The following is a 571,729-nucleotide window of genomic DNA, read 5'->3' on the forward strand; positions in this document are numbered from 1 at the left end:
ATGACACGGCATTGTTAGGTTCTGAAGGAGTGCGAGTGTTGCCGCAGGCCAAAGGGTGGGACGGGAAGGTCTGTCACCCTGTTCTCCCTGCTGCTGGCTCGCTGCCTGTCTGTGTCAAATAGTAGCAAGAGTACTGCCAGCTGTCAGAGCTCTTCTCTCAGTGTAAGGAGTATAGTACAGAACAGGGCAAGTGTAAATCTATGATTGTGTGTAAAATTTGACAGTACACACTGCATATACTGGAAACAAGATACCAGTTTTCAGTAATGTGTAGGATTAACACTTGCTGGCTGATGTCTTGATGGAAGAGTTTTCACTCTTTATTTTGTGAAATAAAATTTCATGCAAAAACATTGAATGGAAGCAACAAGGAAATTTATTTCATTAAAACGTTTGTACATGCATTGTAATTTAAAACTTCCTTTATTATTTCTTTTCTATCTTTTACATTAATCTACTTGAATTTTTTATAATATATACAAAAAAAAGTTACAAAGTGCTTTTAATTTTTTTATAAATTTATCCAGCCTTCTTCACAGTATATGGATCTTTTCATACTTTAGATTTAAGTGTAGATTAGCCACATCATGCCATATCTCTATACCTATGTTTCATCAACTTTAGCAATGGGCCCTGATTTAAACAATTTGTCTGTTTTCATGTGAAATATGAATATATGGTGTCCATTCTGGAAGTTATCAAAATGAATGTTCTTTAAGATCAGTAGCTATGAAGGAAATTGAAGTGACTTCAGCAGAATTCCTGGAAAACAAAAGTAAAGTTTTTCACATTTTTACAAAGATGGTATTTCAGAGTAGAATTCAGTCATTTGTTGAAAATTATTTGCAACTGATAACTGAATTCTATACATAAATTTATACTATAACTGCTGAAAAATAACAGCTATGACTAAAATAATAAAGTTGGAACTGCATGAGACCTTCTAAATGCTAGAAAAAGAGTAAAGAAGAATGTGTAATAAAACTGCTCACTAATCACAAACACATTTTTCATTTTATTTGGACATAAAGAGGAGACAGCTATTTGAACTTCTATATTCTTGACCTTAACTTACAACAATTTTGGGTTTGTGTGGCAATACTATTGTGTGCAGTATAGTGGATCATTAACTTATATGATAAATTAATGCATTATCAATTCTTAGGAAAAAGGCGTAATTTGGTAATTCAGTTTGGCAGGCAGTAGGATAATCAAAAGGTCTTGAGTCAGTCTGTGCTTGACATTAAGGATTCACTTCCTGGAAAAAGTTAAATAGCATGTCTGCATAGTGGTTTGAATTATGTGACGAACTGGATTTTCATATGCTTTTGGAAGGGTTAGTTCTCATGTTAGAGCAAATGCACAGTAAATGTATGGTCCTTATAGGTCTGCAGGGAATATATGTGTGTGCAAAATATCTGAACAGACACATGATTAGATCAGCACAAACATACATCAGTACGTTGTTCTTCTGAAGACAGAAGTCAGAAGCAAAAGTAACATCTGTTATGATCGAGATAGTCTAATGAGGCCACCTCTGGCGCTACTGTTCACAACATATGTAAATGATCTTGCAGATAACTGATGTATTTCTGTATTTGTTAGCCTTGTGGCATCATTAGCAACTTACTACAAAATGCAGTGACACATTCAGATGATCACTGCATGATGTGAGGACTGTTAGCCTACCCTCAGTGCCAAAAAGTAATGTAATGCACATAAATAGATGGAAGTATCTGTGTTAATAACATTTAAGTATCTGTATTAATAACATTTCATTGCACAATAGGTGATCAGTCATAATACACAAGTATCTACAAGTTTGTATGCAAAGATTTCATGTGGAATGAACACACAGATATAGCTACTGGGAAGGCAAATGCCAATCTTATTTATTGGAAGGATTATAAGGAAGAGTAATTCATGCACCTAAGACATTTCTTAAAAAACCGTCTCATAATTGCATTATTAGAGAAATTCTGGACCACACAGAAGGGTACTGATGATTTCTCTCTCCAAGAACCTACAGTGAAAAGAATAGAAAAGGGGTACAATGATATAGGTGAATTATGTTTTCCAATGTCGTACCCACAGGCGGGGAGTGCACAGTTTCTCTGGAAAACTGCAAGTGGCTGAAACAGCTGAGTGGATGGCATCCAATCTTACACAAATAAAAGAGAACACACAAGAGGAATTCAAGCATGAAGCTCAGAATCATTAACAATATACAAACAAAATCTGAATAGCAAACCAAGTGAAATAACTGAGAATAAGCATATTACTGTGTGCAAATAGTAATGTCAGCAACCAAAAAGCTTTGGATACATCAACACAACTGGCTGATGAATGAGCGTGCACTTTTCTAGTGGTCTATGCCACCCAAAAGTCTTGTTAACAGACCTGTGTGTGGCCATGACATCATAAATCTCTGGAGAGCCAATGCTGGTACATCCATCTGTATATCAGTGTCCAAATGCAATGAAGATACTAAATTATTCTCCACTTTAATAGGGTTGGAAGTGACCAGACCTATGTTTTAGCTACTGGGGCAATGGGGAGCATTGTTCCCTGGCAGTGACTCCAACAGCATCTCAATTTCCAAAGTTTCCATCCCTTTGGCATCTTATTCATTTTCTGTCTAGTTCAGTTGAGGCTGTAGTTGCTGCTGAGGCACTGAGACTGTTAGTGATTGTAGCATTGGAGGAAGTGACTCAAATTCCATGAGTTGCCAGATGTGTGCTGGTTCAGTCATCAACTGCTGCCACAGCTGGTAGTAATGGCATGGTGATACATGTTTGAAAGAGCTTGGTGTTGTCTTGCCGGAAAATGGAACCAATTACTCCACAGAACCACGGAGTGCCACTTCGGTAAGCAAACAAATCAGAGCTGACCAGGATGTCATTTCTTGCAAGTTCTAGTTTCTTCAGCTTCTCAATGAAATGTCCCAAGTCCATTATGTATGTATCAGTCTCTCAAACATGCAGCTGGAGTAAAGAGGCCAAGTGTTTTGCAAGTTTATACATTGGTGAACCAGAAACACTAACAGTCAGTCTTAATGGAACATTATTCTTACAGATCTTTGATAATCCATACAGCTGAGGTGTTGGTCTTAATGGAACATTATTCTTATGGTTCTTTGGTAATCCATACAGCTGAGGTGGTAGGGCTTCTGTGTTCTGGAGGGTCCTCTTTATGTCTGCTGAGAGGCCTTGATCAACTGATTCTTATCTAGTACTAAATGCAGATCCGCTACATCAGATCTGCACTTAGTTTTTGGTGCACATTGGATCTAATAGGTACTGGTTCTTCTGCTTGTAATCTTCAGTTTTCATTATGATGGTCACATTTTTCCTTATCCAAGAAGATCGAAGAGTGTCTTAGATCAGCAAAGGAGAAAAGAAACCCACTTGCAATGTCAGGAATATACTCCATACCATGTAAAGGTGAAAAAGTCTATGTTGGAATGACTGGGTGATAAGTCAACTCTAGAATCACTGAACATGAGTGGCATTGCTGGTTGGGCCAGGATGAAAAATCAGTCGTGGCAGAGCACACTCTGTGGAAGACCAACCACATAGTAAAATTTGTGAACATAGAAGTTCTTGGTGTAGAAAAGAGTTGTCACACCTGCTTATTCAGGGAAGATATAGAAATGCACAAACATGACAATAATTTCAACAAGCAAGAAGAAAGCCTCAAGTTGAACAGATGCTGAATTCCCATGTTGCAGCAAATGATCGTTGCAGGTAGCAAGGGGAGAACCTCTGCAGTAATTACCACAGAAAAGCTCTTGGGCACTGGTGTGCCATATACAGAGTGTCTCACCTAACTCTGCTTCCTCAAATATCTCTGGAACAACAATAGATATTCAAAAATGGTTTCCGCCAGCATGAATGTATGGCAGGGGCTTAGGAAACCAAATACTATGGGAAATTTTAAAATGTAAACAAATACTATTTTTAACACAAACTTGTGTATTTTTACATGGACACCCCCTATTATTTTGTATGCTATCAATAGCATGAAAAATTACAAACATAATGGTGTTGGTTGCATCGCAATACATCAGTTATATCCTGAAAAATTCTGAAGCGAAGTTAACGCTTGAAATAAATGAAACGCACAGCTAGCGCACGTCCTGAGACTCAAGCTGCCACTATTCGTGATGTGATTGATGTAATATGTCAGTGGAGTGTTAATGTATGGTGTAGTATTATGCGTTTTCTTGTGGCTTGTTACATTTGCCATCATCTGGTCGATATGGAGGCATTCAGTAATGAAGAAAAACTAGATATTATTTTAATTTATGACTAATGTCACAGAAATGCAACTGCAGCTGTGACACTGTATGCTGAATGCTACTCAGACCAACAGTGTCCATTGTGTTGAACCATTGGCAACATCTGCAAGACACTCAGGTATACAGGAAGCTGGGTTCCCACAAAACGTTGACATACAGTGCCAGTGACTGGATTTGCTGTTCTGGCTGGTGTAGTGCACAATCCTCAGGTGGGTGTATGAGAAATTGCTCGAGGTGTAGGAATAAGCCACAGTAGTGTGTGCAGAATCTTGCAACAGCATCAGTTTCATCCGTTCCATATCTCACTGCACCAAGAACTGTACAGGAATGACTTTGAATCCCACATTGCATTCTGTCATTTTTCACTTCAGCATTTTCAAGGCACTCCAGTATTCCTAAGCAATACATTGTTTATGGATGAGGCTTCATTTACAAATCATGGTAATGTGAATCTGTGGAACATGCACTACTGGTCCATGCAAAATCCCCACTGGATTCGCCAAGTTGCTCATCAGCGACAGTGGAGAGTCAATATGCATCATTTCTTCAACACACACTAGCACTCCTCATGGACGATCTAGGATTGGAAACTTGTCTATCATTGTGGTTCCAACAAGATGGATGTTCTGCACACAATGAAAAAGTTGCCAGAGATGTTCTAGATGCGACATATCCAATTAGGTGGATCATCCAAGGAGGTACTGTGTAGGCAGTCCCCCTGACTTGACATCATTAGACTTCTTTCTCTGGAGCACAGTGAGAGAAAGAGTGTATTGATAACCCCCAACAACAGTAGAGGATATGCAACATTGTACAGGGTGATTCAAAAAGAATACCACAACTTTAGGAATTTAAAACTCTGCAACGACAAAAGGCAGAGCTACGCACTATCTGTCGGTGAATTAAGGGAGCTATAAAGTTTCATTTAGTTGTACATTTGTTCGCTTGAGGTGCTGTTGACTAGGCGTCAGTGTCAGTTGATGCTAAGATGGCGACCGCTCAACAGAAAGCTTTTTGTGTTATTGAGTATGGCAGAAGTGAATCGACGACAGTTGTTCAGCGTGCATTTCGAACGAAGTATGGTGTTAAACCTCCTGATAGGTGGTGTATTAAACGTTGGTATAAACAGTTTACAGAGAATGGGTGTTCATGCAAAGGGAAAAGTTCTGGACGGCCGAGAACGAGTGATGAAAATGTAGCACGCATCCAGCAAGCATTTGTTCGCAGCCCAGGAAAATCGACTCGCAGAGCTAGCAGAGAGCTGCAAATTCCACAGTCAACTGTATGGAGAGTCCTACGAAAAAGGTTAGTTGTGAAACCTTATCGTCTGAAATTGGTTCAAGCACTGTCTGCAGCTGATAAGATTAAAAGAATCGATTTCTGTGATTTTATCCTTGCTCAAATGGAAACAGATGAATCTTTCATTTCAAAGATTGTGTTTAGTGATGAAGCAACTTTCCACACTAACGGGAAAGTCAACCGTCACAATGCCTGTATATGGGGCACTGAGAATCCGCGGGAAACAACTCAGTATGAACGTGACTCACCTAAGGTGAACGTTTTCTGTGCCATTTCAGCCAATAAAGTTTTTGGTCCCTTTTTCTTCGAAGGTGCTACTGTAACTGTACTACAGTATCTGGAGATGTTAGAGAATTGGCTGTTCCCTCAGCTCGATGGAGCAGGATGGAGCGCCACCACATTGGCACTTATCTGTGACAGAGCACTTCATCACTGGCCTCCAAGAAGCCCTGATCTTACCCCCTGCGATTTTTTCTTATGGGGGTATGTGAAGGATATGGTGTTTTGGCCACCTCTCCCAGCCACCATTGATGATTTGAAACGAGAAATAACAGCAGCTATCCAAACTGTTACGCCTGATATGCTACAAAGAGTGTGGAACGAGTTGGAGTATCGGGTTGATATTGCTCAAGTGTCTGGAGGGGGCCATATTGAACATCTCTGAACTTGTTTTTGAGTGAAAAAAAACCTTTTTAAATACTCTTTGTAATGATGTATAACAGAAGGTTATATTATGTTTCTTTCATTAAACACACATTTTTAAAGTTGTGGTATTCTTTTTGAATCACCCTGTATTACTGAGGCATGTAATGGCAATATCTGTAGAAACTCTACAATCCGTGCAACACTCTCTTGTTACCCATCTGCAAATGTGTATTGATGCAAACAGAGGGCACTACTAATATATGTTGACGTGACACAGTATCATTGGTCAAGATGTGGGTGTATTTTCTAAGCTGGATCTAATGCACAACAAGACAGTTCCTGTGGGCGACAGGGCACTAGTAAATGTGTTTATCAAAGTGAATTAAAGTGTAGCTCTAGTTGTCATTTTGCTAGAATAAAAATACATGTACAATATGAAAAATGTAACTTTGCATTGGATGTGTCACTTGCTTGGTTTTGTGGATTGTTCATACCTTCCCATTGTGTGAGCCCCTGACACAGGCAGCGTGAGGTGCATGCTTGAGCCTCAGGATGTGCACTATTTGTGCGCTTCATTTATTTCAAGCATCATCTTTGCTTTTCTCAGGATTTAATTGACATATTGTGGTGCAACCAATGCCATTATTTTTGTGATTTTTCATGGGATTGATTGCATATGAAATAACAGGAGGTGTCCATTTAAAAATACACAAGTTTGTGTTGAAAATAGTATTTGTTTACCTTTTAAAATTTCGCATAGTATTTGGTTTCAGAAGCCCCTGCTGGTGAAAACCATTTTTGAATATCTATTGTTGCTCCAGAGATATTTGAGGTGGCAGAGTTAGGTGAGACACCCTGTATATAAGCTGCAGCTGTGAGCTCGTCTCCACTCCACCATCAGCAATGCATGGTGAAACTTTGGCAGTGCCAGCCACTTGTGTTGGCAAAACATCACAAAAATCATCAAACATATGTCAACCTAAGACCCAGAGACAGAAGGGACATTCCGTGTAATGTAGGTCACACTTATAATATTAAAAAGTTTAAAATTTGGTACCTTCTATATATTTTTTGAAAAGTCTGGACTTTTTAGTGTATGGCAACAATGGTTTGTGGCCCATTATTGCTTTCCCTCCATTATTTGTAGCCATTTTTATAATGTCATATGTTTTTCATATGATGAGAGTGTGAATTATTGGCGATTTTGGACCTTCATTTCAACAAACTGACAGGTAAGAATTAGTGTATCATTATTTATATTACCATTACATACCCTAATGTATTGCATAAAGAGTATAAAACGGAAGTAGGTAAATTATAGGTTAGGATAAATAATATAATACAACAGCACGAACTTTCAAGTAACATGAGTCACTTTCATATAATTAAGTTTTTATACCAAGAAAGATATTAGAGATAACATTATCTTGATCAGTAATTTACTTCTTAGTGTGAATGTGTAACTAAAATCACTACTAAAAATTTCCCAATTTCCACCAATATTGTAAAAACAGAAAACTAAATGAGTAACGTGAGTCACATAATCTGAGCTACAGTTGTACTATTGTAAGGTTAGAGGAAGAGGATGCCTTCAGCAGCAGCAGGAAGACAGAGTAGGAGGAGGCAAAAGTTAAACAGTGAAGAAAAATATGAAGAATTTAAGAAGAAGCACCTGGAAGAATCTAGAAAAAGCCAGCAGAAGCAGAAACAAAAGGTTCTAGAGCTGAGTCAACATAGGCAATGACTGTTATTGGAAGAAAGAAGAGCTAAAACTAGGGTGAGAGTAAGAAAACATAGGCAACATAAGTTACAAAATCAGCAGCCTAGCAAAGCGGGTTTGTCATCATGTAAGTCACATGGTGCCCTGGATAAAGCCATGGCTCAAGTAGTGCAATTGCTTACATTAGCAAAGTACTGTCAACTATTCCTGAAAATGTGAAGGTAGTTTCAATCTGGTCAGATAGACTTGCCTCAAAAACTTAAAAACAAATATGTTACTGCTGCTGTGCCTCAGTTTCAGTCATTTCATAACATGAAAATCTATTGGAACTTATTTGCTACATCCTATGGTAAAGGAGTCGTAGATGGAATTGGTGCAGTTGCAGAATGGCTAGTGTGGAATGCAGTAAAAAAAACAAAAATTCATAGTAGGTGATCCACCAACTTTCGCTCAGGTAGCTGCAAGTACCACAACTATGCATCTTTTTCATGTGTCTGTAGAAATTCAAAGAATCAATGTGAAATCTAATCTGGCTCAAATTTTCAGCACCATCAGTACCAAACATGAAAAGCATTCACTGCTTTCACTACAAGAAAGAATTACTACAGACATATCTGCTGTTTCCAAAGAATTTCACTGCTGCAAACCAACACACTGAAGAAACTATAGAAAGTGTGAGAATTGGAGACTAGAATATGATAGTAAATTCACTGCTGGAGAAGTATGTGCAGCTTTTGGAAATTCTTACCCAACCAGTGCAATGGAGCATGCTGGTCATGATTGGAAATGGCCTGTAAAACTGATTAAATTACAAAAAAATTAATCTACTTGATGTTGTCAATGCAGGAGGATATTTTCAGTTCTGACTTTTAATTGAATTTACAGTTCATTTTCCCAGATGTCATGCTCCTATAATTTTTCATAGTGTTTGAAAAGTGTAATGTTAATGTTAAGTTTATCTTATTTGGTACATAACATCATATTTTCATTTCTGTGCTTGCTGGAAAACTTTTTTTCCAACAAGCAGTAGCAAGTAACAAGAGTCACGTAACACTGAGTCACACGCCTTTTTCAGTGTATTACACTATTTCACAAGGTATAAATATTTTTAGAAATCTGTAACTCTGTCATTTGAAGGCCAACCTAATATGCATTTTCTGTGATAAAAACCAGATCCATACTCTGAATAGTTTGAGGACACTTTTGACCTAAAATTCACATTAGGAATAGGATGTCCCAAATTTGTAACATAAGTCACAACGTAAGTTACATTCTTGTTCTTTAATTTTACTGCTCTTCCCTGCTTAAATAACACTTCAAAAACTTTGCCTGAATAACACAATCTTTAACAATGATTTACAAAAGAAAATATGCATTTATAAAGTGATAAAAAGTCAACATAATAAAACACTGATTTCAAAATGTAACAAGAGTCACCATGGAATCTCCCAGAAGCCAATAGGCAATTTTATAAAACAATCTGCCACTGCAGTGCAGGGGATCCTAAATCCTGCTAGGTTTCCTGATTAATCAGACAAATTACTGCCCTGGCATCCATGTGGAATTAAATATAAACACCACTGATGCACAACTCAATCAGGAATTTATTAGGCATGTGGGCGGGTTCTGCCAGGACTGGAGTTAAAGTGAACATTGATGCTTGGTCATGTTCTGCTGCCCACAGTTATTGGTGAACACTGGTGCATCTGCACACAGTACTGTTTTACTGCCCTGTCACCTTTTTTGTGACAGGCATAATATGTATCGAAAAGATGCAGCCACTGGAGACACTTGTGGCATATCCAACAGTCTGGACAATGGCTTAAGTAAGCATCATTGGGGGTGAATCCAATGCAGAGGGGGACACTCTGTGATCTACATCAAAATGCCTGACTAGGTAGCATTTTCTTACTACGTCCATTGAAATCTGCTTGGAAGCAAGAAACATTTCCTTGCACAGGATGCACATCTTGAGTATCAGCTCAGGAAATATCAGCATGTGGCAGAGAGCTGAACTATGTGCCAGTTATTGGAAAGTGCATTTTGAGCTGCTTCTGACACCTCAAACAAGTTGACAATAATTGTGATTGTGCTTAAGGTGAGGTCTTGTGTTTATGTGACAACTACACCTCCAATTTAAGAAACTGCATATGAGACACTGCAATTTGTACAATAAAATTTCAATTTATGGGTTAGGCCATGCACATCTACTCTCCAGGATGCTTAAGACTGATCACTGACCTGGGTGAAGGTTGCCCCACAGACTGCTCAAGTTTCAGATCTGCTCCACAATGTTTGATCATCTCCTGCATCTGCTCCTGCTGTAGTTGTCTCCACTATATCTGTTCCTTCTGCATTATTTTACACTGCCAAAACTCAGAAATTATTGGTACTTTGTGATGAGATATTTAGCCCAAGAGAGACAGCTTCGTTGTCACTTCTATAATGCACTACTTAGATGGGGGGAGTGCCACAAGGCAGTTTCTCTAATAAATGGCTAGTGGCTGAAGGACCAAGCGGACAATGTTAATCATACACATGTCTGAAAGGACAAACCTAGAGGTAATCAAATGTGAAGCCCAGAATCACCAACTGTGTTTGAACAAAACCTGAATAGCAAACAAAGAGAAAAAAGTGAGAACAAGCATGGCACTGATCGCAAACAGTAATGTCACTGACCAGGAAGATTTGGAAACATCACCACAACTGCCTGAGGAAAGCACATGCCACATCATTGGCTACACAGCTAGACAGTCTTGCTAACAGATGCAGCTGTGAAACTGTGCAACTCTGGATGGACATTGCAGTTGCTTTCATTTCAATATTGGTGCCCAAATCTGCAACGATGCTAAACTGTGTGCCATCCTCTGCACAGTGTATGCAGAGTTGCTTGAATAATGTGCACTTGTTTTTACGATGGCAACATTCTCTCTCACAGGTCTGAATGGGGAGATGACTGGACACCTGAAGCTATCAGTCTTTCAGAACAGTTTTCACCATTTATCACAACTACAGCATTTGGACATCCAAAAAACTTTTCACAGTCTAATGATAAATATTTGTTTACCAGGGAGTACTGTGTACTGGAATAGAATACTTAGACAGTAACATTGCATTTTTGAGGGGGGATGAGGATTGGTGTCAATGTCACTGAAGATTTACATATAACTAATTACTTCCCTGTAATTAATGATCACAAGACAGGCAAAAATAGAATCATGATGTGTTTGGATCTTGTACTCAAATTATGTGTGTTGATCACCACTGTGTGCAGGAAACTTATTTGTTTTACTTTTCACAAACAGTAAATAAAGCATGGTCTCTCTCTCTCTCTCTCTCTCTCTCTCTCTCTCTCTCTCTCTGTGCCAAATCCATAGTGCCAGCTGAGCACACAACCACTGTGTCTTCAGGTGATATAATGTAGTGGCACAGTGCACCTGTTTTAAAGACTTTCTTATTGATGTGTGCTGGGTAATATTACAATTTCTGAACCCATTTGAAGCACAGAGAAAAAAAAGTTATTCTAGCTATATAGCTTTTGGTCATTCTATGTCAAGTGGAGCAGCCTGACATGACTGCTGCCTGGCCATTCAAAATTCAATGAAAGTTTTTGAGCAGGTTCAACAAAGTATTGGATACACATGTACAAAGTTTAGATAGGGGTCCCAAGTTTGCACTGCTACGTGCACGCCCAAGTACCAACTTTGGATAACTATTATGAAAGCCCCTATTTCTGCATACTTGTGTCTGATAAGAATATATTACTGATTTGATTGTCAAATAAGTTTGGTGATAGCTGTAATTCTTCAAAGGTGGAAGAAAATTCATTGTGTAACTTAGAGAGCACATCTGTGATCAGCCATAAATTGTAATTTTCAGGATGGATTCAGCCAATAACTGGTAATATGATACACAGCCATGTTGTCTTCTTGAGATCTTTGTACAATAGCCTCTGTCCTTATCTATCCTCCTGCAAATCTGACAGAAAATTTTAAATGTGAATGTATGCTTTCCCAGTGTATACAGCTGGCGAAGAGTTCTTGTGCTTCCAGCCGGGTGGTGGTGTCTTCAAACTGCGACGTTTCGACAAGTGACATACTCGTCATCTTCGGGCGAAGTTCCGAGACTTTGCGGATGCCGGTCCCTTTATACCTGCGGCCTGCCCCCCACCACCTGGCCGCGGGAGGCTGGGTCCAGAGGAGCCGGCGGGCAGGGTGGAGGGGGAAGCGGGTGTGCTGTTCGTGTCTCTGTCAGAGCATTCTGGTCAGGTCTCGTGAGCTGGACGGTTCTTGGTGCATTCCTGGCATATTGTGGCTAATGCTGGATTCCAGGCTGCGCTCAGTTGATAACCTTCATCCCTGTTCACAAGATTCTCATGGACCCGTATTTCTATTGATTCTTTAATGACGCTGTCCCAATAGCTCCCGGCTTGGCACAGCACCCTGGTGTTCTCGAAAACAAAGGTGTGGTTTTCTTTGATGCTATGTTCAGCTATAGCAGATTTCTCTATCTGTCCAAGTCGGACATGCCTGGTGTGTTCCTTGCACCTTTTCGAGATTCAGTGCTGCGTTTGTCCAATGTACTGTACAGCACATTCGCAGGCAATGCTGTATATACCAGGTGTGTTGAGTTTGAGTGGGACTTTAGCTACTGAGAAAATCAAACATAAATACCATCTTCCGACCACCGCCGAAGGTGAAAGAGCTGCTGGGCTCAGTTTTTGATTAGGCCAATGTGCTTGCATTGGCGTTTTTCTCTTGTCCCAGAAATTGTGTGACCTTTAGCAAACCTTCTTTTCTGATCAAACAAAATTTGTTCTGTTTCTTTATGCGTAACATAAAAAAGATGATGCCTGAAATATTTTCATTGGAGAACTTATCAAGAGGCATGAATATTCGGTTATCCAAAGGTCTCTGTGAGCTAACATGAGCTGCCTTTCTAGCTTCTCCTCCAGTTCCATCACAAGGAGATTTTCCACAACTGATTCCAAAGAAATTTCAGTCATCAGAGCTACCAAATTCCATTTCATGCAGGCATAAATTGATAAAATTTTTGTATTTGGCAGCATATCCATCACTAAAGTAGTGAATGCACTTGATGTCTCCTATTGTTATCCTCAAATATTTAACCAGACTCATTATGAATGCATGAACTGCAGTGGCATCATGATGAAGGCACTAATAATACAGAAACTGATATTCTGTAGTGCCTTACCAGCAAAGTAAATCACAAAGGGTTCCAAATCAGATTTTCCAGGACACTGTTCATGGTGTTGCACCATGCTATCTTTTGATTCCAAACAGTAGACAGTATTCTAGGTTAGTTTCTTGTAGTCCTCATTCTTGATAGGTGTTGAAGCTAACATCAGTTTGGCATTTCAGTGCATCACGCATAAATACACTGAGTGTGTACCAGCAGGATCAACTGCAATACATCACTTTGGCCTGAGTTCACAAAATTTTGGGAACCCCAATTCACTGCGATATGCTTACAGTAGGCTATGAACATTTCTTTCATGTTACAAAGTAGGACACATTTCTGCTTATGACCTTTCTCACTGTCCACTCTTACTGGTATGTAATTGTTTTTGCCTGAGTACAGCTGAGAAAATTCATCATCTTTGAAGAACCTGAGGACTTTATCTTTGAGGCATTTTTGTGTATGCCTAGCAATGTAAGAGATTAAATTTTCCTGAGAAGAGGGGAACTAATGTATGAATTATGGAGGAGACAGGTAGATCCTAAAGGTACTGTCCAGGAGCTATGGAACAAGTATGCAACAATAGTTATTTGCAGGTTGTTCAACAGATTACTGAGCCCAGTGAGTTAAATCTGACTGTTGTCTTAATTCATGACACATTTAAAGAAATATTAGATCTCTTGGAATGTGAGGATAATTGTACTCTCAGTCAAGTACGAAGATTTCAGGCCCATTTGGATCACTGTGTCGACAGAATGAGTGACAATTTTTAGAAACCTATAGTAACACTACTAATACAGACCCATAACAGAAAAATGAGTAATTTTGGTAATGAAGTTAATTCGAGTGTTCATAATAGAGAGGCTGGGCAAACAATCATTGATACTCTGTTCACAAAGTTGCAGAACCACAGGATTTTTTGAAACAGTGTTGTCATTCATCATTGAATTCAGTGGGTCATATAGCTAAATTTTTGTATTTTATGATAGGTTTCAGAATAGAGCTCAGACCATGGAACTGGGTGATTTAAATGCTTTAAGATCAGCTGAGGTAAATGTGAAGAATAATGTAAATGATGAAGTATAGCACACCAAAGAGGAAAATAATACTTGGAAAGGCCTGCAGGGGCTACTGTATCATCAGTCTGGCTGTGAATATTAATAAACTGTGTACAGCAAGTCAGAAGGAAAGTGGTGACATTGAAACCTCCGTACACCAAGGAGCAAGTAGTAAGCCATATTTTACAGTGGCTAAGCCCTGAGAATAGTCAGAGAGCAGTATTTTGTCAGGTCTGCAAGATGTTGGCTCAATTAGACTAGGTAGTTCTGGAGAGCCAGGCTGTGGAATTTGTGGATATGCACAGGGATAGCCAATCTGTAAGAGCAAGAGATTGGGAGAGTAGAGATTTAGATGGGAGACAGGAGTTGGAGGAAGTACGGGGAGGAAGAGGAGGAGGAGGAGGAGGAGGAGGAGGAGGAGGAAGGTATTAGAGAAGGACATCTGGGGAACACTTCATCAAAAGTAGTTTGTCAGAATTGTGGCAAACCTAGACATGTATGAAGGGAATATGGGGAGAAGAGTAGAGAGCAAGAATTATGACACCTGCAACAAAGACAGGGGCAGATTCAGAGCCAGTTTAAGGCACAAGCGAGACAAGATGCCATTTGGGGCACCAAGCTGAGTGGGGTGTCAGAGGCACCACAGCTATAAGATTTCTATACAGCACATATCACAGTTTGTAGGAACCATTTAGGGTGCCAAGCCAAGAGGGATGCCAGGGACAACCAAGTGCAAGATTTGTATACAATGTGTATCACAATTAGTAGAGAAAACTGACATGGATGAAAGAGTATGAGAGAAGAAGGGGTTGAGGCTGGGAGGTGACACAACAAGTGGATTTTTCCTGTTTATTATGTTTTCCTTCTCCCATAAATAAACAATTATTTCTAATTATTATCTTATTTTCAATATATTTAACTACTGGCGAGTAACACCTGCATGAAAATCTGAAGTTCTTCTTTAGACTGGATTTCAATGGAATTTATTATTCAGATTATTATTTTTGCTGCTCTGATTCCATTGGTGTAATTAGATGTCATCACAACTCTCATAATTAAAACTTATAACTGACTGTAATATACTTTGCTACATGCAAAACTTCATGAGCTAATCAACATAGTTTGGAAAAGTGATCTACACCAATCAAAAGTTAAGCATTCCCACTTTTCAGTAATGGATTTTAAATTACCTAAAGCTAATTATCTTCAACAGTAGCTGAACTTTGAAGTTCATGAGCAGCCCCTTTTTCATTGCATATTTTCATGAGAAGCACTGTTAAATTCTGCACTTTGACCACATACTTTTTTTACCTTAACTTATCTATACAAAATGATATGCAACATTGATTAACTCATTAATTAATAATTTCATGTAATTTGCTATAATTGGCAATCACACTTATACGTATAAAGAATGGGACTCAAATTGCATAAAGACAGTAGTCTGCAGTAATTTTATAGGTTTCTGACTAGTAACATTTTATAAAAGCAAAAATCACCTTAGTTCTAATAGTTCATCAAAAATAGTAAATTCCAACCTAGTCAAATTTTTGAGCATTACGTACTTTTCAAAGTAACAGTCTGTTCTTACACCCATGCATAAGCTGTTGGACATCACCAAAAACTGACAGTTAACAATTTGAGAGCTAACAAGTAACATCTATGTCAGATGTGCTCTCGTTATTGACTCACGTCACAATTATGTATACTCTATATGCAAAAATTAAGTGCACCAGCAAACACCAGTGTTTAATTGAACTCTAATGTTTAATTGGTTTCAAGAAGATTCTGTAACCTAAATTAATTAATAGTGTAATTGAACTGTGTTGTGATCAACAAGTACTGTGGAAGGTAATTCTCATATGAGTGATTTATTGTTAAACTTAATAAATCATGTAATGGACTCACTTAAATTAACTACTGAAGAGTAAATAACCTTCAGTGGGCTAATTAATTGTGAACCATCACAATTTCATGTAAAGGTTAACTTTTTTTGTGTCACAATACAGCAATCAACATTGCCAGTGTAGCTGTGGGTGCTGGCCTGAAGACCTGCACTAATAATGTTCCATAGAGAAAAATCTGATCACTATAGTTAATAACTGAAGTTTGAAAGAAATAAAACGTGTTTGTTAATGTTGTGTGGTTTGTGAGGAACTTTCTGAAGCTATGGGAATTCCCCCAACATCAATATTCTATATTCTGACAAATGATTTCAAGTAGAGAAGAATTTCTGCAGGATGAGTTCCATACTGGTTGACTGCTGAAGAGAAGCAGAAATGCCTGGACATTGCAATCTTGCTCAAACAACGATTTGACCATGAAGGTCAAGGATTCTTGTGTAGAATTGTCACTATAGATGAAACACGAGTTAGAGACTTTAACCGGTGTTGAAATCACAGTCCAATGAGTGGAGGGCTTAATTCTCCATGTCCAAAAAAATTTCAACACGCTCAAGCAAATGATGATTTTTGGTTACTATCACCAAGAAATCATCATAACAAATAGAGTCCCATGTGGAACAAGTCTGACAGCAGTGTGTTATTGTAACTTCATACAAAATGTGCACAGAAAAATGCACAAAACCCAACCTCAGTTGCTCAAGTCTGAGCCACTCATTCTCTATAACAATGCTTACCCACATATCGGCAATGTTGTAGACTAAAAACCACTTGAATATGGATTGGAAGTGTTGGCACATCTTCCCCAAAACCTGAATACAAGTCCACCAGACTTCAATGTTCCTACAGTTGGAAAAACGTATGCACCGACATAATTATCTTTCGCTGGAAGAACTTTCTACCACCATTACCTGAGCTATTCAACAGGTGAACAGAAGTGACATTATGGATGAAATAATAAAGCTTCTGAGATGTTGAGATTCAGTCATAGAGAAGCAGGGAGATCATTTTGAAGGACTGTGAAGAGATAATTAAAAAATAAATAAACAGAAAATAAAAAATAAACCTGTAAGTAAACAAGAAATTAGTGTGCATTGTCTATGAAACATCTCTCGTAATATTGTCAGATCTTTCTGATTCTCTTTGCAATGCTGAAAGTGCTGTCTTACATCCACATGAAATTAAATATATCTAAAGAGAAAATGGCAGAAAGAAGCAAGATACTTCTTGGTACATATGGGTTTATATTTTAATTTGTTTCTAAGAAAAATGTTTTACAACTACATCTTGTACATATATCTATTAGACTATTGGGTGGGTAAATTTGAAAAATGAGAAACTGCAGGTCAGTGGCTTAATCCACTCTCTTTTATTGGGTAAATGACCAGCTGTGGAACACTTAAAGTTACCTTTTACTCTTTCCACACGGAACCTTTGGTTTCATGATGATTTTGGGATGAGGATGACCTCAGATGATTAAGTGATTCTATTTTTTACACAAGATAATGGAACTTTTAAGTGTTCTGAAAACACTGTGTACGTAATAAAGGATTGTGGATGATGCAACTGTCCAGTGGTTTCTTCACTTTTTAAAATGGACTTCTACAGTTGCGGCTGCCCCATAAGAAGAGCTCTTTGTGAGTAGGTAAACATATTTCACATGGACAGTTGTCTTATGTATTTCACTGGGTAGTGTGTCTGAATTATGTAGACAACATACTGTACATTGGTTGTCAATTGATTGTTGTCCCATGGCACTACAGTCATCCCAGTGGCGAAAAAAAACTACAGCACCCATCACCCCAAATCCCAAAACTAACAATTCTACAGCAAGTCAGGCACCTTTCACTTACAGTGAAAATAATACTTTAGTAGGAATAAGTCAAACAAGAAAATTCATTTACAAACATTTAGCCTTACACAACTGTATATAGACAAACTGCTAGTTCATATATGAGATTCTCTACGTCTGCTGTGGAGAAGAAAAAATAAAAGTTTTACAATAACCTGACTTTACTGTCTGTTCGTGGTTTTTGTGATAATAAGTGAAGAAAATGAAATATTTAATAATAAGATTAAAAAAATATACTCCTACATGTACTCACATTTACTGAGCAATCTGTACCAAACTAACTGTTATTATAATCTAAATAACTTACTTTACAAGAGCACAAAACTTGCTCATCTCGCTCAGTGCAGGGTTACTAAGCTATGCCACAGTACTTGGCTTTGTTGTCCTTGGAATGACATCTGTTACCATTACTTGACACCTGATTACTGTAAACATTTCCACAGCTGCACCTATTTTAAGGTCAGCTGCACCTGTTACTTATACAATAGCTAAAATATCAAATTTAATGGCACTTCAAAACTTTACTATCGTTTCATTGTCAGTGTTACCAACAAATGTACGGTACTGCACACCATTAACTAAAATATGCATGATCAAATGACAAAAGCATTTACAAAGGTGCTCTGATAACGTTTGATAATGGGAGGGCAAGGCTCGTCAAATTATATTTGCATTGCAAAAGGCTTAAGTTTCCCCGATATGTTGAAGCATTTGATACAGTATCGACATTGCTCGAGCGATTTTTTGACACTGACTCACGTGACACTAGTGCAAGAGATATGCAATAACCTATGACTGGCCACTGCAACAGCCTATTGCTTGGATTAAAATTTGATGATTTTGTGAAACACAGGAGGAAATAGCATTAAATTCTGTCATCATAAAAACTTGTATTGTATTTGAACAGGTTTGCAATAAACATTGTCAAACATGTTTGGTCAAGGTATACAAACATTAATGCTGATTTTTAAGTAAAGGTTACATTCAAGAACAGAAATGTTGTCCTTCAAAAAACATTAATTGATTATGAAACCAGACCAGTATTTGATTTGGTGTACGGGAGACTATAATGATTTACTAAGTAGGTTACAAATTAGATATTTGGTCACTGTTTGTGTATTAGAATACAGGATAAAAGTGTTACCAGCTTTTAATCACCTTTAGAAGATGATTGTGACATCCAGTTGAAACAAGAACAAAAATTAATCCAAAATGAAATATCTAACAAAGGAATTCAATCATATTAAACTGACTGTAATTGTTATCGCTAGAATAAATTACAGTGGCACAACCCGTCGTGGGGATAGTAACGACAGATGTCACTATAGATCGTGGGATGAGCAGAAGTTTTGGAACGGGGCGGAATTGTAATTGCAACCTTTCTTTCATATAACAGTTGGTGTTCTTACACGACCTGCTCTCTAGAAGATATTGCAGTCTTTTTTCACAGTTGCTCAAGCTGAGCAAGGATTGGAAGGGGAACAGTGACACCAGCTCAGCTGTGAGCTTTGATGATTGTCGTGAGGTGACTGATGAGGGAGCAGCAAATTTCCTCATGTTGCCAACCATGAGAATTATACAACCTGCTTTGGCTTTCTATGAACATCTACCACATTTAAACTGCAGTTTGCCTGAATCTGCTTGTAGTCTGAATTAAACTGACTTTAAAATTGGACAAATACTCAACAACAGTATCCATTTATGCAGAGGATGGTAAAAGTCTAGACAGGGGCCACAGGTGTACTTACGCACTTCTTGCTACAATGCTGTTGATGCTCACCATGACATATGACGGGAATGAAAGGGAGTGTGTCAGCTGGTTCTACACAGCCAATGAGAGAGCAGCAGGCTGTTGATATGTTTGGATGGAAGACACATTGTAATATTCTCATGTCAGTATAGAAATGAAATCTGATATGTATTCAGAAAAAAAACAGCTGTACTCTCAGGTCCCACTGTAATGACAACCACAGAAATAGCAACATATTTGGAAGAAGCAGCCAAATATTTGTGAGAACGAAAATATAAATTTCACAGCTGTGCTATTAGGCTCATGATGATGGTGATGATGATGATTATGATACCATGGACTACAGGGTCAGTAAGAAAAAAAGAGTAGAAAACAAAACAGCCCGAAAATTAACCTAAACCAGTCTTTTTTGTTTATTTTATTTCTTGTAGTATTTTCAAAATACAGGCCATACATGGCACAAGTTTAGAATGGGTATATGTTAACTTTTTGGCAGATACTTTACATCAGTAAAACAGATTGTAATTTTGATTAGTCAGAAGAAGTAAAAAATAAATTTTCTCAACAAGCCTCTCAAAAAGGGGTGGGGAGGAGGGGGGGGGGGGGGTCACCTTGTATTCAAGATCATCTTATACTTCAGTAAATAGGTAAACATTGTGAGGTAAAGAACAAACCTCTTATACTCACTGCTACTAGTTAACATAACCGCCTAAAAAAGTTTCATAATTCGTTGTTCAGAACACTTCACTCACCTCTCTTTTTCCGCCTTGAATTTATTGGAATGCAATTTACTTGTGTAACTTCACGTTTAGGCAGCCATGGTCTGTCCCACACCTGTACATCACACACTTGCTGGTTCTGAAATAACACCACAACATCACATGAAAATCTGTGGATTTAGTTTTAACACACGTATACACAAAGAGTCAAGTTGTATGAAATTGAGAAGTCTCCTGAGAAAATTTAACAACTACAAGGAGACAGAATGTCTGGCAAATGATTACTTTCAGGAGGTGAAACTGAAAGTACTGCTGATGGACACAATTAAAAGTAGAAAAAAACTACATGAAATTTTTGGAATTGTCAGTTAGTTCCATGACCAACAAAGATGTTAACAATTTTGAGATACTACGAAGACAGAAGTCACTAATTTTCAAAATAATTATGACAATTTGTGCTATTATGCAACCCAAAACACAACAACAAATCTTCAAATGATGCCTTTTGTGTAAAGGCAGCATTATTGTTAACACTATTAAAAAGCTCTATTCGAATATATATTGAAGTGTGGACATGGTTGTCACTACTTACAGTCATAAACATACAGTGAACTGGTTCTATTGCCGCATCCAAGCACTATGATCTAGGGAGAGGCTTTGTGATGGGAAATGTTGAGGGTCATTTTTGTTGGTGACTCACATTTGTTTTTCCATACCTTAAAAGATAGTACAAACAACGTTTATCATTAAAGTCCATACATACAGATTCATTGCACTGGCATTATGGTTCAATCACCTATCCTGGAGGGTATACACTCTGGTGATGAGCCGTGGCACGACCATGTAGACCATGCAAGACAAAGGCTGCGTCTCCAAAAGTTCAGTTTTTGGCATGATCTGTGGATCGTCATGACTTTCATGGGTGGGAGAAAAAGCTCTACAAAATGAATGGATGCACGTTGTGAAATGAGCAAATGTGCAAGATTTCACAGACATGTTTGTGGGGAATCACGTTAACTTGACCCTCGTGGTTTATGGCAAGAAAGATCAGAGATGGTGAGAAAGGTTGGAGACATGAGTTGCACCAGTTTGATCAGCTCACAATGCCTGCCTGCTTTGTCCCACGTGGGCCTGTGCATGATGCACCATTGCCAAAATTTGGTGTAACAGGAAAGCTGCATGCTTGGGCTGTGCGAATACCTGGCACCATTTGGTTGTGTCAGCTGTGCTGCAGCTCTGCTCTTCTCCCAGAGGTCAGAGCTCTATAGCCACGAAAAAATATGGCGATCAATCTGTGGCACTCATTTGTTTAAGTTCGCACACTGCATGATGACAGTGTGGGCGTGGCTGTGGTCGGTTGCTCAGCAGTTAAAGGGTCGTGGCCATAATGTCAGCACCCCAGACTGGTGTTGCTGGGCGTGTCCTCGCATGGTCAGCTAGTGGTAGTGCCGGCAGCATGCACTGGCTAGGAACCTTCCGCAGCAAAGTGTAGTGTACGCACATGGCTGCAAGTCAGCTGGGAAGATGTCTTAATAATTATCCAGAGCGTTTACTAGTGCTACAGTTAATGCACTACAGTAGAACAAATTTCACTTTTTAAATTGTTCAGAGTGACACCAAGAATGACAAGTCCAAGTGTTCACACTTGCATGTTCCGCAAGTTCATCAACTGACTCAGTTGCAGGAGCACAGTGCATTTCTTGATCCAGCCTCAACGTCAAGACAATGGAGGCCCAGAGAGTATACATGAGTATAGTGTCTTCACGACTTGAATGCAGGTCCTAGAGCTGCTAAGGACAAGTCCGGTGGCAGTGTGGGTGATGTGCAGAGCTCAATGACAATGCAAATACAGTAGCTGGCACAAATGCCACTCTGCCTTCAGCATCCAATGCAGTGGAAGCACAGGGGTGCAAACAAAGGTCCAGGAGCTGTGACAGACAGAGGAGGCATTGTCTGGAGCTCAACTGGAGCTACCAGCTGAAAGTGTGTTCAGCTGGAGACGAGGTCTCTACAGCACAAACATTTGAATCAGAGGCGGTGGCTGGTGCATGTGATATAGTCCGCTGGTGGCTGTGGTGGGGGTGACCAGTGCTCCTATGTTGGGTGGTCCAGGCGGCAGCACTGGCTACCTGGGTGGTGTATTGGGAGGTGTATGTGGTGCCGCAATGACAGCAGGCTGCTGCTGTGCATCACCAGTGGCTACAGGTGCGGGATCTGTCTGACTGCTGGTGGAAATAGTGTTGTCTGCTGTCAGATCTTCCTCCAGGTCTAAAAAGTGTGTGGCTGCTGGAGCAGGCAAGTTGAAAGCTGGATTGATATGGTTGGTTGAGACTGTAGACTGCTTCATGTTGCACTCAATGTCCAGCATTTTTTCCGTTGGTCGATCACATGGTGTGGTCCAGAGCAGGGCAGCTATAGGGGTGACTGTACTGCGTCGGTACGCAACATAACCCGCATGCAGTGCTGCAGGTTGGTGTGCACAAATACCTTCCCTGTGCCGTGCTGCATCGGCTTGTGCTCTCGGAGGCCAGCCATTTGAGTGCACAGGCATTTTGCCAGAGTGGGTGCCATGGCATCATGTGGAGGTGATACCTCTACAAAATCACCCAGGCTTGTCAGAAGCTGTCCATAAACGAGATCGGCAGGTGCCACATCAATCTCCTCCTTTGGCATTATTTGCAGGCCAAGCAGCACCAGTGGGAGTGCCTCAGTCCATGAGGTGTCATGGAAAGTTAGGGCAGCTTCCAGAGTCCTGTGGAGCCGTTCATCTGTGCCATTTGATGCCAGATGGTAGTGTGTTGTCCTGTGTAATAGGATGACACACTGTCTGGCGACATGCATGAACAATGTACAGTGAAATTGGCAGCTGTGGTCAGTTGTCACATTACTGGGACATCCAAAGCATGCCACCCAGGTGTCAATGAATGTGGTGGCAACGGTCTTGGCAGTGACGTCCATGATGGGTGTTGCCGCAGCCAGTGAGTGAAGCAGTCCACTATACTTATAAGCTACCACTTGCCTTAAGAGAGGGAGAGAGCAGGCCAATGAGGTCCACATGGATGTGCACAAATTGACTTGTTGCATTGGGGAAGGTGCCCATGGGTGCGTGGGTGTGCCTCACAGCTTTGGCAAGCTGACATGGCATACGAGAGCATGCCCATTCGCAATAGTCCTTCCAAAGCCTGCGCCAGACGAAATGCACAGCAATGAGGATCAAAATGCTCTTGGTGCCAGGGTATTACAGCATGTGCACACAGTTGAGGGCACTGCACCGCAATTTCTCTGGGAGGAACAGTCAGTGCGCACCGGTTGAGATGTCACACCAAATTTTCCATGTAGAGCTGCAGACAGGCACCAGCCCCTGTTGCAAGCTGCTGGAGGTGGCGTGACAGAAACTGTGCAGTTCTTCATCGTTCTCCTGTACTTTGCCAACATCCTCAAAGTTTTCACAAGGATGATATAATGGCACACGCTCAGGTCAAACAATCAGCAACTATGTTGTCTATCCCCAAAATATGATGGATGTCGGTAGTAAATTGCAACCTGTACTCTAATTGCTGGAGATGAGGCAGTGAGCAAAGTGACTGTTGTGAAACGCTTGAGTAATCAGTTTGTGGGCAGTGAAAATGATGAATTGTCGGGCTACTACTGACGGGTGAAAGTATTTTACTGCCGCATATACCGGAAGCAACTCTCAGCCATAAGCGCTCCAAGCACATTGCGATTCAGATAGCTTCTTAGAGAAAAATCTGAGCATGTGCCAGGTCCCATCAAGGTGCTGTTGTAATGCCGTGCTGACGTTGGTCTGGCTGGCATCCACCACTAAGACCGCACATTGTCCGGGTGCGCCAGCTGTGTTCCTTCTGTGAGATTCTGTCCTGAGCCTGTGGAGCTCTGCTCCACTGTGTCTGTCCAGTTAACAGGGTTCTTCCATTTTGAGTTGGGACTGTGGAGTGCCTTAGTCATGGGCTTTTGCATGGCTGCAGCATTGGACAGAGCAAGTTCAACATGCTGTGGTAATGGTGCAATTTCTTTTGCACCTGAGGGTGCAGCATGTTTAGAATGACTTGCACTTTCTGCGACAGTGGTGTCAATCTGGAAGGGGTAATTAAGTGCCCATGGAACTTGTTTTCCATCACACTAAATGCACACTTCACGCAGGTGCTGAAAGACGGTGATTAGGTGGTGGCAGTCGAGCTTGGGCAACTTGGACTGCAGTAGGACGTCGTTGAGGTACACAAAACAAAATGGCAAGCCTCACAATATGCCATCCAGGGACTGCTGCCAGATCTGGGCGGCATTCCAAAGACCAAACGTCACAGACAGGCTTTCAAAAAACCCAAAGGGTGTTACAATAGCTGTTTTCTCAATGACTTCGGGTGCCACTGGAATTTGGGTGTATGCCTTTGTGCAATTGATCTTACTAAATAATTCACAGCCTGCCAGTGCGTGGCTGAAGTCTTGAAGGTGTGGGGTCAGATCTGTCTGGCACTATTTGTGAATTAAGGGCATGATACTCCACACATGGGCACCATGAATTGTCTTTTTTTGGGACTAAATGTAGCACCAATGACCATGGGCTGCTTTACAGTCAAACGACACCTTCCCACAGCATGACCTCAAAATCTACCTTTGCTACTGCAAGTCTGTTGGGCGTGAGTTGACGTGGGTGGCTTGATATGGGAGGGCAGAATGTGGTTGTTATGTTGTGCAACATCAAATGTTTAATGTCCTTTGGTGCACGAGTTGGGCAAGTGAGGTCAGGGAATGTTTCGAGGATGTCAGCATAAGGTCTAGGGCACTTCACTGGTTTTGTACTGTAGAATGTGGCCTGTCAGTACTGTCCCACTATCTTTAAATTTGTTGTTGTGTCAATGAGCTGGCTGGTTGTTACGTTGCCTAGCAGCCTGTAGTGGCCAAGAAAGTCTGCACCCAGGATCAGCTCATTGACATCCACCACAGAAAATATCCATGAGTATGTGCATTGTAGTCCTAGGTCTAAATTGCTGTTGTGTATGCCGCAAGTTTTAATGGCCAAATTGTTCACTGCCTGTGAGGGAAAGTGCCTCAGCCTGCCTGTGGTCTCCTAATATAGAACGGGGGAATATTGCAAGGTCTGAACTCGTGTTAACAAGATATGTCACGCTGCCCACTCATTATGCTATGAAAAGACATCTTGATCCTGAATTGCAGCCAGGTGTGTGTCGTCCCAGTTGCTGTTGGCATATGGGAGCATGCAGGGAGGATGAAACTTTGTTGCTTCATTGACGAAGCATGCATGGTACCAGCAGAAGTTGCTAGCCGGCTGCTTTGCTATCCATGGAGTACTGTTGGAATGGCTGGTGCTGGACTGCCAGTTGCATGAGCCAGTTCATCAGTGGATGGGTCAGCTGCCACTGTGCTGCCTGCTGCCCTCTGCCCTTGAATGCACAACTAGTCGAATTGAGTGACAAGAGCTGCCACCTTTGCAGCCAAGTTATGCACTAACTGGGGCAGGTCAGTGTCTGAGGTAGTGGCTGCAGCAGGTCACACTGCCATGGAGGTGAGGGAAAAGTGTCATAAGCTGCTGTGGCTGTGGCGTTAGGTGCCATCGCCAGTGCATTGTGCACCCAGTCAGCCAAGTTTGCAGCAGCATCCAACAGCATCTCTGTCTGTTCTGTTATCACTGCCTGCACCTGAGCTGGTAGGCTGCACACCCAGATAATGCATAACAACAAGCCCGGCACCAAGTCAGACTGTGTGGTACTCTGCGAGTGGTGCAGGAACTGTGAGTGCCACAGGTCATTGCATTCCTCTCGTCGCAGTAGTTGGTGCTCCCCTTGTTCCTCGGATGATGAGATCTACTGAGTCAGCTCTTCCTTGAGGCATTTATATGATGACTGTGTCAATGAGGTGGTGATTATATCCTGCACATTGGCTGCATATATTTGGTCAAGCTGGCTCACTATATGCCCACATTTTGCAAGTTGGCAGGTTATGTGGTTGCTCATGTAGACTGCCTCCACTTGGCTGAACCACATTACGGGGTCATGGGGCCAAAAGGTAGGTAGCCTGACCAACACCTGTCCAGTGCTTGTGGCCACTCCAGCAATTGTAGGAGGTGTTGGTATCGCGGGACTTAGTACGTCAAAATTTTGCTGAGATGTCTGCAGTTGTGCAGAGTCCATGTGTGTAGGGCATGCTTGTAACTCACTCTCCAGCCTCTGGCTGCAGGTGAACAGGTATTTGATAATCTTTTGCAGCTTTTATAAAGTCGCTATCTTAATTAAGTCCTCACACAATGGGAAAGCACACAATGAAGATAACACAACACATGACAAAAAAGCACAAAAAATAACACTACGCAGTTCACGAGTGAAGCATACAAACACAAAAAGAAACACAAAAAACATGTTCATCCTAAAACCTCAGTAATTTGCACTATGGAATACTGTTCAGGTGCCAGTCAACTCACAGTTCCATGTCACTCATTCCAATGAATGTTCATTACCAAGTGTTAGCCTCAGATCACGTCGGGGTCACCAGTGATGCAGAGACATGGTTATCACTGCTTTCAGTCATAAACATGCAGTGAACTGGCTTTACTGCTGCGCCCATACACTGTGCTCAAGTAAGAGGCTTGTTGACAGGAAATGAGGAGGATAATTTTTGTTGGTGACACACATTTATTTTTCCACACATTGCAAGATGGTAAGAGCAGTGCTTATCATTAATGTCTGTCCCTACAGGACTGTTGCACTGGTGGTACTGCATGATCAACGATCCTGGAGAATATGTACTCTGATGATGAGCCATGGTGCAACCCCATGGACCACACGAGACAATGACCATGTCTCCAAAAGTTCAGTTTTTGGTGCGAACCATCATGCGTCATGACTCTTACAGATGGGAGAAAAAGCACTGCGAAAGGAATGGATGTGTGCCATGAAATGAGTGAGTGTGCAAGATTTTGCATACATGTTTGTGGGGAGCCATGTTAACTCGATTCATGTGAAGAAATGTAGGAGATTTGTGTCGCGTTGCATTCACCAGCTTGTACTGCCCATCTGCTCTGTCCTGTGTGGGCTGGGAAAGCTGCGCACATTGGCCACGTGAATGCAGGCATCATTTGCTTATGTTGGCTGTGCTGTAGTTCCACCCTTCATGCATTTCTATGGTGTGGCTGCCACAATATTATATATGTGGTAGGAGATTTATGCTTCATTTTACCTTCATATAATTAAAGAAACTATAAAATTCATTGTTTGTTCTGCATATTTCATGTAAACATGTGTAATAACATTATTTTTTGGCTGAATTGTACATTTGAAAGTAATAAGAGTGTTTGAAACAATTTTGCGCATATGTTGAAACAACTTACTGTGATGATTTTTAATTATGTTATCAAAAAATTGTACTGTTAACAATGGAGCATTTGTTCAAAGTCCTATGTAAAGATGGGGGTTGACCACTAGAGAGCATTGTTGATCAGAGCATTTGTGACAGACCACTTGCGTCACTTTGTACAATAAAAATGTAATGAAAAGTATAAAGGCATATCTGTTACTTAATCCATGTAGCACACTGAATAGGCTTTTGATCCAAATCCCATGCTTGGGAAGAATTCCTGTACAACAAATATGATACACCACCCATACAGACTGTTAACATTCTGTCAAATTTAAAATTGCAGCAAATTTATATATTTTTTTACTGTTAAGAACAAAAATATGTTTATTATAGAGGAATGAAAGATTATGTTGCATTACAGCATGATGAAGGAGCTGGAATCCACTGAAACTAGTCAGGATGGTCATATTAATTTCTTTCAAGTTGTTTGTATTAACCTCTTGTAAATTTCATGGGTATTCATATCACATATCATATTTCTCAAAAATCTAAGTGACACACAGCACTGAGGACCTAGAAGGGTGTAACAAATGTAAAACTGAGTGATGGTTTTGAAAGAAACTGAAGCTTGCTGCCTGCTGTTATCAAACACTGGAATGAAAATCTGGAATGATAAAGGTGCAATAGCAAACACAGTAGACATGGAACACCAAAACAGAAGAGTACAGTACAAAACTTTTATTTTACTTTTGTGGGTGCTATGCAGAAACATTGTTTGTGATGGAATGCTTTTGCGATATTTCAGACTATTAGTAAACCAAAAAAATGTCAAAATCAGACTATAGTCTGGGACAGAGAACAATGAGAAGGGACAAGTTTGGGCTAACATAAAAAGAAACAGAAAGCTATTCAATGTCAGGGTGTTGATTATTTCAAGAATTTCTAGACTGGCTTAAAGCACATGTTGTTAATGATGTAAGGGGACAGAGTGTCAAAATAGATGGAAAATGTGATGGACTGGGTCATAAATTATCTGAATAATGAAACAGTTCAGTTAAATAGTGAACCAATGATTCAAATTTTGCAGGCAGGAGGTGATTTGACAAGTGGCAATGTAAACAGTGTTCATCTTGCATAAGTTAAATGAGAAACACATGGACTTCTGATTACTGACAAATCTGAGGTAGAACAAGAAACTGATCAGGCATATCTTGACTTTCAGAATGAACTAAATGATATTACTAGGGTACTGCCAAAAATGTTAATGGGCCTAGTAAGAACCTACATCTTTAAATGATGCTCAAATTTCACAAATTAAGTCTGAAGTTCATGAGCTAACTCTCAAATCTGACATGAAACAATCATGTGAATATGCAGATTCAGTTTTAGAAAACAAACAAAATATTGTGACTAACGTGGAGAATAGTCATGCATCAGTTGCAGCCAATGACAATCTAATTATTCCATGCAGTGATAATTTAGAAACAGACATTTTGAGTGAAAGAGATGACGTTGGAAGTGTTGTAACTAGGCTGTCTGAATTAGTCAATTTATTTTCCAGCGGACTGTACAAAAAAAATTTTAAGCCTGTTGCACGGGGGAGGGGGGGTACACTCAGTACATGAAACTCAAAAATGATACTGCAAGTGGATTTACTAGAATTTTATGAGTATTTACAGCTTGACCGGTGGAAGGCATATACAAATATATTGGAAGGCATATACAAATATATGCTGCAAATAGTTTAGAAACAATGAAACATGAGTCTGTAGTAACACAGAGCACAATGTAGACTTGGGCAAGACACTTGAATCTGTAGATAAACTGTGTAACTTTGACACACCTACTTCTTGTTCTGTCCAAAACTTACAAGGTACTGTATTGATTCGTTTTGAGCTATCATTTGTTTCAAGTGAAAGAGTAACAGTGTTTTGTAAATACAGAACTGTATTTGCTTGTACTAAAAGGTCAAGTAGTTCGAAAGTAGATTTGAAGGAAAATAAATAATAAAGTTTAGAGACACAAACATGTTTATTATTGTTGGAAAGGTTCTACAAGAATGTACAAAAAGAGAAGCCATGGAGACCACCAGGTAGAACAAATGAAGTGCAAGACCAATAGCAATTTACAGAAGTTTGCCTTCATGAAGGAACAACATTAATTTTTAATCCCATTTTCAGTACTGACTGTAACTTTGGACACTGATAATGTTTATGTTTGGAATTTATATTGCACTGAGATTATGTCATCACTGTTTGATGCTTTTGATTGTTTTGTGTTAGGAGATATAATGTAATGCGAACACTGAGGACTACGTTAGACTTTGTTTATTTTCTACTTTCAGTTATTTAGTAGTAGGATTGAAACTGCATTCAGAATGATTAATAGTTTTACTTTTCTTTATGTCTTTTTCCACAAAATGGATTTACTATTTTCTATTTTCATAATACTTGCTGAAAGGTGTGATAAGTTGCACTTATTAATAGCACTATACAGTATTAATGCAAAAAATGTTGGGAAATTAATGATTATGATATATAGTAGCTGATACAGGAAGCTTCATCAACGTTTTACTGGAATAAATTACTGATTTTTTGATATGAAGAAAGAGATTATGTTGAGAAAGCTTTGTGTTATGCTGCTGGGGAGGATAATTTTGTAAATGGACTCATCCATCAGACACTTGTATATTTGCTATATGGTTCACCTTGCTGCATAGTGATTAACATTAAAGGCTAGATTGCATTATGATGTCTTCATGAACTAATAATTAAACCATGTTCATATTAATCAATAGTCAGTGAAATGTGTTCTAGTACACTAAGCTAATGGTTGATGGTAGGGAATGTCATCACAAATTGTGGAGATTCAATGAACTGTGTAGCACATCACGGACAGGATTTGAAACTCAAATACTTTGTCTTTGTGTATATTACACTGAAGAACCAAAGAAACTGGTATAGGCATGCATATTCAAATACAGAGATATGTAAATGGGCAGAATATAGCACTGTGGTTGGCAATGCTTATATAAGACAACAAGTGTCTGGCACAGTTGTTAGATCAGTTACTGCTGCTACAATGGCAGGTGATCATGATTTAAGTGAGTTTGAACATGGTGTTACAGTTGGTGCAAGAGCAATTGGACACAGCATCTCCGAGGTAGCAATGAAGTGGGGATTTTCCCACACGACCATTTCATGAGTGTACTGTGAATAACAGGAATCTGGTAAAACATCAAATCTCTGACATCGCTGTGGCCACCTGAAAGAATGGGACTAATGATGATGGAAGAGAATTGTTCAGCATGACAGAAGTGCAACATTTCCGCAAATTGCTGCAGATTTTTCAATGCTTGGCCATCAAAAAGTGTCAGCATGTGAACCATTTAATGAAACATCATCGATATGGGCTTTCAGAGCTGAAGGCCCACTTGTGTACCCTTGATGACTGCATGACACAAAGCTTTATGCCTTGCCTGGGCCCAGCATCACCAACATTGGACTCCTGATGGCTAGAAACATGTTGCCTGGTCAGACAAGTCTCATTTGAAATTGTATTGAGCGGATGGATGTGTACGGGTATGGAGATAACCTTATGACTCTGTGGACCTGCCAGCAGGGGACTGTTCAAGCCAGTGGAGGCTCTGTAATAGTGTGTGGTGTGTGCAGTTGGAGTGATATGTGATCCCTGATACATCTAGATACGACTATGACAGGTGACACATATGTAAACATCCTGTCTGATCATCTGCATCCATTCATGTTCACTGTGCTTTGTGACGGACCTGGGCAATTCCAAAAGGACAATGCAACATCCCACATGTCCAGAATTGCTACAGAGTGGCTCCAGGAACACTCTTCTTGGTTTAAACACTTCTGCTGGCCACCAAACTCACCAGACATGAGCATTATTGAGCATATCTGGGATGCCTTGCAATATGCTGTTCAGAAGAGACCTCCACCCCCTCATACTCTTATGGATTTTTGGACATCTACGATGTTAAAATCGCCATTCTTGAAGTGTTGAAACCACTCATGACACATTCTTTCACTAATAGCATCTGTACTGTACGTACTTCAGAGCATATATTTGCTGTGTTTAATTACTTTATCTGGAATACCATCTGCATCACATGAAAATTTGTTCTTACGTTGATTTCCTTAGGAGGGGATTGAATTTCAGAGTTATGTTTTTAACAAGATAAAAATGACTCAGACTTCATATCTGCATTGTCACATTTATCCAAATCCCAGTTTGAATTTTTTAACAATGAATTAAAAGCCCTAACATTGTCCTCATTTATAAATCTCACTTTTCCTGGAATTTGTGCTGTGTAGATTAATTACAGTAAATTTTGTTGCTTCATTATCTGAGAATCCAGTATCAACCACTTCTATATTATTACAAATGTTTGCACGTCAGAAAAGATTTGATCGATTGTAGATTTAGAGGTCTTTCCAGGTTTACTGTATTCGTGGCCAGTGGATGGTAAATTGTGTTAATACAACAAATTATTCAGTTTAGATACATTTTGATAGGTTATTTGAAAGTTACATTGAAATCTCCAACTAGAATAATGTTTTCTTTAAAATCCCTTAATTCACTAAAGAGTTTTTCTACACTGTTTAAAAATGCCATAAAGGTGCCTGATGGGGATTGGTATATGCACACAATGATTATTTTGGGTTCTTTACATTTGCAAACACAATGTTCAAAACTTTTTCAATGTTATTTATATTACTGAACTGAATTTCTCTGCATTCAATTCCTTGCTTTCAATATATGCATTTTCTCCACCTATAAAAGTCTCTCTACAGAAGTTACTAATAATTTCAAATTCTGTTATTCTAGTGGTACAAGCTCGGTTTTCCTTCAACCAGTGTTCACTCACACTTAAAACTTAAATATCCTTTAGCTGATCAAGCAAAAGTACTTCTAATTCAGCGGTCTTACTAGTTTAAATATTCTTTCTTAATCTGCATTTCATTAGTGGAAGTGAAGAGATTTTTTTCACTGTAATGTAACTTTATGTGGCTTTATCAGTTCAGTTCATTCTTACATACATTTTAGTTGAATTTCAATAATTATTGCAATTTATCCTAGAGTTTCAACTTTTCTTTTCGTAATATTGTACACTCCATGCTGGATTTTCCATTGTTTGGTTATTGACATGAAAACTGAAAAGTAATGGAAGAATACAGATGTAATTGTTACAATGGAAACAAGAGAGCTAAATGAAAACATTTGCCATGTGTATCAGATATCTTTGCTTTTCCCATTTATGTTTAATGACTTCTGTTGACCATGAGAGAAGAATAGTAATATGTCAGACTTTGTTATTTGATGAAAGTCTTCTAAGAAAGTTACTTGTCCTGATCTGAACGTAGCTGTTGCACCCTATGTGTCAGCTTCCATGTGCTTGCATGAAGTCCCGTGTTTTGCTGTGATGGTACAGTGTCGTGTTTGCACAGCAAGAGAATCACTATCAAGAGGGTTCTGCACTGGGCACCAGAAGAGCTGAGTTGCATGTGCAGTTCGTTTCTCCATGCACATGTTTATGCTAAGATTTAAATTTATTTTCTGTTTCAACTACACTCTGATACCATCCTATGAAGTTTTTCAGCACCCTTTCTGATTAAAAACTGTGATCCCGAAAGGGGCCTATACTTGAATTGAGTTATTCTTGAGTTACAATTGGAGAGTAGCCTAACATGATGGAATTAATAAAACCTGTTTTTCCATTCCTGTGGTTTTCCTCCTATAAACAGAACAATTCTGATAACTGTCAGGCAGCATTTCCCCTGTAAGCACTGACAAATGGTGATCCCAAGGTGGCCGGAAGGAAAAGTAATGTGTCAGAAACACAGTGAACCATGCAATAGTCAAAGAATGCACTGTTTCAGGATTAGCACTAAGCCTTTGCCACCGTTCTGGCCACACAATCCTGTTCTTTGGTTTGCACAAGCAGAAGCATATTTCTGCTGCATGGGAAAAATGGCTAATGTGACGAAGTTTGCCCTGGTCTTAAGTCCATTGGACCACAGATTTGCAGTCGAGGTACAGCCTCATACACTAAGCTCAAGACAGAATTGATACAACATGCGGCTGCCTCCCAGGAAGATCACATAATCACATTCGACAAGTGCTACCACAGGAAGAGATCAGCAATATCAAGCCATTGCAGTAACTGAGTCATCTACGCAGTAAAGTTGACATGGGCACAGTATCGGATACCTTGATATCAACATTATGGGATAGCTATTTGCCACTGTAGATCAAGGCAATCATTGCCTCACAGACAGACATACAGCTCAATTGAGCAACACATAGATATGTTGGTAAGATTGTTGGTTTGGTGATAAGGCAAAGAAGTGTTCACCATCTTCTTTGTTCCCAAATGTCGCTGACAGTTGGCAGTAGGTGCAACTTACTGCTGAACATCCTCAAAGTGCCTGTTTTTAACCGATTGAGGGTCCGGCATCAAATTCCTGGTAGACACTGGCTCAGACCTGAGTATATTGCCTTGTATGCCTCTGCGTGATTACCAGGCACCAATTGCTTTTTGCCTAACAGCTACTAACAACTGATCAATTGCAATGTATGCCACTCAACAGCTGGACCTTAACATTGGACTGTAACACCATATCACAGAGGCAGAGCAGACTTGGTGCACTACCAGCTACTAGCAAATGTTTTGAATGCCTGCTTGGTGGACAACGTCACCAGCCTTACTGTCACCGCCTTCCACTGCTGCATAGCAGTCCACAATGCCAAGCTGATGTCCAGTGGTGAGTATGCTGCATTACTGAGGGACTACCTGACTTTGACCAGGCCACCCAGTGCCGCAAGCTGAATACCCCATGATACATTGCACCATATTAAATCAATGGATGGACTCTCAATGGTGTGCATGTCTAGATGTTTGCTAAGTGTTTGGCTCCGGACTGTTTAGCAACTGCGAAGGCCAAATTTGATTTCATGTTACAGGAAGGCTTAACGTGACCATCTAAAAGTTTGTGGTCATCGGCATTATACTTAGTGCCAAAGAAAGGTGGCACCTGGCACCCATGCAGTGATTATTGTGGCTTAACTTTCAAACAGTTTCTGACAGATACCCTATACTGCTGTTAAGGGTCTTTTTACACACTACATGGTGCCACCATTTTCACTGTCTTGGACTGAGCAAAAGCTAACACCCTGATACCTGAAGCTGCAGGAGACATACCAAAGACCACCATAATCTCACCTTTTGGTTTATATGAGAGCATGATTATGACCTTCAGGTTATGCAGTGCAGCTCAAATGTGGTAGAGATTTATAGATTCTGTTCTTCACAGATTACCATTCTGCTTTGTTTATCTTGATGATGCCCTGTTGTTCTCCACCAATCTGGAACAACATCATCAGCACCTGCTTGAGGTCTTCAGATAACTAGAACAATATGGAGTCATACTGAAGACAGCCAAATGTGTTTTTGGGCCACCAGAAGTGACATTTCTTGGTCATAAAATCTCAGCTGTGGGCTTCCTTCCTCTAACTGAGAAGGTAGAAGCAATACTACAACCACTCAGGCCACCTACAGTCAAGGAATTATGACGTTTCTTGGGTGTACTTAATTTCTACAGATGACACCTTCCCAATGCAACAGAGATACAGGAACCTTCGACAGCAATATTGTCAGGTCATAATGTTAAGACAGGAAGTCTCTTGTGCACTGGACAGAATATATGTTCTCCGCATTTGAGGATGCAAAGTAGAGCATGGCTGAGTGCAGCATTTTAAGCATCCCCAAAACTTGGTGCACCACTAGCTACTGTCAAACTTGGTGCACCACTAGCTACTGTCATGGATATGAGCCAGATACCTATTGGTGTGGCACTCTAACAAAGCCTGGCAGCCACTGGCATATTACTCCCACAAACAAAATGGAGTATATATGACTGTGAGCTTCTGGCTGTGTACCAGGCAGTCAGATATCTTCATCTGCAAGTCAAAGTATGAGTCTTTACTTTCATGACTTCTCTTCTTCTACATTGATCTATAAATGTTTACCAACAACAGGTAATGTATGTGTGGTGAGAGGGCGGAGAGGGGGGGGGGGGGGGCTAGCGGTAAATAGAAAGCAGAGCCAAATCTTGTAAATAGGGTGGATAAATTTGGGCTCCAAATCCCTCAGCTTTCCTATAGCCAAAGGACACCTTATATGCAGATGCATTCTCCTGAAATGGGGTTACTTTGTTTTTTTCCTTCATCACCTTTTTCTAGAACATTTGTGTTGTATGTGCCAGTTATTGATTTGCCCTTAGTAACATAATTATCAAGAAGAACTCTTTTTGTATTCCAGATGAGACTTCCTATCATCTTTCTTACAGATGAGATCAACTTGACTTTTTGGTGCAAAATTAATAGCTGCCACTGACTGCAAATGGGTTTGTTTCTTACATTAGGTGTTATCCACAGTAAAAAAAAAACCAGTTCACAAGGTTTACTGCATTCTTTTTAAAATGATCCAAACATTCAGTCTTCATGATTTTCTTTTAGCAGCTTGTTCTTGCTCTTAACTGATAAAAGTGAGGTTGACAATTATCTTTGTGAGGCCATTGCTTTCCATTGCTTTTATTTCTTTGTGAATAGTGGGTATATCTTTCACAGTGTCCACAGGAGTGTGTGCGCGCACACGCTTGTGTGTGTATGTGTGTGTGTGTGTGTGTGTGTGTGTGTACACTTTTACAAGAAAAAAGCAAGAACTTGAAAGCTAGTGTGAATGCTGTTATTTCCTGTTATGTGTCTCTGTGCACTACATATTGGTCCGCTGTAGGTGAGAAAAGCATTTCTCATATTTTACATATACACTGTCTATCACTCAAGTGTATGATGGAGGATTCTTTTCATTCATATTAAGATTTCTTCCTCCTCCATTCATTGATGAAGTGTTGGATGTATGAGTGCTTGTTCACCTGTGCGTAAGTTATTATTTGCTTATATTTAATATGCTCAATCAGTTTGGGATAGATATGTAGAGGTCCAAAGAATATCCATACTGTATCTCCTGAAATATGGTTCACGAATTTTTATAAGCCAGTTCTTGTGATATATATATATATATATATATATATATATATATATATATATATATATATATATATATATATATATATAAAAAAACAAAGATGAGGTGACTTACCGAACAAAAGCGCTGGCAGGTCGATAGACACACAAACACAAACATACACACAAAATTCAAGCTTTCGCAACAAACTGTTGCCTCATCAGGAAAGAGGGAAGGAGAGGGGAAGACGAAAGGAAGTGGGTTTTAAGGGAGAGGGTCAGGAGTCATTCCAATCCCGGGAGCGGAAAGACTTACCTTAGGGGGAAAAAAGGACAGGTATACACTCGCACACACGCACATATCCATCCACACATACAGACACAAGCAGACATACCGGGATTGGAATGACTCCTGACCCTCTCCCTTAAAACCCACTTCCTTTCGTCTTCCCCTCTCCTTCCCTCTTTCCTGATGAGGCAACAGTTTGTTGCGAAAGCTTGAATTTTGTGTGTATGTGTGTCTATCGACCTGCCAGCGCTTTTGTTCGGTAAGTCACCTCATCTTTGTTTTTATATATAATTTTTCCCACGTGGAATGTTTCCTTCCATTATATATATATATATATATATATATATATATATATATATATATATATATATATATATATATATATTTCAGTGTCTCCCACCTGAGATTTTACACTATCTCAGTTGTACTCTTTCACAAATCAAACAAGACTATATGACAATTCATATACTTCTTTGTATATTCATATACTTCTTTGTATACACTCTATGTTTATGCAGTGACACAGGTTCCACCCTCTTAAGCAGCCTGCAAGAATGGGCTATATATATGTTTTGTGTGCAGATATTTGTAGACAAACTATACCCAGCATCCTATCAATGATTTGTAGCCTGTCATTTGTTTCACCTATTACTGAGGCTATATGGTTGTTCCACTTAACATCTCTATACATGGTTACTTACAAATATTTGCATGACATGACTGACTAGTTGTAACTAATTAATCCTGTAGTCAAAGGATATCACACTTATGTTTCATGAAGTGAAAAATTTAGCATTTCCCTACATTAAGAGCTACTTGTCAGCCTTTGCACAAGGCTGATATTTTGTCCACATCTAAACAAGTACTACCGCAATATGTACTGGATTGCATTTGTTCATATACAAGCCCATCATTTGAGAAAACCCTGAGATTGCAACTGATACTATCAATCAAAGCATTATGTATAGCTTGAACATCAATGATCTTACAACACTCCTCCGAGTCAAACCAAACCTCCTCTGGTGTCAGTAGATTATTCTCAGTCCAGGGTAATGTGCTGTGTCCTGTTTGTCATGAAATTCTCATGTGTCTGCCTTAGAAGGCAAGACAATCATCCCTATTGTCATTTTGCTCAGTAAGTTGGAGATGAGTGGGGTAGCAAATTAGGGGTGGAGTGGAGAAAAGTAAACAAAAGAGAAGTCAGGTTAGAGTCAACTCCATTAAATTCATATATATGAACCCACAGTACAGTGATGGTAACAAGATGTACAGCAAGGCCAGGTTTGGTATGAGATTTGAATGCACTAGACTACAGAGAACATTACAAATGGGAGAATACAAGGCATGAGAGGCAAGCCTCAGCTCGTTACATTCTTTACTATATGAAACTTAAATGTCTTACAAACTATACACAGTGGGAAAAAATGAGATTAAAGAGATACAATTTCAAACACAGGTGTCAGTGAACACAGGTATTATGAAGGGAAATGGAGATTCATTAAATATGAACTGTTTTTGTTTCATGTTTCTATGATATAACGCTTACCGATTCTCCTGTTATAATGCAAGGGGAACTGGCATCATCTTCTCCACTGTTGGTGTTGGTGCTACAAACTTCTAGCCGGATGTAATAAATTACACCTTCAACAACCTAAAACAAATGTACCTTTTTATATATCAGAACCACAATGAAGTCCAAATCTGAAGGCAGGTTCATAAATGAAGCATAACACTTACAAGAAAAAGCACATTTGGTACTGACTCCAATGTACAACCAGCACAGAACTGACCTCTTGGATGGAGAATGCAGCTATTTATACAAACACTGAATATTGCTGGATGCCAATATTTACATAATTATCAAGTATTCCTGAATGTACAGAAATTACAATCGTAAGATATTTCAACAACCTTCCAGATAAATATCAAATCTGTTAATGTAAACTTTCGTGTGTGTGTGTGTGTGTGTGTGTGTGTGTGTGTGTGTGTGTGTGTGTGTGTGTGTGTGTTTGTGATCTTCTCCCAAACCCCTGGATCAATTTCAACCAAATGTAGCCTTTGAGTATCAGCATCGTGGGATTTATATCCTCCTAGCTCCAATAGGAGTACAGATGCAGGCAAAAATGTCTTTTTCAACCCTTGGCATATTGTCTCCCTGTACAACAGACATGTTCCACTGGAATGATGGTGCCGAGTGTAAATTTTGGTTGTGTTCATTACCAGAATAAACTCGACATAAATGTTAAAAAGTGTTTAACATGTGAAAAAATTGATGTATATCATGATAATATGTGTATGGCAGGTTTTTTTAGAAAAAGTTTCGGAAGGAAGACATGGTGTGGCCCAAAATTGCGTAACTGAAATCATACATGGAGCTAGTACCACATCTTACAAATCGTGAGAGCCAATACAAAGACTTTGCTACTGCAAATCGCGTGCCATGAAGGGCATAATGTGCATAAACTGTAAAACTGTATACCATTTCACATGTGTAAAGGCAGATCCAAGATGAAAACTATAGTGTTGCAAAAGGTGTAATGAATATGCCCTAGACAAAGCACTACAGAAGAGTGACTGCAAAGTCGAAATTATTGCTATGCTGTTAGAAGAGGTACATTCCTTGAAATACAAATATACCAATAACAATCAATGTGAGTATAAAATAAACAGTGATTTTGTAATTGATAATGGTACTAGAACCAGCAGTAACAAATATGATACCAACTGCAAAAAATCTAGGAAAACCGCAAAAAGTGGTATAGCATGTGTAAAATGTGAAACAAAATTTCACTTTCGATGTGCAAAGGTGGACTGCACATTGAAAGGAAATGAGAAGTTTAGAAAAACATGGAAGTGTAATATGTGTAGGCCTACCGATATACTAAACAGGGCTGCAAATATCCCGCTAACAAACAGATTTGAAGTGCTCGATGTAGACAGTTACGATGAGACTCTTGAAGCTCAAACAGAACACTCTCAATCATCGAATGCTGCAGTAACTCTTCCTGAAAGCACTACAGTTTCTGAACTTCAACAAGGACATCAAATTCTGTGTGATGCTGCTGTTCCTGTTCTGAAAACCATCTGTCAACATGAATCTCTTTATAGTATTCCAAGGAAGCTTATCATTCTTGCCGACGGTCACGGTCAAGAGATTGCTTCTCATATAAATGAAGTTGCTGAAACTGTGAAGGCAACAGGATTCATCAAGCCTGGAGCATCTCTCTCTCAAATATGTATGTATATACATTCAGAAGAAATCAGTAAGTTGTCATCCAAGGATTTCATTGTACTACTTGGTGGCTCTAATGACATGTACCGTAATGAAACATCAGTAGCCTGCCAAGAACTAAAGAGGTGTCCTAGGACACACAAATGTAATATATGTAAACATTCCACAGAGGTACGACTTACATCAGTTGTCTTGTGTGAACAGAGAGATCAAACTTGCAAATGAACAGCTTTCAAACGTATGTAAACGGTTTAAAAATGTAAATGTTCTAGATGTAAGTAGTGTTGGTCGAAGATTCCATACCTCACATGGGCTTCATTTGAACAGTCTTGGGAAAAGGCTTTTAGCACAAAAACTAATTGAAAGAAGCACAGGCAATAGTTTTACTACAAATTCAACAGTAATGACAAAATGTGTTTCATCGCCAACCACAGAAAAGAAAAATAGTGATTTTTTCCCACAGCAACACATTCCAGTAATAGTCAACACTCCAATAAGACCTTTTTAGGCAGAACAGAAGAGAGCACAGTGTAAATGTTGTACATTTTGATAATTTAACTTGTGTGAAAGCTAACATTAAGGAACCAGTTAAAAATACAATTGATATGCTATATTGTTTAAAAATATTTCATCAGAATATAAGAAGTCTTTTGATTAAAAAAGAAGACCTGCTGCTTTCTCTGCAAGAAACAGCTGACACAGATGGAATTATTCCTGATGTGCTCTGCTTAACTGAACATCACTTGGAGGAAGCCACAGAAATTAATCAGCTACATTTAAATAGTTATAAAATTGGTTCTTCCTACTGTCACAACAACTTAAGACAAGGTGGAGTGGCATTTACACACACAATACTATTAAGTCACAAGTTATAGATGTTTCTAAATACTGTATTAAACAGCACTTTGAATGTTGTGCAGTCAAATTAGAGCTCAAAACACAGTTCCTGGTCATAGTAACAGTTTACAGGGCACCTATGGGAAACATTCAAAAATTTCTCTCTCAGGTAGAAACAGTTCTTACTAAATTTTATAGAAACAGTAGTAATGTCATCACATGTGGTGACTTTAACATAAACTTACTCACAAAAAATAACAACCAGAAACTATTAGAATCACTACTGTTAACCTTCAATCTGCTCCACATGATCTCATTCCCAACAAGAGTACATGGGCACAGCAAGACCCTGATTGATAATCTGTTCCTAGATCCCACAAATTACAATGAAGTGATGACATGGGCTGTAACAAATGGTCTGTCTGATCACGATGGTCAAATGACAACCCTAAAACTTGCCAGCAGAAAAACAGCACATGGCCATTGTAACCAAGTCAAACATGTTAGAACAATAAATGCCAAATCTACTTGCTTGTTCAGACATAGTTTATGCCATGAACAATGGGGGAAGTATACCAGGCTGACACAGTGAATGAGAAGTTCAACTCTTCCCTCAACTTATTCCTTAAACATTTTGAAGCTTCTTTCCCCCAAAGACAGATTAAAATCATACCAGCCTGTAGTAAAAGGAAAGAGTGGTTAACTACTGGCATAAAAATATCATGTAACAAAAAGAGATATCTGTATGTACAACAGAGGACTAGTACAGACCCAGCAGTAAAGTTACATTAGAAGAAATACTGTAAAATTCTAACAAGTCTAATCAAGAAGGCCAAACAGTTGCACTAAGAAAAAAAAATTAGCAACTCAAAAAATAAAATAAAAACCATATGGCACATCATAAAAAGTGAGACAAATAGGGACATAAAAGCTGACAATAATAAACACAAAGTTGCAGCCTCAGAGTTCAAAACAATTTTTCTCACTATAGCTGAAGAAACAGTGAACCATAATAAACAGTCTCACACAGAAGCTATTGAACTACTTAACCACATTGAAATAACAAGTAGCACTTCATTTCAGAAGTACAACCCCTAAAGAAATTGAAAAAAACCATAAAATTACTCAAAAACTCAGATTCCTGTGGATACGATGGCATGTCAAGTAGGTTTTTAAAATCATGTGCAGACTTAATCAGTTATATATTGTGCTATTTGTGCAACCAATCTATGGAAACTGGTGTGTTCCCAGATAGATTAAAACATGCAGTAGTTATGCCAATCCACAAAAATGAGGCAAGGGATGAAATAACCAATTATCGGCCCATCTCTCTGCTGCCAGTGTTCTCAAAGGTATTTGAGAGAAAAGTGTCTGATAGGATTTATAGTCACACTACACAAAATGGCTTACTGGCTCCTACACAGTTCGGCTTTCGTAAGGGCTCCTCCACAGACAGAGCTATATTTAACCTATCAGATGAAATTTTAGGTGAATTAAATTACAAAAGGTATCCAATGGGGATATTCTGTGACGTTGCCAAGGCATTTGATTGTGTAGATCACAACACACTCTTAAAAAAGCTTCCACATTATGGCATTAAAGAGAAATCTTTGACTTGGATAGAATCATACTTACAGAACAGGAAGCAAAGGGTTGTCTTAAGGGGGACAGGTACAGCATTAAAATCAGACTGGGGAAATATGAAGTATGGGGTCCTGCAGGGCTTGAGTCCTGGGCCACTAATTTTGATGATCTACATTAATGATCTATCAATCACAATTAATAACAGAGCAAAAATAGTAATGTTTGCCGACAATACAACTAGCCTCGTAGAAGGACCCAATTCCACAATGCAGGATACAGCCATGACAGTCTCTACTCAAGTACAGAAATGGTTCACTGTGAATAGCCTAACCTTAAATCTTTCAAAAACCATTATGATACAGTTTCTGACAAAAAATAAAAAAATGTAGTTCCTGAAATACATGTTAACAATCACAAAATTAATGAAACCACACATACAAAATTTCTAGGTATTCAGATAGACAGTCACCTAAGCTGGAAAGAACAAATTGATCAGCTGGTCAAGAAACTTAGCTCATCGTGCTTTGCACTAAGAGCTCTCCATCAGTTAGTGGACAGAGAAACAATGTTGTTGTCATATTTTGCATATTTCAATTCTATTCTCTCCTATGGCATAAACTTCTGGGGAAATGCTGCAGGTGTTGAAAAAGTTATTCAGAATACAAAAACGAGCAGTGAGGCTAAAATGTGGGGTCCCTAATGGGGCATCTTTCAGAGGACTCTTCAAATCTCTCAGGATACTTACCATCACAGGTCAGTATATATATACTCACTGATGTTATTTGTAGCCAACAATAGGGAATTGTTTCAGAAAAATTGTGACATCCACAACCAAGACACAAGACAGGTGAAAAATTTTCACCAAGGCTCTGCAACTCTCACTAAAGTACATAGGGGAGTTACTGAGTCAGGTATAAATGTCTTCAATAAGCTCCCTATCAATATAAAAAGGGAAGTAAATAATATACAGGTTTTCGAAAGGAAGCTAAAATCATTCCTCATCAAACAAACTTTCTATAAAATGAATGAATACTTAGAGTTATAGGGTGTAAGAATGGGAAAATTACCTAAGAAAAGCACTCCCTTAAAGATAAAGTGTGCTACTGTTACTTGTAGTTTAACTGAAATTGTGGTGATAAAATGTAAATTTATCTATGTTATTAGGAGAAAACGTGAACTCCCATGTATCCCACACTCTTGAGTATTCACTTAAACCCCTTCTCAAGGAATGCAGTTAAAATTTCTATTCAATCCAAACCATGACCATGAAGCAAATTTGCCTGCTTATATATGTCAGTAGCATAAAAATATGCACTATCACTTATTCTACAATTTTAAACAGCCACTTAAACTGTTTCTGGCATAATGCAATCTTTAATACTGCATGCAAGTAATTGTTCTTGTTAAATAAACAAATGTCTGTGCAATGTAATGGATAAATGTTCATGTACTACTGTAATTGTATCAATTGACTTGTCCTATATTACTTGTATGCTGGTTGTATAATATGTAATCAACAGGACCAAATAAATTAATAAAAATAAATAAATAAACAGTGTTGACCCTATGACATCCAAGTAGTGACAAAGGATATAACACCACCAAAAGCAGTGCTTTAGAACTTTTTTCATAGTCCTGTTGTCCACACAAGTGTAAAAATCCATACCAAGCCTCCTGGGCTCTATCTCAGTCACCAACGCTTAGCCTTACAGCACTTTTGTCTTTGTCCTGGACATCCAGTGTCCACATGCGAGCCAGCTGTCTTGCTTCTTTGGTGCTGGTGATTATGTACGAGAGTTGCCCAGAAAGTAATGCAGTGCACATTTTTTCGTCAGTAACTCTTTATTGAATATAATGATAATTACACACACAAAAGACTGGTGTTTTATCTACACACACTATTTTTCCACATAATCTTTATCCCATTTTAAGGTCTTCCTCCAGCACAAAACATGGGCGTGCATGCCTGTTGGTACTAATCCTTGTCCTGATGGTGGAGCCAGTGATTCACTGTGTAAATCACCTCCTCATCACACTCAAAATGCCGAGTCATAATGCGTCTGTCCTCATGAATGACAACATCAGCTTGCTGCAACATGTCAGGTGTGACAGCCGTGGATGGTCTCCCCGACCACTGCAAATCATAGAGGTTCATCATGCCCAGTAACTAACTCTACTTCTGTTGACAGCAGATGCTCCATAGACTTTCCACAAGTGTTTGTGAATATTTGTGAATATTGTGTTTCTTTCTCTGTAGTGAGAAATTCAGTGATGGCATGTTGCTTGTAACGCACATCACCTAAACTATTTTGAAACTGTCCTGCAGCTACGCTATCTGTTGGGTGTGACGGAAACTTGGCATGCACACTAAGGAGATTTCAAATAATACATATATAACATTTCATATTTGTAGCATTGTTTTCGGCTGATAAAAAAAATGCAGTTCATTATTTTCTGGGCAACACTCGTATTTCATGTAGAGATCCTGAGTATCATCTGACTGAACAAAGTATTTATTGTTGACTAGACCTCATGACAGTGAAGCAGAAAGAACAGTGTAAAGCGTACAGTGTCTTGGTTCACTGTGCTGTGTGTGAATGTTGTGACAGGCAGTACAGTACCCCATTCTCTCCATTTTACATTAACGTATATTGACAGCATATCTGCCAATGTTTTATTAAAGTGTTGTGTGGGACCACTAATCTGTGGATGGTAGACAGTTATCATTCTGTGTGTGATGTCAGAACATGGAATTATCTTTTGTACTAGTCTCAACTCGAAAATCTTTTCAGATGAGACATCATCACACAGGGTGATTTGTGCTTCCAAAAGATGTCTTCTACAAGGAACTCCAAAATTTATGGAGCTGCAGCAGTTGGCACTTTTGGTGATTGCATAGCAAGTGAGGTAGTCAGTGCAGACTATTATCCATCAATTCCTGTTTGTTGAGTTTGAGAACCTCCATTAGAGATCGATATCGATTCCTATACAGCACAATGGCACTGCTACAGTTGGGACTGGTACCAGATGCCCCAGAGGTAACTGCAGCATGTCCTTTTATTATTGGCATCCCTTATAGTGTCCCACAGCATAACGGGCCTGTCAAGACATGGACAGTGATTCCTGCATCTGTTTCTATCTCAGGGTGTATATGTGGACAAGGAAAAAAATTCCAGGATTTTTCCCGGATTTCCCGATTAAAAATACACTTCTTCCCAGGTGAAAATACACTTTTTCCTTGTTAAGTGACAGTATACTCTTCCCCGGCACTGTAAAACTCATCAGTCCTTTGAATGTTTATGGTTTTATATACCAATGTAGAATATCCCAGCACTTTAGAAAACAAATCTCATGGGGGAGGGGGGGGGGGGGGGGGGGTGGAGGAGCATGTCACGTTTTGAAAGACCTTTGATGTGCAGCAACATGTACACTGCATATTTTCGTATTACAAAGGTATAAATTTGAATTCCACCAAACACCACATGTCACTTTCCAAAGCATTGAAATCGAGTTTGCGATGCACTTTTGTAAGCCAGTCACAGCTCACGTCATGTGATCTCACCAGCTGATGACAGCATAGGACATGTGATGTAGTCAGTCAATAGCAAGATCACTCTTAAGTAGTGCGAACACGCAAATAAGAAAAATTAATGGTTTAAATTAATATACATAGCATTCACATATAATATTGGTCTTTAAGATAGATAAGCTGGAAGAAGAGCTAAGTGCCCACATATAATGTTGATCTTTTTTACATGTGTTACACTTTAAGATACATCACACAAATGTGCCAGTAAGATTTTTAATAACAACATAAATTTCTGATCTTCTGGGCTCGAAATTCTTCTAAATGGTCATCCTCAAAGAGTTGATTTTTAAATGAGTGTCAAATGCTTTGTGATTTAAGAAATTCATCATACATTCTTGCACGTAGTTCATCTTGCATAAAAGGAAATTTACTTTGAAAATAATGCTTCTCAAACTACCATTCGCAATATTTTCTCGTGACCTGTTGGAAATTGGTTTGTTTCAACAGTTGCCAGAGAGTGCCAGATAACAGGCCTCACTGTGCTTGTGCAGCTACTATGACATAGGAAGCCTGTATGTTCGTACGTTTAAAACATTTAAAGATCTTGCATTATGTCATAAAAGAAACAAGACAGAGGATAGAGGATACTTCAAGAGCATCAGAATTTTGCTAACCATTCTGAAATGCATAATTCGGCTTAAAGTGCACATTTGTATGTCCTGATTCAGATGTAAATTTTCTTGAGTGCCAGTATTGTATTAGCTCACGTTTGGTTCTTTATTATGGCATAATGCCATACGAGGTAGAAGATGTAAAACGTGCACTTGAAATGCAGCAAACAGTTGAAACTAGCAAACAGTGCGAAATTAAACACTTCATTTCAAATAAATTGACTGCCTCAGTGGAAATGATTAATAAAAGCCAAATCTCTTTAGCAAACTGACAAAAATAGCTTCATTATTCTGCAAGGTGATTAACGCTTGACTGTCATAAAGGTGGAAATAAAACCTGAAACTAATAACATATTTTAGCCTTCCATAATTATGCGAACGTATTTTAATTCATTTGATAGCTCCCGGCCACAGAAATCCGTTTTGTTTTCATTTAATGTGAGAGCAATAAATGAAGAGGAAACAGCTAAATTACTAAACGTAAAACACAGGTCATGTGGAGACTCCCCACCTCCCCACTACAACTCAGACTGCTCTTTGCATCAGCCCCGGATCTACAATATTTTTGAACAGGGGCAATACTGGATAAAGCCACACAGCTGTAGCCAGAAGCAGGAGAAGGTACTACTCATACGCAACTCAATTGCACATGCCCAAGAGCCCACCCACAACTGCTCAAACGAATCTAATTCAAACAGCTGTCACATCACGCACATTGAAGACAATTTGTTGTTAAGAAGCATTGCATTCACTTCCTAAAGCCTTTGACACACTTTTCTGTTGGCAGACGCTTGTATGAACACTGTTTTGTCATTGTATACAGCGCATTTCCTTTGCAACAAGTTTTATTTTCATTTTTTTTTTCTCTCGTTAATGTTTTGTTGCTGCAGTATTATTCTGCAGTAGTGTAATACAGCAATATCCTTTGTTAGAGTATCGGTTTTTACCAGTCAAAATCACAAAAATTTAACTGAATATGAAAACAATGAAAAATTCCCAGAATTCTAAACAATTCCCGGGTTTTTCCTGGTTTTCTTCCGGATGAAAAAATTCCCGGGTTGTTCCTGGATCTCCCGGTTGTCCCAGGTCATATACACCCTGTGTCTGGAGTTGTCATGAATCCCAGGTCCCCTGATGTTGGAGTGCCATGGAAATACTTGAAGACAGCTGGCTGTAGATGAGCTGGGATGACTAGCACCATTTCAATCCAACTGGATCGCAGTTCCCCTTATACAATGCACCATTTATTAATTAGAACTCTCCTTTGGTCAGTTCCCGATCCTTCAAGATGTCTACGGTTTTCAGCAGTGCTGGATCTTCCCTCTGTTCAATAGTAATGCCATTTAATGAGGCAATGACAGATTTCATGCATACTTCTGTGTTCCACTACAGTATTACTTGAAAGGCAATTGGCATCTTTGTTTTTGCATCCACTTTTGTATACCACTGTGACATTGTACCCTCAAAAGCCTCAGTGCCCATCTTTGTAGTCAACCAAATGGATCCTTCAAGCTAATAAGCCAGCATAGAGAATGGTGGTGTATCACAACAAAGAATGATTGGCTAAACAAATTAATCCAGAACATGTATATGCCCCAAACAGCTGCAAGGCACTCTTTCTCATGTGTAGAGTATTTCACCTCTGACTTATAGAGTACTCTGAAAACATAAACTATCACCTTTTAGTCACCTTCTTGAATTTTCACTAGAACTGCACTTATATCATAACTGACAATGTCAGTTTAAAGTTCTGCCTCAACAATCTCTTACTACAATGCTAGGACTGAAAAGTTATTGCCTCCTTAATGACAAGTAGAGAGCTTTCTTGCACCTCATTCCAGGAAAATTTCTCATCTTGCAACAATAGTTACTGTAATGTACATGCCTTGGTACAAAAGCCCAATCGCTGGTAGCATGTGCACTTTCCAAGAAAAATTCTCAGAACACAAATGTACTGGGAAGTCAGAAACTATGTGATTTTTTTGGTGGGTGGGGGGGTTGGGAATGACACCTTCACACTAAGTGCCCAATATTTTTATTTCTTGGATGGTGAAGAGGGACTTTCTTGGACTGGGATACAGGCCTGCAGTCTGAATACATTTTGCCATGGTTGCCATGTGGCTGAGATGTAGTTCAAATATTTTCAAAAAATGACAATGTGAACCATATGGCACAGAGATGTCAAACATTTAAGATTTTGCAGCAGGTTGTGCTTCATATTCTGGTGCACTACACAGTCTAAATGAAATAACTTTAAAGTTGCAGAGGCTGTCAAGAGTTATGAAGGCAAGCTTTTCCCAGTCAGCCTCATAAACCCTGATTTACCAGTATCCTCTTTCCACATCCACAGTTGAGAAATATGTACTTTGCCCCTTTCAGGCAGTCTATGATGTTAGCAATGTGTGGCAATGGATAGACATCTTTCTTCACTTTAGAGCACTTGCCCGCAAAAGGAAAAGGTCCTGAGTTTGAGTCTCGGTCCGGCACACAGTTTTAATCTGCCAGGAAGTTTCATATCAGCACACACTTTGCTGCACAGTGAAAATCTCATTCTGGAAACATCCCCCAGGCTGTGGCTAAGCCATGTCTCCGCAATATCCTTTCTTTCAGGAGTGCTAGTTCTGCAAGGTTCGCAGGAGAGCTTCTGTAAAGTTTGGAAGGTAGGAGATGGGATACTGGCAGAAGTAAAGCTGTGAGGACGGGGCATGAGTCGTACTTGGGTAGCTCAGTTGGTAGAGCACTTGTCTGCGAAAGGCAAAGGTCCCAAGTTCGAGTCTCGGTCGGGCACACAGTTTTAATCTGCCAGGAAGTTTCATCTTTCTTCATGATTTTGTTCAGTTGTTGGTAGTCAACACAGGAACATCATGTGCTGTCTTTGTTCACCATGACCACATGAGATGACCAGAAACAATCTCAAGGTTGAGTGATGTGATTTTGCAGCATCTTCTCCCCATCCTACCAGATTATCTGTAGTTCAGTCAGTGACACTATATGAGCACTGGCTAATTTGAGTACACTGAACAGCCAGAACATTTGACCCCTGAATTATTGTTGATATAAACACATCCCAGCAATATCAGTGTCACCTGGTGAGAAATGACTGCTGATCAAACACACACACAGTGCATGTAGTATCAGTGAGGGCGCCATCCATGTACAGAATGGGGAAGGTGCACAGTCTATCTGAGTTTTCCAAGAGCAGACTGTAATGGCCCAGAAGCTCAACACAAGTATGTTGGAAATTGTATGGCTTGTCACATCTTCAAGGAGTGCTGTGGTGAGTGTCTGCAACATGTGACAAAATCAAGGTGAAACCACATCCTGACATTGTTGGTTTCAGTGGCCACCCCTCATTACAGATGTCAGACTTCATAGGCTGGGCATGCTAGTAAAACAGGACAGGCAATGAACTGTGGTGAAACTAACATCAGACTTTAATGCTGGGCAGAGAAAAGAGTGTCTGAAAACACAGTGCACAAAATACCCCTAATGAAGGGCCTCTGCGGCTGACAACCCATGCACATGCCAATGTTAACACCATGACATTGACAACTATTACTCAAATGGGCACATGACCATTGGCACTGGACATTGGCATAGTGGCAGAGCGTTGCATGATATGATGAATTCTGATACCTCCTTCATCATGAAGATGACAGGGGAACAGCTCCTTGACAACTGTACTGCAGGACAGAGACAAGCTGGCAGGACAGAGACAATGTGTTGTCCTCTGGCCTTCGAATATCTATTTCCCTGTGGGGCATTGTACTTGGTGGAGAAGTTACACATGCACTGGTCAGGAGATGGGTCTTCATTTGACAGCTGCAGCATAAGTCTGAGTTGCTCAATCCATTTTGTGGATTGATACACCTATTCTTTCACGTTCTCCATTACCTCCCGACTTATGCATGGACAGTCATGGCAGGTAACTCTTGTGGGCATGGTCCAACATCTCTGGCCATCATATTCTGCTGTACCTATTCTTTTCATAGCTAGCATATGAGAGAGGCATGCTCATGGTGGTCTTCCATAACTTCAGCAGCTGGTCATACCTCTGTCATTCAACTCCTCTGTTGCATTTCCTTGATTCAATGGCTTCTGATGAGTTCCTCTATCATCATGATATCCCCTACCAGAAGAGCTGGTATATACCACCTGTGACCCTTTTTATCAAATGTGTGATTTTGTCAACTTCTGTCCTGTTTTGATTAAAGATGTTGCATGGCGCCAAAATGTTCTGTATGTATGATTGTGTTGTTTTCCCTGACAAGTGGCCTTGTTCTTCAATTGTTTGTCCACTAAGAAGACTCGCTGTTCATTATCACCAATCATTTTCTTCAGCTTGACCTAAAATTTGGCTCAACCACTGGGCTTCTCTTTGTTGTTCTCGAATGACTATTGGGCTGCTCTGTTCAAGTAAAAGTACACATCTACTGATCACAAAATGCAAATCCAACTGTTGTAACTGGTGAATTGGTCAATCTCTTAGAGCAATTTCATCAGGTTCTGAGCAACATTTTCTCAAAACACCGATGGGTGCCTGCTGTGCAGCTGACTGGCACTGCTGTCTCTCTTCCAATATTATCTGGTGTGTGAGTATCTCCTGAATATATGGATCTTAGGAACCATGTACTGTTTTTGTAACACTGTGACTTTGTCAAGCACAAAATGCATGTGGCAAGGCCACAGCATCTGTCCAGACCAGACCTCATCACAACAGAAGAGAGAGTAATAAAATTAATTCTTTAATTCTGATCACAGATTTGAACCCCAAAAAAATTCTGTGTAAACTGATACATAACTGAAACCATTTGATTAATTAATTAACAATTCATCAAACCTAATTACTGAACTGATACTGCTAAATTAATTTTGCCAAGTCCACAGAAAGTACCCACGTAATGTCTACAAAGAGGACCGTCGTTTGAAGAAGGCATGGCAAATTTAACATTTCTTGTCTAATTAACATAGATAATGCCCAAAATCTCGAAATCTGGTTTTCTGGCCATTATTTCAAAGTATCACTGAAGCCACATGGTGATAGAGGCACACACAATTCTGAGAATTTGTGCCAGGTCATATCACCCAACTTGAGGGCTGGAACTTGGCCAATCCAGGCAGCCAGGACAGTAGGAATCGTTCCATCTCTCAACCACTGTTAGGTTGGCTATAAGGAGATGCACAGTAGCCCATTGACAGAGTATTTAATTAACCTGGGGAGCAGCTCTCCAGACCATTCCATTACAATTTCTAGAGGCATCAACATCGCAAGGTTCAGTGTATGGTACTTAGTTTCTTTAGTGGCTACTGCTTGTCATCACTTTTGGAATGTTAGTCATCTGCAAATCACTTGTGATCTTTAGGGTTAGTAAACACATTGGAATTACAATGACTGCCACTTTACTACCACTTCATATGTACCAGATTGACATGTACAGTAGTGTGGTAAGCTGTTTTGACCCTGTTACTGTTACAAAAAGCATGACCCATGGTTAGTTTCTTCTGTTATTGTGATACGTGCTATTTTAGTTCTCTGGTCTCTCTGGGGACCAATCTTTATTGTAAAGCTGGTTTTGTTGTACAAACGTGTGTACTTTCAACTTGTCCTATAGGAAATCTATTGCTCATCCAGCGGCTACATTTTGTGAGTGATAGTTTATGGAAACTTGTGACAGGGCTACCTGTCATTTATGTGTTCATTTTTGAATATATGTTTCTCCAGATTCTCCTGACCTTCATTGTCAGTAGCTACCCTACAGCCCCTTTTGTAAATCAATTACTTACTAGGCAATAAAACACCTGTAGTAAGAAACCAAGAGCGATGCCTGGGACCAAATATCTGCAGGTAAGTGATATGCTGGGAAACAATGATAGTTGGAGCTTCTTTCCTAATCTGCTACAGTTACATCCACCAACAACTGCAGGCTACAGACATGATGACTGTGACAGGACCAACTAGGTTTCCCAGCCTGGTCGCAAGTTTCAGTCACTGCTGTTGTTGACTGCTCTTTGCCGAGTAACAGTGACAGTAATGTGACTTGTTTTCTGCTACCCTTATTCTGTAGGTGGCGACCTAGGTTTATTTTTAAATTCAGAGAGAGAGTGGGTCTTATTATTCTTTTCTTGTTGCAAGCAGCAGCAATTTCACCATGAAGGAATGCTTGCAGTACAGAACAGGTGGTTTGGCAGACAGAGAAGAACAAAGGCAGGATGACTTGCAAGATCTACATCTACATCTACATTTATACTCCGCAAGCCACCCAACAGTGTGTGGCGGAGGGCACTTTACGTGCCACTGTCATTACCTCCCTTTTCTGTTCCAGTCGTGTATGGTTCGTGGGAAGAACGACTGCTGGAAAGCCTCCATGCACGCTCTAGTCTCTCTAATTTTACATTCATGATCTCCTCGGGAGGCATAAGAAGGGGGAAGCAATATATTCAATACCTCATCCAAAAACGCACCCTCTCGAAACCTGGACAGCAAGCTACACCGCGATGCAGAGCGCCTCTCTTGCAGAGTCTGCCACTTGAGTTTGATAAACATTTCCGTAACGCTATCATGCTTACCAAATAACCCTAGGACGAAACGCGCCGCTCTTCTTTGGATCTTCTCTATCTCCTCCATCAACCGGATCTGGTACGGATCCCACACTGATGAGCAATACTCAAGTACAGGTCGAACGAGTGTTTTGTAAGCTACCTCCTTTGTTGATGGACTACATTTTCTAAGGACTCTCCCAATGAACCCGCCTTACCAACAATTAATTTTATCTTATCATTCCACTTCAAATCGTTCCGCATGCACACCCCCAGATACATTACAGAAGTAACTGCTACCAGTGTTTGTTCCGCTATCATATAATCATACAATAAAGGATCCTTCTTTCTACGTATTCGCAATACATTACATTTGTCTATGTTAAGCGTCAGTTGCCACTCCCTGCACCAAGTGCCTATCCGCTGCAGATCTTCCTGCATTTCGCTACAATTTTCTAATGCTGCAACTTCTCTGTATACTACAGCATCATCTGCAAAAGCCGCATGGAACTTCCGACACTATCTACTAGGTCATGCACAGCACCTTCCCCCAGAAGCAGCAGAACCCAGCCTTTGTATGGGGTTTCCCTTGCTAATAGACAATGCTCAGCAACCAAGGTGGGTGAGCTGGCAGACCACCCTGGCTCCTTGCCCCGGGAATGAGAACTGCTGGCCACAGCTATGACTGACACTGCTACAACTAAGCCGCCACCAGTGTGGCAGTGCCGACCAATGCAGTTGTGGCCCACAGTGCCACCAGTGACACTGACACTGACATCACTGCCCTCAGCATGCTGACATCAAGGAGACCCCCATGCCTCCATCAACACCGCAGTTTGCAGTTGCAAATCACAACCTGGCAAGTGACGCTTTTTTTGACGAGCTGTTGTTGCAGATGTGATGGAGGCTATGTTGGACCAGTTGCTGGCAGTAATTACAACTCAAAGCACTGGAACTGTGAGCACAATTACAGGAGTTACATGTACGAAGTGCAGAATTGTGCACCTTTTTCAGTGCGGATTTGTGTGCACAACGTGAGAAACTAAGCTCAGAGTTAAAAAGCAGGTTTTAGCCGCAATTGCTGATGTGCAGGCTGTTGATCTGCAGAAGCATGGTGATGTGCTAGACCAGGTCTGAGTTGAAAATAAGGTAGCATGGAATAAGATGAAGGAAAAGCCCTGTTCATAGGTGTTAGGTTTAAAGGGGTTGATGAGCAAGTAGTAAATGTCACTTGTGAAATTGAAGAGTGAAAAAATTAAGCTTGAAGTGCTGAGTAGATGGGTAGGAGAGTCCAGTACAGTCATTTCTGTTCACAGCAAAATGTTCAGTACTCTGGAATTCTGGCTTGAGTCAGCAGAGGAAAAATTGGGAGAATTTTAAACAAAGATTGTGGACAAGGTTGCCACGTAATACATGGTATTTCAGTTAGAATCAAAAATAGGTGATAAGATTGCCAGTGCAGTGCCTGTCCAGCAAATTTCTGGGTCTGGGATGGGACAGCTGTTGTCTCCAAAAATTGCAGGAGAGGGGAACGTTATGAGTGGCTGCTCTGAGTATGCACATCACAGAGAATGGCAGGCTGTCAGAAGGATTAGATTTGGTTGCTGCCCTTTTGTCAGCTGATGAAGGGACTTTGGTGAGCACCAGTGGCTGCACCCATAGGAATCGCTACTGAGGCAGACCAATGAAATAATATTATATCTAAAACTTCTATCAAGAGAGCCACTACTGTTCTGGTTTGAACAAGCATTTTGAATTAGATGAAAAAAGAATTACCCCACTTGCTTGGAAGCTACACTCACCTGTTTGCACAACAGACAATTCCTTACATTTCCCCTAACTGGGAGTGTTTTAGGGGAATGAATTCGAAAGTTCATCCCATGCACCTCTCCAAAAGTTTCCAAGATTGGCACAAGTCTGGTAAAATCAGTCAACAGCAATTACTGAACCGTTTGGACAACACCTCATATCCAAGGCATGCCTGTGGTGGAAATAGCTGGATGGTATGGTGCAGATCTTGTGCAGCTGAGCCGTGAGTCCCTGGCTCACTACTAGAACTGTGCACATCAGGAGAGAGTTATATGATGTCTGATGACGGAGCCGCATTTCAGACGTAGTGGCAGGAGTCTGCAGGAGATTTTTCTCTGTGAAGATTTGGCTGTATAGCGGAGCTAGAGCCACCCATAGATCCCAAGGAAATGATTCCATTAAGATATAATAGGATACCAGAATGGGTGAGGTAACAATTATTAATTGTCAGTATACAATAGTCTTTGGAAATACTGTCAGCACTAAACAACTTTCAAGAGGAGAGAAACTATTGCTCTGTACCTATCTTAGGAATGGGTCACGGCAATGCACAACCACTGAATCAAACTTCTAGAGCCAATAGGTCCAGACAAGACAATGGTCAGACAGGTCAAGACAAGGCAAAAACTCCCATCTGAATAATCAGGATGACAGCAATGTTCTGTCAGTGCAGCATTTTAATTTGAAAGGAAGGAAATGCAAGGACAATTGGTGCTGTGTGGCATCTCAGAACAATAATGACATACAACTGACAGCTTTTGCTTCTATTATGGGAGTTGTGACAGAAAACTGACAAGCACAGTCGCATTACTCCTGCTGGCTTTGTGTAGTTATTCAGCAAGGGTGGTGAACTCCTCACTGAATTCTTTGGAGGACTTATGGGTGGGACAGTGAGAAGTATGAAGGGCGCCACTGGTGCACAATCCAAGCTGGTAAAACAAGCAGGTGTTATTGTAATTGTCACTGCAAAGGATATACATCACACCAGCTTGCTCTGGTTGTGGCATGACTGTCAGTACCTGTAATCCTGGGTGCTTATTGACTGAGTTGCATCAATGTCATAATTGATTGTGAGCATGAAAAAGTCAGCATTTGAGTGAACAAGAGCAGACATACTCTGCAATTCTGTGAGCCACTGAACGGGTGCTCCTCAGCAGTGTGGCTTACCCAGCTGCTGGCAGCTTAGGTGGATTCCCTGGTACAGCCTCGCAGTCCTGCAGGAAACAGATGGCCCTGCCAAGTGAGAGTGTCCCCCATCGCCTGGTTGCCTGAGGAAAAGCTTGAGAAAAGGATTAGGGAAGGGAGCCATCTGACCTTGATGCATCAGGCCACCTCATTTGTGGAAATGCAAGACAGGCCAAGCTCATGGAGTGGACCCACCTGTTATTTAGACAGGTGGCAAAGTGTCTCGCTATGCTGAAACAGGATGTGCACTCCAAGAAGATGGAATCAGTTACTGTCAAACAATTAACTAAGTGTCTTCTGTGCCAGAGGGCTAAGCCAGCAAGAGAAAGAATTATGAGATTAATGCAGCATGTTTTTGTATCTGCAATGTGAGAACTATTGTCAGTAGATATGTAGTGGGAAGTCTCCCTATAGGCAGAGGTGGAACTCAGTTTCTTTTTGCCATCCTAGATTAATTTACAAAGTACAGGGTGTATCAAAAAAGAATCATCCAATTTTCCATGCCTGTATTCCTGAAACTAGTAAACATAAACAATGATTTTTGTTTTTTGGTGAATGGGAAATTCAAAAAGAGTTTTTTTTCATACCTTTTCATAGGTATTTAATATTCACCCTTGAGATGCACAGCACATGTCAATGCGGTATTCAAATTGTTCCCACACTGCAGGGAGCATGTCTTGAGTTACAGCTTCCACAGCTGCTGTTATGTGAGATCTCAGTTCATTCATTGTTGTTGGTAACGGAGGCATATAAACAGAGTCTTTTATAAACCCTCCACAAGAAATAATCACATACAGTAAGGTCCAGTGACCTTGGAGACCAGTAACATAAGGTTGAATCATTTGTTCCAGTGTGACAGATTCAATGTTCAGTAATCCTTTGATTTAAAAATACATGCATTTCCAGATGCCAGTGAGCGGTGTCACATCCTGTTGATGGATGAAGTCAATCAAATCAGTCTCCGGCTGTGGGAAAAGAAAGTTCTCAGGCATATCAAGATACGTGCTTCCTGTATCAGAACAAAATTACAGAACTCCACATGTTGTTGTTTGTTGCTTGTCACCTTCATGAAGAGTTTGCAGTAGCTGAATTTTGTATAGTTTCATGTGTAAACATTAACACAACACATGCTAGATGGACATCGGGGGCACGTTGAGCTGCATGGCAAACTGGTTTCTGCAGCCTCTCCGTGAAACTATGGTGGATGCAGTCGAAGTCTGTCAGGCACTTGAGGATGGCCCAGCGATTTGCCGTTACACAAATAACCTGTTTCTTGGAACTGTTCATGACATTATCTAATGTTCTGTGCTATAGGAGGATCCGCACCATACCCAGTACGAAAGTCATGCTGAACTGTGCAAAATGTAGAACACAAAACACTTTCTGTTGTCCCGACACCATTTTTACTAGACCTGAAGTGGGCACACACTGCTGCTACCTATCAGGAACCATGTAAAACTTGAAAGTCTGCTCTTTCCAACAGTACATTGTTCACGCACATATCTCAAGTAACATAATAGTTATGCTTTTTTTAAACCAGATGATTCTATTTGATACACCCTGTATATTATGTTCTATTCCATGAGAATCACATCAGCTATTGTTCTTTTGAGGTGTTTGTGGCATTACATTGATAAGTTTGGTAACCCCAAAGTGATCTTGTTGGACAATTGACCACAGTTCATATCTTGGGCCTTGATCACTACAATGCAGCAGTGAGGAATCACCATTCACCTGAGGCCTATGTGAAAGACAGGCCGCAATGCGTACATCATGAAGGTAGGCCGAGCTTGCTCACTAGCTTGCTCTACTCAGCAGAAAAACTTGCTCGCTCTACTCAGCAGAAAAACTGCATTTCTACACCGGTTAGCTCATAACTGGATGTATATGTACAAACGAGAATTGCATCTTCTTCTGGAATCCACTATTATGGTGATAGAAAGTGCTTAGGCCCACTAATTATTGGTTAAGGCTGCATTGGGGTACAATAAAATTAAAATCATGTCAAAATGATAAACACTTGCATAAGACAACACATGTCGTATGAAATGAGGACTGTTATGCAGCAGAGATTAAATGCTACAAACAAGCTGTTATACCATTTATGTCGAGAATTGATCTCAAATTTTGTTGTATGACCAGTAGTCAATAAGACTTCACAATACCAGATTCCAGTAGAAGATGTAATTTTCATTGGCACATACACACCCAGTTGTGATTTAACAGGTTTAGAAGTGCATTTTGTCTGCTTAGTTAAGCAAGCGAGTGAGCTCAGGCCTGCCTTCATGATGTACATGCTGCGACCTGTCTTTCTTGTGGGCCCTGTATTCACCAGACAAGCATTTGCCATGCAGCCATGAAAGCAGTTTAATGGGTTTTCACAAAATGGGGAACCTGGCAAGGATTCACTGTTCAGCTCGAAATACCAAATAGGTTCCGTATTTCCTGCAGTTCAAAGAGATCATTAACAGTTTAATTCACGATGCTAAAAGCTGTTCCCCAGCTGAACTTATGTTTGGGGGGCCAGTAATTATGCCCCTCAGAGCCACAGTGCAATTACCTCCTTCCCCAGAAGAGGAACTACAAACAAAATTGTCAAATGCTCTAGCAAGAATGAGGAGGAATGAAGCTCGCAGGAAGGTCACTATGACTGCATAGCCAAGAGCCCTATGATTAAGGTAGGTGATTTGGTTCTAGTCTGAAACTATCACTGGTCTGGTCTCTTAGAAAAGAAAGCCAAGTTCTATCAACTGTATGACTGTCCCTACTGAGTTGAAAAAGTTCTATGTGATCACTCCTATAGCTCCTACGTAGTTGTCGGCCGAAATATCAGTGCTGAAAACGGCATACAGAGCATTGCAAATATAAAGCTGTTGATCAGCCAGACCCATTCATGCCCATAAATAATTTCAAACTCCAGTTTACCATTCATGAAATCGAAATTGTGATAATATTGTAGGCCATTTAATTTTCATTTGCTTAGAAATAAAGGGTGATTAAGACAATTTTGTCCTTTATGCTGTGTGTGCCTAAAGTAATGTTTTCATATGGGCTAATATAACAATGAAAATAATCAGTTTTTGACAAAGTAATTTAATAGGATAGAAAAAAAAGCCACTCATCAAACAGTGACAGAACACATTCCCCAGTTATAAGTTACGTTGTGATTCACATAACTGTGTAATGATTAGCAAGTATTAAGAAGGAAATTGAGGAGAAATTTACAGAGTTCAAGAAGGACAAATGGCTGATACTGTTGGGAAAGGCTTGGGTGGATTGGAATAGTGGAACCTAGAAATATAGAGCACATGTCTTGCAGTGGGTGTACGTGGAAAGGGTAGTAATGAAGTAGAGTTTGTTGCCCTTGAGGCAGTAGGAGGCACCGGGAATGGGAAAGTGAATGCTATGTATGACAGGCATGACTGGGTGCAATCATAACCCATCTCCCCCTCCTTATTATTTGCCAAAGACAGATAATGTTTGCAAACCAATCTCTAATACCAAGGACTTCACAACAGCACAACAGTGTCAAGAAGTTAGATTGAACAACATGACAAAAACACACATATACATACACACACACACACACACACACACACACACACACACACACACACATGCATGCACGCACACTTCTGTCACTCGGGCTACTATCTAGAATTGAATCATAAGATTTATATAATGCTAACATTCCACTAAGGAAATAGGATGGAGGGGGGTTAAATGAGTTATTAAGTGTCAAGTTCTTATATTTTTTATGTCAAGGGAGGTCAAACCCTACTATCAGGAGGCATCTCCAGGAATACATTGCAAAAAATGGATAATAAGAGGAGTATCACTTAATGTGGGGAAGAAAATTAGTTAAGAAAAAGTGGTAGCTGGAGATGAACAATCACAATACCATTATCATTGTGTTGGTCTCAACTCACAGTTCTTTCGGCACTTCTAGAAAGCAGATAGTATGGGAAACATGGATCTTAAAGGAAAAATCTGTCTTCTGTTGAGACTAGTATCTATCTAGCAACCTCATCCAGGCATAGTGATTTCAACGGGAAAATAAATGTGTAAGAGAAGAGAAAAACAATAAATGTATTTTAGAATATACAAACATAATATATTTCAAGAACCTTCCAGAAATGATAAATACTAAATAACAATTAACTGTAGGGGGTATGGTTTGAACTAGCAACCCACATCAGCTAACAATGATAAATGCTGCACTACAATGCGTGCACCAAAGCTCGTGGCTAAGTCTAAGTGTGTCTAAAAGAGCTTTTGATTTTTTAAAGTAATCTGAAATTTTCCTTTGGTAACTGCAAAGTGGAATACAAACGTCTCAAAAATGAGATTGACAGGAAGTGCAAAATGGCTAAGCAGGGATGGCTAGAGGACAAATGTAAGGATGTAGAGGCCTATCTCACTAGGGATAAGATAGATACTGCCTACAGCAAAATTAAAGAGACCTTTGGAGATAAGAGAACGACTTGTATGAATATCAAGAGCTCAGATGAAAACCCAGTTCTAAGCAAAGAAGGGAAAGCAGAAAGGTGGAAGGAGTATATAGTGGGTCTATACAAGGGCGATGTACTTGAGGACAATATTATGGAAATGGAAGAGGATGTAGATGAAGATGAAATGGGAGATATGATACTGCGTGAAGAGTTTGACAGAGCGCTGAAAGACCTGAGTCGAAACAAGGCCCCCGGAGTAGACAACATTCCATTGGAACTACTGATGGCCTTGGAAGAGCCAGTCCTGACAAAACTCTACCATCTGGTGAGCAAGATGTATGAAACAGGCGAAATACCCTCAGACTTCAAGAAGAATATAACAATTCCAATCCCAAAGAAAGCAGGTGTTGACAGATGTGAAAATTACCGAACTATCAGTTTAATAAGTCACAGCTGCAAAATACTAACACAAATTCTTTACAGACGAATGGAAAAACTAGTAGAAGCCAACCTCGGGGAAGATCAGTTTGGATTCCGTAGAAACATTGGAACACGTGAGGCAATACTGACCTTACGACTTATCTTAGAAGAAAGATTAAGGAAAGGCAAACCTACGTTTCTAGCATTTGTAGACTTAGAGAAAGCTTTTGACAATGTTGACTGGAATACTCTCTTTCAAATTCTAAAGGTGGCAGGGGTAAAATACAGGGAGCGAAAGGCTATTTACAATTTGTACAGAAACCAGATGGCAGTTATAAGAGTCGAGGGACATGAAAGGGAAGCAGTGGTCGGGAAGGGAGTAAGACAGGGTTGTAGCCTCTCCCCTATGTTGTTCAATCTGTATATTGAGCAAGCAGTAAAGGAAACAAAAGAAAAATTCGGAGTAGGTATTAAAATTCAAGGAGAAGAAATAAAAACTTTGAGGTTCGCCGATGACATTGCAATTCTGTCAGAGACAGCAAAGGACTTGGAAGAGCAGTTGAATGGAATGGACAGTGTCTTGAAAGGAGGATATAAGATGAACATCAACAAAAGCAAAACAAGGATAATGGAATGTAGTCTAATTAAGTCGGGTGATGCTGAGGGAATTAGATTAGGAAATTAGGCACTTAAAGTAGTAAAGGAGTTTTGCTATTTGGGGAGCAAAATAACTGATGATGGTCGGAGTAGAGAGGATATAAAATGTAGGCTGGCAATGGCAAGGAAAGCGTTTCTGAAGAAGAGAAATTTGTTAACATCCAGTATTGATTTAAGTGTTAGGAAGTCATTTCTGAAAGTATTTGTATGGAGTGTAGCCATGTATGGAAGTGAAACATGGACGATAAATAGTTTGGACAAGAAGAGAACAGAAGCTTTCGAAATGTGGTGCTACAGAAGAATGCTGAAGATTAGATGGGTAGATCACATAACTAATGAGGAAGTATTGTATAGGATTGGGGAGAAGAGAAGTTTGTGGCACAACTTGACCAGAAGAAGGGATCGGTTGGTAGGACATGTTCTGAGGCATCAAGGGATCACCAATTTGGTACTGGAAGGCAGCGTGGAGGGTAAAAATCATAGAGGGAGACCAAGAGATGAATACACTAAGCAGATTCAGAAGGATGTAGGTGGCAGTAGGCACTGGGAGATGAAAAAGCTTGCACAGGATAGAGTAGCATGGAGAGCTGCATCAAACCAGTCTCAGGACTGAAGACCACAACATCAACAACTGCAAAGTCTGCATTTTTGCAATTTGTTTGGACAAAACACTTAGAGGCCAACAGAGCTAAATGCAGTTTCTGTTTGTATAGATTTGGAAGTGTTTGTGTTTTTCGTTGAGAGAATGAGGAAGGCAAGTTGGGAATCCGATGGGTGCTGAAATTTAGCAGGAGAACCAACTACAAGGTCTGATTTCATCAGTTTTTCTCAGTGGACAATAGAGATAACTGCATAGCCCTACTGTTCTTGTTGTTACCCTCAAATGGCACACTGTGATTTGGAAGTAATAAGTATGGATTTTGATATGGACTTTGAACTTGACAACACTTTAGGGAGTAAGATTTTCAACCATAATGTCAGGTGAAATGGATTAAGAGACTGTATGAGTATCATTGAGATCACCAAAAACCAATTTCTTGCTTATTGAGATTTTTCCAAACATGACCACCAGGTGTGAAGTACATTGAAGCCTTTGGTTGTAACTGTGGTTGGGAAAATAGAAGCCATCTGGTAGTAAAATTCTGTCTGGGGGTCGTGAACAATACAAGTATGGAAACATTAACCACCAGTTGAAAAATGCATCTGGCAGAGCACAAAAGTCAAATATGCTCCTCTTTAAAAGACTCTGACATAAGTGCGAAATAAGCTGCATCAGTCCTCATTCAGCCTTCCTCACCAAAAATTTAGCATGCAAACAAATTTGTACTCTTAACACAGAACATTCTCAATCCTTTTCCCCTTGTTTCTCTCTGTAGTGAAACCTTCACCAAAGGCCTTGTCACAGTGGTAACACAAGTTCCTGTTTGATCACCAAAATTGAGTGCTGTCAGGCTGGGCTTGTGCTTGGATGGGTGCACTGCGGGGTGCACTCAGCCCTTGTTAGATAAACTGAGGACCTACTTGACTGAGAAGTAGCAGCTCTGGTTTCATAACCTGACATACGGCCGGAGTTGCGGTGTGCTGACCACATGCCCCTCCGTATCTGCAACCAGTGACACCTGTGGTGTGAGGACAACATGGCAGCTCTTTGGTACCAATGGGCCTTCATGGACTGTTTGGGCATAGTTTTCTTTTTAGTTTCAGTTTTTTAGTGAAACCATACTCAGTATCTCCCTCTCACTGCACTGTCTATATACATCCATCTCCCAGAGACATGGTTTTTCTCCAATTGGCACTTTCTTTTGTCTGTCTGTTCCACTGTCAAAAGTCTTCAACCATTTCTCTCACTCATCCATACCACTGTCTCCTTCTCCACGACTCTGCCCCACTGCCATTGTCTTTGCCCCATTCTTTTTCTCTCCCATTGCCACTGTCTCTTTCTTTCTCAATTACAGTCTGCTGCCCTTCTCTTCAACAACCATTGTCTCCTCTCCACATGTGCCCTCGAGGATGGAATGGTGTGGGGGTTTCAATTCCTAGAGCAGTCAACTCTAATACATGAGTATATGGGATGGGGCAGCATGATCAAATTTTTTCATTTTAAATTTCGGTGGTCTTGATGGGTCCACACACCCCCAAACCTAAGTATGGTCTCCACTCATCTTTTTCATTTCCAGTGTCTCCTCACTCTTTGGCTCCCACTGCAATTGCCTTCATATAGCTCTCTTTCTCTTTCATGGCCACTTTCTCTCTCTGACCATCACTGTCTCCTCTCTCTTCCTGTCTGTCTGGCACTGTCTTCCTTCTCTTCCACTGCCACTGTCTCTCTGCTACTCTCTTTCAGCACAAAAAATGTGTGAATATGAACACATGCCAAAATTTTTGGTGAGAAAGATAGAATCAGGATTGTAACAGCTGGTTCCCCTTTTTTCTCTCATAGTTCTTTAAACAGGAGAATATTCAGCTTTTTATTTTCCAGTAGAAGTATTTTTCAACTTCTTCCCTTCTTTCTCCTGCCACAGCTGGGTGTGCTGCTTTTATAAAAAGAATTCTATAGGTCAGTAGAGTTTTGACAGCTTATTTATATACTTCTACACATTTACATACTTTGACATGTATAAACAAGAAATAAGTAAGCCTAAAATAACTCTGTCTGAGCAGTTCTCAGACACTGACTGACTGCCATGCCATCCTCAGACAATACAGGTCACTGGATGTGGATTTGGACAGGCATGTGGTCAGCATACCATTCTCCTGGACATTGTCAGTTTTTGTGACCATAGCCTCTACTTCTCAGCCAAATAGCTCCTCAATTGACCTCACAAAGGCTTAGTGCTTCCCCCTTGCCAGTGACACTGGGCAGACTCAGACTGTCACCCATCCAAGTGCTAGTCGAGCCCAACAGCACTTACCTTTAGAGATCTGATAGGACCTGGTGTTACAACTACACCAAGGCCATTGGCAAGCATAATATAAGGTCAACACAAAATCATCTCCCATCAAATTAAAGTTTCCTGCACGTTACTTTACATAAAAGTGCACAACATTTTTAGGCTACACCTACAGTGTACCAAAAAATGTGGTGTTTGACTTGCAAGTACAAAGAATGTAATATGACAGAATAAATTTTTATAAGGTGCTTACACTGCCATGTGGCACCACTCAATGTTGAAAAAAGCCAACTAGAAACATAGTTTTCTGAACTCAGAATCCTTGCAATGACGTCAGAATGACCCCACATCTCTTGCCAAGTGTTACATTGGTTAAAACTACATTTATTCCTCAGACCAGATATTACAGGCATATTTTATGTGCATAAATACGGTAACTTTGAACTTCCTGATCTTGGTAATGTTATAAAAAAAGTTTCTAAGTTCCTGAGAATATCATCTTACGAATAGATGGTGAAAATTTCTACAATTTGCGGTGAACAGAGATAATAGAATTGGCCATCCCCAATTTTGGTACCCAAAAATTATGGTTTTTTGGGATTTCTCAGGAACTGCCCATGAACAAATGGTGCTTTTATAAGCTGCCTAAGGCCTGTCCTAAACTACACCTAATGCAAAAGAATCTAAACGTGCAAAGTTATGCAAATGTTTGTTTCACATATAAGCAGAAAAACCATATCCACGTCCAGCAATTGCTCCTGGATATCTGATGATGGATAAATTCCAAACGGTGTCATATGAGGAATAATGTCTTATCTTGCCTGATGGTTGACTTTTACCGTTGTGACCCAGTCAGTGAGTATGCAGAACTACTGATTATTATAATGCAAAAGAACCAACCAAAATCCTCAATTTGCTTGGTCTGGAGCAAGTGTCTAATGTTTAAATTTTGACTCTGTGCTATAGGAGAGCTAAATTATGTCCTTTCTTCTGATATGTATAGAAATGGTCACTAGGCCAAGGGCTAATAGATTTGACCTTTTATCTCTATAATCAACTGAACCCACATATGACTCCCAGAAAAATCACATTTTTTGCATGGCTTTTTGTAACATAATTGTACATGTACTGTCATGCATGTGCAGATAAGGCTCCACTGAGTCAGCATTATCTGAATGAGTGTCATTATTTAAGGATCACTGAGAAAACTAAATGTCACTGTTGGAGAGAAATTTATGTTTCAGAGCACTAACAAGATGTGGTTGCTCAAGTAGAAGGAAAAAAAAACACTTTCTAAACAGGTTAACCCCTGAGACTACCTTTAGAATGCAGTGAAAGGCATTGTGCTTCCAAAGCTAAAAAAATTTAAATACATAAACTTTATGGGCCTACTGTGCTTTGTACTTCCAATCTACGATCCATATGACACATATCTGCATTATGAACACCCATCTACACTGCTAGGCAAGGCTTGCCACAGTACAGAGGCGTTACAAGTATTGCCTTCGAGAAAGTGATACAGATGAAGAGCAAAGAAAGCTTGAGCATCTTGTTGTAATGCTGTACAAGTTGATTGTGTACCTTCCTTTAGTTTGAATTGTGTGTGATCTCACTGGGAATTTACACAACCTTTGTAACCCATAAACTATGATTATGTTGCAGAAAAATAAATCAAAAGCTTTACAGAATCCATATGCTGGCTTCTTGCTCAGGTAAGGGAGTTCAGCAAGTATGTTGACTTGTATAGGTTAATCCTTATAAAAAAAGTAAAAACAGCAACCAGCTCCTTATATTCCATGGAAGAATTTCTGTTATTGTAAAGTGTAAAAGGTGGCAGGTAGGAGTAGTTAACTCACATCTGTGTATTTAAAAATATATATAATATTATTAATAATAACAATAACTTGCATGTGAACATACAATAACTTATTTCATACCATGATGAATTATCATGCAACTTATTCATGGAACATGAAACTAACTAACCAGCCAATCACTGTTAGTAACATCATTTATTATAAAACAAAAAGTGACATTAATGATACTGCACCAACATATTCATATCCAGATGGGTGTTCATATTTAAAACTGCATTTAACTTCTGCTGTACTTGTGATGTTTAATTTTTCTTGTTGTGGTAAAAACAAGCATCAAGTGTATAGCACACGGTACATCTAATTTTAAACATTCACAGACATCTGAGAATGCCTCTGTCAGCTTGGAACCAATAGTGATACTACATGATTTAAATAAATAGTACTATTAATTTTACGTTTTTGTAATAATTCACTTTTGTTTTTACACAGCATAGTTCCACTGTTGCAATTTCCAACAAAACATCATACTGACATACATATTTTAATAAAAATGAATTGAAAATATTAAATAGGAGTGACAACAATAGAAAGTGGGAAACCTTCAGAAATACAATAAAACCAAAGGAAAATACACACTTTGGAGAAGAAAACTGATAACCATGGTGTTATATAAAAACAATACGGAAAAAGGAGGCATTTTAACAGAATGATTCATGCAAGATGCCTAGTTCTAAATAAAAGATATAGCCTACTGATATTAGTAAAGAACTCCTCCAAATGAACCTCATCACTTCAATGAAAATCATTGACAAGCATGTGCAAGAGGTATATTTGCAGCAGTTCATTAATACAGCAGCAGCAAAATTTTCACAAATCAGACTCAAGATTATCCATTACAATAACCTTAATAGAACTGATACTTTTATGCAGCTAGCTGTAAAGAATAAGAGGGGTATTACTATTGATGATCACAATAATAATAACCTGATAGATCAGTAGTACCATTCAGTGACATGCAAGGGTATTTTATTTTAAGAGATTATACAGATATGTCCTTTATAATTAATAGCAATAAAAAGGACAGACTGAAATTGCAGCACATTAACTTCAGCACTTCCAAATGTTACAATCATATTTTGAAGTTGAGTTTTTTCTTTACCTGAGTTTCTGCACTGATTATTCGAGCTATCTTGAAAGTTCCATCTAATCTGTTATCAATTACAGGCAGTGCAAAAGCTGATATATTCTTGATGATTGGATCACTGACATTAGCTTTTGTACGACCTCCAATATTAATAGTAGGATGAGTGGTATTACCTTCTGTGTGACCTGCATTAACAGCAAGCTGCAAAATAAAATAAATTTCAATTAAAGTGTCAGGCCTGGAACAGATTATATATACAATGTTTTGCTGAAAAGTAATGCCTCTGATTTTTTAATGAGGAAACTCTTAAAGCTTTTTAAATAAAACAAATGTTATTAACACTTTACATCCTTATTCTCTGTGTCTACGTATCTGTTTCTCAATGTAGTCGCCCTGCTGATAAACACATTTCTCCAAATGAGAGACCAGTTTGATACTCTCACTGTAGAATGTTTGATTTTATTGATGGAGCCACAATCTCACATCTCCTTGCACCACTTGCTTACTATCCAAGTGAAGAGCTTGAAGGTATTCTCCGAGTTTTGGAAACAGGTAAATCAGACAGGTCAAGTTGGGACCATATTGTGGATGAACAATAACAGAAAACCCAATGTGTCTTATTGTTGCAAATATCACAGTGCTCAAGTGTGCCCTGGAAATGTCACACTGAAGGAGATGATGCTCCACGTATGGACAAACTTTTAGAATGAATGCTTTCAGTTTTCTCAATTACAGCATACTGTTACTCATGCACCGAGATAGGTACATTGCATATCGGCATGTTACGCTACACAATGTGGAGCCCTCTAGTGGCAGAGGATTGAATTTGTGTCAGTGAAGCAGGAAAGCTGATGAGCTATATAAATGACATGTAATACCTAAACCAATACTGAGTGCAGGATAAAAAATTCAGAGCCATTATGATTTACATAAATTCCCTCCATCTAAGAACAAGGAGGGGTAGCCAGGTTTACTGGCATGGCCAACTTTCACAAATTTGTGCCTAATGTGGTACAACTGGCAGCCCCCCTTAATAGCGTGTGTAGGAAGGGAGAAGTTTTTGAGTGGGGCAAAAGTTAACAAGCCTCGTTTGAATCCATCACAGAAGCTCCTAGTAATCCACCAGTTTCGAGGATACCTAATTTTGAGTTGCTGTTTATTGTACAGAATGTTGCCTCAAGTGCCAGCATTGCTGCCATTGTTTATAGGAAACTGAGGGTCAATGCGGTCCGATAGCATATACCATGAAGAGATTGTCTCCTGCTGAGTTTATATATTTGTTTTATGAGTGGGTTCTCTTTGCCTTAGAGAAATTTTATCTTGAGCTTAGGGAATTCCAACTCAAGACTGATAACCATGCCTTAAGTTGTGTGTTGGGGTGCCCAAGGTAGATGAGGAGGATTGCTCTTCAGGCAGTCCACATCTTGGCTTTCCAAATTACTGTCAAACACATTAGAGGCACAGAAAATCAAATTGCTAACCTCCTCAGCTAGGGACAGTCATGTTGGAAGTGGTCGAGAAGCTCCACCTATAGCTTGTGTGTGTCTTAAGTGACGCACTAGAATTCTTTTTGGGTCTGAAGCACTAACAGGATCAAGAGCCTTCTATTCATTCTACTAAGTGTGGGTTCCTGGGGAAATTATGTTTTCAATAAAGGTATGATTTGCTGTAAGGAAAGGAAGGGCAAGAATTTTAAGATCTGCCTACCCAAGGAGTTGGTACCAACCATCTTCCATTATCTCCACAATTCTGTGCTGGCTGGTCATTTAGGAGTGTACAAGACTGTTGCTAAAACTAGACAACATGTGGCATATCCCTCCTTGTACTTCACTGCCATTAATACCTTGAAAATCTTTTATCATTGTGGCTAGTTGTTGTTTTCCCTCTTTTGGTGCTGTCATTTAGTGTGTTCCAAGCAGACTGGACTGCCGAGCAGAGATTATACTTGACAGCCTTATTTTCTCACCAGATATTTGGTGGGGAGTTTTGGGTGTCACCTCTGCACTGGATAAGCAATGACTGCAACTGAATACTTTGTGAACTAGTTTTATGGCAAATTTAAATATTGTTTTGACCCAAAGATTTTAAGATTTAAATTTCCCTGGGTTGTTCTCTTGATTTGGCTATAGCTCCCCATGTGTTTGTAAATTGTATTCCATATGCTCAATTGAAACTGTGTCATTACACTTAAGGTTTCATTCGCGTGTTCTGGGCTTAGTTGTACTAATTTGATTTTGTGTGCATCCAGTTGGCATCTTGACAATTTAATATTTACTAATGTATGCTCCACACTTCAGGTGTCTATGTTATACTTGATTGCTTGTGTGCCTTGTACTGCTATGCATAGGTGTGAGCATATGAGCCTAGTTGGGGCTTGTGAGCCTTGTTTTGCGTGCCTGTAATCTCACAGTAGTTCTGTTCGTCCCCCCACCAGTTGTCAGGCAGTTGGGCTAGTGAGGCATTAACTGGGTCTGCCATTGTGCATGAAAGTGTTATTGTAGCCCGCTCAATGCACAGAATTCATATAAAAGATATGTTGTTTTTGTTTTGTACTACCCATCAGTGTCTTTGATACAATTTTGGAGTGTTTGCTTTAACAGCTTGTGCTCTCCAAGCGGTCACTAAATTCTGTGTTAAAGTAAAGGGTTTTAGTTTTGTATATTACCATACCTTTGGGTTGCGCATTAAGACTGGTAAGTTTTTACTGGTGTTGTATTTTTGTACTTCTAAAAGAAAAAGAGGTTCAAATGACAATGCTTTCCTAAAAATATTGGTGGGAATGAAGAATTTCGCCTGTGGTATTCACTGAGGGTATCAGGGTTTCTTGTCCCTGCTAGTGGTGATTATTGCATATTGTTCAAAGTTACTCTAATAAGCAGGGTCTGTGATCCCTCACTTCCCTGGATCAAATTCTTGTCCTTTCTTGGCATAATCTTGTTCCTTCTACAGGCTAATTATTATTAGCATGATCACACCACTTTGCACTTATTATCCATTGTTAATAAATTCTGAGAATTATCATTCTCTGTCCGACTGTTTGTCAATTGCTAAAATTGTCATTTGAAGTAAAGTGTTTCTTACTGATCTCTTGCCCACTAAGGGGTTGTTGTAGGGTGAGACAAACAAATTTTTTTGTTCCTTTAAATTGAATTATTGTCTTTTTCTATCAGAAAGCTTTTTATTGTTGAATTAGTGTTTTAAAATCATAAGTTCATTTGAATTTAAAAAAATCATCTATATTTTCATGTAAAGTTTGTTGCTTGTTTTAATTCTGAAAACTTTGATGAATAAATCATTTATGTGTAATAAATGGTGACTGATTGTCCTAAACCCTGATGTCCAGTCCTTCTACTAAAATGCTTTATTGGCAATTCAGGGTACCAAGGTTTTCTGATTACAATATATATTAGGTTCCTATATATTTTTGTGCATTTTTTGTTATGTTTCTCATGCATTTATGTTTTTTCAGCTGAAATTCTGGGATCAGTTTATGTTTGCTATTTCCCCTTAAAAGATTGTTTCTGTAAGATTTGGTGGATGTATTGCAAATTCTAGGCAGCTCACATCAATATCCTCTCAAATTTTTTTGTCTTCAATTATCTATCTTTTTTTTCTGAAGAAACCTCCACCTGCATTTATTCACTCGTTCATTAGAGTTTTACAGCCCAGCAACTGTCAGAGACAGTGTAAAAGTGAAGTTGTGAAGAGATTGATTTGAAAACTACACTCCTGGAAATGGAAAAAAGAACACATTGACACCGGTGTGTCAGACCCACCATACTTGCTCCGGACACTGCGAGAGGGCTGTACAAGCAATGATCACACGCACGGCACAGCGGACACACCAGGAACTGCGGTGTTGGCCGTTGAACGGCGCTAGCTGCGCAGCATTTGTGCACCGCCGCCGTCAGTGTCAGCCAGTTTGCCGTGGCATACGGAGCTCCATCGCAGTCTTTAACACTGGTAGCATGCCGCGACAGCGTGGATGTGAACCGTATGTGCAGTTGATGGACTTTGAGCGAGGGCATATAGTGGGCATGCGGGAGGCCGGGTGGACGTACCGCCGAATTGCTCAACACGTGGGGCGTGAGGTCTCCACAGTACATCGATGTTGTCGCCAGTGGTCGGCGGAAGGTGCACGTGCCCGTCGACCTGGGACCGGACCGCAGCGACGCACGGATGCACGCCAAGACCGTAGGATCCTACGCAGTGCCGTAGGGAACCACACCGCCACTTCCCAGCAAATTAGGGACACTGTTGCTCCTGGGGTATCGGCGAGGACCATTCGCAACCGTCTCCATGAAGCTGGGCTACGGTCCCGCACACCGTTAGGCCGTCTTCCGTTCACGCCCCAACATCGTGCAGCCCGCCTCCAGTGGTGTCGCGACAGGGATGAATGGAGGGACGAATGGAGACGTGTCATCTTCAGCGATGAGAGTCGCTTCTGCCTTGGTGCCAATGATGGTCGTATGCGTGTTTGGCGCCGTGCAGGTGAGCGCCACAATCAGGACTGCATACAACCGAGGCACACAGGGCCAACACCCGGCATCATGGTGTGGGGAGCGATCTCCTACACTGGCCGTACACCACTGGTGATCGTCGAGGGGACACTGAATAGTGCACGGTACATCCAAACCGTCATCGAACCCATCGTTCTACCATTCCTAGACCGGCAAGGGAACTTGCTGTTCCAACAGGACAATGCACGTCCACACGTATCCCGTGCCACCCAACGTGCTCTAGAAGGTGTAAGTCAACTACCCTGGCCAGCAAGATCTCCGGATCTGTCCACCATTGAGCATGTTTGGGACTGGATGAAGCGTCGTCTCACGCGGTCTGCACGTCCAGCACGAACGCTGGTCCAACTGAGGTGCCAGGTGGAAATGGCATGGTAAGCCGTTCCACAGGACTACATCCAGCATCTCTACGATCGTCTCCATGGGAGAATAGCAGCCTGCATTGCTGCGAAAGGTAGATATACACTGTACTAGTGCCGACATTGTGCATGCTCTGTTGCCTGTGTCTATGTGCCTGTGGTTCTGTCAGTGTGATCATGTGATGTATCTGACCCCAGGAATGTGTCAATAAAGTTTCCCCTTCCTGGGACAATGAATTCACGGTGTTCTTATTTCAATTTCCAGGAGTGTATGAGGGCAGGCTAAAAGTAGTGGCTCAGAAATTTTTATTCTGTTCTCAATATGATTGACTTCCCTGCTTCACTGGCACAAGTTGCAGCCCTCTGCTATTAGTGAGCTCAAAATTATAGTGTATAACCTGGTGGTGTGTAACATCACTATATCTGTGCATGAGAAACAGCACACTGTACTCGAGTCTCTAACAGCAGAAAACATGCCACCAATTGATACCCATAAATGACTGCAAGCAATGTATGGTGATGATTGTATTGACATCAGTATTGTGGGATTCTGGATTGGCAGTGCTTGTAATGAAGGAAACAGTGGTATTAACCTTAATGTGTGTGACAGAGCTTTGAGTGGATGACTGTATATAGCAAACAACAAGACTCATCGGAATTCGGTTGATGAACTCAGCACAGAAAATCATTGGATAACACAGACACAGCTCTTAGGTAAGTGTGGCATATAATGAAAAGTGAGACTCTAGATCTGTCAACAAAATCAAACATTCTACAGAGATGATGTCAACAAACTGTTACTCATTGGGAGAAATGTCTTCATCACCAGGATGACTAGATTGAGAAATAAATATGTAGACATGAAGATAAAAATGTAGAATATTGATCATGTTTGTTTTGTTTAAAAAGCGTTACAAGTTTTCATATAAACAATTTGGAGATAAAAATTTTCAGCATGCCCTTATACGTACAGAGATTAGTAGAAACACTAAAATAGATACAACAGGTATGGAATTGGAATTTAATCATCCACATCTTGAGTGCAGTGTTTCTTTACAGTCTCATCAACAGATGACTGCCGAAAACTATATGAACTGGTAACAGACTTGAGCTCTAATTAATACTTTCTTCGAGTATTATTTGCACACTTCAAAACTGTGAGGCTATTTTCAGAGAACATCTTAGCTGATTTCTATTAGAGAGATTTTTGAAAATCACAAAAGGGCCTACTGCATTGAGCTATTCAAAAAATGGGGTAGTCTGACAGTTCCAAGTAAATATGTAATTCAAATCACAGTTTTTATGAAAAAATTGAGAAATATGTAGCAAACAGCTCCATACATGATCATGAAACCAAATAGAGTGATTATTTGTGCCTGGATAGAATGAATAGTAAAAAGATCCAAACAACTATTTTTTACTAAGGAATCAAGGTATATAATCAACTGACAAAAGATATCAAAAACATAAAGGAACTCTATAAATTTAAAGCATATCCTAAGGAATATTTATGAAAAAATAGTTTTTATTCCATTAAAGACTTCATGCAACTTAAGATTATTACAAATATATAAGCAGGTTGACCAGTTACAAAGTAGAAAAAGAGGAGGGAATATGCTTGTAAGCAACAAACACATGAAACTTTGGAAACACAATACATTGTAGTTTGAAATTTATTCCATACAATATAAAGCCAAGGTGTATTATCAGAGGAGTCTTACAATTCATTTCTCTTGTTGAACCCAGGCTCTTCTGCCTAATGTAATGCAGTGATAAATTGTCTATATGTATATTTCCTCCCCCCATGAACCATGGACCTTGCCGTTGGTGGGGAGGCTTGCGTGCCTCAGCGATGCAGATAGCCGTACCGCAGGTGCAACCACAATGGAGGGGTATCTGTTGAGAGGCCAGACAAACGTGTGGTTCCTGAAGAGGGGCAGCAGCCTTTTCAGTAGTTGCAAGGGCAACAGTCTGGAGGATTGACTGATCTAGCCTTGTAACAATAACCAAAACGGCCTTGCTGTGCTGGTACTGCGAACGGCTGAAAGCAAGGGCAAACTACGGGCGTAATTTTTCCCGAGGGCATGCAGCTATACTGTATGATTAAATGATGATGGCGTCCTCTTGGGTAAAATATTCCGGAGGCAAAATAGTCCCCCATTCGGATCTCCGGGCGGGGACTACTCAAGAGGATGTCGTTATCAGGAGAAAGAAAACTGGCGTTCTACGGATCGGAGCGTGGAATGTCAGATCACTTAATCGGGCACGTAGGTTAGAAAATGTAAAAAAGGGAAATGGATAGGTTAAAGTTAGATATAGTGGGAATTAGTGAAGTTCGGTGGCAGGAGGAACAAGACTTCTGGTCAGGTGACTACAGGGTTATAAACACAAAATCAAATAGGGGTAATGCAGGAGTAGGTTTAATAATGAATAGGAAAACAGGAATGCAGGTAAGCTACTACAAACAGCATAGTGAACGCATTATTGTGCCCAAGATAGATACGAAGCCCACACCTACTACAGTAGTACAAGTTTATATGCCAACTAGCTCTGCAGATGACGAAGAAATTGAAGAAATGTATGATGAGATAAAAGAAATTATTCAGATAGTGAAGGGTGACGAAAATTTAATAGTCATGGGTGACTGGAATTCGAGAGTAGGAAAAGGGAGAGAAGGAAATGTAGTGGGTGAATATGGATTGGGAGAGAGAAATAAAAGAGGAAGCCGTCTGGTAGAATTTTGCACAGAGCGTAACTTAATCATAGCTAACACTTGGTTTAAGAATCATGAAAGAAGGTTGTATACATGGAAGAACCCTGGAGATACTAAAAGGTATCAGATAGATTATATAATGGTAAGACAGAGATTTAGGAACCAGGTTTTAAATTGTAAGACATTTCCAGGGGCAGATGTGGACTCTGACCACAATGTATTGGTTATGACCTGTAGATTAAAACTGAAGAAACTGCAAAAAGGTGGGAACTTAAGGAGATGGGACCTGGATAAACTGAAAGAACCAGAGGTTGTACAGAGTTTCAGGGAGAGCATAAGTGAACAATTGACAGGAATGGGGGAAAGAAATACAGTAGAAGAAGAATGGGTAGCTCTGAGGGATGAAGTAGTGAAGGCAGCAGAGGATCAAGTAGGTAAAAAGACGAGGGCTAATAGAAATCCTTGGGTAACAGAAGAAATATTGAATTTAATTGATGAAAGGAGAAAATATAAAAATGCAGTAAATGAAGCAGGCAAAAAGGAATACAAACGTCTCAAAAATGAGATCGACAGGAAGTGCAAAATGGCTAAGCAGGGATGGCTAGAGGACAAATGTAAGGATGTAGAGGCTTGTCTCACTAGGGGTAAGATAGATACTGCCTACAGGAAAATTAGAGAGACCTTTGGAGAGAAGAGAACCACTTGTATGAATATCAAGAGCTCAGATGGCAACCCAGTTCTAAGCAAAGAAGGGAAGGCAGAAAGGTGGAAGGAGTATATAGAGGATTTATACAAGGGTGATGTACTTGAGGACGATATTATGGAAATGGAAGAGGATGTAGATGAAGATGAAATGGGAGATATGGTACTGCGTGAAGAGTTTGACAGAGCACTGAAAGACCTGAGTCGAAACAAGGCCCCAGGAGTAGACAACATTCCATTAGAACTACTGATGGCCTTGGGAGAGCCAGTCCTGACAAAACTCTACCATCTGGTGAGCAAGATGTATGAGACAGGCGAAATACCCACAGACTTCAAGAAGAATATAATAATTCCAATCCCAAAGAAAGCAGGTGTTGACAGATGTGAAAATTACTGAACTATCGGTTTAATAAGTCACAGCTGCAAAATACTAACGCGAATTCTTTACAGACGAATGGAAAAACTGGTAGAAGCAGACCTCGGGGAAGATCAGTTTGGATTCCGTAGAAATGTTGGAACACGTGAGGCAATACTAACCTTACGACTTATCTTAGAAGAAAGATTAAGAAAAGGCAAACCTACGTTTCTAGCATTTGTAGACTTAGAGAAAGCTTTTGACAACGTTAACTGGAATACTCTCTTGCAAATTCTGAAGGTGGCAGGGGTAAAATACAGGGAGCGAAAGGCTATTTACAATTTGTACAGAAACCAGATGGCAGTTGTAAGAGTCGAGGGACATGAAAGGGAAGCAGTGGTTGGGAAGGGAGTAAGACAGGGTTGTAGCCTCTCCCCGATGTTATTCAATCTGTATATTGAGCAAGCAGTAAAGGAAACAAAAGAAAAATTCGGAGTAGGTATTAAAATCCATGGAGAAGAAATAAAAACTTTGAGGTCCGTCGATGACATTGTAATTCTGTCAGAGACAGCAAAGGACTTGGAAGAGCAGTTGAATGGAATGGATAGCGTCTTGAAAGGAAGATATAAGATGAACATCAACAAAAGCAAAACGAGGATAATGTAATGTAGTCGAATTAAGTCGGGTGATGCTGAGGGAATTAGATTAGGAAATGAGACACTTAAAGTAGTAAAGGAGTATTGCTATTTGGGGAGCAAAATAACTGATGATGGTCGAAGTAGAGAGGATATGAAATGTAGACTGGCAATGGCAAGGAAAGCGTTTCTGAAGAAGAGAAATTTGTTAACATCGAGTATAGATTTAAGTGTCAGGAAGTCATTTCTGAAAGTATTTGTATGGAGTGTAGCCATGTATGGAAGTGAAACATGGACGATAAATAGTTTGGACAAGAAGAGAATAGAAGCTTTCAAAATGTGGTGCTACAGAAGAATGCTGAAGATTAGATGGGTAGATCACATAACTGATGAGGAAGTATTGAATAGGATTGGGGAGAAGAGAAGTTTGTGGCACAACTTGACCAGAAGAAGGGATCGGTTGGTAGGGCATGTTATGAGGCATCAAGGGATCACCAATTTAGTATTGGAGGGCAGCGTTGAGGTTAAAAATCGTAGGGGGAGACCAAGAGATGAATACACTAAGCAGATTCAGAAGGATGTAGGTTGCAGTAGGTACTGGGAGATGAAGAAGCTTGCACAGGATAGAGTAGCATGTAGACCTGCATCAAACCAGTCTCAGGACTGAAGACCACAACAACAACATGTACATTTGTATTATAAATTTCTTATGTATACTCTGTTTGTTCCATTATCTTATGTACCTCCATTATAAATGATGCACACATATATATGTGTGTAATGACAACATCCACACAAAGAAATTTGTCTGTAGATGAATGAATAAACAAATAAAAATAAATAAATAAAAGTGGTTTATTCTCCATGACAGTCAGATATATTTTCAAGAAGTAATTACTAGTTTTGCCTGTGTTTGACTTTTTTAAGATCACGAGAAGGAAGCAGAGTTCACTCCCCTGCACTTAGCGAAAATCACATTGAGGTAGTGGTTTCCCCGAAATGCTTTCGAGTGAACTACTGTTTCCTTCTTGTGGTTTGAAAATAGCCAGTGACAGACAAAATCAGTATTTTCTACTTGAAATTGTATGTGACTATGTCAGAAAATAAACCATTTGAAACAAATCTAGCAACAGTCAATGATTTCACCAATACAACATGCTTTCCAGAGATTGTTTTCACTTCATATGGGAAACGCGGGCATTTATACCCGATGTGATGCTTTACTTAATTATACTAATATATCAACACTTGACAAGAGTGAATTTAGGATGAGCTGTGAAATTAAAAAAGTAAAACTAGTTTCCATATAGACTGTCTTTCCCTGTATAACTAATGTGTAGCATGGAGTTTTACACTGTAATGAAAATTTATTTTATAGGAAATTTACAAATTGGAAATTCTTTGATGTCATAAGCACAGTATCTTATTAATCACTAATTCCACAATTTATTGCAATATTTTTGGGATGCATATTCCAGTTAACACTAATGGTCACATTAAACAAGCTCTTCTCAAAGTTGCTGTATTGTGTGTGTCAATAAATTAATTTAGAAGTAATGTCCACAATAATTATCAGTGGATTGAATTTCAAGGTGTCATCTTATTTGTCAGTTACATAATGTGAACTCAATATCATTCATATTAATACTTTTGTTCAATTCTTGTTCAACAACTTTCTGTGCCTGTGTTTCATTTTTTTCAGAAAAGAAAAAAAACAGACAAGGAATTTATAATACTGGTGATAAAGCAGTTTCAACTCTTGACTATAATTTGTCCTCTGAGCTACATAGAATATTCTCTTTCTAGCACAAGATACTTTAATCCCAAGAGAGATCCATTCCCTGTTCTTGGTTTTCATCCTGGTTTGTTTAGCAGAAAAGAAGACTCTACAAATGTGTGTAAAGGGTAGCTTAATTCTGCATCTACACTGTCTACTTAGAAGATATTGTCCCATAATTTATCTCCAAACACCATGATTAAGCCATTATTTATGATTTTGTAGTACAGTATTTCTCTTCTTTGATGTGAACCTAACAAACCAGTGTATTTTGTTGTTTACATTTCACAATAAATGACTACCACTTTTACATTTAAATCACTTCGTGGGTTGGGTCTATAATCAAAATGTCCACTGCTCTTCCACTAAGTCCTGAAATCCTCAGTGGGCACTTCACTGCGGCAAATAATGAAAAGTTGGACATCAACAATTTAGTGTCTTCAGTCACTACTGTCTCACAGAAAATCAACACTACAGCCTCCACAAACAGCTATTAAAACTGTCTCTAGATGTTTTATGAAGTTAAAGATATCTCCTGCTGGTGGCTAATAAATTATCAGTACCATACTACAAACTTGGGTATTTTCTGACCCCCTACTTTGTATATTTTCCCTGAAAAGAAAGACATCCTGTGCCTGTCTGACCACCACATAACCACAGGGTTAGATAAGTTACAGATAAATGATTGCACTATATCAGCTTACTCATGCAGAAGTAATATGAGAAAAGGAGGAATTGTTACATATATTACGACAGAACACAAGTTGAAAAACACTGAAACGAGTAAATTTTGTAGTGAGTAGCACACAGAAGTGTGTGTTTTTGAATTAATACTGAACGATAGTTCATTTTTAATTGTAACTGTATGCAGACCCCCACTGGGAAATTTTGAACTGTTTATGAGGAATCTGGATCTCTCAGTGTGCTGTCTGCCAGACAGCAGCAATCAATTAACACTAGAACGGCAGAGTTTCTGACATTTCTAAAATGGCAGAAAGTGGTCACTCTGACCCCACATAAAATATTTTCATATCTGACTTAAACGTCTTTTACTGTTTGTTAATCCATACCTTATTTCTAAAAATCACAACAATTATTTACCATTATAAATATTAATTACTAATTTATTTGAACAACAATGTATCATACACATTTGTTGTTACTATTGCTAACAAGTTTCTTAACTATAGATTTTAATTTATTAATTGTTCATACAACCTTCTAGACACATTTAGTATATTTAGTCCATTTTACTCTCACATGTGTTTTACAAACAGTTCTGTATTACTTTTCGCTCAAGTCATTTGAAGCCTCTAGACACATTTAGCACAGATGATTACTGTTTTACGTGCACAGTTTCTGCACACAGCTTTGTGGCACTTTACATAATTTTTGCTGGTCTTGTTGGCAGAGGCTGATTTGGCACTTCCACTGCTTTCTAGATGATTTCAGTCCTATATCCTCTTCGTTTGCCTGATGTTCTTGCTCTTTTGTTCCCTTGAGCTCCTTTGCTAGTTGAAGTATGAACTTCTTCCTTTCCATTTTCTTGTTCATTACTGTGTTATAGATGACCCATCCATTTATTGCCATCATGTCCAGCATGTCCTAGAAGACATGCATTGGGCATCTCCTACACATAACCTTCGTAGTATATTTATGGGTCATTTGATCAACCACATCCACCCAGTACTTTGTTGCATTGTAGAATGTTACAGTTTTAGATTTTTTTCTTTCCTTCCTTGCTTATTGCTACTTCAGAATGCCACATACTCAGAACAATGACATTTTTATTCTTTTTTCCTTGGTATACAGACAAGGTGCAGTCTGTGTTGCCACTATTGTGCAGTACTGCGGTGGAGTGTATTTCAGCATTCAGCTTCCTTTCTTCATTGGGGATTTCACAGCGTATCTTATTCATTGTACCAATTACTGAAGTTTTATTTTCTTTGAGTTTTTTTAGCAAGTTGAAGACACATAAAGAAGCTGTCTGTGGTCACATTACTTCCTTAATTTACAAATGGCTCCATGAGATGCAGAATGATGTACTCTCCAAGTGGTTGTTTCCCTATACGCATGTCCTCTTTGCAGAGGTATGGGAAAGCACTGCATACATACTTTGTCATTACAGCAACAGCCAACCAGAATTTGAGACCATATTTGTCTGGTTTGTTGGACATGAATTGAGTAAACCTGCATCTTGTTGCTTGGTAGCAGTTGCTCATCAATGGTTATATTTTCTGCAGGGCAGTAAGTGCAAATACTGTTTTCAATGAACTTTCCCCAAATTTCAAATACAAGAGCATATTTGTTGGCTGCCAGGCATTCAGCTCAGGTTGATCTGTCATCAAAACGGAGAAATCTGAGAAGCTACTGAAATCCGTCCCTTGGCATAATGTCCCTGATAAAAGCAGGCCCCCAAGAGTGCAACCAGAGATCATCCACAGACAGACCTTTTGTGCAGAATACACTCCAAACACACATGGTGGCTATCAGTTTCTCCAGTTCCTCAAGTGACACAGTCCAGTTATTGTTTTTAGTACCTTTCGAGCAATTGTGTATTTCTTCATTAGACGTAGCAGTGCTTCATCAAAAATAAGACCTAAGGCACTGATGACAGAGCTGTCTACTCATTAGAAAGCATAAGCAGTTGGACCCCCTCTCTCTTTCAGAACATTCACAGCTGACCGTCTTCCAGAAGATGAATAATTTACAATTTCCCACACGATTCTATCCCCTGCAATAATAATTGCAGATGCTTCCAACTGTACCTGCTGTGATAAAAGTGGTGATGATTGACATATCATCATCTGAATCCTCTTGCACTAATCGCCCCTTGATCACATCGCCTTCATCTTCACTTGTGTCAGGTACATAAACATCATTTTCATCAGTGAAGTCAGTTTCCGATTCAGCTTCAGAATTCCCTAAGAGACGTAACACTTCTTCATCAGAAGTCCCTGCTGATAATACAGGTTCAAAAACATGTTTCACAGACAAAGAATGCCTGAGTGACACAACATAAGCTGTATTGGACTGGAATGTGCATGTGCCAAGTTGCAACACAGCAACTGCTCTGTGCTCATTGTTGCCACTGTATTGTTGGATAATTTACTTATATTCGGAAGAGAAATTACAGTGGGGTCAAATTGACACCTTCCACTGTTCTAGGTATACTGAATGAAGTGGTGAAGAAAATTAAAATATTTTGTAAATACTGAAACATCTTCAGAAAGAGGAGAAAAAATTAGAAAAAGTAATACAATTTCACTGACAAAGTAAATAAATTGGATATGTCAATGAACGAAAAACATTCTAGTGTAAATAGTTTGTGGTGATTTCAAAGTATATTTTCTAAAGGATTCACATGAGTGTACCACTAACTTCTCCTTCGGAAATTAAAAAAATTGCACGATATCTCAAATAAGGTTTCCAAATCATTTTAGATCTGGAAACCTTATATTAATCCTACAATTTTACCTTAGTTATTAACTTTCGAAATCGAGTTGATAAAGACAGTAGGACTACAATTGATAATGTTTTCATTGGTGAAGCTTAAAAAAGCTCAAAGCAAGAAAATAACTGTTTACACAGTAACAAATGCCCTCACTGATCATGATGCGCAGCTAGGATAAATAACATAATGCCTCACAGTATGAATACTCCTCAATGGAAATCAGTTAGAATAATTAATGACTCCAGGACAAATGATTTTAAGAATAGTTTACAGATAACGACATGTGATGAAATTTATAATGAACCAAATGCTAATATTAAATTTAATCTGTTCCATGATAAATTCATATCATTTTTTGATAATAGCTATCCATGTCAGATAACCAGAAAGGACACTAAACAGACACTAGATAGATTAAAGTATCTTGTGACAAGAATAAATAGGGATCCTGTAGTAGTTGCACACTATAAAAACTACTCAAAATTACTAAGAAAGTTATTAAAACAGCAAGAAACCAGTAATTCTGATGACAGCCTTAAGGCTAGATGGAATGGAGTGAAACAGGAGACAGAACAACTACCCACAGAAGAAGATTACATCAAATGAATAATTAAAGAGACAAATTGGTCTGGAGAAAAAACTGTTAGCAGGGAAAGTTTGGTACTTTTATGGCTTTAAGTTGGCATCATTGGCATGAGCCCTGACCAGCTGATGTAACAATATTGTTTTGTTTATAACCTCAAAAATGCATTTCAAGATGGCGAGTCCCCTTGAAACGTCCACATTAGTTGGACAATGTTCTGTTATTCGTTTTTTACTTGCTGAGGGCGAGAAACCATTGAATATATACTGTAGAATGTGTAAAGTTTATGGTGAAGGTTGTATGAATCGTGCAAATTCTTGCAAGTGGGTAGAGCAGTTCAAAAATCGTCGTGACTCAGTGACTGACAAACACTGTTCTGGCTGACCTGTTGCAGATTCAACTCCCTCACTTGAAAGTCGAATTGATGACATTATTCTTCTTCACCATCGTGGGATAGAGGAAATGATAGTTGATAAGTCTGAAGTTAGTACTGGTACTGTTCATAACATTATCTGTAACAGGCTGAAGTACCGCAAAACATGTGCAGGATGGGTCCCAATGGAGTTGATGCGGCTACACATTGAAACAAGGTTGAGAGTGTGCACAGAGCTAAAGGATTGTTATGAAAGAGAAGGTGAGCACTTCCTCGACAAATATTTATTTTGTGGTGAAACTTGGGTTCAGTATTATGACCCAGAATCAAAAAGAGAAAGCATGGAGTGGAAGCACACCGACTCACCTGTCCAGAAAAAATTCAAAACCCCAGCATCAGCAGGAAAAGTCATGTTGACGGTGTTTTGGGATGCTGAACGTCCAGTTCATTATGATTATCTCGAAGAGCAGCATACAATGAACAGCCAATACTACTCGGATTTGCTTTTAACCAAAGTGAAGCCAGTCATGAGAGAGAGACATTGCGGATGCCAGAGGAGAGGTGTGATTCTCTAGCAAGACAACGCGCATCCTCATATTGCTCTACTAATCCATGAAACCATAAAATAATGGGCTGGAAGTACTGACTCATTCACGTTACTGTCCTGATGTAGCACCTAGTGATATCCATTTGTTTGGTGCACTGAAGGAGGCATTACATGGAAAGAGTTTCCAGGACAACGAGGACCTGAAAAAGTTTCTGGGGAAAATGGTTCAAACACCAAGATAAAGAGTTCCTTGCAGTCGTAACAGAAAAGCTTCTAGGCCATTGGAACAAGTGCATAAATGTTCCTGGGGATTTTGTTATAAAGTAGAAAAAGTATTGTTTTGTAAAAGTAAACGCTCTTTTTCCAGACCAATTTGTCTCTTTAATTACTGACTGGCCCTCGAAAGAGCTCATGTGGTGTTGGTGGGGTTTCCAATAGGGCAATAAAGATTTGTTCCCACACAACAAGCCCAGTCATATCCGAAATATGTAATGCATCACAAACTCAAGGAATTTTTCCACAGAGAATGAAATTTGCCATTGTTAAACCCCTCTTTACGAAAGGCAATAAAAAAGATCTCAGTAACTACCGACCTGTTTCAATGCTGACTACCTTTTCCAAAATTTTTGAGAAAGTGGTGTATTCTAGAGTATTATCTTGCCTTAACAACAGTAATATCCTGAGCAAATCACAGTTTGGGTTTCAGAAGGGTTACTCTACTGAGAATGCCATTTATAATTTCACTCACCAGATTTTACAAGCATTAAATAACAAAATAGCACCAGCTGACATTTTCTGCAACCTCTCTACAGCATTTGACCATGTGAATCACGGTATTCTCTTGGATAAATTGGAGCTTTGTGGTATTGACAGTACACCAAACAATGCGACAATGTCATATCCAACCAAAAGAAAGCAAAAAGGTGTACTTAATAATTCAACCAATATGTTCTGGGGACATAATTCTGATGGAAGAGATCACATATGGGATTCCCCCCAGGCTTAATTGTAGGTCCACTATTGTTGCTCATATATGCAAACTATCTTTTGCCTAATATGCAACAAGCAGAATTAGTTTTTCTTGCAGATGATACTAGTATTGTAGTTAATAGGGCATACACACCGAACAGAAGAAATGGCAAGCAAAGATTTAAGATCTTAGTATTAAGTATCATCAACTAGTTTTCTGCGAATGGCCTCAAACTCAATTTTAAAAGGACACAAAGACACAACATCTTCAGTCCTGCACTTCTAGGGTACTACATCAATGAAAAGTGTAACACATGGTGAGTAAATAATAAATAGGGTGTAAACTTCAAAATTCTAAGGTGTCGATAGTGATAAGATTTTAATTGGAAAACACACATTTTGGAACTGCTACAACAACTTAGTTAAGTCACATTTGTATTTAGAATCAGAACAAATCTTGGGGAGAGACAAATCAGTAAGTTGACATATTTTCATCCAGTAATGTAATATGGAATAATGTTCAGGGCAATGGCAGCTCGTAAGTGCACATTCTGGGTGTTAACAAATTTTTAGATGCATAAATTTGAGAGTGTGAAATTAATAGCGTATGCTGTATAACAGTTATGCTTATCAACACTTATATACAGCTACAGCTACAGCCACTGCCAATAACAATAACAACAGTAATAATAACAATAATAAGATGTGAAACTTATCTAACAAAAGAAAGAATTGTTTTTTGTGGAAATTAGTTGTTTTGTACATAATTATGTACAGTTCAGAGTAATAACGAAATAATAATCTTCCGCAACTCTCCATTTCGCATTTTTGTGTAAATGGGAGTTTTCGTGCTTTTCCATTTTTCGGACAAATGTACAAGATCCCTAATAGATGTACTAGTTCACGATTTTTCTTCAGGGCTGAAAATCACTCATTGTTATGCTGCGCCCACACAACAACTTGTGCTAACTCTACACTTCCTTGTTAAATGTCCTCTTGTAGTCACGCTTATTTGATGCCGTCACTCTCTCAAGCAAATTATCTATTCTTGGAGGCCCTAGTTCCTTTGCGGCTAACTTTTCCTGGTAATTTACTTTTCTGTTCCCATATCGAGATTTTCTCTCTCCAGCAGAGTGTGCGCTGATATGAGACTTCATGGCAGATTAAAGCTGTGTGCCAGACCGAAACTCGAACTCGTGACCTTTGCTTTTCGTGGTCAAGTGCTCTACTGACTGAGCTATCCAAACAGGACTCAAGATTCGTCCTCACAGTTTTACTTTTCAGACAGCATTTTAAACACATTCAACACAGTTCATGTTTACAGTGCACACAAATGTAGATTCCCACACAGTAAACAACCAACTCCAAAGACAAGGGGCTGTTTGTGGAAATAATTAAACTAAAGTAGTGATGTCTACCAATATGGTCATTTGACTAGAAACAAATGAGACACTGAGATCCATAAGGGCATAAAGCACACCGCCGTCGATCCCAAATTTAAATAAATATCAGAGAAACCAGTGATACAGCTTTTCGCGAATTTTCATATACACGTTGTGGACCTACAGCACAGATATACCTGACTCACCATAAGATCAACAGACGACAGAAGCATGGATAAATGCTACAGTCTCACAGTTCACAGCAACGTGCTTTAGGTCCTTATTGTTCTCAGCACCTCAAATGGATTACTGTATAATAAGATCCAAAACCTGAAATACTATAACTCATTTAGGAATCCACAAAATAGCTTTGCTTTCAGTACAACTTTATACTGACGTCCATCCAATTTTACTACAGTATACAGTATGTGAATTAGCATATCTGAGGAGCATGCTGTCATCTAGCAGGATTTACACAAAGCAAAGGGGGATAAAAGTCTGATGCAGTGTGCTACCACCTGATGGCACTGATGTAGACTTCCAGATAAGTGGAAAGGGCCAGCTGTGCACATTGTGAACCATGTAAATTGGTTATCAAATCTGTATGTGTTTTGCCAGTAAGGCAATCACGTTGTGTGAGTAGCGCATGCGCAAAAGTTCCTTAACAGGTGCACAACCGAAGGTATGCTTGCGACCACGATGCCAAGTTTCACGAAGTCTAGAAGAGTAGTAGCACCATAGATTTATTTATTTCTATATTTATTTGTTTATTTAGCGCCCTTACTATCGCACCATGATACTGGACTTGTCATAGTACAAAACAGTATTGAATGTTATATGTTTACATTATGTACAAAATCTTATCATTCATATCAACAAAGCTTTATCACAAAACATTATTCTGCTTAATTAGATTATAAAAATATATACATACGTACAGATAAAATAAAAGCTATCAAAACACCTTTGTTGATTTTACTAAAACTATTATATAGCAGTACTTTAGTTAAATAGGCATAGTAACATATAGTACAGAAGTTAGGTGTATAATTAGATACATACATGGATAGAAGAAGTTTTGTTTATATATAAAAATGCTTTGCTGGTTATGAATTTTTGGTTAGGGAATCATGTAGCAGACCTATGGATTTGAGCAAAATTCCAGGTACTCATTAATGCTGTAGAAGCTGTTGTTTATTAGTAGACTTTTTAGTTCTTTTTTAAATGTATTAATGTTTGGTACTTTTTTGATATTATCTGGCAAAGCTCTGTAAAGAAATTTTGGTTTGTAAACAGAACTGTCCTGATATATTGCTTTTCTGTGCACATCCCTATAATAGTCATCCCTGTTCCTTGTTTGATAATTGTGGATCTCACTATTTAATGCTGAAACTTGATGCTTTTTAATGAAGCAGATACTTTCAAATATAAATATAGATGGTAAGGTCATGATTTTTAATTCCTTAAAGATACCTCTACATAATGCTCTGTAAACAACATCACTTATTAATCTTACACCTTTCTTTTGAAACTTGAGAGACTGCTTTGCGAAAGAGAATACTATACCATACCTCAGTAGACTATGCATGTATGTATAATAAGCATTTAACACTGTTTCAGTATTGCAGTAACCTTTAAGCATTCTTAATATGTAACAGTACTTGCTTAATTTTTTGTTAATCTTTTCTATATGTTTTTCCCATCTTAGATGCTCATCCATCCATAATCCTAAAAAATTTATGTGATTCTTTTGCTGAATTTGGCTGTTTACTAATGGGAATTTTACATTGATCCTTTTTCTGTTTCCTTATATGGTTGAAGTTCGCCCATACATTTTTCTTGTCATTGACAACTAGACAGTTACCTTTAAACCATTTTTCTGCCACTTCCGCAGTTTCGCCAATTTTTTGCTGCATCTTATAATCATTCTTTCCTTTCGTAATGAAGCTGGTATCATCAGCAAATAATATAGTATCAGCTGCTGAAAACTGTTGTGGTAGGTCATTAATAAAAACCGAGAATAACAATGGACCCAATACTGAGCCCTGTGGCACCCCATAATTAACTCTTTTTGTATTCAGAATGGTGCATATTTCCATCCTGAGAAATGTGAACTCTTTGTTTCCTGACAGTTAAATATGACTTGAACCACTCATAGGAAACACCATGGACACCATAATTATATAGTTTTACTAATAGTAGATTATCAACCAGAATGACTAGATTATGATTTATAAGATCAAACGCTTTGTAAAGGTCCAAAACAACCTACACATCAGTTCCTTGTCCTCAATAGCTTTGTAAACAAGATTTAGGAAATTGAAGAGAGCCATTTGTGTAGATTTGCCTTTTGTGAAGCCATTCTGTGCATTTACAAGAATTTTATTTTTGTTTAGGAAGTCTAGCAATCTGTCATACATTATTCTTTCAATTATTTTCGAAAATACAGATAATAATGATAGTGGTCTGAAATTTTTAATGTCAGACTTGTCACCACTTTTATAAACAGGTATTACTGTTGACTCTTAAGTTTACTTGGAAACTCACCAGTTTCAAAGGAGTCACTGATTATGTCCACAATTTGAGAGACAACATTATCGGTACTATATTAATAATTTTGTCAGGGACACTATCAAATCCACAGATCATTTTACTTTTTAGTTTGCTGATAGCCGTTTGTACTCCTTTGGGTGTTATGGGGCATATGTAGATTGTCCATACATTTATTGGAGTTATTACTTTTGTCTTTGAATCATATTTAGTTGTGATCAGGTTTTGGGCTGCATTAACATAATTTTAATTACATATATTATGGTAGCTGTTAGAAGTGGATCATCAACAATTTCATTTCTGTGTTTTATGGTGCTTCATTACTTGCATTTTCATGTTTGCCTGTATGATTATTAATAACTTTCCACTCTGATTTCATTTTGTTGTTTCCATTTCTGATATATCAATCTTTGTTCTTCTTTTTTGTAGGAACTATAACTTCCCTGTGCTTTTTCCTATAACACATTACATGTGCTTTCAGGGTATCATTTTGCTTTGCACATCTATATAGCAGTCTAAGACTTTCTGATGGTTATTTGATTCACTTGTTATCCATGAATTTGGTTATTTGTTTATTTTCATTCTCTTCAGAGGGAATGAAATATCGTAGCAATATTTATAATTTGACAAGAACGTGTTGAATTGTTTATCTTGAATTATTGGTTTCCATGTTCCAATATACATTTTTTAACATGAGACATGAGATTAAAAGCCCTAATGCTGTCATCATTAATTAATCTTCCCTCAATATATACCCTGTTGTCACTTTTCCATAAGATTTCCTTAAAGTAAGAACATACGCATGTTCCAATATACATTTTTTAAATGAGACTTGAGATTAAAGACCCTAATGCTGTCATCATTAATTAATCTTCCCTCAATATATCTTCTGTTGTCACTTTTACATAAGATTTCCTTAAAGTCAATTTAATTTCTTGATGCTCAGAGAAACCTGTATTCAATACCTCAGATTTAAAGCCACATTTTGATTTATCAGTGAATATTTGGTCAATAGTACTTTTACTTTTGGTGCCGTATGTGGTGGTATCTTCTACATGTATGTCCATATTGTATGTTTTTGGTAGATTAACCAGTTTCCGCCCTTTTTTTACATTTGTTCTTGAAATTGTCATTGAAATCCCCGAGCACAATTATTTATTCTGACTATTTAGACAGTTCAGAAGATTTTCCAAATTTTCAGAGAAAGATTCAAAATTGCTGATGGGGATCTATATATATATGCAGTTATAATTTTACTTTCTGTTAGTTCATATAAACAATATTCAAAATCTTTTTCAATACAGCAGACATTTTTAAACCTAATTTCCTTTGATTTAATATCTATTCTGACATATACACATGTTCCACCACCTCTGTATGTTCCCCTGCAAAAGCTGCTGATCAACGGAAGTCTGAAATCCCAGCTGCACATTTTTGTATTTCTAGCAGCCAGTGTTCAGTTACACAAATGATTGAAATATCCTTCAATGTATCATTCAAAAGGACCTCTAGCTCGTATACTTTACTGGTTAAGCCCTGTACATTATGATATAAGAGAGGTAAAGAATTATTCAGTTCTATGAGAGGTATATTTCTTGCCTGGTTAATTGTTTGAAGAGTGGGCTCTAGTCTTCTTTACGATTCTGTCTTGATTTTCACCTCCTGGGGGTCCTGGGCTTCTTCTTAGTTCTTTTCTTCTGCAGTGGATTGGGCCATAAAAAATAGTTCATGTGTTGTTTGGATGCTGACCTCTGCTTGATATTTTGCCGTGATCTGTTGTTTTTGTCTTCTGTCCAACTCCTTAGTCTTTTTACTTGGTGATATTGTCTTCTGTGCTGCTTCCCTGTCATTTGTTCATTCAACTGAAGACATATTTTTTGTTAACTTTCTGGTTTCTTCTCTTGTTATTTTCTCATATTGTGGTGGTTTTATCTTCTGTGCTGCTTCCTTGTCACTTGTTTGTTCTATAGCATGCATATTTGCTGTTAATTTTTTGGTTTCGTCTTCTGTTATTTTCCCATATTGTAAGCATTCAGTTTCGATGACTGACTGGTCTAAGTGCTGTATCTTTTGGGTTGCAGCATCTATGTTGCGTTCAACAGCATTCAAAGAAAAATAACCAATAAATGCGAAAGGTGTCGAAAGTTAGGATGTTCACGTGCTCTTTGAGCTCTTACACAGGAGCTGCCACTGGTTCTGGGATAACTCATCTTTAAGAAAGAAAGTCGTCATTGTGCAAAATTGCGCTGTAAGAATAATGTGTGGTGCTCACCCACAATCCTGTTGTAGAGACCTGTTTAAGGAGTTGGGCATGCTGATTATTGCTTCACAATATATTTATTCTCTCATAAAGTCTCTTCTAAATAAGACACTCTTTGAGTTCAAAAGGAATAATGATGTACAAAATTACAATACCTGAAGGAAAAACGACTTTCATCACTCCACATTAAGGTTGTCTTTAGCACAAGAAGGGATACACAACGCTGCTACAATAATTTTTGATCATTTACCCAGTGATATAAAATGTATGAGGAAAGCAAAGTAAAATTTGAAAACAAAGTGAGGTAGTTTCTCATTGGCAACTGTAGCAGAATATAACTTAGAAATGTTCAGAATGTAACCACATGCATAAATTAGTGATGTGAATGTAAAATGACTTGTTCCACATCATTACGATCCATCTTGAAAAATGATCCATGGAACATGTGACTAACTAAATAACTAACTACTTCATAAGCCACCTTAAAGTCTGTGGCAAAGGCTACTTCTGATACGACTTCCCTTTCTCCCTTTCCTGTTCTATTTGCAAAAGAAACACAGGAAGAATAAGTGTTGGTCATTCTCCACACAGGTTCTAAGTTATCTGATTTTCTTGTCACAGTCATTTTATAAGAGGTATGTGGGAGGATTTAATACATGGTTTGACTCTCTTTGGCAGACTAAGAAATTTAACAGTAAACATATCTTATGATCCACTAATCTCTCTTGTGATGCCTACCACTGCAGTCTGATAAGAATTTCTACAAATTTCTTACACTTATTAAATGAATCCTTGTTGGAACACACCATTCTTCTTTGGGTCTTCTGTTTCACATATATAGTTCATATCCAGTAATGGCCCCAGACTACCAAGCTTATTTAGAAAAGCAATTAATGTGTAACTTTGCTATTTCCACATTCCTTAATGCTCTGCTTCATAACATTACGTATGTACACGATGGAGAATGAATCCTGACAGTTTTACTACCCTCAGCCCACTTTACTTACATCTATATCCTACAAATCACTACAATACGTAGAAGTTATGAAGTAAAACGGCGACAGTAAAAAGAACAACGAAAAAAACGAAATAGAGGAAGAGTGTGAAGCACGTTTAAGTTCCCAACGAACGAGAATGATCACCGTGAGAAGCAAAGAAACCAATGAATAACGAAATTAACGGACTGAAGAATCAAGAATTGCGACACAATCTTATAATTAAAGACTGCGAACTGAAGTGAGCCATGAAAATATCACCCTACGAGAAGTGCGGACAAGTGCGTTGAACAGTACAACTTGGCATTCCAGTACGACCCGACGAAAGAATATTACAAACACAAACATATCGTAATCGGAAAAATGGATAACATCTGACAATTTTGCAACGCGAACGAATTCAGTAGAAAAACACCAGGATTCTGTTGCATGAATGGAAAAATTCGACTAACACCATTGGAAGCGCCTCCGCAAGAATTTTTACATTACATGATTATGGACACTCCAGAATCAAAACACTTTTTTTAAAATATAAAAGCGTACATTGCCTGCTTCCAAACGACTGCTTTCGGTGTCATTTCGATCAACACTAACAGAGATGAAATCGATCATGTTGTCTCCATCCAAGGAGAAATCTATCACAACATGAAATCAATATACCACTACCCAATGAACACTATAAATTTCTGGAAGCACATTTCATCAGAAACGAAGAAGCAGAAAATTACCAACGATGCACAAATATCAGTGGACTGAGATGGGTAGTAGCCCGAGATGTACAGAGGATCTTACTCAAATACATATCAAGTGATTCACATATTCAAAACAGCACTACACCGAATGATTTCTCATGACTATAAATTTATAATTCGGGCCGACGTCGATTTAATGCAACTCAGATACACCAAGTAGCCATCGTAATTGTGGACAATGAAAACACAAGCTGTGACATAACTGTTCAACGAAGAAGAGGACTACAATAGAATGCAGATACACAAAACGGGTTAGAGCACTGTTGCAGAAACAACGAAACAAACATGCCAAATTAAAAAAAAAAACAACCGCAAAATCCCAAGATCGGCGATCTTTTACAGGAGCTCAAACTTCAATGCGAGATTCGTAACGAAACTTTGCCTCGAAACCTGGCAGAAAATCCAAAGAGATTCTGTTCGTATGTGAAGTATGTTAGCGGCAAGAAACAATCACTGCCTTCTCTGCGCGTTAGCAATGGATATACTATCGAAGACAGTGCTGCCAAAGCAGAATTACTAAACACAACCTTCCGAAATGCCTTCACAAAAGAAGACGAAGTAAACATTCCAGAATTCGAATGAAGAAGAGCTGCGAACATGAGTAACGTAGAAGTAAATATCCTCGGAATAGTGAATCAACTTAATCACTTAATAAAAGTAGGTTTTCTGGTCCAGAGTGTATACCAGTTAGGTTCCTTTCATAGTACGCTGATGCATTAGCTCCATACTTAACAATCATATACAACCGTTCGTTCGGCAAAAGATCCGTAACCAAAGACTGGAAAGTTGCACAGGTCACACCAATATTCAAGAAAGTTAGTAGGAGTAATCCACTTAATTACAGGACCATATCGTTAACGTCGATAGGCAGCAGGATTTTGGTACATATATTGTGTTCGAACACTATGAATTATCTCGAAGAAAAAGGTCTATTGGCACAGTCAACATGAGTTTAGAAATGGCTCTTCATTCGCATGAAGTGTTGAGTGGTATTGACAAGGGATTTAAGATGGATTCCGTATTTATGGATTTCCGGAAGGCTTTTGACACTGTACCACACAAGCGGCTTGTAGTGAAATTGCGTGCTTATGGAATTTCGTCTCAGTTATGTGACTGGATTTGCGACTTCCCGGCAGAGAGGTCACAGTTCGCAGTAATTGACAGAAAGTCATTGAGTAAAACAGAAGTGGGCGTTCCCCAAGGTAGTGTTATTGGCGCTTTGCAGTTCCTTATTTATATAAACAATTTGGGATACAATCTGAGCAGCCGTCTTAGGTTGTTTGCAGATGACGCTGTCGTTTGTCGACTAATAAAGTCTTCAGGAAATCAAAATAAATTGCAAAACGATTTAGAAAGATATCTGAATGGTGCGAACATTGCCAGTTGACCCTAAATAACGAAAAGTGTGGGGTCATCCACATGAGTGGCTGCACGATAAATCAGCTTAATCTAAAGGCCGTAAATTCAGCTAAATACCTAGGAATTACAATTAAGAACAACTTAAACTGGAAGGATTACATAGAAAATGTTGTAGGACCGACGGAGCACATCCAAAAAGTTCAGAGAACGGCAACACGTTTTGTATCATCGCGAAATATGGCAGAGTGTGTCACTGAAATGATACAGGATTTGGGCTGGACGTCATTAAAAGAAAGGCGTTTTTCGTAGCGACGGAATCCTCTCACGAAATTCCAATCACCAACTTTCTTCTCCGAATGAGAAAATATTTTGTTGACACCGACCTACATATGGAGAAACGATCACCACGATAAAACAAGGGAAATCCGAGCTCGTACGGAAAGATATAGATGTTCGTTCTTTCCGCGCGCTATACGAGATCGGAATAATACAGAGTCGTGAAGGTGGCTCGATGAACCCTCTGCCAGGCACTTGAATGTGATTTGCAGAGTATCCATGTAGATATAGATGTACGTACGCTCATTTCCATTTTACCGTTCATAAGATGCCCTCCGGTATTCATTACTATTTCTGCACGGAGAGGACGGATGTCATTTTAATTTGAAACAAATCCAACCGACACAGGCGTAGATATAAACAAAAAAGGCACTTCCAAGGAGTTCTACGCTTACCGTTTAATGATAAGAGACAATGAAACAAACGATCACGTTCCCAAAACGCGCCGTTGATTCCAACAATTCATGGTAGATTTGTATACAAAAAGAGAAGCGGAACGGATGCTTTCCGTAAGACTCAACCAGAAGAACTAAGCACGGAAGAATACGTCCACCTTCAGGATGTCATTATAAATGATGTAAACACAGACGAGATCGGGACAATGGTAAGCTTACCGTCATCATACATAAGTCCAAGACATGCACGAGTTCACTCAAGATGCCATGACCTGCATAAGAAAATGTGGTCTAACTGACCTCTTCATAACTTTCACATTCAACTCGTCGTGGACAGAAATCAAAGAATAACTAAGATGCGGTCAATCCCACGTGCATCAACACGACATAATAGCCGGAGTTTCCCGACAAAAACAAATGAGATTAACTGAAGTCATCACAAAACATCACATCCTTGGAACCGTCAGATGCTGGATGTACACAATCGAAGGGCAAAAACGAGGACTGCCTCACTCACAAATCACATATGGCTGCACGACAGAATTCCTCCTACAAATATCGACAAAATCATCAACCTACAAGCGTCAGTACTTGGACGACACGAAAACCGGAGTTGATGGCTATCCCAAATACAGAAGACGATCACCCAAAAACGGCGACTGCACAGCAAAAACACGAATAACGAGGCAGCGACGAACTGGAAACAGATAATCAATGGGTAGTACGGTGTAACACACTACTTTCCAAAATGTTCCAAACACATCAAATCGTAGAATACTGTAGTTCAGTGAAATTCATCAAAGGAAGTTGACATGGCAGTAGTTCAAATAGCCAAAGACGGTGAACAACAAAATAGAAACAACTAGATCCTCATCTACTAAATGGGACGATACATCAACAGTAAAGAAGCAGCATGGCGGATTTTCAGTGTTCCCATACGCGAATACGAACAAACTGTGCAACATCTATCAGTACATTGGAGAATGGACAGAGAGTTTACTCCACAAAAGACACTTCCAGAAACATTGCAAGCGAACCAACTGACCGCTTTTTACCATCTGTGCTAAAAGGATCCGTTCTCGAAAACATTATGCCTACTATATGTGTACCTCCCTACCTATTATACAGGGTGGTCCATTGATCGTGACCGGACCAAATCTCTCACGAAATAAGCGTCAAACGAAAAAACTACAAAGAACGAAGCTTGAAGGGGGAAACCAGATGGCGCTATGGTTGGTCCGCTGGATGGTGCTGCCATAGGTCAAACGGATATCAACTGCGTCTTTTTAAATAGGAACTCCCATTTTAATTACATATTCGTGTAGTACGTAAAGAAATATGAATGTTTTAGTTGGACCACTTTTTTCGCTTTGTGATAGATGGCAAGGGCAAGGGCGTACCCAGGTTCTGAACCGGGAGGGGGGGCAGGTCATACCAGTCTCAGGAAACAAGGACTCGATACAACATACAGTACTTCTTACTAAACAAAACAGTAAACCAGTGAAAAACTGCTTTTAATAAACATTTTAAATACAAGAATGCACTTGTACCATCCGAGAAAACATGCAGCATTTCTTATTAAATAAAACAGTAAACTAGTAAAAAACTGCGAATATCTTCTGCCCCTCGCTGGATACGCCCATGATAGATGGCGCTGTAATAGTCACAAACATGTGGCTCACAATTTTAGACGAACAGTTGGTAACATATAGTTTTTTTTAAAATTAAAATACAGAACGTAGGTACGTTTGAACATTTTATTTCGGTTGTTCCAATGTTACACATGTACCTTTGTGAACTTATCATTTCTGAGAACGCATGCTGTTACAGCGTTATTACTTGTAAATACCACATTAATGCAATAAATGCTCAAAATGATATCCGTCAACCTCAATGCATTTGGCGATACTTGTAACGACATTCCTGTCAACAGTGAGTGGTTCGCCTTCCGTTACGTTCGTACATGCATTGACAATGCGCTGACGCATGTTGTCAGGCGCTGTCGGTGGATCACGATAGCAAATATCCTTCAGCTTTCCGCACGAAAGAAATACTGGGACGTCAGATCCGGTGAACGTGCGGCCCATGATATGGTACTTCGACGACCAATCCACCTGTGATGAAATATGCTATTCAATACCGCTTCAACCGCACACGAGCTATGTGCCGGACATCTATCATGTTGGAAGTACATCGCCATTCTGTCATGCAGTGAGACATCTTGTAGTAACATCGGTAGAACGTTACGTAGGAAATCAGCATACATTGCACCATTTAGATTACCATCGATAAAATGGGGGCCATTTATCCTTCCTCCCATAATACCGCGCCATACATTAACCCGCCAAGGTCGCTGATGTTCCACTCGTCGCTGCCATCGTGGATTTTCCGTTGCCCAATATTGCATATTATGCCGGTTTACGTTACCGCTGTTGGTGAATGACGCTTCATCGATAATTAGAACGCGTGCAAAAAATCTGTCATCGTCCCGTAATTTCTCTTGTGCCCAGTGGGAGAACTGTACACGACGTTCATGTAATTCCTGGTGCATAGAAATATGGTACGGGTGCAATCGATGTTGATGTAGCATTCTCAACACCGACGTTTTTGAGATTCCCGATTCTCGCGCAATCTCTCTGCTACTGATGTGCGGATTAGCCGCGACAGCAGCTAAAACACCTACTTGGGCATCATCATTTGTTGCAGGTCTTGACGTTTCACATGTGACTGAACACATCCTGTTTCCTTGAATAACATAACTATCCGGCGAACAGTCCAGCCACTTGGATGGTGTCGTCCAGGATACCGAGCAGCATACATAGCACACACCCGTTTGGCATTTTGATCACAATAGCTATACATCAACACTATATCGACGATTTCTGGAATTGGTAAACGGTCCATTTTAACACGGGTAATGTATCACGACGCAAATACTGTCCGCACTGGCGGAATGTTACGTGATACCTCGTACTTATACGTTTGTGACTATTACAGCGCCATCTATCACAAAGCGAAAGAAGTGGTCTAGCTAAAACATATTGCTTTACGTACTACACGAATATGTAATAAAAAATGGGGGTTCGTATTTTAAAAAACGCAGTAGATATCCGTTTGACCTATGGCAGCCCCATCTAGCGGGGCAACCATAGCGCCATCTGGTTTCCCCCTTCAAGCTAGAAGAGTTTCGTTCTTTGTAGTTTTTTCGTTTGATGCTTATTTCGTGAGATATATGGACCGGTCACTATCAATGGACCACCCTAAATGTGGAGCACAACAAGAAAAATCTTTCAACGACGGAAACAAGGAATTCCAGTAGATCATTCAAGATCATGAAAACTGGCGCACTAGGCCGAGTATACTCCGTACATCCGAACAATACAGAATGTTTCTATCTCCAGATGCTGCTACATGACATACGGAGACCAAAACGTTTCACAGATCTCAAGATTGTTGACGGTTACCTGTAACAGACGTGCAGAGAAGCATGCCTATGCTTAGTACTATTGGGAAACGACAACCACTGGGAATTAAGACTACAAGAAGCCTTACTCACAGCCTCAGCTGAACAAATGAGATAATTATTCGCCCTAATTCTAACAGCATGTAACCCATCGAAACCAAAACAGCTATGGGACTTCTTCAAAGAGTGTACGAATCCGACAAGCTCATCATGAGCTGACCAACGAATTCAATGACATCTTCAATTAAACATTCATTCGCTTAGAAGGCAAATGTTTAGCAACAAACAAACAGATCTTTAGTACAACTTGAGATGCAAGCACCACGAAAAGATGCTATCAGTGTGCTAAACTTCGAAATTACAAAGGAAAAAATTTGCAATATCAACAAGCTACTTTAATACGTTGCACACAACAAACCACTCCTCAATGACAACCAAAAGGAAATTTACAATCTTATCAAGAATTATGTACTTGGACGCACCAGACGGCACCGAAAAAATGTTTCCAATAAATCTATTGCTGGCGGAAATACGTGCAAAACAACACGTCGCTCGTGCACTGCCATCATCCGGTATTGCAGCCACACTTTCGGAAGGAGGACAAACTGCCCGTTCCGCCCTACAACTAGCGTTGAATACAGCCGAAGAACAGTTCCCGATATGTAAAGTTTCAAGAGCAAGTGGACGGGGTGAACTTCTAAAGCAAGCTAAAATTATCTTCTGGGACGAATGCACAATTGCACATAAAAAAACTCTCGAAGCCATAGACAGAACATTACAAGACTTGCGAGGAATCTCTGAAGTGATGGGAGGAGAGTTAATCATACTCTCAGGAGACTTTCGGCAAACACTTCCAGTTATCCCCAAGACGATACCAGTAGACGAGATCAATTCATGCTTAAAAAAAGTCACATCTCTGGCCACGCTTACAAATATTAGGACTAAGAAAAAGTATGAGAGCTGAACTATCGAAAGACGAAACAACAGCGCATTTTGCTCAACTTTTATAAACAGCCGAAGACACACATCCTATTGACCAGACGACAGGCCTCGTTAAACTCAACAGCGACTTCTGCAACATAGCCGCTGCTGAAAACGAGCTCGTCGACCAAATTTATCCAAATAATGTTCACAATTATACCAATACGGACTGGCTATTTTAAAGGGCAGTTTTGGCAACTAAAAACCACTGTCGACAATATCAACTTTAATATTCAAAAGAAAATTCCCGGTGAAGAGAGAATATACAAATCGATCGACACGATGTCAAACGTTGAAGAAAGTGTTAACTTCCCCACAGAATTTGTAAACTCTTTGCAAATACCAGGAATACCATTACACCGCTTTCGACATAATATTGTATCTCCGTTCATACTACTCAGAAATCTAAACTCACCAAAACTATGTAATGGAACAAGTATGAATATCACACAGCTATCGAATAACATCATTGCAGCTGAACTTAAGATTGGAAAGTACAAACGACACACATTATTTATCCCAAGAATACCACTGATCTCTACTGAACTGCCATTCTAATTTAAGATTCTGCAATTTCCAATCAAATTAGTCTACAGTTTTACAGTTAAGGAAGCGCAAGGACAAACTTTAAATATTGCGGCATCGACATCAAAGACTCATGTTTCTCTCATGGTCTACTAAATGTATCTTGCTCTCGAGTAGAACATTCGAAAAAACTGTGCGTATAAACCCAAGATAACAAAATGAAAATTGTTGTTTGTAAACAAGTAGTGTAAATAGCTAGAATATGATTTCAATAAAAAATGTTACCTCTTATACTTTAACAAGTGCTGTAAATAGTTAGAATACGTATTCAACTTTTTTTTACCTCTCATATTCACAGTTTCTCCTTTTATTTCATCTACCACACATTCTCGTATCTCCTCCCTAAGCGAAGCTGGGTACCCCAACTAGTATAATTATAAGCAATAAAAAATAAAACAGAAAACTAGAAATATCTGTGGAGTTTTGTTATTAAAAAGGATGAAATACTTTGCATGTAATTTTTCGGTTTGAACCGAACTAAACCTACACACATGTATCAATTTAAATTTGTTTAACCACCTTTAATCATCATACATGCTAGTGATGTTGACACAGGTTGAAACGTAAATAATGCACCCAATTAAAGACAGCAACTCATGTTAGCCAACAATGAAATGCCGCACAGGTGGTAAGTAAAGATAAAACCAAACAAATTTATAAACAACGAGTCAAAATGTAAGGTCTTCTTGCATGACTCACAGATTCTCAATTGACTAACTTTCGTTTTGTAAAGGCGATTTTGAACGCCTTTTTGACAGTCTTTACTGAAACTGCGTGTGAAGGAAGTGTACTAAAAAGTTTAATGTCCAGTTATAAATAATTATTTTGTTTTTCCTAAGTCGACGAACGACATGTAAACTTTATTTTTCTCGTTTTTACCTCGAACCAAATAATTAATAAAACATATATAAAGCTTGCAACTTTAACTCCCTTTTCATTTTCTTGTTCATCCACATTCAACGTTGTTTCCTACATATTTGCTAGTAACGTAAGAAAAAATATTGTATATCGATTTCTAAAATTTTTGTACTTACTTCTGTCACATTACAGGTATATGGAGGGTGTGCATTTACCGAAATGCATAAACAGTATAACACCAGAAAATAAACTAGTTTCATGGTCGAAAGATTTACAGCGGCAGCAGCGCAGCAACACAATTTCCTTTTGCTGTACTCGTAACGACTAACGATACGAACAAGGCGCCGCTAGTATTATAGTGTGTCATTGGCGGTGACGTTGCGATAGTAGGGTTCGAGGTCGGGGGGGGGGGGGGGGGGGCGGGGGGGTCTTGACAGCAGCTGAGCGGCCATTGACTTCTTATTACCTTCGCCTCGATGGCGTTGAAACTACACGGCATGCCTGGTAATTTTGTGTATGTAAAACGATGCGCGAGATTTTACCGAAGAAAATTATCCTGCCAATTGCACAGCAGCCGGAATGAAAACAAACAAGATGGCGAAAACTTTCACAAGATTACGAAGAAGGAGGTTAAAACCATCAGTGTTGTCGCTCTGCAACTAGTTACACAAAGATAGAAAAATTACTCGGAAATGAATACTGTTCATTAATTTTTTTGCCGTTACAAAGATGGGTACAGCGCGTAAAGAATGATTTCTTACAGGCCCCTGTGCGAACTTGCAGTAGTAAGTTCCGGTTCTCTGTCTTTAGCGGCGCATTTGTGCCTGGAAAATATTTATCGATTTTACTCTGAAGATAATTATTTTCTTCTTTCTTCACGCGAGATATTTACTCACATTTTTGTTAACTGAGATGTTTAACCATTTATCGAACTGCTGCACGAAGGAAACATGTCACGTAAGAAATTCACGTCGTCCATCTTTGCGCACGCTCCACGCCTCCTGTCGTTCTCATTCTTCTGCCTCTGGGAAACGGAGTGAGTGAAAAGTGATTGACTGTGTGGCCCTGTACGAGACCTAGTGTCCTTTATTTTCCCTTGCTGGTTCTTATGCGAGATGACCGTTGGCTACAACAGAACCATTCAGCACTATCAAATGCTGCTTCTCAATAGCGTTTTGTCAAACGACCGTCTTCTAACACTACAAGGATTCCCTTCTAAGTTCACAGAGTACTTCCGTAACACACTTGTACTACCGAACCGAGCAGTATGAAATGTAGCAACACGCCTATGAACAGCTTCGATGTCTTCCTTCACTCCGACTTGCTGGGGTCCACAAACACTCTTAACAAGACGGTGTCCAAAAGTGGGTCGCACCTATGTTTTGTACACGGTGTCCCTTATAATATGTAGATGTTAACACTCTCCCAGAAAGCTACCAAAAATTCGCAGTCGTTCATCGCCGTCTCTAAAGCCGAATCTGTGTACCTACTCGTTCCATTTTTTTTTTCGTAATCTTACTCCCAGATAGTTAACCGACTTGCCAATAATACTTCAAAAATTGCTGTTCACACAGCTCGCCAGAACGCCTGTTACGTAAGCGAGAATACCGGCAATAGCGTTGGCCAGCGGCTCATACACGTAGTGTACGCTAATGTTGTGCAACGATTTGAATTTTTTCCTACAGCGCTCGATAAAAAGTGCAGTATTCAGTATGGTTTTAAATTATGAACGACGAAGAAGCTGCTGCTGTGGCAGTTGCTCTACTTGAGGTTCAATGAGATAAATGTCAATCAGAATATTTCACTTGCTGGTGCAACATCTGATCTGCACAGCGAAAACGCTATCCTTGTTCGTAAGGAATTCTTGTAAAAGGTTTTTCCTTGTAGCTGTAGGCTATCGCCTCTGTACTTAGTGAACAACAACGCAGAAGGGTAATGCTTATGTTTCCGGTTTATACAGGGTGTTACAAAAAGGTACGGCCAAACTTTCAGGAAACATTCCTCACACAAATAAAGAAAAGATGTTATGTGGACATGTGTCCGGAAACGCTTAATTTCCATGTTAGAACTCATTTTAGTTTCGTCAGTATGTACTGTACTTCCTCGATTCACCGCCAGTTGGCCCAATTGAAGGAAGGTAATGTTGACTTCGGTGTTTGTGTTGACATGCGACTCATTGCTCTACAGTATTAGCATCAAGCACATCAGTACGTAGCATCAACAGGTTAGTGTTCATCACGATCGTGTTTTTGCAGTCAGTGCAATGTTTACAAATGCGGAGTTGGCAGATGCCCATTTGATGTATGGATTAGCACGGGGCAATATCCGTGGCGCGGTACGTTTGTATCGAGACAGATTTCCAGAACGAAGGTGTCCCGACAGGAAGACGTTCGAAGCAATTGATCGGCGTCTTAGGGAGCAGCACGGAACATTCCAGCCTATGACTCGCGACTGGGGAAGACCTACAACGACGAGGACACCTGCAAAGGACGAGGCAATTCTTCGTGCAGTGGCGATAACCCTAATGTCAGCGTCAGAGAAGTTGCTGCTGTACAAGGTAACGTTGACGAAGTCACTATATGGAGAGTGCTACGGGAGAAACAGTTGTTTCCGTTCCATGTACAGCGCGTGCAGGCACTATCAGCAGCTGATTGGCCTTTACGGGTACACTTCTGCGAATGGTTCATCCAACAATGTGTCAATCCCCATTCCAGTGCAAATGTTCTCTTTACGGATGAGGCATCATTCCAACGTGATCAAATTGTAAATTTTCACAATCAACATGTGTGGGCTGACGAGAATCCGCACGCAATTGTGCAATCACGTCATCAACACAGATTTTCTGTGAACGTTTGGGCAGGCATTGTTGGTGATGTCTTGATTGGGCCCCATGTTCTTCCACTTACGCTCAATGGAGCACGTTATCATGATTTCATACGAGATACTCTACCTGTGCTGCTAGAACATGTGCCTTTACAAGTACGACACAACATGTGGTTCATGCACGATGGAGCTCCTGCACATTTCAGTCGAAGTGTTCGTACGCTTCTCAACAACAGATTCGGTGACCGATGGATTGGTAGAGGCGGACCAATTCCACGGCCTCCACGCTCTCCTGACCTCAACCCTCTTGACTTTCATTTATGGGGGCATTTGAAAGCTCTTGTCTGCGCAACCCCGGTACCAAATGTAGAGATTCTTCGTGCTCGTATTGTGGACGGCTGTGATACAATATGCCATTCTCCAGGGCTGCATCAGCGCATCAGGGATTCCATGCGACGGAGGGTGGATGCATGTACCCTCGCTAACGGAGGACATTTTGAACATTTCCTGTAACAAAGTGTTTGAAGTCACGCTGGTACGTTCTGTTGCTGTGTGTTTCCATTCCATGATTAATGTGATTTGAAGAGAAGTAATAAAATGAGCTCTAACACGGAAAATAAGCGTTTCCGGACACATGTCCACATAACATATTTTCTTTCGTTGTGTGTGAGGAATGTTTCCTGAAAGTTTGGCCGTACCTTTTTGTAACACCCTGTATATTTATCTGCTCTAACATCCCACAATGGCTACAATGATTTGCGCGTTTCGATGCACTCTAGTATGAATGATCTTTCTTCTTGTTCTGAACTCTTTTCAATAGATAAACACAACACTCAAGACAAAGAACCATGGGGTCAATTCTAGTGTCCGATCCCATTCGTCGGCTATGAGCAAAGACGTCTTACCTAGGACAGAGACGCTACACAGAGGCAATCTTTGAAAACAACTGATCATACTCGTGAACAAACGAATGTAACATAGATGAAGTTACAATAACAATCCACGTGATTAATTACTTAGTGATAAATTATATCGAAAAGAACGGAAGGTAACGAAAATAAATAAGAACACAAAACGAAAAGTATACGTGTATGAATAAATTATTATCGTAATTTATTCGCGTAAGAAAAGCACAGAGAACCTTTAAATCCATTACAGTAGAGCGCATGATGAAGACGTAACATTGTGAAATAGCGTTAATTTTTAATAATAATTATTGAATCTCACAGATGTAGAACACAAGTAACGAAAATTCGCAAGAAGTAGGGTCTAAAGAATATTGTAATCAGTTCAAATGGCTCTGAGCACTATGGGACTTAACATCTATGGTCATCAGTCGCCTAGAACTTAGAACTACTTAAACCTAACTAACCTAAGGACATCACACAACACCCAGCCATCACGAGGCAGAGAAAATCCCTGACCCCGCAGGGAATCGAACCCGGGAACCCGTGCGTGGGAAGCGAGAACGCTACCGCACGACCACGAGACGCGGGCTGTAATCGGTAACTAGGATTAGGCTCTAGAGGTCAGTTCCTGTTACCGATTCCAACCATTCCACGATTCGTTATTTAGACAGTTTTAACAACAAGTGTGCGCATAAAGTGTTACATGATTTCTACATTTGATATTACTCTCTTCACCACTAAGAAACAAAAAGTTGGAATCTTTATCTACAATATCTGTTACTTTTTCGTAGTACTTCTGATATCAATAAGAAATATAGAAATCCTACAAAAACCTAACATCAAAATTATGAACCACTGAATAGTTACCGATTCCAATTTTTGTTATACCAATACACTAGTTTTAAAGAGCAATAAAAATGTAGGAATGCTAGTACGTTTCAGATCATACAACTCCTGCAAAAGTAACTTACATATGAATCATGAAACGGTTGGAATTGGTAACTGGAATTTTCCTGTAGAGGTTAATTATAGTTGATTCCAATATTCGTTACTTTCAGTGGATTTTCGGGAGTTGTGTACTGGCTTTTCTTCTAGAATTCAGCGTGTCGGTCTCTCAACATTTCATGCTTCTGTTTCGTATTTGTTGTCATTCATTTCATTTTCCCGTTTTTCTGTTACATTTTAGTTTCTCCTCGTCCAGAACCCCAACTTTCCTGCTCTTCTCCCGCTAGAGTCAATAGTTAAGGCTAAAATGAACGGTATTTTATAATAGTATGACTTCACCATCGCTTTACTGTAATGCAATTTAAAGGTTGTCTGTGCTTCTCTACTCACATGAACGACGGGAATAATTCTTATCAGACATGAAAATTTGTTTTTAATTCTTGTTCTTATTTGTTTTCGTTATCTGCAATTCGTTCATAAAACAGGGTGTCCCACTTAAAACTACCTGATTTCAAAGAACCTGGGAAAAATAACACAGTGGATACGACAATGAAAAATGCACTACATTGTAGAGCATCTCAAAGAATTTATTTATTTATCATCAATACACCTCTACATGTGAATCATTTGTAGCACGAAGAATATCAAGTCTATGTTTAAAAAAATGGTTCAAATGGCTCTGAGCACTATGGGACTTAACAGCTGTGGTCATCAGTCCCCTAGAACTTAGAACTACTTAAACCAACTAACCTAAGGACATCACACACATCCATGCCCGAGACAGGATTCGAACCTGCGACTGTAGCGGTCACGCGGTTCCAGACTGAGTCTATGTTCAATTTCTTGCCAAGTTCTTTGTAACATTTTCCACGTTGGGATTCGATTTTGATGTAGCAACGCTGGACATTACGTGTAATACAACATGACTCGGTTTCAGCTTCAATTTTAGAACTGAATTACACATGACACAACTACGCCAACAAACTAACACATAAACGGCCGTCACGCCAAGTCTCGCTCACAATAAACATGAATTTCAACTTGATCAAGTCACAGTAACGGTTGCGCATACACAGTTTGCAGGATTTTTGAAACCACCCTCGCAGTAGACATCTTTTGGCCAGGAATGCTCTTTTTCTCTGCGCTATGCCGTTTCTCATATCATAATTTCTTCGTCTGTCATTCGCAATTTTTCATTGAAGTTGACAGAATTTCATCACTTCATCTATTACGTGGTGCCCAGTTTTGATATTAAGTCTATCGCTAATGCCAATTCTTCTGTAGAGCGTTCATCCTCTCAAACTGGGGAACAATCAAGAATGGGGTGCCGCTGTTCTTAATATATATTAATGACTTGTCATTCTATATTCACGAAGATGCAAAGCTGGTACTTTTTGCCGATGGTACAAGTATAGCTGGCACCCTGACAGACAAGAATTAACTGGTGAAATTGTAAACGATGATTTTCAGAAAATCATTAAGTGGTTCTCTGCAAATGGACTCTCATTAAACTTTGACAAAACACGTATATACAGTTCCACACAGTAAATGGAATGACCCCATTAATAAATATAGACTTCGATCAGAAATCGGTAGCTAAGGTAGAATATTCAAAATTTCTAGGTGTATGCATTGATGAGGGTTTGAACTGGAAAAAACACATTGAGGATCTGCTGAAACGTTTGAGTTCAGCTACTTATGCTATTAGGGTCATTGCAAATTTTCGCGATATACACTCCTGGAAATTGAAATAAGAACACCGTGAATTCATTGTCCCAGGAAGGGGAAACTTTATTGACACATTCCTGGGGTCAGATACATCACATGATCACACTGACAGACCCACAGGCACATAGACACAGGCAACAGAGCATGCACAATGTCGGCACTAGTACAGTGTGTATCCACCTTTCGCAGCAATGCAGGCTGCTATTCTCCCATGGAGACGATCGTAGAGATGCTGGATGTAGTCCTGTGGAACGGCTTGCCATGCCATTTCCACCTGGCGCCTCACTTGGACCAGCATTCGTGCTGGACGTGCAGACCGCGTGAGGCGACGCTTCATCCAGTCCCAAACATGCTCAATGGGGGACAGATCCGGAGATCTTGCTGGCCAGGGTAGTTGACTTACACCTTCTAGAGCACGTTGGGTGGCACGGGATACATGCGGACGTGCATTGTCCTGTTGGAACAGCAAGTTCCCTTGCCGGTCTAGGAATGGCAGAACAATGGGTTCGATGACGGTTTGGATGTACCGTGCACTATTCAGTGTGCCCTCGACGATCACCAGTGGTGTACGGTCAGTGTAGGAGATCGCCCCCCACACCATGATGCCGGGTGTTGGCCCTGTGTGCCTCGGTCGTATGCAGTCCTGATTGTGGCGCTCACCTGCACGGCGCCAAACACGCATAAGACCATCATTGGCACCAAGGCAGAAGCGACTCTCATCGCTGAAGACGACACGTCTCCATTCGTCCCTCCATTCACGCCTGTCGCGACACCACTGGAGGCGGGCTGCACGATGTTGGGGCGTGAGCGGAAGACGGCCTAACGGTGTGCGGGACCGTAGCCCAGCTTCATGGGGATGGTTGCGAATGGTCCTCGCCGATACCCCAGGAGCAACAGTGTCCCTAATTTGCTGGGAAGTGGCGGTGCGGTCCCCTACGGCACTGCGTAGGATCCTACGGTCTTGGCGTGCATCCGTGCGTCGCTGCGGTCCGGTCCCAGGTCGACGGGCACGTGCACCTTCCGCCGACCACTGGCGACAACATCGATGTACTGTGGAGACCCCACGCCCCACGTGTTGAGCAATTCGGCGGTACGTCCACCCGGCCTCCCGCATGCCAACTATACGCCCTCACTCAAAGTCCGTCAACTGCACATACGGTTCACGTCCACGCTGTCGCGGCATGCTACCAGTGTTAAAGACTGCGATGGAGCTCCGTATGCCACGGCAAACTGGCTGACACTGACGGCGGCGGTGCACAAATGCTGCGCAGCTAGCGCCATTTAACGGCCAACACCGCGGTTCCTGGTGTGTCCGCTGTGCCGTGCGTGTGATCATTGCTTGTACAGCCCTCTCGCAGTGTCCGGAGCAAGTATGGTGGGTCTGACACACCGGTGTCAATGTGTTCTTTTTTCCATTTCCAGGAGTGTACATCTGAGTAAATTAGCTTACCACGCCTATTTTCATTCTCTGTTTTCGTATAGCATCATATTCTGGGGTAACTCATAATTGAGTAAAAGAGTGTTAATTGTACAAAAGCGTGTAATCAGAATAATTGCTGGAGCTTATCCTGCAGACACTTATTAAAAGAGCTAGAAATCTTCACTGTAGCCTCACAATATATACATTCACTTACGAAATTTGTTATTAACAATCCGAACGAATTCAAAAGTAATAGCAGTGTACATGGCTACAACACTAGGAGAAAGGGTGATCTTCACTACTCAAGGTTAAATCTAACTTTGGCTCAGAAGGGGGTAAATTATGTTGCCACAAAAGTCTTTGGTCACTTACCTAATAGCATGAAAAGTCTGACAGATAGCCATATAGCATTTAAAAGGAAATTAAAAGAATTTCTTAATGGCAACTCCCTCTACTCATTAGATGAATTTTTGGATATAGTAAGTGGGTAATTTCCCAACCTCCACAAAAATAATTATTGAGTGTCATGTAATATTTTGTCTGATGTAATATCTTGTATAGACACCTTTTATTAACCTGACACGTTCCACATCATTACGAAGTGTCGTATTCATGATCTATGGAACAAGTACTAATCTAATCTAATCTCTTGAACAGGTCCTGTAACTCTAGCGCCATCACCGATTGATGACGCTTTTGTCCTGTTTGAAAGTGAGGAAGAGCTACAGGACTTGTTCAGTGAATCTTACATGGTGAGTCAAAAATGACTTTACAGTTTTGGAATCATATAGATATTTATTGAGATAATTTACAGAATCGATAGATATGTCAATTTGTAGCAAACAACCTCAAGTTTCCAATGAAAGTGTCAAGTGTCATTTTGGTTCGTTGTGACTACCATTTGCGATGCAGCAAACATCTCACCGGTAATCAATTTCTTCCCGCACTTGTTGCAGCAAATCGGGCGTACCTTATGCAACGGCAGCGAAGATAAATTGTTTGATAGGGGAGGAACGCACACAGCTCAGAGGAAGAAATCCGGTGGCGTCAAGTATGGGGAGCTACATGGCCATGCAAGTTCCCCTTCAGGGCCAGATCACCGACCTAGGAAGCGGTTATCGAGAACACCTCGAACTTCCGTGAGGAAATGATGTGGTGAATCCTCCTGCTGGTAGTAAACTACTCCATCTCAGTAATCTCCTACGGAATTAACAAGTTTTCAAACACCTCCAGATATACAACACCAGTGATAGTTTTCTACATGAAGAAGAAAGTGAAAGTAGCCATTTACCTTGCACTACGCTGGTGCTCCTGGTGGCGGAATGGAGTACTGATGCACTACATGGATCAAACTTGAAACTGTTTTCTACAAAATGACCCATCTACCGATTCTGTAAGTTATCTCTATAAATTTCTGTATCATTCAAAAGTTGTAAAGATCTTTTTGACTTTCCATATACAGTCGACGTAGTTCGTAGTGGTCCTGTGGTAAATTTCTTATCCTGAACACAAGAACACTCGAGATCGAATTTCGAATGGAACACGGAAAATTTCAGTCCCCGAAATGAAGTCGAATTCAAAGACCTCCAACCTGCCATGGAGTTACGCGAAATTATTATTATTATTATTATTATTATTACTATTATTACTGGATGTTCCCTATAGCTGCGCTCACATATTAATAATTTTGTTACGATAATTTACGATGAGGAAGTAGGCTATTGTACGTGCAATAATATCAACTGCTCTCACGTGTCTACCTGTTCAGATAAGCATGGCTCTGATGTGTGAAGGGGTGTGGGCAGCAGCATACATCTATGCATCGTGCTATTGAAGCAGCTATACATCATAGAAAGTCTACATTATGCAAAAGTCAATAATTTTTTAACATGATTTATGATTACTATTGCAAATATTGGGCTTCTTAGTAATGTACATGTTTTATAAAGTGACAGGAAAATGACCTGACACCCCATCCCCCGAACTGGAGAATCATTTGATTTTGGTTCAAGGTTGTCTTTGCCTAGATTGGCTTTCTTTCTGGACTTCGGAGACCAGTCTTCCCCTTTCTTCCAGTTCTTCTGCAGCTCAGATGGCTTCTTGGGCACCGTCGACCATTTCTTGAAGATAGTTCCTATGGTTTATCCATCGCTGAAACGCAAGAGTCTCTTCAGTCTCCAAAATCATTGAGTGTCTTCACCTCAAATCCTGGCAAGAGACCCTTATACGGTGCTACCAGGTGGGCCCACCCTTTACCTTGCTTTGTGACAGTGGAGCCTAGTATCCCAATGTTGGGTCCAGATTGGCTAATTTAAGGTGGTTGTTCTTATGGACAAAAATGTATGTGCATTGTATTTATTAAGGAACCGCCTTGCTGGAATCACAACTGTCGAAAAAAATAAATAAATCAAAGTAAAAGTCTTTAGACTATTAATCTTGAAGACGGTAGCTGAAACAAAAGTTCCTGAAGTTGGACAGGTATAACTTGTTAAAAAAAAAATTAAATTAAAAAAATAAAAAATAAAAATAAATGTTGGCGTAAACTTACCTTCTTTTCGTTGCTCCACTGCAGTTGATTTTACCTGAAAATTTCTTGAGCATGGTTCTCCAATAATGTGAAAGGTCAAAAAGTGATCCAAGTGTACTCAGATTAAGAACTCTGAATGTTGTTTACTTCTTGACTTGACGATATGTCACACACCACAGCTCAAAATCTCACATTGTACTGGCCCTCTCTCGCTGAGTTATATTCACATTTATAAATATTAGTATAGTTTGTACGGCCAACGCAGTAAGTAAGTATAATTTGTTATTGATAGTCATTCTACGTCGCAGGTTCGAATCCTGCCTCGGGCTTGGATGTGTGTGATGTCCTTAGGTTAGTTAGGTTTAAGTAGTTCTAAGTTCTAGGGGATTGATGACCTCAGATGTTAAGTCCCTAAGTGCTCAGAGCCATTGGAACGTTATTGATAGTCATCACTCAGAATTTTAATCCTACTCTTGAATCTTGCTTTTATTTATTTCATTACTTCTTCGAAATACTGATTGAAGAGTTGTGAAGATAAAATGAATTCCTGTCTCACGCGCTTTTAATACGAAACATCTCTCTCGGTCTTCCATCTTAATGCGTCCTCTCACGGAACGTGAAAACGCACGTGGACGAGGAGCTGGTGACGTCACAGAGTGGAATTCCACGTTCAAGTACACTACGGAGAGTGAAACAAATAATCTGAAACTTCAGATTTTGCCTCGTGGACAGGAATGTGGCCAATGACATGCGACATCGTTTTACATCAGAAACAGAACAATGGAATCGCCATATTGTACGGCGTTAAACATGGTATTTGGTGCGTTTTCTTTATGAAAATGAGTTCATTGTTTGAATAGAAGCTGTTTCAGAGCGTCAGTAAATTGAAGGTCTCTCGGGAACGCGTCGTTTTAACTACAATTTGTTATAATAAAATGAAACTACGTTCCTGTATGCCAAGGCTTCGTGTAGTCAATTTTTTTTTTTTTTTTTTTTTGGTGTTACAATTTCTGTGCTATGGAAGTATACCGTTTCAATGCTGCTGCGCAATGATGATCTATCAAAGGCGCGTATTTTTGGTACAATTTTCATGTTAATATCAAATAATGACATTTGTAGATACAGTCTTTAGACATTGTATGCCATATATGGACACCTGGTTACAACGTCGAAGCTGTAGCGCTGTTGATGAGGTATGAAGAGAAAGGTTGAAGAATAGCGTCTACCTCGTTCTAATTTTTTTTTTCACGTTTCAGTTTCTTAAGGATTCTGGGCCGTCCTTATTCATTTAATAGAAGCATTTTTTTCGAATGTACAAGATATTTAACGCAAATAATGTATTTACTGTTATTCTTGTTGCAAAGGCAAAAATCTTAATGTCACTGTCAGCAAATGTCTTAAAGTAAACAGAAGTACTTTTTGTTACGCTGAAACTTTCTGTAAAATATACATAACCATCTTTGGGTTTATGGACTGACTTAAGTTTGTATCTTGCCACTAAATTTCTTTTCCATTGATGGTGAGCAGCTTCGAAAAAATCTCTTACATTCGAATGAAACAACGAAATGAATCACGGGCTTGACATCTACATGATGTAGTACGTTATTTCTGAGTGTTGGTAGTCAATGCAACATCCAGAAAATGGGTATTATGCACACACAAACTGACGTTAGACGCTATATCTTAACTATATTCAATTTAAAACCGAAAATGGGACGAAAATTCAGTTGAGTTCAATTTCTGCTAATAGGTATCTCAGATTGCTGTTCCATATTATGTAATACTCCTCTGCCAGCAAGTCGCTGTTCAAGCCATCAACAAGTCGGGAATCTTCTTCGCGTTTTTCTCCGCTGTTCTTCGACAATTGCTAACAGAGTTAATGGAGCTGTTTTACGCGCATCCATTTTCGTCACCAAACTACCGTATGTGGTTTGCGAGCCAAACAAAGCTGACAAGGGCCGCTGGAGAGCGCTGAGAGAGCGAATCACGTTAGCCAGCTCATTCCGTGTGCCGATGACTCTCTCTCGTGAAGTCCGATGTCTCGTCCTCGTCCAGGTCAACGTTAGTTGCTTCGTCCCATATGAGGATGGCTTTATTGTTCTCTCGTTGTTGTTACAATTATATATTGTATATTACTTGCCTTTCTCTATTCCGTGCACTTATATACTGCTCTGAGCATATGAAATATCTTACACCACTTTATATGGTCGAACACATAGTCCCGGTCGGCACGTACTGTATTCCGTAACGTAAGGACCGAGGTCTGACAACTAATACAGGTGTATTACCTATCTCGGAGGTCTACTTTTTGTGTCTTGAGTGTACCTGTGACTGTGGCCATAATGGGCTAGGGCATAGAGTGGTGCCATCTTTGCGTTGAATGATGATTCGAGAGTTATTAATTCGTTCATTCATAGCTTGTTTACATATCTATTGCTACCTAGGAATTGAAGGAAACACTAACTTTTTATTGTGTATAAAATAGCTCCTATACTTACTATAAATTAAAATCCCCACCACCTATTCCTGCAGTGTTGGAATGTGCGGGCTCTTTCATTCGAGGTAATCAATGGATCACAATCAAATGCCTCGTTGCTCAAATGGATGTGGCTTTGGTAACGGTGATATACTCCTCCACCAGTGGGGATACTCAAAGATGTGTACTAACTGGGTTCGTCGGCACCTAAGACAATCGTAAAGAGCAACGAAGGACCATCTGTGCAGGAATTGCTTGCACATTACAAGGCGCTGAAACATGGGTTCATGACTTCGAATTGGAAATAAAACATCTATTCACGGAGTGGTGCTACACTCTTCACCTCCAAAACGTAGCGTATCAACTGCATTCGGTCAAAAAGTAGACCAGAGCAGAAGTGATTTGCAGCAGAGCCAGCCGCAGGCAGGCAAGGGTGATATGCGCTGTGAAGCAAAACACGGCCGACAGACATTGCGAAGCAAAGCAAAGTGGGTGCAGTATAGCGACAGCCGATGCTGCAATACGCCAGCGGAAGGACAGAAGCCTTTCCTCATTTGTCACCACGGAAGTGTTTGGAGTGTGTGCCTTAAGCCCTAAACGAACATTTTCTGGAGTGTATAAGTAGTCAGCTTTTCATGTACTAAAATATTCTCATCTGAGTATCACAGCCTACACCTCAAGCCAGTGACACCTGGAGCGACGTACTGAAAGTCAGTACAGGTCCACTGTTCGACCAATGTTAGGGCAGCCTGCCCTGACTCATGAAAGATGAAAGCAGCAAGCAGCTGCCGCCGGAGCAGAGGGTTATCTGCTCACTGTGGGTGGGTGGGGGGGGGGGGGCGGGGGGGTGAAGGTCACGGCCACTTCTGCGGAACTGTCAGCTGCGCTGCCGCGCTATCATCACGGCCGCCTCCACAGACGTCACTGACAGCTGCATTTGAGAGGTGCCAAGCTCGGCCTCGCACTTCGCACTGTCAGCAATGATGGACACCTATTGCTTCACATGAGAGGCAACTGGACGTCTCCACCAAGCTGTTCCTGATGTACTACAGCTGAGGGCTGGAATAAAGAAGTTAATTAAACAAAACTACTGTCGTCCTGACGTCTCATTTCGCTCTCCATGAGTGACAATCCGTATAGGAGCCCCCACCCACTTGCGGGGCCGCCCGCATTTCCACCATTTCCACCCACGGCGCCCACGCTAGTTAGCCCGCACGTTATTCGTTCGTTTCTTTCGCCAGTCGACTAGACTGAAATGAGTTATCGAGAAGTTGTACTTTCCTATGTATCACGCGCGTCTGCGTCATCGTATTTTATACGTTTGTGTTTGGCACATAGATAGCTCATACATACCTGCGAGAAAAGTCGTGGCCATTTTAGTAATCTCAATACCTTATTCTGTCTCGCATTTGTTCGAGAAAAGTCGCGAATATTCTGCTGTTTTCTTGTACAGAGAACCTTCAATACGTAGCGTTATAAATACGGACTATTCGCCTAATAGGCATTACATTCAGAAGCAGAAATATTAAAACTGGAGAACGAATAAGTAAAAGGTCCTAGTTATAGCAAGTGAAAGTGTGAGGATTAGTCAAGAGTGAGAGTGATTAGTTAACTGTGAAGTATTAATAATAGTAATTCATAGTAATTTCTCATTAAAAATATTGTTTCGAGACTTGTAACAATATTTTTACCAATAACGTAGCCGGCCAGAGTGGCCGAGTGGTTCTAGGCGCTTCAGTCTGGAACCGCGCGACCGCTACGGCTGCAGGTTCGAATCCTGCCTCGGGCATGGATGTATGTGATGTCCTTAGGTTAGTTAGGATTATGTAGTTCTAAGTTCTATAGCACTGATGACCTCAGCTGTTGAGTCCCATAGTGCTCAGAGCCAGTTGAGTGGATATTACTGCATTCTTTAATTGTTGTTATTTGTGACGGTATTACATATAATTATTGACAATTAGGTTCATTTTCCAACGAACGTTGTTAGCAAGTGCGTGATTATTTGTGTAACATGGCGAAATTCCTAATATGCGATAGTATGGGGATCATCTGGTGAGCAAGATGTATGAGACAGGTAAAATACCCTCAGACTTCAAGAAGAACATAATAATTCCAATCCCAAAGAAAGCAGGTGTTGACAGATGTGAGAATTACTGAACTGTCAGTTTAATAAGTCACAGCTGCAAAATACTAACGCGAATTCTGTACAGACGAATGGAAAAACTGGTAGAAGCCAACCTCGGGGAAGATCAGTTTGGATTCCGTAGAAATGTTGGAACACGTGAGGCAATACTGACCCTACGACTTATCTTAGAAAATAGATCAAGGAAAGGTAAACCTACGTTTCTAGCATTTTTAGACTTAGAGAAAGCTTTTGACAATGTTGACTGGAATACTCTCTTTCAAATTCTGAAGGTGGCAGGGGTAAAATACAGGGAGCGAAAGGCTATTTACAATTTGTACAAAAACCAGATGGAAGATGTAAGAGTCGAGGGGCATGAAAGGGAAGCAGCGTTTGGGAAGGGACTGAGACAGGGTTGTAGCCTATCCCCAATGCTATTCAATCTGTATATTGAGCAACCAGTAAAGGAAACAAATGAAAAATTCAGAGTAGGTATTAAAATCCATGGAGAAGAAATAAAAACTTTGAGGTTCGCCGATGACATTGTAATTCCGTCAGATACAGCAGTTGAACGGAATGGACAGTGTCTCTAAAGGAGGATATAAGATGAACATCAGCAAAAGCAAAACGAGGATAATGGAATGTAGTCGACTTAAGTCGGATGATGTTGAGGGAATTAGATTAGGAAATGAGACACTTAAAGTAGTAAAGGAGTTTTGCTATTTGGGGAGCAAAATAACTGATGATGGTCGAAGTAGAGAGGATGTAAAATGTAGACTGGCAATGGCAAGGAACGTGTTTTTGAAGAAGAGAAATTTGTTAACATCGAGTATAGATTTAAGTGTCAGGAAGTCGTTTCTGAAAGTATTTGTATGGAGTGTAGCCATGTATGGAAGTGAAACATGGACGATAAATAGTTTGGACAAGAAGAGAATAGAAGCTTTCGAAATGTGGTGCTACAGAAGAATGCTGAAGCTTAGATGGGTAGATCACATAACTAATGAGGAGTTATTGAACAGAATTGGGGAGAAGAGGAGTTTGTGGCACAACTTGACAAGAAGAAGGGACCGGTTGGTAGGACATGTTCTGAGGCATCAAGAGATCACAAATTTAGCATTGGAGGGCAGCGCGGAGGGTAAAAATCGTAGAGGGCGACCAAGAGATGAATACACTAAACAAATTCAGAAGGATGTAGGTTGCAGTAAGTACTGGGAGACGAAGAAGCTTGCACAGGATAGAGTAGCATGGAGGGCTGCATCAAACCTGTCTCAGGACTGAAAACCACAACAACAACAACATGGGGATCCAAATACGCGACGGTGTCGCATGTTACGATACCTAACGCATGCTGGGGGAACTCGTTCTCTCACGATTTGTTATATGTAATTTATGCAATACTATCATGAGATAACAATATTTTATCATTTATTGCAGTAAAAGTTTGGCAACTGCGTTTATTTTAATTCGATTAAATTATCACAAACAGGGATTACTTTAACTGGTCTTATGACCAGAAATTGGAATGTTTTCTGGAACTTTCTTTCAAGGCAGTATCTTGCTCAGAAGTGATCAATATTATTCCAAATTCAAAGTACTCCGTTCACAATACTTATAAAAAATAATCTAACAAATAAAATCATGGAAGTTGAAGTCCTTTAAGAAGTATATCTGATTACTGTATTTATTCTTTGTAGATGGCAATGGCACCTAAAAGGAAAATGTGGGATAAAGACCCCATGTTTCGTGCCATTACATGTGTTATAAATGGCGAGATGGGGTACTTAAAAGCCTCAAAATTTTTTCTGTGCCAAAACGTAGTTTGGAAAGGTATGTGAAGGATAAAACTCGTACACCCGAGAAACTGGTTGGAGTTAATCTTGGCAAAAGGCCTGTTCTCTCATCTCAACCGGAAGATGAACTAGTGAAATACTGCCTTGCAATGGAAGAGCTATTTTATGCTCTTAAATGTAAGGACATATGAAGCATGGCCTCCCAGTTAACTTTCAGGAATAGGCTGAAGAATCCCTTCAATTCAGAAAAGGCTTCAGCGGGAAAGAAATGGCTCCGAGCTTTCCTTAAGAGACATCCCATTTTATCAATGAGTACTCCTCAGGGTCCTGTAGCAGCAAGAGTGAAAGCTTTCACTCCAGAAAATGTGGGGAGATTTTTTGATATATACGAACCTGTGCTATCTAAAGCCACCCACAACGCGCATCGAGTATTCAATGTTGACGAAACTGGGGTGACGTCTGTGCAGCACAAACACAGAAAGGTTATTGCTATGAAAGGGAAGAGACAAGTTGCTGCCTTGACTTCAGCAGAAAGGGGAAATCTCATCACAGTTGTAACGTGCATGAACGCAGCTAGCTCTTATGTTCCACCACTAATCGTCTTCAAATGGTTCAAATGGCTCTGAGCACTATGGGACTCAACTGCTGAGGTCATTAGTCCCCTAGAACTTAGAACTAGTTAAACCTAACTAACCTAAGGACATCAAAAACATCCACGCCCGAGGCAGGATTCGAACCTGCAACCGTAGCGGTCTTGCGGCTCCAGACTGCAGCGCCTTTAACCGTACGGCGACTTCGGCCGGCTAATCGTCTTCCCAAGGAAGAATTTGAAGCAGGAATTGATGGACGGTGCACCTTAAGGATCAATATCAGCTTGTCATCCAAGTGGCTGGAAACAAATTCACATTTTTACTCAGTGGTTTGATCATTTTGTGGATCATGTATAGCCATGTTCAAATGACCCTGTCATTTTGATTCTTGATGTGCATTATTCCCACACAAAGGATCTCGATGTGTTAGATGAAGCATGTGAAAACAATGTTCTTATTGTATGTTTGCCACCTCACTCAACGCATATAATGCAGCCACTTGACGTCGGATTTATGGGGCCTTTGAAAGCCTACTATGCCCAAGAGATAGAAACGTGGTTGGCAATTAACCCAGATCGTGTTATCGCCCCATTATTAATAGACAGGTTGTTTGGGGCAGCTTACAACCGAGCAGCAACAATGGAAGCATCTGTGAATACCTTCAGAAAAACAGGTCTCACCCCATGCAACAGAAACATCTTTAGGGAACATGAATTTTCAATTCATCGCCATGCTGACGCTCTTCAAGAAAGAGAAGCCAGAAACGAAAATGAAACTACTGATGGTGATGGTCAAGCTGTCAGCCCGGCAGACATCAGACTTCTCCCACACATCGCAAAACCACTTGGAGATAGTCAAATAGGTCAAACATCGACTTCGTGCTTTGCTGCTGCGTTACTAGCTTCAACTCCTTATGTAAAGCAATTGCAAGAATCTAAACAGAAGAAATTAGAGGCTGAAGCTAAGAAAGCAGCCCGAAAGTTATTTGGGGAGAAGGGTGGAAAATCTTCAAATCGTAGACCTAAAGCAGAAGAATCGTCTAGTGACTCGGCATCCGATGTCCATCTTGATGACAGTGGGGATTCAGACAGCAGTGATGACGATGACGTAGAGTGTCTGTTCTGCACTGGGCGCTTTTCGGAAGACAAACACGGGGAGAAATGGGCACAGGGCAGCAAATGTTATCGCTGGGCTCGAGAGGATTGCGGTGTCACAGAAGACAATTTTGTTTGCCCCAGATGTCGTAAATATAAACCTAAGTAGTGTGAAATGAGTGAAGGTTAACAGAAATGAATGAACATGTAAAAATTGTATATTCATATGTCATTCTTCTTCTTCTTCTTCGTTTCACCCAACTTTGGGGTACGTTGAATCAATCACTTCTGTGTGTTCTGTGCCTTTCTTTTCGCCCAGTACTGCTTCATTCTGTAATAAAATAATTAAAGCAAAATATTATTACTGTCTCATATTAGGAAACTTTGATCTCATTTCTACGAAATGCCTTGTTTGTGAAGATTTAATAACGACTCTAAACGATTCTTTATTATTGGAAATACGGTAATTGTATGATAAAATTAAATAATGCATGATGTTATTACCATCATAAAAAATACGATTGCACTTACTTTTAGGTCTTTCAAATGGGTTCATAAAAGTGTGTCTCATATTAGGCACCTTTCCTCTACTGTCCTCTCTTACCGTGCTATACATGCAGAAACTCTTGAAAGTTTCGCCTGTACCCACAATCACTCAGCTTTCTTGTTTTATCAATAACGAGAAACCCATACTGTGAATGATTCCAGCAATCAGCACATATCTTTACAAAGTCATTGTCAGTTCCGACATGTGCCTGGTAAATGTGTTTTAAATTCAGATTTTCTTGTTTGAAGACCAACTGTTTCGGGTTTCTGGAATATGTTTGGCTTAGATAAAATACGTCAGCACCCATATGACGACCGAAACAAAAATATTTTCGATATTGGTCTTGGTTTTCCGCAGCAACATCGTCAAATATGAAGACAGTGTTTGGATTTGCTTTTTCAGCTGGAGGGATATCACCGCTTTCACCGAATGTGCAAAGGAAATAGTGTGGGTGGTACCATGTCGGGTCATAAAGGAGGTATAGATTTAACATTGAAAACTGTGATTTGAACACATTGATAGCCGTAACAGGTATAAAATATTTTACGTGGAAAATTACGTCCAGTCATAAGGAGAATACAGATGTACGTGGAAAATGGCTATTTTCAGAGACACTGTTGTCAGGAGCAGATATTTGCAATACTTTGTTCATTGTTGAATATCCCAAATTGGAGCTGAAATTCTAATAGTTAATTGTAACTGTTGTCGTTGTTGTTGTGATCTTCGGTCCAAACACTGGTTTGATGCAGCTGTCCATGCTACTATATCCTGTGCAAGCCTCTTCATCTCCGAATAACTACTCAAGTTACATCCTTCTGAATCTGATTAGTGTATTAATCTCTTGGTCTTCCTCTACGATTTTTGTCCTCCACGCTTCCCTCCAGTACTAAATTGGTGATGCCTTGATGCCTCATAACGTGTTCTAGCAATCGATCCCTTCTTCTCGTTAAGTTGAGCCACAAATTCCTCTTCTCCTCAATTCTATTCAGTACCTTCCCATTAGTTAAGTGATCTAGCCATCTACTCTTCAGCATCCTTCTGTAGCACCACATTTCGAAAACATCTGTTCTGTTCTTGTCTAAACTAGTTATTGCCCATGGTTCACTTCCATACATGGCTACACCCATACAAATACTGTCGGAGAAGACTTTCTGACACTTAAATCCATGCTCGACGTTAACAAATTTCTCTTCTTCAGAAACGCTTTCCTTGCCTTAGCCAATATAGATTTTATATTCCCTCTACTTCGACAGTCATCAATTATATTTCTTCCTAAATAGCAAAACTCATTTTCTGCTTTAGGTGTCTCTTTTCCTAATCTAATTCCCTCGGCACCACCTGATTTAACTCGACTACATTCCATTATCCAGGTCCCACCTCCTTAAATTCCTACCTCTTTGCAGTCTCTTCAGTTTCAGTCTACAGTTCATAACCAATAAATTGTGATCAGAGCCCACATCTGCCCCTGAAAATGTATTACAATTTAAAACCTGGTTCCTTAATTTCAGTCTTACCATTCTATAATCTATCCGAAACCTGAAACTTCCTGGAAGATTAAAACCTTGTGCCGGACGGAGACTCGAACTCGGGAGCTTCTGTAAAGCTCTTTTTTTTTTTTTTTTTTGGACGGGGGTGGGGAGTAGGAGACTAGGTACTGGCGAAATTAAGGCTTCGAGAGTGGACCGTGAGTCTTGCTTTGGTAGCTCAGATGGTAGAGCAATTGCCTGCAAAAGGCAAAAGTCTAGAGTTTGAGTCTCAATCCGGCACATAGTTTTAATCAGCCAGGAAGTTTCATATCAGCGCACACTCTGCTGCAGAGTGAAAATCTCATTCTGGACATATCGCAAAACCTCCAGTGTCTCCAGGCCTCTTCCACGTATACAACCTTCTTTCATAATTCTTAAACCAAGTGTTAGCAACGATTAAGTTATGCTCTGTGCAAATTTCTACCAGACGGCTTCGTCTCTCATTTCTTACCCCCAGTCCATATTCAGCTACTACTTTTCCCTCTCATCCTTTTCCTACTGTCGAATTCCCGTCCCCCATGACTATTAATTTTTCGTCTCCCTTAAGTATCTATATAATTTATTTTATCGCAACACACATTTCTTCAATCTCTTCATCATCTGTGGAGTTATTTGGCATATAATCTTGTACTACTGTAGTAGGCGTGGACTTCATGTCTATACTGATGAAACTACGACAAAAAATATGGAGAGGTGAGGATATTTACATGCTCGCCTTGGTTTATGAAAATCATTTTATTCCTCCACTAGTGGGACTGACAGCTGAGGCTGCATACTACTTGTGCTCTATGGGTTTAAGTCCTGCACAATCCCCCCTTGTTCCACATTTGGTTATCTATTGTAAGTAATAAAAATGAAAGACGCAGTGTCCACAGATTTGGGGGCCAGGATGACTGTCACCTAGGACACCGAAACAGCGACCACATACCTGGGTGCAATACGCACCACCAATTTGAGGAATAAATGCTCTGAGTCTTTTCGAAAACTGGAAATAGAGACATCTTCTAACCCGTCACTGTCTAAGATGAGATTAGATCTAGGGATCACCACCTTCGGACAGCTGTTTGGGAACGCTCCACAATGCCGCAAACTCTTCCAGTTTCCATATAATGAGATGTCTTCCACATTTTTGTCAATAAGAAGCACCACCTCTTTGTTTTATTTCAACCATCCCGTGTGTCGTGGGAGCAGCTTAGTTTACACTATTCGATGTTCAGCTTTCTGTGAGAGCCAATGGATTGAAACAAGTTAATGTCGGTTTGTTACCTGACATAGAAAGTAAATTCGAAATCATGGTAGATAAACAAAATGTATGACTATGTACAGAACTGTAGTCACACACTGCTTTGATGTGTTACAGCAAAATGCAATGTATCAAACTGTTTATGAAAAAACAATACAAGAACCCTCTATTATAGCTGATAATCTGTGGGATATGGCCTTCCTTCAGTACAGGCGACAAAACTTTACACAGGTCCGTGGAAGAGACATCGATCACTGACAACCTGCTCCAGTCAACTAATACATGTACATTAATGGGATCACCACATATGGGCCATGTCGACATGCATATGGTACTTGTTTCTGAAATATCCGAAGAGAGAGGTCTGGTAAAATCTTATTGAATTCTCTACCATGTGACGTTAGTGAAGTTCATATAGTTAATATTCTACTCCATTGAACATTACAAAAATAACGAGGAGGGAGAAACAGAGAGAAGAGAGAGAGATTGTGCCTTCAGTGAAGAGTGTGACACCATTACACTGTTGTAGTTCTAGCGTGGTAATAATAAGAATACGGTAAAAGAGATTAGGACATATACAGGGGGATATTTATAAGCTGCCACTCGGTATCGATGAATTGCAGTTGTTACGCTTCTTAATTTCTTTCCGCAGTACACACCTACTCTGCATGCTTGTGAATTTCCTCCTGTAAGTTAGTGTGCTATTTTTCTCGTTGTGTTAGCTCTCTAGATAGTCAGTGACAGATGGAGGACTAGATAGCCTTCTAACTATGGAACAGTGTTGTCGGAATGTTATGGGATTTCGAGAGAACTGACAGGAGTCTTCGACTTGGTTGGTGGACATCAATTTTTCCTGCTCTGGCAAAAGCCGTGTATTGTCCAAGAAAGTACGTAACATAAATAAAAGATGCGAGGGCTGCTTAGTTGAAATTACAGCCTTTATTCCTCGACGAACATGTGATAACGACTACGTGGCGGCACGGTTTTGGTATGGGAAGCTGTGGTAGGCTACGCGAAACGGCAGCCAGCTGGTGTGAGTGTGGATATACCATAATTTTGGGAGGCTTTACATCTACAAATGATAATCACACTATTTGTCGGGAATAAAATGCTGTTGGAACCTAAAGTTACTATGGTTAGTGCCCCGACATATCAGCAGGCGTGGCTGGGAAGTGATCAGACTAACAACGCTGTAAAAAATTACGTGTGTCTATCCGTAAGAGGAGGGCAGATTTAATGTGGGGAATTGCCATTTCAGCTCACTGACCAGTATATCCGACCGTAAGGGGTAATAAGTCACTTCGTCAACAGCTGCACATTATAGCAATGCAAGGGCCAGCTGGATCTGCTGTAATGTACAAACAGTACTGTACAATAGAAGAACAAATGCTAAAGCTTACAAAAATGCCACCAAATTTAGACAGAAGAAACTGTGAGTAACTGGTTACACAAATGAGAATTAAGTAAGCGTGCACAACGTAGTAAAGACAGTAAATGTGCTCACAAAAATCGATCGTGAACAATGCATAAAATCTTTTATTCTGCAGTCATGATCACTTTGTATGACCACAGTCACAGGTTCTGTTGTATTATATGCAATTACTTCACAATCTACCACCCTATTGCTGATACACCTTTGTGTAAGGACTGGTGTATGTTCTCTTCCACTGTAAATAATTGTAGGTTATTTAACAAAGCTCGCTTGTGATTTTATTGACACCCTATGATGACAACCAGTTAAATTTTCAAAGACAATACCGCCTTTGTAACTGTGTTATTAATGACTTACGATCGGTCTGTGATATGAACATTGCCGTTCCTGACATATCTTACTCAATTATTTTCGAACTGTATTTTATAATTATTCACTTACTGTCATAGTTGTCAAATGACGTTGTAGTTTGGTCTAAGCATAGTCACCTGTTCCCTTGTTACTGCGCATAATTGTGTTGTTAACTTTTCTTGGGTTCTATTTTTCAATCTTTTGGCTCAATTCTGCGCTCTTCAATATCTGTTCTGCACCTGCATTCCTTGTAACAGTTATGGTCGCACAGTTGATTATCGCACTTGACAGAGCCCCAGCCGGCCGGAGTGGCCGAGCGGTTCTAGGCGCTTCAGTCTGGAACTGCGCGACCGCTGCGGTTGCAGGTTCGAATCCTGCCTCGGGCATGGATGTGTATGGGGTCCTTAGGTTAGTTAGGTTTAAGTAGTTCTAAGTTCTAGGGGACTGATGACCTCAGATGTTAAGTCCCATAGTGCTCAGAGCCATTTGAACCATTTGAACAGAGCCCCAGTACTAAGATTACATGTTTAATTCTGTCGTCGAGCGGCCTTTCTGGGCGGTTTGCTGTACGTAGAATGCTGTGTCTGCTCGACATACTTCTCCCGAGTGACAGGCAGTATGTTTATGAACAGTTTTTTTGGATTTGGTCTTTCACATTACTTACGACAAGCGGGCCATTTAAGTCATGACTTAAGAACAACTAGGCAAGGATTTAGTATAAGGTTGTTATCAGTATGAGTTGCCCATTTTATTCGTTAAGATGCTGTAGTTTTACCCTAATTTCCTATTTTGTTTAACTGCAGACCACCTGATGATGTTCAGCGAACGAAACCGCTCGTAACACAATGAATGTGTAACAATACATGCAAGGCCCTTTTCGTTAATCATCAATAGTAGTGTCTGCTGTGGCGCTCCCCATGATCAGTAGTCATGTAGATGTAGATGTGCAGCATGGCACAGTTAAAAAAGTAGCCAGCCTCCCCTTCGAATGCGTATACAATATTTCGATTTCTGAAGTATGCAGCTACAACACTGGGCAGTTTTACGCAGTAATCGATTGTTAGCATTCTTCTGTCAGCATTTCTGTTTATATCATCAGTGAAGTTAAACATTTCTCTTTGCGATCAGAGAAATTGTGGAAGAACATGTGAAAACAGGTTCGTTAAGGAAAATAGCGAAATTTTCGAGGTCAAGTGTCTGGCTTAAGGAATACCAGCAAAGAGAGCCATACAGATTCTGTATAAAAATTGACGCACCTACGGATCCGTGCAAAATTGAACGACAAAAAATTCCTTCAGTTCGCACCCCAGAAGCTACTGCAGACATTCACCGAAGAACTATTGACAGCCCAAAGAAGTCTACACGTAAATTGGCCCAACAAGCGCATGTAAGTAGGATAGGGTGTCCATTCGTCCCGTTTTTCCCCTTGACAGTCCGGTTTTTTACCAAAATGTCTCGCTGTCCCGAAAGATTTTTTGGGGACGCTCAAATGTCCCGTTTTTTTATGATTCCGCTTGGCTAGAGTATTTTACGCTACTTGGTATTAACTGCGCAATTATTTACGCTAGGAAGCGTGTGATGACTGTCAGCATACCCCAAACATGTACCGAACTGTCAAAAATCGCAAGTAATTTTAAACGCACTATAGGTTACGAATAACAACGAAGATTCTTGTCTTCTAAATCGAGCCATTGAATCCGTCCTTTCAGTCCAGTCTACACCACTGATACTTGCTCTCTGGCTTTCATCGCCACTCTGTTAATGTTTTGCACTGTGCAATCACTGTTTCATTATGCCAAAACGAAAGTGTAGTTTTAACAGCAATATAAAAAGCGAGTTTCCTTTTATCACTGGTAATGGAGAAACTGTAGAATGTACGATGAGCAGATCAAAATTTGCTATTGGTCATGGTGGAAGGTCTGACATTGTGAATCGCATTAAGACGAAGAAGCATCGCATGAGTGATCAAACGAAAAGAGCAAATAAATGCGTGAGTGACTAATATGTAAACTTAAAATCAGTAATAGAAATGGATAAGCAGTTGGCAGCACAAGAAGCTACGTTTGCATACCACAGTGCAATGCATAACCATAGCTTTAAGTCAATGGACTGTACTACAGCAGTTGTTAGAAACTTTTCAATCCTAAATTCACATGTGGACACAAAAAATGTAATGTAATCATTTCAAACGTTATTGCACCGTATGCAGCTCAGCAGGTTTTAAATGAACTGAAAGGTGCTCGATTCCTGTCTGATACATCGAATCATCTGGATTTGAAGTTGGTTCCTCTCCTTATCAGGTATTTTCACCCTGAAAATGGCATCACGGTGAAAATACTCGAATTGGTTAATTTAGCTGGAGAAACTTCAGATTTACTTCACGATTAAGTGCTGGAGGTTTTAAAGAAATATGATCTTGAGGGAAAGGTGAGTGCAGTTTCTTCAAACAACACTAACACCAATTTTGGTGGTAAGCAGGGGAAAGGAAAAACAATTTGTTCTATAAACTGCAACAGAACACAGTGAGTAATATAGTAGGTGTTGATTGTCCAGCACATGTGGTGCACAATTCCTTACAAACTGGCTCAGATTAACTACCCATCGACTGCCAATTAATTGTAAACAAAATCTACCAGCATTTCCACATATATACAGTAAGAGTTGAATCTCTGAATTCATTCTGTAAGTTTACTGAAACTGAATACAAAACTGTACTTGGGCACAGCAAGACAAGGTGGCTATCTCTGCTACCAGCATTGGAAAGAATTGTAGAGGTATTTCCTGCTTTGAAATCAAATTTCATTTCCCTTGATAAGTGGCCTGTTATCCTTAGACAATTCTTTGATAACCCTGTGTCTATTGTTCTTCTACAGCTTCTTGTTAGCCAGCTAAAACCTTTCTCCACAACAATTAAATGTACTGAGAAACAAGAAATCACAATAGTGGAAGTTTATCAAGAAATAAACGAATTATTGGGCAAATTACAATGTAGAAAATCTGAAAGATTTCTCACATCCTTTGTACATGAGACTCTAAGAAAGCTGGAAGAAGAAGGTGAAATTACTGTATAACAATTTCATATTTATGCTGACATCTTCTATGACTCTTGCATTTAGTATATTAAAGAATCGTGTTTACCATTTCTCACACCTTTCAAAGCTTTTGACTGGGTTAATATTAAAAAGGAGCAGCTACAGTGGAAGGATATTCAGGACTGTTTTGTTTTTCTTAAAAGTGATGTACCAAATTTTCCTGTTGATGAAGACGAACTGTTCAATGATTTTTCATGTGCACAGAACTTCATGAAGAACGACACAAAGAAAGGGTTAGTGCAACGTGGTGTAAAATATTTCCTTATTTCGAAAGTAAAAACATTAACATGAAAAACATGATTCATTTGGTGGAGTTTTGTCTGGCATTTCCTTTGTCAAATGCTGCTGTGGAACGTGTGTTGTCGGTAGTGAACTCTGTGGTCAAATGAAAAAAAAAACAGGATGAAAGTTGAAACAGTGAGGGCCTTGCTCATTGTCAAAACACACTTTAATGGTGTATCGTGTATTGACTTTTATGATACAATTTCAAACGAAAATGCACTTCTTGATAAAGTACATAAAATTGAAAAGTACGGTGATAGTGTGGCAGAGTAATTGTAAAAAGTGATTTGGGATCATCTGAGCGCACGTTGTAAAGGTAAACTTGTATATGTATTAAATTTAGTCAATACAATATTTATGTCCAGTTTTTTTCCTTCATTGTCCCAGGTTTTTCTAGAATTTATATTAAATGTCCCCTTTTTCAATGAAAATGAAATGGACACACTAAAGTAGGAGGACTTGCAAGCGGATATTAAAAAGTCTTAATTTGAAGCCATATCGTGTGACGGTTGTGCAGCAATTATGGGAGCAGGACAGCCAGAAAGTGTAAATTACTGCACGTGGCTTTTGAACAACATCAACGATAGTTTGTTAGGCCTTTCCATTGTATCATGAGTGATGAAGCATGGTTTCATCTTTCCACTCATGTGACTTCATAGAACACGGAGAACCTTAAAACTGTATATCACAACCACTCCTTGATGAAAAAAAAAAAAAAAAATCGGCATTTAGTGCTCTATAGCAGGCACGCGCATCATGCGACTGATATTTGTTGACACTATCCTCAACACGGTTGCATATACAGAAATTTTTTATGTACTTTAAGCTCAACTCACTGAATATGAAAGATAATATTGCTTCTTCCAGCAAGATGGGGCAACATGCCACACATCTAAGGTATTCCTGGAACGAGTCCACGATGTCTTCACTGAGGAACGAACTGTCAACAAACATCCATGGCCACCACATTCGCAGGATCTAACATGTGATTCTTTTCCTGTGGGGCACTTGAAGAGCAAAGCCTATGAAACAAATCCATGGACAATACAGGAACTGAGAAGACATCAGCCGTGAAGTTGCCGCTATCGATATCTGTACTTTATGCGGGGTTCTCTGAATTCATTTAGACTTGCACGGCTGTGTATTGATGTTGCAAGGGGGCCCCTTTCAGCATCTTACATCAATTTATTTTTCACTGTAAATAGATGGTAAGTCCATTTCAGCTCTTCGTTTCTGTGATTTCGTTACATTTCCCTTATACCTACACTGACTACTTTTACCTGTACCACCTTGTAGTCGTAGATCCCGTGGCTGTGTCATGAAGGGGTGAGTGGCAAGGTCAAGGAGACTGCACGAGAAACAGGTCTGTAAACCGAGGATGCGCTCGACAGATACTGCTTCAGGGAAACAACCAAGCAAGCGGACCCTGCAACAATGTGAGACACAAACCAGGAAAGAGGGAGTCAAGCACGGAATCTTTGCGTCAGCCATTTGCGTGGCAGATACGCTGGTCCACATTATCTCCAAAAAAAGAAACGCATATCATGCAGCCAGAGGTCGTGGTCGCTTATCAGAGGAAATCAGGCACGGCCCGAGGTTATACCGGGGCCAGTTCTAAAACGAGTGGATCATACTAAAAAAAAAGATAGAACCGGAGTAGCGATACTTTCCGTGTCATTCGGTCATCTATAACGATGGAAAATTTAACATGGGTGGACCGCAAGATAACTCGGGCGCAGCAGAATTTTCCGTGTCACTCGGTCATCTGGAACGATGGAAAGTTTGGAGATTGTGCTCTGTACGCAGTGAAACCAGCCTTTTCGTTCTGTTTCCACGCAAGCGACTGGTAAATATTTATTTTTCTGACAGCAAAAAGAATTCCGTCAGAACTAATAACGAGATTCGACAAGTATTTTGTCTGGAATGTAGTATTATATTGCAGTGAATAATGGATGTCAAAAAGATGGAGGAAAAAATACTAGGATGGTTTTTTAACTTTGCAGTCGTAAAAAATACCTGAAATGAAATGGACTAACAGAATGAGAAACCGAAAGGCACTTTTAAGAATAGTAGGGGAAAGAAAACTACAATAAAAATGATAAGAATGAGAAATACGTCTTGGTTGAGACATATATTTTGCGAAGAAATTGCCCGCACAGGAAAGCCATCGCAGCAAAGATTGCTGCGGAGACAAGAAGACAAGAGAGTGTACAGTCAATATCTGTTGCAAACAAATGCACGAAAGAAGTAAATATTTTCCTTTCTTTTAAGCTGACACGAAATGAACTGGATCTTGGGTTCGAACGGTTAGTAATATTACCGAGCGAGGTGGCACTGTTGTTGGTACACTCGTATTCAGCAAGACGATGCTTATAACCCGCGCCCGGCCTCAAGATTTACGTTTTCCGTTATTTTAGAATTCGCTCCAGACAAATATCAGTTAGGATCCTTTGAATGAGCACAGCCGATTTCCTTCCGATCCTCGAAACAATTAGAGCTTGTGCTCCCTCTCTAGTAGCTTCGACGTCGCCGAGACGTTAAAACCTAATCTTCCTTCTTTAATGGTACACTATACGACAAAAGAAATGACACACCACGAAGGAATTGTCCGAATGGGACGGAAATCGGTAGATATCATGTACAGTCGTGGACAAAACGAGCTAGACCCCTCGCATTTTCATTATGCTGATCCGCACAGCTTTAAAGTCTGCTACAGAGCATAACAGGCAAGGCGACGAAGTGCTACCAACATACTGCAAACAGGCGTGAAACTGAAAAACTATCCGAACTTTGTCAAACTGTTTTCAATCAAGTGTAAGACTATATAAACACTGCTTAGTGTGTTAAACACAATACGTAAATATAAGATATAAATGAAAGAAGAAACGCTAATTAGTGTGAATTGTACTAATAAAAATTAGTTTCAGCTTATCGAGATAAATATAACTGTTTTAGTAAGACAAAGTACTCCAGATCGTTACGAATTAGCAAAATATTATGTGCATTCGGCCGCGAAACGGTCAGTGTTAACTTTCAGACCAGTCATACTGGATTACCGTTGTTGACCTACCATGAAAGTGTGAAAATTTAGCAATGCGTGAATACTCGTAACGAAATTCAGCTAAAAATCATTCAGTGTCACACTTAAGTCAATTCAATTATTTACTGAAACCGAGAGAGTAGGCAGTAATAAGTATGAAATTCTACAAGAGCTTCCTGTTGACTTCCACAGGACGCCAGTACAGAATAAAGGTAGCAATAAAACGTATTGGGGGCGCGATAATTTCAAAAAATTGCTATACTGATAGTCTATCTGCCTCCGCCGAAATTAAAACGGAAAACAAATCAGACCTCCCTTGCAGTAACTAACACCTTTCACTACTCTAGCAGACAACCCAGGCAAACAGCCTTCTATTATTACCCCAGACATGAATAAGCCGACAATTTCGCATTGAAAATAGCAAAATGACCTGTAGTTTCTGTTGCATAGAGCTTTCTGGACTCAAAAACATGAATTTTCTGCCTTTATGTCACCGCTTACGTGACAATCATTTGGGATGTTTATCGAAATAAAAAAATACTGTTATTAGCGAGTAAATTTAGTAGGATAATTCTGCACCACCCTAGGAAATAAACGGCGACATAGCTGTCAAACGTTTGTTTCGAATTCTCAATTAGACCCGCCTCAGCCAGGAAACGTTCACTAGCCGAAGTGTTTCTTAAGCTAGCTAGCAATGGGAATGATCGCACTTCTAAAACGCGATGGCATTAATACTGCGATCTGAATTACCATGTGTATAGGCAAATGGATTTTATTTGCATTCCTGTAAACGTGATTTGAATCTAAAGCGTAGCTACGATTAATATGCTGATGTATCGACTGTAGCTAGAACATTTGAATAAAAAGTAGGGGGAATTATTTATGCGGCCCTCATCGTCAGTAGCTGTCGTAGCTGTTTTCGTTGTTATGATTTCGTCACCTAAATCGGTAAAAATGGAACCCTACTTGTCTCACTTTCTTGACCGCCTATCTGTCTACCCAACCCTTAAAACCCGTTTACCTCGAGTACGGGTAGACATAATAAGAGGAAATGTTTCGCACTTCCTGCGGTATACGGTACCTTGGTGGTGTAAAACAGTGAGCTTCCATGTCAACGCAATCCAAAGACACGGCCGTTTATGTAAAGAAACTTACGGGAAAGGTCAAAAAATGGCTCTAAGAACTATGCTACCAAACTGCTTAGTTCATCAGTCCCCTAGACCTAGAACTACTTAAACCTACCTAACCTAAAGACATCACACACATCCAAGCCCGAGGTAGGATTCCAACCTGCGACTGAAGCAGCCGCGAGCTTCGTGACTGAAGTGCCTAGAACCGCTCGGCCACCGCACCCGGCGAAATCTTTTTCACCTTATGTATAATGCTAATATGTACTGTCTAGTGAGGATAAACTGTATTCGCCAGCAACTCAGATCGTTTGATCACAGAACATTTACGAAGCTACATTCAAATTTTGTTCGAAGTCGTCTGCAAAAAATCCACTTATAAACACCCTAGGAACGTCGTATCCGATATCCACTCCTGAAGACACTGGCAGATACTGCAGTACAAGTACTAATTAATTTATTGTTATTGGTCCATGCATGACATTTTATTTCAGTATCAATTTAACGCACCTAGGTGTTGTCTATGGCTGAAAATAATGATCAAAAAATAAATAAACAGCAAACAACTTGATGTTCAAATCAAATGTAATTCACATGTAGCATATTACGACATAATTTCGTTGTTACATCTACATGACTACATCTACTGGATTTCTTTGCAATCCAGATTTACGTGCCCGGCAGATGGTTCATCGAACCACCTTCGGACTATTTCTCTACCGTCCCACTCTTTAACAGTGTGCGGTAAATGGACCACTTAAATCTTTTCTTACGACCCCTGAATTACATTATTACTATGGTCATTTCTTCCTGTGCAAGTTCCCGAGGAAATAATGTTTTAGCATTCAGAACACATGTTGGTGATTGAAAATTCGTTCAAAGATCTCGCTGCAACGAAAAACGCTTTTGTTTTCATGAATGTCACCCCAACTCGCTTATCAAATCTGGGACTCTCTCTCCCCTATTTCGTGACATTACAAATCGTGCTACCGTTCCTAGGACGTTTTTGGCGTGCATCGTTAATCACGTCTGTCAAGGATCCCATACCGCGCGGGAATAGCATAGCAGTGGACGGACAAACGTAGTGTAGGCAGCGTTTTCACTAGACCCGTTGCGTTTTCTTAGCGTGCGGCGAATAAAACGCAGTCTTTCGTTGGCCTTCCCCACAAAAGTATGTTGGCAATCGTTCCAGTTTAAGTTTTACTGGGTACTGAGATGAATATACAGTATTTAGACTTTTGTTTTGTCCTCTAACCGAAAGTTAATTATTGTTACTGGACGCAGCTTTTGTGTTTAATGTATTCCTCATTCAACAGAATACACCACACGTAACTGTTTCAAAGTATTAAATTGTTACTGATGTCACCAAGTTGTAGTGGTCATCTAAACTTGCCGTTTTTAAACAAAGGAAAATATTATAACGAAATATGGCAACTAAGAAGCGGACGATCCAAATAAACAAACATTTCCGGTTCAAGTCGTTGCAGTAGGTCTACTAGACCGTTACGTAAATTTTGAGCAAAATCCATTAGTAGATCGTTATCAGGAAAACCAGCCGTCACAATGCAAACTGCCACTACTAGAACGAAAATTTCCAAACGTGTTAATGAGTAGTCGAGGAAAGTGGACGTATTCTGTCTACTGAATCGCAACGCACGCCACTTACGAGGGGACCCGCCAAGTGTCATACCACGATGTTGCTGAAGCTTCGCTCAGTGAAAGAGGGGACAAAAATAAGCGAACACGTGTTTTGACTAATCTGCATAAGCTCGACCGCTTTTGCGAAAACGACGGTCAAAGTTTTCAATGCGCAGTCGCTATAGTGTAGATACTTTTTAGCAGCTGAGCCACCGCTTCAATTGAATCCTTACAAGCTAAAAGGTCTGGTTCGTTTTCGATGGAGGCAGATAGACTATCAGTAAAGCGATTTTAAGAAATTCTCGCGCCTCCATTACGTTTTATTGCTACATTTATTCTGTATCAGCGCCCTGTGGATGTCAATACGAAACTCTTGTAGAATTTCATACTTGTTACTGCCTACTTTTTCCGCTTCAGTCAATAATTGAATTCACGTAAGTGTGGCACTAAATGATTTTTAGCTGGATTTCGTTACGAATCTTCACGCATTGCTAAATTTCCACACTTTCATGATATGCCAGCAACGGTAATCGAGTATGACTGGTCTGAATATTGACACAGACCGTTTCGCGACCGAATGCACATAATATTTTGCTAATTCGTAAAGATCTGGGGTACTTTGTCTTACTAAAACAGTTACGTTATCTCGGTAAGCTGAAATTAATTTTTATTTGTACAGTTCAGACTAATTAGCGTTTCTTCTTTCATTCATATCGTATGTTTACGTGTTGTGTATAACACACTAATCAGCATTAATATAGTCTTACACATGATTGAAAACAGTCTGACAAAGTTCGGATAGTTTCCCAATTTCACACCTGTGCGTAGTATGTTGGTAGCACTTCATCGCCTTGCCTGTTATGCTGTGTAGCAGACTTTAAAGCTGTGCGGATCAGCATAACGAAAAGGCGAGGGGTCTCGCTCGTTTTGTCCACGACTGTACATGTGCAGACAAACTATCACACTGTCAGAAAAATTGGATGATTTATTCAAGAGAAAGAGGTTCGCAGATTGAGCAAGAAGTAGCGCCTTGGCCCACCACTGGCCCTTACGTAGTTATGGAATTGTTGGATCTCCTCCTGAGGGATATCAAGCTAAATTCTGTCCAAATGGCACGTTACATTATCAAAATCCAGAGCAGTTTGCAGTGTCCTGACCATAATGGTCCAAAAGTTCTCAATTGGGGAGAGATCTGGTGACCTTTCTGGCAAAGGTAGGGTTTGGCAAATACGAAGACAATCAGCAGAATCTCTCGCCTTGTGCAGGTGAACGTTGTCTTGCGGAAATGCAAGCTCAGGATGGCCTGCCATGGTGGGCAACGAAATGGGACGTAGATTACCGTCGAATTACCGCTATGCTGTAAGGGTGCTGTGGTAGACAGCCAAAGGGGTTCTGCTGTGAAAAGAAAATTCACCGCTGACCATCACATCTGGTTGTTGGGCCATAAGGCGGGCAACATCCAGGTCGCTAGCTCACTGCTGTCTGGGACGTCTCCAGGCACATCTTTAGCCTGGAATCTCATTGACTGGAGTAGAGTTGTCTCCAGCGATGTGTCCCGCTTTGAAATCAGCCTCAGGAACTAGCGAAGACGTGCTTGGAGACGCCCTGGACAGCAATGGGATACCAACCTGACGGTCGCCCGCCATGTAAGCAGGGGAGATGGTCTGGATCCCTATGGTTGTGATCTGCGGCACACTTAAGTAAAGCAGAGCGTCAATAATGTTCTACACCATCGATAACAAGCTGAACAACTACTTGCAGAAGGGCCAGAGATGAAGCAACGCTTTATTGACTTGCTCAATTTGTGAAATCCGTTCTCTTGAATAAATCATCGAATTTTTCTGAATTTGTAATCATTAGTTTGTCTGTACGTGTACATCACGTCTGGAGAGATCTATCCAATACGGATAAGTCTTTTGTGGTGCGTCGTTGCTTTATTGTCTTTTAGAGTGTATTATGAACAACTTTTGAGACAGCTTTATCTATGGAGGGTGGTTTTGGTAAATGGGGAATAACTGCAGGAAACGTTCCTTGAGAGATAAAGAGCATTCAAGGTCACATGGACATATGGTTGGAAATTCATTCAACGGGAGGTACTCTCTTGATGACAGAGATAAGAGTTCTTTGACTGTGTAGGTTCTAATGATTGAAAGGACACGTGGGAACACACCAGGAAATGGGATTGTTGTGCCTGAAACAGTGTTTCAGCTCCGCACTCAAGAGGGTAGTGAGCTGGAGCACCATCTTGTAACAGCCACAGTACCCTTCACACCACCAAAGGCACGTCTTTCAGCAGGAGAGACAGGGTCATCAACAGGAAGCGTAGATATGCCTCGGCTGTGACGTGTCGTGGAAGGAGTACTGGTCGTAGGAGGCAGACGCCAGTAATCCACGTTAGGGCTTGTGCTGATGGTTCGCTACCATTATATTATGGGGATTGTTAATAGCCCTTAGGTGGGCGTTGTGAAGATTGATGATACTGTTCCCCCCACAAAGGTAGTTTCATTTGTGAGTAAGATAAATGATAGACATTCAAGCACGGTCGTGGTCTGTGCGACGAACCAGCGACAAAACAATCGCCGCGAAGACAAGTTCGTAGTTAATCAACCATGCACGTGTTGTAAGTGGCACAGATACTGGTAGTTCTCATGCAGAATGTTGCACACAGTTTTCTGGTTTACTTTAGGCTAGTGGGTCATCTGCCTGTTGCTGGTACTGGGGTTACTGTCAGAGATCTTTTGCCTCCTCTTTTCAGTAGCTGTACCTCCTTGGAACACGTAACCCATATGACCTGTTTTTGCTTCTTATCCTCTCAGCTGTCGTTTCCTGCAGTTTGCCCGCATTTATCTACATCTACATGATTACTCCGCAATTCACATTTAAGTGCTTGGCAGAGGGTTCATCGAGCCACAATCATACTATCTCTCTACCATTCTACTCCCTAACAGCGCGCGGGAAAAACGAACACCCAAACCTTTCTGTTCGAGCTCTGATTTCTCTTATTTTATTTTGATGATCATTCATACCTATGTAGGTTGGGCTCAACAAAATATTTTCGCATTCGGAAGAGAAAGTTGGTGACTGAAATTTCGTAAATAGATCTCGCCGCGACGAAAAACGTCTTTGCTTTAATGACTTCCATCCCAACTCGCGTATCATATCTGCCACATTCTCTCCCCTATTACGTGATAATACAAAAGGAGCTGCCCTTTTTTGCACCCTTTCGATGTCCTCCGTCAATCCCACCTGGTAAGGATCCCACACCGCACAGCAATATTCTAACAGAGGACGAACGAGTGTAGAGTAAGCTGTCTCTTTAGTGGACTCGTTGCATATTCTAAGTGTCCTGCCAATGAAACGCTACCTTTGGCTCGCCTTCCCCACAGTATTATCTATGTGGTCTTTCCAACTGAAGTTGTTCGTAATTTTAACACCCAGGTACTTAGTTGAATTGACAGCCTTGAGCATTTTTACTATTTATCGAGTAATCGAATTCCAACGGATTTCTTTTGGAACTCATGTGGATCACCTCACACTTTTCGTTATTTAGCGTCAACTGCCACCTGCCACACCATACAGCAATCTTTTCTAAATCGCTTTGCAACTGATACTGGTCTTCGGATGACGTTACTAGACGGTAAATTACAGCATCATCTGCGAACAACCTAAGAGAATTGCTCAGATTGTCACCCAGGTCATTTATATAGATCAGGAACAGCAGAGGTCCCAGGACGCTTCCCTGGGGAACACCTGATATCACTTCAGTTTTACTCGATGATTTGCCGTCTATTACTACGAACTGCGACCTTCCTGACAGGAAATCACGAATCCAGTCGCACAACTGAGACGATACCCCATAGGCCCGCAGCTTGATTAGAAGTCGCTTGTGAGGAACGGTGTCAAAAGCTTTCCGGAAATTTAGAAATACGGAATCAACTTGAGATCCCCTGTCGATAGCGACCATCCTGTATATGAGGGACATTCAATAAGTAATGCAACAATTTTTTTTCTGAAAGTAGGTTCGTTTCATTCATGATTCCAATATACCATATTATTTCCCACTCTTTTGGCTCCAACCCTATTTTTCAACATAGTCTCCATTCAATTTGATGACCTTGAGCCACTTTACTGTGAGGGCTTGTATGCCCACATGCTATCACGCTACTGGTTGATGTTGGACATACCGTCTTGTTGCATCAATAATCTCCAAATCATTCATATACTGCTTCCCATTGACAGCATTTTTCATTGGGCCGAACAGACTGAAGTCGAAAGATGCGAGAGTCGAGCAGTAGGATGGATGGGGAGAAAGAGTTCAATGAAGTTTTGTGACCTCCTCTCGGAGGTCAAAATCTTCTATCTGAAATAACCTTAGGGAAGCACTCGACGATAAACAAAGAAATATCCTCTAACATTGTAACTACTGTGTTCATCGCACTCTTTTTCTGTTTGTAACATAGCTTAAACCTGCGATACGTCAACTAACAGAATAATGAAGTGGTTTGGACAAGCCGAATGGTACCGGTATATTAGTTTGGCTTCGGGGACACGCGACGCAACATTAAACCTTTTACTTAGCTTAAAACATAGTTTGAAGAAAGACATACGTGCATTTATAGCACATGTAGATTTAGAAAAAGTCTTTGGCAGCTCTTGGAAATTACAATGTTACCAGCAAAAGATATAGAGCGCAGAAGGTTATCTTCAACTTGCACAACTAACTGCGGTTATCGGGGTTGAAGGACACGTATAAAAAGTAGTAGTTACATAGAGAGTGAGACGCGATTTTAATTATCGCCAACGTTATTCAATCTCTAAATAAGGAAGCAGCCCAGAAACTAACGGGAAATGTTGATGTAGAAACAAAGTTGACATTTGCTATTGCTGTTGACGTAATTCTGATAGACACGGCATTTATATAACAGCCAAAGGAAAAAATCCTAAAACTGTAATTATATCACAAGAAACAAGAGATATGTTGACATTTCTTATCCAACACTTTGTCTATTCGTCCCTCCGTTAAGATCCCTTTTTTTTTAGGAACGGGTACAAGTATCGAGTTGAAATGTATGTCACGTACTAAGGCCTATGACTCCTTGACGATGTAAAAAATTGAAGCTTCTAGATGAATGTAGTCAAAAGACACAGCTATTTATGTCACATATTCTCGCAAACTCACTCATCAAAATTTATAGGGTATTTCCCGTTGGAGTAGAATCATGAAATTTGACAAGAAACAAGGTTTCCCAGTACAAATAAAGGAAAAAACCGGAAAACTATAAATTTGTAATTATATCACACAAAATTTTTTTGTCATTTGTTATCTGTTCATAAATTGATAAGTTGAAATTTGTGTCACATACTGAACAAATGTTAGCTTCTAAGTCACTGCAATCAAAAGGTCACGTATTTCGATACTCGCAAACTGACTCATCAGAACCTATAGGGCATTTCCAGTTGAACTAGAATCACGAAATTTGGCAAGAAACAAAGTTTCACGGTACAAGTATAGGAAAGAATCCGAAAATTGATAAAGTGTCATTACATTCGACGAAAAGAGTATTTCTTTTGTCTTTTGTTATCGACGTCAAACTTCAAATTAAACCATCAGTATTTCTACATTCAATCTGTCTGGGTCGCAATAATAAAAGTCAAGCATCAGCTAAGGAATTACTTTATTGCTTATTTGACGCTTTCGCAATTTGCCCATCATAAGATAAAGTCGACGTTTGACTTTTACCTTTCCGACCCAGTCAGCCTGAATGGAGAACTACTGGTTATTATAATAATGGTTGCCTGCCTCCTGCGTGACATAATGTCACATTTATACAATTGAAATTAAAACATTCTTGAAAATCTTGAAACCCCTGGGAGCGATATCTTGCCAGTATCAGTGTCAATCATAAGCAAAAAGATTCTCGATTTCCAGTATGGATGAACTGTCTGTATACACTTACACAAAACTAATTTTGTACGGAACCCTCAGTGAGCAAGTCATCTTCGCACCTGGCCAGTTCTTGTAGTTCAATTACGCCAGTCGATGCTGAGCCAATCAGGATAGGAAATGAGGCACTAAAAGTAGTGGATGGTTTTATTATTTAAGAAGCAGAGTGAATATAAAATTCAAACTGCCAATAGCAAGAAAAGTTTACCTGGAAGAAAGAGATTTGATGACAGCGAATACATGTTTGCATAGTAAGAAGTCCTTTCTAAATTTGTCTTGACAGCCTTAAACAAGAATAAAGCAGGGACAGTAAGCAATACCTGCAAAAAGAGAATAAAAACTTTTGAAATGAGGTTTTCGAGAAGAATGCTGAAGATTAGGTGGGCAGATCGAGTAACTAGTGAAGAGACAGTGGACCGAAACAGGGAGGGAAAGTTTCAGGGCACAACTCAACTAAACGAGAAGCAGTTTGTAAGCACATATTATGAGGCGTCAGTGATTGGTTTATTTGGTGATGAATGAAGCTGTTGGAGGATAAAATTTGTAGAGACTTGAATACAGAAAGCAGGTTCAAGTGGTCGTTTGTTCCAGCAGGTATGAAGAAATGAAGAGACTAGCACAGAATCGACTAATGTGGAGAGTTGCATCAAATCAGTCTTCATACTAAAGACTATAATAAAAACGAATTGACGGAAATTTTTACAGCAGCTCCTTTACCTGGAGACGGCAACCTCTCTTATATCAAGTCGTTTAGTTCTTTTCAGCAGGTAGTAATCTCGTATGTGGTGCCATATCTGAAACGCTTCCGAACGTAAAGGAAGGAACATCCAAAAAGTGTTTTATTGCTCCTAGTTCTCTTTTGTTACCCATAATATTGCTACCAGCTGTGATATTGTGAATTGTGTTTTATTCATTTCATGAAGTACATTTGCAATCCATTTGGCTTTGCGTACAGGAGACATGTAAGAAGAATTGCACTTGCTCATGAAAGGCAAAGTCCCGAGTTAGAGTCTAGGTCCAGCACACAAGTTTGATCTGCTAGGAAGTTTCCGTTACAATGATTTTTACATTAAAAACAATACCATACCTAATAATGGATTCAAAGTAGCTTGTATATCCTACTTTTCATGTGTCCATGTCAGTTGCAGTAGATAATTTTTGCATTTCAAACGCAAAGCTGCTCAGTTTGTATGCTAGTTATTCAATGTGTGCCTGCCAGCTCAAATTTTTACCTACATTTAAACCTAAGAATATGACTGAGTCAGATTCTTCTTTTTCTTTGTTGTTGTGTGCAATCTTAATCTGCTCACATTTTGACTGCATCATGTGAGTCTTAGATATGTTTAGATTCAACCCATTTAGCTGAAACCAAGTTTCTAAGGTACTGAGGGTACTGATCATAGGTTTGGGAATTTTTTATGAATCCTGATCTTCAACTAAGACAGAAGTACCATCTGCAAACAGAACTGGTTTGGAGCTGATATTTAATGGCCAGTCATTGACATAGAAGAGAAATAGGACTGGGCCTAATATGGAGCATTGTGGAACACCCTACAGTCAGAAAAATAATATGGGCCATTTGATGAGATGCTAACTCTTTGCTTTCTGTTTGATTAGTAGGATTTAAGCCATTGTAGGGCACCGCCACTAATGCCATACTTTTCAAGCCTGTAAACAAGCAATGTATGGTTTACAGAATCGAACGCCTTTATGAGGTTGCAGAAAATTCCTGCCACTTTATTTCTCCTGTCTAATGATGTACTATGAATGTAGTAATGAAACTATTCACTGCATCTGTGGAGATTTTCCCGTGCTGAAAACCAAACTGATGGTTTAGAATAATAGAATTTTTGCAATGAAGTTTTGGATTTATGCAACAGCAAGTTTTTCAGATATTTTAGATACGACTCGGAGAGTCGAGATAGGATGATAATTTCCCATAATTTCTATTGATCCCTTCTTGAAGAGTGGCCGGCCAGAGTGTCTGAGTGGTTCTAGGCGCTACAGTCTGGAACCGCGCTACCGCTACGGTCGCGGGCTGAATCCTGCCTCGGGCATGTATGTGTGTGATGTCCATAGGTTAGTTAGGTTTAAGTAGTTCTAAGTTCTAGGCGACTGATGACCTCAGCAGTTAAGTCTCATAGTGCTCAGAGCCATTTGAACCTTGAAGAGTGGTTCAACTACAGCTTATTATTGATTTATTATTTTAGCTAGTGGGTTTGCAATTTTATTGTGTAGGTACCACTTTAATAACTTTGGATGGTATTCCACCCCAACCCACAGATTTTTTTTCGTAATGGTAGAATAGCATTTTCTACAGCCTCCACGTTTTCACTTAGGCCAAAGGAATTTACTTTCTTGTGATAATCTGTTACATCTACACCAAACTTTGCTACATTTATAAAGAATTCATTAAAGTACTCTGGAATCAGAGTTGAACTTATAACAGTATTTCCTTCAATGTCAACGGTTTCATTTTCTCTTTTGGAGAACTTGGTGGTAGTAATGCCGATGTAAAAGGTGGCTCTTCCTTTGATAGTATATATTCTGCTAGTTACGGGACTGACATTGCTTATTGTAGGAGGGTGCATAGGGGAAGTCTAACAGTGAGGATGGCCATATGGGTGGAATCCATAGGTTGGGAGATGGGTGGAGAAGGAGCATAGAACTTGGCAAGGGTATGCAGGGATTGGGAGGGAAACTGTAAATAATTATATATATATATATATATATATATATATATATATATATATATATATACGAATATAATAGAGGGAAACATACCGCGTGGGAAAAATATATCTAAAAACAAAGATGATGTGACTTACCAAACGAAAGCGGTGGCAGGTTGATAGATACACAAACATACACACAAAATTCAAGCTTTCGCAACCAACAGTTGCTTCGTCAGGAAAGAGGGAAGGAGAGGGAAAGACGAAAGGATGTGGGTTTTAAGGGAGAGGGTAAGGAGTCATTCCAATCCCGGGAGCAGAAAGACTCACCTTAGAGGGAAAAAGAGGTATACTCTCGCGCACACACACATATCAATCCACACATATACAGACACAAGCAGACATATTCAAAGGCAAAGAGTTGAAATCTGTCCCTTCCCCCCCCCACCCCCCCCCACCCCCCCCCGCCCCCGAGGCAAAGCCCCACGCTCCCGGGACCGGAACGACTCCCCACCCTCCCCCTTGTTTGTGTATCTATCAACTTATATATATATATATATATATATATATATATATATATATATATATATAGGGAAACATTCCACATGGGAAAACTATATCTAAACACAAAGATGATGTGACTTACCAAAAGAAAGCGCTGGCACGTCAATAGACACACAATCAAACACAAACATACACACGAAATTCAAGCTTTCGCAACAAACTGTTGCCTCATCAGGAAAGCCCCTACAGAACGTATCTCTGCCTACGTAGATCAACACCTTCAACCCATTACATGCAGTCTCCCATCCTTCATCAAAGACACCAACCACTTTCTCGAACGCCTGGAATCCTTACCCAATCCGTTACCCCCGGAAACCATCCTTGTAACCATTGATGCCACATCCTTATACACAAATATCCCACACGTCCAGGGCCTCGCTGCGATGGAGCACTTCCTCTCACGCCGAACACCTTCCACCCTACCTAAAACCTCTTCCTCATTACCTTAGCCAGCCTCATCCTGACCCACAACTTCTTCACTTTTGAAGGCCAGACATACCAACAATTAGAGGGAACAGCCATGGGTACCAGGATGGCCCCCTCGTACGCCAGCCTACTCATGGATCGCTTAGAGGAAGCCTTCTTGGTTACCCAAGCCTGCCATCCCAAAGTTTGGTACAGATTTATTGATGACATCTTCATGATCTGGACTCACAGTGAAGAAGAACTGCAGATTTTCCTCTCCAACCTCAACTCCTTTGGTTCCATCAGATTCACCTGGTCCTACTCCAAATCCCATGCCACTTTCCTTGATGTTGACCTCCACCTGTCCAATGGCCAGCTTCACACGTCCGTCCACGTCAAACCCACCAACAAGCAACAGTACCTCCATTATGACAGCTGCCACCCATTCCACATCAAACGGTCCCTTCCCTACAGCCTAGGTCTGCGTGGCAAATGAATCTGCTCCAGTCCGGAATCCCTGAAACATTACACCAACAACCTGACAACAGCTTTCGCATCCCGCAACTACCCTCCCGACCTGGTACAGAAGCAAATAACCAGAGCCACTTCCTCATCCTCTCAAACCCAGTACCTCCCACAGAAGAAACACAAAAGTGCCCCACTTGTGACAGGATACTTTCCGGGACTGGATCAGACTCTGAATGTGGCTCTCCAGCAGGGATAAGACTTCCTCAAATCCTGCCCTGAAATGAGATCCATCCTTCATGAAATCCTCCCCACTCCACCAAGAGTGTCTTTCTGCCGTCCACCTAACCTTCATAACCTCTTAGTTCATCACTATGAAATCCCCAAACCACCTTCCCTACCCTCTGGCTCCTACCCTTGTAACCGCCCCTGGTGTAAAACCTGTCCCATCCACCCTCCCACCACCACCTACTCCAGTCCTGTAACCCGGAAGGTGTACACGATCAAAGGCAGAACCACGTGTGAAAGCACCCATGTGATTTACCAACTGACCTGCCTACACTGTGACGCATTCTATGTGGGAATGACCAGCAACAAACTGTCCATTCGCATGAATGGACACAGGCAGACAGTGTTTGTTGGTAATGAGGATCACCCTGTGGCTAAACATGCCTTGGTGCACGGCCAGCACATCTTGGCACAGTGTTACATCGTCCGGGTTATCTGGATACTTCCCACGAACACCAACCTATCCGAACTCGGGAGATGGGAACTTGCTCTTCAATATATCCTCTCTTCCCGTTATCCACCAGGCGTCAATCTCCGCTAATTTCAAGTTGCTGCCACTCATACTCACCTGTCATTCAACAACATCTTTGCCTCTGCACTTCCGCCTCGACTGACATCTCTGCCCAAACTCTTTGCCTCTGTATATGTCTGTTTGTGTCTGTATATGTGTTGATGGATATGTGTGTGTGCGAGTGTATACCCATCCTTTTTTCCCCCTAAGGTACGTCTTCCGCTCCCGGGATTCGAATGACTCCTTACCCTCTCCCTTAAAAACCAAATCCTTTCGTCTTTCCCTCTCCTTCCCTCTTTCCTGATGAGGCAACAGTTTGTTGCAAAAGCTTGAATTTTGTGTGTATGTTTGTGTTTGATTGTGTGTCTATCGACGTGCCAGCGCTTTCGTTTGGTAAGTCACATCATCTTTGTTTTTAGATATATTTTTCCCATGTGGAATGTTTCCCTCTATTAATTCATATCATTAATTTGAACCCAACAATTACGTTTGTTATTGTCACTGTTGCACTTCGAAATCTTTTCTGTCGTCTTATTTTCTCTTTTTGCTTTTGCCAGTAGTTTCACTTTGTATTCACCTTTTCCTTTTTGCCGTAATCTACTATACAATTTTATCCCGCCTATATATACTCAATAATACGTTACCCACTTCCAAACCATAACAAAAAAATTTTTTTCCGCTTTCAACACTACTGCTGCTATAATATCCACCGTTTCTAGTCCACAAACAGTTCCTTTCACCTATTAAAGAACCATTTCGTCTAGTTCTGATAACTTTCGCTTTATTTCCATATCCATTTTTCCCACATCACTGATAATTTTTAGCAGCTTCCCACATGTTTTAACGTCATCATTTCTTCGCCAGACAATTGTTAGCCTCATTTTCATAATCTGCCACCACAAAACCACTCTTTTTAATACATTTACACGCCGTTTTTTCGAAATTTTCCCGAATCTCTCCATCCTTTAACGTGTTTTGGCGGCAACACAACCACCAAACCTTTGTGCACATCGTTGTCTACCAACCCACGTTCACCACAGGATCAACATAGCCCAGCTTTATCCAACACTTTTTCGGCTTTTTTCACAACAGATCTCCAGTTACTTTCTCCAGTTATTTTCATTTTCATTTCAACCTCATGTTACACTTTCCACCTTCTAATACCATGTCACCCTCACAATACCCCCACAACGACCCCATTAAGTTTTATTTACATTCCCTCCGCAAACATGCCTTCACCCTAGCCAGATTACGCTCGCATATTTTATTTTCTCAGGCTTGTCTGACATTTGGCATTACCCCCAAAGGCCTCACACTTAAAGTTCCCATCTCTGGCTGCAACCCTTCTTTCCATCAGTCCCTATACCAGTTCCAAACTGAACAATCCATTGCCCTCACCCACCTAATCCTTCACCTACACATCAACTCAGCCGATGAACACACCCGTCAACTCCCATCCTTAATAAAAGTTCTCAATCTTTCCTCTGCCACATCCACACCGACTGTTCAGAGCATCCTCCTACAGGCCAACCGCAAATTAGAACAGCATGCCACCCTTCACCTCAAAAAATTATCCAATCTCCTGGTTTCCCACCTCCGGAAAGGCAACTCACTCACCCTTCACAATCCTTCCCAGCAAACATCAACCTCCTCTCATTGCGCACAAACCCAGTCTCTCCCATCTACTCAATCTCCCACTTCCAGCTCCACTCCCTCCAAAACCTCAAAATTCCAATCAACACAATATGGAACCACAAAACCCTAATTCAGTAGTTAACCTTTCCTCCAAACCTCTCTCCCAATCCGAAACCTCTGTCCGATCCAAAGGCCTCACCTTCAGCCCCACTCCCAGATTCAACCACACAGCCCTCGTCAAAGATTTACTGTCCTGCACTCATAGTCTCTGCCGGAAGTATCACTTTGCCAAGAAGAAAAATGATCCTAATCCTACTCCTAATGATCCAACTCCCCAAGACACTATCCAAATTGAACCCTGCCTGGAACAGTTCCGTCCTCCGTCACAGCAGGACCCACCTCCTCTTCTTCAAAATCACCCTCTCCAAACCTTCCAGGAATTTCTGACTTCCAGCCTTGCCTCTCAATCCTTCCTAAAAACCTTAATCCTACTCCCAACATCACCACTGCTGAAGCCCAGGCTATCCGTGATCTGAAGGCTGACCCATCCATCGTCATTCTTCCGGTGGACAAGGGTTCCACGACCGTGGTACTTGATCGTCGGGAGTATGTGGCTGAGGGACTGCGTCAGTTTTCAGACAACACCACATACAAGGTTTGCCAAGGTAATCCCATTCCTGATGTCCAGGCGGAGCTTCAAGGAATCCTCAGAACCTTAGGCCCCCTACAAAACCTTTCACCTGACTCCATCAACCTCCTGACCCCACCGACACCCCGCACCCCTACCTTCTACCTTCTTCCTAAAATTCACAAACCCAATCATCCCGGCCGCCCCATTGTAGCTGGTTACCAAGCCCCCACAGAACATATCTCTGCCTACGTAGATCAACACCTTCAACCCATTACGTGCAGTCTCCCATCCTTCATCAAAGACACCAACCACTTTCTCGAATGCCTGGAATCCGTACCCAATCCGTTACCCCCGGAAACCATCCTTGTAACCATTGATGCCACTTCCTTATACACAAATATCCCGCACGTCCAGGGCCTCGCTGCGATGGAGCACTTCCTCTCACGCTGATCACCTGCCACCCTACCTAAAACCTCTTTCTTCATTACCTTAGCCACCTTCATCCTGACCCACAACTTCTTCACTTTTGAAGGCCAGACATACCAACAATTAGAGGGAACAGCCATGGGTACCAGGATGGCCCCCTCGTACGCCAGCCTACTCATGGATCGCTTAGAGGAAGCCTTCTTGGTTACCCAAGCCTGCCATCCCAAAGTTTGGTACAGATTTATTGATGACATCTTCATGATCTGGACTCACAGTGAAGAAGAACTGCAGATTTTCCTCTCCAACCTCAACTCCTTTGGTTCCATCAGTTTCACCTGGTCCTACTCCAAATCCCATGCCACTTTCCTTGATGTTGACCTCCACCTGTCCAATGGCCAGCTTCACACGTCCGTCCACATCAAACCCACCAACAAGCAACAGTACCTCCATTATGACAGCTGCCACCCATTCCACATCAAACGGTCCCTTCCTTACAGCCTAGGTCTTCGTGGCAAACGAATCTGCTCCAGTCCGGAATCCCTGAACCATTACACCAACATCCTGACAACAGCTTTCGCATCCCGCAACTACCCTCCCGACCTGGTACAGAAGCAAATAACCAGAGCCACGTCCTCATCCCCTCAAACCCAGAACCTCCCACAGAAGAAACACAAAAGTGCCCCACTTGTGACAGGATACTTTCCGGGACTGGATCAGACTCTGAATGTGGCTCTCCAGCAGGGATAAGACTTCCTCAAATCCTGCCCTGAAATGAGATCCATCCTTCATGAAATCCTCCCCACTCCACCAAGAGTGTCTTTTCGCCGTCCACCTAACCTTCGTAACCTCTTAGTTCATCCCTATGAAATCCCCAAACCACCTTCCCTACCCTCTGGCTCCTACCCTTGTAACTGCTCCCGGTGTAAAACCTGTCCCATCCACCCTCCCACCACCACTTACTCCAGTCCTGTAACCCGGAAGGTGTACACGATCAAAGGCAGAGCCACGTGTGAAAGCACCCATGTGATTTACCAACTGACCTGCCTACACTGTGACGCATTCTATGTGGGAATGACCAGCAACAAACTGTCCATTCGCATGAATGGACACAGGCAGACAGTCTTTGTTGGTAATGAGGATCACCCTGTGGCTAAACATGCCTTGGTGTCTGTATGTGTGGATGGATATGTGCGTGTGTGCGAGTGTATACCTGTCCTTTTTTCCCCCTAAGGTAAGTCTTTCCGCTCCCGGGATTGGAATGACTCCTTACCCTCTCCTTTAAAACCCACTTCCTTTCGTCTTCCCCTCTCCTTCCCTCTTTCCTGATGAGGCAACAGTTTGTTGCGAAAGCTTGAATTTTGTGTGTATGTTTGTGTTTGTTTACATATAATGTTGAAATTTTAGGATCATGGATTAAACAAAAAATGAAATCACAATAGTGTTAATCATAACTATAATGACTGAAGTGCACTATGCTACTTACATTGGGAATACAATATTAATCACATCGGTATCTCATCCATGCACAGTGGAAATTTCCTTATATAATTACTAGTATGCGCGAGTATGCGCCCTGCAGTATGCAGTGACTTTTTATAAAATTAAAGAGTTTAAATTAGAGCGGCCAGTCTAACATGTGAGGCTCTCCCCCGAGTCCATTCTAGAACAGATAACAGAAGAAGTAATTAACAAAAGACTAGAGATCCTTTCTGTGTCTCACCAGCGATCACATGCGACTGCGCACAAGATAACTTGCATTGGCTTTCATGCTTTATTAAACAGGGTTCTCTGATTAAGAAAAAATAGATTTACATGCTATGGCTAAAAATGTGCCTTTAAACCGCCCCCAAAGCTGCGAGGCAAAAGATCACATCTTTAGACAAGCAACTTTCCCAAGTGGGATTGCAGAAATAAAAAAAATAAATAAATAACAAATACTCATACAATTCCTTAAACATAACAACATATACAGATACATTATGATTGCATTTATTTACATTTTGACAAATCAAGTTCTTAGCTGGTCTTTAACCCTTTCAGACACAAATTATTCTCAGCCATGAAAAAAAATATCTATTCATTGTAATAGGAAAAAATGGGTATTAGAAACATAATAAATCCAACAAAATCACTGAAAACATTTTTATTTACATTTTACAGAATGTCCATTGTAATGGACAAAGAGTATCAACAGTTGTTATATCCTGCATTGTGGAACATTTTGAAACAATTCCTTCCTTTGACAAAACATAGATGAACATTACATTTCTCACAACATACATGACTTTTATTCTTACAACTAGGCATTTTACACCTTGAAGCTTCTGTATTATCATGGTACTCAGGAAAATGTCCAGTACGATCATTCCGAATCTCTGGTGCCGGACGAATCTCAGTTCTTGCTCTTTTTGCTTTTATGTCCTGTAAATCACTACTGGGTCTGCCACGTTTCACTTTGGTACTAGTGCCCATTTTTACAAGAGCCTCTCCTATTCTCATCTTAAAATGAAACAAATCCATTTTCTAGATTTAATAAAAATCCTGTACATGCCAATTAACATATCTATTTTGTCAACACCACCCATAGCATGGTTGTAACGACATACAACTTCAGGCCGTGAGACAGAAACATATGTCTTTCTTGATTTTTCCCAGTGCTGTACTTCATCTTGACTACCACATCCTACAAAGTTTGATTCCAGAACTACTGGTCTGCTGTCAAACCATTTACACATTATCACTGCTTCATTCATGCTCACCACTTCTTCAGAAAAACCACGTCCTTTCTTTTTCAAATCCTTATCACTGGTGAAAGGTACATTTGGCATGAGACGTAGTCTTGCTGTTCCTGCTGCATATATATTTTTTATTTTTAATATTTCTAGTAAGTTGAATGTTGTGAAGAAATTATCAAAATATAAATAAGCATGTTCCCTGTTAATTCTCTCAACAAGATTTAGAACAATAGATGACCCTAAACCAAACTTTTTTACAAAAGTGTTTGAGATTTCTGGAGTATCTCCTTGGTACAACAGAAAGTCATAGTACAGACCACTTCTTCCACATAATAAAAACAGTTTTATACCCCAAGGTTTAGGCTCTCACTTACAATACTGCTTCACTCCTAAACGACCTTTGAAAAGAATCATTTGCTCGTCAACACATAATTCTTCCTCAATCTGTAGTTCCAAACATCTACGTCTAATACAATCATAAATGGGTCTCACTTTGTAAAGTTTGTCTTTGCAATTTTCTGGCCTTGCCAAATTGTCAACTACATGGAAATTTGATCTCAGTTGGAAAAATCTCTCTCTTGACATACTTTCCACAAAGAGATCTAAATGCAATGCTGAATCCCAATACATTCTAACTCTGGGGTATTTCAAGCATCCCATAATTATATGAAGTCCTAGGAAAGCCTTTATTTCTGTTACATTTGTCGGTGCAAATGTTTTCCCATGTTGAATGCATACATGTTGGTTTTTTCAACCATATTTTCTAAGCAAGCATGAGAAATGTACTCTGAAAAATATTCAATGGGTGTCACATCACGCTCTGATGGCTGCACTGAATACTGGTCTTCACCTATAGGTGTGCTTTGGAGTGTACGCGATTTTCTTCTCCATCTAATATCACTTTTTTCAGTAAACGCCCAATCAGATGGAATAATAGAGTCTTCAACATTTGAGTCCTCTGCATAAGTATGATTTTGGTCATCTCCTTCTGCGGTGCAACTATCGTCCTCCAGTTGTTCCTCTTCGTAGTTTGTGACTACATCAGCACCTAAAATTGACAACGCAGTATAGCAACAACCAGGTCAAAATATATATAATAGTCAGGTGAGATTGATAGTTTTATTATTACATACAAGGTCTAGTGCATTGTGGAATAGATTCTGCATCATCAGGGCCACTTTCATCGTTTTCTGAGAGCTCTAAGTCACAAACCTCACCTGACATCAGCAAATCCAGTATTTGGGAAGCATCCCTCTCAATATGATAAAATTCTGAAAATCAATACGTCAGATGTAAGCAATTTCATGAACAGTGTTGAAACAAGACGCAAATACCAAGTCTGAAGCAATAACATCAAGTACAACTACTGCAATATTGTACATAAATGCTTGGAATTTTATCTACTGAACCTTTGGTAACATAAAATATATTTTTCGTCCCCTACGTTACAAAAAAGGCGCAGTTGCATCACAGAAGCTATTTTCATATAGCAGAGATACAATACAAGCACACAAGTAAAAACAACCATTGGCACTAAATGTCCATTTCAATGGACATAAGTTTTGTAATGTCGATAATACAGTGATTTTCCGAAGCATGTATCTAATTTTGCTATAGAAAGTATCCAAAACCTTACTAAAACAAATAAAACTTAAAAACAAGGAGAACTCTAACCTTTAAACACGTAAAATTGGTCGAAATATGTACCTACCTTTTACATGCTTCCTCTGTGCGGCCTTCTTGTCTCAAACAACGTCCAAATACTTCGTGACTTCACCACTAGATGGCAGGATCGCCCATCAGATTGAACCACAAGACTTCCATTGCGACGTACAAGCAATCCTAAAAACATCTGTGCTCTCAGATATGAGATATTACTCTCGAAAAGTAGTGTCCATTGAAATGGACAAGGGGTCTGAAAGGGTTAAGTTGCTGGATTATGTCCCTTTGTTGACCATAGTCTGTTATTGTAGTCCGCATGCATGTGCTTCACTGTAGGTTGCTGCCGCGCCGCAATCGTTGCTAGATACTCCGTCCCGCATAGTTGCCGGTTTCAGTCTCTGTTGCCGCGCATACATTCTCGGATGTATCTCGTCGTGATAACGTTCATATGACTGCATACCAAAGTTCCTTGCAGGTAATTACTTCATCATTTTGAAAAGAAAATATTTTGCATTGGTTTTCAATGTTCATTGTACTGGTATAGTTTATAATTTATTCATTTCTTGCATCCGTTAGGTTCTCGCGCCGTCAATTGACGTCAGCGGTCAAAGTCCATTTGTCGGTGTTATTGCAGATGTGATACAGGTTTGTATTGTCCATTAAAGTTCATTACAGTGCACATTTTCCTCGATTTTAACGAAGGAAATGGTTCATTTTTGTCGTTTGATTGACTATTTTGTCGTTGTTCACAGATCCGGTCGTACGTAAGAATTGAAGTACATAACTTCAGGTGTGCCAGAAGTGTTTAGTCCTGGAGAAGGCATGGCATTACATAGTCAGTTTCTCATGTTGTTAGTGAGTGCAGGCACACTCCGACGATAATTGTTCACGACAGCTTGCGCTCGTTGTCAAACATAATTGACATAATGTCTTTGTTCAGAGTCGTTTGGACTGCAAATTTCACAGTATCATGTCGTTGTCATTGTTCGCATTCACACACAAGACCTAACAACGCACTTGTTCATACACGGGAATAACTTCACACGTAAACACACTAATCACATTGTGTTTGACAAAAGTTTCAATTTGTGGACATTTATATATTCTGGTCCTTTTCTACACTCTTGTCCTTATTTACAGGTATAGATCAATACATTGACATGGAAATAAAATTAAGAATACAATTATAACTATATGTCTCACTCATTCATGTGAGGGTTTCATGTGAGACATGTACAATATTATTCACATTTCTCCTTCTGTTGTGATCTAGTTTTCACAACTAAATAACATAATGAAATAAGTATCCTTTGTCAACAAGGTATGGAAAGAATTGTTTGCAAATCAAAAATTCAACAAATATATACAAGTTTAAATTCACCTGAAAATAGAGAATATAAAACAAAATACATCATAAGTAGAGCACTGGATCCTGAGGCGCTTATTAAACACAAATGTTACCGCGTAACGAAAAGGAAATTTATGCAGTAAATCATAACCTAAGGTAACCATGCAATTAATTAGCCACTGTGTTCGCGTCACTCAATGTCGTGTGTTTTTGTCTCCAATCGCTGTGCTCAAGAACTTCTATTTGTTCTGCAGGCATGCATTTGAATCGGTGTCACAATCTACACATTGTACTGCAAACTTCTTTAATAGATGTGCCTTGCACAATCATATATACTTAATAACAAATAATATCACTTACCTTCTATCTTACTGGCTAGCCTATAATATTCAGCATCAGCGTTCTGCAATCATGTCTTCTTTCTTCAGTCAGGTACATAAATATTACTTAATTAATATTAGTATCCTCTGCCTGTCATTATTCAGTGCATTCCCTTAAAACTACTATTTACATGTAGCTATTCTGTGTTGTACTTTTTAATGTCTTTATGTGGATATAATCCAATAATCTTGTCATTTCTCCTGTTCTTTGGTAAGTACGCTCCTGGATGCGGTATGGACTGTTGTAGACAAGTCTCCGCTTAGTGTTCCTATTCATCAGAGCTGAGGATTTGTGGTGAGTATGAAAAAGTACAAGTTCACCTTGCTTGTAGTATAGTCCTTTCTTAGTTTGTTTACTGTAGTGTCCTTTTCTTATCTTACTTTCCCTTTGCAATGTAATGTAGACTTCTCTTAGCTTGTCTTCTAGTGGAATCTCTTCGTGTTTCAACTTCGGTACTGGATTACTCCATTCATTTCTTCCTGCTATGCTAAACATGATTTTCATAGGTATATAGGTAGTGTCATATATGTTTAGATTATTGTGCACCTCCTCAAATGAGTTCAATAGGCTTACCCTTACCCATTTGGTTTGCTTATTTGGTATGTAAATCCCAATAAACCGATTGAGTTCCCTACATACTCTTTCTGCTGGGTTACCTTGTGGTGCAAATTTCCTAATGAATATGGGTTGTATGTTGTTGTTGGATAAAAATTTCCTCTAACGAAATCCTGTATAGTATGTGGCATTGTCTGATACAATTTTAACAGGTTTTCCTACATGTGGAATGTAATCGTCCTTAAATCTCCTGATAATGGCATTTGCTGTTGCAGATTTCAGTGCAAATAATTTTACATGTTTGCTAAAAACATCATAAAATAAAAGTATATATTTTGCTCCTCCAGAGCTTGTAGGATGAGGTCCAGATATGTCAGTACTAACTATTTCCAATGGTTTGGTAGGCAGTATTGAATGTAGTTCTGTACTGTGTGACTGGTTACTGCTTTTGCTTTCTGACATATGGTACAAGTTTTGAGTGTGTTATGTACTTTTCTCCTCATGTTCGTGAAGTAACAGTATGAACTTAATTTAGAAAAACATTTCTTCGATCCATAATGACCAAAGAGAAAATGTGTATGCCAAATAAGATATCCTTCATATTCCTGGGGGATACAATGCACCAGTTTTTACTCAGAATGTGTCTTCTGTAAAATAATTCTCCTCTATCTAGTTTATATCTACTACACAGTGTGTGCTGAGGCTGATATGTGATAACTTTACTAATTTTTGACCAGTGAGGGTCTGCCATCTGTAGTGTTTCTATGTTTGTACACAAGTCTTTGTAATACTGAATATAGTTGCTATTCTGCACTAGCAAAATTCTGTTATCAAGGAGGTTCTCTGGTTCTGTTGTATCCTTACTTAATCCTTGTGGAAGTCGTGATAGTGTGTCTGCTATGACATTATCTGTACCTTTAACGTGAATTATTTCAAATGAGTATCCTTGAAGGGAAATAACCCACCTGGCTAATCTGGGGTGTAATAATTTACATGATAGAAGAAATGTCAATGCATGATGATCTGTGTATACACTAGTGTGCTTGCCAAAAATATAATAGTTAAATTTCTTGAAACCCCAGACTTTGGCTAATGTTTCTAGTTCTGTAGTTGTGTAAGATCTTTCACATTCGGTCAAAGTTCTGCTAGCAAATCCTATAGTTCTAACTTCTTCCTCACCATCTTTATTTACAACTTGGAAAAGATATGCTCCTAAACCATAGTTGGAAGCGTCACAAGCTAAACAGAATTCTGAGCTAAAATCTGGGTGGCATAATGTGTCTGCATTCATTAGTGCATGTTTAATTTTCTCAAAGCTTTCCTGACACTGCTTACTCCAGTACCTAGTCTGGTTTTTCTTAAGTAGTTCGAGTAGATGTGGGTTGTTTAGAAGTGGGTGAGGTAAAAATTTTCTAAAAAATGAGAAAAACCCAATTAGTGACCTTAATTGTTTCTTTGTTCTAGGTGCTGGGAGATTCTTCAGTGCATCCAGCATCATGGGATCTGGCCTTATGCCTTGTGCATTTATTATATGTCCTGGAAATTTTATTTGTTCACAAGCAAACTTAGACTTAGATAGATTCACTGTAACACCAAATTCCATAAATCTGTTTAATAGCTTGTTAAGAATGTATGAATGTTCTTCCCAGGTGTGGGTGGCTATCAAAAGATCATCCACATAGTGTGTGACAGAATGTTTTAAGTCTTCATTCAGTACCGTCTCTAAGGCTGAGATGAAAACACCAGAGCTGATATTCATGCCAAAAGGCAGTACACAAAATTGATAACTCTTTCCATTAAATGAAAAAGCTGTGTATTTTCTACACTGAGGTTCCAGTCTTGTTTGCCAGAAGGAATTGACCAAATCTAAGGAACTAAAATATCTTGCATCTAGAAATTTCTGCAGTTACTCTTCAAGGTTCTCAGGCTTAGTTCTAACAGGTAGTATAATCTGGTTTATTGCCCTAGCATCTAACACAAGTCTAATGCTACAACTAAGAGTGGGCTGCAATATGAAGATGTCCTGGGCTCAATAATATTCCACTCCAGCATCTGTTTTAACTCTTTCCAAACTGCTGCTTTCTGTTAGTGTGGTGCACTATATGATTTGTGGTAGAATACTGTATGAGGCTTCACTTCAATGTTATAAGAATATGTGTTAATTACTCCTGGTCTTTTTGAGAAAACACTGGCATATCTATGGAATAGTTCTCCTAGTTCACTTCGTTCATCCTCCGATAAGGCTGATGATGTACCTTACTCTGTATAGTTGTATCTGTCTCAAACATGTCTTGCTTAGGTACTGGTGTGCATGTCTCTGTATCATCATGTTCATGTATTATCTGTAACTTGTATACTGGGCAGTGTTTATCATGGGTTACTTCTCTAGTTTCTAAGTGCATGGTGTACTGATTGCCAAAATCCTTAAAACTACATGATTGTGCAGAAAAGTCAATTATAGCGACCTTTTCACACAAGAAATCCAGTCCCAGTATAGCATCACATATTAAATTAGGTACAACTAAGAATGCCCAATTGATCGATCCATTCTCTACTTGAACTAATAGGCTTGTTACCTACAGCAGTCAGTATGTTGCATCCTTGCACTGGAAACACATCCACTTGTCCATGTTCTTGCATTAAATTGTAAAAATTCTCAGATAATAAGCTTACAGCTGCACCAGTATCTAATGTGAGACTTGTAGTTATACCTCCTACATTTGCTTTAGTGGCAGCAAGTACTACTATTTTGTGTGATGAACGGCAAATATTGTCATCATTTTCAGTGAGTTCATCTGATAAATTCTGACCATAATTATAACGTAAGAATAACACAGGTTTATGTTTGTAAATACTTCTTACTTTTTCTTGTTCAGTACTTACTGTGTCAGTCTTAAATAATTCTTGTAAATCAAAGTCGCCCTCATAGTATTCCTCAGCCACAACTTGGGGTCTAGTAGTGGCTGTCATTAGTTTAAAAGTCTGTCTAGTGTTCAGTCAGTCTGTCTTGGTGTAGGTGGGTTATTGTCTACCTCTATTATGTTTACATTTGGGTACTGTCTATTCCAGTCACTGGCATTCCTTCCTTGTTGCTGTGTAAAAGTTGCATTAGGTGTCTGTTGTGTTGTGTTCTGTACAGCATTGCTGTAATTCCTTTGCGGCGGTGGCTGTGATTGAGTTTGATGTTGCCATGCACCGTTGTTTACATTCTGAGGCTGTGAATATGCTGGATATTGCATTCAGTAGTTTGGGTTATCACTGTACCAAACCTGCCCCTGTTGGTTTTGGTTATCGTTGTAGCATCATTACCGTCAAGTTTTTTGTTTATTTCCTGAAATTTTTCCGTAAACTGTTTGTCATTGTTCTGTAAACTTGTATTCATCTGCTGAAATTGTTGCATGACTGCATTGCTAAATTGTGAGAAATTTACTGTTTGAACATTATCTGCCCCAGGTTTTTTTTAAATTTAATTATTTACACAACAAAAAGATATTCTAAATGTGGTGGACAGAAAGTTGTACAGAATGGGCATAATTTCAGGGCCCATATAAGATATATATGATAAAAAGATATGTGTCCTAGGAAACATACCTCAGATAGATTCACATCCTGTGTGAATTTAGCAGACTGACTTCCACCAGGTATCAAGTTGTCTGGTTTAGCAGTTTTTTACCGTTTTCCCTATCTTCTGTAAAACTGTAATTACTTTTAACTAGCCTACGCTTTATAAGCAATACGATAGAATAGATACACAGTGAGATAATTGTGGGCAGCAAATGATGTAGGGTTACACTCATAATTGGCAAACAACAGTAATTAGCATACATTAGCTAGCAGATGGGCTATGGAACCTATTGAGTTATTTCTTCTAAGTGGTACTGGCTGTTTTCACAGTCAGTTTTGACAGGAGAATAAAGATGGTTACACCCTTCCCTATAAAGTGTAAATATGACAGCCTAACATCCAGATATGATTGCTAAAACACAGAATAGAAGGGCATTCAGAGTTATAGTAGTATGTAGGTAAACAATGAGTAATTATGCACAGAAGGCAGATTAGATACCAGGTATCAATTTGGGATATATTAGGGACATTTTACCTCAATATATATGTATTGAAGAGAAGATAAAGTTGTAGATGATATTAACAGGACATTGTACACTAATCTGTATGTATGTATGTATGATGTCTTGCAAAGGATTGGTGAACCTAGAGGAAAAATGTGACCTTTACCAGAGAGAGAAAGGAGGATACATAAATAACGACACTCGTAGGACAGTATGCCATTATAGCTTTATAAGTCTTGTAGAATTTGAGATGCTCTTCCTAGGGGAAGTGGGTATTTAGTTCACTAAGAGTTTGTATTAGAAGAATTTCTAATTTTCTTATTAGAGATAAGTGACATGGTTAGGTTTACATGAATTTTTTATGTGATTTGGGTAATTTAGTCCTTGGAGTTGGTTTACTTATACTGTTGGGTTTTCTGTCGAAAAGGTGATTACTGTATTGTGTTGCTATCCTCTCCACTAGGCATCAACAGTAAAGTGTTAGCGTCATTTTTTGGAACATGGTAAGGAGAGGCCAATGGAGATTATTTGGTAGAATTGATAAACATTTTCATTCTCCAACCCATTGGTAAAGAACCTCCCAGGGCAATATCCTTGGGACTGTAGGTGGGATGGCTATCAGTCTTTGGGGTCTCTCTTCTTTCTTCCGTAAGTGTTAAAAAGCTTACTCTTTATTTTCCTTCCTGACTTCTTCAGCTAAAGTACCTTGGCTATAGTCCCTCTTGTCCATTGCAGAAACCTTCTCATAACCATTTATCAAAAGCTGTATTTATAGGCTTGCCAAAGCTGTGGTACATTTCCAGTGGGCTAGCAGGACAGAGCAGATTAGGTTGTGGAAAGGGGCCAAAATAAGTTGCAGTCAGTTTCACTCAACATACAAACTTTATTCATCAACACATAATATTACAACAAGGATGTAAAACACTCAAAACTTTAATAGACCTCCATTGATTAACTTATTGGCTGAAGGCCACACTCAGAATCCAAGACACAAGGCCTAAGCAACAAATTGAAATACAAGGCTCTTCTGGAGGTTTCACCCAAGAATATTTTCTAAATCTTCAATCTAAACAGGCTGAAGGCCTTAGCAATTTAATTTTAATGGAACTTGGCTGCAGGCCGCATATTAAGCAATAACAAGAGTTTCAATCAAAAGGCAGAAGGCCTTATCTTAAAACAAAAGTATAACAATCTTAAGCCTGAAGGGCAAGACCAAAACATTTATTTAAGAGACATTAAAACTCGGCTGAAAGCCGCACATCAACAAATAATTTAATGGCTTAAGGCCTAGAAAGAAGAGTTTCAATTTTAAAAAGCAGAATGCTGTATCTTAAACATTTCATATGAAATTTGGTTGAAGGCCCCTATAAAGAATAACAATCTCATGCCTTAAGGGCAGGACAAGAACTATAATTTAAGAGACATTAATACTCAGCTAAAGGCCACATACTGACAAAATATGTTTAACGGCTTAAGGCCTAGAAAAAGAGATTCAATTTAAAAGGCAGAAAGCCTTATATTAAAACATCTCATACAAAATTGGGCTAAAGGCCCAATATAAAAGAATAACAATCTCATGCCTTAAGGGCAAGACAAGAACAATAATTTAAGAGATATTGATACTCGGCTGAAGGCCACACATCAACCAAATAACTAAAACCCAAACAGGAAAATTACTGTGTAACGCACAAAGAACGGCACTCAGAAGTTTCAAGGGTCGACCTGGGATTGTAACACTAATGCCCATTTAGGTGAGACAGGCAGCCTGTCCAACCACTTCTTAATCTGAAGGCAACCCAATGGACAGACAGTGGCCACCCAATTGACAGACAGCCGACCGATCAATGAACAAGATCAGTTTCGCTCCACGCAACCAGGAAAATGACCACAAGATTTCAAAACAATGAAACACAGAATATTGGCTCCCACAATGACCAACAACACCTCAGCTATCAAACTACACGCAGCGCTGGACAGCAACAACACGACGAAAAAAATACACTGCCTAAAATTACGTCAATGACCAGGGCAGGTAATCGGAATGTCAATGGCCACAAGGCAGAAGATACCGCTGGTCAACTTCAATAATAGGGAATAAATTAAGTTAAACTCCACAGGAAGACGGCTGGAATCTTAGCTGACTTGAAAACACACACGTTGTTGCTCGCGGGAATGTCCCAAAAGCAACAACCAGAATCAGACGAAGAAATGTAAACAGCTGAGGCCCGATAGTTGGTTAAGTGAGGACTCAACTCTTATGTCCAAGATTGGTGGGTGACAAACTTCGTAACACTTGCAAGCAGCATCTCTCACTCAAACCTCACTTGCACGCCGCCAGCGGCTCCGGCCTGACTCTGTACGACGGGGACTCCCTTGCTGCTCCACACCAACCGACCGACTGCCCAGGCTTGGAAACAGTGTAAGGACCAAATATACGTTGGTCGATGTGACAACCAATCGAACGACCAACCAACAGATGACACGCTCCGATCTCCCTTCGTTGAACAGTTCATGAATGTTGCCAGCAGTCGGCGAGCACTGGCTGTCGATTACCTCTATCGCGCAGTATGCATTGGGATATGGGAGTAGAAGCTACGTGGTCACGTCTGCTACCAAAGGCATATAGCAAACATGTCTGTAAAAATTATACCTAGGAAAGCCAAAGACATAGTATCTGGATGAAACTGTGTACTATCAAAGCGTGAACAGGATGAAGAGAAATCATACAAATATTACGAAGTAAAAATTCATTTATTTCTCAAAGTAATTTTACATTTTCATTAGCAGATATAACAATGACACCATTTTCACTTCTTCGCGGGATTAGCCGAGCAGTCTAGGGCGCTGCAGTCATGGACTGTGTGATTGATCCCGGCGGAGGTTCGAGTCCTCCCTTGGGCATGGGTGTGTGTGTTTGTCCTTAGGATAAAATGGCTCTGAGCACTATAGGACTTAACTTCTGATGTCATCAGTCCCCTAGAACTTAGAGCTACTTAAACTTAACGAACCGAAGGACATCACACACATCCATGCCAGAGGCAGGATTCGAAGCTGCGACCATAGCGGTCGCGCGGTTCCAGACTGTAGCAACTAGAACCGCTCAGCCACATAGGCCGGCTGTGTACATTTAAAAACTAATCTCAATCAATCATCTAATCAATGGCTAATGGCAGGGGAAAACTTAAAAACTATTCTATTTACAAGACACACATGGTATATACAGGGTTATTACAAATGATTGAAGCGATTTCACAGCTCTACAATAACTTTATTATTTGAGATATTTTCAAAATGCTTTGCACACACATACAAAAACTCAAAGTTTTTTTAGGCATTCACAAATGTTGGATATGTGCCCCTTTAGTGATTCGGCAGACATCAAACCAATAATCAAGTTCCTCCCACACTCGGCGCAGCATGTCCCCATCAATGAGTTCGAAAGCATCATTGATGCGGGCTCGCAGTTCTGGCACGTTTCTTCGTAGAGGAGGTTTAAACACTGAATCTTTCACATAACCTCACAGAAAGAAATTGCATGGGGTTAAGTCGGGAGAGCGTGGAGGCCATGACATGAATTGCTGATCATGATCTCCACCACGACCGATCCATCGGTTTTCCAATCTCCTGTTTAAGAAATGCTGAACATCATGATGGAAGTGCGGTGGAGCACCATCCTGTTGAAAGATGAAGTCGGCATTGTCGGTCTCCAGTTGTGGCATGAGCCAATTTTCTGCGGGCTATGCGTGAAACTTGCCCGCACGCGTTCAACCATTTCTTCGCTCACTGCAGGCCGACCCGTTGATTTCCCCTTACAGAGGTATCCAGAAGCTTTAAATTGTGCATACCGTCGCCGAATGGAGTTAGCAGTTGGTGGATCTTTGTTGAACTTCGTCCTGAAGTGTCGTTGCACTGTTATGACTGACTGATGTGAGTGCATTTCAAGCATGACATACGCTTTCTCGGCTCCTGTCGCTATTTTGTCTCACTGCGCTCTCGAGCGCTCTGACGGCAGAAACCTGAAGTGCAGCTTCAGCCAAACAAAACTTCATGAGTTTTTCTACGTATCTGTAGTGTGTCGTGACCATATGTCAATGAATGGAGGGAGCTACAGTGAATGTATGAAATCGCTTCAATCATTTGTAATAGCCCTGTATATATTTTACACTACACTACACACACACACACACACACACACACACACACACACACACACAAACACACACACAAAATTACTTACAATAGGATAAAAGGGTCATACTACTACTCAGCAGAGTCTCTCTCACTCACTCTCTCTCTCTCTCTCTCTCTCTCTCTCTCTCTCTCTCTCTCTCTCCCTCTCACTCAATCAGAGCCCCCCTATCTCTTATGTTGTTACAAGTGAGTAGTGGGAGTATGGGACAGTTTTAGTCTGTCACCACAAGTGACCCTTTTACCATCATGAGGAAACAGGCCAATTTTAGACTGCAGCACAGTGTACATCTGATATGCTCTTGATCAAATACTAGTTTGCCGTACCATATGCGGTGGCTGCGATGCAGCACCCCAAACACTGCTACACGGTACAGCAAATAGTCTTCAATAGAGAGGGCCCTCAATGCCATATGATGCACATCCTTAGCCTGCCTGTGGATGGCACCTTCCAATGTGCGATACCCATACAGTTTTGATCTCAGACCTACAAACTCCACAATTGACAATCCAGTCACCACGTCTTTCATAAGGCCAATAATGTTCTTATTCTGTGGAACAATACTGTAAGGATTATCAGCTGCGTATGAGGACATGTAGAATTCATTACCATGGCACCTCATTACTTCACATGAACCGCAGTTCTTCACCCATTAGATGACGCTACCTGTAATCATATATTTATAATTTATGATCTGCAAAACGAGTTTTAGGAAACACTTAATGAAAGCAGTAAATGTGAAGTTTGGATAGGTCTAGTGTACACATAAAGAGGTTTCGTAAACTCTACTGCGGCCTTTGTCATCTCCACAGCAACCCACTTAAAATTTGGTCTGGCAATGCGTTTTCTTACTCCATAACGTTCACCCCATTTGGTTCTATCAGAATCTCACGTCGTTCCCTCAAATTTTCCACTGTTTTGCTGAAAATGAATTATTCATTAATTTATAAAAATCTTTCTCAAAGTCACACATCATGGAGGCCCTCTGTCTCGTCTTCAGATCAATACACTCCTTCAGCCAGGGGGACTGTCTGAAGGAGATATCCCGGGTGATTCTAACCGGCTCCATTCCCAAGCTGAGACACTGCTGGAGATTATGATAACGAATAGTGTATCTCCACTTATTCTCCAGTGTTGTCATCTGTTTTGGGGTGGAGTCTCCTCATGGAATAGATGCTCTGGACAAAGTGACAAATGGACATGCGCTTCATGCAGACTAATAGGGTATGTGAGTTCTGGGTCCACCACATACCACATACCCTACATCAGAGTCAGCTGCCATACTGCTCATGATTTTTCCACCTAATCCCTTGCATTCGTCTTTGGGCACCCATCGAAACTCAACAATTGGCAGTGGTTGTTGTACTGCGTCGCCTTATAAGTTATTTACAACCAAGTGTGAGTTAACGAGCATCGCACTCTCATTTAAATATATGGCCGAAAGAGTCAGCCTTCATGAATTGTGAAACGAACCCTGTTGTCCAGGACCGCGTGCCATAAAGGGCACAGATTCACCACGAGGTGGGGAAACTCACAGTCGTCTATTGTCTATTTAGGCCTATGCGCTGTAGGGTGCGAGTGAGACAGACAAGGACCTATGTCACAGGGAAAGCCAGTAGAAGGCTTTTGAGGCCAAGGAGATGTATCAGTGTTAAATATGGCGGACCTAAGATCGGCATAAAGGGAATCATTTATGAAAACTATTTAATTCTGTAGTAATGCAGGGAATCAAGCTACAGTATTTTTATTCTGCCTCCTCCATAAATTTTCATCGTGATACCAATAAAACTTGAATATTGGTAACATCTATAATAGTTTAGGATTTACTCTTAAAGTGAAATTAACATGTTTTGTAGCAAAGACCTGAATGCTAAAATCTGAACCCTTTGGTCGATCTTAACGATCGACATTTCACATAGAAGCGCGTCATTATAATGACAAACATTGTGAATTTCAACTCTGTAACTTTATTTGTTTAAAACATACAGTAAATTCAAATTTTCAGTTAAGCATCAGATCATAATTTCCTCCACACAAAACACATTGAATGATGACAGCATGACATCTTATTGAATCATTAGGTAATAGAATATTTGTTGTAAAGTTTAGTGCATAGTAGTTACTTTTGTTCCTTGTTTATTTATCAGAAAGCACATTGGTGCAAGGCTACTGGCGGTGACATTCAAGGTTAAGGAGGACATTGTATTGGTTTTATGTAAAAGAATTTAACGTTTATTATGTAATGGATATTACTGTTAATTTATTTAGAACGTAAAAGTGGTCAAGCTTTGATCATTTCAGTATGTTAAAATGTAAAGTAATGCAGAATAAGCTGTAGCCAATCAGATGGACGTCTTCAGGAAAGGGAACTGTGCTATTCAGTTGAGTAAAGATGTTCGGCGCGCGGGAAATGCCGTCGGAGATGGGCAGAGGGCAGTGCTGGTCGAGGCAGACACCAAAAGTTACAGTTCAGATTGAGACGCGAAAACGGAGAGTCGGTCTTTAGGCAGCGGCAGAGGGCAGTGCTGGTCGAGGCAGACACCAAAAGTTACAGTTCGGATTGAGACGCGAAAACGGAGAGTCGGTCTTTAGGCAGCTAGGAAGTGATAAGACTTACAAAATTTCGCTATGTGTGGTATCCGGGACTTAGTCTCTGAGCGGCGAGCAGCCATGCGCCTGTTGTGAACTCTGACTTTTCGCATGGTTAATTAGATGGAGTATTGGACTGGTAATTCGCAATCAGATTGTGAATGATCTTCCTGTGTCAGATGGATATGTGCTCGAGTGTAACAATAACTCTAAATATGACCACTTTCGCTATTAGTTTGCTTTTTGAATGAAAATTACTCTAACCAAGTCGCAACTGTGTGGCTTACATCAATTATGAGTCGTTAATTCAGTTCCTGATATTATTATTACCGTTATTATGTGTTATATTATCTTCGTATTTCGCAAACTTGCCATCAGCTATACAATTTAACCAAAGGGTCACAAGTGTCTAATTTATGGCATGTAAAACGACACGTGTGGTTCAACCCATAGACGAGTTTGAGCCAAGACATTTTCATGAAGGAGAACCACATGTGAGCCCGAACAACTTTGGGATGTTAGCTCACAAAGTACAGTATGTAACTCGAATCAAGAGATGTGTTGAACCTGTCATCCATCTGTGGGTTATTTTCCTTCACATGCCTATGGCCAAATTGGCAGAGTTCCCCAGGGATCCCTCGCCCAAAGAAAAGAGGCATGTCAGCATCGGTCAATAGTTTGATGCTGCGCTTTGTTTTCTTGTGCATTGCATCCCAAGGCACTCAAGGTGCCATGTCGTAAAAGGTGGGATACAGAGAATTAGTGGTCATGCATAGCCTCCGGAATTTCTCGAAAACTTCCACAAGCTAGCGGCCATCTGTGTAACTGTGGCTATGTAAAGCCCCGTGTACTCTACTAAAGTGGAGATGTTGAATTCCCGCCTGACATTCACAGGATGCTCATACTCTGCATTCATGGCATAGCCTGTAAGGTTGCTCGAGAATGCAGTTATGTTAGGTAGACTGGTTCGCTCAGTTTTGCCATACTATACACATACTCGTATGGGAAAACCCCTTCCTAGTCACAAGTTGAAACTTCTCCTCATTAGGAAATGCAGCTCGAGTGATATCCATATCCTCCCAAGGTAGAGTTTCAATGAGTTTCTGGAATGGCGCCTGCATAAAATGTAACGTGTCAAGGAAGCGGAGCGTAATGAAATGTATTTCTTGACGCTCTCAGGTAGGGCACTGACCTGATATTTTCCTCAACCAAAATCAGCCAAGTCCTCAACTAGAAAATGAGTGTCATACCAACTTCAATTATGGAAGAAAACTGGTAGTGCCCATATGATGAAGTGGTCTTTATGAGGAGTTTCTGCTTTTCTATCTAAGGGAGCACACAAATATGACCGTCATTCATGTTAATGTACAAATCTTCGTTCTCCTCCAATCTGGTCATGGGAATGTTGTCATTGTGAACCTTATCAACCTCCATGATAGTTTTTCGAGTCAGTAAGCAGCGGAACTGCAGGATTATCCCTGACATAACCTTTGTAGCGGTTAAGGCTGAATTAGAGGACGATACAATTTGGTATGTGGCCGTATATGGTACATGTTTTTCTATAAAGGTGGTATATGAGGTCGTGGGGTCACCTTCACAGCGGGTCACAGGAGTGAGGAGGCATTCAAAGTCGGTGTACACTACAAAAAGACATCATTCCTAGTTGTGAGCATTTTTAAGCTTTATGAATTTGTTTTCCTCAGTAGGCATAACAACACGTACAGGATCCTTGGAAGTGCAGTCTACTAGATGCTCTATCAGTAATTTGTCTGAGGGAAAGTAATTCGGGCACCTTAAGGAAATATGCTTTTTACACCTTTCGTTATTCAGTTGAGAGAATAGGTGTTGGGACATGTCTTTGATCCAAACATTATAATAATTGCCTTAATCCATTTTTTTCTCATCAGAGAGTAAGAGCATGTCTACATACATCTTATGCTCACTGGTAAATTTTGAGAAATAGAGGAGCCGACGACTATACACTTCTCCTGCTCATCTGTCTTGCTTTTCTTCTCCAGGTCATAATTATGAACCGAAATTCAGGTATTCTGCACCTCAAATTTGGTATGTCCTGAATCTTGATGGGTAACTCGATACCATCACAGTTATAGCACTTTGTCAGGATGTGCACTCTGGATGTACCTTGTAATTTCTCTTGCAAACTAGGATGGACCACGCAAAACAAGCCTCATCCTTTCTATTTTCGGCATTAATGCATGCCTGCTTATTAGCCATATTCTTAGTGATCTTGATATATCTAGACCTTCCTTTTACCAGATCATAGAAATGTGCATGGATGTCCAGGTGTAGTATTCAGCTGAATGCTTTAGCTGACCCTCTAACTTCCATCTCAGAAAACTGGGAAAATATAGCACTCGAGGTGGATTTACGAAACCATTCAGCAACTGACATGCTCCGTGTTATCACGTCTTCCCTTCCTCCCATCCCCTCCCCTGGGATAGTGAAGACTTGCCTCTTCAATGCCACAATCAACTTTGGGGGAGGGAGTGCGGTAGTTGATGCAGAGCACCGCACTGCATTTAATGGTGGAATAACGCAGATCATCGACTTCTTTGAGAAGCTCCGTTTCCACAACAGGAAGGCACACTGTTAGAGACATGACAGAGTCGTGGCACCCTCCTGCTGCATTCTCTATCCTTGTGAATGAGATTCACTCCTCAAAGGCGCATGCAATCACTGAATGTTCTAACTGCTGTATAGTGTCGCTGACCAGATGTCCTTCACTAAAAGGACGGGAGAGGGAACTGCCGCTAGTGATAGGATCATCTCTATTACTAATACTGTAACTACAACTAGGTGTAAAGCTGCTTGCAGTGATGTATTGAGGGCTATGTGAGTATTGGAACAACAGTCCTCCAAAGTAGTACGTTCAGTCAACGATTTAACAATTGCAAATTTCAGGGAGAGCCTACAGCAGTTAGACTGGGATGAGGTGTACCGTGAACCTGATGCCAATTTAAAATATAATTTATTTCATGACATTTTTGTAAATCCATTTGAAAACTGCTTCCCCAAGAAAATAGTTAAATATACTCGTAAGAAACCTTGTAACAAACCATGGCTTACTAAGGGTATAAAAATATCTTGTAACCAGAAAAGGGAAATGTATCTGACAGCAAGAAAGAGTAGTGACCCAGAAACTATCAAAAATTATAAAAACTACTGTGTTATATTAAGAAAAGTTATTAAAAAATCCAGGAGTATGTGTATCATGTCTGAAATCAGCAACTCTGATAATAAAATTAAAACAATTTGGAATATTATTCAAAGAGAAACAGGTCAACCAAGAGCAGAGGAAGACAGTATTACCATCAAATTGAATGAAAGCCTTACGAACAAAAAGTCAGAAGTTGAAAATATTTTTAATAATCATTTTCTAAATGTTGTGGATATAGTAGGATCCAGGTGTTCATTAGAAGATGCTAGGCTGTTAATGGAAGAGGCCATACCTATGCAATTTGATACAATTGAAATCTCACCCACTTCTCCCTCTGAAATTAGGAAAATAATAAACTTGCTTAGAAGCAAAAACTCACATGGAATTGATGGCATTTCCAGCAAAATACTAAAAGCTTGTTCTCGACAGATAAGTAAGATTCTCAGCCACCTGTGTAATAGCTCTCTGGAACAGGGCATTTTCCCTGATAGACTGAAATATGCTATTGTTATACCTTTGCATAAAAAGGGGGATAGATCTGATGTCAACAATTACCGTCCAATCTCCCTTCTAACAGCTTTATCCAAAATTTTTGAGAAAGTAATGTATTCAAGAGTAGCTTCACATATCTGTAAAAATGAAGTACTAACAAAATGTCAGTTTGGTTTCCAGAAAGGTTTTTCAACAGAAAATGCCATATATGCTTTCACCAGTCAAATTTTGAATGATCTGAATAACCGAACACCTCCCATTGGGATTTTTTGTGATCTCTCAAAGGCTTTTGATTGTGTAAATCATGAAATTCTGCTAGACAAGCTCAAGTATTGTGGCATGAGTGGGACAGTGCACAAATGGTTTAATTCGTACCTAACTGGAAGAGTGCAGAAAGTTGAAATAAGTAGTTCTCGTAACATGCAAAGATCAGCACATTCCTCAAACTGGGGAACTATCAAGAATGGGGTTCCACAAGGGTCAGTCTTGGGTCCTTTGTTGTTCTTATTATATATTAATGACTTGCCATTCTATATTCATGAAGAGGCAAAGTTAGTTCTCTTTGCTGATGATACAAGTATAGTAATCACACCTGAGAAACAAGAATTAACTGATGAAATTGTCAATACTGTCTTTCAGAAAATTACTAAGTGGTTCCTTGTAAACGGACTCTCACTGAATTTTGATAAGACACAGTACATACAGTTCCGTACAGTGAATGGTATGACGCCATTAATAAATATAGACCTTAATCAGAAGCATATAGCTAAGGTAGAATATTCCAAATTTTTAGGTATGTCCATTGATGAGAGATTAAATTGGAAGAAACACATTGATGATCTGCTGAAACGTTTGAGTTCAGCTACTTATGCAATAAGGGTCATTGCAAATTTTGGTGATAAACATCTTAGTAAATTAGCTTACTACGCCTATTTTCACTCATTGCTTTCATATGGCATCATATTTTGGGGTAATTCATCACTGAGGAATAAAGTATTCATTGCACAGAAGCGTGTAATCAGAATAATAGCTGGAGTCCACCCAAGATCATCCTGCAGACATTTATTCAGGGATCTAGGGATATTCACAGTAGCTTCTCAGTATATGTACTCTCTTATGAAATTTGTTATTAACAACCAAACCCAATTCAAAAGTAATAGCAGTGTGCATAACTACAATACTAGGAGAAAGGACGATCTTCACTATTCAAGATTAAATCTAACTTTGGCACAGAAAGGGGTGAATTATACTGGCACTAAAGTCTTTGGTCACTTACCAAATAGTATCAAAAGTCTGACAGATAACCAACAAGTATTTAAGAAGAAATTAAAAGAATTTCTGAATGACAACTCCTTCTACTCCATAGAGGAATATTTAGATAGAAATTAAGAAAAAAAATATTTAAAAAAAATAAAAAATAAATAAATAAAAATAAAAAAACACAAAAAAATAAAGTTGTTATATTAACTTAAGTATGTTGTTAAATTAACCTAATTATGTCATGTATTGGAAAATTCGACTCGTTCCACATCATTACGAAATATCGTATTTATGATCCATGGAACTAGTATTAATGTAATCTAATCTAATCTAATGAGCACAATGTACCGTTATCCAAGATGGCGGCTGGGACATCACAGACACACCACCTGTGACGTCATCCATGATGGCGGCCATGACTTCACAGGCACACCCCAATTGACATCATACAAGATGCCAGCCATGATGTCACAGACACACCCACTGTGACATCATCTGATATGGCGGATTTTGGTAGGTAGTTTGGATTTTGGCGGGAAGAAGGGCTACCTCCACTAACCTAACCGCCCCCCCCCCCCCCCCCCATCCTGCCACCCCGAAAATGGCCGAAAGTCAAAATTACAACATCATAATGTGTCAACCCCTGTTATCTCTGCTAATGAAGCAAAATGAAGGGAAAAAAGGACTTGTCTTTATTATTTAACCAATTTCAAGCAGGTAAGAAAAGTGGTTCATTATACTTTCAACTACCTAGTTTCAACTACTTCTGAAGGTCCAGACCGTCACCTCTTCCTAGGAACTGGCGCCGAGTTTGAATTCTAGCTGTCAAGGAAGGTCACTTCTGCTTTCGCTACCAAGCTTAGAAAATTGTTGCAAACGAAGCTCACCACCACTAACCTAAGCCTCCAGCGTGCAACCTCTTGCTAGAGGTTGCTGGTAAAAGAACTCGGCCTGCACTAGGCTGATGGAGAGAGGAGGGAGTGTACTTTATTTATTTTGGGAGGGGGGGGGGGCAATTTATTTAGGAATGGAGTATATGTATCACAGGACACACACTCTGACATGCCCCACAGCATACAAACCTGCAAACTACTCCTACATAACTCACTTATAAGGCTCTACACACACACACACTTGCTAATTGTAAAGCGTAAAAAATAACGCATTGCACAGCCTACAGACATGCAAACCACTCTTAAATAATGCAATGCATTTTCGTCCAAATAGCCAAACAACTCGTAAATTGTCAAAATCAGAATCCATCTAAAACACCCTGCTTGCTAATCATCAACTGTCGAAATCATACACCAGCCTTTATTTAAAGAATTAGAGGTAGCACCACCACCCAGTGTATTCGCCACTGAGTCCAGAGCCCAACTGACTTAGTCCATATCGATGCCACTAGAGGACGCTGTAATGACGTCAGGTGATGATGCAAGTACCGTAATCTAAGATGGTGCTACCTAGTGGGTTTTCCACCAGCTCCAGACACCAACTGTCTTAGTACATTTCGTCGCCACCAGAGGATGCCTCCGTGACACCAGCTGATGATGCAAGTACAGTTATCCATGATGGCGGCAAACAGTCTGTTCTCCACAAGGTCTAGTACTCAGTACCACCAGCAGAGGACGCTGTCGTCCTTTTCATGACGTAAACCGAGATGGTGAGGGAAAATGGTGGGAAAACGACTCATCCTGGTCTGGGCTGCTGGGGAGATGGTTCAAATGGCTCTGAGCACTATGGGACTTAACTTCTGAGTCATCAGTCCCCTAGAACTTGTAACTACTCAAACATAACTAACCTGAGGACATCACACACATCCATGCCCGAGGCAGGATTTGAACCTGCGACCACAGCGCCTAGAACTGCTCGGCCACCACGGCCGGCTGTTGGGGAGAGTAAAGATGGAGTGCACTCTATTTATTTTCAAACAACATATTGAAGGATGGAGTATATCTATCACACTCATACAAAACATCCACCATGATGTGCCTTGGGTCATGTTGGACAGCCCAGAGGTGCAACCAACTCGTAATATCAGCACAAAATAGCAAACTGCTCCTAAATAATTCTTCACACTGATGTGTAGACACGCTCAGCACTCGTAAACTGTTCAGATAGTGTATAGCAGGGCCTACGGAACCACTCACGAAATAATGCAATCAATGTGCACAAGCACATCCACTGCCCCCTGTCCAGTAGAATACTCAGGAGATAGCAATAAGCGACGCATCCATCAGATGTCAAACTGTGCACAGCCCTCGTGCGGGTTCTACAAGCATGAGGTGGTGGTACCCCCATTCATACATAACACATGAGAAATTCCTATCTGCTAGACACTGATGATGGCGCGATCGCATGTAGAATCGATGCAGCCATCAGCTGTCAAACCATGCACAGGCCCAACGCCAGGGTCCCGCAAGCATAAGATGGCGGCACCGCTATTCGTACGTAATACCTGAGAAATTCATATCCAAATAGATGTTCACCTACACACACGTGCTGACATGATTGGACAGGAGTGCAACCGCGAGCTGCAGCTGAACGCAGGCCTAATTGTTTCTGTCAACAAGCCTCTCCCTTCAACATAGTGCATGGGCACAGCAATGAAGCTGGTTCACTGCACGTTAATGACTGTAAGCGGTGATATCACACATCTCCTCTTCAATATTGCTATGTCCTAGTCCACTTACGATGTCTTTAGCTGTGCCACCAAAAGCTTTTTTTGTTAGTGGACACACTTTTCAGCTAGGGTGGAATCGCTATCAAAGGTGTCAGCCTCAGCTCTCTCATTTAATCTTTTTACATCCTTATTGACACATTTGTACTCTGTTTTAAAAATAGTTTGTCCAAAAGTCAGAAATTCTACTTTTTTGCGTGAGTGTTGTTCATCATCTGGGAAATTTTCGCACGTGGACTTCATTTACGATACATGTCTTTGAATTGATACTACTTGAGCTAAGCTTTCATGTACGCTTCATAAACTACTGTTCCATTGCAAGTTCCTCAACTCGGCGTTCTCTTTCACCTTGATTTTAACACAGTCTACAAAGTTTTTTGTCTAGCTGATTGTTCGTAACAGTAAATTCTGTATCTAATTTATTGGTTGCATCTGTCAACTACGTGTTCAAATTAGTATGTATATTTTCGAATTCTTATAAAAGTGTCATGACTTTTTGGTACAAGGTACTGAGAGTTAGATCTAAATTCCCAAGAACAAAGGAACGTTAGTGATTTCTGCATGTAACTCAGTATTCATTTGTTCTGTGGTCGATACCTGTGAATAATGACTGTCAGATAAACGTACAGAATGTGCGTGTGTCTGTTCCATTCACTCAATATCGAGCTCGGAAAATTTCCTACGTCTGTTGCATATTTAGTTTAAAGAAATAAGATACGACAATTTTTTGCAGATATTTGAATACTACTTTAATTGCAATTTCCCAGAGAAAACAAAGACTATCACTAATAAAGAAACAGAATGCTTAGGGTCACAAAAGATATTAAAACTTCACCAGAAAAGATGAGGCTGTTGCACAGACTTAGCAAACTGGACTATGGCAAATATGAAGAGTTCAAGGTAGACTATAAAAATAACAAAACCACATACTGTAGAGTTGTCAAATCGGCTAAAAGAGCTCTTAATGAAAAAACAATAAGGTAATGTTCCAGCAAATGTAAGACTGTCTGGTGTATAGTAAATGAACAGACTGGTAGAAAGTTAATGATAGAGGATAAAATCACACTAAATATAGAAGGATAAAAGACTGAAAATGCACATAAAATTGCCAATAAATTCGACAGCTATTGTTCAGAAATTTCCACAAATCACCTAACCAACTCTTCAAATACTGTACACCCTCTCCCACAAGTCTCCTGACCAACTCCCCAAACACTGTACACTCTCTTCTCAAAAACAATACTCCTCTGAACTTCTTTATCCTATCTCCTACAACACTGTATGAAATTGAAGACATTATTAAAAAAAGTTAAAAAGATTTATTCTGCAGGGTATGATATGATACCCTGGTTCTTACTTCATAAGTGTTTAAATTACATCAGTGGACCCCTGTCAAATATCATAAATACCTCATTTCTGGAGGGAACAGTTCCAAACCAGCTAAAATTATACCTCTCTACAAAAAGGGAGAGAAAACGGACATATCAAACTATAGGCCAATTACTATACTATCTGCGTTCTCAAAAATATTTGAATACTGTATGTCAATTAGATTAGAAATATTTTTAAATTCGAACAACATTATCACATCTTCCCAGTAGAGATTTCGGAAAAATAGGTCCAAGTTTCGTTGACCATAAACAACCTGCTGTTGGTATATTTCTTGAGCAGTCGAAGGCATTTGACATGGTCGACCACAAGCTGCTTCTTGTGAAACTCCAGAAGTTTGGGATTAGAGGAGTAGCCCATAATTGGTTCCGTAGCTACCATAGGGAAAGAAAGCAATATGTAGAAATAAGAAAATCAAAAACATTCAGGCACTGCAGGTCAGACACACTACATACAACAAATGATGTCCCTTAGGAATCTGTTCTTGGCCCTGTTCTTTTCATATGTTCCTAAATGATCTCCCAGAACATGTACCAAATGCCACCTCCTTTCCGTATTCCGACGACACAAATATTCTGATAACCAGTAGAGGTGACACATTGTAGGATGCAGTCAATAAAACTACTTGTCAATTACAATCTTTGGTTTGAAGCAAACAGACTACTTATAAATACTCAAAAAACTGTAAGTATGAAGTTCCACACTAGACACACAAGACCCCCTTCAACACAGTTATAGTTATTGGTGAAGATGACATTACAAACAGGCAGGACCAAAATTCTTGGACTTACCATCAGTAACACTCTAAACTGGAAACCACATATTAAGACACTGTCACAGAAGCTTAATAAAATCTGTCATTTATTAAGATCATTAAAAGACACAGCCATTGCATATACCTTGAAGCTGGTGTACCATGCCCTGTTGGAGTCTGTCTTGAGCTATGGCCTAATCTTCTAGGGAAATAGCTCTGAATCTCTCACAATTTTCAGGTCACAAAAACAAGTTGTAAGAATAATGAAATGTAAAAAAAGAACTGTTTCAACCACACATGACACCAGAAACAAAACCCAATTACAAATTATAGCTCACAACACAAAAGTATATGCTAATGGGGTTAAGTGTATGAGCATTAAAATATACAGACACTTCCCAACAGATATAAAAAAGAGCAAAAAAAAAAAAAAAAAAACAAAAATAATGAGAATTAAATTAAAGGAATCGCTACTAAATCACTGTTTCTATTCCATACATAAATTTCTCGAAACAAAATTTTAATTATTTGTAATAAGCTGTTTATTCACTTGTAGGTATTTCTACTTAGCAAGATAATTTAATTATTGTGTGTTACTTACATTCTGTTTGTATGTCTTACATGAACTCTGCTATGTACCACCGCTGCCATCTCTCATCACACCCCACCTTTTTTATATTTTGTCTATATGTCCTATATGTATTTTGCTACGTGAGTTACTTATCACTACTGTCATTTCTCATCATACACCGTTGTGACATAATTTTCAAATTGACTTGTCCTATATGATGATGTGCTGTACTGTACAGGGCAACGGCCTTGCCGCAGTGGCTACACCGGTTCCCGTCAGATCACCGAAGTTAAGCGCTGTCGGGCGTGGCCGGCACCTGGATGGGTGACCATCCAGGCCGCCATGTGCTGTTGCCATTTTTCGGGGTGCACTCAGCCTCGTGATGCCAATTGAGGAGCTACTCGACTGAACAGTAGCAGCTCCGGTCAAAGAAAACCATCCTAACGACCGGGAGAGCGGTGTGCTGACACACGCCCCTCCTATCCGCATCCTCAGCTGAGGATGACACTTGTGGCCTGATGATGGAGTGCTCTTTGCTGTACAAAATGTATGTTCTAGAGGACTAATAAAAAATAAATAAATAGTTTCTATCCTAATAATTTTGAAAACAGAAATTTCCTACTGATGATTGTGAATTAACCTCATCAACTGTTGTACTGTATTGTATTTTATGGAACTGGGGACCTAGAAATGACGGAGAGGCTTCATCCCTGGCACAGCCCACAGTGGTACACAATCCCACAACAGGCTACAGCAGTCCACTCACCCCACCGCCACTCCACACCGATCCAAGGGTTATTCTGCAGTTTGGCCTCCAGTATTTGAGAATGGAAGGGAGACAGTTAGAATAGGAGATGGAAGTCATTGCCCATAATGTATGTATATACAATCATGCCACTCCTTAAAACTCGATAGCAGGAGAAATTATAGCATTTCACTGAGTATGAACAGAGTCTTGATATATGCTCACTATTTTTATATACTGTACTTAGCATATTTCGTGGCAGTACCTTTTCCGTGAAATGTTTACAAGATGATATTTGCCTTGGCTTCAGTCGTCTAATGGAAGTATGATTCCACAATGCAGTTTTATCAGCTGCAGAAATGACCTGGTTCAATGCGTTTGCCTCATTTTTGGTGCTTCAAATACCATTTCTTCGAATGTGGTATCTTCTTAAAGTTTATATAAAAAAGTAGTAACATAATTCATTTTTTCCTGTTCTCTAGCAAATATTTATAACGGCAACCTGCACATTGTTCTACCGTCAACACACACCAAGTGTTCACTGTCAACTGACTTGGTCAAAGACGCCTCCAGCGTCAAAGACATTTTACACAACACACAAGCTTCCACTTGTAATCAGTCTCTTTGATAATCTTCGTCACATCTACTAATAGTAATCAATATGCTGTCACTCTCAAAAATATAAGTAAATTAGCATCCATTACAACTGCTCCCCAGAGCTTTTGTTGTTATGAACATATACAACAAAATCCCGACCACACTCAGTAATGGATCTGTATTACACAATTAGTACATTAATGATGCAGTCTGATAACCTCTTCCAAATTTGGACTCTTTGAATCTGTGGACTTGTTACTGGCTGTTGTTGCAATGATCCTTCCCCATCAATTTCACACACAAAATATTCAAGCAAAGAAATTATTTAACATGACATATATACATGGCATAAAACATACATGAGAAATATTCTAAAATACAGCATACAGATTGAAAATAATGTTAAGGTAAAACTCATTTGCTAGAATAAGATATCTACAACCACTTCTTTGGTCACATTGTGCCAACTGGTTCTCATAATTAAATTTTTTTCCCCATATTAATGCTTTTCTTTCTTTTAGTACAGCTAAAGATATATCAGTATTATCTAAATTTTTTACAATTATTTATGTACACTTGACTCTCTACTACAATATTACTACAAGTCAAATTCTTGTGAAGAGAACTTTTGCTCCCCACAACATCAGTATAAAGAACAATAAATTGCTCATATATCATGAGGATTTATCTAAAATTGGTTTTGAAGGAGGAGGAGGAAATTAGTGTTTAACGTCCCGTCGACAACAAGGTCATTAGAGACGGAGCACAAGCTTAGATTATGGAAGGATTGTGAAGGAAATCAGCCGTGCCCTTTCAAAGGAACCATCCCGACATTTGCCTGAAACGATTTAGGGAAATCACGGAAAACTTAAATCAAGATGGCCGGAGACGGGTTTGAACCATCGTCCTCCCGAATGCGAGTCCAGTGTGCTAGCCACTGCGCCACCTCGCTCGGTTGGTTTTGAAACTTATGCCTTTGCATGCATGCCCTCACATGCATGCCTTCACCCACAGTGAAGACGTAGCTTCCAAAAATTAGAAAAATTCAGAAATGCTCACTATGGAGACTTTTTCTTGTAAAAAAGTAAAAATAAATCTTTCTCTCATTCTTTGTTACAACAGTGTTTTTTCATCAGTTTCAATTAACATGTGACTTCAATTAACATGTGACAAATTATTAATTTATACATGTAAATATATATACTTGGTTGTACAGGTAGTTTTGTTCTAACAAGCATATTCCAGTGGAGGACTTTTGTTTTACATGATAATAGGTTATTTAAATTTTGAAATTATGATTTCTGTTTATATAGTTTCAAAGAGACAATATTCCTGAGGCCAAATAATTTCTTTGACTTAGGGTATACCAAACGATAAGCATTAGGGCATGGATTTTCTATGACTTCAAAAGGCCCAATATAGATATCAAAGAATTTTTTAATTTCTGAAGTTAACATTTTTGATTTTTCATGAGATTTGACCAGAACAAGATCCCCAATTTTGAAAGAGGTTAATTTTACCCTATCGTTATGTCTTTTATTCCTCTTTTCCCCTTGTTTCTTCATAGCTTCCCTGACAATGTCTTCTCTATCTTGCATAGTTAAAGGTGTACATTTAGGAAATTCAGTAAGTTGTGATATAAGATTTGGAGGTCTGATATTAAACATAATCTCATACAGTGAAAATCTTGTGGAACTATGTTGTAGGCTATTCATAATATCTTCAAAGTTTCGAATGTGCTCAAACCAGGTTGGATGTTCATGGCTACAATAGGTTCTGCAAAGTCTCCCAATTTCCCTCATATATCTTGCTGCAGGATTGGTGGATGGACAATAAACAGATATAAGTATATGCTTCAATTTTGATCTTTCAATAAACATTTTCCAAATTTTAGAGGTGAACTGTGAACAATTATCTGATAATATAGCTTTTAGTTTATCCACCTGTGCAAAATAATCTCTTTCAATTTTTATTATAATTTCATGGCTAGTAGCTTTTTTCACTGGATATAGTTTAATTAATTTTGAAAATACATCTACCATAACAAATATGTAACAGTGACCACCTTTACTCTTTGGTAACATTCCATATAAGTCCACTGCGATAAGATCTAAAGGTTTTTCCGGAATAATGTTTTGCATCTCTCCACCACGTCTTTGATTGCTCACTTTAACTCTCTGACATGTCACAGGTTGCCAATTCTTTTCTTACCTTCTTTCCAATATTGTAAAAATAAACGTTTTCTTGTATCTTTTGAATGCACTTCTGTATCCCACAAAGACCAAAACTTTCATGTATGTAAATGATCAGCTTTTCAGTATCTGTCTCTGGCCAACACAGTTTCCAATTATCAGAATCTACATCTGTTCTCCGAAATAAAATCACCTTATGTAATTTGTAAAATTTATCAAGTTTCTCATACCCCTTCTTGCCTAAACATTCTTTGATTAATTTCCAACTTTGATCTAAATTTAGATTTTTCCTAATTTTTGTTACACATAGTTCTAATTGTTTTCTCATTTTCCACTCCTTTCAAGTATCTAATTTGAAATTGCTTTTCCTCCTCTTTTTCAAAAATCTCCTTTTCTCCCCCAGTTGGTAACCTTGAAAGTGAATCAGCTACTACATTCTCAGAACCATTTATGTGCCTGATTTCAAAGTCAAACTGTTGCAGAAATATTGCCCATCTGGTCAGTCTACTGTGGTATAATTTGCACTCTTGTAAGTAACTCAAAGCTTTGTGATCCAAAAATACTATGGTTTTATATCCAATAAGGTAAATTCTAAATTTTGTAAAAGCCCAATGAACTGCGAAAAGTTCCTTCTCTGTGACTGTATAATTTTTTTCATGCTTGAGCAACATTCTGCTTGCAAATGCTATGGTACAATGTATCTTAACTCTATTCTCTACTCTTTCCTGAAATAACTCTGCTCCAAGCCCATAATTACTGCTATCAGTGTTCAAACAAAATGGTTAATTAAAATCAGGTCTGTGTAATAAGTGTTGCTTCCTCAACTCTTGCTTAATTTTATCAAACTCTTCCTGACAACTTCTATCCCAAACCCAAACAGTGTTTTTCTTAAGTAACTGACTTAAACATGGTGCATTCAGACTCTGATCACATACATGTTTTTGGTAATAACCGCATAACCCAAAGAACGACTTTAATTGTTTTTTAGTCTTAGGAATAGGAATTTCTGAAATTGCTTTAATTTCTTCTGGATCTGCCAAAATTCCGTTGTCTGTGACAACATGACCCAAAATTTTTGATTCAGGAACTGCAAACTTACATTTCTTTAATTTCAATGTCATCCCCTCTTTTCTAAGTTTTTCACAAACTGACTTCAAAATTGAAAAATGTTCTTCCCAATTTTGCCCTGTAACCAAAATGTCGTCTACATAAATTATCAGTTTAGATGCAAGTTTTTGCCCCAGTACATGATCCAAAGCTCTTATAAATTCGGTAACAGAACAATTTAACCGAAATGGCACAACACAATATTGGTAACTCTTACCATTGTACAAGAAAGCAGCATATTTTCTACAATTAACCGAAAGTGGTACTTGATGAAAACCTGAAGTTAAATCCAAACTTGACATATATTTTATATCTGTAAATTTATAGAGTAACTCATCAATATTTTTGGGATGATCTGTCTGTCTGAACAAAATTTTGTTTAAGTGTGTAGAGTCCAAAACCAATCTTACTCCACCATCTTTTTCCGAAACAACTACTAAAGGATTATTATATGCACTGATACTCCTTTCTGTTATATTACATCCTTCCATATTTTTCAGCTCTTTCTCGACACCAGGTCGTTTTGATATTGCAGTACTGTATGCTTTTATGAAAAATGGTTCATGAGGTTTTACCTGAAGCTCACACTGATAACCCTTTACCCTACCAGGTATGTCACTGAAAACATCGCTGTATTCCCACAGCAGATTTTCTAACTGTTGTTTTTGCTCCCCATATAAATTTTGTCCTCCCTCCATGAACCATGGACCTTGTCGTTGGTGGGGAGGCTTGCGTGCCTCAACGATACAGATAACTGTACCGTAGGTGCAACCACAATGGAGGGGTATCTGTTGAGAGGCCAGACAAACATGTGGTTCCTGAAGAGGGGCAGCAGCCATTTCAGTAGTTGCAGGGGCAACAGTCTGGATGATTGTCTGATCTGGCCTTGTAACTCTAACCAAAATGGCCTTGCTGTGCTGGTACTGCGAACCGCTGAAAGCAAGGGGAAACTACAGCCGTAATTTTTCCCGAGGGCATGCAGCTTTACTGTATGGTTAAATGATGATGGCGTCCTCTTGGGTAAAATATTCCGGAGGTAAAATGGTCCCCCATTCGGATCTCTGGGTGGGGACTACTCAAGAGGACGTCGTTATCAGGAGAAAGAACACTGGCATTCTACGGATCGGAGCGTGGAATGTCAGATCCCTTAATCGGGCAGGTAGGTTAGAAAATTTAAAAAGGGAAATGGGTAGGTTAAAGTTAGATATAGTGGGAATTAGTGAATTTCGGTGGCAGGAGGAACAAGACTTTTGGTCAGGTGAACACAGGGTTATAAATACAAAACAAATAGGGGTAATGCAGGAGTAGGTTTAATAATGAATAAAAAAAATAGGAGTGCGGGTAAGCTACTACAAACAGCATAGTGAACGCATTATAGTGGCCAAGATAGACACGAAGCCCATGCCTACTACAGTAGTACAAGTTTATATGCCAACTGGCTCTGCAGATGACGAAGAAATCGAAGAAATGTATGATGAGATAAAAGAAATTATCCAGGTAGTGAAGGGAGACGAAAATTTAATAGTCATGGGTGAATGGAATTCGAGAGTAGGAAAAGGGAGAGAAGGAAACATAGTAGGTGAATGTGGATTGGGGCTAAGAAATGAAAGAGGAAGCCGTCTGGTAGAATTTTGCACAGAGCATAACTTAATCATAGCTAACACTTGATTCAAGAATCATAAAAGAAGGTTGTATACATGGAAGAATCCTGGAGACACTAAAAGGTATCAGATAGATTATATAATGGTAAGACAAGAGATTTAGGAACCAGGTTTTAAATTGTAGGACATTTCCAGGGGCAGATGCAGACTCTGACCACAATCTATTGGTTATGAACTGTAGATTAAAACTGAAGAAATTGGAAAAAGGCGGGAATTTAAGGAGATGGGGCCTGGATAAACTGACAAAACCAGAGGTTGTACAGAGTTTCAGGGACAGCATAAAGGAACAATTGACAGGAATGGGGGAAAGAAATACAGTAGAAGAAGAATGAGTAACTCTGAGGGATGAAGTAGTGAAGGCAGCAGAGGATCAAGTAGGTAAAAAGACGAGGGCTAGTAGAAATCCTTGGGTAACAGAAGAAATATTGAATTTAATTGATGAAAGGTGAAAATATAAAAAAGCAGTAAATGCAGCAGGCACAAAGGAATACAAACGTCTCAAAAATGAGATCAACAGGAACTGCAAAATGGCTAAGCAGGCATGGCTAGAGGACAAATGTAAGGATGTAGAGGCTTATCTCACTAGGGGTAAGATAGATACAGCCTACAGGAAAATTAAATAGACCTTTGGAGAAAAGAGAGCCACTTGTATGAATATCAAGAGCTCAGATGGAAACCCAGTTCTAAGCAAAGAGGGGAAAGCGGAAAGGTGGAAGGAGAATATAGAGTGTCTATACAAGGGCGATGTACTTGAGGACAATATTATGGAAATGGAAGAGGATGTAGATAAGATGAATTGGGAGATATGATACTGTGTGAAGAGTTTGACAGAGCACTGAAAGACCTGAGTCGAAACAAGGCCCCGGGAGTAGATAACATTCCATTGGAACTACTGACGGCCTTGGGAGAGCCAGTTCTGACAAAACTCTACCATCTGGTGAGCAAGATGTATGAGACAGGCGAAATACCAGCAAGATGTATGAGACAGGCGAAATACCCTCAAACGTCAAGAAGAATATAATAATTCCAATCCCAAAGAAAGCAGGTGTTGACAGATGTGAAAATTACCGAACTATCAGTTTAATAAACCACAGCTGCAAAATACTAACGCGAATTATTTACAAACGAATGGAAAAACTGGTAGAAGCCGACCTCGGGGAAGATCAGTTTGGATTCCGTAGAGATGTTGGAACACGTGAGGCAGTACTGACCTTACGACTTATCTTAGAAGAAAGGTTAAGGAAAGGCAAATCTACGTTTCTAGCATTTGTAGACTTAGAGAAAGCTTTTGACAACGTTAACTGGAATACTCTCTAGCAAATTCTGAAGGTGGCAGGGATAAAATACAGGGAGCGAAAGGCTATTTCCAATTTGTACAGAAACCAGATGGCAGTTATAAGAGTCGAGGGGCATGAAAGGGAAGCAGTGGTTGGGAAGGGAGTGAGACAGGGTTGTAGCCTCTCTCCGATGTTATTCAATCTGTATAATGAGCAAGCAGTAAAGGAAACAAAAGAAAAATTTCGAGTAGGCATTAAAATCTAGGGAGAAGAAATAAAAACTTTGAGGTTCGCCGATGACATTGTAATTCTGTTAGAGACAGCAAAGGACTTGGAAGAGCAGTTGAACGGTATGGACAGTGTCTTGAAAGGAGGATAGAAGATGAACATCAACAAAAGCAAAACGAGGATAATGGAATGTAGTCGAATGATGTCGGGTGATGCTGCGGGAATTAGATTAGGAAATGAGACGCTTAAAGTAGTAAAGGAGTTTTGCTGTCTGGGGAGCAAAATAACTGATGATGGTCCAAGTAGAGAGGATATAAAATGTAGACTGACAATGGCAAGGAAAGCGTTTCTGAAGAAGAGAAATTTGTTAACATCGAGTATACATTTAAGTGTCAGGAAGTCGTTTCTGAAAGTATTTGTATGGAGTGTAGCCATGTATGGAAGTGAAACATGGACAATAAATAGTTTGGACAAGAAGATAATAGAAGCTTTCAAAATGTGGTGCTACAGAAGAATGTTGAAGATTAGGTGGGTAGATCACGTAACTAATGAGGAGGTGTTGAATAGGATTGGGGAGAAGAGTAGTTTGTGGCACAACTTGACTAGAAGAAGGGATCGGTTGGTAGGACATGTCCTGAGGCATCAAGGGATCACAAATTTAGCATTGGAGGGCAGCATGGAGGGTAAAAATCGTAGAGGGAGACCAAGAGATGAATACACTAAACAGATTCAGAAGGATGTAGGTTGCAGTAGGTACTGGGAGATGAAGGAGCTTGCACAGGATAGATTAGCATGGAGAGCTGCGTCAAACCAGTCTCAGGACTGAAGACCACCATAACAACAAGAACAACATAAATTTTGTGTTTCTGAAATTTTCAAATTTACTAAATTCCCAAATTCAACTTCATCAGTTTCAAATCTATAAATTTCAGTATTCTCCAATCTCTTTTCATTTAGTAAATTGAGACTGTCAAAATTTCCATTACTCTGATCACCAAGTGTGTTCATAAAATTTGTCTGAATGTATTTCCTTTCACTAGTTTCTATCAAAAGTTTTCTTCCAACCCAATCAAATGCTGTATTTACTTTTACTATCCAATTCATACCCAAAAGAAAATCCTCATTAAAATTCCTGAATTATACAACATCCATGTGTGAACAACTTGCCTTCAATTAAAAATCTCACTAAAGCCTGGCTTTTTACCAATTTACTGCTCTTCCCAGTAGCACCTTTTATCTTTACCCCAACAACTGGCATTTCAACATAATCTTTTTCCACTTTCAATTTCTTGCTTAAGCTTTCTGATATTCCTGAGATCTCACGTCCTGTATCAATTAAACATTTACCAGTCCATGACCCAATTTGAACTTTTACATAAGGACTGCAAAATTCTTTCTCAGAACCTGTATCCTCATGTAATAAATCACTTTCAGTTTCCCCAAACCTATATGTATCAGAATCATATGGTATACCATTATATGTATTATTTGTCACAGTTATAAAATTTGCGCAAGATACAAAATTGTCATTGTATACTATTGAAGTACTTATCCTTCAGCTTTTCAAAAATAAGATATCTGATCTTTTTCCACCACTCAGGACATATAGTTTCACATACATTAATGAGCATCTTTCTAAAATTCTTGTCAAAAGAAATAGTTTCACTGTTCAGCCATAGGTTCATAAGAAATGTGTGTGTATCATTAGTATCTGTAAATGTTTCACTTAGGCTAGTAGTTATACATGTGTCATCATTATTTGTGTAGTCAGATTCTTTACCAACAACATCAAAATTCACACTTTCACATACACCTGCCTGCAAGCCTTATTCATCCTGGTAACATCGCTGGGAATTTCTATAATATTCTCACTACTTAATCCATTTTCAACCATGTGTATACCCAACTCTCTATTTAAACTAGTGAAACACCTTTCCTCAACATCATCATCAATACCATTACCATCATTATCAACTTAATCAACAACATCATTATCGTTACACATATTCAAATTATCCTCCAAAATATTATTTCCCCTTTCTAAAGTTACCAGATCCCTTTCACCAATATTTTCATTCTCACAGCATGCATTCTCTCTTTCATTCACACACATCTCTGAACTACTGCAACTTACATCATCTGACAAAGTTTTGTTCTTTTCTGCCCAAGTGTAAAACTCTGTTAAATTAAATGAATCACAATTACTTTTATCTACTGTATATTCTTGTGTATTGAAAATTTTATCTTTATTAATATCATCATTATTTTCCTCTTGAAATTTCTTCAATAAGTAACAACTAATAACCTCATGTGATAGCTTAGGTTTGGAACTGTCACGTTTGGGTTTATGATAGTCACATCCATTAGTCCTTTCATCATGCTCACCTTCTGCCTCAACCTTGCGGACCTTCAAGGGGACGTCTACTCGTTTTTTTATTTCCTGAATTACAACTGGTTCCTGTTTGAACTGCTGATTGTGGTTCTGCAAATGTCTCTGACCAACATTTCTGTTCCCATTCCTATGCCAAACATTACCAGGTTGTTGGTAGTTTCTGGTGTACTGATCTCTAGCAAAATTTCTACTGATCTCTAGGAAAACTTCTGTGATTTTGATCCCTAAAGTGTTCTCTATTTTGTTGATTATTTATGCAAAAATGTTGTTCTTGTTTTGGATGAAAATTATGGTCCTTCTTTTGAAAATTGTTGTATCCCCCTGAATTTTGACTGACACCATGATAATTGTTTTGTGCCCTTTTTTGAAAGTTATCATTTCCACAATTGTGACCACTACCTTTCTGAGTAAACCCACTGTGTGTTCTTGTTGTTACCCTATCTAACCTTTCAATATAACTGAGATACTGCTCAACATTACTATCAGGACAATGAACTAAACTCAACTGCATTGCTGATGGCAATCTTCTCTTTAAGGTATCAATTTTGATCAAGTCATCCACAGGTTTTGTTAAATGAATAAGTTTTTGAAGTTCACTTTTGCAAAATTGTTTCATGCTCCCATCTGATTCTCTACAGTTTCTCCCATTCAAAAATTCACTTTTGATTCTAGCTTGTTTAAGATCATCCCACAAATTTTGCAGAAATTTTGATTCAAATTCTGAAAAGTTCATCCCCACAGTTACAATCTGGTTTGCCCAAGTCAAAGCTTCCCCTTCCAAGAATTTTTTCACAAATTTAATGTTCATATCATCTGGTGAGTGAGGTAAAAAACAATCCTTACAATACTGTATAAAATCAACAGGGTGTAAGGGTCCATCTACCGAAAAGTGCTTCACTGGAATATTAGATACAAGATTGCATGTGCTGACATTGTGATTTTTGCTTTGAAATTCAATGTCAAAACTTTCAATTTTTTCGCTAAGTTCTTTGACAGATTTTTTATTTTCTAAATAATTGCATTCTACTTTTTCTCCGAGAGTAACTAAATGATTGTCAGTTTTTTGTTCTACATTTTTTACTAAAACTTTTGTGTTCTCATCCAAATTTTTAATTTCCCCTATTATCTCATTAAAATCAATTAAATTTCTTTCCCTATCTGCCAGTAACTCATTTTTTACAGTATTGATTTCATCGTTCAATTTAACATCAATTTCTTTTACTTTTGCTTCCACAGTTTCAATTTTTTCCTCAACACTGCCTACTCCGTTCGAAAGATCACCCACTTGGGTATTGACTGCTTGGACTTGCAACAAAATGTTATCAATTTTTTCATCCCAGTAAGTCTTATTATCGTCAACTGATTGTTTAATTTCTTTCGTGAAATTTACAAGAAAACTTTTTAAATCAAATTGATCGGTTCTTTCTGTTTCTTTTGACCTGTCCTGATTTTCGAAGTCTAGTACATTACTATTTTTTACTTAATGCACAATACTCTCGAAAATCTCGTAAGTCATTGTGAAAAAAAAATTATACACAACAATACAAAACAAGATAAAACGATTGTTTCAACAAAATACGAGGGTTTTGTGACTGATCTGGAACTCTCTTCTACTGTTGCAAATCCACGTTTTCCATCTATGTGATTGTTGACCAAAATTCTTGAAACTTTTTCTTCTGTCGAAAGTTATATTTTTGCTGAAACATTTCTTCTCCAAAACTTTTACTTCCCGATGAACACAAATACTGTAACACACATTCTGAAAAACTGGTATTAACACACCAAAATTTTCTTCTTCTTAGCACTGTTGAAGATCACGTGAACACAATATCCCGGCTACAGTCCCCAGTTGAAATATGCTCACTATTTTTATATACTGTACTTAGCATATTTCGTGACAGTACCTTTTCTGTGAAATGTTTACAAGATGATATTTGTCTTGGCTTCAGTTGTCTAGTGGAAGTATGATTCCACAATGCAGTTTCGTCAGCTGCAGAAATGACCTGGTTCAATGCGTTTGCCTCATTTTTGGTGCTTCAAATACCATTTCTTCGAATGTGGTTTCTTCTCAAAGGTTATATAAAAAAAAGTAGTAACATAATTCATTTTTTCTTGTTCACTAGCAAATATTTATAACGGCGACCTGCACATTGTTCTACCGTCAATACACACCAAGTGCTCACTGTCGACTGACTACGGTCAAAGACGTCTCCAGCGTCAAAGACATTTTACACAACACAGAAGCTTCCACTTGTAATCAGTCTCTTTTATATTATTCGTCACATCTACTAATAGTAATCAATATGCTGACAGTCTCAAAAATATAAGTAAATTAGCATAAAATAAGGCAAATTACAATTTAAAAAAATTCTGACAAAAATATAAGAAAACATTTACAACTTCCCTTATTAAAATTGGTATCGACAAATCCAGTAGAAAATAACGCATTGTTGAAATATGCTCACTATTTTTATATACTGTATTTAGCATATTTCATGACAGTACCTTTTGCGTGAAATGTTTACAAGACGATATTTGACTTGGCTTCAGTCGTCTAGTGGAAGTATGATTCCACATAGTTTCGTCGGCTGCAGAAATGACCTGGTTCATAAATAACACATCTCCCAGATCCATTACAGTCTTTAGTATCTAGTGTTAGAAGAATTCAAGGAAAAAGCAATAACTGTGAGCTACTTACTCTGTCTACCTCAGAATTCACACCAGAGATGCTAGAGCTAGACCAACACCATAGAAACTGTACAGAATCCTATATTATTTACAGTCAGTTATGGACGAAAGTATTCAGCAATAGGTCATTGCAGAAATTGTACAACCCTCTACTAGCCTCTGGGCATCACCAATAGTCATTATACCCAAGAAATCTATTAGTGGCGAGAAGAATTATTGCCTGTGTGTGGATATGAGGATGGTAAATGAAGTCGCCACCCTGATGTGTGTCATTTGCCTCATACTGGTGAGACTTTGGGTAGACTGAGAAACTGTAAATTCTTCGCAACTTTAGATATAAAAGCAAGATGTCATCAGATTCTGATTGCAATCCAAGACAGGTGAAAAACTGCCTTTGTATTGCCCTCTGGGCTGTACGAATTCTTGAGAATGACTTTTGGTATAAGAAACGTGCCTGCCACATTTCGAAAAATCTCAGACTTGTTGTTATGTAGGTTAAAGCCCATGACATGTTGGTCTATTTAGATGACATCATTCTATTCTCTAGGACAACTGAGGAAAAGTTAAGTGATTAAGAAAAGTGCTGTGAAGGTTACAAGGTCACAAGGCACTCACTTCAGTCTGAAACTGGAAAAATGCTTTTCTGCAGAATCGCAGGTTCAGCATCTGGTGACATTTTATTTGCTGCATCCTCTAATATAATCAATCCCTAAGGTTGATGTATTATTACTGATGATATGTAACTAAACCCTTAATAGAGTTGTTGAAGAAAGGACTAGCTTCTGAATAGACTGCAGAATGCAAAACTAATGCAACAGGTTAAAGATGTGTTAATTTATTTACCCTCGCTGATACACCCTAATATTCAGAAAGCATTTATATTGTCATGTCATGCTCAAGATAGTGCTGTGGGTTGTATTCTGAGCTGGGCACAAGATGGCAATGAAAAACCGATTGACTACTCCTCTCACCAACGCATTGTATAATGCGGAAAAGAGCCTAAACAGTACTACTGTTTACATTCATTTGTTATTCATGACTCTACAGAGATGTTACAGTACGAGGTGCATTCAAGTTCTAAGGCCTCCGATTTTTTTTCTAATTAACTACTCACCCGAAATCGATGAAACTGGCGTTACTTCTCGATGTAATCGCCCTGCAGACGTACACATTTTTCACAACGCTGACGCCATGATTCCATGGCAGCGGCGAAGGCTTCTTTAGGAGTCTGTTTTGACCAATGGAAAATCGCTGAGGCAATAGCAGCACGGCTGGTGAATGTGCGGCCACGGAGAGTGTCTTTCATTGTTGGAAAAAGCCAAAAGTCACTAGGAGCCAGGTCAGGTGAGCAGGGAGCATGAGGAATCACTTCAAAGTTGTTATCAGAAAGAGACTGTTGCGTAACGTTAGCTCGATGTGCGAGTGCGTTTTCTTGGTGAAACAGCACACGCGCAGCCCTTCCTGGACGTTTTTGTTGCAGTGCAGGGAGGAATTTGTTCTTCAAAACATTTTGTTAGGATGCACCTGTTACCGTAGTGCCCTTTGGAACGCAATGGGTAAGGATTACGCCCTCGCTCTCCCAGAACATGGACACCATCATTTTTTCAGCACTGGCGGTCACCCGAAATTTTTTTGGTGGCGGTGAATCTGTGTGCTTCCATTGAGCTGACTGGCGCTTTGTTTCTGGATTGAAAAATGGCATCCACGTCTCATCCATTGTCACAACTGATGAAAAGAAAGTCCCATTCATGCTGCCGTTGCACGTCAACATTGCTTGGCAACATGCCACACGGGCAGCCATGTGGTCGTCCGTCAGCATTCGTGGCACCCACCTGGATGACACTTTTCGCATTTTCAGGTCGTCATGCAGGATTGTGTGCACAGAACCCACAGAAATGCCAACTCTGGAGGCGATCTGTTCAACAGTCATTCGGTGATCCCCCAAAACAATTCTCTCCACTTTCTCGATCATGTCATCAGACCAGCTTGTGCGAGCCTGAGGTTGTTTCGGTTTGTTGTCACACGATGTTCTGCCTTCATTAAACTGTCGCACCCACGAACGCACTTTCGACACATCCATAATTCCATCACCACATGTCTCCTTCAACTGTCGATGAATTTCAATTGGTTTCACACCACGCAAATTCAGAAAACGAATGATTGCATGCTGTTCAAGTAAGGAAAACGTCGCCATTTTAAGTATTTAAAACGGTTCTCATTCTCGCCACTGGCGGTAAAATTCCATCTGCCGTACGGTGCTGCCATCTCTGTGACATATTTTAAAACAATGCGCATGTTTCTATCTCTTTCCAGTCTGGAGAAAAAAAATCGGAGGCCTTAGAACTTGAATGCACCTCGTACTACTGTTAACATTCATTTGTTATTCACGACTCTTCAAAGATGTTACTTTTAACAGCTCTGTTAAGTGGCGCAAAACCAAGAAAAGAGGTCCAGCATAGCGCAGCACTGCTGGCATGGACCTAAGGCCTGTTCAACAATGGGACACTGGACACTGGTGATGGTCACCAGCGATGGTCACCGAAAGAGATACATTCGTTTGGACTGGGCAGTTCACAACGGGACATTATACTGCCTCACCAAGCCACTGTGACCCAGCAGTGACTCACTCTCACAACATGTGATGGGCAAGGTCACTGTGTTTACAGCAATCACCACCAGACATGCATTAGTTTGATTTGAAGTGTTCATGCTGGAACACTGATCACAGACGCAGCACTGCAGATTTGCCAACCAACAGGCAGTCATTTCTGAGACAGTGACGTGAAATATTCATTGTACATTATACTGTACACACTGTACCCATGAATTTAGGCCGTCCTGTTATTTGGGATGTGAAAATGATGACTATAGCAACAAAGTGATGAAAACGAATGTGTGGCAAGAAATTATAACGAAGTTTGTGCCTGAAAGAGCATGGTTAAGAAAAACAAAATTGGTAATTTGTATGTTCTTTTTCCAAATTTAATACCTTATTTTTCGGACCATAAAAGGCTAGCAAAATTTAGTTGCTACTCCTGTACGAGTCCATTTCACTAACTAATCAGTTGGCTATACCTGCGGTGTCGGGCACCAGTGATCCGATAGTGTTCACCAGTCACTGGTGACCATCACTGGTGACTGTCACCAGTGTCCCGGTGCGAAACAGGCCTAAAATGGCATCGCTCTGCCCAACAACGAATAAGTTACGCTCGGTGTTGTTACAATACATCAAAGGAAATGGTTCATTTGTCATTGATATACTTGTCGGCTTTCTCATTTCTCCTCATTATTGACACATGATAGCGCATACAGGAACATTGTTGTGCATCTTCCAACACACTGCTATAATGTGAAGTGAAAGAGGTGGGTATTGTTCCATTAAACAATGGTTTTACCTGGCAAGGTGATTATTTTCAGCCAGTTTCAGTCGACTGGTAGCACTTTAAGAGATATAGTAACATGATGTCGAACAAACGGATGTGTCGTTAACACCTAATCGAGGCGAATGAGAAAGACAAACTCTCTGAGCGTGAAATTATGTTGCATTTCAAATGCAGTAAAACACAAAATTTATGGGACTTTAAGAAACAAGGATAAGATTTGAGCCAAATGGATGTAAGGGAACAGGCAGATGAAAAGAAAAGCGAAGAAGACCAGAAATGAAGAAATTAACAAAATAGTGTGAGAATGGTTTGTAAGTGCACAGGCAAAAAACTTACCTTTATCTGGACCCATGTTGTAGAGTGAGGCTCTGAAAGTCGCTAAAGAGCTTGGAATCACGGAGTTTAAGGCATCCACAGGATGGCTGGAGAGTTTCAAAGCTAGGAAAAACATCGTGTGAAATTATGAGTGTGGGGAAGCTAAGGATGTACAGGAAAGTGTAGCGACAGAATGGAAGACAATGATTTCCAACTTAATTGTGAATTATGACCCAGAGAGTTTTCTGTAATCCAGAAACTTGTCCACTTTGGAAAATTATTTTAGCCCCAGGCTATTCCATTTTGAACACGTTTTATTGTATTTCAAATGCTGTTCGTATGGCAGGAAATTCAGAGTGATAATTGACCATACCAGCCTTTTATGGCTCCTGAATTTGAAAGACTCCACCAGTCATTTAGCTTGTTGGGCAGTGAACGTAAGCGAGTATGACCATGACTTACACCATAAGCTGGGAAAACTTTATCAGGATGCACACGCCTCAAGTAATAGGGCCTGTGTAATATAAGCAGATGAGGTAATTATTGCAGGTACAAATCAGTATGGGGTGCCTTCCTGTACACATTGTGTCCCTTAGTGCCATCTGCTTTGTGCTTGACTAGGACATCCAAAACAGGGAGTTCACCATTCTCTTCCACATCCATGGCAAATTTGGTGCTGGGGTGCAGAGTGTTCAGACATTGAAACAATTGAATCCTTCCACACCCACGTGGCTACCAACAAATGTGTCATCATATCTGAAGAAACATGCTGGGTATCGGTGAAGCTTCTTCTAGATCTTGCTCTTCAATATATTCCATGAATATGTTTGCTACAACTAGTGATAGAAGATACTCTATGACAACAACATCTGTTTGTTGATAAGAGACTGTAGATTTGAGGACAAATTCTAAGAGGTAGGTCATCGTGGGGCTGGACCTCTCTCTGATCAGAATAAGGGAATCAGAGAGCAGCACTATGGTCAAGAGAGAGACATCATCAAAACTCTCCACAAAATCCTGGTAATGAGGGCTTCTAGCCAGCGGGTTGTGAGTGAAGGGGTGGACAATGATGTGAGTATAAAGGAGGTGTGATAAAGCAAAGATGCTCATTTGACTGTTATCACTCGCATATGGCAGCAAATATTATGCTTCAAAAATGTCTGCACCCAGCTGGACATGAGAGAGGGCAATGCAGTCTAACTGTGTCTTTGTGGTCCCTACATGAGCAATGTTTATAATGGTCTTACATTTCCACATTCCTCAATTAATATTGATTCTGGAAACTTTGTAAGTATGTGTTCACAAGCAACATTATAGCATAACTTGATTAAATGAAGGGTTGGTTTATAGGGCACATCCTAAGGCACCAAGAATTACTTAATTTGGTATTGAAGTGTGGGATAACATTTTTAGAAGGAAACTGAGGCTTAACTACAGTAAGCGGATTCCAATGTAAGTAAGACTTAGTGGTTATGCAGATATGAGGGGATCTTCCCAAGAGAGACTAGGGTGGATAGCTGCATGAAACCAGTTAAAGCCTGATGAGTACTGTTGGCACAGAAACAGCAGCAGCACCTGCAGCTGGTTTGTCAGGGTGAAGAACTAACGTTGGTATAATATTTTGATTCTTCTCAGATGTTCAAATATTTGTCTGCTTCTTCAAAGATTTTCTCAGTTATACACTCCTGGAAATAGAAAAAAGAACACATTGACACCGGTGTGTCAGACCCACCATACTTGCTCCGGACACTGCGAGAGGGCTGTACAAGCAATGATCACACGCACGGCACAGCGGACACACCACGAACCGCGGTGTTGGCCGTCGAATGGCGCTAGCTGCGCAGCATTTGTGCACCGCCGCCGTCAGTGTCAGCCAGTTTGCCGTGGCATACGGAGCTCCATCGCAGTCTTTAACACTGGTAGCATGCCGCGACAGCGTGGACGTGAACCGTATGTGCAGTTGACGGACTTTGAGCGAGGGCGTATAGTGGGCATGCGGGAGGCCGGGTGGACGTACCGCCAAATTGCTCAACACGTGGGGCGTGAGGTCTCCACAGTACATCGATGTTGTCGCCAGTGGTCGGCGGAAGGTGCACGTGCCCGTCGACCTGGGACCGGACCGCAGCGACGCACGGATGCACGCCAAGACCGTAGGATCCTACGCAGTGCCGTAGGGGACCGCACCGCCACTTCCCAGCAAATTAGGGACACTGTTGCTCCTGGGGTATCGGCGAGGACCATTCGAAACCGTCTCCATGAAGCTGGGCTACGGTCCCGCACACCGTTAGGCCGTCTTCCGCTCACGCCCCAACATCGTGTAGCCCGCCTCCAGTGGTGTCGTGACAGGCGTGAATGGAGGGACGAATGGAGACGTGTCGTCTTCAGCGATGAGAGTCGCTTCTGCCTTGGTGCCAATGACCGAGGCAACAGGGCCAACACCCGGCATCATGGTGTGGGGAGCGATCTCCTACACTGGCCGTACACCACTGGTGATCGTCGAGGGGACACTGAATAGTGCACGGTACATCCAAACCGTCATCGAACCCATCGTTCTACCATTCCTAGACCGGCAAGGGAACTTGCTGTTCCAACAGGACAATGCACGTCCGCATGTATCCCGTGCCACCCAACGTGCTCTAGAAGGTGTAAGTCAACTACCCTGGCCAGGAAGATCTCCGGATCTGTCCCCCATTGAGCATGTTTGGGACTGGATGAAGCGTCGTCTCACGCGGTCTGCACATCCAGCACGAACGCTGGTCCAACTGAGGCGCCAGGTGGAAATGGCATGGCAAGCCGTTCCACAGGACTACATCCAGCATCTCTACGATCATCTCCATGGGAGAATAGCAGCCTGCATTGCTGCGAAAGGTGGATATACGCTGTACTAGTGCCGACATTGTGCATGCTCTGTTCCCTGTGTCTATGTGCCTGTGGTTCTGTCAGTGTGATCATGTGATGTATCTGACCCCAGGAATGTGTCAATAAAGTTTCCCCTTCCTGGGACAATGAATTCACGGTGTTCTTATTTCAATTTCCAGGAGTGTACTTTGTCTAGAAGAAATTAGAATATTTTTAAAGACTTTCTCAACGTTCAAGCACCTTTGAGGCTAATGACACCTCAACAATATTCTTAGGGATTTTCTTAGCACATCTTTTGAAAATCATGATTTAGTTCATTCCTAGTGTGTCAGTTTTCATTAGAATAATCTTTGTAGCTGGCAACTCTCATTGCAGAATGTTGTGGCTGCAAACTGCATTTCTGAGGACTCAACAACCATGATAGAAATCATGTCCAAATCACTTTTCAGATTGAGTGTGAGGATGGCTCTACTCTCCTTCACTACATGAAGCCTGTTAAAAATTCTTATTTTCTAAAAGTGGGAAATGCCTGCGACAATGTATCAAAACATTAACTTTCTTTACCTGTATGGTTACCTAGACATAAAGAATAGGAATTATAAACAAGGACAATTTGTGGTCTACTCCAGTATGATAACGGATGGTTGCCTTAGGACTTCAAGCTCTGTGCTGCTGTAAACAATTTTTGGCAGCTTCATAATTTTACTTCCTGCACCAATATGATAAGTAAATTCTGCATTGCCATCCTATTCTCATGCCGCTGCAGGTGATGTCTATACTCCATACAGCAACAGAAGAGCTCTGACAGCTGACGCAGCTGTGGCGCATGTGCTTCGTGCATCCACAACAGCCAATCAGATCATGATCTTTTGTTTACGTTACCGTGGCAATGCCCCAGTGTTGCCGTAGTGCTGGGCAACTGCTGCTTTCAGTCAGTTCCACCACATGCTACATTCAGGTATGTGTGTATACATGTGCATTCTGCTACTTCTGTGTGTTTCTTGCAGTGTGTGTAAGTGAAAAATATTACATGTAACATTTATGCAGTTTGCTTTACCTTGTTAACGTTGAAAATTTGATTGTGTGGAACCATATTCATGGTAATTTTTTTTAAAGATGTTACCACCACTTGATGGCAATAATTTTTATTTTATTGATTATATGATCCAGAGTTTGGCCATAGGCCATTTTCAAGCACAGTAACTTATTTATATGTCAAAAGATATCAGACTGGTATGAAATACAGTGAAATCTGAACCGCATAACAATAAAATAAAAATTATGCAGCCATATGGCTGCAACGTCATTAAAGAAAATATTTATGTGTGTGTTCGTGTAAGGTGACAAACACTGGTAGTACATGTGAAAAAATACTCCATCAAGGAAGACAGACACTGGTCAGCAGAATGCTGCCCATACAGGAATGCTGCAATGAATGACACGGCATTGTTAGGTTCTGAAGGAGCGCAAGTGTTGCCGAAGGGCGTGACGGGAAGGTCTGTCACCCTGTTCTCCCTGCCGCTGGCTCGCTGCCCGTCCGTGTCGAATAGCAGCAAGAGTACTGCCAGCTGTCAGAGCTCTTCTCTCAATGTAAAGAGTATAGTACAGAACAGGGCAAGTGTAAATCTATGATTGTGTGTAAAATTTGACAGTACACACTGCATATACTGGAAACAAGATATCAGTTTTCATTAATGTGTAGGATTAGCACTTGCTGGCAGATGTCTTGATGGAAGAGTTTTCATTCTTTATTTTGTGAAATAAAATTACATGCAAAAAACATTGAATGGAAGCAACAAGGAAATTTATTTCATTAAAACGTTTGTACATGCATTGTAATTTAAAACTTTCTTTATTATTTCTTTTCTATCTTTTACGTTAATCTACTTGAATTTTTTATAATATATTAAAAAAAAGTTACAAAGTGCTTTTAATTTTTTTATAAATTTATCCAGCCTTCGTCACAGTATATGGATCTTTTCATGCTTTAGATTTAAGTGTAGATTAGCCACATCAGGCCATTTCTCTATATCTATGTTTCATCAATGATTTAAACAATTTGTCTATTTTCATGTGAAATATGAATATATGGTGTCCATTCTGGAAGTTATCAAAATGAATGTTCTTTAAGATCAGTAGCTATGAAGGAAATTGAAGTGACTTCAGCAGAATTCCTGGAAAACAAAAATAAAGTTTTTCACATTTTTACAAAGATGGTATTTCAGAGTAGAATTCAGTCATTTGTTGAAAATTATTTGCAACTGACAACTGAATTCTATACATAAATTTATACTATAACTGCTGAAAAATAACAGCTATGACTAAAATAATAAAGTTGGAACTGCATGAGACCTTCTAAATGCTAGAAAAAGAGTAAATAAGAATGTGTAATAAAACTGCTCACTAATCACAAACACATTTTTCATTTTATTTGGACATAAAGAGGAGACAGCTATTTGAACTTCTATATTCTTGACCTTAACTTACAACAATTTTGGGTTTGTGTGGCAATACTATTGTGTGCAGTATAGTGGATCGTTAACTTATATGATAAATTAATGCATTATCAATTCTTAGGAAAAAGGCGTAATTTGGTAATTCAGTTTGGCAGGCAGTAGGATAATCAAAAGGTCTTGAGTCAGTCTGTGCTTGACATTAAGGATTCACTTCCTGGAAAAAGTTAAATAGCATGTCTGCATAGTGGTTTGAATTATGTGACGAACTGGATTTTCATATGCTTTTGGAAGGGTTAGTTCTCATGTTAGAGCAAATGCACAGTAAATGTATGGCCCTTATAGGTCTGCAGGGAATATATGTGTGTGCAAAATATCTGAACAGACACATGATTAGATCAGCACAAACATACATCAGTACGTTGTTCTTCTGAAGACAGAAGTCAGAAGCAAAAGTAACATCTGTTATGATCGAGATAGTCTAATGAGGCCACCTCTGGCGCTCCTGTTCACAACATATGTAAATGATCTTGCAGATAACTGATGTATTTCTGTATTTGTTAGCCTTGTGGCATCATTAGCAACTTACTACAAAATGCAGTGACACATTTAGATGATCACTGCATGATGTGAGGACTGTTAGCCTACCCTCAGTGCCAAAAAGTAATGTAATGCACATAAATAGATGGAAGTATCTGTATTAATAACATTTAAGTATCTGTATTAATAACATTTCATTGCACAATAGGTGATCAGTCATAATACACAAGTATCTACAAGTTTGTATGCAAAGATTTCATGTGGAATGAACACACAGATATAGCTACTGGGAAGGCAAATGCCAATCTTATTTATTGGAAGGATTATAAGGAAGAGTAATTCATGCACCTAAGACATTTCTTAAAAAACCTTCTCATAATTGCATTATTAGAGAAATTCTGGACCACACAGAAGGATACTGATGATTTCTCTCTCCAAGAACCAACAGTGAAAAGAATAGAAAAGGGGTACAATGATACAGGTGAATTATGTTTTCCAATGTCGTACCCATAGGCGGGGAGTGCACAGTTTCTCTGGAAAACTGCAAGTGGCTGAAACAGCTGAGTGGATGGCATCCAATCTTACACAAATAAAAGAGAACACACAAGAGGAATTCAAGCATGAAGCTCAGAATCATTAACAATATACAAACAAAATCTGAATAGCAAACCAAGTGAAATAACTGAGAATAAGCATATTACTGTGTGCAAATAGTAATGTCAGCAACCAAAAAGCTTTGGATACATCAACACAACTGGCTGATCAATGAGCGTGCACTTTTCTAGTGGTCTATGCCACCCAAAAGTCTTGTTAACAGACCTGTGTGTGGCCATGACATCATAAATCTCTGGAGAGCCAATGCTGGTACATCCATCTGTATATCAGTGTCCAAATGCAATGAAGATACTAAATTATTCTCCACTTTAATGGGGTTGGAAGTGACAAGACCTATGTTTTGGCTACTGGGGCAGTGGGGAGCAATGTTCCCTGGCAGTGACTCCAACAGCATCTCAATTTCCAAAGTTTCCATCCCTTTGGCATCTTATTCATTTTCTGTCTAGTTCAGTTGAGGCTGTAGTTGCTGCTGAGGCACTGAGACTGTCAGTGATTGTAGCATCGGAGGAAGTGACTCAAATTCCGTGAGTTGCCAGACCTGTGCTGGTTCAGTCATCAACTGCTGCCACAGCTGGTAGTAATGGCATGGCGATACATGTTTGAAAGAGCTTGGTGTTTTCTTGCTGGAAAATGGAACCAATTACTCCACAGAACCATGGAGTGCCACTTCGGTAAGCAAACAAATCAGAGCTGACCAGGATGTCATTTCTTGCAAGTTCTTCAGCTTCTCAATGAAATGTCCCAAGTCCATTATGTATGTATCAGTCTCTCAAACATGCAGCTGGAGTAAAGAGGCCAAGTGTTTTGCAAGTTTATACATTATTGAACCAGAAGCACTAACAGTCAGTCTTAATGGAACATTGTTCTTACGGATCTTTGATAATCCATACAGCTGAGGTGTTAGTCTTAATGGAACATTATTCTTATGGCTCTTTGGTAATCCATACAGCTGAAGTGGTAGGGCTTCTGTGTCCTGGAGAGTCCTCTTTATGTCTGCTGAGAGGCCTTGATTAACTGATTCTTATCTAGTACTAAGTGCAGATCCGCTACATCGGTGCACATTGGATCTAATAGGTACTGGTTCTTCTGCTTGTAATCTTCAGTTTTCATTATGATGGTCACATTTTTCCTTATCCAAGAAGGTCAAAGAGTGTCTTAGATCAGCAAAGGAGAAAAGAAACCCACTTGCAATGTCAGGAATATACTCCATACCATGTAAAGGTGGAAAACTCTATGTTAGAATGACTGATGATAAGTCAACACTAGAATCACTGAACATGAGTGGCATTGCTGGTTGGGCCGGGATGAAAAATCAGTCATGGTAGAGCAAACTCTGTGGAAGACCAACCACATAGTAAAATTTGTGAACATGGAAGTTCTTGGAGTAGAAAAGAGTTGTCACACCTGCTTATTCAGGGAAGATGTAGAAATACACAAACATGACCACAGTTTCAACAAGCAAGAAGAAAGCCTCAAGTTGAACAGATGCTGAATTCCCATGTTGCAACAAATGATCGTTGCAGGTAGCAAGGGGAGAACCTCTGCAGTAATCACCACAGAAAAGCTCTTGGACACTGGTGTGCCATATACTGAGTGTCTCACCTAACTCTGCCACCTCAAATATCTCTGGAACAACAACAGATATTCAAAAATGGTTTCCACCAGCATGAATGTATGGCAGGGGCTTAGGAAACCAAATACTACGTGAAATTTTAAAACATAAAGAAATACTATTTTTAACACAAACTTGTGTATTTTTACATGGACACCCCCTATTATTTTGTATGCTATCAATAGCATGAAAAATCACAAACATAATGGTGTTGGTTGCATCGCAATACGTCAGTTACATCCTGAAAAATTCTGAAGCGAAGTTAACGCTTGAAATAAATGAAACGTACAGCTAGCGCATGTCCTGAGACTCAAGCTGCCACTATTCGTGATGTGATTGATGTAATATGTCAGTGGAGTGTTAATGTATGGTGTAGTATTATGCGTGTTCTTGTGGCTTGTTACATTTGCCATCATCTAGTCGATATGGAGGCATTCAGTAATGAAGAAAAACTAGATATTATTTTAATTTATGACTAATGTCACAGAAATGCAACTGCAGCTGTGACACTGTATGCTGAATGCTACTCAGATCAACAGTGTCCATTGTGTTGAACCATTGGCAACATCTGCAAGACACTCAGGTATACAGGAAGCTGGGTTCCCACAAAACGTTGACATACAATGCCAGTGACTGGATTTGCTGTTCTGGCTGGTGTAGTGCACAATCCTCAGGTGGGTGTATGAGAAATTGCTCGAGGTGTAGGAATAAGCCACAGTAGTGTGTGCAGAACCTTGCATCAGCATCAGTTTCGTCCATTCCATATCTCACTGCACCAAGGACTGTACAGGAATGACTTTGAATCCCACTTTGCATTCTGTCATTTTTCACTTCAGCGTTTTCAAGGCACTCCAGTATTCCTAAGCAATACATTGTTTATGGATGAGGCTTCATTTACAAATCATGTTAATGTGAATCTGCGGAACATGCACTTCTGGTCCATGCAAAATCCCCACTGGATTCAGCAAGTTGCTCATCAATGACAGTGGAGTGTCAATTTTTGGTGTGGATCATTGCTAACTGTATTGTAGGTCCCTAGTTTTACCGTGGAACATTGAATAGACAGTAATATGCATCATTTCTTCAACACACACTAGCACTCCTCATTGACGATCTAATATTGTAAACTTGTCTATCATTGTGGTTCCAACAAGATGGATGTTCTGCACACAATGCAAAAGTTGCCAGAGACGCTCTAGATGCGACATATCCAATTAGGTGGATCATCCAAGGAGGTACTGTGTAGGCGGTCCCCCGACTTGACATCATTAGACTTCTTTCTCTGGGGTGCAGTAAGAGACAGAGTGTATCGAGAACCCCCAAAGACAGTAGAGGATATGCAACATTGTATTACTGAGGCATGTACTGGCAATATCTGTAGAAACTCTACAATCTGTGCAACACTCTCTCATTACCCGCCTGCAAACGTATATTGATACAAACAGAGGGCACTACTAATATATGTTGACGTGACACAGTTTCCTTGGTCAAGATGTGGGTTTATCTTCTAAGCTGGATGTAATACACAACAATACAGTTCCTGTGGGTGACAGGATGTAATACACAACAATACAGTTCCTGTGTGTGACAGGGCACTAGTAAATGTGTTTAGCAAAGTGAATTAAAGTGTAGCTCTAGTTGTCATTTTGTTAGAATATAAATACATTTACAATATGAAAAACGTAACTTTGCATTGGGCATGTCACTTGCTTGGTTTTGTGGATTGTTCACACCTTCCCATTGTGTGAGCCCCTGGCACAGACAGCATGAGGTGCATGCTTGAGTCTCAGGATGTGCGCTATCTGTGCGCTTCATTTATTTCAAGCGTCATCTTTGCTTTTCTCAGGATGTAATTGACGTATTATGGTGCAACCAATGCCATTATTTTTGTGATTTTTCATGCGATTGATTGCATATGAAATAACAGGATGTGTCCATTTAAAAATCCACAATTTGTGTTGAAAATAGTATTTGTTTACGTTTTAAAATTCCGCACAGTATTTGGTTTCCTAAGCCCTTGCTGCTGAAAACCATTTTTGAATAACTATTGTTGCTCCAGAGATATTTGAGGTGGCAGAGTTAGGTGAGACCCCCTGTATATAAGCTGCAGCTGTGAGCTCGACTCCAGTCCACCATCAGCTAAGCATGGTGAAACTTTGGCAGTGCCAGCCACTTGTGCTGGCAAAACATCAGAAAAATCATCAAACATATGTCAACCAAAGACCCAGAGACAGAAGGGATATTCCATGTAATGTAGGTCACACTTACAATATTTAAATGTTTAAAGTTTCGTACCTTCTATATATTTTTTGAAAAGTCTGGACTTTTTAGTGTATGGCAACAATGGTTTGTGGCCCATTATTGCTTTCCCTCCATTATTTGTAGCCATTTCTATAATGCCATATGTTTTTCATATGATGAGAGTGTGAATTATTGGAGATTTTGGATCTTCATTTCGACTAACTGGCAGGTAAGAATTAGCATATCATTATTTATATTACCATTACATACCCTAATGTATTGCATAAAGAGTATAAAACTGAAGTAGGTAAATTATAAGTTAGGATAAATAATATAGTACAACAGCACGAACTTTCAAGTAACATGAGTCACTTTCATCTAATTAAGTTTTTATACCAAGAAAGATATTAGAAATAACTTTATCTTGATCAGTAATTTACTTCTTAGTGTGAATGTGTAACTAAAATCACTACTAAAATTTTCCCAATTTCCACTAATATTGTAAAAACAGAAAACTAAATGTGTAACGTGAGTCATGTAATCTGAGCTACAGTTGTACTATTGTAAGGTTAGAAGAAGAGGATGCCTTTAGCAGCAGCAGAAAGACAGAGTAGGAGGAGGGAAAAGTCAAAGAGTGAAGAAAAATATGAAGAAATTAAGAGGAAGCACCTGGAAGAATCTAGAAAAAGCTAGCAGAAGCAGAAACAAAAGGTTCTACAGCAGAATCAACATAGGCAATGGCTGTTATTAGAAGAAAGAAGAGCTAAAACTAGGGCAAGAGTTAGAAAACATAGGCAACATAAGTTACAAAATCAGCAGCATAGCAAAACAGGTTTGTCATCGTGTAAGTCACATGGTGCACTGGATAAAGCCATGGCTCAAGTAGTGCAATTGCATACATTAGCAAGGCACTGTCAACTATACCTGGAAATGTTAAGGTAGTTTCAATCTGGTCAGATGGACCTCCCTCACAACTTAAAAGCAAATATGTTACTGCTGCTGTGCCTCAGTTTCAGTCATTTCATAATGTGGAAATCTATTGGAACTTATTTGCTACATCCTATGGTAAAGGAGCCATAGGTGGAATTGGTGCAGTTGCAGAATGGCTATTGTGGAATGCAGTAAAAAAAGGCGAAAATTCATAGTAGGTGATGCACCAACTTTCGCTCAGGTAGCTGCATGTACCCCAACTATGCATCTTTTTCATGTGTCTGTTGAAATTCAAGGAATCAATGTGAAATGTAATCTGGCTCAAATTTTCAGCACCATCAGTACCAAACATGAAAAGCATTCACTGCTTCACTACAAGAAAGGATTATTACAAACATATCTGCTGTTTCCAAAGAATTTCACTGCTGCAAACCAACATACTGAAGAAACTATAGAAAGTGTGAGAATTGGAGACTAGAATATGATAGTAAATTCACTGCTGGAGAAGTATGTGCAGCTTTTGGAAATTCTTACCTAACCAGTGCAATGGAGCATGCTGGTCATGATTGGCAATGGCCTGTAAAATTGATAAAATTACAAAGAAAATTAATCTACTTGATGTTGTCAATGCAGGAGGATATTTTCAGTTCTCTGACTTTTAATTGAATTTACAGTTCATTTTCCCAGATGTCATGCTCCTATAATTTTTCATGGTGTTTGAAAAGTAGAATGTTAATGTTAAGTTTCTCTTATTTGGCACATAACGTCTTATTTTCATTTCTGTGCTTGCTGGAAAAGATTTTTTCTAACAAGCAGCAGCAAGTAATAAGAGTCACGGAACACTGAGTCATGTGCCTTTTTCAGTGTATTACACCATTTCACAAGGTATAAATATTTTTAGAAATCTATAAGTCTGTCATTTTAAAGCCAGCCTAATATGCATTTTCTGTGATAAAAACCAGATCCATACTCTGAATAGTTTGAGAACACTTTTGACCTAAAATTCACATTAGGAATAGGATGTCCCAAATTTTTAACGTGAGTCACAACATAAATTACATTCTTGTTCTTTAATTTTACTGCTCTTCCCAGCTTAAATAACACTTCAAGAACTTTGCCTGAATAACACAATTTTTAACACTGATTTTAAAAAAATGCATTTATAAACTGATAAAAAGTCAACATGATAAAACATTGATTTCAAAATGTAACAAAAGTCACCATGGAATCTCTCAGAAGCCAATAGGCAATTTTGTAAAACAAATCTGCCACTGCCGTGCAGGGGATCCTAAATCCTGCTAGGTTTCCTGATTAATCAGACAAATTACTGCCCTGGCATCCATGTGGAATTAAATATAAACACCACTGATGCACAACTCAATCAGGAATTTATTAGGCACGTGTGCGGGTTCTGCCAGGACTGGAGTTAAAATGAACGTTGATGCTTCGTCATGTTCTGCTGCCCACAGTTATTGGTGAACACTGGTGCATCAGCACACAGTACTGTTTTCCTGCCCTGTCACTTTGTTTGTGAAAGGAATAATATGTATCGAAAAGATGCAGCCACTGGAGACACTTGTGGCATATCCAACAGTCTGGACAATGGCTTAAGTAAGCATCATAGGGGGTGAATCCAAAGAGGGAGAACACTCCGTGGTCTACATTGAGATGCCTGACTAGGTAGCATTTTCTTACTACGTCCATTGATATCTGCTTGGAAGCAAGAAACATTTCCTTGCACAGGATGCACATCTTGAGTAGCAGCTCAGGAAATATCAGCATGTGGCAGAGAGTTGAACTATATGCCAGCTATTGGAAAGTGCATTTTGAGCTGCTTCTGACACCTCAAACAAGTTGGCAATAATTGTGATCGTGCTTAAGGTGAGGTCTTGCGCTTAAGTGACAACTACACCTCCAATTTAAGAATCTGCATATGAGACACTGCAATTTGTACACTAAAATTTCAATTTATGGGTTAGGCCATGCACATCTACTCTCCAGGATGCATAAGACTGATGATTGACCTGGGCGAAGGTTGCCCGACAGATGTTCGACCTGCAGACTGCTCAAGTTTCAGATCTGCTCCACAATGTTTGATCATCTCCTGCATCTGCTCCTTCTGTAGTTGTCTCCACTATATCTGTTCCTTCTGCATTATTTTACACTGCCAAAACTCAGAAATTATTGGTACTTTGTGAAGAGATATTTAGCCCATGAGAGACAGCCTCATTGTCACTTCTATAATTCACTACTTCGATGGGGGGAGTGCCACAAGGCAGTTTCTCTAATAAATGGCTAGTGGCTGAAGGACCAAGCAGATAATGTTAATCATACACATGTTTGAAAGGACAAACATAGAGGTAGTCAAATGTGAAGCCCAGAATCACCAACAGTGTTTGAACAAAATCTGAATAGCAAACAAAGAGAAAAAGGTGAGAACAAGCATGGCACTGATCGCTGACAGTAATGTCACTAACCAGAAAGATTTGGAAACATCATCACAACTGTCTAAGGAAAGCACATGCCACATCATTGGTTACACAGTTAGACAGTCTTGCTAACAGATGCAGCTGTGAAACTGCGCAACTCTGGATGGACATTGCAGTTGCTTTCATCACAATATTGGTGCCCAAATCTGCAACGATGCTAAACTGTGTGCCATCCTCTGCACAATGTATGCAGAGTTGCTTGAATAATAGGCACTTGTTTTTACAACGGCAACGTTCTCTCTCACAGGTCTGAATGGGGAGATGACTGGACACCTGAAGCTATCAGTCTTTCAGAACAGTTTTCACCATTCATCACAACTATAGCATTTGGACATCTCAAAAAACTTTTCACAGTCTAATGGTAAATATTTGTTTACCAGGGAGTACTGTGTACTGGAATAGAATACTTAGACAGTAATATTGCATGTTTGAGGGGGCAGGAGGATTGGTGTCAATGTCACTGAAGATTTACGTATAACTAATTACTTCCCCGTAATTAATGATCACAAGGCAGGCAAAAATAGAATCATGATGTGTTTGGAGCTTGTACTCAAATTATGTGTGTTGATCACCACTGTGTGCAGAAAACTTATTTGTTTTACTTCTCACAAACAGTTTGTGATTCAAATAAAGCATGCTCTCTCTCTCTCTCTCTCCCTCTCCCTCTCCCTCCCTCTCTCTCTCTCTCTCTCTCTCTCTCTCTCTCTCTCTCTCTCTCTCTCTGCGCCAAATCCATAGTATCAGTTGAGCACACAACCACTGTGTCTTCAGTTGATACAATGTAGTGGCACAGTGCACCTGTTTTAAAGACTTTCTTATTGATGTGTGCTTGATAATATTACAATTGCAGAACCCATTTGAAGCTTAGAGAAAAAAAAAGTTATTCTAGCTATATAGCTTTTGGTCATTCTATGTCAAGTGGAGCAGCCTGACATGATTGCTGCCTGGCCATTCAAAATCCAGTGAAAGGTTTTGAGCAGGTTCAACAAAGTATTGGATAAACATGTACAAAGTTTAGATAGGGGTCCCAAATTTGCACTGCTATGTGCACGCCCAAGTACCAACTTTGGATAACTATTATGAAAGCCCCCATTTCCTCATACTTGTGTCTGATAAGAAAATATTACTGATTTGATTTTCAAATAAGTTTGGTGATAGCTGTAATTCTGCAAAGGTGGAAGAAAATTCATTGCGTAACTTAGAGAGCACATCTGTGATCAGCCATAAATTGTAATTTTCAGGATGGATTCAGCCAAGAATTGGTATTATGATACACAGCCATGTTGTCTTCTTGAGGTCTTTGTACAATAGCCTCTGTCCTTATCTATTCAAACCTATTCTCCTGTAAATTTTGCAGAAAATTTTCAGTTGCCAAATTTTGGATAGATTTGGAGGGCCCATTTGTCAGGGTATGTTCTTTATCTTTTCTATCTTGCTGTGCCTAGAAAGAGCTTCAGAAGGTATATAGTTCAACTTTTGGGCCATGGCCAGTTATGGCTGAAAACATGTTTCTAAGTTATTACCTTTCACACATGGTCAATATGCTGAAATGTGACATTAGTTAGCAAACAGAAAGTAAAAATCAGTGAATGCTGTTTCTGTGTCCATAAAAATAAAAATTTAGTTATGTAAAAATCAACTTCAAGCATTAATCAGCAATAAACCAAATGAAACTCTACAAAGTTAGAATGTCAAACTGTACAACAGGAATAATTCTTTTCCACTTCAGACTGAATAAACTGCTGATACTGTTTCCAAATTCTAAGTAAATATCTTGACTTCCTGATGTTATTGATAGTGCTTTTATGATTTTAAATTTTCATTGTTCAGGAATCCAGCAAGTATCTTTACTAGACGGCCAGCTGAAGCAATGGGCAGGACCATGAAGTGTAACGTATGAATTGGTGAAGTGATGTATTGCACGGGATCGGCTGAACTGATGAATGGTGATGCCCACCATAAAAGTTTTATTTAAGTAATAAATGTAGTATAATATAGTGGTGGGATGTTTGTTTTCTTTATGTGTATGTATTCCGGAGTTAAGAGATGCATCGTATTTGCAAGCTGGATGACGACAGCAATGTTGCTACGTTTTGCAGTTACTATGCTTTGGACAGTTTATTCCATGTTGTTGGGTCCTGCCTTACAGATATGGTGCATGCTATGGAAGAAGAATGGCCATGACAATTGCAGCAAAGTCACAGGAACAAGAGCAAAACATATCTATCAAATTCAATTTGATCCTGGTATCTGGAACTGTCAGTTTACTGACATTGTCCTTACTGACGTATTTGTGGCATTCCAAGTAACAAACATTTCTTATGGATTGTCATTGTAAAAGGAGAATGCAATATACATCACATTATTTATGAGAAGTGTCATATTTATTTAAAGAATTTGAACAGTGGATTGTATTCTTGACTTCCAGCAATAAGTGCAGCAGTTTGAGACACAAAGTCCAACCTAGAGGTATTGGCAAATGTGAAGAAATGACCTGGCAAGCAAGTCAATAATAGGGAATTGTAGATCCTGAGCAAATGTTACATCATCACTCAATAACATCGGAGCACCACAACCATGTGCATGCATATTGCTAACCGAGTGATGTTTTTGTTGTCATGAAACTTCACACACTTCTCACCCACCAAGAATTGTTGTACATACAAGCTATGTATTGCCCACATTCTAATGTTGTAGTTGAAACAGCTGGAATTTTTTCATCTGCTTGAAATGCTTTAACTGTGAATCCTACAGCATTATTGGAAACTCTGCTTACTGTTTTTGATTAGGCCAATGGGCTTGCACTGGCGATTTTCTCTTGTCCCAGAAATTGTGTGACCTTTAGCAAACCTTCGTTTCTGATCAAACAAAATTTGTTCAGTTTCTTCATGCGTAACATAAAAAAGATGATGCCTGAAATATTTGTAGAACTTATTAAGAGGCATGAATATTGAGACATCCAAAGGTCTCTGTGAGCTAACATGAGCTGCCTTTCTAACTTCTCCTCCAGTTCCATCACAAGGAGATTTTCTACAACTGATTACAAAGAAATTTCAGTCAGCAGAGGTACCAAAGTCCTTTTCATGCAGGCGTAAATTGATAAAATTTTTGTATTGGGCAGCATATCCATCACTAAAGTAGTGAACGCACTTGATGTCTTCTATTGTTATTCTCAAATATTTAATCAGACTCATTATGAATGCATGAACTGCAGTGGCATCATGATGAAGGCACTAATAATACAGCAACTGATATTCTGTAGTGCCTTACCACCAAAGTAAATCACAAAGGGTTCCAAATCAGATTTTCCAGGACACTGTTCATGGTATTGCACCATGCCGTCTTTTGATTCCAAACAGGACACAGTATTCTAGATTAGTTTCTTGTAGTCCTCTTTCTTGATAGGTGTTGAAGCTAACATCAGTTTGGCATTTCAATGTATCACGCATAAATAAACTGAGTATGTACCAGCAGGATCAACTCCAATACACCACTTTGGCCTGAGTTCACAAAATTTTGGGAACCCCAATTCACTGCCATATGCTTACAGTAGACTATGAACATTTCTTTCATGTTACAAAGTAGGACACATTTCTGCTTATGACCTTTTTCACTGTCCACTCTTACTGCTATGTAATTGTTTTTGCCTGGGTACAGCTGAGAAAATTCATCATCTTTGAATAACCTGAGGACTTTATCTTTGAGGCATTTTTGAGTATGCATAGCAATGTAAGGGATCAAACTTTCCTCAGAAGAGGGTAACTAATGTATGAATTATGGAGGAGACAGGTAGATCCTAAAGGTACTGTCCAGGAGCTATGGAACAAATATGCAACAATAATTATTTGCTGGTTGTTCAACAGATTACTGAGCCCAGTGAGATAAATCTGACTGTTGTCTTAATTCATGACACATTTAAAGAAATATTAGATCTGTTGGAATGTGAGGATACTCTCAGTCAAATATGAAGATTTCAGGCCCACTTGGATCACTATGTCGACAGAATGAGTGACCTAGTGGATGTGGACAAGAATCAGGAACAATTTTTAGAAACCTATAGCGACACTATTAATGAATGGTTTCACACCCATAATAGAAAAATGAGTAATTTCGGTAGTGAAGTTAATTCGAGTGTTCATAATAGAGAGGCTGGGTAAACTATCATTGATACTCTGTTCACAAAGTTGCAGAACCACAGGATTTTTTGAAACAGTGTTGTCATTCATCATTGAATTCAGTGGGTCATATAGCTGAATTTTTGTATTTTATGATAGGCTTCAGAATAGAGCTCAGACCACGGAACTGGGTGATTTAAATGCTTTAAGATCAGTTGAGGTATCATCAGTCTGGCTGTGAATATTAATAAACTGTGTACAGCAAGTCAGAAGGAAAGTGATGGCATTGAAACCTCCGTACACCAAGGAGCAAGTAGTAAGCCATATTTTACAGTGGCTAAGCCATGAGAATAGTCAGAGAGCAGTATTTTGTCAGGTCTGCAAGATGTTGGCTCAATTAGACTAGGTAGTTCTGGAGAGCCAGGCTGTGGAATTTGTGGATATGCACAGGGATAGCCAATCTGTAAGAGCAAGAGATTGGGAGAGTAGAGATTTAGATGGGAGACAGGAGGTGGAGGAAGTACAGGGAGGAGGAGGAGGAGGAGGAGGAGGAAGGCATTAGAGAAGGACACCTGGGGAACACTTCATCAAAAGTAGTTTGTCAGGATTGTGGCAAACCCAGACGTGTATGAAGGGAATTTAGGGAGAAGAGTAGAGAGCAAGAATTATGACAGCTGCAACAAAGACAGGGCAGATTCAGAGCCAGTTTAAGGCATAAGCAAGACAAGATGCCATTTGGGGCACCAAGCTGAGTGGGGTGTCAGAGGCACCACAGCTATAAGATTTCCATACAGCACATATCACAATTTGTAGGAACCATTTAGGGCGACAAGCCAAGAGGGGTGCCAGAGACAACCAAGTGCAAGATTTGTATACAATGTGTATCACAATTAGTAGAGAAAACTGACATGGATGAAAGTGTTTGAGAGAAGAAGGGGTTGGGGCTGGGAGGTGACACAACAAGTGGATTTTTCCTGTTTATTATGTTTCCCTTCTCCCATAAATAAACAATTATTTCTAATTATTATCTTATTTTCAATATATTTAACTATTTGCGAGTAACACCTGCATGAAAATCTGAAGTTCTTCTTTAGACTGGATTTCAATGGAATTTATTATTCAGATTATTATTTTTGCTGGTCTGATTCAATTGGTATAATTAGTTGTCATTACAACTCTCATAATTAAAACTTATAACTGACTGCAATATACTTTGCTACATGTAAAACTTCATGAGCTAATCAACACAGTTTGGAAAAGTGATCTACACCAATCATAAGTTAAGCATTCCCACTTTTCAGTAGTGGATTTTAAATTACCTAAAGCTAATTATCTTCAACAGTAACTGAACTTTGAAGTTCATGAGCAGCCCCTTTTTCATTGCATATTTTCATGAGAAGCACTGTTAAATTCTGCACTTTGACCACATACTTTTGTTACCTTAACTTATCTATACAAAATGATATACAGCACTGATTAACTCATTAATTAATAATTTCATGTAATTTGCTATAATTTGCAATCACACTTATACATATAAAGAATGGGACTCAAATTGTATAAAGACAGTAGTTTGCTGTAAGTTTATAGACATATCAAAAGTAGTTTGTCAGGATTGTGGCAAACCCAGACGTGTATGAAGGGAATTTAGGGAGAAGAGTAGAGAGCAAGAATTATGACAGCTGCAACAAAGACAGGGCAGATTCAGAGCCAGTTTAAGGCATAAGCAAGACAAGATGCCATTTGGGGCACCAAGCTGAGTGGGGTGTCAGAGGCACCACAGCTATAAGATTTCCATACAGCACATATCACAATTTGTAGGAACCATTTAGGGCGACAAGCCAAGAGGGGTGCCAGAGACAACCAAGTGCAAGATTTGTATACAATGTGTATCACAATTAGTAGAGAAAACTGACATGGATGAAAGTGTTTGAGAGAAGAAGGGGTTGGGGCTGGGAGGTGACACAACAAGTGGATTTTTCCTGTTTATTATGTTTCCCTTCTCCCATAAATAAACAATTATTTCTAATTATTATCTTATTTTCAATATATTTAACTATTTGCGAGTAACACCTGCATGAAAATCTGAAGTTCTTCTTTAGACTGGATTTCAATGGAATTTATTATTCAGATTATTATTTTTGCTGGTCTGATTCAATTGGTATAATTAGTTGTCATTACAACTCTCATAATTAAAACTTATAACTGACTGCAATATACTTTGCTACATGTAAAACTTCATGAGCTAATCAACACAGTTTGGAAAAGTGATCTACACCAATCATAAGTTAAGCATTCCCACTTTTCAGTAGTGGATTTTAAATTACCTAAAGCTAATTATCTTCAACAGTAACTGAACTTTGAAGTTCATGAGCAGCCCCTTTTTCATTGCATATTTTCATGAGAAGCACTGTTAAATTCTGCACTTTGACCACATACTTTTGTTACCTTAACTTATCTATACAAAATGATATACAGCACTGATTAACTCATTAATTAATAATTTCATGTAATTTGCTATAATTTGCAATCACACTTATACATATAAAGAATGGGACTCAAATTGTATAAAGACAGTAGTTTGCTGTAAGTTTATAGATTTCTGACTAGTAACATTTTATAAAAGCATAAATCACCTTAGTTCTAATAGTTCATCAAAAATAGTAAATTCCAACCTAGTCAAATTTTAAAGCATTATGTACTTTACAAAGTAACGGTCTGTTCTTACACCCATGCATAAGCTGTTGGACATCACCAAAAACTGACAGTTCATGATTTGAGAGCTAACAAGTAACATCTATGTCAGATGTGCTATCGTTGTTGACTCACGTCACAATTATGTACACTCTATATGCAAAAATTAAATGCACCAGCAAATGCCAGTGTTTAATTGAACGCTAATGTTTAATTGGTTTCAAGAAGATTCTGTAACCTAAATTAATTAATAGTGTAATTGAACTGTGTTGTGAACAAGTACTGTGGAAGGTAATTCTCATATGAGTGATTTATTATTAAAATTAATAAATCATGTAATGGACTCACTTAAATTAACTACTGAAGAGTAAATAACCTTCAGTGGGCTAATTAATTGTGAACCATCACAATTTCATGTAAAGGTGAACTTTTTTTGTGTCACAATACAGCAATCAACTTTGCCAGTGTAGCTGTGGGTGCTGGCCTGAACACCTGCACTAATAATGTTTCATAGAGAAAAATCTGATCACTATAGTTAATAAGTGAAATTTGAAAGAAATAAAATGTGTTTGTTAATGTTGTATGGTTTGTGAGGAACTTTCTGAAGCCGTGGGAATCCCCCCAACATCAGTATTCTATATTCTGACAAATTATTTCAAGTAGAGAAGAATTTCTGCAGGATAAGTTCCATGCTGGTTGACTGCTGAAGAGAAGCAGAAATGCCTGGATATTGCAATCTTGCTCAAACAACGATTTGACCATGAAGGTCAAGGATTCTTGTGTTGAATTGTCACTATAGATGAAACATGAGTTAGAGACTTTAACCAGTGTTGAAATCACAGTCCAATGAGTGGAGGGCTTAATTCTCCATGTCCAAAAAAATTTCAACACGCTCAAGCAAATGATGATTTTTGGTTACTATCACCAAGGAATCATCATAACAAATAGAGTCCCATGTGGAACAAGTCTGACAGCAGTGTGTTATTGTAACTTCATACAAAATGTGCACAGAAAAATGCACAAAACCCAACCTCAGTTGCTCAAGGCTGAGCCCTCATTCTCCATGACAATGCTTACCCACATATCGGCAATGTTGCAGACTAAAAACTGCTTGAATATGGATTGGAAGTGTCATCACATCTTCCCCAAAACCTGAATACAAGTCCACCAGACTTCAATGTTCCCACAGTTGAAAAAACGTATGCACCGACTTAATTATCTTTCACTGGAAGCACTTTCTATCACCATTACCTGAGCTATTCAACAGGTGAACAGAAGTGGCATTGTGGATGAAATAATAAAGCTTCTGAGATTTTGAGATTCAGTCATAGAGAAACAGGGAGATCATTTTGAAGGACTGTGAAGAGATAATTAAAAAACAAATAAACAGAAAATAAAAAATAAACCTGTAAGTAAACAAGAAATTAGTGTGCATTGTCTATGGAACATCTCTCATAATATTGTCAGATCTTGCTGATTCTCTTTGCAATGCTGAAAGTGCTGTCTTGCATCCACGTGAAATTAAATACATCCAAAGAGAAAATGGCAGAAAGAAGCAAGATACTTCTTGGTACATATGGGTTTATATTTTAATTTATTTGTAAGAAAAATGTTTTACAATGATATTTTGTACATATATCTATTAGACTATTGGGTAGGTAAATTTGAAAAATGAGAAACTGCAGGTCAATGGCTTAATTCACTCTCTTTTATTGGGTAAATGACCAGTTGTGGAACTCTTAAAGTTACCTTTTACTCTTTTCACACGGAACCTTTGGTTTCATGATGATTTTGGGATGAGGATGACCTCAGATGATTAAGTGATTCTATTTTTTACACAAGATAATGGAACTTTTAAGTGTTCTGAAAACACTGTGTATGTAATAAAGGATTGTGGATGATGCAACTGTCCAGTGGTTTCTTCACTTTTTAAAATGGACTTCTACAGTTGCGGCTGCCCCATAAGAAGAGCTCTTTGTGAGTAGGTAAACATATTTCACATGGACAGTTGTCTTATGTATTTCACTGGATAGTGTGTCTGAATTATGTAGACAACATACTGTACATTGGTTGTCAATTGATTGTTGTCCCATGGCACTACAGTCATCCCAGTGGGGAAAAAAAAAACTACAGCACCCATCACACCAAATCCCAAAACTAAAAATTCTACAGCAAGTCAGGCACCTTCCACTTACAGTGAAAATAATACTTTAATAAGAATAAGTCAAACAAGAAAATTCATTTACAAACATTTAGCCTATACACAACTGTATATAGACAAACTGTTAGTGCATGTATGAGATTCTCTACATCTACTGTGGGGAAGAAAAAATAAAAGTTTTACAATAACCTGACTTTACTGTCTGTTCGTGGTTTTTGTGATAATAAGTGAAGAAAATGAAATATTTAATAATAAGATTAAAAAAATATATTCCTACATGTACTCACATTTACTGAGCAATCTGTACCAAACTAACTGTTATTATAATCTAAATAACTTTTTTACCGGAGCACAAAACTTGTTTGTCTCGCTCATTGCAGGGTTACCAAGCTATGCCACAGTACTTGGCTTTGTTGTCCTTGGAATGACATCTGTTACCATTACTTCACACCTGATTACTGTAAACATTTCCACAGCTGCACCTATTTTTTAAGGTCAGCTGCACCTGTTACTTATACAATAGCTAAAATATCAAATTTAATGGCACTTCAAAACTTTACTATCTTTTCATTGCCCGTGTTACCAACAAATGTATGGTACTGCACACCATTAACTAAAATAGGCATGATCAAATGACAAAAGCATTTACAAAGGTGCTCTGATAACGTTTGATAATGGGAGGGCAAGGCTCGGCAAATTATATTTGCGTTGCAAAAGGCTTAAGTTTTCCCAATATGTTGAAGCACTTGATACAGTATCAACATTGCTCGAGTGATTATGTGACGCTGACTCACATGACACTAGTGCAAGAGATATGCAAGAACCTATGACTGGCCACTGCAACAGCCTATTGCTTGGATTAAAATTTGATGATTTTGTGAAACACAGAAGGAAATAGCATTAAACTCTGTCATCATACAAACTTGTATTGTATTTGAACAGGTTTGCAATAAACATTGCCCAACGTGTTTGGACAAGGTATACAAACATTACTGCTGATTTTTAAGTAAAGGTTACATTCAAAAACAGAAATGTTGTCCTTCAAAAAACATTAATTGATTCAGAAACCAGACCAGTATTTGATTTGGTTATGGGAGACTGTAATGATTTACTAAGTAGGTTACAAATTAGATATTTGGTCACTGTTTGCGTATTAGAATACAGGGTAAAAGTGTTACCAGCTTTTAATCACCCTTAGAAGATGATTGTGACATTCAGTTGGAACAAGAAGAAAAATTAATTGAAAATGAAATATCTAACAAAGGAATTCAATCATATTAAACTGCCTGTAATTGTTATCGCTAGAATAAATTACAGTGGCACAACCCGTAATGGGGATAGTAACAACAGATGTCACTATAGATTGTGGGATGAGCAGAAGTTTTGGAATGGGACAGAATTGTAATTGCAATCTTTCTTTCATATATTATTTGGTGTTGTTACACATGACCTGCTCTCTAGAAGATATTGCAGTCTTTTTTCACAGTTGCTGAAGCAGAGCACTACAGAAGGATTGGAAGGGGAACAGTGACACCAGCTCAGCTGTGAGCTTTGATGATTGTCGTGAGGTGACTGATGAGGGAGCAGCAAATTTCCTCATGTTGCCAACCATGAGAATCTATACAACCTGTTTTGGCTTTTTATGAACATCTACCACATTTAAACTGCAGTTTGCCTGAATCTACTTGTAGTCTGAATTAAACTGACTTTAAAATTGGACAAATGCTCAACAACAGTATCCATTTCTGCAGAGTATGGTGAAAGTCTAGATAGGGGCCACTGGTGTACTTACGCGCTTCTTGCTACAATGTTGTTGTTGCTCACCGTGACATATGATGGGAATGAAAGAGAGTGTGTCAGCTGGTTCTACACAGCCAATGAGAGAGCAGCAGGCTGTTGATATGTTTGGATGGAAGAGACATTGTAATATTCTCATGTCAGTATAGAAGTGAAATCTGATATGTATTCATAAAAGAAACAGCTGTACTCTCAGGTCCCACTGTAACGACAACCACAGAAATAGCAACATATTTGGAAGAAGCAGCCAAATATTTGTGAGAACGAAAATATAAATTTCACAGCTGTGCTATTAGGCTCATGACGATAGTGATGATGATGATGGTACCATGGACTACAGGGTTAGTAAGCAAAAAAGAGTAGAAAACAAAACAGCCTGAAAATTAATGTAAACCAATCTTTTTTGTTTATTTTATTTCTCGTAGTATTTTCAAAATATAGGCAATACATGGCACAAGTTTAGAATAGGTATATGTTAACTTTTTGGCAGATACTTTACGTCAGTAAAACAGTTTGTAATTTTGATTAGTCAGAATAAGTAAAAAATAAATTTTCTCCACGGGCCTCTTAAGAAGGGGGTGGGAGGGGAGGAGAAAGAGGGGGGGGGGGGGGTGAGGAGAGGGGTCACCTCATATTCAAGACCATCTTACACTTCAGTAAATGTGGAGAACATTGTGAGGCAAAGAACAATCCTCTTATACTCACTGCTACTAGATAACATAAATGCCTAAAAAAATTTCACATTTCGTTCTTCAGAACACTTCACTCACCTCTCTTTTTCCGCCTTGAATCTATTGCAGTGCAATTTGCTTGTGTAACTTCACGTTGAGGCAGCCATGGTCTGTCCCACACCTGTATATCACAGATATACTGGTTCTGAAATAACACCACACCATCAGATGAAAATCTGTGGATTTAGTTTTAACACATGTATACACAAAGAATTAAGTTGTATGAAAAGGAGAAGTCAACTGAGAAAATTTTACAACTACAAGGAGACAGAATGTCTGGCAAATGATTACTTTCAGGAGGTGAATCTGAAAGTAGTGCTGATTAACACAATTAAAAGTAGAAAAAAACTACACGAAATTTTTGGAATTATCAGTTCACTCCACAACCAACAAAGATGTTAACACTTTTGAGATACTACAAAGACAGAAGTCACTAATTTTCAAAATAATTATGACAATTTGTGTTATTGCCAGCCGCGGTGGCCGAGAGGTTCTACGTGCTGCAGTCGGGATCAGCGTGACTGCTATGGTCGCAGGTTCGAATCCTGCCTCGGGCATGGATGTGTGTGATGTCCTTAGGTTAGTTAGGTTTAAGTAGTTCTAAGTTCTAGGGGACTGATGACCTCAGATATTAAGTCCAATTGTGCTCAGAGCCATTTTTGAACAATTTGTGCTATTATGAACCCAAAACACAACAACAAATCTTCAAAAGATGCCTTTTGTGTAAAGACAGCATTATTGTTAACACTATTAAAAAGCTCTATTCAAATATATATTGAAGTGTGGACATGGTTGTCACTGCTTAAAGTCATAAACATGCAGTGAACCGGTTCTATTGCCGCATCCAAGCACTATGCTCTAGGGAGAGGCTTGGTGACAGGAAATGTTGAGAGTCGTTTTTGTCGGTGACACACATTTATTTTTCCGTACCTTACAAGATAGTATATACAACGTTTATCATTAATGTCCATACATACAGATTCATTGCACTGGCAATGTGGTTCAATCACCGATCCTGGAGGGTATACACCCTGGTGATGAGCCATGGCACGACCATGTAGACCATGCAAGACAAAGACTGCATCTCCGAAAGTTCAGATTTTGGTGTGACCTGTGGATCATCATGACTTTCATTGGTGGGAGAAAAAGTTCAGCAAAATGAATGGATGCATTTTGTGAAACGTGCAAATGTGCAAGATGTCACATACATGTTTGTGGGGAATCACATTAACTTGTCCCTCGTGGTTTATGGTGAGAAAGATCAGAGATGGTGAGAAAGGTCAGAGATGTGTGTTGCATCGCTTTGACCAGCTAACACTGCCTGCCTGCTTTGTCCCACCTAGGCATGTGAATGATGCACCATTGCCAAAATTTGGTGTAACAGGAAAGCTGCATGCTTGGGCTGTGCGAATGCCTGGCACCATTTGGTTGTGTCAGCTGTGCTGCAGCTCTGCTCTTCTCCCGGAGGTCAGAGCTCCATAGCCACAAAAAAATATGGCGATCAATCTGTGGCACTCATTTGTTTAAGTTCGCACACTGCATGGTGACTGCGGTCGGTCGCTCAGCAGTTAAAGGGTGATGGCCATAACGTCAGCACGCCAGACTGGTGTTGTTGGGCGTGTCCTCGCATGGTCAGCTAGTGATGCTGGCAGCATGCACTGGCTAGGAACCTTCCGTAGCAAAGTGCAGTGCACGCACGTGGCTGCAAGTCAGCTGGGAAGATGTCTCAAAGGCCAGTGCACTGATATCTTAATAATGATCCAGAGTGTTCACTAATGCTACAGTTAATGCACTTCAGTAGAACAAATTTCACTTTTTAAATTGTTCAGAGTGACACCAAGAATGACAAGTCCAAGTGTTCACACTTGCATGTTCCGCAAGTTCATCAACTGACTCAGTTGCAGGAGCACAGTGCATTTCTTGATCCAGCCTCAACGTTCAAGACAATGGAGGCCCAGAGAGTATACATGAGTATGGTGTCTTCACGACTTGAATGAAGGTCCTAGAGCTGCTAAGGACAAGTCCGGTGGCAGTGTGGGTGATGTGCGGAGCTCAATGACAACGCAAATACAGTAGCTGGCACAAATACCACTCTGGCCTCAACATCCAATGCAGCGGAAGCACAGGGGTGCAAACAAAGGTTCAGGAGCTGTGACAGACAGGGGAGGCATAGTCTGGAGCTCAACTGGAGCTACCGGCTGAAGGTGTGTTCAGCTGGAGACGGGGTCTCTACAGCACAAACATTTGAATCAGAGGCGGTGGCTGGTGCATGTGATATAGTCCGCTGGTGGCTGTGGTGGGGGTGACCAGTCCACCTATGTTGGGTGTGGTCCAGGCGGCAGCACTGGCTACCTGGGTGGTGTGGTGGGAGGTGTATGTTGTGCCGCAATGACAGCAGGCTGCTGCTGTGCATCACCAGTGGCTACAGGAGCAGGATCTGTCTGACTGCTGGTGGAAATAGTGTCGTCTGCTGTCAGATCTTCCTCCGGGTCTAAAAAGTGTGTGGCTGCTGGAGCAGGCAAGTTGTAAGCTGGCTTGACGTGGTTGGTTGAGACTGTAGACTGCTTCATGTGGCACTCAATGTCCTGCATTTTTTCTGTTGGTTGATCACATGGTGTGGTCCAGAGGAGGGCAGCTAGAGGGGTGACTGTACTGCGTTGGTACGCAACATAACCCGCATGCAGCGCTGCAGGTCGGTGTGCACAAATACCTTCCCTGTGCCGTGCTGCATCGGCTTGTGCTCTCGGAGGCCAGCCATTTGAGTGCACAGGCATTTTACCAGAGTGGGTGCCATGGCTCCATGTAGGGGTGATACTTCTACAAAATCACCCAGGCTTGTCAGAGGCTGTCCATGAACGAGATCGGCAGGTGCCACATCGATCTCCTCCTTTGGCATTATTTGCAGGCCGAGCAGCACCAGTGGGAGTGCCTCAGTCCATGAGGTGTCATGGAAAGTTAGGGCAGCTTCCAGAGTCCTGTGGAGCCGTTCATCTGTGCCATTTGATGCCAGATGGTAGCGTGTTGTCCTGTGTAATAGGATGACACACTGTCTGGCGACATGCATGAACAATGCACAGTGAAATTGGCAGCTGTGGTCAGTTGTCACATTACTGGGACATCCAAAGCATGCCACCCAGTTGTCAATGAATGTGGTGGCAATGGTCTTGGCAGTGAAGTCCTTGATGGGTGTTGCCGCAGCCAGTGAGTGAAGCAGTCCACTATACTTATAAGATAACACTTGCCTTAAGAGAAGGAGAGAGCAGGCCAATGAGGTCCACATGGACGTGCGCAAATTGACTTGTTTCATTGGGGAAGGTGCCCACGGGTGCGTGGGTGTGCCTCCAAACTTTGGCAAGCTGACATGGCATACGAGAGCATTCCCATTCACAGCAGTCCTTCCAAAGCATGCCCCAGACAAAACGTACAGCAATGAGGATCAAAATGCTGTTGGTGCCAGGGTATTACAGCATGTGCACACAGTTGAGGGCACTGCACCAGAATTTCTCTGGAAGGAACAGTCAGTGCGCACCGGTTGAGATGTCACACCAAATTTTCCATGTAGAGCTGCAGACAGGCACCAGCCCCTGTTGCAAGCTGCTGGAGGTGGCGTGACACAAACTGTGCAGTTCTTCATCATTCTCCTGTACTTTGCCAACGTCCTCAAAGTTTTCACAAGGATGATATAATGGCATATGCTCAGGTCAAACAATCAGCAACTATGTTGTCTATCCCCAAAATATGATGGATGTCAGTAGTAAATTGCAACCTGTACTCTAATTGCTGGAGATGACACAGTGAGCAAGGTGACTGTTGTGAAACGCTTGAGTAATCAGTTTGTGAGCAGTGAAAATGCCGAATTGTCAGGCTACTACTGATGGGTGGAAGTATTTTACTGCCCCATATACCGGAAGCAACTCTCAGCCATAAGCGCTCCAAGCACATTGCGATTCAGATAGCTTCTTAGAGAAAAATCCGAGCATGTGCCAGGTCCCATCAAGGTGCTGTTGTAATGCCGTGCTGACGTTGGTCTGGCTGGCATCCACCACTAAGACCGCACAGTGTCCGGGTGCACCAGCTGTGTTCCTTCTGTGAGATTCTGTCCTGAGCCTGTGGAGTTCTGCTCCACTGTGTCCGTCCAGTTAACAGGGGTCTTCCCTTTTGAGTTGGGACTGTGGAGTGCCTTAGTCATGGGCTTTTGCATGGCTGCAGCATTGGACAGAACAAGTTCAACATGCTGTGGTAATGGTGCAATTTCTTGTGCATCTGAGGGTGCAGCCCGTTTAGAATGACTTACTTTCTCCGGCTGTGGTGTCAATCTGGAAGGGGTAATTAAGTGCCCATGGAACTCGTTTTCCATCACACTGAATGCACACTTCACTCAGGTGCTGAAAGACGGTGGTTAGGTGGTGACAGTGGAGCTTGGGCAACTTGGACTGCAGTAGGACGTCGTTGAGGAATGCAAAACAAAATGGCAATCTTAACAATATGCCATCCAGGGACTGCTGCCAGATCTGGGTAGCATTCCAAAGACCAAATGTTACAGACAGGCTTTCAAAAAACCCAAAGGGTGTTACAATAACTGTTTTCTCAATTACTTCGGGTGCCACCGGAATTTGGGAATATGCCTTTGTGCAATTGATCTTACTAAATAATGCACAGCCTGCCAGTGCGTGGCTGAAGTCTTGAAGGTGTGGGGTCAGATCTGTCTGGCATTGTTTGTGAATTAAGGGCATGATACTCCACACATGGGCACCAAGAATTGTCTTTTGTTGGGACAAAATGTAGCACTAATGACCATGGGCTGCTTTACAGTCAAACGACGCCTTCCCACAGCATGACCTCAAAATCTACCTTTGCTACTGCAAGTCTGTTGGGCACGAGTTGGCGTGGGTGTCTTGATATGGGAGGGCAGGATGCGGTTGGTATGTCGTGCAGCATCGAATGTTTAATGTCCTTTGGTGCACGAGATGGTCAAGTGAGGTCAGGGAATGTTTTGAGGATGTCAGCATAAGGTCTAGGGCACTTCACAGGTTTTATACTGTAGAATGTGGCCTGTCAGTACTGTCCGACTATCTTTAAATTGTTGTGTTAATGAGCTGCCTGTTTTTTTATGTTGGCTAGCAGCCTGTAGTGGCCAAGAAAGTCTGCACCCAGGATCAGCTCATTGACATCGGCCACAGAAAACATCCGTGAGTATGTGTGGTGTAGTCCTGTGTCTAAATTGCTGTTGTGTATGCCACAAGTTTTAATGGCCAAATTGTTCACTGCCTGTGACGGAGAGTGCCTCAGCCTGCCTGTGGTCTCCTGATATAGAACAGGGGAATATTGCAAGGTCTGAACCTGTATTAACAAGGTACTTCACGCTGCCCACTTATTATGCTGTGAAGAGACATCTTGATCCTGAATTGCAGCCAGGTGTGTGTCGGCCCAGTCACAGTTGGCATATGAAAGCATGCAGGGAGGATGACACTTTGATGCTTCATTGACGAAGCATGCATGGTACCAGCAGAAGTTGCTAGCCGGCTGCTTTGCTATCCATGGAGTACTGTTGGAATGGCTGGTGCTGGACTGCCAGTTGCATAAGCCAGTTCATCAGTGGATGGGTCAGCTGCCACTGTGCTGCCTGCTGCCCTCCACCCTTGAATGCACCAACTAGTCAACTTGAGTGACAAGAGCTGCCACCTTTGCAGCCAAGTTATGCACTAGCTGGGGCAGGTCAGTGTCTGAGTGGTGGCGGCAGTGGGTCACGCTGCCATGGAGGTGGGGGAAAAGTGTCATAAGCTGCTGCGGCTGTGGCATTAGGCGCCAGTGCATTGTGCACCCAGTCGGCCAAGTTTGCAGCAGCACCCAACAGCATCTCTGTCTGTTCTGTTATCACTGCCTGCACCTGAGCTGGTAGGCTGCACACCCAGATAATGCGTAACAATGAGCCCGGCACCAAGTCAGACTGTGTGGTACTCTGCAAATGGTGCAGGAACTGTGAGGGCCACAGGTCGTTGCATTCCTCTTGTCACAGTAGTTGGTGCTCCCCTTGTTCCTCGGATGATGAGATCTACTGAGTCAGCTCTTCCTTGAGGCATTTATATGATGACTGCGTCAATGAGGTGGTGATTATATCCCGCACTTTGGCTGCATATATTTGGTCAAGCTGGCTCACTATACGCCCACATTTTGCAAGTTGGCAGGTTATGTGGTTGCTCATGTAGTCTGCCTCCACTTGGCTGAACCACAGTACGGGGTCACGGGGCCAAAAGGGAGGTAGCCTGACCAACACCTGTCCAGTGCTTGTGACCACTCCAGCAATTGTAGGAGGTGTTGGTGTGGCGGGACTTAGTACGCCAAAATTTTGCTGAGATGTCTGCAGTTGTGCAGAGTCCATGTGTGTAGGGCATGCTTGTAACTCACTCTCCAGCCTCTGGCTGCAGGTGAACAGGTCTTTGATAATCTTTTGCAGCTTATATAAAGTTGCTATCTTAATTAAGTCCTCACACAATGGGAAAGCACACAATGAAGATAACACAACACATGACAAAAAAGCACAAAAAATAACACTAGGCAGTTCACGAGTGAAGCATACAAACACAAAAAGAAACACAAAAAACATGTTTATCCAAAAACCTCAGTAATTTTTCACTATGGAATACTGTTCAGGTGCCAGTCAACTCACAGTTCCATGTCACTCATACCAATGAATGTTCATTACCAAGTGTTAGTCTCAGATCACGTCGGGGTCACCAGTGATGCAGAGACGTGGTTATCACTGCTTTCAGTCATAAACATGCAGTGAACTGGCTTTACTGCTGCGCCCATACACTGTGCTCAAGTAAGAGGCTTGTTGACAGGAAATGAGGAGGATCTTTTTTGTTGGTGACACACATTTATTTTTCCACACATTGCAAGATGGTAAGAGCAGTGCTTATCATTAATGTCTGTCCGTACAGGACTGTTGCACTGGTGGTACTGCTTGATCAATGATCCTGGAGAATATATACTCTGATGATGAGCCATGGTGCAACCCCATGGACCACACGAGACAATGACCATGTCTCCAAAAGTTCAATTTTTGGCGTGAACCATCATGCGTCATGACTCTTGCAGATGGGAGAAAAAGCACTGCGAAAGGAATGGATGTGTGCCATGAAATGAGTGAGTGTGCAAGATTTTGCATACATGTTTGTGGGGAGCCATGTTAACTCGATTCATGTGAAGAAATGTAGGAGATTTGTGTCGCGTTGCATTCACCAGCCTGTACTGCCCATCTGCTCTGTCCTGTGTGGGCTGGGAAAGCTGTGCACATTAGCCACGTGAATGCAGGCATCATTTGCTTATGTTGGCTGTGCTGTAGTTCCACCCTTCATGCATTTCTGTGGTGTGGCTGCCACAATATTATATATGTGGTAGGAGATTTGTGCTTCATTTTACCTTCATATAATTAAAGAAACTATAAAATTCATTGTTTGTTCTGCATATTTGATGTAAACATGTGTAATAACATTATTTTTTTGGCTGAATTGTACATTTGAAAGTAATAAGAGTGTTTGAAACAATTTTGCACATATGTTGAAACAACTTACTGTGATGATTTTTAATTATGTTATCAAAAATTGTACTGTTAACAATGGAGCATTTGTTCAAAGTCCTATGTAAAGATGGGAGTTGACCACTAGAGAGCTCTGTTGATCAGAGGATTTGTGACAGACCACTTGTGTCACTTTGTACAATAAAAATGTAATGAAAAGTATAAAGGCATATCTGTTACTTAATCCATGTAGCACACTGAATAGGCTTTTGATACAAATCCCATGCTTGGGAAGAATTCCTGTACAACAAACATGATACACCACCCATACAGACTGTTAACATTCTGTCAAATTTAAAATTGCAGCAAATTTATATAATTTTTTACTGTTAAGAACAAAAATATGTTTATTATAGAGGAATGGAAGATTATGTTGCATTACAGCATGATGAAGGAGCTGGAATCCACTGAAACTAGTCAGGATGGTCATATTAATTTCTTTCAAGTTGTTTGTATTAACCTCTTGTAGGTTTCATGTGTATTCATATCACATATCATATTTCACAAAAATCTAAGTCACACATAGCACTGAGGACCTAGAAGGGTGTAACAAATGTAAAACTGAGTGATGGTTTTGAAATAAACTGAAGCTTGCTGCCTGCTCTTATCAAACACTGGAATGAAAATCTGGAATGAGAAAAGTGCAATAGCAAACACAATAGACATGGAACACCAAAACAGAAGAGTACAGTACAAAACTTTTATTTTACTTTTGTGGATGCTATGCAGAAACATTGTTTGTGATGGAACATTTTTGAGATATTTCAGACTATTAGTAAACCAAAAAAATGTCAAAATCAGACTATAGTCTGGGACAGAGAACAATGGGAAGGGACAAGTTTGGGCTAACGTAAAAAGAAACAGAAAGCTATTCAATGTCAGGGTGTTGATTATTTCAAGAATTTCTAGACTGGCTTAAAGCACATGTTGTTAATGATGTAAGGGGACAGAGTATCAAAATAGATGGAAAATGTGATGGACTGGGTCATTAATTATCTGAATAATGAAACATTTCAGTTAAATAGTGAACCAATGATTCAAATTTTGCAGGCAGGAGGTAATTTGACAAGTGGCAATGTAAACAGTGTTCATCTTGCATAAGTTAAATGAGAAACACATTGACTTCTGATTACCGACAAATCTGAGGTAGAACAAGAAACTGATCAGGCATATCTTGACTTTCAGAATGAACTAAATGATATTACTAGGGTACTGCCAAAAATGTTAATGGGCCTAGTAATGACAAAGTAGCTTGTGTGATGACAGTATATAACTCTATATTTTCAGTGACATAGATGACAATGACGATGGGACTACATGTTTTCCAGTATTAAAAGATGAATATCTAACCAAAGATTAGGAAGACATTATATTTGAAAATTTTGGAAGTGGAGAAATCTACATCTTTAAATGATGCTCAAATTTCACAAATTTAGTCTGAAGTTCATGAGCTAACTCTCAAATCTGACACGAAACAATCATGTGAATATGCAGATTCAGTTTCAGAAAACAAACAAAGTACTGTGACTAATGTGGAGAATAGTCATGCATCAGTTGCAGCCAATGACAATCTAATTATTCCATGCAGTGATAATTTAGAAACAGACATTTTGAGTGAAAGAGATGACATTGAAAGTGTTGTAACTAGGCTGTCTGAATCAGTCAATTTTCCAGCAGACTGTACAAAATTTTTTTTAAACCTGTTGCACGGGGGGGAGGGGGGGGGCGAGTTACACTCAGTACATAAAACTCAAAAATGATACTACATGTGGATTTACTAGAATTTTATGAGTGTTTACAGCTTGACTGGCATATACAAATATATTGGAAGGCATATACAAATATAAGCTGCAAATAGTTTAAAAACAATGAAACATGAGTCTGTAGTAACACAGAGTGCAATGTAGACTTGGGCAAGACACTTGAATCTGTAGATAAAATGTGTAAATTTGACACACCTACTTCTTGTTCTGTCCAAAACTTACAAGGTACTGTATTGATTCGTTTTGAGCTATCATTTGTTTCAAGTGAAAGAGTAACACTGTTTTGTAAATACAGAACTGTATTTGCTTGTACTAAAAGGTCAAGTAGTTCGAAAGTAGATTTGAAGGAAAAGTAATAATAAAGTTTAGAGACACAAACTTGTTCATTATTGTTGGAAAGGTTCCACAAGAATGTACAAAAAGAGAAGCCATGGAGAACACCAGGTAGAATAAATGAAGTGCAAGACCAATAGCAATTCACAGAAGTTTGCCTTCATGAAGGAACAACATTATTTTTTAATCCCATTTTCAGTATTGACTGTAACTTTGGACACTGATAATGTTTATGTTTGGAATTTATACTGTACTGAGATTATGTCATCACTGTTTGATGCTTTTGATTGTTTTGTGTTAGGAGATATAATGTAATATGAACACTGAGGACTATGTTGGACTTTGTTTATTTTCTACTTTCAGTTATTTAGTAGTAGGATTGAAACTGTGTTCAGAATGATTAATAGTTTTACTTTTCTTTATGTCTTTTTCCACAAAATGGATTTACTATTTTCTATTTTCATAATACTTGCTGAAAGGTGTGATAAGTTGCACTTATTAATAGCACTATACAGTATTAATGCTAAAAATGTTGGGAAATTAATGATTATGATATATAGTAGCTGATATAGGAAGCTTCATCAACGTTTTACTGGAATAAATTACTGATTTTTTGATATGATGAAAGAGATTATGTTGAGAAAGCTTTGTGTTATGCTGCTGGGGAGGATAATTTTGTAAATGGACTCATCCATCAGACACTTGTAGATTTGCTATATGGTTCACCTTGCTGCATAGTGATTAACGTTAAAGGCTAGATTGCATTATGATGTCTTCATGAACTAATAATTAAACCATGTTCATAATAATCAATAGTCAGTGAAATGTGTTCTAGTACACTAAGCTAATGGTTAATGGTAAGGAATGTCATTACAAATTGTGGAGATTCAATGAACTGTGTAGCACATCACGGACAGGATTTGAAACTCAAATACTTTATCTTTGTGTATATTACACTAAAGAACCAAAGAAACTGGTATAGGCATGCATATTCAAATACAGAGATATGTAAATGGGTAGAATATAGCACTGTGGTTAGCAATGCATATATAAGACAACAAGTGTCTGGCACAGTTGTTAGTTCGGTTACTGCTGCTACAATAGCAAGTTAACACGATTTAAGTGAGTTTGAACATGGTGTTACAGTTGGTGCAAGAGCAATTAGACACAGCATCTCCGAGGTAGCAATGAAGTGGGGATTTTCCCACACGACCATTTCATGAGTTTACTGTGAATAACAGGAATCTGGTAAAACATCAAATCTCTGACATTGCTGTGGCCACCTGAAAGAATGGGACCAATGATGATGGAAAAGAATTGTTCAGTATGACAGAAGTGCAACATTTCTGCACATTTCTGCAGGTTTTAAAATGCTTAGCCATCAAAAAGTGTCAGCATGTGAACCATTTAATGAAACATCATCAATATGGGCTTTCAGAGCTGAAGGCCCACTTGTGTACCCTTGATGACTGCATGACACAAAGCTTTATGCCTTGCCTGGGCCCAGCATCACCGACATTGGACTCCTGATGGCTAGAAACATGTTGCCTGGTCAGACAAGTCTCATTTGAAATTGTATCGAGCGGATGGATGTGTACGGGTATGGAGATAACCTTATGACTCCGTGGACCTACAAGTCAGCAGGGGACTGTTCAAGCCAGTGGAGGCTCTGTAATAGTGTGCGGTGTGTGCAGTTGGAGTGATATATGATTGCTGATACATCTAGATATGACTATGACAGGTGACACATATGTAAACATCCTGTCTGATCATCTGCATCTATTCATGTTCACTGTGCATTGCGACGGACCTGGGAAATTCCAAAAGGACAATGCAACATCCCACATGTCCAGAATTGCTACAGAGTGGCTCCAGGAACACTCTTCTGGGTTTAAACGCTTCTGCTGGCCACCAAACTCACCAGACATGAGCATTATTGAGCATATCTGGGATGCCTTGCAACATGCTGTTCAGAAGAGATCTCCACCCCCTCGTACTCTTATGGATTTTTGGACAGCCCTGCAGGATTCATGATATCAGTTCCCTCCAGCACTGCTTCAGACATTAGTTGAGTCCATGCCATGTCATGTTGCAGCACTTCTGCATGCTCACGGGGGGCCTTACACTGTAGTAGGAAGTTGTACCAGTTTCTTTGGGTATGCAGGGTATGTTTGAAGAATGCAGCACTAACATGTAGCACCTAAAGTTGACTCTACATTATAATGTTTAATCATTACACTTCTAGTTAAAGCATGACATAGCTGGCATTAGGAATATGTTCTGTGTGACTGAGTCATTTTATTCGTGTAAGCATTATCTAGTCTTAGTCAGTTTGGAAGCATTAGGTACTCAGTTTCAATTTATTTGATTAGTAAGATATTCAGAGATATTTTGGCTAAGTAAATACATTCTTTGTCAGTAGATAATAATGGAAGTGTTACAGAGCATTTATGTAATTTGATCAGATTATAGTTTCAGAATTTGCAAGCTTAGTACGGGATCTTCATTAGCATGAAATCAAAAGTTAATTAATTTGCATTTTAATGCTCTTATTTCATAAAATGTTTCAGTGTGTTGTGCTGTATGAGCACATAGTAAGTAGTGAGAAGTTAGTTAGGTTGTGTTTCATTTTTCCTGATAAGTTCGTTGTGACTTGTTGGAACGGAGTTTATTGTGTGGAATTAACAACAAATGTTGGCAGTAAATGGCAGAGTATGGAATGGAAACATCCAAATAAAGTTCAAGACCCAACCGTCCACAGGAAAACTGATGCTTACAGTTTTTTGGGATGCACAAGGCCCAGTACTGGAACATTATTAAAGGGGCACAACAGTAAACAGTGTACATTACAGTGAGATGCTTACTGCTAGGCTAAAGTCTGCAATTCGAAGCAGTCGCTAAGTATTGCTGTCAAAAGGTGTTGTGTTGTTGAACGACAGTGCCCGTCTGTATACTGCTGCCCACACTGCTGAAACACTCCAGAAACTCAAATCTGAAGTACTGGATCATCCTCCATATAGTCCCAATCTTGCCCCTTCTCACTATCACTTGTTTGGTTCACTCAAACAGGCATTAAAGGGCTGTTGATTTGCCTCGGATGAAGCAGTGAAAGAAGCAGTGCATTCCTGGTTCACAGTTCAACCGAGAACCTTCTTTTATGAGGGTATCAGGAAGCTTGTACAACAAGGGACCAAGTGAGTTGAAACTCAAGGAGACTATGTCAAAAAATGATCTTTTGGTACGTTTTCTATTTGGTTACAATAAAATTTTATAACTACTTTGTGGATAATAACTGACTTAACCTCATATTTGTTTAAATTAAAGAATCAGTTGCATTATGTTCAATTTGTGAAAGATATGCAGCAGAAAAGTTTCAATGTGTTAATATAAGAGGACTTCCATATTGTTACTATGATTATGTGGCTCATCCAGTTAAATTAATTAACACTTGTACTCATTATGCAGCATTTTACTGACATTTGGTGAATTGCTTTACTAATGCATCTGCTACATATATTTATTTATTTATTTATTGGTCCAAGAATCAGTTTCATACATTGTTTCTACTTGTGATATAGGATAGTGGTAAACCTAGTTAGTTTACAATACAGTAGTCATTTGTCTACATTGTTGACATAATAAAAATACATAATAATCTAGGCTGGTGTACTACATTGCTTCTACATGTGATAATAGCAGTTATTAAGTGAGATGACATGATAAGAATAATGTAAACTATATTACGAATTGACAATTAGTGAAATTTGGTCAATGAGGTTTACTTATATGATGTTCCATAAACTTGGACAAAGAACAGAAGCAGTGGTCAAGCAAGAACTGTTTTAACTTCATTTTAAATGCATTTAATGTTGGTATGCATTTTAGGTAAGAAGGCTTATGGTTATATAAAATAGCTCCAGAATGATACACTCCTTGTTTGCATAAGTTTGTATTTACTATGTTCCTGTGTAGGTTCATCTTCTGTCTAGTTTCATGTGTGTGTATATCATAGTTGTGTTTGAAGAGATTTTTCTTTTTTAAAATGTCCCCTTTTGTGAAAATTAGTAATTCGTATATATACAAGCAAGGCAGTGGTATTATTTTCAGAGTTTTAAAAAGGGTTCTACAGAAATACTTTGATTTAGCTTTTTTTATCGCCATGATAATCTTTTCCTGTATTTTAAATGTTTTTGTAGTATTTGTAGCATTAACCCAAAAAAATTTTCCGTACTTATGTAGCGACTGTATACTGCAATGATACTTTGTCAGCACTGACGAGCAGCTTGTATTTCGAGTGAGGATCCTAGCAGCATATGCTAGTGAATTCAGTATCTTATTTAAATTGTTTAGCTGTATCTCCCACTTCAGATCTCCCTGAACATGTACACCTAGAAATTTTGTATGACTGACCTTCAACACATTTTTTCCTTCGATAGTGAAAACAGGGTTTGCAGGATGGAGGTTCTGTGTACTATGAAAGCTAACTGCGACATTTTTTTTCAGAATTGATGATGAGCATATTTGTCTTGAACCAGTGTGTTAAGGTATGCATAACTGATACTGCAGCATCCTGCAGGTTTTCCTCATTCTGTGATTTAATTAGAATATTGGTGTCATCTGCAAACAGTACAGTGCATTTATGTTGGTACGCATTTTAGGTAAGAAGGCATATAGTTATGTAACATAGCTCCAGAATGATACACTCCATATGTATTTTACTAGCCAAGTCATTTACATACAGCAGAAATAGGACAGGTCCTAGAACTGACCCTTGTGGGACTCCATACTTGATTTTTCTGCCCATCACTGTAAAAACTAGAAATTTTTTGTCTTTCACTATCTTTGCTTTTTATTTCTGCAATCTGCTGATGATTTCTGAGGTACAACTGGATCCACTTTTCAGACTGGCCCATAATTCTATAATTACTCAATTTACACAAGAGAATCCCATGCTCAATCACATCAAAGGCTTTACTTACATCCAGAAATATCCCAGATACATGCTGTTTTCATCCACTGCTTTTAATACTTCATTTAAGAAGGCAAAAATTGATGACTGAACTCTGAAACCATGTTGGGAGTCACTTATCAGCCTCTCTTTATTTAAGAAAACTTAATCGTCTAAGGAACATATTTTCCATAATTTTGCTGAGGCCTGACAAAACTGGAAGTGGTCTATTATTAGCAATATAACTTCTGCACCCTTCTTATGCAAAGGTGTTACTTTTGCAGTTTTTAGATTATTTGGAAATACAACTCTCAAAAGATGAATTTACTATGTCTGTTAGTGGTTCCCCAATAAATGTTGCACTAGCTTTGGTAATAGTGTCTGGTATCTCATCAACACCCACTGAATATTTATTAGGTAATTCTTTTAGGATTCTCATGTGTTTGAATGAATTTTTTGATCCGAGTGACTGGTTGGCTGTTTGTCATGGTGTGTATTTATTAACTGCTGTGCTATATTTGAGAAATACTTGTTGAAAACACTAGCAAAATGTTTTGGGGGTCAGTTAGTTTATTTTTATTTGTAATCAGCTGTATATTACTGTTGCTTTAGTTTTATTCTTGTAATCACACAATATTTTGTCATTTTTTAGTGTGAAACTTAGTACATAACTAAATTTTTCAAAAAATTTTCTTGCTGATTTTAACGTTATGTGTCTTTATGAGAAAGTACTATTTACTTTACTGTGCCTAGGTTTGTCACAGGTTCAGATTTACTGTAGTAATTGTAACAACATGTGACAACTTAATTGTGAGTTGATGCAAAAGCAATGATCTTTGAAGCTATTCATTTTACTTTAATTTTTTGAACATCCATGTTATCATGTACAATGATATAGGACTTGTCATATGTTGATACAAAAAGAAAAAAGCTTAAATAATAGTCTCCCTATAGAAATCATACAGATAATTAAGTACATAAACAGAAACAAATAACACAGATAAAATCAAACAGATTACCAGATACATGAACCAAACAAATTCTAAGTTTACATTATATCTAGTGACACATGGCCACATTTCACTTGAGTTGTGGATGTCCTCGAATTCATAAAATGCATGTGCTTGTCAGCACTACAAAAGTTTTCAATTACAAGCATTTTCTTAGCCCATTTTTTGAAAAAGGTAATATTTTTTTAACTCTTAAAGGAAGGACACTAAAAAAATGGGGCGATATGTCATACTTTTTTGATACTGAAGCCCTTCTTATGCGCTTCTCCATGGAAGACAGTTCTGTATCTAGTTTCATAGTCATAGTAATCCCTGTTAAAAGCAAAGAACTGGTGATGGGATTTTGAAAGGCATATATTTTCATGGATATACAAGAATGGAAGAGTCATAAATTTCAGTTCTTTGAATGTTTCCCCACAGGACTTCTTAAGTACAAACCATTTTATAATTCTTATTGCTCGTTTTTTTAATATTAAATGAGCATTTTGCTGGACTTGAAATACCCCAAAATATGATACCATATCACAGTATACTATGCATGAATCCATAAAAAGGCACTCATCACTGTTTCTTCATTGCAGAAATTTTTGAGTGTTCTTAATATATATTAACAGCTTTTATTTAATTTTTTTATTGAGCCATTCTATATGTTTATCCCATTCAAGGTGCTTGTATAACTGAATTATTAAAAATTTAGTATTTAAAGTTTTCTCCCATCTTTTGGGCAGTGTATGAACCCTGCATCAAAAAAATTGTACATCTTTTGAAGTGATCCATGAATCAAACCAATTTGTGACTTCTTCATGAGATCAAAAGTGTTGGTCAGCCAGGCCATGCTCCACTGATCTAAACAGGTGATAGTCAGAGGCAGCAATGTCTGGAGAATATGGCAGGTGGGGTAGGACTTCCCATTTTAATGTTTCCAAGTACATTTTGAGCTCTTTTTCAATGTGGGGTTGAGCCTTGTCGTGCTGCAAAATCACTTTATAGTGCCTCTTGCTGTATTGTGGCCATTTGTCTTTTAATGCCCTGCTCAAGTGCACCTGTGATTGTTTCACTTGGTTTTAACACCTCATAGTACACAACACCGAAGCTGTGAATATTCGGTTTGGCCGTCAACGTGAAGTGTGGCTGGGATATCCCCATTATTTTTTGAATTTAGGTTTATCATAATGAACCCATTTCTCATCCCCGGTCACAATGTGATGCAAAAATCCCTTCCGTTTTTGCCTCTGAAGCAACTGTTCATGAACACATAAACACCATTCAACACCTCTTGGTTTCAGCTCACACAGGGCCAAAGTTCCTTCTTTCTGAATCATACCCATAGCCTTGAGACATTTTGAAATGGCTTCCTGTGTCACTCCCACTAATAATGCCAATTCTTCTTCAGTTTGATGTGAGTCTTCACTCAGTAATGTCTCCAATTCTGCATCTTCGAAAACATTCTCTCTTCTACCACTATGACCATCTACGACATTAAAATCGCCATTCTTGAAGTGTTGAAACCACTCATGACACATTCTTTCACTAATAGCGTCTGTACTGTACGTACTTCAGAGCATATATTTGCTGTGTTTAATTACTTTATCTGAAATACCATCTGCACCACATGAAAATTTGTTCTTTAGTTTGCTTATTGCAATCTCTGCCTATTGTACTCTTACAGGATACAAGAACATACTTGGCTCTAAGCACTATGGGACTAACTACAGAAACATAGTTTTGAGATTTACAGAGATGATATGATTAGTCTTTATATGATTTTCTACTGTACTTGTAAAGGGCCTATTGAATATAGTGGCAATTTGTAAAGGAATATTTATAGTTTTACCCTTGGTTTTTGCTTTACTTGTGCCTGATTTTGTATTTATCACATTCCAAACTGACTTCATTTTTTTTGTTACCCTTGTTTCTGTTGATAGATGAAGCACAGCTTGTTGTTGGGGTGTTTTTTTCCCCCTTGTACACTTCTCTGTAACAGTTTACATACTGTTTCAGAGGTAGATTTTGCCTAGCCGATTTAATTAATTTTCTAATTTGTTCTGAAGATTTTCTTGTCCGCTGTGTTATCATTTATTTCTGTTTTTATGTTCATTTCCTTAAGAGGGGATGGAATTGCATAGTTATGTTTTTAACAAGATAAAAATGACTCAGACTTCATATCTGCATGGTCACATTTATCCAAATCCCAGTTTGAATTTTTTAACAATGAATTAAAAGTCCTAACATTGTCCTCATTTATAAATCTCACTTTTCCTGGAATTTGTGCTGAGCAGATTAATTACAGTAAATTTTGTTGCTTCATTATCTGAGAATCCAGTATCAACCACTTCTATATCATTACAAATGTTTGCACGTCAGAAAAGATTTGATCGATTGTAGTTTTAGAGGTCTTTCCAGGTTTACTGTATTCGTGGCCAGTGGGTGGTAAATTGTGTTAATACAACAAATTATTCAGTTTAGATACATTTTGATAGGTTATTTGAAAGTTACATTGAAATCTCCAACTAGAATAATGTTTTCTTTAAAATCCCTTAATTCACTAAAGAGTTTTTTTACACTGTCTAAAAATACCATAAAGGTGCCTGATGGGGATTGGTATATGCACACAATGATTATTTTGGGTTCTTTACATTTGCAAACACAATGGTCAAAACTTTTTCAATGTTATTTATATTACTTAACTTAATTTCTTTGCATTCAATTCCTTGCTTTCAATATAAGCATTTTCTCCACCTATACAAGTCTCTCTACAGAAGTTACTAATAATTTCAAATTCTGTTATTCTAGTGGTACTAGCTTGGTTTTCCTTTAACCAGTGTTCACTCACACTTAAAACTGAAATATTCTTTAGCTGATCAAGCAAAAGTACTTCTAATTCAGCAGTCTTACTAGTTTAAATATTCTTTCTTAATTTGCATTTCATTAGTGGAAGTGAAGAGATTTTTTTCACTGTAATGTAACTTTATGTGGATTTATCAGTTCAGTTCATTCTTACATGCATTTTAGTTGAATTTCAATAATTATTACAATTTATCCTAGAGTTTCAACTTTTCTTTTCATAATATTGTACACTCCATGCTGGATTTTCCATTGTTTGGTTATTGACATGAAAATTGAAATGTAATGGAAGAATACAGATGTAATTGTTACAATTGAAATAGAGAGCTAAATGAAAATATTTGCCATGTGTATCAGATATCTTTGCTTTACCCATTTATGTTTAATGACTTCTGTTGACCATGAGAGAAGAATAGTAATATGTCAGACTTTGTTATTTGATGAAAGTCTTCTAAAAAAGTTACTTGTCCTGATCTAAACGTAGCTGTTGCACCCTATGTGTCAGCTTCCATGTGCTTGCATGAAGTCCTGTGTTTTGCTGTGATGGTACAGTGTCGTGTTTGCACAGCAAGAGAATCGCTATCAAGTAGTTCTGCACTAGGCACCAGGAGAGCTGAGTTGCATGTGCAATTCGTTTCTCCATGCACATGTTTATGCTTAGATTTAAATCTATTTTCTGTTTCAACTACACTCTGATACCATCCTATGAAGTTTTTCAGCACCCTTTCTGATTGAAAACTGTGATCCTGAAAGGGGCCTATACTTGAATTGAGTTATTCTTGAGTTACAATCGGAGAGTAGCCAAACATGATGGAATTAATAAAACCTGTTTATCCATTCCTATGGTTTTCCTCCTATAAACAGAACACATCTGACAACTGTCGGGCAGCATTTCCCCTGTAAGCACTGACAAATGGTGATCCCAAGGTGCCCGGAAGGAAAATTAATGTGTCAGAAACAGTCAACCATGCAATAGTCAAAGAATGCACTCTTTCAGGATTAGCACTAAGCCTTTGCACCATTCTGGTCACACAATCCTGTTCTTTGGTTTGCACAAGCAGAAGCATATTTCTGCTGCATGGGAAAAATGGCTAATGTGACGAAGTTTGCCCTGGTCTTAAGTCCATTGGACCACAGATTTGCAGTCGAGGTACAAGATATCATTACCACATCACCTGAAACAGCCTCATACACTAATCTCAAGACAGAATTGATACAACATGCGGCTGCCTCCCAGGAAGATCACATAATCACATTTGGCAAGTGCTACCACAGGAAGAGATCAGCAATATCAAGCCATTGCATTAACTGAGTCATCTGCGCAGTAAAGTTGACATGGGCACAGTATCAGATTCCTTGCTATGAACATTATGGGATAGCCATTTGCCACTGCAGATCAAGGCAATCAATGCCTCACAGACAGACATACAGCTCAATTGAGCAACACATAGATATGTTGGTAAGATTGTTGGTTTGGTGATCAGGCAAAGAAGTGTTCACCATCTTGTTCAGTTGGCAGTAGGTGCAACTTACTGCCAAACATCCTCCAAGTGCCTGTTTTTAACCAATTGAGGGTCCGGCATCAAATTCCTGGTAGACACTGGCTCAGACCTGAGTATATTGCCTTGTATGCCTCTGCATCATTGCCAGGCACCAATTGCTTTTTGCCTAACAGCTACTAACAACTGATCAATTGCAATGTACGCCACTCAACAGTTGGACCTTAACATTGGACTGTTGTTGTTGTTGTGGTCTTCAGTCCTGAGACTGGTATGATGCAGCTCTCCATGCTACTCTATCCTGTGCAAGCTTCTTCATCTCCCAGTACCTACTGCAACCTACATCCTTCTGAATCTGCTTAGTGTATTGATCTCTTGGTCTCCCTCTACGATTTTTACCCTCCACGCTGCCCTCCAATGCTAAATTGGTGATCCCTTGATGCCTCAAAACATGTCCTACCAACCAATCCCTTCTTCTGGTCAAGTTGTGCCACAAACTTCTCTTCTCCCCAATCCTATTCAATACCTCCTCATTAGTTACGTGATCTACCCACCTTATCTTCAGCATTCTTCTGTAGCACCACATTTCGAAAGCTTCTATTCTCTTCTTGTCCAAACTGGTTATCGTCCATGTTTCACTTCTATACATGGCTACACTCCGTACAAATACTTTCAGAAACGACTTCCTGACACTTAAATCTATACTCGATGTTAACAAATTTCTCTTCTTCAGAAACGATTTCCTTGCCATTGCCAGACTACATTTTATATCCTCTCTACTTCAATCATCATCAGTTATTTTACTCCCTAAATGGCAAAACTCCTTTACTACTTTAAGTGTCTCATTTCCTAATCTAATCCCCTCAGCATCACCCGATTTAATTTGACTACATTCCATTATCCTCGTTTTGCTGTTGTTGATGTTCATCTTATATCCTCCTTTCAAGACACTGTCCATTCCGTTCAACTGCTCTTCCAAGTCCTTTGCTGTCTCTGACAGAATTACAATGTCATTGGTGAACCTCAAAGTTTTTACTTCTTCTCCATGAATTTTAATACCTACTCCAAATTCTTTTTTTGTTTCCTTTACTGCTTGCTCAATATACAGATTGAATAACATCGGGGAGAGGCTACAACCCTGTCTCACTCCTTTCCCAACCACTGCTTCCATTTCATGCCCCTCGACTCTTATAACTGCCATCTGGTTTCTGTACAAATTGGAAATAGCCTTTCGCTCCCTGTATTTTATCCCTGCCACCTTCAGAATTTGCAAGAGAGTATTCCAGTTAACGTTGTCAAAAGCTTTCTCTAAGTCTACAAATGCTAGAAACGTAGGTTTGCCTTTTCTTAATCTTTCTTCTAAGATAAGTCGTAAGGTTAGTATTGCCTCACGTGTTCCAACATTTCTACGGAATCCAAACTGATCTTCCCCGAGGTCCGCTTCTACCAGTTTTTCCATTCGTCTGTAAAGAATTCGCGTTAGTATTTTGCAGCTGTGACTTATTAAACTGATAGTTCGGTAATTTTCACATCTGTCAACACCTGCTTTCTTTGGGATTGGAATTATTATATTCTTCTTGAAGTCTGTGGGTATTTCGCCTGGCTCATACATCTTGCTCACCAGATGGTAGAGTTTTATCAGGACTGGCTCTCCCAAGCCCATCAGTAGTTATAATGGAATGTTGTCTACTCCTGGGGCCTTGTTTCGACTCAGGTCTTTCAGTGCTCTGTCAAACTCTTCACGCAGTATCATATCTCCCATTTCATCTTCATCTACATCCTCTTCCATTTCCATAATATCGTCCTCAAGTACATCACCCTTGTATAAATCCTCTATATACTCCTTCCACCTTTCTGCCTTCCCTTCTTTGCTTAGAACTGGGTTGCCATCTGAGCTCTTGATATTCATACAAGTGGTTCTCTTCTCTCCAAAGGTCTCTTTAATTTTCCTGTAGGCAGTATCTATCTTACCCCTAGTGAGACAAGCCTCTACATCCTTACATTTGTCCTCTAGCCATTCCTGCTTAGCCATTTTGCACTTCCTGTCAATCTCATTTTTGAGACGTTTGTATTCCTTTGTGCCTGCTGCATTTACTGCTTTTTTATATTTTCTCCTTTCATCAATTAAATTCAATAATTCTTCTGTTACCCAAGGATTTCTATTAGCCCTCGTCTTTTTACCTACTTGATCCTCTGCTGCCTTCACTACTTCATCCCTCAGAGCTACCCATTCTTCTTCTACTGTATTTCTTTCCCCCATTCCTGTCAATTGTTCACTTATGCTCTCCCTGAAACTCTGTAAAACCTCTGGTTCTTTCAGTTTATCCAGGTCCCATCTCCTTAAATTCCCGCCTTCTTGCAGCTTCTTCAGTTTCAATCTGCAGCTCATAACCAATAGATTGTGGTCAGAATCCACATCTGCCCCTGGAAATGTCTTACAATTTAAAACCTGGTTCCTAAATCTCTGTCTTACCATTACATAATCTATCTGATACCTTTTAGTATCTCCAGGATTCTTCCAGGTATACAACCTTCTTTCATGATTCTTGAACCAAGTGTTAGCTATAATTAAGTTATGCTCTGTGCAAAATTCTACAAGGCGGCTTCCTCTTTCATTTCTTCCCCCCAATCCATATTCACCTACTATGTTTCCTTCTCTCCCTTTTCCTACTGACGAATTGCAGTCACCCATGACTATTAAATTTTCGTCTCCCTTCACTACCTGAATAATTTCTTTTATCTTGTCATACATTTCATCAATTTCTTCATCATCTGCAGAGCTAGTTGGCATATAAACTTGTACTACTGTAGTAGGCATGGGCTTTGTGTCTATCTTGGCCACAATAATGCGTTCACTATGCTGTTTGTAGTAGCTAACCCGCACTCCTATTTTTTTATTCATTATTAAACCTACTCCTGCATTACCCCTATTTGATTTTGTATTTATAACCCTGTAATCACCTGACCAAAAGTCTTGTTCCTCCTGCCACCGAACTTCACTAATTCCCACTATATCTAACTTTAACCTATCCATTTCCCTTTTTAAATTTTCTAACCTACCTGCCTGATTAAGGGATCTGACATTCCACGCTCCGATCCGTAGAATGCCAGTTTTCTTTCTCCTGATAACGACGTCCTCTTGAGTAGTCCCCGCCCGGAGATCCGAATGGGGGACTATTTTACCTCCGGAATATTTTACCCAAGAGGACACCATCATCATTTAATCATACAGTAAAGTTGCATGTCCTCGGGAGAAATTACGGCTGTAGTTTCCCCTTGCTTTCAGCCGTTCGCAGTACCAGCACAGCAAGGCCGTTTTGGTTAATGTTACAAGGCCAGATCAGGCAATCATCCAGACTGTTGCCCCTGCAACTACTGAAAAGGCTGCTGCCCCTCTTCAGGAACCACATGTTTGTCTGGCCTCTCAACAGATACCCCTCCGTTGTGGTTGCACCTACTGTACGGCCATCTGTATCGCTGAGGCACGCAAGCCTCCCCACCAACGGCAAGGTCCATGGTTCATGGGGGACTGTAACACCATATCACAGAGGTAGAGCAGACTTGGTGCACTACCAGCTACTAGCAAATGTGTTGAATGCCTGCTTGGTGGACAACGTCACCAGCCTTACTGTCACCACCTTCCACTGCTGCATAGCAGTCCACAATGCCAAGCTGATGTCCAGTGGTGAGTATGCTGCATTACTGAGGGACTACCTGACTTTGACCAGGCCACCCAGGGCCCCAAGGTGAATACCCCATGATACATTGCACCATATTAAATCAATGGATGGACTCTCAATGGTGTGTATGTCTAGATGTTTGTTAAGTGTTTGGCTCCGGACTGTTTAGCAACTGCGAAGGCCAAATTTGATTTCATGTTACAGGAAGGCTTAACGCGACCATCTAAAAGTTTGTGGTCATCGGCATTATACTTAGTGCCAAAGAAAGGTGGCACATGGCACCCATGCAGTGATTATTGTGGCTTAACTTTCAAACAGTTTCTGACAGATACCCTATACTGCTGTTAAGGGTCTTTTTACACGCTACATGTTGCCACCATTTTCACTGTCTTGGACTGAGCAAAAGCTAACACCCTGATACCTGAAGCTGCAGGAGACATACCAAAGACCACCATAATCTCACCTTTTGGTTTAGATGAGAGCATGATTATGACCTTCAGCTTATGCAGTGCAGCTCAAATGTGGTAGAGATTTATAGATTCTATTCTTCAAAGATCACCATTCTGCTTTGTTTATCTTGATGATGTTCTGTTGTTCTCCACCAATCTGGAACAACATCATCAGCACCTGCTTGAGGTCTTTGGATAACTAGAACAATATGGAGTCGTACTGAAGATAGCCAAATGTGTTTTTGGGCCACCAGAAGTGATGTTTCTTGGTCATAAAATCTCAGCTGTGGGCTTCCTTCCTCTAACTGAGAAGGTAGAAGCAATACTACAACCACTCAGGCCACCTACAGTCAAGGAATTATGACGTTTCTTGGGTGTACTTAATTTCTACAGATGATACCTTCCCCCTGCAACAGAGATACAGGAGCCTTCGACAGCAATATTGTCAGGTCATAATGTTAAAACAGGAAGTCTCTTGTGCACTGGACAGAATATATGTTCTCCGCATTTGAGGATGCGAAGTAGAGCATGGCTGAGTGCAGCACTTTAAGCATCCCCAAAACTTGGTGCACCACTAGCTACTGTCAAACTTGGTGCACCACTAGTTACTGTCATGGATATGATCCAGATACCCATTGGTGTGGCACTCTAACAAAGCCTGGCAACCCACTGGCATATTACTCCCACAAACAAAATGGAGTATATATGACTGTGAGCTTCTGGCTGTGTACCAGGCAGTCAGATATCTTCATCTGCAAGTCAAAGTATGAGTCTTTACTTTCATGACTTCTCTTCTTCTACATTGATCTATAAATGTTTACCAATTACCAACAGCAGGTAATGTATGTGTGGCGAGAGGGCGGAGAGGGCGGTTGGCGAGTGGGGGGGGGGGGGGGGGCTAGTGGTAGGTAGAAAGCAGAGCCAAATCTTGTAAATAGGGTGGATAAATTTGAGCTCGAAATCCCTCAGCTTTCCTATTGCCAAAGGACACCTTATATGCAGATGCATTCTCCTGAAATGGGGTTACTTTGGTTTTTTCCTTCATCACCTTTTTCTAGAACATTTGTGTTGTATGTGCCAGTTATTGATTTGCCCTTAGTAACATAATTATCAAGAAGAACTCTTTTTGTATTCCAGATGAGACTTCCTATCATCTTTCTTACAGATGAGATCAACTTGACTTTTTGGTGCAAAATTAATAGCTGCCACTGACTGGAAATGGGTTTGTTTCTTACATGAGGTGTTATCCACAGTAAAAAAAACCAGTTCACGAGGTTGACTGCATTCTTTTTAAAATGATCCAAACATTCAGTCTTCATGATTTTCTTTTAGCAGCTTGTTCTTGCTCTTAATTGATAAAAGTGAGGTTGACAATTGTCTTTGTGAGGCCATTGCTTTTATTTCTTTGTGAATAGTGGGTATATCTTTCACAGTGTCCACAGGAGTGTGTACGCACGCGCACTTTTGTGTGTGTGTGTGTACACTTTTGCAAGAAAAAAGCAAGAACTTGAAATCTAGTGTGAATGCTGTTATTTCCTGTTATGTGTCTCTGTGCACTACATATTGGTCCGCTGTAGGTGAGAAACAGCATTTCTCGTATTTTACATATACACTGTGTATCACTCACGTGTATGATGGAGGATTCTTTTCATTCATATTAAGATTTCTTCCTGCTCCATTCATGGATGGAGTGTAGGAAGTATGAGTGCTTGTTCACCTGTGCGTAAGTTATTATTTGCTTATATTTAATATGCTCAATAAGTATGGGATAGATATGTAGAGGTCCAAAGAATGTCCATACTGTATCTCCTGAAATATGGTTCACGAATTTTTCTAAGCCAGTTCTTGTGATATATATATATCTTTCTTTCAGTGTCTCCCACCTGAGATTTTACACTATCTCAGTGGTACTCTTTCACAAATCAAACAAGACTATATGACAATTCATACTACTCTTCTTTGTATACACTATGTTTCTGCAGTGGCACAGGTCCCACCCTCTTGAGCAGCCTGAAAGAATGGGCTATGTATATGTTTTGTGTGCAGATGTTTGTAGACAAACTATACCCAGCATCCTATCAATGATTTGTAGCCTGTCATTTGTTTCACCTATTACTGAGGGTATATGGTTGTTCCACTTAACATCTCTATACATGGTTACTCACAAATATTTGCATGACATGACTGACTAGTTGTAACTAATTAATCCTGTAGTCAAAGGATATCACACTTATGTTTCATGAAGTGAAAAATTTATCATTTCCCTACATTAAGAGCTACTTGTCAGCCTTTGCACAAGGCTGATATTTTGTCCACATCTAAACAAGTACTGCCGCAATATGTACTGGATTGCATTTGATCATATACAAGTCCATCATTTGAGAAAACCCTGAGATTGAAACTAATACTATCAATCAAAGCATTATGTATAACTTGAACATCAATGATCTAACTACACTCCTCCGAGTCAAACCAAACCTCCTTTGGTGTCAGTAGATTATTCTCAATCCAGGGTAATGTGCTGTGTCCTGTTTGTCATGAAATTCTCATATGTCTGCCTTATAAGGCAAGACAATCATCCCTATTGTCATTTTGCTCAGTAAGTTGGAGATGAGTGGGGTAGCAAATTAGGGATGGAGTGGAGAAAAGTAAACACAAAAGAGAAGCCAGGTTAGAGTCAACTCCATTAAATTCATATATATGAACCCACAGTACAGTGATGGTAGCAAGGCCAGGTTTGGTATGAGATTTGAATGCACTGGACTACAGAGAACATTACAAATGGGAGAATACAAGGCATGAGAGGCAAGCCTCAGCTAGTTACATTCTTTACTATATGAAACTTAAATGTCATACAAATAATTCACAGTGGGAAAAAATGAGATTAAAGTGATACAATTTCAAACACAGGTGTCAGTGAACACAGGTATTATGAAGGGAAATGGAGATTCATTAAATATGAACTGTTTTTGTTTCATGTTTCTATGATATAACACTTACCGATTCTCCTGTTATAATGCAAGTAGAACTGGCATCATCTTCTCCACCGTTGGAGTTGGTGCTACAAACTTCTAGCCGGATGTAATAAATTACACCGTTGACAACCTAAAACAAATGTACCTTTTTATATATCAGAACCACAATGAAGTCCAAATCTGAAGGCAGGTTCATAAATGAAGCGTAACACTTACAAGAAAAAGCACATTTAGTACTGACTCCAATGTACAACCAGCACAGAACTGACCTCTTGGATGGAGAATGCAGCTATTTATACAAACACTGAATATTGCTGGCTGCCAGTATTTACACAATTATCAAGTATTCCTGAATGTACAGAAATTACAATTGTAAGATATTTCAACAACCTTCCAGATAAATATCAAATCTGTTAGTGTAAACTTTCGTGTGTGTGTGTGTATGTGTGTGTGTGTGTGTGTGTGTGTGTGTTTGTCATCTTCTCCCAAACCCCTGGATCACTTTCAACCAAATGTAGCCTTTGAGTATCAGCATTGTGGGATTTATATCCTCCTAGCTCCAATAGGAGTACAGATGCAGGCAAAAATGTCTTTTTCTGCCCTTGGCATATTGTCTCCCTGTACAACAGACATGTTCCACTGGAATGATGGTGCCGAGTGTAAATTTTGGTTGTGTTCATTACCAGAATAAACTCGATATAAATGTTAAAAAGTGTTTAACATGTGAAAAAATTGATGTATATCATGATAATATGTGTATCGCAGGTTTTGTTATTCACACACATGGAGCTAGTACCACATCTTACAAATCGCGAGAGCCAATACAAAGACTTTGCTACTGCAAATTGCATGCCATGAAGGGCATAATGTGCATAAACTGTAAAACTGTATACCATTTCACATGTGTAAAGGCAGATCCAAGACGAAAACTATAGTGTTGCCAAAGGTGTAATGAATATGCCCTAGACAAAGCACTACAGAAGAGAGACTGCAAAGTCGAAATTATTGCTATGCTTTTAGAAGAGGTACATTCCTTGAAATACAAATATACCAATAACAATCAATGTGAGTATAAAATAAACAGTGATCTTGTAATTGATAATGATACTAGAACCAGCAGTAACAAATATGATATCAACTGCAAAAAATCTAGGAAAACCGCAAAAAGTGGTATAGCATGTGTAAAATGTGAAACAAAATTTCACTTTCGATGTGCAAAGGTGGACTGCACATTGAAAGGAAATGAAAAGTTTAGAAAAACATGGAAGTGTAATATGTGTAGGCCTACCGATATACTACACAGGGCTGCAAATATCCCGCTAACAAACAGATTTGAAGTGCTCGATGTAGACAGCTACGATGAGACTCTTGAAGCTCAAACAGAACACTCTCAATCATCGAATGCTGCAGTAACTCTTCCTGAAAGCACTACAGCTTCTAAACTTCAACAAGGACATCAAATTCTGTGTGATGCTGCTGTTCCTGTTCTGAAAACCATCTGTCAACATGAATCGTTTTATAGTATTCCAAGAAAGCTTATCATTCTTGCCAATGGTCACGGTCAAGAGATTGCTGCTCGTATAAATGAAGTTGCTGAAACTGTGAAGCCAACAGGATTCATCAAGCCTGGAGCATCTCTGTCTCAAATATGTATGTATATACATTCAGAAAAATCAGTAAGTTGTCATCCAAGGATTTCATTGTACTACTTGGTGGCTCTAATGACACGTACAAGAACTAAAGAGGTGTCCTAGGACACAAAAATGTAATGTATGTAAACATTCCACAGAGGTACGACTTACATCAGTTGTCTTGTGTGAACAGAGAGATCAAACCTTGCAAATGAACAGCTTTCAAACATATGTAAATGGTTTTAAAATGTAAATGTTCTAGATGTAAGTGGTGTTGGTCGAAGATTCCATACCTCACATGGGCTTCATTTGAACAGTCTTTGGAAAAGGGTTTTAGCACAAAAACTAATTGAAAGAAGCGCAGGCAACAGTTTTACTACAAATTCAACAGTAATGACAAAATGTGTTTCATCGCCAACCACAGAAAAGAAAAATAGTGATTTTTTTCCCACAGCAACACATTCCAGTAATAGTCAACTCTCCAATAAGACCTTTTTAGGCAGAACAGAAGAGAGCACAGTGTAAATGTTGTACATTTTGATAATTTAACTTGTGTGAAAGCTAACATTAAGGAACCAGTTAAAAATACAATTGATACGCTATATTGTTTAAAAATATTTCATCAGAATATAAGAAGTCTTTTGACTAAAAAAGAAGAGCTGCTGCTTTCTCTGCAAGAAACAGCTGACACAGATGAAATTATTCCTGATGTGCTCTGCTTAACTGAACATAACTTGGAAGCCACAGAAATTAATCAGCTGCATTTAAATAGTTATAAAATTGGTTCTTCCTACTGTCAGAACAACTTAAGACAAGGCGGAGTGGCAATTTACACACACAATACTATTAAGTCACAAGTTATAGATGTATCTAAATACTGTATTGAACAGCACTTTGAATGTTGTGCAGTCAAATTAGAGCTCAAAACACAGTTCCTGATCATAATAACAATTTACAGGGCACCTATGGGAAACATTATAAAATTTCACTCTCAGCTAGAAACAGTTCTTACTAAACTTTATAGAAACAATAGTAATGTCATCACATGTGGTGACTTTAACATAAACTTACTCACAAAAAATAACAACCAGAAACTATTAGAATCACTACTGTTAACCTTCAATCTGCTCCACATGATCTCATTCCCAACAAGAGTACATGGGCACAGCAAGACCCTGATTGATAATCTGTTCCTAGATCCCACAAATTACAATGAAGTGATGACATGGGCTGTAACAAATGGTCTGTCTGATCACGATGGTCAAATGACAACCCTAAAACTTGCCAGCAGAAAAACAGCACATGGCCATTGTAACCAAGTCTAACATGTTAGAACAATAAATGCCAAATATACTTGCTTGTTCAGACATAGTTAATGCCATGAACAATGGGGGAAGTATACCAGGCTGACACAGTGAATGAGAAGTTCAACTCTTCCCTCAACTTATTCCTTAAACATTTTGAATCTTCTTTCCCCCAAAGACAGATTAAAATCATACCGGCCTGTAGTAAAAGGAAAGAGTGGCTAACTACTGGCATAAAAATATCATGTAACAAAAAGAGATATCTGTTTGTACAACAGAGGACTAGTACAGACCCAGCAGTAAAGTTACATTAGAAGAAATACTGTAAAATTCTAACAAGTCTAATCAAGAACGCCGAACAGTTGCACTAAGAAAAAAAAATTAGCAACTCAAAAAATAAAATAAGAACCATATGGCACATCATGAAAAGTGAGACAAATAGGAACATAAAACCTGACAATAATAAACACAAAATTGCAGCCTCCGAGTTCAAAAATTTTTTTCTCACTATAGCTGACAAAACAGTGAACCATAATAAACAGTCTCAGACAGAAGCTATTGAACTACTTAACCACATTGAAATAACATCTAAAGTAGCACTTCATTTCAGAAGTACAACCCCTAGAGAAATTGAAAAAAAAAAACATAAAATTACTCAAAAACTCAGATTCCTGTGGATACGATGGCATATCAAGTAGGATTTTAAAATCATGTGCAGACTTAATCAGTTATATATTGTGCTATTTGTGCAACCAATCTACGGAAACTGGTGTGTTCCCAGATAGATTAAAACATGCAGTAGTTATGCCAATCCACAAAAATGGGGCAAGGGATGAAATAACCAACTATCGGCCCATCTCTCTGCTGCCAGTGTTCTCAAAGGTATTTGAGAGAAAAGTGTCTGATAGGATTTATAGTCACACTACACAAAATGGCTTACTGGCTCCTACACAGTTCGGCTTTTGTAAGGGCTCCTCCACAGACAGAGCTATATTTAACCTCCAGATGAAATTTTAGGTGAATTATATTACAAAAGGTATCTGATGGGGATATTCTGTGACGTTGCCAAGGCATTTGATTGTGTAGATCACAACACATTCTTAACAAATCTTCCACATTATGGCATTAAAGAGAAATCTTTGACTTGGATAGAATCATATTTACAGAATAGGAAGCAAAGGGTTGTCTTAAGGGGGACAGGTACAGCATTAAAACCAGACTGGGGAAATATAAAGTATGGGGTCCTGCAGGGCTTGAGTCCTGGGCCACTAATTTTCCTGATCTACATTAATGATCTATCAATCACAATTAATAACAGAGCAAAAATAATAATGTTTGCCGACAATACAACTAGCCTCGTAGAAGGACCCAATTCCACAATGCAGGATACAGCCATGACAGTCTCTACTCAAGTACAGAAATGGTTCACTGTGAATAGCCTAACCTTAAATTTTTCAAAAACCAATATGATACAGTTTCTGACAAAAAATAAAAAAAAGTTCCTGAAATACATGTTAACAATCACAAAATTAATGAAACCACACATACAAAATTCCTAGGTATTCAGATAGACAGTCACCTAAGCTGGAAAGAACAAATTGATCAGCTGGTCAAGAAACTTAGCTCATTGTGCTTTGCACTAAGAGCTCTCCATCAGTTATTGGACAGAGAAATAATGTTGTTGTCATATTTTGCATATTTCCATTCTATTCTCTCCTATGGCATAAACTTCTGGGGAAATGCTGCAGGTGTTGAAAAAGTATTCAGAATACAAAAACGAGCAGTGAGGCTAATATGTGGGGTCCCTAATGGGGCATCTTTCAGAGGACTCTTCAAATCTCTCAGGATACTTACCATCACAGGTCAGTATATATATACTCACTGATGTTATTTGTAGACAACAAAAGTGAATTGTTTCAGAAAAATTGTGACATTCACAACCATGACACAAGACAGGTGAAAAATTTTCACCAAGGCTCTGCAACTCTCACTAAAGTACATAGGGGAGTTACTGAGTCAGGTATAAATGTCTTCAATAAGCTCCCTATCAATATAAAAAGGGAAATAAATAATATACAGGTTTTCAAAAGGAAGCTAAAATTATTCCTCATCAAACAAACTTTCTATAAAATGAATGAATATTTAGAGTTATAGAGTGTAAGAATGGGGAAATTGCCTAAGAAAAGCACTCCCTTAAAGATAAAGTGTGATACTGTTACTTGTAGTTTAACTGAAATTGTGGTGATGAAATGTAAATTTATCTATGTTATTAGGAGAAAATGTGAACTCCCATGTATCCCACACTCTTGAGTATTCACTTAAACCTCTTCTTAAGGAATGCAGTTAAAATTTCTATTCAATCCAAACCATGACCATGAAGCAAATTTACCTGCTTATATATGTCAGTAGCATAAAAATATGCACTATCACTTATTCTACTACTTTAAACAGCCACTTAAACTGTTTCTGGCATGATGCAATCTTTAATACTGCATGCAAGTAATTGTTCTTGTTAAATAAACAAATGTCTGTGCAATGTAATGGATAAATGTTCATGTACTACTGTAATCGTATCAATTGACTTGTCCTATGTTACTTGTACACTGGTTGTATAATATGTAATCAACAGGACCAAATAAATAAATAAATAAACAGTGTTGACCCTCTGACATCCAAGTAGTGGCAAAGGATATAATACCACCAAAAGCAGTGCTTTAGAACTTTTTTCGTAGTCCCGTTGTCCACACAAGTGCAAAAATCCATACCAAGCCTCCAGGGCTCTATCTCAGTCACCAATGCTTAGCCTTACAGCACTTTTGTCTTTCTCCTGGACATCCAGTGTCCACATGCGAGCCAGCTCTCTTGCTACTTTGGTGCTGGTGATTATGTACGAGAGTTGCCCAGAAAGTAATGCAGTGCATATTTTTTCTTCAGTAACTCTTTATTGAACACAATGAGAATTGCACTCACAAAAGACTGGTGTTATATCTACACACACTATTTTTCCACATAATCTTTATCCCATTTTAAGGTCTTCCTCCAGCACAAAACATGGGCGTGCATGCCTGTTGGTACTAATCCTTGTCCTGATGGTGGAGCCAGTGATTCACTGTGTAAATCACCTCCTCATCACACTCAAAATGCCGAGTCATAATGCGTCTGTCCTCATGAATGACAACATCAGCTTGCTGCAACACGTCAGGTGTGACAGCCGTGGATGGTCTCCCCGACCACTGCAAATCATAGAGGTTCATCATGCCCAGTAACTAACTGTACTTCTGTTGACAGCAGATTCTCCATAGACTTTCCACAAGTCTTTGTGAATATTTGTGAATATTGTGTTTTTTTCTCTGTAGTGAGAAATTCAGTTATGGCATGTTGCTTGTAACGTACATCACCTACACTATTTTGAAACTGTCCTGCAGCTACGCTATCTGTTGGGTGTGACGGAAACTTGACATGCACACTAAGGAGATTTCAAGTAATACATATGTAACATTTCATATTCATAGCATTGTTTTCGGCTGATAAAAAAAAAAAAAGCAGTTCATTATTTTCTGGGCAACACTCGTATTTCATGTAGAGATCCTGAGTATCATCTGACTGAACAAAGTATTTATTGTTGACTAGATCTCATGACAGTGAAGCAGAAAGAACAGTGTAAAGTGTACAGTGTCTTGGTTCACTGTGCTGTATGTGAATGTTGTGACAGGCACTACAGTACCCCATTCTCTCCATTTTACACTAATGTATATTGACAGCATATCTGCCAATATTTTATTAAAGTGTTGTGTGGGACCACTAATCTGTGGATGGTAGACAGTTATCATTCTGTGTGTGATGTCAGAACACGGAATTATCTTTGGTACTACGCGTAGTCTCGACTTGAAAATCTTTTCAGATGAGACATCATCACACAGTGTGATTTGTGCTTCCAAAAGATGTCTTCTACAAGTAACTCCAAAATGTATGGAGCTGCAGCAGTTGGCACTTTTGGTGATTGCATAGCAAGTGAGGTAGTCAGTGCAGACTATTATCCATCAATTCCTGTTTGTTGAGTTTGAGAACCTCCATTAGAGATCGATATCGATTCCTATACAGCACAATGGCACTGCTACAGTTGGGACTGGTACCAGATGCCCCAGAGGTAACTGCAGCATGTCCTTTCATTATTGGCATCCCTTACAGTGTCTCACAGCATAATGGGTCTGTCAAGACATGGACAGTGATTCCTGCATCTGTTTCTATCTCAGGGTGTATATGTGGACAAGGAAAAAAATTCCAGGATTTTTCCCAGATTTCCCGATTAAAAATACACTTCTTCCCAGGTAAAAATACACTTTTTCCCTGTTATGTGACAGTATACACTTCCCCAGCACTGTAAAACTCATCAGTCCTTTGTATGTTTATGGTTTTATATACCAATGTAGAATATCCTGGCACTTTAGAAAACAAATCTTATGGGGGGAGGGGGGGGACATCACGTTTTGAAAGACCTTTGATGTGCAGCAACATGTACGCTGCATATTTTCGTATTACAAAGGTATAAATTTGAATTCCGCCAAACACCACATGTCACTTTCCAAAGCACTGAAATCGAGATTGCGATGCACTTTTGTAAGCCAGTCACAGCTCACATCACGTGATCTCGCCAGCTGATGACAGCATAGGACACGTGATGTAGTCAGTCAATAGCAAGATCACGCTTAAGTAGCGCAAACACACAAATAAGAAAAGTTAATGGTTTAAATTAATATACATAGCATTCACATATAATATTGGTCTTTAAGATAGATAAGCTGAAAGAAGAGCTAAGCTCCCATGTATAATGCTGATTTTTTTATATGTGTTACACTTTAAGATACATCACACAAAAGTGCCAGTAAGATTTTTAATAACAACATAAATTTCTGATCTTCTGGGCTTGAAATTCTTCTAAATGGTCATCCTCAAAGAGTTGATTTTTAAATGAGTGTCAAATGCTTTGTGATTTAAGAAATTCATCGTACATTCTTGCACCTAGTTCGTCTTGCATAAAAGGAAATTTACTTTGAAAATAATGCTTTTCAAACCACCATTCGCAATATTTTCTCGTGACCTGTTAGAAATTAGTTTGTTTCAACAGTTGCCAGAGAGTGCCAGATAACAGGTCTCACTGTGCTTGCGCAGCTACTATGACATAGGAAGCCTGTATGTTCGTACGTTTAAAACATTTAAAGACCTTGCATTATGTCATAAAAGAAACAAGAAAGAGGATAGAGGATACTTCAAGAGCATCAGAATTTTGCTAACCATTCTGAAATGCATAATTCGGCATAAAGTGCACATTTGTATGTCCAGATTCAGATGTAAATTTTCTTGAGTACCAGTATTGTACTATCTCATGTTTGGTTCTTTATTATGGCATAATGCCATACGAGGTAGAAGATGTAAAACGTGCACTTGAAATGCAGCAAACAGTTGAAACTAGCAAACAGTGTGAAATTAAACACTTCATTTCAAATAAATTGACTGCCTCAGTGGAAATGATTAATAAAAGCCAAATCTCTTTAGCAAACCAACAAAAATAGCTTCATTATTCTGCAAGGTGATTAACGCTTGACTGTCATAAATGTGGAAATAAAACCTGAAACTAATAACATAATTTAGCCTTCCATTATTATACGAACGTATTTTAATTCATTTGATAGCTCCCAGCCACAGAAATCCGTTTTGTTTTCATTTAATGTGAGGGCAATAAATGAAGAGGAAACAGCTAAAACACTAAATGTAAAACACAGGTCATGTGGAGACTCCCCACCTCCCCACTACAACTCAAACTGCTCTCTGCATCAGCCCCGGATCTACAATATTTTCAAACAGGGGCAATACTGGATACAGCCACACAGGAGAAGGTACTACACATACGCGACTCAATTGCGCATGCCGAAGAGCCCACCCACAACTGCTCAAATGAATCTAATTCAAACAGTTGTCACATCACGCACGTTGGAGGCAATTTGTTGTTAAGAAGCATTGCATAGACCTCCTAAAGCCTTTGACACACTTTTCTGTTGGCAGACGCTTGTATGAGCAATGTTTTGACGTTGTATACAGCGCATTTCTTTTGCAACAAGTTTTATTTTCATTTCTTTTTTCTCTCGTTAATGTTTTGTTGCTGCAGTATTATTCTGCAGTAGTGTAATACAGCAATATCCTTTGTTAGAGTATCAGTTTTTACCAGTCAAAATCACAAAAATTTAACTGAATACGAAAACAATGAAAAATTCCCAGAATTCTAAACAATTCCCAGGTTTTTCCTGGTTTTCTCCCGGATGAAAAAATTCCCGGGTTGTTCCTGGATCTCCCAGTTGTCCCAGGTCATATACACCCTGTGCCTGGAGTTGTCATGAATCCCAGGTCCCCTATTGTTGGAGTGTCATGGAAAGACTTGAAGACAGCTGGCTGTAGATGAGCTGGGATGACTAGCACCATTTCAATCCAACTGGATCGCAGTTCCCCTTATACAATGCACCATTTATTAATTAGAACTCTCCTTTGGTCAGTTCCCGATCCTTCAAGATGTCTATGGTTTTCAGCAGTGCTGGATCTTCCCTCTGTTCAATAGTAATGCCATTTAATGAGGCAATGACAGATTTCATGCATACTTCTCTGTTCCACTACAGTATTACTTGAAAGGCAATTGGCATATTTGTTTTTGCATCCACTTTTGTATACCACTGTGAGATTGTACCCTCAAAAGCCTCAGTGCCCATCTTTGTAGTCAACCCAATGGATCCTTCAAGCTAATAAGCCAGCATAGAGAATGGTGGTGTATCACAACAAAGAATGATTGGCTAAACAAATAAATCCAGAACATGTATATGCCCCAAACAGCTGCAAGGCACTCTTTCTCATGTGTAGAGTATTTCACCTCTGACTTATAAACTATCACCTTTTAGTCACTTTCTTGAATTTTCACTAGAACTGCACTTATATCATAACTGACAATGTCAGTTTAAAGTTCTGCCTCAACAATCTCTTACTACAATGCTAGGACTGAAAAGTTATTGCCTCCTTAATGACAAGTAGAGAGCTTTCTTGCACCTCATTCCAGGAAAATTTCTCATCTTGTAACAATAGTTACTGTATTGGACATGCCTTGGTACAAAAGTCCAATTCTTGGTAGCATGTGCACTTTCCAAGAAAAATTCTCAGAACACACATGTACTTGGAAGTCAGAAAATATGTGATTGTTTTGGGGGGTGGGGGGGTTGGGAATGACACCTTCACACTAAGTGCCCAATATTTTTATTTCTTGGATGGTGAAGAGGGACTTTCTTGGACTGGGGTACAGGCCTGCAGTCTGAATACATTTTGCCATGGTTGCCAGGTGGCTGAGACGTAGTTCAAATATTTTCAAAAAATGACAATGTGAACCATATGGCACAGAGATGTCAAACATTTAAGATTTTGCAGCAAGTTGTGCTTCATATTCTGGTGCAATACACAGTCTAAATGAAAGAACTTTAAAGTCACAGATGCTGTCAAGAGTTATGAAGGCAAGCTCTTCCCAGTCAGCCTCATAAACCCTGATTTACCAGTATCCTCTCTCCACATCCACAGTTGAGAAATATGTACTTTGCCCCTTTCAGGCAGTCTATGATGTTATCAATGTGTGGCAATGGATAAACATCTTTCTTCACTTTAGAGCACTTGCCCGCGAAAGGCAAAAGTCCTGAGTTTGAGTCTCAGTCTGGCACACAGTTTCAATCTGCCAGGCAGTTTCATATCAGCACACACTTTGCTGCAGAGTGAAAATCTCATTCTGGAAACATCCCCCAGGCTGTAGCTAAGCCATGTCTCTGCAATATACTTTCTTTCAGGAGTGCTAATTCTGCAAGGTTCGCAGAAGAGCTTCTGTAAAGTTTGGAAGGTAGGAGACAAGATACTGGCAGAAGTAAAGCTGTGAGGATGGGGCATGAGTCGTGCTTGGGTAGATCAGTTGGTACAGCACTTGCCTGCAAAAGGCAAAGGTCCCAAGTTTGAGTCTCGGTCCGGCACACAGTTTTAATCTGCCAGGAAGTTCCATCTTTCTTCATGATTTTGTTCAGTTGTTGGTAGTCAACACAGGAACATCATGTGCTGTCTTTGTTCACCATGACCACATGAGATGACCAGAAACAATCTCAAGGTTGAGTGATGTGATTTTACAGCATCTTCTCCCCTTCCTACCAGATTATCTGTCGTTCAGCCAGTGACACTATATGAGCACTGGCTAATTTGAGTACACTGAACAGCCAGAACATTTTACCCCTGAATTATTGTTGATATATACACATCCCAGCAATATCAGTGTCACCTGGTGAGAAATGACTGCTGATCAAACACACGCACGGTGCATGTAGTATCAGTGAGTGTGCCATCCATGTACAGAATGGGAAAAGTGCACAGTCTATCTGAGTTTCCCAAGGGCAGACTGTAATGGCCCAGAAGCTCAACACAAGTATGTTGGAAATTGTATGGCTTGTCAGGTCTTCAAGGAGTGCTGTGGTGAGTGTCTGCAACATGTGACAAAACCAAGATGAAACCACATCCTGACATTGTTGGTTTCGGTGGCCACCCCTCATTACAGATGCCAGACTTCATAGGCTGGGCATGCTAGTAAAACAGGACAGGCAATGAACTGTGGTGAAACTAACATCAGACTTTAATGCTGGGCAGAGAAAAGAGTGTCTGAAAACACAGTGCACAAAATACCCCTAATGAAGGGCCTCTGCAGCTGACAACCCATGCACATGCCAATGTTAACACCATGACATTGACAACTATTACTCAAATGGGCACATGGCCATTGGCACTGGACATTGGCATAGTGGCAGAGTGTTGCATGATATGATGAATTCTGATACCTCCTTCATCATGAAGATGACAGGGGAACAGCTTCTTGACAACTGTACTGCAGGACAGAGACAAGCTGGCAGGACAGAGACAATGTGTTGTCCTCTGGCCTTCAAATATCTATTTTCCTGTGGGGCATTGTACTTGGTGGAGAAGCTACACATGCACTGGTCAGGAGATGGGTTTTCATTTGACAGCTGCAGCATAAATCTGAGTTGCTCAATCCATTTTCTTATGCATTTGGTGGAGATTGGTGCTAATTATTGATACACCTCTTCCTTCACATTCTCCATTACCTCCCGACTTATGCGTGGACAGTCATGGCAGGTAACTCTTGTGGGCATGGTCCAACATCTCTGGCCATCATATTCTGCTGTACCTATTCTTTTCATAGCTAGCATATGAGAGAGGCATGCTCATGGCGGTCTTCCATAACTTCAGCAGCTGGTCATACCTCTTTCATTCAGCTCCTCTGTTGCATTTCCTTGATTCAATGGCTTCTGATGAGTTCCTCTATCATCATGATATCCCCTACCAGAAGAGCTGGTATATACCACCTGTGACCCTTTTTATCAAATGTCTGATTTTGTCAACTTCTGTCCAATTTTGATTAAAGATGTTGCATGGCGCCAAAATGTTCTGTATGTATGATTGTGTTGTTTTCCCTGACAAGTCGCCTTGTTCTTCAATTGTTTGTCCACTAAGAAGACTTGCTGTTCATTATCACCAAACATTTTCTTCAGCTTGACCTAAAATTTGGCTCAACTACTGGGCTTCTCTTTGTTGTTCTCGAATGACTATTGGGCTGCTCTGTCCAAGTAAAAGTACACATCTACTGAACACAAAATGCAAATACAACTGTTGTAACTGGTAAATTGGTCAAACTCTTAGAGCAATTTCATCAGTTTCTGAGCAACATCTTCTCAAAACACTGATGGGTGCCTGCTGTGCAGCTGACTGGCACTGCTGTCTCTCTTCCAATATTATCTGGTGTGTGAGTATCTCCTGAATATATGGATCTTAGGAACCATGTACTGTTTTTGTAAGACTGTGACTTTGTCAAGCACAAAATGCATGTGGCAAGGCCACAGCATCTGTCCAGACCAGACCTCATCGCAACAGAAGAGAGAGCAATAAAATTAATTCTTTAATTCTGATCACAGATTTGAACCCCAAATAAAATTCTGTGTAAACTGATACATAACTGAGACCACTTGATTCATTAATTAACAATTCATCAAACCTAATTACTGAACTGATACTGCTAAATTAATTTTGCCAAGTCCACAGAAAGTACCCAGGTAATGTCTACAAAGAGGACCATCATTTGAAGAAGGCATGGCAAATTTAACATTTCTTGTTTAATTAACATAGATAATGCCCAAAATGCTGAAATCTGGTTTTCTGGCCGTTATTTCAAAGTATCATTGAAGCCACATGGTGATGGAGGCACACACAATTCTGAGAATTTGTGCCAGGTCAGATCACCCAACTTGAGGGCTGGAACTTGGCCAATCCAGGCAGCCAGGACAGTAGGAATCATTCCATCTCTCAACCACTGTTAGGTTGGCTATAAGGAGATTTGATTTGATTTATTTCATGTTCCATAGGTCCAACTGTGTTGGATACACAAGGACGTGGAACGAGTCAGTTTTTTACAAATACAATCTGATAATCTTATAGCATATACAGAAATTTGAGTACATAATTATATAAAAATTTATACAGTAAATTCTTTGGGCAGCAATACAGAAAAAGAAAATACATATTTTCTTAGAATCATTAAAACACTACAGAAAACAGATACGGAGCACACACAGTTACAGAGCTCAGGTTAAATAAAATTCATAGTGGCATTATGTCAACTTGTATTATATAATATTAAAATATTACAATTTATTTAGTTAAAAATTCATCTAGACTGTAAAAAGCTTTTTCTAGCAAAAATATTTTTAGAGCTTTCTTAAACTCACTATTGTTATGAATCTTTGTCTTTATTTCGGGAGGAAGAGCATTGAAGAGTTTTGCTCCAGTGTAGTGGACACCCTTTTGTGCCAAGCTCAAATTTCTGAGTTCACTGTGTATGTCATTCTTCCTCCATGTGTTATGCTCATGATAATTACTGTTTGGTTGAAATATATCCATATTTTTACAAACAAAACACATGAGAGAAAAAATATATTGGCATGTAGTTGTGTATATTTTAAGATTACGAAAACTATTTCTACAGGAGTCTCTTGGGCACAATCGACATATAATTCTTAAAGCTCGCTTCTGTGCAATGAACACTTTCCTTGCTAATGGCTGGTTACCCCAAAAAATAATTCCGTACTCAATGAGACAATGAAAATAGCCATAATATGTCACTTTTGCAGTGTTAGGTTCAACACATGTAGTGACAACCCATAAAGCATAGGTAGCAGAGATAAGCCTCTTACAGAGAACAATAATATGTGAAGACCAGTTCATTTTCTTGCCAATGTGCACTCCAAGAAATTTTGTTGTTTCCATTCTAACTATTGGTTGATTACCACATGTCACACTTATCTCTCTCTCTCTTTCTGTTTTTGTACAGAATTGAATAAAGCTGGTCTTACTGGAATTTAATGAGAGACCATTCACCTAGAACCAAATAACCATATCTGAGAGTATGTGATTAATGAGTTCCTCAAGATTGTTGTCTGTTCTACTGCTCATAAAAATTGTGGTATCATCAGCAAATAATGTAAATTTACACGGCAGGCTTGTGCATGATGGTAGATCATTTATAAAAATCAGGAATAATAGTGGTCCAAGAATTGAGCCCTGGGGCACTCCACATGTAATGGAACTCCATTCAGAATCTGAGGAAGTGTCACATACTCCACCTGAGCTATTCAACACAACTTTTTGTTTTCTGTCTTGGAGGTACGACTGTAGCCAATTGCCTGCAACACCACTTATTCCTACTAATTTTGCTTTTTGCAAGAGAATCTGGTGATCAACACAGTCAAACGCTTTGGATAAATCACAGAAGACACCAAGCGCTAGCATTTTTTCATTAAGAGTTTCTAGGACTTCATTTGCAAGTGCTTAGACTGCATCTTCTGTTGAACGGCCCTTTTGAAAGCCAAACTGGCTCTTACTGAGAACTTTGTTCTTCATGAGATGATAAGTAATTCTTACATGTATTAGCTTTTCTAGAATTTTGGAGAAAGCTGTCAGCAAAGAGATAGGTCGATAGTTAGTTAGTTCAGCTTTATCACCCTTTTTGTACAGGGGCTTCACAATGGCATACTTAAGTCTACTGGGAACAACACCTTTCTGAAGGGAAGCATTGAAAATATGACAGAGAATGTCCCTTATCCACACACAAGAATATTTCAATAAATTACTAGATATATTATCAACCCCTGCAGAATTCGTACTTTTTAGAGACATGATGATTTTTTTAAATTTCTTCTACAGTGACAGGATTAAGGTGCATTTCTGAAATTGTGTTTGAATATACGCCTTGACAAAGAGTTACAGCTTCATCAACATCGGGCTTGCAACCAATCTGTTGAGTTACTGTTAGGAAGCGTTTATTAAAAATCTCAGCCACCGTTTTGGGGTTATCTACTAGGATACCTTCATATCTGATATTATTTATATTTTCTTTACTTGTTGTATCTCTTCCTGTTTCTTTTTTTACAATGCTCCAAATTGCTTTTATTTTATTATTAGAATTATCTATTTTCTTCTCATAATAAAGGGCTTTTGATTTCTGTATTAGTTTCTTCAAAATTTTACTGTATATTCTATAGTGTTCCCATTTTTCTACATCTTTACAGAATCTTATTGCAGCATAAGTTTCCCTTTTGGTTTTACGTGACTGTTTTATACCTTTTGTAATCCAAGGCTTGCTTACAGAATTGGAAGCTCTGTTTCTGACCCATTTCTTGGGAAATATTTCTTCAAAAAGAGCACAGAATTCATTTATAAAACAGTTAAATTTAGTATCAACATCATCATGGCTATATACTAAAGACCAATCCATTTCCTGCAACCTGTGGTTGAAAGTTCCTTTCGCCTCTTTATTAATTACTCTTATGAATTTCCATCGAGGAAATTCTTTTTTGAACAGATTAACGTCATAAATAGTGAGAATTTGTCCATCATGATCTGAAAGCCCACTTACAACCTGCCTGACAATGTAATTCTGTTGTCTATTTACATCTAAAAAAATGTTGTCTATCATAGTTTGGCACTCGGATGTAATTCTTGTTGGGAAGTTTATTACTGATGTCATATTGTGTAAGGTCATCACAATCTCAAAGTCTATTTTATTCTTATTTTCTGTCAAAAAGTTTATATTGAAATCACCTAATACTACAATATCCTTCGCTTTTGAAAGTAACCATGACAGTAGGAGTTCCATTGAATGCAGAAAAGTTTTTATGTCACCTGAAGGAGCCCTGTAGACAGCCAACACTATTATTGGGTAGAATTTAGTTGTTATTTCTGTGGCACATGCCTCAAATTGTTGTTCCACACAATATTTCTTAATATCTATAGCTTTGTATGCTACACTATCCTTAACATAAATAGCTACTCCACCTTTATCTTTACTTTCCCTACAGTAGTATGTTACTAAAGTATAACTTACTATAGATGGCAAGGCACATTTATCAGTAACATGGTGCTCAGTTAGGCACAAAATCTGGACATTATTTATACTGTCCTTTTCACTAATGTTAATAAGGAGTTGATCTGTTTTGCTTAAGAGGCCCCTTATGTTTTGATGAAAGAAAGAGATGCCTTCCTCTTGCTTTTTCATTCTATTAGTGCTGTTACCTGACTGAGAATCCATTGGAGTCTGCCTTGAGACAGGAGAGAGGAGACACCTGACACTACCTACTGTTGTCCCTTCTTTTTCTTCAGGCCCACACATAAAAAATCGTTGAGATGAGAAGGAGGCTCAGCATTTCTTCTGTCCAACAGCTTTCTATTTGTTGTTGTTGATGGTGGTGCTGTTTCTGACGCTTCTTCTGTGTTTCCTTGTGAACTTGGAGTCTTCTCGTTTTTGTTATTTTCATCTAAAATAATACTTGGCTGATGCGGAACAGTAGTTCTTTTGTTGTTGAAATCGATGTCCACTGTTCTTTCTGTTAAAATTTGGTCTTTTTTTACATGTTTTGCTGCCACTTATGAAGTTTCTAATGAATTTTTTTTGAAGCGTTTTCGTTGTGGAGTCTGGCGATGGCAATGCAATTATCGTTTTGGTTTTGAATTTATTTTGATGGTTTTTTATTACCCTGGTTATCAGGCTTGTCAGATATTCTTTCCCCAAGCCATTCAGGTGAAGTCCGTGTTGCGTGTGGAATCTACGTCCAATACAGCTTATATCAACGCATTTCACGTTTTTAAAATATCTGCAGATTTTTGCAAACTGACCGTTGGCACTTTCTATTTTCCTGTTAACACATGACCATCTTACAAGATCATAGCGATGCGGAATATTGACAAGTACTACGTTAGTGTGAGTGAGGTTCCTCAGACACTGTTTAAGATCGCGCGTTGCACTCGCTGTTTCATTTTTGTAGACATCGTTTGCGCCTCCATAAGTACAACGAAGTCTTTATCATGCAGATTTTTTGCCTCTGCGGATTCGGTCATTTTTTTAATTTCGCTAAGTGGGGCTCCCGGTTTCACTATACCACACGAAAATGTTTTAGTTGTTTCTTTTAGTTTACTCGGAAGTCCACGACCATGGCTGTCTGTTATTGGAGTTCACAATTTGCGAATCGTTTTGTATTGTTTTACTACACACTTCGACACAATTTTTGGTCGGCACATTTATATTGACCTCCTTCACAGTTGTTTGCGTCAGTAAATTTTCTTCTCTTACCTTAGTCCCCAAAGTGCCTTTTCGCTTTTCCCATCGTTCATGCGAACTGTAAGTTGCATTTTCACTATCGGCGATCGAAAGTACTTGAAATGTGTTTTCGTGCACAAAGCTTGCGTAACTTTCGCAGGTTTTCCGAATTTGCACTTTGGACTTGCTGTTCTTCACTTTGCATTAGACCACTTTTCCGTAACAGACGAACTATCTCGCACAAGTTTTAGCGTGATCAGTTCACTATTTTCTTGTTGTATTTTCGAAATGTCCGTTTTCAAACTGCCGATTATGAACCGTAAGCTCGTTATGCGTTCATTCAGTTTCTTGATTTCGTCTTTACAATTTTCACACGATTTCTTTTTTACGGCAAAATTTAAGTTTTTCTGGAAGGACACTTGCTTAACTTTTACTGTAGCCGCCATCTTTGCACAGTAGCTCATTGACAGAGTATTTAATTAATCTGGGGAGCAGCTCTCCAGACCATTCCATTACAATTTCTAGAGACATCAACATCACAAGGTTCAGTGTATGGTACTTAGTTCCTTTAGTGGCTACTGCTTGCCATCACCTTTGGAATGTTAGTCATCTGCAAATCACTTGTGATGTTTAGGGTTAGTAAGCACATTGGAATTACAATGACTGCCACTTTACTACCACTACATATGTACCAGATTGACATGTACAGTACTGTGGTAAGCTGTTTTAATGCTGTTATAATAAGCATGACCCATGGTTAGTTTCTTCTGTTATTGTGATACCTGCTATTTTAGTTCTGTGCTCTCTCTGGGGACCAATCTTTATTGTAAAGCTGGTTTTGTTGTACGAAAGTGTGTGCTTTCAACTTGTCCTATAGGAAATCTATTGCTCATCCAGCGGCTACATTTTGTGAGTGATAGTTTACGGAAACTTGTGACAGGGCTACCTGTCATTTATGTGTTCATTTTTGAATATATATTTCTCCAGATTCTCCTGACCTTCATTGTCAGTAGCTATCCTACAGCCCCTTTTGTAAATCAATTACTTACTAGGCAATGAAACACCTGTAGTAAGAAACCAAGAGTGATGCCTGGGACCAAATATCTGCAGGTAAGTGATATGCTGGGGAGCAATGTTAGTTGGAGCTTCTTTCCTAATCTGCTACAGTTACATCCACCAACATCTGCAGGCTACAGACATGATGACTGTGACAGGACCAACTAGGTTTCCCAGCCTGGTCACAAGTTTCAGTGACTGCTGTTGTTAGCTGCTCTTTGCCGAGTAACAGTGACAGTAATGTGACTTGTTTTCTGCTACCCTTATTCTGTAGGTGGCGACCTGGTTTATTTTTAAATTCAGAGAGAGAGTGGGTCTTATTATTCTTTTCTTCTTGCAAGCAGCAGCAATTTGACCATGAAGGAATGCTTGCAGTACAGAACAGGTGGTTTGGCAGACAGAGAAGAACAAAGGCAGGATGACTTGTGAAATCTACATCTACATCTACATTTATACTCCACAAGCCACCCAACGGTGTATGGTGGAGGGCACTTTACGTGCCACTGTCATTACCTCCCTTTTCTGTTCCAGTCGCGTATGGTTCGCGGGAAGAACGACTGCCGGAAAGCCTCCGTGCGCGCTCTAATCTCTCTAATTTTACATTCATGATCTCCTCGGGAGGCATAAGTAGGGGGAAACAATATATTCGATACCTCATCCAAAAACGCACCCTCTCGAAACCTGGACAGCAAGCTACACCGCGATACAGAGCGCCTCTCTTGCAGAGTCTGCCACTTGAGTTTGCTAAACATCTCCGTAACGCTATCACACTTACCAAATAACCCTGTGACAAAACGCGCCACTCTTCTTTGGATCTCCTCTATCTCCTCCGTCAACCTGATCTGGTACGGATCCCACACTGATGAGCAATACTCAAGTACAGGTCGAACGAGTGTTTTGTAAGCTACCTCCTTTGTTGATGTACTACATTTTCTAAGGACTCTCCCAATGAATCTCAACCTGGTACCCGCCTTACCAACAATTAATTTTATATTATCATTCCACTTCAAATCGTTCCGCACGCACACTCCCAGATACTTTACAGAAGCAACTGCTATCAGTGTTTGTTCCACTATCATATAATCATACAATAAAGGATCCTTCTTTCTACATATTCGCAATACATTACATTTGTCTATGTTAAGGGTCAGTTGCCACTCCCTGCAACAAGTGCCTATCCGCTGCAGATCTTCCTGCATTTCGTTACAATTTTCTAATGCTGCAACTTCTCTGTATACTACAGCATCATCTGCAAAAAGCCGCATGGAACTTCCGACACTATCTGCTAGGTCATGCACAGCACCTTCCCCCAGAAGCAGCAGAACCCAGCCTTTGTATGGGGTTTCCCTTGCTAATAGACAATGCTCAGCAACCAAGGTGGGTGAGCTGGCAGACCACCCTGGCTCCTTGCCCCGGGAATGAGAACTGCTGGCCACAGCTATGACTGACACTGCTGCAACTAAGCCACCACTAGTGTGGCAGTGCCGACCAATGCGGTTGTGGCCCACAGTGCCACCAGTGACACTGACACTGACATCACTGCCCTCAGCATGCCGACATCAAGGAGACCGCCATGCCTCCATCAACACCGCAGGTTGCAGTTGCAAATCACAACCTGGCAAGTGACGCTTTTTTTGATGAGCTGTTGTTGCATATGTGATGGAGGCTATGTTGGACCAGTTGCTGGCAGTAATTACAACTCAATGCACTGGAACTGTGAGCACAATTACAGGAGTTACATGTATGAAGTGCAGAATTGTGCATCTTTTTCAGTGCGGATTTGTGTGCACAACGTGAGAAACTAAGTTCAGAGTTAAAAAGCAGGTATTAGCTGCAATTGCTGATGTGCAGGCTGTTGCTCTGCAGAAGCATGGTGATGTGCTAGACCAGGTCTGAGTTGAAAATAAGGTACCATGGAATAAGAAGGAGGAAAAGCCCTGTTCATAGGTGTTAGGTTTAAAGGGGTTGATGAGCAAGTAGTAAATGTCACTTGCGAAATTGAAGAGTGAAAAAATTAAGCTTGAAGTGCTGGGTAGATGGGTAGGAGAGTCCAGTAAAGTCATTTATGTTCACAGAAAAATGTTCAGTACCCTGGAATTCTGGTTTGAGACAGCAGAGGAAAAATTGGGAGAATTTTAAACAAAGATTATGGACAAGGTTGCCACGTAATACATGGTATTTCAGTTAGAATCTAAAATAGGTGATAAGATTGCCAGCGCAGTGCCTGTCCAGCAAATTTCTGGGTCTGGGATGGGACAGCTGTTGTCTCCAAAAGTGCAGGGGAGGGGAACATTATGAGTGGCTGCTCTGAGTATGCACATCACAGAGAATGGCAGGCTGTCAGAAGGATTAGATTTTGTTGCTGCCCTTTAGTCAGCTGATGAAGGGACTTTGGTGAGCACCAGTGGCTGCACCCATAGGAATGGCTACAGAGACAGACCAATGGAATAATATTATATCTAAAACTTCTACCAAGAGAGCCACAACCGTTCTGGTTTGAACAAGCACTTTGAATTAGATGAAAAAAGAATTACCCCACTTGCTTGGAAGCTACACTCACCTGTTTGTACAACAGACAATTCCTTACATTTCCCCTAACTGGGAGTGTTTTAGCGGAATGAATTCGAAAGTTCATCCCATGCACCTCTCCAAAAGATTCCAAGATTGGCACAAGTCTGGTAAAATCAGTCAACAGCAATTACTGAACCATTTGGACAACACCTCATATCCAAGGCATGCCTGTGGTGGAAATAGCTGGATGATATGGTGCAGACCTTGTGCAGCTGAGCCGTGAGTCCCTGGCTCACTACTAGAACTGTGCACATCAGGAGAGAGTTATATGATGTCTGATGATGGAGCCGCATTTCAGACGTAGTGGCAGGAGTCTGCAGGAGTTTTTTCTCTGTGAAGATTTGGCTGTATAGCGGAGCTAGAGCCACCCATAGATCCCAAGGAAATGATTCCATTAAGATATAATAGGATACCAGAATGGGTGAGGTAACAATTATTAATTGTCAGTATACAACAGTCTTTGGAAATACTGTCAGCACTAAACAACTTTCAAGAGGAGAGAAACTATTGCTCTGTACCTATCTCAGGAATGGGTCACAGCAATGCACAACCACTGAATCGAACTTCTAGAGCCAATAGGTCCAGACAAGACAATGGTCAGACAGGTCAAGGACAAGGCAAAAACTCCCATCTGAATAATCAGGATGACAGCAGTGTTCTGTCAGTGCAGCATTTTAATTCGAAAGGAAGGAAATGCAAGGACAATTGGTGCTGTATGGCATCTCAGAACAATAATTACATACAACTGACAGCTTTTGCTTCTATTATGAGAGTTGTGACAGAAAACTGACAAGCACAGTTGCATTACTCCTGCTGGCTTTGTGTAGTTATTCAGAAAGGGTGGTGAACTCCTCACTGAATCCTTTGGAGGACTTATGGGTGGGACAGTGGGAAGTACAAAGGGCGCCACTGGTGCACAATCCAAGCTGGTAAAACAAGCAGGTTTTATTGTAATTGTCACTGCAAAGGATATACATCACACCAGCTTGCTCTGGTTGTGGCATGACTGTCAGTACCTGTAATCCTGGGTGCTTATTGACTGAGTTGCATCAATGTCATAATTGATTGTGAGCATGAAAAAGTCAGCATTTGAGTGAACAAGAGCAGACATACTCTGCAATTCTGTGAACCACTGAAGGGGTGCTCCTCAGCAGTGTGGCTTACCCAGCTGCTGGCAGCTTAGGTGGAATCCCTGGTACAGCCTCGCAGTCCTGCAGGAAACAGATGGCCCTGCCAAGTGAGAGTGTCCCCCATCCCCTGGTTGCCTGAGTAAAAGCTTGAGAAAAGGATTAGGGAAGGGAGCCATCTGACCTTGAAGCATCAGGTCACCTCATTTGTGGAAATGCAAGACAGGCCAAGCTCATGGAGTGGACCCACCTGTTATTTAGACAGGTGGCAAAGTGTCTCGCTATGCTGAAACAGGATGTGCACTCCAAGAAGATGGAATCAGTTACTGTCAAACAATTAACTAAGTGTCTTCTGTGCCAGAGGGCTAAGCCAGCAAGAGAAAGAATTATGAGATTAATGCAGCATGTTTTTGTATCTGCAATGTGAGAACTATTGTCAGTAGATATGTAGTGGGAAGTCTCCCTACAGGCAGAGGTGGAACTCAGTTTCTTTTTGCCATCCCAGATTAATTTACAAAGTACAGGGTGTATCAAAAAGAATCATCCAATTTTGCATGCCTGTATAAAAAAAATATGGACCATACACCTTTTCCTGTGAAACTGCACAAAACACATTAAATTTTGGAGAGTCCCTCTCATGTTGTACAGCTTCATGTGGTTGTTCCATACTCCATATTCTCACATTATGATGGTTCACCTTTCCATTTAAATGGAATGTTGCCTTGTCACTAAACACTTAAGTGTGGAAGAGAACCATCATCCTCCATCTCGCCAAGAACAAAATTACAGAACTCCACATGTTGTTGTTTGTTGCTTGTCACCTTCATGAAAAGTTTGCAGTAGCTGAATTTTGTATAGTTTCATGTGTAAACATCAACACAACACATGCTAGATGGACATCGGGGGCATGTTGAGCTGCATGGCAAACTGGTTTCTGCAGCCTCCCTGTGAAACTATGGTGGATGCATTCGAAGTCTGTCAGGCACTTGAGGATGGCCCAGCGATTTGCCGTTACACAAATAACCTGTTTCTTGGAACTGTTCATGCCATTATCTAATGTTCTGTGCTATAGGAGGATCCGCACCATACCCAGTATGAAAGTCATTCTGAACTGTGCAAAATGTAGAACACAAAACACTTTCTGTTGTCCCGACACCATTTTTACTAGACCTGAAGTGGGCACACACTGCTGCTACCTATCAGGAACCATGTAAAACTTGATAGTCTGCTCTTTCCAACAGTACATTGTTCACACACATATCTCAAGTAACATAATAGTTATGCTTTTTTTAAACCAGATGATTCTATTTGATACACCCTGTATATTATGTTCTATTCCATGAGAATCACATCTGCTATTGTTGTTGTGAGGTGTTTGTGGCATTACGCTAATAAGTTTGGTAACCCCAAAGTGATATTGTTGGACAATTGACCACAGTTCATATCTTGGGCCTTGATCACTACAATGCAGCAGTGAGGAATCACCATTCACCTGAGGCCTATGTGAAAGACAGGCCGCGGTGCGTACATCACGAAGGTAGGCCGAGCTTGCTCACTAGCTTGCTCTACTCAGCAGAAAAACTTCCTCGCTCTACTCAGCAGAAAAACTGCATTTCTACACCTGTTAGCTCATAACTGGATGTGTATGTACAAACGAGAATTGCATCTTCTTCTGGAATCCAGTATTATGATGATAGAAAGTGCTTAGGCCTACTAATTATTCGTTATGGCTGCATTGGGGTACAATAAAATTAAAATCATGTCAAGATGATTAACAGTTGCATAAGACAACACATCTTGTATGAAATGAGGACTGTTATGCAGCAGAGATTAAATGCTACAAACAAGCTGTTATACCATTTATGTCGAGAATTGATCTTAAATTTTGTCGTATGACCAGTAGTCAATAAGACTTCACAATACCAGATTCCAGTAGAAGATGCAATTTTCATTGACACATACACACCCAGTTGTGATTTAACAGGTTTAGAAGTGCATTTTGTCTGCTTAGTTAAGCAAGCGAGTGAGCTCAAGCTGGCCTCCATGATGTACACACTGCGACCTGTCTTTCTTGTGGGCCCTGTATTCACCAGACAAGCATTTACCATGCAGCCATGAACGCAGCTTAATGGGTTTTCACAAAATTGGGAACCTGGCAAGGATTCACTGTTCAGCTCGAAATACCAAATAGGTTCCGTATTTCCTGCAGTTCAAAGAGATCATTAACAGTTTAATTCACAATGCTAAAAGCTGTTCCCAAGCTGAACTTATGTTTGGGGGGCCAGTAATTATGCCCCTCAGAGCCACAGTGCAATTACCTCCTTCTCCATAAGAGGAACTACAAGCAAAATTGTCAAATGCTCTAACAAGAATGAGGAGGAATGAAGCTCGCAGGAAGGTCACCATGATTGCATAGCCAAGAGCCCTATGATTAAGGAAGGTGATTTGGTTCTAGTCCAAAACTATCACTGGTCTGCTCTCTTAGAAAAGAAAGCCAAGTTCTATCAACTGTATGACTGTCCCTACTGAGTTGAAAAAGTTCAAGAAGGACTAATGGCTGATACTGTTGGGAAAGGCTTGGGTGGATTGGAATAGTGGAACCTAGAAATATAGAGCACATGTCTTGCAGTGGGTGTACATGGAAAGGGTAGTAATGAAGTAGAGTTTGTTCCCCTTGAGGCAGTAGGAGGCACCGGGAATGGGAAAGTGAATGCAATGTATGACAGGCATGACTGGGTGCAATCATAACCCATCTCCCCCTCCTTATTATTTGCCAAAGACAGATAATGTTTGCAAACCAATCTCTAATACCAAGGACTTCACAACAGCACAACAGTGTCAAGAAGTTAGATTGAACAACATGACAAAAAAACACACACACACATGCATGCACGCACACTGCTGTCACTCGGGCTGCTATCTAGAATTGAATCATAAAATTTATATAATGCTAACATTACACTAGGGAAATAGGATGAAGGGGGGTTAAATGAGTTATTAAGTGTCAAGTTCTTATATTTTTTATGTCAAGGGAGGTCAAACCCTACTATCAGGAGGCATCTCAAGGAATACACTGCAAAAAATGCATAATAAGAGGAGAATCACTTAATGTGGGGAAGAAAATTAGTTAAGAAAAAGTGGTAGCTGGAGATTAACAATCACAATACCATTATCATTGTGTTGGTCTCAACTCACAGTTCTTTCAGCACTTCTAGAAATCAGATAGTATGGGAAACATGGATCTTAAAGGAAAAATCTGTCTTGTGTTGAGACTAGTATCTATCTAGCAATCTCATCCAGGCATAGTGATTTCAATGGGAAAATAAATGTGTGAGAGAAGAGAAAAACAATAAATGTATTTTAGAATATACAAACATAATATATTTCAAGAACCTTCCAAAAATGATAAATACTAAATAACAATTAACTGTTGGGGGTATGGTTTGAACTAGCAACCGACATCAGCTAACAATGATAACTGCTGCACTACAATGTGTGCATCAAAGCTTGTGGCTAAGTCTAAGTGTGTCTAAAAGAGCTTTTGATTTTTTTAAGTAATCTGAAATTTTCCTTTGGTAACTGCAATGTCTGCATTTTTGCAATTTGTTTGGACAAAACACTTAGAGGCCAACAGAGCTAAATGCAGTTTCTGTTTGTATAGATTTGGGAATGTTTGTGTTTTTCGTTGAGAGAATGAGGAAGGCAAGTTGGGAATCCGGTGGGTGCTGAAATTTAGCAGGAGAAGCAACTACAAGGTCTGATTTCATCAGTTTTTCTCAGTGGACAATAGAGATAACTGCATAGCCCTACTGTTCTTGTTGTTACCCTCAAATGGCACACTGTGATTTGGAAGCAATAAATATGGATTTTGATATGGACTTTGAACTTGACAACACTTTAGGGAGTAAGATTTTCAATCATAATGTTAGGGAAAATCACAAACAAATTGATCAGGTGAAATGGATTAAGAGACTGTATGAGTATCATTGAGATCACCAAAAACCAATTTCTTGCTTATTGAGATTCCTCCAAACATGACCACCAGGTGTGAAGTACATTGAAGCCTTTGGTTGTAACTGTGGTTGGGAAAATAGAACCCATCTGGTAGTAAAATTCTGTCTGGGGGTCGTGAACAATACAAGTATGGAAACATTAACCACCAGTTGAAAAATGCATCTGTCAGAGCACAAAAGGCAAATATACTCCTCTTTAAAAGACTCTGACATAAGTGCGAAATAAGCTGCATCAGTCCTCATTCAGCCTTCCTCACCAAAAATTTAGCATGCAAACAAATTCATACTCTTGACACAGAACATTCTCAATCCTTTTCCCCTTGTTTCTCTCTGTAGTGAAACCTTCACCAAAGGCTTTGCCACAGTGGTAACACCAGTTCCTGTTTGATCACCAAAATTGAGTGCTGTCAGGCTGGGCTTGTGCTTGGATGGGTGACCATCCAGTCCAGTGGGGTGCACTCAGCCCTTGTTAGGTAAACTGAGGACCTACTTGACTGAGAAGTAGCAGCTCTGGTTTCATAACCTGACATACGGCCGGAGTTGCGGTGTGCTGACCACATGCACCTCCGTATCTGAAACCAGTGTCACCTGTGGTCTCAGGACAACATGGCAGCTCTTTGGTACCAATGGGCCTCCATGGACTGTTTGGGCATAGTTTTCTTTTTAGTTTTAGTTTTTTAGTGAAACCATACTCAGTATCTCCCTCTCACTGCACTGTCTATATACATCCTTCTCCCAGTGACATGATTTTTCTCCAATTGGCACTTTCTTTTGTCTGTCTGTTCCACTGTCAAAAGTCTTCAACCATTTTTCTCATTCATCCATACCACTGCCTCCTTCTCCATGACTCTGCCCCACTGCCATTGTCTTTGTCCCATTCTTTTTCTCTCCCATTGCCACTGTCTCTTTCTTTCTCAATTACAGTCTGCTGCCCTTCTCTTCAACAACCATTGTCTCCTCTCCACATGTGCCCTCGAGGATGGACTGGTGTGGGGGTTTCAATTCCTAGAGCAGTCAACTTTAATGCATGAGTATGTGGGATGGGGCAGCATGATCAAATTTTTTCATTTTAAATTCTGGTAGTCTTGATGGGTCCACACACTCCCAAACCTAAGTATGGTCTCCACTCATCTTTTTCATTTCCAGTGTCTCCTCACTCTTTGGCTCCCACTGCAATTGCCTTCATATAGCTCTCTTTTTCTTTCATGGCCACTTTCTCTCTCTGACCATCACTGTCTCCTCTCTCTTCCTGTCTGTCTGGCACTGTCTTCCCTCTCTTCCACTGCCACTGTCTCTCTGCTACTCTCTTTCAAGCACAAAAAAAGTGTGAATATGAACACATGCCACAATTTTTGGTGAGAAAGATAGAATCAGGATTGTAACAGCTGGTTCCCCTTTTTTCTCTCAGAGTTCTTTAAACGGGAGAATATTCACCTTTTTATTCTCCAGTAAAAGCATTTTTCAACTTCTTCCCTTCTTTCTCCTGCCACAGCAGGGTGTGCTGCTTTTATAAAAAGAATTCTATAGGTCAGTAGTGTTTTGACAGTTTATTTATATACTTCTGCACATTTACATACTTTGACATGTATAAACAAGAAATAAGTAAGCCTAAAATAACTCTGAGCAGTTCTCAGACACTGACTGACTGCCATGCCATCCTCAGATGATACGGGTCACTGGATGTGGATTTGGAGAGGCATGTGGTCAGCATACCATTCTCCCAGACATTGTCAGTTGTTGTGACCAGAGCCTCTACTTCTCAACCAAATAGCTCCTCAATTGACCTCACAAAGGCTTAGTGCTTCCCCCTTGCCAGTGGCACTGGGTAGACTCAGACTGTCACCCATCCAAGTGCTAGTCAAGCCCAACAGCACTTACCTTTAGAGATCTGATAGGAACTGGTGTTACAACTACAGCAAGGCCATTGGCAAGCATAATATAAGGTTAACACAAAATCATCTCCCATCAAATGAAAGTTCCCTGCACACTACTTTACATAAAAGTGCACAACATTTTTAGGCTACACCTACAGTATACCAAAAAATGTGGTGTTTGATTTGCAAGTACAAAGACTGTAATATGACAGAATAAATTTTTATAAGGTGCTTACACTGCCATGTGGCACCACTCATTGTTGAAAAAAGCCAACTAGAAACATAGTTTTCTGAACTAAGAGTCCTTGCAATGACGTCAGAATGACCCCACATCTCTTGCCAAGTGTTACATTGGTTAAAACTACATTTATTCCTCAGACCAGATATTACAGGCATATTTTATGGGCATAAATACGGTAACTTTGAACTTCCTGATATTGGTAATGATATAAAAAAAAGTTTCTAAGTTCCTGAGATTATCATCATATGAATAGATGGTGAAAATTTCTACAATTTGCCGTGAACAGAAGTAATAGAATTGGCCATCCCCAATTTTGGTACCCAAAAATTATGGTTTTTTGAGATTTCTCAGGAACTGCCCATGAACAAATGGTGCTTTTATAAGCTGCCTAAGGCCTGTCCTAAACTACACCTAATGCAAAAGAATCTAAACGTGACAAAGTTATGCAAATGTTTGTTTCACATATAAGCAGAAAAACCATATCCACGTGCAGCAATTGCTCCTGGATATCTGATGATGGATAAATTCCAAAAGGTGTCATATGAGCAATAATGTCTTTTCTTGCCTGATGGTTGACTTTTACCATTGTGACCCAGTCAGCATCTACGCAGAACTACTGATTATTATAATGCAAAAGAACCAACCAAAATCCTCAATTTCCTTGGTCTGGAGGAAGTGTCTAATGTTTAAATTTTGACCCTGTGCTATAGGAGAGCTAAATTATGCCCTTTCTTCTGATATGTATAGAAATGGTCACTAGGCCAAGGGCTAATAGATTCGACCTTTTATCTCTGTGATCAGCTGAACCCACATATGACTCCCAGAAAAATCACATTTTTTGCATGGCTTTTTGTAATATAATGGTACATGCTCTGTCATGCATGTGCAGATAAGGCTCAACTGAGTCAGCATTATCTGAATGAGTGTCATTATTTAAGAATCACTGAGAAAACTAAATGTCACTGTTGGAGAGAAATTTATGTTTCAGAGCACTAACAAGACGTGGTTGCTCAAGTTTTAGTAAGTGTTTCCTATCACACAGATGGAAAAAAAACACTTTCTAATCAGGTTAACCCCTGAGACTACCTTTAGAATGCAGTGAAAGGCATTGTGCTTCCAAAGCTAAATAAATTTAAATACATAAACTTTATGGGCCTACTATGCTTCATACTTCCAATCTACGATCCATCTGACACATATCTGCATTATGAGCACCCATCTACACTGCTAGGCAAGGCTTGCCACAGTACAGAGGCGTTACAAGTATTGCCTTTGAGAAAGTGATACAGACTGAGAGCACAGAAAGCTCGAGCGTCTTGTTGTAATGGTGTACAAGTTGATTGTGTACCTTCCTTTAGTTTGAATTGTATGTGATCTCACTGGGAATTTACACAACCTTTGTAACCCATAAACTATGATTATGTTGCAGAAAAATAAATCAAAAGCTTTACAGAATCCATGTGCTGGCTTATTACTCAGACAAGGGTGTTCAGCAAATATGTTGACTTGTTATAGGTTAATCCTTATAAAAAAAGTAAAAACAGCAACCAACTCCTTATATTTCATGGAAGAATTTCTGTTATTGTAAAGTGTGAAATGTGGCAGGTAGGAGTAGTTAACACACATCTGTGTATTTAAAAATATATATAATATTATTAATAATAATAATAACTTGCATGTGAACATACAATGACTTATTTCATACCATGATGAATTATCATGCAACTTATTCATGGAACATGAAACTAACTAACCAGCCAATCGCTGTTAGTAACATCATTTATTATAAAACAAAAAGTGACATTAATGATACTGCACCAACATATTCATATCCAGATGGGTATTCATATTTAAAACTGCATTTAACTTCTGCTGTACTTATGATGTTTAATTTTTCTTGTTGTGGCAAAAACAAGCATCAAGTGTATAGCACACGGTACATCTAATTTTAAACATTCACAGATATCTGGAAATGCCTCTGTCAGCTTGGAACCAATAGTGATACTACATGATTTAAATAAATAGTGCTATTAATTTTACTTTTTTGTAATAATTCACTTTTGTTTTTACACAACATAGTTCCACTGTCGCAATTTCCAACAAAACATCATACTGACGTACATATGTTAATAAAAATGAATTGAAAATATTAAATAGGAGTGACAACAATAAAAAGTGGGAAACCTTCAGAAGTACAATAAAACCCAAGGAAAATACACACTTTGGAGAAGAAAACTGATAACCATGGTGTTATATAAAAACAATATGGAAAAAGGAGGCATTTTAACAGAATGATTCTTGCAAGATGCCTAGTTCTAAATAAAAGATATAGCCTATTGATATTAGTAAAGAACTCCTCCAAACGAACCTCATCACTTCAGTGAAAATCATTGACAAGCATGCGCAAGAGATATATTTGCAGCAGTTCATTAATAAGGCAGCAGCAAAATTTTCACAAATCAGACTCAAGATTATGCATTACAATAACCTTAATAGAACTGATATTTTTATGCAGCTAGCTGTAAAGAATAAGAGGGGTATTACTATTGATGATCACAATAATAATAACCTGATAGGTCAGTAGTACCATTCAGTGACATGCAAGGGTATTTTATTTTAAGAGATTATACAGATATGTCCTTTATAATTAATAGCAATAAAAAGGACAGACTGAAATTGCAGCACATTAACATCAGCACTTCCAAATGTTACAATCATATTTTGAAGTTGAGTTTTTTCTTTACCTGAGTTTCTGCACTGATTATTCGAGCTATCTTGAAAGTTCCATCTAATTTGTTATCAATTGTAGGCAGTGCAAAAGCTGATATGTTCTTGATGATTGGATCACTGACATTAGCTTTTGTACGACCTCCAGGAATAATAGTAGGATAAGTGGTATTACCTTCTGTGTGACCTGCATTGACAGCAAGCTGCAAAATAAAATAAATTTCAATTAAAGTGTCAGACCCGGAACAGATTATATATACAATGTTTTGCTGAAAAGTAATGCCTCTGATTTTTTAATGTGGAAACTCTTAAAGCTTTTTACGTAAAACAAATGTTATTAACACTCTACATCCTTATTCTCTGTGTCTACGTATCTGTTTCTCAATGGTGATAAACACATTTCTCCAAATGAGAGACCAGTTTGATACTCTCACTGTAGAATGTTTGATTTTATTGATGGAGCCTCAACCTCACATCTGCTTGCACCACTTGCTTACTATCCAAGTGAAGAGCTTGAAGGTATTCTCCAAGTTTTGGAAACAGGTAATCAGACAGGTCAAGTTGGGACCATATTGTGGATGAACAATAACAGTAAACCCAATGTGTCTTATTGTTGCAGATATCACAGTGCTCAAGTGTGCCCTGGCAATGTCACACTGAAGGAGATGATGCTCCACATATGGACATACTTTTTTAATGAATGCTTTCAGTTTTCTCAATTACAGCATACTGTTCCTCATGCACCAAGATAGGTACATTGCACACTGGCATGTTACGCTACACAATGTGGAGCCCTCTAGTGGTAGAGGATTGAATTTGTGTCAGTGAAGCAGGAAAGCTGATGAGCTATATAAATGACATGTAATACCTAAACCAATATTGAGTGCAGGATAAAAAATTCAGAGGCATTACTTTTCAACACGTTCTCATATTGTAACATGACATGATCACAAATATGAACTTTAATGTAATAGAGTCTCCATATGGCTCTAAAAAGTGCTTTCATCTTTCAAGCTATTGATGGATAACAAAACACAGATGATTCAGTAAAATCTTCTTCCAGAGTCCTTGAGATTTTTCTCATCACTGTATTAACCTGCTGGGAACATACAACAACTATACTTCCTCTACTTACCTCACTGTTTCCTTTTTTGGTAATAGTTGTCCTCTCTCTCTTTCTCTCTCATCCATGATTTTTTTACCTACCCTGAAGACCCAAATTGGAAACCCTAGTTCTAAAGAAGTTTTGGTTTGTTGCTTCTGAGTATTTGATTTGTTTTTTAATTTTTTTCCGTAGTCCTGTGATCCATGCTATCTTTGTCTTTTTCCAAAAATTCAGGAATGTTTGTTTTGTTAGTCGGACCTCATAGATTTGGTGGAAGGGTTCAAAAAGGGTAACAAACCTTTATATCTAAAGATTTACACATATTTCAGTGAATCATGGCATTGATTCTCATTTTCCAACTCTTTTGTTTGTGTTCAACAATTTGTCTTTATAGCATCTCTAGTCTAGCTAGCTTGCAGTTCTGTATTGAAGCTTCACACGCATATAAACATTCTGACATTACAATTTTAGTATAATGTTTTTGTTTTGTTATTTCTAGAACTCCAATACTTGAGTCAAACATTTTTAGTTGGATCATAAGGTCTTTACATTTTATTAATTAGCTGTAAACCACTGATTATTTAAGGAATTGCACTCAAATGTACAGAGCAGCTTCAAACTTCTGATTACTTTACAAATGAGTTAGTGTGTTAAACGTAAGCATATAAACAAGAAAAAGTTTAGAAAAGTTTTGATATCTTGTTCAAAGTTCATTGGAAGTCACTCAGTGCTCTAATTGTCAAACATAAAATGAGTACAGTCTGGGTAATTTGTACTCTATTTTAAGCAAAAGCTAGTTTTTCACGCATCTCAATTCTTTTTAATGCCATATCACCTAAAATGTGTGTCGTACACTTATATAACTCTGCAGGGACATTTAGTGGAATACATGGACAATGTCTGCAAAATGTCATGTGAACAGAGTTAGTTGTAAAGAAGTAACAAATTAAATTTTCATGCATCATGTGGCAACTTTACTGCATGAACAGAAATTTTTATTTTATTTAATTTAATTTTATTTATTTTTGAGTTCTGTGGATCCTTAATGCAAGTGTTGTGCTAGACTGTAAAATGTGTCATATTATTACAGTAATTACTATACATAAATGGTAATGAGGCTTACAACCTTAATTAAATGTTAATGGATACATCAAAAGTGTGGTGTAAGGGTTAAGGAGACAGTAGTAATAATAGTGATACGACCAGTTTGTAAGGATTACAGTCTAATTAAAAAAATAAAGTTTTTTTTCAATAAGTGATATAACTGTGCTATACAGTAAGTTCCCTTTATAATACTTACAAGAAAACTCAGTTCACATCGTCAAAAAAATTTCTGTAAGGAACAGGAAGAGCTATCCGAAATATAAAGTTTGGCTATTTTTTTGAATTTAGTCAGACCCTCAATGAATGATTTAACATGAACTGGAAGTTTATTGTAAAACTTATTGGACTTCTTAAGTGCTCTCATTCTCAAGAACTGGAAGAATTCAAACTGGGTATGGTAAGATACATATACACAGTGTCCAACTGCATCAACTGTCTTATTAAAACCTGTAACCCAACATTGTAACTCTTAATGAGTAAATTACAGTAGCATTTCGAATTTTTAAATTCTGCCAGTTGTTACACAAAATATTTAAAACCAAATTTTGATTGGCACTGAACAAGATGTTAGATAGGCAACTTGCAACTGTTCATGTGAACCATGAATCAGGATATCTATTTAGTAACATGGATTACATCAGTTACAGATATTTTGAATCCATTCAATTGTATTGTTCCTCCATGATATTTAAATTTATATACCCTTTCCATTTTACCCAAGCCTGAGCCTGTATGTGCTTTGCTTGATTCGGGTAGTAGCATTTCGTTGTTATATTCCCAATGGTAGTTTGAATTTAAAGTGATCTGTAGAACGCCTCCCTTTCATGCCTCATCCCATTGGTATCAGCTGTTAATGGACAAACGTTGTGTCTGGTAGGTGACATGCATGGGAAGCTGAGTATTATTTGTTTTTCGTGGCTGATTTACTGGGTGTTATGGATTTTTCAGTTAACCTATCTTTGGGTTGCAATTTCAAACACTGCACAGGGCTTGTATTAGATTATGCTGGTAAGATTTTTTACTTCAAATTTTTTCCTTGTCTGTGGATAGCATTGATTTCTTGCCAAGGGGTTGCCCAAGTCAATGCACTCCAAGCCTAAGGTTCTGATTTTTATGTCAGTAATCTCACTGAATCAAGGCTGAAAACCTGTTGCAACTCCTTGTACATTTTCCTGATGTTCTAACAAATAAACTGGGGATCAGCAACAGAAGTAAGTACAAGATTTGCTTGGGTGATGAGGTTCCTGTGAGGTAAACCATGTATAGACTGTCACCCTCCTATGCCTTTCCAACTTTTCTCATCCCTAACAAGCAAGGGGGGAGATTATCTATGGCCCGATGTTGACTATAAGGCATTGAATGAGAAGCTTATTTTGGAGTCTGTACCCTTTCTGGATCTCTACAGTAGTTTTACGTGGTTTCTGAAGCATGTTTCTTTAGTGTGTTGAATTAAGCATACTATCAGATTCTCTTAACTGTAGGTTCCAAACAGATCACTGCTTTCAGCACTCACTGAAATCTGTATGAATTTAATTTGGTTTCCTTCAGCCTCTCAACTGGAGCTGCTGTGTTATCTCAGCTACTGTGATCTTAAATTAAAATCCATTTATAACTCTCTGAATGATGTCATTATTTATAACACTACCTTTACTGAACATCTGGAACATCTTGGGCAAGTCTTGTTTCAGTTTAGTGAGGCTGGCTCACTCTTAAGTCCTCTAAGATTAACATAGGCTGTTGACAGATCTCTTTCTTGGGCATTTGGTGTCAGCCGAAGGTGCCAGAATTAATTAAGAACATACGCATGATTTGCATAAATTCCCTCCATCTAAGAACAAGGAGGGGTAGCCAGGTTTACTGGCATGGCCAACTTTCACAAATTTGTGCCTAATGTGGTACAACTGGCAGCCCCCCTTTATAACATGTGTAGGAAGGGAGAGGTTTTTGAGTGGGGCAAAAGTTAACAAGCCTCGTTTGAATCCATCAAAGAAGCTCCTAGTAATCCACCAGTTTTGATGATACCTAATTTTGAGTTGCTGTTTATTGTACAGAATGTTGCCTTATATGCCAGCATTGCTGCCATTGTTTATAGGAATCTGAAGGTCAATGCGGTCCGATAGTATATACCATGAAGAGATTGTCTCCTGCTGAGTTTATATATTTGTTTTATGAGTGGGAAACTCTTGTGGTTCTCTTTGCCTTAGAGAAATTTTATCTTGAGCTTAGGGAATTCCAACTCGAGACTGATAACCATGCCTTAAGTTGTGTGTTGGGGTGCCCAAGGGAGATGAGGAGGATTGCTCTTCAGGCAGTCCACATCTTGGCTTTCCAAATTACTGTCAAACACATTACAGGCACAGAAAATCAAATTGCTAACCTCCTCAGCTAGGGACAGTCATGTTGGAAGTGGTCGAGAAGCTCCACCTATAGCTTGTGTGTGTCTTAAGTGACGCACTAGAAATCTTTTTGGGTCTGAAGCACTAACAGGATCAGAAGCCTTCTATTCATTCTACTAAGTGTGGGTTCCTGGGGAAATTATGTTTTAAATAAAGGTATGATTTGCTGTAAGGAAAGGAAGGGCAAGAATTTTAAGATCTGCCTACCCAAGGAGTTGGTACCAACTGTCTTCCATTATCTCCACAATTCTGTGCTGGCTGGTCATTTAGGAGTGTACAAGACTGTTGCTAAAACTAGACAACATGTGGCATAGCCCTCCTTGTACTTCACTGCCATTAATACTTTGAAAATCTTTTATCATTGAGTGTAGCTGTTGTTTTCTCTCTTTTGGTGCTGTCATTTAGTGTGTTCCAAGCAGACTGGACTGCCGAGCAGAGATTATACTTGACAGCCATATTTTCTCACTATATATTTGGTGGGGAGTTTTGGGTGTCACCTCTGCACTGGATAAGCAATGACTGCAACTGAATACTTTGTGAACTAGTTTTATGGCAAATTTAAATGTTGTTTTGACCCAAACATTTTAAGATTTAAATTTCCCTGGGTTGTTCTCTTGATTTGGCTGTTACTCCCCATGTGTTTGTAAATTGTATTCCATATGCTCAAATGAAACTGTGTCATTACACTTAAGGTTTCATTCGCGTGTTCTGGGCTTAGTTGTGCTAATTTGATTTTGTGTGCATCCAGTTGGCATCTTGACAATTTAATATTTACTAATGTATGCTCCATACTCGAGGTGTCTATGTTAAACTTGATTGCTTGTGTGCCTTGTACTGCTATGCACAGGTGTGAGCATATGAGCCTGGTTTGGGGCTTGTGGGCCTTGTTTTGCATGCCTGTAATCTCACAGTAGTTCTGTTCGTCCCCCCACCAGTTGTCAGGCAGTTGGGCTAGTGAGGCATTAACTGGGTCTGCCATTGTGCATGACAGTGTTATTGTAGCCCGCTCAATGCACAGAATTCATATAAAAGATATGTTGTTTTTGTTTTGTACTACCCATCAGTGTCTTTGATACAATTTTGGAGTGTTTGCTTTAACAGCTTGTGCTCTCCAAGTGGTCACTAAATTCTGTGTTAAAGTAAAGGGTTTTAGTTTTGTATATTACCATACCTTTGGGTTGTGCATTAAGACTGGTGTGTTTTTACTGGTGTTGTATTTTTATACTTCTAAAAGAAAAAGAGGTTCAAATGACAATGCTTTCCTAAAAATATTGGTGGGAATGAAGAATTTTGCCTGTGGTATTCACTGAGGGTATCAGGGTCTCTTGTCCCTGCTAGTGGTGATTATTGCATATTGTTCAAAGTTACTCTAATAAGCAGGGTTTGTGATCCCTCACGTCCCTGGATCAAATTCTTGTCCTTTCTTGGCATAATTTTCTTCACAAACTGCCTACTGGCTTCTGTCTCGGGTTCTTCGGACGACGTTCATCTAATGATTTTTCTGACATTTCACCAGCACGAGTGGCTGGCATTGTCAAAGCTTCACCCTCCATTGCCGGTGGTGGTGGAGGATGGTGGAGGGTGAAGCTTTGACAATGCCAGCCACTCGTGCTGGCGAAACGTCAGAAAAATCATTAGATGAACGTCGGCCGAAGAACCCGAGACAGAAGCCAGTAGGCAGTTTGTCAACAAGTGGCCACGAAAGCCTCAACAATTTTGTATAATTTTGTTCCTTCTTCAGGCTAATTATTATTAGCATGATCACACCGCTTTGCACTTATTATCCATTGTTAATAAATTCTGAGAATTATCATTCTCTTTCCGACCTTTTGTCAATTGCTAAAATTGTCATTTGAAGTAAAGTGTTTCTTACCGATCTCTTGCCCACTAAGGGGTTGTTGTAGGGTGAGACAAACAAATTTTTTTGTTCCTTTAAATTGAATTATTGTCTTTTTCTATGAGAAAGCTTTTTATTGTTGAATTAGTGTTTTAAAATCATAAGTTCATTTGAATTTAAAAAATCATCTATATTTTCATGTAAAGTTTGTTGCTTGTTTTAATTCTGAAAACTTTGATGAATAAATCATTTATGTGTAATAAATGATGACTTATTGTCCTAAACGCTGATGTCCAGTCCTTCTACTAAAATGCTTTCTTGGCAATTCAGGGTACCAAGGTTTTCTGATTACAATATATATTAGATTTCTAAATATTTTTGTGCATTTTTTGTTATGTTTCTCATGCATTTATGTTTTTTCAGCTGAAATTCTGGGATCAGTTTATGTTTGCTATTTCCCCCTAAAAGATTGTTTCTGTAAGATTTGGTGGATGTATTGCAAACTCTAGGCAGCTCACATCAATATCCTCTCAGATTTTTTTGTCTTCAATTATCTATCTATTTTTTCAGAAGAAACTTCCACCTGCATTTGTTCACTCGTTCATTAGAGTTTTACAGCCCAGCAACTGTCAGAGACAGTGTAAAAGTGAAGTAGTGAAGAGATTGATTTGTAAACTATGAGGGCAGGCTAAAAGTAGTGGCTCAGAAATTTTTATTCTGCTTCACTGGCATAAGTTGCAGCCCTCTGCTATTAGTGAGCTCAAAATTATAGGGTATAACCTGGTGGTGTGTAACATCACTATATCTGTGCATGAGAAACAGCACACTGTACTCGAGTCTCTAACAGCAGAAAACATGCCACCTATTGAAACCCATAAATGACTGCAAGCAGTGTATGGTGATGATTGTATTGACATCAGTATTGTGGGATTCTGGATTGGCAGTGCTTGTAATGAAGGAAACAGTGGTATTAACCTTAATGTGTGTGACAGAGCTTTGAGTGGATGACTGTATATAGCAAACAACAAGACTCATCAGAATTCGGTTGATGAACTCAGCACAGAAAATCATTGGATAACAAAGACGCAGCTCTTAGGTAAGTGTGGCATATAATGAGAAGTGAGACTCTAGATCTGTCAACAAAATCAAACATTCTGCAGAGATGATGTCAACTAACTCATTGGGAGAAATGTATTCATCACCAGGATGACTAGATTGAGAAATAAATATGTAGACATGAAGAATAAAAATGTAGAATATTGATCATGTTTGTTTTGTTTAAAAAGCTTTACAAGTTTTCATATAAACAATTTGGAGGTAAAAATTTTCAGCATGCCCTCATATGTATAGAGATTAGTAGAAACACTAAAATAGATACAACAGGTATGGAATTGGGATTTAATCATCCACATCTTGAGTGCAGTGTTTCTTTACAGTCTCATTAACAGATGACTGCCAAAAACTATATGAACTGGTAACAGACTTGAGCTCTAATTAATACTTTCTTAGAGAATTATTTGCACACTTCAAAACTGTGAGGCTATTTTCAGAGAACATCTTAGCTGATTTCTATTAGAGAGATTTTTGAAAATCACAAAAGGGCCTACTGCATTGGGCTATTCAAAAAATGGGGTAGTCTGACAGTTCCAAGTAAATATGTAATCTGTAATCCAAATCACAGTTTTTATGAAAAAATTGAGAAATATGTAGCAAACAGCTCCATACATGATCATAAAACCAGATAGAGTGATTATTTGTGCCTGGGTAGAATGAATAGTAAATAGACCCAAACAACTATTTGTTACTAAGGAATCAAGGTATATAATCAGCTGACAAAAGATATCTAAAACATAAAGGAACTCTATAAATTTAAAGCATATCCTAAGGAATATTTATGAAAAAATGATTTTTATTCCATTAAAGACTTCATGCAACTTAAGATTATTACAAATATATAAGCAGGTTGACCAGTTACAAAGTAGAAAAGGAGGAGGGAATATGCTTGTAAGCAACAAATACATGAAACTTTGGAAACACAATACATTGTAGTTTGAAATTTATTCCATACAATATAAAGCCAAGGTGTATTATCAGAGGAGTCTTATGATTCATTTCTCTTGTTGGACACAGGCTCTTCTGCCTTATGTAATGCAGTGATAAATTGTCTATATGTATATTTGTATTATAAATTTCTTATGTATACCCTGTTTGTTCCATTATCTTATGTACCTCCATTATAAATGATGCACACATATATATGTGTGTAATGACAACATCCACACAAAGAAATTTGTCTATAGATGAATGAATAAACAAATAAAAATAAATAAATAAAAGTGGTTTATTCTCCATGACAGTCAGATATATTTTCAAGAAGTAATTACTAGTTTTGCCTGTGATTGACTTTTTTAAGATCGTGAGAAGGAAGCAGAGTTCACTTACTTGCACTTGGCAAAAATCACATTGAGGTAGTGGTTTCCCTGAAATGCTTTCAAGTGAACTACTGTTTCCTTCTTATGGTTTGAAAATGGCCAGTGACAGACAAAATCAGTATTTTCTACTTGAAATTGTATGTGACTATGTCAGAAAATAAACTACACTCCTGGAAATGGAAAAAAGAACACATTGACACCGGTGTGTCAGACCAACCATACTTGCTCCGGACACTGCGAGAGGGCTGTACAAGCAATGATCACACGCACGGCACAGCGGACACACCAGGAACCGCGGTGTTGGCCGTCGAATGGCGCTAGCTGCGCAGCATTTGTGCACCGCCGCCGTCAGTGTCAGCCAGTTTGCCGTTACACTGGTAGCATGCCGCGACAGCGTGGACGTGAACCGTATGTGCAGTTGACGGACTTTGAGCGAGGGCGTATAGTGGGCATGCGGGAGGCCGGGTGGACGTGCCGCCGAATTGCTCAACACGTGGGGTGTGAGGTCTCCACAGTACATCGATGTTGTCGCCAGTGGTCGGCGGAAGGTGCACGTGCCCGTCGACCTGGGTCCGGACCGCAGCGACGCACGGATGCACGCCAAGACCGTAGGATTCTACGCAGTGCCGTAGGGGACCGCACCGCCACTTCCCAGCAAATTAGGGACACTGTTGCTCCTGGGGTATCGGGGAGGACCATTCGCAACCATCTCCATGAGGCTGGGCTACGGTCCCGCACACCGTTAGGCCATCTTCCGCTCACGCCCCAACATCGTGCAGCCCACCTCCAGTGGTGTCGCGACAGGCGTGAATGGAGGGACGAATGGAGACGTGTCGTCTTCAGCGATAAGAGTCGCTTCTGCCTTGGTGCCAATGATGGTCGTATGCGTGTTTGGCGCCGTGCAGGTGAGCGCCACAATCAGGACTGCATACGACCGAGGCACACAGGGCCAACACCCGGCATCATGGTGTGGGGAGCGATCTCCCACACTGGCCGTACACCACTGGTGATCGTCGAGGGGACACTGAATAGTGCACGGTACATCCAAACCGTCATCGAACCCATCGTTCTACCATTCCTAGACCGGCAAGGGAACTTGCTGTTCCAACAGGACAATGCACGTCCGCATGTATCCCGTGCCACCCAACATGCTCTAGAAGGTGTAAGTCAACTACCCTGGCCAGCAAGATCTCCGGATCTGTCCCCCATTGAGCATGTTTGGGACTGGATGAAGCGTCGTCTCACGCGGTCTGCATGTCCAGCACGAACGCTGGTCCAACTGAGGCGCCAGGTGGAAATGGCATGGCAAGCCGTTCCACAGGACTACATCCATCATCTCTACGATCGTCTCCATGGGAGAATAGCAGCCTGCATGGCTGCGAAAGGTGGATATACACTGTACTAGTGCCGACATTGTGCATGCTCTGTTGCTTGTGTCTATGTGCCTGTGGTTCTGTCAGTGTGATCATGTGATGTATCTGACCCCAGGAATGTGTCAATAAAGTTTCCCCTTCCTGGGACAATGAATTCACGGTGTTCTTATTTCAATTTCCAGGAGTGTATTTGAAACAAATGTATCAACAGTCAATGATTTCACCAGTACAACATGCTTTCCAGAGATTGTTTTCACTTTGTATGGGAAAGGTGGGCATTTATACCTGATGTGATGCTTTACTTAATTATACTAATACATCAACACTTGACAAGAGTGAATTTAGGATGAGCTGTGAAATTAAAAAAAGTAAAACTAGTTTCCATATAGACTGTTTTTCCCTATATAACTAATGTGTAGCATGGAGTTTTACACTGTAATGAAAATTTATTTTATAGGAAATTTACAAATTGGAAATTCTATGATGTCATAAGCACAGTATCTTATTAATCACTAATTCCACAATTTATTGCAATATTTTTGGGGTGCATATTCTAGTTAACACTAATGGTCACATTAAACAAGCTCTTCTCAAAGTTGCTGTATTGTGTGTGTCAATAAATTAATTTAGAAGTAATGTCCACAATAATTATCAGTGGATTGAATTTCAAGGTGTCATCTTATTTGTCAGTTACATAATGTGAACTCAATATCATTCATATTAATACTTTTGTTCAATTCTTGTTTAACAACTTTCTGTGCCTGTGTTTCACTTTTTTCAAAAAAGAAAAAAAAAACAGACAAGGAATTTATAATACTGGTGATAAAGCAGTTTCAACTCTTGACTATAATTTGTCCTCTGAGTTACATAGAATATTCTCTTTCTAGCACAAGATACTTTAATCCCAAGAGAGATCCATTCCCTGTTCTTGGTTTTGCTCAAATTCATACTGGTTTGTTCTAGCAGAAAAGAAGACTCTACAAATGTGTGTAAAGGGTAGCTTAATTCTGCATCTACACTGTCTACTTAGAAGATATTGTCCCATAATTTATCTCCAAACACCATGACTAAGTCATTATTTATGATTTTGTAGTACAGTATTTCTCTTCTTTGATGTGAACCTAACAAACCAGTGTATTTTGTTGTTTACATTTCACAATAAATTACTACCACTTTTACATTTAAATCAGTTAAGGGGTTGGGTCTATAATCAAAATGTCCACTGCTCTTCCATTAAGTCCTGGGATCCTCAGTGTGCACTTCACTGCGGCAAATAATGAAAAGTTGGACATCAACAATTTAGTGTCTTCAGTCACTTCTGTCTCACAGAAAATCAACACTACAGCCTCCACAAACAGCTATTAAAACTGTCTCTAGATGTTTTATGAAGTTAAAGACATCTCCTGCTGGTGGCTAATAAATTATCAGTACCATACTACAAACTTGGGTATTTTCTGATCCCCTACTTTGTATATTTTCCCTGAAAAGAAAGACTTCCTGTGCCTGTCTGACCACCACATCACCACAGGGTTAGATGAGTTACAGATAAATGATTGCACTATATCAGCTTACTCATGCAAAAGTAATATGGGAAAAGGAGGAATTGTTACATATATTATGACAGAACACAAGTTGAAAAACACTGAAACGAGTAAACTTTGTAGTGACTAGCACACAGAAGTGTGTGTTTGTGAATTAATACTGAACAATAGTTCACTTTTAATTGTAACTGTATGCAGATCCCCACTGGGAAATTTTGAACTGTTTATGAGAAATATGGATTTCTCAGTGTGCTGTCTGCCAGACAGCAGCAATCAATTAACACTAGAATGGCAGATTTTCTGACATTCCTAAAATGGCAGAATGGGGTCATTCTGACAACACATAAAATATTTTCATATCTGACTTAAACAAGTGCTTCTTTTACTGTTTGTTAATCCATACCTTATTTCTAATAATCACAACAATTATTTACCATTATAAATAATAATTACTAATTTATTTGAACAACAATGTATCATACACATTTGTTGTTACTATTGCTAACAAGTTTCTTAACTATAGATTTTAATTTATTAATTATTCATACAACCTTCTAGACACATTTAGTATATTAGTCCATTTTACTCTCACATGTGTTTTACAAACAGTTCGGTATTACTTTTCGCTCAAGTCATTTTAAGTCTCTAGACACATTTAGCACAGGTGATTACTGTTTTACAAGCACAGTTTCTGCACACAGCTTTGTGGCACTTTACATAATTTTTGCTGGACTTGTTGGCTTTGCAGAGGCTGATTTGGCACTTCCACTGCTTTCTAGATGATTTCAGTCCTATATCCTCTTCCTTTGCCTGATGTTCTTGCTCTTTTGTTCCCCTGAGCTCCTTTGCCAGTTGAAGTATGAACTTCTTCCTTTCCATTTTCTTGTTCATTACTATGTTATAGATGACCCATGCATTTATTGCCATCATGTCCAGTATGTCGTAGAAGACATACATTTTCATAGCATTGTTTTTGTAAATGTCTTTAGCTCCTGCGCAGATTACAACACTGTCCTGCTTCTCATACTTATATTTTACGATGTTTTTCGTCACTTCTTTGAAACCAGCACCTGGTTTAACCATGCCTGTGACTGTCGAGTGCAACCAGAGATCATCCACAGACAGACCTTTTGTGCAGAATACACTCCAAACACACATGGTGGCTATCAATTTCTCCAGTTCCTCAAGTGACACAGTCCAGTAATTGTTTTTAGTATCTTTCGAGCAATTGTGTATTTCTTCATTAGAGGTAGCAGTGCTTCATCAAAAATAAGACCTAAGGCACTGATGACAGAGCTGTCTACTCATTAGCAAGCATAAGCAGTTGGACCCCCTCTCTCCTTCAGAACATTCACAGCTGACCGTCTTCCAGAAGATGAATAATTTACAATCTCCCACACGATTCTATCCCCTGCAATAATATTTGTAGATGCTTCCAACTGTACTTGCTGTGATAAAAGTGGTGATGATTGACATATCATCATCTGAATCCTCTTGCACTAATCGCCCCTTGATCACATTGCCTTCATCTTCACTTGTGTCAGGTACATAAACATCATTTTCATCAGTGAAGTCAATTTCCGATTCAGCTTCAGAATTCCCTAAGAGACGTAACACTTCTTCATCAGAAGTCCCTGCTGATGATACATTTTCAAAAACATGTTTCACAGACAAAGAATGCCTGAGTGACACAACATAAGCTGTGTTGGACTGGAATGTGCATGTGCCAAGTTGCAACACAGCAACTGCTCTGTGCTCATTGTTGCCACTGTATTGTTGGATAATTTACTTATATTCAGAAGAGAAATTACAGTGGCGTCAAATTGACCCCTTCCACTGTTCTAAGTATACTGAATGAAGTGGAGAAGAAAATTAAAATATTTTGTAAATACTGAAACATCTTCAGAAAGAGGAGAAAAAAATTAGGAAAAGTAATATAATTTCATTGACAAAGTAAATAAATTGGGAATGACAATGAACGAAAAACATTCTAGTGTAAATAGTTTGTGGTGATTTCAAAGTATATTTTCGAAAGGATTCACATGAGTGTATCACCAACATCTCCTTCGGAAATTAAAAAAAAATTGCACGATATCTCAAATAAGGTTTCCAAATCATTTTTTATCTGGAAACATATTAATCTTACAATTTTTCCTAGTTATTAACTTTCCAAATCGAGTTGATAAAGACAGTAGGATTATAATTGACAATGTTTTCGTTGGTGAAGCTTAAAAAGCTCAAAGCAAGAAAATAACTGTTTACACAGTAACAAATGCCCTCACTGATCATGATGTGCAGTTAGGATAAATAACATAATGCCTCACAGTATGAATACTCCTCTATGGACATTAGTTACAATAATTAATGACTCCAGGACAAATGATTTTAAGAATAGTTTACAGATAATGACATGTGATGAAATAATGAACCAAATGCTAATATTAAATTTAATCTGTTCCCTGATAAATTCATATCTTTTTTTGATAATAGTTATCCATGTCAGATAACCAGAAAGAACACTAAACAGACACTAGATAGATTAAAGTATCTTGTGACAAGAATAAGTAGGGATCCTGTAGTAGTTGTACACTATAAAAACTGCTCAAAATTACTAAGAAAGTTATTAAAACGTCAAGAAACCAGTAATTCTGATGACAGCCTTAAGGCTAGATGGAATGTAGTTAAACAGGAGACAGAACAACTACCCACAGAAGAAGATTACATCAAATGGAAATGCTAGAAATGATGAGTCACAAGTAGCAAGTTCATTTAATAATCATTTCTTAAATATGGTAGAAAGTGCAGGAACAAAAAGTTCAAGAGAAAAATTGTAGCACAGAGTTGAAAAAGTAGCTGTCATAAAATTCAGTCACATGAGTGTATCACCAGCTTCTCCTTCGGAAATTACAAAAAAACATTCTCTCAAAAATTCGAGGGTCATTCAATAATTAAAGAGACAAGTTGGTCTGGAGAAAAAACTGTTAGTAGGGAAAGTTTGGTACTTTTAAGGCTTTAAGTTGGCATCACTGGCATGAGCCCTGACCAGCTGATGTATCAGCATTGTTTTGTTTATAACCTCAAAAATACATTTCAAGATGGTGAGTCCCCTTGAAACGTCCACATTAGTTGGATAATGTTATGTTATTCGTTTTTTACTTGCTGAGGGCGAGAAACCATTGAATATATACTGTAGAATGTGTAAAGTTTATGGTGAAGATTGTATGAATTGTGCAAATTCTTGCAAGTGGATAGAGCAGTTCAAAAATGGTCGTGACTCAGTGACTGACAAACACTGTTCTGGCTAACCTGTTGCAGATTCAGCTCCCTCACTTGAAAGTCGAATTGATGACATTATTCTTCCTGACCATTGTAAGACAGAGGAAATGATAGTTGATAAGTCTGAAGTTAGTACTGGTACAGTTCATAACATTATCTGTAACAGGCTGAAGTACCGCAAAACATGTGCAGGATGGGTCCCAATGGTGTTGATACGGCTACACATTGAAACAAGGTTGAGAGTGTGTGCAGAGCTAAAGGAATGTTATGAAAGAGAAGGTGAGCACTTCCTCGACAAATCTTTAATTTGTGGTGAAACTTGGGTTCACTATTATGACCCAGAATCAAAAAGACAAAGCATGGAGTGGAAGCACACCGACTCAACTATCCAGAAAAAATTCAAAACCCAAGCATCAGCAGGAAAAGTCATGTTGACGGTGTTTTGGGATGCTGAACGTCCAGTTTATTGTGATTATCTCGAAGAGCAGCATACAATGAACAGCCAATACTACTCGGATTTGCTTTTAACCAAAGTGAAGCCAGCCATGAGTGAGAGACATTGTGGATGTCAGAGGAGAGGTGTGATTCTCCAGCAAGACAATGCGCTTCCTCATATTGCTCTACTAATCCATGAAACCATAAAATAATGGGCTGGAAGTACTGCCTCATTCCCCATACAGTCCTGATGTAGCACCTAGTGATACCCATTTGTTTGGTGCACTGAAGGAGGCATTACATGGAAAGAGTTTCCAGGACAACGAGGACCTGAAAGAGTTTGTGGTGAAATTGGTTCAAACACCAAGATAAAGAGTTCTTTGCAGCCGTAACAGAAAAGCTTCTAGGCCATTGGAACAAGTGCGCAAATGTTCATGGAGGTTTTGTTGTAAAGTAGAAAAAGTATTGTTTTGTAAAGGTAAACGCTCTTTTTCCAGACCAATTTGTCTCTTTAATTTCTGACTGGCTCTCGAAAGAGCTCATGTGGTGTTGGTAGGGTTTCCAATAGGGCAATAAAGATTTGTTCCCATACAACAAGCCCAGTCATATCCAAAATATGTAATGCATCACAAACACAAGGAATTTTTCCACAGAGAATGAAATTTGCCATTGTTAAACCCCTCTTTACGAAGGGCAATAAAAAAGATGTCAGTAACTACTGACCTGTTTTAATGCTGACTACCTTTTCCAAAATTTTTGAGAAAGTGATGTATTCTAGAGTATTATCTTGCCTTAACAACAGTAATATCTTGAGCAAATCACAGTTTGGGTTTCAGAAGGGTTACTCTACTGAGAATGCCATTTATAATTTCACTCACCAGATTTTACTAGCATTAAATAACAAAATAGCACCAGCTGACATTTTCTGCAACCTCTCTACAGCATTTGACTATGTGAATCACGGTATTCTCTTGGATAAATTGGAGCTTTATGGTATTGACAGTGCACCAAACAATGCGATAATGTCATATCCAACCAAAAGAAAGCAAAAAGGTGTACTTAGTAATTCAACCAATATGTTCTGGGGACATAATTCTGATGGAAGAGATCACATATGGGATTCCTCCAGGCTTAATTGTAGGTCCACTACTGTTGCTCACATATGCAAACTATCTTTTGCCTAATATGCAACAAGCAGAATTAGTTTTTCTTGCAGATGATACTAGTATTGTAGTTAATAAGGCATACACACCGAACAGAAGAAATGGCAAACAAAGATTTAAGATCTTAGTATCAAGTATCATTGACTAGTTTTCTGCGAATGGCCTCACACTCAATTTTAAAAAGAGACAAAGACACAACATCTTCAGTCCTGCACTTCTAGGGGTACTACACCAATGAAAAGTGTAACACATGGTGAGTAAATAATAAATAGGGTGTAAATTTCAAAATTCTAAGGTGTCAATAGTGATAAGATTTTAATTGGAAAACACACATTTTGGAACTGCTACAACAACTTAGTTAAGTCACATTTGTATTTAGAATCAGAACAAATCTTGGGGAGAGACAAATCAGTAAGTTGACATATTTTCATCCAGTAATGTAATATGGAATAATGTTCAAGGCAGTGGGGGCTCGTAAGTGTACATTCTGGGTGTTCACAAATTTTTAGATGCATAAATTTGAGAGTGTGAAATTAATAGCGTATGCTGTATAACAGTTATGCTTATCAACACTTATATACAGCTACAGCTACAGCCACTGCCAATAACAATAACAACAGTAATAATAACAATAATAAGATGTGCAACTTATCTGACAAAAGAAAGAATTGTTTTTGTGGAAATTTCTTGTTTTGTACATAATTAAGTACAGTTCAGAGTAATAACGAAATAATAATCTTCCGCAACTCTCCATTTCGCATTTTTGTGTAAATGGGAGTTTTCGTGCTTTTCCATTTTTCGGACAAATGTACAAGATCCCTAATAGATGTACTAGTTCACGAATTTACTTCTGGGTTGAAAATCAGACATTGTTATGCTGCACGCACACAACAACTTGTGCTAACTCTACACTTCCTTGTTAAATGCCCTCTTGTACCCACGTTTATTTGATGCTGTCACTCTCTCAAGTAAATTATCTATTCTCGGAGGCCCTAGTTCCTTTGCGGCTAACTTTTCCTGGTAATTTACTTTTCTGTTCCCATATCGAGATTTTCTCTCTCCAGCAGAGTATGTGCTGATATCAGACTTCATGGCAGGTTAAAGCTGTGTGCCAGACTGAAACTCGAAACCGTGACCTTTGCTCTTCATGGTCAAGTGCTCTACTGACTGAGCTATCCAAACAGGACTCAAGATTCGTCCTCACAGTTTTACTTTTCGGGCAGCATTTTAAACACATTCAACACAGTTTATGTTTACAGTGCACAAAAATGTATATTCCCACACAGTAAACAACCAACTCCAAACACAAGGGGCTGTTTGTGGAAATAATTAAGCTAAAGTAGTGATGTCTACCAATATGGTCATTTGACTAGGAACAAATGAGACACTGAGATCCATAAGGGCATAAAGCACACTGCCGTCGATCCCAAATTTAAATAAATATCAGAGAAACCAGTGATACAGCTTTTCGCGAATTTTCATATATACTTTGTGGACCTACAGCACAGAGATACCTGACTCACCATAAGATCAACAGATGACAGAAGCATGGATAAATGCTACAGTCTCACAGTTGACAACGACGTGCTTTAGGTACTTATTGTTCTCAGCGCCTCAAATGGATTACTGTATGATAAGATCCAAAACCTGAAATACTACAACTCATTTAGGAATCCACAAAATAGCTTTACTTTCACTACAACTTTATACTGACGTCCATCCAATTTTACTACAGTATACAGTGTGTGAATTAGCATATCTGAGGAGCATGCTATCATCTAGCAGGATTTATGCAAAGCAAAGGGGGATAAAAGTCTGATGCAGTGTGCCACCACCTGATGGCACTGATGTAGACTTCCAGCTAAGTGTAAAGGACACATTGTGAACCATGCACATTAGTTATCAAATCTATATGCGTTTGGGCAGTAAGGCAATCACGTTGTGTGAGTAGCGCATGCGCAAAAGTTCCTTAACAGGTGCACAACTGAAGGTGTGCTTGTGACCACGATGCCAAGTTTCACGAAGTCTAGAAGGGTAGTAGCACCATAGATTTATTTATTTCTATATTTATTTGTTTATTGAGTGCCCTTACTATCGCACCATGATACTGGACTTGTCATAGTACAAAACAGTATTGAATATTATATGTTTACATTATGTACAAAATCTTATCATATCAACACAGCTTTATAAGAAAACATTATTCTGCTTAATTAGATTATAAAAGTATATACATATGTACAGATAAAATAAAAGCTAGCAAAACACCTTTGTTGACTTTACTAAAACTATTATATAGCAGTACTTTAGTTAAATAGGCATAGTAACAAATAGCACAGAAGTTAGGTGCATAATTAGATACATACATGGATAGAAGGAGTTTTGTTTTATATAAGAATGCTTTGCTGATTATGAATTTTTGGTTAGAGAATCATGAAGCAGACCCATGATTTTGAGCAAAATTCCAGGTACTCATTAATGCTGTAGAAGCTGTTGCTTATTAGTAGATTTTTTAGTTCTTTTTTAAATGTATTAATGTTTGGTACTTTTTTGATATTATCTGGCAAAGCTCTGTAAAGAATTTTTGGTTTGTAAACAGAACTGTCCTGATATATTGATTTTCTGTGCACATCCCTATAATAGTCATCCCTGTTCCTTGTTTAATAATTGTGGATCTCACTATTCAAAGCTGAAACTTGAAGGTTTTTAATGAGGCAGATACTTTCAGATATAACTATAGATGGTAAGGTCATGATTTTTAATTCCTTAAAGATACCTCTACATGATGCTCTGTAAACAACATCACTTATTAATCTTACACCTTTCTTTTGAAACTTGAGAGTGCTTTGCGAAAGAGGTATTTCCCCAGAATACTATACCATACCTCAGTAGACTATGCATGTACAAATAATAAGCATTTAACACTGTTTCAGTATTGCAGTAACCTTTAAGTATTCTTAATATGTAACAGTACTTGCTTAATTTTTTGTTAATCATTCCTATATGTTTTTCCCATCTTAGATGCTCATCCACCCATAATCCTAAAAAAATTATGCGATTCTTTTGCTGAATTTGGCTATTTAATAATGGGAATTTTGCATTGATCCTTTTTTTGTTTCCTTATATGGTTGAAGCTCATCCATACAGTTTTCTTGTCATTGACAACTAGACAGTTACCTTTAAACCATTTTTCTGCCACTTCTGCAATTTCGCCGATTTTTTGCTGCATCTAATAGTCATTCTTTCCTTTCATAATGAAGCTGGTATCATCAGCAAATAATATAGTATCAGCTGCTGAAAACTGTTGTGGTAGGTCATTATTAAAAACCAAGAATAACAATGGACCCAATACTGAGTCCTGTGGCACCCCATAATTAACTCTTTTTGTATTCAGAATGGTGCATATTTCCATCCTGAGAAATGTGAATTCTTTGTTTCCTGTCAGTTAAATATGACTTGAACCACTCATAGGACACCATAATTATATAGTTTTATTAATAGTAGATTATGGAACCAGAATGACTAGATTACGATTTATAAGATCAAACGCTTTTGAAAGGTCCAAAACAACCTACAGATCAGTTCCTTGTCCTCAATAGCTTTGAAAACAAGATATAGGAAATTGAAGAGAGCCATTTGTGTAGATTTGCCTTTTGTGAAGCCATTCTGTGCATTTACAAGAATTTTATTTTTGTTTAGGAAGTCTAGCAATCTGTTATACATTATTTTTTCAATTATTTTCGAAAATATAGATAATAATGATAATGGTCTGAAATTTTTAATGTCAAACTTGTCACCACTTTTATAAACAGGTATTACTGTTGACTCTTAAGTTTACTTGAAAACTCACCACTTTCAAAGGAGTCACTGATTATGTCCACAATTTGAGAGACAACATTATCGGTACTATATTTAATAATTTTGTCAGGGACACTATCAAATCTGCAGATCATTTTACTTTCTAGTTTACTGATAGCTGTTTGTACTTCTTTGGGTGTTATGGGGCATAGATAGATTGTCCGTACATTTATTGGAGTTATTACTTTTGTCTTTGAATCATATTTAGTTGTGATCAGGTTTTGGGCTACATTAACATAATTTTAATTAAATATATTATGGTAGCTGTTGGAAGTGGATCATCAACAATTTCATTTCTGTGTTTTATGGTACTTCATTACTTGCATTTCCATGTTTGCCTGTATGATTATTAATAACTTTCCACTCTGATTTCATTTTGTTGTTTCCTTTTCTGATACATGAATCTTTGTTATTCTTTTTTGCAGGAACTATAACTTCCATGTGCTTTTTCCTATAACACATTACATGTGGTTTCAAGGTATCATTTTGCTTTGCACATCTATATAGCAGTCTAAGACTTTCTGATGGTTCTTTGATTCACTTGTTATCCATGAATTTTGTTTTTTGTTTATTTTCATTCTCTTCAGAGGGAATGAAATATCGTAGCAGTATTTAAAATTTGACAAGAATGTGTTGAATTGTTTATCTTGAATTATTGGTTTCCATGTTCCAATATACATTTTTTAACATGAGACATGAGATTAAAAGCCCTAATGCTGTGATCATTAATTAATCTTCCCTCAATATATCTCCTGTTGTCACTTTTCCATAAGATTTCCTTAAAATCAGAACATATACATGTTCCAATATACATTTTTTAAAATGAGACTTGAGATTAAAGGCCCTAATGCTGTGATCATTAATTAATCTTCCCTCAATATATCTCCTGTTGTCACTTTATCCATAAGATTTCCTTAAAGTCAATTTAATTTCTTGATGCTCAGAGAAACCTGTATTCAATACCTCAGATTTAAAGCCACATTTTGATTTGTCAGTGAATATTTGGTCAATAGTACTTTTACTTTTGCTGCTGTATGTGGTGGTACCTTCTACATGTATGTCCATATTGTATGTTTTTAGTAGATTAACCAGTTTCCGCCCCCTTTTTACAGTTGTTCTTGAAATTATCATTGAAATCCCCAAGCACAATTATTTATTCTGACTATTTAGACAGTTCAGAAGATTTTCCAAATTTTCAGAGAAAGATTCAAATTTGCTGATGGGGATCTATATATACATGCAGTTATAATTTTACTTTCTGTTAGTTCATATAAACAATATTTAAAATCTTTTTCAATACAGCAGACATTTTTAAACCTAATTTACTTTGATCTAATATCTGTTCTGACATATACACATGTTCCACCACCTCTGTACGTTCCCCTGCAAAAGCTGCTGATCAACGGAAGTCTGAAATCCCAGCTGCACATTTTTGTATTTCTAGCAGCCAGTGTTTAGTTACACAAATGATGGAAATATCCTTCAATGTATCATTCAAAAGGACCTCTAGCTCGTATACCTTACTGGTTAAGCCCAGTACATTATGATATAGGAGAGCTAAAGAATTATTCAGTTCTATGAGAGGTATATTTCTTGCCTGGTTAATTCCTTGAAGAGCAGGCTCTAGTCTTCTTTACGATTCTGTCTTGATTTTCCCCTCCTGGGGGTCCTGGGCTTCTTCTTAGTTCTTTCCTTCTGCAGTGGATTGGGCCAGAAAAAATCGTTCATGTCTTGTTTGGATGCTGACCTCTGCTTGGTATTTTGCCGTGATCTGTTGTTTTTGTCTTCCGTCCAACTCCTTAGTCATTTTACTTGGTGATATTGTCTTCTGTGCTGCTTCCCTGTCATTTGTTCATTCAACTGAAGACTTATTTTTTTGTTAACTTTCTGGTTTCTTCTCTTGTTATTTTCTCATATTGTGGTGGTTTTATCTTCTGTGCTGCTTCCTTGTCACTTGTTTGTTCTATAGCATGCATATTTGCTGTTAATTTTTTGGTTTCGTCTTCGGTTATTTTCCCATATTGTAAGCATTCAATTTCGATGACTGACTGATCTAAGTGCCGTACCTTTTGGGTTGCAGCATCTATGTTGCATTTAACAACATTCAAAGATAAATAACCAATAAATGTTCAAGGTCTAGAAAGTAAGGTTGTTCAGTGTTCACATGCTCTTTGTGCTCTTACACAGCAGCTGCCACTGGTTCTAGGATAACTCATCTTTAAGAAAGAAAGTCGCCATTGTGCAAAAACGTTCTGTAAGAATAATATGTGGTGCTCACCCACAATCCTATTGTAGACACCTGTTTAAGGAGTTGGGACATTCTGATTTTTGCTTCACAATATATTTATTCTCTCATAAAGTCTCTTCTAAATAAGACACTCTTTGAGTTCAAAAGGAATAATGATGTACAAAATAACAATGTCTGAAGGAAAAACGACATTCATCACTCCACATTAAGGTTGTCTTTAGCAGAAGAGGGATACACAACGCTGCTACAATAATTTTTGATCATTTACCCAGTGATATAAAATGTCTGAGGAAAGCAAAGTAAAATTTGAAAACAAAGTGAAGTAGTTTCTCATCGGCAACTGTAGAAGAATATATACATAACTTAGAAATGTTCAGAATGTAACCACATGCATAAATTAGTGATGTGAGTGTAAAATGACTTGTTCCACATCATTACAATCCATCTTGAAAAATGATCCATGGAACATGTAACTAACTAAATAACTAACTACTTCATAAGCCACCTTAAAGTCTGTGGCAAAGGCTGCTTCTGATACGACTTCCCTTTCTCCCTTCCCTGTTCTATTTGCAAAAGAAACACAGGAAGAATAAGTGTTGGTCATTCTCCATACAGGTTCTAAGTTATCTGATTTTCTTGTCACAGTCATTTTATAAGAGGTATGTGGGAGGATTTAATACGTGGTTTGACTCTCTTTCGCAGACTAAGAAATTTAACAGTAAACATATCTTATGATCCACTAATCTCTCCTGCGATACCTACCACTGCAGTCTGATCAGAATTTCTACAAACCTCTTACACTTATTAAATGAATCCTTGTTGGAACACACCATTCTTCTTTGGGTCTTCTGTTTCATATATATAGTTCATATCCAGTAATGGCCCCAGACTACCAAGCTTATTTAGAAGTGCAATTAATCTGTAACTTTGCTATTTCCACACTCCTTAATGCTCTGCTTCATAACATTATTTATGTACACGTTGGAGAATGAATCCTGACAGTTTTACTGCCTTCAGCGCGCTTTACTTACATCTATATCCTACAAATCACTAAATACATAAAAGTTATGAAGTAAAATGGCGACAGTAAAAAGAACAATGAAACAGAGGAAGAGTGTGAAGCACGTTTAAGTTCCCAACGAACGAGAATGATCACCGTGAGAAGCAAAGAAACCGATGAATAACGAAATTAACGGAATGAAGAATCAAGAATTGTGACACAATCTTATAATAAAAGACTGCAAACTGAAGTGAGCCATGAAAATATCACTCTCCGAGAAGTGCGGACAAGGACAATTGAACAGTACAAATTGGCATTCCAGTACGACCCGATGAAAGAATATTACAAACACAAACATATCGTAATCGGAAAAATGGATAACATCCGACAATTTTGCAATGCGAACAAATTCAGTAGAGAAACACCAGGATTCTGTTGCATGAATGGAAAAATTCGTCTAACACCATGGGAAGTGCCTCCGCAATAATTTTTACATTACATGATTGGGGAAACTCCAGAATCAAAACAATTTCTTTAAAATATAAAAGCGTACATTGTCTGCTTCCAAACGACTGCTTTCGGTGTCATTTCGATCAACACTAACAGAGATGAAATCGATCATGCTGTCTCCATCCAAGGAGAAATCTATCACAACATGAAATCAATACTACCACTACCCAATGAACACTATAAATTTCTGGAAGCACATTTCATCAGAAACGAAGAAGCAGAAAATGATCAACGATGCACAAATATCAGTGGACAGACGGCTAGTACCCCAAGATGTACAGAGGATCTTACTCAAGTACATATCAAGTGATTCACATATTCAAAACAGCACTAGACCGAATGATTTGTCATGACTATAAATTTATAATTCGGGACGACGTCAATTTAATGCAACTCAGGTATACTAAGTAGCCATCGTAATTGTGGACAATGAAAACACAAGCCGTGACATAACTGTTCAACGAAGAAGAGGTCTACAATAGAATGCAGATACACAAAACAGGTTAGAAGACTGTTGCAGAAACAACGAAACAAACATGCCAAAAAAAAAAAAAAAAAAAAAAAAAAAAAAAAAAATAAAGTAAAATAAAAAAAAACGCAAAATCCCAAGATTGGCGATCTTTTATAGGAGCTCAAAATTTAACTCGGACTTCAATGCGAGATGCATAACGAAACTTTGCCTCGAAACCTGGCAGAAAATCCTAAGAAATTCTGGTCGTATGTGAAATATGTTAGCGGCAAGAAAAAATCACTGCCTTCTCTGCGCGTTAGCAATGGAGATACTATCGAAGACAGTGCTGCCAAAGCAGAATTACTAAACACAGCCTTCCGAAATGCCTTCACAAAAGAAGACGAAGTAAACATTCCAGAATACGAATCAAGAAGAGCTGCCAACATGAGTAACGTAGAAGTAAATATCCTCGGAATAGTGAAGCAACTTAAATCACTTAATAAAAGTAGGTTTTTCTGGCCCAGGCTGTATACCAGTTAGGTTCCTTTCATAGTATGCTGATGCATTAGCTCCATACCTAACAATCATATACAACCGTTCGCTCGGCAAAAGATCCGTAACCAAAGACTGGAAAGTTGCACAGGTCACACCAATATTCAAGAAAGGTAGTAGGAGTAAGCCACTTAATTACAGGGCCATATCGTTAACGTCGATATAGCAGGATTTTGGAACATATATTGTGTTCGAACGCTATGAATTATCTCGAAGAAAAAGGTCTATTGGCACAGTCAACATGAGTTTAGAAAACATCGTTCCTGTGAAACACAAATGGCTCTTCATTTGCATGAAGTGTTGAGTGGTATTGACAAGGTATTTCAGATGGATTCCGTATTTCTGGATTTCCGGAAGGCTTTTGACACTGTACCACACAAGCGGCTTGTAGTGAAATTGCGTGCTTATGGAATTTCGTCTCAGTTATGTGACTGGATTTGCGACTTCCCGGCAGAGAGGTCACAGTTTGCAGTAATTGACAGAAAGTCATCGAGTAAAACAGAAGTGATTTCTGGCGTTCCCCAAGGTAGTGTTATTGGCCCTTTGCAGTTCCTTATTTATATAAACGATTTGGGAGACAATCTGAGCAGCCGTCTTAGATTGTTTGCAGATGACGCTGTCGTTTGTCGACTAAGAAAGTCTTCAGAAGATCAAAATAAATTGCAAAACGATTTAGGAAGATATCTGAATGGTGCGAACATTGTCAGTTGACCCTAAATAACGAAAAGTGTGGGGTCATAACCATGAGTGGTTGCACGTTAAATCAGTCTAATCTAAAGGCCGTAAATTCAGCTTAATACCTAGGAATTACAATTGAGAACAACTTAAACTGGAAGGATTACATAGAAAATGTTGTAGGACCGACAGAGTACATCGAAAAAGTTCTGAGAACGGCAGCACGTTTTGTATCATCGCGAAATATGGCAGAGAGTGTCACTGAAATGATACAGGATTTGGGCTGGACATCATTAAAAGAAAGGCGTTTTTCGTAGCGACGGAATCCTCTCACGAAATTCCAATCACCAACTTTTTCCTCCGAATATTTTGTTGACACCGACCTACATAGGGAGAAACGATCACTACGATAAAACAAGGGAAATCCGAGCTCGTGCGGAAAGATATAGGTGTTCGTTCTTTCCGCGCGCTATACGAGATCGGAATAATAAAGAATTGTGAAGGTGGTTTGATGAACCCTATGCCAGGCACTTAAATGTGATTTGCGGAGTATCCATGTAGATGTAGATGTACGTACGCTCATTTCCATTTTACCGTTCATAAGATGCCCTCCGGTATTGGTTCAAATGGCTCTGAGCACTATGGGACTCAACATCTGTGGTCGTAAGTCCCCTAGAACTTAGAACTACTTAAACCTAACTAACCTAAGGACATCACACACATCCATGCCCGAGGCAGGATTCGAACCTGCGACCGTAGCAGTCGCGCAGTTCCTGACTGAGCGCCTAAGAACCGCTAGACCACCGCGGCCGGCCCTCCGGTGTTCATTACTATTTCTGCACGGAGAGGACGGATGTCATTTTAATTTGAAACAAATCCAACCGACACAGGCGTAGATATAAACAAAAAAGGCACTTCCAAGGAGTTCTACGCTTACCGTTTAATGATAAGAGACAATGAAACAAACGATCACGTTCCCAAAACGCGCCGTTGATTCCAACAATTCATGGTAGATTTGTATACAAAAAGAGAAGCGGAACGGATGCTTTCCGTAAGACTCAACCAGAAGAACTAAGGACGGAAGAATACATCCACCTTCAGGATTTCATTATAAATGATGGAAACACTGACGAGATCGGGACAATGGTAAGCTTACCATCATCATACATAAGTCCAAGACATGCACGAGTTCACTCAAGATGCTATGACCTGCGTAAGAAAATGTGGTCTAACTGACCTCTTCATAGCTTTCACATTCAACTCGTCGTGGTCAGAAATCAAAGAATAACTAAGATGTAGTCAATCCCACATGCATCAACACGACATAATAGCCGGAGTTTCCCGACAAAAACAAATGAGATGAACTGAAGTCATCACAAAACATCACATCCTTGGAACCGTCAGATGCTGGATGTACACAATCGAAGGGCAAAAACGAGGACTGCCTCACTCACAAATCACATATGGCTGCACGACAGAATTCCTCCCACAAATATCAACAAAATCATCAAAGCTGAATTTCCCAACCTACAAGCGTCAGTACTTGGATGACACGAAAACCGGAGTTGATGGCTATCCCAAATACAGAAGACGATCACCAAAAAACGACGACTGCACAGCAAAAATACGAATAACGAGGCAGCGACGAACTGGAAACAGGTAATCAATGGGTAGTACAGTGTAAAACACTACTTTCCAAAATATTCCAAGCACACCTAAACGTAGAATACTGTACTTCAGCGAAATCCATCAGAGGGAATTGACATGGTTATTTCAAAATGCCGAAGACAGCGAACAACAAAATGGAAACAACGAGGTCCTCATCTACCAAATGGGACGATACACCAACAGTAAAGAAGCAGCATGGCGGATTTTCAGTTTTCCCATACACGAATACGAACCAGGCATGCAACTTCTAGCAGTAGATTGGAGAATGGACAGAGAGGTTACTCCACAAAAGACACCGCCAGAAACATTGCAAGCGAACCATCTCAGAACACAACATTAACAGCTTTTTACCAACTGTGCTAAAAGGATCCATTCGCGAAAACATTTTGCCTACTATATGTCGACCTCCCTGCCTATTATATGTGGAACACATCAAGAAAAATCTTTCAACGACGAATACATGGAATTCCAGTAGATCATTCAGGAATCATGAAAACTGGCGCATTAGGCCGAGTATACACCGTGCATCCGAACAATATGGAATGTTTCTATCTCCAGATGTTGCTACACGAAATACGGGGACCAAAAATTTTCACAGATCTCAAGACTGTTGACGGTTACTTGTGACATACGTACAGAGAAGCATGCCAATGCTTAGGACTATTGGAAAACGACAACCACTGGGAATTAACACTGCAAGAAGCCTTACTCACAGCTTCAGCTGAACAAATGAGAGAAGTATTCGCCGTAATTCTAACAGCATGTAACCCATCGAATCGAAACAGCTATGGGACTTCTTCATAGAGTGTACGAATCCGACAAGCACATCCTGAGCTGACCAACGAATTCAACGACTGCACCTTCAATGAAGCATTCAGTCGCTTAGAAGATAAATGTTTCGTAACAAACAGATCTTCGTACAACTTGAGATGCAAGCACCACGAAAAGATGCTATCAGTGTGCTAAACTTCGAAATTGCGAAAGGAAAAAGTTGCAGTATCAACGAGCTACTTTAATACGACATTGCTCACAAGAAACCACTCCTCAGTGACAATCAAAAGGAAATTTACAATCTTATCAAAGCCCGGATCGACAACAACACTGGCGGAATAATTTACTTGGGCGCACCAGGCGGCACCGGGAAAACGTTTCTAATAAATCTATTGCTGGTGGAAATACGTGCAAAACAACACGTCGCACTTGCACTGGCATCATCGTTATTGCAGCCACAGTTTCAGAAGGAGGACGAACTGCCCGTTCCGCCCTACAACTAGCGTTGTATACAGCCGAACAACAGTTCCCGGTATGTACAATTTCAAGAGCATCTGGACGGGGTGAACTTCTAAAGAAAGCTAAAATTATCTATAATAATCTATAAAAAATCACTCGAAGCCATGGACAGAAGATTACAAGACTTGCGAGGAAGCGCTGAAGTTACGGGAGGAGATTTAATCATACTCTCAGCAGACTTTCAGCAAACAGTTCCAGTTATTCCCAAGTCATTATCACGAGACGAGATCAACTCATGCTCAAAAGGAGTCACATCCCTGGCCACGCTTACAAATATTGGGACTAAGAAAAAGTATGAGAGCTGAACTATCAAAAGACAAAACAACAGAACATTCTGCTCATCCTTACAAACAGCTGAAGACACATACCCTATTGACAAGACGACAGGCCTCATTAAACTCAACAGCGACTTCTGCAGTATAGCTGCTGCTGGAAACGAATTCGCCAACCAAATTTTCCCAAATATTGTCCACAACTATACTAATACGGACTGGCGATTTTAAAGGGCAGTTTTGGCAACTGAAAACTCTTGTCGACAATACTAACTTTAATATTGAAAAGAAAATTCCCGGTGAAGAGAGAATATACAAATCGATCGACACGATGTCAAACGTTGAAGAAAGTGTTAACTTCCCCACAGAATTTGTAAACTCTTTGCAAATACCAGGAATGCCATTACACCGCCTTCGACATAAAATTGTATCTGCGTTCATACTACTCAGAAATCTCAACTCAAGAAAACTATGTAATGGAACAAGTATGAATGTCAAACAGCTATCGAATAACATCATCGCAAACCGATCTTATGACTGGAATGTACAAACGACACACATTATTTATCCTCAGAATAACACTGATAGTTACAGACTTTACAGACGAATGGAAAAACTGGTAGAAGCCGACCTTGGGGAAGATCAGTTTTGATCCCGTAGAAATAGGGAACACATGAGGCAATACTGACCCTACGACTTATTTTAGAAGCTCGATTAAGAAAAGGCAAACCTACGTTTCTAGCATTTGTAGACTTAGAGAAAGCGTTTGACAATGTTGACTGGAATACTCTCTTTCAAATTCTGAAGGTGGCAGGGGTAAAATACAGGAAGCGAAAGGCTATTTACAATTTGTATAGAAACCAAATGGCAGTTATAAGAGTCGAGGGGCATGAAAGGGAAGCAGTGGTTGGGAAGGGAGTGAGACAGGGTTGTAGCCTATCCCCGATGTTATTCAATCTGTACATTGAGCAAGCAGTAAAGGAAACAAAAGAAAAATTCGGAGTAGGTATTAAAATACACGGAGAAGAAATAAAAACTTTAAGGTTCGCCGATGACATTGTAATTCTGTCAGAGACAGCAAAGGACTTGGAAGAACAGTTGAACGGAATCGACAGTGTCTTGAAAGGAGGATATAGGATGAATATCAACAAAAGCAAAACGAGGATAATGGAATGTAGTCGAATTAAGTCGGGTGATGCTGAGGACTTAGGTCGAAGTAGAGAGGATATAAAATGTAGACTGGCAATGGCAAGGAAAGCGTTTCTGAAGAAGAGAAATTTGTTAACATCGAGTATAGATTTAAGTGTCAGGAAGTCGTTTCTGAAAGTATATGTATGGAGTGTAGCCATGTATGGAAGTGAAACATGGACGATATATAGTTTAGACAAGAAGAGAATAGAAGCTTTCGAATTGTGGTGCTACAGAAGAATGCTGAAGATTAGATGGGTAGATCACATAACTAATGAGGAGGCATTGAATAGAATTGGAGAGAAGAGGAGAATTGGGGAGAAGAGGAGTTTGTGGCACAACTTGACTAGAAGAAGGGATCGGTTGGTAGGACATGTTCTGAGGTGTCAAGGGATCACCAATTTAGTATTGGAGGGCAGCGTGGAGGGTAAAAATCGTAGAGGGAGACCAAGAGATGAATACACTAAGCAGATTCAGAGGGATGTAGGCTGCAGTACATACTGGGAGATGAAGAAGCTTGCACAGGATAGAGTATCGTGGAGAGCTGCATCAAACCAGCCTCCGGACTGAAGACCACAACAACAACAACACTGATCTCTAGTGAACTGCCATTCTAATTTAAGATACTGCAATTTCCAATCAAATTAGTCTACAGTTTTACAGTTAAGAAAGCGCAAGGACAAACTTTAAAATATTGCGGCATCAACATCAAAGACTCCCGCTTCTCTCATGGTCTACTAAATGTAGCTTGCTCTCGAGTAGAAAATTCGAAAAATTTGTACGTATACACCCCAGATAACAAAATGAAAAATGTTGTTTATAAACAAGTAGTGTAAATAGCTAGAATATGATTTCAATAAAAAAATTTACCTCTTATACTTTAACAAGTGCTGTAAATAGTTAGAATACGTTTTTAACTTTTTTTTTACCTCTCATATTTAAAGTTTCTCATTTTATTTCATCTACCACACATTCTCATATCTCCTCCCTCAGCGAAGCTGGGTACTCCAGCTAGTATAACTATAAGCAATAAGAAATAAAATAGAAAACTAGAAATATCTGTGGAATTTTGTTATTAAGAAGGATGAAATACTTTGCATGTAAATTTTCGATTTGAACCGAACTAAACCTCCGCACACAATTTAAATTTGTTTAACCACCTTTAGTCATCATACATGCTAGTGACGTTGATACTGGTTGAATGTAAATAATGCACCCAATTAAAGATAGCAAATCATGTTAGCCAACAATGAAATGCCGCACAGGTGGTAAGTAAAAATAAAACCAAAGAAATTTATAAACAACGAGTCAAAATGTAAGGTCTTCTTGTATGACTCACAGATTCTCAATTGACTAACTTCCGTTTTGTAAAGGCGATTTTGAACATCTTTTTGATAGTCTTTACTGAAACTGCGTGTGAAGGAAGTGTACTAAAAAGTTTAATGCCCAGTTATAAATAATTATTTTGTTTTTTCCTAAGTCGACGAACGACATGGAAACTTTATTTTTTTCGTTTTTACCTCGAACCAAATAATTAATAAAACATATGTAAAGCTTGCAACTTTAACTCCCTTTTCATTTTCTTTTTCATCCACATTCAACATTGTTTCCTACATATTTGCTAGTAACGTAAGAAAAAATATTGTATATCGATTTCTGAAATTTTTGTACTTACTTCTGTCACATTACAGGTATATGGAGGGTGTGCATTTACCAAAATGCATAAACAGTATAACACCAGAAAATAAACTAGTTTCATGGTCGAAAGATTTACAGCGGCAGCAGTGTAACTCAGCAATTTCCTTCCGCTGTACTCGCGACGACTGACGATACGAACAAGGCGCCGCTAGTATTATAGTGGGAGTCATTGGCGGTGACGTTGTGATGGACGACGGGGGGGGGGGGGGGGGTCTTGGCAGCAGCTGAGCGGCTATTGGCTTATTGCCTTACGCCTCGATGGCGTTGGAACCATACGGCGTGTCTGGTAATGTGTACGTAAAACGAAGCGCGAGATTATATCGAAGAAAATTATCCTGCCAATTGCACAGCAGCAGGAAAGAAAACAAACAAGATGGAGAAAACTTTCACAAGATTAGAACGAAGGAAGTTAAAACCATCAGTGTTGTCGCTCTGTAACTAGTTACACAAAGATAGAAAAATTACTCGGAAATGAATACTGTTCATTATTTTTTTTGCCGTTACAAAGATGGGTACAGCGCGTGAAGAATGATTTCTTACAGGCCCCTGTGCGAACTTTCCGTAGTAATTTCTGGTTCTCTGCCTTTAGTGGCACATTGGTGCCTGCAAAATAATCTGAAGATAATTTTTTTCTTCTTTCTTCTTAGTTAACTGAGATGTTTAACCATTTATCCGACTTTCGCACGAAGGAAACACGTCAGGTAAGAAATTCACGTCGCCCATCTTTGCGCACGCTTCACGCCTCCTGTCATTCTCATTCTTGTCCCTATGGGAAACGGAGTGAGTGAAAAGTGATTGTGTGCCTCTGTACGAGACCTAGTTCCCTTTACTTTACCTACGTAGATGTTAACACTCTTATGTGAGATGACCATTGGCTACAACAGAACCATTCAGCACACTCTATCAAATGTTGCTTCTCAATAGCGTTTTGTCAAACGACCGTCTTCTAACACTACAAGGATTCCCTTCTAAGTTGACAGAGTACTTCTGTAACACACTTGTACTACCGAACCGTGAAATGTAGCAACACGCCTATGAACTGCTTCGATGTCTTCCTTCACCCCGAGTTGCTGGGATTCACAAACACTCTTAACAAGACGGTGTCCAAAAATGGGTCGCACCAATTTTTTGTACACGGTGTCCCTTATACTACGTAGAGGTTAACACTCTCCCAGAAAGCTACTAAAAATTCCCAGTCGTTCATCCGCCGTCTCTAAAGCTGAATCTGTGTACCTACTCGTTCTATTTCTTTTCGTTTCGTAATCTTACTCCCAGATAGTTAACCGACATGCCGCTAATACTTCAAAGATTGCTGGTCTCTCAGCTTGCCAGAACGCCTGTTATGTAAGCGAGAATAGCGGGCAATAGCGTTGGCCAGCGGCCCATAGACGTAGTGTACAATAATGTTGTGCAACGTTACTGAATTTTTTCCTACAGTGCTCAATAAAAATGTGCAATATTCAGTATGGTTAGAAATTATGGACGATCAAGGAGCTGCTGCTGTGGCAGTTGCTCTACTTAAGGTTCAATGACATAAATGTCAATCAGAATATTTTACTTGCTGGTGCAACATCTGATCTGCACAGCGACAACACTATGCTTGTTCCATAGAGTAAATATCTCTGGAGTGAGCACTCACATCCGCAGAACAGATTTCGTATTGTCAACATACATTGCCGGTCTGGTCACGTGATCTCGTGATGTGTGTTTGTTCGTATAGTGCCCTGTATATTTAGAATGTCACTACGTCCCTAGTACAGACGGATTCTTTTCGTACGTGTCGTGGATTATTGATATATGTTGCGCAGACATTTTAACAGTATACATTTGATACCGGGAATAAACCAGCTACGTAACTTTTAAGGGCAAGTGATACTACATTCAGCTTCTGTGCGATAGGTGTCATAGTTCAGATGCACTCGATTTTTGGTAGTTTTTGGTATGATACCGCACTTTATAGTATTACAGAGCCTGAAGTACATTTTCGCAGTGATAGTCCTGCAAAACGACTTGACAGTACGTTAGTACTTTCGCAAGTGTCCGAAAAACATCGAATTTACCACACATTAGCGATTATATCCCTGCTAATTCGTCCTTTTTTCTTGTATTTCTGCGTATTTATTTTCTCGTTTTTGCGACCTAAAGCACAATTTTTCTTACTGGTGGAACTTTGAGGTATTTATTTAACGCATTTTAAGTACTTGCTCCCAGTTCATTAAATAAATAGTAGACGGAGTAATCTATATACATAATTGACAAGTCACTGATAAATGCATGGAGGATAGGATTTACTGAAACAACTGACCTTTCCCAGCCGGCCGAAGTGGCCGTGCGGTTAAAGGCGCTGCAGTCTGAAACCGCAAGACCGCTACTGTCGCAGGTTCGAATCCTGCCTCGGGCATGGATGTTTGTGATGTCCTTAGGTTAGTTAGGTTTAACTAGTTCTAAGTTCTAGGGGACTAATGACCTCAGAAGTTGAGTCCCATAGTGCTCAGAGCCATTTGAACCATTTATGAATCATGAAACGGTTAGAATTGGTAACTGGAATTTTCCTATAGAGGTTAATTATAGTTGATTCCATTATTCGTTACTTTCTGTGGATTTTCGGGAGTTGTGTACTGGCTTTTCTTCTAGAATTCAGCGTGTCGGTTTCTCAACACTTCATGCTTCAGTTTCGTATTTGTTGTCATTCATTTCATTTTCGCGTTTTTCTGCTACATTTTAGTTTCTCCCCGTCCAAAACCCCAACTTTCCTGCTCTTCTCCCGCTAGAATCAATAGTTAAGAGCAAAATGAACGCTATTTTATAATAGTATGACTTCACCATCGCTTTACTGTAATGCAATTTAAAGGTTGTCTGTGCTTCTCTACTCACATAAACGACGGGAATAAATCTTATCAGACATGAAAATCTGTTTTTAATTCTTGTTCATATTTGTTTTCGTTATCTGCAGTTCGTTCATAAAACAGGGTGTCCCACTTAAACCTACCTGATATCAAAGAACCAGGGAAAAAAACACAGCAGATACGACAACGAAAAATGCACCACATTGTAGAGCATGTCAAAGAATTTATTTATTTATCATCAATACACCTCTACATGTGATCCATTTGTAGCACGAAGAATATCAAGTCTATGTTTAAAAAAAAAAAAAAAGGTTCAAATGGCTCTGAGCACTATGGGACTTAACAGCTGTGGTCATCAGTCCCCTAGAACTTAGAACTACTTAAACCTAACTAACCTAAGGACATCACACACATCCATGCCCGAGGCAGGATTCGAACCTGCGACCGTAGCTGCCGCGCAGTTCCAGACTGAGTCTATGTTCAATTTCTTGCCAAGTTCTTTGTAACATTTTCCACGTAGGGATTCGATTTTGATGTAGCAACGCTGGACATTACGTGTAATACGACATGACTCGGTTTCACCTTCAATTTTAGAACTGAATTACACATGACACAGCTACGCGAACCAGCTAACACATAAACGGCCGTCACGCCAAGTCTCGCTCACAACAGACATGAATTTCAACTTGATCAGGCCACAGTAACGGTTGCGCATGCATAGTTGGCAGGAATTTTGAAATGACCCTCGTAGTAGACTTCTTTTAGCCAGGAATGCTCTTTTTCTCTGTGCTATGCGTTTCTCATATCATAATATTTTCGTCTGTCATTGCGATTTTGCTTCGAAGTTGACAGAATTTCTTCACTTTATCTATTACGTGGTCCCCAATTTTGATGTTAAAGTCTACCGCTAATGCCAATTCTTCTCCGCCTCACTACCTTAATCTTTCTTCAGTAGAGTGTTCATCCTCTTGAACAGGTCCGGTAACTCTAGCGCCTTCGGTGAATGTTGTCACCGATTGATGGAACTGTTATCCTGTTTGAAAGTGAGGAAAAACTACAAGACTTGTTCGGCGAATCTTATATGGTGGGTCAATAATGACTTTACAACTTTGGAATCATACAGACATTTATTGAGATAATTTACAGAATCGGTAGATATGTCAATTTGTAGCAAACAACCCCAAGTTTCCCATGAAAGTGTCAAGTGGCATTTTGGATCGTTGTGACTACCATTTGCGATGCAGCAAACATCTCACCGGTAATCAATTTCTTCCCGCACTTGTTGCAGCAATTCGGGCGTACCTTATGCAACGGCAGCGAAGATAAATTGTTTGATAGGGGAGAAACGCACACACCCCAGAGAAAGAAATCCAGTGGTGTCAAGTCTGGGGAGCTACATGGCCATGCGAGTTCCCCTTCAGGGCCAATTCACCGACCTGGGAAGCGGTTATCGAGAAGACGTCGAACTTCCGTGAGGAAATGAGGTGGTGCATCCTCCGGCTGGTAGTAAACTACTCCATCTCAGTAATATTCATCGACCTACGAAATTAACAAGTTTTCAAACATCTACAAATACACAACACCAGTGATAAGTTTCTCCATGAAGAAGAAGGTGAAAGTAGCCACTAACCTGGCACTACACTGGTGCTCCTGGTGGCGGAATGGGGTCCTGATGCACTACATGAATCAAACTTGAAACTTGTTTCTACAAACTGACCCATCTACCGATTCTGTAAGTTATCTCAATAAATTTCTATATCATTCAAAAGTTGTAAAGATCTTTTTGACTTTCCATATATAGGGTGTTACAAAAAAGGTCGGCCAAACTTTCAGGAAACATTCCTCACACACAAAGAAAGAAAACATGTTATGTGGACATGTGTCCGGAAACGCTTACTTTCCATGTTAGAGCTCATTTTATTACTTCTCTTCAAATCACATTAATCATGGAATGGAAACACACAGCAACAGAACGTACCAGCGTGACTTCAAACACTTTGTTACAGGAAATGTTCAAAATGTCCTCCGTTAGCGAGGATACATGCATCCGCCCTCCGTCGCATGGAATCCCTGATGCGCTAATGCAGCCCTGGAGAATGGCGTATTGTATCACAGCCGTCCACAATACGAGCACGAAGAGTCTCTACATTTGGTACCGGGGTTGCGTAGACAAGAGCTTTCAAATGCCCCCATAAATGAAAGTCAAGAGGGTTGAGGTCAGGAGAACGTGGAGGCCATGGAATTGGTCCGCCTCTACCAATCCATCGGTCACCGAATCTGTTGTTGAGAAGCGTACGAATACTTCGATTGAAATGTGCAGGAGCTCCATCGTGCATGAACCACATGTTGTGTCGTAAAGGCTCATGTTCTAGCAGCACAGGTAGAGTATCCTGTATGAAATCATGATAACGTGCTCCATTGAGCGTAGGTGGAATAACATGGGGCCCAATCAAGACATCACCAACAATGCTGCCCAAACGTTCACAGAAAATCTGTGTTGATGACGTGATTGCACGATTGCGTACGGATTCTCGTCAGCCCGCACATGTTAATTGTGAAAATTTACAATTTGATCACGTTGGAATGAAGCCTCATCCGTAGAGAGAACATTTGCACTGAAATGAGGATTGACACTTTGTTGGATGAACCATTCGCAGAAGTGTACCCGTGGAGCCAATCAGCTGCTGATAGTGCCTGCACATGCTGTACATGGTACGGAAACAACTGGTTCTCCCGTAGCACTCTCCATGCAGTGACGTGGTCAACATTACCTTGTACAGCAGCAACTTCTCTGACGCTGACATTAGGGTTATCGTCAACTGCAAGAAGAATTGCCTCGTCCATTGCAGGTGTCTCGTCGTTATAGGTCTTCCCCAGTCGCGAGTCATAGGCTGGAATGTTCCGTGCTCCCTAAGACGCCGATCAATTGCTTCGAACGTCTTCCTGTCGGGACACCTTCGTTCTGGAAATCTGTCTCGATACAAACGTACCGCGCCACGGTTATTGCCCCGTGCTAATCCATACATCAAATGGGCATCTGCCAACTCCGCATTTGTAAACATTGCAATGACTGCAAAACCACCTCCGTGATGAACACTAACCTGTTGATGCTACGTACTGATGTGCTTGATGCTAGTACTGTAGAGCAATGAGTCGCATGTCAACACAAGCACCGAAGTCAACATTACCTTCCTTCAATTGGGCCAACTGGCGGTGAATAGAGGAAGTACAGTACATACTGACGAAACTAAAATGAGCTCTAACATGGAAATTAAGCGTTTCCGGACACATGTCCACACAACATCTTTTCTTTATTTGTGTGTGAGGAATGTTTCCTGAAAATCTGGCCGTACCTTTTTGTAACACCCTGTATAGGCGACGTAGTTTGTAGTGGTCCTGTGGAAAATCTCTTATCCTGAACACAGGAACATTCGAGATCGAATTTCGAATGCACCACGGAAATTTTCAGTCCCCGAAATGAAGTCAAATTCAAAGACTTGCAACCTGCCATGGAGTTACGTGAAATTATCATTATTATTATTACTATTATTACTGGATGTTCCCCGTAGCTGCGCTCGCATATTGATAATTTTGTTACGATGATTGACGGTGAGTTAGTAGGCTATTGTACGTGCAATAAAATCAACTGCTCTCACGTGTCTGCTTGTTCAGATAAGCATGGCTCTGATGTGTGAAGGGGTGTGGGCAGCAGCGTTCATCTATGCATCGTGCTGTTGAAGCAGCTACACATCACACAAGGTGTACATTATGAAAGAAGTCAATAATTTTTTAACATGACTTATGATCACTATTGCAAATATTGGGCTTCTTGGTAATGTATGTCTTTTACAAAGTGACAGGAAAATGACCTGACGCCCAATCCCCCGAACTGGAGAATCATTTTGATTTTGGTTCAAGGTTGTCTTTGCCTACATTGGCTTTCTTTCTAGACTTCGGAGACCAGTCTTCCCCTTTCTTCCAGTTCTTCCGCAGCTCAGATGGCTTCTTGGGCACCGTCGACCATTTCTTGAAGATCCATCGCTGAAACGCAAGAGTCTCTTCAGTCTTCAAAATCATTGAGAGTCTTCACCTCAAATCCTTTCAAGAGACCCTTATACGGTGCTACCAGGTGGGCCCACCCTTTACCTTGCTTTTTGACAGTGGAGCCTAGTATCCCAATGTTGGGTCCAGGTAGGCTAATTTAAGGTGGCTGTTCTTACGGACAAAAATGTAGGTGCATTTATAATGTAACCGCCTTGCTGGAATCACAACTGTCGAAAAAATAAATAAATCAAATTAAAGTCTTTAGGACTATTAATCTTGAAGACGGTAGCTGAAACAAAACTTCTTGAAGTTGGACTGGTGTAACTTGTTCAGGAAAGAAATAAGCTGGCTTAAACTTAACTTCATTTCGTTGCTCCACTGCAGTTGATTTTTCCTGTAAATTTCTTGAGCGATGACGGCCCATATAGCACCATTGTTCTCCAATAAGGTGGAAAGTCAAAAAGTGATCCAAGTGTACTCAAATTTAGAACTCTGAATGTTGTTTATTTCTTGACTTGACGATATGTCTCACACCGCAGCTCAAAATCTCATATTGTACTGGCCCCCCTCGCAAATTTATAAACATTGGTATAGTTTGTGTGGCCAACGCAGTAAGTAAGTATAGTTTGTTATTGATAGTCATTTACTCTGAATTTTAATCCTACTCTTGAATCATGCTTTTATTTATTTCATTACTTATTCGAAATACTGATTGGACAGTTATGGAGATAAAATGCGTCCCTGTCTCACGCGCTTTTATTTCGAAACTTCTCTCTCGGTCTTCCATCTTTATGCGTCCTCTCATGGAACGTGAAAACGCACGTGGACGAGGAGCTGGCGACGTCACAGAGTGGAATTCCAGGTTCCACTACACTACAGAGAGTGAAACAAATAATCTGAAACCTCCGATTTTTGCCTCGTGGAGAGGAATGTGGGCAATGACATGCGACATCGTTTTACGTCACAAGCAGAACAATGGAGTCGCCAAATTGTACGGCGTTAAACATGCTATTTGGTGCGTTTTCTTTATGAAAATGAGTTCATTGTTTGAATTGAAGCCGTTTCGGAGCGTCAGTAAATTGAAGGTCTCTCGGAAACGCGTCGTTTTGGCTACAATTTGTTATAAGAAAATGAAACTACGTATCTGTGTGCAAAGGCTTTGTGTGGTCGATTTTTTTTGTGTTAAAATTTGTGTGCTACGGAAGTATACCGTTTCAATGCTACTGCACAATGATGATCTATCAAAAGCGCGTCTTTCTGGTACAATTTTCATATTAAATATCAAGTAATGACATTTGTAGGTACAGGCTTTACACAGTGTATGCCATATATGGACACCTGGTTGCAATGTCGAAGCTGTAGCCCCGTTGATGAGGTATGAAGAGAAAGGTAGAAGAACAGCGTTTACCTCCTTCTAAATTTTTTTCCACGTTTCGCGTTCCAAAAGATTCTGGATCTTTCTTGTTCATTTAATAGAAGAATTTTTTCGAATGTCCATGGTATTTATTGCAAATAATGTATTTACTGTTATTCTTGTTGCAAAAGCAAACATCTTAATGCCACAGTCAGTACATGTCCGAAAGTAAACACAAGCTACGCATTTGTACTTTTTGCTATGTTGAAACTTTCTGTAAAATATACACACGCATCTCTGGGTTTATGGACCGGCTTAAGTTTGCATCTTGCCACTGAATTATTTTTCCACTGATGGTGAGCAGCTTCGTAAAAGTCTCTTCCATTCGAATGAAATTACGCAATGAATCTCGGTCTTGACATCTATATGATTAAGTACGTTACTTCAGAGTGTTGGTGGTCAATGCAACATCGAGAAAATGGGTATTATGCACGCACAAACTGACTTAATACACTATATCTTAACTATATTCAATTTAAAACCGAAAAAGGGAAGAAAATTCAGTTAACGAACTACTAATAGATATCACAGGTTGTTGTTCAGTATTATGTAACGCTCCACTACCAACAAGTAGCTGTTCAAGCTACCACCATATCGGGAATCTTCTTCGCGATTTTCTCCGCTCTTATTCGACAATTGCTAACAGAGTTAATGGAGCTGTTTAACGGGCATCCATTTTCTTCACGAAACTACCGTATGTGGTTTGCGAGCCAAAGCCGACAAGGGCCGCTGGAGAGCGCTGAGAGAGCGAATCACGTTAACCAACTCGTCCCGTGTGCCCACGACTCTCTCTCGTGAAGTCGGACGTCTCGTCCGCGTCCACGTCAACGTTAGTGGCCTCAACCCATATGAGGATGGCTTTATCGTTCTCTCATTGTTGTTACAATTATACGGTATATTGTATATTACTTGCCTTTCTCTATTCCGCGCATTTATATACTGCTCTGAGCATATGAAACATCTTACACTACTTTATATGGTCGAACACATACTCTCGGTCGGCACATACTGTATCCCGTAACATAAGTTAAACTCAACGTAAAAGAGTAAAAACCGGGGTCTGACAACTAATACAGGCGTATTACATATCTCGGAGGTCTGCTTTTTGTGTCTTAAGTATACCTGTGACTGTAGCCATAATGGGCTAGAGCATGGAGTGGTACCATCTTTGCGTTGTGTGGTGATTCGAGAGTCATTAAATCGTTCATTTATAGCTTGTTTACATATGCTACCTAGGAATTGAAGGAAACTCTAACTTTTTATTGTGTATAAAAATAGCTCCTATACGTATTATAAATTAAAATCCCCGCCATCTATTTTGTCTGTATGTGAAGGCTAGTCTCAGGAATCACTGGAGGGATTCTGATACGATTTTCACTAACAGTAAGACTGATTAACAACGAAGGTTTTTGTATATAGTTTCCGAGGTGCGTTCATTAAGTAATGGTACACATTTTTTTCTCGACCAGTTTAGGTTCAAAAATTGTGGAATTTGTTGTGGGATGTCGTGGAATATTCTGGCTACAGTCCCTATAGTTTCATGACGTTCCACTACATGGCAGCGCTATACGTAGCTATCAAAATGGCGTCTGTAACAGATGTGCATTCCAAGCAGAGAGCTGTCATTGAGTTTTTTTCGGTGGAAAACCAGAGCGTTGCAGATATTCATAGACCCATGTAGAATGTCTATGGTGATCTGCAAGTGAATAAAAGAACGACAAGTTATTGGGCAAGGCATCTGTCATCATCGCAACAAGGTCGCACAAACCTCTCCAAACTCCCACATGCCAGCCACCCACATACAGCTGTGATTCCTGCAGTGTTGGAATGTGCGGCCTCTCTCGTTCGAGGTGATCAATGGATCACAGTGAAATGCCTCGTTTCTAACTGGATGTGGCTGTTGGCAATGGTGGCACACTCCTCCACCAGTTGAGGTACTCAAAGATGTCTACCAACTGGGTTCGTCGCCACCTAAGACAATCGTAAAGAGCAACGGAGGAACATCTGTGGAGGAATTGCTTGCGCATTACAAGGCGATGAAACATGTGTTCATGACTTCGAACTGGAAATAAAACAGCTATTCATGGAGTGGTGCTACACTCTTCACCTCCAAAGTGTAGTGTATCAACTGCATTCGGTCTATAAGTAGCCCAGAGCAGAAGTGAGTTGCAGAAGAGACAGCCACAGGCAGGCAAGGGTGATATGCGCTGTGAAGCAAAACACGGCCGACAGACATTGCAAAGCAAAGCAAAGTGGGTGCAGTATAGCGACAGCCGATGCTGCAATACGCCAGCGGAAGGACAGAAGACTTTCCTCATTTGTCACCACGGAAGTGTTTGGAGTGTGTGCCTTAAGCCCTAAACGAACATTTTCTGGAGTGTATAAGCAGTCAGCTTTTCATGTACTAAAATATTCTCATCTGAGTATCACAGCGTACACCTCAAGCCAGTGACACCAGGAGCGACATCCTGAAAGACAGTACGGGTTCACTGTTCGACCAATGGTAGGGCAGCCTGCCCTGAGTCATGAATGCAGACGCCGTCACAGCAGAGGGTTATCTGCTTACTGTAAGGGGGGGGGGGGGGGGGGGGGTGGAGGTCACGGCCACTTCTGCGGAACTGTCAGCTGCGCTGCCACGCTATCATCACGGCCACCTCCGCAAACGTCACCGACAGCTGCATTTGAGAGGTGCCAAGCTCGGCGTCGCACTTCGCACGGTCAGCAATGCTGGACACCTATTGTTTCACATGAGAGGCAACTGGACGCCTCCACCAAGCTGCTCCTGATGTACTACAGCTGAGGGCTGGAATAAAGAAGTTAATTAAACAAAACTACTGTCGTCCTGACGTCTCATTTCGCTCTCCACTGGTGACAATCCATATTGGAGAACCCGCCCCCCCCCCCCCCCATGCTTGCGAGGCCGCCCGCATTTCCACCATTTCCACCCCCGCCGCCCAAGCTAGTTAGCGCGCACGTTATTCGTTTGTTCCTTTCGCCAGTCGACTAGACTGAATCGAGTTATCGAGAAGTTGTACTTTCCTATGTATCACGCGCGTCCGCATCATCGTATTTTATACATTTGTGTTTGGCACATAGATAGCTAACACATACCTATGAGAAAAGTGGTGGCCATTTTAGTGATCCCGATACGTTATTCTGTCTCGCATTTGTTCGAGAAAAGTCGCGAATATTCTGCTGTTTTCTTGTACAGAGGACCTTCAATATGCAGCGTTATAAATACGGACTATTCGCCTAATAGGCGTTACATACAAAAGCAGAAATATTAAAACTGAAGAATGAATAAGTAAAAAGTCCTAGTTATAGCAAGTGAAAGTGTGGGGATTAGTCAAGAGTGAGAGTGATTAGTTAACTGTGAAGTATTAATAATAGTAATTCATAGTAATTTCTCAGTAAAAATATTGTTTTGAGGCTCGTAACAATATTTTTACCAATAACGAAGCCAGCCAGAGTGTCTGAGCTGTTCTAGGCGCTTCAGTCTGTAACCGCACGACCGCTATGGTCGCAGGTTCGAATCCTGACTCGGGCATGGATGTGTGTGATGTCCTTAGGTTAGTTAGGTTTAAGAAGTTTTAAGTTCTAGGGTACTGATGACCTCAGTTGTTAAGCCCATAGTGCTCAGAGGCATTTGAACTAATAACGTAACAATAGTTTCCCATACCTAGCTCGCAATACGAGTTAGGTATGGGAAACCATTAATATGTATATCTCTGATAATAGTGACTTTTTTATTACGGTAAAAGTAAAGATAACTCAAGATATCTTTAGCGCCACCCCCTTTTCTGAATCCGCCACTAACACTAGTGTCAGATCATTGATGTCGCTTCTTAGAGCAACGTTTGAACCTGCAGCCTGGAGTACGGCAAGTCCAAAAATTTTGATTGTATTTTGGTCATGGAGAAAAGGTTTGACAGTCGTGTATTTTGTAAAGTAGTTTTATTGCGAGTAGAGAATTAGTGGATTTGTTTAGGTTTGGAGTTAATGGAACTCACGATTGGCTAGTGCACTTTAGATGTGCACAGTGTAACCTTCAGGCCACTCAACGCCAGGTATAGAATCAGTTCCAGTAAAATGTTATGCATGTAATTTTTAGGGGGCATATGTCTGGGCAGTGCCGGGAGTCGAGATGGCTCATGATTAGACGTAAGAATTAAGTTAATGTATTTTGTTTCCTTGTCTTGCGAGTGTTAGTTCTCAAAATGAGTGTATCAAGGACAAAGCTTCGACAGACCAGAGACACAAGAAGCGTCAGAGCCTGAAGCAGTATGCATATTGTTAGAAAAGGTTGTACACCTAATGTTGTACAGAACTGCGTGCGTTGGTAGAACCGCTATCGTCACAGCGGCGTTCGTAGATTTGTCAGCCATTAGTATAATTGTTCCATTTTCTGGCAACGCAACAGAGGATGTGCGGGCCCTTGTGGGAGACCTTGAAAATCTGGTTGAGATGGAAGGTTGGTCTGATAAGGAATTATTGAGTGTTAGAAAACTGAGACTAGCAGGGGAAGCTAAAACTTAACGTCGGGTATACAGAAGCTGTTAAGGGAGGCACAAAATTCGAAGAATTAAAGAAGGATTCATTCAGAGGAATGCAAAACGAAATAATGCCAGACACTGTGGGGAATCATTGAGGGTATTAACTAAGAGAAATATGGACACTGTGGAACAATTTGTGGAAAGGATAAGGAAAATTGATGGTACCTATGAATTAGGAAAGGATGCTGAAGTCTACGAAATTATTTTACAAGAATCTGATAGAGGGCACTCGATGCTTTTTTAAGGGGGCTGCATGGACAAATGTCAAGCTGTGTACGGACAGTGGGTCCGACGGATTTGTGCACAGCAGTGCGGTTAGCTATAGAGTCACGGGAGATCAATTTGTTGACTGAACTACAGGGTAAACGGACAGTGTTTGCATCTAGTATAAAATGTTTCAGGTGTGGACGAAAGCACATGTAAGGGGGCAGTCACGACAGCCACAGTGTGAAGTGAATAAAGTAAAAGGAAGTAATAGTTTTAGAAGTAGAGGGCCAGGGAAGAATAAGGTGTTAAACGCCAACGAAGTCCACCTATGGTCATTCCTAGTAAGTTTGGATGCTACTAAAACGTACGTAGAGGTGGATTGTGCGATAAGAAGAATAGTGGGAAAAATGAGTTTCAGGATGTTATTGGACACAGGGGCGCATGTGTCGGTCGCCATTAGTGATCAGGTGAAACGTAAGCAATGGGACGGACCACGGTACAGACTGCGTTGAGAGGGGGACAAAGATGTCACACCATTCAGATCGATGGACACAGAGTTTTGCCTGGCTGCGGTTCAATTTAAACGATATGTAGAGATAGTACCACACGTGAGTGAGGGCTATGACATGATTCTGCGATTAGATTACATCTATCAACATTGTGCCATAACTGATCTCCGGTAACATGGGTGTAACTTGACGGAAAAATGTTTCAGTTAGGTGAAGCCATTGCCGGCGTAGCGATGTCATGAGGGGTGTCTGTAGTGAAAGACACAGATTAAACCACGAACGACCACACTAAGTTTTGATTCGCACGATTGTGTACTTAAGGGTACTGGGGACTCCTTTTGGGTCAGTGTGGAGTCTAGGTTGTCGGTGAGAATTTTGTTTGTGGTGGAACCATTAGAAGAGAATAAAGTTTTATATCAGGTGGGTTGCTTGTTTAAAAGAGGTATTGTATGCATAAAAGAAATAAAGGTGGAAAAGAAGGAACCTGTTTCTATAGATTCAGTGCAGAGGTCATAGGATCAACAAAGTGGTCGTTAACCGCTAATATGGATAACCTGGATGAAGAGGAATGGGGCATGATGTGTGTCAGCCACTGACAATCGCTGGACGCCACTGAAATTGCTTTATGAGAAAAAGTGAAGCACCCAGAGGGAAGCAATAGTGAACGGGTGGAAAAATTACTTTTACAATTTAAGGACTCGTTTTTTCCAAAAGGGCCACTACCAGCTACGCATATTACACAGCATCACTTACCAAGGGGAAATGAATCACCAGTCTCAAACCATACAGAATACCTACAAACCTGCAGCAAATTTTGGAGGAATTTATCGAGCAACAGCTGAAAGATGGAATAATTGAAAAAAGGAGTAGTGCTTGGGGGGCAGGAACAGTCGTCGTGCAAAAATAAATAAATAAAAAAAAATTAAAGAAATGAAACACGAAAGTATAGCTTTTTCTTGTGATTACAGATATCTAAATACGAAAACCGTGACGGTCACCTACTCCTTGCCAAACATCACAGAAACCTTGGATCATTTATGGCAAAGAAAATATTTTTTAATAAAGGATTTGAAGAGCTGTTATCATCAGATAGAAGTTGCAATGCAGGATCGACACAAAACAACGTTTTTGGCACCCTGGGGACACTACCACTTCAGAAGAATGTCATTCGCATTAGAAAATGCACCTGCAACTTTTCAGAGATCGCTGAACGGAGTGCTCAGAGGTTGAAAACCATGGCTCGATGACATGTTTATCTATGGGAGTGATATGGAGCAGCATATACAGAGATTAAGAGAAGTATTCCTCAGATTAAAAGCAGCGAAGTTAACATTGAGTAAGAAAAGTGTAATTTTGTGATGGAAAAGGTAGCATACCTAGGTCATATCATAAATGAAGATAAGGTTAAGATAGACAGAACATTAATGAGAGATGTACGTGAATTTCCTATACCAGAATTAGTAAAGGAGTTGCAATCGTACTTAGGAGTCGTGGACTATTACTGCTGGCTCGTAAAACGATTTGTGGATACAGCCAGACCGTGGACATAATTGTTAAAAAAGTGTACTAAATTTGTGTGGTCAGAAGAATGCCAGCATGCTTTTTAGGAGCTAAAAGCAGCTTTAACATTGAGTCTGATATTGGTATTTCCAGATGTTAATGGAGAATTTGTTTTATCATGTGATGCATCAAATCATGCACTTGGCTGTGTGTTGTCACAAGAGGTAGAAGGAGTAGAACATGCGGTGGGTTATACATCAAGGCAACCAAATTCTGCAGAAAGCAGTTATTCCACGATGGAAAAAGCGATGTTAAGCCTTATTTATGGAATAACGTATTTCCTAAATGTACGGTAAAAAGTTTAGAGTAATAGCAGATCGTGCAGCATTAAAATGGTTGTTGGGGTTAAAGGATTCTTCTAGTAGGTCGATGTGATGGGCAGTAAGACTAAGTGAATTTGATTTTGAAGTCTCGCATAAACATGGGAAGAAGCACGGAATGGCTTAAGTAGAAAAGTAGCAGTATTACATATGGAGATACTGAGCCTAAGGAATGGCAAACTGCAAAGACGGTGGATGATGATTTTAAGCCGTATTTTAAACAGTCACAGATTTGTGTGAGGATTGCATTGCTATGCAGAGAACCCATTTTGGCACCACGGTAGTAGTACCAGCGAAGTTAAGGAACAGAGTGCTACAAGAGAATAGGCAAACGTACGTAAGCCAGTATGTGCGGAACTGCATACAGTGCCCACAGAGAGCGCATTTGTGTCAAACAAGAGCAGCATAGTAGTGGGGGTAGGCGAGTGCGAGAGCATTTTGTTAGTGTGGGTTGCCTATATCAGGGGCAGGTATGCACTCAGGGGCAAACCTATTGTTCTCCTTTGATTGACAGGTTGGTTAGTTTGTGGGTGTTGAAGGGACCAGACTACAAAGGCCATCGGTCCCTGATTGACAGGTCCTTAATCTACTGTTCTGTTAAGTTTTTTTTCCATGTCACCCCCATTTCCTTTTGATTGACAGGCACTTAACCTATTGTTCCCCAACCGACTCTCCCAACCCCAGTCCCCTCTCGCTGCTGAAGGAACACTTTCAGGTCTGAGTTATTGGAATAGGCCCCCCTCTCATGCTTATCAATTTGATTGAATGCTTAATTAAATTGACCAATTAATTAACCTTTCTGGTGTGAAAGTGCCACGCACACCCCTCCCTTCCCCCCCCCCCCCCCCCCCCCCACCGCCACACCTCTACACCTCTAAGGTGGGAAGTTCAAATTCTATCAGGGCAATTGCAACCTCTACTAACCTAAGAAAATGGCGGGAAAGAAAGGGCACTTGGGCTACCTCCACTAACCTAAGTCATCCGACCGCCACTTCTTCCTAGGAATTGGTTGGAAAAGGACTCAGCCTGTTCTGGATAGGATGGACATAAGTGTTACTTAACCTATTGTTCTGTTAAGTGGTTTTCAATGTCATTTCCATTTCCTTAAGCTATTGTACCACCTTTGATGCCAAATTAAGTAATTAGTTATGTCCTCCCACCATTTTCTGGTTCACTTTTCGAATTTCACAGGCTTTTGAACGCCATTTCTAGCGCATTCTTCTTTTGACACTCACCCCCTTAAACTATTGTACTGCATTTTACAAAAAAATTACGCAAATTAACCTAGTGTTATGCACTTAACCTGCTCATCTGCTACATGTCTCCCACTGACAACCCCCCTCCCCTCCCAACTATTGTACAGCTAACACCACGTTGATATAAAAAAATTATGCAGATTAATTAAATCGATATTGTTCACATGTATGGGGTAGTTTTTTTAAATTCGCAGCATCCTATTTGTCAGTGAAATCGATGGAATACGAACAAAAGATCTCTAGTTAAAAACACCCCCACCCCCACTCGACGACCACTGCCGCAGCTGCCACTGCCGTCAGCTGCCAAGCGAGGCGTAGGTGTCAGTTCAGGTCCTGGAGGGATGAGGCAGCGACATCTTTTTCATACATGAGACCCGAGAAATTCCTGTCGAAACACATGTTCACTGAGGTACCATTACTGACACGATGACGCACACCTGCACTGTGGGTCTAGCGCCGAGATAGATGCCCCAATGCTTCCCAGAATAACACAGGGTGCATTCTTCCTAGCGATCATCACTGAATTTACCCATCAAACTGCTGCTGCTGACAGTGTGTGAGCACTGTCTCAAATGACATTAGTTTTTGCTGAAGATGAATGTTAACAAGGAGGTGAAGTAGATGACAGAAGATAACAAAATATATATAATGGTTGCATGGGATTACACCTATCATGCAGCATGAATTCGTTTATAGGAGCAGGAGGCATGTGACAGTGTCCGCTTCCAAAGATATATAGCAGACATGTCTAAAATTATATCTCCTGTACTTGAGGAAAACCACAGACACAGCGTGTGATTAAAAAACTGTACACTGTCACAGCAGGAGCATGGTTGAGAAAAAAGAACGGAGTGGTTGTGAGGTAAAAATTCATTTATTTCTGATCCAACTTAAAAGTAAATTTACATTTTCATAAGCAGACACAGCAACACGTTTTTCATAGATGTTCATGAGACGATGGAGAGAAGGACACCTGTAGAATTCCAGGTCTTGAATAGTAGCAAACTTTAAGATTAGACACATCCATAAGATCTTCTCCTTCCCTTTCATGTAGACGATGGTATTCGTGAGATCGAATAGTTTAAGTGCCGTCACCATATCTTTATATTGTATGCCTGGAATCATCCCAGTGAATACCATAGTAGAAATGTGTTAACCACTTTGCACTCTTCCGTGTCTTAGCACACTGCACGTACTTGAAAGACCTTGGTGATGCAATATTTGCTGAGAATGTCTGTATTATTCCAGCATCTTGTGTGAACGCTACAAACGCAACATCTTTAAATATGTACTGACTACACTCACCATCATAGAAACCCTGAGCGGCTGCGATGATGTTCACACCTTGAGACGCCATTGTGAAATGCTCTAGGTATGGTACAGCACCTATTCATTTATACATTGTGTTGCACAACACCGGTGAGCACACGGTCATGTAGAACTAGAGTATATGTGGCAGTGTGTTCTGGGAAATTTGTCGAAGATTCAAATTCAATTCGCACATCTATAGGTCCAGACTTTGTATTATTATGATAAGTGAAAGCTCCTTGAACTTACGTGGACTGGGTAGACACCCTCCTCCCTATCCTTTGGCAATTTCATAGTAAAAAGCAAGAAACCTTGCATAAATGTCATAAGCTAGACTGTATACATTTTGATTCCACTGCAGATGTAAATTGCCATATGGTTAGAATTCTAAAGTGAGGTAGACCTTGGCATTAGTTGACCTGCAGTTGCTGAACACGGTGGAATCATTTGTTATATTACCTCTTCTATCAGTCTGAAACGCATGTGTGATGAATCTAGGTGTCTCTAGCTGCGAACAGGTTTTAATAGCCCATGTTTGTCTGCTCGCAGTCGGTAACACTGGGTACTCGAAAACCTCCCACAAGCGAAAATTCAGTGACAGAAATGTACCGGAATTCAGGACTTTTTAAAACTTCAAACGCTACTCGTCGGATACACTGATCTGAGGCATTTTCCATATTATCTTGCTGATTGTGATCATATTCTCCTCTTGAGCTCCTTGAATGTATGAGTTATTGTCCGTCGCGCTCCACACCAGAATGAGCTCCTATTTAGCCTTCTTAATAATCTACCTCATGTCCTCAAAGTACCCCATAAGAATTTTTAGAGGTATGCATGCAGTAAATCGCTTGTACTCTGCAACTGCTCTATCCTCTGGATCGTCTGTAGACCATCCCGCATTTTCTAAACTATGCAAATCTGTGGGTGATGCAGAGACATACGTTTTAAGGGTCGATGTTATGCTGACATTGTGTGTTCGGTCGATCTCGGACCCACTGAGTTCGTAGCGTATCTCTTGGAACAGGAATGCTAAAGCAATATGTGTAATCTTGGATCCCACTGTATCACAGCCGCCAGTTTTCTTGAATGACCCCTCTGGATGTATGAAACCCTTGCATGGAAGTGTGAGTGCATCTTGGTGCTGGATGACAATCTTAATTTCATCGTTCTTGTTAAATGTGGTTGAAGCGTAAGGTTTATGAGAGAAGTATTCCTGACGTATAATTCTCTCATCATACTCTACCGGACTGGTTATATTGAGTGAGGACGTCACTGCGTGGTTTCAAGCCAACTGATTTAAGAAACTCGTAATTCACACATGTTATCACCTTGCTGTTCGGTAGCGAAGTGACATGCTGTGGATTGCGTGCACTTTTTTTATACCGTACACCCAACCCGCCTTAGATGATCTCCTCACCACAAAAAGTCAATAAGTTGGTTATTTTGGTCGGCAATACGCAGCTCCAAATAATCCACTGTCTGAGCTGTCACTGGAAGATATATTGCATTGGCAGGGGTCTCAACAATCTTATACCCCGTTGCAGCTGAGGGGAAGAATCCGTAAATAGTATGAATCAGACAATCGTTGAGATGAGATAGGAGTTCGTTGCAGTGTTACACACAACTCGGATTGTGCTGACGGGAAGTATGTCCACAGTCTGATCTGACTTGTAAAATTTACTTTGATCATTCTTCAAAACCTGCCCTTTTGTGAAGCCCAGCAGGCGCCCTATTCAACCTTTCTGGTTAAAGTCAATCGTTGCATTTATAGTTCTTATTTCAGATTTAAGTGTATTGATGTTTTCACGTAGTTCAATACCTTTTCCATACTGTTTTAAGACTTCGTTTAAATCGTCGATATCGTATGCATCCGGTTCTATTTCCACAATATCTTTTTCATCATTAATATCCAGATGCAGTTTGCTGTTAGTGATATTTGGGATGCTGTTGTACGTCTCCAGTCCAATCAATGCAATACTCCATTCACCAATGCTCAAATCAATTGGCGGAAGTAATTTGCATACAATACAGACGATCCTTCTTTTAACGTCAAAGTGTACGACATTGCATCTGAATCTCAACTGATGAAGGAATGTTTAAAGCTCTTCCTTATATAGCATGCTTCTTCTTCTTCACAAACGTCAAGAGAAAAATGATATATACATGTCCAGAGAGGTATGTATTTAAGTTCTGATAGCGCCGATAATTGTAGAATACAAGTCTTCTGTGAGTGAAGTATTGTTGTAATTCTTCTGGCGGTTGCAGGTCATCAAATGAGTCGAAATAGTAGATGGTATCCGCATTTTTCATAACATATGATACCCAGTGGCTGCTGGGGCCTCCAGCAACATCTAAATTCACAATGCCACATTCACCAGTTTTCCACGTAGTCTTCGGTAATGTGTCCTCATAAACACACCATGGAGTCTTGGTATGTTGAATTTATTTCTAGCAAACTTAAGGAGATCAGTATTTTTGAGTGGTCGATCTGGTAGGACCGCTAATGGGCTTCTTTTTATTTATGAATAGACCAAACCCTTTCCTGTACGGTTTCAAGTATAGTCCTTTTCCGTTGGCTGCGGATTCCATCATGCGGTTATGTCTTCTTGCCTCTGCTAAGTACGCTTGGGAGTTTTGTGCGTTCTTGACCGTTCGAGAAATAGCTGCAGCACCACCAGCGAGTGACCCTACCGCCGAGGGTATTGGATATTGGTAGAATTCAAAGTGCTTTAACCGATCCTCTTCTTCTTCTTCTTTTTCTTCCCGCATCTTTCCGCTTCAGTGCGGTTTTAGCTATATACATCGCTGTCAGGACACAGTTCTTCAAACAGCTCTACTTCCCGCCCTTGTATTTCTTCTTGTTTAGTGCACAACGTGCAGCGTTCATAATTCGCTTGAAATTCATCACTCCTAAACCCAGCTTAATTTTTCCTCGCATGGTTTTATCAACTGCAAATGCTGCGAGGCATTTACCTATACCAATACCCTTTCTTCTCCGTATCGCCTTAGCCTTATCAGCGAAAATTCTATCTGCAATGTGACGACTTGATAGATCTTTATTTGCTGTCTATGCAATGTCATGTTCCATACACGCTTTCTTTGTCCCAGATCCACAGTAGTTATACCCAAGGATGTGTATTTCCACTGGCAGTTTGTCTAGAATACCACCACCTCCTCTAACGTGTCACGTAGCATGCGTGTTATGCTACTATGGTGGTTGTGAACTATGCGCCCCCATCATATAGCAGATCGTCGGCATAAATCCAACTGTTTTGTGTAGCAGAAAAACCAAGGCATTTTACCACTGCTTTATTTCACGACGTCTTCTGACTCTCTCCACGAGAAAAACTTCCGGTTCTGAGCTTTTCTGCTGCTCCGCAGTGTAGAAGCTGCCTGCAATTTCTCCACCTTTACTATCCTTCAATATATAAGTTCTAGGATTCGTTCTTTGCACCTTTGAAACTGTAAATACCTCTGTTGACCAGTTCTGTAGGTATAATTTCTCAAACGCCGTCTTGTGTTTTGAGATACGTACCAAATCACCTAAATTAAATTTCTGTCTGCGTGGATCCAGCATTTTAATGCGATAGTACACCGTTTCCATGAGTCCATTATCACGAACTTCTATTGGTCTCATTTTTATTGTGGTGGGTTTGGTTCGATTGTACTGAGCATTTATTTGTGTCCATTTGCATGAGCCGCGAAGGTTAAAACGCATCCACATTCGACCTTTAATTGTTCTGTTCAGACGCTCCACGATACTTGCCTTCAGGAGAGTGAATGTTGAGTAGTGCTGTATTCCATACCGCTGCATGACGGTCTTGAAATACGTATTGTAAAGCTCTCTGCCGTAATCGGTTTGTACGTTGTCTGGGCATCGATTCGTCCCTGTCTGTAGCAACCGCTCAAAAACATCCGCGACATTTCTATCCGTTTTTTTTTTAACAGGTAATGCCCAAGAAAATTTGGAGTATGTATCAATAACCATTAAAATATATTTGAATCCATTATTCTCATGTGAATATTCCATCATATCTACAAGATCAGCTTGACAGAAGCCATCCAAACCTTTAATCATAGCATGCCTACGAGGGTATGTTTTGCGTGCTGGTTTGTGCAGTTCTCGAACTACTGTCTCCATACTTATCCGATGATACCTCTCTCTCAAAGCTCAGAGATTATTGAAACAACCTCATTCCAATGAGCTGTATTACCTGCAGCAGCTGATACCATAAGCAGCCGTAGTCGATCTATTAGCTCGTTGGGGTCGTCGTAATACACATACTGCGGGATTCGATTGTTCACTGCTTTATGCTCAATGTCAATACCATCACCGCTGCTGCAGCTGTTGTTGTTGTTGTTGTTGTTGCCATTTTCGCCTTCAAGTACTGGTTTCATAATGGTTTTATATTTCTTGTTGCTCAGTCTTTTCGCGATCTTATGTACTCAGTCATGTGCATTATTTCACGGTACGTTTCCCTATCATTAACTGAATAATTTATAGGTTTTTTGGTAGGTCTTAGGAAAATAAGATTCATTAAGCCAGGTGTTCTCTCAAACCGTCTATCACCAATCTGTATTGTGTCATCAGTTACAGTTATAGGATACGTACCCAACGTGTACGGTCTTCCCCTGCTAACGCCGAATGTTCTATCTATCTGACCAGGGGCGTGACGGATACTGAATTCGTTCATGGCTAAACCATCGTTATCGTGTGTTTTTGTTTTTTTCTGAGAGCTGTCGGAGAGATTCAGTAATCGGCTTAAAGGTCTCTCTTAGTGTTTGCTGTCCATCCATATGCCCTAACCTCGGCAACCATAATTTCTCACGAACTGCTTTCCGTACTTGAATCACTTTCTGCTTCGTTGACATCTCGGTGTATACTAATCAGACATCTCCGCAGCGTTAGGCTTTATATTTCCGCTCATTTTCTTCTTCCTCTTACTATGTACCTGCTCCCCCTTCTCAATAACAAGGAATTCTACATCTGTTTTCCCCTCAATAGCCTCGACCTTTTCATTTAAGTCGGTTTCTTTCTTACCGACTTCATTAACTATCTCATTTAACACATTCACCATTCTCAGAAGAGTCTTGCACTATGTCTCTAGTTCCCTGGCATACCTCCAACTTTATGAACAATAGCCTGAATTTTCGCATCCATTTACAGGCGAATGTTCAGTCTGTGTACACACATTCACTCGGGTTGAGAGCTAGACATACGCGCTAATTTTGTCCATGGTGTAGCGTAGACTGATGTAGAGGAAAGATGCCTATTATGCGATAGCTCCCTAATATGAGACACCCCAACTATGCTCATGTTAGGGGTTGCACTTTGGAGGAAAGTTTCTTAAACACGTCTATTGCGTGACAGACGACGACACAGCGAGTAGGATGCCATAGTTGAGCCGGACACAGTACGTAGAGGTTGATACAAAATTTGTTGTGTTTGGAGTTTTTGCGACATCGGTGTTAAGACAACATTTCAGCTTAAAGGTGAGTGGATATTACTGCATTCTTTAATTGTTGTTATTTGTGACGGAATTACGTATAATTATTGACAATTAGGTTCATTTTCCAACGAACGTCGTTAGCAAGTGCGTGATTCTTTGTGTAACATGGCGAAATTCCTAATATGCGATAGTATGGGGATCATCTGGTGAGCAAGATGTATGAGACAGGTAAAATACCCTCAGACTTCAAGAAGAATATAATAATTCAATCCCAAAGAAAGCAGGTGCTGACAGATGTGAAAATTACAGAATTATCAGTTTAATAAGTCACAGCTGCAAAATACTAACGCGAATTCTTTACAGACGAATGGCAAAACTGGTAGAAGCCGACATCGGGGAAGATCAGTTTGGATTCCGTAGAAAAGTTGGAACACATGAGGCAATACTGAACCTACGACTTATCTTAGAAAATAGATTAAGGAGAGGCAAACCTACGTTTCTCGCATTTGTAGACTTAGAGAAAGCTTTTGACAATGTTGACTGGAATACTCTCTTGCAAATTCTGAAGGTGGCAGGGGTAAAATAGAGGGAGGAAAAGGCTATTTACAATTTGTAAAGAAACCAGATGGCAGTTGTAAGAGTCGAGGGGCATGAAAGGCAAGCAGGGTTTGGGAAGGTACTGAGACAGGGTTGTAGTCTCTCCCTGATGTTATTCAATCCGTATATTGAGCAAGCAGTAAAGGAAACAAAAGAAAAAAAATTCGGAGTAGGTATTAAAATCCATGGAGAAGAAATAAAAACTTTGAGGTTCGCCGATGACATTGTAATTCTGTCAGAGACAGCAGAGGTCTTGGAAGAGCAGTTGAACGGAATGGACAGTGTCTTTAAAGGAGGATATAAGATGAACATCAACAAAAGCAAAACGAGGATAATGGAATGTAGTCTAATTAAGTCGGGTGATGTTGAGGGAATTAGATTAGGAAATGAGACACTTAAAGTAGTAAAGGAGTTTTGCTATTTGGGGAGTAAAATAACTGATGGTGGTCGAAGTAGAAAGGATATAAAATGTAGACTGGCAATGCCAAGGAAAGTGTTTTTGAAGAAGAGAAATTTGTTAACATCCAGTGTAGATTTAAGTGTCAGGAGGTCGTTTCTGAAAGTATTCGTATGGAGTGTAGCCATGTAAGGAAGTGAAACATGGACGATAAATAGTTTAGACAAGAAGAGAATAGAAGCTATCGAAATGTGGTGCTACAGAAGAATGCTGAAGAGTAGATGTGTAGATCACATAACTAATGAGGAGGTATTGAATAGAATTGGGGAGAAGAGGAGTTTGTGGCACAACTTGACTAGAAGAAGGGACCGGTTGGTAGGACATGTTCTGAGGCATCGAGGGATCACAAATTTAGCATTGGAGGGCAGCGTGGAGGGTAAAAATCGTAGAGGGAGACCAAGAGATCAATACACTAAGCAGATTCAGAAGGATGTAGGTTGCAGTAGGTACTGGGAGATGAAGAAGCTTGCACAGGATAGAGTAGCATGGAGAGCTGCATCAAACCAGTCTCAGGACTGAAGACCACAACAACAACAACAATCTTGTACTACTGTAGTAAGCGTGGACTTCATATCTATACTGATGAAACTACGACAAAAAATGTGGAGGGGTGAGGATATTTACGTGCTCGCCTTGGTTTATGAAAATCATTTTATTCCTCCACTAGTGGGACTGACAGCTGAGGCTGCATACTACTTGTGCTCTATGGGTTTAAGTCCTGCACAATCCCCCCTTGTTCCACATTTGGTTATCTATTGTAAGTAATAAAAATGAAAGACGCAGTGTCCACAGATTTGGGGGCCAGGATGACTGTCACCTAGGACACCGAAACAGCGACCACATACCTGGGTGCAATACGTACCACCAATTTGAGGAATAAATGTTCTGAGTCTTTTCGAAAACTGGACATAGAGACATCTTCTAACCCGTCACTGTCTAAGATGAGATTAGATCTAGGGATCACCACCTTCAGGCAGCTGTTTGGGAACGCTCCATAATGCCGCAAACTCTTCCAGTTTCCATATAATGTCTTCCACATTTTTGTCAATAAGAAGCACCGCCTCTTTGTTTTATTTCACCCATCCCGTGTGTCGTGGGAGCAGCTTAGTTTACACTATTCGATGTTCAGCTTTCTGTGAGAGCCAATGGATTGAAACATGTTAATGTCGGTTTATTACCTGACATAGAAAATAAATTCGAAATCATGGTAGATAAACAAAATGTATGACTATGTACAAAACTGTAGTCACACACTGCTTTGATGTGTTACAGCAAAATGCAATGTATCAAACTGTTTATGAAAAAACAATACAAGAACCCTCTATTATAACTGATAATTTGTGGGATATGGCCTTACTTCAGTACAGGCGACAAAAATTTACACAAGTCCGTGGAAGCGACACCGATCACTTACCACCTGCTCCAATGAACTAATACACGTATATTTAATGGGATCATCACATATGGTCCATGTCGACATGCAGATGGTACTTGTTTCTGAAATATCCGAATAGAGAGGTCTGGTAAAATCTTATTGAATTCTCTACTATGTGACGTTAGTGAAGTTTATATAGTTAATATTTTACTCCATTGGACATTACAAAAATAACGAGAAGGGAGAAACAGAGAGAAGAGAGAGAGAGATTGTGCCTTCAGTGAAGAGTGTGACACCATTACACTGTTGTAGTTCTAGCGTGGTAATAATAAGAATACGGTTAAAGAGATTAGGACATATACAGGGGGATATTTATAAGCTGCCACTCGGTATCGATGAATTGCAGTTGTTACGCTTCTGAATTTCTTTCTGAAGTACACATCTACTCTGCATGCTTGTGAATTTCCTCCTGTAAGTTAGTGTGCTATTTTTCTCGTTGTGATAGCTCTCTAGCTAGTCAGTGGAAGATGGAGGACTAGATAGCCTTCTAACTATGTAACAGTGTCGTCGGAATGTTATGGGATTTCGAGAGAACTGACAGGAGTCTTCGACTTGGGTGGTGGACATCAATTTTTCCTGCTCTGGCAAACGCCGTGTATTGTCCAAGAAAGTACGTAACATAAATAAAAGATGCGAGGGCTGCTTAGTTGAAATTACACCCTTTATACCTCGACGAACATGTGATAACGACTACGTGGCCGCAGGGTTTTGCTATGGGAAGTTGTGGTAGGCTGCGCGAAACGGCAGCCTGCTGGTGTGAGTGCTGATATACCATAATTTTGGGAGGCTTTACATCTACAAATGATAATCACACTATTTGTCGGGAATATAATGCTGTTGGAACCTTAAGTTACTGTGGTTAGTGCCCCAACATATCAGCAGGCGTGTCTGGGAAGTGATCAGACTAACAACGCTGTAAAAAATTACGTGTGTCTATCCGGAAGAGGAGGGCAGATTTAATGTGGAGAATTTCCATTTCAGCTCACTGACCAGTATATCCGACCGTAAGGGGTGATAAGTCACTTCGTAAACAGCTGCACATTATAGCAATACAAGCACTCAGCTGGATCTGCTGTAATGTACAAACAGTGCTGTACAATAGAAGAACAAATGCTAAAGCTTACAAAAATGCCACCAAATTTAGACAGATGAACCTGTGAGTAACTGGTTACACAAATGAGAATTAAGTAAGTGTGCACAACGCAGTAAAGACAGTAAATGTGCTCACAAAAAGCGATCGTGAACAATGCATAAAATCTTTTATTCTGCAGTCATGATCACTTTGTATGACCACAGTCACGGGTTCTGTTGTATTATATGCAATTACTTCACAATCTACCACCCTATTGCTGATACACCTTTGTGTAAAGACTGGCGTATGTTCTCTTCCACTGTAAATAATTGTAGGTATTTAACAAAGCTCGCTTCTGATTTTATTAACACCCGATGATAGCAACCAGTTAAATTTTCAAAGACAATACAGCCTTCGTAACTGTGTATTAATTACTTACGATCGGTCTGTGATATGAACATTGCCGTTCCTGATATATCTTACTCAATTATTTTCGAACTGTTTTTTATAAATATTTACTTACTGTCACATTTATCAAATGACGATGTAGTTTGGTCTAAGCATAGTCGCCTGTTCCCTTGTTATTGCGCATGAGTTTGACTGAGCACTGAAAGACCTGAGTCGAAACAATGCCCCGGGAGTAGACAACATTCCATTAGAACTGCTGACGGGCTTGGGAGAGCCAGTCCTGACATAACTCTACCATCCGGTGAGCAAGATGTATGAGACAGGCGAAATGCCCTCACACTTCGGGAAGAATATAATAATTCCAATCCCAAAGAAAGCAGGTGTTGACAGATGTGAAAATTACCGAACTATCAGTTTAATAAGTCACAGCTGCAAAATACTAACGCGAATTCTTTACAGACGAATGGAAAAACTAGTAGAAGCCGACCTTGGGGAAGATCAGTTCCGTAGAAATATTGGAACACATAAGGCAATACTGACCCTACGGCAGGCACGCGCATCATGCGACTGATATTTTTTGACACTATCCTCAACATGGTTGCATATACAGAAATTTTTGATGTACTTTAAGCTCAACTCACTGAATATGAAGGAAAGGCAAACCTACGTTTCTCGCATTTGTAGACTTAGAGAAAGCTTTTGACAATGTTGACTTCAAATTCTGAAGGTGGCAGGGGGAAAATACAGGGAGCGAAAGGCTATTTACAATTTGTACAGAAACCAGATGGCAGTTATAAGAGTCGAGGGACATGAAAGGGAAGCAGTGGTTGGGAAGGGAATGAGACGGGGTTGTCGCCTCTCCCCGATGTTGTTCAATCTGTATATTGAGCAAGCAGTGAAGGAAACAAAAGAAAAATTCGAAGTAGGTATTAAAATCCATGGAGAAGAAACAAAAACTTTGAGGTTCGCCGATGACATAGTAATTCTGTCAGAGTCAGCAAAGGACTTGGAAGAGTAGTTGAACGGAATGGATAACGTCTTGAAGGGAGGATATAAGATGAACATCAACAAAAGCAAAACGAGGATAATGGAATGTAGTCCAATTAAGTCGAGTGATGTTGAGGGTATTAGAATAGGAAATGAGACACTTAAAGTAGTAAAGGAGTTTTGCTATTTGGGGAGCAAAATAACTAATGATGGTCGAAGAAGAGAGGATATAAAATGTAGACTGGCAATGGGAAGGAAAGCATTTCTGAAGAAGAGAAATTTGTTAATATCAAGTATAGATTTAAGTGTCAGGAAGTCGTTTCTGAAAGTATTCGTATGGAGTGTAGCCATGTAAGGAAGTGAAACATGGACGATAAATAGTTTAGACAAGAAGAGAATAGAAGCTTTCGAAATGTGGTGCTACAGAAGAATGCTGAGAATAAGATAGGTAGATCACATAACTAATGAGGAGGTGTTGAATAGGATTTGCGAGAAGAGAAGTTTGTGGCACAACTTGACTAGAAGAAGGGATCCGTTGGTAGGACATGGTCTGCGGCATCAAGGGATCACCAATTTAGTATTGGAGGGCAGCGTGGAGGGTAAAAAATCGTAGAGGGAGACCAAGAGATGAATACACCAAGCAGATTCAGAAGGATGTAGGTTGCAGTAGGTACTGGGAGATGAAGAAGCTTGCGCAGGATAGAGTAGCATGGAGAGCTGCATCAAACCAGTCTCAGGATTGAAGACCACAACAACAACAACAACTTTTCTTGGGTTCTATTTTTCAAACTTTTGGCTTAATTCTGCGCTCTTCAATATCTGTTCTGCACCTGCACTGCTTGTAACGGTTATGGTTGCACAGTTGGTTATCGCACTTGACAGAGCCCCAGCCGGCCGCAGTGGCCGAGCGGTTCTAGGCGCTTCAGTCTGGAACCGCGCGACCACTGCTGTCGCAGGTTCGAATCCTGCCTCGGGCATGGATGTGTGTGGGGTTCTTAAGTTAGTTAGGTTTAAGTAGTTCTAAGTTCTAGGGGACTGATGACCTCAGATGTTAAGTTCCATAGTGCTCAGAGCCATTTGAACAGAGCCCTAGTACTAAGATTATATGTTTACTTCTGTCGTGGAGCGGCCTGTCTGAGCGGTTTGCTCTACGTAGAATGCTGCGTCTGCTCGACATACTTCTCCCGAGCGAGAGGCAGTATGTTTATGATCAGTGTTTTTGGATTTGGTCTGTCACATTACTTACGACAAGCGAACCATTTATGTCATGACTTACGAACAAGTAGGCAAGGATTTAGTATAAGGTTGTTATCAGTATGAGTTGCCCATTTTATTCGTTAAGATGCTGTAGTTTTACCCTAATTTCCTATTTTGTTTAACTGCAGGCAACCCGATGATGTTCAACGAACGAAACCGCTCGTAACAGAATGAATGTGTAACAATACATGCAAGGCGCTTTTCAGTAATCATCAATACTAGTGTCTGCTGTGGCGCTCCACATGATCAGTAGTCATGTAGATGTAGATGTGCAGGGTGGCACAGTTAAAAAAGTACCCCGCCTCCCCTTTGAATGAGTATACAGTATTTCGATTTCTGAAATAAGTAGGTACAACACTGGACAGTTTTAGGCAGTAATCGATTGTTAGCATTCTTCTGTCAGCATTTCAGTTTATTTCATCAGTGAAGTTAAACATTTCTCTTTGCGGTCTGCGAAATGACTTTCTCGTTCGAAGAAAGAATTGAAATTGTGGAAGAACATGTGAAAACGGGTTCGTTAAGGAAAATCGCGAAATTTTCGAGGTCAAGTGTCTGGTTGGAGGAATACCAGCAAAGAGAGCCATACCGATTCTGTATAAAAATTGACGCACCTACGGATCCGTGCAAAATACAACGACAAAAAATTCCTTCAGTCCGCACATCAGAAGCTACTGCAGACATTCACCGAAGAACTATTGACAGCCCAAAGAAGTCTACACGTAAATTGGCACAACAGGCGCATGTAAGTAGGAGGACTTGCAAGCGGATATTAAAAAGTCTTAATTTGAAGCTATATCGTGTGACGGTTGTGCAGCAATTATGGGAGGAGGACAGCCAGAAAGTGTAAATTACTGCACGTGGCTTTTGAACAACATCAACGATAGTTTGTTAGGCCTTTCCATTGTATCATGAGTGATGAAGCATGGTTTCATCTTTCCACTCGTGTGACTTCATAGAACACAGAGAACCCTAAAACTGTATATCACAACCACTCCTTGATGAAAAAAAAAAAAAAAAAAAAATCGGCATTTAGTGCTCTATAGCAGGCACGCGCATCATGTGACATATTTTTTGACACTATCCTCAACATGGTTGCATATACAGAAATTTTTGATATACTTTAAGCTCAACTCACTGAATATGAAAGATAATATTGCTTCTTCCAGTAAGATGGGGCAACATGCCACACATCTAAGGTATTCCTGGAACGAGTCCACGATGTCTTCACTGAGGAACGAACTGTCAGCAAACGTCCATGGCCACCACGTTCGCCGGATCTAACATGTGATTTTTTTCCTGTGGGGCACTTGAAGAGCAAAGCCTATGAAACAAATCCATAGACAATACAGGAACTGAGAAGACAACATCAGCCGTGAAGTTGCCGCCATCGATATCTGTACTTTACGCGGGGTTCTCTGAATACGCTTAGACTTGCACGGCTGTGTATTGATGTTGCAAGGGGGCCCCTTTCAGCATCTTACATGAATTTATTTTTCACTGTAAATAAATGTTAAGTCCATTTCAGCTCTTCGTTTCCGTGATTTCGCTACATTTCTCTTATACCTACACTGACTACTTTTACCTGTACCACCTTGTAGTCGTAGATCCCGTGGCTGTGTCATGAGGGTGTGAGTGGCAAGGTCAAGCAGACTGCACGAGAAACAGGTCTGTAAACCGAGGATGCGCTCGACAGATACTACTGGAGGGAAACAACCAAGCAAGCGGACCCTGCGACAATGTGAGACACAAACCAGGAAAGAGGGAGTCAAGCACGGGGTCTTTGCATCAACCATTTGCGTGGCAGCTGCGCTGGTCCACATTATCTCCAAAAAAAGAAACGCACATCATGCAGCCAGAGGTCGTGGTCGCTTATCAGAGGAAATCAGGCACGGCCAGAGGTTATACCAGGGCCAGTTCTAAAACGAGTGGATCATACTAAAAAAAAAAAAAGATAGAACCGGAGTAGCGATACTTTCCGTAACATTCGATCATCTATAACGATGGAAAATTTAACATGAGTGGACCGCAAGGTAACTCGGGCGTAGCAGAATTTTTCGTGTCACTCGGTCATCTGGAACGATGGAAAGTTTGGAGATTGTGCTCTGTACGCAGTGAAACCAACCTTTTCGTTCTGTTCCCACGCAAGCGACTGGTAAATATTTATTTTTCTGACAGCAAAAAGAATTCCGTCAGAACTAATAACGAGATTCGACAAGTATTTTGTCTGGAATGTAGTATTATATGGCAGTGAATAATGGATGTCAAAAAGATGGAGGAAAAAATACTAGGATGGTTTTTTAACGTCGCAGTCGTAAAAAATACCCGAAATGAAATGGACTAACAGAATGAGAAATCGAGAGGCACTTTTAAGAATAGTAGGGGAAAGAAAACTACAATAAAAATGATAAGAATGAGGAATACGTCTTGGTTGGGACAAATATTTTGCGAAGAAATTTCCCGTACAGGAAAGCCATCGCAGCAAAGATTGCTGCGGAGACAAGAAGACAAGAGAGTGTACAGTCAATATCTGTTGCAAACAAATGCACGAAAGAAGAAGTAAATATTTTCCTTTCTTTTAAGCTGACACGAAATGAACTGGATCTTGGGTTAGTAATATTACCGAGCGAGGTGGCACTGTTGTTAGTACACTCGTATTCAGCAAGACGATGCCTATAACCCGCGCCCGGCCTCAAGATTTACGTTTTCCGTTATTTTCGAATTCGCTCCAGACAAATATCAGTAAGGATCCTTTGAATGAGCACAGCCGATTACCTTCCCATCCTCGAAACAATTAGAGCTTGTGCGCCCTCTCTAGTAGCTTCGACGTCGACGAGACGTTAAAACCTAATCTTCCTTCTTTAATGGTACACTATACGACAAAAGAAATGACACACCACGAAGGAATTATCCGAATGGGACGGAAGTCAGCAGATATGATGTACAGGTATGGACAAAACGAGCGAGACCCCTCGCCTTTTCGTTATGCTGATCCGCACAGCTTTAAAGTCTGCTGCACAGCGTAACAGGCAAAGCGACGAAGTGCTATCAACATACTACAAACAGGCGTGAAACTGAAAAACTATCCAAACCTTGTCAAACTGTTTTCAATCAATGTAAGACTATATAAACACTGATTAGTGTGTTAAACACAATACGTAAATATAAGATATAAATGAAAGAAGAAACGCTAATTAGTGTGAACTGAACTAATAAAAATTAATGTCAGCTTATCGAGATAAATATAACTGTTTTAGTAAGACAAAGTACTCCAGATCGTTAGGAATTGGCAAAATATTATGCGCATTCGGCCGCGAAACGGTCAGTGTCAACGTTCAGACCAGTCATACTGGATTACCGTTGCTGACCTACCATGAAATTGTGGAAATTTAGCAACGCGTGAATATTCATAACGAAAATCAGCTAAAAATCATTCAGTGTCACACTTAAGTCAATTCAATTATTGACTGAAACCGAGAAAGTAGGCAGTAACAAGTATGAAATTCTACAAGAGTTTCATATTGACTTCCACAGGGTGCCAGTACAGAATAAAGGTAACAATAAAACGTATTGGGGGTGCGATAATTTCTAAAAATTGCTTTACTATCTGCCTCCATCGAAATTAAAACGGAAAACAAACCAGACCTCCCTTGCAGTAGCAAACACCTTTCACTACTCTAGCAGACAACCCAGGCAAACAGCCCTCTATTATTACCCCAGACATGAATAAGCCGACAATTTCTCATTGAAAATGGCAAAATGATCTGCAGTTTCTGTTGCATAGAGCTTTCTGGACTCAAAAACATGAATTTTCTGCCTTTATGACACCGCTTACGTGACAATCATTCGGAATGTTTATCGAAATAACAAAATACTGTTATTAGCGAGTAAATTTAGTAGGATAATTCTGCACCATCCCAGGAAATAAACGGCGACATAGCTGTCAAACGTATTCTACAATGTTTCGAATTCTCAATTAGACTCGCCTCAGCCAGAAAACGTTCATTAGCCGAAGTGTGTCTTAAGCTAGCTAGCAATGGGAATGATCGCACTTCTAAAACGCGGTGGCATTAATACTGGGATCTGAATTACCGTGTGTATAGGCAAATGGATTTTATTTGCATTCCTGTAAACGTGATTTGGATCTATAGCGTAGCTACGATTAATATGCTGATGTATCGACTGTAGCTAGAACATTTGAATAAAAAGTAGGGGGAATTATTTATGCGGCCCCCATCGTCAGTAACTGTGGTAGACATTTTCGTTGTTAGGAATCGGTAAAAATGGAACCCTACTTGTCTCACTTTCTTGACCGCCTATCTGTCTACCCAACCCTTAAAACCCGTTTACCTCGAGTACGGGTAGACATAATAAGAGGAAATGTTTCGCACTTCCTGCGGTATACGGTCCCTTGGTGGTGTAAAACAGTGAGCTTCCATGTCAACGCAATCTAAAGATACGGCCGTTTATGTAAAGAAACTCACGGGAAAGGTCAAAAAATGGCTTTAAGAACTATGCTACCAAACTGCTTAGTTCATCAGTCCCCTAGAGCTAGAACTACTTCAACCTACCTAACCTAAAGACATCACACACATCCAAGCCCGAGGTAGGATTCCAACCTGCGACTGAAGCAGCCGCGAGCTTCGTGACTGAAGTGCCTAGAACCGCTCGGCCACCGCACCCGGCGAAACCTTTTTCACCTTATGTATAATGATAATATATACTGTCTAGTGAGGATAAACTGTATTCGCCAGCAACTCAGATCGTTTGCTCAAAGAACATTTACGAAGCTACATTCAAATTTTGTTCGAAGTCGTCTGCAATATCCACTTATAAACACCCTAGGAACGTCGTATCCGATATCCACTCCTGAAGACACTGGCAGATACTGCAGTACAAGTACTAATTAATTTATTGTTATTGGTCCATGCATGACATTTTATTTCAGTATCAATTTAACGCACCTAGGTGTTGTCTATGGCTGAAAATAATGAACAAAAAATAAATAAACAGCAAACAACTTGATGTTCAAATCAAATGTAATTCACATGTAGCATATTACGACATAATTTCGTTGTTACATCTACATGACTACATCCACTGGATTTCTTTGCAATCCAGATTTACGTGCCTGGCAGATGTTTCATCGAACCACCTTCGGACTATTTCTCTACCGTACCACTCTTTAACTGCGTGCGGTAAATGGACCACTTAAATCTTTTCTTACGAGCCCTGAATTACATTATTACTATGGTCATTTCTTCCTGTGTAAGTTCCCGAGGAAATAATGTTTTAACATTCAGAACACATGTTGGTGATTGAAATTTCGTTCAAAGATCTCGCTGCAACGAAAAACGCTTTTGTTTTCATGGATGTCACCCCAACTCGCTTATCAAATCTGGGACTCTCTCTCCCCTATTTCGTGACATTACAAATCGTGCTACCGTTCTTTGGACGTTTTTGGCGTGCATCGTCAATTACGTCTGTCAAGGATCCGATACCGCGCGGGAATAGCATAGCAGTGGACGGACAAACGTAGTGTAGGCAGCGATTTCACTAGACCTGTTGCGTATTCTTAGCGTACGGTGAATAAAACGCAGTCTTTCGTTGGCCTTCCCCACAAAAGTATGTTGGCAATCGTTCCAGTTTAAGTTTTACTGGGTACTGAGATGAATATACAATATTTCGACTTGTGCTTTGTCCTGTAACCGAAAGTTAATTATTATTACTGGACGCAGCTTTTGTGTTTAATGTATTCCTCATTCAACAGAGTACACTCCTCGTACACCACACGTAACTGTTTCAAAGTATTAAATTGTTACTGATGTCACCAAGTTGCAGTGGTCATCTAAACTCAGTGTGCGATTTGCAGAGAGGGTTTGGGGGGGGGGGGGGGAAATCCCCTCCATCCCCCCCCCCCAAACCCTCTCTGCATCAGACCATCCCCTTCTCTGGTTTTAGTTTATGCATCCCAACCTGGGATGTTTATTTCCCAAGCACTGGAGTAAAACTTCTACATATAATTTAAATTTGTGGAGCCGAACTCTGGAAGTTTACTATTAATGTGTTTGCTTATTAATTTTGAAAAAGTTATATGTAGTAGTTAAGCATTTCAAAACATCTAGAACTAAATGACAAGACGACGCACGCCACATTTCCGTAGCATGCCACAATGTTGCAAGACGTCGCCCCAGCGAAACGAGGCTTTAAAGCCAGGTCTGTATTGTATGATGGATGTGATGTGTTACGTACGAAACTAAAACCTGCAATCAGATCCAAACGTCGTGGAAAACTGTGTAGAGGTGTCATCCTGCAACAAGATAACGCTCGCCCACATTCTCCCAAACGGACAGCAGGAATTGAGATTCGAGGTTCTGGAACATCCACCATACAGTCCAGACCTGGCTCCAAGCGATTTTCACATGTTTGGACCCTTAACGGAAGCACTACAGGGAAGAAGATTTGAAAGTGATGAACACGTCATGCGGTGCAAAATTGGTTACAGATGCCACCGATAAACGTATTTTCTGATGAAATAAAAAAACTCGTAAAACGTCGGGAAAACTGCATTGAAGTCCAGGGAGGTTACGTAGAAAAATAACGCATGTTTCAGTTTTCTATCATCAGAATAAGTACAGCTTTTCACAAATGTGCCTTTACTTTTTGAATTCCCCTCGTATACATTTCCGAAGATGATTTTGTAAATAAGCTTTAACTATAATGTACTTTTAAAGATATAACAAGGGATGGCTTTTCCGATAGTGCATACGCGTGAATAGTGAGTTTCGGCATTAACACCTATTTATAAATAACTGTTTAACCATGGGTAACGCCACGGTCCAAGCTAGTAACATATATAATTATACTAACCCCTAAGACATCCCCCCCCACTGGTAAAAGCACAAATCGCACACTGTCTAAACTTGCCGTTTTGAAACAAAGGAAAATATTATAACGAAATATGGCAACTAAGAAACGGCTATCCAAATAAACAAACATTTCCGGTTCATGTCGTTGCAGTAGGTCTACTAGACCGTTACGTAAATTAGGAGCAAAGTCCATTAGTAGATCGTTATCAGAAAAACCAGCCCTCACAATGCAAACTGCCACTACTAGGACGAAAATTTCCAAACGTGTCAATGAGTAGTCGAGGAAAGTGGACGTACTCTGTCTACTGAATCGCAACGCACGCCACTTACGAGGGAACCCGCCAAGTGTCATACCACGATGTTGCTGAAGCTTCGCTCAGCGAAAGAGTAGACAAAAATGAGCGAACACGTGTTTTGGCTAATCAGCATAAGCTCGACCGCTTCTGGGAAATCGACGGTCAAAGATTTCAATGCGCAGTCGCTATAGTGTAGATACTTTTTAGCAGCTGAGACACCGCTTCAATTGAATCCTTACACGCTAAAATGTCTGGTTCGTTTTCGATGGAGGCAGTAAAGCAATTTTAAGAAATTCTCGCGCCTCCAATACGTTTTATTGCTATATTTATTCTGTACCAGCGCCCTGTGGATGTCAATACGAAACTCTTGTAGAATTTCATACTTGTTACTGCCTACTTTTCCCGCTTCAGTCAATAATTGAATTGACTTAAGTGAGGCACTGAATAATTTTTAGCTGAATTTCGTTACGAATCTTCACGCATTGCTAAATTTCCACACTTTCATGGTAGGTCAGGAACGGTAATCGAGTATGACTGGTCTGAATGTTGACACAGACCGTTTCGCGACCGAATGCACATAATATTTTGCTAATTCGTAAAGATCTGGGGTACTTTGTCTTACTAAAACAGTTACGTTATCTCAGTAAGCTGAAATTAATTTTTATTACTACAGTTCATACTAATTAGCGTTTCTTCTTTCATTCATATCCTATATTTACGTGTTGTGTATAACACACTAATCAGCATTAATATAGTCTTACTCATGATTGAAAACAGTCTGACAAAGTTCGGATAGTTTCCCAATTTCACACCTGTGCGTAGTATGTTGGTAGCACTTCATCACCTTGTCTGTTATGCTGTGTAGCAGACTTTAAAGCTGTGCAGATCAGCATAACGAAAAGGCGAGGGGTCTCGCTCGTTTCAAAAATGGTTCAAATGGCTCTGAGCACTATGCGACTTAACTTCTAAGGTCATCAGTCGCCTAGAACTTAGAACTAATTAAACCTAACTAACCTAAGGACATCACACACATCCATGCCCGAGGCAGGATTCGAACCTGCGACCGTAGCGGACGCTCGGCTCCAGACTGTAGCGCCGAGAACCGCACGGCCACTCCGGCTGGCTTCGCTCGTTTCGTCCACGACTGTACATGAGCAGACAAACTATCACACTGTCAGAAAAACTGGATGATTTATTCAAGAGAAAGAGGTTCGCAAATTGAGCAAGAAGTAGCGCCTTGGCCCACCACTGGCCCTTATGCAATTATGGAATTGTTGGATCTCCTCCTGAGGGATATCAAGCTAAATTCTGTCCAAATGGCATGTTACATTATGAAAATCCAGAGCTGTTTGGAGGGCCCTGACCATAATGCTCCAAAGGTTCTCAGTTGGGGAGAGATCTGGCGACCTTACTGGCCAAGGTAGAGTTTGGCAAGTATGAAGACAAGCAGAAGTAACTTTCGACGTGTGCAGGCAGGCATTATCTTGCTGAAATGCAAGCCCAGGATGGCTTGCCATGAAGGGCAAGGAAATGGGCCGTACATTACCATCGACGTACCGCTATGCTGTAAGGGAGCTGTGGTAGACAAACAAAGGGGTTCTGCTGTGAAAAGAAATTGCACCGCTGACCATCATACCTGGTTGTTGGGCCATAAGGGGGGCAACATTCAGGTTGGTAGCCACCGCTGTCTGGGACGTCTCCAGCCACATCTTCGGCCTGGAGTATGATTGACTGGAGTAGAGTTGTCTTCAGCGATAATTCCCGCTTTGAAATGAGCCCCAGGAACCAGTGAAGACGTGTCTGGAGACGCCCTGGACAGCAGTGGGATACCAACCTGTCGGTCGCCCGCCATACGGCCCGATAAGCAGGCGAGATGGTCTGGGGTGCCATTTCTTTTCATAGCAGGACATCTATGGTTGTGATCTGCTGCACACTTACAGTAAAGCAGTACGTCAATAATGTTCTACACCCTGTTTTGTTGCCCTTCGTGGCAAGCCATCCTGGGCTTACACTTGAGCAAGACAGCGTTCACCTGCACACGGCGACAGTTTCTGCTGATTGTCTTCGTGTTTGCCAAACCCTACTGTGGCCAGCAAGGTGGCCAGACCTCTCCCCAATTGCGAATGTTTGGAGCACAATGGGCAGGGCCCTCCAAACATCTCGTGATTTTGACGATCTAACTCGCCAGTTGTACAGAATTTGTCACTCTAACCCTCAGCAGGACATCCAACAATTCTGTCAATCGATACCAAGCTGAACGACTACTTGCAGAAGGGTCAGAGGTGAAGCAACGCTTTATTGACGTGCTCAATTTGTGAAATCCGTTCTCTTGAATAAATCACCAAATTTTTCTGAATTTGTAATCATTAGTTTGTCTGTACATGTACATCATATCTGACGATATCTACCCAATACGGATAAGTCCTTTGTGGTGCGACGTTGCTTTTTTGTCTTTTAGAGTGTATTATGAACAACTTTTCAGACAGCTTTATCTGTGGAGGGTGGTTTTGGTAAATGGCGAAAAACTGCAGGAAACGTTCCTTGAGAGATACGGAGCATTCAAGGTCACATGGACATATGGTTGGAAATTCATTCCACGGGAGGTACTCTCTTGAAGACAGAGATAAGAGTGCTTTGACTGTGTAGGTTCTAATGATTGAAAGGACACATGGGAACACACCAGGAAATGGGACTGTTGTGCCTGAAACAGTGTTTCAGCTCCGCACTCAAGAGGGTAGTGAGTTGGAGCACCATCTTGTAACAGCCACTGTACCCTTCATACCACCAAAGGCACGTCTTTCAGCAGGAGAGACAGGGTCATCAACAGGAAGCGAAGATATGCCTCGGCTGTGACGTGTTGTGGAAGGAATGCTGGTCGCAGGAGGCAGTCGCCAGTAATCCACGTTAGGGCTCGTGCTGATGATTCGCTACCATCATATTATGGGGATTGTTAATAGCCCTTAGGTGGGCGTTGTGAAGATTGATGATACTGTTCCCCCCACAAAGGTAGTTTCATTTGTGAGTAAGATAAATGATAGACATTCAAGCACGGTCGTGGTCTGTGCGACGAACCAGCAACAAAACCATCGCCGTGAAGACAAGTTCGTAGTTAATCAACCATGCACGTGTTGTAAGTGGCACAGATACTGGTAGTTCTCATGCAGAATGTTGCACACAGTTTTCTGGTTTACTTTAGGCTAGTGGACCATCTGCCTGTTGCTGGTACTGGGGTTACTGTCAGAGATCTTTTACCTCCTGTTTCTAGTAGCTGCACCTCCTTGGAACACGTTTGTAACTGTACACCCATATGACCTGTTTTTGCTTCTTATCCTCTCAGCTGTCGTTTCCTCCAGTTTGGCCGCATTTATCTACATCTACATGATTACTCTGCAATCCACATTTAAGTGCTTGACAGAGAGTTCATCGAACCACAATCATACTATCTCTCTACCATTCCACTCCCGAACAGCGTGCGGGAAAAACGAACACCTAAACCTTTCTGTTCGAGCTATGATTTCTCTTATTTTATTTTTATGATCATTCCTACCTATGTAGGTTGGGCTCAACAAAATATTTTCACATTCGGAAGAGAAAGCTGGTGACTGAAATTTCGTAAATAGATCTCGCCGCGACGAAAAACGTCTTTGCTTTAATGACTTCCATCCCAACTCGCGTATCATATCTGCCACACTCTCTCCACTATTACGTGATAATACAAAACGAGCTGCTCTTTTTTGCACCCTTTCGATGTCTTCCGTCATTCCCACCTGGTAAGGATCCCACACCGCGCAGCAATATTCTAACAGAGGACGAACGAGTGTAGTGTAAGCTGTCTCTTTAGTGAACTTGTTGCATATTCTAAGTGTCCTGCCAATGAAACGCAATCTTTGGCTCGCCTTCCCCACAATATTATCTATGTGGTCTTTCCAACTGAAGTTGTTCGTAATTTTAACACCCAGGTACTTAGTTGAATTGAGAGCCTTGAGAATTGTACTATTTATCGAGTAATCGAATTCCAACGGATTTCTTTTGGAGCTCATGTGGATCACCTCACACTTTTCGTTATTTAGCGTCAACTGCCACCTGCCACACCATACAGCAATCTTTTCTAAATCGCTTTGCAGCTGATACTGGTCTTCGGATGACCTTACTAGACGGTTAATTAGAGCATCATCTGCGAACAACCTAAGAGAACTGCTCAGATAGATCAGGAACAGCCGAGGTCCCAGGACGCTTCCCTGGTGAACACCTGATATCACTTCAGTTTTACTCGATGATTTGCCGTCTATTACTACGAACTGCAACCTTCCTGACAGGAAATCACGAATCTAGTCGCACAACTGAGACGATACCCCATAGGCCCGCAGCTTGATTAGAAGTCGCTTGTGAGGAACGGTGTCAAAAGCTTTCTGGAAATCTAGAAATACGGAATCAACTTTAGATCCCCTGTCGATAGCGGCCATCCTGTATATGAGGGACATTCAATAAGTAATGCAACAATTTTTTTTTCTGAAAGCAGGTTCGTTTCATTCATGATTCCAATATAACATATTATTCCCCACTCTTTTGGCTCCAACCCTATTTTTAAACGTAGTCTCCATTCAATTTGATTGCCTTGAGCCACTTTACTGAGAGGGCTTGTATCCCCGCATGGTATCACGCTACTGGATGATGCTGGACATACCGTCTTGTTGCACCAATAGTCTCCAAATCATTCATGTACTGCTTCCCATGGACAGCATTTTTCATTGGGCCTAACCGACTGAAGTCGAAAGGTGCGTGAGTCGAGCAGTAGGATGGATGGGGGGAAAGAGTTCAATGAAGTTTTGTGACCTCCTCTCGGAGGCCAAAATTTTCTATCTGAAATAACCTTAGGGATGCACTTGACGATAAACGAAGAAATATCCACTAACATTGTAACTTCTGTGTTTATCGCACTCTTTTTCTGTTTGTAACATAGCTGAAACCTGCAATACGTCTACTAACAGAAAAATTAAGGGGTTTGGACAAGCCGAATAGTACTGGTATATTAGTTTGGCTTCGGGGACACGCGACGCAACATTAAACCTCTTACTTAGCTTAAAACATAGTTTGAAGAAATACATACGTACATTTATAGCACATATAGATAAATAACCAAATAAATAAATAATTCCCGTGAAACCAGTCACGTTGTCTACAAGCTAAGCTGCAAGCACTGTGCTACATTCTATGTAGGCGTGACAACTAACAAGCTCTCAGTCCACAAGAATAGCCATGACAAAATGTGGCCAAGAAACAAGTGGACCACCCTGTTGCTGAACACTCTGCCAAATATGATATCCTTCATTTCAATTACTGCTTCACTGCCTGTTCCCTATGGATGCTCCCCACCAACACCACCTTTTCTAAACTGCACAGGTGATAAATTTCCCTGCAATACATCCTACCTTCATTAGTCACTGTCCTCACCCACCCAGCCCCTTCCCTGTTCCCATCCGAGCACTACACAGCCGTCTTTCCACCACCACACCCAGTCTTTTTATTTCTTTCCTTATTCACTACTCCCCCCCCTCGCCAACCTCTCCCATGTCCTCTGTCTAACATGCAGCACTTCACTGTCTGCCACCCCCACCATACAACCCCTCCCCATCCCAGCCTCCTCCTTACCCCAACCCCGTCACCACTCCATCATGCACTGGTGCTGCTGCTTGCAGTGTGGTTTCAGTTACCTGAGATTGCAATTGTGTGCGAGAGTTGTATTTGCTTGAGTGTGTGTGTGTGTGTGTGTGTGTGTGTGTGTGTGTGTGCATGTGCGTGCATCTATTGTTGACGAAGTCCTTAATGGCTGAAAGCTTTAATTGTGAGAGTCTCTTTGTTGTGCCTATCTGCAACTCAGCATTTCCGCTATATGGTGAGTAGTAACTCCCCTTCTCATAGTACTGTTAATAAATAAATAAATGTGCATCTGCAAGGCCTCCCACAAGTGTCTACATAACAGTTTACATGCAGAATATATATTTCTATTTTTCCCAAATTACAGTTATCAAACTACTGACAACAGACACATAAGCCTGAGATGGTAGATTGTATAGAATAGTCTTACATTTATAGACATCATCTTACATTTAGAGATGAAGCTTTGGCTATTGAAGTCGTGGAGATTTATTTTAAAAAATTTAGGAAGGTAAGGCTCGGCAATTGATATTTGCATCGAAAAAGGCTTAAGTTTTCCTAATATGTTGAACTGTTTGATACAGTATCAACATTGCTTGAATGATTATGTGACATTGACTTACATGACACTAGTGCAAGAGATATGCAAGAACCTATGAACTGGACACTGCAACAGCTTATTGCTTGGATTAAAATGTGACGATTTTGTGAAACACAGAAAGAAATAGCATTAAATTCTACCATTGTACAAACTTGTATCGTATTTGAACAGGTTTGCAATAAACATTGTCAAACACATTTGGACTAGGTATACAAACATTAATGCCGATTTTTAAGTAAAGGTAACATTCAAAAACGGAAATGTTGTTCTTCAAAAAACATTGATCCAGAAACCAGACCAGTATTTTATTTGGTTATGGGAGACTGTAATGATTTACTAAGTGGGTTGCAAATTACAAATTTGGTCACTGTTCATGTATTAGAATACAGGGTAAAAGTGTTACCAGCTTTTAATCATCTTTAGAAGATGATTGTGACATTCAGTTGAAACAAGAAGAAAAATTAATCCAAAATGAAATATCTAACAAAGGAATTAAATTATACTAAACTGACTGTAATTCTTATCGCTAGAATAAATTACAGCGGCAAGACCCATCATGGGGATAGTAACAACAGACATCACTATGGATCGTGGGACGAGCAGAAGTCTGAGAATGGGACAGAATTGTAACTGCAATCTTTCTTTCATATATTAGTTGGTGTTGTTACATATGACCTGCACTTTAGAAGATATTGCAGTCTTTTTTCACAGTTGCTCAAAGTGAGGGTTGGAAGAGGAACAGTGACACCAGCTCAGCTGTGAGCTTTGAAGATTGCGGTGAGGGGAATGATGAGTGAGTGGCAAATTTCCTCATGTTGCCAACAATGAGAATCTATACAACCTACTTTGGCTTTTTATGAACATCTACCACATTTAAACAGCAGTTTGCCTGAATCTACCTGTAATCTGAATCAAACTGACTTTAAAATTAGACAAATGCTCAACAACAGTATCCATTTCTGCAGAGGATGGTAAAAGTGTAGATAGGGGCCAGAGGTGTACTTATGTGTGTCTCGCTACAATGTTGTTGACACTCACCATGACATATGACTGGAATTAAAGGGAGAGTGCCAGCTGGTTCTACATAGCCAATGAGAGGGTAGCAAGCTGTTGATATTTTTGGATGGAAGAGACATACTACAGACTACAGGGTTAGTAAGAAAAAAAGTAGAAAACAAAATGGCCTGAAAATTAATGTAAACCAATCCTTCTGTTTATTTTATTTCTTGTAGTATTTTCAAAATATAGACAATACATGGAACAAGTTTAGAATAGATATATGTTAACCTTTTGGCAGATACTTTACATCAGTAAAACAGTTGTAATTTTGATTAGTCAGAATAAAACAAAAATAAATTTTTTCAATGAGCCTCTTAAGAAAACGGGGGGGGGGGGAGGGGGGGGGGTCACCTCATACCCAAGATCATCTTATACTTCAGTAAATATGTAAATATTGTGAGGCAAAGAACAATCCTCTTATACTCACTGCTACTAGGTAACATAACTGTCTAAAAAAGTTTAATAACTCATTCTTCAGAACATTCACTCACCTCTCTTTTCCGCCTTGCATTTATTGCAGTGCAATTTAGTTCTGTAACTTCACGTTCAGGCAGCCATGGTCTATCCCACACCTGTACGTCACACAGTTGCTTGTTCTGAAATAACACCCCACCATAAGATGAAAATCTGTGGATTTAGTTTTAACACATGTATACACAAAGAATTAAGTTCTATGAAAAGGAGAAGTCTCCTGAGAAAATTTTACAACTACAAGGAGACAGAATGCATGGCAAATGATTACTTTCAGGAAGTGAAACTGAAAGTAGTGCTGATGGACACAATTAAAATTTTCAAAATAGTTTTGACAATTTGTGGTATTATGCAACCCAAAACACAACAACAAATCTTCAAAAGATGCCTTTTGTGCAAAGGTAGCATTATTGTTAACACTGTTAAAAAGCTCTATTCAAATAAATATTGAACTGTGGACTTGGTTGTCACTGCTTACAGTCATAACCATGCAGCAATTGCTGTACCCGAGCACTATGATCAAGGGTGAGACTTGGTGATAGGAAATGGTGGGAATCGTTTCTGTCAGTGACACACATTTATTTTTCAATACTTTACAAGATAGTACAAACAATGTTTATCATTAATGTCCATACATACAGACCCATTGTACTGGCAGTATGGTTCAATGACCGATCTTGGTGGGGTATACACTCTGGTGATGAGCTGTGGCGCGACCATGTGGACCACGCAAAACAAATGTTCCCTCTCGAAAATCCAGTTTTTGATGTGACCCATGGATCGTCATGACTATCACAGGTGGGAGAAAAAGCTCTACAAAATGAATTGATGCACGTCGTGAAACGAGAAAATGTGCAAGATTTCACATAGACGGTTGTGAGGGATCGTGTTAACTTGGCTTGGTTTATGGCGAGAAAGGTCGGAGATGACGAGAAAGGTTGGAGACATGAGTTGCATCGTCTTTACCAGCTCGCACTGCCTGCCTGCTTTGTCCCACATGGGCCTGTGCATGATGCACCACTGCCAAAATCTGGTGTAGCAGGAAAGCTGCATGTGTGGGCCATGCGAATGCCTGGCACCGTTTAGTTGTGTCAGCTGTGCTGCAGCTCTGCCCTTCATGCGTTTCTCTCAGGGAGCAGCGTTCCATAGCTGCAAAAAAAAAAAAATGCCGATTGCTCCGTGGCCTGCATTTGTTTAAGTTTGCATGTTGCATGGTGACAGTGTGGGCGCAGCTGCGCTGGGCTGGTCAGCAGTGGAGGGCTGGTGGTCCATGAAGTCAGCATGCCGGACTGGCGTTGTTGGGCGTGTCCTTGCACAGTCGGCTAGTGACAGTGCCAGTAGCATGTGTTGGCTAGAAACTTTCTGTAGCAAAGTGTGGTGTATGCGTGTGGTTGCAAGTCAGTTGGGAAGATGTCTCAAAGGCCAATGCACTGATATCTTAATAACGACGTGGAGTGTTCACCAGTGCTACAGTTAATGCACTACAGTAGAACAAATTTCACTTTTTAAATTCTTCAGAGTGACATCAAGGATGACAAGTCCAGGTGTTCACATGTGGCATGTCCCACAAGTTCATCAACTGACTCAGTTGCGGGAGCACAGTGCATTGCTTGATCCAGCCTCAAAACTCGAGGCAACACAGACCCGGAGAGTGTACACGAGTATGGTGTCTTCACGACTTCAACGTGGGTCCTAGAGCTGCTAAGGACAAGTCCGGTGGCACAGAGGGCAATGTGTGGAGCTCAATGGCAATGAAAATACAGTAGCTGGAACAAACACCAATCTTGCCTTAACACCCAATGTGGCAGAACCACAGAGACACAAACGCAGGCCCAGGAGCTGCAAAGGACATGGGAGGCACTGTCTGGAGCTTGGCTGGATCTATCGGCTGAAGGTGTGTTCAGCTGGGGATGGGATATCTACAGCACAGACATTTGAATCAGACATGGAGGCCAGGGCATGTGCTGTAGTCCACTGGCAGCTGTGGTGAGGGTCCGGGCGGCAGCACGGGCTGCCTGGTTGGTGTGGTGGAAGGTGTATGTGGTGCCACAATAACAGCAGGCTGCAGCTGTGCATCACCGGTGGCTACAGGTGCAGGATCTGTCTGACTGCTGGTTAAAATAGTGTCATCTGCTGTCAGATCTTCCTCGGGGACTAAAAAGCGTGTGGCTGCTGGAGCAGACAAGTTGCAAGCTGGCTTGATGTGGTTGGTTGAGACTGTAGACTGTTTCTTGTTGCACTCAATGTCCAACGTTTTTTCCTTCAGGTGATCACATGGTGTTGTCCAGAGCAGGAGAGCTAGAGAGGTGACTGTTCTGTGTCGGTATGCAACATGATGCGCATGCAGTGCTGCAGGTTGGTGTGCATGAATATCTTCCCAGTGCTGTACTGCATCGGCTCTTGCTCTCAGAGACCAGCCATTTGAGTGCGCAGGCATTTTACCGGAGTGGGTGCCATGGCTCCATGTGGGGGTGATACTTCTACAAAATCACCCAGTCTTGTCAGATGCTGTCCATAAATGAGATCGGCAGGTGCCACATCGATCTCCTCCTTTGGCATTACTTGCAGGCCAAGCAGCATTAGTGGGAGTGCCTCAGGCCATGAGGTGTCATGGAAAGTTAGGGCAGCTTTCAGAGTCTTGTGGTGCCATTCAACCATGCCATTTGACGGTGGATGGTAACATGTTGTCTCGTGTAATCGGATGCCACACTGCCTGGCGACATGTGTGAACAATGTGCAGTGAAACTGGCAAATGTGGTCAGTCGTCACATTACTGGGACATATAAAGCATGCCACTTAGGTGTCAACGAATGTGGTGGCAACGGTCTTGGCAGTGAAGTCTATGATTGGTGTTGATGCAACCAGTGAGTGAAGTGGTCCACTATACTTATAAGATACCTTGTGCCTTAAGAGAGGGAGAGAGCAGGCCAATGAGGCCCACATAGACGTGTTCAAATTGACATGTTGCATTGGGGAAGGTGCCTCCTGACTTTGGGAAGCTGACATGGCATGCGAGGGCGAGCCCATTTGCAGCAGTCCTTCTGAAACCTGCACCAGATGAAACACACAGCGAGGAGGATCAAAATCCTGTTGGTGTCAGGGTGTTACAGCACGTGCACACAGTTGAGGGCACTGCACCGGAATTTCTCTGGGAGGAACAGTTGGTGAGCACTGGCTGAGATGTCACACCAAGTTTTCCATGTAGTTCTGGGGACAGGTACCAACCTCTGTTGCAAGCTGCTGGAGGTGGCGCGACAGAAACTGTGCAGTTCTTCATCATTCTCCTGTACTTTGCCAACGTCCTCAAAGTTTTCACAAGGATGATATAATGGCACACGCTCAGGTCAAACAATCAGCGAGTATGTAGTCTATCCCGAAATATGGCGGATGTCAGTAGTAAATTGTGACATTGGTGGATATGACACGGTGAACAGAGTGATTGTTGTGAAACATATGAGTAATCAGTTTGTGGTCAGTGAAGATGATGAATTGTCAGACTACTACTGATGGGCGGAAGTATTTCACTGTTGCATATAACGCAAGCAACTCTTGGCCATAAGCATTCCAAGTGCATTGCGATTCTGATAGCCTCTTAGAGATAAAACCGAACATCTGCCAGCCCCCATCAAGGTGCTGTTGTAACGCCATGCTGATGTCGGTCTGGATGGCATTCACCACTACATCTAAGATCACACTGTGTTGCTTCTGTGACATTTCATGTTGAGTTCATGAATCTCTACTTCAGCTTGTCTGTCCAATTCACACGGGTCTTTCCTTTTGAAATGGGATTGTGTAGTGCCTTAGTCATGGGCTCTTGCATGGTGGCAGCATTGGGCAGAGCATGGCGGTAAAAGTTCAACATGCCAAGGTAACGGAGTTATTTCTTGTGCATCTGAGGATGCAGCATGTTTAGAATCACTTGCACTTTGTCCAGCTATGGTGTCAATCTGGTGGAGGTAATTAAGTGGCCATGGACCTCGTTTCTCATCACACTGAATGCACACTTCACTGGACTGACAATGATGCCAGCTTCACTGAGGTGCTGAAAGATGGTAGTTAGGTGGTGGCAATGGATCTTCAGCAACTTGGACTGCACCAGGACATCATCGAGGTATGTGAAACAAAATGGCAAGCCTCACAATATGCCATCCAGGGACTGCTGCCAGGTATAGGCAGCAGTGCAAAGACCATATGTCACAAACAGGCTTTCAAAAACCCAAAGGGCATTACAATAGCTGTTTTCTCAATGTCTTTGGGTGCCACCAGAATTTGGGTATATGCCTTTGCACAATCAATCTTGCTAAATAATGCACAGTCTGCCAATGTGTGGCTAAAGTCTTGAAGGTGTGGGACTGGATCTGTCTGGCACTGTTTGTGAGCTAAGAGCATGACACTCCCCACATGGGCACCATGACTTGTCTTTCTTCGGTGTAAATGTGGCACCAATGACCTTGGGTTTCTTGACTGTCGAACTGTGCCTTCCCACAGCGTGACCTTCAAATCTGCCTTTGCTACTGCAAGTCTATTGGGTGCGAGTTGACGTGGCTGGCATGATGTGGGAGGGCAGGAAGTGGTTATTGTGTCATGCACCACCAAATGATTGATGCCCTTTGGTGCACCAGCCAGGCAAGTGAGGTCATGGAATTTTTTGAGGATGTCATCATATGGTCTAGAGCACTTCACAGTTTGTATACTGTACAATGTGGCCTGCCAGTGCTGTATCACAGTCTTTAAATTTGTTGTCACATCAATGAGCTGGCCATTTGTTATGTTGGCTAGCAACCTGTAGTGGCTAAGAAAGTCTGCACCTAGGATCAGCTCATTTTCGTCAGCCACAGAAAACATCCACAAATATGTATGGTGTAGTCTTAGGTCTAAATTGCTGTTGTATGTGCAGTAAGTTTTAATGGCAAAAATTGTTTGCTGCCTGTGAGGGAGGGTACCTCAGCCTTCCCTGCTGTCTCCTAATATAGGACAGAGGAATATTGCAAGGTCTGAACCCGTGTTTACAAGATACTTCACGATGCCCACACATGCTATGAAGAGACATCTTGATACTGAATTGCACCCAGGTGCTCGTAGGCCTGGTTGCACTTGGCTTTTGGGAGCATGTAGGGTGGATGACACATTGTTGCTTCATTGACAAAGCATGCATGCATGCTTTATGTGGATTTATCAGTTCATTCTTACATAAATTTTAGTTGAATTTCAATAATTATTACAATTTATCCTAGAATGTTGTGGATATCATTAAGTGTTTTGCAAAATTGTATTTATTATGGATTAAAGTATGGATGGGCAGGGGGGTTAATGTGATGGTCTCTATTGTCATGCTATTGTAATGAAAATTATGAAACGGAAAGTTGCTACTCACCATACAGCGGAGATACCGAGTCGCAGATAGGCTAAACAAAAAGACCCTCACAATTAAAACTTTGGGCCATTGACTTTTCTCAACAACAGATGACAGACACACATATGCACACACACACACACACACACACACACACACACACACACACACACACACTCAAATGCAGCTCACACACATGACTGCAGTCTCACGCAATTGTAAGGTTTCAGTTGCCTGAGACTGCAACATGAGCACTAGCTGTGTTTGCATGAGTGTGTGCATGTGTGTGTGTGTGTGTATATGTGTGTCTGTTGTCTGTTGTTAATGAAGGCCAATGGCTGAAAGCTTTAATTGTGAGAATCTTTTTGTTGTGCCTGTCTACGACTCAGCATCTCCACTACGTGGCGAGCAGCAATTTTCCTTTTCATAATATTGTACATTCCATCCTGAATTTTCCATTGTTTTATTATTGGAATGAAAATTAATAACTAATGGTAGAATACAGAAGTAATTGTTACATTGGAAACAGAGAGCTAAATGAATATATTTGTAATGTGTATCAGATATTTTTGCTTTTCCCATTTATGTTTTATGACTTTTGTTGACCACGAGAAATGAATAGTAATATAAGATGTCAGATTTTGTTATTTAATGAAAATCTTCTAAGAAAGTTAGTTGTCCTGATCTGAATGAAGCTGCTGCACACTATGCGTCAGTCTCCATCTTTTGCAGGATGTCCTGTGTTTTGCAGTGATGGTACAGTATCATGTTTGTATAGCAAGAGAATTGCTTTCAAGTATTTCTACCCTGGCCACCAGGAGAGCTGGGTTTTATGAGCAATTTGTTTCTCCATGCACATGTTTAGCTTAGATTTAACTTTATTTTCTGTTTTGACTACACTCTGATACCGTGCTATGATGATTTTCAACATCCTTTCTGATTAAAAACTGTGATTCTGTAAGGAGGCTATGCTCCAATTCAATTATTCTTGAGTTATGAGTGGAGAGTAGCCTAATGTGTTGGAATTAATAAAATCTGTTATTCCATTCCTGAGTTTCTTCCTCCTATATATAGAACACATCTGACAACTGTCGGGCAGCATTTCCCCTATAAGCACTGACAAATGGTGATCTAAAGGTGCTCAAGACAGAATTGATACAACATGCGGCTGCCTCCCAGGAAGATCACATGATCACATTAGGCAAGTCCTAACACAGGAAGAGATCTGCAATAGCAAGCCATTGCAGTAACTGTGTCATCTGCGCAGTAAAGTTAACATGGGCATAGTATCGGATACCTTGCTATGAACATTATGGGATATCCACTTGCCACTGCAGATCAAGGCAATTGTTGCCTCGCAGATGGACATGCAGCTCAATTGAGCAACACACAGGTATGTTGGTAACATTGCTAGTTTGGTAATCAGGGGAAGAAGTGTTCACCATCTTGTTTGCTCCCAAATGTCGATGACAGTCAGTAGTAGGCACAACTTATTGCCGAACATCCTTCAAGCACCTGTTTTTAATTGATTAAGCGTCCGGCATAGAATTCCTGGTGGACGCTGGCTCTGACCTGAGTATATTGCCTTGTACGTCTCTGCATCATTGTCAGGTGCCAATTGCTTTTTGCCTAACAGCTACTAACAACTCTTCAATTGCTTTGTATGCCAGTCAGCAATTGGACCTTAGTATTGGACTGTACCACCCATATGTGTGGGATTTCATCATTGCGGACATCACAGAGGTAGAGCAGACCTGGTGCACTACCAGCTACTACCAAATGTGGCGAATGCCCACTTGGTGGACAACGTCACTAGCCTTGTTGTCACCAGCTTCCACTCCCGCACAGCAGTCCTGCTGACGGAGGCTTCAAGTGGTGAGTACGCTGCATTACTGAGGGACTACCTCACTTTGACCAGACCACCTGGTGCCCCAAGGTGAATACCCCATGATGGATGGATGGACTCTCCATGGTGTCTATGTCTAGATGTTTGCTAAATCTTTGGCTCCAGACTATTAAGCAACTGCGAAGGCCGAATTTGATTTGATGTTATGGGAAGGATTAATGCGACCATCCAAAAGTCTTTGGTCATCGGCATTGTACTTAGTGCCAAATAAAGGCGACACCTGGCACCAATGCAGTGATTATTATGGTTTGACTATCAAACAGTCTTTGGCAGATACTCTATACTACTATTACAGGAACTCTAATTACACACTACATGGTGCCACCATTTTCACCATCTTGGACTGAGAAAAACCTTACACCCTGATATCTGCAGCTGCAGGAGACGTACCAAAACCACCATAATATCACCTTTTGGTTTATATGAGAGAGCATGATTATGACCTTCGGTTTATGCAATGCAGCTCAAATGTAGCAGAGATTTATAGATTCTGTTCTCCAAAGATTACCATTTTGCTTTGCTTACCTTGATGATGCCCTGGTGTTCTCCACCAATCTGGACAACATCAGCTCCTGCTTGAGGTCTTTGGATAACTAGAACAATACGGAGCCATAATGAACATAGCCAAATGTGTTTCTGGCAGTCAGAAGTGACGCTTCTTGGTCATAAAATCTCAGCTGTGGGCTTTCTTCCTTTGACCAAGAAGGTAGAAGCAATACTACAACTGCCCAGGCCACCTACAGCCAAGGAATTACAACATTTCTTGTATGTACTTAATTTCTACAGATGACGCCTTCCCCATGCAGCAGAGATACAGGAACCTTTGACAGCAACATTGTCAGCTCCTAATGTTAAAACAGGAAGTCTCTTGTGCACTGGACAGAAGATATGTGCTCCACATTCAAGGATACAAAAGAAGAGCAATGCCAATGGCAGCGCTTTAAGCATCCCCAAAACTTGATGCAGTGCTAACTACTGTTGTGGATATGAGCCAGATACCTATTGGTGCAGCACTCTAACAATGCCTGGCAGCCACTGGCATATTACTCCCACACACGAAATATATGACTGTGAGCTTCTGGCTGTGTACCATGCAGTCAGATATCTTCATCTGCAAGTCGAAGTGTGAGTCTTTACTTTCACGACTTCTCTGTCTTCTACATTGACCTCTAAATGTTTACCAACCACAGGTAATGTATGTGTGGTGGAGGGGGGGGGGGGGGGCTAGTGGTAGTAAAAAAGTAGAGCCAAATGTTGTAAATAGGGTGGATAAATCTGAGCTTCAAATCCCTCAGCTTTCCCATTGCCAAAGGACACCTTGTACGCAGATGAATTCTTCAGACATGAGGCTACTTTTTTTCCTTCATCACCCTTTTCTAGAACACTTGTGTTGTATGTGCCAGTAATTGCTTAGCCCTTAGCAATATAATTGTCGAGAAGAACTCTTTTTGTATTCCAGATAAGACTTCTTGTCATCTTTCTTACAGGTGAAATTAACTTGACTTTTTGGTGCAAAATTAATAGCTGCCCCTGACTGCACATGGGTTTGTTTCTTACATGAGGTGTTACCCACAGTAAAACATTAAGTCTTCATGATTTTATTTTAGCAGCTTCTATTGGTTATTGGTTCTTCATTGATAAAAGTGAGGTTGATAATTATTTTTGTGAGCCCATTGCTTTTATTTCTATATGAGTAGTGGCTATATCTTTAACAGTGGCCATAGGAGTGTGTGTGTTTCCTGTTATAAGTCTCTGTGAACCACACATTGGTCTGCTGTAGCTGAGAAATTGCATTTTCCATATTTTACATACACACTGTGTATCACTGTAGTGTATGGCAGAGGGTGCTTTTCATTCATATTAAGATTTCTTCCTGTTCTGTTCACAGATGGAGTGTAGGAAGTATGAGTGCTTGTTCGCTTGTGTGTAAGTTATTATTTGGTTATTTTTAATCTGCTCAGTCACTTTATGGGATAGATATATAGAGGTCCAAAGAATGTCCATAGTGTATCTCCTGAAATATGATTCCTGAATTTTTCTAAGCCAGTTCTTGTGGTATGTATATTTTTCTTTCAGTGTTTCCCACCTGAGATTTCACACCATTTCTGTTGCACTCTTTCACAAGTCAAACAAGTCTGTGAAATTTCTACTACTCTTCTTTGTATACACTCTATGTTTCTGCAGTGACACAGGTCCCACCATCTTGAGCAGCCTGCAAGCATGGGCTATGTATATGTTTTGTATGCAGTCATTTGTAGAGAAACGATACCCACCATCCTACCAATGAATTGTAGCCTACCATTTGTTTCACCTATTACTGAGGCTATATGGTTGTTCCACTTCACATCTCTATACATTGTTACTCACAAATATTTGCATGACATAACTGACTAGTTGCAACTAATTAATCCTGTAGTCAAAGGATATCACACATGTTTCATGAAGTGAAAAATTTAACGTTTCCCTACATTAAGAGCTACTTGTCAGTCTTCGCACAAGGCTGATATTGTGTCCACATCTAAAAAGGTACTACCACAATATGTACTGGATTGCATTTGCTCATATATAAGTTCATCGTTTGTGAAAACCCTGAGATTGCAACTACAACTATCAATCAAAGCATTATGTATAACTTGAACATCAATGGTATTACTACATTCCTCCAAGTCAAACCAAACCTCCTTTGGTGTCAGTAGATTACCCTCAGTCCAGGATAATGTGCTGCATCCTGTTTGTCATGAAATTTTCATGTGTCTGCCTTAGAAGGCATCAGGACAATGATCCCAATTGCAATTTTGCTCTGTAAGTTGGAGCTGAGTGGGGTAGCAAATTAGGGATGGAGAGGAGAAAAGTAAACACAAACAAGAAACCAGGTTAGAATCAACTCCATTACATTCATATACACACATAAAAAAAGTTTTGCATCACCCCGGCTCCCAGAACTCCTGAAGATAGATGTTGACTGTGGATATTTTATCACAGACATAGTCTCTTTTGACTGTTCAGAGATGTCAGTATACCCACCCAAAAGTGTAAACAACCATGCATGAGGAGCACCTACTAGATGAAGGGGGTCCAACAGCCAATCAGTTCCAGTCATTCCACCAGGAAGGAGGTACATGGCTCATGTTGTCTGTAGTTCACCCATACCTAGACGGTCAGTACCGCAGTTTGATTGCATCCTCTTTGTTACTTTGTGCCAGTAAGGGCTTTCAACAAGTGGTGTCCAGGCGTCTCGGAGTGAACCAAAGTGATATTGTTTAGATATGGAGGAGATACAGAGAGGCGATGACATGCCTCGCTCACGCTGCCCAAGGACTACTACTGCAGTGAATGACCACTACATATGGATTATGGCTCGGAGTAACTCTGACAGCAATGCCACCATGTTGAATAATGCGTTTCATGCAGTCACAGGATGTCATGTTATGGCTCAAATGGTGTGCAATAGGATGCATGATGAGCAACTTCACTCCCGATGTCCATGGCGAGGTCCATCTTTGCAACCACAACAACATGCAGCGCAGTACAGATGGGCCCAACAAAATGCTGAATGGACCACGCAGGATTGACATCATGTTCTCTTCACCGATGAGTGTTGCATATGCCTTCAACCAGACAATCGTCGCAGATGCATTTGGAGGCAACCCAGTTGGGCTGAATGCCCTAGACACACTGTCCTGCGAGTGCAGCAAGGTGGAGGTTCCGTGCTGTTTTGGGGTGGCATTATGTGGGACCAATGTACACCACTGGTGGTCATGGAAGGTGCCATAACAGCTGTATGATACGTGAAAGCCACCTCCAACCAACAGTGCAAGCATATCAGCAGCATATTGCCAAGACATTCGTCTTCATGGACGACAATTCACATCCCCATTGTGCACATCTTGTGAATGACTTCCTTCAGAATAACGAGACATCACTTGACTGGAGTTTCCAGCATGTTCTCCAGACATGAACCCTATCGACATGCCCAGGATATATTGAATAGGGCTGCTTATGGACGATGTAACCCACCAACCACTCTGAGTAATCTACGCTGAATCGCTGTTGAGGAGTGGGACAATCTGGACCAACAGTGCCTTGATGAACTTGTGGATAGTATGACATGATGAATACAGGCATGCATCAATGCAAGAGGATGTGCTACTGGGTATTAGAGGTACCAGTGTGTACAGCAATCTGGATTACCACCTCTGAAGGTCTCACTATATGGTAATACAACATGCAATAAGTGGTTTTCATGAGCAATAAAAAGGGCAGAAATGATGTTTATGTTGATCTCTATTCCAATTTTCTATAGTGGTTCTGGAACTCTTGGAACCGGGGTGATGCAAAACATTTTTTGATGTCTGTATATGAACCCACAGTATAGTGATGGTAACAAGATGTATAGCAAGGCAAGGTTTGGTATGGCATTTGGATGCACGGACTACAGAGAACATTACAGGTGGCAGATTACAAGGCACGAGAGGCAAGGCTCAGTTAGTTATATTCTTTACTATATGAAACTTAAATGTCACACAAACTATTCACATGAGATTAAAAAGATACAGTTTGAAACACAGGTGTCAGTGAACACAGTTATTATGAAGGGAAATGCAGGTACATGAAATATGAACTGTTTTTGTTTCATGTTTCTATGATATAAATCTTACCGCTTCTCCTGTTTGAATGCACTCAGAACTGGGATCATCTTCTCCCCTGTTGGAGTTGGTGGTACAAACTTCTAGCCGGAGGTAATAAAGAGTACCTTCAACAACCTAAAACAAATGTGCCTTTTTATATATCAGAACCACAATCAAGTCCAAATCTGAAGGCAGGTTCATAAATGAAGTATAAAACTTACAAGAAAAAGCAAATTTAGTACTGTCACCAATGTACAACCAGAACAGAACTGACCTCTTGGATGGAGAATGCAGCTATTTACACAAACACTGAATATTGCTGAATGCCAGTATTTATACAAACATAAAGTATTCCTGAATGTACAGAAATTCTTGGCATATTCTCTCCCTGCACAACAGGCATGTTCCATAGGAACAGTTTTGTCCTGCCAAATCAGTCTGCTTTGCAGGGCAGATTAAATTTAGTGGTAAGAAACGATGGTCCAGGCACCTACAAGTAGGCTGCCTATCATGACTGGTATGTTGTGTGGGAGTAGTACTGGCCTACGTTATCCATCTGCTTTGCAAGGCGGCCTGTACGTCAGGGGCAAATAAATGATTTTTGAAGCCCCTGTTGTGTAGCCTGCCCTGTATGACAGATGTGTTGTGGGAACAGTGTTGTCCCGCCAAATCAGTCTGCTTTGCAGGGCAGTCTACATTTAGTGGTAAGAAACAGTGGTCCAGGTCCCTGCAAGTAGGCTGCCTATCATGACTTGTATGTTGTCTTGGAGTAGTACTGGCCTGCATTATCCACCTGCTTTGCAAGGCAGCCTGTATGTCAGGGGCAAATAAATGATTTTGAAGCCCCTGATATGTAGCCTTCCCTGTATGACATGGATGTCATGATGTCATGGGAGCAGTATCAGCCCTTCATCATTTAAGAGTACTCCATGCACTACGCATGGAGATGACTTGGCTGGGCACAGTCTTAAATGGATAGAGGAAGGGACGAAAAGAACGAAAGGATGAAGGGGAGATGCATGAGGTAGGTGTAAGATGTAGAGTGGTAGTGTGTAGGTGAAAAAGGAAGAGGGGGAGACAGAGATGGAAAGAGAATTAGGGGGGGATGATTGGTTAGAGGAAGGGGAAAGAAAGGCATTGTCACAGAGGGGGAATGGAGGATATAGACAGAGAGAAGTAAAGGATGAGATGAAGAGACAAAGGGAGTGGGGAGGATGAGATAGACACATATAGTTGGGAGAACGGGGTGGACACAGAGAGGGGAACAAGGTGGTGTGTTCAATATACATGTCAAACTCTTACGCAGGTGAAGCCAAGGGTAGTCAGGTTTGCACTGGTGATCCACAATGTGCCAGCCAGGGATGCTAACCATTACGCTATGGTACATGCCCCACATGTCATGGCATTACTCCCTCGTCTGGAGAAACAGCAACTCCCTCTTTCAGAAGTTCCCATTGGTGCTGACAACAGTGTCCTGGCTCTAGACCTTGTCAATGGTCCTCTTTATGGTGGTACTGCCAGGTGTTTGCAGTCTTGTCATGTTGTTACATCCCCTTCATTATGATGCACATTGAAGGTAGCCCCTCCTACCAAAGTTTCACAACTGTTGAGTGGGTCTTCATTTCCTTGAACCTCCCATTGTCAATATGCACCTCTGGACTGTAGTAGGGCTTCATAGGCAGGACAAGGATGATGTCATTGTACTTAAGTTGTCTTGATGAAGGGTCATAATTCTCAACTTCAAATGTGACATCCAAATAGTGACAAAGGATATGATACCACCAAAAGCAGTGCTTTAGTGACTTTTTTCATAGTCCTGTTGTCCACATAAGCATAAAAATTCATACCAAGCCTCCTGGGATCTATCTCACCCACTGGTGCTTAGTGTTTCAGTACTTTTGTCGTTCTCCTGGACATCCAGTGTCCACATGGAAGCCAGCTGCCTTGCTTCTTCGGCACTGGTGATTACGTTTGAGGGTTGCCCACAAAGTACTGCAGTGCACATTTTTTTTTCAATAATTCTTTATTGAACATAATGAGAATTACACACACAAAAGTATGGTGTTTTATCTACACGCACGAATTTTCCAGGTAATCTCTATCCCATTCTATGGCTTTCCTCCAGCGTGAAACATGGGTGTATGCCCTGTCGGTACCAGTTCTTGTCCTGGTGGTGGAGCCAGTGCTTCACTGTGTAAATCACCTCCACAGCATCCGCAAAATGCAGAGTTGTAATGGACCTGTCCTCATGATTGACAACATCGTCTCACTGCAACATGTGAGGTGTGACAGCTGTGGATGGTCTCCCCGACCACTGCAAATCATGGAGCTCCACTGCATTGCCTGGTGACCTCACCCTCTGTGCCCGGTGACTAACTGTGCTTCTCTCGACAGCAGATGCTCCATAGACTTTGCACAAGCGTTTGTGAATATTCCCCAGTTTCTTTCTCTGTAGTGAGAAATTCAATGATGGCATGTTGCTCGTAATGTACATCACCTACAGACAATTTTGAAACTGTCCTGCGGCTACACTATGTCTCGAGTGTGACGGAAACTTGGCGGGTGCACTCAGGAAGCTTCAAATAATACGTATGTAATGTTTCACATTCACAGCATTGTTTTTGGATGAGAAAAAAATGCAGTGCATTACTTTCTGGGCAACCCTCATATTTCATGTAGTGATCATGTGCATCATCTGTCTGAAACTGGAACAAGGTACTTATTGTGACTTGACCTCATGACAGTGAAGCAGAAAGAGCAGTGTGAAGGTTCAAATGGTCTAAATGGCTCTGAGCACCATGGGACTTAACATCTGAGGTCATCAATCCCCAAGAACTTAGAACTACTTAAACCTAACTAACCTAAAGACATCATACACAGCCATGCCCGAGGCAGGATTTGAACCTGTGACCATAGCGGTCGCGCAGTTCCAGACTGAAGCCCCAAGAACCACTCAGCCACAACGGTCAGCACAGTGTGAAGTGTGCAGTGTCTTGTTTCATTGTGCTATCTGTGAATGTTGTGACAGGCAGTACAGTACCCCATTCTCTCCATTTTACATTAATGTATATACAGAGAATATCTGCCAATGTTTTATTAAAGTGCTGTGTGGGACCACTAATCTCTGGATGATAGACAGTTATCATTCTGTGGGTGATGTCAGAACATGGAATTACCTCTGATACTAGTCTCGATTGGAAAACTTTTTCATGATGAGTCATCATCACACAGGGTGCTTTGTGCTTCCAAATTATGTCTTCTACAAGGAACTCCTCAATTTATGGAGCTGCAGCAGTTGGCACTTTTGGTGACCACATAGCAGGTGAGGTAGTCAGTGCAGACTATTATCCATCAACTCCTGTTTGTTGAGTTCAGGAACCTCCACGAGAGATCGATTCCTATGTGGCACAATGGCGCTACTACAGGTGGGATCGGTACCAGATGTCCCAGAGGTAACTGTAGCATGTTGTAGTGATTTGAGAATTTCCGCATAAATTCTGTAACCACTTGCCCTTCTTCCATCTCAAACACACAATATTTTAAAAATAAGCATGAGAGAACGTACATACTGCACGACACATGTTTGTGTGTGCAGGCTGGAAAGGAGTCATGAGCAGAAGGTAGACGCGATGGTCAAATGGCGTCAACAAGTGTTTGCCGCTCACGCCACGGTAGCCATATTGGTAGAACAAGAAGTAATTATGTAGTTTCTTTGCTATTTAGTGACTGTAATTATTGTTAAAGAAAAATGAACAATTGATTATAGACTTTTAAGTACTTCATGTATTGGACTTGCTGGAGGCAAGATGGGTTCATAAATTATGTGGTTGTTAAATCAACTTTATTGCAGATGTATTTTATCGAGTTTAATGTGAGATCAATCAATTGACTTGTAAACATTCGAATATTGATGTGAGAAATGGTGAATATGTTATTTATGGAAGATGAAATGTACCAAGACTGAACTAAAAGTATTCTTCGAGTACTAAATTATTTCAAAAGTAGAGAGAGAATCTTATAAATTCCTGTTAACCAGCAGTATTCTTTGGAGAAAAAGTTTTTGGATATCGATATAGCTGGAAATCAAGAGAAGAAGACTGGATGTACATACCTAGTAAGTCAACCTATGGAAGTGACATGTGAATTTTGCAATCCAACCTCACATTTCTTTGGGTAGCCTAAAGCGTTAGTATGTAGTGACCAGTGAAAAGGACTAAAAAAAAAATGGGAATTTTGAGAGGAAATCGAAGCAGAAGATATGATGTTTTGCCATAGCAACCAGGTATAACAAGATAAGAGAACTGTTTCGTGTAATTGGATTAAGTGCAAAAATTAAATAAAAATTTTTGTGAGTGTAACACAGTGAAAGACGTATGAAAGTAACAACATTAAAAGAATGGAAAGAAGACCTCGACGTATTAGACTAACAAGAGAGATGACGAGAATAATTCAACTAAGAAAATCCGGTGTGGGGAGTGTCCCACTCTCACATGCATCACGGGGATGCTGGCACAGGGACAACATCCGACACCACCGGCACCAGTTGCTGCTCACCGGAGCTCATTCTACATCAGCTCACTGACACCGATGCAGAGACCAGCAACCGATGCCACCAGCACCAGTTACTGTTTACCGGTGCTGATTCCACACCTGCTCACCAACACAGGCTAAAGCTCTAAGCCGGGTGTGCGAAAAACAATAATTGTTCAAGTATAAAGTTGAAGAAACTGTTCACTAGACTGCGTTAGTGTAGTTATTATACTTAGAGTTAATTTGTTAAATGATTATTAGATCAAAAACTAAGAGAGATATGCATAATACACAGAGAATTGGGGAACTTCAGAACCAGCCATGGCAATGACAGTGAGTAAGGGCGTGCCAGACAGGTCTGAAGTAGTAAATTTAATCAAAGCCCAAAGAGCAGATTCAGCAGCTTTAAGAAAGGAACTAAGTGTGATTTTAAAAGCCAAACTAGAAGCTCAGAGATTACAATTAAATTCTAGATTGGATGCACAAAGTGAAGAATTAGGCTTAATGAATGCCCAAAATGCTTCTTTAAGAAAGGAACTAAGTCTTAAATTAGACTCAGTAAATACTCAATTAAATGATAAAATAAATGACCAGAAGGCTTCTTTGAGAAATGAAATAAGTGCAACTTTAAGTGAAAAACTCAATGCACAAAGCGCTAGTTTATTTGGAGAAATATACACAGTGAATACTCAATTAAATATAAATTGTATGTTCAGAATAAAACTCTAGGATTGTTAAGTGCTAAGGTAGATTCACAAAGTAACAACTTTAGTAATTTATGTGAACGTCTCGAATATTTGAAGACTGAATTTGATGCTTTAACTACTAAAATAGAAAATCTTAAAAGAGATTTGAAAGGTGCATTAACTAGTTCTTTAAGCAATCACATAAATCAACTGTTCACTTACTTTAATCAGAGACAGAATGATCAGTTCCAGAATTTGACAAAAAATTTAGAATTTGATATTGAAGATAAATGTAATAGTGTAGAAACTGAACTGAGTAAAAAATTAGGATCATTTCAAAATGTATGTAATGTTACATTTGATGCTGTAAAGCAGAGGTCGCATACCTTAAAAGAAAATGTTGAAAAGCAGGATAAATTAATACCAATAGTCCAATCACAAATTGCGAGCTTTAACACTTGAGTAGATAACATGGAAAGAAACTTTATAGAGAAACAAGCAACCTCAGACACAATAAATATAAGCAGTCTGGAGGAACAGGTAGAAGAGATGATAGACCGAAAGGCTGCCACAAGAGTAATCTCTGAGAACATATCTCCTGTTTTATCTTCTGAGCTTAGTAACACCAAGAGATGTATGGATGAACTATGGAAAGAATTCAAACTTATTCAGGACAAAATAGATAATAGGGTGACTTCTCCTATTGTGGTATTGATTAGTGTGGTAATGATGGATTTACAATGGGGAGCCAATTCTGGATTATCCAGGCTATTCCCTAAGTTTAGGCCAGACGAGGAAGTACATCCTACCCATTTTTTGAAAAGGTTCAATGAAGCCTTGCCCAAGAACTGGGAGGATTTGAAAAAGATTGAGTTTGCTGTGGGGTATCTATTAGGGGAAGCCTCAAAGTGGAGTACAGTAAACATTGAGAACTTTTCCTCCTTGGGAGATTTTCAAAAGAATTTAAAGAGAAGTATTGGTCAGCAAGTGCCCAGAAAAATTAATACCAGACTTGTGGAACCCAAAGTATTTCAGTAATACATGGGTTACAATGAGAAAGTATTTTGACTGGCATTTAACATGGGCAAGGTACTTGGAGAAGCCAATGGAGGAAGAGGGGTTAGTTTGAATTTTAATAAGATGATTACTCATATAAGATATATTATGTAGTGGGTGGAAATCAGTAGAAAAGTTGTTGTCCTTTGTGGACGCACTGGATGCATTAAGTAAAGACTGCAATGAGAATGTACACCAAAGTGAAAATCAGAATTAAAAAAGGAATAGTAATAATAATTTTAAAGAAAACATGAGGCCAACTTAGCTAGAGTACACCAGTGCAATAGAAATAATGGTAATTATGATTATCAGAAGAAGCATCCAACTTCGAATTTAGGTCCAGTAGCTTTGCAGGAATTTGTGCCAAGTAATAATAGAGCACAAAGTGGTAACATAGCACCCCGATTTCGTAACCAACTTGTGATTACTAATAATAAGGAAAAAACAGCACGATCCGGATCTGGGGCTGGGGCTGAGGTCGTAGAGATACACTAGGAGGCCTGTTTCATAATAAGTATGTCAATTTCATGCACAAAATACCTACAGAAGAATGGTTGTTACTGGAAGAACCATGCTTGTCTACAAATAATCCACAACCAATAACAGCAGGAACTGTGGAAACTTCTGAAGTTAACAGATTTATAGATTCAGGGAGTGAGGTGTAACTCATTTCTAGAGTGTTCTTTAACACGATACAGACTAAACATTACTTACCACTGTTACCAGTAACTGGAGTTTACATAGTTGGCGCAACCAGAACGGAAAGAAAGGTAGTGAAACACGAAACCCAAGTGAACAGCCACAATGGAAATATCTGATGTCGCCAAACACTTTTAATAATATAAAATATTAATAAGGATGTATTATTTGGCCTAGATCGGTTATTAGAATTTAACTTCATATTGAATTTTGAGGAAAATCTTCTTTGTTTTGGCAAAGATGACAGTAGATGTTGGATATCATTTGTGACTGATAAATGCATTGCAAAACAAACAACTGAGTGTCATTGTTTACGATTAACTGCTACAGCATGATTTTCACCAGACATCAATAATGTAGAGTGGGTATCACATCGAGTTGACATACAAAACAAAGTAAATGAGTCTCTAATATTAATAAATGAACAAAAACTAGATTTATATAGAATTCTAATGGAATATGAAGAAGTATTTTCTGATCATCCTGGTAATATCAGTGATTACATATGTAAGTTTAAAATCAAAGATAGCACTCCATTTTTCTGTATGCCATATCCAATACCGGTAAGTTTGAAAGAGGCAGTTAAGGAGGTAATTGACAAAATGATTGACAACAATATAATAGAACGTAGTTTTGGCATCATGAATAACCCTTTAGTAGTGGTAAAAAAGGCTACAGGAAGTGTGCGATTAGTGCTAGCCACGCTTACATTGATTAAGCATATAGTGACAAAACGAGACAGACCTATTAGCATCAACCAATTGTTATCCAGATTTGAGAAAGCAAGGTTTTTCAGCACAATGGACCTGACAGCAGGATATTGGCAAATTAGGCTACATCCTGAATCAAAGAAGTATACCACGTTTCTGTCTGATGGTAAATTGTATCATTTCAATGTGTTACCGTTTGGACTTAATATCTCTGTCTCAGTATTTATACATTTGTTGGACAAGGCATTAGGGAGAGATTTGTTGAAGGATTTAATAATATATGTAGATGATATCCTCATAATCTTAGTTACCTGGGAAGAACATTGTCTAACATTGAGTAAGACCCTGAAAAAATTTAAAGAAAAAGGTATTACAGTGAAATTGTCTAAATAGCACCTTGCGCAGCAAGAGCTTGAGTTTTTAGGGCATATTGTAGGGGTGCAGGGGGTTATTGAATTGTATTGTATTTTTATTGATCCAGGCAATCATAGTATTGTACAGCTGTACATATGATATTGGATAGGTCAAGAGAGCTATTTACAGTAATTTTTACAAGACCAGATATTGAACACATAAAAGCTATTAAAGAACATCCACCCCCTAAAACATAAGACAATTGAAGGGATTTAAAGGAATGGGTGGATACTATAGACGGTATATACAAAGTCAAGGGCTGAATGACCCAAGAATTTTATGTTTGTTAAGAAAGGGAATACCACAGGTTTGGGATCAAGAGGCAAATGATGCATTTGAAAACACAAGAGAGCACTAGTAGAATCATCCATATTACATCATCCGATTATGGGTGAGCCACTTAAAATGTCAACCGAAGAATCTGATTATGGTATCGCTGCAGAACTCTTCCAAGGAGAGTGGAATCTAGACCATGGAGAACATTGAACCATAGCCTTTGCTAGCTGGAGTCCGAATAAACATGAATTAAATTACATGGCTACTGAAAAGGAACTGTAGCAATTGTGTGGAGTATCCAGAAATTCCAAACACTGGTATGGGGGTCAGAAATCCATATCTATACAAATTAGATTAGATTAGATTAGATTTACTTTCATTCCAATTGATCCGTAGTGAGGAGGTCCTCCAGGATGTGGAACATGTCAGAAAAACAACAATACATGACAAATATTTACAACTAAAACAAATAAGCTAATGTACCATTCCACAGGTCCCAAGTGGAATGATCGTCATTTTTTAATGAACACTAAGAGTCATTTTACAAATACTAATGCACTGAATTTAAAATAAAAAAGTTTTTTATTTATTTATAAGGTAATAAACATGTAATACAACTACTGTAATACTTATTTACAATGAACACATTACTGCACTGAAATGGTGCAGAAGTTAGATTATACTTACACACACACACACACACACACACACACAAATTTTCAATGAACACATTACTGCACTGAAATTGTGCAGAAGTTATGTTGTACTTATATACAAATCAGTTGGTTTTACTAAGAAATTCATCAATGGAGTAGAAGGAGTTGGTCACCAATAAATCCTTTAGGCTTCTCTTAAACTGAATTTCATTGGTTGTTAAGCTTTTTATGGCTGCTGGCAAGTTATTGAAAATGTGTGTTCCTGAATAATGCACACCTTTTTGTACTAGACTAAGTGACTTCAAATCCTTGTGAAGATTATTCTTATTCCTAGCATTGATTCCATGAATTGAGCTGTTGGTTTGAAAAAGTGATATATTTTTAATGACAAATTTCAGTAAGGAATAAATATATTGGGAAGCAGTAGTTAGTATCCCTAGTTCCCTAAACAGGCTTCTGCAGGATGTTCTTGAGTTCACACCACATATAATTCTTACTGCACGTTTTTGTGCCCGGAAAACTTTAGCTTGGCTTGATGAGTTACCCCAAAAATAATCCCATATGACATTATGGAATGAAAGTAAGCATAGTATGCCAGCTTTTTCATTTTTATATCCCCTATGTCTGACAAAATTCGCATTGCAAACAGAGATTTGTTAAGACGCTTCAGCAGTTCTGTGGTGTGCTCCTCCCAGTTGAATTTATTATCAAGCTGTAATCCCAAGAATTTAACACTGTCCACTTCTTCTATCTTCTTGTCATCGTACGTTAGACATATACTCTTGGGACACCCCTTACAAGTTCTGAACTGCATGTAGTGTTTTTTCAAAGTTAGTGACAAAGAATTGGCTAGGAACCAGTGATTAATGTCCACAAATATTTTATTGGCTGATCTTTCTAAGACTACACTTGATTTGCTATTTATTGCAATGTTTGTATCATCGGCAAACAAAACAAACTTGGCATCTGGTAATGTTACTGATGAAAGGTCATTGATATACACAAGAAAAAGTAAGGGCCCCAAAATGGAACCTTGTGGGACCTCACATGTATTTAGTTCCCAGTTGGATGATGCCTGATAGCTTGATACATGTCTCTTTCCTAATAACACCCTTTGTTTCCTGCCAGAGATATAAGATTTGAACCATTTTGCAGCGTTTCCTGTTACACTATAATATTCTAGTTTACTTAAAAGGATATTGTGATTTACACAGTCAAATGCCTTTGACAGATCACAAAATATACCAGTTGCCTGCAATTTTTTGTCTAATGAATTAAGCACATTTTCACTGTAAGTGTAGATAGCCTTCTCAATATCAGAACCTTTTAGAAATCCAAACTGTGACTTTGACAGTATGTTATTTGAGATATGATGGTTATAAAGACGACTGTACATTACTTTTTCAAAAATTTTTGAGAGTGCTGGCAACAGTGGAATTGGACAGAAATTTGATGCTATTTCTTTATCTCCCTTCTTAAACAGTGGCTTAACTTCAGCATATTTCAGCCATTCAGGAAATATTCCACTGATAAACGACTGGTTACACAGATAGCTTAATATGTTACTTAGCTCAGAATCACATTCTTTAATTAACTTTGTTGATATTTCATCATACCCACTAGATGTTTTTGATTTTAAAGATTTTATGATGGACATTATTTCTGTTGGGGTAGTGAGGGTCAAATTCATATTATGGAAGTTACTTGAAATGTCTGGTCTAAGGTAATCCATAGCAGCATCTACCGAACCTGACAACCCCATCTTTTCAGTAACAGTTATAAAATGTTTGTTAGAAAGTTCTGCAACACTATACACATCTGTCACCAATGTATCATTTACTCTTAATGCTATTTGTTCCTCTTCATGTCTGGTTCTACCGGTCTCCTCCTTCACTATATCCCATATTGTCTTTATTTTGTTATCTGATATGACTATCTTTTCCTTGTAATACATTTGCTTTGACATCCGTATTACAGTCTTTAATATTTTGCAGTATTTCTTATAATGTGCTATAGCATCCACATTGGAAATGTTTCGGATTGAGAGATATAGTTTTCTTTTTGTTTTACAAGATACTCCTATTCCTCGAGTAATCCATGGCTTCTTTGTAGCCTTTGCTCTAACCTTGGTAAGTTTTGGGGGAAAGCAGTGTTCGAATAAGGTAAGCACTTTATTAGCAAAAATGTTATATTTTTCATTCATGCCATGAGCACTGTAAACATCAGTCCAGTGAATGTCTCTGAGGAGTGTCCTAAAATAATCAATTTTTGGCTTACTGAATACCCTCTTGAGCTCAGATTTAACAGATTTTATATCCTGTTCAGTATTAACATTTAACAGAAGGAACTGCATGTCATGGTCTGAGAGGCCATTGACTATTGGTTTTGTAACATAATTTTGTTCATTGGACTTTTCTATAAAGATATTATCAATGGCTGTTTGTGAGCAAGTGGCTATCCTAGTGGGGAACTTTACTGTGGGAATTAAGTTGAATGATAGTGTTACTAACTCAAATAAGTTCTTATTGGGAGAGTCTTTAAGGAAATCTACATTGAAATCACCAGCAACCACTATTTCTTTGTTTTTGGTTGTTAAATGGCCAGTACAGCTTCAAGGTGGTTTACAAACAGATTAAAGTTACCTGCAGGTGCTCGATATACACTTAATATTATGAAGGATTTTTTGTGAAAATCTAATTCTGTTGCACATGTTTCCATATGCTGTTCTAGGCAAAATTTATGAATGTCTATGTTCTTAAATTTATGACAGTTCCTGATGAATGTGGCAACTCCTCCTTTCTCCATTTCTGATCTACAAAAGTGAGATGCTAACCTAAACCCTGTAACACTTAAAAGTTCTATACCAGTGGTCACATGATGTTCAGGGAGGCAGATTATGTCAGCTGGGTTTGAAGACTCTAATTCATCTATGCAGATAGTTAATTCATTAATTTTATTTCTCAGTCCTCGAATATTTTGATGTAATAAAGACAGCTGACATTTCACATTGACTGAGTTAAAATTGGGTGGAGTTAAAATATCTGCTGACGGTTGAAAATTCTTAACCAATGGCTGTTTATGCTGATGTAATAAGCTGGAATTATGTTTTTTGATTTCTTTCTCAAACTGAAGGTTTGTCTCAGTTCTAACCTCTCTTAAAATTTGCTTTCTTTCTGTCCTCCCTACCCTGAAAAAGGGTATTTTCTGAATCCTATAACCACTGGTATTTTACCACTCATGACAGTGCCTCCCCCCTTTAACTTTCCTGCTATTTCCCCAGCCAATTTACCCTTCCCCTTCCTGTTGAGGTGAAGGCCATGCCTAGTATAATCCCACCTACTGAGAGAATCGACATGAACCACACCAATGTGTGACCCCGCACCCGACATGAGCAGCCGTTCCAGCTCCAAATTAACTCTCTTGACAGAAGAGTTCAAATGAGGTCAGTCATGGCGCCCAAGAACAGATACAAACTCAACACTAGTATGCTTCGATGCTGATGCAATCTTTGCCAGATCACACTCTATACTGTACCCAGGATCTCTGTCAATACTGTTACCTGCCCCACCCACTATAACCACGGTGTCTTCCTTAGTGAAATCTTTTTGCAAAGTGATCCTAAATCCTCTGTCACCTGCTCCAGACCAGCACTAGGTTTAAAAAAATTGGTGACCTGGTATTCTGATGCTAGTTCATCCTGCAAAAGTTGGCCAGCACCTCTTCCATGGGAACTACCTCACAACAACACTTTCTTTCTCTTTACTGATTTCTCTACATTCTTACTTTTCAATTTGCTGCTGAAAGTTTGTTGTGCCCTGTCTACACCTGCAACTGCTTGAGGCTCACCAGCTTCTAACTGAAGCAACAGGTCAAATCTATTTTCCACATTCACCATAAAGCTGTCAGACAAAGTTCTAGGCCTGTTCCTCCTGTTGCCTGTTGCCACTTCCCACCTCTCTTTACCCTTCTCCCTCCTTAACCTGTCAAGATCTCCCCTGGCCTTGTCTAACTCAGCCTGAAGGGTGGCAATTTTCCCTCCTGTTCTAGTATCTTCCTATCTCTACTACAAATCCTACAAAACCACTGATGAGTCTCATTTACTTCTCCTATTCCCACGCCACTACAGTCACCCACATGGAAAAAACTACAGCACCCATCACACCAAAGCCCCGACCTAACATTTCTACGGCAAGTCAAGCACTTTTCACTCATGATAAACGTAATAGTTTATTAAGAATAAGTCAGTTAAATTACAGATAAACACGAAAATATGGTTACACAAATTTGGCCTATACGCAACTGTGTGTAAACTCGTCAGGCTTTGAGTACCAGATGCTTTGTCTAGGTTACCTATAGGTATGGAAGAGTTAAAAGGTATAGGAGGACCTGGCCTAATTTTTGCAATTAACTTTATGACAGTAGAATATTCACACACCAGGATACAAGAAATGGCACAAAGAATAACAGAAAACATCCATCGTGATCCCTATCTTACAGAAATGTTTCCTATGTGTAGCAGGAATCCCTTACCTCGTAATCAAACAGGAACGTGGAAAGTTATAGGGCACAATTTGTTTTGGAGAGACAGTATACCATCGCAACCTTGGCACATATGCATTCCAAAGTTAATGGAAGACGAAATTGTATGGTATGTTCACACAGGATATGGACACTTCAGAATAAAAAAGTGTATAGTGCACATGAATAAGTTCTATCATTTTAAGAAGCTAGGACATAAAGTAGCACCTTTAATCAGAACCTATGAGAGCTGTCAAAAGGTGAAAGAGAGTAACACTCATGTTAAATACAAAGTGTACCCGATTATTCCTAAATTGTTACACGATCTCACAGCAGCTGATTTTTTGAGCCAGTTCTGAAAGGAAAGAGAGGAGTGTCATACATTTTAGTCATTATAGCGTGCTGATCAAACAAAGTATGTTAAGTTATATCCTATCAAAACAGCAAATACACTGTTTGCAACAGTACTTTCTGGAGGTAGGAAAACCGAAATGATTTCTCACAGATAATGGACCACAATTTGTCAGTAATGAATTTAAAGAATTTATAGCTTGGGAAGATATTTTTCAAGTATTAACACCCAACTATAACCTGTCCTCAAATCTGGGTGAAAGAGTTATGAAAGAAATTGGGAAATTATGCCACACCTACTGCCATGAAAAGCATTCTTTATGGGCAATAAAAATTAAAGACTTTGAGGTTATTTTAAATGAATTACCACATTTATCAACTGGATTATCACCTTTAGAAGTAATAGACAAACCTTTTGTTGGAGAACCTCAGATTAAATGTTTTAATTGGCCTGAACAACCTATTGTCGATTACGATCTTAATCAGAAAAAAGTTTCCAGAAACTTAAATGAAATGGCACACCAAACAGTGAGGAAACATAATGAGAAAGTGGTTGAAACTCAGTACAAGGTCAATGACCTAATTCTGGTGAAACAACAGCTTCAGAGCTCTTCTCTGACGAAAGAGACACATTAGTTTTTTCAGAAATATGAAAGACCTTACCGAATACAAATGTTAATACATCCCAAAGCCTTATTCTTAGTAGATCCTGCAACTGGATCAGAGAAGGGAAAATATAATGTAAAGAACATAAAGTTGTATATCCTCCAGGGACATTAACATTCTGTGTTAACGGGCGAAGTGACAACTGTCGGATCCCGAGTTGTTTCCAGTGTTTCTTCCAAAATAGTTTTCCTGCACTGAATTTCCTTCAAGTCTTAAACTATTCTGTAGTTTATTACTGCATTATTAAACTATCCTATAATTTTAGTATTTAGCAAACTGGATATGACCATAACGTAAAGACGGGTGTAAGAGAACCATGGATAAACAGTGATCTCTAGACATGAAATGAAATGAGTAGTATATTATATCTATTGATAATGTAATATAATGTGACAAACAGAACAACTATTTCATCATAGTGTATAATTTTCTATTTTGTATAGAATATTTTATACCTTTTATGAGATATGATATAGACAGGAGGGTTTGTATCAATTTTGAGTAGTGTAGGTAAAGGCATGATGATTCAAAATCATGTATATACATAAGTATAGAAAAGCTATGATGATTTTACAATGGGTGTACATAAGAAGCAGGCATGAGTAATGAAGGAGAACACAAGCCAGATTGGAGTTAATTGTGATGCTTGTTTAAGAAATGTCAAGATAGCAAATACTCTGATAAATTTATGAACAGTAGGATAGTGGGACTTGAACAATATAGGTAGACATAGTATCTACTAAGAGTTGAAGTATGGGTAAACATAGTATCTATTAAGAGTATAGAAGTTGAAGAGTAAAGGGGGACTCTAGGGTATTAAATGAAGTGTTAAGAAGTGGGTGTGAAGCGTGAAATAGATTTTTATTTTTATCAGGAAATATTTAATTGTAGTGTAAATAAAAGGTGTACTAGGGCAATGAACCATGAGGCTTACTCATAAAGGATAAGAGGGCATACCCAGCATTTGCTAAGGATATAGGGCAGGCATACCTACATAGAGACAGGATGACCTGTGGCCTGAAGAACAGGGATTTGTTATAAAGGGGCATACCTACCGGAATGTAAGGAGGAAGTGTACTCATAGGGTCAACCCATAAATAAGGTATAGGTATTAATCCTAGGGGAAAGGGACAGTATCGAGACAGGAGTCACACATTTTTATTGGAATTATTCTGGTAAGTTTGAATCCTATATACCACTAGCATTATTATGATTTATGTGAGTTTACACATGTTGAAAAGAACATTTTCATTTGCCCAGAATTCCTCCAGACTACAAACAGTCTATAAATAATGAGACTATTACGTACTAAAGAAGCAGTACAAAGGATTAGAGTAAATAATAAAATACTCAGGTATCATGAACACCTGAAGTTTACAATTGGAAACCTAAGGTTAGTCCTAAAGATGCCTAGATATAAAAAGAATTGACCTCAACACTGAGTGAAATACTCCTATTTAATAACCAAAGTAAAATGAAAAAAGAAGAGCTAAATAGTAAAAAAAAGGGTTATGCATGGTTAATAAGAAATGTGGAATGTATACTGTGGAAATATGAATTGTTATTATAATAACGTACATAATAAGTATGTATAAAATATCATGTGTTCAATCTGAGGGGGGGGGATATGTAGTGATCTGAGAATTTTTGCGCAAATTCCAGAACCACTCGCCCTTCTACCATCTAGAACACACAATATTTTAAAAATATGTGTGTGCAACACATGTTTGTGTGTGCAGGCTATTAAGAAGTCACGAGTACATGGTATGCACGACGGTGGAATGGCATCAACAAGTGTTTGCTGCTTGCGCCACGGAAGCCATATTGGAAGAACAAGAAGTAACTATGTAGTATTCTTTGCTATTTAGTGACTGTGATTATTGTTAAAGAAAAATGAACAATTGATTATAGACTTTTAAGTACTTCATGCATTGGACTCCCTAGGGGCAAGACGGGTTCATAAATTATGTGGCTGTTAAACCAATTTTACTGCAGATGTATTTTATTGAGTCTAACGTGAGATGAATCAGTTGACTTGTAAACATTTGAATATTGATGTGAGAAATGGTGAATATGCTATTTTTGGAAGCTGAAATATACCAAGACTGAACTAAAAGTATTCTTCGAGTACTAAATTATTTCAAAAGTAGAGAGAGATTCTTATAAATTCCTGTTAACCAGCAGAATTCTTCAGAGAAAAAGTTTTTGGGGATCAATGTAGCTGAAAATCAAGAGAAGAAGATCGGCTGTACATACCGAGTAAGTCAACCTGTGGGAGAGATGTGTGAATTTTCCAATCCAACTTCACATTGCTTTGGGTCATCTAAAGCATTAGGATGTGATTCTGTTATTGGCATCCCTTACAGTGGCTCACCTCTCAAGACCTCGCCAGTGATTCCTGCATCTGTTTCTGTCTAGATTCATCATGAATCCCAAGTCCCCTGATGTTGGAGAGTCATGGAAATACTTGAAGACAGCTGACAGTAGATGAGGCGAGATGATGAGCATCATTTGCATCCAACTGGATCACAGTTCCCATTATACAATTCGCCATTTATTAATTAGAATTGTCCTTTGGTCAGTTCCCAATTCTACAAGATGTCTATGGTTTGCAGCAGTGCTGTATCTTCCCTCTGTTCCACAGAATTGTCATTTAATGCAGCAATGACAGATTTTATCCACACTGCTGTGTTCCACTACAGTATTACTTGAAAGGCAGTTAGCATCTTTGATTTTGCATCCACTTTTGTATACCACTGTGACATTGTACCCTCAAAGCCTCAGTGCCCATCTTGGTAGTCAACCCAATGGATTCTTCGAGCTAATAAGCCAGCATAGATAACAGTGGTCTATCACAACAAAGAATGATTGGCTAAACAAATACATCCAGAACTTGTATGTACCCCAAATGGCTGCAAGGCACTCTTTTTCATGTGTAGAGTATTTAACAACCTCTGACTTGTAGAGTACTCTGGAAGCATAAACTGTCACCTTTTAGTCATCTTCCTGAATTTTCACTAGAACTGCACTTATACTATAACCGACAGTGTCAGTGTGAAGTTCTGCCTCCTTAAGGGCAAGTAGAGAACTTTCTTGCACCTCATTCCAGGAAAATTTCTCATCTTTGACAATAGTCACTGTAATGGACATGCCGTGGTACAAAAGGCCAATCGCTGGTAGCATGTGCACTTTCCAAGAAAAATTCTCAAAACACAAATGTCTCAGGAAATCAGAAAATATGTGACTTTTTCCTTTTTTTGGAGGGGGGGGGGGGCATTGGGAAGGACATCTTCACACTAGATGCAGAGAACAAGTGTGTCTGAAAACACAGTGCACAGAACACCCCTAATGAAGGGACTCCGCGGCTGACAACCCATGCAAATGCCAATGTTAACAACATGATATTGACAACTACGACTGTAATTGGTACATTACCATTGGCACTAGACATTGGACAGTGGCAGAGCATTACATGATCTGATGAATTCTGACACGTCCTTCATCATGCAGATGACAGGGGAACAGCTCCTTGACACCTGTACTGCAGGACAGATACAAGCTGGCAGCAGCTCCATTATGCTCTGGGGAACATTTGTGTGGGCATCCATGGGTCAAGTGGAGTTTGTGCAAGGCACCATGATGGCCAAGGAGTACTGTACACTGGTTGCAAACCACATACACCTCTCTATAACGATAATGTTCCCTGACGGCAGTGGCATTTTTCAACAAGATAATGCACCATGTCACAAGGCTAGGAGTGTGATGGAATGGTTTTAAGGAACACAGTGGTGAGTTCCAGTTGATATGCTGTTCCTCCAACTACCCAGATCTGAACCCAATCGAACACACCTGGGATGTGGTTGAATGTGGCATCAGAGCCCATCGCTCTCTCCCTGGAATTTATGGGAATTAGGTGATTTGTATGTGCCAATGTGGTGCCAACTCCCTCCAGTGACTCTACCCTAGGCCACATTGCTACCATGCCATGGCAGGTTATCACTGCCATCTGAGCCTAAGATGGACATACCAGCTACTAGGTAGGTGGTCATAACATTCTGGCTGATCAGTGTATGATCCCCAATGTTTATACAATGTTTTACCATGAGCTGATTGGTCTGTCAGATCTCCAATCTAGATTTTAAAGCATCCAAAAACTGACGCAGAATGGAAATCATTCGCTGATATCATTCCTCAAGTCAGGCCAAATCCTATTGGCTGTTCGATAGTAGTTTCCTCCCCTTTGTTACATGCACTGGTAGTGTAACAGGATTCTTCATTGATGACACTAAGCTGCTCTTCTTGGACTGATTTGGCTGCCCCTATGCACACAACTAAAGGAAGGAGTTGTGGCAGCTCAGGAAAATAGTTCTACAATACTTATCATAGCTGGCATATAGATTTCCTTTGTGGACCTGAGGAGCTTCCAGCAACTCATAAAAGATTCACAATTTAACAGAACATGACAGACAACTGTAACTCATCTCACTGATGATGGCGTGATAACAATATCTTCCACAGCAAACAACCATTCAGAACAATACTTGTTATGTGTCTTTGTTGGAAAAACTTTATTAATCTGAAGCTCTGATCGTTCAGAGTCTATGACTGCTCATGATGCCTGCAAGAGGTTCTATCCAAGAATAATGGTATGTCTACATTCTGTTAAAGAGATAAATTTGAAGTACTGTTTTGTGTCATCGGTAGTTATTCTTGTAATACATGTTCCTGTCAAGATGTTCCATCTGAGAATAACAATCTGACTACATTCTGTTTAAGTGTCAAATTCAAAAGACTGCACTTTGTCATCAATAGTTATTCTTGTAAGACATGTTTCTCTCAGCTGGGCATATTACCCATTTGAAACTTTCAGCACAATCTTGTTTCATGACGCAAAACAAAGTCTTCTTTAGCTGATGATGATACACTTCAAACGTTACAGAAGAGGAAGCCCCTGTGTTGGCTAGTGTCTGATCATGACACCAGTGAGATTTCCCAACATCTTACTGGGAGTGACTGTCACTCCTGGAAGATTTGCATTTGTGGTGGCCCCATCTCCATAGATGGTCATCTTGCCTAGTTTTTCTGAATCTGGCAACTATGTGAGCAGCTGTTATCTATGTAAGGTGACACAGGGAATGGCTATGTTGTGTTGGGGAGTGACCCCACCTCATCAAGGGTACAGCAATGGGCTATGTCCCACATCTCAACTATAACTGTCTGCAGTTGTCTGGTGGGGTGGAACTTTTGTGATGGCTGACATCTAGTGGCATAGCAGTTGTCAGAAACTTATCTTCCTTCTCTGCAGAAGCATCCAGCATGTCCAGGACACACAATGGAAACACATTAATGTGTTGTCCTGTCCTTCAAATATCTGTTTTTCTGTGGGTCATTGTACTTGGTGGAGAAGTTACACCTGCACCGGTCAGGAGCCGGGTTTTCATTTGAGAGCTGCAGCATAAGTCTGAGTTGCTCATTCCATTCTTCTTACACATTTGACTAGCGGTGGAGATTGGTTCCAATTATCGATACACCTCTTCTTTCACATTCTCCATTACCTCTCAACTTATGGATGGACAGTCATGGCAGCTAACTCTTGTGTACATGATCCAACATCTCTGGCCACCATATTCTGCTATGCCTCTTCTCTTCATAGCTGGCAATTGAGAGAGGTGAGCTCATGGTAGTCTTCCGTAACTTCAGCAGCTTGTCATACCTCTTTCATTCAACTCTTCTGTTACATTTCCTTGATTCACTGGCACCTGATGAATTCCTCTGTCATCGTGATATCCGTACCAGAAGAGCTGTCCAAGTAAAAGTACACATCTGCTGAACACAAAATGGAAACCCAACTGTTGTAATTGGTGAATTGGTCAAACTCTTAAAGCAATTTCATCGGGTTCTGAGAAACATCTCCTCAAAATACTGATGGGTGCCTACTGTGGGGCTGATTGGCACTGCTGCATCTCTTCCAGTATTATCTGGCGTATGAGTATCTCCTGAAGATATGGATCTTAGGAACCATGTACTGTTTTTGTAACACTGTGACTTTGTGAAGCACAAAATGCATGTTACGAGGCCACAGCATCTGTCCAGACCAGTCCTCACCACAATGGAAGACAGAGTAATAAAATTAATTCTTTAATTTTGATCACAGATTTGAACTCCAAATAAAATTCTGCATAAACTGATAAATAACTGAGACCAGTTGATTAATTATTAAAAATTCATCAAACCTAATTACTGAACTGATACTGCTAAATTAATTTTGCCAAGTCAAAAGAAAGTACCTAGGTAATGTCTACACAGAGGACCATCATTTGAAGAAGGCATGGCAAATTTAACATTTCTTGTCTAATTAACATAGATAATGCCCAAAATGCCGAAATCTAGCTTTGTTTTCTGGCCATTACGTCAAAGCATCATTGAAGCCATGTGGTGGTGGAGGCATACACATTTCTGTATGTACAGAACAGGGAATCAGTGATCATAAGGCCGTTGCAGCATCCCTGAATATGGAAGTTAATAGGAATATAAAAAAAGGGAGGAAGGTTTATCTGTTTAGCAAGAGTAATAGAAGGCAGATTTCAGACTACCTAACAGATCAAAACGAAAATTTCTGTTCCGACACTGACAATGTTGAGTGTTTATGGAAAAAGTTCAAGGCAATCGTAAAATGCGTTTTAGACAGGTACGTGCCAAGTAAAACTGTGAGGGACGGGAAAAACCCACCGTGGTACAACAACAAAGTTAGGAAACTACTGCGAAAGCAAAGAGAGCTCCACACCAAGTTTAAACGCAGCCAAAACCTCTCAGACAAACAGAAGCTAAACTACGTCAAAGTTAGCGTAAGGAGGGCTATGCGTGAAGCGTTCAGTGAATTTGAAAGTAAAATTCTATGTACCGACTTGACAGAAAATCCTAGGAAGTTCTGGTCTTACGTTAAATCAGTAAGTGGCTCGAAACAGCATATCCAGACACTACGGGATGATGATGGCATTGAAACAGAGGATGACACGCGTAAAGCTAAAATACTAAACACCTTTTTCCAAAGCTGTTTCACAGAGGAAGACCGCACTGCAGTTCCTTCTCTAAATCCTCGCACAAACGAAAAAATGGCTGACATCGAAATAAGTGTCCAAGGAATAGAAAAGCAACTGGAATCACTCAATAGAGGAAAGTCCACTGGACCTGACGGGATACCAATTCGATTCTACACAGAGTATGCGAAAGAACTTGCCCCCCTTCTAACAGCCGTGTACCGCAAGTCTCTAGAGGAACGGATGGTTCCAAATGATTAGAAAAGAGCACAGATAGTCCCAGTCTTCAAGAAGGGTCGTCGAGCAGATGCGCAAAACTATAGACCTATATCTCTGACGTCGATCTGTTGTAGAATTTTAGAACATGTTTTTTGCTCGAGTATCATGTCGTTTTTGGAAACCCAGAATCTACTATGTAGGAATCAACATGGATTCCGGAAACAGCGATCGTGTGAGACCCAACTCGCTTTATTTGTTCATGAGACCCAGAAAATATTAGTTACAGGTTCCCAGGTAGATGCTATTTTCCTTGACTTCCGGAAGGCGTTCGATACAGTTCCGCACTGTCGCCTGATAAACAAAGTAAGAGCCTACGGAATATCAGACCAGCTGTGTGGCTGGATTGAAGAGTTTTTAGCAAACAGAACACAGCATGTTGTTATCAATGGAGAGACGTCTACAGACGTTAAAGTAACCTCTGGCGTGCCACAGGGGAGTGTTATGGGACCATTGCTTTTCACAATATATATAAATGACCTAGTAGATAGTGTCGGAAGTTCCATGCAGCTTTTCGCGGATGATGCTGTAATATACAGAGAAGTTGCAGCATTAGAAAATTGTAGCGAAATGCAGGAAGATCTGCAGCGGATAGGCACTTGGTGCAGGGAGTGGCAACTGACCCTTAACATAGACAAATGTAATGTATTGCAAATACATAGAAAAAAGGATCCTTTATTGTATGATTATATGATAGCGGAACAAACACTGGTAGCAGTTACTTCTGTAAAATATCTGGGAGTATGCATGCGGAACGATTTGAAGTGGAATGATCATATAAAATTAATTGTTGGTAAGGCGGGTACCAGGTTGAGATTCATTGGGAGAGTGCTTAGAAAATGTAGTCCATCAACAAAGGAGGTGGCTTACAAAACACTCGTTCGACCTATACTTGAGTATTGCTCATCAGTGTGGGATCCGTACCAGATCGGTTTGACGGAGGAGATAGAGAAGATCCAAAGAAGAGCGGCGCGTTTCGTCACAGGGTTATTTGGTAACCGTGATAGCGTTACGGAGATGTTTAATAAACTCAAGTGGCAGACTCTGCAAGAGAGGCGCTCTGCATCGCGGTGTAGCTTGCTCGCCAGGTTTCGAGAGGGTGCGTTTCTGGATGAGGTATCGAATATATTGCTTCCCCCTACTTATACCTCCCGAGGAGATCACGAATGTAAAATTAGAGAGATTAGAGCACGCACGGAGGCTTTTAGACAGTCGTTCTTCCCGCGAACCATACGCGACTGGAACAGGAAAGGGAGGTAATGACAGTGGCACGTAAAGTGCCTTCCGACACACACCGTTGGGTGGCTTGCGGAGTATAAATGTAGATGTAGATGTAGATATTCTGAGAATTTGTGCCAGTTCAAGTCACTCAATTTGAGGGCTGGAATTTCACCAATCGAGGTGGCCAGGACAGTAGGAATCGTTCCACCTCTCAACCACTGTTAAATTGGCTACAAGGACCTTTTTGTGTACAGTGGAGATGCACTGTAGGTCATCAACTGAGTATTTAAGTAACCTGGGGAGCAGCTCTCCAGCCCATTCCTTCTAGACGTATCAGCATTGCAAGGTGCAGTGTGAGGCAGTTGGTGCCCTTTAGTGGCTGGTGCTTCCCATCACCTTGGGAACAGCCCAGGTTAGTTACCTGCAAATCACATGTGATGTTTAGAGTTACTAAGCACATTGGAATTACAATGACTGCAACTGTACTACCACCACATGTGTACCACAAGATACTGGAACTGCAGATCAGCATGTAGTGTGGTAAGCTGTTTTGACCCTGTTACTGTTATAATAAGCATGACCCATGGGTAGTTTCTTCTGTTATTGTGATACCTGTTATTTTATTTCTGTGCTCTCTCTAGGAACTGGTCTTTTCTGTAAAGCTGGTTTTGTTGTATGAATGTGTTTACTTTCAGCTTGTCCTATGGGGAGTCTATTGCTCACCGAGCACTACATCCTGTGAGTGATAGTTTATAGAAACTTGTGACAGGGCCACCTGTCATTTATGTGTTCATTTTTGAATATATGTTTCTCCAGATTCTGCTGACTTTCATTGTCAATAGCTACGCTACTGCCCCTTTTGTAAATCAATTACTTACTTGGCAATGAAACACCTGCAGCAAGAAACCAAGTCCAATGCCTGGGACAAAATATCTGCAGGTAAGTGTTAGGGGACAATGTTAGTGGGAGCTTCTTTGCTAACCTGCTGCAGGTACATCCACCAACAACTGAAGGCTACAGACATGATAGGACCATCTATGTTTCACAGCCTGGTCACAAGTTTCAGTCACTACTGTTGTCGGCTGCTCTTTGCTGGGTCATAATGGTGACAGTAATGTGACTCGTTTCCTGCTACCCTTACTCTGTAGGTGACGACCTAAGTTTATTTTTAAATTCAGAGAGAGAGTGGGTCTTATTATCCTTTTCTTGTTGCAAGCAGCAGCAATTTTACCATGAAGGAATGCTTGCAGAACAGATCAGGTGGTTTGGCAGACAGAGAAGAACAAAGGCAGGGTGCCTTGTGAGGTGCACAGCACCTTCCCCCAGAAGCAGCAGAACCCAGCCTTTGTATGGAGTTTTCCTTGCTAACAGAGCAACCCAGGTGGGTGAGCTGGCTCACCACCCTCACTTCTTGCCCCGTGAATGAGAAACGCTGGCCACAGCTCTGACTGACACTGCCACCACAAAGCCACACGGTGAGGTGCTAGACCAGGTCGTGGTTGAAAATAAGGTGGCATGGAATAAGGTGGAGGAAAATCTCTGTTCATAGATGTTATGTTTAAAGGGATTGATGAGCAATTAGTAAATGTCACTTGTGAAATTGAAGAGTGAAAGACTAAGCTTGAAGTGCTGAGTGAATGGGTGAGAAAGTCTAGTACAGTCATTTCTGGTCACACCAATGTGTTCAGTACTCTTGAATCCTGGTTTGAGGCGGCAGTGGAAGCATTAGGACAATTTTAAACAAAGATTTTGGACAAGGTTGCCACATAATACATGGAATTTGAGTTAGAATTTAAAATAGGTGATAAGATTGCCTGTGCAGTGCCTGTCCTGCAAATTTCTGAGCCTGGGATGGGACAGCTGTTGTCTCCCAAAGTGCAGGGGATGAGAATGTTATGAGTGGCTGCTCTGAGTATGCACATCACAGAGAATGGCAGCCTGTCAGAAGGATTAGGCTCAGTTGCTGCCCTTTTATCAGTTGATGAAGGGACTTTGGTAATCACCTGTGGCTCCATCAGTAGGAATGGCTTCTGAGGCAAACTGATGAAATAACACTAGATCTATAGCTCCCACCAAGAGGGCCTCTACTGTTCTGGTGGGAAGTAGCATTTTGAATTTGATTAGAAAGGAATTAACCCACTTGCTTGGAAGCTAGTCATCTGTTTATTCAATAGACAATTTCTTACATTCTACCTAACTAGGAATGTTTTAGTGAAATGAATTCGAAAATTCATCCCATGCATCTCTCGAAAAATTTCCAAAATTGGTACGAGTCTGGTACCATCACTCAATGGCAGTTACTGAACTTCTTTGGACACCACCTCATATCCAAGGCAAGCCTGTGATGGCAACTAACTGTATGATATGGTGTGGACCTCGTGCAGCTGAGCCATGCGTCCCTGGAACTGTGCACATCAGGAGAGAGTTATATGAGGTCTGATGATGGAGCCGCATTTCAGATACAGTGGCAGGAGTCTGCAGGAGTTTTTTCCCTGTGAAGTTTTGGCTGTACAGCACCTGGAGCCACCCATAGATCTCAAGGAAATAATTCCATTAACATATCATAGAATACCAGAATGGGCAAGGTAACAATTATTAACTGCCAGTACACAACATTCTTTGAAAATACTGTCAGCACTACACAACTTTCAAGAGGAGAGAAACCATTGCTCTATACCTATCGTAGGAATGGGTCATGGCAATGCCCGACCACAGAATCAAAACTGTAGTGCAAACAGGTCCAGACAAGCCAATGGTCAGACAGGTCAAGGGCAAGGCAAAAACTCCCATCTGAATAATCAGGATGGTGGAAATGTTCTGTCAGTGCAGTGTTGTAATTCGAAAGGCAGGAAATGCAAGAACAATTGGTGACATATGGCATCTCAAACAATAATGAGGATACATAACTGACAGCTACCACTTCTGTTATGGGAGTTGTGTCAGAAAACTGACGAGCACAGTCACATTACTCCTGTTGGTTGTGTGTAGTTATTCGGCAAGGGAGGTGAACTGTCCACAGGATTCTTTGGAAGACTGATTGGTGGGACAGTGGGAAGTATAAAGGGCACCAGTGGTGCACAATCCAAGGCAGTAAACAAGCAGGTGTTATTGTAATTGTCACTGTAAAGGATATACATGGTACCAGATTGCTCTGGTTGTGGCATGGCTGTCAGTACCTGTAGTCCTGGGTGCTTATTGACTGAGTTGCATCAATGCCATAATTGATTGTGAGCATGTAAAAGTCAGCATTTGAGTGAACGAGAACAGATACACACTGTAATTCTGTGAGCCACTGAAGGGGTGCTCCCCAGCAGTGTGGCTTACCCAGCTGCTGCCGGCTGGAGTGGATTCCCTGGTACAGCCTTGCAGCCATGCAGGTAATAGATGGCCCTGCCAAGTGAGAGTGTCCCCCATCCCTTGGCTGCCTGGGGAAAAGCTTGAGAAAAGGATTAGGGTAGGGAGCTATCTGAACTTGAAGCAGCAGGACACCTCATTTGCGGAGCTGCAAGACAGGCCAAGCTCATGGAGTGGACCCACCTGTTATTTAGACACTTTGGGGTGATAAAATGCCTCACTATGCTGAAACAGGATGTGCACTCCAAGAACATGGAGTGTTACTGTCAAACAATTAATGAAGTGTGTTCTATGCTAGAAGGCTAATCCAGCAAGAGAAAGAATTATGGGATTAATGCAGCATGTCTTTGCATCTGCACTGTGAGAACTACTGTCAGTAGATACGTAGTGGGAAGTCTTCCTATTGGCAGAGGTGGAACTCAGTTTCTTTCTGTCATCCTAGATTAATTTACAAAGTACAGGGTGCATCAAAAAGAATCATCCAATTTTGCATGCCTCTATTTCTTAAACTAATTAACATATACAATGAATTTTGTTTTCGATAAATGAGAAACTCAAAAAGTCGTTTTTCATACCTTTTCATAGGTGTTCAATATGCCTAATTGAGATGCACGGCATATGTCAATGTGGTATTCAAATTGTTCCCACACTGCAGGGAGCATGTCTTGAGTTACAGCTACTGATATGTGAGGTCTCAGTCCATTCATTGTTGTTGGTAATGGAGGCTCATAAACAGAGTCGTTTATAAACCCCCACAAGAAATACTCACATACAGTCAGATCTGGTGACATTGGAGGTCAGTACTGTAAGGCTGAATTATTTGGTCCAGTGCACCAAACTGTCATTCAGTAATTCTTTGATTTAAAAATTCCCATACTTCCAGATGCCAGTGAGCAGTGTCCCACCCTGTTGGTGAATGAAGTCATTCAAATCAGTCTCCAGCTGTGGGAAAAGAAAGTTCTCAAGCATATCGAGATATGTGCTTCCTGTACAGACTTCTCAGCAAATAAAAATGGACCATACACCTTTTCCCATGAAACTGCACAAAACACATTAAATTTTGGAGAGTCCCTCTCATGTCATACAACTTAATGTGGTTGTTCCATACTCCATATTCTCATTCCATTTAAATGGAATATTGCATCATCACTAAACACTAAGCGTGGAAGAAAACTGTCATCCTCCATCTTGCCAAGAACGAAATTACAGAACCCCACACATTGTTGTTTGTCACCTTCATGAAGAGTTTGCAGCAGCTGAATTTTGTATGGTTTCATGTGTAAACATCAACACAGCAAATGCCAGGTGGACATTGGGGGTATGTTTTGCTGTTGAGCTGCATGGCAAACAGGTTTCTGCAGCCTTCTTGTGAAACTATGGTGGATGCATTCAACATCTGTCTGACACTCAAGGATGGCCCACCAATTTGCCTTGTCACAAATAACCTGTTTCTTGGAACTGTTCATGGCATCATCTAATGTTCTGTGCTGTAGGAGGATCTACAACATACTCCGTACAGAAGTCATGCTGAACAGTTATTTCCAACCCGCACTGTGCAAAATGCAGAACAGACAACACTTCCTGTTGTCCAAAAACCATTTTTACTAGAACTGAAGTGGGCGCACACTGCTGCTACCTATCAGGAACCATGTAAAACTTGAGAGTTTGCTCTTTCCAACAGTACATTGTTCTTGCACTTATCTCAGATAAAATAATACTTATGTGTTTCCTTTAAATCAGATGATTCTTTTTTATACACCCTGTATATTATGTTCCATCCCACGAGAATCACATCAGCTGTTGTTCTTGTGAGGTGTTTGCAGCATTATGCTGATAAGTTAGGTAACCCCAAAGGGATCTTGTTGGACAATGGACCACAGTTCACATCTCGTGCCTTGGTCACTGAAATGCAGCAGCGAGGAATCATTATACACCTGAGGCCTACGAGAAAGACAGGCTGCGGTGCTTACCTCACGAAGGTAGGCCGAGCTTGCTCACTTGCTTACTCAACTAACAGAAAAACTGCATTTCTACACCTGTTAACTCACAACTGGGTGTGTATGTACAAACAAGTATTGCATCTTCTACTGGAATCCACTACTATGGTGATAGAAAGTGCTTAGGTCTTCTAATAATTTGTTATGGCTGTACTGGGACACAACAAAATCAAAATCTTGTCAAAATGATTATCAGTTGCATAGGCACCACATCTTGTATGAAATGAGAGATTAAATGCTACAAACAAGCAGTTTTACCACTTATGGCGAGAACTGATCTTAAATTTTATTGTACAACTAGTAATCATTAAGACTTCATTAAACCAGATTCCAGTAGGAGATGCAATTCTCATTGGCACATACACATCCAGTTGTGAGTTAACAAGTTTAGAAGCGCATTTTAACTGCTTAGTTAAGTGAGTGAGTGAGCTCAGGCCTATCTTCACGATGTAAGCGCTGTTGCCTGTCTTTCTTGTGGGCCTCGTATTCACCAGACAAGCATTTACCATGCAGCTGTGGACCCAGCTGAATTGTGTTTTCACAAAATGGGGACCCTGGTGAGGATTCACTGTTCAGCTTGAGATATCAAATAGGTTTAGTATATACTGCAGTTCAAAGAGATTGTTAACGGTTTAATTCACTATGCTACAAGCTGTTCCCCAGCCAGTCTTATGCTCAAGGGGCCAGTAATTACACCCCTCATAACCACAGTGCAGTTACCTCCTTCCCCAGAAGAGGAACTACAAACAAAATTGTCAAATTCCCTAACAAGAATGAGGAGGAATGATGCTCACCATCAGGTGCACCATGATTGCACAGCCAGGAACCCTATGATTAAGGAAGGTGATTTGGTTCTAGTTTGAAACCATCACTGGTCTGACCTCTTAGAAAAGAAAGCCAAGTTCTATCTACTGTATGACGTCCCTACGAAGTTGAAAAAGTTCTATGTGATCAGTCCTATAGCTCCTACATAGTTGTCAACCCAGATATCGGTGCGGAGAAAGGCATACAGAACATTGCAAATATCAGGCTGTTCATCAATCAGAGCCATTCACACCCATAAATTAATTTCAAACTCTAGTTCAGCGTTCTTGAATGTGAATTTGTGATGATATTGTAGTCCATTTAATTTGCATTTGCTATGAAATAAAGGGTGAGCTTGTGATGATTTCCCTTTATGCTGTGTGTGCCTAAGGTAATGTGTTAACATGGGCTAATATAACAATGAAAACAATCAATCTTTGACAAAATAATTTAATAGGATAGAAAAGAAAGCTACTCATCAAATGGTGGCAGAACACATTCTCTAGTTATAAGTTGATGTGATTTATATAACTGTGTGATGATTATCAAGTATTAAGAAGAAAACTGAGGAGAAATTTACAGGGTTTAATAAGGACAAATGGCTGATACTGCTGGGAAAAGGCTTGTGGTGAACTGGAATAGTGAAACTGGAAATATAGAGTGCATGTCTTGCAGTGGGTGTAGGTGGAAAGGGTAGTAATGAAATGGAGTTTGTTCCTCTTGAGGTAGCAATGGGAAAGTGACTGTCATGCATGACAAGCATGACTGGATGCAATCATAAGCCATCTCCCCCCCTCCCTATTATTTGCCAATGGCAGATTATGTTTGTGAACTGATCTCTAATACCAAGGACTTCACAACAGTGTCAAGACGTTAGATTACACACACACACACACACACACACACACACACACACACACACACACACACACACACTGAACACCACTGTCACTCGGGCTACTGTCTAGAAGTGAATCATAAAATTCATATGATGCTAACATTTCACTAGGAAAATAGGATGAAGGGGGTTAGATGAGTTATTAAGTGTCAAGTTCTTATTTTTTTTATGTCAATGGAGGTCAAATCCTACTATCAGGAGGCATTTCAAGGAATACACTGCAAAAAATGCATAGTGAGAGGAGAATGACTTAATGTGGGGAAGAAAATTGGTTAAGAAAAATAGATAGTTGGAGATGAACAATCACAATACCATTATGATTGTGTTGGTCTTAACACACACTTCTTTCAGCACTTCTAGAAAATAGAAAGTATGGGAAACATGGATCTGTAAAGGAAAAAGCTGCCTTGTGGTGAGATTAGTATCTATGTAGCAGCTTCATCCAGGCATAGTGATTTCAATGGGAAAATAAATGTGGGAGATAAGGGAAAAACAATAAATGTAGTGTTAAAGGGAATATTATAACACTATATTAAGCTAAGAGACGTAGCTGAGAAGAAACTGAAGGGTAGGAAAATTAATGCAGTGCTGTTGCCAGTGAACAGACAGCCCAAAGGCTTTCTCAGCCTAATAAAAAGAATCATGTTACCTTAAAGTACTATATAAGTGTTGGGCACTCAAAGTTGAAGAGGTATCACAGAGACTGCAAGCCTGATTTTTATGTTTACTGTATATATATATATATAAATTGCATACTTTACTTACTTTCATTCTGTTAAGTCATATGGGATCATATTCTGGAGTAATTGGGCAAACTGAGCAAAAGTTTTTAGTGTGCAAAGGCATGTAGTAAGACTCATTCATAGTGTAAATGCAAGAACATCATGTAGAAACCTATTCAAGGAACTTTGTATTCTAGCCACTGCTTCCCAGTGTATTTATTCCTTAATGAAATTTGTTCAAAGTAATATATCTCTATTTCCAACCAAAAGCTCAATACATAGTATCAATACTAGGAATAAGAAAAATCTGCATAAAGACCTAAAATCACTTATCATGGTCCCAAAAGGGGTTCAAGATTCAGGAACACACATTTTCAATAAATTGCCAGCAACCATTAAAAACTTAGTTACGGATAAAGCACAGTTTAAACAGAGTTTGATAGACTTTTTGACAGACAACTCCCTATACTCTATAGACGAATATCTTAACAGGGACTGTCAGACCAGCTTAAGTAAAAATGTCTGTTAGATTTCAGTTTTAACAGCACTTGGTCACAATAGACGAAATAAGGTATTTTGTTTATGATTAATTTATTAAAAGAACATAATTGTGTTTTATTGTGACAGTGTTTCTGTTGTGTAAATATTAGCAGTTCCATTTCACTGTAATGTATTCACCTATTTTGACAATCTCCTGACAAATGACCAGGGTAGTGAGTATTGTATTCATATGTTTTATGTTTTTTATGTTATACTTTCTGACTTGTTCCACACTCACAAGAATCATCTCATGTTTGGGTATATGAAATGAAAATCAAATATAATCTAATCTAAGGTTTTACTGCGACAGCTGAAGACTATCAGAGGGCATTCTGCAAATGGTTCACCATATATAGCCTGTTGCTGGCTATTCCCTCAGAGAGTGCCGAAAACACAAGTCTTTGGTGCATTTAAAGTATTAACCAGACAGCTTATTACAAAGTGGTGACAGCTTGCAGCACACACATGCCTCTCAAGGTCACAGGTCAGTAGGGAACAATGAGTTAAGGCACTGGAATGGTTTTTGGAGCCATTGATGAAAGGCTGCAGCTCCTGTCATTGGGATGTGGTCGGTGCAGCTGTGAAGAGTAGTAATCACTGCTTGGGTCAGTTAAAGGACTGACCCACCTGCTCACTGATTATCCCCTCACGCCAGCCTCTGACAGAGTCGACAGCAGGATGTGTCCTTTTGTTCACCTGACGGAGAGTTGTGAGTGCCAGTGTCTAGTGTAAAATTAAAGGGCCAATTGAATTCTTGTTCAGCGATTCACCCAGTAAAACTAATGCTTTAATTTAGTGTAGTGATCTGGGTCAGGTTAGTGATAGTAATTACAGCACTGGTAAATATTGTCTATGCGAAGGGTCCCATTTGGTCACACTGACGTCCTTCTCACAGTGAAATTAAAAACTGTAAAAATTAATGGACAGAGTATTGAGGGAAAATTGTACTTAGGCTGAGGAATTATTTTATAAAATGTTGTACAGAGGTAGCCCTGCTAGGCACCATTCATTAAAAAAAATTATTCCTGTTTATTTAGTGTCCTAATTGTACTGTTTGCGTGTTTTTTGTTGTTGTTATTTACTGGAGTCGAGAAGGGCTCTGTTTTCTTTGAGGGCAGCTGATTCCCAAATCATACTCTTGAGGAGGCAGCTGTAATGCAGTAACTTTGTCAGACACAAAATGTGCTTGTCAAGGCTACAGCATCTGTCCAGACCAGTCCTCACCACAAAGGAAGTGAGAGTGTTAAAATTAATCCTTTAATTCTGATCACAGGTTTGGACTCCAAATAAAATTTCAAGTAAACTGATATCTAAATCAGACAGCTCATTAATTGATTAATAAGTCATCAAATATAATTACTGATTTGACACTACTAAATTAATTTTCCCAACTCCACAGACACTAATAAGGGTACTGTCTACATAGAGGGCTATTGGTTGAAGGGGGCATGACAAATTTAACATTCCCTGTTTAACTAAAATAGAAAACACAAATGATAGCACAATCTAGATCAGTTTTTGGACATTGCTTAGAATCATTGTTGAAGCCATGCAGAGGTGGAGGCATACAGAGTTCTCCCAAGTTCTGAGACCTTGTGCCAGTTCTGTTCGATGAAGGTGCACCTTAGCCTATTGACCAGTCTTTAAATAACCTTGGGAGCAGCTCTCCAGCCCATTCTGTTGCAAATTATACAGGTGCCAACACTGCAAGGCTTTGTGTATGGCAGTTACCTGCATTTAGTGGCCAGTGATTCCCATTACCTTGGAAACAGCCTAGGTTAGTCACCTGCGAACCACTCGTAATGTTTAGAGTTACTAAGCACATTGTTACAATGATTGTGACTATACTATTGCTACATCTGCACCACAAGATACTGGTGCTGCAGATCGGCAGGTAGCATGGTAAGCTGTTTTGGGACCCCTGTTACTGTTATCATAAGCATGACCAATGCTTACTTTCTTCTGTAATTGTGATACCCATTATTTTATTTATGTGCTCTCTCTGGGGACTGGTCTTTATTCTGTAGATGGTTTTCTTGTGTGAACTTGTGTACTCTCAACTTGCCATACAGCATATCCATTGCTTGCCCAGTGGCTACATTCTGTGAATGATAATTTATGGAAACTTGTGACGGGGCTAACTCTCATTCATATTTGTTTTTGAATATGTGTTTCTTCTGATTATTCTGACTTTCGTCATCCGTAGCTACCCTACTGCCTCTTTTGTGATCAATTCCTTACCAGACAATGAAACAACTGCTGTAAGAAATGAAGTTCAATGCCTGTGACAAAAGATATGCAGATGAGTGATCTGTTAGGGAACAACTTCAGTCAGAGCTTTTTTGCTAATTTGCTACAGTTATATCCATCAACAACAAAATGCTGCAATTTTATTCCATTTCTGTCCATGCAGGACACATCTTTTACACTGCCTTACTGGAGCCATTGTGATGAAAAGCAGGGTCATCAGTGTAGCACAACACTTAGAAGTGGAAGCATGTTTATTACTGGCTGTCTGAACAAGAACTGACTCCTGGGTGGATGGTCCAGCAATTTATACAAACACCAAATATTTTGGAATATACACACATAATATATTTCAAGAACCTTCCAGAAATTATAAATACTAAATAACAATTAACTGTTGGAGGTGTCTTTTGAACTTGTGACACACAACATCAGCCAGCAATGGTAACCGCTGCACTACACTGCGTGCACCAAAGCTTGAGGCTAAGTCTTAGTGTGTCTAAAAGAGCTTTTTGATTTTTTGAAGTAATCTAAAATTTTCCTTCAGTAATTCCAATGTCTGTACCTTTGCTATTTTGTTTGGACAAAACACTTAGAAGTCAATGGAACTAAATGCAGTTTCTGTTTGTATAGAGTTGGATGTGTGTGTGTTTTTTGTTAAGATAATGAGGATGGTAAGCTAGGAATCTGGTGGATGCCGATATTTAGCAGGAGAACCAACTACAAGGCCTGAATTCATCAGTTTTTCTCAATGGACAATAGAGGTAACTGCATAGCCCTTCTGTTCTTGTTGTTACTCTCAAATGGCACACTGTGATTTGGAAGTAATAAATATTGATTTTGATATGGGCTTTGAACTTGATAACACTTTAGAGAGTAAAATTTTCAGTCATAATGTTAGGGAAAATCACAAACAAATTGAGCAGGTGAAACAGATTAAGACACTGTATGAGCATTATTGAGATCACCAAAAACCAATTTCTTGCTTATTGAGATTTCTCCAAGCATGACCAACAGGTGTGAAGTACATCAAGGCCTTCAGTTGTAACTGTGGTAGGGAAAAAATAAGCCATCTGGTAGGAAAATTCTGTTTGGGGATCATGAACAATACAGGTATGGAAACATTAACCACCAGTTGAAAAATGTGCCTGTCAGAGAACAAAATGCAAATATGCTCCTCTTTAAAATACTGTGGAATAAGTGCGAAATCAGCTGCATGAGTCTTCCTTCTGCCTTCCTCACCACAATTTTAGCATGCAAACAAATTCATACTCTTAACACAGAATATTTTCAATCATTTTCCCACATCTGTGGGCTGAGAATGACGTGGCAGCTGGTCGGTACCATTGGGCCTTCATGGCCTGTTTGGGCAGAGTTTTTTTTAGTTTTAGTTTTTTAGTGAAACCTTCATAACGGCATCTCCCTCTCACTGCACTGTCTATATATGTCCCTCTCCCAGTGTCGCATGTTTTTTCTCCAACTGGCACTGTCTCCTGTCTGTCTGTTCCACTGTCAAAAGTCTTCATCCATTTCTCTCATTCATCCACACCACTGTCTCCTTCTCCATGACTGTGCCCCACTGCCAATGTCTCTGACCCATTCTTCTTCTCTCCCATTGCCTCTGCCTCTTTCTTTCTCACTAACAGTCTGCTGTCCTTCTCTTCAACAACCATTGTCTCCTCTCCACATATGCCCTCAGGGATGGAATGGTGTGGGGGTTTCAATTCCTAGAGCAGTCAACTTTAACATGTGAGTATATGGGATGGGGAAACATGATCAAATTTTTTTGTTTTAAATTTTGTTGGTCTAGATGGGTCCACACACTCCCCAAACCTAAGTATGAGCTTAACTCATCTTTTTCATTTCCATTGTCTCCTCTCTCTTTGGCTCCCACTGCAATTTTCTTCATATAGCTCTCTTTCTCTTTCATGTCCACTTTCTCTCTCTGGCCATCACTGTCTCCTCTCTCTTCCTGTCTGTCTGGCAATGTCTCCTCTCTCTTCCACTGCCACTGTCTCTCTGCTACTCTCTTTCAGCACAAAATAGTGTGAATATGTTCACATGACAAAATTTTTGGTGAGAAACATAGAATCGAGATTGTGATAGCTGGTTACCCTTTTTCTGTCAGTCTTTTAAAGAGGAGCATATTCACCTTTTTGTTCTCCAGTAGTAGCTTTTTTCAACTGCTCCCCTTTTTCTTCCTGCCACAGAAGGATGTCTTACATAAAAAGAATTTCATAAGTCAGTAGAGTTTTGACAGCTTCTTTATATACTTCTACACATTTACATACTTTGATATGTACAAACAAGAAATAAGTAAGCATAACATAACTCTGTCTGAGCAGGTCTGGGAAGGGCCAACATATCGACTGACTGCCACGTCATTCTCAGCCGATACGGATCACTAGATGTGGATATGGAGAGGCATGTGGTCAGCACACCATTCACTAGGACATTGTCAGTTTTTGTGATCAGAGCCACTACTTCTCAGCCAAATAACTCCTCAATTGGTCTTACAAAGGCTTAGTGCTCCCCCCTTGCCAACGGCACTCAGCAGACGTAGACTGTCACCCATCCAAGTGCTAGCCAAGCCCAACAGCGCTTACCTTCAGTGATCTGACAGGAACTGGTGTCACAACTGCAGCAAGGCTGTTGGCAAGTATAATATAAATAATATAAGGTTAACACAACATCATCTCCCATCAAATTCAAGTTCCCTTCATAATACTTTACATAAAAGTGTACAATATTTTAGGCTACACCTACAGTATAGCAAAAAATGTGGTGTTTTATTTTCATGTACAAAGAATGTAATATGACAAAATAAATTTTTGTAAGGTGCTTACAATGCCAGGACCACCATTCATTGTCGAAAAAAGGCAATTCAGAATCCTTGCAATGGCCTCAGAATTACCCCAGAACTCTTGGCAAGTGTTACATTGGTTAAAACCATATTTATTCCTCAGACCACATATTTCATGCATATTATATGTGCATAAATATGGTAACTTTGAATTTCTGGATCTCGGTAATGGCTAATGATATCAAAAAAATTTCTAAGTTCCCTAGAATATCATCATAAGAATAGGTGGTGAAAATTTCTACAATTTGTCATGAACAGAAATAATACAAGTGGCCATCCCCACATTTAGTACTTTTGGTACCTGAACATCATGGTTTTTGGGGCTTTCTCAGGAACTGCCCATGAACAAATGGTGCTTTTATAAGCTGCCTAAGATCTGTCCTAGACCACACCTAGTGCAGAAGAATATAAACGTGACAAAGTCATACAAATGTTTGTTTCACATATAAGCAGAAAAGCTATATCCATGTGCAAAAATTGCTCCTGGATATCTGATGATGGATAAATTCTGAAATGCATCGTGTGAGCAACAATGTCATTTTTTTCCTGATGGTTGACTTTTACCTTTGTGATCCAGTCAGTGTGTATGCAGAACTACTGATTATTATAATGCAGAGAACCACCAACATCCTCAATTTGCTTGGTCTAATGTTTAAATTTTGACCCTGTGCTGTAGGAGAGCTACATTATGCCCTTTCTTCTGATGTGTATACAAATGGACACTAGGCCAAGGGTTAAAACATTTGACCTTTTATCTCTGTAATTAACTGAACCCACATATGACTCCCTGAAAAATCACATTTTTTTGCGGGGCTTTTTGTAACATGGTGGTCCATGCACTGTCATGCATGTGCAGATAAGGCTCGTCTGAGTAGACATTATCTGAATGAGTGTCATTATTTCAGGATCATCGAGGAAACTAAATGTTACTGTTGGAGAGAAATTTATGTTCCAGAGCACTGACAACAGGTGGTTGCTAAAGTTTTGTAAGTATTTCCTATCATACAGATGGAAAAAAACACTTCAAAACAGATTATCCCCTGAGACTACCTTTAGAATGCAGTGAATGGCATATACTATTTGTAGTACATATATGCTTTTCAAGAAAGGAGAGTCAATAAAACAGTTTTATAAGCAGCCAATTAACATTATACTGGATTTTGAAAAAACAGATTGGAGACCACAGTCCTTGGCAAGTATACACAAGTTGTGCTTCCAAGGCTAAATAAATTCCAATACTAGAACTTTATTGGCCTGCTGTGCATCATACCTCCAATCTACCATCCATCTGACAGAAATCTGCATTATGAACACCCAACCATGATGCTAGGCAAGGCTTGCCAGGGTACAGAGGCATTACAAATATCACCTTGGAGAAAGTGATACAGATCAAGGGCATAGAAAGCTTAAGAATTTTATTGTAATACTGTACAAGTTGACTGTGTATCTCCCTTTAGTTTGAGTTGTGTATGATCTCACTGGGAATTTACACAACCTTTGTAACTCATAAGTTATAATTATGTTGCAGAAAAATAAATCAAAAGCTTTACAGAAACCATGTGCTGGCTCATTATTCAGATAAGGGTGTTGGCAAATATGTTGAGTTATACAGGTTAATTCTTACAAAAAAGGAAAAGCAGCAACCAACTCCTTATATTCCACAGAAGAATTTCTATTATTGTAAAGCATAAAAGGTGGCAATTAGGAGTTGTTAACTCGCATCTGTGTATTTAAAAAAATATATACTCGGTCTTCAACTTTGCTTCTGCCATTTTTTCTCGAAGTTCAAAACTTCATTGTGAAAAACCTACAAAAAATTTACTATTAAAAGTATTGGTCATCGCTGACCCCTGCTTTCTCCTAGCTTTAGGGCAGCATATGAATCCCGCAGTGTATAAACTGGGCATCTTTAGAGAGGAGCCATGAATCGATTTTGCACTTGTTCACATGACTGCAAGTGCTAGTCATCTAGGCCATATGCCATACATCGAGAAAGGTGGTAGTGAAAGGGAGGAATATCTAGAGAATACAGAAGGTGGGGTAGAAATTCCCATTTCAACATTTCCAAGTATGGTTTGATGGGATTTTTGACTTGGGGTCGTGCACTGTCTTGCTGTATTGTCTATCACTGTATTGTGGCTGTTTGTCTTTCAGTGATTAGCTGAAACACATCAATTACTTTCTATAACAATCTCCTGTGATTGTGCCTGTCAGTTGCCGTAGCATCAAAAGCTTTCTCTCTTTCACAACTATGATGGTCTTCAATGTCAAAATCACTGTTCTTGAAGCATGGAAACCATTTTCAGCAAAGTTCTGTCACTAACAGGCATCTCATCATAGGTCTTACTTAGCTTTTAATGAGCCTCAGCTGCAGATTTCTTCATATCAAAGCAGAAAATTATAACCTCCCGCAGATCATGAGAATAGGGCTCATAAGTTGACATATTCAGCCGAGAATAACTTTAAAATGCAATAAAAAAACTGACTAATATTTTGATGGCATTATGTTCTCAAATGCCTAAGCTTACTTGCGCCAGTACTTTCCATGAATGCTGTCTACAGCAAAATGGCAGGAGCAGAGTTGTAGACCTAATAATATTATTAACAATAACAATAATTTGCAATGGCTAATTTCATACCATTATGAATTACCATGCAACTTATTCATGGAACACGAAACTAACTAACCAGCCAACCATTGTTAGTACTACCATTTATTAAAAACAAATAGTGCCAGTAATGATACTGCACCAACATATTCATATCCAGATGGGTATTCATGTTTAAAACTTCATTTAACTTATGCTGTACATATGATGTTCACTTCTTTTGCTGTGGCAAAAGCCAACATCAACTGCACACCACAAGGTACATCTAATTTTAAACGTGCACTGACATCTGGGAAAGCATTTGTGAACTTGAAACCAATACTGATGCTACACATTTTAAATAAATAATACTATTAATTTAACTTTTTTGTAATAATTCACTTTTGTTTTTACATAACCCTAGTCCCACCATGACAATTTCCAACAAAACATCATAGTGACATATATACTTTCATAAAAATGAATTTAAAATATTACATAGGAGTGACAACAATGGAAAGTGGGAAACCTTCAGAAATACAATAAAACGAAAGGAAAATACACACACTTCAGAGAAGAAAACTGATAACCATAGTGTTATATAAAAACAATATGAAAAAAGGAGGCTTTTTAACACAATGATTCTTGCAAGATGCCTAGATCTAAATAAAAGATATAGCCTACTGATACTACAAGAGAACTCCTCCAAATGAACCTCATCACTTCAGTGAAAATCACTGACAAGCATGTGCAAGAGGTATATTTGCAGCAGTTCATTAATACAGCAGCAGCAAAATTTTCACAAATTAGGCTCAAGATTATTCATTACAGTAACCTTAATAGAACTTCTTCACTAATAGTTGATATTTTTATGCAGCTAGCTGTAAAGAATAAGAGGTGTATTACTATTGCTGGTCACAATAATAATAACCTGATAGATCAGTAGTACCATTCAGTAACACACAAGAGAATTTTATTTTAAGAGATTATACACATATGTTCTTGTAATTAATAACAATAAAAATGGCAAACTGAAATTGCAGCACATTAACTCCAACACTTCCAAATGTTACAATCATATTTTGAAGTTGAGTTTTTTCTTTACCTGAGTTTCTGCACTGATAATTCGAGCTATCTTGAAAATTGCATCAAATTTCCTATTAATTGTAGGCAGTGCAAAAGCTGATATATTCTTGATGTATGGATCATTGACATCAGCTTTTGTGAGACCTCCTGGAAGAGGTGTAGTAGGCTGCAAAATAAAATAAATTTCAATAAAAATGTCAGACCCAGAACAGCTTATGTATACAATGTTTTGCTGAACAGTAATGCTTCTGATTTTATAATGTGGAAACTCTTAAAGCTTTTTAAGTAAAACAAACTTTATTAACACTCTACATCCTTATTCTCTGTGTCTACATATTTGTTTCTCGACGTAGTCACCCTGGTGATGAACATATTTCTCCAAATGAGAGACCAGTTTGATACTGTCACTGTAGAATGTTTGATTTTATTGATGGAACCACAACCTCACCTCTGCTTGCACCACTTGCTTACTATATGGACAATGTCCACAAAATGTTGTGTGAACAGAGTGAGTTGTAAAGAAGAAACAAATTCAATTTTCACGCCTGGTGTGGCAACTTTACTGCATGAACAGCAAGCCTTATTTTATTTATTTTTATTTTATTTATTTTTGAGTTCCATGGATCCTTAATGCAAGTGTTTTGCTAGATGGTAGAATGTGTCATATTATTGCAGTAATTACTATTCAGAAATGGTAATGAGTCTTACAACCTAAATTAAATGTTAATAGATACATCAAAAGTGAGGTGTAAGGGTTAAGGTGACAGTAGTAATAATAGTGGTATGAACAGTTTGTAAGTGAGGTGTAAGGATTAAGGTGACAGTAGTAATAATAGTGGTATGAACAGTTTGTAAGGGTTACATTCTAATTTTAAAAAATTAAGTCTTCTTTCAATAAAGTTTTCTTTCAAATAACATACTGTCAAAGTCACAGTTCAGATTTCTAAAGGGTATTATATTGAGAAGGCTACCTACACTTACTGTGAAAATGTACTTAATTCATTAAACAAAAAATTGCAGGCAACTGTTATATTTTGTGATCTGTCAAAGGCATTTGACTGTGTAAATCACAATATCCTTTTAAGTAGATTAGAATATTATGGTGTAACAGGAAATGCTCCAAAATGATCCAAATCTTATATCTCAAGCAGGAAACAAAGGGTGTTATTAGGAAAGAGACATGTATTAAGCTATCAGGCATCACCCAACTGGGGTCCCACAAGATTCCATCTAAGTTCCCTTACTTTTTCTTGTGTATATCAATGATTTTTCATCAGTAACATTACCAGATGCCAAGTTTGTTTCGTTTGCTGATGATATGAACATTGAAATAAATAACAAATTAAGTGTAGTCCTATAAAGATCGGCTAATAAAATATTTGTGGACATTAATCACTGGTTCCTAGCGAATTCTTTGTCACTAAACTTTGAAAAAACACACTACATGCAGTTCAGAACTTGTAAGGGATATCCCACAAGCATATGCCTAACATACGATGACAAGCAAATAGAAGAAGTGGACAGTGTAAAATTCTTGGGATTACAGCTTGATGGCGCACAGTCTAAGGTGTCTTGTCACAGTCCACGCGACTCCCCTCATTGGAGGTTTGAGTCCTTCCTTGGGCATGGGAGTGTGTGTTGTCCATAGTGTAAATTAGTTTAAGTTAGATTAAGTAGTATGTAAGCTTAAGGACCGATGACCTATGCATTTGGTCCCATAAGATCTTACCACAAATTTGCAATTTTTTCACAGCTTGATTTTAAATTCAACTGGGAGGAGCACACCACAGAACTGCTGAAGTGTCTTAACAAATCTCTACTTGCAATGCAAATTGTGTCAGACATGGGGGATATAAAAATGGAAAAGCTGGCATACTATGCTTACTTTCATTCCATAATGTTATATGGGATTATTTTTTGGGATAATTCATAAGCCAAGCTAAAGTTTTCCGGGCACAAAAATGTGCAATGAGAGTTATATGTGGTGTGAACTCAAGAACATCCTGCAGAAACCTGTTTAGGGAACTAGGGATACTAACTACTGCATCCCAATATATTTATTCCTTAATGACATTTATCATTAAAAGTGTATCACTTTCTCAAACCAACAGCTCAATTCATGGGTTCAGTACTTGAAATAACAATAATCTTCACAAGGATTTAAAGTCACTTACTCTTGTCCAAAAAGGTTTGCATTATTCAGGAATACATATTTTCAATAACATGCCAGCATCCATAGAAACCTTAACAATCAATGAAATTCAGTTTAAGAGAAGGCTAAAGAATTTATTGGTGGTGGCAAACTCCTTCTACTCCATTGATGAATTTCTCAGTAGAACCAACTGATTTGTGTGTGTGTATGTTCCTAACCTAACATATAACTTCTGCACCATTTCAGTGCAGTAATGTGTTCATTGTAAATAAGTATTGTAGTAGTTCTATTGTATGTTTACTACCTTATAAATCAAAAAACTTTTTTAATTTTAAATTAAGTGTACTAATGCGATCTTAGTAAACGAGTGTTCGTAAACTGATTTTTTCATACAGTGTGCATTAAAATAACTGACAATCATTCCACTTGGGACCTGTGGAATGTACATTAGCTTATTTGTTTCAGTTGTAAATATTTGTCATGTATTATTATTTTTCTGACATGTTCTACATCCTGGAGGAACTCCTCACTACGGATCAATTGGAATGAAAGTAAATCAAATCTAATAAGTGATATACCTGTGCTATACAGTAAGTTCACTTAGTAATGCCTACAAGAAAATATAGTTCACAGAGTACTACACATTGTCAAAAAGATTTGTGTAGGGAATAGGAAGAGCTATCAGAAAGATAAAGTTTGGCTATTCTTTTGAATTTAGTCAGATCCTCAATGAATGATTTAACATGAACTGGAAGTTTAATGTAAAACTTATTGCTCTTCTTAAGTTCTCTCATTCTCAAATACTGGAAGAATACAGTCTGGGTATTTTTGCACAGTAAGATACATATACACAGTGTCCAACTGTTATTAAAACCTTTAATACAACACCATACATCTTAATGAGTAGATTATGATAGCATTACAGATTTTTAAATTTTGTCATTTGTTACACAAAATACTGAAAATAAAATTTTGGTTGGCCCTGAAGAAGATGTTAGATAGGCAGCTTGCAAGTGTTTGTGGGAACCATGAATCAAGATAACTATTTATTAACATAAATTATATTAGTTACGGATATTCTGAAACCATTCAATTGTATTATTCCTCCATGATATTTAAATTTATGAACCCTTTCCATTTTACCCAGGCCTGAGCCTGTATGTGCTTTGATTGATTTGGGTAGTAGCAGTTCATTGTTAGATTACCAAAGGAACTTTGAATTTAAAGCGATCTGTAGAATGCCTCCCTTCCATGCCTCATCCCAGAGATATTGGCTGTTAATGAACAAATATTGTGTCTGGTAGGTAACATGCATGGGAAGTTGAGTATTCTTGGTTTTCCGTGGCTGATTTACTGGGTGGTAATGATTTTTTGGTTAACCTTTTTTTGGGTTGCAATTTCAAACACTGCACAGGGCTTTGATTAGATTATCCTGGTAAGCTTTTTACTTCAAATTTTGTCCTTGTCTCTGGATAACATTGTTTTCTTGCCAAGAGTGTGCCTGAGTCAATGTGTTGCAAGTCCAAGGTTCCAATTTTTATGTCAGTCATCTCGCTGAATCAAGGCTGAGAAGCTATGCAACTCCTTGCCCATTTTCCTGATGTTCTGACAAATAGATGGGCATCACCAACAGAAGTAAGTACAAGATTTGTTTGACTGATGATGTTCCTGTGACGTAAACCATGTATAGACTGACACCCCCCCCCCTTCCCCCTCACTCCAAGATGAGGATCTCGAGGGGGATTGAATAAATGGCATGACCCAAGATGGAGTAATTAGGGCGCCTACAACCCCTATGCCTTTCTGGTTTTTCTCATCCCTAAGAAGCAAGGGGAAGACTATCAGTGACCTGTTGTTGACTATTAGGCACTGAATGAGAAGATTATTTTGGAGTCCATTCCATTCCTGGATCTCAACAATACTTTTACATGGTTTCTGGAGCATTTTCCTTCAGTGTGTTGGATTTGAATTAAGCATGCTATCAGATTCCCTCAACTGCAGATTCCAAACAGGTCACTGCCTTCTGCACTGACTGGAACCGATATGAATTTAATTTGGTTTCCTTCAGCCTCTCAGCTGGAGCTGCTGTGTTATCTCAGCTACTATGATCTTCAATTCAAATCCAATAATAACTCTCTGGATGATGTCATTATTTATAACACTACCTTTGCTGAACATGTTGGGCAAGTATCGTTTCAGTTTAGGGAGGCTGGGCGCACTCTTAAGCCCTCTAAGTTTAACGTAGGTTGTCGGCAGATCTCATTCTTGGGCAGCCAAGGGCATGAGAATTAATCAAGAACATATGCACAATTTGCATAAATTCCCTCCATCTAAGAACAAGAAGGGGTAGCCAGGTTTACTGACATGGCCAATTTTTTTACAAATTTGTGCCTAATTTGGCACAACTGGCAGCCTCCCTTAATAGCGTGTGTAGGAAGGGAGAGGTTTTTGAGTGGAGCAGAAGTCAACAAGCCGCATTTGAAGCCATCAAAGAAGCTCCTAGTAATCCACCAGTTTTGGCAACACCTAATTTTGAGTTGCTGTTTATTGTACAGACTGTTGCCTCAAATTCCAGTATTGTTGCCATTTGTTTATAGGAAACTGAGGGCCAATGCCACCTGATAGCATATACCTTGAAGAGATTATCTCCTGTTGGAGCTTATAGGGTCGTTTTAAGGGTGGGAAACTTTTGTGGTTCTCTTTGCCTAAGAGAAATTAAAATTTTACCTTGAGCTTAGGGAATTCCAACTCGAGAATGATAACCAAGTCTTAAGCTGTGTATTGGGCTGTCCTAGGAAGATGGAGAGGATTGCTCATCAGGCAGCCCACATCATGGCTTTCCAAATTACTGTCAAACACATCAGAGGCACAGAAAATCAAATTGCTGACATCCACGTATGTTTGAGGGACAGTCATGTTGGAAGTGGTTGTGAAGCTCAACCTATAGCGTGTGTGTGTCCTAAGTGATGAACTGGAGCTCTTTTTGGGTCTGAAGCAGAAACAGGATCAAGATCCTTCTATTCATTCTACTGAGTGTGGGTTACCCAGGGAGGCAGGAGGGTAGCTAGTTATGAATTATGTTTTAAATAAAGGTCTGATTTGCTGTAAGGAAAGGAAGGGCAAGAATTTTAAGACCTGCATACCCAAGGAGTTGGTACCAGCCATCTTCCATTATCTCCACAATTCTGTTCTGGGTGGTCATTTAGGAGTGTACGATGTTGTTGTTGTTGTTGTTGTTGTGGTCTTCAGTCCTGAGACTGGTTTGATGCAGCTCCCCATGCTACTCTATCCTGTGCTAGCTTCTTCATCTCCCAGTACCTACTGCAACCTACATCCTTCTGAATCTGCTTGGTGTATTCATCTCTTGGTCTCCCTCTACGATTTTTACCCTCCACGCTGCCCTCCAATAATAAATTTGTGATCCCCTGATGCCTCAGAACATGTCCTACGAACCAGTCCCTTCTTCTTGTCAAGTTGTGCCACAAACTCCTCTTCTCCCCAGTTCTATTCAATACCTCCTCATTAGTTATGTGATCTACCCATCTAATCTTCAGCATTCTTCTGTAGCACTACATTTCAAAAGCTTCTATTCTCTTCTTGTCCAGACTACTTATCATCCATGTTTCACTTCCATACATGGCTACACTCCATACAAATACTTTCAGAAACGACTTCCTGACACTTAAATCTATACTCGATGTCAACAAATTTCTCTTCTTCAGAAATGATTTCCTTGCCATTGCCAGTCAACATTTTATATCCTCTCTACTTTGGCCATCATCAGTTATTTTGCTCCCCAAATAGCAAATAATGGGTTCACTAAGCTGTTTGTAGTAGCTTACCTGCACTGCTATTTTTTAAATCATTATTAAACCTACTCCTGCATGACCCCTATCTGATTTTGTATTTATAACCCTGTATTCACTTGACCAAAAGTCTTGTTCCTCCTGCCACTGAACTTCACTAATTCCCACTATATCTAACGTTAACCTATCCATTTCCCTTTTTAAATTTTCTAACCTACGTGCCCGATTAAGGGATCTGACATTCCATGCTCCGATTCGTAGAACGCCAGTTTTCTTTCACCTGATAACGTCATCCTGAGTAGTCCTCGCCCCGAGATCCGAATGGGGGACTATTTTACCTCTGGAATATTTTACCCAAGAGGACGCCATCATCATTTAACCATACAGTAAAGCTGCACGCCCTTGGGAAAAATGACGGCTGTAGTTTCCCCTTGCTTTCAGCCATTCGCAGTACCAGCACAGCAAGGCCGATTTGGTTAGTGTTACAAGGCCAGATCAGTCAATCATCCAGACTGTCGCCCCTGCAACTACTGAAAAGGCTGCTGCCCCTCTTCAGGAACCACACGTTTGTCTGGCCTCTCATCAGATACCTCTCCGTTGTGGTTGCACCTGCGGTACAGCTATCTGTATCGCTGAGGCACGATAGTGTTGCTAAAACTAGACAACATGTGGCATAGCCCTCCTTGTACTTCACTGCCATTATTACATTGAAAATCTTTGATCATTGTGGGTAGTTGTTGTTTTTCCTCTTTTGGTACAGTCACTTAGTGTGTTCCAAGCAGACTGGATTGCCATGCAGAGATCATATTTGACAGCCTTGTTTTCTCACCAGATATTTGCTGGGGAGTCTTGGGTGTTGCCTCTGCACTGGATAAGCAATGACTGCAAGGCAGATTTACAACTGAATATTTCGTTAACTAGGTTTAATGCAAATTTAAATATTGTTTTGACCCAAACATTTCAAGATTTAAATTTCCTTGGGTTGCTGTCTTGAATTGGCTGTAGCCCCCCTTGTGTTTGTAAACTGTATTTCGTACATTCAATTGGAACTGTGTCACCAGACTTTGGGGTCCATTGGTGTGTTGGGCTTGGTTGTGCTAATTTGGTTTTGTGTGCATCCAGTTGGCATCTTGGTAATTTAATATTTACTAATGTATGCTCTGTACTCCAGGTGTCTATGTTAAACTTGATTGCTTGTGGGGCTTGTACTGCTATGCACAGATGTGAGCATATGAGCCTGGTTGGGGCTTGTGAGCCTTGTTTTGCGTGCCCATAGTCTCACAGTACTACTGTTTGTCCTCCCGCCAGCTGTCAGGTAGTAGGACTAGTGAGACATAAACTGTGTCTGCCATTGTGTGCAACAGTGTAATTGTAGCCCGCTTCATGCTCAGAATTCATATGCAAGATAAGTCGTTTTTGTTTTGTACTGCCCATCAGTGTCTTTTTTACAATTTTGGAGTGTTTGCTTTAAGAGCTTGTGCTCTCCAAGCGGTCACCAAATTCTGTGATAAAGTAAATGGTTTTAATTTTGTATATTATCATACCTTTGGGTTGAGTATTAATACTGGTCTATTTTTACTGGTGTTGTATTTGTATATTTCTAAAATGAGGAAAAAAGTTCATATTTCAATGCTTTCCTAAAAATGTTGCTGGGAATGAAGAATTTCACCTGCGGTATTCACTAAGAGTATGGGCATCTCTTGTCCCTGGTAGTGGTGATTATCACATGTTGTTCAAACTTATTCCAATAAGAAGGGTTTGTGGTCCTTCATTTTCGTGGATCAAATTCTTGCACTTTATTGGCATAATCTTGTTCCTTCTCCAGGCTAATTATTATTAGCAGGATCACACTCCTTTGCACTTATTATCTGTTGTTAATACATTTTGAGAATTATCACTCTCTGTTTGACTGTTTGTTAACTGCTAAAATTGTCATTTGGAAGTAGTAACTCACAACCAAAATGTAAAAAACACCAGACTGTCTCTTCCAGCTTACATGATTAAACACAGGCAAAATATTGAGGATCTAAGTGTGCTACATAAGTCAACTAAACTGCAAATATTTAGAATAAGTACAATCAAGCTAAAAACAATTTCAAGAACAGCTCTCAAATTTAAGAAAACAGATCCTAGATAAGAAAATAGCTCAGTCAACAAATATAGGGAAGACTTCATGGAATATAATAAATAGATATCACAACAATTGCCTCCATGAAAACCAAGAACTCCTGTGGAGTAGACAATATTTCTAGCAAATTGTTAAAGCAGTGTTGTACTTCTGTAAGCAATATACTGTGTCATATTTTCAATGCCTCTTTGCAGCAAGGAATTGTTCCTGATAGACTAAAGTATGCTATCGTGAAGCCTCTCTTTAAGAAAGGGGAGAAAACTGATGTTAAAAATTTCAGACCAATATCTCTCCTGACTGTGTTTTCAAAGGTACTAGAAAAGCTCATGTATTCTAGAATTTTAGAACACCTACATAAATTCAATATTCTCAGCAAACATCAGTTTGGTTTCCGGAAAGGTCTGTCAACTGAACAAGCAATATATGCTTTTATAGATAAGGTTTTGGAATCTCTAAATGAGAAAATGGTGACAACAGGGTTATTTTGTGATTTATGTAAAGCCTTTGACACTGTGAACCACCAAATACTGTTACTGAAGGCAGACCATCTAGGAATAAGTGGTGTAGCAAATAACTGGCTTCAGTCATACCTGACAGAGAGGAAACAGAAAGTAGTCTTAGATAAGTCAGACAATTTGTGTGGTGGAATGATTTCATCGGAATGGAGAGACATAAATTGTGGAGTTCCACAGGGCTCTATTCTTGGTCCTTTACTGTTCCTGTTATTTATAAATGATTTACCTTATTCTTCAATGATTCAGTGCAATTTTACCATCTTTGCAGATGATACTAACATAATGGTTAATGGTCTTAAATGTGAAAATGTTCAAGAGTCTGTTAATACTATTCTTATAGATTTAATGAAATGGTTTACTGCAAATGGTCTTTCACTTAACCTGAGTAAGACTAATTATATTCAGTTCACCCCAACTGCCAAAGCTGAGGAAGAAATGACTGTTAAATATGCCACACAGGTCATAGAAAGAGTGGAAGTAACGAAGTTTCTAGGCGTGAAGATTGACTGTAGAGTAAACTGGTCCCATCACGTTTTAGATCTTTACAAGAGACTCAGCTCTTCAGTTTTTGCAATGCGAATCATCTCTGTCAGTGCAAACTTAAGCATTAAAAAAGCTGCATACTATGGTTACTTCCATTCTTTGATGGCATATGGAATTATTTTCTGGGGAAATCAACCTCTTGCAAAGAAAATATTCATTGCTCAGAAGCGTGTCGTAAGAGTGATGTCTGGTGTAGATCCTAGATGCAGCTGCAGAAGCCTATTCCGGAATCTGGGAATTCTTACAACTACTTCTCAATATATATACTCACTTATGTGTTTCATAAGTAAAAACACTGATTTATACAAATGTAACAGTGAATACCATCAGTATAACACAAGGAGGAAACATGATTTCCACACTGAAGGTAAAAATTTGAAGATTGTGCAGAAGGGTGTACAGTCCTCTGGTATAAAGATATTTAATGCTCTTCCTCCAGAAATCAAATGTGAAATTGCCAACAAATCCACATTTAAAGAGCTTCTGAGGCAATTTCTTTTAGCTACGTCATTTTACAGTTTGGAAGAGTTTATGAAACACAGTGAGAAGCGGCCTTAAAATAAGATGTATTATCATATAAATTGAACATTAAGCTGAACATTCTTGTCACATATGTAACTCTTTTAGTGTTAACTGCTTATATTTAACAGTCTGGGTTATATGACCTTTTCAGGTTTAATTTACTTTGTTTTATACCTGTAATCTGTAGGTCTAAGGATTCTCATTCCATTATATTGTGTTATGGATCATTGTAGTGGTTAAGTAACTTTATATTCTTTACCTGTAAACATAGTGTACAAGTACTTGTCATTGACAATGTAAAAATTGACACACACTACATCCATGTGAAATTGTCACAGTTGGATCCATGGTGCAAGAAATAAATAAATAAATAAATAAATAAAGCAACCCCTAAGTTAGATGCTCAAATTGACATAATCCAACATGAAGGAAACCATATTAATGATCTTGATAAAATCTGCTATATATTTAATGAATATTTTATATCTTCAGCTGTGAATCGAGTTAATAACACAGGTCTGACTCGGATTGTAAAGCCTTACCCTAGGCTGGAAACTGCTTTCTAATTTAAGGAAGTAAGTGTGGAGGAAATAGGAAAAACAATAAATAACTTAAAGAATAAGATCTCATCTGGCTGGAATGGACTGGGTAGTATTATAATTAAAAAATGCAATAAGGAATTAGTTGAAATAATTATCCATATGATCAACCATTGTATCAGGGAGCACACATCTCCAAATATATTGAAGAAAAGTACAGTTAAACCTGTGCATGAAAAAGGATCGAAATAAGAGCTATCAAACTTCAGGCCCATATCACTAATACCAATTTTCAGTAAAATATTGCAATTTGTTTTGTTGACCCAACATATTGATTATTTCACAAAGAATAATTTACTAGCAGAAGCACAGCATGGCTTCAGAAAGCATCACAGTACCATTATGACAATTACCGAATTTCACCACAAGGTGTATGATGCCCTGGATGAGGGAATGCAGACAGCAGGGATATTTCTAGACCTTACTAAAGCATTTCACTCAGTGAACCATGAACTACTACTAAGCAAACTGGAAACTTACAATATAAATGCCACATCCATACAACTACTGATCACTGTTCTAACCAATTGTAAGCAGTGTACAAACCTATGTTATGAAATTAATGATCAGATAAAACATTTCCAATCCAACTATGAAACAGTAAAACAGATTGTACCTCAGGGCTCCATATTGGGCCCTTCCCTTTTCCTGGTCTACATTAATGATTTAGAGACACCTCTGTACTCCCAACTAGTAAGTTATGCAGATGATACCTTACTTTTGTTCTTTGGCAAACAAACTACTGACTTGACATTGGCTGCAACTGATGGCTTAAGCCAGATAACTACTTACTTCCATGATCAAGGTCTAAAAGTCAATATTAGCAAATCCCAGCTATTACCATTTAAACTTGGTAATTCATATCAAACCTGTATTGATAATATAAGTGGCATCAAAAAAGTAGACACTGACAAATGTAATTTTTTTTAGATATACCTAGACGAAAATCTTTGATGGGTAGACCATATCAATTTTGTATGCAATAAAATCAGCAGGTCACTGCACTTAATTAGCAAACTATCAAAATTAGTCTGTGAACAAACATTAAAAACTGCTTATTATGGGACAATATTTGTACATATTAATTATGGAATAGAGGTATGGGGGTGTGCTGCTGATAGACACATGAGCAGAATCCTAACACTGCAGAAAAGAGCAATCAGGATCATTCATTGACTAGGATATAGAGATTCATGTAGGGAAACCCTTGTACAACATAAGTATCTAACAGTATATTCCTTGTATCTGTACAAATTAATAAGATTGTTTGTGGACCACAAAAATAATGAAACTAAGTGCTCTGATGTGCATACCCATAACACAAGACAAAAAGATTACTTCTTCAGAAACACAACTAAACTAAAGACAACAGATCATAGTCCTTGGATAAATGGCCAGATATCGTTTAACAAACTGCCAAGTGCTATAAGATGCCACAGAGGTAAAGTATTCAGAAGGGAATTAAAATCATTCTTAACTCTCAAATGTCTGTACTCACTGAATGCATACTGATATTAAAATGTACCTATTCTTAAATGTAGGCCTAACTCTTCTATCTATACAATGTACAATTCTGAGGTGATTGTAATATATATCATTTTTGTGACAACATGCTATAAATTCAAATACCAATACTATGTAACAACTGTATTTTGCTTTATGAAGTACTGTGCATCACCCGTGAGTGGCTTCTTGTACATGTGAATTGCAAATTCCTACTGTTTGTACAAAAATTGTATAAAATGCTATGACGTTTGCAAAAGTCACCCATTGGTGACTACATGCAAAAAAAGATAATAAATAAATAAGTGTTTCTAACTGATCTGTTGCCCTCTGAGGTAATGTTGTTAAGGTCAGTCAAGCAAATTTTTATGTTCCTTTAAATTAAATTATTGTCTTTTTCTATCAGAAAGCTTTATAATGTTGAATTAGTGTTTTAAAATCACAAGTTCATTTGAATTAAAAAACCTTTATATTTTCAAGCAAAGTTTATTGCTTGTTTTCATTCTGAAAGCTTTTATGAATAAATCATTTATGTGCCATTAATGGCGACTGATGATCTAAAATCCTGATGTCCAGTCCTTCCACTAAAATGCTTTACTGGTGATTCAGGGGTGCGAAGGTTTTCTGATTAGATTATATATTAGGTTTCTATAATTTTGGTGCATTTTTTGTTATGTTTCTCATGAATTTATGTTTTTTTTTTTTCAGCTGAAATTCTGGGATCCATTTTTGTTTGCTATTTCCCCTTAAAAATTATTTATATGATTCTTTCTGTAAGATTTGCTGCATGTATTTCAAATGCTAAGCAGCTAACATAAATTTCCTCTCAGATTTCTTTTCCTTCATTTATCTTTTTTCTGAAAAAGCCTCCAATTGTATTTGTTCACTCATTCATTGGAGTTTTACAGCCCAGCAACTGTTAAAGACAGTGTACTGTCTCCACAGTAATGAGTGAAATAGTGAAGAGATTGATTTGTAAACTGTGAGGGCATGCTAAAAGTAGTGGCTCAGAAATTTTTATTCTGTTCCCGATATGATTGACTTCCCTGCTTCACTGGCACAAGTTCCAGCCCTCTGCTGTTAGAGGGCTCAAAATTATAGTGTGTAACCTGGTGGTGTGTAACATCACTACGTCTGTGCATGAGAAACAACAGGCTGTAGTTGAGTATCTAACAGCAGAAAACATGCCTCCAATTGAAATCCATAGACGATTGAATGTCATGTATGGTGAAGATTGAATCGACATCAGTATTGTGGGGTTGGTAGTGCCTGAATGAAGCAAACAGTGGCACTAACCGTAATGTGACACAGAGCTTTGAGTGGATGACCGCATACAGCAAACAACAAGCCTCATCGGAATTCAGTTGATGAGCTCAGCACAGAAAATCAGCTTTCAGGTAAGTGTGGCACATAATGAGATGTGAGACGGTAGGTCTGTCAATAAAGTCAAATATTCTACAGTGATGTCAACAAACTGTTACTCATTGGGAGAAATGCGTCCATTGCTAGGATGACTAGGTTGTGAAATAAATATGTAGACATGAAGAATAAAAATGTAGAATGTTAATTATGTTTGTTTTATTTAAAAAGCTTTGTAAGTTTTCAAATAAACAATTTGGAGGTATTAATTTTCAGCATGCCCTCTTACTTACAGAAATTAGTAGAAACACTAAAATGGATAAAGGGGCCTGGAATTGGAATTTAATCATCCACATCTTGGGTGCAGTGTTTCTTTACAGCTTCATCAACAGATAACTGCCAAAAACTATATGAACTTGTAACAGACTTTAGCTCTAATTAATACATTCTTAGAGTATTATTTGCACACTTCAAAACTCTGAGGCTGTTTTCAGAGAACATCTTAGATGACTCATATTAGACAGATTCTTAAAAATCACGAAAGGACCCACTGCACTGAGCTATTCAAAAAATGGGGTATTCTGACAGTTTCAAGAGAATATGTAAGCCAAATCACACATTTTATGAAAAAAAAAATTGGAAATATGCAGCAAACAGCTCCAACATGATAATAAAACCAGATGCTGTTATTATTTGTACCTGGATAGACTGAATAGAGGATCTCTATAAATTTAAAACATGTCCTAAGGAATGTTTATGAATAAATAATTTTTACTGCACTAAAGACTTCATGCAACTTGAAATTATTACAAATAAATAAGCAGGTTGACCAATTATACAGTAGAAAAAGAGGAGGGAATATGCTTTTAAGCAACACAATGTGTAATGACAACATCCATACAAAGAAATTTGTCTACCGATGAATCAATAAACAAATAAAAATAAATAAATGTAAATGGATTAATCTCCAGGACCATCAGATATATTTTCAAGAAGAAATTACTAGCTTTATCTGTCATTAATCTTTTTAAGATCATAAGAAGGAAGCAGAGTTCACTCCCATACACTTTGCAAAAATCACATTGAGAAAGTAATTTCCACAAAATGCTTTCGAGTGAACTACTGTTTCCTTCTTATGATCTAAAAATGGCCAGTGATAGACAAAACCAGTCTTTTCTACTTGAAATTGTATGTGACTATGCCAGAAAATAAAACCATTTGAAACAAATGTATCATCACTCAATGATTTCACCAACACTACATGTTTTCGAAAGATTTTTTCACTTCATATGGGAAAGGTGGGCATTCCATCTCAAATTAAAGAATTGAAAGGCAAAAATAATTTCAAGCATGAAGTAAAAAAATACCTGATGGAAAAATGCTACTACAGTTTAAATGAATACCTGTCTCAGACTGTGGATTGAAACCTGTACTTATTTTTTAAAAATTCAGACTAATTTAATTATGTTTTCAACTTTGTAATTATGGTACTTATGAAAAATCTGTTAAATATCCGTAATATGTTTTGTGTATAAGGCGTATTTAATGACGTACTTTTGTTTTTGTGTAATAAGTTCTTGTACACTACTTATGTACTATGTGTATGTAATTTGTTTTGCTGTTTGTATATGTTTGTCCATTTATTATGTGTGTGTGTTGTTATGTGTTATGTGTAATCAAATGACAAATCCTATATCGCATGTGTGATCTATTGGATGCTAAATAAATAAATAAATAAATATACCTGATGTAATGCTTTATTTAATTATACTAATTATCAACACATAACAAGAGTGAATTTAGGATGAGCTGTGAAATTAACAAAAAGTAAAAATAATTTCCATATAGACTGGATGTCTAGTAATGTTTAGTACGGACTTCTACACGGTAACCAAAATTTATTCTATAGGAAATTTATGAATTGGAAGTTCTTAGACGTTGTAAGCAGAGTACCTTATTAATTACTAATTCTACAATTTATTGCAATATTTTGGGGGTGCATATTCCAGTTAACTCTAATGGTAACATTAGACAAGTTTTAATTTTACTGTATCAATGCAACTGATAGTGTTCTTTGTACAAAGTATTAGCTAAAAACAGTTGCTGAGCAAAGTAAGGGGTAAAGCAGTGGCTTTTCTCAAAATTGCTGTGTCCCATGTATTAATAAATTAATCCAGAAGTAATGTCCACAATAATGATCAATGGATTGAATTTCAAGGTGTCATCTTATTTGTCAGTTACATAATGTGAACTCAATATTATTAATATTAATACCTTTGTTCAATTCTTGTTTAACTATTTTTCCAAATTGCTTTGCCAGCTGAAGTGGCCGTGCAGTTAAAGGCGCTGCAGTCTGGAACCGCAAGACCGCTACGGTCACAGGTTCGAATCCTGCCTCGGGCATGGATATTTGTGATGTCCTTAGGTTAGTTAGGTTTAACTAGTTCTAAGTTCTAGGGGACTAATGACCTCAGTAGTTGAGTCCCATAGTGCTCAGAGCCAAATTGCTTTATCCTTTATTTTCGTTTGTAGTGGCTGTGTTTAAAAAAAAAAAAAAAAAAAAAAAAAAAAAAAAAACAGGCAGATGGAATTTACAATTTTACTTCTTAGTTATATAGAACATTCTCTTTCTAGTACACGATACTTTAATCCCAAGAGAGATCCATTCCCTGTTCTTGGTTTTGTTCAAATTCATCCCGGATTGTTCTAAAGGAAAAGGAAACTCTACAAATGTGTGCAAAAGTGATTTTAATTCTGCATACACTGTCTACTTAGAACATGCAGTCCCATAATTTATCTCAAAATACCATGAATAAGTCATTATTTATGATTTTGTAATACGGTATTTCTCTTCTTTAATGTGAACCCTTAAGATATCTCCTGCTGATGGGCAATAAATTATCAGCACCCTACTACAAACTTGGGTATTTTCTGACTCATTATTTTGTATATTTTCTCTGAAAAGAAAGACATCCTGCGCCTGTGTGAGCACCACATAACCACCAGGTTGTATATAGATGATTACACTATATCAGCTTACGCATGTAGAAGTAATATGGGAATATTGTTACATATATTAAAACAGGACACAAGTTGAAAAACATTGACACAAGTAAACTCTGTAGTGATTAGCACACATAAGTGTGTGCTTGTCAATTAATACTGAACAATAGTTCACTTTTAATTGTAACTGTATGCTGAGAAATTTTGAACTGTTTATGAGGAACCTGGATTCCTCAGTGAGCTGTCTGTCAGACAGCAGCAATCAGTTAACACTAGACACTTATTGCTAGTAATCACAACAATTATTTGCAATTATAAATAATAATTACTAATTTTTTTGAACAATGATGTATCATACAAATTTATTGTTGCTACTGCTAACAAGTTTCGTAACTATAGATTTTAATTTATTAACTATTCATACAACCTTCTAGACACACTTAGTATATTTGGTCCATTTTACTCTCACATGTATTTTACAAACAGCTCTGTATTACTTTTCACTGAAGTCATCTGAAGCTGCTAGATGCACATAGCACAGATGATTTCTGTTCTACACGCACATTTTCCACACACAGCTATGCGGCACTTTTCACAGTTTTTGCTGGTCTTGTTGTCTTCACAAAGCCTGATTTGGCACTTCCACTGCTTTCTAGATGATTTCAGTCTCATGTACTTCTTCCTTTGCCTGATGATCTCACTCTTTCGTTCCCTTGAGTTCATTTGCCAGTTGAAGTATGAACTTCTTCCTTTCCATTTTCTTGTTTGTTACAGTGTTATAGATGACCCATGTATTTATTGCCACTGTGTGCACTATGTTGTAGAAGACGCATTGGCCATCTCCTATGTGCAATCCTCGTAGTATATTTATGGGTCGTTTGATCAACACGTCTACCTCGTACTTTGTTGCATTGTAGAACATTATGGTTTCAGGTTTTTTCTTTCTTTCCTTGCTTATTGCTACTTCATCGTGCAGCATACTCAGAAGAATGATATTTTTATTTTTCTCTCCTTGGTATACAGTGAAGGTGCAGTCTGTATTGCCACTATTGTACAGTACTTTGATGGAGGGCATTTCGCATTTGCCTTGCTTACTTCATCAGGGATTTCATGGCTTATCTTCTTCATTGTACCAACTAATGAAGTTTTCTTTTCTTTGAGTTTTTTTAGCAAGTTGAAAAGATGTAAAGAAGTTTTCTCTGGTCACATTTCTTCCTTGATTTACAAATGGCTCCACGAAACGCAAAATCATGTACTCTCCAAGTGGTTGTTTCTCTCTATGCATGTCCTCTTTGTCAAGGTATGGGAAAGCATTACATGTATACTTTGTCATTACATCAACAACCAACCAGGATTTGAGACCATATTTGCTACATTGGATATGAATTGAGTAAACCTGCATCTTGCTTTGCTTGGTAACAGTTGTTCATCAATGGTTATTGTTTCACTAGGGCGTCAAGCGTGAATACCGTTTTCAATTAACTTTCCCCACATTTCAGATATAAGAGCAAATTAGTTGGCTGCTAGGTGTTCAGCCTGGGTTGATTTTTCATCAAAATGGAGAAATCTGAGAAGCTCCTGAAATCTGTCCCTTGGAATAATATCCTTGATAAAAGCAGGCCCCCAAGAGTGCAACAAGAGATTATCCACAGACATATCTTTTGTGCACAATACACCCTGGACATATATAATGGCTATCTGTTTCTCCAGTTCCTCAAGTGACACAGTCCAGCCATTGTTCTTTAGTACTTTTGGATCATTTGATTGTTTGTATTCCTTCATGAGACACATCACTGCTTCTTCAAAAAGAAGATGGAAAGCACTGATGACAGAGCTGTCTACTCGTTGGCAAGCATAAGCAGTGAGACCTCCTCTCTCCTTCAAAACATTCACAGCTAACCTCCTTCCAGAAGATGAATAATTTCCAATCTCCCACACAGTTCCATCCATTGCAGTCATCTTTGTAGACACTTCCAGCTGCATCTGCTATGGTGAAAGAGGTGACGATTGACATGTATCAGCATCTGAATCCTCTTCCACTAATTGCCCCTCACTCACAATGTCTCCACCTTCACTTGTGTCAGGTACATAATCATCATCTTCATCAGTGAAGTCAATTTCTGATTCAGCTTTGGAATTCCCTAAGAGACGTAACACTTTTTCATCAGAAAATCCACCACACTGATAATAAATGTTTGAAAACATTTTTCGCAGACAAAGACTGCCTCAGTGTCACAACATAAGCTGTGGCAGACTGGGTTGCACACGTGCCAAGTTGCAACAATGAGGAGCAACTGCTCTGTGTTACTGCTCACTGTTGCCACTGTATTGTTGGATAATGTACTTATATTAAGAAGAGAAATTACAGAGGGTTAAAATTGACCCCTTCGCCATTCTAGGTATACTGAATGAAATGGCGAAGAAAATTAAAATATTTTGTAAATACTGTAACATCTTCAGAAAGAGGAGAAAAAACTAGAAAAATTCATATAATTTCATTAATAAAGTAAGTAAATTGGATATGACCATGAACTAAAACTGTTCTAGTGTTAATAGTATGTGGTAATTTCAATGTAGATTTTCTAAAGGAGTCTGATAGGTAAAACGATCTGGAAATCTTATTCGAATCCTACAATTTTACCTTAGTTTTTAACTTTCCAACTCTTGTTGATAAAGACAGTAGGACTCTAACTGATAATGTTTTCTTTGATGAAGCTCAAAAAAGCTCAAAGCAAGAAATAACTGTTTACACAGTAACAAATGCTCTCTTTGATCCTGATGCACAGTTAGGATAAATAATAAATGCCTTACAGTATGGATACTCCTCAATGGAAATCAAGTAGAGTAATTAATGACTCCAGGACAAGTGATTTTAATAACAGTTTACAGATTATGGCCTGGGAAGAAATTTATAATGAACCAAATGCTAGCATAAAATTTAATCTATTCCATAATAAATTCACGTCATTTTTTGATAATAGCTATCCATGTAAGTTAATCAAAAGGACACTAAACAGCTGTGAAACCTTGGATCATTAGATAGGTTAAAGTATCTTGTGACAAGACTAAGTAGGGATCCTGTAATAGTTGCACACTACAAAAACTATTCAAAATTACTAAAAAAAGTTATTACAACATCAAGAAACATGCACATATTGTCATAAACTGGTAATTCCAATTAGAGACTTAAGGCTATATGGAACGTATTGAAACAGGAGGCAGAACAACTGTGCACAGAATAAGATAACACCAAATGGAAATGCTAAAAATGACAAGTCACAAGTAGCAAATGCATTTAATAATCATTTCTTAAATATGGTAGAAAGCATAGGTACAAACAGTTCAAGAGAAAAGTCATAGCAGTATGTTAAAAAAAAAAATAGCTCCCATAAAATCACTCATATAAGCAAATCACCATCCTCTCCTTTGGAAATTAAAACAAATTACACATTCTCTCAAAAATAAAAACTCATGTGGTTTTGATGGGGTTTCCAATAGAGCACTAAGGATTTGTTTCCATACAACAAGCCCAGATATATCCCAAATACATACTTCATCACGAACTCAAGGCATTTTTCCAGAGAGAGTGAAATTTGCCATTGTTAAACCCCTCTTTAAGAAAGGTGGTAAGAGAGATGTCAGTAACTAGCTACTTGTTTCATTGCTGAGGACATTTTCCAAAATTTTTGAGAAAGTGATCTATTCTACAATAGTATCATTTAATATTTTCACTCGCCAGATTTTACAAGCATTAAATAATAAAACAGTGCTAGTTGGCGTTTTCCACAACCTATCTAAAGCATTTGACTATGTGAATCTCAGTATTCTCTTGGGTAAATTGGAGCTTTGTGGTATTGATGGTACAGCAAACATTGTGATAATGTCATATCTAGCCAAAAGAATGAAAAAATGGTGTACATAGTAATTCAACCAATATATTACAGGGACATCATTCCCCCCAGGCTTAATTGAAGGTCCACTATTGTTGCTCATATATGCAAACTGTCTTCTGCCTAATATGCTGCTCATATATGCAAACTATCTTCTGCCTATTATGCAACAAGCAGAATTAGTTCTTTTTGCAGATGGCACTAGTACTGTAGTTAATACAGGCATACACACAGAACAGAAGAAATGGCAAACAAAGATTTAAGATCTCAGTATTAAGTATCATTAACTAGTTTACTGTGAATGGCCTCACACTCAATTTTAAAAAGACACAACATATTCAGTTCTGCACTTCTGGGGGTACTACACCAATGATAAGTATAACACATGGTGAGAAAATAATAACTAGGTTGTAAACTTCAAAATTCTTAGGTGTTGATATTGATAAGATTTTAATTGCAAAAAGGACATTTTGGAGCTGCTACAATAACTTAGTTCAGTCACATTCGTATTCAGAATCAAAGAAAATCTTGGGGAGAGGCAAATCAGTAAGTTGACATATTTTGCATATTTTTATTTAGTAATTTAGTAATGGCAAGGAAATCGTTTCTGAAGAAGAGAAATTTGTTAACATCGAGTATAGATTTAAGTGTCAGGAAGTCGTTTCTGAAAGTATTTGTATGGAGTGTAGCCATGTATGGAAGTGAAACATGGACGATAACTAATTTGGACAAGAAGAGAATAGAAGCTTTCGAAATGTGGTGCTACAGAAGAATGCTGAAGATAAGGTGGGTAGATCACGTAACTAATGAGGAGGTACTGAATAGGATTGGGGAGAAGAGGAGTTTGTGGTACAACTTGACTAGAAGAAGGGATCGGTTGGTAGGGCATGTTTTGAGGCATCAAGGGATCACAAATTTAGCATTGGAGGGCAGCATGGAGGGTAAAAATCGTAGAGGGAGACCAAGAGATGAATACACTAAGCAGATTCAGAAGGATGTAGGTTGCAGTAGGTACTGGGAGATGAAGAAGCTTGCACAGGATAGAGTAGCATGGAGAGCTGCATCAAACCAGTCTCAGGACTGAAGACCACAACAACAACAACAATGTCACACGGAATAATGTTCTGGGTAGTGGCGGCTCATGAGTACACATTCTGGGTGTTTTTAGATGCAGATAAATTTCAGAGTGTGAAATTAATAGCATCTGGTATATAACAGTTATTCTTATCATCATGTTTATACAACTACAACCACTGTCACCAACAATAACAACAGCAATAATAACAGCAACAAGATGCGCAACTTATCTGACAAAATAGAGATTTGTTTTATTTGAATATAATTATAGTTCAAGCTAATAAAGAAATAATAAGCTTTGACAACTCTCCATTTCGCATTTTTGTGTAAATGGGAGTTTTTGTGCTTTTCTATTTTTCAGTCCAATGTACAAGATCCCACATTTAAATAAAAATCAGAGAAACCAGTGACACAACTTTTTGGGAATTTTCATATATACTATGTGGGCCTACAGCACAGATATACCTGACTCACCATAAGATCAACAGATGACAGAAGCATGGATAAATGCTACAGTCTCACAGTTGACAATGATGTGCTTTAGGTCCTTATTGTTCTCTGCACCCCAAATGGATTGCTGTATGATAAAATCTGAGACCTGAAATACTATAACTTACTCAGAAATCCACAAAATAGTTTTACTGTCAGTACAATTTAACATATACTGATGTCCATCCAGTTTTACTACTGTATACAGTGAGTGAATTAGCGTATCTGAGGAGTATGCTATCACCTAGCAGGATTTATGCAAAGTGAACGGGGATAAAAGTCTGACGGAGTGTGCTATCACCTGGTGACAATGATGTACACTTCTGGCTTAGTGGAAAGGGCTAGTTGTGAACTTTGGAACGGTTCACATTGTTTATCAAATGTGCATGGTGTTTGGCCTGTAAGGCAATTATGTTGTGTGAGTTGCGCATGCACAATAGTTCCTTAACGCGTGCACAACTGAAGGTGTGCTCATGATCCTGATGCCAAGTTTCATGAAGTCTAGAGGAGCAGCAGCACAGTAGATTTATTTATTTATTTATTTAGCACCCGTATTAACGCATTGTGATACTAGACTTGTCAAAGTACAAAACAGTATAAAATATTACATGTTTACATCATGTACAAAATCTTATCATTCGTATCAACACAGCTCTATAACAAAACATTATTCTGGTTAATTAGATTATGAAATTATATCCATACATACAAATAAAACAAAAGCTAGTGAATCACCTTTGTTGATTTTGCTAAAATTATTAAATACCATTACTTTAGTTAAATAGGCATAGTAACGTATGGCACAAAAGTTAGGTGCATAATTAGATATAAACATCGTTAAAAGAAATTTAGTTTTACCAAGGAATGGTTTGAATATAATGAATTTCTGTTTAGAGAGTTATGGAGGAGACCTACAGAATTGAGCAAAATTCCACATATCATTAATACTGTAGAAGCTGTTGTTTATTCGTAGATTTTTTAGCTCTTTTTTAAATGTATTAATGTTTAGTATTTTTTTATGTTATTTGACAATGCACTGTAAAGAATTTTTGGTTTGTAAATAGCACTGTCCTGATATATTGGTTTCCTGTGCACATCCCTATAAGAGTCATCCCTGTTCCTTGTTTGATAATTGTGGATCTCACTATTCAAAGCTGAAACTTGATGGTTTTTAATGAAGCAGATTCTTTCAAATATAAATATAGATGGTAAGGTCATGATTTTTAGTCCCTTATGGATCCCTCTGCATGATGTTCTGTAAGCAACATCACATATTAATCTGTTGAAACTTAAAAGCCTTCTTTGCAAAAGAGGTGTTTTTCCAGCATACTATACCATACCTCAGTATACCATGCAAGTATGCTTAATAAGCACTTAACACTGTATCGGTGTTGCAGCAATCTTTAAGCATTCTTAATATGTAACAGAACTTGCTTAATTTTTTGTTCAGCATTTCTACATGTTTTTCCCATCTTAGATGTTCATCCACCCATAACCCTAAACATTTTATGTGATTCTTTTTCTGAATTTGGCCATTCAATAATGTGAATTTTACATTGTGGTTGAATTTCATCCATACAGTCTTCTTGTCATTGACAACTAGACAGTTACCTTTAAACCATTTTTCTGGCACTTCTGCTGTTTTGTTGATTTTTTGGAGCATCTTATAATCATTCTTCCCTTTTATAATGGTTCAAATGGCTCTGAGCACTATGGGACTTAACATCTGAGGTCATCAGTCCCCGAGAACTTGGAACTACTTAAACCTAACTAACCTAAGGACATCACACACATCCATGCCCGAAGCAGGATTCGAACCTGTGACCGTATCAGTCGTGCGGTTCCAAACTGAAGCACCTACAACCGCTCGGCCACACTGGCCAGCCTTCTATAATCAAGCTGGTATCATCAGCAAATAATTTAATATCAGCTGTTGAAAACTGTTGTGGAAGTCATTAATAAAAACAGAGAATAACAATGGTCCCAATATCGAGCCCTGGGGGAAGCCACCAGTCACCTCTTTTATATTCAGAATGGTACACACTTCCATCCTGTGAAATTTGCACTATTTGTTTCCTGTCAGTTAAATATGACTTGATAACACCATGGACACAATAATTATATAGTTTCATCAATAGTTGTACTGATCGAGAATTTCTGTGTAAATTCTAGAACCACTCAGCCTTCTACCATCTCGAACACAATGATATTTTGGATATGAGTGTGGGACAGTAGAATCCTACCTACTGCACATCACATGTTTGTGTGTGCAGGTTTAAAATCAGTCATGGGAAGAAAGTAGACGTGGTGGTCGGACGGCACTGACAGGTACCTGTCAGGCAATCCACAGATGTTTTAGTGAGTGTAGAAGGAAGAACCATAGAGTTTACATGCAGCTCTGTGCTTATTGTGTCATTGACTATTGTCAAGGACGGTTGAAAAAGTACTTTTGTACACTCTTGACTCAGCCTTGTTTTAGGCTAGACTAATTTTATCATTCATGTTTAGAAACTTCATGGTATACAAACTGAACTTTCACACTTTAAGTCGTTACAACATTAGAACGTGGTGACCTGTGTGAAAGGACAGAGGAAACAGGATTTTTAAATAAAAAACGAGAGAAGAAGCTGTTACGTGTTGCCATAGCAACCAAACATAATAAAACATGGGAATTATTCCGAGACATTGGAATATGTTCATGTCTCCAATGGAGCACAATTTAAATGGAAAAACATTGAAGAAATGAAGAATTTACAATGATAAAAATAGCATAACAGATTTCGACTTATTTTTCTAAGAAGAAATACATATAGAACGCTTCAACCAAGAAGATCCAGTGCGGGAAGTATACAGCTCTCACACACATAGTGGGGACACAGTTGCGGAGACCAACATACATCCGATGCTGCCAGCACCAGCTATGTTCATCGGCACTGACTTGCCTCCAAATCTGCTCACCTACGCAACGAGAATACTGTTGAGTAAACTTTTATTGTGTAATTAGCATATTTAAAGTTAGTTTTAAATGCTTACAGGACCAAAGCATATAAAAGTATGGAAAAACTACAACAGGTTGGGGAAATTCAAGACCCAGCTATGGCCATGAAAATTAGCAAAGAAGTGCCTGACTGGGCTGAGTTGATAAATTTAATCAAAGCTCAGAGTATTAAGCTAAACTTATTAAGTTCTCTATCAAATACCCAGAGTGAAGCTTTAAAGGCTCAGAGTGAAACTCTAAATATTCAAACAACAAATTTAAGTTTGTTAAACATCAAAGTCGACTATCAAAGCAAAGAATTTAGTGATCTATGCGGAGGTATGGGTGCTTTGAGTTCGACGCTATAAGTAATAAAGTAGATAATTTAAAAGTAGATTTAAAGAACGAGTTGACAAATTCTTTGACCACTCATATAAATATTATGTTTACTATCCTTAGGCAGAAGCAGAATGATACGTTTCAAGATTTATCATAAAGGTTAGAACTTGACATTTAGAACAAATGTACAAAGGTGAGTCAAATGAAAACCTTAAATTTCTAATAACAAATCGAAAATTCGCGCCTCTATCCTGTAAGTTGGTAAACGTTCTACAAACAGCATGCAGAATGGCCTGTAGATGGCAGCATAGTGCAGATGCACACATACCGTCTCAGTATCAGTATAAAGATGGCTGCCCCACTTGCGACTTGCACCAGGGAAGAACAGCATTATGTTATTCGGTTTTTGCCTAGTGAAGGTGTGAAATCTATTGAAATTCATTGACGAATGAAGGTTCAGTAGGATGATGCATGTTTGTGACAGCAGCAAGTCTACGAATGGAGTAGGAAGTTCGCAAATGGAATGACTTCAGTGGAAGATGCTCCTCGTCCAGGTCAGACACAAGGAGTTGTGACTCCACAGAACATTGCAGCAGTTGAAGCTGGAAACGAAGAGAGTGAGCAAGGAATGGCGCCATTCCTTATCACGAAAACCAAAGAAGTTTCAAACAGAACCATCAGCAGGGAAGGTAATGCTGACTCTCTTTTGGGATGAAAAAGGTGTCATTTTGGAGCATTACATGCCTAGAGGGACCACTGTCACCAGTACATCATACACAGATCTCCTAAAAAATCATCTGCAGCCTGCAATCAAATCAAAGCGACGTTGATTGCTGTCAGCATGTGTCCTTTTGCAACATGACAATGCAAGGCCCTACACTGTCCGTACAACAGTTGCAACAATCAGACCTCCATTTTGCGTGTCTTCCTCATCCACCATACTCACAAGACCTTGTCGCAAGTGATTTCCATATGTTTGGAACACTCAAAGATGCAATAGGAGGAAAGAAGTTCCGTTCTAATGAAGAGGTACGTCACGCGGTGCATGTGTGGTGGACTACCAAAAGAATTTTTTTCTGAAGGAATTTATGCACTTTATGAGCGCCGGAGGACTTGCATTGAGCGTGGAGGAGATTATATTGAAAAGTAGTATAAATTTGTACCACTTCTGCACAATAAATAATATTTTAAAAAATATTTAAGGTTTTCATTTGACTCACCCTCGTAATAATGTAGAATCAAAACATACTTAAAAGTGAGAATCTTTTGAAAATGTGTACAATATTAAATATAATGATGTAAGACAGGGAATGAATAATTTGAGAGAGTGTGTAGATAACCATAATGAATTAGGCCAATCATTCAATCGCAAAGTTACAGGTTTGAAAACAAGGGTAGATCAAGTAGAAAGGAATTTCAAAGAGAAAATACTCAACAATGATACTATAAATGTAATAGGCTTGGAGGAACAATTTGGAGAAATTATAGATCGAAAGGTTATCGAGAGAATAACATCTGGGAACATATCGCCTATTCCTTCTTCTGAACTTAGTGCTACCAGGAAGGCTAGGACGACCTGTGGAGAGAAATTAAGCTTATCCAAGACAAAGTAGAAAAAAGGGTAACTGCACCTAATGTTGTGTTAACTACTGAAACGGTGGCTGATTTGCAATGGGGAGCTAATTCAGGGTTATCTAGAGAATTCCCTAAATTTAAGCCAGATGGAGACGTACATCTGACCCCTTTCTTAAAAAGATTTAATCAAACTTTGCCAAAAAAATGGTAAGATTCCAAAAAGATCGAATTTGCTGTGAGGTACCTTCTAGGGGAAGCCTCAGAATGGGGAACAGTAAAAATTAATAATTTTTCCTCTTGGGGAGACTTTGGTTCAAATGGCTCTGAGCACTATGGGACTTAACATCTGTGGTCATCAGTCCCCTAGAACTTAGAACTACTTAAACCTAACTAACCTAAGGACATCACACACATCCACGCCCGAGGCAGGATTCGAACCTGCGACCGTAGCAGTCGCGCGGTTCCGGACTGAGCGCCTTAACCGCTAGACCACCGCGGTCGGCGGGGAGACTTTCAAAAGAAATTTAAAGAGAAGTACTGGTCTGCCAGTGCTCAAGAAAAGTTAATATCAGATCTGTGGGACCCAAAATATAATAATACTTGGGGTACCATGAGGAAATATTTCGATTGGCATTTAATACACACACATAAAAAATGGGGGAATACAATGTAAAGGATGTAAAATTGTATATCCCCCAGGACCATTAACATTCTGAGTTAACGGCCAGAGTATGACCGTCGGATCTCAAGTTGTTTTTGATGTTTCTTCCAAAATAGTTTTTTTGCACCAAATTCCTTTAAAAGGAACATGACAATGCAAGGCCCTACACTGTCCGTACAGCAGTTGCAACAATCAGACCCGCATTTTGCGTGTCTTCCTCATCCACCATACTCACAAGGCCTTGTCCCAATCTGTAATCGTATTGCTTAGAAAACTGAATATGACTATAAATAGAAAGCAACTTAATAGAATCACAGAAGAAAAGTGATATCTAGATGATATAAACTAAATAGAATATTATATTTGTGGAAAGTATAATAAGATGTGACTAGCTGAACAATTGTTATACTGTAGTGTATAGATTTTCTATTTTGTATAGAGTAATTTATACCTTTTATGAGATGTGGTATTGATGGGAGGGTTTGTATAAATTTTGAAAGGGTTGGGTATTGTAGCTAAAAGCATGACTTCCAAGAACAGATAAATCGTGACTAACACATAACACACATCCACCTTTCAAACAATCTTCACAAACAAGTGTGCCTGATTTTTCATCATTTTCCGTTTCCATATGGTTGCTAGGATTTCCTTTTGGGACCTCACAGGGTAAAAGTGGGACAAGTCCATTCTGTAGGGGATGATTAAACACTAGACCTCTTCCGGCGCCTCACTCATGTACCTGAGGGGTAGAGATTGTAGGGAAGGGGCGGGGGGGGGGGGGGGGGGTTGGAAGGGTTCCTGTGTTCCTGTTTTTGGGGCTATCTTCTTTCTCTTTTTCGATCCTAACATCCATATCTTTTTTTTCTTTTCTTACTTCTCATTTGAGGACCTCTCTATTTTTTCCCCTCTTTCCATATTCACAAACTTCTATCGCTGAAGTCCTTCCTTATTTCCATGGTTACTAAAACCCTAAATCTTATCCTTAGATAAGAAGGCTGAAGAACCAGACTACACGGACACACAACCACATATACACAAATATGCACTTCTACACAAACATTAAATCACATAAGAGGAAGTCTGTCATGATGTGAGAACTGCCACATGCTGTGGGGAAAATGTGTGTACATATGGAAATATGCGCACATATATAGGAAGCTACAACGGTTCTACATCGAATATACATAAAAAGAGGTGCACATATATAACGAACAACTGTAAAGTAGTAATGGGTAATGGATCAATAAGAGAGAGGCATGAGAAAAGAAAGAAAAATGAAAATAAGAGTAGTATTAGTCATGTTGATAATTAAGAAACGTCAGCGTAATGAACACTCTAATGAACTGAAGGATAGTGGGACGTAAATAGTATATGTAAAAGTAGTATCTATTGAAAATGTAGAAGTTGATAAGCAGAGAAGGACTATAGGGAGTAAATGATGTATTAAAGAATGAATGCGAAGTTTAAAATGGATTTATATCTTTACCAGAAGATACTTAATTATGATATGCATAGAAATGTATACTAGGGAAATGAACCGTGAGGCCTACTCAGAAAGGATAAGGGGGGCATACCCGTCATTCACTAAGTATAAAGCACAGGCGTACCTACGGAGATAGGACGATCTGTGGCCTAAAAATAGGGATTTTTATAAGTGGCGTACCTATCAGAAGGAAAGAGGAAGTGCTCTCATAAGGTCAACCCACAAGCAAGGAATAGGTGCTGATCCTAGGACAAAGGGACAGTATCGTGACAAATGTCACAAATTTTATAGATATTATTCTGGGAAGTGTGAAATATATGAACGACTACCATTATTATGTTTCGTGGAAATAAATGAGTGTCAAAAAGAACACTTCCATTTAGTCCAGAGTTCCTCCAAGCTACTAATAATAAAAATAGAACATACTAGGAAAAAGGTAGTACAAAAGATTAGGAATAGAAAATAGATTACTCATGTGTCATAAACAGGTGAAGTTTATGATTTAAAAAAAGGAAATAATGAAAAGAAAAGGAGTCCTCACTATTCTTTAACATTAGTAAAGCTGACTAAAACCACGAGTAATGCTCATGTCTTAATAACAAAGTAAAGTAAGAAAAGAGTAGAGAAACAGTAAGCAAAAGATTGTTCAACAGAGGATAGAGAATTGTTATGGAAAGGAAGATATGTATGTAAATACACTGCTGGCCATTAAAATTGCTACACCATGAAGAAATGCAGATGATCAACGAATATTCATTGGACAAATATATAATACTAGAACTGAAATGTGATTACATTTTCACGCAATTTGGGTGCATAGATCCTGAGAAATCAGTACCCAGAACAACCACCTCTGGCCGTAATAACGGCCTTGATACGCCTGGGCATTGAGCCAAACAGAGCTTGGATGGCATGTACAGGTACAGCTGCCCATGCAGCTTCAACACGATACCGCAGTTCATCAAGAGTAGTGACTGGCGTATTGTGACGAGTCAGTTGCTCGGCCACCATTGACCAGACGTTTTCAATTGGTGAGAGATCTGGAGAATGAGCTGGCCAGGGCAGCAGTCGAACATTTTCTGTATCCAGGAAGGCCCGTACAGGACCTGCAATATGCGGTCGGGCATTATCCTGCTGAAATGTAGGATTTCGCAGGGATCGAATGAAGAGTAGAGCCGTGGGTCGAAACACATCTGAAATGTAACGACCACTGTTCAAAGCGCAGATGGTTGTTGTCTTGCAGACGTCGCCATCTGTTGACTCAGGGATCGAGCCGTGGCTGCACGATCCGTTACAGCCATGCGGATAAGATGCCTGTCATCTCGACTGCTGGTGATACAAGGCCGTTGGGATACAGCACGGCGTTCCGTATTACCCTCCTGAACCCACCGATTCCATATTCTGCTAACAGTCATTGGATCTCGACCAACGCGAGCAGCAATGTCGCGATACGATAAACCGCAATCGCGATAGGCTACAACGCGACCTTTATCAAAGTCGGAAACGTGATGGTACGCATTTCTCCTCCTTACACGAGGCATCACAACAACATTTCACCAGGCAACGCCGGTCAACTGTTGTTTGTGTATGAGGAATCGGTTGGAAACTTTCCTCATGTCAGCACGTTTAGGTGTCGCCACCAGCGCGAACCATGTGAGAATGCTCTGAAAAGCTAATCATTTGCATATCACAGCATCTTCTTCCTGTTGGTTAAATTTCGCGTCTATAGCACGTCATCTTCGTGTTGTAGCAGTTTTAATGGCCAGTAGCGTATATGTAAGAAAAGTATACTGTTAAGATATGAAATGTTATTATGAGTGATATTATTTGCATAATGATTATATGTAAAATATCGCATGTTCGATCTTTGGGGTGGGGGTTGGGGTGGGGGGTGGGGGGGGGGGGGGAATGTGTAGTGATTCGGGAATTTCTGTGTAAATTCTAGAACCACTCCGCCTTCTGCCATCTTGAACACACGATATTCTAGATATTAGTGTAGGATGATAGAATCCTATCCGCCGGCCGGTGTAGCCGAGCGGTTCTAGGCACTTCAGTCTGGAACTGTGCGACCGCTTGCTACGGTCGCAGGTTCGAATCCTGCCTCGGGCATGGATGTATGTGATTCCTTAGGTTAGTTAGGTTTAAGTAGTTCTAAGCTCTAGGGGACTGATGACCACAGATGTTAAGTCCCATAGTGCTCAGAGCCATTTCTTTTTTGTGCGACCGCTACAGTCGCAGGTTCGAATCCTGCCTCGGGCATGGATGTGTGTGATGTCCTTAGGTTGGTTAGGTTTAAGTAGTTCTAAGTTCTCGGGGACTGATAACCTCAGATGTTAAGTTCCATAGTGCTCAGAGCCATTTGAACCATTTGAATCCTACCTACCCGGCGTCACATGTTTGTGTGTGCAGGTTCAAAATCAGTCGCGGGAAGAAAGTAGACGCGGCAGTCGGACGGCAACGACAAGTACCTGTCGGGCAATCCATAGATGTTTTACTGAGTGTATAAGGAAGAACCGTAGAGTTTCCATGCAGCACTGTGCTTATTGTGTCACTGACTATTGTTATAAAAACAAGAACAGTTGAAAAAGTGCTTTTGTAGACTCTTGACTCAGCCTTGTTATAGGCAAGACTCATTTTATCATTCATGTTTAGACAGTTCACGGTATCCAAGCCAGCTTTCTTCTAACTGTAACTTAATTTGTTTCTAACATTCGACTGTATCAGAGACTTACAGAAAGTTACATATTTATGTGGAAAGTGAGAATTTTATTGTGTAAGGAGATCAAATACATCGTTAATTGACGAAAAGTAAATTTTGTATGTCTACTTATTTCATAAGCAGAAAGAGGCTTAAAAGTTCCTGGACCTAGCGTTTCTCCAAAAATGGTTCAAAGGGCTCTGAGCACTATGGGACTTAACATCTGGGGTTATCAGTCCCCTAGAACTTAGAACTATTTAAACCTAACTAACCTAAGGACATTACACACATCCATGCCCGAGGCAGGATTCGAACTGCGACCGTAGCGGTCGCGCGGTTCCGGACTGAAGCGCCTAGAACCGTAGCGTTACTCGACGGAGAAGAAGTCAAGAGTGTTTGCAGCAGCCGGCTAGCCAGTAGAGAAGAGTGGCTGCAAATCCCAAGTAAGCCTTCTCGTAAAGAAGTGGAAGGTGGTTTGGGGGGAATAAATTGATATAACCATGATCCACACTAACACTTTAAGTAGTTACAATGTTAGATAGTAGATTATGATTTATAAGATCAAACGCTTTGGAAAGGTCCAAAAACATCTCAGAGATCAGTTCCTTGTCCTCAATAGCTCGGTAAACAAGTTGTAGGAAATTTAAGACAGCTGTTTGTGTAGATTTGCCTTTTCTGAAATCATTCTGTGCGTTTGCCAGAATGTTATTTCATTATATATATATATTGTTATAGGCAACGGCCTTGCCGCAGTCGATACATCGGTTCCCGTGAGATCACCGAAGTTAAGCGCTCTCGGGCGTGGCCGCCATGTGCTGTTGCCATTTTTCGGGGTGCACTCAGCCTCGTGATGCCAATTGAGGAGCTACTCGACCGAACAGTAGCGGCTCCGGTCACAGAAAACCATCATAACGACCGGGAGAGCGGTGTGCTGACCACACGCCCCTCCTATCCGCATCCTCTCTGAGGATGACACGGCGGTCGGATGGTCCCGATGGGCCACTTGTGGCCTGAAGACGGAGTGCACATATATATATATTGTTGGAAGTGCAGCGATCTGACATATATTATTCATTCAATTATTTTCGAACATACAAATGAAAACGATAGTGACCTGAAATTTGTCACCACTTTTATAAACAAGTATCACTGTTGACTGCTTAAGTTTACTTGGGAACGCGCCAGTTTCAAAGGAGTCATTGATTGTGTCCACAAGTTGAGAGACAACATTATCGGTACTATATTTAATAATTTTGTCACAAATACCATCAAATTCGCAGGTCAATTTGTTTTTTAGTTTACTGATACACCTACATCTACATGGCTACTCTGCAATTCAAACTTAAGTGCCTGGCAGAGGGTTCATCAAACAATTTTCGTACTACTTCTCTACCATTCCACTCTTGAATGGCGCATGGGAAAAAGGACCACCTAAATCTTTCCGTTCGAGCTCTGATTTCTCTTATTTTATTATGATGATGACTCCTCCCTACGTAGGTGGGTATCAACAAAATATTTTCGCACTCGGAAGAGAAAGTTGGTGATTGAAATTTCGTATACAGATCTCGCCGCAAAGAAAATCGCCTTTGTTTCAGTGACCGCCACCCCAACTCGCGTATCATATCAGTGACACTCTCACCCCCCCTTGTTCGATAACACGAAACGAGCTGCCCTTCTTTGCACTTTTTCGATGTCCTCCGTCAATCCTGCCTGGTAAGGACCCCACACAGCGCAGCAATATTCCAGCAGGACCCCACACCGCGCAGCAATATTCCAGCAGAGAACGGACAAGTGTAATGTAGGCTGTCGCTTTAGTGTGTTAGTCGCATCTTCTAAGTGTTCTGCCAACAAAGGGCAGTCTTTGTTTCGCGGTCCCCACAATATTATCTATGTGGTCTTTCCCATTTAAGTTGCTCGTAATTGTAATTCCTAGGTATTTAGTCAGATTGACAGCCCTTAGATTTGTGCGATTTATCGTATACCCAAAATTTATCGCATTTCTTTTAGTACCCATATGGATGACCTCGTACTTTTATTTGTTTAGTGCAAATTGCCACTTTACGCACCATACAAAATTCTCTCTAGATCATTTTGTAGTTGGAATTGATCGTCTGATGATTTTACTAAACGGTAAATTACAGCGTCATCTGCAAACAGTCTAAGGGGGCTGCTCAGATTATCACCTAGATCATTTACGTAAATCAGGAACAGCAGAGGGCCTATGACACTACCTAGCGGAACGCCAGATATCACTTCTGTTCTACTCGATAATTTACCGTCTATCACTACGAACTGTAACCTCTCTGAGAGGAAATCACGAATCCAGTCACAAAACTGAGACGGTACTCCATATGCACGCAATTTGATGAATAGTCGCTTGTGAGGAACGGTATCAAAAGCCTTCTGGAAATCTAGGAATACGGAATCGATCTGAGATCCCTTGTCGACAGTACTCATTACTTCATGGGAATAAAGAGATAGCTGTGTTGCACAAGAACGATATTTTCTGAATCCCTGTTGATTATGTGTCAATAAGTCATTTTCTTCAAGGTGATTCATAGTGTTCGAGTACAGCATATGCTTCAAAATCCTACTGCAAATTGAGGTCAGTGATATGGGTCTGTAATTCAATGGGTTACTCCTATTGCCTTTCCTGTATATTGGTGTGACCTGTGCTACTTTCCAGTCTTTAGGAACAGACCTTTCGTCAAGTGAGCGGTTGAATATGATTGCTAAGAAAGGCGCTATTGCGTCTGCATACTCTGAAAGGAACCTGAATGGTATACCATCTGGACCAGAAGACTTGCCTTTCTTAAGTGATTTGAGTTGTTTCGCAACACCTGAGATATCTACTTTTATGTGACACATGCTAACAGCTGTTCTAGTTTTAAATTCTGGAATATTCGTCTTCTTTCGTGGAGGAATTACGGGAAACTGTATTTAGTAACTCCGCTTTAGTGGCACCATCATCGGTAACATTTCCATCGCTATCGCGCAGGACGGTATTGACTGTTTTTTGCCACTGGTGAACTTTATATACGACCACAATCTCTTTGGGTTTTCTACCATACATTGAGACAATGTTTCATTGTGGAAACCTTTGATAGCATCTCGCATTGACGTCCGCACTAAATTTCGTGCTTCCGTGAAACTTAACCAGTCTTGGGGCTTTTGCGTTCTTCTGAATTTGGCATGCTTTTTTCGTTGCTTCTGCAATAGTGTTGTGACGTGTTTTGTGTACCATGGTGGATCAGTTCCGTCTCTTATTAACTTGTGTGGTATGAATCTATCTACTGCTGTCGATACTGTATCTTTGAATTTGAGCCATATCTGGTCTAGACTTACATAATTAGCTTGGAAGGAATGGAGACCCTCTCTTAGAATGCATCAAGCGAATTTTTATCTGCTGTTTTAAATAGATATATTTTGCGTTTATTTTTAGTGGTTTTAGTTGAAATGGTTTTGAGGCTCACTAAAATGACCTTGTGTTCACTAATCGCTGTATCCATCATGACGCTCTGTACTAGATCAGGATTATTTATGGCTAAGAGGTCAAGTGTGTTTTCGCAACCATTTACAATTCGTGTGGGCTCATGAACTAATTGTTCAAAGTAATTCTCAGAGAAAGCATTTAGTACAACTTCGGAAGATGTTTTTTGTCTGCCACCGGCTTTGAACGCGTATTTTCGGCAACAAATCGAGGGTAGATTGAAGTCTTCACCAATTATAACTGTATGAGTGGGGTACTTATTTGTAATGAGATTTAAGTTTTCTTTGAACCGTTCAGCTATTATATCACCAGAGTCGGGTGGTCGGTAGAAGGAGCCAATTTTTTATTTTGGTACGGCTGTTGAGTATAACCTATAACCATAGTAATTCGCAGGAACTATCTATTTCAACTTCGCTACAAGATAAACTTCTACCAACAGACACAACCACACCACCACCTACGTTATTTAATCTAGTCTTTCTGAACACGCTTTGCGCCTGTGTAAATATTTCTCCGGCTTTAGCCACCTTTCTGTTTCTATAACGATTTCAGGTTCAGTGCTTTCTATCAGCGCTTGAAGCTCTGGTACTTTTCTATCACAGCTACGACAATTTACAACTACAATACTGACTGTTGCTTGGTCAATTCTTGTCGTTTCTTTGCCATGTACCCTTTGAGACTGGAGCCCTTTTTGATCTTTCGCGAAACTATCTAACCTAAAAAACCGCCCAGTCCACGCCACACAGCCCTGCTCCTTTGTAGCCACCTCCTGTGTGTAGTGGACACCAGACCCATTTAGCGGAACCCGAAACCCCACCACCCTATGGCGCAAGTCGAGGAATCTGCAGCCTACACGGTCGCAGAACAGTCTGAGCCTCTTGATTCAGACCCTCCACTCGGATCTGTACTAAAGGTCCGCAGTCGGTCTTGTCGACGGTGCTGCAGATGGTGAGCTCTGCCTTCATCTCGCTAGCAAGACTGGCAGTCTTCACCAACTCAGATAGCCGCCTGAAACCAGGGAGAATCTCTTCCGATCCATAGCGACACACATCATTAGTGCCGACATGAGCCACCACCTGCATGTTGGCTGCACCCTGTACCCTTCAAGGCATCCGGAAGGACCCTTTCCACATCTTGGATGACTCCTACCGGTATGCACACGGAGTGCACATTGGCTTTATTCCCATCCTTAGCTGCCATATCCCTAAGGAGCTCCATCACCCGCCTAACATTGGAGCTCCCAATGACAAGCAATCCCACCCTCTGCGCTTGTCCGGACCTCTCAGGAAGACCGCCCTTGCTGGCTCAGAAGTTCTTTCAGTAGTGGGCAGTACCTCAAAACTGTTGCGGAGACGTAAGGGTACAGCCTTGCGGCCAGCACCAACTTTCGCCTTCCGCCCAGGGATTCGCGACCCCGCTACGGTTCGTCAGTCACCGTCTGGCAAGTGTCGACCGGCAAAGACGTCCGAATCCGAGGGCGCAGTGGCATCAGAGATCCCAGGCGATGCTACAGGTTCCAGAGGCGCCAAGGCGCTCGCCTCGGTGTGTCCCAATGTCACTGCGGCCCAGGGCAACAGCCTGGAGCTTGTCGACCGCGGCCAACACAGCTTCCAGCTGTTAACGGACGATGGCAAATTCCCCCTGAATCCGTACACAACAGGCGCAGTCCATATCCATCCCTAACAATTTTTTTCCTCTCTTTTATCTCACAAGCCGTTCAAAACAAACAGATGACTGACGACTACGCGAATTTACACTATTCAGGTACTAAAACGCTATGCTACAACTCTCAAATACTATAATACGCCCGAAATATTTTGTGAAATTAAACTATGCAAGTACCGAAAAACAAGCACAAAAATTAAGAATTAAACTATGAAACAAATAGTGAGCTAAGAGGACGAATTGCTGCTGGCTGCTGCTTATCCAACGGCGGCAGGGAGCTGATAGCCGTTTATACTTCTTTGGGCATTACAGGATATAGATACATCATCCATTCATTTACAGGAATTATTACCTTTGTCTTTGGATTATATTTAGTTGCGATCAGGTTTTGGGCTACATTAATATAATGATCATTATATATATTAGCTATTAGAAGTGGATCATCAACAATTTCATTTCTGTGTTTTATGATGATTTTATTACTTGCATTTTCATGTTTGCCTGTATGATTATTAATAACTTTCCACATTGATTTCATTTTGCTGTTACACTTTCTGATATATGAATCATTGCTCTTCTTTTTTGCAGCAACTATAGCTTCCCTGTGCTTTTTCCTGTAACACTTTACTGTGGTTTCAAGGTAGTATTTTGCTTTGCACATCTATATAGCATTCTAAGACTTTCTGGTGGCTCTTTGATTTCACTTGTTATCCATGATTTGGGTTTTTTTTTTTTTGTTTATTTTCATTCTCTTCAGAGGGAATGAAATATCATAGCAGTATTTATAATTTGAGAAGAACTTGCTGAATTTTTTATCTACAGAACTAATGGTTTCCATGTTCCATGATCAGACAAACCTGTACCCAATACTTGAGATTTAAAGCCACATTTTGATTTGTCAATGGATATTTGATCAATAGTACTTTCACTTTTGCTGCCGTATTTGGTGGTATATTCTACACATATGTCCATATTGTATGTTTTTAGTAGATTAACCAGTTTCTGCCCTTTTTTACAGTTGTCCTTGAAATTACCATTGAAATCCCCAAGCACAATTAGGTATTTTGACTGACTATTCAGACAGTTCAGAAGATTTTCCAAATTTTCCGAGAACTATTCAAAACTGCGATATGGGATCTATATATACATGCAGTTATAATTTTACTTTCTGTTAGTTCACATAAATAATATTGAAAATCTTTTTCAATACAGTAGGCATTTTAAACCTAATATCCTTTGATTTAATACCTGTTCTTACATATATACATGTTCCACTGCCTCTGTATGTTTCCCTGCAAAAGTTGTAGATCAACTGGAAGTCTGAAATCCCAGCTGACATTTTTGTATATTTCTTGCAGCCAGTGTTCAGTTACACACAAGATTGAAATATCCTTCAACCATTCAAAAGGACCTCTCGCTCATATAACATACTGGTTAAGCCCTGTACATTATGATACAGGAGAGTTAAAGAATTATTCAGTTCTACGAGAGGTATATTTCTTGCCTGGTTAATTGTATGAAGAGTAGGCTCTAGTCTTATTTACGTTTCTGTCTTGATTTTCATCTCCTGGGGGTCCTGGACTTATTCTTGGATGTTTTCTTCTGCAGTAGGTTGGGCCATAAAAATCATTGTGCTTCGTCATGATCTTCTGTCCACTTTGGTACAGCTTCCTTCTCAGTCTTTTTACAAGGTGATGTTGTCCTCTGTGCTGCTTCCCTGTCATTTGTTCATTCCACTGAAGGCATATTTATTGTTAATTTTTTGGTTTCTTTTTCTTTTATTTATTGGGCAGGTAGGTTAGAAAATTTAAAAAGGGAAATGGATAGGTTAAAGTTAGATATAGTGGGAATTAGTGAAGTTCGGTGGCAGTAGGAACAAGACTTTTGGTCAGGTGAATACGGGGTTATAAATACAAAATCAAATAGGGGTAATGCAGGAGTAGGTTTAATAATGAATAAAAAAATAGGAGTGCAGGTAAGCTATTACAAACAGCTTAGTGAACGCATTATTGTGGCCAAGATAGACACGAAGCCCACGCCTACTACAGTAGTACAAGTTTATATGCCAACTAGCTCTGCAGATGACGAAAAAATTGATGAAATGTATGATGAGATAGAAGAAATTATTCAGGTAGTGAAGGGAGATGAAAATTTAATAGTCATGGGTGACTGTAAATCGACTGTAGGAAAAGGAAGAGAAGGAAACGTAGTAGGTGAATATGGAATGGGTGTAAGAAGTGAAAGAGGAAGCCGCCTGGTAGAATTTTGCACAGAGCATAACTTAATCATGACTAACACTTGGTTCAAGAATCATGAAAGAAGGTTGTATACATGGAAGAAGCCTGGAGATACTAGAAGGTTTCAGATAGATTATATAATGGTGAGACAGAGATTTAGGAACCAGGTTTTAAATTGTAAGACATTTCCAGCGGCAGATGTGGACTCTGACCACACTCTATTGGTTATGAACTGTAAATTAAAACTGAAGAAACTGCAAAAAGGTGGGAATTTAAGGAGATGGGACCTGGATAAACTGAAAGAACGAGAGGTTGTACAGAGTTTCAGGGGGAGCATAAGGGAACAATTGACAGGAATGGGGGAAAGAAATACAGTAGAAGAAGAATGGGTAGCTTTGAGGAATGAAATAGTGAAGGCAGCAGAGGATCAAGTAGGTAAAAAGACGAGGGCTTGTAGAAATCCTTGGGTAACAGAAGAGATACTGAATTTAACTGCTGAAAGGAGAAAATATAAAAATGCAGTAAATGAAGCAGGCAAGAAGGAATACAAACGTCTCAAAAATGAGATCGATAGGTAAAAAGACGAAGGCTAATAGAAATCCTTGGGTCACAGAAGAGATACTGAATTCAACTGATGAAAGGAGAAAATATAAAAATGCAGTAAATGAAGCAGGCAAGAAGGAATACAAACGTCTCAAAAATGAGATCGACAGGAAGTGCAAAATAGCTAAGCAGGGATGGCTAGAGGACAAATGTAAGGATTTAGAGGGGTAAGATAGATACTGCCTACAGGAAAATTAAAGAGACCTTTGGAGATAAGAGAACCACTTGCGTGAATATCAAGAGATCAGATGAAAACCCAGTTCTAAGCAAAGCAGAAAGGTGGAAGGAGTATATAGAGGGTCTATACAGGGGCGATGTCCTTGAGGACAATGTTATGGAAACGGAAGATGAGGTAGATGAAGATGAAATGGGAGGTATGATACTGCGTGAAGAGTTTGACAGAGCACTGAAAGACCTAAGTCGAAACAAGGCCCCGGGAGTAGACAACATTCCATTAGAACTACTGACAGCCTTGGGAGAGCCAGTCCTGACAAAACTCTACCATCTGGTGAGCAAGATGTATGAGACAGGCGAAATTCCCTCAGACTTCATGAAGAATACAATAATTCCAATCCCAAAGAAAGCAGGTGTTGACAGATGTGAAAATTACCGAACTATCAGTTTAATAAGTCACAGCTGCAAAATACTAACGTGAATTCTTTACAGACGAATGGAAAAACTGGTAGAAGCTGACCGCGGGGAAGATCAGTTTGGATTCTGTAGAAATGTTGGAACACATGAGGCAATACTGACCCTACGACTTATCTTACAAGAAAGATTAAGGAAAGGCAAACCTACGTTTCTAGCATTTGTAGACTTAGAGAAAGCTTTTGACAATGTTGACTGTAATACTCTCTTTCAAATTCTAAAGGTGGCAGGGGTAAAATACAGGGAGCGAAAGACTATTTACAATTTGTACAGAAACCAGATGGCAGTTATAAGAGTCGAGTTACATGAAAGGGAAGCAGTGGTTAGGAAGGGAGTGAGACAGGGTTGTTGCCTCTCCCCAATGCTATTCAATCTGTATATTCAGCAAGCAGTAAAGGAAACAAATCAAAAGTTCGGAGTAGGTATTAAAATCCATGGAGAAGAAATAAAAACTTTGAGGTTCCCCGATGACATTGTAATTCTGTCAGAGGCAGCAAAGGACTTGGAAGAGCAGTTGAACGGAATGGACAGTGTCTTGAAAGGAGGGTATAAGATGAACATCAAGAAAAGCAAAACGAGGATAATGGAATGTAGTCGAATTAAGGCTAAGGGAATTAAATTAGGAAATGAGACACTTAAAATAGTAAAGGAGTTTTGCTATTTGGGGAGCAAAATAACTGATGATGGTCGAAGTAGAGAGGATATAAAATGTAGACTGGCAAAGGCTAGGAAAGCGTTTCTGAAGAAATTTGTTAACATCGAGTATAGATTTAAGTGTCAGGAAGTCGTTTCTGAAAGTATTTGTATGGAGCGTAGCCATGTATGGAAGTGAAACATGGACGATAAATAGTTTAGACAAGAAGAGAATAGAAGCTTTTGAAATGTGGTGCTACAGAAGAATGCTGAAAATTAGATGGGTAGATCACATAACTAATGAGGAGGTATTGAATAGAATTGGGGAGAAGAGAAGTTTGTGGCACAACTTGACCAGAAGAAGGGATCGGTTGGTAGAACATAGTCTGAGGCATCAAGGGATCACCAATTTAGTACTGGAGGGCAGCGTGGAGGGTAAAAATCGTAGAGGGAGATCAATAGATGCATACACTAAGCAGATTCAGAAGGATGTAGGTTGCAGTAGGTACTGGGGGATGAAGAAGCTTTCACAGGAAAGAGTAGCATGGAAAGCTGCATCAAACCAATCTCAGGACTGAAAACCACAACAACAACAACATTCTTTTATTTTCTCATACTGTGCTGATATTGTCTTCTGAGCAGCTTCCTTGTCACTTGTTCGCTCCATAGCATGCATATTTACTGTTACGTTTTCTGTTATTTTGCCATTTTGTAAGCATCCAGTTTCGATGATTGACTGATCTAAGTGCTGTGTTGTTTGGATTGCAGCATCTGTGTTGCGTTTAACAGCATTCAAAGAAAAATAACCAATAAATGCGCAAGGTGTCGAAAGTTAGGATGTTCATGTGCTCTTTGAGCTCTTACACAGCAGCTGTCACTAGTTCTGGAATAACTCATCTTTAAGAAAGAAAGTCGTCATTGTGCAAAAACGTGCTGTAAGAATAATATGTGGTGCTCACCCACAATCTTCTTACAGACGTCTGTTTAAGGAGTTGGCCATTCTGACTATTGCTTCACAAGTTTCTTCTAAATAAGACACTCTTTGAGTTCAAAAGGAACAGTGATGTACCAAATCGCAATACCTGAAGGAAAAACAACATTCATCACTCCACATTAAGGTTGTCTTTAGCACAAAATGGAGTGTACAATGCCTCTACAAAAATTTTTGATCATTTACCCAGTGATATAAAATGTCCATCAGATAGCAAAGAAAAATTTGAAAACAAAGTGAGGAAGTTTCTCATTGACAACTGTAAAAGAATATATATATAACTTAGAAATGTTCAGAATATCACCACATGCATAATTAATTTGTAATGTGAATGTAAAATGACTTGTTCCACATCATTACGATCTATCTTGCAAAATGTTCCATGTAACGAACTAAAAAGCTAAATACTTCATAAGCCACCTTAAACCCTGTGGCAAAGGCTAATTCTAATACCACTTCCATTTCTTCCTTTCCTGTTCTATTTGCAAATGAAATACAGGAAGAAAAAGTGTTGGTCAGCCTTCACACAGGCTCTTAAGTTATCTTATTTTATTGTCACAGTCATTTTACAAGAGGTATGTGGGAGGAGTTAATACTTGGTTTTACTTTCTTTGGCACAGACTAAGAAATTTACACAATAAACATATCTTATGATCCACTACATCTATCTTGTAATCCCTACCACTGCAGTCTGATAAGCATTTCTATAAACCTCGTACAGTTTCTAAATGAATCCTTCTTGAAACATACCATTCTTCTTTGAGTCTTCTGTTTCATATACATAGTTCATATCTAGTAATGGCCCCAGACTGCCAAGCACATATATAAGTGCAACCTTCAGCGACTTATTCCGCCAATTAATGTGTAACTTAATGCTCTGCTTCATAATATTATTTATGAACATGAGGGGGAATGAATCAATGAATGGACAGATGGATGGATGGTAGCTTAAAAAATATACATTATAAAAGTAAGTGTACAATGTATTCATCGATAAAACTCAGGAATGAGCCCCAGTATGATCAAGGGAGTTATATGTTGTGGTACCACTCTATTCCCTATCCATGAATAAGGTTCCCGTTTTTACCTGAAGGGCGTGCTTTTGAAGATATAAGGGCTGGCATGTTTCACCCTCTAGAAATTTCGAGAGTATTCGAGAACATTCCAGAATATTTGAGAGTATTCGGGAGCATTCCACGACATTCCGGAATGATCCCCAATGGTCTTTGATGTTCTGGAATAGTCTGGAACATTTAGGAAGATTCTAGAATGTTCGGGAACATCCCAGATCACTGTAGAACATTGTGGACCATTATTCGATGCCTTTTCAATGTGTTCTGGAATTTGCCACTGGAATAATGCAAGACCCGTCGTGGGTTTTAACATCAGTTTCTTATCAGTTATGAAGGAAGGTGCCGAAAAAGTACTGCAGTAATTGTATAAAAACCAACAGTGAAGCGTGAGTAGTCAAAGTGGTACAGTGACAATATAAACCGAAAATAACGTGTGAAACGGAAGTGTACTTAGTGTAAGTGTTGATAAAATTTTGATTTATATTTTAGACAATGCCCAAACGTAAAAGAGAAGCAGATCTTGCAGTTATGAAGTAAAACGGCGACACGTTGTGGCGTCTTCTGTCATCGTTCAGCGCCGTGACATGCGCGGGTGTTTGAAAGTACAGGCCGCGAAACTTCCCCGCTGAACGCCAGAGACGCTATACACAAGCGACATTTGTTCTGTGATTTACTCTTTGATTGTGGTGTTCTGTTCCACGTTCTATTGTTCCACGCTCCTTGGCGAAAGCGTGAACCCAAGTGTGTACCGAAATTTTCTCACGCCTTCGCACGAGTATTATTGTCTGTTCCGCCCTCAGGGTTTCGTTAATAAATTGTTACATCAAGCTGAGACAAGCCTACTTCCTTTGTTTAGCCTACAAGCACACACAGATGTTAAACCGTCGATCGCGGTAATCCAAACCGGTACCGACACACGTTTAAGTTCCCAACGAACGAGAATGAGCACCGTGAGAAGCGGAGAAACCGAAGAACATCGAAATGAACGGACTGGAGAATCAAGAATTGCGACACAGTCTTATAATAAAAGACCGCGAACTGAAGCGAGCCATGAAAATATCACCCTACGAGAAGTGCGGACGAGGACAACTGAACAGCACAACCTATTTTTCCAGTAAGACCCGACGAAAGAATATAACAAACACAAACACGTCGTAATCGGAAAAATGGATAACATCTGTCAATTTTGCAAAGCGAACAAATTCAATAGAGAAACACCAGGATTCTGTTGCATGAATGGAAAAATTCGATTAACACCACTGGAAGCACTTCCGCATGAATTTTTACATAACATGATTGGGCAAACTCCTGAATCAAAATATAAAAGCGTACAATGCCTGCTTCCAAATGACTGCTTTCGGTGTCCTTTCGATAAACACTAACAGAGATGAAATCGATCATGTTCTCTCCATCCAAGGATAAATCTATCACAACGTGAAATCAATACTACCACTACCCAACGAACACCACAAATTTCTGCAAGCATATTTCATCAGAAACGAAGAAGCAGAAAATTATTAACGATGCACAAGTATCAGTTGACTGAGACGGGGAGTAGCCCGAGATGTACAGAGGAGCTTACTCGAATATATATCAGCTGATTCACATATTCAAAACAGCATTAGACCGAATGATTTCTCATGACTATAAAGTTAAAATTCGAGCCGACAAAAGACTACAAGGAGAACACGAACGTCGAATTAATGCACCTCAGATATACGAAGTCGCCATCGTAATTGTGGACAATGAAACACAAGCCGTGACATAATTGTACAACGAAGAAAAGAAAGACTACAACAAATTGCAGAGACACACACCGTACATATGATGCCCTCAAGTATTCATTACTATTTCTGCACGGAGAGGACGGATGTCATTTTAATATCAAACAAATCCAACTGAAACAGGCGTAGAGAAAAACAAAAAGTCACCTCCAAGGAGTTCTACGCTTGCCGTTTAATGATAATAGACAATGAAACACACGGTCGCATTCTCAAAACGCGTCATTTATTCCAACAATTCGTGGTAGATTTGTATGCAAAAATAGAAGCGGAACGGATGATGTCCGTAAGACTCAACCAGAAGAACTAAGCACGGAGGGATACATTCACCTTCAAGACCTCCTCATAAATGACAGAAACATTTACGACATTGGAACAATGGTAATCTTACCGTCATCATACATAAGTCCGAGACATGCACGAATTCACTCAAGATGCCGTGACGTGCATAAGAAAATATGGTCGACCTGACCCGACCTCTTCATAACATTCACATGCAAGTCGTCGTGGCCGGAATTCAAAGAACAACTAAGATACGGACAATTCCACATGCATCAACACCACATAACAGCCGGAGTTCCCAAAAAAACAAATGAGATTTATTGAAGTCATCAGAAAACATCACATCCTTGGAACCGTTAGATGCTGGATGTACACAATCGAATGGCAAAACCGAGAACTGCCTCACTCACAAAATCACATATGACTGCACGACAAAATTCCTCGCACAGATACCGACAAAATCATCCAAGCTGAATTTCCCAACCCATAATAAGATATGGAACTGTACGACATGATCGCGAAAAAGATGATTCACGGACCATGTGGGCCATTAAACGACAGTTTGTCAATACTTAGACAACACGCAAATCGGAGTAGGTGGCTATCCCAAATACAGAAAATGAGCACCCAAAAACGGCGACTGCACAGCAAAAATACGAATAACGAGGCAGTGATGAACTGGAAATAGATAATCAATGGGTAGTACGATGTAACACACTACTTTGCACAATATTCCAAGCACACATAAACGTAGAATACTGCAATTCAGTTAAATCCATCAAAGGAAGTTGACATGGCAGTATTTCAAACAGCCAAAGGCAGTTAACAACAAAACAGAAACGTCGAGATCCTCATCTACCAAATGGGACAATACATCAACGGTAAAGAAGCAGCCTGCCGGATTTTCAGTTTTCCCATACACGAATACGAACCAACTGTGCAGCATCTAGCAGTAAATTTGGAGAATGGAGAGGGAGTTTACTCCACAAAAGACACCGCCAGAAACATTGCAAGCGAACCACCTCAGAACACAAAATTAACAGCTTTTTACCAACTGTGCTAAAATGATCCATTCGCGAAAACATTGTCTTCCTCCCTACCTATTAAATGAAGAACACAACAAGAAAAAACTTTCAACGACGGAAACAAGGAATTCCAAGAGAAGATCATTCAGGTATCATGAAAACTAGCGCACTAGGCCGAGTATACACCGAACAATACAGAATGTTTCTATCTCCAGATGTTGATACACGAAATATGGGAACCAAAAATTTTCACACATCCCATGACTGTTGACGGTTACTTGTGACAGATATACAGCATGACAATGCTTAGGACTATTGGGAAACGACAACCACTGGGAATTAACACTGCAAGAAGCCTTACTGACAGCCTCAGCTGAACAAATGAGAGAATTATTCGCCCTAATTCTAACAGCATGTAACCCATCGAAACCAAAACAGCTATGGGACTTCTTCAAAGAGTGCACGAATTCGACAAGCTCATCCTGAGCTGACCAATTCATCGACATCTTCAATGAAACATTCATTCACTTAGAAAACAAATGTTTAGCAACAAACAAACAGATCTTTAGTACAACTTGAGATGCAATCACCACGAAAAGATGCTATCAGTGTGATAAACTACGAAATTAAAAAGAAAAAAGTTGCAAAATCAACAAGCTACTTTAATACATTGCTCACAATAAACCACTCCTCAATGACAACCAAAAGGAAATTTACAATCTTATCAAGAATTATGTACTTGGACGCACCAGGCGGCACCGAAAAAATGTTTCCAATAAATCTATTGCTGGCGGAAATACGTGCAAAACAACACGTCGAACGTGCGCTGGCATCATCCGGTATTGCAGCCACAGTTTCAGAAGGAGGGTGAACTGCCCGTTCCGCCCTACAACTAGCGTTGAATACAGCCGAACAACAGTTCCCGGTATGTACAATTTCAAGAGCAAGTGGACGGGGTTAACTTCTAAAGCAAGCTAAAATTATCTTTTGGGACGAATGCACAATGGCACATAAAAAAACGCTCAACGCCATGGACAGAACATTACAAGACTTGCGAGGAAGTCCTGAAGTGACGGGAGGAGAGTTAATCATACTCTCAGGAGACTTTCAGCAAACACTTCCAGTTATCCCCAAGACAATACCAGGAGACGACATCAACTCATGCTTAAAAGAAGTCACATCTCTGGCCACGCTTACAAATATGAGAGCTGAACTATCGAAAGACGAAACAACAGCTCATTTTGCTCAACTTTTACAAACAGGCGAAGACACATAGCCTATTGACCAGACGACAGGCCCATTAACTCAACAGCGACTTCTGCAACATAGCCGCTGCTGAAAACGAGATCGTCGACCTAATTTATCCAAAAAATGTTCACAATTATACCAATACGGACTGGCTATTTTAAAGGGCAGTTTTGGCAACTAAAAACTCCTGTCGGCAATATCAGCTTTAATATTCAAAAGAAAATTCCAGGTAAAGAGAGAATATACAAATCGATCGACACGATGGCAAACGTTGAAGAAAGTGTTAACTTCCCTACAGAATTTGCAAATAGCAGGAATGCCATTACACCGCCTTAGACATAAAATTGTATCTCCGTTCATACTACTCAGAAATCTCAACTCACCAAAACTTTGTAATGGAACAAGTACGAACACAGACAGCTATCGAATAACATCATCGCAGCCGAACTTAAGACTGGAAAGTACAAACGACACACATTATTTATCCCCAGAATACCACTGATCTCTACTGAACTGCCATTCTAATTTAAAAGACTGCAATTTCCAATCAGATTAGTCTACTGTTTTACAGTTAAGGAAGCGCAAGGACAAACTTTAAATGTTGCGGCATCGACATCAAAAACTCCTGCTTCTCTCATGATCTACTACAAGTAGCTTGCTCTCGAGTAGAAAATTCGAAAAAATTGTACGTATGCGCCTCAGAAAACAAAATGAAAAATGTTGTTTATAAACAAGTGTTGCAAATAGCTAGAATATGATTTCAATAAAAAAATTTACTTTAACAAATGCTGTAAATAGTTGGAATACATTTTCAACTTTTTTTGTTTTGTTTTACCTCTCATACTTAAAAGTTTCTCCTTTTATTCCATCTACCACACATTCTCATACCTCCTCCATGAGCGAAGCTGGGTACCCCAGCTAGTATAATTATAAGTAATAAAAAATAAAACAGAAAACTAGAAATATCTGTGGATTTTTACTATAAAAAATGACGAAATACGTTACTGAAATTTTTCGGTTTGAACCGAACTAAACCTCCACACACGTATAAATTTAAATTTGTTTAACCATCTTTAATCATTGTACATGCTAGTGATGTTGACACAGGTTGAAGAATGTAAACAATGCACCAAATTAATGACAGCAATACATGTTAGGTTACAATGATATGCCGCACAGGTGGTAAGTAAAGATAAAACCAAACAAATTTATAAACAAAGAGTCAAAGTGTAAGGTCTTCTTGTTTGACTCACAGATTCTCAATTGACTAACTTTCGTTTTGTAAAGGCGATTTTGAACACCTTTTTGATAGTCTTTACTGAAACTGCGTGTGAAGGAAGTGAACTAAAAAGTTTAGTGCCCAGGTGTAAATAATTATTTTGTTTTTTCCTAAGTTGACGAACGGCATGTAAACTTTACTTTTTCGTTTTTACCTCGAGCCAAATAATTAATAAAACATATATAAATCTTGAAACTTTAACTCCCTTTTCATTTTATTTTTCATCCACATTCAACGTTGTTTCCTACATATTTGCTAGTAGCGTAAGAAAAAATATTGTATATCGATTTCTGAAATTTTTGTACTTACTTCTGTCTCATTACAGAACCATGGGGGGTGTGCATTTACCGAAATGCATGAACAGTATAACACCAGGAAGTAAACTAGTTTCATGGTCGGAAGATTAACAGCGGCAGCAGCGCAAATCCACAGTCTCCTTCTGCTGTAATCACGACAACTAACGATACGAAAAAGGCGTCGCTATTATTATAGTGTGTCGTTGGCGGTGACGTTGCGATGGAGGGGGGCTAGACAATAGCTGAGCGGCTATTGGCTGTGCACCCACTTCTTATCATCTCATGCCTCGATAGCGTTGAAAGTATACGGCGTGCCTTGTAATTCTGTGTACGTAAAACGAAGCGCGAGATTATACCGAAGAAAATTATCCTGCTACGCTTGTAACAATTGCACAGCAGCAGGAAAGAAAATAAACAAGATGGTGATAGCATTCACAAGACAAGAAAAAAGGAAGTTAAAACCATCAGTGTTGTCGCTCTCCGACCAGTTACATAAATGATTTTTGCCGTTACAAAGACTGGTATAGCGTGTGAAGAATGATTTCTTATAGGCCCCTGTGCGAACTTGCAGTAGTAATTTCCGGTTCTCTGTCTTTAGTGGCACAATGTTGCCCGGAAAATATCAATCGATTTTACTCTGAAGACAATTTTATTCTTCTTTCTTCACGCGAGATATTTACTCACATTTTAGTTAACTGAGATGTTTAACCATTTATCCAACTTCCACACGAAAAAAACACGTCAGAAAGAAATTCACGTCGCCCAGCCGGCCGGAGTGGCCGAGCGGTTGTAGGCGATTTAGTCTGGAACCGCGCGACAGCTGCGGTCGCAGGTTCGAATCCTGTTTCGGGCATGGATGTGTGTGATGTCCTTAGGTTGGTTAGGTTTAAGTAGTTCTAAGTTCTAGGGGACTGATGACCTCAGAAGTTACGGCCCATAGTGCTCAGAGCCACTCACGTCGCCCATCTTAGCGCACGCTCCACGCCTCCTGTCATTCTCATTCTTGTCCCTCCGGGAAACGGAGTGAGTGAAAAGTGATTGACTGTGTGCCTCTGTACGACACCCAGTGTCCTTTATTTTCCCTTATTGGTTCTTATGCGAGACGACCGTTGGCTACAACAGAACCATTCAGCAATCTCTATCGAATGCTGCTCTCAATAGCGTTTTGTGAAACGCTCGTCTTCTACACACCAAGAATTCCCTTCTAAGCTCACGGAGTATTTCCGTAACACACTTGTACTACCGAACCGTGCAGTATCATATGTAGCAACACGCCTGTGAACTGCTTCGATGTCTTCTTTTACTACGACTTGCTGGGATTCACAAAGACTCTTAACAAGACGGTGCCCAAAAATGGGTGCACAAATGTTTTGTACCCGGTACCCCTTATATTACGTAAATGTTAACACTCTCCCAGAAAGCAACCAAAAATTCGTAGTCCTTCGTCTGCCGTCTCTAAAGCAGAATCTGTCTACCTACTCGTTCCATTTCTTTTCGTTTCGCAATCTTACTCCCAGATAGTTAACCGACATGCCACTAATACTTCAAAGATTGCTGGTCTCACAGCTTGCCAGAACGCCTGTTATGTAAGCGAGAATAGCGGGCAATAGCGTTGGCCAGCGGCCCATAGGCGTAGTGTACAATAATGTTGTGCAATGTTATTGAATGTCTTCCTAAAATACTCAAAGAAAATGTGCAATATCCAGTATGGTTTGAAGTTATGGACGATCAAGATGCGGAAGCTGTGACAGTTGCTCTACTTGAGGTTCAATGAGATAAATGTCTATCAGAATTTTTTACTTGCTGGTGCAACATCTGATACATTATTTAAGATTGTTGTCGCTATGCTTGTTCTTAAGGAATTCCTTATAGCTGAAGGCCATAGTCTCTGTATTTAGTGAACAACAACGCAGAAGAATAATGCATAATTAGAATTATATATTAATATCTTCAGCTGCTGACGGGCGATGATATATATCAACGGGGACAGGTGAAAATCTATGCCTCGACCGGCACTCGAACCCGGGATCTCCTGCTTACATGGCAGACGCGCTATCCACCTGTGATTTTTTTTTTTTTTTCGTTATAGTTCGTTGTGTTTGGTCTGGGTGGACGTCACAAGACATCCGTTCAAGCTGATCGTCGATTCCTTGACTCAGTTTTTTTTATTAGAGAGAGCACGCAACCCTCTGACCGAACACTCTGAGTTACCGTGCCGGCTTTCTGAGCCACCCCGAGGGCACAGAGGACACTGCATTCGTAGCGTCCCTACCCAACACGCTCATTACTCGTGGAAGACATTCTTACCAAGTTCCGTAAGAGTTCGGGTAATATGTGTGCATCTGTACAGAAGAAGAAGGTCACGGCCAGTATGGCCAGAACTATATTCCGGGTGATCAAAAAGTCAGTATAATTTTGAAAACTGAATAAATCACGGAATAATGTAAATAAAGAGATACAAATTGACGCACATGCTTGGAATGACATGGGGTTTCAGTAGAACAAAAAAAATACAAAAGTTCAAAAAATGTCCGACAGATGGCGATTCATCTGATCAGAATAGCAATAATTAGCATAGCAAAGTAAGACAAAGCAAAGATGATGTTCTTTACAGGAAATTCTCAATATGTGCACCATCATTCCTCAACAATAGCTGTAGTCGAGGAATAATGTTGTGAACAGCACTGTAAAGCATGTCCGGAGTTATGGTGAGGCATTGGCGTCGGATGTTGTCTTTCAGCATCCCTAGAGATGTCGGTCGATCACGATACACTTGCGACTTCAGGTAACCCCAAAGCTAATAATCGCACGGACTGAGGTCTGCGGACCTGGGAGGCCAAGCATGACGAAAGTGGCGGCTGAGCACATGATCATCACCAAACGACGAGCGCAAGAGATCTTTCACGCGTCTAGCAATGTGGGGTGGTTCTAATAAAACCCCACGTCATTCCAAGCATGTGTGTCAACTTCTACCTCTCTATCTACATTATTCCGTGGTTTATTAAGTTTTCATATTTATACTCACTTTTTGATCACCCGGTACTTATATGGATATGGTGTCTGTTCTTCCGGACATGTCCGCAAGAACAGATACCATCATCATCATATATATATATATAGAACGTGGTCAAATGGCCGGTGAGCCACACACACACACACACACACACACACACACACACACACATATATATATATATATATATATATATATATATATATATATATAGTGTTACAAAAAGGTACGGCCAAACTTTCAGGAAACATTCCTCACACACAAAGAAAGAAAGTATGTTATGTGGACATGTGTCCGGAAACGCTTACTTTCCGTGTTAGAGCTCATTTTATTACTTCTCTTCAAATCACATTAATCATGGAATGGAAACACACAGCAACAGAAGGTACCAGCGTGACTTCAAACACTTTGTTACAGGAAATGTTCAAAATGTCCTCCGTTAGCGAGGATACATGCATCCACCCTCCGTCGCATGGAATCCCTGATGCGCTGATGCAGCCCTGGAGAATGTCGTATTGTATCACAGCCGTCCACAATACGAACACGAAGAGTCTCTACATTTCGTACCGGGGTTGCGTAGACAAGAGCTTTCAAATGCCCTCATAAATGAAAGTCAAGAGGATTGAGGTCAGGAGAGCGTGGAGGCCATGGAATTGGTCCGCCTCTACCAATCCACCCGTCACCGAAACTGTTGTTGAGAAGCGTACGAACACTTCAACTGAAATGTGCAGGAGCTCCATCGTGCATGAACCTCATGTTGTATCGTACTTGTAAAGGCACATGTTCTAGCAGCACAGGTAGAGTATCCCGTATGAAATCATGATAACGTGCTTCATTGAGCGTAGGTGGAACAACATGGGGCCCAATCAAGACGTCACCAACAATGCCTGCCCAAAAGTTCACAGAAAATCTGTGTTGAGGACGTGTTGCACAATTGCGTCCTTCAGTTGGGCCAACTGGCGGTGAATGGAGGAAGTACAGTACATATACAGTACATACTGACGAAACTAAAATGAGCCCTAACATGGAAATTAAGCGTTTCCGGACACATGTCCACATAACATCTTTTCTTTATTTGTGTGTGAGGAATGTTTCCTGAAAGTTTGGCCGTATCTTTTTGTAACACCCTGTATAGTTAAGGCTCACCGACCATTTGACCATCTTCTGTGCGAATGCACAAACAGTGCCCACACTCTTACGGGAATCGGTCAAGCCAAGAGTGATGAGTGTAATGGGGAAGGGCACTACGAATATAGTGTGGGACAGTAAGTTGGGAATGTGTGTCACACGGGAGGCGTGCCAGACATAAGTCCCTGCAGTCGCACTATTCCCTGTGTCCTCCGTGGGTCAGCCGGCACGGTAGCTCAGCGTGTTCGGTCGGAGGGTTAGCTCCCTCTGTAATAAAAAAAACTGAGTTGATCGATCAACAACTAACTTAAGCGGATGTCTTACGACGTCTGCCCCGAGCAGATGCAACGAACAAAGTCGAACAAAATGAGTGAGTGGCTCAGCTGGAAAGTGCATCTACCATGTAAGCAGGAGATCCCTGGTTCGAGTCTCGGTCGGGGCACAGATTTTCAACTGTCTCCGTTGCCCTATATCAACACCTGTATGCAGCTAAGGTATTCATTTCATTGTACTTTTTTAATTATAATTGCATTCTAACGATCTGCACGGTCACCGATCTTCACATACGTAAGAAAGTTTTCTGAAATAGTAGCTGGTTTACACCTCTCCACATCATACCACCAGGACCACCAAAACGATCACGTACAACAACGTTCCCGGTTTCACTGAGTGGTGCGATTAAAACCTTCTACTTAATGGGCTGTAGGGCCTAGATTTAGCCCCTGTTATTTGTGAAGTGAGGAATTAGAAGCTAAGTGTAGGTAGCTGTATCTCATTCAGTTGGAAAATGCAAGTAGATTTTACAGTGACAGACAAAACCCAAGGGCAACAAGATACATCTTGTTTTTTTACTGTCAGTCATCATCCGCTAGTTCGCGACAAATCGCTCCCGTTTTGTCTCTGTCCCTCCACCCTTCTACTCTCTCGACCCATTGTACTCATAGACACCGTTAGTTGCATGTAGAGGAGAGTGACGCGCAGATAATGCTAGTTTAAGAACCAATTATCGACATGTCTTCCAGTGAAAGTGAAGATGCTAATGATACCACAGTCAACATAACACTGTTCATCAGTCTCAAATTTGAGCACGAGATTGAACTACAAAAATCTAGAACACCGAAGGTAGTGTCAGAAAAGAAGAACGCAAGGAATACAATTGCTCAGGAACACTCTCACGGAACTGACAAGCAGCACAGTGATGCACAGATTAATAAACTGTTCACTAATCTGAAGCATCAAATAAAAAAGGAATCCTTCCTGAAGGAAACAGGAAATAATCCGATCAAACTTAAAGATTGGGAAAAGGATTTATTGGTACTGCTTTCCCACGAAGACAATTCTATTTTTAGAAAGATCCAGGAGCTATTTAGGTTGGTGCCAAACACGTATCGAACTCTGCTAAGAACTGCGATAGAAATGAAGATCAGAGAGAAACGCCATACGCAGGTATGTACCCAGTTGCTCCTCCTGTGACAACAATACCGACAACCTCGAAGTAGACTGAACTTGAAATGAAAACCCTTGAAGTATATGAAACTGAAGAAACAACAGACTTGTTAAACGCAACTTCAGAGATTGTATGGTTGAAATAATTGGAATTACAGAAACTCAAAAGAGAAAACGAAAAGGAAAAGCTATTAAAATTTGCAGAGGACAAATCTACTCAAACGGATTATTAGTATGAAACGTAGATATTGTACTATTAAAAGTTTCTTATAACCTTATCCTTTCCAGTTGTTTCTTTATTGTCTAAAATAAAGAAAGAAAGAAAAATACAATTCGTGCATTTTTGTTGCTCTCTTGTAATTAAGTGACTTTAAATTATAATTACAGTGCTTATAGGTTGCTTGTTACTTTTGAATAGTACACAGTTAAACCAAGAAAGAGTACCTACACAAATCTGAGCACATCGTTCCGCTTCTGTTCATCACGAGCCTTGCTTCCACTGCTTTTCAGCTGGCTGTCGGTAGGTTCGTCTTTATCAGCACCCTCACTTCAGTCTTCTTCTTCTTCTGCGTCTTTCCTGTCCTCCAAATGATACTGACAGTGTTCTTTCAGGTGCTTAGAAATGATGTGTATTATACGACACGCTACTATTAGATTGGGGTTCAACTGAATCAAATGACTCTGAGCACTACGGGACTTAACTTCTGAGGTCATCAGTCCCCTATAACTTAGAACTACTTAAACCTAACTAACCTAAGGACATCACACACATACATGCCCGAGACAGGATTCGAACCTGTGACCGTCGCGGTCGCGCGGTTCCAGACTGTAGCGCCTAGAACCGCTCGGCTACTTCGGCCGGCTTAGTTTGGGGCATCTCTCTGTCTCTAAAGAAAGTTGTACATAGTTAACGATGATCGCAAATCGTTGCTTCAACTGATCAAAGACTCTGTCCACTACTGCTTTTTTTTTCTATCGTGGACCAAAGTGAATAGTCGCTGATCAGCATTTCTTACTGGCTCAGATGGAATGACCAAGCATGGAGGTTTTTCATATCCCGAATCACCAAGTAAGCATGCATCCCCGTTGTACCCTGAAATTGTATTTCTAATTGGGCCACATCTCCATACTGTGGCATCATGCATCTCTGTTATACCCTGAAATTATGCAGCGAAGAGCCAAAAACGTATAGGCATGCGATTCAAATACAGAGATACGTAGACAGGCATCTGCGGCCGGCAACGCCTATATAAGACAATAAGTGTCTGGCGCAATTTTTAGATCGGTTATTGCTGCTACAATGGCAAGATATATAAAGATTTAAGTGAGTTTGAACGTGGTGTTATAGTCGGCGCTCGAGCGATGGGACACAGTATCTCCGAGGTAGCGATGAAGCACGGATTTTCCCGAACGACCAATTCATGAGTGTACCGTGAATATCAGGAATCTGGTAAAACACCAAATCTCCGACATCACTGCGGCCGGAAAAGGGTCCTGCAAGAACGCGACCGACGACGACTGAAGAGAACCGTTCTACGTGACAGAAGTGCTACGCTTCCGAAAACTGCTGCAGATTTCAATGCTGGGCCGTAACCAAGTTTCAGCGTACGAACCATTCAAGGATATAGCATCGATACGGGCTTTCGGAGCCGATGACCCACTCGTGTACCATTGATGACTGACCTGGACCCGTCAACACCTACATTGGACTGCTGATGGCTGGAAACACGTTGCCTGGTCGGAAGAGTCTCGTTTGAAATTGTGTCGAGCGGACGAACATGTCCAGGTGTGGAGACAACCTCATGAATTCATGGACCCTGCATGTCAGCAGGGGACTGTTCAAGCTGGTGGAGGCTCTGTAATGGTGTGGGGCGCGTGCAGTTGGAGTGATATGGGACCCCTGATACATCTACATACGACTCTGGCAGGTGACACGAACGTTAGCATCTTGTCTGATCACCTGCGTCCGTTCATATCCATCGTGCATTCCGACGGACTTGGACGATTCCAGCAGGAGAGTGCGACATCCCACATGACCAGAATTGCTACAGAGTGGCTCCACGAACACTCTCCTGAGTTTAAACACTCCCACTGGTCACAAAACTTCCCAGACATGAACATTATTGAGCATATCTGGGGTGCCTTACAACGTGCTGTTCAGAAGAGATCTCCACCCGCTCGTACTCTTACGGATTTAAGGACAGCCCTGCAGGATTCATGGTGTCAGTTCCCCCTGGCACTACTTCAGACATTAGTCGAGTCCATGCCAAGTCGTGTTGCGGCACTCCTGCGTGCTCGAGGGGGCCCTACACGATATTAGGCAGGTGTACCAGTTGGTTTGGCTCTTCAGTGTCATTTAATTGGGCTACGTCTCCTTGTTGTTGTTGTTGTTTTTGTTGTGGTATTCAGTCCAAAGACTGGTTTGATGCAGGTCTCCATGTTACTCTATCCTGTGAAAGCCTCTTCATCTCCGAGTAACTACTGCAACCTACATCTTTCTGAATCTGAGTAGTGTATTCATCTCTTGCTCTCTCTCTCTCTACGAGTTTTTGCCCTCCGTGCTTCCCTACAGCACTAAATTGGTTATCCTTGGATGCCTCAAAACGTGTTCTACCAACCGATCCCTTCTTCTAGTCAAATTGTGCCACAAATTCCTCTTCTCCCCAATTCTGTTTAGTACCTCCTCATTAGTCGCGTCATCTACCCAATTTATCTTCAGCTTTCTTTTATAGTACCACATTTCACAAATTTCTATTCTCTTCTTGTCTAAACTGTTTATCGTCCTTGTTTCACTCCCGTACAAGGCTACACTGTATACAAATATTTTCAGAAAAGATTTGGTCACACTTAAATCTATACTCGAGGTTAACAAGTATCTCTTCTTCAGAAACGCTTTCCTTGCCATTGTCAGTCTGCATTTTATACCCTCTCTACTTCCAGCATCATCAGTTATTTTGCTGCCCAAATAGCAAAACTCATCTACTACTTGAATTGTCTCATTTCCTAATCTAATTCTCTCAGCATTACCTGACTTAATTCGACCACATTCCGTTGTCTTCGTTTTGCTTTTGTTGATGTTCATCTCACGAGGGTTGGAACTTTAATGGTGGCAACCAATTGTATGCAGCTCGTACAAAATAGATACGTGTTTTAAAGTTTTACTGACTTCAGAGTAGTCACCAGCATTGTGTATAACCCGTTGCCAGCGATGTGGAAGTCGTAGGATACTCTTAGCAGTGTCAATTGTGTTGACAGTTCGAGAGTTGCGGTCTATTGCCCAACGAATTTCTAGCGGTTCTGAAGCGAATACCGTTAAGTGTTTCCTTCAGTTTAGAAATCGAGCTGAACTTACTAGGGCTTAAGTCAGGGGAGTGCAGTAAGTGGTATAGCACTTAGCAGCCCTATCAGTCAAAGAAATAGTAACAACTTGCACCATACGTGCTTGAGCACTGTTCTGCAAAATGATGGTCAGGTCCTGCAGAAAGTGTCATCACTTGTGTCTCTAAGCTGGTCGTAGGTTGTATTCCAAAAATGAACGGCATAGAGACAGAAGTGATGACACTTTCTGCAGGACAATGCTCAAGCACGTACACTACAAGCTGTTAGTGATTTGTTTGACTGATGGGGTTGCTAAGTGCTATACCACCTACTGCACTCCCCTGACTCAAACCCTCGTAAGTTCAACTCGATTTCTAAACTGAAGGAAACACTTATTCGCTTGAGAACTGCTACAAATTCGTCGGGCGATAGCCCGCGCCGCTCGAACTGTCAACACAACTGGCACCACTAAGAGTATCCTACGACGTCCACATCGCCGGCAACGGATTATACACAATGCTGGTGACTACTTTGAAGGTCAGTAAAACTTTGAAACATGTACCTATTTTGTAAGGGCTGTAAATAAATAGTTGTCGCTATTAAAGTTCCAGCCCTCGTATATCCTACTTTCAATACACTATCCATTTCGTACAACTGCTCTTCCAAGTTCGTTGCTGTCTCTGACAGAATTACAATGTCATCGGTAAACCTCAAGGTTTTTGTTTGTTCTACCTGGATTTTAATTCCTACACCAATTTTTTCTTTTGTTTCCTTTACTGTTTGCTCAATACATATATTGAATAACATCGGGGATAGGCTACAACCCTGTCTCACTCCCGCCTCAACCACTGCTTCACGTTCGTGACCCACGGCTCTTATAACTGCCATCTGGTTTCTGTACAAATTGTAAATAGCCTTTCGCTCCCTGTGTTTTGGACCTGCCACCTACAGAAGATAAAAGAGAGTATTCCTGTCAACATTGTCAAAAGCTTTCTCTAAGTCTACAAATGTTAGAAACGCAGATTTGCCCTTCCTTAACCTACTTTTCTAAGATAAGTCGTAGGATCAGTATTGCCTCGCGGGGTTCCTACATTTCTATGGTATCCAAACTGATCTTTCCCGAGGTTGGCGTCTACTAGTTTTTCCATTTGTCTGTATAGAATTCGTGATAGTATTTTGAACCGTGACTTATTAAGCTGATAGTTCGGTAATTTTCACACCTGTCAGCACCTGCTTTCTTTGGAACTGGAATTATTATATTCTTCTTGATGTCTGAGGATATTTCGCCTGTCTCATACATCTTGCTCACCAGATGGAAGAGTGTTGTTATGGCTGGCTCTCCCAAGGCTATCAGTAGTTCTAACGGAATGTTGTCTACTCCCGGGGCCTTGATCCGACTTATGTCTTTCATTGCTCTGTAATGCGCCCTACCTATCATGCCATTCTGCACTTGCTAGTAAATTTCTCACCAGCATTTACGGTGACCTGCTTATTAACATAGACGTAACCTTTGTGACTGGTGTATTCTTCATCATGTAATGCTGGTTTTCTAATTTCTATCTGGTTGCAACCGCCTATTACAGATAGCAGTCTAAGTATTTTTTGCCATTCTAGCATAGCCGTATTAATTTCCTGCATTTTTGATGGGAATCAAATCCAGTTGTGAGCTTTTAAAACTACCTGATCCATAACATATATTGTTGTCCTGTCAACTCCAAAATCCTCTGCCACACCAGTCTAAAATCCAGAATCGCCCAAAAAACGAAGAAGTGTCTCCATCCGTTTTCGGGAAGTTAAGGCTCCCCTGCATTTTCATCATTCAAATGGACGTTCTGTTAATACCTCTACATCATTTGAGCTGGTTAGTCAGGAAACAGGGTTCCTTTGATGAATGCTGCTAAACCTTCTCTCGAGATATTAGATTTATTAACACATCCTCTACTACAGTAAAGCTTTCATTCCCTAGTACTTAAGATACGTATTACTAGAACTTCAGCTCAATAGAAACATTCATTTAAAGTAAACACAATGGACCGAATGTTTGGAAGGATGCAGCTGCATAGATCTTACTATTACTTACTTTTATCAAGTTCAAACCTGGAACGAGACATTGTAGGATTACGTAGATAGGGTAAAGACAGCTATGGGTGCCTTATGTGTTAATATATCTGGAAGAAAAGCTGTGGTTAGCATCAAAGAAGGTTTTCAGCCACAGGATCTACCACAGGTGAATGTTTTTGGACAGGTCCTGTTCGTTTTGTGAGTTGGAACATAGGGTTGTGAGTGTCTAAAATGTGCACCCTCGTAATGAGAAATGGAAAGAGGAAAGGCTGTCTAAGGAGAGCTACAAGGATGCTAGATTGAATGATAACTCTAAACAACATCGAAGAGGAAGTCTGGGCAGCTTTAGATGCGGTAGCAAAACGCATTTTGTGCGCGACTGCACCAAACATTGTGACACTCTACAGGCAGCTGACGCGAGAAGAAAAGTCAGGGGAGGGACGTCGACCTACAGCCATTGGGTTGTCGCACTATGTGCTGTTCACACCTCTCGGTTGCCGTTCGTGTAGACTTATGTGGGTACTGCATCTGTATGCGGTCTACTCGATTCTGGATATAGTGTGTCATTCCTGGGCTGTGATTGGTATGTTAATAAGGGTGCACGGGTTTACCATGATTACAATCAGATAAGAAGGATTGTTGGTCACTTGCTAATGAAAGTTTGGATGTTGTTGGTTTGATCTACTATAAACCTGGGATAGGCATGTTAACCTTGCCTTGCTAGTTTTTAGTTATTAGGGACCTAATGGTACCTGTGCCACCGGGGTATAACTCTCTTGTGCGGACCTGTTGCATCTTGGACTATGGTCAGAGAAAATTTTATTTTTAGTTATGGACTGAGGAAAAATTTAAATTTTGTAATCGTTGGATAAAGGATAATGTATGCCAAGTCCAGGGGGGTGGCTCTGGGTTTGATGTTAGACATCTATTGGAAGCTCAAACTAAACAATTATTGAAAGTCCTTTATCAGTAGCTGGTTGTTTTTTCAGAGGTTTTGAGGGTAACGCACAAGATATCTAATTGAATCAAGCTGACCAATCATATTCTGGTCAGTCAGTCACTTTATCAGCTTTCCCTTCCAAAACTGGAAGAGTTGCGTAAAATCTTAAGCAGGTTGTTGGAGCACAGTGTTATTAGACCGTCGGTCTCAACCTATGCCTCTCTGAGTTGTTTGGTACCAAAACTAAACAGTCCTGTATGAAGGCCTTTAGTCATCGACCGGTTGCTTAACCACAAGGTCGTTTTATAATCTGTTCCCCTTCCTGATTTGCATAGTTGTTTTGTATGGTTTTCGAACGCATGTGTTTTCTTGGTGTTGAGTCTAAACCCACTTACCGAGGAATCGAAACTATTGACAGCTGTCTGTACAGATTATAACTTACATGAATTTAATCATGTGCCCTTCGGATTGTCAAATGGGGCAGTGGTGTTGTCCCGTCTGTTGGAGTCTATTTTGGTGAGGTTCAGGTTCAAATTCGTATGGACTATGTGGTAATTTATAGTAAAAACTTCGAAGAGCATGTGGAACATATTAGGCAGGTGGTTACAGGCTTAGGGAAGTAGGTCTTAGAGTCACACCAGGCAAGATAACTCTGGTCAAGAGTAAAATTTCGTTTGTAGGGTACATTGCGTTGGAGAAAGGAGTAAGAATTGATCTGCTTTGGACCAGTGCCGTCCACAAGTATCCGTTACCTTGGAGTAAGCAGGAGATTGCCCAGTTCATCAGAATATTCAGTTTTTGTCGCAAATTCGTGAGTTACTTTGTCATTCTTGCAGCTCCTCTCAACCAGCTGAGGAAGAAGGACGGAAAACTTAACTAGTGTGATAGTCAATAGTCACCTTTGAGACACTGAAGAGAGTGATTAGTAATGCTACAGTCCTGGGAATTCCGCATTTTAACCTGCCCTTAGTTGCCCAAACCGACGCTTCGCAGCGGTAGTGTTGCAAGAACAGGAACGCAAATGCCACCCATTGGCTTACGCTTCGAGGGCACACTCGGGTCTCGAACTGCATTATTCTTTTATGAAGTAGAAGAATTAGCAGTGCTGTTCGCCATTGAAAAGTTTAAGTTTTATCTGGAATATCGACGGTTTCAGCTGAAAACTGGCAATCAAGAGCTGAGTTGGGTGTTACCGTGGCCACAAAAAACCGGAAGGATAGCCTGGTGGATGGTCTGGATCTCAGCATTCCAGTTTGAGGTGGTTCACATCCATGGTTTACAAAATCAGATTGCTGATGCGCTCAGCCACATGTTCAAACTTGCAGAGGAAGGCAGAGACGGAGTGGAAGGGCCTGTGTTCTTATAGATATTTCGGCTTTATTTAGTGATCTGAAGGAAGAGCAGCAGAAGGATTTCAAACTTTCTGCTATCCACAGGGAATTAAAGGAGGGATACACTTTGGAGGGGTACTCGTTAGAGAAAGGGGTACTTTGCTATCAGGGAGAGTGTGACCAGAAAGCTAAAATTTGCCTTATGGACGAGTCTGTGTCGGCTGTTTTTAAATACTGTCATCAGTCTTCGTGTGGTGGTCATTTTCGTGTCTGGAAAACGATAAGCGAAAATAAGCGAGTACGTTACTTGGGAAGGTATGGCAACTGACATTCAAAAGCTGGTCAGTCCCACCATGTGTAGGAAACTCGATGCTGGTAACAGAATGGGACTTTTTCAATCTGCTCGGGAGTTTCACCTTTTGGACAAGCTATTCGTGGGTTATGTGGTACCGCTAGAAAGCACTAGATATGGTATTCGGTCATCTTTGTCATGCTGCACGCTTTTAATAAGTTGTTTGACTCATTCCTGGATGAGATACTACCACTGACACGAGCATCCACCATTTATCGTCCATTTTTGCGAATTTCGGGCCGCCTCGAAGATTTGTTAGTGATAACGCACCTTCATTCACTTTGCGTAAGTTTTGGAAGTTCTGCTTCGGGCACATAATAAATGATATTACGACCACGCCGTAGTATCTGCAATCTCCATTCACTGAGTGGATTAGCTGCAGTCTTACGACAGCCCCGATAATTTAGCACTCGGATTCCCAAAGGAGGTGCGGAAGTGGGACCGTTCATTGAACTAGTTAAGCCTTGCATTTAATACTACTCGCCATGAAACCCACAAAAACCATTTCTGACTTGCATAATTGCTTTGTATGGTTTGTCAACCCATGTGTTTTCTTGGTGTTGAGTCTAAACCCACTTACCGAGGAATCGAATCTATTGACAGCTTTCTGTACAGATTATAACTTACATGGATTCAATCATGGGCCCTTCGGATAGGTTCAAATTCGTATATAATTACCTGGACGATGTGGTAATTTATACGAGTGTTGGAACTTTAATAGTGGCAACTATTTATTTACACCTCCTTCAAAATAGATACGTGTTTCAAAGATTTACTGACCTTCAAAGTAGTCACTATCATTGTTTATAACCCGTTGCCAGCGATGTGGAAGTCGTAGGATACTCTAAACAGTGCCAGTTGTGTTGACAGTTCGAAAGGTGCGGTGTATTGCCCGACGAATTTGTAGCATTTCCGAAGCGAAGACACTGAAGTTATTCCTTCAGTTTAGAAATCGAGCTGAACTTTCGGGGGCTTAAGTCAGGGGAGTTCAGTAGGTGATATAGCACTTAGCAACCCCATCATTCAAACAAATCAGTAGCAACTTGCACTTTACGTGATTCAGCATTGTGCCGCAAAATGATGGTCAGGTCCCGCAGAAAGTGTCATCACTTATGTCTCTAATCTGATCGTAGGCTGTGTTCCAAAAATGAACGTCATAGAGACAGAAGTGATGACACTTTCTGCAGTACCTGACCATCATTTTGCAGGACAATGCTCAAGCACGTACGGTGCAAGCTGTTACTGATTTGTTTTACTGATGGGACTGCTAAGTGCTATACCACCTACTGCTCTCCCCTGACTTAAGCCCTCGTAATTTCAGCTCAAATTCTAATCTGAAGGAAACACTTCACGGCATTCGCTTCAGAACTGCTACAAATTCGTCAGGCAATAGAACGCGCCGCTCGAACTGTCAACACAACTGGCACCACTAAGGGCATCCTACGACTTCCACATAGCTGGCAACGTGTTATACACAATTCTGGTGACTACTCTGAAGGCCAGTAAAACTTTGAAACACGTATCTATTTTGTACGAGCTGTAAATAAATAGTTGCCACCAAAGTTCCAATCCTCGTAGTAAACACTTCGAAGGGCATGTGGAACATATTAGGCAGGTCGTTACACGGCTTAGGGAGGTAGGTCTTAGAGTCAAAGCAGGCAAGATAACTCTGGATAAGAGCGAAATTTCGCTAGTAGGGTGCACTGTGTTGGAGGAATGGAAATTTGCGTTTTGCGTCATTGGCGGAGAGATCCCTTGCGGGGCAGGTCCGGCCGCCTTGGTGCAGGTCTTATTACATTCGACGCCACATTGGGCGACCTGTGCGCCGGGTGGGGATGAAATAATGATGAAGATAGTACAACACCCAGTCCCCGAGCGGAGAAACTCCCCGACCCAGCCGGGAATCGAACCCGGGCCCGTAGAACGGCAATCCGTCACGCTGACCACTTTTTTTTATCTCATTTTTGTTCGTTGTCGTTCGTTGAACCTGCTCGGGGCGGACGTCGTAAGACATCCGTTTAAGTTCGTTGTTGATCGCTTAGCTCAGTTTTTTTATTGCAGAGGGCTGATAACCCTCTGACCGAACACGCTGAGCTACCGTGCCGGCTACCACTCAGCTATCGGGGCGTACCTGTGTTGGAGAAAGAAACAACTACTGATCAGTCTTGGACCAGTGCCATCCACAAGTATCCGTTACCCTGGAGTAAGAAAGAGATTGCCCAGTTCATCCGATTGTTCAATTTTTGTCGCAAATTCGTGTGTAACTTCGTCAGACTTGCAGCTCCTCTCATCCAGCTGAGGAAGAAGGGCGGAAAGCTTAACTGGGGTGATAGTCAATAGCCGCCTTCGAGGCACTAACGAGAGTCATTAGAAATGTTTCAGTCCTGAGTATTCCGCATTTTAACCTGTTCTTAGTTGTGCAAATCGATGCTTCCAGTGTGGGCACTGAAACGGTCCTTTTGCAAGAGCAAGAAGGCCATTGAAAAGTTTAAGTTTTATCTGTAACATAGGCGGTTTGAGCTCGAAACGGACAATCAAGCACTAAATTTGGTGTTAGCGCTTACGAATAACCTAGATACATCTCAGTGTGAAAACTAGATTCTACTCTTCATTCGCAGCTTAAATCTAGCCTGTCCAGGAAAGCCAAGGTACATCTTGACATATAAGAATCAGCATTCTCATACAACTTAGATGCACCTTAAATCGTACAAGACTTAGCTACATCTCGTTTTTATTCACACACACACACACACACACACACACACACACACACACACACACACACACATATATATATATATATATATATATATATATATATATATATATATATATATATATATATATATACTGAGCAGGGGAAGGTATGCAATCTACCTGTGTTTCCCAAGGGCAGATTGTGATGGCCCAGAGGATCGACATGAATATTTCTGAAACTGTATGCCTTGTGAGGAGTTTGAGGAGTGCTATGGTGTGTGTCTTCAACCTGTGGCAGACACAAGGTGAAACCACATCCAGACATCATGGGGATGAGAGGCCAGCCCTCATTATGGATGTTGGACATAGTAGGCTGGTTAGTCTGGTAAACCAGAACAGGTAGCAAACTGTGCAAAACTAACATGAGAATACAGTACACCAAACACTCCTAACGATGCGCCTCCACAGCCAACGACACATGCATGTGCCAATATTAACACCACAACATCAGCTACTATGGCTGAAATGGGCATGTGACTATTGGCATTGGACATTGGCACAATGGCAAAGTGTTGCATGGTCTGATGAATCTCGATACCTTCTTCATCATACTGATGGGAGAGCGTGAATCCATCGTCCTCTACAGAAACAGCTCCTTGACACTTGTTGTTGATTTAGAAGAAGCTTTTGACGATATTGAGTAGACTAAGTACTCTTTGAGATGTTGAAGATAGTAGGGATAACATGCAGGGACCGAAATGTTATCTACATTTGTACAGAAACCTGGAACTTGTTTGTAAGCTGAACGTCGGATGACTTATATGCGCCCCCTGGGAAGTCTTTCGACACCTCCCACATCTTGAGGCAACCTCTGACTCCACCAAGGGTGAGTGGTCAACCTCAGTGCAAGCAACTGGTGATGGTCACTGGTGTGGGCCTATCGGCGAACTCAGACCTTCTGGACGTATGTTGGTTCCGCAGGGCTGGAGCACAACAGTGATGCCCATCCTCTGCAGCTTCAAGCTGTGCAACTGAAGCCATCACAGCCTGGAGCTGCGAACAAAGTGTCACCAACACGGCTCGCATCTGCACAGTCCCTGTCCACACTAAAGACCATGGAAAACTACACTTCACAGACAAACAAGAAGAATCGATACACATTACAGAAATCAACTGTGGACATGGAGGGAAACGCAAGAACTGTGTCCAATAAATTAGATTAACACATAGAGGTTAAAAAACTGAACTACCAAAGCACACAGTTGTGACTAAATAATTCGTTCTTGATTAGAAACTTGAAATATGTCACAAAATCGGTTTACTTTCCGACGAATATGAAAACGCGAGAACTATACCTATTAAATATTAAATTAACACATAGAAAATCTAGTAACTAAAGCACACAGATGAAACTATACAATTTGCTCCAGGTTCGGGACTCGTAAAATGGCACAAAATCGATTACTTCCCTGTGGCTGCTTGTGTCTTGGCCGGTTGCTGCTGACTGGCTGTTCGTCATCTGGGGCTTATGCCGCTGCAATAATTGAAATTATGTCGGGAACTTAATTTCAATTTTCTTTCAGGAGGCGCTTTGAGAATCTCTGACAGATGGAAGTGCATGTCTTCAATATTTGCTTCCTCCTCGGAATGTACTTCCGTGGCGATGGTTTTTTTAACATTGCAATGAGTTCACTGTCTTCACTTTTATGATTTTCCTTGTACTATTTTTGGGTTTACCAGCTTAGGATGCATTTTTAAACCTGTTTGGGACAAATTCTATGCGACTGTCTTCTTGATCATGGCTACTGTCCTCTTCCTCAAAAATGTTCAAATGTGTGTGAATTCCTAAGGGACCAAACTGCTTAGGTCGCCTGTCCCTAGGCTTACACACTGCTTAAATTAAATTATGCTAAGAACAACACACACACCCAAGCACGAGGGAGGACTCTAACCTCCGGAGGGAGGGGCCACGCAGTCCGTGACATGACGCCTCAAACCGTGTGGCTACTACGGCTGTCCTCTTCTTCAGAACTGCCTATTGTTTTCTTGGAAAGAGCTTGCAAGAGGCACAGTTGATCAAACTATACCAACTGTTTTCTGTTAAAAGCTTCTGTACTGTTTTTTATATTTTTCTTCTTTTGAAGCTTCCAGCCAAGAACGAACAGATTTCTGTCTCTTATGTGTCACTGTCATTGGAAAAAAGAAAATACACGACACAGAGAGAGGAGGAACACAGAATGTTGTAATGTACTACAGCAAGCACGATGTTCACTATATTGTATAAACAAGTTCTGAAGGACTGTGCGGCTAAAAGTACGTGCTCGAGTGATGTATTGTACTGTATTTGCGCCAAGGTCCATTGGGTGAAAAGTGGCCCATAACTAATAGTCTCCATTAACCGCAATGCCTCGTAACGGTCTTGGGCAACTCCAAGTGGACGGAGCCGTTAGTGGGCCCAGCAGGTGGTGGATCTGTGGCGCTGCTAGTTTCTACCACCGCTGCCAATACGAAACAATGTACCAAATCCTCTGGGAGCTAGCGGAACTACTCATGACGTCACGAGTGGCTCCCTTTGTGGTACTCAGCTAATAAGGGCCTTGGCGCGAGTTGTGAGTCGTGCGTAGACACCTCAGTCAATAAGAGCATCGTCCGCTATATCAGAGTTTTCTGACAGTTTCACGTTCCTGGAGGAGACTCTCACTGACTGTGTGTGGAACCATCAACGTAGCTAGCCTGAACTCTAAACGAGCCGTTGCTGGAGACAGGAGGCCGGCCGGATTGGCCGAGCGGTTCTAGGCGCTTCAATCTGGAACCGGCGGCCGCTACGGTCGCAGGTTCGAATGCTGCCTCGGGCATGGATGTGTGTGATGTCCTTAGGTTAGTTAGGTTTAAGTAGTTCTAAGTTCTAGGGGACTGATGACCTAAGCTGTTAAGTCCCATAGTGCTCAAAGCCATTTGAACCATTTTGGAGACAGGAGCTGACGCCATCGCCGAGTTCACCTGCAGCTACGCCGGCCGTCGCAGACACTGAGTCACTCGTCACCACGTGAGCGCATTTAGACACGTGTCGTCGTTAACCCTCGCGGGTGCGGGTTGTGGACGGTCTCTGTCTACCTCGGCTCGTCACCGAACACCGAACCCCAAACCCCAGTGTGCCGACGACGGCAAATGCACCACGCGCGCCTTTTATGTCGAGTCTTATGGCTGGATGACCAGAGAAGTCCCACATCTGCCGTAAGCGGGCTGCACTTGCTGGCCTTCGCCCATGTCTCGTCTTTGTAGGCCACATCACCTCTTACATTGACCATCCGTGCAGAGAAACTCTCGACACTAAGCGATTCCCCACAATAGCTTACGCCACTCGTAGGTCTCTCATACTTCGTTTCAACAGAATCAGGGCAGGGAAATTTCAGTTTATTTATACAAGGTGACACCGTTATCATGTTACACACTTCCAAGGATAACGGAGAAGGGTAAGTGCATCAATCTGAGGCAAGGGTCCCTGGTGCAGAAACGGTCGAGTCGAATATTGTAAGCGATGATCGTTCTGAAACCTCTGACAGTGGTATACATGCACCGATACTATTGTTGTTAAGACTTTAGGGTAGGTAATTTTCAGACACGGTAGTGTGGACCAAAACTAGTCAAAAATGTCCAGTAAACAGGGGCTCTAAAATGCGTACCTTACGATGTGTATCACAGTAGAGTAGATGAACAAGTGCTCATGGCTCTTGAAGAATGATTTTTAGAAGCCCATATTTACTGGGCTGTTTTCCTCCTTTTGATCCATACACCTGCTCCGACAGTTAGCTAACCTACAAACTTAGTAAAAATAGTACTAGTACATGTATCCTACTGTGAGATTCATCAGAACAATTTCCGTTTCTAACTTTCGATGATGGTTCAGATGGCTCTGAGCACTATGAGACTCAACTGCTGAGGTTATTAGTCCCCTAGAACTTAGAACTAGTTAAACCTAACTAACCTAAGGACATCACACACACATCCATGCCCGAGGCAGGATTCGAACCTGCGACCGTAGCGGTCTCGCGGTCCCAGACTGCAGTGCCAGAACCGCGCAGCCACTTCGGCCGGCTCTAACTTTCGACTCGTTCATTTCTGGACCAGGGTCACTTACCTCAAATTCATAAATTTACCGTTCTCCATCAACCCCGAAAATCTGTAACATATCCACCTTTACTATTTTTTGTTTGCCTGCAGTAACTCTACGTTATTTGATACTCCGGACGTAATAGAGGCAACAGTCAGCGACAAGTATCATTAAATTGAAATTCTGCCAGCCGCAATACAGGGATCATGGAGGGTATCAGTTACCAATCTGACATTGCGATGTGTACTACTCTGCTGCCCCACTCGTTGTGAGTCTAAAATTACATCGAAGAGAAATAAAAGTGATATATTAGTTTTAGACGTTCTGGCACTGCCTATTGTCTCACCAATCTTCATACGAGGAAAATATTGGGATTCTTGGTAATATACGTCTTTCACAAAGTGACAGGAAAAGTTCGTGACGCCCCACCCACCGGAACATTGTTACATGTAGGAATTTCGTTAGTTACAATCACATAAGTTGTCCAACGTTACAGAAAATGTTATCATTCGACAGTTAGAAATGAAATACATGAAGTAGGATACAAGGTGAAATACGAATACATATCTTTCGTTTTCATGGAAAAAATAAATGAAATGATAAATAAACAATGTTGACTACATTTTTGTTAATTACACTGAAACTACATTATCCTAATTATTCCTAGAATGTTTCCTGCTTGAAATACGAGTACATTATCTTTTAGTGTAGACTGAATTCTCTGTTTGCATTCTCAATTTAGTTTCGTATTGTGAATTACAGTAGTTACGAAGTAATTAGATGTCGTTATGTTAAACAGCAGTATAGTAAGTTGACAGCATGACAGAGTAGTTACAGTATATATGGTGCTTTTTTGTTATCCAGTTGCTTGTAAACGAATAGTGCTAACTGTAACCAAACGAATCCACGATACATGTTCCTTTCTTAGGGATGGACTAACCGTTGGCGAATACTATGACATTAAGTTGTTGAAAATCACATCGCAGAACTCAAAAGGCGAAATTACATATATAGGTTCTACCTAATGTCGTAATAATTAATCAAGCGACGCGAATTAGCATCGAAATCGTATCAAAAATGGCTGCATCCAGGGGATAAAAGAGAATTGTTGAATGACATTGCTGCTCAATTTGGTGTTGATTCATTTGTAAAGATTCTAGGATGCTCAGAAATGCGTGTTACAGACGTAAACGATTGGCTTCGAAATGACAGTGACGTTGCTTGCGGTATGTTTTTTGATGATGAAATTTTAGGCTATTGTTCGTCAGCAGGCAATGATGGCAGTGATGTGGATTAGCTGACGAAGTTGGCGCACAATGTGAGCACAATATGTCACATAAAAATGTATTAACACAGCTGCACAAAATAACGATTTTTTTTGGAATATCAGGCACAAATAACTTCATCTAAAATAACACAGATGGGACGCCTACATGATCGTTCTGCAAATAAACGATATACTGATCTGTCTCATAAGACACTGATTATTTCAGCGTATAAAATTCCTGTTCTTTTTCAATATCTAATCAACATTTTCGGGAAATGATTAATTTGTGTCTTTGTGTAAAAATAATTATAACGTGTGTGTTTGGAGCAACTAACTCATTTCATGTAATTTTTTCTGACTTCCCGGGTTATCTAGATTTTCGATTACGGGGATGGCTTACGGTCTCACCTAGTCCGGGTAAACGAGATTCCACTGAACTTAATTTCTTAATTTGGCTCATTAGTCTTCTGACTGGGTCGTCCCTGTGACAATATCTTCATCTCAGAACAGCATTTACACGCCACGTCTTCAATTATTTATTATTTATAATCTAGTCTCTGTCTTCCCCTACAGTTTTTAACCTTTGCAGTTCGCTGAAGTGCCGCAGAAGTTGTTCCCTGATGTCTTAAACGCGTCCAGTCAACCTGTCCCTTCTCCTTGTCGATATTTTTCACAATTCCTTTCCTCGACGATTCTGTACAGAGCGTTCACATTTAATATATAATCAGCCCACTTAATTTGAGTGTCCTTTTGTGTCACGGCGTCTCAGACACTTCAGCTCTTCTTTTCCAGTGTTTCCATAGTCGATAATTCATTTCCATCCAACGTTGTGCTCCAGAAGTACATTCTCAGATGTTTATTTTTCAGATATTTTCTCTGTGTTTTATATTACGAGGGTCGTTTGAAACGTTCTGCATACTGTAAGATAGAATTTAAGAAAACAGTTTATTTTACAAAATACATTTACAAGTCTTCAATATGCTCTCCATTTTTGCTTATGACAGTTTCCCAAAGTTTTAGCAACTTCTGTACTCCTAACAGTGTACCTTCATTGTCACCTCACTGGAAGCTTCATCAGTTGTATCGAAACGTTTTACACTGAGTTTTCCTTCAATTTGGGAAAGAAATCCAAGTCTTGTGGACTCATATCAGGCCTCTATGGTTGATGGGAAAGTATTTCCCATCTATATTTCTCGAGCGTTTCTCTGACGGGCAGGGCAACATATAGTCTTGCACTGCCGTGCAAAATGAGGACACCAGCCACAATGATGTCACACCTTCTGCGATGAATCTTTTTGCGCGAAACATTTTGTAGAATCAGTTTTATTTCGCACCTGTTACAGACGCCTATGGGGCACTCTATTTGTAGCTGTTAGTCCTCTCATGTCATACGCAAAAGTCATCATCAGTTTCATCTTAGACTCTTGGCGGCCGAATTTTTTCTGCCTGATAACGTTGAAGTAATTCTTCTGCGATTCTTTTGCGACCGGCTTTCTGCTCTGCTCTCGTATCACGTGGAAATCATCTGGCAGCTAATTTTGTCGTCTTTAAGTTTTCTACTATGATTCTGTAAACTGAAGTGACAGACATTCTGGTCTCATACGCAATTTCTTCACATGTTTTTCGTCGATCCTCTCTCAAAATGTCATTAAAAATAAGCTGAAAGGTGTAACTTGTTGCAGTCGATGGACTTCCACCTCTTCGGTTGTCCTCAGCGCTTACACAACCTACTTGGAGATGAACAGTCCACCACGATACTACGAGGGCCGTTCAGAAAGTAACCTCCGGTTGATTTAAAAAAATACACCAAGTTAAATAAAAATATTTTAATATATACATCTTACAACTACATCTTTGCACTATTTTTCTTCATAGTCTCCATAGCGATTGAGGCACTTATCGTATCTCTTCACAAGCTTTGAAATTCCTTCTGCATAAAAATCACCCGCTTGCGCCTGGAGCCAGCCTGTGACCGCATCTTTGAGCTCTTCGTCGTCATCAAACCGCTGTGACCCGAGCCATTTCTTCAAATGCGTGAAGAGGTGATAATCACTTGGCGCCAGGTCTGGGCTGTAAGGTGGATGGTTGATAACGTCCCACTTGAAGGACTCAAGAAGGGCCTTTGTTCTGCGAGCAGAGTGAGGACGGGCGTTATCGTGCAAAAAAACGATACCGGAAGTCAGCATACCACGGCGTTTGTTCTGTATAGCCCGTCGTAACTTTTTTATTGTTTCACAGTACACGTCTTGATTAATGGTCATACCACGTTCCATGAATTCAACCAACAACACCCCTTTGGCATCCCAAAACACCGTTGTCATCAGTTTTCTGGCAGAAAAATCTTGCGAGGCTTTTCTTGGTTTGGTAGGCGAATTTGAATGTGCCCACATCTTTGATTGTTCTTTTGTCTCAGGGTTCACGTACTTAATCCAGGTTTCGTCACCGGTCACGATTCTGCTTAACAATGGTTCTCCTTCGTCCTCATAACGTGACAGAAAGTCTAATGCAGAGGCCATTCTTTGAGTTTTGTGGTGGTCGGTAAGAATTTTGGGCACCCATCGTGCACAGAACTTACGGTAACCCAATCTTGCTGTCACTATCTCGTACAAGAGAGTCTTAGAAATCTGTGGAAAACCAGTAGACAACTCCGACATTGAGAAACGTCGATTTTCACGAACTTTTGCATCAACTGTCTGAACGAGTTCGTCAGTCACCAATGGTGGTCTACCACTCCTCTCTTCATCATGAACGTTTTCTCGTCCACTTTTAAATAAACGTACCCATTCACGGACAACTCCTTCACTCATAACTCTTGGTCCCTACACGGCACAAAGCTCACGATGAATAGCTGCTGCAGAATATCCTTTGGCTGTAAAAAACCTTATGACAGCACGCACTTCACATTTGGCAGGGTTTTCTATTGCAGCACACATTTCAAACTGCCACAAAAACTAAACTAGCGCAGGTACGACGTTCACTCGACCACGGCTTGATGCCGACTAGTGGTGGGCAGGAAATCGCGTATCTGTTAGAAATCACAGTGACTGAGAAGTCACAGATATCACAGTAGCAACTATACAGAATCTAACTGCGATTTCAGTCACAGTTAGCAGTCACAAATAGTATTTCACATTCAAAGACGTGAGCCATCTATTGGTCGAATTTAGCATTGCTTTCTGCGATTTCAGTGACAAGTCGCAACTAAGAGTCGCAAGTAGCAACTAAAAAGCGCGGTTAACAGTGGCATCTGTTGGCCGAAGTTCGTACTACGTCCATCTCTGCGGTACGCTATGGAGTCCAACTGCGATTTCCGTGACAAGTCGCAACTAAGAGTCGCAAGTAGCAACTAAAAAGCGCGGTTAACAGTGGCATCTGTTGGCCGAAGTTCGTACTACGCCCATCTCTGCGGTACGCTATGGAGTCTAACTGCGATTTCCGTGACAAGTCGCAACTAAGAGTCGCAAGTAGCAACTAAAAAGCGCAGTTAGCACTGCCATCTGTTGAGCAAAGTTCATACTACGCTATTCGCTACCGAGTCAAACTGCGATTTCTGTGACAAATCGCAACTAAGACTCGCAAGTAGCAACTAAAAAGCGCAGTTAACATACTTTTCCTAGTGTCATCTGTTGACCGACGTACGTACTTCGTTATGAGAGCCTTGTGCCTCACGAGACCGATGTGCTGTGTGTGCATATGAAGGGCTTATTTCAATAGTGATACAAGTCCATTTTTGTTAATTTTGAGATATAGAGTCGTAAAGTTAAATGAGCGCTGAAAAATCTGCAGTTGAGATACCAGAAATATTCAAGCATATGGCTTCTTGCTAGAGATGAACTTTTATTTATGTTTGTTTGGATCACTAATTTCAGAAGCATTATAGACAGAAAAGTGTAGGTAATGGACTTGTACCACTATTGAAATAAGCCCTTCATATTATATGACGACATGCACATTCAGCATCAGTTATGGTTGGTCAAATACTGCTGTGACTCTGAATGTATTATATTAATAAGAAGCAACATTGCCTTTTTCTCCTGAAAATATCAAGTAACGTAACAAATGTGTTTGATTCTGCTTCCAATATGACAGCTTTGGTTAATACTCCACTTGCCTACAGGACTTTGCAATGTTAACACAGCAGAACTCAGACATCTGTATAAGTGTAGAGAAATGAAAACAGTCATATGAATGCCTCACTTTTGTTCCGACACAGTTCAAGACTCGGGAGAAAAGTTTTACACCTGGTGTTCTACATGGCAACTTCACACACAAGAACTTTTTGCCGACACTACTACACCTACATAAGTAAGCTTTTCCTGTGTCACTTTCAAGTAATGCACTTAAGCTACTCCTGATTTAACTGGAAGATCTGTACTTCCCACTTTCATAACAACAGCCTCAAAATGCATATTGTAGACTTCGGGATATGTTACAGGTCAGTGTCACACCAAGATTGTGGAAAAAGGGGGGGGGGGGGGGGGGGGGGGAGGGCGGCACGTCTGTATCCAACAAGTGTTTACCAATAAATAAGTGGCGGAAAATTACGGGTATAGGACGGCTTAACATGTGGAAAATGAGATTTTTATTATTCACTCAATGTATTTAACATTTATTATTCCTTCAAAATCGCTCAACAACTTCAATAAAACACTTTAATCAGTCGCACACTTATTTCATAATTATTTCACTTTTAAACTGCAAATCCTCTAAGAGCTGTCTTGAATCTTCACGAGTCTCTCTCAACAGCCTTGATGTGGATAGATATGTACAGCAACCAGTAATCAGTCAGAACTGCGTCTGCAAAAACACAAGGATTATTAAACAATTTTTGCTGTCACTAATTACTAGCAATATAATTGACAGAGTAGATTGCTAATATTTGCTATATCACATTTGCTAATATTTGCTATATCACATTCGCAAGAACGATCTCACTGAAGTAATTAAGTCCATCAAAACGCTTAGAAAATAACCTCTCGTCTGACGAAAACGGTCTAAAGACTGGCAATTTCTTCAGATCTGTTGACAATGATATTTTGAATTATCTCTTTACTGAGTGACTGAAATGTAGTTCAGGTACCTATGAACATAACAATATGTTAGAATTCATTTTCTAAACACGAACTATTACGGTACTGTGCGGCTACTTACATATTAATTACACTATTAATATTTTCACAATTGTTTCTTTAATACAAAATTAAAGCCAACGGAAGAATAAACGTAAAACATACTTACCAATGACAGGTTTGTTGAGATGCAATTTTCTGTGTGGACAGATGTAACTTTTTTATACGGTGGTACGTCGCAGAAATCGCAGGAGTCACAGAAATCGCAGAAGTAGCAGAAGTCACAGAAATCGCAGAAGTAGCAGAAGTCACAGAAATCGCAGAAGTAGCAGAAGTAGCAGAAATCGCGGAAGTAGGAGAAATAGCAGTGGCGGAGGGATACGCGACTTAGGTTCCTTAACTGCGACTCTTAACTGCGACAAATCACAGTTAAGAATAACAGATATTGGAAAGTAGCATTCACAGAAATCACTGATATCGGAAAATCGCAGTTTAGCCCATCACTAATGCCGACTGACCTGTTGAGTGCGTGAACGCACAGATGGCGTCGCTACGCCCCCCACAACCCGCACTGTGACCAATCGGAGGTTACTTTCTGAACCGCCCTCGTATATTACGATCCACTACAGTATTCCCACACACCTCTCTCAAAGCGTTGTAAATTTCCATTAGGCTTTTCCACGTACAAAATCGATTTTGATGTAGGAACGCTAGTCATTACGTGTAATCCTACCTGACTCAGTTGCAGCTTGAATGTTAGAACTGAATTACTCATGACACAGCTCAGCGAACCAGCAAACACATCAACGGCCGTCACGCCAAGTTTCGCTCACAACTGACATGAATTTCAACTTGATCACGCCACAGTAACGGTTGCGCATGCACAGTTTGCAGGATTTTTGAAACCACCCTCGCAGTAGACATCTTTTGGCCAGGAATGCTCTTTTTCTCTGTGCTAGTCCATTTGTCATATCCTCATTTCTTCCTCTGTCATTCGAAATTTTGTATCTGAGTTCACATACTTTCTTCACTTCGTCTATTACGTGCTGCCCAGTTTTGATGTTAAGTCTGTCGCTAATTCTAATTCTTCTCCTCCTCACTACCTTAATCTTTCTTTAATTTACTCTCTATCTTCATTCTCTCCTCAGTAGATTGTTCATCCTATTGAACAGGGTGTAACAGCGCCATCAGTGAATGTTGTCACAACTGATGGCAGTGTTATCCTGTTTGAAAATGAGGAAGAGCTACAGGACTTGTTCAGTTAATCTTACATGGTGACACAAAAATGACTTTACAACTTTGGAATAACACAGACATTTATTGAGGTAATTTGCAGAAACAGTAGATATGTTGAAACTTCCTGGCAGATTAAAACTGTGTGCCCGACCGAGACTCGAACTCGGGACCTTTGCCTTTCGCGGGCAAGTGCTCTACCAACTAAGCTACCGAAGCACGACTCACGTCCGGTACTCACAGCTTTACTTCTGCCAGTACCTCGTCTCCTACCTTCCAAACTTTACAGAAGCTCTCCTGCGAACCTTGCAGAACTAGCACTCCAGGCTGTGGCTAAGCCATGTCTCCGCAATATCCTTTCTTTCAGGAGTGCTAGTTCTGCAAGGTTCGCAGGAGAGCTTCTGTAAAGTTTGGAAGGTAGGAGACGAGGTACTGGCAGAAGTAAAGCTGTGAGTACCGGACGTGAGTCGTGCTTCGGTAGCTCAGTTGGTAGAGCACTTGCCCGCGAAAGGCAAAGGTCCCGAGTTCGAGTCTCGGTCGGGCACACAGTTTTAATCTGCCAGGAAGTTTCATATCAGCGCACACTCCGCTGCAGAGTGAAAATCTCATTCTGGAAACATCCCCCAGGCTGTGGCTAAGCCATGTCTCCGCAATATCCTTTCTTTCAGGAGTGCTAGTTCTGCAAGGTTCGCAGGAGAGCTTCTGTAAAGTTTGGAAGGTAGGAGACGAGGTACTGGCAGAAGTAAAGCTGTGAGTACCGGACGTGAGTCGTGCTTCGGTAGCTCAGTTGGTAGAGCACTTGCCCGCGAAAGGCAAAGGTCCCGAGTTCGAGTCTCGGTCGGGCACACAGTTTTAATCTGCCAGGAAGTTTCATACCAGCGCACACTCCGCTGCAGAGTGAAAATCTCATTCTGGTAGATATGTTATTTTGTAGCAAACAACCTCAAGTTTCACATGAAAGTGTCAAGTGTCTTTTGGTTCGATGTGACTACCATTTGCGATGCAGCAAACATCTCACCGGTATTCAATTTCTTCCTCCACTTGTTGCAGCAAATCGGGCATACCTTATGCAGCGGCAGCGTAGATAAATTGTTTCATAGGGGAGCAACGCAAACACCCTAGAGAAAGAAATCCAGTGGCGTCAAGTCTGGGGAGCTAGATGGCCATGCGAGTTCCCCTTCAGGGCCATTTCACCGACCTAGGAAGAGGTTATCGAGAACGTCGAAGCTGTGGCACAGTTGATGACCTATGAAGAGAAACGTATAAGAATAGCATCTACCTCCTAATTTTTTTCACGTTTCGGTTTCTTAAAGATTCTGGGTCTTCCTTATTCATTTAATGGAAGCACTTTTTCGAATTTACATGATATTTATTGTAAATAATGTATTTAATGTTAGGCAAAAACCTCCATGTCGCTGTCAGTAAATGTCTTAAAGTAAACAGAAGTACTTTTTGTTACGCCTAAACTTTCTGTAAAATATACACTCCCATCTTTGGGTTTATGGACTGGCTTAAGTTTATATCTTGCCACTAAATTTCTTTTCCATTGATGATGAGCAGCTTCGTAAAATCTCTTCCATTCGAATGAAATTACAAAATGAAGGCCGGCCGCTGTGACCGGGCGGTTCAAGGCGATTTAGTCTGGAACCGCGCGACCGCTGCAGTCACAGATTCGAATCCTGTCTCCGGCATGGATGTGTGTGAAGTCCTTAGGTTGGTTAGGTTTAAGTAGTTCTAAGTTCTAGGGGACTGATGACCTCAGATATTAAGTCCCATAGTGCTAAGAGCCATTTGAACCATTTGAAAGAAATGAAGCTCGGTCTTGACATCTATATGATGTAGTACGTTTTTTCAGGGTGGTGATAGTCAACGCAACATCGAGAATATGGGTATTATGCACACACAAACCGACGTTAGATGCTATAGCTTAACTACATTCAATTTAAAACCGAAAATGGGATGAAAATTGAGTTGAGGTCGATTTCTACTAACAGGTATCTCAGATTGCTGTTCAGTATTATGTAATGCTCCTCTGCCAGCAAGTCGCTGTTCAAGCCATGAACAAGTCGGGAATCTTCTTTGCGATTTTCTCCACTCTTTTTCGACAATTGCTAAGAGTTAATGGAGCTGTTTTACGCGCATTCATTTTCGTCACGATACTACGTGGTCTGCGAGCCAAATAAAGCCGACAACGGCCGCTGGAGAGCGCAGAGATTCAAATCGCGCGGTTGGATGTCTCGTCCACGTCCACGTCAATGTTAGCTGCCTCGTCCCATTCGAGGATGGGTTTATTGTTCTGTCATTGTTGTTATACATATTGTATATTACTTGCCCTTATTTCATACACTTATCTACTGCTCTGAGCACCTGAAATGTCGTACACTACTTTATACGGTCGAACACATACTCCCGGTCGGCACATACTGTATTCCATAACGTAAGTTAAACTCAGCGTGAAACAGTAAAAACGGGGGCCTGACAGCTAATGGAGTTGTATTAGCTGTCTCAGAGGTCTGCTTTTTGTGCCTTTCAGTGTACCTGTCAATTGTAGGTGTAATGGGCGAGTGCATAGAGTGGTGCCATCTTTGCGTTTTATGATGATTCGAGAGTTATTAATTCGTTCATTTATAGCTTGTTTACATATCTGTATGCTACCTAGGAACTGAAGTAAACATTAACTTTTTATTGTGTAAAAAAATATCTCCTATACGTATTATAAATTTAAAAAATGGTTCTGAGCACTATGGGACTCAACTGCTGAGGTCATTAGTCCCCTAGAACTTAGAACTAGTTAAACCTAACTAACCTAATGACATCACAAACATCCATGCCCGAGGCAGGATTCGAACCTGCGATCGTAGCGGTCTCGCGGTTCCAGGCTGCAGCGCCTCTAACCGCACGGCCACTTCGGCCGGCTATGAATTAAAATCCCCACCATCTATTCTATGTGTCTCAGGAACCACTGTACGGATTTTGATATGCTTTTCACTAATAGTAAGACTGATTCACGAGGAAGGTTTTTGTGTATAGTTTACGAGGTGTGTTTAGTAAGTAACACTATACATTTTTTCACGGCCTATTTAGTTTGAAAAATTGCAGAATTTGTTGTGCGATGTCATAGAATATTCCCCGTTACAGCCCCTAAAGTTTCGTGAAGTTCCAACAGGTGGCAGCACTATATGTAGCCTTCAAAATGCCGTCTGTAACAAAGGTGCAGTCCAAGCAGAGAGCTGTAATTGAGTTTCTTTCTCCAGAAAACCAGAGCATTGCAGATATTCAGAGGCAAGTGCAGAATGTCTATGGTGACCTGGTAGTGAACGCAAGAATGGTGAGTCGTTGGGCAAGCCATCTATCATCATCGCACCAAGGTCGCACAGACCTGTCCGATCGCCCACCTGCTGGCCAGTCGTACACAGCTGTGATTCTTGGAGTGTGGGGACACTCTCATTCGAGCTGATCAATGACTCACAATCAATCGCCTCGTTGCTCAACTGGATGTGATTGTTGGTAACCATGATATTCTCATCGACCAGTTGGGGCACTCAGAGATGTTTACCCACTGGGTTGTTCACCGCCTAGTACAACCATAAACAGCAACGAGGGATCACCTGTGCAAGAATTGCTTTGCAGATTACAAGGCGATGAAACCTGGGGTTCATCATTTCGAACCGGAAATAAAACAACAACCCATGGAGTGGTGCCACACCACTGCTCCACCAAAGTGTAGTGTATCGACCGCACTCAGTCAAGAAGTATGCCAGAGGAGAAATGAGTTGCAACAGAGCCAGTCGCAGGCAGGCAAGGGTATTATACATTGCGAAGCAAAACATGGCCGACAAGCATTGCGAGGCAGAGCAAAGTGGGTGCAGTATATCAACAGCCGATGCTGCAGCACGCTAGCGGAAGGATGGAAGCCTTTCCTCACTTGTCAACACGGAAGTGTTTAGAGTATGCGCCTTAAGCCATAAACAAACATATTCTTGAGCATATAAGTAGTCAGTCATTTGTGTACTAAAATAATCTCATCTCAGTATTAGAGCCCGCACCACAAGCCAGTGACAGCTGGAGCGAATCCTGGAAGACAGTACAGGGTCCACTGTTCTACCACGTGGCAGGGCAGCCTGCCCTGAGTTATGAAAGCGTAAGGCAGCTGCCGCCAGAGCAGAGGGTCATCTGCTCACTGAGGGGGCGGGGGGGAGGGGGGGAGGTCACGGCCACTTCTGCGGAATTGTCAGCTGCGCTGCCGCGCTATCATCACGGCCGCCTCCGGAGACATCACTGATAGCAGCATTTGAGAGGTGCCAAGCTCGGCCTCGCACTTCGCACTGTCAGCAATGCTGGACATATGTTGTTTCATAGGAGAGGCAACTGGACGCCTCCACCAACCTGTTCCTGATGTAACTACAGCTGAGGGCTGGAATAAAGAAGTTAATTAAACAGAGCTACTGTCGCCCTGACGTCTTATTTCGCTCTCCATGGGTGACAATCCATGTGTCGTCTAACACTGGTGTCAGACATTGATGTCGCCTCCTTAGAGCAACGTCTGAACCTGCAGCCTGTGGTATGCTACGTCCAAAAATTATGATTGTATTTTGGTCATGGAGAAGAGGTTTGACAGTCGTGTATTTTGTAAATTAGATTTTATTGCATGTAGGGAATCAGTGGAACTGTCTAGGTTTGGAGTTAATGGAAGTCACGATTGGTTAGTGCTTGTTAGATGTGCACAGTGTAACCTTGGGGCCACTCAACGCCAAGTACAGAATTAGTTCCAGTAACATGTTACACGTGTAATTCTTGGGGGCATATGGCTAGGCAGCGCCGGGAGTCGAGATGGCTCATGACTAGACGTAAGATTTAAGTTAATGTATTTTGTTTTCTTGACTTGCGAGTGTTAGTTCTTAAAATGAGTGTTTTCAAGGACAAAGCTTCGACAGACTAGAGACACAAGAAGCGTCAGAGCTGGAAGCAGTATGAATATTGTTAGAAAAGGTAGTACAATTAACAATGGATAATACAGAATCGCGGTCGTCGCAGAGGCGTATAGATTCGTCAGTCGCAAGTTTAATTGTTCCTTCGGCCCCTCCAACTGGAGGTTAGAGTCCTCCCTCGGGGATGGGTGTGTGTCTTGTCCTTAGCGTTAAGTTAGATTAAGTAGTGTGTTAGTCAAGGAACCGATGACCTCAGCAGTTTCGTTCGTTAGGAATTCCCACATATTTGAACATTTGATTTCTTCCTTTTTCCGGTAAGGCAACTGAGGATGTGCAGGTCTCTGTGGGAGACCTTGAAAATCTAGTTCAGATGGAAGATTGGTCTGATAATGAATTATTGAGTGTTAGAAAACTGACACTAACAGGGGAAACTAAAGCTTACGTAGGGAATACAGAAGCTCTTAAGGGATGCACAACATTCGAAGAATTAAAGAAGGATTCGTTCAGAGGTATACAAAACGAAATAATGCCCGACAGTGAAGGGAATCATTACGAGTATTAAATAAGAGAAATATGGAAACTGTGGAACAATTAGCGGATAGAATAAGGAAAATTAATGGATGTACCTATGAATTAGGAAAGGATGCTGCCGCGTACGAAATTATTTTGTATGAAGCTGACAGGGGGCACTCGATGCTTTTTTAAGAGGGTTGCACGCGGAGATGTCAAGATGTGTACGGACTGGGGGTCAGACGGATTTGTGCACAGCAGTATGGTTAGCTATAGAGTGTTGGGAGATCAATTTGTTGACTGAACTGCAGGGTAAACCGACAGTGTTTGCATCTAGTATAAAGGCTTCAGGTGTGGACGAACGGGGCATGTAAGGAGGTAGTGTCGCCAGCCTCAGTGTGAAGTGAATAAAGTAAGAGGAAGTAGTAGTTTTAGAAGTAGAGGACCTGGGGAGAATAAGGTGTTAAAGGCCAACAGGAACTCCAAGTCCATCTAGGGTCATTCCCAGTAAGTTTGGATGCTACTAAATTGTACATAGAGGTGTGATAAGAAGAATAGTAGGAAAAATGGGTTGCAGGATATTGTTGGAAGCAGGGGCGCATGTGTCGGTCCCCATTAGTGATATGGTGAAATGTAAGCAACAGGACGGACCACGGTACTGATTGTGTGGAGTGTGTGATAATGATGCCACACCATTAAGATCGGTGGCCATAGACTTTTGCCTGAATGCTGTTAAATTTAAACAGTACGTAGAGATTGTGCTACGCATGAGTGACGGCTATGACATGATTTTGGGATTAGCTTTCATATATAGGCATTGTGCTATAATCGATCTTTGGCATCATGGGTGGGACTTGACAGAAAAATGTTTCATTTAGTGAAGCCACTGCCAGTGTAGCGATATCGCGAGGGGAGTCTGTCGTGAAAGACACCGATTAAACCACGAACGGGCACCCTAGGACTTGATTCGCACGATTGTATACTTAAGTGGACATTGTATGTCCTACGCCGAAAATGATAAATTAACGGATTTTGTGACCCGTCATCTTGGAAACTTTTTAAGACACTAACTTACAATTTTCCATAATTATTGAATGCACCTTTCTAGATACACTGAACTAGAATTGTTACTAAAATTGTATTGTGGGGCACGTTATCTTTTCTTTTCTCAAACACTCAATTTTTTGACAGAATTTTGTAAATAAATGAACATAAAAACAAAACAACTCAGGATATTTTAATTATTCTAGTTCCATACGTGTTGAATCTCACACTCGGCATGCTGTGAAAATTTCATGCCTCTACCGTCAGTACTTTGTTAGAAAACGGGTCACCATTGCCAAAAATGTAGTTCGGAGATATTGAGGTTTACAACTTTTTTATTACAAATTCTTATACAGACTTACAATTCTGCATCCTTTATGCACTAGAATTGCCCTGGCCCAGAGTCTGTGTCTTCTTCAGTGTCACAACAGCCCAGAGCTTGCCTCCTCCTTTTCTTTTTTGCTTCTTTTGTCATTTGCTGAGCAGCTAACTCTGCTTTATGTACACGAAGCTCGTCCAGTTCTCGCAGTCCTTTAGCTGTGTACTGTCCAAATATTACCCCTAACTTCTCCAGAACCTTAAGTATTCCATAGTACCCACCATTAAAGGTTATTACAGCATCAGACACTGCTAACATTAGAGTCATAAGGCCAACAAATACTTTTTTAGGCACACGGCACCACACATTATTGAAAGACTCATTCACATTCTGGAAATCGTCTCTGAAAGTATTTGTATGGAGTGTAGCCATGTATGGAAGTGAAACATGGACGATAAATAGTTTGGACAAGAAGAGAATAGAAGCTTTCGAAATGTGGTGCTACAGAATAATGCTGAAGATTAAATGGGTAGAACACATAACTAATGATGAAGTATTGAATAGAATTGGGGAGAAGAGGAGTATGTGGCACAACTTGACAAAAAGAACGGACCGGTTAGTAGGACATGTTCTGAGGCATCAAGGGATCACAAATTTGGCATTGGAGGGCAGCGTGGAGGGTAAAAATCGTAGAGGGAGACCAAGAGATGAATACACTAAGCAGATTCAGAAGGATGTGGGTTGCAGTAAGCACTGGGAGATGAAGAAGCTTGCACAGGATAGGGTAGCATGGAGGGCTGCATCAAACCAGTCTCAGGACTGAAGACCACAACAACATTGATGGAGATGGACACAAAGCAAAACATGGCTTTTCATTAGTTGATATTCGATGAAAGAAAGTGCTCCACACAGCTGTTTTCATCTTCTCTAAATTGTCACAGTTGTCTCTAATGGCCTTTCCATAATATTCCTGTAATTCTTCAATTACTTTGTCCACTAGTCTTCCAGCACTTTTTATTGTCTTGCCATCAGACAGTTCTATGTTACCCACCACGGTGTTTAGGTTACAAAAACGTATTCATATCCTTTTCTTGACATGTCCTTCACACTCAAGATTTTGTATAGGAACATCCAATGGCTTACTGTTTTGTACTGCAATGAAAGCCTTGCTGTCTCCTCAACTAAGTAATTCACATATCTGACACCTCTCTCCTTGTGCAAAAGCTGGGAAATGTTAAATGCTCCTTTTACCTCCATTCCTCCACTTGTGCCATCATAATTTTTTATACACTGCTGCTTATGAAGTAATCTGTTCTTCTGGTTCACTGTACAAACTTGGCAGTACTTACTGAGAACTTCAGAAACCAGTAGAAGTTAGCTTACTACAAAAATAGCTGATAATCACACTACTTTCAACGAAAAGTAGTATCAGAAACAAAGGACTTAATTGTTTATTCGTAATGCCAACTTCTGTGCAGTAGGCACAAAACAGAGCAATTCACAGACATCTAGACTGTGTAGTTCCCAAGATATGACTGCTCAACATGGCAGTATATGCGTAGCTGCGAAATTTGACAGTCACACGTCAACATTCAAAATATTATTTGAAGATCTCTCAATTTTCTGATTTTAATGCATTATATACCAAAATGTTCAGGAAAGTCCAAAGTATATTATGGAGTAGAAAACAGAAAATGTCAAATGACAACGAATTTCATGTACAAGGTCCCCTTAAGGGTACTGGAACTCACTTTGGATCAGTGTTGAGTCTAGTTCGCCAGTGAGAATTTTGTGTGTGGTGAAACTGTTAGAAGAGAATGAAGCAGTAGGTCTGGCGGATTGCTTGGTTAAAAGAGGTATTGTATGTGCACAATAAACAAAGGCTGGGGAGAAGGTACCTGTTTCTATAGATAATTTTAGCGTAGAGGACGTATAATTAACAAAGGGGTTCTTCATCACTAATAAGGATATCCTGGAAGCAGAGGAATGGGACATGACGAGTGTCAGCAGTAGTGAAACAACATGGGCGCCACCCCACCCTCCATTGTTGTCAAATTTATTCAAGATTTCCAATCCAAATTGGCGACGATAGATATGGCAACGTCGCAATGACGTCATGGAGGAAAGTTCAAATTTTGGCGGAAAAATGGGTCAATTGGGCTACATCCACTAACCTAACCTCCTCCCCTCCTTCCTCCCCATCCTCCCCCAGCTATTGTCAGGAAGTTAAAATGTTCATGGGGAAAAAAGATCACTTGCACTACCTCCACTGACCACCACCTCTTCCTACTAACTGGCTGGGAATGGAATCAGCTTGTGCTGGATAGGATAGATGTAAGTCTTTATTTTGTAGTCAGTCTTTATTTAAACAATTTCAGGCAGTAGCTCCACCCACTGTGTCCACCATGCGGTTTGGAATCCAACTGACCTAGTACACAGTACTGCCACTAGAGGGCACTGTCATCCCTACCATGACATAATCCAAGGTGGCAGACTGGGAGGAAAAATGGCGGGAAAAGGACTCAGTCTATGCTGGGCTGCTGGATAGGATGGACATAAGTCTGTAATTTTCTGGCAGTCTTCATTAAAACAATATGATGCAGTAGCTCCATCCAGTGTGTCCACCATGAGGTCTGGAGTCCAACTGACCTAGTACACGGTACTGCCACCAGACTGCTCGTTCATCCCATGGCGGTCTGGGGGAAAATGGCGGGAAAAAGACTCACTCTCTGTCCATCTGCTGGAGAGAGGAAGGGTTGTACTTTATTTATTTTGGAACAATTTATTTAGGGATGGATTTCAAGTAGTTTATTTATTACACTGATACAAAACACTCGCTCTGACGTGCTTGGGGTCGCAACTCACATCCTACAGACCTGCAAACTACTTGTAAATCACCGAAATAATGCAGTCCACTGATGTGCAAACCTGCAAACTACGCGTGAGCTGTCAGAATAATGCATGTATGCCCTGCAAACACGCTTGCTAATTGTAAACTATCGAAATAATGCATTGAACAGCCTACAGAACAGCAAACTACTCGTAAATCGCTGAAATAATGCAGTTCACTGATGTGCAGACACGCTCACTAATTATAAACTGTCGAAATAATGCATACATTTATTTAGGGATGGATATCACATAGTTTATTTATTGCGCTGATAGAAAACACTCATGCTGGCATGCTTGAGATCGCAGTAAATAGTCTACAGACCTGCAAACTACTCGTAAATCACCGAAATAATGCAGTACACTGATGTGCAGAGACGCAAACAACTCGTAAGTTGTCAAAATAATGCTCTGCAAACGCACTTGCTAATCGTCAACAGTGGAAATCATGCATTGGACATCCTGCACACCTGTTCAGAAAATAATGCGACAGACATGAAAACAACTTGTGAATTGTCAAAAGATAATGTGTGTGTAATGCTAAGCAAACACACTCACAATGCTTAAACAGCCTTAAACAATGCAGTGCACAGACACTCATTGCACATAAAAAACGCTTTCGAATTATCGTCAACTGCAATGTACAGCAAACTGTTCCAACGCGCGCACACGTTGATGCCGCTGCAAACCACCGCCAGATAGATGAACGCATGAGACGTGAGCTATTGCTCTCAGGCCACTGCTGACAGCAAACAGCAGGTGAAAGTCACGTCTACAGTTAAGAGTTCTTCGAGAGTTATACTGATGTCACATGTCCATGTAAATAAGAGCCAAGTCACCCTCTGGATGTGCATGTGCTTACCACTGCTGGCGCGATGCCTGAAGACCAGCAGACTGTTTTAAGGAAGTTGTTTTTTCGTTTTACAGTTTGTTACCATAGTTTATCGTAGAGAAATCTACAAGAAGGAGGTATGTCATGCACTGCAAATATATTTCTTACATTGGAATATTAACAGTGTTGTATTCCACATGACTGATACGTCAGAGCCTCAAGCGATCTAACATTATTGCCTGTCTTAAGTGCAGAACCGTGTAGCCTTAGGAGTGCGTGTGTTTATGTTCTCTCTTACCAATACCCTCCTGGTACTGATCACAAACACTAGTACAATACTGTAAAATTTATATAACGGTTGATTCATGTAAAATGCTTCGAACTCCGTCAGTCAGGAGCCCCATCATGCGTTAAAATCACCCGTTTCTTGTTCTTCTTAACCGTCTGCTGTTACAACACTTTCAAATGATAAGGAGTGTTCAAACGATAAGGAGTGTTAACCTCCTCGACATGGGCGCATCTGTAGAAATCTTGTGCACTTGGGTGGCCAAGGACTCGGCAAGTTCCATTCATTCACGAAACATGGAATGTAGAGGTCTACTTCTGGTTGGCTGCATATTAAATTGGTAACGGTGCTGCAAGGCATTTTGGTCAAAGACAGTGTGAGGGAGTCTTTCAGTCTTTAATTTTATCCTAAGAAGGCGAGAATGCTCTGTGACTCCCATCTGCATAGATGGAGATCGTAAATTAAGCACTATGCTCGAGGTACTAGAAATATGTGGTGCACTGTCTGGTATACTTTGATGATGTATGTGTTCGTGAATTAACAATGAATGGATGTACTGTACAGTCATCTATCTACATTCACAATGATACTCGCAAAGTAGAGGAGGGGCGGTTTAGCTATGATACTGAAATTGGGAAACATGCTGTCACATCACTGGTCAGTGCTGAAATTACTGTAAAATTGCTAAAATTGTTCACCACTATCAACTGTGATGCTTGTTATTACAGTACATCGACGATGTCTTTTCGATCCCAGCCATTCATTGGTAAGCTGTTGATTACCACATAATGATTGACTGACATCACTTGTTTGAGTTGTAGAAAGAGTTTTGGTTGAGGGGCTAGCACTGAAATAGTGATTGTGTACATGACTGCAATATGAGTAATCAGTCAAAATGGAATACAGAGCCATAAGCTATTCCGTCACTGTGACAGATGAGTTTAAATGAAGAGGTCGTCAATCACCTTCGGACAGCAGTTTGGGAACTCTTCAAAACGCCACCAAACCCTTCCTGTTTCCTTATGTTGTAAGTGTCTTTTATTTAAAATCATCCAGCGTGTGTGGCATGTTATCGTAGCTGCAGTAACAACATGATTTACACTGTGCGATGTCTAGTTTTCTGTGAGAGTCAATGGATCAGAGCGTGTTAATGACAGTTTAGAACCTGACGCAAACCTCAAAATCGTGGCGGAAAAAACGAAATATATGGTAGTGTACAAAGCGTGTTACAGCAGAAAAAAACAATGTTTCAAACAACGACACTGGGTCACAGGGAGGGTCTCTTTGCCTTTCAGTATAGTTTGTGGGATACGGTCATCCTTCTACAGTACAGGCTATGGAACTTTATACTGGTCCATGAAATGGATCAATAGCTGTATACTTAATAGGATCATAACATGTGATCAATGCTCGCATGCAGACGGTATTTGTTTTCGATATATGGAAGGAGAGAGATGAGGTAAAAATCTTACAGAGTTCTCTATCGGATGATATTAGTGGAGCTTTTATATGGTTCAAATGGCTCTGAGCACTATGGGACTCAACATCTTAGGTCATAAGTCCCCTAGAACTTAGAACTACTTAAACCTAACTAACCTAAGGACATCACACACACCCATGCCCGAGGCAGGATTCGAACCTGCGACCATAGCGGTCGCGTGGTTCCAAACTGTAGTGCCTAGAAACGCTCGGCCACTTCGGCCAGCGAGGGTAACGTGGTCGGGTTGTAGGGCATGGCTGGGTAGAAGAAGGTGGCTGTTTTTAGCAACGTTCCTCTTTATTGTTGGTTCTTCCAATACATTTTCCGGTAGCTCAGCCCCACCGTGTGTGTCATGGTGGAAACGTGCTGATGCGCGCAGCCCGGGGAACGTGACGCCGCTCGCGGTCAGTGGCTGCGCAGGCGGTAGGAGGTTAGCAGCTCGAGGCCTGGCCCAGCTTGCCTCCTGCAGATGCTGCGGCTCGTGACGATGCCGGGAGTCGCCGGTGCAGCAGCGGGCAACGCCCTCCGCCCGCCGGTCCTCGGGGACATCATCACTGATGATGATGACGTAACAGCAACCGACCGCCCAATCGGTCGAACCGATGCCGACGCCCACCTCTGATGCCCTTAAATAGTGCAGACCGTTGCTGAATCCGCCGGTTACGCGGCGCCATGTTTATTAGAACGTTCTCGATGAGTTGGCTAATGTAACTGCGCCACACGTGGCCCATGCCTGCTTAATTCTGCTAATGCTGCATTCTGGCTGTTGATAGCTGCCGCGCACGTACACACATACCGACGCTCATTGCAAAACTGTGTCATCTGCATAACGCGCTGGCCAGCCTTCATCTGCCGTATGCCATGAGGCTGGTGCATCGCGCACTGAAACACACTAAATCACAATTTCGCACCATATTTCCTAAAAATAACCACTTGTCCTCTATAATATCGAGAAGTATGGTGTAAACGGTGTAATATTCTGGCAAATCACGTGAAAATACATTTGTTCTTGTAATCCCTGAGTCTGGAGATTGGTGTAGGAAGCAAGCAAGCAAGCAAGCAGATGAGGACCAGAAATAGTGACGTCTTTGTGCTGAGGGGAACTGTATAACAGTCTTTACGGTATATGTGTGTGTGTCTCGCAGTCGATAACTAAATGAATAATGCAAGAGGGCTGATTTTGTATTGGCGAAGGATACATATTGTATGCTTACTACATCAACACGGTACGTGCTGATATACTGTCTGGTTGGGGATCAGTTTCAAGCTCTAATATTCAAACGCCCGTCCTCAGTGGAAGAACATTGTAATTGAGGAATAGACTTACCGTATTTGATGATCTGTAGGCCCCTTTGCAGGGTTTAATTGTCGGTGCAATATGGTGATCTGTTCAAAATAGTTTTTTGCCACTGAAAGTCTCATCTGCAGAAAGAAAAAAAAAAAGGCAGACAGTGCCTCCACACTGGTGGCATCAGCAATTTGGCGGGTAATTCAATTTGGCCACTGATAATGCTCAGTTCATTTACAAGACATCCTTTGTACAGGGACGTAGAAGCCTCTACATAGCAGTGAGAATGTTTGTATTTCAGAGATGTTTGTTGAAAGCACGATTTCCAGGAATGCTAACACATGATGGACGAGGTGTCACATTAGGACCATCAGGAGGAATACATTCGGTGTTATTCTTCGTTATTTACGTAAACAGGTTCTGTTAGGCCGAAAATTTCCATGCAGACAAGCTGAAACATCAGGAAATCTCCTACAAAAGCGACTGTTAACTATTTCTGAGACACTATACAGTTCCCGAGAGGTCGACTTGGTGCTTATTTTCCACAGCCACGTGACATCAGTGTAACATTGAGGACCTTTTAGATGTGCTTGTGATGGTGTGCAGCTACGCAAGCATATCACATCGATGCGTCCGCCATGCTTGGCTGGTAAACACGTGCATGGCTAGAAGCAACTCACATGTCCTATTAGGATCACTAGGAACAATGCAGCCTGTGCTATTCTGGGAAGCATTGAACAGATTTCTGCTGCATCTGTGTGGGTGAGTCGCTCGGCAATTAGGTCTTTGCAGGACAGCAGGCTTCCCACCAGCAACGGTGAACACATGCACAGCCAGAGGGTGACTTGGCTCATATTTACATGGACATGTGACATCAGTATAACACTCGAAGAACTCTAAATGTAGACACGACTTTCACCTGCTGTTTGTCGTCAGCAGTGGCCTGAGAGCCGTAGCTCGCGCCCCATACATTGATCGATATGGCAGTGGTTTGCGGCGGCATTGACACGTGCGTGCATTGGAACACTTCGCTGTAAGCCGCAGTTGATGGTAGTTCGAAAGCATTTTTTATATGCAATGAGTGTATGTGCACTGCATTATTTTCGGTTGTTTAAGCGTTGTGAGCGTGTTTGCATAGCGTTACACACGAATTGTCTTTTGACAATTTACTAGTTGTTTTCATGTCTGTTGCATTATTTTGTGATCAGGTGTGCAGGCTGTGCAATGCCTGATTTTGACCATTGACGATTAGGAAGAGTGTTTGCAGAGCATTATTTTGACAATTTACGAGTTGTTTGCGTCTGTGCACATCAGTGTACTGCATTTTTTCGCTGATTTACGAGTAGTTTGCATGTCTGTAGACTATTAATTAAACCTCAAGCACGCCAGCGTGAGTGTTTTGAATCAATGTAATAAATTAACTACTTTATGTCCATTCCTAAATAAATGTACGTATTATTTCGACAGTTTATAATTAGTGAGCGTGTCTGCACATCAGTGAACTGCATTACTTCGCCGATTTACGAGAATTTTGCAGTTCTGTAGTTTGTCAGTGCATTATTATGCATTGTTTCGATAGTTTACAATTAACAAGCGCATTTGCAGAGCATTATACATGCATTATTTTGACAATTTACAAGTATTTTGCAGGTCTGCATATCAGTGTACTGCATTATTTCGGTGATTTACAAGTAGTTTGTAGGTCTGTAGGCTGTGAATTGCTACCCCAAGCATTTCAGAGTGAGTGTTTTGTATCAGTGTAGTAAATAAACTACTTGAAATCCATCCCTAAATAAATTGTTCCAAAATAAATAAAGTACAATCCTTCCTCTCTCCAGCAGCTGGACACAGACTGAGGTCTTTCCCCTCAATATTTCCCTCAGACCGCCATGGGATGAAAGTGCAGTCTGGTGGCTGTACCATGTACTAGGTCAGTTGGACTCCGGACCTCATGGTGGACACACTGGATGGAGCTCCTGCCTGAAATCGTTTAAATAAAGACTGACTACAAAATAAAACTTACATTCATCCTATCCAGCACAGGCTGGTGGCGATCGTATGACTTAGGTTAGTGGAGATAGCTCAAGTGTCCTTTTTTTCCCCACCATTTTCTTAGATTAGTGGAGGTAGCCATGGTGTATTGCATTGTCCTGCTGGAATTTGAACTTCCCGCTATTTTCTGGGGGAGGGGAGGGAGGAGGAGAGGGAGTTACGTTAGTAGAGGTAGCCCATTTGACCTATCCTCCCGTCAAAATTTGAACTTCCCGCCATGACGTCATTGCGATGTTGCCATATCTATCACCGCCATCTTGGATCCGCCATCTTGAATAAGCTTGGCAACAATGGAGAGTGGGGTGGCGCTTCTGTTCTTCCACTACTATCAGTCTGGTTGGTTGGTTGGTTGGTTTGGGGAAGGAGACCAGACAGCGTGGTCATCGGTCTCATCGGATTAGGGAAGGATGGGGAAGGAAGTCGGCCGTGCCCTTTCAGAGGAACCATCCCGGCATTTGCCTGGAGTGATTTAGGGAAATCACGGAAAACCTAAATCAGGATGGCCGGACGCGGGATTGAACCGTCGTCCTTCCGAATGCGAGTCCAGTGTGCTACCACTGCGCCACCTCGCTCGGTTTACTATCAGTCTCTGACAATCGCTGGACACCACTGAAACTGCATTGTGAGGAAAAGTAAAGCATGTAGAGGGAAGAGACTCAAAAATTACTTTTAGAATTTAAGGATTTGTTTTTCCAAAAGGGCCATTACCAGCAGCACATATTACAAAGCATCACACACCAAGGAAAAATGAATTACCAGTCACAAACCATACAGAGTACCAAGGAACTTGGAGCCAATTTTGAAGGAATTTATCGATCAGCAGCTGAAAGATGAAATAATTGAAGAAAGTAATAGTGCTTGGGGGGCAGGAACAGTCGTCGCAAAAAAAAAAAAAAAAAAAAAAAAAAACAATGGCTGAACCCCGAAAGTATAGCTTTTTTTGTGACTACAGACACCTAAATGCGAAAACCATAACGGACGCCTACTCCTTGCCAAATATCGCAGAAATCGTGGATCATTTATGACATCACAGACATTTTTTAATAAAGGATTTGAAGAGCTGTTATCGTCAGATACAAGTTGCACCGCAGGATCGACACAAAACAGCGTTTTCAGCAACCTAAAGACACTACCACTTGAGAAGAATGTCATTCTAATTAGAAAATGCACCTGCAAAGTTTCAGTGATTGCTGGTCGGAGTACTCAGAGGCTGAAGTCTACGGCTAGATGACATGTTTATCTATGGGAGTAATATGGAACAGCATATGCAGCGATTAAGGGAAGTATTCCTGAGGTTAAAAGCAGCGAAGTTAACTCTGAGTAAGAAAAGTGTAATTTTGTGATGGAAAAGGTAGCAAACCTAGGTCATATCATAAATAAAGAAGAGGTTAAGATAGGCAGAAGATTAATTAGAGCTGCACGTGAATTTCCTAGACCAGAATCATTAAAGGTGCTGCAATCGTTCTTAGGAGTCGCGAACTATTACCGCTGGCTCCTAAAACGATTTGCGGATGCAGCCAGACCGTTGACACAATTGTTAAAAAAGGGTACTAAATTTGTGTGGTCAGAAGAGTGACAGCTTGTTTTCAGGAGCTAAAAGAACCTTTAACATCGAGTTCGATATTGGTTTTTCCGGATGTTAATGGAGAATTTGTTTTATCATGTGATGCATCGAACCATGCACTTGGCTGTGTGCTGTCACAAGAGGTAGAAGGAGGGTGGGTTATACATCAAGGCAACTAAATTCTGCAGAAAGCAGTTATTCCACCACGGAAAAAGAGATGTTAAGCCTTATTTATGGAATCACGTATTTCAAATGTTATCTGTATGATAAAAGTTAACAGTAATAGCAGAGCATGCGGCATTAAAATGGTTATTCGTGTTAAGTGCATTTGATTCTTAAGTCACGCATAAACATAGGAAGAAGCACGGAAATGCGGATGGCTGAAGTAGAAAAGTAGCAGTATTACATATGGGGATACTGAGCCTAAAGAATGGCAAACTGCAAAGAAGGTGGATGATGATTTTAAGCCGTATTTTAAGCAGTCATAGATTCTTGTGAGGGTGCGTTGCTATGCAGAGAAACCATGTTGGCACCGCAGGTAGTAGTGCAAGCGAAGTTAAGGAATAGAGTGCTTCAAGAAGCTCGTGATCACAGATTAGTGGGTCATGGACATCTATCAACGAAAGAGTAGCAGAAAGGAATAGGCAGACGGACGTAAGCCAGTATGTGCGGAACTGCATACAGTGCCCACAGAAGGCGCATTTGTGTCGAACAAGAGCAGCATTGCACTCGTTACCATTAGCATTAGCACCATTCGAATTTCTGTGGATTTATGTCTTAGGTCTACTCAGTAAAATACCTGCAGGGAATAGATATGTACTCACAATCATAGATCAGTTTTCAAGACACATAGGCGATGCCAAACTAGCAAGCATCAACAGTGGCACAAACGCTAGTGAATAACTGGATATTGAAGTTTGGAGTGCCTGAAACAATAGTAACAGACCAGGTAACGAACTTCATGTCAGATCTATTCAGGGAATTGTGTAAGTTATTGAATGTGAAGAAGTTAAGGACGAATCCTCTAAATCCGCAAACCAATGGAAGAACTGAAAGTGAGCTTAGGACAGTCGGAACGATTCATGGATACTACGTTGATTCACATCACACCAACTGGGATCTCTGTCTGTCTGTCTGTCTGTCTGAACTCGAAACAGCATTCGAATACGGGAATATAGCCATATGAAGTAGTATATGGTTGTAAAACGCCATCACCGTTCGACATATTAAAAACGAAAGAAGGGATGACTGGAGAGTTTGTTAAGGAATTTGCCAGAGTAATTAGAGAAATATGGAACTGAGTGCGAAGGGTAAATACACGAGAACTGGGGAAACAGGAATGGGTGTGCCGTACGGTAAGAATACTACGGTATAAGGTTGGTCAGTGGGTGATGCTCTCAACATCGTATGCGCCGAAGGGAAAGACAAAGAAGTGTTTTGCAAAGTATCAAGGGCCATACCAAGTGGTAGGGACTACGTCGCCGGTAAATGTCAAGATTCAGTTACCGATGATAACGACGACTGCGCGTGTAGGGTGTTTGAGACCTTTTCAAGGGAATCCGGAAGTTATTCAGCGGACAGGAGATGCGGACTGGAAAGGGAGAGTGAGGCGAAAGGTATCGAAAAATAAACAAGACGTTGTGAATGAAACCGTAACGAGGAACCCGTATGCATTAAGGCCTTGGAGATAGTCATTTAATATTTTTTTAGGTTAGGTGCAGATTTAATGTAATTAGTGTAAGCAGCAAAAAAAATAAGAAAGAGAAAAATAAAAGCTATTCCTACCTATAGGTGAGTTGCAGAGAAGGCAAGATGATGCGGTTCATAGCGGGACTATTGATCTTCATTGAGGTGGAAGCGTTAAAGAACCAGCACCTTGAAGAGCGAGTGCTGTTCGCCAGACAGGAAGACCTAATGATCATCAGTTATCGCTGGATGATACGGGTGGTATTCAACGCATGGGAGATGCGTAACGAGGTGAGAAGATTGGAAAAAGCATTCGACAAATTTCGTCACGGGATACTCAAAGGAAGTGCTTGGGTATGTGAGAGAGTACATGGAGCATAAGAAAACTTAAGAAGTGAGATGACCGAGGTACCGATGGTTATCCCACATACACGAAGGAAGAGGAGTTGGATCGACGCCGGAGGTCGGCTTGTGAAAACAGTATTTGGCACTGTTGACGTGGAATTCGTTCGAAGGGTGAACTACACCGTAGACGAGGTTAAGCAGTGGGCAAAAGGGAACATAGCCGTGAGTGAATGGCACACTATGCAGATTGCAAGTTTAGCGAAGGACGTATTAAATAACAAATGACTACGACAGCTGACTGGAGAAGTAATGCAGTATGCCAGAGCTACAGAAGAGGCAGTTAATCAGAATATCATAGAACTATAAACCGAAGTAGAAGCCTTAGATAGGGCAGTAGTAATGACAAAATGGTTGCAGTCCGTAAAAGACAGTTTTTTCAAAGCTTGAGGGAAAGTAACGGAACAACAGGAGGCTATGCAGCAGGCTGTAAGAGTTCATTTCTCCCCAGAGCAGTATTTAGAGGGTCTAAGGAAAGTACAGAAGGAACTACAGTCAGAGTTGGGGTTGGTTTTAGAACCCGACCACAAACACTTAGGTTTTTGAATAACTGCGTATTAATCTAATTTATTAGACACAGTTCCTGCGTTTTCGTTAGGGACTACAGTAGATTTCCGTAGCGCGAGTCGATAGTCTTTTGTTTGTTTGTTTTGAAAGCTAGTGACCGCTTGTTGGCGTCAGTCAGCCAGTCAGTCAGGCAGTAGTAGCCGACCGAGACACAAGCAGCAGCAGAGAAGTAACCGATTTTGTGACTTTTACGAGTTCCTAACCAGGAGCGAATTTAATAATATCATCTGTGTGCTTTAATAGTTAAGTTTCTTGCGGTTCTGCGTGTTTATTTAATATCTAATAGCCACAGTTCTCGCACGGGGATCCAACGGACGTCCAGCACGTCAGAGTCCTCCGATCAGTCCTCACCGGTGGCTAGAGGAAAGAGGAGGTCAAGTACAGAATCTTTGAGTCGAAGCCGCGCTGCTCCACATTATCTCCAAAAAATGAAACTCATATTGTGGAGCCAGAGGCCGTGCTCGCTTATCAGAGAAGTCAGGCACGGCCTGAGGTTTTTTCCGGGGTCAGTTCTAAAACGAGCGAACTACACGAGAAAAATAAAAGCAAGATAGATTCGGCGTAGCAGTACTTTCCGTGTCACTCGGTCATCTGGAACGATCGACAATTTGAGTGGACCGCAAGATAACTCCGGCGGAGCAGAACTTTCCGTGTCACTCGGTCACCTGGAACGATCGAAAGTTTGGAGATTGCGCTCTGTACGCAGTGAAACCAGCCTTTTCGTTCTGTCTCCTCGCAAGCGCCTGGTAAAAATTTATTTTTCTGACAGCAAAAAGAATTCTGTCAGAACCAACAACGAGGATTCGTCAAGTATTTTGTCTTGAATGCAGTATTATATGGCAGCGAATCATGTGATGTCAAAAAGATGGAGGAAAAAAATACTAGGATGGTTTTTTAACGTCGCTGTAGCAAAAAAATACCTGAAATGAAATGGACTAAGAGAATGAGAAATAGAAAGGTACTTTTAAGAACAGTAGGGGAAAGAAAACTATAATAAAAATTATAAGAATGAGAAATACGTCTTGGTTGGGACATATATTTTGTGAAGAAATTGCCCGCACAGGAAAGCCATCGCAACAAAGACTGCAGCAGAGACAAGTAATTCGCTCCAGACAAATATCAACATGTTTCCTATGAAAGAGCACAGCCGATTTCCTTCCCATCCTCGAAACAATCAGAGCTTGTGCTCCCTCTCTGGTAACTTCGACGTCAACGAGACGCTAGAACCTAATCTTCCTTCCTTAATAATACACTATACGGCAAAAAGAAACGACACACGATAGAGGAATTATCCAAATGGGACGGAAATCAGTAGATATGATAGACAAACATATTACCACACTGTCATAAAAATTAGATGATTTATTCAAGAGAAAGAGCTTCGCAAATTGAGCAAGTAGTAGCGTCTTGGTCCACCACTGGCCCTTATACTGTTATGGAATTGTTGGGTCCTCCTGAGGGATGTCAAGCTAAATTCTGTCCAATTGGCATGTTACATTATCAAAATCCAGAGCTGTTTGGAGGGCCCTGACCATAATGCTGCAAAGTTTCTCAATTGAGGAGAGACCTGGCGACCTTCCTGGTTTGGCAAGTATGAAGACAAGCTGCAGAAACTCTCGACGTGTGCAAGCAGGCATTATCTTGCTGAAATGCAAGCCCAGGATGGCTTGCCTTGAAGGGCAACAAAATGGGACGTAGAATACCGTCGACGTACCGCTATGATGTAAGGGTGCTGTGGTAACAACCAAAGGGCTTGTGCTGTGAAAAGAAATTGCACATCCTGGTTGTTGGGCCACAAGGCGGGCGACATCTAGGTTGGTAGCCCGCCGTTGTCTGGGACGTCTCCAGGCACGTCTTCAGCCTGGAATCTCATTGTCTGGAGTAGAGTTGCCTTCAGTGATGAGTCCCGCTTTGAAATGAGCCCCAGGAACCAGTGAAGACGCGTCTGGAGACGCCCTGGACAGCAGTGGGATACCAATCTGACGGTCGCCCTCCATACGGCCCGATAAGCAGGGGAGATGGTCTGGACCCCTATGGTTGTGATCTGCGGCACACTTACAGTAAAGCAGTACGTCAATAATGTTCTACACTCTGTTTTGATGCCCTTCATGGCAAGCCATCCTGGGCAAGACAGCGTTCGCCTGCACACGGCGAGAGTTTCTACTGATTGTCTTCGTGCTTGCCAAACCCTACTGTGGCCAGCAAGGTGGCCAGACCTCTCCCCAATTGCGAATGTTTGCAGCACAATGGGCAGCGACCTCCAAACATCTCGTGATTTTGACGATCTAACGCGCCAGTTCTACAGAATTTGTCACGCTAACCTACAGCAGGACATCCAACAATTCTGTCAATCTATGGCAAGCTGTACAACTGCTTGCAGAAAGGCCAGGGGTGAAGCAACGCGTTATTGACTTGCCCGGTTTGTGAAATCCCTTCTCTTGAATAAATCATTAATTTTTTCTAAAATTGAAATCATTTGTTTGTCTGTATATGTACGTCACATCTAGCGATATCCATCCAATTCGGATAACCCCTTTATGGTGCGTCGTTGCTTTTTTGTATTTTAGAGTGTATTATGAACAACTTTTGAGACAGCTTTATCTATGGAGAGTGATTTTGGTATATGGAGAAAACTGCAGGAAACGTTCATTGAAAGATAAAGTGCGTAAAAGGTCACATGGACATACGGTCGGAAATTCATTCCACTGGAGGTACTCACTTGGAAGCAGAGATAAAACTTCGTTGACTGTGTTGTTTTCGATTATTGAAAGCACATATGAGAACACACCAGGAAACGGGATTGTCGTGTCTGCAACAGTGTTTTAGCTGCGCACTGAAGAGGGTAGTGAGCTGGAGCACCATCATAAAACAGCCACAGTACCTTTCATACCAACAAAGGCACGTCTTCCAGCAGGGGACACAGGGTCATCAGCAGGAAGTGTAGATATGCCTCGGCTGTGAGGTGTTGTGGAAGGAATATTGGTCGCACGAGGCAGTCACCAGTAATCTATGCTGAGGCTAGTGCTGATGATTCGCTACCATCATATTATGGGGATTCTTAGTAGCCCTTAGGTGGGTGTTGTGAAGATTGATGGTACTGTCCCCCCTCCCCATAAAGATAGCTTCATATGTAAATAAGATAGATGATAGAAATTCAATCACCAAGGTGGTCTGTGTGAACCAGCGACAACACCATCACCGTGAAGACAATCAATCAATCCTCCACGTCTTGCAAGTGACACAGATAGTGGTAGTTATCATGCAGAATGTTGCACACAGTTTTCTGGTTTACTTTAGGCTAGTGGGCCATCTGCCTGTTACTGGTACTGGGATTACTGTCAAAGATCTTTTACCTTTTCTTTCTAGTAGCTGTACCTCCTTGGAACACGTTTGTAACTGTACATTCATATGACCTGTTTTTGATTCTTATCCTCTCAGATATCGTTTCGTGCATTTTGCCCGCATTTATCAAAATCATCCTGTATGCGAGGGACATTCAATAAGTAACGCAGCCCATTTTTTTCTGAAAGCAGGTCTGTTTCAATCAGGATTCCAATATACCATATTATTCCCCACTCTTGTGGCTCCAACCCTATTTTTCAACATAGTCTCCATTCAATGCGATTGCGCTACGCCACTTTACTGAGAGGGTTTGTATGCCCACATGGTATCACGTCACTGGTTGACGCTGGGCGCACCATTTCGTTGCACCAATAATCTCTAAATCATCCATGTACTGCTTCCCACGGAGAGCAGTTTTCATTGGGCCAAACAGATTGAAGTAGACAGCTGTGAGATTCGAGCAATATGGTGGATGGGGAGAAAGAGTCCAATAAAGTTTTGTGACCTCCTCGTGTCTGCTGACTTGAGTGAGGCCTTGTGTTGTCATGAAGAATGAGAAGTTTGTTTGCAATTTTGTGGCGACGGGCGCCTTGAAATCCTTTCTTCAACTTCCTGAGGGTACTACAACACAGCGGTGATCGTTGTTCCATGAAGGAGGCATCGAACAGAGGCTCAGTAGACTGTCGCCATGACTTTACGAGCTGAGGGTGTGCTTTGAACTTCTTCTTTGAAGAAGAAGTGATGTGGCACCACACCATAGAATGCCGTTTTGTTTCGGGTTTGAAATCATGATTCCATGTTTCATTGCCTGTGGTGATGTTCGACAAAAAATTGTCACGACCAGCCACGTAACATGCAAGCAACCCCACACAGACAATCCTTCATTGCTCTTCGTGGTCGTCCGTTAGGCCATGAGGAACGCAGCAGGCGCACACCTTCGACTGTCCCAACTGGTAGACGAGCGTGTCAGTACTACCAACAGAAACATCCAGTTGCACAGCAATGTGTTTGATTGCGATCTGTCGATCACCTCAAATGAGAGTATCCGTGTATTCCAACATTGCAGGAGTCATTGTTGAGCGTGGCCGGCAGGCCCGCGAGAGATCAGACAGGTTTGCACGACGATGGTGCAACCATAGATGCCTCACCCAGTGAATCACAGTGTTTTTATTTCATTGCCAGGTAGTTGTCAACATTCTGAAAGCGCCTGTGAATATTTGCAATGCTCTGGTTTTCCACCAAAAGAAATCAACGACAGCTCTCTGCTTGTAATGCACAACCATTTCTAACAGACACCATTTTGAAGGCTACGTTTAGCACTGCCACTTACTGAAACTTTATAAAACTACACTGCTCAGACAGAGCATTACGATGATCCACCTACTATCGATATATACCAGTTAGGCCGATTTCAGCGTCACCTGTTGAGGGATGACTGCTAGTCAGACACGTGCACAGTGTATGTATTTGTAGTATCGGTGAGCGTGCTATCCATGTGCAGAATGAGGAAGGTACGCGATCTATGTGACTTTAACCGAGGGCAGATTGTGACAGACTGGAGTCTCGGCACAAGCATTTCGAAATCTGCATAACTTGGTGGGTGTTTGAGGGGTGCTGTGGTGAGTGTCTTCAACACATGGCGAAACCAAGGTGAAACCACTTCCAGTCATCGTGCAGCTGGGCAGCCTCCCCTCATTACAGATAGTGTACGTTTTAGGCTGTGCTGACTGATAAAATAGGATACGCGGCGAACTGTGGCGGAACTAGCACAGAGACTTTACTGCTAGGTGGAGTACAAATGTGTCTGAAGACGCAGTGCACCGAACACTCCTGACAATGGACCTCCGCAGTCAATGACCATTGCATGTGCCAATTTTAACACCACGACATCGGCAACAACGACTAAAATGGGCACGTGAACACTGGCACTATATGTTAGCGCATTGGTAGCGTGTTGCATGGTCTGATGAATCCCGATACCTTCTTTATCATGCCAATGATAGGCCGTGAATCCATCCCTTTCCATAGCAACGGCTCCTTGGCGCCTGTACTGCGGAAAAGAGACAAGCTGGCAGCGGCTCCAATATGCTCTCTGGATGTGGGCAGAGTTCCACTTGGTGTGCTGGGTCCCAAACTCGCCAGATCTTGGATGTGATTGATGTGGCGTCAAAGCTCATCACCCCCCTCCCCATTATTTAAGGAAATTATCTACATCTACATCTACATACACACTCCGCTAGCCACCAAGCAGTGTGTGGCGGGGAGCACAATTCGCGCCAAAGTCATATTTCCCCCCTCTGTTCCACTCTCGGATCCCGCGAGGGAAAAACGACTTTCTGGACGCCTCAGTACGAGCTCTAATTTCCCTTATCTTTGAATGGTGATCATTGCGCAATTTGAAAGTTGGAGGTAATAATATATGCTCTACATCCTCGGCGGAAATCGGATTTCGGAATTTAGTGAGCAGCCCATTCCGTTTAGCGCGTCGTCTATCTGCAAGTGTGTCCCACTTCAAGCTTTCTATGAGATTTGTAACGCTCTCGCGATGGCTAAATGTACCAGTCACGAATCTTGCCGCTCTTCTTTGGACCTTCTGAATCTCTTGAATGAGACCCAACTGGTAAGGGTCCCATACAGACGAACAATACTCTAAGACTGGACGAACTAACGCATTGTAAGCAATTTCCTATGTTGAAGGACTGCATTGCTTCCGGATTTTATCAATAAACCGCAACCTAGTGTTCGCCTTTCCCGTTACTTGTGTAATCTGATCATTCCATTTGAGATCATTTCGAAAAGTCACATCTAGATACTTGACGGATGTTACCATTTCCAAAGACTGGGCATTTATTTTGTACGTGTACATTAATGGGGATTTTCGCCTTGTTATACGCAGTAGGTTAGACTTACTAATATTGAGAGACAACTGCCAGCCATTACACCACACATTTATTTTCTGCAAATACTCACTGATTTGTTCACAACTTTCGTGTGATACTACTTTCCTGTAGACTACAGCATCATCGACAAACAGTCTAATGTCGCAGTCAATACCATCAACCAGATCGTTAATGTAAATCGTAAAAAGCAGCGTACCTATTACGCTGCCTGGGGCACACCTGATGTTACGCTTGTTTCTGTTGAAGTCACCCCATTCCGGACGACATACTGCTCTCTGTCTGTTAGAAAACTTTCTATTCAACCGCATATGTCATCGGATAGACCGTAAGCGCGCACTTTTTGGAGGAAGCAACAGTGCGGAACTGAGTCGAATGCCTTTCGAAAGTCGAGAAACATGGCATCAACCTGGGAGCCGGTATCTAGAGCCTGTTGTATATCGTGCACAAAGAGGGCCAGCTGTGTCTTGCATGACCACTGTTTCCTAAAACCGTGCTGGTTTCTGCAGATGAGCTTCTCAGAGTCTAGAAAGGTCATTATGTCTGAACACAAAATATGTTCCATGATTCTACAACAAATCGACGCCAATGAAATTGGCCGGTAATTATGTGCATCCGATTTTCTACCCTTTTTATAGACTGCTATGACCTGGCCCTTCTTCCAGTCCCTTGGAACTTTCCGCTGTTCCAGTGACCTCTGATAGATGCTGGATAAGAATGGTGCTATATTTGTAGCATAGTCAACGTATAATCTCACGGGGATACCGTCTGGGCCAGATGCTTTCCTAATTAGAATTATATTATTACCGTCAGCTGCGCATGGGCGTTGATATATATCAACGGGGACAGGTGAAAATGTGTACCCCAACCGGGACTCGAACCCGGGATCTCCTGCTTACATGGCAGACGCTCTATCCATCTGAGCCACCGAGCGCACATATGATAGTACGACTGCAGGGACTATCTCGCGCACGCCTCCCGCGAGACTCACATTCTCACCTTGTATGTCCACACACTACATTCGTAGTGTCCCACCCCAACACACTCATTACTCGTGGAAGTCCGCCCCAGTAGCTGAGTGGTCAGCGTGACGGATTGCCGTCCTCTGGGCCCGGGTTCGATTCCCGGCTGGGTCGGAGATTTTCTCCGCTCAGGGACTGGGTGTTGTGTTGTGTTCATCATCATTTCATCCCCATCCGGCGTGCAGGTCGCCCAATGTGGCGCCGAATGTAATAAGACCTGCGATATGGCGGCCGGACCTGCCCCGCGAGGGGCCTCCCGGCCAATGACGCCAAACGCTCATTTCCACTCGTGGAAGACATTCTTCTAAGTCCCGTAAGAATTCGGGGAAAATGTGTGCATCCGCACAGAAGAAGGAGGTCATGGCCGGTATCGCCAGAACTGTATACTTATATGGATATGGTGTCTGTTCTTTCGGACATGTCCGAAAGAACAGACACCATTGATGACCTGCAGCCGTCTAGAACGAAGTTATAATTATATTAATACGTCAGCTGCTGGGATGGGACACTACGAATGCAGTGTGTGGACATACAAGGTGAGAATGTGAGTCTCGCGGAAGGCGTGCGCGAGGTGGTCCCTGCAGTCGCACTATCATCTGTGCCCTCTGTGGCTCAGATGGATAGCGCGTCTGCCATGTAAGCAGGAGATCCCGGGTTCGAGTCCCGGTCGGGGCACACATTTTCACCTGTCCCCGTTGATCTATATCAACGCCCGCGCGCAGCTGACGGTATTAATACAATTCTAATTTCGTTCTAGACGGCTGCAGGTCATCAATGATGTCATGTTCGAAAGAACAGACGCCATATCCACATAAGTATATAGATGTCTTCCTGGCGTCTAAGGACCTTAGACGTCAGGAAGGCATCTGACCCAGACTTGTATGTGCAGATGTGGTACCAAGTCCCTCCAGCGACGTACCATGGTCTCATTGCTTACAAGCCAGTCGCGTCACCTCTGTTATCTGCTACAAATGTGGACATTCTGGCTATTAGGTGGGTGGGTGCAGTGTTCTGGCTGGTCAGTGTATAGGGGCTGAAGTGGGAATATTCCACGATGTCCCACAACAGATTCCGCATTTCTTTTTCTGTCGGAATTGCCCGAGAAAAAAAGGATTGTGTTACTTGTTGAATGCCCCTCGTACCACTTCGATGTTTTCAGGAGGTCAAAATCTTCTAACTGAAATAATCTTGGGAATGTACTCGACGATAAGTGAAGAAATACCCACTAACGTTGTAACTACTGTGTTCATCGTACTCTTTTTCTGATCGTAACATCGCTTAAACCTGCGCTAAGTCTACCAACAGAAGAATGGAGCGGCTTGGACAAGCCGAACAGTAAAGTCAGTTTGGTTTCCGGAGATATACAAGAACGCGCGACGCAATATTAAACCTTTTACTTATCTTAAAACGTAGTTTGGAGAAAGACATAGTACATTTATAGCACATGTAGGTTTAGAAAACGCCTTTATCAACTCTTGAAAATTCTGAAGTTACCAGCTAAAGATATAGAGGGCGTAAGGTTATCTACAACTTGTACAGAAACCTAACTGCAGTAATCAGAGCCGAAGGTCATGTATACAAAACAATAGTTACGAAGAGAGTGAGACAAGATTTTGATTATCACTAATGTCATTCAATCTTACATCAAGGAACCAGTACAGAAACTAACGAGAAATGGAGATGTAGAAGTAAAGGTGACGTAACTTACAACACCATTTGAACGGAATGGATAGTCTCGTAAAAAGAGGTTACAAGATGAAAATCAATGAAAGTAAAACAAGGGTAATTTATTATGGTACCGTACCTCAGTCAGTAAAAACGAAACCCTTTTATAAGATCACTTTGTTGTCTGTCCGACTGCCAAAAACATTTTATATCAGGAACGGGTGGACGTATCAAGTTCAAATTAATGTTACATACTGACGTCTATGATCTCTTGGTGGTGTAAAACACTGAACCTTCTAAGTACGACCATTTATGCCACATATTTTGATACTCGCAGACTTACTCATCAAAACCTATAGGCCACTTTCAGTTGCCCTGGATTCATGAAATTTGGCAGTAGCCAAGATTTTGTAGTACAACCAATGGAAAAAAATCCTAAAACTGTAATTATATCACAAGAAACAAAAATGTTGACATTTCTTATCCAGCGCTTTGCCTATGCGTCCGTCCGTAAAGGTCCCTTTTTTTCTTAGGAACGGATACGCGTATCGAGTTGAAATTTATATAACGTACTAAGACCTATTTTCCCCTGTCTATGTAAAAAAATGGAAGCTTCTAGATGAATGTAGTCAAAAGATGCATCTATTTACGTCACATACACTCTCAAACTCACTCATCAAAACCTATAGAATCATAGAACTTGACAAGAAACAAGATTTCACATTACAAATAAAGGAAAAAACTCGAAACTGTAAATTTCTAATAATATCACACAAAATTCTTTTGTCATTTCTTATCTGGCTGTCTGTCCGTCCGTCTGTTAGGACCCCTTTTTCTCAGGGAAGGGTAGATACATCAAGTTGAAATCTGTGTCACATACTGAACAAAAGCATAGCTTCTAAGTCAGTGCAATCAAAAGCTTACATATTTCAATACTCGCAAACTGACCCATCAGAATCTATACGGCACTTCCAGTTGACCTAGAATTACGAAATTTGACGAGAAGCAAGGTTTCACAGTACAAGCACAGGAGAAAACCGAAAATTGTTAAAGTGTAATTATATCGGACGAAAAGAAAATTTGTTTTGTTATTTGTTATCCGACGTCAAACGTTAAAGTAAAACACTCAGTATATGAAGATAGTAACTGTTCTCGAAAGAACAGATACCATTGATGACCGTGCAGCTTCTCTAGAATAAATGATTATTAATTATCATTTATTCTAGATAAGCTGCACGGTCATCAATGGTATCTGTTCTTTCGAAAACAGTTACTATCTTCATATATAGTTAAATGGCTACCCGGCCATTGACCTCATCTGTGTGAGTGCGCACAGGTTGCCTGAACTCTTACAGGAATCGTCAACTTAAGTGGGAGCGAATAACGAGTGGATGGGCAAAGTATCTATTAGGAACATTACGTATGTGGATTGTGGACGGTTGGGAATGTGGGTCTCACGGGAAGCGTGCAAGGGATAAGTCGTTGCAGTCGCGCTATTCATCCGTGTCCTCGGTGGCTCAGATGAATAGAGCGCCTGCCACAAAAGCAGGAGATCCCGGGTTCGAGTGCCGGTCGGGCGGACACACATTTTCAGCTGTCCCCATCAAGGTATGTCAACAACACCTGTAGGCAGCTGAGGGTTTCAATTAATTATCATTTAAAACAATCAGTAGTTCCGCATTCAAGCTGTCTGGTTCGCAATAGCAAAAGCCAAGCACCAATTAAGAAATGACTTTATTGCTCATTTGACGCATTTCGCAATTTCTCCATAAAGACATTCCTTTCCTGATGTTTGACTTTTACCTTTGCGACCGAGTTCAGCCTGAATGGAGAACGACCGGGACTGATTAATGTCATAATGGTTGCCTGCCTCATACATGACTTCGAGTCACATTTCCATTGTTGGAATTAAAACATTCTCGAAAATCTAGGAACCCTTGGGAGCGATATCTTGTCAATGTCAGTGTCGGTAAAAGGCAAAAAGAATCTCGATTTCCAGAATGAATGAACTGTCTGTATACCCGTATACAAATTACAAAACTAAGTTTGTACGGGACCTGCAGTGCGCGAGTCGTTCTCGCACCTGGCCAGTTCTTGTAGTTCAATTACGCCAGTCGATGCTCAGCGAATCAGGATAGGAAATGAGGCAGTTAAAGTAGTGGATGGGTTATTTATTTGAGAAGTAAAGTAAGTGACGATCGCCGAAGTACAATGAATGTAAAATTCAAACTGGCAATAACGAGAAACGTTTCCCTGGAAGAGAGAGATTCGATGACAGCTAATACACATTTGCATGTTAAGAAGTCTTTCCGATATTTGTCTTGACTGTACCCTTATACAAAAATGAAGCGGGGCAATAAGCAATACCTGCAAGAAGAGAATAAAAGCTTCTGGAATGTGGTTTTCGAGAAGAACGCTGAAGATTAGATGGGCAGATCGAGTAGCTAGTGAAGAGATAGTGGACCGAATTGGGGAGGGAACAGTTTCAGGACACAACTCAACTAAACGCGGAACAGTTTGTTAGCACTTACTATGAGGCGTCAATGATTAGTTTATTTGGTGATGAAAGACGCTGTTGGAGGACAAAATTTGTAGAGACTTGACTATAGAAAGCAGGTTCAAGTGGTGGCCTGTTCCAGCAGGTATGAAGAGATGAGGAGACTAGCACCGAATCGACTAATGTAGAGAGCTGCATCAGACCAGTCTTCAGATTAAAGACTACAATAAAAACGAACTGACATTTTTGCCGCAACTCCTTTACTTGGAGATAAGAACCTCTCTTATATCATGCCGTTTAATTCTTTTGAGCAGGTAACAGTCTCGTGTTTGGCGCCACATCTGAAATGCTTCCAAAGGTAAAGGAAGGAACATACAAAAAGTGATTGATTGTTCCTAGTTCTCTTTTGTTCCCCATAGTATCGTTACCAGCTGTGATAGATCAACGCTTTCGTTTCCTCTTGGAAAAGGTGGCTCTTCCTTTGATAGTATCCGGTGTATGTTCTGCCAGTTACAGGACGGACGTAGCTTATGGTGGGAAGGTGCATAGTGCAAGTTTTACAGTGGAGCTCGGTCATAGGGGTAGAATCCATAGGTTGGAAGATGGGTGCAGAAGAAGCATAGGGTTTGACAAGAGTATTGCAGAGATTGAGAGGGCAACGAAAACATATTCTAGATGTGGTGGGAAAACGTTGCACAGAACGGACTTCATTTCAGGGTCCGTATAAGATAGATATGGTAAAAATATGCGTGTCCTAGGAAACATACCTCAGATAAATCCACATCCTGTGTGAATTTAGAAGACTGATGTCCACTACGTATCAAGTTGTCTGCTTTAGCTTTCTGAACAGCAGTCTGTTACCATTTTCCGTATCTTCTGTAAAACTGTAATACTTTTAACTAGCCTCTATTTTACAAGTAATATGATAGAATAGGTCAAATACAGTGAGATAATTGTGGGTAACAAATGGCATGGGGTTACATTCATACTTGGCAGACAGCAGCAATTAGCATACAGTAGCCAGCAGATGGGCTATGGAACATATTGAGTTATTTCTGCTAAGTACTGGCTGTTGACAGAGTCACTTTTGACAGGGGAATAAATGGGGTTACGCCCTTCGCTATAAAGTGTAAATATGAAAGGCTAACGTCCAGATATGACTGCTGAAACACAGAATAGAAAGGCATTCAGAGTTATAGTAGTATATAGGTAAATAGTATGTAATTATGCACAAAAGTGGAAAAGAGCGTACGGCATTGGGGGCCGGTAATCCCCCATTTGGGAAAGTTCGGCAGCCGAGGGCAAGTACTTATTGCATTCGACGCCACATTGGGCGACTTGCGCGTCGGAGATTGGGATGAAATGATGATGAGGACAACACAACACCAAGCCCGTGAGGGCGTGGCATTGCGCCGCGCTGACCACTCAGGTAACGGGATCGGACAATTATGCACAAAAGGCAGATTAGAAACCAGTATGAATTCAGGATACAAGGGGATATTTAACCTTGATATATATATGTATAGAAGAGAATGTAAAGTAAGATGATATTAACAGAATATCGTACCCTAATCTGTATGTACACTCCTGGAAATTGAAATAAGAACACCGTGAATTCATTGTCCCAGGAAGGGGAAACTTTATTGAAACATTCCTGGGGTCGGATACATCACATGATCACACTGACAGAACCACAGGTACATAGACACAGGCAACAGAGCATGCACAATGTCGGCACTAGTACAGTGTATATCCACCTTTCGCAGCAATGCAGGCTGCTATTCTCCCATGGAGACGATCGTAGAGATGCTGGATGTAGTCCTGTGGAACGGCTTGCCATGCCATTTCCACCTGGCGCCTCAGTTGGACCAGCGTTCGTGCTGGACGTGCAGACCGCGTGAGACGACGCTTCATCCAGTCCCAAACATGCTCAATGGGGGACAGATCCGGAGATCTTGCTGGCCAGGGTGGTTGACTTACACCTTCTAGAGCACGTTGGGTGGCACGGGATACATGCGGACGTGCATTGTCCTGTTGGAACAGCAAGTTCCCTTGCCGGTCTAGGAATGGTAGAACGATGGGTTCGATGACGGTTTGGATGTACCGTGCACTATTCAGTGTCCCCTCGACGATCACCAGTGGTGTACGGCCAGTGTAGGAGATCGCTCCCCACACCATGATGCCGGGTGTTGGCCCTGTGTGCCTCGGTCGTATGCAGTCCTGATTGTGGCGCTCACCTGCACGGCGCCAAACACGCATACGACCATCATTGGCACCAAGGCAGAAGCGACTCTCATCGCTGAAGACGACACGTCTCCATTCGTCCCTCCATTCACGCCTGTCGCGACACCACTGGAGGCGGGCTGCACGATGTTGGGGCGTGAGCGGAAGACGGCCTAACGGTGTGCGGGACCATAGCCCAGCTTCATGGAGACGGTTGCGAATGGTCCTCGCCGATACCCCAGGAGCAACAGTGTCCCTAATTTGCTGGGAAGTGGCGGTGCGGTCCCCTACGGCACTGCGTAGGATCCTACGGTCTTGGCGTGCATCCGTGCGTCGCTGCGGTCCGGTCCCAGGTCGACGGGCACGTGCACCTTCCGCCGACCACTGGCGACAACATCGATGTACTGTGGAGACCTCACGCCCCACGTGTTGAGCAATTCTGCGGTACGTCCACCCGGCCTCCCGCATGCCCACTATACGCCCTCGCTCAAAGTCCGTCAACTGCACATACGGTTCACGTCCACGCTGTCGCGGCATGCTACCAGTGTTAAAGACTGCGATGGAGCTCCGCATGCCACGGCAAACTGGCTGACACTGACGGCGGCGGTGCACAAATGCTGCGCAGCTAGCGCCATTCGACGGCCAACACCGCGGTTCCTGGTGTGTCCGCTGTGCCGTGCGTGTGATCATTGCTTGTACAGCCCTCTCGCAGTGTCCGAAGCAAGTATGGTGGGTCTGACACACCGGTGTCAATGTGTTCTTTTTTCCATTTCCAGGAGTGTATATATGTTTTGCAAAGGACTGGTGGACCTAGAGAAAAAAGGTGACCTATACCAGAGAGAGGAAGAAGGATACATAAATGGGGACTTAAATACCGTAGAGAGCTAAATAGTTGTGTAGAGTTAATCATTCTACAGTAAGTGGAGTATCTTGACAGTCGCTACAGAGGTAGGCAATGTTAGTTTCGAGATACCTCCAAAGTAGCGAAGCAGATGAACTTACTTGACTTTTTTAATCTGTTCCACATCTAATTTAAAGATGGGGTAATAGTGTTCCAAGTGTCTGAGTTATGTAAGCTATTATTATTCAGGATTGGACCAATAGGTAAATGATTGTGGAATGCCCAGCAACCAAGGGTTATTAATTGTTCAAAGTATGTGACTCCTGTGGTTTGGTGGCGGTCTCATAAATACTGTACTAAAAGTATTATGTATCTCTACATGCTCTAACAGTTCTCATGAGTGTCTGATGAGGAAACCAGCCGCATAACAATGGTTATTATGTTTCCTGTAATAGCTTGCATAGGGCAATATGCCATAATAGCTTTATAAGTCTTGCAGAATTTCAGATGTGCTTCCTGAGGGAAGTGGGAATTTAGTTCACTAAAAGTTAGTATTAGAAGAATTTCTAATCTTTTTATTGGAGATAAGTGACATGGTTAAATGTATACGATTTTTTTTTTCTGGTAGGTTTGGATAATTTATTCCTTGGAGTTGGTTTAATTTGACTGTTGGGTTTACTGATGAAAAGGTGATTACTATGTTGTGTTGCTGCCCTCTCCACTAGGCATCAATAGTAAAGTGTTAGAATCATTTCCGGGGACCTGGTGAGGAGAAGTCAATGGAGCTTGTTTGGTAGAGTTGATGAACATCTTCATTCTCCGACATATCGTACAGTACTGGAATGAAATAAAATGAGCGTATGGTATCGTTGACCGGGAGGTCCCATTCGGGGAAGTTCGGCCGCCAATTGCAAGTCTTATTTCAGTCGACGCCACATTGGGCGACTTGCGCGCCAGTGATGATGGTGAAATGATGGTGAAGACAACATAAGACCCAGTCCTCGAGCGGAGAAAATCTCCAACCAAGCCGGGAATCGAACCCGAGCCCGCATGCATGGGAGGACAGCACGTTACCACCCAGATAAGTAGGCGGACCGGTATAGCATTTATTTGTTGCAAGTAGACTAGTGCAAAAGGTGAATTACCTCACCATTTGGTTAAGTTCGCAACATTCTGCCAACTAATTAATAATGTGTCTGGCGTCACGATGAAGAACAGGGAAATCGGTGTGTCGGAGCTAACTGAAATGGCCGGCAATTGCTTTTTTGTGACATTTAGCTCATGCAAAAAGCCCCTTGCATGCAACCAACGCCACACAGCTCAACAATTTGAAGTGTAAAAGCGCGGTTGTGTTGACGTTGGCAACAGCGATTCAGAAAGGGCAGTCGACACAAGTCTTAGGAAGTACAGACATCTAACAATCAGTGCTTGAAGGCTAATCGTCAACTTCTTTTACGAAGTAGAAGATTATCAAGTGGATGACATCGATTTTATGTGGTGATTTCAAAGTTGCTGACTGAAAAGAGGAAACCACTAAAGCATAAGGTGAGGGCCTCGTTTGTCCGTACATTCCACGAAGATTAAACAATAAAAATGTAAGTCGGTTTTCAGTGTGTAACTGTGCTCGAATTAGCATTTTGTGTTTGATATTATCATAAAATACTGTAGTTTTTATTTGATGATTTCGGATACAGTAGACATTTATTTAGCGCTCAGAATTTCAAAATGTTCAAATGTGTGTGAATTCCTAAGGGACCAAATTGCTGAGGTCATCGGTCCCTAGACTTACACACTACTTAAACTAACTTACACTAAGAACAACACATACACCCATGTTCGAGGGAGGACTCGGAACCTCTGGCGGGAGGGGCCGCGCAAGCCGTGACATGGCGCCTCAACCCCCCCGGCGATCAGAATTCCTTCACCGTTATTACTGGTATATACTTGAGAGTTTTTAATACCACAATAGAACGTCATCGACTTGAAGTCATATCTTAAAGAGGAAAACAGATCACTAGTGGAATAAAAACCTTGAATCGATTTTGTGTCAAAATTTGAGCAATAAATTTGATGGTGCGCAGCTTTGACCTTCTGTGATATACATTTTAAGCATTAGCATGTTGCTGTACCCCACCCCACTGTATCCTCTTAATGATAAAGCGTGAGGCACGAACACAGCTAATTGGTTAAACAATTATGTTAATGACAGGTTAATAACTTTCAATTTACAAATCCATAGCGTTGAAGAATGGTGTAGCTCTTGAATCTGTACTTCACACTAATATTGTCTGCTTTACAATTCAAAGGAAGTGCTCCCTTAACGGTACCTCTAACAATTTTTCAAAGTATGGTGATTTGGAGTGACGTCCACCCAGCTGTTCAAGACATTGGCAGCGAAAATGATTCAATATTGGACGTAGCTTTGCTGCATATAAGCCGGTACTCTTTTAATGGTTGCTCATTGTTTCCACTGCATTGTGAATTTACACATTTAACAAAATTGTAACTTGAAGATGTCTGTACGTAGGAGATATTTAAGAAAACTGAATGTGTGGGTATTTTTTATGACAGCTATCGAAGCAAAAATAATTATTTTTAGAATTTTTGTGTGTGTCTGTACGCGCACCACGCAAAAACTAATGCACGGAACTGGATGCGATTTTCTGTTGCATTTTTGCAGGTCTAATTTAAAATGTGATACAGTTTTCATTTTGACACGCCGGGTAGAGTCAAAGTTATCGCAGTTTTGCAATTAAAGCATGTGCTGTTAAACACGCCATAGGACTTCGTCGCCTGCTGCAAACAATCAAATGTGCCGGCAGCACGGCTAAGATTTGTGAGCAGCCGCCCGCGCGAGCTTTTTTTATGCGCGGACGAAGTCACGGGTAAAAGCCAGTCGCAGTATGAAAAGGTGCAAAGCAAAGATGTCTCTGGCACCAGTTACAGATCAATAAAGCATGTGAACTGTCTCAGAAGTACATTTCGAGGAAGTGGCGAAAAAATACGTGTACTTTTTAATGTCCGTTAGGCGAAACTACACATACAACTGTCACCAATTAATAAATTTTTAGCAAAGTGTGCTTATTAATGTGATATTTCCAATCATTCTAATTTCTCCGACAACAGAAACTAGTCGGAGTTTATCTCAGACAGTCCATCCCCGCAATGGTGGACGACCTTGGATGTGGTCAATGAAACCACAAATCCGGAGAATGCCAGACTTGTGACAACTCTAAACCAGTAGGCAATCTTCTTCTACCTGGTTTCATCGTCATTCCGGAAACGGCAGACTATTTAGTTCCATGTTCTTCATTCATTGACAAGGTTTTGTCACCTGAAAACAAGTCTGTTGTAATCTTGTATGCTTTTAGAAAACGCGTCTTATCGCGACATCCGTCAGTACTCCTCGTCTATAAAATCACCTGTCTGCTAAAAAAACAGACTTTGCTCATCTCGTGCCCCTAGTATGCACGTCGCTTCTTTTAAAAGTAGAAACAGATGCTACACCAAGTGTCGATCTGCAGATAGCGTTGGCATGTTGTTTAGCTTTATATAGCAGTAAATATGACTGTTTCGTAACGATACCTAATTGTTTTATTGTAGTAAGATGGTTAGCTTTCGCACCATAATAGAACTCTTATTTAATGCGTACACCTGCGTAACAGATTATTTTTAAAAATTGAGCCCACTTGTGTTGTGGCTGTAACGTCCCATTGCTCAATACGTCAACGCGTACCGTCACGTTATTGTAGCATACGATATTAAAATTATGTAAATCTATTGTGTTGACCTTTGAAAGCATTTGCACACGCGTACATCGCTTGCTAACCTATTTACTATTGATTTACAGATCGTTTTTGTTGTAATAATTAAAAAATCTTCTTAAGGGCACTGAAAGATTCTGTTCTTCTTTGCCTTCCAGAAAATGACAGACCGTTTTACAGAGAATGGCATTAATATCAGAGATTGTGGGCAAAGCTATGACAATGCCAGTAACATGAGTGACAAGTACAGTCGTCTAATCAAGATCTGAGCACTGGATATGCACTTTATAAATCCTTACATGAATATATCCAAACAAAGAGGTTCACATTTTCAAAAATTGAAGCAAAAGCCAAATCCCTGACTAGCTGTGAAGAATATCAGCAACAAACTTCAAGACAACACAAGCAAAATACAAAGCACAGCCATTAAAGTGGGTCAGCTACCAGCTACACGCGATGTAGAAAATCAAACACATGGAGAACATTTTGAATTTCAGGTGTTTGTTGTGATAACTGACAATGTACTGGCTGCATTAGTTAAACGCATAGAATAATACCATCACCCGACTAATGTTTTTGGAATATTGCGGGACTTTAAATCTCATACAGCAGAAGAGATTTTGAAAAGAACTCCTAATACCGTGAATGCTTACCCGATGATTTAGAGGAGTCGCTAGGCGACAAACTGGTACAGTTCGCTGAGCTGCTGCCGTTGACAGAGAAAAGAACGAAGCTTTTGTTGGAAAATTCGTTAGGATCGCGTTTACCAAATGTAGAAATGACCTTACGCATTTAATTATCTTTAAATATCACCAACTGCAACAGAGAAAGTTCTTTTTCAACGTCGAAGCGGATTAAAAATGAATTAAGAAATACGATGGAACAGGAATGTCTAAATGACCTCAGTGTAATGAATATTGAATACGATTTGCTCAGAGACATTGATCTAACTTCTATTATTCCTAAATTTCCCGAAATTAAATCGAGAAAAGTTTATTCATAACAATCTTGTTTTATTTTATGCCCTAAACCATACGACCTAAACAAACCAAGGGCCGTTTGTCAGAATTTGCTGCTGGCCCCGCACTTGTTTAATCCGGCATTGCTCCCAGGGCGATACCCTTGGCACTAGAGGTGGGATGGCTATCAGTCTTTGGGATCTCTCATCTTTCTTCCCTAAGGACCAACAGCCTTACTCTTTCTTTTCGTTTCTGTCTTCTCCAGATAGAGTACCTTGGCTATAGTCCCTCTTCTCCATTGCAGAAACCATCTCGTAACCGTTTATCAAAACCTTTGTTTATAAGCTTGCCAGAGCCATCCTACATGTCCAGTGATTTCCAAAGGGGAGTAGGGTTAGTAAAGCCCAAGTCCTGGAAGAAATGTACACTGATCACCTAGAACATTATGACCATTGATCTGCTATTGATATAAAACTGTCCAGGCGATAGCAGCGTCACCTGGTGAGGAATGACTGCTAGTCAGACATATTCATAGTGTATGTAGTATCAGTGAGTGTGCTGTCCATGTGTAGAATGGGTAAGGCACACAATCTGCCTGATTTTGACCCAGGGCAGATTGTGATGGCGTGGAGGTTCAGCAAAAGCATTTCGGGAACTGCATGACTTGGTGAATATTCAAGGAGTGCTGTGGTAAATGTCTTCAACACGTAAGGAAATCAGAGTGTAACAATGTCCAGATGCTGTGGGGCTAGGTGTCCACCCCTCATTACAGATGTTGGACATCATAGGCTGGGCAGACGGGTAAAACAGGACAGGCAACAAACTGTGGTGCAAATAACCTCAGACGTTAATGCTGGGCAGAGTACAAATGTGTCCGAACACTCCTAACAATGGGCCTCTGCAGCCAACGACCCATGCATGTGCTAATGTTAACACCATGACATCAGCAACTATGACTGAAATGGACACATGATTGGCACTGGATGTTGGCACAATGGTAGAGCATTGCATGGTCTGATGAATCCTGATACCTTCTTTATCATGCCGATGGGAGGGCACAAATCTGTCATCTTCCAGGGGATTCAGGGGAACATTGACGTGGGAATACATGTGTCCAGTGAAGCTCGTGCAAGGCACCATGATGGCCAAGGAGTATAGTACACTGGTTGTGGACCATGTGCACCCCTTCAGGATGATTATGTTTCCTGGCGGCAGTGGCATATTTCAACAAAGTAATGCATCATGTCACAATTCCAAAAGTGTGATGGAGAGGTTTGAGGAACACAGTGGTGAGTTCCAATTGACGTGCTGTCCACCCTACCCTCCTCAACTAGCCAGATCTGAACCCACTTGGTTATATCTGGATGTGACTGAACGCGGGGTCAGAGCTCATTGCACCCCTCCCCAGAATTTACAGGAATTATGTGGCTTGTATGTTCAGATGTGATGTCAACTCCCTCCAATAACTTATCAAACCTCTTTTCTTCCATTCCATGATGCGTCACCACTGTAATCCGTGCCAAAGGTGCACATACTGGCTATTGGACAGATGGTCATAATGTTCTGGCTGATCAGTGCAGTTAGTTGAAAGAAATATGAACGATTAGATTGAATGGGCTATGGGCTACAGGTCATAGGTACAGGTAGTCCATGTGTATAAAATAATATTGTTAAATGAACTGCATTGGTAATAATAAGTATTTGTTATCCAAAGATTCATATTCATAGTAAGAGAATGATGACCTGGCAGAGGTGTAAAGGGACTTGATCAAATTGATGTTAGGCTAAATACATGCCTGTGATTAATGATTTATAATTCATTGTGGGGTATTCCACATGTAATAAATATGATTAATTATATTTATTACTAATGAAATGCTATTACAGTTGTGATCATGCATCAAATTGATACAAGATATCAATAGTTTTGGATAAGAAGGTTAGAATTAGTTTTAAACTTGAAATGTTCATTGTTATTTGCATTTTACAACAGCAATGACATCATCTGGCTAAGGGGAGGACTACGTAGTGTAACATATCACTTTGGTGAAGTGCCACGTGGGGTAGCTGCACGGTCTGAGGCATCACACAGCTCCCCCGTCGGAGGTTCAAGTCTTCCCTCCGGCATGGGTGTGCGTGCTGTCATTAGCATAGGTTAGTTTCAGTTAGATTAAGTAGTGTGTAAGCCTAGGGACCAATTACCTCAGCAGTTTGGTCCCATAGGAACATATGCCACCACCACCACTTTGGTGAAGTGATATGTTGCACAAGCATCTACCAAACCAACGAAAGACAATCGTCACTCTTAAAAGTTTATTTAAGTAATGAATTGGCGTGGCTTGTTGTTTGGATGTGTGTTTTATTTATGAACATATATTTTGGAGTGGTTGGACACATCATACCTGCAAGCCGGGTAGACCGTAGTGCTTTTACTACATCCTCATTACATGCTGGTTTAGTGGTTTATTCAATTACATTGAGTCTTGCCTTTCCATGGAGTAATGGTGCAAACTATGTAAGAAGAATGACTGTCACAGTCCCAATGACATCACGTGGACAAGAGAATAACTGTTATATTGATATTGAATTCGAAACTGTTAACTTGAACAGACAGTTTTTGGGCATAATCCATATTAATGTATTTGCGGTGTTCCAAGTAATGAGAAAACTTTATTACACATTGTTAAGAAAAGTACAATACATGACACTTTGTAAGAACGTGAGCACATGAACAACAAATCATAGCTCCAGAATAAATGTAACTCAGCACTCAGTTTCATGGTAACCAACCAAAGGAACATCAAAGTATGCACATATGTACATGATTTTTTGTGTATGGAAAGGAGTAATACAGGTCTGATACAAGCAAGGCACCTACCCACCATTTACAGATGTAATCATTGATTGCTTACGAAATTATCCCAGACAGCAATATACACAGTGTATGTATTGATGCTGAAGTAAACACCATGCATAGATTGTCAGCACAGTGTGGCCAGGAAGCACAGAAGTGCCAGTACATTCTGTGAGTTAAATATTATTTTGTGGGGCAGTACACAGATTTTTGACTGCTGCAGGGATTAATTTTAGACACACACTAGTACATGGATTGTGAACATTGTCAGGTCTATCACTGGTGGCAGATTCCATGTTCAGACTTTACTAACATTATTCTGACACAGTGCAATATGATGAGATTGTGAAACTTTACAAATGCTTCTTGTTTGGAAATATCCCAATTGTTCAGAATGTTGAATAACATCAAACAAAATGCTACCTTTTTGTGGATCTGTTCTTACAATCACTTGAATATTTTTGCTCATTTTGTCTTTCTCAGCTATGGCAATACCTTTTCAAACATAAATGGCAACACCAGTCTCAGTTAGTTGAATGTCCACAGTTAGAGAATGTCAGGAGTATAGTAACTGACCATTGACTCCCCAGCTTCTCAGGTGTAATTGATAAATAGCATTTTTTCCACCATTTTCAGAGCTGTTTTATTCCAGCAGGATTCACAAGGAAGATCGGATCTGCTGAGATTATTCTCTTTTTTTTTTTTCAAATCTTGCAATGATTTTGTAGCTGATGATTCTGTACTAATTGATGACTATAATGAATCACCTGCTCGGCGTATGCAATTCTTGCAGTTGAATACTCATCGGGAACATATTCAATCCAGAGCAAAGTGTGAGCGTGTGCAGAACCCATCATTTGAAATCCAAACGGATGACTTAGTAGATATATCTTTAAAATGTTGTCTTCAAAATTACATTGTATACAGGCTTGAAAAAGCAATGATAAAAGTATGTCACAAGAACAGGAAATTTGTCTAATAATGCCATCCTTTCATACAGTGCCACATTCTAATTTGTTTTGTCACTGGTAGTGCTGTTCAGAATCAACAGATTGCTCAACACTTGAGGCCAGAATACATCATTGAGCCTGAAGCGAGGAAGCAGAAAGGAGATATTAACTGGTTGACCACTCTGACGACCTTATTTGATACATTTCTTCACTAATTTCAATTAGAATTCATATTCTTGATATACAAACTGTAATTGTTAAAAAATATATTCGCTAAACCAGTCATAGGTTGTTATGGTTATTTTACATTCTTCTGTGAATTCATTTCTTCCACATGGATGAAGATTCCTCCAAATATTTTTGGCGCAGTCAATAGCCAATTTTTCCATATTTACATTGTCTTACAAATTGTCTAGATTCTCCTTTTTCTTCTTCTTTGAAAACTTGTTCAGTGACTGGTGGCTGGAATTCTTTATTCACCAGCAGAACATGTTTTCCAATCACAGGTCTTTGTAGGAATCAGACACGTCAGAAACTATTCTAGTTTCAACAGAGTGTCAAGAAACATTTCTAGGAATTTCAACAGCAATGACAAGTTCAAGCCAATAACAATCTTTTGATTTTCAACATGGATTTCGTGATCTTCCTTCTGAGATGCCTGACTGCAATTTACAGTGAACCACAAATGACAACTGCAATAACCAGTTGGCACTCAAGCTTGCGAGTAATTATAGTAATACATGTAACTTTTGTCCAAAGGCATAGTCATAGTTTGACCAGTGGTTATTACATATTCACTATAATGTTCATGACTAACATTATTCCTCCCATTATATGCATTTCAGTTCAGAATAAGCAGTGATAATTGACCACAAACATTGTTCTGGTACTTAATTTCTGTTGAAGCAATTGATCGACATTTATTCTCCATCAAGACTAGAAAAACAGGGAGCAACTTGACCTGTTGTGATGTTGATTTCACCAATTGTCTCTTTTGCCAAAAGTATGTTGTGATCCTACTGCTGTCACTTATTCCTGTAAGTCGCTTGCACACTCGACAAAATTGCATCAAAATAGGTTTTTGCCATGAGATTATAGTTTCAAGGCTGCTGTGTAAAGAGCAACAGCTGCAGCTGTCATACACATTGTACTACCCTCAGGGTAATGCCATAAGTTTGCCCAGTGTTTAATCCTACTGTTATCTGTAAGCCACACCAAAAGATGTGGAAACATTTGGCACTCACAAACACAGCAAGAATGTATCAGGAAAGTGTCAATGTCTGCCAAGAATTTTCACACTCTCTTTCAAGTAATTCCACACCCCTGTATGATCTTTTCTGTCCTCAGTCCATTACACATTTCTCTTCCTTCAATGTTGCTGGAGAACCTTTCATGTTTATTGGGTGTTTTTGATAGTTGGTCACGCTTGCATCCCCCGGGTGATGCTCGAGACATTCCATAGTCGAATCAGTGTAACAAAATCCCTAACAATGAGCAATGCTGTTGCCTGTCTCCAACTGTGAAGCACTAACTGCTGCAGGAAATGCAGTTGTCATTCATAGTTCTCCGACAATGCTGAAGAATTATCACTGATACATTTACAAAATCATTTTTCTAGCATCTTTTTCTTGTCCACCTCAGAATGTCCTGAATTCTGTACTTGTTTCAAAGGAAGCTATTTTGACAATTAAATATCACACCAATGCATTTTTTATGTATGAAACAGCTAGGTCATGAAGAAATGAACTATTTGTCACTGGTACTGTAGCAGCAGCTGTTCATAAAATATTTCAATTTTCCCTGAAATCACTAATTAAGGTTTCCTTAATTACTCTGATTTCTTTCAAGCAATTAATATTTCCCCAAAAACTATACGTTGCACTGGTCTATTTGACACCCCATTTGCCCATTTCCCACTCTTCATTTGCCTATGAATATTCAGAAAAAAGTTGCCTAATTTATAGGAAGTCATGTTTTTGTTACACTCAAACATTTTACCAACAAAGAAATGCGAAAACAGAAGACACTTTCAGATCCAATATTGTAAAGCAAGGGAACTTTTCTGAGAAAATGTATATAAGGAAAGAAACAGCACTTTTCTGTTGTTTATCTCAACAATGTCCAGCTCAGTTAAAGTTGTGGCTGGAAGCATACATGGCAGGATTCTGTTGGGACCCATTCTTTCTGAGTTAACAAATAATACACTTAATATGATTAACTTGGATTTTATTTTGCAATACACACACACATCACACTGGAAGAAGAATGAATACTTGTTACAGGAAAAACAAAGATAATGGGCTGCAAAGAAAACACACACAGAAAAGAGTCCTGATAAACAAAGAAAATTAATGTAGCACTCCAGAATAAATTTGTCCATTTTACTCATTTCAATGCTCCTAATTACAGATGACACAAATTATTTAGCATTTACAAGTTCCTTACAAATGTCCCGAATGGTTAGTATATTCTATATCTTTATTAGTGTCTGAAGTGTCACCTTTGGTAATGGCGTGGTTAGTAAATCAGCCTGCTGGTACATGGATTGAACATACTCCAGTACAAACTCATTCTCCTTGTACTTATTGTGCACAAAATGATAATTTACATCAATATGCTTGCTTCTCTGATGAAATCCTGGTTTTTTAATAATTTTCACAGCACTTAAATTGTCAATTTTCAAAGTTGTATTTATTTTGTTAAACAAACCCAAGTCACTGAGCAAAATTTTCACGCAAACAATTTCTCTCACTATCTGACTGGGTTAAATGTAATCAGCCACATTTGTAGAGAGCGCTACCACTCTCTGTTTTATTGTACCCCATCTAATAGTGGATACACCAAGCTTTAACAACACGCCAGTTGTGAGTTCCTAGTTTTGACATTACCAGCTTTGTCTGTGTCACTGTAGGCATGAAAATAATTTTTCTACTTTGAACTAAAATAAAGTCCATAGTGCCTTTAACCTATTTCAGGATCCTTTTTACAGCACTCCAATGTGTTTTCATTGGTTTTTCAAGTTGCCGACTGGCACTGTTGACTGCAAAAGTAATGTCTGGCCATGTTCTTATTGACAAATACAGCAGATTGCCCCCAGCTTGCCTATATGGAACATTGGACATGTTCCTCTCCCCATTTGTATGCTTGTCAGTGCACATCTGATTATGGTGATCTGCAGGTTAGCATCCTCCATCCTGAAGCAGCGTAGAATCTCCGTGGCATAAGCCTCTTGATGCAGAAAAACAGAACCATGTGCTAATTGTTCTGCTTGCAGGTCCAAGTAGGTACCCAATTTTCTGAATGTGATGTCAGATTCTCCTCCTAGTCCACTTAACAAAAAGTTGCTGGTAGCAGGATCTTTATCAGCTACCAGACCATCACCCACAAGTACTGCCAAGATTAATGGATTATCTGTATCCCACTTGGTGAATACACATGGATCTGCATTCGTTGGCTGAAGTCCAAACTTGCATAAAAGTGCTACAAAGCATTTGTTCCAACACCTGGAAGATTGTTTGATGCCATACAAGCTTTGATTTAGTTTACACACATGCCCAGTCCCTTCTTCAGAATCTTTTGATCGATTCATATAAATGTTTTCTGCGAAATTTCCATAAAGAAAACAGTTCAGGCATTAAATTGTTCAAGATACATGTTTCTAGATGTACAATGGATAACACTATCCGAAATGAGTCAAATAAAGTCACTGGACTGTAGGTTTCCAGATAATCTATACCCGCAGCTTGCTTGAAACCTCTAGCCACAGATCTAGCTTTGAAATGTGGAGCAGCATCACTGTTAGAATATTTCATGTTGCACACACAACAGTTATCAGTGACTTGGTGATATGCAGGTAGCTCCATTAATGTCCAGGTTTAGTTAACTTCCAAGGAACTGATTTCATCACTCATTGCATCTTTCCATTTTTCTGCCTCATCACATGTAGTTGCTTCGTCATATGTTTCTGCTTCAACAGTATCTAAAACAGATACATGAATCTCATATCTTGCTGGCAGTCTTAATGATCTGCGATTTGTAACTGATATTTCCTGTCAGATTGAACAGCTTCATCTGCTACTGCTTGTTGTTCACTGATAAACTCAGAATGTGCATCATTGCCTCTCTCTCCATACACTTCTGTAGAATCCTGCATCACATTTATACTCTGAAGTTTGTCTTCAGCAGATGATAACTTATTTTCAGGCAGGAAAAAGTTTACTGCTCTTGGTGTTGATGTTCCATGTGTGCTGCAGTTTTCTTTAAAGAGTCTTCCTGTAAAAGTAACATCTGTCTGGAGTTTTACGTGTCACCAATCTGGAAACCACACATGATAATCTTTGGTGTTTTGGCTGTAAGCAACAAAATACACCTAAAATACCCCTTATCAGCCTTTGCATTCCATTTCTGCCTCTTCTCTTTAGGAACATGAGCATAAACTTCTTCACCAAAAGTCCTGAGGATCGATAAGCTTGGTTTTCTCCCTAGCGACAGCTTACATGGCATAACTCTGCTTCCTTTACTTGTTCCAGTCTAGTTGAGTGTGAATACTGCGTAATTCACAGCTTCTGCCCACGTTTCAGCTGGCAGTCCACTTGCATACATGCTAGTCCTTGCTAACTGCACGAAAGTTCTGTTTTCCCTTTCAGTAACTCATTTCTGTTGTAGACTGTATGGCACTGTTTTCTTGTGCCAAATGCCATGTTGGTTAGTCAAATTGTTAATCTCTCGATTAGAAAACTCTAAACCGTTATCTGTTCTTAATGTCTTTATGCCTCTGCACAAGTGTTTCTTGCTCAGTTTAAAGAAATTTCTCAGACTGCTTCTGATTTATTCTTGATGAAGTACACCATTTTCCAGTGGGTATAGCCTTCTTTCAACATCAAGAAATATTCTACACCACCCTTGGAGTCTTCTTCCATTTTACCACATAAATCTGCATATACGGGCTCACCTATTTGTTTTGATTTTGTATTACTGGATAACAATAATAATAATAATAATAATAATAATAATAATAATTTTATTGTCGTTCAGCTTATTACAGCAATAGACAAAGTCAAGAGCATATATTTCTACATAAACTACTATATCGATGTAAGTTGGTTTACATAAAATAGGTACACATTAGAATACAGTATTTTCATCTTCAAAGAATTCATCAATGGTGTAAACGGATTGTTCACTAGTAGCTTGTATAATTTAGCTTTAAAGATATTTACAGGCAGTTCTTTAAAGTCAGCACTTAGTCTATTAAACATCCTAGTCCAAGAACTAGGTAAGAGTTATGCGATTTTGATAATCTATGATATGGTACGTCTACAGATGTTCTGTTTCTAGTATTATGGCTATGAATATCACTTCTCAACACAAAATTAGATACATTGTTTCTAATGTACATTAAAACATTGTAGATGAATAAGTTTACTACTGTAAGACACTGCAATTTAATAAACAGAGGTTTACAATGTTCTGTTTTATCAGAATCCGTTATTATTCTTATTACTTTCTTCTGTAAAAGTAAAATGTCATTTACGTGACAGCTACTACCCCACAGTAAAATTCCATAAGAGATGATGCTTTGGAAGAAGGCAAAATATGCTCATCTCACATAGTCATTGGGAACATGTCTTTTAAATTTCGAATTAGATAAATAACTCTTGAAAGCCTAGGCAATATATTTTTAATGTGTGGTTCCCACTTCAATTTTTTGCAATAGTAACACCTAAAAATTTAACAGTTTCTAATTCCTGGTAGTTAGGAATCTCTTTGAGGCTAAAGTAAGGTGTCTGGATGTTGCTTTGATTTAGTAAGAAGCCATTAGCTTTGAACCATAATGAGGACTGAGCAAGGGTATTTTCGGTCAGTGTTTTCAGTGTACCTAGATCAGAGTTTTTATGTAGAAAAGTTGTGTCATCAACATACAATAATGTATGAGAATTTATGAATAAGGGCAGATCATTAATCATTAGTATAAACAGTAAAGGTCCAAGCACCGACCCTTGAGGCACTCCGTACCTAACATTAAACAAATTTGATTTCTCCCTACCAATGCACACAACTTGTTGACTGTTCTCTAGAAAAGACCTGAACATATTTATACTGTTGTCTTCAAAACCATAGTAAACTAGCTTACTCAGCACAGTGTCATGCTCTACACAGTCAAAGGCTCTGCTCAGGTCACAAAATGTAGCCTGGGCATAGTCCCTAGCCTCAAACACATCTAGGACTAATTTTACGAGGGAGTCCATTGCATCCATTGTGGATTTACCTTTCCTACATCCAAACTGTTTATCACTAATTATATTTAGTTTACCCAAGTAGGCACTAACATGCTCATACATAATCGTTTCTAAATTTTTTTAGAAAACTGGGGTTATGGATATAGGTCTGTAACTAGCGGGACAGTTCTTTTCCCCTTTTTTGTATATGGGCACAACTCTAGAAATTTTTAGTATGTTGGGGAACTTGCTTTCAACTAGGCATTTGTTAACACAAAAAGTTAAAGGATAAATCACACAATCAATAACATCTTTCAACAAATTACATGACATATCATAGTAATCAACACTAACTGAAGGTTTGAAATTTTTCACTATTTTTAGGATATTATTTGGGGTCACTTCTGTGAAAGTGAAGGTGCTTGGGGGAAGCTTTTCAAAGCAGCTGTCCATAATACTAAGTGCATTTTCAGGTGGTTTGATTATTGAACGACTCTTTTCTTCAATGGACTGAATGCAATATTTATTAAATTCTTCTGGGGTAATGGCAATTTCCTCTTTGTGTTTTGTGTGAGCAATGGAGTTTATTACACTCCAGGCCTTCTTGCATTTATTGTTAGATTTTTCAGTGTTTACTATGTTATGCAGTTTCTTTGCTTCATTTATTGCCTTCCTATACTTGCATTTAGCTTTAGCATACAGGTCTTTATACAGTTCTGATTTACTGGTTTTGTACAGACTAGAATACAGCATAACAGTATTTTTCAGTTGCCCTAACTGTGGAGTATACCATTCCTTCGTTTTCCTTTTCTTGTAATTACTACTAATATTCACTGTACATTTTTTCAGAGGGATGTTATTTTCAAATACATTTAAAAAGATGGAGAAAAACTTTGTGAATACAATATCAGCAGAAAAGTGTTGAAGCCTAATAAAACATGTATCCCAACTGAAATAAGTGAGGGCATGTCTAAACCTATCCATCCTCTCTCTGCTCACTGGTCTAGTAATCACAGTTTTAGATTCTGGTTTGGTGCAGTCTGAAGTTACATTATTAAGACTAAGATATACTGCATCATGGTCTGAGAAAGGGAAACTAATTACATCAGTGGACATACAAGTTCTCATAATATTTTTAAATATATTGTCTAGACAGGATGAGCCTCTGGTAGGTTTGCAATTAACATAGTACAGGTTAAATTGTCGAAGCACATTTTTGAGCTCTGTCACAGTTTTTCTGTCCTTCAGGACATCAAAACTTGAATTGATATCCCCTCCAATGACAGCATTGTATTTTTTTCCATTTCGGTATACATATGTACATTAAGAGTTCCTCAAGTTTCTCCAGAAAGACATGGGGGTCACCACTAGGTGGCCTGTACACTACTACTACCATTAGCTTAAGGCTCTCAATTACTAGACCTGACATTTCAAAATACATTTCATCACAAAGGGTATTGAGATCTATCCTGCCACAGTTTGGTGCAAGAGGTGTTTTTGCATATATTGCTACCCCACCACGTAAGTGCTGTTTTCTGCAATAGCAACTAAGTAGTGTGTAATCATCCAATACTTTGTACCCAAGCTCATCCTCTTTACACCAATGTTCACTTAAACATAGACTATCTATCACGTTCTCATTTGAAAATTCGTTGACAATTAAGTTTTTATCTGCCATGCCCTGAATATTGAGGTAGCATATTTTAAACTCTACTTTAGGCATTTCTTTTTTTGCATATTCTCTTAGTTGACATGACCTACTGTTACTGCATGAAAGATGACCAGGTTGTGTCCTTATGTTACTAGAACACCCAACCTGGTCTATGCATACAAGTTTTTTGTCATCTCAGTTGAAACATAATCCAAACACATTACTGGTCTTTTTTCCTTCTCTAGCTTATCCAATACTATTCTGATAATTGTATCACTTAAAACACGTTTACCTAGATAACTGAAATGTTGACCATGCTTGGTATGCCATTCTCTGCTACAACTACTGGTGTTAATTAAGGAAACATTCTTAAAGTGCTTACAGATAGCTTTCTACTCCTTGTTTGTCTGCTCCACTTCCTTATTCACACATGACCACTGGGGCAAATCATGTCGATGTGGCACATTAACAACAATCACGTTGGTGTGGGTTAACATTCCGAGAGTCTTCTTCAGTGTCGAAGTAGGAATCTTCCTTCCGTTTCTGCTGACGTTGTTTGCTCCGGCCATTACCACTACAAAGTCTCTGTCCGCGAGGACTGTGCTTTCTTTCTTGATTGATGTTGAAACATCGCATAAACCAGCTCCTGATTTAACGGTACCTTCTATTTCAAACTCGTTAATCACACGAGGTCCGCTTTCCGTTAACATAGCTGCTAATCCTCTGGCATAACTGTCTGAATAAATCTTGATTTTACGTTTTTTCTTATACCTTACTTGGCTGTTCTCTAAGTTTTGAGAGTCCTGCACCACCTTATCAGATGAGTTTGCTGATACAGTTTCTATGTCATCTGTGTTTTGAAGCGAATTATATTTGTTATTTAATGGTAACACAAAGTCCTGCCTATGTTTATTGTTAATATGTTTGTAAGCGCTCCCCTTCGATTTTACAGTTACCCATGTGCTGCTAGGCCTGTTGTGAGCCGTTTAGTCGTAGCTTCACTTTCTGGCAATCCTTCCATAGGTTTGGGGATATTAAGACATACCTGATGACCACTCTCTTCCAATTTAAGCTTGAGTCTTCCGTTTTCATCACTCAGAATTTTTGTCCCCTCTCGTAGCTCAGCAATAATTAACAACAGATCATTTTCGGAGGATGAAGCACTGATTTTCACATCTTTGGTTTTTGTTTTACCACGCCATTGTTCCGACTTGTGTGGATTTAATTCATATTTCTTGTACAGTTTTTTTAATTCGTCCTGTAAGAGTCCAATAATTGTAATGCATGATAGGTTTTCCTTTTTGATACTGTCGGTCTTCCTTGCTGCATCACACGTACACGTTTCTTGATCATTAAGGGATGCAGCCTTTTGTTTACAATCCGCACAGTTCCACATAGTCGCACAACTATCGTCGCTTCTCAGGGAAGGATCAACCATTCCGCAACAAAAATGAAATTTATGGTTACACTGGACACAGACGAAGCCACTTTTAACAGGTTTCGTGCACTTTTTGCAAGATTGACACTGTATAACGCTATTTTCGCGAACTTCTATATTCAATACTTCCGCAACTGACGCCATCTTGTGATAGATAGAAATGGCAGTTCACATATTTTACCAATAATGCAGTCCTCACACTGAAACTTCTGATCGTGAAAATGTATGTTGGCACTTGAAAAAACTTGTTTAACTTGCATGACATTCTGATGGGGCATTCTCTTGTGCCACAAAGGAAGAGGTTCAGAAGCAGCAACATTTGCACAACACTCACTATTTGACACAACCTTAAATTTCATTTTAAACAGTTTATCATTTCTCTCTCCCACAGCAACAACACTATCATTCTCTGAAAATTTACACATTCTGTTTTCAAACTGATGTGCCATACCTTTATCAAGGGCTGCTCCCAAATAAAACATATTATAGGTTGCTTCTGAAATGTACAAAACATTGCTGATGGCTTCACCTTCCACTCATTTCCAGTGTAGGCCAGAATATTAATGTCTCCAGATCTAAGAGCAGGAATGTATTTTCCATCACCAATATGAACAGGTCTTGCCTCCAGAATTTCTGTATAGGTGGTGAACCAAGAATATTAATTGGACATATGCTTCTCCAGTTGAATCTGAATCAGTTGCCCCGAACAATGCTTTTAGAATGGGAGCTTCTCAGTTGGGTGAGGATTGGTTTGCAGTTGTAGATTTTCACTTTTTACATTCATAGATCAACTGACCTAGCTTGTGGCAATAGTGACAAGTGCCTGTTTTGCAAAATGCTTGTGATTTTACCGCCATTTTTACTAGAGCTGTTGCTGCTACTTATGCTGAGTATTCACCTTCATCACTCATATTCATTCTGTCTTCTTCAGTGGCAAGTCTGGAGATCAGTTGCTAAGTGTTCATTCACTTGCCTGCACAGATTCCTATTCACTGGCAAAGCATTTGTATGCTGCTGGCAGAGTAATCAGAATTTTCACAGCACTCATCTGCTCAAATATTTGCTCACATAGAATCTGCAAGCAATGTGTAAGATCTTCAATTCTAGAAATATGTGTCACTATATCATTGGTCAGTTAACTTTTCCAAACTATACCAAAGTTGCAGTAACATGTAAACACTGGTTCCAGATTTTTGTTCATAAATAGATACTAGCTTGTCCCACATTTGTTTCAATGACTTGCAGTTCATAATAGGGAGCATAGTTTTTTCTTCAACTAACATGGCAATAATTTGTTCAGCTGTTGTGTCACACTTTGTCCAGGCAGCAACCAGCTTGATGTGTAGCAGCATTAATGGATGTCTCTTCCGACAGTTTATATGAACCATCGACAACAGTCCAAGTGAAGCGGGAACGTGTTGTATCTCCGCTTACAGTCGCTCACGTGCAGTGAACTGGCTTTATCACCGCGCCCACGCACTATGCTCAAGGGAGAGGCTTGTGGCAATAAACGACTAGAGCGGTTTCGGGACAGGACACACTTATTTTTCCTACCGTTACAATAAATGACACTTAACATTCTTCGCTAATGTCCGTCTATACGGGTGCATTGCACTGGCGGCACGGCTTGATCACCGATCCCGGAGGGTGTACACTCCAGTGACGAGCCGTGGCGCGACCGCGTGGATCGAGCAAGACAAAAGGCCGCATCACTGAATGTTCTGTTCCTGGTGCGACCGGAGGCGCCATAACGTCTGCGAAGGAGCGAAAGACAATTTAACGGCGACTGCGTTTACGACCATGCGTACGCATTTACGGCAGAGTCACGTTGACTCGACGCACATGGTCCGCGGCGGAAGAACTGGGGAGACGTGTGTCGTGTCGCGTCGCGTCGACTAGCTCGCACTGGCCGCCTGCTTTTGTCCCTGTGCGGTCCGGTGTGCGACGCACCGTTGCCGAAATTCTGCGTAACGGTACAGCTGCCCCTACTTGTGTCGGCAGTGCCGTAGTTCAGCCCTTCGTGTGTTGGACGGTGCTGCCGCCACACAAGCATTGTGTGATTTTAACACTATACATACTTGAAACTTCCAGGCAGTCTAAATAGTGACATCTTTGAGTTTATTTATGTGGGTGATCTCACCTTCCATCTTGAGGTTAAGTTATATTTCTCCTTGTGTATGGCCAGAAAACTAACCTCACATGCCACGATCATATTTGAATTATCATTTTGAGTCCAGTATGAACTTTTCACAAAAATATTATTTGTCTTGCATTCCTGGGCCCATAACCTATTGGAGCTGATTCTTTCTTGATTAACAAATAATACATAGGATTTGAACAAATAATACAAAGGATTTGATTAACTTGTATTTTATTTTGCAACACACACAACACATTGGAAGTAGACTGAATACTTGTGATAGGATAAACAAGGATACTGGGCTGTAAAGGAAACACACACAGTAAACAGTTATGATAAACAAAGAAAATAAATGTAGCACCCCTAAATGTATTAAAAAAATGTCCTTTTTATTCATTTAAACAGATTCAAAGGGCAATGGCAAGCTGAAAGTGCTGATTGACAAAGGAAACAAACCTGTTGTTCATTGTGCAGGATCACAAGAATATGGCTTCATCACAGGTGCATATTTAATATTTACATCCATCAAATCTAGCAATTATTGCAATGAGATGAATATTGATACGTCTAAGTACTGATTTTGGATCTGTGTGATTTAGAGAGCATTGTATCAGCATTATGGCTGACACCAGTCACAGTCAAACAAATACAAGGAATAAATTACATGATGGGTAGAAGATAAAAACATATTTTGGTTTTGGTCCACTATACGATACCAGATATTTTGGATGTAATCAGTTTCCTCATGCACCTTTACAGCCATTTGAGCTTGACTGTTCAGCAGCAGAAATGGGCCACGAGACTCCAAAGCTTTCCTTTACTACATCCAATTATAATTTTTGTGATACTATGATACAGAATTAGTGACAAATAATTCCATAAATGATGAAATACAAATGAAAATACTATCTTTTTGTTCTTGTATAATTCCATAATGTTGAGTTCATATTCTCATGGATTAATACAGTAAAGCCAAAGACGCAATTAAAGAATACAAATTAATATATATTGTGACAGAACACTTAACCCAAAATTTACATATGTGTAAAAAGTCATTGCCTTTAGATAGTTTATAGCTCACTGAAAAGCCTGAAGGATGATCAACTTAACAGTTTTGACATAAGACAAAATGGGTTGTATTTGAGTTAAAATCAAACCACTAAATATGAAATTCACCCCAGGAAATCTGGGGAAAAACACAGAAATTTTTTTCATCCTGGAAAAACCTAGGAATTTTTTATAATTCTGGGATTTTTTTTAGTTAAATTTTTGTAATTTTGACTGCTAAGAACTAATACTCTAACAAAGATTTTCACTTTAGCCTGCAGCTGCAGGATAATGCTGCAGCAATAAAATATGAACACGAGAACAACACCAAAATAAAACTTTAGTTGCAAGGGAAATGTGTCATTTACAACAACAAAACACAGTGCACACAACCATCTGCCAACAGCAAAATGAGTCAAAGGCTTTCCGGCCAAGACTATGCAATACTTCATAACAACAAATTGCTTTCTGTGAGTGTGACATCACCACTGTTTACATTTATAACAGGTTGAGGGAAAATATTGTGAATGATATTTTGAAAAGCTTTACTTTCAAAGTAAATTTTCTTTTACACAAGATGAATTATGTTACATGTGAGAATATGTGATGAATTTCTTAAACCACAGAATGTTTGACTCTCATTCAAAACTTAAGGCTTTGAGAATGAGGCACTCATAAAACTTTCAGGCTCAAAAGACCAGCCATTTGTGTCATTATTTAAAATTTTACTGGCTCATTTGTGTCTGATATATCTTAAAGGGTAACACACAAGAAAAAAGCAATATTGTATGTGAAAATTAAGCTTTCCTTGTAGCTATACTGTTATGTATATTAATTTAAATCATTAACTTTTCCTATTTGTGTGTTTGGAGTGCTTAACAGTGCTGCTGCTGTTGTCTGACTACATCACATGTCCTTTGCTCTGAATATCTGCTGTCATTGACATGAGCCATGATTGTCTGACAAAAGTGCATTGCACACCACAATCTTGATGTCAGTGCTTCAGTCCTTTGGAAGCTACTGTGCTGTATTTGTTGGAATTTGTATCTATACTTTTGTAATATGAAAATATGCATTTTACATAGTGCTGCTCATCATAGATCTACACAAAACACATGGCTTTTTCGCTGGGTTTTGTTTCCTATAATGCTGGGAAATTCTACAATAGTGTATAAAATCTTTGCCATTCAAAGGATTGATAAGTTTTCCAGCTCTGAGGGAAAGTATATTGTCACTTCACATGGAAAAAATGTACTTTCCCTGGGAAAAGTATATTTTTAACCAGGAACTCCAGGAGTTTTTTTTTTTTTTTTTCATTCCATGTATACCCCCATCTATGATTTATAGGGTTTGTTAAACCAATTACTTTTATGTTTCTGTGGGAAAATACCTTCACAACAATGAAAAGGCTCTAGTCAGTAGTCATCAAAACATACAGCACAAAACAAAGAGTAATGCAACTATGTTCGAGTACAAAATATTGTGATACGGTTGCCACCACTGTGTGTCCTGAGAATGTGAAAGTAAATGAAGATGGATATGGTGGTGAACATACAGAAGACAGCCAAGGAGAAACCTGTGCCAACCCAACATTTTGAGACTTCTGTGTGTCAGATGAGCCATACTTTTGTCTCAAGAGGACCACAGCAATCTTGTCCATAATTAAAATTTGTTGAAGTGATAGGCTGTGACTCTTTAGCTTCATGATTAAAAGGATGGAATCTTCTTCACAATACAAAAGTGAGTGTTGATTGCAACTGTCATGCCACTTTTTCAAGGAATATGACATGATTTTCTATGATGATACTGAGCCAATTAATGGAGGATCTTCACTTTGATTCCAGTGTAAATGTGTGGCACTTGCTCACAGATTCCAGCAAAATTAATCTAAAAGCAATATTCCACAGTGTGAACAAATTCCCATTATTCAGATTGCTCTTCCAGTTATTCTAAAGATGACATGTGAGAACTTTAAACAGCTACTCACAGTTTCCAAGCATGATAAATACAAATGGCATATATGTTGAGATATGACGTGTGTGAGAAAAGAAATCAGACTGATTTTTATCTAGCAAAGTTTTTGTTTTATCTTTTTTCGAACAACAATATTGTCCACTTAAAGTAGTTCCCTTTGGCAGCTGTATATGACAGAGTCATTGTTCCCAGTCTGGGTAGCAGCACTGAAAGACTTCAACTGTTAGGCCCTTTAAACATGTTGGTCACATTCTTCTGAGTGTTCTCCAGAGTCCCAAAATGATATCCTTTTATGACAGTTTTCATTTACAGGAAAACAAAACAAGTTGCAAGGACTCGGATCAGGTGAACAGGGGGGCTGTGGAATAACAGGAAAGCCTTTTGAAGTCAAAAATTCCATGATGGAAGTTTCCATGTTTCATGGGGCATTGTCATGATGCAGCATCCACTTGTCTGCAATGTCCAGCCTCACTTGATTCACCATTTCCCTGAGCTTTTTCAGGACATCTGTGTAAAACACTTTGTTGGTATTCTTAAATGTTGGTCTGATCTCACGGGATCACACACGTTTGACATTTTTGTAAGTTTTTGAAGTTGAAGGTCTCCTTGAGTGGGGTTCATTTTCAGTGCGTTCACAGCCTTACAAAAATGATTTGTGCCAGCAAAAAACTTGTGCTCTTGATAATGAATCTTCCCCATAGGCCTGTTTTACATTTTCAAAGGTCACACACACAGACTTCCCCAAGTTTAACACAAAATCTGATGGCATAAAATTGCTCTAAATACAGCTGTTTCATTTTTGTAACACACAACAAAAATACAGCTGCACTGGTACTGCTTTCAAAAATCATCTGGAGGCTGTACCAAGCTGAAACTTGGACTGAACTTCTGAAAGGGATAAACACAATGACTCAGCATTGCAGATTGCTCACTGTGCTATCAGTCTCATTAATTTTCTCACAAACCTTGTATTAAGGTAACTGCATTTCTCAACATACAGCTGAGGTAGACAAAGGCTGTTGCTTTCTATGCAAATGGGACAAAAAGGCCTCCTATAATGAATTACAACCTGGAAAGAAGAACAATGAATACACCTCTTGATGATCACAAAAATGTATATCTACCTCTGGGTCTCATCAAAAGCTCTGTGAAAGCCATACTGTTGTGAATTCTTTGCTCTCTTCAATAAATTGTTTGCAGATTAATTATAGTGCCCCATGTTGGGTAGCGAGCTGAGAATTCTTTGATCTCTTGCACACAGATTACGAATTGACTGGGTGTGAACACATCTCAGTTATTAAGGAAAAGAAGGGTGTAATGAACCCTCTCACCATATTTCATAGTCATTTGGTGTATGGTGATGGCAGCAGCAGGTGCTGCACATCACCAATGGTGAATTGGCTTCTCCCCTCAGTTTCCCAGCTTTGCGGTAAGCCTTTTTGTGGGTTGCATGGCCAAAGGTGCAAAATAACAGTGTCAGGAGGTAGATGTATGTGATGGATGGAAGAGCTTCCATGTCCTCTTGCTTCTGCGCTGTCTCACAGACTGTCACTTCACTTTTAAATGCTCTGCTAAGCTCACAGACTCCCCTCAGCGTTGTTCATGGTGGACTAAATTTGCAATGCCATCCAATGACTGATCATTATTTTGTGTGCATGCCTCCCAGAGCAGGGTGAAAATTTTCTGTCTTGCATGGGCTGGTATGTGACTCAGGAATTCCCTTCTTTCTCCCATTTCCTTTGCCATGGCTGTTCCCAGCATTTGTCGCTCATTGTTCCAGTGTCTTTCTGCATTCTTAGGTATTGTGAAACTATCCACACAACACTTCTTTGTATCCACTATCTCTGCATGAGGCATAATGAGTCTTGTGTTTATGCTTTGTCTAAGAAACTGCTGGCATTCATGACTTGTAAGTCTTACTGGTCAGAAAATATTTTTTTAAACCAGGTTAACTTCTTTTGTGGTTCCTTAGTTGCACGTGGCTCCCTGTGAAATTCATGATATTTTGTATCTACATTCCACACCAGTGCCTGTGGTGATGCTTGAGTTCTCAACACATTCTTATTTTTTAAGGAAAGTAAAAATGGCTGCTGCCAACCAGAAGTTTCATAACCCTACAGGTGTGCATTATTGATGCTTTCATGTCTGTGCTTTATCTTAGTGCCTGCAGGGGCCCACAGTTATGTGCATGCTTCTCATTGTCTGCAAGGCTCTTCACAAACTGTCCATTCTTAAGCAAGGTGAGGGCCTCCTCCAGCCTACCCCTTGCATGTTTGCAGAAAGTGTCTCTGGCACTCGCTCAATGAAGCTTCCCCTCTTGTCCTGGACTGTGATTCTGTGTCAACAAAAGCGGTCACCAATGGAAGTATTACAATGCACAAAAATTCATGTAGATCCATGTACTTGCAAGAGAAGTTCAATGATACCTAGGATCACCGAAGAAAAAGTAAAGGAAGGAATATTTGTAGACCACAACTCAGGTAATTAATGTCTGATAAACATTTCACGCAGTTGTTGAGTGATGAAAGAAAGGCATAGCTGACTTTCACAAGAGCCTGCAGTAACTTTTTAGGTACCATTCAGCAGAGAACTATAATGATGTACAAGAACTACCTTTCATGATGTAACATGTTACTTAAAATACATTTCTTCAGTGATCATTTGGACTTCTTCCCAAATAACCTTGGCACCACTGGTGATGAATATGGAGGTCAGTTCCAGCATGACATTCCACAAATGAAAATGCATTATCAAGCCTGTGTTGAGATCTTTAGTGGGTGAAGCATAAAGAAAAAATGGACAGGGTACCTTCCATACTTGCCCTACCCACCATCACTTTCACTGTTGCCTAGTTTAGTATCTTGTTAGTATTAGTCTGCAGACAGCAAATATTTTAAAAAAATGAAGTTGTAAATTACACCTGTTGTGGAAACACAAAACGCCCATCATTGGATCAAGGAAAATACAGCATCTAAAGGGAAAAGATGTCCAAATTAAATTAGAAAAAAGTATTTGAACTGACAGCAAATGTATGTGCAATAAGAGATCACACAAATGCTATATACTGTTAAACAGGTTTGCTTCAGTAGAAGAGCAAAGAGTTGGAGAAGTATGAGGTGTCAAGCTTACTGGTTTGTAGATAACCACAAATGCACTCAGAAGTGAATCCATGATTCAGTGTGAGGGGGAGGAGGGGGTATATAGTTTGTTACTGCCTCCCCACCCCCTCCCCCTTTTCAAATAGAACATCGCCCTCACTAGTAACATCCCACAGCTGTCTATGATTTTAATAACAATAAAATCTATTAATGTGGTAATAATAAGAATTTGTATAAAACAGTGCATGGTACATCATTTTAGGATAACTTCCAAGACTTCACTTCAGATAAATACAGTATTGGTCCAAAAAAATTGGAAAGGACTTCTGTCATGAAATTGAAATTAGAACCAGTATAGTAACAAACTATCCATATTTTGACATCATCATAATTTACACAATATAAAATCAGTGTTCACTCACTGCTATCAGTGTTTTGCTTAGCATTTCCCACACTTACATCCTTACACAACCAAACTCTGTGGATCTGTCATCACAGCTATAGTACTACTTCTTTTGGTTGTTTCTGCCCACATTCTGGAAAAGTCAGACTGCCTTTTGTTTATTTGGGCAGTGTTCTCTTTTCTGTCTTGTCTGGCTTGACCTCTTATTATTTGCCAGTTCTACCAGTGGACTGTTGAGTTTTGTCGTTGACAGCAGGTATGGTCAGTTTGCAAGCCCATCCACATGGACAGCCCGTATGCAAGCAACTGAAAAGTATCCAGTGTTGAACATAGCTTGCAATTTCCAGAATACCTTACAATTTTTGAGACTTTGTTTTCATTCTCCTTTATTCTCTGAAGAGTATCAAAGAAATTTAGAAATCATTGTATATAAAAATATAATATAGCATCTACTGTAACTTTTTTTTCATCTTCAGATAGGTCTGTGGGAGCTTATTACTTGTTGCACAGAATGCTTTTTATATTTCCTGACATTTAGATAGTGGTTACATTATTATAAAACTGGTTTTTCAATTTGCTTAGTCTCTTGGGCATAGTCTCTTCACCATATCTCTCACATAAAAAAAATGTGATTTAAAAAACTTTTTGATGTTGAATGACGTAAACAAGTGTAAGAGGCTAATGCTTATACTGTAGAGGTGCTGAGTATGTTTCTTTTCATTGGTAACTAGATTTCATCTATAACATATTCAGTCAGTTATGTACAATCTTACAGGACAGAGAACATGGTGCAAATTATACTACCACCAGCCTGCCTGCCATTGTATTTCTTCCCACTCTTCTTCCAGAGTATTACATGCCCAAATGGGGTCACAGATGCACTGACTTTGGGTGTAAAGAAGTGCTCTTGCATGTTGTGCCCTTAGCGAGGTGCTCCATATACAGGGTAAGTCAGGAGGAAAGGTACATGCTTTTCGCTTTGAGACATGATAGTTTTAGTGATTCTGAACAAAAAACTTCATATGGACATATGCTCTATTGCAAATGGTTTCTGAGATAGAACATGTTTAATATCACTTTTGTATGTTTTTCTTTAATAACTCAAAAACTGCACACTCCAACAAAAATGTGTCTTAGTACACAATTAAACTAATTTGCTACAAAAAAAGGTCCTCTTTATTTTTTGTCTAGGACTAACAGTTTGCACAGAGAGATCACGGGAATATTGAAAATATTGCACGATGTGCGTACACTGGAGCTTAGGTACTTTTTGGAGGCCAGTTTGAGGTAGTTTTCCGACTTGATAGACACAAGCATCCTGTATCAAAATGTCTGTCTCAACTTCCTCTATAGTACTGTGGTAAATTGTAAACAATGACAATGAATAATACAGAAAATAAATAGAAATGTACATTTAAAGTGTTCTATCTTGGAAACCATTCGGAATAGGGCATATGTTCACATCAAGTTTTTTGTTCTGAATCAGTAATGCTATTACCTGTCAAAACACATCCCTTTCCTCCTGACACCCTGTATTTATTTTGTTGTAGACCATTGTGTTGTACTCCATGGAAAGTTCACCTCAACCACCTTCTGCTTAATGTTCATGAGATAAACATTATTGTCCCACCATAGTGCTGGGATTTTGAACCAACTGTAAAAATTATGAGTTAGATATGATAAATATGCTGAAGCACCAAAGAAACTGGTATAGGCATGCATATTCAAATCTATAGATATGTAAATAGGCAGAATATGGACCTGCAGTTGGCATCGCCTATGTAAAACAACATGTGTATGGCACAGTTGTTACATTGGCTACTGCTGCTACAATGGCAGGTTATCAAGATTTAAGTGAGTTTGAATGTGGTGTTACAGTGCGCATGAGCCTTGGGACATCTCTGAGGTAGTGATGAAGTGGGGACTTTACCATACAACCATTTCACAAGTTTACCGTGAATATCAGGAATCCAGTAAAATATCAAATCTCCTACATCGCTGTGGCTGGAAAAAGATAGTGTAAGAATGGGACCAAAGATGACTGAAGGGAATCATTCAGTGAGACAGAAGTGCAACCCTTCTGCAAATTGCTGCAGATTTCTATGCTGGGCCATCAACAAATGTCAGTGTGCAAACTATTCAATGAAACATCATCAGTATGGGCTTTCAGAGCTGAAGGCCCACTCGTGTATCCTTGATGACTGCACGACACAACGACACAAAGTTTTACGCCTCACCTAGGCCCATCAACACCGATGTTGAACTGTTGATAACTGGAAACATGTTGCCTGGTAGGACAAGTCTCATTTCAAATTGTGCAGATGGACATGTACGGGTGCGGAGACAGCCTCATGAGTCCATGAGTCCTGCATGTCCTGCACTCCAAAGGCTCAATGAATTGGAGGCCTTGCATGATAGGCACTGCCTCTCCAGTAAACACTGATATGGTCCTTTTATTGTAGGTTGCTGGAGAAACAAAGGGTAGATAGCAACTGGAAAAAAGTGCATGTCATTCCTATTTTCAAGAAGGCTTATCTGACAGGTTTGCAAACAATAGGCCTATATTGCTGAAGTCAGTCCATTGTTGAATTATCGAAAAAGTTTCATGCTTATTCGTTATGATGTTTTTCAGCGAAAATCTCCACTATAAAAATCTATAAGGGTTCCATAAACAGAATTGTTGTGAAATGTGGCTCACTCTGTTTTTTTCTTGAGATCCAGAGTGTCATAGACATACAGAAAAAATCAACAGACATAAAGGTAATTCAGGAGTGCTCCAAGTATGTGTGAGAGGACATCTACTGTTCACAATATACAAAAATAACTGGGATCTCCACTAGGCTGTTTGCAGAAGATGCTGTTGGCTATAAGAAAATAGCAATGTTAAAAAACTGTAATGAACTGCAGGGACTAACAGTTGACCTTGAATGTAAATAAATGGAACTTATTGTTTGTATACAGGAGAAGAAATTCACTACTGCACAATTACATTATTGGTGACAAATTGCTGAAAATGGTAACTATCATAAAATACCTAGGAGTATCCAACCAAGATGACATGAAGTGTAATTATCACATAAACAGATAGTAGGAAAAGCAGATGCCAGGCTGATATTCAGTGGAAGAATATCAAGGTAATGTAATTCATCCATGAAAGAAGTGTCTCACAAAATACTTACCAGGTTCAATTAATCGAAGAGATTGACCAGATGCAATGAAGAGTGGTGTATATCATCACAAGATTGTTAAGTTGGCATGAGAGCATTACAGAGATGCTCTGCTAACTCCAGTGTCAGACAGAGGAGGCTTGTTGTACATCAAGGAGAGGTTTGCCATTGAAATTCTGATAGTGCATGTTCTAGGAACAGTCGGACAACATGTTACTTCCTCACACATGCATCTCATGAAATTATCATAGCAAATAAATGCAAGAAATAAGAGATAATATGGAGATTTACCAAAAGTCATCTTCTCATGTGCCATTCATGAATGGAACAGACCTTGTCGAGTGAAGGTGTAAATGTAGATCTGAGGAAAGGAGTATGACCATTTTGACTGGTTCCAGACAAAGTACGGGCCTCCTCATGTATGGAAGACAATTTTTTTGTTTTGAATACAGAAAACTGCAACCAAAAACTTTTTTAAATAGTTAAATCAAACCATGAAAAATCCTGGATAGAATGTAACATTACTATGAGAAGGAAAGTTGCTACTCACCGTATAGCAGAGATGCTGAGTTGTAGATAGGCACAACAAAAAGACTCTCACAATAAAGTTTTTGGCCATTAAGGCCTTCATCAATCCTAGACACACATACGCACACACTCACTCATGCAAACACAACTCACACACATGACTGCAGTCTCAGGCAACTGAAACCACACTGCGAGCAGCAGCACCAGTGCATCATGGGAGTGGTGACTGTTTGGGAGTAAGGAGAAGGCTGAGGTGAGGAGGGGGAGGGATAGTATGGTGGGGGTGGCTGACAGTGAAGGGCTGCAGGTCAGACGTGGGCAGGGGAGAGGTGGGGAGGGGGGCAACTCTTCAGATGGTGCACAAGAGGTTACATGACTATGTCAAAGTATAATGCTGTGAGAGGAAGATGGAACTTGCTTTAATGTACCACCATGAGTACTGTTTATATGGCAGTTTGGATACAAAAATGAATTGTATACTAACTGTGACAGGATGTGCGGCTTTGTTATTAATATCCATTTATCAGCTTCCATTGTCATTGACAATTGTTAACGCATTGTAGCGGTTCCACCTACTTTTGTTTCTTTGGTTGTTGAATGTCCTCAGTGTCGACATACTGCGTTGCTACATTGGCTGAAAAATGGGGTTTGTAATTTGCACACTGAATATGGTAAATAATGTAGCCGACAGATGCACAGTTATGTTTCATAGTCTTTTACATTTGCTGTTCACAACCCCCCAATAATACACAGTGATATGGCCAGTGCACTACTGTTTAATCTTTGAAAAGCCTCATTAATAGTTTGCAGGTGAACCTCCACATACTGCTACAATAGTTTCTTGTGGAACATCTATGAGCAGTAAAAACCTAACCACAAGGTTCACAGTTCTTGAAGAATAATCAGGTACATATGGAGCAGACACTGTCTTTGTTTTTACACATGGCCTAATTGTTTAACATTTATTACACTGTTAAGTTGAAGCATTGCTGTTGGTCTAATCAGCGTAGGTTACTCGTCTGAAACTCAGCCATTGACTGACTGCCTCATGACCAAGATTTGGGCCCATATATATCATCACAATATTAGGTGCTGGAACTACACATTGTTTGAAGTTAAAGTTACAGAAATTACAATTAAAACTTTACTCTTTAAATTAACTGAATACATCAAAAAATTCCATCTTTTTAACAGTTTCTTCTACTACAAGGTTTAGACTGAATTATTTGTTTAAATGATGAAATTAACAAATATAGTTACACAAACAATACTTAGGACAAAACTGTTAATTGCTTTGGAATTAATTAAGGGGTGGCTTGACTAACATGTTTTCGAATAGAGCCAAATAAATACTTTAAGAATTCTATTGGTTGTTCCTCCAAATATTTATAAGTAGTACAAAATTTACATTTGTTTGTACATCAACAATAGAATTTAAGTTATGAAACAATCACTGATTTCACCCTATAATGAAAGATACTAACTAGGCGTAGACAAAATAAATTAGAAAATCAATTACATATGTAAATCCAAGCACAAAATTAAATCTGGTGTTAAATCCTTTAAAACTTTTAAAACCTTTCTCTTTTGTGTAAATATTCATGTTTGTTAATAGTAATTAGTTAAAAGGAAGAAAACAAATTTCAGGAGGCAGATGACAAAACAAGAGGGGAATTAAAATTATCCCAGCTTGCTTCGTCACAGCATCTCTCACTTTTCACAGGATATGTATTTATTTTTTTACTTACTTACCAGTGACTATTAAAATCATATCTGGCCACTGGTTTGCAACAGTTGGGTGTTGGATGAAGCTAGCAGCTGAGAGAAAGGAATTGTGCAAAGCACTGGTTAGTCCAGTGAAGTGGGTAGTAAGGACATGTTTCTATTAAGTGTAGGTTGTTATTCAGCAGCACACTTTGTAACATACCAACCCCTCCCCCCCCCCTTCCCCAGCATTACTATAATATTCAATACCCAGAATTTGTAGCTGGGTATCGGTACTTTCTGTTACACAAAGAATAAAAATCATGCCACTATGGCACCTTTTCCTGTTATGTAATTGTACTATATAATACTATGAATGATATTTAAACAAAATTTATGAATAATTAAATAACATGTAAATATCTAACATAATAATCACTATGAACCATCAACATTTACTCAGAACTATAATAATCAGTATGTAATTCATTTGATTAGAAGTAGTTATAAATGTTATCATTGTTATTACTTTTATTAATTAAATGCAATTAGATCTTGAAAGTTCAGTTTGAAAATGTTGTTGTAAATCAATCAGAAAGCAAGAACCAAACTTAAATTCACGTAATTTCAAATGATATGTAATTTCAAACCCAAATTTGTAAACCAGAACTAATACCATTACTAAAATAATTAATTGATCATTGTTAGCACATGTAATTAACTATATTACTTACGTTTGGATGCATATTTCAAAGTTATGAGCCATTAAAGAGGTTAAAAAACTTATGTATATATTACATAAATGTTAGCAATATTTTCCAATCGATAATTTATTTGTCTTTATTAAATTAATGAAACACATTATTGTAAAAACGTCATATTTAATATTCAATCTTAAATTGTACACTTTCTAACCTAAAACTCATCTGTAATGAACTAATATTTTAGGCTGTAAGTAATCTGAGTGTCAACCTATTGTATATTTGTAACTTTTAATTGTAACTATTAATTTCATGATGGTGTAATAATTGAAGTAATGAACACTCATTGTTTGGAATATGTATAAGCAAACGCGGCAATGCAGCATTAGTTCGCTTAGGGGGTCATTTTGTAGTCAAGTATTATCAGTCAGTAAGTCAGTCTGTCAGCTGTTGGATTGTCAAAGAGACTGTATGTGAAGTTTGATGTATTCTGCAATGACTTTGGAAAAATGGTATCATCAACAAATAAACCTCCGCAAATTGTATGACCTGGAGTTTTAATTAGAAGGAATCACCAGCTACTCGACCCAGGCAAATTACAAGATAAGTACAACAAAAATACTTTGTTATGCATCGCCTTTACTTACATCTACTCCAGTTGAAAATATATAAGTAATTATATTAATGTACTGATAAATAAATCATGTGCATTCATAAAGTAAGGGAGGTGCCATACTTCTTGTCCCATAAGACAAGTTCGTGTAGGTCAGTTAATTTCTGGAGAATGGAAGGGTCCAGAGATTGCATATTCCATTACATAAATTTATCTGTGAGAAACTTCCTCCACACATGCTGCTTCCAGGAGCAAGGCACTGGTTGATGTTGCACCTTCCGAGGAAACCAAGATAACAAAGTTTCGTATTATACAAATGACAGTACTTCTCATTTATTTAATGTGTACAGTAATAGAAAAATCTATAAAATAAGCCTCTTCTCTTTCAAAACTGTAACAGTACTTTTTCTTAATTGACAAAAAATGGAGTATTACGCGAGAGATGGTGTTTTGCCAGACATTCAGCCTACGCAGTATTCTCATACACCTATGCCCCTCTTGCCTCCAAACCTCTGCCATATGGGCCTCACAGCTATAAAATATGAGCCCTGTGAACGTTTTCTTGCTACATTTTAGACACACTCTTGTTTGGACAGTCTCAATGAGGTTAAAAATTAAGTGGACAAATAAAGTACAAAATGGGAGTTGCTAATAAAACCAGAATACAGCAGCATCTAATCTCTGTGTGCACATATAAACAAAACACCCCAACACAGATTTATGAGGAACCAGATCTTTCCAGCTGTAAGACTCCAGGAAGTTCATTTCAAAAGGAGGTACAACTTCAGAAAGACTGACCAAAAAAATTTTCTTCTATGTTCAGCGAGAAGATTAGTTCAGTTCCTTCAGACTTTAATGAATACAAGTGATTTGTGAACACTGTCCAAAAATAGCTATGCCGAGAGGCTACGGCAAATGTACTTGTAAGGGATGAAATCTGAAATGGCTGTCATGTTACAAAAGTACTGTAAACAGCATGATAAAGACATTTTTAGTGGTAAAACTCTACCAATGCAGGCTATACTCTATCTGTTGCACCTTCTGACAACAGAAACTGACATGATCAGGAGCAGGCCGCAATCCAGGAGGCTGCTAAGATCTTGTGAGTAACTCAGTTTCAGTTCAGTTTATTGAGCACCCGTTTTATCATGTACAATGATATGGGATTTGTCATATGTTACATACAGAAAAAATATGAATAACAACATATTATGTAAAAACTATCAGTGAATAATCTGAATTAAATATATGGGCAAAACAATTATAGCTTACATGATATAAATTTGTAACAATATAGGACACAAATAGGTTACATATATTCTGTGTATAATGGACAGCAACAAGAAACAATGATTATAACACTCTATATTGACAGATTAATTAATTTTTGTGTGTACATAAAAGAGTCTACCCCACGACACAAGTTTGTATATGAGTAACTTATAAGATAGGTGAAGGCACGCTATCTTTCTGAAGAATTCATATATTCACTAACACTGTAAAAACTATTACTGATTAACATTCTTTTGAGTTCACTTTTAAAACTGCTCAGCTGCTGAATCCTTTTTATTTTTAAGGGAAGAGCACTATAGAGAATTTTTGGGTGGTATATTGCACTCTTGTTGTATTGGGCTTTCTTATGCACTTCTCTGTGAAATTCATTACTCTGTCTTGTTGTATAGTCATGGAACTCACTGTTTAAAGAAGAAAACTGGGGGTGAGACTTCAGAAAGCATACACTTTCATAGATGTAAATGGATGGAAGAGTCATGATTTTATATTCCTTGAAAATTTCCCTACATGGATCTCTAGGTGCAGCTCCTTTTATGATTCTTATCGCTCGTTTTTGAATAATAAAGGAGCGTTTTGCCTGACTTGAATTGCCCCAAAATATGACACCATATCGCAAAAGACTATGCATAAATGCATAATATGTACACAATACTGTTTGATCATTGCAGCAATTTTTGAGCATTCTAAATACATAGCAACATTTACTTAACTTTTTATTGAGCACATCTATATGCTTGTCCCATTTTAGATGCTCATCTAACCAAATTCCTAAGAATTTTGTATTTGGCGTTTGTAGTATATTCTGTTGGCCTAGCTTCACAGTTATATTGGGCTTCATATTATTTGAAACATGTCTGTAATTCATCCATAATGTTTTCCCCTCACTAACCTGACCAAGCAGCTACCTATTCCAGTGTTAAGGCAAATAAGGTTGCACATCTGCTTTTGTTAAATGAGAGACCCATTACTTCAGATAAACCAGGCAAGAAAAACATTGTAAGACAACATTGTCAAGAAAACACATTTTTCCACATCTGTCACATTAGATGAGTTGAAACTGGCTCTGAGGCAATGTAGGCAAAGTAAGGCAGCTGGCTTGGATGACTTCCAAATTGAACATTTTAGTCCTGTTGCAAATAATTGGCTCTATAGTGACTGGAAAAACTGTTTTCAGTCTTGTAAGATACCAAAAACATGGATGAGAGCTAAGGTTATAGCTGTATTAAAACCCAGCAAAGAGAGAAGCAATCTGAAAAGCTATCAGCCAGTTTCCTTGTCAGAGAGCCAATCTTGTAAATATTAACATATTGTGTCTGGAACAAGCTTGATTTAAGACAAGAAAAAGCTGTACATCTCAATCAATATCACTCAACATACAGAAGATGGCTATTAATAAAATCACAAGGGCTCTCTTCGTAGGTCATACAACAGCACAAAAACTTCCTTAACTTGCACTACCCGGTACCTCCTGCAGAGCTGAATCTCCTTTGATGAATTCCAAGGCTAGAGAAGCAGATGGAGGAAATAGAAATATAACTTGTCTCAACAAAGTGTAGAGATTAGATTAGATTAGTACTTGTTCCAGAGATCATGAATACGACACTTTGTAATGATGTGGAACGTGTCAGGTTAATAAAAGGTGTCTATACAAGATATTACATTACACAAAATATTACGACACTTAATTTTTTTTTTTTTTTTTTTTTTTTTTTTTTTTTTTTTTTTTTTTTTTTTGTGGTGATGAGAGGGGGGGGGGAGGAAATTACCCACTTACTATATCCAAAAATTCGTCTAATGAGTAGAAGGAGTTGCCATTAGGAAATTCTTTTAATTTCCTTTTAAATGCTATATGGCTATCTGTCAGACTTTTGATGCTGTTAGGTAAATGACCAAAGACTTTTGTGGCAGCACAATTTACCTCCTTCTGAGCCAAAGTTAGGTTTAACCTTGAGTAGTGAAGATCATCCTTTCTACTAGTGTTGCAGCCATGTACACTGCTATTACTTTTGAATTTGTTCGGATTGTTAATAACAAATTTCATGAGTGAATATATATATTGTGAGGCTACATTGAAGATCCCTAGCTCTTTAAATAAGTGTCTGCAGGATGAGCTCCAGCAATTATTCTGATTACACGCTTTTGTGCAATGAACACTCTTTTACCCAATGATGAGTTACCCCAGAATGTGATGTCACAAGAAAGCAGAAAATGAAATTAGGTGTGGTAAGCTAATTTACTGAGCTGTATATTGCCAAAATTTGCAATGACACTAATAGCATAAGTAGCTGAACTCAAATGTTTCAGCAGATCTTCAGTGTGTTTTTTCCAGTTCAACCCCTCATCAATGCATACACCTAGAAATTTTGAATATTCCACCTTAGCTACCGATATCTGATCGAAGTCTACATTTATTAATGGTGTCATTCCATTTACTGTGTGGAACTGTATATACTGTGTTTTGTCAAAGTTTAATGAGAGCCCATTTGCAGAGAACCACTTAATGGTTTTCTGAAAAACATTGTTAACAATTTCATCAGTTAATTCTTGTCTGTTGGGTGTGATAGCTATACTTGTATCATTCGCAAAAAGTACCAGTTTTGCATCTTCATGAATATAGAATGGCAAGTCATTAATATATACTAAGAACAGCAGAGGACCCAAGACCGAACCCCATTCTTGATTGTTCCTCAGTTTGGGAATCGCCAGTTTTTTGCATATTATGTGAACTGCTTATTTCAACTTTCTGCACTCTTCCAGTAAGGTATGATTTAAACCATTTGAGTGCTGTCCCATTCATACCGTAGTACTTGAGCTTATCTAGAAGTATTTCATGATTTACACAATCAAAATCCTTTGAGAGATCACAAAAAATCCCAACGGGTGACTTCCGGTTACTCAGAGCATTTAATATTTCATTAGTGAAAGTATATATACACTACTGGCCATTAAAATTGCTACACCAAGAAGAAATGCAGATGATAAACAGGTATTCATTGGACAAATATATTATAATAGAATTGACATGTGATTCCATTTTCACGCAATTTGGGTGCATAGAACCTGAGACATCAGTACCCAGAACAACCACCTCTGGCCGTAATAACGGCGTTGATACACCTGGGCATTGAGTCAAACAGAGCTTGAATGACGTGTCCAGGTACAGCTGTCCATGCAGCTTCAACACAATACCACAGTTCATATATGGCATATTGTGACGAGCCAGTTGCTTGGCCACCATTGACCAGACGCTTTCAATTGGTGATAGATATGGAGAATGTGCTGGCCAGGGCAGCAGTCAAACATTTTCTGTAGCCAGAAAGGCCCATACAGGACCTGCAATATGCGGTCGTGCATTATCCTGCTGAAATGTAGGGTTTTGCAGCAATCGAATGAAGGGTAGAGCCATGGGTCGTAAAACATTTGAAATTTAATGTCCACTGTTCGAAGTACCATCAATGCAAACAAGAGGTGATTGAGTCGTGTAACCAATGTCACCCCATACCATCACGCCGGGTGATACGCCAGTATGGCGATGACGAATACATGCATCCAATGTGCGTTCACTGCAATGTTGCCAAACATGGATGCGACCATCATGATGCTGTTAACAGAACCTGGATTCATCCGAAAAAATGACATTTTGCCATTTGTGCACCCAGGTTCGTCGTTGAGTACACCATTGCATGCGCTCCTGTCTGTGATGCAGCATCAAGGGTAACCACAGCCATGGTCTCCTAGCTGATAGGCCATGCTGCTGCAAGCGTCATCAAACTGTTCATGCAGATGGTTGTTGTCTTGCAAACATCCCCATCTATTGACTCAGGGATCAAGACGTGGCTGCACAATCCGTTACATCCATGCAGATAAGATGCCTGTCATCTCAACTGCTAGTGATACGAGGCCATTGGGATCCAGCACGGCATTCTGTATTACCCTCCTGAACCCACTGATTCCATATTCTGCTAATGGTCATTGGGTCTCAACCAACGCGAGCAGCAGTGTTGCGATATGATAAACCGCAATCGTGATAGGCTACACTCTGACCTTTATCAAAGTCGAAAACATGATGGTAGGCATTTCTCCTCCTTACATGAGGTATCACAATCTTTCAGCAGGCAATGCTGGTCAACTGCTGCTTGTGTATGAGAAATCGGTTGGAAACTTCCCTCATGTCAGCACGTTGTAGGTATTGCCACCGGTGCCAACCTTGTGTGAATGCTCTGAAAAGCTAATCATTTGCATATCACAGCATCTTCTTCCTGTTGGTTAAATTTTGTGTCTGTAGCACGTCATCTTCATGGTGTAGCAATTTTAATGGCCAGTAGTGTAGCATTTTCCATTGAAAAATCTTTCTGGAAAGCAAACTGACATTTTGTTAAAACTTTATTTTTACAAAGGTGTGAAGCTACTGTACAATACACTGCTTTTTCAAGAATTTTGGATAAGGCAGTCAGAAGAGAGATTGGGTGGTAGTTGTTGACATCAGACATATCCCCTTTTTTATGCAGTGGTTTAACAATGGCATACTTCAGTCTATCTGGGAAAATATGCTGCTTCAGAGAGCTATGTGGCTAAGAATCCCACTTATCTCTTGGAAACTATCTTTTAGTATCCTGCTGGAAATGCCATCAATTCCATGTGAGCTTTTATTCTTGAGAGAGTTTATTATCTTCCTAATTTCAGAAGGAGAGGTGGGTGGCATTTCAATTGTATCAAACTGTGTGTGTAAGACATCTTCCATTAACTGCCTTCCTTATTCTAGTGAACATTTAGATCCTATTTTCTCTACAACATTTAAAAAATGATTATACAAAATGTTTTTGACTTCCAGCTTGTTGTTTGCCAAGTTTCCATTCACTGTGATGGTAATGCCATCACCCTGTACTCTTGGTTGCCCTGTCTCCTTGTAATAATATTCCAAATTGTTTTGATTTTTTATCAGAGGTATTAATCTTAGACTTGATGCACATGCTTCTGGACTTTTTAATAATCTTTCTTAATGTAGCACATTAGTTTTTATAATATTTGGCTGTTTCTGGGTCATTACTCTTTCTTGTTGTTAGATACAGTTCCCTTCTGTGGTTACAAGATATTTTTATTCCTTTAGTAAAGCAAGGTTTTTTGCATGGTTTCTTATAATTGGATTTAACTACTTTCTTGGGGAAACAGTTTTCAAATTCTCTTTCAAGTGTATCATGAAATAAGTTATATTTTAAATTAGCATCGGGTTCCTTGTACACCTCTTCCCAGTCTTACTGCTGAAGATTTTCCCTGAAATTTCTAATTGTTGAGTCATTAATTGAACGCACAACTTCTGAGGGTAGTTTTGAATTACTGAATGGAACTATGTCATATACTGTAACTAGCTGTGCACCATGATCAGAAAGGCCATTCTCAACAGGACAAGAATTTATGTTTTTAAACTTACCTTGGTCTATAAAAGTGTTATCTATCAATGTGCTGCCGTCCTTTACTACCCGAGTAGGAAAATCAATGACAGATGACAAATTGAAAGAACCGAGCAAGACTTCCAGGTCATTCTTCCTATTACACACTTTCAGTGAATTGACACTGAAGTCCCCACAAATAATAATTTGCTTTCCCCTATCTGACAGATAGCACAACAAGGCATCCAAGTTTCCCAGGAATAAATGAAAGTTTCCTGAAGGGGACATATATACTGTTACAATTATAAAAGTGCCCTCCTTCAGTTTAAGTTGACAGGCACATCCTTCTATGTGTTGCTCTAGACAAAACTTTTTTGTATCTAAGCTTTTTACACAGTGATAACTTTCGACATGTATGGCAACTCCTCCTCCCACCTTATTCTCTCTACTCATACGTGCAGCTAGTTTATAACCACTGATATTTACCTTTTCCATATCAGACACAATGTGATGCTCAGACAGGCATAGTATATCTATTTCATTATCAGAGTCAATGTCATCTAAACAAACCAGGAGCTCATCTGCTTTAATCTTCAATCCTGGAATATTTTGGTGAAAAATAGTAACATTATTTTTTACTTTACTTTTGTGAGAATCTACTTTTTTCTTTAATCCACCAATATATTGGTTAAATGTGGTAACATTATTATTTACTTTACTGTTGTGAGGATCTTGTGAATTTTGGACCTCTTTAGCACCTGCCTGCCTGAACTTCTCATTGGACACTGATATTAGTCTTTAAAAAAGAGGTACATCCATGAGTACTAGTGTCCCCCCTTATGGATTTCGCTAACAACCCTACCAGTTTACCCTTCTCTTTCCTATTGAGGTGTAGGCCGTGCCTTGTGAAATCCCCCCTATCAATAGCCTTGACAGGAACCAATCCAATGTCTGACAGATTGGCTGCCCTACGCAACTGATCCAACTCCATATTTACCCTCCTGACAGAGTGGTTCAACTGGGGCTGATCATGCTGCATGAAATCAGGCACCAGCCCAACATTGGTATGGGTTGTTGCAGAGGCTATTTTCACCAAGTCACACTCAGTACTGTAGCCCTGATCCCTATCAATACTGTTTCCCACTCCACCCATTATCATCACACGATCCTGCTTTGAGAAAGCCTTGCACAAGGAACCTATATCCTCTACCACCTGGCTAAGACATGCACTTGGCTTGAAAAAGTTTGTGACCCGGTACCTGTCACCTAATTTTTTTCTGCAAAATCTGGCCCACACCTCTTCCATGGTTGCTAACTAACAACAGAACTTTCCTCTTACTTTCTACTTTTTTTGAAACAGTTGGTTTCCTAGTGAGATTCTGTTGCATCTTAACTACATCTACTTCTACTGGAGCCTCTTCCTTACTTAACTGTGGTAGCAAGGCAAATCTATTGGTTGTGCCAATTGGGAAACTGTCAGACACAGTTCTCTTGCTGTGGGCCCATATCAGGTGAATAGGATGGGTGTGGCAAAAATTCACACCTTCATTTGTGTAATTCTGCCATATCCATTCTCATGCATTTTTGACGCAGCGTCAAGAGTCGCGGCACCCATCTTGCAGATAATTTTTTTCCATTTCTAATTCTTTAGTTAAAATGCAAAATACCCTTTCAGGTGACATCTGGCAAGCATGAGCAATTTCACACACTTTCAATCAGTGATCCTCCATGACCATTTTGGGCACGTTTGCAATGATTTCTGCAGAAGTGACACATCTTGGCCAATCACCTTGCAGATCATCATCTAAGCTCTCCCAACCAAATTTAAATTCCTGGCAGATTAAAACTGTGTGCCGGGCCGAGACTCAAACTCGGGACCTTTGCCTTTTGCGGGCAAGGTCCCGAGTTCGAGTCTTGGCCTGGCACACAGTTTTAATCTTCCAGGAAGTTTCATATCATCGCACACTCCGCTGCAGAATGAAAATCTCATTCTGGAAATTTAAATTCATTTGTCCACTGGCAACAGTTGAATATGGCGGAACAGAGTCCCCCAGTGTATTCTGGAAATGTGCATCCTTTCCTTTCATACCTTTCTTTACGAAGTACTTTATCACTGCTCGAATCTCAATTTTTTTCCATCCCCGCAAATTGTGGGAACAACAACAGAGCCACGTCACCACCACAGCTCTCTGACATGGCACTTGTTTACAGGCAACAGTCCAATGAATATCATGTGAACAACTTGTTGTGCCAGTGCTGACCTCTTGTGGTGATTCCAAGAACCTTTTCAAACCACCCTCATTTGAAATGTGAATCAATACAATTCAACAAGACTTTCCACATCTTGTGATAACAGAGCAGACATACACATTAATGCAGCTTTAGTTATAAGTGGCCATTTTTGTATTACAAGTTGAAAGTTTGAAAATATTGTTTCCAAGTACTAGCGTATTAAAGATACATAAAAAAACATCATTTTTTGTACAATTCCCAAAGATAAAATGGTGGAAAGTGATAGTTAACTACTACCATGTCACTAAATCGAAAGATATAGGAAGGGAATATAAGACTCCACAGTTGTCTTACATAACTAGTGCCTGTGTGCATCCCCATTGATTAGGTGGAAATGGACATGTGAAGGTATGGTGTCAGATCAGTAATAAATATGATCTTTGATGACAATTGTGTTATATACATGCAACTGGTAACTTCTTTGTTTCTCAAATGTTGAAGAAAGGTTGATGATAACCCACATGTAGATTTAGAAAAGGTACTGGACAATTTAATTCTTATGTTTTTGATTATAAACCAGAGGGAACAAAAGGTTACCAACAACTTGGATAGTAAAAGAAGGACATGAAAGGAAATGAGTAATTTAAAAAGGAGTGAATGAGTTTTGTGGCCTATTCCACATGTTATTTAATCTGTACAGAGTGCAAGTAGTAAAGGAGACTAAATAAAAATTTGAAAAAGCAGTTATGCTGTAAGGATAAGAAATAAAATTGTGAGGTTTGCCAATGACATTGTAATTCTGCAAGATGTGGCAAATGAGTTGGATGAGTAGTTGAACGTAATGGATAGGGCTTTGAAAATTTGTTATAAGTAAGTAGAACAAGGGTAGTGGAATGTAGTGGAATTAAATCACCTGATGCTAAGGCAATTAAATTCAGAAATGAGGCACTAGAAACAGTGATCAAGGCTATTTGGGCAACAAAATGACTTAAGGTTGAAGTAGAGAGAATATAAAATGTAGACTGACAGTAGCAAAAACTATTTTTGAAAAAAGAATTTTCTAACAATGAATATAAATTTAAATGTTAGTAAGTGTTTTGAAGGTATTTGTCTGGAACATATGGAAGTGAAATGTGGACAATAAACAGAAAAGAGAAGAAGAGAATAGAAGCTTCTGAAATACACTGCTACAGAAGAATCCAATAGCTAATGAAGAGGTTCTGAATCAAACTGGGGAGAAAAAGCTTTCCACATCCACATCCAAACTCCGCAAACCATTATGAAGTGAACAAAGGAGGGTACTTTCCACTGTGTCACACCTTACAGTTTCTTCCCATGCATCTGCGTATGGAGTGTGGGAACACTGATTGTTTAAATGCATCTGTGCAAGCTTTCAAAAACACGATGACCTTGCTAACATCATAGAATGAGCATCCTATGCTACATCATTCATCCTTTATACTCTTATCACTTCCCATTCCTTCATGCATCTTTGTCATGTGTCATGCGGGTGGAGTGGTGAAGGGTTGTGATTGCCAAATGCTAGATGCAAACTCCAGTCCCTCAGTGCTTCTGCTGCTGTTATTGGACACAGAGCATGCTGTGTCCATGTTTTACTGAGAGGGAAGTCATTATGTATTGATCAGGTCATCAGTCACTCATGTCTTGACAGCCTCTTTCAAAACACAATCCCAAAGCAACAAGGTAAGTCTTAGCACTTCCATTTGTTCACATTCCATTGAATCCCTGTAGCTACACAGTGTCCTGCAACTGCACATTTTGTGAATTGGTAGAGTTCAGTGCACTCAATGCTCCAGACACCTTTCTGCAACCATCACCACTGATTGGCCCATGTATGCCTTACGTATTTCCATGGAGTATGTTACAACCCCAAGTCATCTTTCACTGTACAAAATGGCTAACAGTGCATGCATTATAGAAGGTGGACAGAAACTGCATTTAATGGTATCCTGAGCCAGAATTCTGCAGATTTTGTTTGATGCATTGTGATGTTTGGCAGACAGGCCATTGTATTACCCTCCACATGTTCTACTGGCTAGGCCTGTATCTTCTGCCTGTAAGCATGTCAGATTTGTGCTGCTGCCTGCTGTTATGTGCAGCATGCCAAGCAACCCATGCCCCATGCCAAGATTCAATAGTTGGCAGTAGCAAGAGCCTGTACAGATTACCAAGGGCCAGTTGAGTGATGTGCACAAGCATCCAATGGAAAGTGATGGGAAGGGCAATTCCTCCAGGAAGCACATGCAGTGGCGTCTCAACATCACTGTTTACGTGCAGTGCCAAGAGCCTGGTCTCAGTCATCTGTTATTTCTTGAGCCAGCTTCCTCAAGTTTGTAAGCTATTCATTTGCTGTGTTTATAGTTTCAACAATCACCTGGACTTGGACTGCTCATGAGAAGTATGGTATCTTGAGGATTAGTTCAGAGTGTGTTTCCATATGTAGTGTACTGTCAGTGTGATGGTTCCTTTCCCACAGCAGCCAGATCCCAAGATATAAAAGTAAAGTTGGTGATGAGGTACTTTTCATCCACAGTAGGTCTTGCCACACAATCAGATTATGAACAGTTGTTGTTGGTGTTTACAATGGTTTGTTTGGCTTGGTATGTTTACCTCTCTTCCATTTTAGAAACTTGAGGATAGCTGTTGTTTCACTAACTGTATGGTTATGAGTTTCCATAGTCACAGTGCATCCATTTATATGTGGTTGTGGTTGTTATTCCCCATGGCTATTCTGATGCAAGAACTGTCCCTAACTCAAATTTTATAGTTGCAGAGGCTGCACATACAACAGTCACTTGAAGGTGCTTTACAATTGATCCAATCCAATGTATGACACAGCTTCACAACAAGCAATGTTGGTGTCATCACCCAAATTTATAGAATCTGATGTCCAATGGGAAGTCTGGGCTGAGTACTGTGCATAATTGTAGGCACACTTTTCTGCGCATATCATTACAGGTATGGATTGCAAAGCACATTTCCTCTCAACTGTGGGTGTCGGTGTGTACCAGTTGTGTTCCAAGCTTTTGCTGGATTCTTATCCAGAAAACATTGATTATTAACAGTTAGCGGCACACTTAAGTGACTATTTTGAAATGTAAATTCATGTGTCACCTGCTACATACAAGTTTTACATACTACAGAAGCAACCACACCAATCAAACAGACAGTGAATAATAAAACTTATGGGTCTGGTGAATCAATGTACATTCAAGTGTGTTTGTGGAAAGCCTTACAGTGATTCTATGTTGCAAAATTTAATTATGCAAAATATGCTGGACACTAGAGTTTGAGCAGACATCCTACAGCTGCCAAACACTAGCTTAAAACAAGTGCTTCAAATTATAGAGTCACACAACACATTTGACAGAACACAGGTCGATTTGAACACCCCACCCATTTCAAACACTGAGAATAATGGTAACCGTTAGTTTCCATGTCAACCGAATGAAGCCCAACTAGCCATGCCCAAGCCCTATTTCAGTCAATGTCAAATCATGCCATCAGCATGCTAGTGCCCCGGCACACAGTGGGAAATCCTATGCACCTTTGGTTTTCAGTGTTGTGTTTGCCAAGCTCTCCAAAAGAAACTAACAGTGTGCTTGCCAGAATTACAGTCACAGCAATCATCAGTAACTCAAAGGTAGTCAAATTAACTTTTGTAGACTTGCAGATTGCTAATCACAGTGTCAACTGCAACTGGATACCAGGTCTTCAGTTATGCTCCTGAACGGATGTGAATAAACCTAAACTTTATAAATTGCAAACTGTTCTCTCTGTACATTATGGTAATGAGGTTCCAGCTCTAGGTGTTTGTACCTCCTAACAAAATTTCATGATATGATGAAAACAGTATCATTCACATGTTGTGCCCACATGACAGTCAGAATATTTTCGGTATAGGCTACTTTAATTTGTTTGGACTGTGTATTCAAGATAACATTCTGCAACTGAGCTCTTCTGTTCCCCATGACATTGTTGCAAAATCATGTGAGGAATATGGCTCTTTGTTTCAGGAAGGGCTAAGTAAAGCCTAGGTTTCTCAGGGACAGACCTGTTCATGGAGTCCACTACCAAATGGCGACTGAACTGCAGTGGTGGCAAGATAGTGGCATTATTACCCTCATTTCTGTGAGTCAATGGACCTCACCCCATATGATTACTACAAAACCATCAAGCAGGCTGTGTCTTTGTGCAGATTTTAAATCATCTATTAATGCACAGACAGTTGCAGATTCTTGTCCACTCCAGCGGCCTGATGACCTCATGGATAAATTAGGTGTGGTTGGTTCTTCTCGAAGATTGATATATGAGATGTTTACCCGCAGTTGCCATTAGATAATCACTCCAAGCATTTCATCGTAAACACCCAAATGGAGTTCAATGGCAGCCTTTCAGCTACGCATCTGCTCCACCAATATTCCATTTCTTACAACAGCTGACTGTACCCGCCCCATCAACTCCCAGTCATCTGCACAACATTGTGGTTTCAGGACGTACTCCAACCAAACATTTAGTAAACCTTGAGTACCTTTTCCAAGAGCTTTCAGACACCAGCCTCTAGTGTAACAGGGATAAATGTTATTTGTTTCAGATGGAAATAGAATACTTCAGGAATGTTATCAATGCTCAAGGCATTAATGTCAAAGTCACATTTATCTGCTATTAGGGATCTCCTCACACATCACAATGCTAGTGAGCTACAGACAATAATTGGCAAGCTGACATATTACATTAAATTCATACCTAAAGCAGTGCAAATAGCATTGATACTGCACTGGCTGTGCCAGAAGAATGTCCCTTTTGTTTGGGTTCAGGATTGTCACCACACTTTTCAACAACTTAAGGATTCCTTGTTTAGTGATAGATGTCTCACTCATTACATTCCCAATGAGCCAGCTGTGCTAACGATTGAATGCATCTTTGTGAGAGATTAGAGCATTGCTCACCCACAGAGTAGGATCTACCTTGTAGACCTATTTCTTTTGCTTCAAAGCTCAGTGCAATTACAGTCGAGTAAAAAGAGAGGCACTCACTGTTATCTACACCATGTCAAAGTTTAAGCAGGATTTATGCGAGTGGAAGTTCTTCCTTATCACAGACCACAAGGCTTTATGCAGTCCATCAAAGCCTGTTTTACAATACATAGTGCAAAACTTATGGCAGCGAGCACTAGTTTTGTCTAATTACCTGTATGAAATCCTTTACTGGACCACAGCTCAGCATTCTAATGCTGACATGTGAAGATTCAGCTTTTGACCCTTCAGAGGAGTCATGTTGTCAGATTGACATTCAGTGTCACAAGAAAATTCAAGGATTTAATTTTTTTAGATAGCTCAGAGGCTGGTTGCACACTTGAACTCAGAGTGTTATTACAGTAAATTTGCAATGGTTAGCTTCACAGAATGAAAGGTATTCACAGCCCTCTGACTCACTGTTATTTTGTGCTACAGCATGCTCTCTGTTTGGCTTGGTGTTATCCTAATCCATACTGGTAATACCATTCAAAGGTTCTTTAGCTAGGTACCACTGTCCATCATCAGTCATAGATACATGCATCAAAGCATTGACCGCCCACTGTGCAGAATGTGCAGTACATCAATCCACTCCTCCGCTGTGATTTATTGAATGTCCGCAGCCAAGCAACCCTGGACAATGTCTACATTTGATATGGCTGGCTCTTATTGGAACTTGTTGGGTAGTTATTAATGATGCGTTCAGCAAATTTCCTTTCATTGTTCCTATGTAGTCCACTTTGATGGCAAGTATGAAGCAGGCACTCACCTATCTTTTGCAATGAACAATTATGTGAGATCATAGTTTCAGATAATGATCATCAGTTTATTATTGCAGACTTTGAGCATTTCTGTCAAGTTAATGGCATTCAGCATGTTACTACTGCCATGTTCCATCAGCAGGCCAATGGGTAGGCTGAACATTTTGTACAAACCTTTATGAGGCAGATTTAGAAAGTGTATTCCTCCCCCTTTCTGGAACAAGCACTTATCATGTCTCTGTTGCCGTATTGTTCCTTACCACATGATGGAGGATCACCAGCAAAACTCCTTCATGGATGATGGGATTGCACTCTCCTGCATCTCATGAAACCACTGCAGCAGTCATATGTTCTACCGCAGTACACTAAGTTCAACCCTCAGGACAAAGTATTCTCTCTGGTTTTCAAAAGGGGTCATCACTGGGAAATGGTCATTGTAACAAGTGTTTTGGCAGGTACTTTTACACTGGGCTACATTCACAGCATCAAAATCAGTTGTGTCTCTCTTGGCTGCATAACCCTGCCACAGTTGTTTTGTTCACAGAAGCTGATACTCTTACGATTCCGCAGCACTTGCCACCCTCAACTCCCGCAGGCCCAGCACATTCTCCACAGGATGAGACACTCACGGAAATCAGCATGAAGCCCCCACCATCACCACACAACACTACTTTCTGTCCAACTGCCTTCCCAGATGGCCGATTTGTTGTGTCAGTGGCTCTGCAGTCCTTGGCATCCTTTGTCCAGTTTTTTGGCCAATGTTTCCAGTCACTAATGGGGCACATGCTAGGGTGCAGACAGGACCTGCCACTGGCTACCACTACAGTTCCTGTCTCTTCAGCTGCGTCTGCATCCAGACCTTCCCTCCCTGCCATCTCCCTCACAACCTTGCCCCACTCCACTGACCCCACCATCGGTACATGCTGTCACACTACACAACAATGGGGCAGAGGTTTGGAGGGAAGAAATGTAGTGTCGTCCACTGTTACACACACCACACCAGGTAACCCATATCGAGAATCAACAGCTGGCACTAGCAAGTGCCTGTACACACCACCAGATGCCAGGCAAGTGGTACACACCAACTTCCAGTGGAAGATGACAGAAAGGACAATGCTTACAGGAAATGATGTCTCTGCAGCTCTATTTACATACAGCATGAGAGCCTGATCTCAGTTGTGTCTTAGCTCTCAAGACAGCTTCCTCAAGTTCATGCCTGGGCCTGGACTTGGACTGGAAAATTGCTGATTGGACTTGAGTGTGGTAAGAGCTATTATATCTGTTTAAAAAATGTAACTATTTATTTAGAGGAAACACTCTCCTAGTAAATTTGTTTGTCCTTTGATTTATCGTGACCTGTAACAGATTTTTTGTGAAGTTAGTTTTTACATTTAGCTTTCAAAAAAAAAAAAATGCAAAAGAGATATAATAAGCAAAATAATGAATTTCGTAGGTTGCCAATTACGTATTGTATCTGGTTTTACCGAGCGCCAGGCTCCCTACAAATTACTGTAAATGAATTAGTGTAGTATTACTCAGCTCTGAAATTATTACTATCGCAGGAAATAGACAAGTTTTAATAAAATTATTTCACTGGACTCCTTCAATTAATCTCACTGAATATTTTAACATAATTTCTTCCACTCCGGCTATCAGACACTGTGCTGTGAAAAAATATTTTTAAATATACCGCGTTGTTGTTGTTGTTGTGGTCTTCAGTCCTGAGACTGGTTTGATGCAGCTCTCCATGCTACTCTATCCTGTGCAAGCTTTTTCATCTCCCAGTACCTACTGCTACCTACATCCTTCTGAATCTGCTTAGTGTAGTCATCTCTTGGTATCCCTCTACGATTTTTACCCTCCACGCTGCCCTCCAATACTAAATTGGTGATCCCTTGATGCCTCAGAACATGTCCTACCAACCGATCCCTTCTTCTGGTCAAGTTGTGCCACAAACTTCTCTTCTCCCCAATCCTATTCAATACTTCCTCATTAGTTATGTGATCTACCCATCTAATCTTCAGCATTCTTCTGTAGCACCACATTTCGAAAGCTTCTATTCTCTTCTTGTCCAAACTATTTATCGTCCATGTTTCACTCCCATACATGGCTACACTCCATACGAATACTTTCAGAAATGACTTCCTGACACTTAAATCAATACTGGATGTTAACAAATTTCTCTTCTTCAGAACCGCTTTCCATGCCATTGCCAGCCTACATTTTATATCCTCTCTACTTCGACCATCATCAGTTATTTTGCTCCCCAAATAGCAAAACTCCTTTACTACTTTAAGTGCCTCATTTCCTAATCTAATTCCCTCAGCATCACCCGACTTAATTAGACTACATTCCATTATCCTTGTTTTGCTTTTGTTGATGTTCATCTTATACCCTCCTTTCAAGACACTGTCCATTCCATTCAACTGCTCTTCCAAGTCCTTTGCTGTCTCTGGCAGAATTACAATGTCATCGGCGAACCTCAAAGTTTTTATTTCTTCTCCATGAATTTTAATACCTACTCCGAATTTTTCTTTTGTTTCCTTTACTGCTTGCTCAATATACAGATTGAACAACATCGGGGAGAGGCTACAACCCTGTCTTACTCCCTTCCCAACCACTGCTTCCCTTTCATGTCCCTCGACTCTTATAACTGCCATCTGGTTTCTGTACAAATTGTAAATAGCCTTTCGCTCCCTGTATTTTACCCCTGCCACCTTCAGAATTTGAAAGAGAGTATTCCAGTCAACATTGTCAAAACCTTTCTCTAAGTCTACAAATGCTAGAAACATAGGTTTGCCTTTTCTTAATCTTTCTTCTAAGATAAGTCGTAAGGTCAGTATTGCCTCATGTGTTCCAGTGTTTCTACGGAATCCAAACTGATCTTCCCCGAGGTTGGCTTCTACTAGTTTTTCCATTCGTCTGTAAAGAATTCGTGTTAGTATTTTGCAGCTGTGACTTATTAAACTGATAGTTCGGTAATTTTCACATCTGTCAACACCTGCTTTCTTTGGGATTGGAATTATTATATTCTTCTTGAAGTCTGAGGTTATTTCGCCTGTTTCATACATCTTGCTCACCAGATGGTAGAGTCTTGTCAGGACTGGCTCTCCCACGGCCGTCAGTAGTTCCAATGGAATATTGTCTACTCCAGGGGCCTTGTTTCGACTCAGGTCTTTCAGTGCTCTGTCAAACTCTTCACGCAGTATCATATCTCCCATTTCATCTTCATCTACATCCTCTTCCATTTCCATAATATTGTAATATTGTCCTCAAGTACATCGTCCTTGTATAGACCCTCTATATACTCCTTCCACCTTTCTGCTTTCCCTTCTTTGCTTAGAACTGGGTTTCCATCTGAGCTCTTGATATTCATACAAGTCGTTCTCTTATCTCCAAAGGTCTCTTTAATTTTCCTGTAGGCGGTATCTATCTTACCCTAGTGAGATAGGCCTCTACATCCTTACATTTGTCCTCTAGCCATCCCTGCTTTGCCATTTTGCACTTCCTGTCGATCTCATTTTTGAGACGTTTGTATTCCTTTTTGCCTGCTTCACTTACTGCTTTTTTATATTTTCTCCTTTCATCAATTAAATTCAATATTTCTTCTGTTACCCAAGGATTTCTACTAGCCTTCATCTTTTTACCTACTTGATCCTCTGCTGCCTTCACTACTTCATCCCTCAAATCTACCCATTCTTCTTCTACTGTATTTACTTCCCCCATTCCTGTCAATTGCTCCCTTATGCTCTCCCTGAATCTCTGTACAACCTCTGGTTCTTTCAGTTTATCCAGGTCCCATCTCCTTAAATTCCCACCTTTTTGCAGTTTCTTCAGTTTTAATCTACAGGTCATAACCAATAGATTGTGGTCAGAGTCCACATCTGCCCCTGGAAATGTCTTACAATTTAAAACCTGGTTCCTAAATCTCTGTCTTACCATTATATAATCTATCTGATACCTTTTAGTATCTCCAGGGTTCTTCCATGTATACAACCTTCTTTCATGATTCTTAAACCAATTGTTAGTTATGATTATGTTGTGCTCTGTGCAAAATTCTACCAGGCGGCTTCCTCTTTCATTTCTTAGCCCCAATCCATATTCACCTAATATGTTTCCTTCTCTCCCTTTTCCTACACTCGAATTCCAGTCACCCATGACTATTAAATTTTCGTCTCCCTTCACTACCTGAATAATTTCTTTTATTCCATTGTACATTTCTTCAATTTCTTCGTCATCTGCAGAGCTAGTTGGCATATAAACTTGTACTACTGTAGTAGGTGTAGGCTTCGTATCTATCTTGGCCACAATAATGCGTTCACTATGCTGTTTGTAGTAGCTTACCCGCATTCCTATTTTCCTGCATTACCCCTATTTGATTTTGTGTTTATAACCCTGTAGTCACCTGACCAGAAGTCTTGTTCCTCCTGCCACCGAACTTCACTAATTCCCACTATATCTAACTTTAACCTATCCATTTCCCTTTTTAAATTTTCTAACCTACCTGCCCAATTAAGGGATCTGACATTCCACGCTCCGATCCGTAGAACGCCAGTTTTCTTTCTCCTGATAACGACATCCTCTTGAGTAGTCCCCGCCCGGAGATCCGAATGGGGGACTATTTTACCTCCGGAATATTTTACCCAAGAGGACGCCATCATCATGTAATCATACAGTAAAGCTGCATGCCCTTGGGAAAAATTACGGCTGTAGTTTCCCCTTGCTTTCAGCCATTCGCAGTACCAGCACAGCAAGGCCGTTTTGATTATTGTTACAAGGCCAGATCAGTCAATCATCCAGACTGTTGCCCTTGCAACTACTGAAAAGGCTGCTGCCCCTCTTCAGGAACCACACGTTTGTCTGGCCTCTCAACAGATACCCCTCCGATGTGGTTGCACCTACGGTACGGCTATCTGTATCGCTGAGGCACACAAGCCTCCCCACCAACGGCAAGGTCCATGGTTCATGGGGGGGATATACAACGTAGTGGCAGCTAATTGTTAACAGTCAGAGATCACTGTTACTTGCTCCGCAGCAGCTGGAAACATGCTAAATAATTTTCATTAAATATTCTTCTCATAAGATATATGTGGGGTAGGTTCTTGAAATAACGGAGATCACTTTATACTAATATATTCTTACTACAACACAGTTTACACCATTAAATATTTGCAATTACGTTACGACAGAAACAAATGCTAGCACAGCACAATAGCTTGCTTACCTTATTCCAGCTGACACCAGAACGAACAGAACAAAACAGACTAGACAGAAGAATGAGCATTGCATTGTATTTTATACTCTTACAAAGATAGTCACATTATAATCTCATACAATAAAAATAATGTCTTTGCTGCATTTATCAATTTATATTGTATATTTTTACAGTTAGTGTTATTACCTTTCGCAGATAAATTAATGTTTGTAATTCATTTTGAGTCACATACAGTCATTTTTATTTATGTTTCACTTCGATAATGGTGAATAATGCAAAAGGGACACTACACAGCCCCCTGGGCTACAAGGAACACACTACTTAATGTTTGGTTCTTGTAGACCATGAGTGTCACTTTTCTTTTGCTCGTTGGTCATTTTCAGTTCACTTTACCGTGTATTAGGTCATGGGTACACATTCATTTTGAGTCTTTTTACATAACATGACTGGGGACAGTTACAATATAATAAGCTCTTCCATTTGGACGAGGGCCACAGGGAAACCCCAGAAAAACCTCGGCAGAGCTGATAGATTTAACCCTTTGCGTTACTTACATAAGTTGGTTCTACATGTTTTGGTATTACAAGTATTTACATCAAATATAAAATTTTCTGAAAAAGAAACAAACATACAGTTTTTATATGAAAGTGTTCATCAAAATTTTTTATATTGTGTTGGTAATATTTTGAGTTTTTTTTTTTTATTTTTGTCGGCACATTTCTTGTCATGTGGTGTGGATGACGCTGTATGTCGCTACCCGCCATGCCTCGTGCCCGTTGCCATGGAGCATCGGCTGGAAACTGTTGTCTTCTTTCTTGTCAGTAGCCGGCAGTCAGGATGTGGAGTACAGAACGACGTTATTTTGTCTGCGTGGTGCGTCTGCATTGTTACGCACTGCTCGTTAAAGTTTTCAGCACGGGAGAGGATGTTGACTCATGCAAATCATGAAACAAATGCACATTGTTATAGAACGGATTTTGTAAGGTGTTATGGCTGTGGGTAAGAATTGATTAGTCAACATTATTGCATCATCGAGGCACAGGCTCAGTTACTTGGTATTTTCATGTTCGTTTGCACGTACTGGTGCTGAATGATGCAGGAGATATGATGCTGAAGTAAGCACTGCACATCCCTGTTGTCATCACTTCGTATGGAATATTTATGTTTCACAATTTTTGTTTGACGGCATTCCACCGTAGTTGTCATTGCAGTAACGTCCTACTACGTGGCCCGTGACGTCAAATTAATTTTTTTTTTTTAGTTGTACAGCACATAAGTGTTCACTGTCCAAGTGGATCACTAGTACTAATACAGTTCTCAAAGTTCACACTTCCTCCGTGAATACCAACACACTATTATAGTTCCTGTTAGTATTGCTTACAGCATGACTTTGATACAATTGTATTACATGATTACTGGTTTTTTTTACATCACATAGTAACACAGATGTCTGTTCGTTTACACAATATGTTACAATGAAATTTCACAGATCAAAAGCACTTTTGTTCTGTTATTGCATACAATTAAGTGTTACATCATACATGCAATGGATTCTGGCCTGACTTGCAATACTTTTATATTTGAGCATTAATAAATTTGTCATAGAGTATATTCATTTGGGGATTAAGACCGCTGTGCATGTGCTTGCTCCATAAGCTGTTAGCGTAATTGCGTATCCTATAAAAGGTTTGCAACTGTCAAAAACAGGCTCTAAAGTAGAGCTCTTATTTAATCTCAAATATTGTGGCTAGATGCTTATACTTTCTCTTTTATGGTCAAAGCACAGCATCACAAATGTCGCATGGTATGTGCATAGTCTTTTACATACACCATTCTGTTCACTTTTCATGTGACAGATTAGAATATTTAGTGCATTCTTTAAATAAACATTTATCACACAGCATAATAAAATTTATAGTTACTAACTCTAATAACCACTGAAAAACATCTTATACTTACTGATTATGTTTCTAAACAAATTCTATCATTAGACTGATGGTCCTTTAGCCTCTTTTTACTCATTTTTGAAGGCTGGTGTGTAAATCATTCCTTGACATAAAGACAAAACATCTCACATACTAAGCACAAACAAAACATCAAATTCTTACAACTACACAAAAATATATATTGAAGTCTGTGCAAAACCTACATATTACACAAAAATACGGTAAACCATTCATGTCCTATTGTCAGGTACCACAAATTTCTTTAAGTCCTTATAGGGATACAATCCTTTGATCTTCCCGCTCATCACATCAGCTATAAGGTAGCTACAACCGTGCGGTATTTGTATAATTTTAAAAGGTCCATTATACAGCCTTTGCCATTTCTTGTTCTTCTTTGTTATGAGTGACAACTTAGGATGGTTTCTTATCAAAACTAAGTCGTTTATCTGATATGGGACTGTTCGTTTTATTGACTTGTCATATCGACTCTTTTGTTGACTAGCGCAGCTCGTCATGTTGCTGATGGCGTCCTTTATTTTATCCTCTTGCCTTTTATCCGTGGTGGCGGTGTGATCCATTCGTTTAGTTCTGCAGTACTAAATAATAACTCATTGGGCGTATATCCGGTAGCTGGATGAGGTAGATTGTTGTGTATATTTTCAAAGAAGGGTAACATTCCGGCCACTTTGTATGTTGCTGATGAGTATATGTTCGGATAAATCTGTTGAGTTCCCAAAAATTTCTCTCTATGGGTCTTGCTTCCGGGTGGAAATGTGCAACTAATATATGCTTTATGTTTTGGTCACATAGAAACTCCTTCCACAGTTGACCAGTGAAATATCTAGCATTGTCTGTTAGAACGTTTAGTGGTTTTCCTGTTTTCGGTATGAATTCTTTTGATATGCGTTGTATCACCTGTTTGGCAGTAGTGGTTTTCATTGGAAACAATTTCACATACTTAGTAAAGGTATCGTAAACAGCTAATATATATTTCATTCCACCGCGAGCCATAGGTAATGGTCCTGTGATGTCCATTGACACAATTTGGAGTGGCTGTATGGGAATAATTGGATGCAGTTCTGTTTTGTTGCTTCTATTGTTGGCTTTAGCTTTCTGACAAACGTCACACGTTCGTAATATCTTTTGGACCATACGTTTACTATTTGGGATGTAACAATACCTTTGTATTATTGATACACACTTCTGTATTCCTACATGTCCCCATGCATAATGCATGTACCAGATAAAATTTTGTATGTATTTGTACGGGATACACATGCACCAGTTTTCTGAGGCAGTGTCATTTCTGTGGTACAATATGTTGTTCTCCACTTTGTACCGCGAATTTTTGCTGTTAGCTTGCTCTAATATTAGTGATCGTTTCACTTTCATCCAGGCATGATCTTCGTCTTGCAGCTGTCCTACATTCTTGCACAGGTGCAAATATTCGTGACAGTATGGTTGCGACGTCATTAATAAAACTTTATATTCTGACGCTCACTCGATCATTTCATCTAGCTGTGACATGCCTACTGGTAGACGTGATCAAGCGTCCGCAATGACATTATCTTGCCCTTTTATGTACATAATTTTTGAATTGTATTCCTGTAGTACTAATGGCCAATGGGCTAGTCTGGCATGTAATAGTTTGCAGGTTAATAGGAAGCTTAAGACTTGGTGATCACAGAACAATTTAATTGACTTGCCATAAACATAATAATGAAATTTTTGCAGAGCCCATACAACACTGAGTGCTGCCATTTCGATCACCGAATATGCTCTTTGACAATGAGTAAACACTCTTCTGGCAAAAGCTATAACTCTTATTTCCCTGTTCCCATTGGTTTCTTCTACTTGAAACAGACATGCTCCTAAACCATAGGATGAAGAGTTGGTGGCTATACAAAAATCCTGGGTCATATCCGGATGGTAGAGCATTTGTGCATTCACTAAGGCTCCTTTGATCTC

The 571,729-nt window shown here is 39.9% G+C and overlaps 2 protein-coding genes, 1 non-coding gene and 1 pseudogene across 3 annotated transcripts; 1 reads left to right on the top strand and 3 right to left on the bottom strand.

The window, feature by feature from the left end:
• Nucleotides 1-404: 404 nt before the first annotated feature.
• On the bottom strand, nucleotides 405-101,121 carry LOC124612511 (cystatin-like). The gene is made up of 5 exons (XM_047140757.1): nucleotides 100,953-101,121; nucleotides 67,892-68,077; nucleotides 38,659-38,763; nucleotides 20,477-20,582; nucleotides 405-762 (listed from the first exon to the last, which is right to left on the bottom strand). Exons 1-5 carry the CDS (start codon nucleotides 101,034-101,036, stop codon nucleotides 728-730), a joined length of 516 nt encoding a protein of 171 aa, XP_046996713.1. The 5' UTR covers nucleotides 101,037-101,121; the 3' UTR covers nucleotides 405-727.
• Nucleotides 101,122-175,106: 73,985 nt separating this feature from the next.
• LOC124614189 lies at nucleotides 175,107-175,224 on the top strand (annotated as a pseudogene).
• Nucleotides 175,225-196,099: 20,875 nt separating this feature from the next.
• On the bottom strand, nucleotides 196,100-452,558 carry LOC124614070. Its single transcript, XM_047142906.1, has 8 exons — nucleotides 452,396-452,558; nucleotides 403,832-403,978; nucleotides 363,648-363,752; nucleotides 351,751-351,855; nucleotides 275,048-275,233; nucleotides 243,796-243,900; nucleotides 216,730-216,835; nucleotides 196,100-196,486 (listed from the first exon to the last, which is right to left on the bottom strand). The coding sequence occupies exons 1-8, from the start codon at nucleotides 452,477-452,479 to the stop codon at nucleotides 196,452-196,454; spliced, it is 873 nt and encodes a 290-aa protein (XP_046998862.1). The 5' UTR covers nucleotides 452,480-452,558; the 3' UTR covers nucleotides 196,100-196,451.
• Nucleotides 452,559-507,294: 54,736 nt separating this feature from the next.
• Trnat-ugu lies at nucleotides 507,295-507,369 on the bottom strand. Its single transcript has one exon. It is a non-coding gene; the product is annotated as a tRNA-Thr (tRNA).
• Between the last annotated feature and the right edge of the window lie 64,360 nt (nucleotides 507,370-571,729).

This window comes from Schistocerca americana, chromosome 4, assembly GCF_021461395.2.
Source record: "Schistocerca americana isolate TAMUIC-IGC-003095 chromosome 4, iqSchAmer2.1, whole genome shotgun sequence".
Taxonomy (NCBI): domain Eukaryota; kingdom Metazoa; phylum Arthropoda; class Insecta; order Orthoptera; family Acrididae; genus Schistocerca; species Schistocerca americana.

What these genes read in the sequence shown, in the direction of transcription:
- LOC124612511 (XM_047140757.1), bottom strand. Translation starts at nt 101,036, where the DNA reads ATGAAACTAGTTTATTTTCTGGTGTTATACTGTTTATGCATTTCGGTA. An exon ending in TAATCAGTGCAGAAACTCAG is followed by an intron (nt 38,764 to 67,891) that starts GTAAAGAAAAAA and finishes CATTTGTTTTAG; the next exon opens with GTTGTTGAAGGTGTAATTTA. An exon ending in TTCAAGGCGGAAAAAGAGAG is followed by an intron (nt 763 to 20,476) that starts GTGAGTGAAGTG and finishes TTTGTTTTCCAG; the next exon opens with GAATTCTGCTGAAGTCACTT.
- LOC124614070 (XM_047142906.1), bottom strand. Translation starts at nt 452,479, where the DNA reads ATGAAACTAGTTTACTTCCTGGTGTTATACTGTTCATGCATTTCGGTA. An exon ending in GCATTCAAACAGGAGAAGCG is followed by an intron (nt 351,856 to 363,647) that starts GTAAGATTTATA and finishes GTGTTATTTCAG; the next exon opens with AACAAGCAACTGTGTGACGT. An exon ending in ATGCAAGGCGGAAAAGAGAG is followed by an intron (nt 275,234 to 351,750) that starts GTGAGTGAATGT and finishes TTTATTTTGCAG; the next exon opens with CTTGCTGTCAATGCAGGTCA.